Source organism: Adelges cooleyi, unplaced genomic scaffold, assembly GCF_023614345.1.
Source record: "Adelges cooleyi isolate 19-005CV unplaced genomic scaffold, UGA_ACOO_1.1 ACOO_flye_CR_arks_rails_tigmint_CR_PRNA_41, whole genome shotgun sequence".
Lineage (NCBI taxonomy): Eukaryota > Metazoa > Arthropoda > Insecta > Hemiptera > Adelgidae > Adelges > Adelges cooleyi.
The window spans coordinates 3,489,015-4,049,955 of NW_026096090.1; the positions used below are offsets into that span (position 1 = coordinate 3,489,015).

The 560,941-nt window shown below is 31.7% G+C and overlaps 32 protein-coding genes across 50 annotated transcripts; 19 read left to right on the top strand and 13 right to left on the bottom strand.

The window, feature by feature from the left end:
• Positions 1-1,539: 1,539 nt before the first annotated feature.
• LOC126841927 (serine-rich adhesin for platelets) lies at positions 1,540-10,912 on the bottom strand. 2 transcript variants are annotated; one of them, XM_050578738.1, is made up of 10 exons: positions 10,693-10,912; positions 9,764-9,960; positions 8,638-8,741; positions 8,350-8,541; positions 8,134-8,276; positions 7,919-8,063; positions 6,438-7,800; positions 5,815-6,015; positions 5,379-5,751; positions 1,540-4,518 (listed from the first exon to the last, which is right to left on the bottom strand). In XM_050578738.1, exons 2-10 carry the CDS (start codon positions 9,927-9,929, stop codon positions 3,636-3,638), a joined length of 3,570 nt encoding a protein of 1,189 aa, XP_050434695.1. In that variant the 5' UTR covers positions 9,930-9,960; positions 10,693-10,912; the 3' UTR covers positions 1,540-3,635. The 2 variants fall into 2 exon arrangements, with proteins under 2 accessions (XP_050434695.1, XP_050434694.1); XM_050578737.1 differs by having other exon boundaries at positions 5,379-5,754.
• A 29,893-nt stretch (positions 10,913-40,805) lies between these two features.
• Positions 40,806-62,650, top strand: LOC126841779 (alpha-N-acetylgalactosaminidase). Its single transcript, XM_050578429.1, has 10 exons — positions 40,806-41,244; positions 44,674-44,849; positions 49,972-50,146; positions 55,111-55,285; positions 55,364-55,458; positions 57,004-57,165; positions 57,941-58,138; positions 60,794-60,958; positions 61,039-61,111; positions 62,253-62,650. The coding sequence occupies exons 2-10, from the start codon at positions 44,686-44,688 to the stop codon at positions 62,375-62,377; spliced, it is 1,332 nt and encodes a 443-aa protein (XP_050434386.1). The 5' UTR covers positions 40,806-41,244; positions 44,674-44,685; the 3' UTR covers positions 62,378-62,650.
• A 77,063-nt stretch (positions 62,651-139,713) lies between these two features.
• LOC126841834 (zinc finger protein 358-like) lies at positions 139,714-144,427 on the top strand. The gene is made up of 2 exons (XM_050578509.1): positions 139,714-140,140; positions 142,112-144,427. The coding sequence occupies exons 1-2, from the start codon at positions 140,041-140,043 to the stop codon at positions 143,353-143,355; spliced, it is 1,344 nt and encodes a 447-aa protein (XP_050434466.1). The 5' UTR covers positions 139,714-140,040; the 3' UTR covers positions 143,356-144,427.
• Positions 144,428-161,740: 17,313 nt separating this feature from the next.
• Positions 161,741-166,609, bottom strand: LOC126841760 (cysteine--tRNA ligase, cytoplasmic). 2 transcript variants are annotated; one of them, XM_050578397.1, is made up of 11 exons: positions 166,379-166,609; positions 165,485-165,674; positions 165,085-165,406; positions 164,879-165,019; positions 164,571-164,781; positions 163,762-163,997; positions 163,454-163,687; positions 163,210-163,354; positions 162,938-163,146; positions 162,467-162,841; positions 161,741-162,064 (listed from the first exon to the last, which is right to left on the bottom strand). In XM_050578397.1, the coding sequence occupies exons 2-11, from the start codon at positions 165,667-165,669 to the stop codon at positions 161,936-161,938; spliced, it is 2,187 nt and encodes a 728-aa protein (XP_050434354.1). In that variant the 5' UTR covers positions 165,670-165,674; positions 166,379-166,609; the 3' UTR covers positions 161,741-161,935. The 2 variants fall into 2 exon arrangements, with proteins under 2 accessions (XP_050434354.1, XP_050434353.1); XM_050578396.1 differs by having other exon boundaries at positions 161,742-162,064; positions 166,375-166,609.
• Positions 166,610-166,724: 115 nt separating this feature from the next.
• On the top strand, positions 166,725-168,151 carry LOC126841846 (protein SEC13 homolog). The gene is made up of 2 exons (XM_050578573.1): positions 166,725-166,869; positions 166,952-168,151. Exon 2 carries the CDS (start codon positions 166,987-166,989, stop codon positions 167,887-167,889), a length of 903 nt encoding a protein of 300 aa, XP_050434530.1. The 5' UTR covers positions 166,725-166,869; positions 166,952-166,986; the 3' UTR covers positions 167,890-168,151.
• Positions 168,152-169,729: 1,578 nt separating this feature from the next.
• LOC126841715 (histone deacetylase 11) lies at positions 169,730-178,245 on the top strand. 3 transcript variants are annotated; one of them, XM_050578317.1, is made up of 9 exons: positions 169,730-170,017; positions 171,085-171,212; positions 171,897-172,007; positions 172,092-172,183; positions 172,270-172,474; positions 172,534-172,561; positions 172,628-172,700; positions 174,763-174,871; positions 175,932-178,245. In XM_050578317.1, exons 2-9 carry the CDS (start codon positions 171,093-171,095, stop codon positions 176,103-176,105), a joined length of 912 nt encoding a protein of 303 aa, XP_050434274.1. In that variant the 5' UTR covers positions 169,730-170,017; positions 171,085-171,092; the 3' UTR covers positions 176,106-178,245. The 3 variants fall into 3 exon arrangements, with proteins under 3 accessions (XP_050434274.1, XP_050434272.1, XP_050434273.1); XM_050578315.1 differs by having other exon boundaries at positions 172,534-172,700; XM_050578316.1 differs by lacking the exon at positions 175,932-178,245 and having other exon boundaries at positions 172,534-172,700; positions 174,763-175,196.
• Positions 178,246-178,359: 114 nt separating this feature from the next.
• Positions 178,360-182,735, top strand: LOC126841714 (endochitinase). Its single transcript, XM_050578314.1, has 9 exons — positions 178,360-178,966; positions 179,325-179,488; positions 180,126-180,291; positions 180,362-180,584; positions 180,669-180,792; positions 180,854-181,133; positions 181,215-181,426; positions 181,489-181,677; positions 182,050-182,735. The coding sequence occupies exons 1-9, from the start codon at positions 178,906-178,908 to the stop codon at positions 182,173-182,175; spliced, it is 1,545 nt and encodes a 514-aa protein (XP_050434271.1). The 5' UTR covers positions 178,360-178,905; the 3' UTR covers positions 182,176-182,735.
• A 942-nt stretch (positions 182,736-183,677) lies between these two features.
• On the top strand, positions 183,678-187,535 carry LOC126841940 (nose resistant to fluoxetine protein 6-like). The gene is made up of 11 exons (XM_050578758.1): positions 183,678-183,950; positions 184,022-184,218; positions 184,288-184,561; positions 184,808-185,031; positions 185,108-185,247; positions 185,368-185,536; positions 185,599-185,792; positions 185,850-185,976; positions 186,044-186,233; positions 186,298-186,440; positions 187,315-187,535. Exons 1-11 carry the CDS (start codon positions 183,764-183,766, stop codon positions 187,441-187,443), a joined length of 1,974 nt encoding a protein of 657 aa, XP_050434715.1. The 5' UTR covers positions 183,678-183,763; the 3' UTR covers positions 187,444-187,535.
• LOC126841941 (RIB43A-like with coiled-coils protein 2) lies at positions 187,486-190,361 on the bottom strand. Its single transcript, XM_050578760.1, has 7 exons — positions 190,208-190,361; positions 188,794-188,934; positions 188,545-188,708; positions 188,242-188,482; positions 187,949-188,179; positions 187,745-187,851; positions 187,486-187,673 (listed from the first exon to the last, which is right to left on the bottom strand). Exons 1-7 carry the CDS (start codon positions 190,328-190,330, stop codon positions 187,532-187,534), a joined length of 1,149 nt encoding a protein of 382 aa, XP_050434717.1. The 5' UTR covers positions 190,331-190,361; the 3' UTR covers positions 187,486-187,531.
• A 5,020-nt stretch (positions 190,362-195,381) lies between these two features.
• Positions 195,382-219,444, top strand: LOC126841860 (uncharacterized). Its single transcript, XM_050578601.1, has 13 exons — positions 195,382-195,886; positions 210,065-210,200; positions 211,681-211,885; positions 212,767-212,980; positions 213,348-213,461; positions 213,546-213,649; positions 213,712-213,839; positions 215,921-216,563; positions 216,626-216,876; positions 216,939-217,740; positions 218,349-218,589; positions 218,673-219,010; positions 219,076-219,444. The coding sequence occupies exons 1-13, from the start codon at positions 195,700-195,702 to the stop codon at positions 219,271-219,273; spliced, it is 3,561 nt and encodes a 1,186-aa protein (XP_050434558.1). The 5' UTR covers positions 195,382-195,699; the 3' UTR covers positions 219,274-219,444.
• Positions 219,445-222,392: 2,948 nt separating this feature from the next.
• On the top strand, positions 222,393-232,818 carry LOC126841706 (protein mesh). 2 transcript variants are annotated; one of them, XM_050578303.1, is made up of 17 exons: positions 222,417-222,927; positions 224,537-225,144; positions 225,213-225,350; positions 225,404-225,572; positions 225,653-225,764; positions 225,839-225,984; positions 226,058-226,251; positions 226,335-226,480; positions 226,545-226,959; positions 227,039-227,186; positions 227,251-227,577; positions 227,652-227,788; positions 227,868-227,997; positions 228,061-228,354; positions 228,913-229,095; positions 232,326-232,461; positions 232,532-232,818. In XM_050578303.1, exons 1-17 carry the CDS (start codon positions 222,492-222,494, stop codon positions 232,647-232,649), a joined length of 3,837 nt encoding a protein of 1,278 aa, XP_050434260.1. In that variant the 5' UTR covers positions 222,417-222,491; the 3' UTR covers positions 232,650-232,818. The 2 variants fall into 2 exon arrangements, with proteins under 2 accessions (XP_050434259.1, XP_050434260.1); XM_050578302.1 differs by lacking the exons at positions 232,326-232,461; positions 232,532-232,818 and adding an exon at positions 230,350-231,506 and having other exon boundaries at positions 222,393-222,927.
• LOC126841707 (uncharacterized) lies at positions 232,794-255,713 on the bottom strand. The gene is made up of 10 exons (XM_050578304.1): positions 255,351-255,713; positions 238,945-239,086; positions 238,198-238,402; positions 237,906-238,041; positions 236,651-236,785; positions 236,463-236,540; positions 235,698-235,785; positions 235,534-235,637; positions 235,365-235,464; positions 232,794-234,787 (listed from the first exon to the last, which is right to left on the bottom strand). Exons 2-10 carry the CDS (start codon positions 239,000-239,002, stop codon positions 233,988-233,990), a joined length of 1,704 nt encoding a protein of 567 aa, XP_050434261.1. The 5' UTR covers positions 239,003-239,086; positions 255,351-255,713; the 3' UTR covers positions 232,794-233,987.
• Positions 255,714-260,284: 4,571 nt separating this feature from the next.
• Positions 260,285-268,577, top strand: LOC126841778 (ankyrin repeat and LEM domain-containing protein 2 homolog). The gene is made up of 13 exons (XM_050578428.1): positions 260,285-260,535; positions 260,970-261,106; positions 261,180-261,499; positions 261,895-262,200; positions 263,152-263,313; positions 263,803-264,008; positions 264,069-264,369; positions 264,436-264,701; positions 264,787-264,998; positions 265,994-266,053; positions 266,489-266,548; positions 266,616-266,736; positions 267,331-268,577. The coding sequence occupies exons 1-13, from the start codon at positions 260,483-260,485 to the stop codon at positions 267,452-267,454; spliced, it is 2,328 nt and encodes a 775-aa protein (XP_050434385.1). The 5' UTR covers positions 260,285-260,482; the 3' UTR covers positions 267,455-268,577.
• Positions 268,578-269,981: 1,404 nt separating this feature from the next.
• Positions 269,982-276,590, top strand: LOC126841796 (putative inorganic phosphate cotransporter). Its single transcript, XM_050578453.1, has 5 exons — positions 269,982-270,449; positions 271,500-272,206; positions 274,302-274,829; positions 275,391-275,516; positions 276,480-276,590. The coding sequence occupies exons 1-5, from the start codon at positions 270,392-270,394 to the stop codon at positions 276,486-276,488; spliced, it is 1,428 nt and encodes a 475-aa protein (XP_050434410.1). The 5' UTR covers positions 269,982-270,391; the 3' UTR covers positions 276,489-276,590.
• Positions 276,591-278,422: 1,832 nt separating this feature from the next.
• Positions 278,423-282,095, top strand: LOC126841744 (putative inorganic phosphate cotransporter). 3 transcript variants are annotated; one of them, XM_050578368.1, is made up of 5 exons: positions 278,423-278,522; positions 278,839-279,551; positions 279,895-280,419; positions 280,569-280,698; positions 281,889-282,095. In XM_050578368.1, exons 1-5 carry the CDS (start codon positions 278,507-278,509, stop codon positions 281,960-281,962), a joined length of 1,458 nt encoding a protein of 485 aa, XP_050434325.1. In that variant the 5' UTR covers positions 278,423-278,506; the 3' UTR covers positions 281,963-282,095. The 3 variants fall into 3 exon arrangements, with proteins under 3 accessions (XP_050434325.1, XP_050434327.1, XP_050434326.1); XM_050578369.1 differs by having other exon boundaries at positions 278,445-278,522; positions 278,842-279,551; XM_050578370.1 differs by lacking the exon at positions 281,889-282,095 and having other exon boundaries at positions 279,895-280,472; positions 280,569-280,583.
• A 571-nt stretch (positions 282,096-282,666) lies between these two features.
• LOC126841745 (tryptophan 2,3-dioxygenase) lies at positions 282,667-287,297 on the bottom strand. Of its 2 annotated transcripts, XM_050578371.1 has the most exons (9): positions 287,094-287,297; positions 286,823-286,959; positions 286,565-286,638; positions 286,132-286,194; positions 285,000-285,137; positions 284,717-284,917; positions 284,106-284,328; positions 283,807-283,900; positions 282,667-282,961 (listed from the first exon to the last, which is right to left on the bottom strand). In XM_050578371.1, the coding sequence occupies exons 1-9, from the start codon at positions 287,141-287,143 to the stop codon at positions 282,862-282,864; spliced, it is 1,080 nt and encodes a 359-aa protein (XP_050434328.1). In that variant the 5' UTR covers positions 287,144-287,297; the 3' UTR covers positions 282,667-282,861. The 2 variants fall into 2 exon arrangements, with proteins under 2 accessions (XP_050434328.1, XP_050434329.1); XM_050578372.1 differs by lacking the exon at positions 282,667-282,961 and having other exon boundaries at positions 284,080-284,328.
• Positions 287,298-291,069: 3,772 nt separating this feature from the next.
• Positions 291,070-294,380, top strand: LOC126841901 (charged multivesicular body protein 2a). The gene is made up of 5 exons (XM_050578673.1): positions 291,070-291,233; positions 291,396-291,591; positions 293,434-293,609; positions 293,694-293,828; positions 293,896-294,380. Exons 2-5 carry the CDS (start codon positions 291,418-291,420, stop codon positions 294,101-294,103), a joined length of 693 nt encoding a protein of 230 aa, XP_050434630.1. The 5' UTR covers positions 291,070-291,233; positions 291,396-291,417; the 3' UTR covers positions 294,104-294,380.
• On the top strand, positions 291,600-293,426 carry LOC126841902 (parkin coregulated gene protein homolog). Its single transcript, XM_050578674.1, has one exon. It carries the CDS (start codon positions 292,587-292,589, stop codon positions 293,265-293,267), a length of 681 nt encoding a protein of 226 aa, XP_050434631.1. The 5' UTR covers positions 291,600-292,586; the 3' UTR covers positions 293,268-293,426.
• A 128-nt stretch (positions 294,381-294,508) lies between the features above and the next one.
• On the bottom strand, positions 294,509-302,852 carry LOC126841900 (ecdysone-induced protein 74EF-like). 2 transcript variants are annotated; one of them, XM_050578672.1, is made up of 4 exons: positions 299,406-299,490; positions 299,075-299,171; positions 295,910-296,288; positions 294,509-295,537 (listed from the first exon to the last, which is right to left on the bottom strand). In XM_050578672.1, exons 2-4 carry the CDS (start codon positions 299,120-299,122, stop codon positions 295,128-295,130), a joined length of 837 nt encoding a protein of 278 aa, XP_050434629.1. In that variant the 5' UTR covers positions 299,123-299,171; positions 299,406-299,490; the 3' UTR covers positions 294,509-295,127. The 2 variants fall into 2 exon arrangements, with proteins under 2 accessions (XP_050434629.1, XP_050434628.1); XM_050578671.1 differs by lacking the exon at positions 299,075-299,171 and adding an exon at positions 302,305-302,852 and having other exon boundaries at positions 294,552-295,537.
• Positions 302,853-320,036: 17,184 nt separating this feature from the next.
• On the bottom strand, positions 320,037-323,457 carry LOC126842004 (single-stranded DNA-binding protein, mitochondrial). The gene is made up of 5 exons (XM_050578850.1): positions 323,322-323,457; positions 323,086-323,145; positions 321,507-321,603; positions 320,997-321,116; positions 320,037-320,439 (listed from the first exon to the last, which is right to left on the bottom strand). The coding sequence occupies exons 2-5, from the start codon at positions 323,098-323,100 to the stop codon at positions 320,228-320,230; spliced, it is 444 nt and encodes a 147-aa protein (XP_050434807.1). The 5' UTR covers positions 323,101-323,145; positions 323,322-323,457; the 3' UTR covers positions 320,037-320,227.
• A 685-nt stretch (positions 323,458-324,142) lies between these two features.
• LOC126842003 (NADH-cytochrome b5 reductase 2) lies at positions 324,143-330,414 on the top strand. Of its 2 annotated transcripts, XM_050578849.1 has the most exons (7): positions 324,143-324,404; positions 325,910-325,979; positions 326,597-326,810; positions 327,925-328,043; positions 328,138-328,345; positions 328,409-328,603; positions 329,825-330,414. In XM_050578849.1, the coding sequence occupies exons 2-7, from the start codon at positions 325,959-325,961 to the stop codon at positions 329,995-329,997; spliced, it is 930 nt and encodes a 309-aa protein (XP_050434806.1). In that variant the 5' UTR covers positions 324,143-324,404; positions 325,910-325,958; the 3' UTR covers positions 329,998-330,414. The 2 variants fall into 2 exon arrangements, with proteins under 2 accessions (XP_050434806.1, XP_050434804.1); XM_050578847.1 differs by lacking the exons at positions 324,143-324,404; positions 325,910-325,979 and adding an exon at positions 326,265-326,431.
• An 898-nt stretch (positions 330,415-331,312) lies between these two features.
• On the bottom strand, positions 331,313-343,566 carry LOC126842001 (recQ-like DNA helicase Blm). 2 transcript variants are annotated; one of them, XM_050578841.1, is made up of 20 exons: positions 343,315-343,566; positions 342,797-342,879; positions 342,479-342,603; positions 342,151-342,334; positions 341,329-341,405; positions 340,379-341,096; positions 340,191-340,315; positions 339,464-339,685; positions 339,314-339,395; positions 339,057-339,204; positions 338,839-338,970; positions 338,507-338,771; positions 337,603-337,798; positions 337,084-337,268; positions 336,749-336,911; positions 336,495-336,682; positions 335,455-335,637; positions 335,180-335,318; positions 334,470-334,662; positions 331,313-331,776 (listed from the first exon to the last, which is right to left on the bottom strand). In XM_050578841.1, the coding sequence occupies exons 1-20, from the start codon at positions 343,401-343,403 to the stop codon at positions 331,629-331,631; spliced, it is 3,645 nt and encodes a 1,214-aa protein (XP_050434798.1). In that variant the 5' UTR covers positions 343,404-343,566; the 3' UTR covers positions 331,313-331,628. The 2 variants fall into 2 exon arrangements, with proteins under 2 accessions (XP_050434798.1, XP_050434799.1); XM_050578842.1 differs by lacking the exon at positions 331,313-331,776 and having other exon boundaries at positions 334,580-334,662; positions 335,166-335,318.
• A 3,276-nt stretch (positions 343,567-346,842) lies between these two features.
• LOC126842002 (uncharacterized) lies at positions 346,843-364,221 on the bottom strand. 4 transcript variants are annotated; one of them, XM_050578844.1, is made up of 4 exons: positions 364,153-364,221; positions 351,320-351,669; positions 350,942-351,159; positions 346,843-349,114 (listed from the first exon to the last, which is right to left on the bottom strand). In XM_050578844.1, the coding sequence occupies exons 2-4, from the start codon at positions 351,664-351,666 to the stop codon at positions 348,126-348,128; spliced, it is 1,554 nt and encodes a 517-aa protein (XP_050434801.1). In that variant the 5' UTR covers positions 351,667-351,669; positions 364,153-364,221; the 3' UTR covers positions 346,843-348,125. The 4 variants fall into 4 exon arrangements, with proteins under 4 accessions (XP_050434801.1, XP_050434803.1, XP_050434800.1 ...); XM_050578846.1 differs by lacking the exon at positions 364,153-364,221 and adding an exon at positions 364,012-364,129; XM_050578843.1 differs by lacking the exon at positions 364,153-364,221 and adding an exon at positions 357,748-357,993.
• Positions 364,222-368,987: 4,766 nt separating this feature from the next.
• Positions 368,988-374,235, bottom strand: LOC126841764 (DNA topoisomerase 3-beta-1). Its single transcript, XM_050578405.1, has 13 exons — positions 373,823-374,235; positions 373,470-373,612; positions 373,200-373,394; positions 372,953-373,120; positions 372,756-372,884; positions 372,570-372,688; positions 372,282-372,482; positions 371,324-371,711; positions 371,022-371,231; positions 370,556-370,773; positions 370,368-370,485; positions 369,716-370,081; positions 368,988-369,640 (listed from the first exon to the last, which is right to left on the bottom strand). The coding sequence occupies exons 1-13, from the start codon at positions 373,911-373,913 to the stop codon at positions 369,428-369,430; spliced, it is 2,559 nt and encodes an 852-aa protein (XP_050434362.1). The 5' UTR covers positions 373,914-374,235; the 3' UTR covers positions 368,988-369,427.
• A 3,061-nt stretch (positions 374,236-377,296) lies between these two features.
• LOC126841793 (fructose-bisphosphate aldolase) lies at positions 377,297-382,329 on the top strand. 2 transcript variants are annotated; one of them, XM_050578449.1, is made up of 6 exons: positions 377,297-377,439; positions 380,742-381,129; positions 381,212-381,402; positions 381,479-381,707; positions 381,787-381,986; positions 382,070-382,329. In XM_050578449.1, the coding sequence occupies exons 2-6, from the start codon at positions 380,751-380,753 to the stop codon at positions 382,163-382,165; spliced, it is 1,095 nt and encodes a 364-aa protein (XP_050434406.1). In that variant the 5' UTR covers positions 377,297-377,439; positions 380,742-380,750; the 3' UTR covers positions 382,166-382,329. The 2 variants fall into 2 exon arrangements, with proteins under 2 accessions (XP_050434406.1, XP_050434407.1); XM_050578450.1 differs by lacking the exon at positions 377,297-377,439 and adding an exon at positions 379,450-379,566.
• Positions 382,330-383,899: 1,570 nt separating this feature from the next.
• Positions 383,900-389,304, top strand: LOC126841995 (5'-3' exoribonuclease 2 homolog). Of its 2 annotated transcripts, none has more exons than XM_050578833.1 (20): positions 383,900-384,166; positions 384,255-384,382; positions 384,440-384,551; positions 384,739-384,912; positions 384,983-385,145; positions 385,221-385,379; positions 385,437-385,747; positions 385,826-386,044; positions 386,113-386,181; positions 386,241-386,567; positions 386,650-386,739; positions 386,799-386,955; positions 387,014-387,188; positions 387,281-387,337; positions 387,409-387,477; positions 387,968-388,096; positions 388,166-388,218; positions 388,293-388,584; positions 388,648-388,735; positions 388,822-389,304. In XM_050578833.1, exons 1-20 carry the CDS (start codon positions 384,092-384,094, stop codon positions 388,831-388,833), a joined length of 2,859 nt encoding a protein of 952 aa, XP_050434790.1. In that variant the 5' UTR covers positions 383,900-384,091; the 3' UTR covers positions 388,834-389,304. The 2 variants fall into 2 exon arrangements, with proteins under 2 accessions (XP_050434790.1, XP_050434789.1); XM_050578832.1 differs by having other exon boundaries at positions 388,855-389,304.
• A 784-nt stretch (positions 389,305-390,088) lies between these two features.
• LOC126841999 (DNA-directed RNA polymerase III subunit RPC8) lies at positions 390,089-391,052 on the bottom strand. The gene is made up of 2 exons (XM_050578838.1): positions 390,657-391,052; positions 390,089-390,583 (listed from the first exon to the last, which is right to left on the bottom strand). The coding sequence occupies exons 1-2, from the start codon at positions 390,887-390,889 to the stop codon at positions 390,205-390,207; spliced, it is 612 nt and encodes a 203-aa protein (XP_050434795.1). The 5' UTR covers positions 390,890-391,052; the 3' UTR covers positions 390,089-390,204.
• An 88-nt stretch (positions 391,053-391,140) lies between these two features.
• On the top strand, positions 391,141-393,490 carry LOC126842000 (nucleolar protein 16). The gene is made up of 4 exons (XM_050578840.1): positions 391,141-391,374; positions 391,919-392,081; positions 392,185-392,334; positions 393,288-393,490. The coding sequence occupies exons 1-4, from the start codon at positions 391,307-391,309 to the stop codon at positions 393,414-393,416; spliced, it is 510 nt and encodes a 169-aa protein (XP_050434797.1). The 5' UTR covers positions 391,141-391,306; the 3' UTR covers positions 393,417-393,490.
• On the bottom strand, positions 393,122-397,744 carry LOC126841998 (uncharacterized). Its single transcript, XM_050578837.1, has 5 exons — positions 397,619-397,744; positions 396,012-396,186; positions 395,732-395,924; positions 394,675-394,856; positions 393,122-393,754 (listed from the first exon to the last, which is right to left on the bottom strand). The coding sequence occupies exons 2-5, from the start codon at positions 396,144-396,146 to the stop codon at positions 393,575-393,577; spliced, it is 690 nt and encodes a 229-aa protein (XP_050434794.1). The 5' UTR covers positions 396,147-396,186; positions 397,619-397,744; the 3' UTR covers positions 393,122-393,574.
• A 349-nt stretch (positions 397,745-398,093) lies between these two features.
• LOC126841996 (modular serine protease-like) lies at positions 398,094-405,171 on the top strand. 3 transcript variants are annotated; one of them, XM_050578834.1, is made up of 14 exons: positions 398,096-398,456; positions 398,528-398,578; positions 398,666-398,729; positions 399,573-399,692; positions 399,757-399,906; positions 401,172-401,288; positions 401,356-401,595; positions 401,675-401,886; positions 402,448-402,663; positions 403,094-403,258; positions 403,325-403,455; positions 403,539-403,706; positions 403,845-404,001; positions 404,830-405,170. In XM_050578834.1, the coding sequence occupies exons 1-14, from the start codon at positions 398,333-398,335 to the stop codon at positions 405,042-405,044; spliced, it is 2,130 nt and encodes a 709-aa protein (XP_050434791.1). In that variant the 5' UTR covers positions 398,096-398,332; the 3' UTR covers positions 405,045-405,170. The 3 variants fall into 3 exon arrangements, with proteins under 3 accessions (XP_050434792.1, XP_050434791.1, XP_050434793.1); XM_050578835.1 differs by lacking the exon at positions 399,573-399,692 and having other exon boundaries at positions 398,094-398,456; positions 398,666-398,733; positions 399,713-399,906; positions 404,830-405,171; XM_050578836.1 differs by having other exon boundaries at positions 398,097-398,578; positions 404,830-405,169.
• A 1,916-nt stretch (positions 405,172-407,087) lies between these two features.
• Positions 407,088-409,295, top strand: LOC126841991 (uncharacterized). Its single transcript, XM_050578825.1, has 5 exons — positions 407,088-407,186; positions 407,303-407,431; positions 408,163-408,342; positions 408,399-408,509; positions 409,107-409,295. Exons 1-5 carry the CDS (start codon positions 407,088-407,090, stop codon positions 409,293-409,295), a joined length of 708 nt encoding a protein of 235 aa, XP_050434782.1.
• A 2,850-nt stretch (positions 409,296-412,145) lies between these two features.
• LOC126842024 (uncharacterized) lies at positions 412,146-548,459 on the bottom strand. Its single transcript, XM_050578885.1, has 11 exons — positions 548,129-548,459; positions 515,575-515,752; positions 455,775-456,164; positions 454,183-454,649; positions 451,997-452,290; positions 448,800-449,093; positions 438,488-438,775; positions 436,690-436,943; positions 422,884-422,963; positions 417,331-417,529; positions 412,146-416,238 (listed from the first exon to the last, which is right to left on the bottom strand). Exons 3-11 carry the CDS (start codon positions 456,105-456,107, stop codon positions 415,922-415,924), a joined length of 2,526 nt encoding a protein of 841 aa, XP_050434842.1. The 5' UTR covers positions 456,108-456,164; positions 515,575-515,752; positions 548,129-548,459; the 3' UTR covers positions 412,146-415,921.
• Positions 548,460-560,941: the final 12,482 nt, after the last annotated feature.

Below are 560,941 nucleotides of genomic sequence, written 5' to 3' on the forward strand. Positions count from 1 at the left end.
CACCTATTATTGTTTTGGCTATCAAAGTCATACATTTTATTCAGTAAAAAAAAAAATGAATTTTTATTATATTGTTAGGTATAAAATAAGGAAAACTGCAACCTATATATTTTAAATAATATATTTTTAAAAATATATTCGTTTTAGTTTATTACGTAAATACATTTTTTTCTATGTATATTTAACAAATAACATATTTGCTATAAAGTGTGTGTAATTGAAGTGAGACCCATTTATATGGAGGCCATAGGAATGTGCCTATTTTGCTTCATAGGAAATATGACCCTGTTTTTATCCCATAAAAAATGCAATACTTTGCAGTTTCTTCCATAGTACTATATTCACTTCACACCGACTGACTGACCTCTTAATATCTGAGCGCACGGCAGTGGGCCAGGCCAAGTTCTAGCAATGCCAGTGTATCTTTACACAAACCAATTCACCCAGTTTTTCTAACCCACATAGCTCGGTTTCCTTATAAGATAAGCTTTTGAAATTTGAAAAATAGATTAAGCTCAAGTAGCTTAATAGTAGAAGTAAAAAATTGAGCACTTAATAGTAAGCCTTTTTAAAAGGAAAGAATTTCAAAGTTATCATTTTTTTTTACTGACTGACTCACTCATCATCAAAATTATAAAACACTTCCCGTAAAATTTCACGTGAAATTCGACACAAAGGTAGGTCTTATAGTGTAACTAAAGGGAAAAATCTGAAAGTTGTAATTTTTTCAAAATTTATGCCGCCTTAGTGAGCCTAGTTCTAAATACATGATGTGACGCGCATGAATATTGCTATAATACATTTTAAATAAAATATTAGATGTCGCTATTTGTTTTTGTAAAAGTTTAATAAAAACTGTACGTACTATTTTAATATAACAAAAGATTTTAAGTAGGTAAACACAGTCCAAAGGTATAATTCGTTCACATACACATAATGATAATAATAAATAATAATAATAATAACAATGATAATAAAATATGAGTAATAATAAAAAGTATAATAATTTCTAATAACAATAGGGGGGTAATAGTAATTTTTTTTTTTTTTAAATACAAAGAAAACATTTTTAAAACGAATTAATAGATATTTTATAATATGTGTTTTACAGCAAATAAAACACTTTTTTAATGAAACAACTGAATTTAATTCAATACAAATTAAATTAAAATAATCAAATACATAAATTATTCCGTTATAGGTCTGAAAAAGTTCAAAATTATAAATATGAGTTCCAAAATACTTATTAAAGAATTTAATGAACGTTATGTAATTGTTTGTAAAGAAATTACTTACTCGCTACAATATGCAAATAATGCTTTTATTCTCATACAATTTTAATTACTTTGAATCGTAATCATTACTTATAAGTTATAAATATTCATTAGTGCTTAACACAATAGCATTCATAATAATATTATTCTATCATAAGTTTATAATATATTTACCTTAAAAACTATTTAATAGTTAAAAACAATTATATGTTAATGGCAGTATATTATATCTTGTTTAGAGAACTATTAGATTTAATTCCTAAAAAGTATTCATCAATAGTAGAGAACATTTAACATTAAGTTTAGGTTGTAAAACATTACAAAACATATTTTACGATAAAGAGTTAATTCACACATTGTTATGAGTTATGATGTATAAAACTGAAAAGAATACGGCTTTTAAACAATAAAAATTAATGAAAAAAATTCACCTATAACGTAATAAAATTGGAAGACAATTAAGGGCAAGTAAAAAATAGTGTAGAGCGTTTCCCTTTTTTTGTTGGCAATCGATATTCACATATCACTAGAATGTCCTATGTAAACTTATGTCGAGTATCCAAGATATAAACATATTAACTTATCAAAGTAGGTAGTTAATGATACTTGTACAATGTACATACTATTTATTAGGAAAATTGTATCGTAGATTTGATTTCATGATGAAAAATGACCATATAGTTAGTATTATGAGTTGTTGAAGTATTGTTGTATTATTATCTATGATTTCTTATAATTTATTAATTCCCCTAATTTCTTAAACTGTGTTTGTCTAAAATATTTCATTAACAATTTCCTAATAATATTGATTGAAGTGCAGTCATTGTTCAAGGGTTGGAATGACGCCTTAAATTTATAAAAAAAATAATATAAATTAACTTATAAAAAAGAATTTTAATAGATTCGTTTTAATGATAAGTAGAAATGTAAATCTAATGAAATTTTAAACTTCAAATATAAAACTAACCTACTAAATACTTTTCGCTTGACATTTAAAACATTTATATAATTATAGTATTCACCACAATGGTCATTGGTCTCACAGGGGAACCTGCTTCCGGTCAAATGTGCCATATGCGAAAAATAAAAAAAAAACGTTTGTCACATTAAAATATGTTTTTGATTACTGGAAGAAGTATGAATAGAGTACTGTTATGTTCTGCCACCAAAATGTATTATCTACTGCTGTCATCGAGTTACTTGTTGCATAATGCAACAGTTGTATTTTAGTTGTAAAAGTGCTATAAAGTTTGAAAATTGAGACATCAATTTGTTTCACTTACATAAACTGTAAGTAAAGATAGAACAACTTAAAGACAATAGTTGAGTAAAACACTGGACCGAATGTATTCAATGTTGTATCTTTAAAAAATTGATATGTATTAGTAAAAAATTACAGTTTTTTTTATTGTTAGAATAAGATTATTATCCTAGACCGAGATAGGACACTTATTTTTTGAGCGTATGGCTTATACGTCAAGAAAGACATAAAATGTTCAGTAAAGTTAACCACATAATGGATAATATATTCGTTAAGTATCAGTCTACATCCAATACACAGAGTAGAAGAGTTAGAAAAAAGAATAGGAAAGTAAGTAGATAGCACCCAGTTTTATGAACATAACATTATAAATAGTATATAGTTTCACAAATGAGAAAAGTCTTTCAGGCTATTCAGATCTAAACGATCAATACGAATACTTAATATTTCATTTTGTTTAAGATCAACAAATAACGTTATGAAGTTAATACTAATATTTTTCATAATATTTAATAATTACAAAATATTTAGATCACAAATCATATATTATTATAGTGGAAAATCACTCGGATGCGAGTAAGATGCATATTTAATATAATACGAGGAGCATAGTTCCAAAACAGTTTTAGCCACAAAAGTGTAATTATCGGAAATACACAATTAAGTTTTGACTGTTGTTCAACTTTTATTTTAGTTCATTCAACTTTTTTCAAAACAAGAAAGACACTTTCGTGAGTATACGTCCATGCGTTATAAGCTATTTATTAACCCACTACACTGGGTTAGTCTTTTTGACAGTAAAATGAATTATTAAAATGTTAATGCTAAAACAAAAAAACAACTGCCATCCATCAGAAAATGTTAGCTTGAGGAATAATCCTTATTAGTTTTAAAATATCATATCAATCTAAAACATTCTATTAAATCAAACAGAATTTTATTTCTTGTGGGTTAAGCTGTTTTGGCACTATGCGCATTATTTATTATAAACGTTAAATTCTTATGGTTTTGGAAAAAGTAGGCTGGTATCGACGGTCAGCGCACACTGTTCTCGGTTTTGTATCCGACTTACCCGAAAGCGTCACGCGTTCGGTAAGCTCTCAAATGGTCCACACTTGAACTTTTTCGGCTATCACGCACCAGTTGGACTGGTCGTAGTAGGACGATATGATGTGCAGGTTGTCCGCGTGTTTTTCGATCAGCTGGTCGAGTTCGCCTTCTCTGAAAACATGGTAGTACCTGTGGAACGTGATCGAACCGCCGTTGTTCTCAGACAGAGATTCCTGAGACGTGGACAGGCTGGTGTCGTCACTCTTGAGCATCTCTTGAGGCTCGACGGCCGCGTGCTGCCGAACCAACACGGCTGTGCGACGCGGGTCCGTGTCCTCGGACGACGATCGGCCGTCGCACCGCGCCTGCCGCCTGTCCGCGAACCTCGTGTCCTTGCTGCAATCGCTCCACGACGTCAGCGACGTCATGCTCTGCGTAGTTGTATGCGTGTCTGCCGTGTGAGTATCGGCTGTGTCGCTAGACTCTAGCGAGTTGCCCGGTCGCAACAGTGACGCCTGGCTACTGGACACCGTGTCGCGCCTTGAGTCGCATTCCAGTTCGAGAGACGCATGTCGGCCCTCCTCGACCGAGTCCACGGACATGCGGTAGTGCCGCGACCGAAAACCCTCTCGGCTCCTCAGCACCTTGTCCACCGAATCCTGTGTCTCGATCGATATGCTTGGCCGCCGGGGCACGTCCGACCCGGCCAGTATTTCGATGCGGTGGTAGTCGGTCGTGTCGTCTTCCGGTTGCCCTTCGGACGACGGTTCCGACAGCTGGTCTTCCGTTGGGTGTGAAGACAGCTGATCCGAGTCACAAGGTTCCGGGGTAGTCACGATTTCCGGTATGCACGGCATGTCGTCCTCTTGCAACAGTTTCTTGTCACTCAGTTTGGGCTCCACGTCGATTTCGGCACGCAATTTTTTGTTTAACCTAAAACCAACAAGAAAATCGTTTTGGGCTCCGATTTGTTTTTGGTATATTTTTATCGGCAAGTTGTTAAAGTGTAAAAATTATTTTTATTATAATGTGATAACAATTTGTTGGTTGGGAAAAATAACTTTTTTTTTTATTTAGTTTACATAAAATCCAAATAAGTTAATTTTAAAGTTACTTTAAAAAAATGATCAAATAAGTTATCTGGTTAAAAATAACGCAAATTAATTTTTCTGTTAAAAAGTCTTAATATAAAAATGATAACATTTTATCAAATGTTCAGCCAACGGTTGTGGAACTATCATAAATTGTGGATGATATTGTACTTTTCGTTATAAATAATTAGTCATAAGAACAAACATTAGCCATATTATAGGAGTCTTCTTAATTTGTTTCTTGATATTTTATTGTGGTGTTTTATTGAGTATATTATACTAAGGTATTACTACTATTAGTATTGTACTATTATACTAATAATAATATTATGCAAAAAGGACATTGGAATTTGCTTTTTTAATTTGGATGCAAAGCTGAGAAGGGTTTGATTTTACAGTGATGGGATATACTTTTCTTTTAATTCGGGCATAAAATAACGTTTCATTGCAACCGGTTCCGAGCGTTTTTGCCGTCAAAAAGAAGTCAACGGTTCTTTGGCATTAGTAATATTAGTGCCGAATGAACTAAAACTATATTGATAAAATCGGATTTACATGAAAAAATGAACATTTTTTTGATGAAGCATAATTATAAAAAAATAAATTAAATTCTAAACTTTAATTATATTTAACCATTTCCATAGGGAAACATTTTTTCTGGTAGAGAGGTAAAATAATTCAACAATTATACATTTATCTTACCTTTCGGCGAAATCGGCTAAATGCTTTTGACACTCTTCGTCCCACGTTTCCGGTAGATCCGACAATTCGTCCTTAGAGCTTTTACTGGTCCTCTTGGGTTTCGGAATAGAACCTAAGCTCTGACTGCTTCGAACAGGAGTGCTTTTGATCGGATTCTCTTGGAGACTCCATCTGTTCGTGCGATTAGGACGTTCTCCTTGGATGGCAGGCGTCTCCTGAGGAAGATTTTCATCCGAGTTGACGATGCATTTCAAAGGAAGTTTTTGTACCGTTTCCGCCGATTCCACCGCTGCAGTTTCCGGTTCAACAGATTCCTCACACGGCAGTGCCACGGTTATTTCAACAGCCACTTCAACTTGAGTACCTTGTTTGTCTGCTAAACAATGTTAAGTTTAAAAACGGGTTCAACACGCGTGCATACTACGAGTAAACTCACTTGTGGTAGTCGTGGTCTTAAGCTCTTCTTCGGTTACCACGCTAATAACGCTACTAGCAGAATCGGATGACGTTGACTCGGCGTCGCTGTCCATGTCGTCGATTTCCGGATGGAACGTTTCTTCTACGGCTTTTATAAAATGCCTTCCTCGCAATCCCGAAAATGTCCGATCAGCTTTGGGCAACCGATTTCGTCCGCTTACTAAAAACACACCAACAATGACAGATTATTAATAATTGTAAACGTTTTTATTATATTTTAAAAGAAAATAATTGAATTTGATGTACACATAAGGTATCTAATAATTAGTAAGGTACAAGCGGAGATAAAACTGGTCATGATGTACTTATGAGAATTAAAAGAAATACAGTTGAATACTTGAATGTAATACATTTAGCAGGGAACATAAAGCGCTGACTGCAATAATCGATTACGTCAAGAAAGCTTCTTTATGGAAGAGACGGTGATGACCTTAAATAGTCCGCTTCATAGGGTAGTCAGGGTAGTCAGTAGAGGACATAGATTTAACTAAATTGTCGGTACTCTCGCTAATGGGAAACTCTATACTTTATTATGTCTTTATTTTAATTTCTAACTATAATAAAACTTGAGTAATCACGTACTTGGTCTTTTGTTTAGCAGAAGGTCTTGGATTTGCTTTAACCTCTCAGCGCTGATTCTTTCTGTGGGCCGCGCGTCTCTGTCACCTCCCTCGCAAACGTGATCCCGGCGCTCAATTTCTTGTTCTTTTTCCTGTTCTCTTTTTAGTTTCATCTCGATGGCCGTCTTGACGGGAGACAGTTTTATAGGTTGCAGAACGTCTTCGGTGGTGGTGTCGGACGACAAGTTCAGATGGCACGGTTCGTTGCCGTTCTGGGAGTTAAACCGCGACGGCAGTCTGAAATGAGAAGGATGAACCAGAGCGGTTTTCGGCGTGTTCGGGTGTGACGATGACCTGTACTGGTTTTGCGACTTAGCCGTTGGGGTGCACGGAGCGGTTCGAGCTTGTTGGTCGACCAAAGGCGGCGAACACGTCTTGTCGGATCCTCCGGAAGCGTTTACAAAAATTACCGACGCCAAACTACTGAGACTGTCTTCTGAATCTACACTGGCGTCGCTCTGCAAACTGTCTTTGGACGAGTCTTCCGAGGAGCCGTCTTCGCGAGAACTCCTCCGTCCGTCACAACACGTGGTCGAAACCAAAGCGGGCACGGGTGGCACGATTTTCTTTTCTCCGCTAACCTTCTCGTCGCCACCCTCTTTATACCCCAATATTCTACTGATTCCGCTTTTGATGTTGCCGGATACCTGGCTAGACGGATTCTTGAACGTCTTCGTGAATCCCGTTTTGAGCAATTGTAACGTGTCCTTGATTGATTCCAACGTGCTAGTCTTGTACATGAGCTCTTCGTTCAACGAAGCCTGCCTCTGGATATTTTTCTGCACGATTTCCTTTTCCTTGAGTCTCTCCACGGACATCAGTTCTTCGTTCATCGACCGCTGTTTGATCTCGTTACTCTTATACCTATACCTTTTCGAGCCACTCCCTACGTCGAATTGTGGTAATTTTTTCACCAAGTCTTTCATGTCAGTCGCTTTGTCCCTGTCTTCTTCGGCGTCCTCGTCGCACAACGACTGTTTTTGTTTCACAAGTTTGGGTTTGCACAGGGTGGACGGAACCGATGTCTCCAGTTCCGGTATGCTCGATTTCGACCGGACCATACGGCTTCCTGTAATGTTTGCGATATCGTCCAAACTCTTGGACTTTTGAGCGGGTGACCTTTTATACAGCGCGATCGGGTCCGGCGATTCTTCCATACGCCTAAGCTCGATAGGAACGTGCTGTACGTCTTCGCTGCACGTCTCACACCCTTCCGGATCCGAGCGGAAAACCGGCAGCGATTCATTTCCGTAAATCGACGACCAGGAATTCATGAACCACGGTTTCGATGTAACTTTGCCCCTCTTGCTGGAACCGGCAAGCTTCTGTAACAAAACGAGACGACGATAAATGGTGCAATCTTCGCACCGAACATTGTTTGATAATAGCAATTAAAACATAATTTATACTACAACAATTATTATTTATTCGTATTGAAAAAACCTGTATTGCTTTCCGGACGAAGCTGTAGCAAGTCTCGTTAGCCGGGCTCGATAAACTAGAACTACTCGGTGAGCTTGCGATTCCTCTTTTGTAATCCGATTGTTCTCTACGTCTGCTTTTCCCTTCGCAACACAGCTTTGAACTTCTGTGAATAGCCATAACATTCGTTATTAAAAAGCGATTCAATGGTTTAAACAAAAATCCCCTGCGCTTACGCCATTGATTCTGAATTAGATTTCTTCCTAACGCTCGTATACTCGTCGTCCGAAGTAGTGGCAGTAGTGGAAAATTCCGTCGACTCGCTGTCAATATTTCTACAGGGCTTGTGCCATGGCATGAGTACGTCTTGGGATTGAAACTGTAAATGTGAACAGTTTTACAATTGGTTATTTAAAAAAATGTTTTTTCGCGGTCAAGAAGAATGAAATTACTTTTCGATGACGGCGTTCCATGGCCCAGACGGTGATTATAATTCGACCACCGATCCTCAATACCCTGGCTAGTTCCCGAATAGCACACACTCTTCTCTCGGCCGTAGAAAAATGATGGATTACGGCAATAGACAAAACGGCATCCAAACTACAATCTTTGAAGGGTAATGTCAGGTTGTCACATACCAACACCTGAATTATTAACGATAATACATATTATTGTAATTGTGTTATTCAGCATTTGATTGTGTCCGATTCTTTAAATCTTGACAATTCGACAAAACTTACCTCGCTGTCTTGGCTTCTTGCTATTTCAGTAAGCCTCGTACACCGATCGACCCCCACTTTGAACACGTGCGGGTTAGTGGACAAGTATTTGCCAGTACCACAACCTAAATATTATTTAAATATAATATTGTTAGTTTTTTTAGTGGTTATCGAAATCTTAACCAGTATTATATGTACATTTTTAGAACGTGTAGTTTTTTTAACCGCGGAGTCAAAGTTCCGAGGTCCTGACGAAATACTGTCAATAAGTTTTTTGTTTTCATGTAAATGTAATCCATATCAAGACAAAATTGTTTTGTCTATAGCATTATATTATAATATGTTTAATGTTTATCAAATATCTAATATTATGACGCAAAACGTTATTTAAATATGTTATAATATTTCGGTATGATTAATAAATCCGATTGAGTTCAAAATTGTTTCGGTTAGTCCACGTGCATATGTTACATTAAATACATAGAACCAAAACTTCTAGGGGAGTAAACTAAATTCAACTAAGAGATAAATGAATCGTTGAAGCAATCGTTTGTACGTACCTACAACTTAACGAACGGTGAATTGATTTTTTTAATGACAGTTTGTTAGTACAAATTAATAATTTTGTAAAAAAAAATATTATTTTATTAGAAATAGAATTTTGTGTTTTTTATCAAGTTAACGTAAATAACCTAGTGTACAGATGTGATAAGTGTATTTTTTTTAAGAATTGAAGTTTTATCTAATAGACAGTATAGGTATCCTTAACAGCCTCTTCACATTGTGCACACAAAACACATATTAGAAGTCAGATATTTAAATTTGGATCTATAAATAACATAAAGAGTTTAATAAATTCCATCCATTATACATTTCTAAACGTTTATCTCGTGCAATTAAAAAATAAAAATGATGCCTGTGCACTATGCCATCGATGTACCGTAATTTGTCGATACTTATTTTTATGAAAAAACAGTGGTTTAATTGTTTTCAAACCATCTTTGATAACCTTATGGATACAAATGCGACTGGTCGTTGCACGGGTATAAAAACCGTTTTGGCTTTAACCGCACTTAGATTCGTTTTTTTTTTTTTTGGTTTTGCATTTATTAGCGTATGATAAAATCTAATAACAACAACTACTCACCGATATCGCATACGAGCGAGCCGGGCTCCAGGTCGTGTAGGAACTGCGTGACTTTCGGCCACGGTTTTGTCTTGTGCGCCATCGGCTGGTACATCTCCTGGTACGCGTCGTGAACGTACACCTTCTCCAACTCCAGGCTCCGGGCTAAGCGATCGGCTCTATCCATGGCCCCGGACCGGCACGCCACCGGGTCTCGTCTGCAACACGGGCGGCATGTCAAACGTTAACACCTAACCGGCGGTAGAGTCACGGCCAGATGACATACACGGTCAGGGCGGAACATTTGTTTGGGTGTTTTTTTTTTTTAACTATCCAAGATCGAAAATTACCACCGTGTTTATCGAATTATTATATATCTATTTGTTCAAAAGATCCGCGCTGGGCCTTCGCGTGCCACCCGGCGTGCTGCGGTACGTGACGACGACGGGCACACGGTGCGGTTCAGACTAAACTGTGGAGTTTTGCGTCAATCATTATTCACTGGCGGGTGACCCGGTCACGACCGGGAGACGCGTGACGTCACGGGACGCGCGCCCTACGTCATTTTACGGTCTATCCCGCAGCCGCGTATTGATCCCCCGACGCGACGTCCTACTCGCTTATACACACCTACACGAGGGCCAGAGCATTCCTACGCTTCTCGCCGTCGCCGCCAATTTAACATGTACCTACGCCCCACGCGGACTAACGTGATGGACTTGTTACACGCTGTCGCATGATATCGATTTGTGAAAAATTGAAAATAAATTATTTTGCCGCGGTTGTGATTGTGAACATTTTTTTTTTTTTTTTTTTTTTAGGGAATTGGCCGGGAATTCCTAGTAGCTCGCGCGTCCAGTTCGCAGCGGCACGGGGGCATACAGGCAAAACGAGTACGACGGCGATCGTGAACGATTACCACGACTTAACCGCGCGCGTACGGTACTCACTTGACGTTATAATGGCGTTTTCAGTTTCACCGCAGTCATAGCCGACGACAAGGGTAGGACGCCTTCGAGGTAGACGGTGAGTTTAGTCGCGCAGTGCACAAGAACGACGCGCGACCGGTCGGGTACTTTTCACGTCATATTATTTGCGAATGACCGTTTTGACCGAACGGTAAAAATAATACAAAAAACGGCCCGCTCGATTATAAGCAAAAAAAAAAAAATACGGCTAAAAAACACTGAGTTAAAAAATAAAAAAAAAAACAAAACGCAAATAAAAGCGCCGAGGCGAATGTCGCGACGCCTCGTTTCGGTCCGATTATGACAACAAACGAGCACTGCGGCGTTGACGGGCAAAGAGCATGCGCCGTCCAAGCGAGTCAGGCGCAACCACGTCGTGGAATTTGACGTGTGCGTGTGTGGGGGTTGTCGACCCTCGCAGTTTTAATACGCATTAAACGAGGAGATTATTGGAAAAACAATATATATATATATAAATAATTGTAACTGCAATGGCAATACGTTGGTTTTTGCGGTAACAGCAGTGCCGTTGTCGTACAAGAGAGAGAGTGACACGGTAATATACAGTAATAACATAATATTCTGTTGCCGGAATCGATTTTGTTCCCAAAAACAAACTTAATACTGTCCTACATTGTTCCCAACGTTAGAGCTCATATAGGATCTCTATACGGGCTACAGTACAACAACGACTCGTGCCTATGACACGAGCCGTTGTTCGTGTAAGCACCGAAAGCGTGCAATTTTACTAGGGTCCGACCGTTTTAAGTAGGTCAGTTCTATGCAACGGTTTAACGTGGCTTGAGTTTTCATCACATCCATTACGCTTATGACGACTTTAGGGAAAATTGGTACCAGAAATTTTTTACCCCTACTGATCCCACTTAATCGCACGCCTATTGGCTTCAGTCGTATACCTATGAGTTAGCAAGTAATATATTATGTTACATAAATTACTTTTACTTGCGCTAAAAAATTAATAATAAAAAAAATTAACTAGTTTTGTACGAATTATTAATATATTAATTACTCAGGCGGAAAACTAACTAGTCAATGACCGATAATTATGCACTTGTTTCACGACTTCCTCATTATTTCCTATTAATAAACATAGACTTTTTTGCGTATGTGTTTGTAATGTAACACAAGTAAAAAAATATCTGTTTTTAGCTATCACGACGGTGAGAATCGGGTAAACAATTCTCTAATATAACTATTTTTCAAATAGTTTGTTTAGTTCTTGACTTGTATGCAGTGGCGTATATAGGATATAATTTTTTTGGGGGGTGGTTATAAAATAAGAATAGATTTAATTAATATTATAAATTAACTTTGATTAAACGAAGTCGCACATATGCCGTACCAACCACAAATTTCGGGGGGGGGGGGGTTGAACCCAAAAAACCCTCCCCTATGTACGCCACTGCTTGTATATCTTATGAAATACATGGGCGATATATAAACTTATATTCGTTGTTATCTTATTTTGAGAACTGTGCTTACAGCTTAAATGTATATATATATTACATATAAAATATTTAAACAAATTATAATATAAATTTCCTGTTATTAATAATAACTATTCATATACACGGTCATTGTGGGGATAGCTAATATTATCCCTTATAACAAACTTTATAGACCAAATTTAACTATTGTAGCTTCCAATAGAGAAGCTAAACACATTACAAACAATAAACGAATAGTTTTATATGATTTTTGTAATTTATATAACTTTATTATATTTACAAATATTGTTAAGGAGATTAAAATCTGGTTTTAAGGGGTTTTATATAGGCAATATTTAAGAAAAAAGGGGTTTTAATAAATTTCGACCACGCCAATATATTTTTAGGATAATTTGTATAAGCTTCAGGGTATAATTTTTTAACATATACAATATTTTCTACGAGTAAAAGCCATTTTGTTCTCACAAAAAATCAATTTAGACCTAAAAGCTTAAAATTATGCCTACTTAGAATGATAGGATTTTAGTTCTGTAAAAATATTTAACCTCATCGACCTTTTTCTCAGGTTATTGTGGAAGTAAATATTAATAAACATAAACAGAGTTTTAGTTGAAGTATCAAAAAGCAATTCCCACAATAACCTAGAAAAGAGGCCGATAAACTCAAATATTTGTACAGAATGGAAATCGGACCATTCCGAGTAGCCATTAAGCGTAATTTGTCGGACATTTTAGGTATAAAACGTCCAAATAACCGACCGCTTTCAATCCCTTTAAAAATTGTAATAATAACTGAACGATACAAACTATTCTATTATCCAACAAGGTATATATGTGTATATTCTTTGTTTTTAGATTAATTGAAAAGTGAAAATTGAATCAAAGTGATCGTATTATAAATGATTATATTTTAGAGGAAAACAGTTTTAACATGGCATATTGTATTATTCATTGTTATTTACCGAGCGACGTGTCAAAAATAATTAATTTTGAATTTACGGTTATAATTTGTATTGTATGGCATCATGTGTTCCGTGTGGCATATAATACATTTTCGTTTAAACAAATCTAAAATTATTTTGCTTGTAAGCTGTAACTGCTTACGTTCAAATTATTTATCAGTCCCCTCTTTTATTTTTTTAACTGACGTTTAATTCACCAATTTAAACTGCTGGAACGCCGAGAACAGGAAATTTCAATTAGAGTCCCAGTATTACTAAAACGGATTTGATAAGATAGGAGTACCAATTTATCGAGTGAGCGCTTTGAAAAAAAATGCTTACGGATAATATGACAATAAATTATGATCTACCATTTTATAATATATACAACTACACTATTCTGTAATACTCGGATGTCTTGTGCACATTTGTGAGACTTGGTTAAGGAATTGGAAAATAAAAATAAATGAAAATAAATCCAGTCACGTTACCTTTGTAGTTATTGCTGGAAAAGATGTTGCGACCGGTTAAAGGCGATAGTGACCATTACGCGGTAGTTTGGGTGTGGACCCGCGTGTTATATACTACGTTTTTTGCATTTAAAAACTACACACGTTCATGCCGAATTCGTTCGTAGAAAATCCAGTAAAAAAAAACAAGGAGAACAATAGAAGAGGCGCTGGCAGATTTTGCTCGTTGTCAGCCGTTAAGACGTATTACTGTAGTAATGGTCTAAGTCGAATGGTGTCTTTCTGTTGGTAATTATTATAGTTTTTCCATACTCGTTACGCTTATTGAATTAGTGAAGTCGCAGTTGGTCGATCGGTCAGAAACATAATGTGTTTTGGCGCACGAGGTGGTCACGTTTCGACTCCGACCATAATTACTGAAATTGTTAACCAAGAACCACACTCAAACCCCTGACATGTAAGGCCCAGCCAGGTAGCATGTTAGTTTAGGACAAAAATGATGCACAACCGATGGTTTGAATTACTTTAATTAAAATTAATTTATCTTGAGCAATAATCTGCTGCTGATTGTCGAAGGCATCACAGGATTTCAATTGGCAAAAATCGCAGCTTATTGAAGATGAAAATAGGAATTTTTTCTTACCGTACAAAATCTCTATCTATAAAACTTACGCTATTATCACATCCATTATAATATACAGAATGATGAATGATTGTTTTAAGTATGCAAACTGGTACATAGCAATTCTATTAAAGTTATAACGTTGTTTTCAACTAATTTACACGATTTTTGTTTGTTACAAAACCGTCCTACATTTCTGGCATTCATAAAAATTAAATTTCTTAGCCACTCGTTCGTTATTTATTTTGGTTTGTAGGCCTCTTTTTGTTTTTCAGTCCATACAATTTTAGAACATTCTACTACAATCTACACGCCTTCCTCCGTCCGTAAAGAATACAATTATACGACCACGCTCACGATAATTATGCACTACATTTGTACAGCAAAAATCCTACGTATTAAAATATTGTGTAAACTATAGCATTATAAATATGTTATTATCACCGATCAGCATCAGTTCAATAACCGCGTCAGTAGGTGTTAATTAGTACCTACTATCCTAAGGTAATCTCAAACCGTCAAATATAAGCTACAAAGGGATACGATTATGCAAAGGAGGTAAAACAGTGGTTTTTAGCATCTCTATGGGTGTAAGTGATAAATCACCGAATCAGTAGAAAATAATTAGTACCGTTTATTTAGATTTTTCGGTTGATTTTGTTGATAAATAATTTTTAACTAAGGTCCAATGATAGAGGATACCCAATAAAATTGGTTTTAAATTATCTATAGAACAATATTTCTATCATCGATATGCAGAGGTCCAATACTAATGCGATTCACACTAACGGTATGTAAAAATGTCGAGTCTTGCATTTTTTGATAGGTCATCAAATAACGTTATTCGTTAAAAACTTATAAACATATATCGATGGTGACACGGCAAAAGGGTCTAAGCGACACCGCTTATACTATTGGTTAGAAAAATATATTATAATTCATATATATATATTATAATATAATATATATATGAATAATATATAATACATAATATATATATAATATATAATTATATGATTGAAAAATTCCCAATTCTTACAAAAAAAGTTATAGGGAACTTAAAAAAAAAAATAGTAAAATCACAAAAAGAACGTTTAGTGGCCATCCTGAAAACTATAAAATATGTCGCTTAGACCCTTTTGCCATGTCACCATCGATATATTAGCCAATGCTAAAACCACAGATTAAAAAATACTATTAATTAAATTGTATTTTATCTGTGCTAAAACGTTTTAATATTTCGTCTAACCACAAGTGTCTTTACCGAGAACTATTTATGTATCTCGACCTTGTATCGAGTTTTCTTTCTAAAATACCTACCATAGTATAGTATTAATAATATTAATATTAATACATCAAAAGATAGGCTACACCTAGGTAGTTTTTTATAAACACATTAATCGTATTTTTTTTACACAGTCAATACAAAAGTGAAAAGTTTAATAAAATAAGAAGTAATACACAAAGCCTAAATACTATTTAAAAACGAAAATGTATGTAAACTTCTAGATAATCATACGGTTTATTGTCGAAGCGTATGCTTTTAGTGTTAACATTAGACTTCAATAGTGATCATTCCGCAGTAATGAAACTGGTGTAGTAAGTAGTTATTACTGTCTGTTCTATGTATAGTGTATTGAGTAGTGGGTACATATTCGGCACTACCAGTACCTACCGTACATAAAACTTAAATTTGTAATTATAATAGTTATTATTTCACTGAAATCAGCGTTTTGACATCGACGGTTGGAGTCTGAATGATGCCAAATAATACTGTGTGATTAGTGGTTACTATTGTTTCAGAACTATATCAGATCAGTTGCTAAACCTATTTGTTGATTTTGCTTAGATGCGTTTGTTAACGGAAAAAAAGAACAATGCTTTTATGGTTTAGCGTTAATGTTATTACACGATAAGGATCTACGAAATATTGCCCAATATTATTTACATTGAATGTATACTATAATAAAGCAATATTTACCAATAAAAAAGTTAATGGATGGGGGATTTCATTATATATAAATATAACATTTTAATTTACATTATTCTTTACCGTTTTTTTAAAAATGCAATCAATGCATAATGGTTTTGATCGTTAAATGGGAACTTACTGAATTCTCACGGTTTAGTTGTTTGGCAATTATTCAAGTACAGGGTGATTAAGTCGAAGGTACAGTTTTTATATTTCTGTGCCTTTTATACTCTGTGATATTTAAAATAATTGACTTAAAATATTGTAATATAGAATATTAAATTAGCCGATTTAATCTATACTCAATACTACAACGTTTTAATCAGGCGACAATAAGTTTCTAGTGGCACAACGTTGGCGTTTAAGTACACAATTATTATATAAAACGCTGATTTTTGTAATTTATTCGATTACAGTGTTGTGTTATGGTCGAGTGTGATAACCCGGCCGGTCCCCTTAATGCAATTGAAGATTGTACCATTGAACATTGCAGATAGTGTACGGTACACCGAACAATCTATACTTAAAACGATTTACCAAGGGGGAAAATATTATTTTGAATGAGTACAGCAAGTCCTAATCGCAATGACCTTATAAGGTCTGCATTCGGTTGTTAGGTTATAGGTTTCGCAACGCTGTATAACCAATAACGAGATTTGACAACGCCCGGGTTTTTGTCAGAATTCTAAAATGTTTTCTGAGTAACGAATCTTTATTTTCGAAGTTCAACAATGGAGGACTTACCTATGTTGTAGATCTGGCGACCAGATACTGCAGATACTCCGTGTCCTCGAATGTCTAGCACACGAATGAAATAAGAAAAATAATAAATCGATTAATCACTGTATATCACTGTATCTATTGTCCTGTGTAGTTACAGAAGAGCTATCAAATCAAAACGTTCAAATATTACACAAGACGCGATAAATGTATTAAATGGAAACAACAATTTTTCTACAGAGCCAGGAATTACAAGGAAGAGTACAGGAATTTTTCTTTTGGGCTAGGTTAGGTTATGTCTGTATATTTGGGTTTTTAAGCGGTTGTCAGTGTTGCTGAACTAGTATAGCAAGCTGAGTAAATTACCCAGACTTTTATGGACAGGTGAGTGATTGATAGAATAGGTATTACTCAAAATTGAGTCATTTATTAAAAAATAATAAGATAATTATTGATTGTTTTTGTGATGGTTGGGTGTAAAATATATGTTTTTCTCAAAGTTTGCGTGGAGTTCGGCGCCCCTGGTGGTACAAACTAAAATTAATATAAAATTCAAAGGGAATGATAAGTCATTGTACAAATATTGTTCAAATAATATCTATGCATCTTATTACAGCTAAATATATGTGCATTGTGATTCAAGCAGCAATGTAGGGATCACCGGTAAGTGATTTAATAATCGTGAGAATAGCAGGGACAGTCCAGGTAGGCGTATACGATTTTTTTAAACACTATTGAGTATAGATGTGTTATAGGTGCTAAAAGCTTTAGATTATACTTCATTGCAATCATCTGAAAATTGCAATCCACGTACACTACGTACGTATGTATATATGTTACAATTATGTACGAAGGCTCTCAATTAGAATGGATAGCATAATTGTAATAATCATGTTGTGGATTAAACAAATTAAATTTCTTATTATCTAATTTGGTAGCAAGGTAAAATTTGAAAGGACTTTGTAAATTCTGTAATACCTAGTGTATACTTTGATGATAATTGATAAGTCAAAGACCATTCACGAAGGACGAAGGAGAAGACTTCTAATTTCATACATAGTAGAAACATGGAGCTGAATATTGCTTGATCATGAATCATGCAATAGAAGTATACAATGATACGAATTTACTTAGTAGTTAGTATTCGCGTACCAAACCATTTACCACTAATATAGCAAATACTATGCGGTCCATGACTAAGTTTGTTGGAAAACTAATTAAGTATATTTAACAGTTAAATAATGACACACGGATCATCAAAAAGTAATGGTTGTGCACTTGATATGTAAAACGTATTACGTTATGTGATGTGTTCAATAAGTTTTGATATGTTCAATATTTTTTAAACTTATCTTGCACATCATAGTAACAATACTAAGTGTAAAATATGTAAACAATATATTGATATTATAATATACGTTATTATGTATGTTGTATACACCGTAGAATTTTATATGGTCGATACGGTTAGCGATTCCGAGCACGATTTAATTGTCTATAATAATATTATGATCATCGCATTATGATTAAGTGCACCACCGAGACCGGAGGGGGGGACTTTGTCGAAAAACGAAAACGGTCAGCGTTTTACTTTCACTCGTAATAATGTAGATTAAAGTAGAAATAATTTATTCTAATCGATACATCTGAACGGCCGGCCGGTAAACGGGTATCTAATTAATAAGGAAAGCAGCTGCGACGACGACGACAAACAATAGCCGGTCGTCCGCTGCATTGCACAAGCTTAATATAAGTATTGCTAGTGTGTGCACGTACCTGCATTAAAATACATATTTATAATCCGAGTGGCACTTATACGACATAAACGTAGCAACATAAAGTGACCGGGATGTAAACAGTCTGTAAGACAATCGCGATTAAAGCGAGACCCAAATTCGGTTTAGGAAGGTGCACATCCGGATAAAACAACATTAGGCAGGTGTGTCAATTTTCTCCTTTGCAAAAGATTATCCAGAGCAGCACGCCGTGTTGGTGCGGTTTGTTGCTCGAGGTGACAAAAACCCGACAGTATCCGATTGAGCACGGTCCTTATGTGCTGATTTTTTTCACAACCCGATTGACTCTGAAAAACATTTTCCAATTGTGTGCAGCGTTGCTAATGTCTCCCCGTCTGTGGGTAAACTTATTTACGTCAAGGCCTCGAAAAGGAAGCCTCTACATACGTATTTAGGTAAACGAGGGCTTCATTTAAACTTTTGCTATGCATACCGATTACCGGTGAACCGTGTATAATTATTTGTTAACTGCACATTGATTGTATTTATGTGGTTCAAGTAGGTATGTATGACGACGTACGCTGACTACTTACTTCCTTGACCTTCTTACCGAAATTGGGGTTTTTTAATTTTAACCTAAGTTCTGAGTTAACTGAATTTGCACTATTTACCAGTCGTGATACCGCGCATTTGTCGCGTTTGTGTGTATTTTCGATGGAAAATAATGAAATTAAAATGAATTTATCGGAAAGAGGGAAGGTATTGGCAAATGTTGGAAATTTCAATAACAGCTTTATTGGGCTTAGAAAAAAAGGCTAGCTTTTACGGTTACTGATTGCACAGCTCTGGTTTATGTGTGCCAAATTTTGATTTCTCAAAAATATTTGAATTCTTATTTTGTATTTAGTAGAACACTGATTATCATATTTGACTTTAAGCATATTAGGATTAATGTAAATGTATGATATGGCAACGCTGTACAGTATTTTGTGCTCAATCGTGTTGTTTTTTGACACTTTTTAGGTTTCTTTTGTAGTGTGCTACAATTACACATATTTACGTGAGTACTTCTTGCTGTCCTCTCTCGAGGAATTATCTTTAAATTGAATTGGATTTTAATGTAGATTTACCTTCAAATTGAATAATAGCTGTAATTTTGTTTTTATTATTAAATTATCTTTTATTATAAGCAAATAATATCCACTAAAAAAAGCTAATTTTGTTTTATATATTTCTAAATTGTATTATTTATATGAATCCACCCCATATTTTGATCAAAGATTTTCCCAGCTTATGAATGTTATCTTGTATATTTCATACTATTTACATACTATTCTAAACGTTTATTCGTTTGGTAAAGTTCGTGCTAACAATAAGACTTGATTTGTAAAATTATTCCTAAAAATAATATACATTTATCAAGAAATAAAAAAAAATAAAGTTAATTTTCGATAAAATAAAAACTATAGTTTTTACTAGACGAGTATGGCACCGCCGATTACCATATTATCATAAGATGTCAAAGAAAACATCATAGCTGTAAAATTAATATTTGTTTTTTACTCTTACAACGAAGTTTTGTACAAAAAAAGTCACGGGATATTGCACGTTTCATTTTAACTTTTGTACTTTTAAAAGTATTCCTTTCGAGACGTGTTGTGGAAAAAAACAAAAGAGTGGAGTTGCTCCTTCTTATATGGTTAGTTACGATCTCATAGAATTAATTTATCCAATTTATATTTGCGGAAAACTGACGCCCTGAGTTCGAATTAACGTTAAATTATAAACGGTTTTGCGTTCCGATATGCATTCGATTTACCTAGTAGTTCCGACCTCGATACCAGCGACGGGTGTCTAATGCATATACTAGACTAGGCACCACTATTATATTAATATTATTATTTTGGTAGATATTTTTATGGTCACCTCGCCGGCAAGCAGCCACTAGGACTTTTGAACAATCGTTTTAAATCGGTGCTCACTTGGAGGGATCCGACTATACGGCCTATACCCATGTACTATTATTATATTATACATCATAATAAACTGAATATACCACCACACAGAAGCACACTGGACTACTGGACTACTCGTATATTACCTATCATTAGAGTATACACGTTACCATGTACAGTGCATACACAAGGGTCAACCGCACAACGGTTGGCCGACCGAGCTCTTGTATAGATATTTATGTACATTTCATTTCACGGGTTCATTAATAGAGGTGTATCGAAAGACCAATACGCGCACATCAAATTATAAACAATACATAATAATATTTTTATAATAATTGTCTCTGCGGTCGTTCGTAGCTAATTCGGAAACAATACGAAACCGCATTAAAAAAAATTTTCTCCGTTTATGTCATGTCCGCCGGTGCTAAATAAACGTGAAATCGCGTTTTTAATCGTAACCGTCAAAATGCGGTATTTTTTATCACACCTCCTATGCACATGTGTACTTTATGCCTGTATGTGTACCTGTTTCATATGTGTATAGAACATGCAAACGGGCTAGAACCGTGAAATTCGGTCAAGGACATCGTTTTATTTTATTATTGTTGTCATTATCGTTATTATTATTATTATTTATATTATTTCATTTCTACTATTGCCGCAGTAGACGATTGTAGGTTAGGTTACCACAGCAGCTGCGGCGCCAAAGGACCGCACGCGTTTCCTCTTGCGGACGGCTTGTCGCCGTAATCCGCACGATCCGAGTGATGTTTCAGCTGTGCGTAAACGGACTTGCCTGGTTGCCTCGACAAAGCGGATATCCGATTTTTCCGACCAAAACCGCGGCCACTCTATTTCGTCTCGACCGCAAAAAAAAAGCCTATAGAAAGTAGCGCCAGATATCGTTAATACAGAGAGAGTAAATAGACATCGGACGGGATCGATGAAAGAAAAATATGTCAGCTGCGCGATGATAATAATTCCAGGAGAATCGTTGTGGAACGTGCGGTCGTTTCCGAAAAGTCTTATTTTTTAAAATTTAAATGCGATATTTTTGTAATAGTTTGTTTTTAGGTGTAAAAAAAATAAAACGGCATCTTGTCGCGGCGTCGCACAGTGGGCAAAATAGCTGATTTAGGCGGACAAAAGTCATTCTTAGAATTGTTCTCCATTTAATGCTAGTTGTTTTTTTTTTGATAGTTGTGAAACCCAGAAACAGCATAGCACCCGTTGAAAAGTTGTGCATAATTATTAATATGTGACGGTTTTAAGACATGGTTGAACAAATTTATGTTATCTCGCATTGTTATCAGCGTCAATTCTGTTGCTTATCAGTTGTAATAATTATTACAACTACAACTATTTTGAAGTTAAATATCATTTTCAAAATTTAATTTTGTTTAAAAATGATTTTTTAAGTTCGCAAAAACTAACAAAATCTCACAGAACGCGTTATTTCTTACTTAAACTGAATTTTTTCGTGAAACAAGCAAAATATGAGGAAGTATCCACTGTATAAAAAAATCTGAAAGAATTAAAAAAAAACTGTCATACCCGCCGGATAAATGGTGTTCCAAATTTGGAAAATTTTAATACAAATTAAAACAATTTGGCTGAAATTTAGTCAATTACTTTTTAAACAAAATGAGTATCAGATTCCTGTTGCTCACACACAGAACTGGAATGGCAAGGTCAAATTCATGAGTTTTAAGGTTCCTTGAAATTTTTCTATGTTCAAAACCTGTTTTCAAAATAGTCTACTTAAAATGTTTGCCTTATATATTTTTTAACATTCAATTTATTACACAGCCCCCTGTTTTTGGGCCTCCACTTTAAAGACTCTATTTAATCTCATTTTACGAAAAATGAGAATAAAACACTAATGGGCAAATTTATGCAAAAGAAATGGTAATATTTAAAAACTAGATTAAATTTCCTTTAAAACCATACAATACTCATTGCGCCACTCTTCGCCCCTCTTATACTTTTTTTCTTCTTAAGTTACAAAACAAAAATAGCAAGACAATTTTTTGAAAATTTTCTTTAATTTTTATTCGTACTTACCTTGCTTAAAAGCATCCATATCAAAGTTTTACTCCTTAAATATAACTATTTTAAAAATAACTTCAAAATAGTTGTAGTTGTAATAACTATTACAACTGATAAGCAACAGAATTGACGCTGATAACAATGCGAGATAACATAAATTTGTTCAACTATGTCTTAAAACCGTCACATATTAATAATTATGAACAACTTTTCAACGGGAGCTATGCTGTTTCTGGGTTTCCCAACTATCAAAGAAAACAACTAGCATTAAATGGAGAACAATTCTGAGAATGACTTTTGTCCGCCTAAATCAGCTATTTTGCCCACTGTGCGTCGGTCAGGTAGTATTTTATTTTAGTTTTGACTTGTTACAAATCATTACGACTGTTAACTGTTAAATTTCAAAATGAGTATGTCATACGAGGAGGGTAACTCTGGTTAATCCGGATTACCAAATTACTGTAAAATAATAATTCTTATGCTGTTTAACTACTTATTATTTGGAATAGTTCGTTTTATAATTAACAGTTGTTGAAACTTGATTTGTGTCAATTAGTATAATTTGTTTATAGTTTTACTACTTATACGAAGGGAAAAAATCAGGAAATAAATATAAATAAATATTAACTGGAAGCACTGACACGTATATTTTTGACAAGATTTGTATTATAATCAACTGACTTTTCTTTCACTGGTTATTTTACTTAATTTTATTAAAAACTTATGAAAAACGAAAAGTAAATTAGGAAAAAAACATCATTATTCATCTAAGTGATTTTAAAAGTATAACTCTTAGATTCATTCGTCGTGTTTTAAGTCCTGCCCACTATTGTAATATATTGTCTATGCCCTATGATATTAATTATTGTACTAATATACTTAAGCATGATTAATTAGCAATCGCATAATGTAAAATACTTTTATTGTTGATGGATGTATTTTGGCGTGAAAATAAAACATAATTTTTTAATGTATAAAATGTAACATAGCGCACAGTCGACGGGGCGAAATAGAGACATACCGTCGTAGTATCGTTCAATAGATCGATCGATCCTAGATCTCAAAAATACTTTATCAGAAACTAATGAATTGATCTCGAAAGCCCCAGCCAACTCTTTGAACATACATTTGAAGCTTACAGCTTATTGTAGCTAGAAATAGTACTGTTCGTAATATAGAGTAGGATTCTTGATACCGTTATTACCGCGTACAAAGATTTAAATGGCTTTGGTGAGAAAAATGCAATATTTTTCAACTTTTGTTCATTCTGAGAAAATCATGTTTTTTATTTCAAAACATAATACATTTTGCCTGTATGCCTAAACTTCCGGCGGTCGTTACTCTCGACTAATCTGTTTCCTTCCCTGGTTCGAGCGCATAAAAGATACAATACTAATAATTTGATACCAAAATCGCATTTTCAACAAAAAAATTGACATTGATCTTATTTCCCCGCAGCCCTTCATATAATAATATATAATTTTATGGGGGATGATGTCTGTATAATAACAATTTTAATAACATTAATTAGGATATACATAATTACAGATAACACGATACATTTATTTTTATTAGGATGGGAAGGGCTATTAAAATATATAAGGGGCTTAGTCCCACTACCGACCACCAAAAACTTGGTTTGTAAATTAGAGCGAGTAGCGTAAATTGAATAATTCTTCTGTTTAAACGAAAGGACCTGAATGTATGGATTATCAGCTGTCTCGGTCAACATGACAGTCTATTGTTACCGACGAGGAACATCAAAACCACAGTGGATTATATCCGTGATCAATATGAATTTCACAAACAGATCCGATAAAAATCAAGAGCCGGCTGTATACCAAATATATTATAATTATAATAAGTATAATTTATGGACAACCTCTTCCCTCCTATATTACGTTCCAAGATCCTTGAGAATATTTTTAACAGACAACAGAGGTGGTTCACCTAATTACTGCAAATATAATGACGAAGTATAGGATGCATATAGTCGGAATTACATTCATATAAAGTAGAAGACACGTTTTACCGGTTACAATGTATTATAATATAGAAGAGTGTTTTATTAATTACCAGACGGTAAAAAGTCATCGGAACCAATTCCTGTTACTAATTAATTAGCTGTTCTTGTTTTCCTTCTATTAATATATACGCTAGCGACGACGACGTTTCGGTTTTCACGCTGTTAACCTGTCGGTCGATGGTCACCCCCGATCACGTTCCTCTATACCTTTAAAAATTGAACCGGAATCCCGTCTGCACAATGACCGGAAACTCAATAGACTGGAAAACTCGTCGCTTGAGTTGAACATCATTCCTTTTTGTCTAAACGACGGCCGACTGATGTGGTGTTTTGTCCCGTGAAAAATGATATCCACGGTAAGATCTCACGATTCCAATAAAACCGAACGCGTTCATCTTCGCCGAAGTTTAATGATTCCATTTTATTTTTTAATAGAATTAGTTATAAAAAGATTTAATTTATAATTGATAAAGAACTACATAAAATAGTAATAAAATATCTACGGCAATGCCGGAGCCTTGTCACCGTGTCGTCTGTATCGAGCAGAATTTTAAAATAACTTACTCCAAAAGAACCAATAATATGAAGTAATTGTAAACAAATTAGTTGAATGTCAATTTAATTGTTTTAACTAATGAACTAAAGTTTAGAATTTCATTTCACTACGTAACGCATTCACAATTACATAATTAAACAATTTTATATCGATTTTGAATATTTTGTTTGTTATTTACATCATTATTTGAATTATTACTTCCATCTACCATACTACGCAAACACAGGTTTGAGATTAACAAAAAATGATCAATAGTAAATTTATATGCATTAATACGCTTTTCTAACTCCGAACAAAATTATCTATGATAACACTGTGTGGAGACTCGAAAATGATCAGTGTCGTTTAAAAAAGTATCTGTGGATAGTATGTTCAAACCAGTTATAGCCGTTTAGAAGATATCGTGGGACCAGCAATAATGTACTTAAAATTTAATATTTAGTCTTGTGCAGGGTGGATACGATAAGGGTTGATCGTCTGTCTATAAAAATGTATTGTCATAGTTACCCATATATCGTAATTAATAATATAATGAAAATATGTTCATTACCTGTTGACTGTTGATTCACTCACACATAGCAACCTAGAAACTGACTACGGCCAAAGTGTAAATTTACCCAATTTTTGGTGTTTTTCCTTAGTAAAAAAAAAATTTGACTACAGATTTTTGAGAAAATTGTATACGTTATAGTTCCATTTTAGATCTACCTTCGGTCTAATTTTCAGATCTAAATCTCTAAAAATTTGCTTGAAAAAGTGAAATAAATAAAAAAAATTCTATTCCTTCTAGGGGAAAGGGTTTATGATATTTTTTTGGTTTGTTAATGTTTATCGATAATACTATGTTTGAAAAACAATTCAGACACAAAAAAATAAAAACACATCATTGTAAAAACAATACCATCTCAGCTCCGCACCGAAGCTAAAATAAAAACACATCATCGTAAAAACAATACCTTCTCAGCTCCTAACCAAAGCTAAAAACGACTTTGACAATACAAATATTTTATTATGTAATTTCCTACACATCATATACCTATGTTGATAAATGATTCCACAATACGAAATTGATGAAGCCAACAAACAAACAACAGTAGAAACAAACAGCTTTATAAAATGTAAAACTTATTTTACTCAAAATACAATTTAAAACATTAACAATGTCACCTACACAATATTTTATAAATCTGTTATTTATATAACTGAATTAATGTGGTGTTACTTAATAAATAAATGTTTAGGATGTAAAGTTATTTAGAATAATACATTTATAAAATAATATCGTAAATATGTATGAGAAAAAATTAGAATAAGGTATAGCATCTTAGGTGGTTAAATGAATAAAATTAATTTTGTCATTTTTGACATTCAACTTTTTTGTGTTTAAGGAAAGAGAACGTGGGTTGTTGAAGGTTCTATTTACTCAGCGTATATGCTTTGTCGTTAAAATACGTAAAATGATTTGTGACTTGTATATAATTAATTATTGACATTTGCCGTTTTCAGTAATTATTTGCAGTTCATGCAGTGAAAAAGTTGTTTTTGCCAAGGTTGTGCTCTTGATGTCTCTAACCAATAACGTTCATTAATCTCAAAGAATTTGTCACAGTCGTGGGATAAAGCCACTACTGCGGCTTGGACAACCCCCGGACATTGACGGTACAATCTATAATCGCAATGTTAAAAATACTAATCAATTAATAATAATCACCATTAGTTAATTACTTAGAAATCTACAAATATATTAATTTACATTATTATACTTAATACTACTATTGACTTTTATATTGTAGATTATTTTTGTACCATTACTACAGCCTACATTTGTAATATTTAAAAGATGGTTTGGATGGATATGTGGGTTAATGTTAATTAGATACTGTTACATGATGTCTTTGGCTTTTTGAACTACAGTCATGTATGTAACTTTGGCGTATAAACTTAAATATCTTATGACAGTTTATTAATTTTATTATTATTATTTTTATTAAATCTCTTTTTATTTTTAAAAAAGAGGTTCACCATCTAGGAAGTAACTATGTATTTATGTATGTATATTAATATTTGTGTGTGTGAATAATTCAGTGATGTTACCTATAAATATTTTAAATAATCACAGTGCATACAAGTGCGGATGAAAGGATTTTTTAAATTTCTATCTCTATGAGCAGTCGAGTCAGCACTTAAGCTTAATTACATTAAATTAATCCCTTGTCATCTCTGTGACGAAGATAAATGAGAGAATTCAAAAAAAGTACTTAGCCTACTGTAATATTTATTATAGACATAGAAATAATTCAGTCGTATAAAAGAAAACCTCATCTAAATTGCGAGTGATACCACTGTCGTCATCTTAAGAAATCATCAGGTCTACATTCATCTTAGAATCACATTAATCTTCAAGGGACATCTAATGGTAAGTGGTATTGATTTATACATATATGTCTAATATAAAAATAAACATTCCTGAAGGATCTTAGACAGGGATTAGCATCATAAAGAACGACTCTCGTGTGCAGTGGCACACGTACCTCACATATTTCATATAAAACTGTCTCAAACATCTCTTTTTCTTGACACGTATATAAACATATTTTAGACACCTCTTTGTTCTGTTCCTGCTATCTTTCTTTTTTTTTTATTCTATTATTACACTACATATTATATGATATATTACTATTTACCATCTATTTTTTGCATGTACAAGAATGAAATAACATGATGAATATTTTGACCTATGGAACACATTTTTATTTCGTATATACTGATGTCTACTGTTCACTAGTGCTAAGAAAGATAAATTAATTGTTTATTAGTATCGTGCGTCTACTCTTATAAACAATGGTATTTCGTGACTTATTTAACCTGACTACTATCTAAGGCTCTATAGTATAATTATATATTGAACTATTAAATCAAATCGAAGGAATGCCCAGTTATTGTTTTATGAAAATCCTTTGAAGCCTTGGGAAGTAGGAATTATTAATGCCATATTTACGTTTTGATTGGCCGAGCATACTGTTCTTAGCTTGTCAGCATTACCATTGTATTATAAAGGTGTTTTTAAGAGATCACAGAGTTATACGTACATTGAGATCTAACGTCCTTGAGATGTAACTGATATCGGTTCAGTGGTAACAGTATATATTTATGTGTTTAAATATTCAGAGCGAGGTCTTTGTCGAGCTGTCATTAGATAGTTACACATAAATCTTGATACCATAAATTATAGAAAAGTAAATAACTTTGAGTCTGATCTGGGATGTGACGAATACACAAAATGTTTAGATTACGGCTTGCGTTAGGATAAGATCCATCAGTATTTGTAAAGTAATATGCAATTATTTGTTATGGAAAGTGACAGTTCTAGATTCTGATTGACATAATTGTTTCAACTGTTGATCTAGCGTTCCTAAGGTGCAATATTTTCGTTACAATATGTATTAAATTGATATACAGCTAGTTAATTATAAAAAGCGATTTTATGAAAAACAAAACATTTCTGATTTTATCAGATAAGAAGCATACAATAAAAAACTAACTACTCCTTACACGTATAAAATATAAATTCTAAAGAATGACAAATCAATAAAAGTAATTACCTAGTGATACACGCAGAGAATAGGTGTTAGAGTTTATTATCTTTCCGTGTCTCGAAAAATGTGTTCCAAAGGATAATTTCTTTCAAGCATTAAATAACTGTTCTATTTTAAATCACTTTACCATACTGGGTGATTGGTTAACTATGGACCAGTCAATAACTTAGAAGATATTAGACTTTTTTGATTATTTAAAAAAAAAAAAATTTTATAGTTATTAGTTGGGATAAATTTAATATATTTTTTTAAATTACAACTCCGTCCCTTATATGTTAAAATCTTATAAACTTATGAGATTTTTTAATAGTAACGTATATAATTAATAAACTTTTTGAATTAAGAATAATTTGCTAAATATTTTGACTGGTCGATAACCAGTTTTGGATAATTAGTTTCAAAGTTATTAAAGTTTAAAACTTAGGACGGGAGAAAGATTGGAGAGTAGAGATGTTTTTATCTGCGTGCATTGCTCAACCACCCTTCCCCTCCCGTCATAACTTTTAAAATTGAATTACTTGAAAACTGATTATCCAAAACTGGTTATCGACCAGTCAAAATGTTAAGCAAATTTTTCTTAATTTAAAAAGTTTATCAAATATATACATAACTATTTAAAAAACTCAAGTTCATACGGTTTTAACTTTTAACATGTAAGGGATGGGGTTATATTTTTTAAAAATATATTCAATTTTTCTTAACTTATAACTATAAATAATTTAAAAAAATAATTTTAAAAAGTCTAATATATTTTAAGTTATTAACTGGTCCATAGTTAACCAATCACCCAGTATATAATCCCTCTAAAAAATGTTGCGTATGCAACTGAATTTTAAAACAAGACTGACTATCATATTATAGATAGAAAGTACAATACTTAAAACTATATTTTATTATGCCACTAACTAAAAATATAATAACTTAATTGTACACCATTTAACTGTTTTATATCTTATATTCTATGTTTAAAAATCATGTAAGGTTGAAAACAAATGAAACCTATGATCGGAGTGTTTAAATGAAATCTGAAGATACTAAAAGCTTTCTCAAACATCTTTCATATTGCTCCTGGCTTTACTTGATCGTAAGCATAGATTACTTGAATAAAATGTAGGATTAAGTCGTTCTGGATACGAACCTAATGTTGTATATCACGTAATCAGTGGCTTTAGAAAAATATTTAGTATCTGGTTCGGTTAATGACATAATACGTAATCGGGTAATGTTAACGGAAATAAATAATAATTATATTTTAAAGGCTGCGAATGATGTTTATTAACTTGCTTGGAATCATCAATACGTTTTTTAAATAATATAATTCTTGAGATAAATCTTGAATGTAATTCCAATAAGGTGTTATAGGCCATATTATGTAAGAACGCTTTATTTTCTTAGTTCTAACTCGACGTACATAGGATTATAATTGTTTAATGGCTACCATTTACTTGGTCAGTTAATCTTCAATTATGTGTAAAGAATAAAGATGCTCAACACTAGTGACACAATACAAATTGGGTCAATTGCATTCTTGTGTCATCTAACAACAGCAATTGGTCAATGTTAAGCCAAAACCATATTTTTTTACGTAATTTTTAAATGTATGAATATCTTAAAACTTGTTTTTGTACACAATATACATACATGTTCCTTTTCACAATTCATTCGGCTTATCTGTTTCCGTTGCTTATATATCAAGAGGGCGTCGCACCGCCCATTTTTAAGGAGTAAAGTATAGACAATTTCTTACAAAATCTTAATTTAAAGGTTAAACCGTAATGTGTAATTATTAGTTCAATAACTCATAGGCGGAGATTTCATTAATTTTTTGGGGGGGCTAGCATTTTTCTACCTAAAATGACCAGCAAGGGATTTACACTCCTAAATTATTAATATATAATACTATATAACATTACAAATGTATAAATAAAAATCATAATAATTATAATATAATATTTGTATATTATTTAAGTAAATACATATTATTTTAAGGCAATGTACCTATTCTTAGATCCAAATATATCAATAATTTTTTCTACATCAATATTTAAATCGTTTTCAATGTACAATATGGATGAATTATTAAACCTGTCTTGCAACATACTAGTAGGTAACCATGTCTTAATTTTGCGCATAGCTGAAAAGCTGCGTTCGCATGTAGCTGAACTAATTGGCAAAGACAAGGCGACTTGAAATAATTTGAATAAGCTGGGAAATACATTTAGGGTTAGAGCCTTTTGAATTTTATCAATATTTATTGCGTTTTTTGAAAAATGTATAACTTTATTTAGCACTTGAATTAAAATTAAATGATAACATTATCAAAAACATTGTTATAATGTTTTGCCGTTTTGGAACTGAAATAATTTTCATAATTTATTCTTATTAATCATTTTAGTTTTTACTCCATTAATTAAGGAATTTATTACTTTGATGAGTGATCAAATAATTGGGGGGGCTATTGATAATTTTGGGGGTGCTAAGCCCCCCAAGCACCCCCCAATCTCCGCCTATGCAATAACTAGGACTCTATTTTGGTAGTTAATTTATTTTTTGGACTATCACAGTATCCTTGAAAGCGATTTAAAAATGTTTTTTCAGCTCTACATGTTTAAGCAGACTGAAAATAACTCGCTTAATTTTGGTTTTAGTGTAAAAGCACCCATTATAAAATTAAAAGAAAACAATATTCCGGAGGGCAAGACGGTTTTCATTATTCCAAGTATAACGCGCAATACATAGTTTAGAAATAACGACTATTTTAACATTTTTAAATGACTGTAAATTTTTAAAAAATGATTTATTTTTAAAAAACGCACCGTCTTGCCCCCCGGAATATTGTTCTCTTTTAATTTTATAATGTGTGCTTTTACTCTAAAACTAAAATTAAGCGAGTTATTTTCAGTCTGCTTAAACATGTTCTTACCACTGAAAATCACCAGTGCGACGCAGTCTTAATATAGTTTATTGTGATTATTTATACCCTTTATATAGATTTTTATAAAAAGTATAAATACTTATTAGGGTTATATGGTGGTATCTGTGTATATTTTTAAGACTACGCAGTGAAATTCCCATCGACTAAATGCCGTGCACACTCATGTTTACTATTTCTACTTATCAAATACTTGACAAATTATTATAGTTCTAAATTAATGGTTAAAATTCTATACTGTTATCCATAATAAAATATGCACACATATGTATGAGCATAGACACTTATAATATTAGTGTATTGTAATATTATATAAGCTTATATGAAATATTATTCTAAAACAAAATTTATAGCAATTTATATCCATTAAAACTTTTAAAAAAAGTGAATTTTAATTTTAAAAATTGTGTAAGCACAGCGCTATAACAGCTTAATTGTTTATGAAAAATATTATATGTTTGAACGATACTATGTAATATATTTTGTACTTAATATCTTTATACGATGAAAAATAACCCTTTTAATTTGCGTAAAGAAGATACTTTTTCAAGTTAAATAGTTGTATCAAAACCTTGAAACGTTCCAAGGACCATGATCATTGTACATTTTTCGTACAAAATATCGATCAAGGTTAAGTTATTAAAAACGAAATTAATATACATCATTATTGTCAGACAAATGAGCTGCGGAAAAACCACGGTCAGTATATTTTTCCGCATACTGTCATCGCGTGTCGGATTTGTCCGGTCTGTTGAGTTTGACAAAATGTAATTACCATTCCAAAACTTTATTAGAATATAATCTATTTTAATTTGGTTAGAAATATATAAAGTTTTACAGCCGCACACCTAGTCGTTCCTAGTTCGCTCGTAATGCGACCGGTCAGAAGGAAGGAATAATAATAAGAACGACAATTTTATTCAGGTCGTGGCTACCATAATATGAAGTGAAAGTGGTCTCAGCCGTCCCACGAGTCTGTTTAATAACAATAATGACGTAAAAATATATAACACCACAGACGAGCTCACACATGTAGATGTAAATTAATTGTTTTTTTTTTGTCTCGCACATCTTATTATTTTCCATTTTTTGTAAAACGTTATTCACAGATATTATTTTGTTCGACGCAAGAACCCTTTTTTTTTTTTTGTTATCTAGTTCAACTCGGTTCTAAAAATGTTTTACCCCCATTTCAGTAGTTTGGAAACGTTCATAATAGTATTATTTCCATTATATTTCGATGGGTTTTGGCAAATACTACATAAATGCCGTTAATACTGAATGTAGTCTTTTGTGGTCAAAGAAAATCGGACAGTCGACAACAAAGCGAACGCCTTCTGTAGACAACCCAAGTTTTTTTTTAAATGTTTGTACAGTACCTGTTGCATACGAGTATGAACAATAACTATCGGTGGAATATTCATAGCAGTAAATGTGTTGTCCGTAGGTCAAAGAAAAATCATTACCGACTATAACTTAACTCTTTAAGGTCAGGTGTATGTTAACCACTTTTCTTATGAACCTTGAGGGGTGGTGGTTAGTGTAGATATTCATTTATTTTGGTATACATTTTTGGCGGTAGTTAGTAGTGATGACCGCATTAGTCATCTAGCATGTGTCTTAAACCCATTCTCCCAAGCAGGCGTCCGTACTAGGCCTTCGAGCCTACTCCCGGACATTAAAAACCATATGCAAAAAAAAAAAAATCACTAGAGCGTACGATTACTTATTATTTTGATTATGTATATTAGTAGCCTACGATTTTGTTTTATCATTTTTAACTTGTCCCTTAAGAGTCTTTTATTTGTGACATTTCATGTCCTTCAAAAAGTTAATGACAAAAAACACATACCTAGTAGAAAACTAGTAGACTTTGTAGAATAAGATAAAATGATTTATATTAAAACAAGCTGTCCCGACCCGGCGTTGCCCGTGTATTAGAATAGACACACAATCAGCTGATCGGATCACTGTATCCCTGTGGTATGAAAAACCATAGAGATGTATTGATACTATTGATAATCATAATTAATCATTTTAATTAATTAAAAATTAAAAACATGTTCTATCGGATCAAAAATAGTTTACGTCCTATTCTCAGGCCTACTGAATATACATACAAAATTTCATAAGAATCGGTCAAGCCGTTTCGGAGGAGTTTTGTTACAAACACTGTGACACGAGAATTTTATATAAAGAGATTTAACTAAATTTATTTTTTAAAAGGTGTTTTATTCAAATGCCACAATATTTAAAATATTTTTGTTTTAAAATAAATCAAATACTATTGAGTACTATTTTCTGGGTAAAAACATTAACAAGAATTATGATGTCATCCTTTGTATAGGCAATGTAAGTTCAGACTTCAGTGGGTTGGTTTATATATTATATTGTAAGTGTAATTAATGTAAAACTTATTTTAATTTTTAACAATGCTAACTTTATTAGTATTAGCTACGTGGCAAACTCTTTTGTACCGATTAATGCTACGGTGTATAGTCCTTACCACTTGATAAATCTGAGGAGGACTAGTTTAATAGTCGATAACCTCTACTGATCGGATTTGAATAGAAAGATGCATCAAATGGCTAGTTTTTGTACACATTTATAGTATAGTTTCAGTTATATACGTACACACTGTGTGCCACAAATAACTCAATATTTATAAAATGGAATTATTATTTTTACCATGAATACAAATTACAAGAATAATACATTTAATATTGCTTCTAAAGTCTGTATTATAATATGAATGCTAATTTGATATCACAAGTTTATGTAACATTACATTATTCGTTCTGGATGTTACTGTTTAATAGAATAAATAAATAAATTATAATATTGTTTTTGCGAAATGAAGGCTTTTAGTGGTGCTGGCTGTTTGTTTTTTTTTTTGGTGCCATATACAAACGATAGAACTGGAAATGTTGTTGAAGGTTTCGTATTTGAATTAAATTTTGTAATCACATACATTTGTCTTTTTCTTATAGATTTTTCTGATGTTAATGCCAAACGTTGAATAATATTAAAATACTATTAGATTGGGTGCACATCGGATGGCTGAGTTGCTCTGATGTTTGTTGGCCATCAATTAATTATGAATTGTTATGAAACAGTCTAAACAAGTCACGGTAACTGGACCGTTAACTTAGTTTACCTTAATAGTTTATAGAAATCTAGTGTTTACAAAAATTCCCTACAAAAACACATTGACCGAAACTTATTAAAAATAATTTATAAGCTATATCTACTTATCACACGTGTTCAGCTTATTCGTATTGAGCTAAGATAAATTGATGGGTTTTCTATTACTAAGCACGTGATTAACGATGTTATTCAACCAATAGATGTTGAGACTGTTTATAATATCTTACTCGTCAGAAGTTCAATATTATATCCTTGTTTTAATATGTATATACTTACGCATAATCAATTGTATAAACATATTTTTTACCTTGACATTTACTCAACACTATAAATGAAAAATAATAATAATAATAAGTTTTTGTTTTGTTTGTTAAAAAAAGTATTAGTCATATTTCCTGCATGCGGTAGGTCCAGGTTTAGGAAGATGCATCTTATCCTATAGAATATCATAGTTTAGCTAAACTATAAGTATATTTTTCTAACTTTTAGTAATACTTCAGTAACATTAAAAATTAAACTATTTAATTATTAAAAAAAACATTTCAGTTTTATTAATATATAAAATATAACTTATTATAGTAGTATAGTTAATAATAATACAATTATTATAGATGTAATTGTTTAGTAAAAAAAAAACACAAATAAATGAGGTTAATAACAGATACCAGAAAAATGATTTTTAATTTGCATGTTAACATTGTATTTGATTTTGTCTACAGTTCTAAATATTTATATAATTTATAATGTGACACCATTTATCCAGATAAACTGCAAAGTATATTTGTAATATTAACTTACTCTCACTTGCAGATCATTTCTATTAAAACACTTTGAGCACTTACCATTTAAATGTGAAATAACAAGGGTACTATTTATTTCCTGAATTAGAATCTCGAATTTTCAAATTGGGTAACACCCTCCAATTGTTTTACGGCAACTCGGTTAGTAAATTGAAAGTTTCTCATAATGTGTGTTCAGGACTTACGTTCCTATTAATAATTATTTCCAAAAAAAACCTAATCCGCAGACAGTCCGTCCTGTAAAAATAACATTTGAAATATTTTTCATTAGTCAAAATATAGTAATAAAATATGCGCTTTAAAAATGAATAAACTGTAAAAAACAGTATTCTCGGTCAGCGTATGCAAGTCATTAGTACAATATTCGGGTCGGATTGAAAACGAGCGGTTGTATGGTGAAAAAATGTTTGAATACATTATGATTGATCATTGTCTTTTTTTGTTATTGTTGTTCGCTATTCGTCATTGCATTATATTATAATTACTGTTTTAATCTAACAACAACAATAGACCGTAATACTCATTCGATCGGTTATCAAAATATGTACCGTATAGTAGTAGAAATAATAAATCATTATTATTAAACGGTTACACACAAGCATAAGCGTACAACGGAACAAAAACGAAAGCTGTTTTTTAGGCTAGTGAAATGGATCGCGATGGCCAAAGAATAATAACCGAGTGTTAGCGTTGCAGTTATATTATACAATAATAGCTGATGTGAGTGGTGTGAGGTCATAAATTACCGGAATCCTAGTGTGCTCGTGCTTGCTCTATATGTACAGCAATAACTATTATCATTGCAAGTGTCAAATCTCAACAATTATCGCCGCTGATCGATTTCGCACGTTTTTGCGTTAACCGAAAGACGAACTAGTCAAGACGTTGCAGCGATTAGTATTGTCAACACCATATAGGTTCGACTATACATATATATATATATATTATTATTATTGACAATTACCAATTGCGATAATTTCTGGATCGTTTGCCCAGAGAAAAAAACACCGTAGTTTGTGATCAATGATCACTATATACTATAGTGGTTAGCACCCAGTGTTATATAGCGCATTATTGTCCATACTGTGCTGTACGTTGTTTCTCGTTGGTTAGGCGATTCGACAAGCAACAGTCTTGTATTGAATAACAATAATTAATAAACCCATCTGTTTGAAAAAATCTGACTGGTACCTACACCGCAGTGTTATGTAAATTGTATATCAGGATAATTGTAATATAAGCATATAACTCATTGTTGTAATTTTTTTTTCAATGTAGAATGTCGCTGGTGTGTTTGTGAGATAAACATTGGAATAACGATTTACCTGCATATTATGAGTGTTTTTTTACTATGTAAATTTTATGGTTTTTTTTTTCATGAGCGGGATGCGACGTCAAGGACGAATTTGGCGTTCGGCTAATAAATATTTTTTTTATAAACCCCATTAATTGTTGTTGGGTTTTCTTCCTTTTCCAGTATTACACACTCAGACAAATCCATCAAATTATGTACCTACAGACACGGTTGTGAACATACTCGAAGCAGTGCATTCCCATTTTACTCGTGTAATTTTATACCTTTATCGATCAATGTTCATGAGCGAATGACTGGATAGAATTGATCATAATATGTGGTGTCAGTAGACTAAAATATTTTTATCAGATGTCATGTACTACAAATTGTAATTAGAGTTTTATATTAATATAAGTCAATAATAACATATTTGTATTTTATTATATATTGAAATATATAATGAACGAGTTCTCCGGATCATTTGTATTAAAAAAATCACTTTGTTAGCTCCAGTGCCGGAGTAAACATTTGAAGGTCCCTAGAAAATCATTTTTTAAGGTTTATATTAAATCACTTCTGCTTCTTTTTTTTTCTTAGCGACCATTCACACAGAGCTAACGAAGTGTCTTTGTTGGGATATGGTTATCTGTTATGTTCACAAATGTAATTCGTATTATTTACTTTAATTATGTGTTTATTTATGAGCGTCTACGCGGAAATACACACAGACGATCATAAAATATTTGATTACAACAAATTAATCACAAGATAAAATATAATAACAATTTTTTAAAATTATTACTTCAACAAAGTATGATCAATCAGCAGTGTAGTACACAAAATGTTTTAAAGCGTAAATAATTATTTGATAATTTATCAATTACATACTTATTTTGTAGTATAATGTATTTATAACAAAAATAATATTCTTCTACACTACTATACATGCTATACATACTATTATACATTATGTATAACTCTGATTATTGGCTCTAAAATTTTAAAACATTACCTACTTAGACGAATTAACTAATTAAATATTAAAGACCTTAAAAGAAAATTAAAATATATTATGATGATTTTAAAACTAATAAATATAGTTGGATGTAATAGAAAGAAAACGGGGAATGAGTTATCAAAAGGTAATTACAAACATTTCCCTTCTTTTTTTTAAAAGTCGGGTCAAAGTTTTCAAATCCGATACAAATTAAGCTGACTTTGCAAATATCAGCTGATTATAAAATATGTCGGTTTTCATAGTATAGAAGTAATTAGTAAAATTCAGCTAAAAGTACAAATAGAAAATCGTACCTATTTTTAAAATTATCAATCGACACTTTTTAATATCAGTCATTATAGAATTTTATCCGCAAGACGAAGATAGCGCAAACAAACTACACGCCGTTCGACATTAACGATGTATAGTTACATAATACTTTGTTGTTATACTACTATTATACGTATGTATTATAACTTATAAGCTAGAATAATATGTAGACCACTCACGCGAATGGATATTATGTAGGTACGGAATAGCCGCACGCCGTGCAGTTACTTTACTTACAGTCCATTCCTCTCTCGTTGATCAATGTTTATCGTAATCCAGATATTATGTTTCGTTATTATGATATACATACATAAACACAAAGCCTCAATATATATATATATATATATATATATATATAAACTTAACCTAACCTATCCGCTCGCAGCCGATTTAGACAACATATTTTGTAAATTATAATTATAAATATAATATAAAATCTCCTCAGGTTATCTTAAACCGGTAATTGATGTAATAATACTATTTTATATATATATTATAACACGGGTAAACCGTATATAGACATATTTTTTTCCGCTGTTAGTTTGTTACAAAAATTGGCTACTTGAGCGAATTCTAATGAGCGCACCAATGCAATTGAGGACTACTAGAACAAGTTAATTTTTAACGATAGAAAATTTGTCAACTTATTGTTACTTATATCATTGTTATTATTATTATTATTATTATTATTATTAGGTATGTCAAACTACTATTGAGAACAAAAATTGTAGGTATTGTACATACAATCGAGACCGACAAAATTATTTTACAAAACCGACTTTGTTATCCTCGTCCGTGTTTAATAAGTCGTTATAATTATTGTGCGAGTACCATTAACTAATAGAAACCCTTAAATTAAAAAATATAATCCATACATGCCATGGGCGATGCCGGCCGGCAGACATGAAATTGACATTCGCGTTCACAAGGTTACATTCTCATAAAAAAGTACAATAATTTATACGTTTTTTTAATGAGCGGTAAAATAACATCTAATAACCAAAAAAATACATGACTCGGGAGCAATACAAAAACTATAACGAAATGGAATAGTAAATATAACATATTTAAGTAGTTGGCTATAACTTTTTTGCGCATTTAAATAGCATATGGTATTATAATATGCATTATTCAAACACATACACACCAGTTTACATATATTTCACGGTATGTTCGAGTTCCTAGACAAATTTATGATGTCCTATAGAAAAATGTCCCCCAAAAAAAAAATGTAGGTCAATTTTTTTCTCTTTGTATTATTTGTCCCGTGTTATTGTTATTGTAGATTTTACGCGATTTTTTGGCAGACGGCTTATGCGCCTTGACTGTGTTTAAAAAGTACTGATCACGTTTTGCGGTAAAAACAAAAATCATACATGTATTTTAAGGACACGCCGAACTAAATATTATATTAATATTCGGCGACTGAAGTATTAAAAAAAAAGGTGTGATCTTAACTTTTTTTTCGACCAAGGACAATTATTATAACGTTTCTGGAAGTGAAAGGTTACTGGCGAACACAATAATGACTATTAGTAATCTGTTTTACAGATTTTTCATAAATACTTTTTTTTTATATATATTTTTTCATATTTCAATAAAATATGGGTGTTGTGAAAAAACCGGTTCAACCTTTTTTTTTCTTTGCCATAACCACTAAACTTATTTACATATGCGAGAAGATTATAATGGTACCGTGTCGACTGCCGGTCGAGTTTAAATTATAGTCCTCCGATGATTCAAGGATAACAATAATATCATTTGATTCTTTATTATACCGGGTGATTGGTTAACTATGACCCAGCCAATAACTTAAAAGATATCAGAATTTTATTTTATTTTTTTATATACTTTTGTAGTTATTAGTTAAGGCAAATTTAATATATTTTTAAAACATTTAAAACAGGACGGGAGGGGAAGTGCGGTTGAGTAATGCACGCAGCTAAAAATATCTCTACTACCCTTCCGAAATTTTAATCTTTAATAACGTTGAAAATAATTATCCAAAACTGGTTATCGGACCATTTAACATTTTCAGCTAATTATTCTAAATTTAAAAAGTTATTCAAATATTTTGATTACTATACAAAAAAAACTTAAGTTCATACGATTTCAACATATAAGGGACGGAGTTATAATTTTAAGGATATAAGGAATGGGGTTATATTTTTTTTAAAAATATATTTAATTTTCCCCGACTAATTACCATATGAAAGTATAAAAAAAGTCTAATACCTTCAAAGTTATTGACAGGGTCATTGTCAACTAATCACCCGGTATACATTGCGACGGCACAACTGACCATCGCCATATTGTATGCAACATTATGTGCCGTCTTCAATATTTTTGGCCAGACGCGGGTAAAGACCGCTAAGGAACCGATTAAATATGTAAATAACATAAGTAAGTAAGCGGCGAAGGAGGAGAAGGAGGAGGCGACGGTAATGGTGGTGGTCTGCGGAACCAGTCCGGCAAACGTAGTCGGCGTCAGTCCGGACCAAGTCGTGAATCCGCGTGCACAAAATAGAAAAATAACAAACCGGTGCACCGAGTCGACCGGGAACAACGCGTTTGTTTACACACGTTCGGGCTCGGCCACTACGATTTACATATTATTATATTAAACTTACATTTTATAATAATACATATTTTATGTAAAAAAAAAGTATATTTATACATATAGAGAAAAACAACGAAACCGAAAACCACCGCAAACGACGACAATGCGAGTGAATTTAACGTGATTTATAAATAGTTTTTTTTTTTTTTTTTTTAATTAAATTTATACATTGCCAGACGACGAACATGAACGACTGACCGCAAAACGGAAACATCCAGGAAACATATCTGCTTGATATTGTAGAAGACAAATAACAATCGTTCCGTGACAACAAAATCGACCTTTGCTCATCTCGTTCAGGTAAGACACTCGGGTTATAACTTTTAATAAACTATATTATACTGTACTCGTAGGTATACATCCGCCCTTGTTGGATTTAAAACGGACAAGTACAGATGAGCTCAAAATTATAGACACATCGAGCTAGTTTACTCGAACAGTACGTGAAAAAAATTAATTAAGTCCATTTTTATTTATTATATTTTTATTTATTTATTAATTCTTCATTTAAATTAAATATTTTACGATGAAAAAAGTTACAAAAATGTATTAAAATATCCATTTTAAAATTGAAATACTTCTGGAAAATGTTAAAAATACTTATTTTTTCTCTCTGTACTCTTGGCACAATTCGCACACATACATTTTCAATGAAGTGGAATAAAATATTTCTAAAAAGTGTACTCATCACCTCTAACTATACTTAAATGTGTACAAACCAAAATATATCTAAGAAAGAAATTGACAGTTACTAACCATATCATATAGATTGTTACCAGTTGCACATTATTTATGGCAAATGAGGATGAATTTATAAACCTGATTTGATATAAAATGACACAACGATATTTCCCTTGGTATTACTCATTCTATTTAACAATTAGGGGCCGTTTTATATTCCTAAATATAGAGATTGATAAGTTAATTAATGTTCAACGGTTTTAAGCAACTTGCCGTAGGTCACGATTGGTTCTTTTAGGTCCTATCTCTAAACATCTACGATATCTAAATCTTTAATTTTAGACATAATATGTGTACATCACTATAATTAGAACTAAAATATACAACCATCGATTCGTTTACCTCCTCGTTAACGTACGTGTTTCGAATATGTATGATGGACGGGTGTGCCTAAACAGAGAATAATAACGCGTCCCATACATTTTCACCATATAGATCTTCGACAGGCATATACGTTCAATTTTATGATAACAATAATATCATCTGACGTCTTGATCGTTTTACGAGATGTGTTCAAGAAAATTCATCTTTCGCTTTCTCTGAATAAATGCATTCGGAACTAAGAAATCGTGATTAATTCCTTGTCGTGCCAGAGTCCACGCCCATACCGGTTAAAGGGTATACTGTTTTCGACCACCCTTAAATACTTGACCAATACTTGAGGAGTAGGTTCGTGTTTTAAATGTTGTAGCCTTTGAAAACTAAAAACGTAATTTTTTACGTTTAAATTAAACAACAATATTTAACGATTGGTAAAATGTAGTCGCGTTAAAAAAATACAATGGTAAGACTTTAAACGGTATTGATGATTTTATTGTTGTAAAATAAAAAATGTAATAAATAAATAAAAGGAATAAGTAAATTGATTAAAATGGGAATAACAATATATTTTGAACTATATAAGTAGCGAGTCAAAACATAAAATAAAATAAGACTTTTGTATACTTTTGTTAATAATAATAATAATAATAGCTTTTGGGAGGATAATTTTTGTTTTATTTTTTATGTAGAATAAATAAAAATGTATTGAATCAATAGACATTTAACCGCTCTTTTAATGTAATTTTAGTATGTAAGAATCCGTTTTTGGTCCAATTATAAGGAGTCACTAAATTTACCAATTTTTACATAATTGAGTTTTAAACTAATGCATGAAAAAAAACAAAATTTTAAAGTTTTAGTTCAAATTAAAAAAAAAAAAGTTTCAAGGTTTTGAATTGTGTTTTTTTGTTAATATGACTTAGAGAATAAATTTTTTTTTTTATTAAAAATAAAAATACAATCTGTATAAAATATACAATAAGTATTTACGATAAAAATGTATACATATAACAGTGAATAACCTGTGGAGAGTCCGTTCAATGGCGGAACTCCTACTGACATTAGTAACCAAAGAATAAATAAACGAATTTGATCAGATTTGCAAGAAAAAAAATGCGGCCGTTTAATAAACCAATCCGGCGCGGTTTAGTGGTGCACAAAGGTTCTTCCAGGTTCATATTATACTACTATACTGAAGTATAATACATTTTTTAATATAATTATTTTATGACTAATAAAAAATTCACACTCACTTAAAGAATGCTGTATTTTCTTTATCTTTTTTTTTATATTCAAATAAACATATTTATCATAAACCAAAATTAAAATTTTCTCCATATTCTCTATATTCTATTACTTGAATAAAATCACAGTCTGTAGTAGTGGATATTGTTGAATATCTATTATGCCCTATCGTAACCCTGGATTTTATCTAGGCGGATGTGAAAATAATATTGTTTTTTTTTTGTTCTTTAAATTGTCTTGAACTCAAATAAGTAGGGAGTTTTGGAAAAACCCGTCGAGTCATAGACATTACCGTCGATTAAGAACTCGAAATCGTGTTTTCAATTTAAACTCGTCTTGAGATTAGCTAAGAATAATACAAGTGGCGCCAAACGGTATTACATAATTTTCTAATCGACTATTTGAGATATTTAATTTGTATATACCGTATGGCTAACAGACATAAGCGTATGCATATCTAAGTCGCATTAAAAACATAAATCATGCGTTAGAAATCCGAACGTTAAAAAAACTGCAAAATCATCACTTGCCAAAACGATGGTTTTTTTTTTTTGCAATTGTCTGTGACCAATTGTCGACTGTCGATTATGATGATACAGGAAGTCTTCCCGGCAAAAGTGTGATCCGACCGCAAATAGACTACAAAATCATCTTAGAAAATCAGTAATTTTTCTTTCCCCCTTCTTGCCCTCGATACACACTTAAACAGTAGTCTACTTGAAAACGGGCGATACACCTTTACAACATTTCTAAACGGATCACTTTCGGCCGTTAAACGACATTATAACATTTACACCGCGTGTGATAATGTATTTGATGCAATGATAGAATTTGATTTGCACGTTAATGCACTGCGGTCGATTTTATATATTGTACTTAACATAACCTAGTTATGTATGCAATGTGAATATTTTACTTGTAAACAATGGATTACTATACCTACTTGAACGAATCGTTTTTCCATAATATGCGGCTTAATGGTACTCCCCTACCTCTGCAACAGTTAATTACTGTATTTTTTATATAAATACTGTACATTTTCCAATATACAACCGCGCCGGAGCTGGGTGTATTATTAACATAGAACTAGTTCCATTTATTTCGCACTCAAACCGGTTAGATCTGATAGCCGAACTAAAGAGAAACAAATACTGTAATCTGTATTGTAGTCGGACGACGTACCTATTACTAAAAAAAACTAACTATTTATACATTATGCATTTTAATCCAGCAGCCGAGTTTTGTCAGTCGATTAAACCGAGATCTTAAGTAAATATTGCCTAATAAAAAAAAAATAGATTTGTTTTTACCGTCTATATAGTTGCTGGTCGCGCGCCACGCTTAACGCGTACACTGATTCTGTGTACAATGACCTCAAATTCGAGCTGTAGCTAACAAACTATATATTTTGTTCGTCTTCAGGTATCCAATACGATGGCTTTGCAATGGATAGCTGGAGGGTTCGTGGTGTTCCAGCTGCTGGCGACCGTTCTTTGTCTGGAAAACGGATTAGCCAGGACGCCTCCAATGGGATGGTTGGCGTGGGAGAGATTCAGGTGTAACACCGATTGCAAAAACGACCCCGACAACTGTATAAGGTGAGTTTCAACTAGGCTAATGATACATATTTAGTCACGAGTCTCGTTGATCCAGTAGTTGATCTATATGTTATACTGGAAAGCAATTAACAGATGTTAGCTAGTGTATTACATAATCAAATGTTCAAGGGATTTCAACCGATAGGTGTCACAATTAAATTAACTTTTTAACTTTTTTTTTTCTTCAAATTATTAGGTATAGATAAATAATAGTTATAATAAATCTATCTATTTATGATTAGGTAGTAGTAATTGAAAATATAAGGAGTAAATGTAAATATTATAGTCTAATCACTAATGATCAACTCATCAATTATCAGTTCCCACGTGTTGCGATTTTCATACGAACACGGAAAACAAAAGAGAGCAAAACGTTGTAACACAAAAATTGTTATGTTTTGTCCTTAGCGTGACATGGCCTTTTTAATATGACGGTCGGCGATGCATTGTATGTAGATCAATTTTGTCTTATAACACTGTACTCTCATAGGAAGTGCCCGGCTATTGTATCCGTTATATTAATAACTGTTGAGCATAATATAATGTTGATTTTTCGGTAAAATTCGTTTGTATTCAAGGTACCCGATGATATTACACATCTAATAGACAACGAGCTCGCACAACCTTGTTTGAATACAATTATTATGTTATTAATAGAAGAGTCGTCCAAGCGATAACACGGTGCTTGAAGCGACCCAGGGTTTTCGAATCGCCGCGGTCATCCAAGGCTCTCTCCATAGGCGTGATGATCGTTTCTGATATTTTTTACCCTGAAAACGTTAAGTCACTTTCTCGGCGGAAATCGTTCTTCTACGTGGAAACCGGCGCCGAAGATCAATTGTGCTCGGCCTAACCGCAAAATCAAAATTTCCTCAGATCACCGTTCTGCTTAGTGACCGTTCTCTTTCCTCTTAAATGCACCACGAGCGCAAACGATACTATTAAGCATAGCGTCTGTCTCGTCCAGCGGTCGGAAGTCCGTTCTAATCACTCGTGTTTGGACACAAGAAGCGGATTATAATATTATCATTAATGCCAAGGGTATACTACTGCAGAGTATATTATACAATTATAATATGTGTAACCGCAGAGTTCAACGGTGTCTCGAGATGTACAAAAAAAAAAAAAAAACAACGACTCGCCATTGACATTCGTCCTTGAGGACTCTGGCAAAATTATTTAATAATACGAAATGGCTGATATTAAATTATTACACACAATAATGTGTATACATTATTTACATGTAATTACCCGCAGTTTTATCATAACGAGTAGTGCTATAACAAGTCTTATTGTACAACCGTGTCGCGTCGGTCTCCTCTTCTCTTTAATCATCATCATCCACGTTAATTATCAAACACGCAAACACCACGGCGGCGCTACACAAGGTTAGAAAGTAGTGCACTTTAATAAATATGTGTAGCGCCTTAATGGTAATAATGTCTTTGCTTCTTCTCTCGCCTCTCCCGCAGTAGTCAATTATCATTTATGTAATTTTCGTCGAACATGCCGACGCGGTTTCTTATTTTCAATGATTTACAGCTGACACTTGCTGGCTGATCGACCGAATTCGTCAAGGTGTAGTATATAGTGAATAACCCGCAGACGAGATGAAGAAAATCGTCCGAGATATTATTATTACTATGACCATCATTTGCTTCGGGTTGTTGCGCAACGAGATCACTGCGATCAGCATCGATCCGCTGGCACTATAATAATAATAATAATAATACATACACTAGATTCTAACCAGAAAACTGGTCTCGACCGTTACTCCCGCCCTGGGCCCTCGGTTAGGTTATCCTTGTCGATCCGGTGCCACGACGTGTATTGTGTCTTGTATATTTCATAAACAACAAAAAAAATATTGCTGTTGTAAAATTATTATGTGTTTTACATAATAATATCGTATACGATTATGTTTGTGCAGAAATAAAAATCACTGTACACAATAACGAAATCGTCACGACTCACGAGTAGATCAGGGCGCGAACGACGACGACGACGTTACAGATAAAACAAAAAAAAAAGAAAGAAACCAGAAGAGATCACGACCTAGAGTAAAATCCAACGCCGTGGGTTAGCCTAACGTAAATGTACAATCCGTTTATGGGCAGACCATTGTTTGTTGATCGATTTAGCACTGTACAACTTATCGGAAAGTGCGATCTTCGCTAGCTGTCAGTCGAGCCTTTCTTAATGAAACCGTTTGGCGTTTCAAATGATCAAAAAATATGTTTCTGAACGGTCATCGTCGAAATCGCTTCAATTTTTGAAACTCCCTTGTGTTGTAATCTCCGAGTAGTCGCCTTATACGTCCCGACTCAGAATCCGATGGGTTAATTATGTAAACGAATGGGAAAAATGTCAGGTACACGGCAGTTTTTAAATATGAAAAAAAAAACAATATTTGTTTGTTTTATTTCTAAACTACGTGAGTATGCCAGTTAAACACCTTAAACATATAATATTTTAATTATTTAATACCAACGTCGATGAAAACTAAGGAATAATTTTCACTCGAGTCTCGACCTATTCCAAAAGTAATTACTAATTGTGTAAGTTGTAGACGTTGTGACGTTCTCGATTGAAATTGAAAATAAAATAACATTGATGCAGACATCTCGGTAATATAGTGTCAATCATATAAATTCGCCTCATCAATTATCCAAATTATTTTATGCAAATTAGTAAATTACTAATCAGAAATCAAATTAAAACGCAGTTTTTTCATATTAATTAGGTATGTGACAGAGGCAAATTTTTTTAATTAACAAATACCTAATGATTTTTTTTTTTATACTACATTAATTTTTCCTGACTTGCGGGTAGACCGTTTAACATTGCACGCTGTCAATTTCTAAAGCAAATTGTAGTGCCGTCAGTCGTGCTGTAGCATTCTGTGTGCAATGAAAATGCTTATTAGTGTGTAGGTATGTAAAAAAAAGTTACACTAGTACAATAATACAAAAATGGTAAATTGACATGGCATATATCATTAACTTTTGTATATGGCGAAGAATAATTTAAAATTACTTCATTAAGACGTCGACAAGTTTTCATCGTTTATATGCTTGATTATTTGAACGATACTTTTTTTTTCTTGTGATGTATATTTATTTTCTGTAGGTATACTTATCGGTTACGCCTCGAATGTTGGAATATTTTTTTTTTTTTGTTCATTTCAACCTTCTTGGCAAATTGTTTTTCGCTCGAGTTCCGCCGCTATGGCCGTTTGGAATCGGCAAACAAAATAAAAACAAAAAAACCGTACAAGTCACGATTCGGATTCCGGATCACTCCGGTCGGATGCCATCGGTGCAAATGAAGAAAACCTGAACCGACTGGCTGGTTTTTTTTCGATCGGATATTTATTTTGTTCGTGACACGATAGCCGAGACGTTTGAGGTCGGTTCCGATGAGTCCTTGAACCTACAACAATGTTTTGTGTGGGTTTTTTCGCCCGCCGGAATGGTATTATACTCGATAGATATAGGTATGCACTTGCTGCACTTCAGTTATCCATGTGCACTTTGTATGTCCGTGTGAGTTTATGTAAACGATGACAGGGAAAATGCAGACCAGCGCGTTATTGGAAATTACCAGAAACGATCGTTTCACGCACACATTTCTAGGTCACAGCCACACTCGATTATAGGTTACCGTGGCTACTGTACACTGGGTTGTCGAAATGATAATAATGTATAATATTATAATGTTTATGACACGGAGAAAAGAGGCAATTGCCTCTCGAAAAACCACCGACGGCGGCGGCCGAGTTTGTGCGATAGAGAATCATTTCGATACACCAAGCAAATCAAAGACTAGCTGTTCATCTCGACAGCACCTGATATTAACCTATAACCGTAAACCGAACCGCGTTTTTGTGCGCTGTTGTAACACGAAAATCGCATCTAATCGCGTTTCGCGCACGTTCAATTATAATTGAATTATCTTTTATGCCATATGCGGTGTACGACCGTGTTATTATGGATATACACATACTCACACACTCGTACATGTATATATATATAATATAAGTCTAGTAACTGCATTTACCCGGACTCCAGTATGCAATAATAATAATTATGCATATCCTACTTTCGTACGCTATAAACGAGGCGAAACATAATTTCTTTTTTACTTAATACACGTTAAATATTATTATTATTATCATCTACAAAGTCGTAACACAAGAGTTATTATTCAACGTAAGCACTAATAACATGCATAGACACGACTAACGAATATTAATTTTAATTACTGGTACATTAAATACGTGATATAATATTATTTATTTTTATCAGCGACATAATCGCCACAAAAGTAATCACGGAAAATATCAACATGTAGTTATGCGACGTACAATGAGTTGATACATTATTGTAAACAAATAAACGTTGCCAATAGTACCCTGCTGCTATTTAAACATATCGCGCTAATTAGGTTGTACAATATAGTTGTAACAATATTAATGAGATAATATAAGAGCCCAGTCTGCCCTAGCCGATTAAAAAAGTTATAATTTCCCCTAAAAGTATATCAACACGTTTGCCGGTTTCCTTAACGTTCATTTAAGGTTTAATAATTCGATTGACTGTTTGTAACATCTTTGCTCATTGGTTAAAACTTAAACACTATTTTTAAAAGCCATTAAATATGTATTGCAAAATAATTTTATTTGTGGAGTAAATAATTTGAACAATACAACTATTAAGTCAATAGCAAAGTTTATTATGTATAAGTAACACAACCCTTCTCTTCCGTACTTTTCATTGCTTAGATATTTTGACAAACTTCAGCTCTCGTGGAACTCGAGCGATTGTAGGTTGTTCATTATAATTAGGTACGCGTCTTACGCGAATACGATCAACTCAAAAATATAACATATGTAAATGATAAAAAAAAAATGTAATTTATCTTTTTTTGTATGATTTTTAAAGGACGAATTTTATTTCTCCAGATATGAACTTATTAAGTTACAATTTTAATTTTAATTATTATCTCAAACACTGTGTTTTTTATAAATACTAAGTTATTTTTTGGCTGTTGTTGAATTCTATTCAGTGAAAACCACAGTTTTGTTTAATGATTGTTAATTTTTGGGGTTTTTTTTCAACAGTGAAAGGTTGTTCAGGACCATGACGGACATCGTCATATCCGAAGGATATGCTGCCGTAGGATACGAATACATAAACGTGGACGACTGTTGGCTGGACTTTTCCCGGTCGTTTGACGGAAGACTTCAGCCCGACGCAAAGCGATTTCCCAGGGGAATGGCCGACCTGTCCGAATACGTGAGTCTTACATGATAATAATACATTAAAAAAATATGGTAAATTGTAAATCGCACCACAATAGTAGTATATTATACCAAACATGAGCACTGACAGCAATAACAGTGATAATAAATTCAAATCTACTCCCAAAACTACCTACTAAAGTATACTAATATATATATATATATTTTTTTTTTTGTTACACTAGCATAGTGTCTAAGTACTATGTTAATTATACTTAGCGTAGCAAGTAGCATTACAGCGTTACCTAAAATGAACGCTTCGAATCATATTGTATCAATGTATTTAATATAAGTCTCAATAGTCCGAACAATACATATTGTGTATAGTATAATATTCAATTTATATGTTTACATTGGTGCGAACATGGAAATACAACAAAAAGTAACGATTAATCATCAAGGCATGGTCTAGACGATTACAGCATGTCGACGGCGTATAACTTGATTCATGTCAAATTATACATTTGATATTAACCAATATTGTTATTGCCGTTGTATTGGATATACAATTATGAATGAAAATTAGTCACGTTCCTATGTTTTATTCAACCGAGTTCGCGATAGCAAATGTTATTTTTCAATCTAACTAGAAAATGTTGTTTTTTTCGGTTAATCGCTGCGATCGACCAAACTCTATCCATAGTTTAACGTGTATGTACAGCTAATGTAGGCTAGGCACTGGGCACCGTTCAATATATTATATATATATATATATATGCTATCAATAATTGATGATAATATATCGTTTTTAATTTTGAAAAGCCCACTGACATTATGAATACAAAAACCGCAAACAGTTTTTTTTCAACAGCCGCGTACGCGTATTAATTAAAATTCCCAACCCGTATTTAAGTAGGTACGTACACGTACACGATATACATTTATTATAATTCTAATATAGAATTTGAATAGAAAAAAACGCCGTTATCATTAATCCGGACGGATTCTGTTTACAAAAAGAACTTAAAGTACATGTTATATAATACATACAATTATGTTTTCGAGCACTTATTAATACTGACGTTTCTTAAAGTTTTTGAAAAATCAAATAAATGTCAATTTTTGAAGTAATTTTATACTACTTTTTCGTTTAAAAAAAAAAATTATTCGAATTCTACAATGGATACGGCGACTCGGATAACGCGATAATGCAGTAATTAGATTGAAGTATAGAAAATACCAGTCGTTGTGGCCGTCTAACTATAGTTGCATAACAGCGTTGCTTCCACTCTAGTCTATCTATAATTGAACAATATCATACTTAATCATAATTCATGAACCGCGGTTTAAGATTTTTGTACTTGGGTTACTTCGTGAAAAGTCAAACATGCAGATCGAAGCATATAGATCTGCTTTACAAGTATTGAATAAAGTATACACGTTTTCCGACTGCACAGTGCACACCATATGATATTATTGTATGGTAACGCCCGTGTAAATGCACCAGCTCACGTTTTGCCCCCTTTATCCTTATCAAATGCAATACATTAATTGCGCTTTGTTTGCGTTACCTAACCGCCGGTAACCTATATTATATATATGATCTGTGCGGCTTAATAACAAAAAATACATGTAGTATGTACATCATAGACATAATAATATTATTGTGTTCACGGCGAACCGCAGATGTATTTGCACGCGAAACGATGAAAACAATATACACGCTGTTATTGTTATTATTACGCAGTTAACGCAAAGCAAATATGTGTAAATTATAAAATAAAAAATAAAGCACAAGCACACGAAAATTATTACTTAAACGATTTTAACCAGGGCGTGACAATGATACGACTAATTTAAATGGGTTACGAAGCGACGACAGGATGCGGTTTGTTCCTCGTCGCAGCGGATAGCACACAGAGAATAACAACAACAAAAAAAAAAAATCACTGCAATACTTGGTCTTATGTATACATATATATATATATGTATAGAATTACTTCAGAACTAAACACCGGCGGCGTTGTCGTTTGAAAACAAAAAAAAAAATGAAAGAAAGAAGTCATTAAATTATTAGTCTACAGGTGGGCTTGACCGTATGGAATAAAAAAAAGTAATCTCTGTGACTAAAATAAGTACATAACGAGTGTGGTCTGGTACACTTCTATGTAATGTTACAGTTCTATATCAGGCCGACGTCCTAGAATATTATATATTAGTAGTGTAATACTAATAATGGAATGACCGTAGCGGTAGGTACACTTTTTTTCTCACTTGCCAATAATTGCTAAACGACCATACAGACGATAACCATAGAAAAGGTATATAGATACACTGAAGTTAAAGAACACAATACAGAAAGCTAAGGAATTTAAGTAGCTTGTACACCTTGCGTGCTGCAGATTTGATTATTTTTCAATACGAACAAATACCAACTAATGTTGTTATATCACCATTTTTGTTTATATGGAATGCAGTTGAATTGATAACTAAAAAGCAACAAATTGTGTTACTCGTAATTGTGTAAGTATTTCATTAACAAATTATAATGGCACCTGTTCAATTGTAATTTATCGTTAATACTTTCAATATGTCTTTAAGAAGACGAAGAAAGTTTTAAAAGAATTTCAGTTTATGTCTTGTATAATGTAAATATTATTTTAGAGATTGAAATTTATTTTTCATAAAGTAACGCTTGATAAGATGCGAGTTCAGGATGGATATCATTACAACTTATTTCAATTATTATCAAAAAAAAAAAACAAATAACGTACAATTATTTTTTCACGATTTACAAAAAAAAAAAAATGATTGGTCCGAAAATCTTGCAATTGCGTGACTTTGACTCTCTCAAATGTCATCACTCATCACTGATTCTAATTTCTAAGTAATGTTGATTTGTGGCCTTTTTTTTAAAAAAAAAACTTTCATCACTCGCTTTATAAATATTATACATTAAAATCCCTATTAATATAGGTTCTAAAAGTTTAATCAATCGACTTTCCATTTCAACGTTATCTTTCTTTGTTCATTATTAAGGCTACTGTTTTAATTAAATAGAATACATTTGTTATCGGTAACCGTTCAACGTACATAAGAATATACTTTGTCGCACCTTGGTCTAATCGACTTATTAATATAATGTTATCGTTTAAAGTTCTATATGTATTGTATTTTATAAAGTGTGCGACTAATTATTTAACGGGTAATAAAAAACAGCTTTTTATTTAGTGCAGCGTTTACTTTGAACGTTTAAATTGCTCTTGAAATGTTTTTTTAATTCCATTATAATTTTAATCCCCATGTATATGTACATTTTATTTTCAACGCTTTGTTTACAAACAGATTACATAATATTATCACTGCAAATAATAAACTATACAGGTTCACAGACTAACTAATTAAAAATTAATCGAGCCAAGTATTGTTTTTTAATTGTCTGAATCGACAGCAGTCAGCAAGTATTTTTCGTAGAGGTTAAACATATTTTAAGGATGCTCGTTTTAATCTTTATATACGTATTAAATAACAAAAAAACAATATTTATATCAATAAGATAAAAAACATGTATGTTTATAATTTTAAATTAAATAATATTACGCAGTTTTCTTTATTGTTTCGCTTAATTCTGTTGAAATATTGCATGTTGCACGTGTAGATAATAACGTTACGTTTGTCGAACACGAGTTCGGAAAGGCACTAGTTATAGATGAATGATGATTTACAGAAGCAATAAAGTAAAAACACTGAGTTACTTATTTTTATTTTTCTTCTAAGTACGATAATTATTGTTCAATGATTTTCGAACCATTTTTTTCCCCTTTATAAATGAATTATATAAAAACGTTTATTTTTGCAAGTTATTCTTGCAACCAAAAACTAACGCCCGTTGCTTAACTGGAAGTCATATAATATCAGTCGGTCTATCTGTGTTGAATACAGTGTAATAGGTGCGACCTAGACTTTGTGGCGCTCAAACACACATTCATACATGACACAGAGTAGGAAGAATTGGGCGATCCTTTTGATTCCAACGTTTGATTGTTTTTTACCCTCGTCCTCGTAGTCACCGTTTTGTAGGCGTTATTATAAATTCTAAAAAAAAGTGAAAGTTCAGTGCTAATGGTATTTTAACGGCATATGTCCAAAGGTTTTTTGCGGTAGTCTATACAATCCTTCCAACAATAATGATAATAATAATTATAATTATTGTTTTCACATACACATACACACACACACACACGCACACTCCAGTATATTGCATTGCGACACGCCGGCGGTCCTTTCGGGTTACTTAAAAGCGGGTGGGCGAACAAAGCTGCGGTTGATACGAGCCAAGTAATATTCAATTAACGCCGGATTCGAAAAAAACATATTATTGCACACACGACTATCTTACAATAATATGATTGCATCGTAAACGCAGTGGTGAGATGAGGTGAGATAACAATTCGTTGTGTTATGTAGGATTCCCTTACGTTTCGAATAATATCAACAACAATAATTATTACTATATATTCAGTCTTGTGTTATTATTATTATTATTTACATTGAATTCGGTGTGAAGAACCGGAGTGAAAGCCGCCGGGTTTCCGGAAACGCTCATTTTGCGTGTGATTGATGCGCGTGTACACACTGTACGAATTCCAAAACGCTCCTAATAATTATTATTTTCCGAAAAAAAAAACGATAAAAAAAGTGTTCGTAACGTGTTTAAGAAGAAATTAGTCTCACGAATTATTCAGTTGCGGAGATAAAAAATATCTATAACTAAATATTGGACGGTAATGTGCGAAATGACTCATAAAAGGATAAATTAATCTAGATTTGGTTTAGTTACAGAATATATTTATTTGTGTAAAGGGCACGTGTATATTGTCTGTAGTATGGGTTTTACTCATGAAGACTAGAAAACATGGCCGTTCACGACCTATCATCCATAGATTATTTACCAAATATACAATAGTGATTTTCACCAACTAACGCCGGTGTTAATTTTTCGCACCTTGACGTTTGCAGATCCACTCGAGAGGACTCAAGTTCGGCATTTACGAGGACTACGGCAACTTCACTTGTGCCGGATATCCGGGCGTGCTGGGCTCCCTGGAGTTGGACGCGAACACGTTCGCCGAATGGAACGTGGACTTTGTCAAGCTGGACGGGTGCTATTCGCTACCCAAAGACATGGATCAAGGTGAGTAGCATTCCTTATAACGTAGCATTGCTTACACAACTCGAATGAATATCTAAATGTTATTTTCTCGTTGTACAGGTTACAGCGAATTCGGTTATCACCTGAACAGGACCGGCCGGGCAATGATATACTCGTGCAGTTGGCCCGTGTACCAGACTTACGCTGGAATGCAAGTGAGTGTCGTTTTTTAGTCGATCTCGGCCGATTTTTTTACCTATTGCGTAGTGTGCGTCTGCCTCGTGCACGGTACAACAATAGTATTGTGCTGACCACGACGACTTGATCCGTGACAAACGATAGACCTATTACCGTATAAGCGTGTAATCAACGGATACGTTAATATTCCATATGTTATACATGATAGTATTACTATGAGATGTGTGTGTGTGTGTGTGTTTATATATGGCAATAATTAACGTCACTTGTTCGATACTGTATTATATTATTATGTATATCGCCGGGTGATCGCAAACTCGTTATCGGACGTTTGGTCCTCCGGCGATCGCATAGAAAGCGTTTACTCGGTCTTAGAACTGAAACAGTGTTTACGTGCAGTTAGATAATCGTGAAAATCTCTCGGATTGACCGGCAGGGTAATAAGGCGAAAAAAAATACTTTGCAAATTATATTAACAAAAATAATATGATCGACGAAAAAAGTTTATGTCGGGTTTTTTTTCACCCGACTAGTATTGCGTTGTAACTTTCATTTTTATAATGATTTTCATAATTTTCCTCTACCGCGACAGCTACAACGCATAAATATGGTGTATAATATTTTGGTATTTTTAGATTTTTTTAGATTTTTCAATTTCCGCTTTGTTTTTTTATGGTTATTTAAAACACGAGTTCATCGTTTTTTTTTACTTTTTATTTGTTGCCTTAACAAAAACACCTACGGTGGGACGTGTACGGTGTACTGATTTCAAAAGCCATAATATTAGTTTGCTCAAAATTAGCATTACAGTTTTAGCGATACGTGTTAATGCATAATTAATACACGTTAGTTTAATCGGTCATTCGTCTAATTTCATAACCCTTAATTTATTTACTATTGCACGTTAATGTATTATAATGCGTAAGTGCTAATAAAACCAATATCCCAGACAGCAACGTATAAAATTATGATTTAAATAAATTACGTGAAAATTGTACTGATCGTAAACAGTTTAAAAAACGCGATAATAACATGTTTTCTATTTGTCGCGCTGTACGGGATCTGATACACTTGATAAATTTGATTCGATTCGCTAAAAGTTGCAAAAAGTACACGATTCCCTATTATTAGTTATATAGTATTGCTAAAACAGAACAGTCCTTCTACAAGTTCCAGCGGCAATAGCTGTTTAATCGTTTAACTCTTATAAAGTTATTACTTGTAAAAAATACTTACACGAGTAATTAGTAAATCGTTTCAAAAATCGAAATGAATTGATGTCATTTTTTAAAAATCAGCCTCCGTAAGAGTAAGGACGAAGTCAATTTTCAAGACAAAATAGACATAATAAGACATAAAACTTATACGGTATTTTATAATAGTACGATCAAAACTTGCCAATCAAACGTTAATCCGAAGCTTTTGTCGCGCTCTGGTTTTCGCCAAAGTCTTAACGTTCAAACGTCGACCGGTGCCCGTAGATGGCGCCGCGTTACCAATAAAACGCAATTATTATTAATCAGTGTCTTATCGGTGTTGATGTACTTGTTTCACGCACGAAGCCAAACTATTCGGCCATAACGGAAAGATGTAACCTGTGGAGGAACTTCGATGACATCCAAGACTCGTGGGCGAGTGTGGAGAGCATTATCGACTATTACGGCGACAACCAGGACATCATAGCGGCAAACGCAGCACCGGGTCACTGGAACGACCCCGACATGGTAACTATAAATTATAAAGTGAATTTTTGTTTCTAACAGAGTATATGGTTTACTTGATATACATATATATATATATATAAAATTGAAAGTGCGTTGGACCGTCAGTGGTATCGACTGTAAGCTTAAATGACTTGTCGAAACAACAGTTTTTAGCATTGAGAAAATAATATTATTTTAATAATCGTAATTACTAATTATAGTTTAAGTAAAAACTCAAATACATATTTTCCAACGTTTATTTTATTTTTATTTACGGCATAAATTTAAATGTAATGCCACATATTATCTTAGGTCTTAGGTGTAGTAAATAAATAACAAATTGGTCGATAAATATATAATATGTATTTTTACATCAAAATTTTGGAATTCACTAAATTTTCTGTAAAATAATATGTAATTGTAATTTTTGCAGTTCTTCTATAAAGAAAATATGTCATTTAAAACCTTTTTTAAAAAAATAAAGAATATTTATTACCAGTCTAGTATGACCCAAAATGAACCAATTCGAAGGGAAAATATAAAATGTATCCGTCAACATGTTATTTTGTGCGAGAACATTAAAATATATTATTAGGCGATTTTTTAATTATTATTTCGTTAAATTAGTAAAAATATTAAAATGAGCATTTTAAAGATAAAAAAGTGTATTTTTTTATTGTAGATAATTTGAATTTGTAAAGTGTGATATTTAATTTATGTGTAATATGTACATACTGCATTTACATACAAATGTATTGAAGTGTAAAATTGTAGCCTTATACCGCTTTGTTAACAGTTGATCATCGGCAACTTCGGGTTGAGCTACGAACAGAGCAAGGTGCAGATGGCTATGTGGGCTATACTAGCCGCCCCTCTGCTCATGTCGGTCGACCTGAGAACCATCCGACCTGAGTACAAGGCGATTTTGCAGAACAAGAAAATCATAGCCGTCGACCAGGACAGGCTGGGAATCCAAGGCCGGAGAATCTACAAGGTCAGTATCATAAGACAATTTTATCAGTATATATAAACGTTGTAGGCCGGCCCTAGTTTAGCGATTAATTAATCAGTAGTTAACCGTTTTCTAGCAATATATTATAGTTTTGCCATTATTGTTTTCAAAGGATTTCTCACAAAATTAGATTGACCCGCGGTGAAAGCTTTTAGATTTGTAAACGCACGTTTTAAGATATTACACACTTATTATAATTTTGTATATGTTTTTTTTTATCATTGCGGCAAAACTTGCACGTAACAAAATGAATTTTCTAAATGCTATTGTTTGTGGAAATTTAAAAAATATAAATTAGATTTCGAAACAACGTCGATAACGCTAAAATGCTAATATGGGTTTTTCTTTTTTGTTAATCTCGTTGTCGATAAAACGACAGACATAAAGTCCAAAACACGACACGTCCAGCGTGTGAACTGCAAAGTACTTAAAAGGAAACGGGTCGTTAAAACTTGCTTTTCGTAATCGGTAATAACTAGCTGTGCCGCTGTTGATGGCTATTACGAATTTTGACCTAATAACAACGGACGGAGAAAATTGTAAAAACAAAATACAAAAAAATCTATTACGTACAATTGGTACATTCGTTGAAAACGGTGAGATGTTTTCGCTCATACAATGTGCCAACAATTGCATGGTTTGCAATTAAAATTCATTTATATCTATACAAAAAATGTAGATGAATAGTTTTAATTAAACTAAAAATTATATTAAATTTACTCAATTTTTTTTAATTAAAAAACATTGGTTTATGTGATATCCGGTTCATCCCGCAATGTAAATTAAGATCATGTTCTTAAATTTTAATTATAAATTATTTTCTTTTTAAAACTAAAGGTACAACTTTGTTGTAATATAATATTACAATACTCGAGCAAACGCAATTTACTTGGAAAGGTCTTTTTTTATTACTCTGCGTTAGCCACTTTTTTCTAGGCTGATGGGTTTAACACGAAAAACTTATGTAACAGCGTAAGTACCTACCGTCCAATGTGCTAATGATTCTGAATAACCATGATCTTGAACATAATTTATCACTAAAAGTAATGCTTTTTAAAAGTTAACCATTTTAGTTATGAATAACTCAGTAGAGTAATTTCATTGTAGAATGAGTTAATATAACCACATTTAATTATGGCTTATTCAGTAAAATTTACCTACGCGTTTTGGATTATGTTTGCACGAATCATTTATTTTCTTTATGGCTATAATATTATAATGTACACTATGAGTATAATGAAATTAGGTGTAATGTAATTGCCGGTCCGGTTCTCCAATTATCTATGGTAATATTCTTTTGAATAATCTAAATTTACAACATTATCATGAGGGAATAATATCAATAATTATAGTTTTTTGTAATCGTAAATTAATTGCCAAATAAGTAATAACTACCTATGCTAAAAAACTAACAATGAGGAAAACCCGGATACTTGCGGATGTTTGGACAGAATAAATTAAATCTGAAGGGCTGCTTACAACGTAAACAAATATATACTCTGCAATCGCATCAACTCATTTGATTATATTATATATATATATATAGGAACGATGTATATATAATTAAATACAATACTTGTTACATAACAATAACAAGAAACAACATGATTATTTTTATGTTTCCCATATTAATCATTTTTATTAATGACTGAGCCCCGGTAGTACTTACATAACTCATATTCACTTACTTACAAACTATATAATATTCACTATATTGTAATATTATAATATTATTTTTAAATAATAATATATTTTTCACTATATTATAATATTTAATTATATTATATTCTCGGTACATATAAAAATGTTATTACATCATAAGTACATAAATTACATGCAAAGTGTTAACATTTAAAAGATACCACGAATAATGGGATACGGTATTTTTACAGTAGTACAGTAGTAGGTCAGGCAGTCTTTTACCAGAATAACCAAACAAAATTGTATATGTCGTACAATTTTTTTTTAATTATCACAAGTGTGGTAAAATTTGAAATCCTTTGACACAATAATAATGTATTGACATATGTCCACATATTCCCATAGGCTATTACATCATCCAACCGCCACTTTTGATCAATTTGTATAATTTATAATTCTTCTGATGTAACTTGTCATGATAAATAATTAAATAATTATATTTTATCTTCGTTTTCAAATGCCATTAGTTCTAAATAATTTCTGTACAACCGATAATTAGTTGTAAAAAATCATAAATTTAATAGCGCCTACATATTAGGTTAAACCTAATTGGCCTAGTGTAATAGTATGACAATTGACAATATTAATAATAATTAATAAAGTGTTAGCCCCGACATATTAAGGTTTTTAAAAATAATTAAATAGTTTTTAATTTTTGCAAGTTCTTACTTATTCCTGGCGTTTGGTCCAAATTTTATGAGAGTTACTCAAAATAATAAAAAGAGGTTAAATATTATGAAAATCTGAGGTATTATTATTATTGTTATAAAATTCAACAGCAGGAAAATAATAACATACTAGCTTAAAAATTATTTATAATATATATATATATATATTTATTATTTAAAATATTTAATGTTGTTTTGATAAGTAAAATAACGTGTGCATGTTGCTGTGAATTTTTCCACCGTTTTTATAATGGAATCTTTTTTTCAGCATAAAGGTATTGAAATCTGGGCTCGACCCGTAACGCCAATTTTCGAAAATTACTTCTCTTACGCCATCCTTTTCCTTAACCGTCGGACCGACGGCACCCCGTCCGATGTGGCCGTCACCCTGCAAGAGATGGGATTACTGTCACCTTCAGGATACAGGATTCAAGTACGTACCAACCCATTGCGTCCTAACGGACAACATGAAATATTACAAATTTGATTTACTTTTTTTTCTTTCCCGCACAGGATTTGTACGAAGACGTCGACTACGGCGTACTGTCCCCGCAAACGAAAATCAAGGTCAAAGTAAATCCCACCGGTAAGACGCATCAGCTGAACAGAACACAATTATATTATTTCATATTATTAACCACCAGAATCCCACTATACGAAACACCAATACCTATTATGCAACCCTCTGATTAAACGTCTAAACGACTGTAATAAGCTATAATGACAAAAACTACAAAAAAAAAAAATCACGTTTTTGATTATTTTATAACATTTATTTTTATTATTATTATTTGATTTATATCCACTTTGGCAAACGTGATAAACTACTTTTTTAAGCTGTTTCGGTTTCAGTAAGTCTCTGTGTTCTACGGCAAGTAATTGCATAAGTAGTATGTATAATGTATAAAAAGTAGGTATATATAAGGAAATGTCTGATAAAGGTTGTTTTTTATGACCTAAAAACAAGGTGCCAATTATAAAAATACAATTTAAACAAGTTTAAAAACAATATAGACGTTTAAAAATAGAAATCTTATTTTATCTCATATGAAAATTCTTCTATAATTTTTAGCGTCGACGCGGAGCTGAGAAATTATTTTCCATTTTCTAACTTTTCACATGACAATCGATATTTTCTTACAAATTTAATTAAGCAATTTATTTGTTTGACTTTAAACTTGCAAAATAAAATAACGGTGAGGGTGATCGTGCCTGAAAAGTTTTTGAAGTTTTATTCTAATTTAAATAATATAGCGTTGATTTCCAAACTCAACATGATATTATAATAATTGCGCTACCGTGTTTTCAATAAACTACAATCGTTGATAATTATAGTTCGGTCAACTAAATGTTTAGTTGGGTCAACTATTTATTTAGTTATTCCAACTAGAATATTTATTGTGTCTTATTTAACCATAATTATGGTTGCCGCAACTATATAGTTTTTCCGTGCATAGAAAAAAATCTCAAATTAATTTATTAATACCTTAGGCATTTTATACGAAAAATCATGTGGGCGATTATTAAGTAGTCCAAGAGAAACAGTTATTTGTAACGAAATGGGTAGTTGAGAATTACAAAATTAGTACTTAGTTGGCATAATAATTATAGTTTATAATAATCTAACACTCATGTCTCATTATTGTTACGCACAATTTCATTTCGAGATCCACAATTATTAACTTTACTATACTTAACCGATTTAATACGTGTGGTATCATTAACAGGTGTAGTCATATTGAAAGCGGACGTTCAACAGATCCTGGCTAAACCACAACCGTATTACAAACCGTACAACCCGTTCACGCAAGTCTATCCCTTAAGGACGGCCAACGATTTTGTCAAGAAATGATAGCGTCTTAAAGAGCTTACAGGTTCACTTGACCCCACAACGAAAACAAGTGTCCCTGCGAGACGATCAAGTTGCATATCAAAAACTTCAACAAAAAAAATAACTCAACCGATTGCCCGACAAAAAGAGAAAGGATCCTCATTATTTGATTTCAAAAATAAAGATTCTAAGCAAAAACAAATAATGATAATAATTATTCGACTCGCCTGCGTATATATATTATGTTATTATTGTAAAAAAAATATATATATATAAATACAATTTTTTTTTAAATTTTGTGTCATATGGCTTTTTACATTTAAATGTAAATTCAACGATTTTTATTTTATTTTTAAGCTATATTACTGCTGCATCAGTACCAACTGCTTGTTGACTTACTACATAGGATTTATTCAATCTATGCTTACAGTAATTGCAACGCCATAAAAACGAACGCGTTTACGCATCCAAATAGCATAGAAGATTTTTTTTGTCGACGACACCGTGTAATTGGGTTTAACCTTGGCGCATAATCGATTGTGACTATTGTTTTTTAGGTTCTACTCAAATTAACCCGTTGACGTTCGTTTTCGTTACAGATGTAATTTGCAATACTCTAAAAACCGTGCATTTTTTTTTCTCTTTTCTAAACGAAACTAAGTCGAATCACAGAAAATCAATAGGTCTGGAATAACCTGATTTTAATAGATTTCTCCCTACTTGGTTCGTTTCAATTAAAATAACACGGCAAATATCATTGTAAATATTTAAAAACATATACAAAAAAACTACTATGTTATTTTTGTATTTCAACATTAAATAATTAACCTAAGTAGAAAATATTTTGTTATATTAACAACATTATATTTTTTATTATTAAATTGAGATGCATAAGGTTTTAAAAATAACATACATACATACAAAAGGTATATAGTACAAAAAAGGGTTTAAACACTTTTTAGGTAGTGAGTTAACTAGGTAAATCTAGACACACTATAAATTATAGTACAGTTTGTTAAGTAGAACTATCTGTGTACATTTGAATGATGAAATATGTTAGGAAATCAATCAACGCCATCCAAGTTCGGGTAAACGTGTTTGGAGTGATTAGGGTTCATATAATATATATATATATAAATAATTTTATAGTAATAAATAATATATTATATAAATAACGGAGTGGCGTTTTGAATAGGCAACTAAACTCTCTTCTAAGTAGTCAAGTACTAATACGCATGAAGTCTACATTTTGGCATACTATTTAATGACAATTTCTGAAAACTATAAAAATTACGACTTGGAAAAACAAAATAAGTAATACAAGCGTGAGCATTGAAGCGTTAGAGCTTATTATACCGGGTGTGACAGATTATTCACATTACACGAGAGTGAAATAAATACATAATCTGTATGCATTGTTATAAAGTTCAAAGTTGAGGTTTCTAATACTTTCTACTACGTACTCATAAAATATTTACGTAGAACTGTTTAACATGTTGCTACTCCAAATGTTTTTCTTAAAATATCCATAACGTAATCAAGGTATGCATAAAAAATAATGGAGATTATTATTGATTATACTAGACAAGTTCTAGAGAATCATAATATCGAAAGCTTGAATGACAATTTGTTTTAAAACGTTTAGAAAACTTTACAACATACTGATCAGGTTAAACACATATAAATTGAGTGTGTAACTTTTAAACGTATAGAAATTATACATATTATATGGATAAGAAAAGTTAAAGCTAATACTAAACAAGCTAATAACTCAACACATGGAAGACTGCAAATACATCATACTTAACAAAAAAAATATTATGTAACTTTCTTATATTTTATCAAACGACATTTTAAATAAACCGCTTACAAATATAACTGGCAATCTTTTTTTTTTTTGTATTTATTGCAACTTCTTTTAATAGTACACTGTACACAAAGGTCATATACGTTTCATTTATCCGTCAAAATGTTATACATATTATAGTATAAAGATGGGCTTTATTCGCAAAATTTGACAATATACCAACACACATCCCTTTCTCGGTTTCGCCTTGACTAGCACGTGTTTCGGTTGTCGTTTACCATTGTGAATAACGCATTCCTTTAGACTCTAATCGTAAAAAGCCAACGACCGCCGTAAAGCTCTTTAAAGTGGATAAACAAACTCTCTCGCGTTTCCCTCCTTTTAAGAACTCTCAATTTTACTAGTATATTGCTATTGCGGCTTAATGTTGTAAGTTTATCTATACTTGTCTGAAATGTATTTTATTCACAAACATACCCGCGCAATCGTTATTGTAGTTAAGTACCTATGGACAATGTGATTATATACATATATTTGCTATAGTCATATACTTTATGTAGCCTTAGATAATATTATTGAATTTATAGGTCACAAATGTAATTGGTTTTAAGCAACAGATGTAACATAATAAAAAGTAATATAACTACAACAATTACTGTCCTGTTAAATAAAAATAAATTTAAAAACTTCATCCATCCCCAATTATACGCCTTCGAAATTATAATACTAACACTTATTCTTGATTGTCACCAGAACATTTGAAAACGACCATAGTCGATTTCTCATAAATTCTCTGTGGTATACATCTGCAATTGGGGAATTAGAAATCTCCTAATTAATTTTCATAAATTTGTGTCAATAATATTATAATTTGTTACATTTTTATAATAAAAAAATGTCAACCCTTTATGTTCAGTTTATACTTTTAGAGATATCAAATACATGGACCTCACCTAACTCTATTCTAATGTTCCAATGTATTTTTGTTATTGTACATGTAGAAGCCACGTAGATGCAGTTTGAACATTTCTGTGGCGCTACAACTTGATTTAGCTCTATTAATTGATTTATATTTATAAACAAATATTCAATATACAAATTTAAAATAACCGTCTGGTAAAATTGTTGTAAAAGAACTCTGTTAAAAATGTTTAATGTACATGTAATAAAAAATATATTTTTAGCGATACTTTAATTTATGCTGCTCAAAGTTCAGCATACTTTTTTTTAAAAACAAAAGAAGCAAATGAAAAAAATAATTCCTCTAATTTAATAAAGGAGATGAAAATAAACATTTAATGTTTGTACTTCATTCACAATTAATTTCTTTGAGGAATAAATTATTTCGTTCTAAATTTACGGTTAAACTTGAAATAATTTAAGCAGCAACTTATTTTTCTTTAATTTTCATTAAATATATTTCCAGAGTATGAATTCCTCTTTGTTTAGCATGTGCCGACTTTTTTTTAACTAACTGATGGTCTTAATTGTATTTGGTCATTATGTATAATGTTAAGGAAATACACAACACAAATCCCAATAATTAGTAAAAAGACATAATTTAAAAAAGAAGACGAAATAGTAAAATACTGTTACTTTATTATTCTACACTATTAGTCATTTATAATATTATCGTTAACGAATTGTTGTGGCTTTAGTTAAAATAATTAAAATTATTAATCGTTTTATTATGTGGATAATTTTTGACATTCGTGTCCGTTTTATTATATAGTAACCAGTCAAATTTGTATATTGTACATTATTTTAGTTGTCAAAGTATAATTTATTCAGTTTTTGTCATATATTATGTACAACGAGATATCGTCTGCATTTACTTTTTCTTATTGCAACATACCGTATTAGTTTCACAAGAGCCCAAGATCAATCGAACGGCTCAATCCGGATATAATATGTAGATAGATTAATTAATTTCGTTCAAAAGTTTTTGATGAACGTATATACAGTCATTGGTTTTTATGCATGGGAGATAATGATATATTTAGGAATTATTAAGTACAACGGTTTCGTTTGTTTTTCAAACTTTGTTTTTGACTTAACAACACCAGCCTAAACTCATGTTTGGTTAGGTTGGTTAACGATCAATGCAAAAAATATGTCGTTGTTTGTTTAGTACATGACAAAAGCCAAGAAATTACCCGGACAAGCGGGACAACTATAAAAAAAATAGTAGGTCATAGGTTATAGTAGGTGCTAGACGCTTGTAAAACGGTAACTCCGACTTTCAGATAATTTTAATAAAGATTAATCAAAAACTTTAGCACTTCTAACGCAATTATACATTTATTTCGTTTTTATGAAAACACTTTGGCTTAACAGGTAAATACAGTCCAACGCATCCGGTTGCAAAACATTTACTTGCGCTATATAGATGTGTATATTAATGAATTAAACGAGTAGATATATATTATTCATATTTCGAATTTCGCGCATTCCGAAGTTATGGGTGTCGTGTTAATGAACTTTGTACGTCAGCAATACGTGAATACATTTTGCTCGACTCTAGTAATGATTTTGTCCATTGAAAATGATGTACCTTATAAAACGACGGATGTTGAAGGACGGTAACGGCGTTCTAATAGGTTCGATATTTGCTTAGAAAAATGTTGCAAAGTCCAAATGAGTATATGTAAAAGTGGAGGGGGGAAACTTCATTGATCCGGATATGATGCACACCAAGTGTATTGGCCAATTATTTACACGTCTTGTCAAAACGGGGAGGCGGCGCTTGACGCGTAAAGGCGGGCGGGGGCGGCAGAGGCGCACCGCGCGCGTTGTCGGGGCGCGCGTATCGCCACCGCCGCCGTAAGCCGCAGCCGCCTCACCACACGAGCGCACAGTATACACGTTGTTCGCGCTGCGTAGACGCGGTCGCCACACATACGTACGCACCTGCCGCCGCCCAAGCTGACGCAAGCAGTACACGGATAACGCACGCAAGTCCCGTAAGTAGTACAACGCGGCACCGGCGAGCGCGTGCCGCGGCGGTCAGCTCGGCAGATCGGCCGGCGACGCGGGCGCCACGTGCTTTTCCGTAGTAGTAGTAGTAGTAGTAGTAGTAGTAGCCTGGTAGTGGTAGTTGTACCAAAGCGCGACACAATATTATGTGTTTACAAGTCACACGCGGCCGTAAGCGACACCACCGAGCCATGTCCACGTGGGCCGAATTCCGTCCTATTGACAACACTAATACGACAATATATTGTTGTTGGATGTTTATACGACAATAGCGCTTACTACTCGCAAGGGATGATGCTAACAATAAAAAGAAGGATATATTATTACTATAATAGACACTGAACAATTATAAATTAAATACAACGTTAAAGACAATTATAACGCGTTTTTATAAAGATTTTTTTACGACCACGCGAATAACATTGTTTCTCTCTCATAAACAACAAATATAGTCACTACTTGTTTATATTTTACTTTCTAAGAAAACTAATTTAAAGCAGAGACACCGCATCAGTTCCATCTTTACCCTAAGAGGGTAACACGAGGCACAAGGCCAGGCCCCGATTAATACAATTTACACTTTTAGGTTTTTTTGTTGGTTCCCTTAAAGGAGTTCCAAACTTTGTGTGCCCAAGGGCCCCTGCGTAGCCTAAGACGCCCCTCGACACCATTTATGGGTCCGACTCGCTCGTTATTGTCTGTACCTATTTGTCCTATACAAAATACCAAACTATTCATTTTTAAGCTTGTGTATAATATTTTATGCTAGAAGTAATCGACTTGGAGGAAGAGAGTGCAAGACTGAATGGAATGGAGGGCAGTGTCGATAACGGTAAATACGTTTAAAGAGTTGCGATGGCTCAATTCACAACTATTAACCATTTCTTTATGGCATTTTTCAAATATTAAAATTTTAAAAAATCTTGTTCATGTCGGAGGGTTATAGCTCTTCAGTGGACGCCATGCATGCTGTTTTTTCGTGCAATAACAAGGGTTAACATTTTGTCTATCACGTCTGAACATATTTACCAAAAATGATGTTGATATTAAAAGAAAGAATAAGACTTATACCATTGTTTTTCGACGAGCTTTTATTTAATTTCAAGATTATTTTTCGGTGCACACTAAGTTGAAAATGAAAAAAATTATTTTTTGAAAATCAAATGACTTGAATTTTTAAATTGTTAACAAAATTCCTCATCGAAACCCTGTCAGTTAAAGTTGCTTATTTCTCAATAAACTAAAATACTATTTGTTGTTTTTGTTTTTTTGGTAGAGTTTTTATTGATATAGTTTAAACTATAGTTATTCCCGAATGTAAAAATAGCATTAAGTATTTTCGATATTAATATAAAAACCAATTCAGAAAGTAGAAGTCAATAGTAGTATTTTATATTATTTTCCTACGTACTAGTCATATAAGCAAATAGTATTAATTAGTTGTTGATAAAAAAGTAAAATGTGGACTTAATGTATTGAACTCGGGACTAGAGCGCGTTTTGTACATTTATCATGACAATAAGTAGAATCCAAAAGAATGCCCAAATCTCAATCCGTCGAACGGCAAATGCCATTTTTTTGCTTTTGCTATAATATAATCTATACGGCTGTAGGGGAGAATAGAAAAATCCGTATTAATAATAATGCCACAAAATAATGTAAATAAACGTTACGCCGCACTATATGGTATGTTTTTTGCCAATAAAAAACCGTCGTCGGCCGACAAAATATGGTGAAAGTATAATAGGATTATGGACACTCACTAGTTGCGGAGATCACACCACAACCCTTTTTTGTAATACTTGTCGTTCAAGTATCGATATAGCATTTTTTTTTTATACCCTTTTGTTCCCTTCTGCTTCGACGCGACGGTACCGAAATTATTCGTCTGTAACGTATCGCGCGTTTGTTTTTGCTTTTAGCACAGTCATTCATGTATACTTGTGTTTTAATGTGCTCAAAAATCGCGAGGAGATACATGAAAACTGTACTACAAAATAAAAGTTCAAAGGTGATTAAATTATTAATACAACTGAAAAACAATTTGCTTATACTTTCTAGTTATATTATTCTTCCTCTTTAACCCCAAAAAGAACATTAAAATGCTTGTTTTGGAACGCCACATACCCTAACCCTGGTTGTTAAGATTTCAAACGTCAGCCCAAAAACTTTAATGCGCTCGGTTAATATCGGTAGTTTGCCTGGGGCAACCTTATTGGGATATATCGGGACAATCGGTAAACGCATAAATGTCAAAAGCCAAAACTCGGCGCTTTTGTGAAATGTCAACAAATCAGCGTACATAGGTTTGAGTTTGTCTTTGTCAGTTGTAGGGTACACACTTTTGACCTTTGGCGACGCTGTATTAACAGCACTGTACACAACAATAACAATAATATTGTTTTCTGTTCAAAAACAAATAATAATAATTTATGAGTTATGACCCATATATATGTAGTACATAATAATTAGTGTAAACATGAAACTGTAGAAAAAAAAAAGCCCGGAGGATTCACTATGATATATTCCATAGTTTATCGTTTTAAGATTGTGTAATGAGACACTTGATAGTTTTGGACTAATTGTTTAAATAATAACGGTTAGTGGGGGGGGGGGGGGGTCGGGAAGGACAGTATTAATACTATACTACAATGAAACGGAACCGTATTTCACGATAGACTCGACGTTCAATTAAACTAATAATTGGCCTAAATAGTAATTACCTATATAGTACTATAATGTACATGTCGATTTAGTTTTTTTTTTATAACAGTTAATACGTTTATGGACGGGTTAATGGCAATTTAGACTGATACAAACGAAATCAAACGACTGTTTAACTTAGTTATAATGTTATATTTGTATAATTATTAAAACAATAAAAACAAAAAGGGTGGTCGTAATCATAAAACCATATACCTTATAATACCACTTATTATTTTTGGACCGATTAATATAGCACACAACGATGTGTTTATAAATAAAATTGTTATCAGTTCGATGTAATTATTATAATTAAATAAGTTTTCTGCGTAAAGTGTCTAAACTGAAAATACATTTAAACAACACTATCAATTATTATAATGTAACTCTTTTTACTTATGTGCACTATCGATTCGTTCAAAAATGATACTCGACCTAACCCCTCTCCCAACATTCAGATCGTACTTAACCATGTTTATTAGAAAAAAAAAATGCTAGGGCCAAAACAAAAGGGCGCGTCTATACAGCAACGGCGGTGTGTGTTATTATTCATAATAATACACATAGCATGTAACACATTTTTTGTTTGTTTCGTGTAGCTTATACTGTTGGCATATTATTGTTTTACTTATTGTACATATTAGTGAAAAACATTGAATGTGCGTTCTATGAGCATTAAAAATATTTTGGTAAACACGTGAATAGGATTACTTATGTACGTAGGTACTGTGGTTGCCATTGACTAAAAAAGAAACAACTAAATACTTAAAAACAATACATTCGATTATAATAATATGTACGCTCAATATTAAACGTACAACTATTGCAACTGTAAAACGTTTGAGTAATCATATTTTAATTGATTTTATAGTTGCGTTTATTTAATTATGATGTGATACAAAAATAAAACATCAAATAATCCCTAATATTAAATCATGTGTTTATTATTTTTGTAGATATTTGACGCATTAAAAAATTATATTAAATAGTAATTAACATGTCAGTCTTGATGTCATTGAACTCATTTTGCAATTCAACGTTTCAGTATTTGTTGCCGATTTCCTTCAACCCTGTCCGACCAAATTGTTTAAATTTTAAAGTAATTTTATCGGTAGGTGTGCACTGACCTCAGATGCCGCGTGGCACTTGAGGTTAAGCTGTGTCCGTTGCTGCTTGATCCCGGATGGGTGACCACCCGGGATTATTAGCGGCGACCCATACTATCAACCCCGAATGCATGGCTGAAATGCCATGCACCCGGCGACCGAATTGGAATAAAGTTAGCTATAGCCACTACCGGTGAATACGCCATACGCATTTATTTATTTATTTAATTAAATTTTAAACTAAAATTATATCATATTATTTTATTTGATAATTCAATTTATCCGTATAAGAAACCTAACGTGGCATAAAATACTATTATTATACTTGATTATACTTTATGTCGCTGCCCGCCGGGGTTAGTGGTATGATACATAATAAAAGATATTTAAAAGCCCACTAATTGTGAATGTTTCGTTGTGATTTGTAAGACGTAAGGAAAATGTTGTTTTTGTTTATTTGTCGAGAATAGTAAAACAACACGAAGACAAATATTTTAACCACGTTTTAAAAACGGTGTTTTTTTTAAACCGTTTAAAACGTAAGTATAAAACGATGTATTTTTCTTGTTAAAAAAAAAATACCTTCTCGGGTACGCGTCGAAGCTAAGTTTTACAATCGTCACTTAAAGCTAAAGAGGTAAATAATTCGATGGCTTAGTGCACACTTGTTATACGTCCACTTTTTTCCAAAATACAATTTTCGATACCAATAGATAGAAAATCGAATGCTCTTTATTTTTTTTTACAAAAGTTCTTTAAATTTCAAATTAATTTTAATTTGTTGTGGTATTTACATTTACAATGAAAACTCTGTAGTACAATCTTATTAAACGTAAAAATCTCGCGAACAATTTCAATTTCGTCACTCTTAACAACACGCGCACTAGCCATCGATATTTTTTTCGCAAATTTTATTGTATTTTCTTAAAAACTGTAACACTGAAATGGCCGCGATTCGGGGCTTAACGACAACGTTACACGCCTTTGCAACGCCTTTGTTTCGTCTGGGCTGCAATGTTTTTCGGGTTTCAAAGCCATCGGAGAGAGAGCAGGAAAATGCCGTATCCGACACGGTCCTGCCGAGTCCCGTTTTAATTCCAAACCATAAATCGCCCGAGCAGCGCAGAGCGACATTATGCAAATTCGGCGCGCCCGCACTCTCGCTGCTCCCGCTAACCGTCGGTGTACAACAATAATTCTTATGCGTATATATATATATATATTCTATACAGTGTACACTGTGCGCGGTCGTTGTTGGTGTACGATTGAGGGCGGCGACGACCGAAGTCGGAGGAGAGGGTGCGGTGCGGGTGAATTATAATTTCCACCTCGCCCCTTGCGCCGTTTAATGTAATACATGTAGCGCTCGCGCTTCACCCCCACGGGCCGACCGCCGTCACGGTGCAGTTAGGCCGGGTCGAAACAAAAAAAAACAGATACCGCGTTGTACCTCACCCCCGCGGGCCGGGGGTCTAATTAAACCGGAAGCGGCACTCGGCGCGACGGTACCGCGGAAGGGTGCAATTAAAAAAAAAAACCGTGGGGTAAGGCGTCTTTTTTTTTTTTTTTTACTTTCATTTATTATCATTGTGATTATTATTATTTCAACCCCGGCCGTCGTCGACTCCGGTGCCGGTGCCGGTCGTAAAAAATAAAACTACTTCTGCTGCCGAGAGGGTTCCGCGATGGGGTTGCGGCCGTATTGATTTTTTTTTTTTTTTGCTTCTTTTTACCTCCCCCACGCGCGCAAGAAAAGGGGTTGGAAAAAAATAGCCCGTGCCAAAAAAACGAGAGGGTTGAAACGGTTCTTCTCTCTCCCGGGCCGTAAAAAAAAAAGGGTTCCGCGTTTCTTTTTTTTTTTGTCCTTTTTTCATTACTCGTTTTCCTTAGCTCTTACCGCCGCCGTGTGCCACGAGATCGCCTCCGTACGCGCCTCGTAAATATTGATCCGCACGTCTTCGTCCCCCACCTTTCCCCTGTCTCGGTACCAACGAGTTGAGGCGCCCGACTCATTATTTCTAAGAGCTGTTTTTTTTCTTTTCGTTCACTTTTTCTTTATTTCAAGCCTTTCTATCGTATGTACGGCACGCGTAAAAAAATCTGCCAAAAACCGCGAAAACAGTTCTCAAACGCCTGTGCGAATTTCTCGGCAATGCGTGTTCGCATGTTTACTGGACACGTGTTTACACCCCACAAGAGTAAATATATATATATACGATGGATTTCTGGTATCGTATTAATGTGTTGTTAGGAAAATTGGAAAAAAAAACCCAAGAATAACTCACTGATAAAATTTTGTTCAATTTTGATTGGTGTAGTATACGTTTATTATAATATATAAACGACTTTATCTAGAAAGCGAGCTGCCCATGTTGTGGGTTGACGGATGACACAGCATACCAAATCAATCGTAACGGATATAAATACATAAAATAAAATAAGATGACATAAAAACCCATGGATTTGAGTAACAACATTTAAAACAAAATGATTACTAGTAAAGAAATTAATACTTAAAACCCTTAATTATAAAAATAATAGGTACACTCTAAGCGTATAAGTATTTCGGCAACAATGTTGTCATCTTCAGCGCTAACGACGTCGTCCCCGAATAAACGGGGACAAAGCTCAGGGTAGCGATTTTAACGCATAGTGAAATGTTGCTATTTCCATTTGAAAACTTTATCGTTTTATCAATTTCACGCTCTTTCCATGTCTATCCAATGAAATAGTACACTTGTCAGACGCATGTCTTCGGACCGTATCTGTCTATAAGCAAAGTAATCCAATAATATTGCACAGGTTATTCATCTATCGTCCGACTTTCACACAGAGGTGTCCATTAATATAACGGTAAACGTCCCTGTTATTTATTAATTTTTTTGTGTCTTGCAGTTATTAACGAAGCGTACAATAGTGATAACATAATTGTAAATATAATAACATCTTGCACGTAAAAACGCTAAGATTGTATTTTTTTTTTAATTTCAATAAAAAAAATACATACAAAATTTCTGTGTTCTCATAACTAATTATAACCCTCGCAGCGCGACTACGCGAAAACCTGTGCAAACCGTTCAACGGGTCCATCCGCTAACGCAATAATCCATTTTCTTACATTTTTTTGTTTCATTAAAAACAAAGTCTTGCTGTTAGTATCAAACGTAAAATTCGATAACCAATTTATGCGCTCGTCATAGACAAACACTGAACACAAGCCCTATCGAATGTTGTTATCCGTTTTTAATTTAATATAGAAAAAAAGATGAACTTGATAAAAACAGAAACTATTTTACTATCTAGACAAAAAACTTGAATTATTCATCGAACTATCTAATCTGTTCTATAATTTTTATTTATTATTAATTTACAACATACATTTTACATAGAAATGTAAATAAATCAGCTAGGCTCAATCTCATCCGGTCCACATTTCCTACTCACTAAGCCTTAGCTATTTCGTCCCTGGCAGTGTTCTTGTATACTCTGTATTTCATATAATAAATACTAATATTATCCGTGATATGCTTTAGGGACTACTAAGGTGTGCCGTATTGTTTATTAGCTGTCTTTGAAATAATACACAACAGTTTTCATACTTAAATCGGTTATCGTGTATCAACAAACTAGGTTATTAAATGAGTTTTTTGGCTGTTTTTTTTTATAGTCAGTTATGTAACATTGTTCCGGTCCGTACGCTATAACGCGTGTAATAACATTTTATTGTAAACATTTGACAATCCTTTCTCCGGGTTTTTAGAGTTGTGTTTTTATACATGCATAGCTTATGCATATGCACATGTGCAGTTCGTTAACTCCAAGAGTTGTTCGCACCGTGTAATATACATATAAAAAAAAAAAAAAAAAGAACGTCTTAACATTTTTTTTCTTATTTACTCGAAACCGTAATAAAACAAAAACATTGACTTATTAGTTTTGGTGACAAAGAGTGCGACGGCAACGTGTACTTACAAATTCTTAAACATACCGTATGTTATACAGGGCGGCACAATAGAACGAATTGTGTTTGTCTAGGTGTTACTGAGCAAATGCATGTTCAATGTTGTCATTTCCAACGCGGTAATTTCTCTTGTTTAACGAACAAACTGTACAGACGAAATCAAATTCACCGTGTATGTAGGTATACACAACATGACATACATGCAAGACATTTATAACGGCGAAGGAATAATAGAAAGTTACTGCATAAGTCCTATACAAAGTATATACTTTAAAATGTTGTTCAGGACGCTTCTATTTATTATTTTTATTTTACCTTTTTTTTTAAATCCTGACATTTTTTTTACAACGTCTCTTCAGTGTTACGGTTAAGAACAAAATATCAAATGGCGGTCGACAGAAAAACAATTTTGGTTACAAAACGCTTTTTTTTTTTACATTCACAAATATTATTCTTCTTTTAGAGAGCCAAGCATCTAATTCTCTCTCTCCGCGAATCTCTGTTTTTTTATCATTTCTTAGTTATACATTTTACCCTCTTCTTCTTTGTTCTGCTTCTACTTTTTAAAACCATCTCACTAAACTATCTTTCCCTGATTTACTCATTTCCTTCCCATTCTTCCAACAGATCCAAGCCCTAGTAATCTATTTTCTGATATTATTCGTTCTATGATCTATCTTCTATTAACATACATTCATGTTAACATTCTTAGTTTAACCATTTCCTTTTTATTATCGTCCGTTTAGCTTATTCAATGTCTCACACAGAGATTGTTTATAAAATATCAACTTATCTATTGATATAAGTCTCAGTTACAATAAAATTGGTCGATTATTCAAATTATTAGTAGATATTATTGGCATTATGTAAACGTAACCTATTAATATATTAACTTTATTCTGTATATAAAAATGATTGGAAACAAAAGGTTAAAGTATGAAATCGTTTTCGTTTTCAAAAACTAGTTTTTAGATCAAACTTTTGTTTTATGATTTTTCATCAATTTTTTAGTGAGATATTAAAGCAAATTTAATTAACATCACTCATAAGAATACATTAAAAATATAATTTTCATTTTGTTCTCCTATGCAATTTTATATAAGTGTGATCTAGCTTTTTGATTTTAACTGGGTCATATATTTTGTAGGCGCATAGATATTGTATCTTACACCAATGCATCGACTCAAAACTAACCTCAATAATTATTTGCTCGAAACAATACAGTTATTAACAACAAATCTCATTAACCCAGTCCATTCTACTGGTCCCATCGTCTACATTCATTTCATTATCTTTCATAGTGCATGTCTACCATACCTATTAAACATACTTTGACCTTAGTATTAATAATTGTTTATTGGCAACTTCTTTAAGTATTCTATTATCTAAATTTACATAAATTCTATTAGTTTTACATCCGCTATACCGAGTTCTGAGTTTTATTTGGTAAAAAAACAAATTGAAATGGATAATTTTCATTACAATATTGAATATTATAATATAAACTGTAATCATGATTAATCTGGAAGGTCGTTTTTGGCTTTCTCTAAGGCATTTTAATACTACGACAAAACGTAATTTAAGCAAGTTTGGATTGTAACTGAATAAAAACGGTGAAACCCAGTTCAGTAAATAATATTCAAACAAAATAATCGTTTGCAGATATTATTTTCGGTGTGACATACATTTCGATCATAGACACAAACGCTGTGGCCTGTGTCAAACCTTTTTGAATAGGAGAATCGGTTTATTTCCTTGTTTTTTTCAGGCCTACAAAAATATTTGGCAAAATATCATAATTAATATTGTGTTATGTCGGTTGCATTCTGTCTATGTATTATGTGTTAATGAGGTTTTTGGATAGAATTTTCGACAAGAATTTTATGTCACATATTATTTTGTAAAACAGTTGATTATTTCATTTTACTTTCCTAACTGATGCATGTATTAATTATCATTTCACAGTTCACATGTATTATGATTTTTTATTAATGCTATATTTGGCATTTTCGCAATGGTTTTTCGCATATTTTAAAAGACACTTTACATTTTATAGTTTAAGGATTTTTGCGTAAACGTATAAAACCTACAAGAGTTATCATAAAACACATTTTAATTAAATAATATTAAGCCCGTCTCTGACAATAGCAACATGTGTAGAACGTAGAAATTATTAAGATGTTTTAAATTAATTGAACTATCCATAATAATTGACTGCTAAACTAAAAATATCCTATCAAAACCGTTTAGTTTTAAAACAGATGTAATATAGTAACAAGTAATAAATTTATTTTTATATTTCATACATCATAATGTCTTGTCAGCTTTAAAAAAAAGTTGTAATAGTTATTGGTTATTTGCTTCGATATTTATAATTTTGTTACCGTTTCAATTTATATGAGTTCAGAGTTAATTAGAAGAAAATATTAACATAAAATGGTAATTTGGTAGATTTAAATATTATCAAATGAAAACAACAACAAATAAAAGTTTAAATATTGACAAGCAAAATAAATTGTCGTTCAAAACAATTTTCTAGTAAAAAGACGGTAGTTTTGGCTTAAATATTTCACTTTAAAAACAAAATTATCATAATTGATTAAAGTGGTAACAGCTCGAGGTAATTTATGTTTTGCGGTTTTCAAACAATGTTTAAGTTGAATAGTATTACCAAGTGATACCATCTTGTGTGTAAGTTTGATTCTCATATGAACTATAAAACTGAGCTTTTTTCAATTATATGTGTCCTACAGTTATGTGCTATTATAGGATAATATAAAGAAATTAAATTATAAATCGAAATTAAAATGTATGGTGCTTGAACAGCTAAAATATTGAAGCAAGAAAATAACACTACAGATATTAAGTTTGATTAATTAGATAACTGATGTGAGCACTAAATCATTATATATATATACATATATATATATATATATATATATAAATATATATATAATATAATATATTTATTAAAAATAAAAATATTATATCCATAAAAATATAAAAACTAGGTGTCCTGAGTTTAGTAGCAGATTAATTTAACCAATATACAAATAAGGTATAGCGCCTAGGGCTCACAACTAACGTCATGACTCCGACCGAAAAAAAAAATACTCATCATATTTCCTTTGAGATGTAATATGTTATCCATTTATATTGTGTATTAATAACCGACTACTATGAATTGCATATATTTTAATAAGAGGACGCTACACCGCCCATTTCTAAGGAGTAAAGCATAGGCAATTTTACGCAAAATCTTAATTTAGAGCTTGAACTATAGTGTATATTTATTAATAAAGTAATGAAGATTATTTATTGACTGTTATTTTTTTTTCGTCAGACTATCAGTAATTTGTATAAGATAAATTAAAATGTTTTCCCCATCAAAATGGTTTTGCGCAGGACAAATTTTTGAGACCAGTATTAACAGTAGATTCACAATTGTTTACAGAAGAACTTTATCTATGCCGTGGCATTTTACTTTTTTGTTATATATACTTAATACTTTTTTATAAACAAATTAAAAAAGGACAAAATAATGAATCTTAACGAATGAATAATTTTGATTGTGTTGTTATCAAAAGACTAAAATTGCTACGGCTTAGATAAACTCCTACTCTATCCATAGTAAAAATTAATAAGGTTATAGTAATTACCGCCCTCACATACTTGTCCCCCGTAAAACCACTTTACCGTATAAATTACGGTTGTGTAGCGTCCTCTAAAGATCCCAATTAAAAAAACTAGCAAAAATAAATAGTACTTTTAACTAAAAGTAATAGTTAATTAATACAATTAATATATATTTATCAACTAATAATTCAAGGACACGGTTTTTTAAATTATAAATTAAAAACAATAATTGTAGTGTTGTTGCATCGAAGTTGGAAAAGAATTTTAATAAAACTTTTTAACTTTGACTTTTCGAATTGCGATGGTAAAATCTTTGGTGTAAATGTTGCTCGAAGTTACAGTTCTTTTTTTAAATTTAATATATATATTCGGAACCCCGGGAAATATTTTAGTTTTATATTAAAATGCGCATCCACTTTAATTAAACGTTAGAAGTCCAATATTTCAACGATCTCGTTTTGTTCTTAAATTCATTAAGGGTTTTTTCTCGATAATAATAACAAAATTAAAAAAAACTACTAAACGGTTAAAAAAAACAGTATTTAATTAAAAATATAATTAAATGTTTTGTGTTCGAAGAGAAATTGCAAACGAATTTTAAATATTTCAGCTGGAAGATAACACAATCTTAATTATTGTTTTTCATAATATATTTTCAACTATTTTAAATAAAAAGTAGGATTTTAAACGTGTGTAAATTAAAAATAAGACTGTAGTTTCAATTAACTCGAACTCGGAACGTTTCTTAAATATAGGTCGCGCATTTTCTATTTACATAAACAGACATTGAATATTTGAATTATTCTGTTTGACTCATATTATATTTACTGTAGGTTCCGTGTATCACGCTTTTTCTATTATTTCATATTGTGTTGTGTTTTAAAATTGACATTGGTTTAGCTCTACGTAGGAACAAAAACACAACATTTTCATTGTATTCAATGGCAAAGCGTATATTATGTGATGTTACATTTTAAAGAATTTCTGTAATAGACTATTACGGCTCCACTATTTTGTTTATAATCATTTTAGAACTCAAGTAGTACACAATGGTTTAAATCAAATAATAACTGTTCGATAGATAAACAAATTATACCTAAGATAATATTTTTATTTGTGATAGCGGATGAGCTAATTATAATACAACTTAAGATTTCAAAAAAAAAAAACAATTCTTCTGTTAATAGATAATATTATGTACATACTATTTCATAGTTAAACACATTAGTAAACAACTATAGAAACTAAGCCGAAGTAATGTCGACTGATAAAAATTTACCATAAAATAATAAATACAAATATATCTTTTGAAAAATATACACATATAGTCACCGAATATCTGCATTAACTATAATATCTGTTGTATTTTGTTGATACTTAGCGTAATACGTCTCGAATTCGTTTTTCCTACTTAAACAATTATGGCGTTGCCCCTTGCTATTGTCAGCCACGCAGCCAAATCAACACGCCGCTCGATAAAAAAGCAAACTACTTCGCCTAAACAACAAGACACTATTTTAACAACAACAAATATTGAATTAAGACTTAAGGGGCTTATAGTTCTAATTCATTCTAATTTTAACTATACTCTAAAACGCGCAATCCGACAATAGTTTTGAAAACAGATATAGATTTTTAATTTTCGTTTTTAACATAATTGTCATAGTTATAAAAAAAAATTGACAGTTTTTCAAATAGAAAAAACTATTTATCTAAAAATTAATTTTTAAATTGTATCACAATCGAAGACTTTTTAACGTTATGAAGAATTCCAATGGTTTTTTTCAAAACCTAAAACAAGTGTTTTTAGTATGCACTGTTACAGGTAGAATCATAAGTTTTTTGTTCAAAAATATAGTCTGTATGCGTTATACATTTAAAATGAAATAATATAAAATATCATAACCTCTTTAGTATGTTACTATATGAGTTTACAAATTTTAGCTTATCGATAAGTTTTATTGAAAAGTTGCCTATACAATGCGCCTTAATAAATGCTCGAGTAGAGTTAGTAGTTACTGTTAACAATAAGTCATACAGGATTTGGTAAAATATACGAATGTATAAATTATCCAGAATTTGTATTCAATAATTGCGAACTATGTTCGAATTTCGCTAAAGTGCACGTTAGCTGATTTTGGACTTAAAGCCAAAATATAAAAATACAACACAATAAAATATTATAAACGAATGTTATAATAATGGTCAGAAAACTAAAACTACTTTAAAAGACAAATGTGTACTTTCTACAAAAACGGTACCTAATTTTCAGACTATATTCTTTGTGATCATAAAAAACAAGTTTTATAAAGAACTAATTATTACAATAATATTGTTACAAGCGGTATTCGAATAAGCGGCTAATACCAGTTGTTCGTCTTTAACTCATTTGTTGACCGATAACAACATAGAATTAATTAATTAAAAAATGCGTTTTATTAATATTGAGAAGCAACTTTTTTTTTATTATATCAAGCTCATCGATTTGCAGGAAGAAAAAAAATTTGATGGTTGATGTACAATATCGGCATTTAATTCAATATACATCAAGCTCAATCGCTATGTAAGAACTTACAACAATCAATTTTAATTTTATAGTTACAGTAGATATATATTTTTTATAAATGGTTACTATTATACGGCAAAGTTATAATTTAAAAAATTAAAGACACTATTATGAGAAAAAGTACATTTCTGATCAGTCAGATTTTATATAATATTTATTATGTATACTTTTATACATTTAGTATATTCTTGACTTAAAGAAATAATGTTTTTTTTTAAGTCTTGTAAAATGGCCAATGGCGGAAGGCTGCCATAAAATGTCAACCGTTCGCAAAAAAACAACGCGTTATAACAAAATAATAAAAGAGGGTGAAGTGTGCAATAAAAGTGGAAATGTAATTTCTTTAACGATATATTTTACACTGCTCCTACGTTTGCCGCTTATTATATTAAACATTGTGCGTTTTTGTTGATTTATCTTAGTATACAGTTCCGAATGATAATCACAATCATAATATTTCTAAGTAAGTTTTGCATTTTTTCTGAGGGAGAAAAAGAACTCCCAAAACATTAATTTGGTATGAAAGAAAAAAACATTTTCTCACAAGCAAACCTTTTCCTGTTAATAACAATAATAATACGCTACTTTAAGTTCTAACTATTGTTCGCAGTGTCAACTCTATAGAGGATTTCGAAAATAAACTTTATCGTTTCTATATTATAGAAATTTTGGGTTATTTCACCCGGCTAGTGATTATTATTGTTTATGGAACTGTTTAAAAACGTATAATTTATTTTTATGCAAAAAAACAATGTATACTTAAAATCATACGTATTTATCACTTGAATAAAAAAAATGAATATTTTTTACTGCGGGCATATCCCAACTGTTCTTGAACATGCTAAGGCGTTTTGTGTTCAATATTATTTTCGTTAAAATATTACAGTTGTGTTATTTTTGCAACACCACAGCACGTACCTGCAAAAATATAATATTTTTCGACATTTAAGACAAAACGTTTTTCACGATTCAATTTTTTCGGTACGGTAGGTATCTCTTACCATCAGGTGATGGTCAGGTGATTTATGTACCAAGTATTATTATTTATTTCTTTCGCTCTCTGCCCGTATACTACATATGTAAGAGTCGGCAACACACACAGCGCCTTTTCGTGATCCCTTTGCGACCGACCGCCATAGTAACGCCCTCGTACAGCTACAAAAACCTAATATAACATTATACCTTTTTTTTTTAATTTTTACTTTTTTCCTCTTTTTTTGACAATGTTCACCCTCGCTGACGGTCAAGTCGTTTTTTAATTTTAAAATCAAAATTTGCGGTGTTCGTTAAAAACTATTTCATTAAATACCTCTATAAAAAAAAAAAATATATATATATTTGGCGTTTGTGGTATTGACTTTTAATTTAAAATAACTGATGGTTTGTAACAGAAATGTTGTATGAATTAATTATTAGCTACGTTCAATAGTATTCCATTAGTGCAATCTAGGTTAAATATAAGTGCAGATTTGTCGGGGGAAGTTAATAAAGAGCATTAGCCTTTGACCTAATTTTTAACCGACTGTGAAAAGGGGAGGGCATTGTGTTTAGCTCTTACCATTATCTTCTTATAAAATCTTGCTCTTACCAAAAAAAAAAAAGAAATGTATTGTAATCGGACTACTTTGTGAGGTGTCTAAAAGAAAAACTCCTGTGAAGCTCCTTTTTTCCCCGTCAAAATAGCTATAATTCGGAAGAAACGTATACGTTAAAAATTATACCCAAACACTAATACAAATTAATCAGGAAATTAATCGAAATGTATATATACTCGTATATTGTCCCTCAATTTATTAGCCACAGGACCTTTAAATGTAATAAGCACTATCTGCTAAAACAGCGAATTTGATGTTAAAACAAAAATAGTCAACATATTAATTATTATAAATTTCTCATAATATATTTTTTGTTATTTCTTAAAGGTTCGTTTTTATAAAACGATAATGCACGTAAGTGAATCGATTTTATTTTTATACATTTTCAAGGCTTTATATATTATGTAAATACTTTGTTTTTCCTGTAACTGTAAAAAACTATGGGTACACGGACTAGAGCGGTTTTCTCTCCGCGCTGTTTAGCGAATAACACATTTCTTACACCTCGTGTATACATTATGTTTATATGTATGCGCATATAACATAAGGTTGGGGACCGAACGAGAGTTAAAAGGAGAGAGAGAAAGAGAGAATAGAACCACAACAGGTATTCTTGCGGTGCCGTTTACGCTAGCGTTTTTTTTTTTTGAAAAGGGTATAAAGAGACGACAAGTGCAGTCCCCGCACAATTGTTTGTCCCGGGGGTCTTTAAACCCTTTTGCTGCATGCACACACCACACATACACACACACACACCTATACCTATATAATATGCGGAACCCAACCCCTTTTTATTTTTTGCCTTGTGTATAATATGTGTGTACCGACCGCCTCGGTTGTACAGAATATTCGCACGACTTGTATTGCAGTGTTATCATCATTGTATAAGAATCGTATAGCATATACACACCGCGGATTTTCTAAAAATTCGACTCACCTGACACGAAAATTGCTGTTGTAATGCTCATATAATGATTTCCTGACTTTTGGAATCGGCTATATTTACACGTAAGAATACAATATTACAATTTTTTCAAATAACGGCATTGTCAAGCATTAGTTAAGCAATTGTGTGGCTTAACTTTTTCGATCAAAACATACTAAAGAGGAAAATGTGTCAGAACTATCAATAAAAACTCGAATACTATAGAAGGATAGCCCAAAAATAAATTTGAATGCACATATTTATTCATATCATTTTGTAGGTTATACAAACTTGTAATGTATTTTTTGGTCACTAACAGACAACAGTTTTGCAATTGCGTCACGTTTGGTAGGTAACTAAAAAAGTTTGGTTATCGCAATACCATGCTTACACTATTGATTGTACGGTTAATGCAATCTGCCATGTAATTTAATTGTGTTTATTCTACGAATCCACCAGTTACCGTGTAAATGTTTTCAATACTCTTGAATTACATCTCTCTCTCTCTCTTTTATTATTTGCAGTCCAAGTCGAAATCGCAGTAGGTACTTTTTGAATGCAAAACGATTTAAATTTTGAACATAATATTATATTGATCGCCAGCAACCAAACTATTATGAATGGTAAGTAATTGAAATGTATACGTTATCGTTTAATCGCATTAACAAATAGAGTTATACAACAATAATATGATCCTGTAAACCAATATAATGTAGAAAACGCGCGACTCGTTTTTTATACTACCTAACGTTACTGTTTTTTTTTTTTTTGTCATGGATATAATCCTGTAGGTACACATTTCAGTGTATTTTACACGTTCCATCTAATCCGGGTCTTGTTGCTTTATCAGTGCAAATCGACCGCTTTGGATAACGCGCCGAGGACAGTTTGCTCTGAGCGTACATAAATTATTATGAAAATTGAATATATTTTTCCACTCGATTACAACCCTTCGGTTTTAAAAATGATTCGTTGTCGCGCGCGTCCCGTCATCGTCAGCAGCTGGCCAAAAAAAAAAATGTGTTTTCTCTTTATTTTTTATTGTAAAGTGACTGGCTTGGCTGCTGCGTGCAGTCCTTCCGACACGTCCTTTTCACGCGCTAAATCGAACCGTCATGCTCCGAAGTAAATCTTGAAAGATGGCCGGTTAAGTTCTCCTCCCCCATTCCTTATGTCTGCTCAAGGACCCTAGTCCGTCCACACTTCTTTCAGGCTGACATAATATTGCACAATTACTCACACGTTGTGTAACGGGTATGCTCAATTATATTCACAAACACTAATTCGACGAACGCAAATTCAACCCCATTACACGAGTGTTTTACAAAGCGATTAGGCAATGCGTATTTGTTCATAAGTAAAAAATAAGTAGTCCTCAGCTTTGTAGCGAAGCCAAAATTTAAATAAAAGATAACCTTAAAGTTTAATTTATTTTATTTTATGTCGGTAAATATGAAATTAGTTTTTTCAGAGTCAGGCTATGTGTACAGCCATTATTTCTGTAGTTTAATTACATCTTAGGATTCTAATGATGCGTTTGCGAACGAGTTATTGTTTAAAATTTTGATCATTGTTAGCGATTTTGTTCGCCAACAAGATATACGTTGTTTGTTTAAGTTAAATTGTTCGGGTATTCATAATTTACATGTTCTTAACCGCCTTCTTTCGCTTCTGCTGAAAACTTGAGAAATATGCGTTATCGCCTTAATCGTTTCGATATCATTGAAGTGGTCACCTAATCGAAAAAGGATTACAGAGATTTTTGTTTACGGAGAACAAAATAAAAAGTGTTCTTCCAATTTGTTCTTATGGGCGATGTTAATTATGTTTTTTTTTTTCAATATGTCTTTAAAAACTTGTAAGTACAGGCAGACAAAATATAATATGTGTACCGTTGACAAATAACGTCGTATACACTGTAAAAAATTCTCACTCGTACCGTTTTGGTTCTCCGAAACTTTTATTTTTCGCTCTACAGTTTCAGTGACATCTTACTTTCGAGTAACGCCCAAACATAATTTTATTGAGGACTCCGCCGGACATGCATGCACCTACGTAAAAACGCATATTATCATTCAAATGCTATATATATATATGGTTTCCACGAATCGATCACACGTGCAGTGTTGTACAACAATAGCTGGGTTAATATTCAAGTGTTTTTTTTTTTTTTTTTTATCATCTTTCTTTCCAGTTAACCGTGTAAAGTATAACGCGTTCGCGATAGGTATCCGGGATAACGCACCAATAATATAATAATAATAATAATATGTGCGTGATGTGCACATACCTAACGTGCATGAATATATATATATATTATGTTTTCAAAACGTTGGAAAGTAATAAAGTAAGAATAGTGAACAAAAAAAAGTACCCGGTAGTCGCATACTCGGCGGTGTCCTGCGAATATCTCAATGTCCGTCCGTGCGATAGCCCAGCGCAACAACCCTAACTATATAATAATAATAATAATACATACATAAAATACAATATAATGCATATGTATTTGTGTACAACGTGCGGGGACGACGGGTGGGCCGCCTTTGGGTCGGGAAAGGGATGCGGACCGGACCCGTTTTAACGACCGCGCTGCCGCCCGAAAAGCAGCGTGAAGTCCGGCGGTGGCGGCCGCATAAAAACCGACCTCGTGGCTACCGTGTTACGTTGCTGCTCGTTTGTACGGTCCGTGTGAGTGATGCAAAGGCGTACAAATGAATAGACACAATGTCAGCTGAAGAGGAAGACGGCAAGAAAAGAGCCGACGTGATGCGCACGTACGCGGTTACGACCGAGAGAAATTTGTCTGCCGGTGGTTTCCGTTTCTATGTACATAATAATTATTAATATTGTCTACGTCGGCGTCGGGCTATTGTTATTAGACGTTAGGTATCACCCTGTGTAGTTTGGTGGTGTTGCAAAATGCAAAACAGTCAGACGGCGGCGTGCCGAATCGTAGGCAACACATTTGACTTCAGCATTGTGAATTTTGCCGAAATGTTTTTTATACGCTGTTAGTACCCTAAACCTCCCCTGATTTTCACCCTCAGACTATTAATTTTACGTTAAACTGATAATGCCTATGTTTTGAAAATGAAATCTACTTTGTTTACGCTAAATATATTTAAAACTGTTTGCCCGCCATCAAAATAGTTTTAAAATACGCACGAACGATTGCATATTTACAAAAATGTAAGAAAAAACAATTATATTACAAGTATATCGTAAAAATCACATCTAAAAAATTAAAACTATAAAACAGATTAAGTATATTTTTTTTAAGTTTTAAAAAATGTTAACAAAACATAGATTCTCACATTATTTTTATCGTTCCCTACTTTTCAGTAAGATACGATAATTAATTGAAAAAATACTAATCAAATTATTAAAAATCACATCTATTGAATGGCTTGGAAATAATTGTTTTTATGGGTACTAATAGTGTTATACTAAATTTAAAGCATATGTTTAGTTAACTAAACAAATGTAGGGATATACTAAATGTTCACATATTTGATTCTGATAAATTTTATATAGTTCAGAAAAATGTTTGTGTATGACATCATGAATTAATAAAAGCACTGTGTAACACGATTTTGTAACAATATAATAATAATGTGTGTGCATTGAACCTATAGTTTTTACCTTAAGTTTCAGGAAAATTCTCTGTACTAAAAAAAACATAAATTTATAAATATGGCTATAAAGTTATTTTAAATTAATATTTGCATCAGTTTACAGTTACTCTTACATAACAAACGTATAAGTTGAATAAGCGTTTAAATTATTTTTTCGTTGGCGTTATATATAGAATATCCGTTGTAAGTATCCCCCTCCTCCCCAAAAAAAAAAGAAAAGACAATGGAAAAATATTTATAATTGTATCTTAGCTTTTGTCAATTATGGTTTATTTTAAGTCACTCAAAAGTCTTATTGTAGAGCTAATCTTCGTAATAGTGTTTTTTTTTTTTTGTAAAGAAATATTTCTTCATAGTACCTACTCCCACTGACCAGTGCCCACAACATTGCGATCAATTTACATTTCAATAGTGGACGACATATTATTATAATATGTTAGCCTGCAGTTCGTTCGATTCAAAGCTATTGAGTTTTATTCTTGTAATATAATCGTTTTTAGGTTAATAATGCACCAACATTAGGCGTACAAATACGTCATGTTCGTATTATTATTATTATTGCGCGCTACACGGACGGGTAATATACTCCTACGGTTGGACAACAGTATTGCGATGAGAAGGGTCAAGGAATATTTTAATATATAATGCGGCACTAAATCCGTTTTCTGAAAAACTACACGGGCGAAATTCCGTGCTCGGGGCGGCTTGTTTACCGTGGCGTTTTGTGCAAAAAAAAAAAAAAATAAAAATAAGTAAAAAGCAAAAATGCCTACATAAACTCGGTTGTGCGTGTGTGTGTGTGTGTGTGATATAAGGTTCGTATTACGTGTACGTGCGGTGCACTGTGTAGACGGATTGTGTTTGGAACACGACCCTTTTTGACCGGCCGGCCACCTTTTGTATTTTGGCGGGGGAGAACTAAGAAGGATTGCCAGGGAGAAGAGTATTTCGCACAAAAGGTCGACCCGCTCAAGAATCCGACGAACACAGCGGACAGTTATCTGCTAGATGCATCTTGCGACGACGAATGGCGTTTACTTGTTCGGTGGTTTTTTTCGCTGGTTTTTTTTTTCTTCGAAGCGGAGTTTCAGCGTAAAAACATAATATAATAATAATATCTCGATCGCATATTTTGTACATACACACACACCGCCGGCTTGGCTACTACGAAACAATCATTAAGGTTGACCAGTAACCATTGGCCGTTAAGCTTTTACTGCATAAACAACATATTTGCATTCAGGTTGTAATAAAAAAAAAAAAAATCAATAAATAATTTAAATAAAAATTAGAATGTGTGTACCTAACGGGTAATTTTTACATTTCCATGCTGAAATTCCAACTCTAGATCATATCCAACAGCGTAACTAGAGACTAAAGCGCCTAGGAGCAAGACATTTTTTTTTTGCGCCCTATATTACATGTTAACGTGTCTAGTAAACCGTACAAAAACACCCTAAAATAGAATGCGCTCAGGATAAATAATCATGTAAACTACTAGATTAGTAAAGGGAATAATATAATTATTCAAATAATACATTAATTAAAAATAATTATTCTTTTAGTTGTTTGTAATAATTTAATTTATGATGTTACTTATTTATTAATCATTAGGAAACTAAGCAAACGCTTAATTAATAAAATAATAAAACAACGTCTAGCAGAGTAATCATTGATTTAAAGTGCTCCGGAAACGGTAAAAAGTTTGAGTTTATTGAAGTGCAACTGACAAAGTTGTTTAGTTTCGACGCAAAGCTAAAAAGATATTAGATTTTACGAATGTCAGTTTATAAATTAATAATGCTTGTATTAATAGCGTCTAGAATAATATAGAATATTAATTTTAAACAGTTGTTAAAATTTCAAAATATGAAGCTTAAAAATATTACATTGTATTAATATTGTTCGATGATAAAATTAATTTGAAACATCCTTCATGTTCAATATTGGTCTAGACTACAATAAATTCAATTTGCACAACAGTGATATCCTTATCATTATCATTTGGAACGAACGTACATTGTGTAAATGACATATTGCATAACTTAAGGTTTAAAATATCCAAAATAAACTTCATTGATCTGTTCACATTAAGTTAAAAAAGTCGAACATATTTTAATTGAAAATAAAAAAAATTTGCAACCTTCATACTAGGTGATTTTATATTTGAGCAAGTACAACACACACTATAGATTAATAATAATAATAATAATAATACTATACATCAATGGTACAGCTGATTTTTAGTGACACCTTTTTGGGTTAATATGTATTTAATTTATAAACAGAAATGAATTATATAAATATCGTGTTAGCTAGCAAGCAAGATATTTAACAACCATATGTTTTTAGTTATAATATGATATGATCTCGTATAAATATAATTAAATCGTTGTATTTATATAAAGATGTCGATACACAAATCTTAGTCAACCAATTTCGGTTATCCGTGTCAAATATACACCAGATACCGATATTACGTGCTAAACCTAGCACGTGTAAACATAATATTATAGCCTAAACGTGCGGATAATATTAAGTGCTCGTGGAGGTGTATATAATGTAATCTATTAGTTGAAATCGCATCTGCGGTTGTTATCGGTAAAACATGTGTGTTTTCTTGTTGACAGATTTTGATGAATCGTTTTCCGGTGTTGAACCGCTTGAGAATCCTCAAACTTGGTGCCCGGCAAGTCCGGCAGCTACCTCTGGACGACATCCGCACATCGGACTATCAATCAACGACGATCGATGTGAGTTCATAAAACAATAATCTGTTTGGTTTTTTGCCTGTAAAGCGTAATAGAATAGGTATAATATTATATCATTCTTATCACACTGTGTAAGTATCGCCAAAAATTACACACTTTATTATAGGTTTTGTGAACGCATACGTTTATGTAGAGATGTAAACGTATTGAATATTAGAACAGTCAGAGTATGTGAACTCCCCCACGGCATGGCGCGTATGTGTTGTTTAATGGGCGAAACCAAGGTTTATATTTTGTTGTTTTTATATTGTCCGTTGTTTATTAGGTTTTCCGCAGAATGTATTAATGCCTTTGGTTTTATTCCTCGCAATCCGATCGGTTTATTTCTAAATACACCATAAACGTCTTATGGTGAAATTAGGATTTTTATTTCTACTCCGAAACTGAATGTAGTTTTTGAAACCCCAAAGTCATACCGAATAGTCTGCGTCTTCCCTATACATACTATACTTCATTACGGCGACCTTAACTATTGCTGGTACATATTATACGACCGACCGCTATTAATCGTACTGTCGTTGTATTTGTATGTGTAAACTAGACTGCACAAAAACGCTGAGGGTTATATATTTTCGTAGGAATACACTCGTCGGTAGGGCTACATAAATATTATATAATAACGATTATTATATTGTATAGGGGTCTGGTGTATTGGGGGCAAATTAAAAAAAAACTACCGTTTTAATTGGCCGGCAGCACAGAGGGCCGATGGGAATTAATGAAGACGGCGCGGCACCTCGTAATTATTCGTCTTTACGCCATTATGTATTAAATAAATAACGCGGAGGTGCCATTACCGTCCGTCCGTCCATACGCTGTTGTTTTTGCACAGCACTCTAAAATAAACAGTTCGGTAGAACTGAGGAAGTTTTTCGCGTTCCAAGTAATTAGCGGCGGGCGAGAGATAAAAGTTCGCTAATAAAAATAACTAATGATCATATTTATTTAATCTCGAAAACTATTAGCGAGATGACGTCCGCGAGGGGCTGTTGGAGTTTTTGGAAGTTTGGCCGAGAGCCAGTGCACGCTCAATGGGCGTGTACCGAGAACAACTTTTAATCGGCTTTCGCCCCCGTTATTTATGTATTCCGAAAATGTCAAGAAACTCTGCCAAGCCGCGTTTCTATAGAAAAATATATAATTTATATAATAGCCTCGGCGAAAATCCGGTCAGCCTACAAATTCGCGTTAAAGATTCTGTTATGTAATTCCAAAATAAATATAGAATTCGCCAAATTAATCGTACGACCTTTGCCGTAACATATAATATACCTGCAGAGCGTAAAAAACCTAAAAGCCAATAATATTGTAGATTATATAAATGGACTAGATCAATTACACGTCCGCAGTCTTTTGTAATGACAAAATAAAAAACACGGTGGTGGAACTTTTTTCAGAGACCACATACTATAAAAGGGCTACGTTCAACATAGGTACAATATAGCCCGTACAGGTATAATGCATCCGTATAATGTCTTGTCCGCGTACAGTGTTGTACCCCGTGCGCCCGCCGTAAAGGATATTATGTTCATGTCAAAAATTATGACCGTTTCGTCAACGGAGCGGGTTTTACATTCGGGCATACTTTTGCCGGAGGATGGCGCCGCCGCCTGCCATTGTGACGGTCAACGTTTTTGATCCAGATCGATCGTTTCTTTCCGCTACAGAGAATTTCCGTTTTCAATTATATTCATCCGTACATGTATAATATTGTACGCATTGTAAACATAATTGGAACTTAATGGATTACAAACATCGATTCCGCGATTTTTCCGTCATTGTCCGAGGCCGCATTGTGTTTACCCGTTTAACTCCGCTGCAACAGTGTTGTCCGTCCGTCGTTTTGTGCTCGCATTGTTGCTCCAACGTGTATAGGCCGGACAGCGTCTTCCCCGGGACTTATATGCGTGCCGCCTATACACATTTATACCTATATAAACGTACCTACATGATGTATGTATAGTAATATATTGTGGTCCCTTGCTTCTTTTTATTCGTCCTCGTCCGCCGTCTTCTTCTCTTTCTGCGTTTGGTCCTCCTTCTTATACATACACATACATATCTGAGCAAACGGGTGCTCTTTTGTGTAGACTTTTTTTCGGCGAGATGACCTCTGTGTGACATAACGTTTAGCCCTTTTGTCGTCGTCGGGTAAATAATATGCGCAACCTAACCGAAACATCTGCATCCGTTCGCCGCCGTCGCCGCCGCCATCGGCCGTGCACAATCGCTTGCATATCTCTCTCTCTCTCTCTTCTTTTTCTCTTTCTCAATCATTTCTTCTTCTTTTGCCGTGCCCGTCCGATAATCTCGGACAATATATTACGACATATAAATCAAACACACCGAGACGCGCACGCGAAACCCGATCCGGCAATTTGGTCGCTATTGAAGTTCTCTCCAAGTAGGCGTGCATTTTAATGGTGCTGTTGCAGTGTATGTGCATACAAGTATGGACGGCTGAATCGCGCCCGGACAGCGGGCAGTCTTGACGGCAATCATAAAAATCGGTCACGCGGTCTTTTCCCCCTTGTCGTCGACAAACACTCCCCGTATCGCACTAATTTGAGGACCACTGCTTACCATAAAAAAAAAAAATGGCGAGTCCAAGCCCCTTTAAATGTTGAACCTATTAATGGTGAGCAACGCGATTAATATTGGTTATGGTCTAGGATGTATTTTGGGGAAATAAGTGCAATAAGACAATTTAATAACTCGACATGTTCATATTTTTAACAGCTATACATCTATACAAATTAGGAACTGTGCTCGAGTGACAGTCTCCCGGAAGACATGTTATTATTCTAATTAAATTATTATAATATTATCAATGTTTATCAATATATATATTATATAGAAGTGGTTGTAGTAACTCAAATTTCACCGATACGAGGTATTTACCTCAGTGGTGAATTAGGGTAAAGTATTAATTGTATTTATTTAATTCTATTAATATTGTGGTATTTTAAACTGTTGTTTTTAGCCAATAAATTATCGTATCTTATCTTATCGTAGGTATTTAATAGAAATGGAAAATGACAAAGGGCGAGATAAAAATATAACATTTTACTAGGTATATCAATCACGCAAATAATAAAAATTGTTGACAAATTTGATTGTGATGTAAAAAAAACAACACGGTATTGATTTATTTTATATACAGTGGCAAATTTGTTCACATAAGATAAGTGTATTGATACAAGTTGAAGCCATTAGCATCGTGAGATCATTCAGAGTCTTTTCATCGTTAAAAGGTCGACATCAAAAAGACAAATATGCCAGAGTTTATTATGTTATAGGTGAACCGAGAATTGTCGAGTAATTCGATTTTATTAATAATAATCGGGTTGACCTCACTTATGTACCTTGAGAGATTCGCAATATTGGCCGTTAAAGAAATGTGTCGTGTCACTAGCACGTATTTAATCCAAATTTTTAAATTGTATTTCATTTGAAAACATTTAGTATTATTAACCGGATGTGATGTTTTTAATCAAAGTCGATCACCACAAACAAATTTGGATCGTCGACAAATATTATTATTACAATACAAATCTAATCTACATATTATGATATGTACTATTACAGTACGTTGTCGGCAAATCGAATTCAACTAATTTTATTTACTTTAGCGATGGTTAAAAGTTTTAAAACAAAGTATTCTTTTAAAATTGCCATCAATCATGTCAAGTGGCTGAATAATTTTCAAGCATGCAAGTCCGATATGTACCGTACACGCGTAACACGTTAGTTTCGCTTGCCCTGCAAGCGCGACTTGTACAAAATATATGCAGATAAAAAATTAAATTTTCTCTGGACCCTCAAGCCACTTGTACAATCATATTGTCATGCAGGAAACCATACAGACGCTCGAGCATTGCTTTACGTTTGAAGGCACCCACACAGAAAGAAAATAAGTATATTCCCTCTTGGCAGTTTCGATAACGTTAAAATGTTTTAAGAAAAAAAAAAAAATACTAAATTACAAATTACTACATAAGCAAACTCACAACAAAATGGACACGGCATAATGGCGATGGATAGGAGTTTATAGTATACTCTTTCTCTGCACGGTTCGCGTCTCAACAATGGGTTAACAAGGCGTCATGTGTTTTTTTATTCTTTTTATAACGTTATGTTGTACCACGGTGTGACACGATATGTAATATGTATGTACGATTAAAAAACTCGTCGAGACATCTGCCGCAACGGGTTTTTTTTTTTTTTTTTGGCGCGTGCTTCTCTCGTCCTTTGCCGTTTTTTATGGTCATAATAGGTGCGGTGTGTTTCGACGGGGAGAGGATAACGTTTCGCCACCGCGATTGTTTTCTAGTAAAAAAAAAAAATGATAAAAGGAATGGAAGAGCAGCACACGCACACCTGTCCCCTAGCACTTCTTTGTGCAAATTTGGGTCAGGAGGAATAGGCGCCGCCGCGATTCGATCCTTTATCTTTGGATTTCTCATTTTGGTAACGGTTGTTGATGAAGAGTAATATGTAGTACTAGATTATGAAGTATATTACACACGTGTGCGATGTGTAATTTTTAATTGGTGTCAGGGACCACCTGTTCGGCACCCCGCCAAGGTTCGCGGAAAAATTAGGCTTTCCTACCCTTGTGTGATGTACCGCACACTTCAAACGGCACTCGAACAATATAAATTGAAAAACCTCTTACAGCGGCTGCTGCCGTGTGTAATAATAATTATAGGCTTTTTGACTCCGTCATATGGCCGACCACTTCCGGACGAGGCTCGCGCGCGCGCCTTCTCCGTTGAGGTGTATTTTTTTATTTTTTTCAAAACCTAAATTTTATAGCAATAATAATCATTATTATTATTGCCAACGTCATTAATTATCTTTATTGGCCACCCGAAGAAGATTAAAATAAATACAATTTATGGGTGGTTAAATCGTTGCTAAGGTCTTGCAGTGCGATCATAAATAACGGCCGAATCGCGGACCGACTGCGCAGGTATAGGTAACTCAAGCTGGTCGCTCGGCGTCGTGTGGACGTTTGCGGTAGATCAAATCGCCGAAATAACAGCAGCACGTACCTATTTAGGTCTATAGGACCGGGGGGATGAAAATGGTATTTCAGACGCACGTATTATAATATCGTCGGTATGATAAACATAAAACGTTGACAATTATTAGGCGATCCGAAACAGCAGGAGAAAAATAATATGCTGCGCACAGACCACGTGCAAGTGATTTTATAAGGTGCCTGATTAAAGAAGATCACGTTTCGATTAAGCGTATATATATATTTAGATCGACGAGTACACCGTTAAAAACCGAAATCCACTGAAACTTTTTTTATAATTATTTTAATATAACGTGTGATTTGGAGCTTTCCCTGACAATTTCTCACAAAGATATTAAATCAAAAAATGGTAGGTATAATAATATAATAATTAGGTACAACTACTTAATTGCAAACCAAAACATTGTAGGCTAATGATTCTCGTCGTTAATAATAAGTCAAAGCTTTATTAATCAAAACAATTTTGGAGTATCTATAAATAATAACTTTTGATTTATTGAAATATTTTGTTCGGTGTATACAATGTTTATAAATGATAACTTTAATCCGAATAAGTATTCGAATAACATTAAAAAATTGTCAAACTCTAATATTGGACATAATATAAAATCGACAAGTAAAATATAATATATTTTATAATGTTTGATTAAATCAATATATTTGGTCATTGGATAAAATACGACTGCAAAGTAAAAATAAACACTGTAAAGTTGGCAAAAAATGCTTGAAATTTCTAATAAAAATAAAGTTGGTTAAAAAATAGAAATCTATTTAGTTGGTGGTAGAAATATATAAAACTCAACTTATATTATATATCAAAACGTAAATAGGATGTTTACGGTGATTTTATCCGTTTATTGTGACCTCTGCAGGGAGAAATTAAACTCCAAATAAGAATTTGTTGTTTTTCTCAAATCACTAATATCAGAATTTTAGTTACAAAAATAATTTTACTTTGAAATGTACTAAAGAACATTGCAATTAAAGCTTAAGGTTTCGCTTCTAGTCAAACGTGCTTATGGCGTGAGAAAACATAAAAGTGATTCTATAAAAGTAATTCATCCAGAAGGAATTACAATTACAATTTTTTCTTTAGTTTAAAAATATTCTGATAAATATTCCGTTTACATCTGGTATGGTGTTTAAAATATTTGTGTATAAAACAAGAGAAACAAGCAGGCATATTCTGGGCGAAACCAAATATTGCAAGATTCTGTAATAAAAACAGAGCACTCTAGACCATCGTTTGCGATGGACACATTTTTCTAATAATCTCTATTTATATTAGCTAAACTTTATATTCGAATATTTCTTTTTACCTATTTAAATATATTCGTGGAAAATGTGTAAAATAATAACATTATTTTATCCGACGACGGTTCTTACAGGAGATCGTTTGTAGAGTTTTAAACAAAGTATTTCTTTGTGCGGTTAACGTATGTACTTTGCCAGAAACCAGAGACCGCTACTATATAAAATATTAAATTATGGGGTTTAGCCTAACGACGTGTGTGTCTTCCATCTTTTCACGAACGTATTATTAGTGTGACGGACTATGTGATTTTGATGAAATCGACCTATCCGTTTTGCTTGGCCTAATCTTTACACTATAATAACTACAAGTCATCGCCGCGGTCCGGCAAAAGACAAGTGCTTGTATAGGACTCGGTCAATTTTGCGGTAATTGCCGTATAGGTCAACCGGCCACAAGAATCTCACTTAAAGTGCCGGTCCAAGAGACAATACGATAATGGAATTTAACGTCATGTCAGAGGGTAGAAGGGCAAACCTTATACATTAGAAATAAAACCCTTTCGCACCTGCACAACACAGTGATGAGGGATAATTTGACGATCGAACCCTTTTTCTCTCTTTTCCCGGTTCCTTATTTTTATAACGCTTTACACGTTGAGTCTTGCTGTTATGTTGAGATGGCGTCATACGGTATTTGTACCAGTAACAGAAAACTAATTTGAGTTCAATAACTAATACTATTATTAAGATAAATTTGACGCTAAATAATATTTTTTAAATACAATTTGATTTGCCAATTTTATGACCAAATTACAAACAAATTAATACATTTCATGTACCAATCGCCGGTCACTGAATGATGTTTAAAGAACCATTTAATATCTACTGATTCCTTAATCGTTTAAAGAACGTTCATGTAATGTGCCGACATTCATGTTCTAATTATGATTGTAATATTTTATTTGTTGTTTCAGGATGTCTATGCACTGAGACTACTCTGATTTGGTGAGTTTTTTTATTAATTTATGCAGAAGTTTACAATTGAAAAAAAGTCCTACACTATATAAATCTACATCACGGAAAAAATACATAGTTGGCCCAACTAAATTTTTATTTGGCCGAACTAAATATATAGTTGCTTCAACTAAAAATTTAGTTGGCCCAACAATTTATTTAGTTATTCCAACTAGAAATGTATTGTGTCCTTATATTAACCATAATTTTAGTTGGACCAACTATGTATTTTTTTCCGTGAGTGTTTACCAAAAACGTTAAATGCAGAACACTGCTCATAATATTACATTGTTATTTTATTTTATTCTTAGCATAAAATATTTTAAATTAGAATACCAAATGCTCCTAAAACCGATTTAATATTTATACATTTTCTAATTGTAGGCCTCTTTTATATTAAACACCAACATAGGTTTCTCGAATATATTATAATATATAACTAGGTTCTTAGCCGTTTCTGTTGTTAAGGTCTTATACGAGTACAGTAATACTATAAAAATACAAATATTTTTTTTAATATTAAAATTTCTTTTTAGTAATTTATTACTGAAATAAAATTAGAGATTTCTATTAATTAGCTATTTTCTCGTTTGGTGCAACTTTACTCTACTCATATTTTATTTGTGTATCAATATAAACGCATAAATTGTTATCTTTCGGTGTGTCAGCTCTTATTCGATGAACGATTTGAAAGACATATTAGGTACATAAAACATCGTGCTGCTTATATAGATTTGTCACTTGAACGAGCATCGCGCGTTATAACTGTTTTTTGATGCGATTGAAAAGATTGGTATATTGGAGCAGTTTAAATACATTTATGGACAAAGTATATACATATGTAGGTATATTGACAAAAGCCGGGCGATTGTCGACCAAAAGACTTTTTCTCGCTGGCGGTGAAGACACCTTAGATGCTGTTGTGTGTGTGTGCCAAATATTTACACTCTGCGTGTAATCCTGTCCGCGGCTCTATAGACAACATGGGGTGCAGCGCATTGTGACGGATTTACCCTTTTTTTTTTTTCGCGCCCGCGAAAATAAATATAATAATAATCGGCGGTGTCGAATAGAGAGTGAGAATAAAATAATGATAATATAAAAAAGGGTTTTACCTTTATATATAGAGACGCCGCCGCTGCGAGGTTAAATCGACCGGAATAATTTCACCCAAAGTCTGAAATTCTTCGCCCCCAGCTAGTTTTTTTTCAATAGAGAGCTTAGGTGTCATAATCTTTCACGCATGCCTTGACCGTTAATCGACACCGCCACCGTTACCGCTGCGGCTCGAAATAACACCTAAGCGATCGCGTATAATATAAAAATATTTTACACCTATAACCTACATGTATATTATATAAATAAATACGTTGAAAGGTGAGCGAAAAAGAAGAGAGAAGCATTATGACAAAGGAGACAACGGCTGGCCGCTTTTTCCGTTTCCAGATAGCGGCTACAAGTCGTGTAACAACAACAGGACGCTTAATTCAACACGTGTATGAATGATTCGGGTAAAATGAGTGAGAGGGTGAAAAGAATTTGGCGAGACGACGAGACGGACAAGTGTTGTTCTAGTAATTCGATTTCAATTAACGTATTTGGTATCATCTTTGTCACCGAAGCCGCATTTTTCTAAATAGAAAGCCTTTGCATTTACTCAAAAACTGATTCATCCCGACTTTTTGGGTTTACGAGTCATCCGTATAGTTGTATACAGTTACAAATTATCTACCAAGTACTAGGAGCGGTCACGGGTCAATTAAGATAAACCATACTTACTTTAATTAAAATTCGAAGTATTTTTTACAAGTGCAAATAAGCAGTTATCGCGTTTAGTTTTTTCAATTAGGAATTTATGAAGTGGCGAAATCCAAACGTGTGCAATAGTAACAATTTTGATCGAACAATAGAGTAAAATAAAATACAAAATTATATTTTCAATGTTATCTTAAGGATATATTTTCAAACAAATAAAGATACCCAGGTAAAGGTTTCATTGGCGAATTACGTTGTTTGTTTCACAATTATTTAAAATATATATTTAAGGAAACTATTAAATATAATCCAAAACACATTTCAAATATTATAATTTGTATTTTGCTATTCTATGTAACATTTTATAAAATTCATCTATACTTTTCTCAATCTAACCATTTTATATGAATGGTAACGTTTATGCAATTTAAATAATTGTTGTAACGTGATGTGCATGTATTTAATATAAGATAGATATAGTTGTTCAATAGGACATGGGCCACCGAACACTGCATGACATTTCAAGCGTATACCACCGCGGTATGTAAAAATACCGAATATTCGAAACGTTGACATTAGGGTTAGCCTTGTCCGTAGTTTCCACGGCCTTGTATCACCAACGCCGTGTAATTATATTGTACTTAATATTCCAACCTTATGTGCGCGCACAACATGAAAAAGGATACAATTTAAATAATTTAAAAACAATTTAACCTTTGCATTCTTTTACCGATTACAACTGTCGTATTAACGCTATTTGTATTGTATACACGCAAACCCAGTTAACCGTGTAATCGAAGTAATCATTACCGGAAAAAACAACGAACGAGTCGTTTGCATGCAATATATACAAAGAAGCGGGTCGATTATTGTTACACTTTTGATAAAATAGTATTCACCGGCCGACATCATGTTATTACTTTATTACAATCAAACAAAACTAATGATGATTTACTGTTTATTTATAAAATACGATAAGTGCATACATATATTAAAATGGTCAATAAAGAGAATTAAAACCTATACGACTCAATGTCTAATTTTTATGTATTTACAATAACACACTATCAATATTATTATTTTAGAATAAACCTCATTATATAAGGCATTAGAACGATCAGTTCCTCAAAATAGTACAGTGTTTCGATTAACAAATAATTTTAATTGCACCCATATAATATCTAGTCTAGTGCATGGCGGTATAAATAAAGTACTGAAATACACGAGTACATATACTAAAGGCTGTATTTGTATAGTGTGCATACAATCATAACAAACACTTAAGATCTGGTACATTATGCGTGCTGACTTGTCTGTGGGGTGTGACAGGAAGGGGGATTTCAGGTGTCACCGCTTTAAGGTGTTTTTTAATTACGTCGTTCTTTCGGTGTGTACTGTGCGGGCAAAAGGCCCACCACATATCCAGACACGCTTAAAACTTATACCACAACACATGATTATAAAGATTTTAGTCAAAACACACATACGGAACAAATAGGACGAATGTGGCAATAATAAAAAGGAGGAAACTCGTTTGCCGGTCAAAGGTGATTTCGACAACATATGGCGGCGACGGATTTCTTCCCTTTTTTTTTTTCTTGTTGTGTCCCAGTTTCTAATATAGCTTAACCTATATATGCGTCCTTTAAACATGTTATTTGCGCTCTTCTAATGATCTAGTTTTACGGCATAAACTCAGAAAAAAGGCGCACGACAAACCTAAACAATGTGTACGCTGCACAGACGACTTTTATATTGAACTCACAAAACAAAGTAACTTTAAACAGTCTCGCACACAACAACACTACCAAGTGCCGACGTTATACTTTATCTTTAACTTAACATTAAAAGTGACATTTGAGGGTCTAACAGGTTTCCGTGTATAACAATATACAGTATACTAATGCGTAGACACATAAAACAATACAAAAGGTAAACCTATGGAGTTGATAATTTTGCTTTAAACGCCGATAACCAAATTACTCAGATATAGACATCCGTACGTCGTTAAAATGCAATAAAATCATTTGCACGTCCGTTCAGTGCAATAATGTTTTTAAAACCTGTTATTTGTACGTTGCACTTTAACCTTTTGCAACAAATGCGTCGACGATAAAACCTGGGCGATTGCGGCTGTACTGCGACCCAGTGGACAAACGCGTGCACGTTCCGTTTGCAAATGAATGTCGTTTGTTGCAGCGGATATGGCCTTTTTTTCCGGATTAAGTATAATATGTTGAAGGGACAGACGGTAGCGCCTAGTCAAGGGAAATAGAACCCGAGGTCGTCCTACGGATAAATCCATAAATCATTGTCTATGAAGTTACGTGCACGTGAATAGAAAAACCTTTTCGACACTTCGCAGACGCGTAAGAGCTACCAAAGAGAGAAAAAAGGTTAATCCCGGGTTTTCATTCACTTATCGGTCCACTTCGGTGGTCTGTACCTCAGTCCGGTTTACGACGAATAGGTATCTACCATAATAATAATAATAATAATAATAATAATAATAGCAACAACAATAATAATAATAATAGGAATGGAGGTACTCGACGTCTCCCGGGGTGGATGGTATATGATGTGTTTATATGCGCAAGTAATGATTGTCGCTACTGTGCTGCGAATCTGTGGAGACTTTCACCCAGGACACCATATGTATACATAACTCCTACGGGGCGACATATACTGTATGGGTAAAGAAACATAAAGAAATCGAAAGAAAAAAAACATCCCGGTCGAAATCCCGCAGAACGGTCATGGTATGTCTAGCGCACCTAGAACTCCTAGGTAAACGCCTATTAGAACCCACGCATAACAAAACGTCAAACAGTAAAATAATAAATTACACTATCTATGGTCAATGACTAATGAGGTTAAGAACACAATTGATTAGGTAAGATTAGCATTTTTTCCCTATTGACTGGAATTTAAAAAAAAATGGTTATCGAAACGTCTAATACAACGTTACGAAAATTGATCAATTTGTGTGTGATCCTGTTTCCCATATTTCCTTTTGGAAAAAAACATTTTTATAACATGTATTGACTATGTATAGACATAACACAATAATATCACCCCTTAATATTTTTTTTATTTTTAAACGGCACTTTATTCTTTGGATTTATACATAATATAAAATAAATGTCTATTATTCTTCTTTATAAAATCCCTAGTCCCTAGACCGTCGGACTGGTTTGAACCAAATTTTGCATTATTACCATTGCACCTTGAGAATAACGTAGTCTATCAAGTTTTTCAGTATTTACTCTTTCATATTTTCTTGCCGAAAATTTAACATGCAGTGGTAATCCCCAAAACAGTTGATTTCAGTTACTTTGTTAATATCATTAAGTACCTATAGTATAAAATAATGACCTAGTAATAAGTGAGAATAGGTATAGTAAAATAATATCTCTCTTTTTTAACAATATGCGGATTTGAATAAGTAGTAAAATCGGGATTTTGTTTGGTGATAAGGTTTGGTACTCCTGTACTAGATTATGAACAGTTCAGACCAATCAGCTTCTCTATCTAATATACAAAAAAAAAAAATATTGTACTCTATTGATTTTACGCAGAAAGGTCAATTTAGGCAAACTACATCTTTGGACACTTTGGTCAACTAAACGCATTTTGTAATCTATCGACCTTGAATATCTTCTCTGTATCCTCCAGCTTATCTGGATATCCGCTAGGTTATTACGGACTGTACACCACACGCTTGTATACAATATAGTAAAACACACTAATGTGCTTACTTAGTCCTGTTATTAATGGGTGGGGATGCGCGCACATTTTTTCTTTAATTTTTTGAACGTGTGCGTCGACAGTCTGGCCTTGTTAGCCTTTTTACCGTCTATATAAGTCAGGGGTTTGCTCGGTTTTTGGAAACGAGCAGGCAGGACACCCCCGCACATGTGCAGCGGCGGCGGAAACACGAGATCTCGCATCCGGGTCAACCCTTCGGCCTTGTATTTTGCGTTAATTAACAAAGCCGGCGGCAACAACGTCGCAATCGGGTCTAGACTGAAAAAATAGAAAGCATAACCTAACCCAACCATATTGACGTAATGACGGTTTGGTAGACATGTAAATTACGAGTCTATTGATGTAATTATTACTATTATTATACCCACAATATCATACAAAAGTATATACCCTACTCTTAAAACCGATTAATTATTGCACTATCTTCTTGAGTAACCAAGAAAATATATAGAATTTAGATGATTAGGTTATTAGTATTTCAATTACTATCTTAAGTATAAAACCTGAGGTTTATATCTATTTGTTTAACACAAATTTTTACAAAGACTTATAGAATTAAATTAGCCCTTTTATTTCGATGAAAAAATTGAATTCGTCCGTCTGAAGTTTTGTAGTTTAATAGGGTTTTATTTTAAAAAGGAGCGGGAAATAGAGAAAAGTAATAAAAGAGGAGGGAATTTTTAGAAAAACAATTTTGTTGAAATTGATGACATGAACATGGCTAATAACCGTAATATTATGCTCGGAATAGGTTGTTGTATCAGAAACATGATTTCAATTATCCCGTTTAGAGCTTTATTTCTATACATATGTAGAACACCGATATGAGAAAAACAAGCGAACAAAAATCATAACAACTAACGACTTGTTCAAACTTTTTTAACCATGCGTGTTGAAATCAAATATAACATGTATTAAAATTAAAGAGCAAAACTATTTTCTTAATATTTGGACTTTAAATCTAAATAATTTCAATTGACTATTATTTATTTGAAAAGGTGTTTTTAAGATAGCTTTTGCGTTACACGTGTGTTTGAAATTGTTCAAGTAGGTTTATAAATAGTTATGTTTGTTTTTTTTAATCTGATTACATTATAATATACACGTTATTATAATATATTATACATGGTGATTTATTTTAAAGTGATCCACTTAATATCTTATAGAGTTTAATCAGTTATTGAATTGTTTTTTTCCGTATTGTTTTTATCAGGGGTGGCTCTAGAGACTTGGTTGGGGGGAGAGGCTTAGATATAATTTTCAGAAAACTTTATAACTAAAAAAAACAACTTTTACAACACAAATTCATTTATTTTTAGTTTTACTAAAATTATCAATAATATGATCTATTTGATCTAAAACATCCACTTAGTCATCCTTGAACGAAGCCAGGTTTAACTCTCCTAAGTGTAGAGAAACTCCTTTCAGCAGAGACAACGCTTATACCGGTAGAGTTGCTAATTATTGTATTAATGTTCTAGTAGTTGAAAACATATCTTCATCCCAGTGCATGTAAAAAGAATATACAATTTTTTTTAAATACGGTCCTGGGGGGAAGCCGCGGCCTCTAGCCCCCCCTCTGGAGCCGCCCCTGATTTTTATACAATGTGATCTCAATTTTGCACAAACTTTTATGTTTATAACCCCCTCCCAAATTAGTTATTTTTATTTCAACTTTTAAAACTTAATTGATAACATGTATATTTTATAACTTTTTATATTCAAAATAATGTACTGAAAATGTTGATTAGTCGATAGCCCGTTTTTGATCATAATTCTTAAAAATTATTTAAGTTTAAAGTTTCATATGGGAGGAAGAGTATTGTATACTGTATCGAAGCATGGCCGAATATCTGAAGTTTAAATAGCATTTAATATTTTGAGATATTGTAAACCTCTTAATATCTCGAACATAGAAGACATTGAACACGAGGAATTTCTTATTCTGAAGAAAGAGACAAAAATGGTCAAATCGCTGTACTGCACCTGCACGCGTTGAACACGGCAATTTATTGTCTAACAGCAGCGGCAGCGCACTATAGTATATAGATATACTATCCATTAATCTTCTCGGCTACCGGACAGTTTGCATCTGTTTGCAACGGTCGGCAAGGCGATCTACAGACGTAGATCTTTAATGCGCTTTTATGGCGATGACGATAGTAATAATAATAATAATAATAATAAATGAAAGGAGTAAACATTACACGTGTAATATAAAGCGGCCGAGTCGAGCAGGCGAATTTAATAAAGTCAAAAAAGACCTAGTTTCATTTTTCATTCAGACGTCATGTATAATGTATCCCCGGGCATATTATACGATAACGATATGCCGCTGTTTGTTCAGCATGAGATAGAAAGGAAAAAAGAGGACCGGTTGCAGTAATACTTGGGAGCCGCAGGGTGCAAAAACGGGGCCGAACACAAGAAGTCGGGGAAGACCGGTCGCGCGCACTATAGGCCAAAAGGGTTTTAGAAACGGTCATCGTCGAGTGTGTTGACATTGTGCGAAACTCGAAATTAATGATTCGAAATACTCCGTTTTTACATTAATTTTCCATACAGAACGCATACGATTCCTATATTATGTATGGATGTGCATGGAACACGACACCCCCGCTGTGGCTACCGAGGGTAGATTGTTGCTCGGTGGACGTAGAAAAGCGTTAATGATGATACACCATAGTGTATAGGAACCGTCTTAACTCGTGTACAGCATACACACGGTATGTGTGCCGTATAGATAATATGGCGAACCAAACAAACAACTTGGCTGTAGGGCGAAACAGTGATTACAGAAAACAAACAACACAATCCGGAGTTCAACGTGGTCCGTAACGACTTGTAAACACTATTAACGTGGCAATGCCGATGTTTGAAATATGCTTGTGCCGTACCTTTATATATATATATATATATAATAGAATAGAACTATTTAAAACAATAAGACATTTCGGACAAGGTTTAACAGCCAACGGTCAGACAGAGATTCTATTTCAAATATTCAATGATTACAATACGTAAGTTGGGTGGCACGACAACCTTAACGTGGTTACTAGGAAAAGCTGACAGCTGTTTTCGGAAGAGTTCATAGTAAATGTAGTACCGAGAAAGCCCTCGGAAAACGCCAACTAGTACAGTATTTCGCAATAGATGCTTAAAGAACGGTTTCTTTGAATTTGCATCGGCCGTTGTACGTTAAGGGACATCGCGTGACGAGATGTGTTTTCACCGAAGAAACTCCGGGGACACTACTGTGCCTTTTTTGTTATGCACATTGCACGTGCATACGTTATTATTGTGACGGGCGACGGCGGCTGGCGACCCGACACCTTTTATTATTATATTCACAATGCAACGGAGAAGAGAAAATAAGAGTGGCACGGCGGACGAGTCTTACAAAAATAAAATAAAAATGGAAAATAAGTATAAGAATATATTATAATATAAGGAGAAATTATTATCAATACACGCGTCGATGATGAATTGACAAGTATTACCGACGTCGGATGGGTTTTTTTTTTTTTTTTTTGGCGAAAACAGAGTCCCCGAGATAACCTCGCGGGCAGACAATGGCTGGCAACGAGTGTTTTTACATAGTCATCCACGCACGCACCCGAATTTCGGCGATTATACTAAAAATCCAACGTACAGTCGTTTATGTATATTATAAAAAGGGTGTATACGTACAGCGCGCGCGTTCTTTTCCGTATAATGTGTAAAAAAAAAAAAAATATATATACATATACGACCTCGTTAAAACGTCCACCGGTAGCTGTTGCTAACTGCAGTGTATAGGTACAATAACTTTGGTTTTTTTTTTTCCCGAAGAGAAATAAAAAGGCAAAAAATAGAGAGAGACGAAATGCTCAGTCTTTTGTACACCGATACCAGTCGGCGTTGCGGCTGTGTGGTCGACTACATTTATACCCTTTCGGGGCCGAAAAAAAATATATTATTTTTAAAAAGGCGACGAAAAAAATATCTTAACCCTCCCGCGTACGACCTCAAAACACGGCCCGGAGCGGCTTGTATATACGTGTGCGTTACATGCAATGGGATAGGCGCACGTAAATCACTCTGAGCGTTCCAGGGAAGTAAGAAAAAAAAGGAACTCCTTTGCCGCCGCCGTCGCCTCGACAATGCAAGAGGAATATAAATTTGTGCGCCGCCCGTCGCGACAATCCTTTAAACGCGAGGCGGCATTAAAGTGAAAAAAGGCGTTATAGATAATAACATTTGTGTGTGTGTGTGCACCCGTTTGTTTCCATATACCTACTTATAGGCCACCGACTAATCGCTAACTTCAACTACTGCACGTATAGGTTCCTTTTATCGTTGAAAGCCACACCGGTCCTCGTACAAACGACACCGATATAATAATAAAATAAGGGCCCTAACCTAACCTAAGAGCGTATAAAACGAAATAGATCTCATTAAAAGGGTACTATACGTTCTGTCCAATCGATGGAAAGTGATTTAATGCTGTGCATCAAACCCCCAAAGTATAAATACTGTTGTACAAATATTTTGTTTAATTACAAAAAAATTGTATTATTTTTAAAAAGTATAAACATATTTGTTGTGCTATAATATGGCTAAAGTAGAAATCCATTCTACTGTTCGTATTACTTACCTAGAACAACAAAATAATTAAACTTTAAACCTCCAAAAATAACATAATGTACAAAACAGTTTAGCTAAACATTTAAATTGTCTGTTGTCATAATATTACACTATACAGTTGTTAATATTTTCTAATGACTTGTATTATATAATTTTACTTCAATGTAAAAATATTAAAAACATACAAATCGTCATATATTATATAATTTATAATTATAAACTCAATAAGTAACTCGATTCTGAGTTGAATTAGTCAACCTAAACCAATTTTTGTTTTATAATAAAAATAGATTAAGTATATTATTATTTAGTACATGACATATGTAAATAATCTATAATTAACTCGAAACGATCAGACCACATATTATGTCTTTAATGTAGTTTTCACAGTTGTATTATATTAATTTTTATGAATCTGTGGTACATTAATTATAGTTACACGGTACACGTCTAGTGCATTAACAGTTTTCATAACAAGTCATCCGTTTTTATCGTCTTAAATATGAGATAACTAAACAAATGTGATAAAATATATTTTGCAAAGCAATATGCAAAACTGGTACTTAACAAGTCTATATGTGAAAGCTAAACAACTTTTCGCGGCTGCCAATATAAATAGATAATATATAAACAAGATATATAGTTGTCAATGCCTTGTGTGAAATCTTGCAAGTATAAATCTCAAAATCACTATGTTGGAATGAGATCATAAATATATTTTCTGTTGCCTTAAATCACTGCAGTTAACGTTTGCAATGGGAATATTATGCGCCGTTTAACCGACGAACTTGTAAAATGCGTTCGACATTTTAAATCGGAAATAAATAACAACAAAATAAAAGTTTCAAAATAAAACCCCTTCTCCTTTTATGGTCATAATAAATAATAATATGTTCAATAGGCGATAATAGTTTTTTTGTTTTAAACAGTTATTCTTGAAGGAATTGTCTTTTTTTAAATTTTAAACCACCAAGGTGGTAGAATACCCGTAATTTATAAATACACTATAAGATCCCTAAAACTATAAGGGTTTATCCTTAGAAAGATTTATGAACATTTACCCTACACTCTGCAATATATATTATAACCCAAATATATGAATTATATGACAAACACCGGATTATATTGCATACTAATGATCTTGATATATTTTTATTTTAATTCGATGTTTTTTAAGGATAGTCTCAAAATTACATACTGTTGTACCATTAAATGGGTTTGAACTCAATAGTCATTATGATCGATAAAAGAAGATGTATTGTAAATCAAAATAACAATAAACATATAATTACTACTTCAAAATAACAAACTAATTAAGCATATATTTATATTCCCTGCTGTTTATGAAATATATGATACCAAAAGATTAAAATATCTTTGTAAAAAAAAATAAGGTAACAAATATCATTAAGCTATTTATTTAATTGTATAACAGTTTGTAAGCGGTTTGACAATATCAATTAATAGTGTCAAAGTACGTTTTGGATTGTTTGATAGTATTAGATAATTCAATTATAAACAATAAAAGATATCTCAAAATGATTTAAATTTATTGACAAAGAAATAATAAGAGCGTTCCACCTACTTAGAAATTATATTTAACAAATACCACTGACCTCTTTTTGGGCTATACCGGGGTAACAACACAAGCTTAACCCGAATAACCAATTTAAATGTATTTCATATATTATTGCATTGCTCGAAAGCTGGAAATTGAATGAAAATTGAAATTGCATTTTCGGCAACAGGCCACAGGTACATTTACCGTTAAATGGTTTATTTTTAGGTACTTTTCTTGTAAACTGTATAAATCAGAAAATTCGAAAATTGTATTGAATCACATACATAACTTGTTTAATGAATTACGCGACTGCGGAAGCAATAACCCATTTGATTTCCCAAATCAAATATCAATCCAATATAAACATATTGTTACAAGCTGTCCCGACCCGGCGTTGCCCATGTATTAGAATAGACACACAATCAGCTGATCGGATCACTGCAGTCTGTATCCCTGTGGTATGAAAAACCATAGAGACGTATTAATAACTATTGATACTATTGATAATCATAGTTAATCATTTTGATTAATTAAAAATTAAAAACATATTTTATCGGACCAAAAAATAGTTTACGACCTATTCTCAGACCTACTGAATATACACACAAAATTTCATAAGAATCACACGAGAATTTGATATATATAGAGATTATAATATTAGGTGTTATTTGTACTTTGCAATGGAACTTTGTATACGTACTTACCACTACAAACGCCCTAGGCTAAAACTAATTGCTGTTACCTATCAATGAACTTGATAATAAAAATATTTACAATTCATTTTTTTTTAATTTTTATATTTTATGTATCACGCAAATCGACTGTCAACATAAATATTTTTAAACATAAAACATTTTTTTTTTTTAATTATCACAAATAATATTTATAATAATATTTTTGTAGTTCAATAATTTGATTTTTATCAAATTATATATTACCGCAGGCTATACCTTATCCTAAGCCTAAAGAGCTTTTTTTAAAATAATTAATTAATCCCTTTATTCAATTCGAATATATCTTGATTAATGATGTACAGTTAATACTGGCAGACAAGTTAAACGAATCAATAATATGTGTTTAATGTTTATCATTAAAAATCTGTACTAGGAACACATTTTTTGGAACATTTTAAAAATCGCAAACTATGTTTTTTTTCTATTAAATGGATTTTTCCAAATCAAGGAGTCCGCGTGTCGGTTTTTGTTGTTATAAAACATGTTTAGCTTGTTTTGTTACAGTGTTGTTTTTCTCTTCATCTCTTCGACGAGTCGCCAGACTCCAATAGATTTTTATCCGTTCATCGTTATGCGCTCGGTGCACCGTTATCGATTTGGAGCAAGCGCTAAGAAAACTACTTTTGCGTATACAAAGAATACGAAGAAGGGTCTTTTACATAGTATTTCTTCAGCTGTGGCAAGAATGCGGCGATTTTGCTTAAAAGTGACCAAGTTACGCGAAACCGACCAGATGGAAAATACTTAGGTCCCGATGGTCGCGTACACAACTGCACACAAACTATAGGTATACAACATACAATGCCGAAAACCCATTGTACGCCTTATGGGCCGCTTATTGTTTCCATTAACATATACACGAACGTACCTATCCGCCAAATTTTACCCTGCTAATACAATGAACAAAATAAAAACCGACATATACCGCAAAAATCTGCCTTTTTCCTGTATATATAGGTAATTATTAGTACGTACCTATACATATGCGGTCTATTCAAATAGGCTTATATGTATATATAGTACATACATTGTTCTTTAACTCAAAAAACTGTGTATAAATACTTAAATGTTTGTTGAAATTTAATCTCCTCTTTCAGATAACCGTAAAAATCGACAAACGATAGCGGTTTTCCGGTATTTATATTTTTTTTATTATTTTTTTTCACAGTCTATCTTACTTGGGATTTTCTGTCCCAATGGGAGTGGCAAAGGATAAAGGGGTGTGCGGTCGCAATTAAATCGTTATAAATTTGCAGCCTCGCCGTAAAAGTATAGCTATACATATCGTATGACAGCAAATTAGGTTTTTTCAAAGACAGTGTACAAAAGCCAATATTTTAAAACCATTGTCGTCAAAATCGATAAACCATAAACTACTTTTTGGGCATAGGGGTGAGTTTTTTAGGGTTAAAACACTTACGAACCCGGTACACAGGTAATAATCACAAACAACATATTTGTAATGGATTATTATTCTACACAACTGTATTTAGAGTATTGTACGTTAACAACAGCTTTTTATAACATAGTATTGTTAGGTATTAATTTAATCATGTTGGCTATGTTATAACCATCACAATATTAGGTCCAATATATTAAACTAAAAACTAAATGACGATATATATACGTACTTGAAATATATATACATATATAACTCATAATTTAATCAATAAAAATCATAAAATAAGAATTATGGTAATTTTAGGTTAATACATTCCATCAATCCGTTGTACACTGATTATTAATCTAAAATCTATTACTATTGGAAAACATAAATTCTTTATTTGTTATCTCTTCCCGGGTCAAATTTCAATGTCTCTATAGTCTTTACATAAGTGTCCACAGATATCTTTTAAAAATATGACACCCATACAAATGAACTTGATAATTAATTTTTTTTCTGTAGTTATATTATAAATAATCCTTGTAAGAGAAAATAAAGAAAAAATACAGTGTTTGTCAGATTATACTTCCTGTGTAGTTTATGGATATATATTTTTTTAATTTCATATAAATCATCGGTTGTTATAACATGTGACGATAATACGAAACGATAACGTTTTGGTTAGTGATCAATAAAGAAGACATGTATGCCGCGTTATAGGATTTGAAAGACATTAGATCGTTAGACTAAATTATAATCAGCACCGGTCACCCCGAAAATAATAATTTATTAATTTTTCAACATTATCTATATTTATAGAGCGCACATGTATTATAATAACATGATCGTCAATGACCTCGACCTATTCAGTATTATCTATACGATTTATAGAGTTAAAATTAAAATATGGATTATGGACTGGTTTATAAAGCTTAGTTTCACAGTTTTCTTTACAGTTACCTAATGAAAAATATCATTTACCTAAAACAACTTTTTACAAATCCTTAAAGCTTGTGTAATTTAAAACTGATTTTTAAAAACTTTTTTTGGCAGTTTTGAACAGGGGCAATCATATACTTATGTCATTTACAAATTAAATACTTGACTAAAAAAAAGGTGGTTTATAAAAGTATTTTTGTAAAAAACTATGTACAGATAAACCGAACTATGAAAATTTCAGACGTTTATAATTGCCGTGAAACATGGTAATCGCATTAGAGTATATACCAAAATGCTATTGATGGGGTTAAAAAGCCACTTGTAAAGGGTTCATTGTCTGAGGTATTTTGACCCCTTGTACCTGCGCAACGCGGTTTTTTCGCACACATTCAAATTTCATACAAATTCAAATTCCCTCGTGGGATTCCGAGTTCTCACGCCTGTGTACGACAACGGCGGGGACCGGGGGGTGCGAGGAGGGGTATCCCTTTTTCCAAAACCATAATGGTATCGTAGGCGGAAACCACCGCCGCTGCCGTCGCGATTATACAATATATTATATTATGTATGGCAATATTTCGCGAAGACCTTCGCAACTGTTGCACAATGATGGCTTCGCAGGTAGTCTCATATGGTCGTGTATTATTATTGTAGAGTAGCATGCGAAAAACTGCCGGCCTTTTGAATAGACCGTGTCCCGACTGCGTTTTGTATGCATTTCGGTCGTTTTGCATCATTTCTATACATACATAACCCATCGACGGTCATATTTTTGCGTAATTCCGCCGAAAAAGGATATTTTCTCTTCTCCCTTTTATACGTTATTATTATTATTATTATCATCATCATCGTCGTCGTTCTTCGCGCGATCCTTTATGCGTTATATTAACTATGTATACGAGCACACACAAACACACATGCTTGCATACGGGGAGAATTATGCCGCGGCCGAAGGGCTACCGTCGTGGGAAACGGATGACCCTGCCCAACCCCACGACAGTTAAACGAGTTCGCGCAGGTATATACTCTATTCTATATGCAAACGTATGGCACCGGTACGAGTGTTTGCGTCGGTCTATATGCCGGCACCGTATTAACATAACAGTGCGACGGTGGCGATAACAATTTGCCAAAAACACAATATGAAAATAAAAATAAATACTTTAGGTGCGCGCGATTTGCATTGATCCGAAAATATTTTCACACACAAACGCTGCACAAGCGTTTCGATCAACGGCGATCAACTCCTGAAGGGTTCTTGTCACTCGTACACAGGATCTTGTCTTGGGCAATAGAATTTATATCTATTATGATAATGTTAATCCTGTACGCTACCGGCTACTACGGCGTGCTTTATGTAAACGTAGGACACGGACAGGGATGTACACTACATATTAATATATTCAAGCGCAAACTGCGCCATGAGTACGAACGGCAACTCGAGAATAAGTATTTTGTGACAAAATATGCGATCAGAAAAAACTCCATTGGACATTAGGTATTCTCTTTAACTGGAGCGGATATATCAAAAGCGAAAGAAATACAGCGTGCGAAATGTATAGTTTATCTATACCGTGTCCGTGTTTAATTATGATTTATGAATGTTGTACATAGTATATGAATACATTTTTTTTTGTTGTCGATACACGTTAGTACCCGTTGCAGATCCGAATGAAAAAGTAAAATGTCAGTGGTTCTCTGCGATTAAATCGCCAATACAGTTCAATAATACAAAATAATAATAATATGTTTGAATTAAATAGCGATTGTCCATTGATAATATATTGTATTTTTTTTTTTAGGGGGATATACCGTTGTTGAACGGTTCGTTTCCGTTTGAATACGGGCGTACTTTTTTTTTTTTTTTTGCATTTTATTAACATATCGTGGATAGCGTTTTTTTTCCGCGGTCGAGTATATTCAAATATCTGGTGCCCGGTAACATTTGAATTTTTTTTTTTAGGGTTTTCCAGTAATTTTTTGGGGTACGCCGGGGCGCGTGCAGGTGATAGCCGCGTGTGTGTGTTTTTTTTTTTACTTCTATAAAAAACCATAGTCGCCACCGCCGACGACGAGCACGAGCTACCGGCGGCTCGTGTGTAGGTACCAGAGAACGGGGGGATGTGTAAAAAAAAAAAAAAGTATAGGTGGTAAAAAACTCGTATATAGGCGCGCGCCATTCACCGTTTCAGCCCCCCCGTACGTCTCTTAGTACAGCATAATAATATATAAAACGTGTGTGTATGTATGCCGTACATAAGTGTGCGTGCAACGGGAATGGCACGAGCTCGGGTATACATAAAAAAATGTAATAACAATCGTTAAAAAAAAACATACACACATATATTATGCATAATGCGTGGAAACCGGTTGGTTGACTCCTCGTTTACATTATAATACGATACGGTAGTACAAATGCTTCCATGTTTTTATTTTACAGGACCGCCATATCATACTTAATGTGCTGTACACGTACAGTCTGTACATTAACGCAGTTTATATGATTTTTAGATTTTAATTACATTACTGCACTTGTTTAATTACTTCATATTATCAGCTGTAGATCTCGCAGAAAACAATTACCATTCACTATGATGTGATAGTAATAATAATTCGTATGCAAAGAGCATTACAAATTATATGGTATTCAATTTTATCCGTCGGTTAATTATTATAGCATTAAAATATATTACATTATAATGACCGTTTGCTTGAAATACTTGAATTTTAACGATACTGAAACTATAGCTGTATGTGTATAGTTGGTGGCCAGGGCAAACGACCATAATTCAATTAAATTTTACATTTTAACAATCTGCCCCGTCGTTAGTAAGTCACGTCCCGTACTGAGCTATCATAATACTTTGTAAATTACATTTTTCAACGACGCTTAAAAATATAAAACAACAAATATACCGAATTATAAAACATCTTTAGATTTTAATTTTATTATTTTAATAATAGGATTACAACGCAAATAAATAGTATAATTTAAAATACACTTGATTACGCACATTGGTCTATTTCTGATAATTTATGTAAATTATATTTATAAGTGGTTACTTCTTTTTTTGACCACTATAGCCTGTGTGTAATATGAACATTTTGTAGTTTATACTATAAACTACAAACCTATACATTTTATAGTATTGTAACTAATAATTAACACCTGTATTTAATAATTATTAAACGTTACAGAAGAATAATAAATAAAGCTATGCTTAAACATTGTCCTGTATAATTAACTGACTATTTAAGGAACTTAGATAAAATTCCAAATTGGAGTGATACAATCATATTCAACAAAATTTTGATTTTAATCTACTGACACAAAATATTATACAATGCTTAACAGCATACATAATTACTTAGAATAATAGCTGTTTACCGTAAAACAAGTAAAATGGATAATTTTACAAATATCCTATGTACAAAGTACAAAATACTACAGAAAAAACTGTCCGAATGATTCTGGCTGCTCTCTCCTGTTTATTAAACAAACATCTATTCCGATCCGTTTTGTTGTTTTGGTGTATTAAATTTATCAATATTATGATAGGACTGAAAAATTGTTGTCTATTTCAGTCATAAAACTCAATTAAAAGAACGTCTAAAGGCGTAAACAGTGTATTGACATTAAAGTCTAGACAGTAGCATAACAGTATAACACCCCTAAAATCAGAAAATTGTTTTTAACGGTTGATTTTTCGAATGTTATTTTAACGAATTTATATTGAAATCGTTCAATTCATGTCGACCAGTGTGATGGCACACTCGTTCAAAGAAGACCCAATGTTTTTGTTTGTGTTTTTTGGTAACGCTGCAAAAAAGGAACAAGTGATGGCAAAAAAAAAACTTTAAATCCAGGTGTACAGCCTGTGGGGCGGGCGGGCTGTATGTAGTAGGTATGTCGAGTGTTGTTTTGAGTAAGATGATAAAAATATAACATTATGTTCTCAATGACTGACAGATAGCGACCACGAGTGTTGTTATACTTTATCGAAAATTGCGGACGAATTTGGCGGGGAAAACTAAAACCAACATTGCATTCAACGGGGTGCGGTTGAATGCTCTAGGCCCTCGACCGTTTATTACTGAGTTATACTGTATATGCGCAGCTATTTGCTTATCAAATTAACAATTGTTAAGAACAATTGCTTTTTCTTGACGCACGAAAAATGATAAGATAAAAGGTTATTTAACGTTTAAATCTAACATTGTTGTAGTTTATAGAGGTACACAAAAGTTTGCACGAACCCACGGGATTAAATAAACAGTTGCTAATAGGGCACAATAAATTTATAGTCGGAATAACATAATAAATAATTCGGCCAACTAAACGTTTAGTTAAAGCAATTAATAATTATTAAGTTATTCCAACTATACATTTATTGTGTCCCCATTTTTTTTTTTCAACAACAAAAAAGTCTGACGAATTTTTTTCTTTTTCCGTGTACAATTATTTAAATTAATTTTGTTACGCTTATGTCAAATTGCTTTTAAAACTTTACCATCTATACACGCTGATAATGTTATAGGATTTCTTTTTAACTTCGAGGCCATTGGTGTCGCACGCGATTTTATTAGCCACTTCTCTAATCCTCCTATCCTTCTATGCGTTGTATAATGTAGTATCAGACACATCTGTCCACACGGCAGGACACGGCATACAACGATGTGACGTCACACGGCGCGACAGTGCAGTAGCCACAGAATTTGTTGCACGGCTCACCTGAATAATAACGATATTGTTGTGTTCATCTATATACATATATTATCGTACAGCATGTACACGTCCGCGTTGTTCTGCCGCACATAAAACAGCTACGACCCTGACCGAGAGATTTTTCGGGTGTACCCTGAGTGTGCGTGTCGGTTTTTAAGGGTTGCGTAACGTTATGGGGTGGCAGATGGCCGTCGGCTATATATACACATATTCCTGGAAACGCACAAGTAATCCGAACGCTGTTGCCAATTTTATTCACTCTTCCGGGACACCCCCTCCGTGAAAAACCCCATAAAAAAAAAAAAGCAACAAATATGGATACATATTCCCCGCGAATTCGACTGAATCAATCTTCTGACCGCCACCGCCGCAGTGGGCAGCATCGTTAGACTGTGTAACCGTACAAACGGGCACATAAAATGGGGGTAAAAGAGGTTCTTTATAGGGGACCGACAGTGAAACAACGAGTTAAGATTGGAGAGCGCGTGGTTGTGAGGAGGGGAGACCAAATGTATATATATATATATATATACATAATGGAACAGAACATAACGTACCACAGAAACGGCGGACCATGGTCTCGAGTAACTTTACTGGTACGCTAGAAATCAGAATACATGTTTTTGACTTGGTTTATCGTTGAATTGCCGCCAAATGCACTATAGCCGTGTAAAAATGTAACGGCTCTAGGAAAGCGCATATACAACAATATGCCTCGTTATCTTATTATTTTTTTTTTTTCATTGACATTTGACTCACAAACGTCGTCACGTCACCGACCGGCAGGTGAAAGCAGTGTAGACACGTCTAGAGCGTGGCAGGACAAAACAATAGAGCGCAAAAAGTACGTATGACACCGACAAGAGTTTTCGGTTATGAAGCTATTGGTTAAAACATAAACTGTAGATTTCTACAATGTCTTGTTTGCCAAATTGCTGTATTTGTGTTGTAAACTAAAAGTAAAAATGCTTAAAGAATTTTGTAAAACTATATATTATGTAGTAAGTACAATGAATTCGCCTGTATAAATCCAAAATCTCCATTATATCAATATATAAAAGTTCTCGTTTGCAATGCATCGTGTTCAGACGAATTACACGGTTCGGCCGTACACCGAAGACAAATGTTAGGCGAAAGATAATAATCTAGTTAAACAACTAGAACTTCAACTCGATTAGCCGTCAATGAGACTTAATAATGGGACCGAGGAAAGACGTGTTAGCATCACCAACAACTCCCAAGTTTATAATCAAAAAGTATACACTACAAACACCCAAGAACAGTCAACAACATACCTGGACAAATCAGATAAACTAGCGCTACAGTAAAAAATACAAAGGCATATGATAATGTATAACAATAGTAGAGATTCACCTCTACTATAGGAATAAAATTAATGGCAAGGGCTAAAAAAAAAAAAAGTTTAATTAAAATACACGTCATAAGCAATTTTCATAGAATTAAAGTTTACATACTAAAAAATATACATATTTTAATATATTATAACACAAAAAAATACACTTTTAATGCATACAATTTGCATACATAAGCGAGGGACTTCAGCCCTTATAGCCCCCCTCACCTTGTGACCACCCCTAAACAACAGTCATTGATAATAAAACAAAATGGAGTAGAAGGGATTACATCTTAAGCCACAAAACTCGACCAAAAATTAAATATTTATACTGTAATTTTATATTTTATCTTATAAAATATAATATAAATAAGAATATTCACCAGTATTTGTTTTATATAAAATAAAGTAAATTATAGAGGAAGGGTGGAGTGTAGTATTATTTTTATCTGCGTGTATTACTCTACTGCACTCCTCATCCAGTCTTAAATATTAAACTTTAATAACTTTAAAAGTAAGTATCCAAAAGTGGTTAACATTTTCAGCAATTTATTCTTAATTTTAAAAGTGAATTAAATTTACACGTTCCGTTTGAGTTGCAATAGTTGATAGCGCTTTGAAAAAAAAAACAGTAACAAATACTTGGAAGTTTTAGAATATTCTACAATTACACAAATAAAATGGTTTTCAAAAATAAAAACTATTAAGTTTATTTTTCCAGAAAATTAGTGTCTTTTGTTAAATTGATTGCAAAAATATGTTTATATATTAATCTCTACTGCATCACTAAAATCGAAATGACCACTAAAGATACATTATTTATTATTGGATAACTAAATTTTTTTTTGTTAACACGAGGTAAAAATACAGCACATAAATCAATAGACAATAAGAGATTAACATTTAACTTAGGTACTATAAAAAATGTATGAACAACATTTCGATATTTCCCTTTCGGCAACATTAAGCAATCATTCATAGCAAAATGTAGATAAATGGCAAATTGAAACTATTTGCATTTAGCAAAAAAAATATCTTTAACTAGGTGGAATAAATAAAGACGGATTGTGTCTGCAGTTAAAGGCCAGAATTTTAATTTAACAAAGAACTCTGTACAATCAATTCTCTATTAGAAAACGTGTTAAACAAATGCAACATGATTTTTGCTCAAGACCTTATTATAGTATTTTAATAGCAGATCATTATAGCTATACCGCTTTAATTTCCTTGCATCGAAATTCGAACTTAATAAGCGTGCATTTTTATTTACTATAAAGGCATGATGTTCATCCTTTTAGATATTCCATAAAATAAATGGCGGTTTTATCGTTTAAATATTATTAATCTTTACTCGCAATTTAATTTGGAAATGGGATAAGTGCTTGCTCGGATACTATAATTTGTCATTTTGAGTCGGCTATTGGCGGTAAGGTCCTCAAGATGTACCCGCGGTTTACCCATACAGCATATAACACTTGCGTCAGTTGCAGCAACACTACAACGGGTATATGGGGTAAAGGGAAAAAACTAATTATAACGGCGATGACCGGCGGCGGAGCGGTACTTACCTTTTGATGGTGATCGCCATGATCATTGGCCACCGTCGTATTGTGCGCTACACTGGCGGTATACACAAATATAGGTACATATTATTATCTATACATTATAGGTATACATAACATATATCGAGTAAAAATTAATTTGACCGAAGGGTAAACTCGGGCGCCGGCCGGTCGGGTTCTTTATTTATTTATTTTTTGGCCGGGGATGCGCACAGGGGTCGACCGGCCGAGCAGATGGAATTCGACGACGACTATGCTGGTAGTTATGGTGGTGGTGGTCATCGTAGTCGTTGGTCATCGCCGCCCCGAGCCCCGACGGGAGGCCGCACGGTCTAACGACTAAAGCAAAACGTGGTAGTTGTACACTAAAATATAGTATACTATATTATATAAAGTGGCGGTGTACAATACCATTCTCTCACTCGCCTTTGTATATAAATATATATATGATATACATTAGACAGTGTTAGCCCTTTAATTATTATTGCAACGGTCATGGCGGCCACACGAGAGGGTCTGACCGTCAGGGGCTGTGTTTGGTACGTCTTTGGTCGCTAACGAAGGGTTTTCTCGCCCTTTGATTCGCCGAATTTCGTGTGTTATATATTTCTGCAGACGACTGATCGGAGCGAACTACAATAATATAGTGTAAACGTAACCGTACGAAATAGGTACAGGAGAGGCGAGTTTCATATAATATACGATAAATTCATATGATATGGCAAACCGAGAAATTCGAAAAATGACGAACCGTGATAAATTACAAAACGCACCGACACGGCGTCGGCGGGTTTAACAAGGTGTTATATCTATTTAGGAAACAAAGGACCACACTCGCTAACCGCTAAAAACAATTATTTTCCAATTGTATGTTCATATTGCTAACAGTATGTATTAATAATATTGGCTTTGGCGCAAATGGTCTTGGGCCTTGCAAAACTCCTTCAAGCGACCCCTAAAAATTCACCAACCTAATTGGCGTAGTCTCCCATACAAATATTATATCGTTAAGATAACATTACAAAAAGACCTATTTTAATTATTGTTTCACACTTATTCGGCTAAGTTAATTTGAAAGAGTTAATAAGAGTACACTAGTTCTAGTAATGTAGTATTAATAATTAGTGTACTTATGATTTATTCTTGTTAGAAGTTGTTATTTGCTAAGTTATAACAAAATCATAGAGAATACTCTGTCAAACGTGATAAACCCGTTTGGGAACAATAGTGTGTTATTTTGTTCTGCTTGCTGGTAACGTGGCAAGTCAGTCATAATTACCTAAGTCGTCCATCAATTGGTTAACTAGGCTTGCCCTAGTTACCAAACAATTATTTTTGTTCCCCTAATGTCGTGTGCCCGCCAGGTAGCGTGATGTACATATAAAAATAAGAAGATGTAAAATTGGCAATTATTTTTGTTACATGGTAACGTAATAGGTAATGTTTTTATTCATATTGAAATTAAAATCTATCCTGTAAAGCGTTGTTACACTTCGACTGTATAAATTACCAAACACTTAAAGAAGTTACAATGACAGTGATAACTGACAAGGCTAGCCATTTAGTAAAAAAGAGATTTGATTTTAGTTAACACCTTTATTTTCAAGCTTCCTTGATTCGACTGAACTGAATATACTTAAAAACTACAGTAACTATAATAATATCTAAATATATATAATAGTATAGTTAGTAGAAAATATAGTAGTTACCTAATCTATTTACATTAATTTGTTTTATATTTTATTATATTTAGCTAGATTTGTTCTTTCGACTTTTGAATTTTATTATAAATGTATTTGGTGACATGTTGAAATCCTATCAGTGCTAATTTGGAACTTCTATACTTATAATTCTTTTTCAAACTATACATTTATAGAATCGATAATCGGGTATTATTCCAAAATGTGATTTTATTACAACCACGTGTTAATTTTAATTTGTTAAAGCTTTGAGAGTAAAGCGTTATTTGTTTTACAGTTATCATAATAAATACTCATGCAATTGTTTTGCGGATGAATTCAGTAGTATAATTAACAATAGTCAGTAGTACCAATAACTTGTAGGTACATCATGAACTAGTTTTAAGAACTATACTAAATATTTTTTAATTATTGTATTTCAACTTATTCAGAATATAGTAACAACAAGTGAAAACCAATAGGAAGATTTCGTCGAAAACATTTTAATGGCTTATAAACAAAGTACTCGTGTGTTCAACACACTTTAAATTTAAGGCGCAGCGTCGTGGAACGTGAAACGCGTTAAATGCATAAACATATTCTGATGGAAAGCATTTGCCCTCGGTTGTAGTTCAATTCAAAGTTATCGGACTGGACGAATCGTTATCTTTCAAACGTATATTATACCGAAGTAATAGTACATGTATATTGTATACGCTTGTGGCAAACAAAAAGACGGAGTTTACTTAAGAAACCAATTTTTTCGCAGAGCTCGCGCTCGGGTACAACACTGACACATCAGCAATTACGGTCGTGTACACAAAAGCGCAAACAATGCGGGCCCGACCCATGAAAGACTTGTGTTGGACGAGCATCAAAGGGGTATATCGCGTACAATGCATCGTGTACGCGCACACATAGCCAAGAAGAATAATAAGAATCTTCCTCCTTCGTCTGTGTAATGTACACAACAGGTGCGCCAAGGCAAAGAAAATAAACCTAACCTAATTTCGCGTGGCGGCGACACCGCGCCAGCACAGCTTGTAATGATATATATCCTCGCACAAAACACTCCGCCCAAGTCTCCGGCCCGGACAAAAGACCAGAATACCGTGTCCTGCGCCAAAAGCAACAAACACCACACGATGACATGTTATGATAGCGAACCCTTTTGTTGGCCCGCACCGCACTGTGATTGACGTCCGCGAGGTGTGTATATTAAATGTATACACATTACACACGTATTGGCCGTGTATATAGGCCGTGGAATTTAGGTGTCCCTTTATTTTTTATTTTTTTTTTTTTACACTGCGAATGGGTTTTCCACGTAAACTGGCAGGGTTTATACGGCGGGACCGGATAATATAGGTGTATAACGCGGGCTCGTGCCGCTACGGTAGTGGAAAAAGGGGTACACACTAGAGTGATTTTTTTTTTTAAACCCCTTTCCGACGGCGGCGCATGTCTTCATTAAACGCGCGTGTAAATAAAAAAAAAAATAATAACCGGGCGCCTATACGAACCCTAATAAAAAAGTAGTCGGGTTTAAACACCGTTTAATAAGTCATTATATTATTGTTATTATATGTGCGGGGCGCCTAAAGGGGTTAGAGAAAAAGGGTTCGACAGGTATTCAATCGGCGTTGTTGATTTTCACTATCGTGCACCACAACATATATATATATATATATATATGTTTCGGCACTTGAATGGATTTCCTAATGTAAACGTTCACGCCGAAACCAGTTTCCTGATCACACCCTTTTGTTTTGTTTTTGCCTCGTTAACCCTTAACGCGTATTGAACTATAACGATCACGTGACGTCTAAAGAGGATGAATGAAACAGGAGTAAACTAAAAAAAAAAAAAAAACCATCGACAAATAAACAAAATATAGTAGACCCTGAAATGGATCGGCGCTAAGACGATGGTGTGACGTTTACAGTACACTCGTTACGCCAAAATTATCCGTTTTAGGTTGTAATTTAAAGGAAACCCCGCCAAGACGTACCCTTATAATATACATATATTTTAGGCGGCGTACAACAGAAATGAAATCAAACGACAGCGGACGGTCAGTAAGACATTTCGTATTGTAACTTCCGGATGCTATTCGGCTGCAGCGATACATCCGGACTTGCTCGTATGGATCTGGTACATCGAGTACGGCTATTGTTGTGAAAATGGCGCCGGCGACTTTCGCTCTCGCCTCCTTCGCCCCGCGTCGAGCGCACACACATGCACCCCATATAAAAACGGTGCAAGGTCAAGTGCAACGTTGCCTTTGTTTCTACCGCGAAACGACTTGGTGCACGCATATAATATACGTCCCCGAACCGTGAATCATCTCCTATAATGCCGTTAACTCCTTGTCCCCTACACGCACACGCATACACCCCCTCCCAGTTGCCGTCGCCTTCTTCGGCCCTCGTTGTATTTAATATCTGACGGTTGGTCCCGGGTGAAAAATACGGGCGGGCGAAATTGTGGAAGCTGGTTGGGGATACTGCGTGGACGCGGGGGCCCGCGGGAGCTGCGGGGAGGGAATGCTGTAGGCGAACACATAGGGGTGGAAACACGAAAAAAGCCCATCGTTTCATCAGTTAAAAGGGTTCTGGTGTCGGCGGCGGCGGCGGCGGACGGGCGAGGGTGGAATACCCGCTAATGAAGGGCCGGCGGCGTTTGCACCCCTTTCGCGGCCGTCGACCAATGAGCAATCCGCTTAGCAATCAATATTCAACCCCGACCGGACGCTGCCATCATGAATCTTCTCACCCCTCTTACCCCACGCACGTTTCTCTATGTGGACTAACACCCCCTCCCCTCCCCCCCCCTCCAACATAATGCACACGCCGCTGCGACGGCCACCGCATACACGCCGTGTGTTACTAATCACTACGGACACTTTAATTACCCCAGAGAGTCTACAGTTCACATTTGGTAAGAATTAGACGAAAATCGAAATTCCCTCAAAGGTCGATCGGGTTTTCGAGAAGGTACGTCCTTTACAGCAGGACGATCTGGTATATTGCATGTGCAGTCGGGTCGCACAGATGTTAAACTATCGGGTCAAACTCGTTGTCGGGTCAATCGACGAACAATATGTTGACAATCAGAGCAAAAAAAAAAAAACGCACACATAAGTACAACACTGAATTCCCGCCTTGAAAATTAATATTTTGGTAAAAAAAAAAAATAACAAGAATACATACACGCCAATAACACTGTGAACAAATTTTTTCCAAGCACGTTCCCGGGCCCGGAGTAGTTAATGTATAGAATGAAAAAATGACTGTCCCCTAACACTCGAAAGAAATATGCCGGCGTTTCGTGAATAACAATGATTGTATGTAAATCTGGCTTAATTTTCGACGACCAGCTGCTTTTATTGTGCGAAAATGCAAAAAAAGGCGTGATCTAGATCCAGATTGTGTACGCTTATTTTTTTTTTTTTCAATGCACATACACTTTCTTATGCAACAGCATAAGACCGTTCGAGTGTGACGGACATTTTTGTGAATAATAATAATAACAATAATAATAAGGTTTTCGCAAAAACGGGTATCCTTATGCACGATGTCCATTGTTAGGGTAAAAAGGGATGTATGGATCGATTCTTGGTATTTTTTTTTTCCAATCAGATGAACAATATTTTCGAAATAAAAATATTTTAAAGGAAAAAAACACATTTTTTAACCCGCAACACCGGCGGTGTTCCTTTCCCCCTTCTTGTATTTTTCCTTGCACAACGCTTTCGATTCAAATAATATTCTTCACGCACGAATATCGAAAACACATGCCACTCTAAGACTTCAATTAAACACCTTTAGATATTCGAATAACACTTATATTTTAGTATTTTACCAATCATTATATTTCATGTGGCCTTAAACAAACTGCGTTCAAACGCACACTTGTATGTTCCTTCAAGCTATAATAATATTGGTTAAACGAGTAAAAAAATCATATAAATCATTACAATAAATAACGTTTTATCTGTGTTGACTCGCGAGTTCGGTGGCCCTCGATGGAAACTCTAAGTATCAAATGAACTGGAAATAATATTTAAAATGATTCCCAGAGCGAGCACGCCGGGTCCTCTAAGGCAAAAAGCAAGACGTAAAGGATACAAATGATGTCCCTTCTTATAGGATTGACTTATTGTTCTGACCTGTACGCGATAAAAATTATTCAAGTAATCTGACTTCTGTACAAAATATGTATTTGAAATTTTGTTTACATATCAATTGTCAGTATCAAATATACACATCTTCCACCTGACCTCTACTGCATCAAATCACTATAACGTGTAAATAGTTTATAAAAGGTCCCTTAATCCTTTTAAAATTTAAATAAATTTGTAAACAGCAACGTTATTATATTATTGGTGGTTAAACTAAATCTATTTTTAGTACTTTTATTTCTTGTATAATGATTTTACCCAAATGATTAAATATCCTAAGCAAATTAAATTAGCAGTACAACATATACATGATTCGTGAAATACAATTTAACTAATATATCTTGATAGATATAATCAATAATTAACTATTAAAACAAGTTTATTAAATCGTTTGAAGAAATTATGATACATAAAATTTACCTCTCGCGATTAACTCTGGATAAGTCACGGCTGATTAAGATATACCCCAAAATGTTTCTTATTAGGTAATTATTTCAAATATTAATGTTCATCACACACCGGTAACAATAATGTGTAAATTTTTCTTAATAGGTGCTCTTTAAGTCCTATATTTAAAGGCTATTGCACCTTATTTTTTTATCCTCGGTAGCTCCTTCATCATCGCATTAACCGTGTCAAAATAATGTTTTTTTCTGGTTCTAATCCTTTTGTACCGGCGCCCCTAATTTTCGAGTAGTCGTTTTTGTTATGTGAAAATTCTTCCGGTCGATAAACCTCGGCCACCTCTATTCCAAAATAGACCACATCGGCGAACATTAAAGAGTTATAATAAAAAACCATTTGACGTTTTATTAGGTAAACAATATACATTGTCATCGGTATCCTGCAGTGAAGTTTTTACGAATAAACGACAATTACCCATGCGATTTTCAATAAGTGTACTGCGGTAATTACCCATTGATTACTTTTAATTTTCTTAAAGCACTCTACAATTGGATAGGTACGTATATTACTTAACGTGCAAAATCGTATCATTTGTTAATCCGTTAAAACGTTTAATCGACTTAACAGCACCGGAAACTATCGCAACAACTATCTTAAAAAAAAAAACAATAATATTATATCCCCGAGGATCTGTTGTAACGCCAAACGACGACTCGACGACTTCATCTCGGCGTCGGTCATAAATATAATTTCAAAACTACGGTAACGACATCATTAGATTCAACGATTATCGTTTTCTTTGGAATTATCGCACACCTGAGGCCGCTGTCCACTCCCTGTGATACAGAATATTATAACGTTGTAGTGTGTGTGTGTGAGAGAGAGAGAGATTATGATAAAACAAACGCGGTGGCCTTCGGTGAACGTGAAGAAACCCGACGCAACCAAAGAACGGGCATGGGTTCCGCGAAGACCTCCTCCTCCGCACGACAAAGGGATGTATTTTTACAAATTTTAAGAAATCCGCGGCTCGGTCCTTCCCCCCGTCTATCTGTCGCTTACTAACCACCGCCGTACTCTCGTTTTCTGGCCGTTGTATAATATTTGAAAAGAAAACGAAACGGCCAACGCATATTATTTGCACGGTACAATAATATAATATGCGCACATAACCCGGACCGGGTTCCTGTTTACCCGGACGAGACCCGCGGCAGGTGTTGTCGCCGGTTGCATAATGTTGAAAGGGCAAATCGATAGTTTCTTATACAGGATTTTTTGTCCGCACTCGCCCCCTTCAATACGTGTGTGTGTGTGTGTACAATATTATCTCGGACGAGGAAGTTGTTTTTGCGCAAAAACTCGGATTGCCGAACACGTCAATCAACCGTGAGGCTATATACCCGACCCGCCATGGTCGCACACACAAGTGACGAAGGTCTGCTGCAGTTTTGTATATTATTATTATGTATATAAGCGGCGCTCTGCGGTTCTCACGCAATCCGTCGGTCTACCCGGAAATCACCCATCGATGGATGGCGCGGCGACCGGCGGCTGGCTGGCAACATAATATTATGTGATCCAAACGAACCCGCAAGAATTACTTTCCCATTATTATAATGATTTGGGAAATATGCATTTTTTTTTTTTTATATATACTGGACACCCATTGAGGGATTTGCAAATTTGTACGTTTAGGGGGAGGGGAGGAAGAAGAGAAACGATTTCAATTCACATAATATATGTATACAAGCACTCGGGGGGCTAATAAACATACAGCAGTACGTATCGCAATAGTAGCAGGGGGGCGACTCGTTAATACACTTCTTCTTTTCACGTTTTTATTATATTTACATGAAACAGTTTTTTTTTTTGCTCCTGTTCCGGTCTTGCATATATTGTCAAACGCACAAACTCTTCAGTTTGACGTTGTATACACGTCTTGTTAAAGTCGCTGTCAACATCAGGTCTCTCCCCATATTATTATCATATAATATAAAGAAAAATTAAATAGGTAAAATTACCCGCGAAAATCTATATTGTTCACACGTAAAAACTGTATTCGTATAACTTTATAATTTCAGAATTAATGAATCCGTTAAACGGGAAAATATATAATACAATAAATGACAAAAACGCTTTGATAATATTATTTAAAAAATTATCGGCCCTAAAATGTTCCGTAAAAACGCCGACTTTGGAATATTTTAATCGTTATTCATAAATTCGATAGTAATTAATATCCAAAGTCGTTAGTTAGCCAAAAGTCCTAAATTACTTTCCAACAACAAATATTATTCCGCTTTGTTTTTAATTAATATCGACGTTCATAAATGATGTGATTGAAAATGTATACTTTTTTAAGCCCGTCAAAAATCCGTGCCGTCAGCAATAACAGAGTTTTAATTCTTTAATGTATTCAACGTAGAATCGCCGGTTTATTAAAATATTTTTAGAATACAAAAACCAATGTACCTACTATAAAAAAATTATACGTATACATATAAACAGAGAAAGGGAGAGAGAGAGAGAGAGGGAGAAAGAAGGAAATATCGCAGACAAAAAGCTTTCTGATTAATTGCAAGATAAGTCGCAAATGAGCGCTGAATCGACTTAAATTTCTGACGTGGAAAAAAGTGACAAGAGTACATTATAGTTAATAGACTGATGAGGTCGACTGCGGGCCGAAAAAAAACTTTTAATGCCTCGAATACGCGCGTCGGCGGCGTTGATTGATTAAAGTGGAAAGTCATTGGCGACGCGGTTACGGCGCGCAAATAGAAAATTTACCGGATGGAAAAAAACATCATATAAAAGGGGAAAAGTCCGTTGAAAGCAAAACCTTTATTATTATTATTTGCCCTCGTTAGGAGAAAGTGGTCGGGGGCACCCGATTCAATTATTTATATTTTGTTATTATGCATTTCGGTAAAAAGGGGTTTTTTGTCACGGTGAAAAAAAAGATGGCGTCCGGCGACGGCGGTACCGAATTTACATTTTTATGAATAATTCTTTTGGCACACAAAAAAAAAAAATATCGAAAAAGGGGAAAAAACGGTGTTTATATGCAAAAGGGTCCCCACAAAAACGCAGCTGCTTTGATTTTTTTTTCGCACACCCCATTATTCAAAGATGTCCAGCCGGTCGACTGATTCCCCGGATTCGAATAAAAATTAACATTGAATGACACAATGTTTAGAAAAGAGAGTGTACCCGGACGCAATAATATTATTCAAACGTTTATATATTATACTATTATTGGGTTTGTGTAAAAATCAAAAATTTTAATATATATATATAGGTATAGTATATAACTTGATTTGACTATACCTTAAAAACTGCAACGGTATAAGACCGTTTTAATTGCAAATACGTACAATTACACGGAGACCGGTTCGGTCGACACTGGACGCGTGTTATAACACAAAATATATTTTGGGCTTCGTTTTGAACATAGTTTTCAAAAAATCTGACCATCTGTCTTACCACCGACGACGTGAATCTTTTCATACTTTGTGCATGACCATTATGTTGATTTATGTTTACAGCGTTTTCTCATAAATATTGACTTTTTGTAAACGTTTTCAATTGGTGGACACCGTCACCGATATAATATAGTCTATTATATATATTTATATACTTGCAATATATTAAGGGTAATGTGATAATATAATATATAATATCCTATTGTTACATTCAGCCGACTTCATTTTCCTCTTACATATACCCCTATCCCGCAGAACGTACGACCATTGTCGGGTAGTTTAACGTTTACTCGGTTCCAATGACTAAACAACAATAGAACAAATAAATAAATAAAATAAGAAGTTGGTCAATCATTTTGAAAACCCGTATTTTTTTTAAATGTGTGGGAGCCCATTTTATATTGCCAAAAATATAGTCTCTCTATAAATGGTCTCGTTTAAAAATTATTTTATTATTTACCCATAATTTTATATAACTACAAGTAAATTTTACATGCTTACTTACTCCGTGGGCGTTCAATTAAAAGACACAAAGGCACATTTTTATCAAATCATTTTTTTTTTAAACGATACTCGATTTCTAAATATTTGTTTTCGACGAAGAACTCTTGTAAAAACAAGGTAGGTGTTGTGGCCATATAAAAACGTTTAAATTTAAACTTGTGCTTTATGTATTTCTGTCTCCTGCACATTCCAGAAACTGCCTTTTAATTTAGCGCCCGCACTTTTACTTTTCATTTCATAAATTACACTTGACTCGAAAGTTTCCGTTAAAAAGCGTGTTAAAATTATACCTATATTAATGTTCAAGTGTATTTATATATATATAAATACATATATACGCAACCAAACCGCGCTGGGGGTAAAAAAAGGTCAAAACACAAAAGTCACTTTTGAATTATTCTCATCAATGGCTTAGAATTATTTTTATACACTGGCATTAATTTATATTGAATGTTTTTTTACAATTCTGGGGATGTGCTCTAAACTTTTTGGAGTTGCTACTTACAAAAGAAGTACCCGAATAACCATGAGACCATTATGACTTCACAGGTACACGCAGAATATAGTTTAACGCTGGGCAATAATAACAGACGCTTGACGGCGGCGGTGGATCCGTATGCAAATGCACGTGTGTAGCCTATGCATTTTACGGTCACGCACGGTAGCGTTGTCCTAGGTCGCAGGTACACACATATGATATAATGTACTACATGGATTGCTATTTATACATTATGTACTACCAATCGGTCCATCCTTAAAAGATCTGTCTTTGTGTTGTACCTATACATTTCCCCATTTTCTTACCCAACCCATTAAAAAGCTTTAGGACCATACTTAAAGTATCTAAGACTATTATGTAACACTATGTTTTTTAAGTTATAGTTTAAATTATACACAATACAAACATTGTTTAAAAATAAGAGTTTTTTTTTATATAACTAGGTATTATGTCGACTTGTTATTTATTTTTTTTGTTATACCTATTAAATACTAATTTATATTTGATCGCCAACAAGCATATTAAATTAAAGAGAAATGGTCATCTAATGTTGATATACAAAGTACAATGTGCATTAAGTACGTCACGTTTATTGAGTAAATAATATATAATATTGGGTCCTATTTTAGACATAATGAAACTATCTCACCGATTAACATTGATTGTACTTAATTATTATATTTTTCCCTAATTAGAACAATTCTGAGAATCTTGTATCATAATCTATATTTAATGTTTTTAATATTTTTTTATTAATGATAAATTTAAAAAATAAAACAGTATTTTTTTTTAGGTTTTCTTAACGTGAGTCGTGACAAATTATGGTTTTTGCTTATTATAATTATAATTCTATGTATCATACTTAAAATGTATGTTGCAAACAAATGTGTCTTTTGTAATTATTAATAGGTGGGTTCAAATAACATGGCAAGAAATATGAACCAATTCGTATATTTTAGAGTATCAAAGAAAAAAAAATTTTATCAGTGGGTTTGGTAGATTTCCACGTTTATTGCACGATAATTATGTACCTACGATAAGATAATTCTGGAAATTTGTATAAGCTAAGATTCTTAAAATTCGTTTACAGCACAATAGTTCGTAAAAACGCAAACCGAAAAAGTGGTCAATTAGACGAATCTTCAGATATGTATTAAACATAATATTATGCCTATTAATACAATATATGTCAGATATGGTAAGTACATATTTTATAAAAATTTAGTTATTTAATAGCCTCCTGTACATTGTGTACGGATTTTAAAAGTCAAAAGACTCGTAGTTCGAAGTGTCATTGATGTTTATTAAATACTTAGTATGATATTTCAAAATTAATTTTCAAACGTCTTTTCTGAAAGCGCACTTACAAAAGACCGTCGAATTATTAAATATTGCTAAATTTAATCGACGAAGTATGTTTGTATGCATTTGGTATTTATCTATTTAATACTGTTGTCGCTACACTAAATATTTTTTCTAGAAAATATTTCCTGTTTAGTTAATCCAACCATATCATATGTTTATATTCCGTCAAAGGAATCTGACCACAATAAACAATTTTTCATATCAAAAGTAATTAATTTTCAATATCATCTAAGATTTGTTTTTTTATTCCGTCTAACGATATAAATCCGTTTAATCGTTAGATAAACATTATCTAAGACTTTTATGGCTTAATTATTTGCTTTAGGCGATAATTTGTTGTTGTATAGCAATAATAAGTCGAAGTAGCAGTAACATTATTGTCTATATTAGGTAGGTACCCAGTGTCAAGAAGTATCTAGAATATTCGTAGGACGTAGACAGGACAAATGACATAACTAAATTAAAAAAAAAAAAAACACATGTCCCGGTCCGAACGGTCATCATTGCAACTACATTATTTGAATGGAATTTTGAGTTATGTAGTCACAGGACCGGGATTTTTTAATCCACCGGAAACTATATTATATTATGTGCGTTGGGTCAAGCTAAAAAAAAAAACTGTTTTATTTTGTTTGTTTGCAAAAGGAATGTAATATCCTCGCGATCGTTCCTAGAACATGTTATGTGTTCACATTTACGTCAATAGATCCGAATAGATTCTATGTATACCTATACCCGGTCAACATCCTGCGACGCCTAACTGTATTGGGTACGGGGCAAAAAAAAAAACGTTTTCCTCCACAAAACCGTGAATGGTATAAGGTCTCCATGACGCGACGGTCAGCCACCCGTTGCTATACACTTTTTGCAACTATGAATAAAAATGTGAATTTGGTATCATTTTTTTTTTTTTTTTTTACTATATACTCGTGTAGTATAATACATAATTATTTTCTCTTTCGTTCACCGAAAAATCAAAAACCCCAAATCTCGTGCGGTTTGGGTATATATAGAAACGCGAAGATAGATATGATTTATAACACGTTTGCATTGTATTTTGTCGAGAAAAAATGTATGGATCGTTTTGCGTTTACATAATACGGGCAATACCTAGTATATAATAGTACACGTTATCATGACTCTCGACCTAAACCCAGTAGGACCTATTTCATTCATCAAAGGTATACCATAATATCCACTTGATATTATGTACATGACTTATCCAGTACTAAATATAATTACATGATTATAATTGTTTTATGCAATAAAAAAATAGACCTTGAAAGTTAGAATGTACAACTTTAATCAATATGTTAGAATGCTGTCGTTTCTGCCGATTATATTTTTTAGTTACTTACTATTGTTGGTAAACAAAAACAATTTGATTAATAGTTATTTGGAATATAATTTTTTTTCAACAATATTTTTGTAGATAACAATAAATTTTTATTTATAAAAACTTTAAAAAAACAAATAAGTGAAAATAAAACGTTATAGTATATTTTTTGTAATGTTTACAATAACGTGATAACGGGACCATTTGATTAGCGATAAGTACTTTTTCTATAATTTAGTATCTTGTCTATTTCAATTTACCTATGCGCTTAACCACTTCTATCAATCACATTACTTAATTAGCATATGATTATAAATAATATGTAGAAGGTCAAAGTCGTAGGAAGCCGTAGGTGTTGCATGCAGCATGCAATAATTATTAAAGTACACAAAGATAAGATTATTATAAATTTTATTAAAAAATCCGATTGTGCGCGGAAAAAAATACATAGTTAGTCCAACTAAAATGATGGTTACAGGTTAATATAGAGGCGCAATAAATTTCTAGTTGGAATAACCAAATAAATAGTCGCTTTAACCACAGAATAGATGAAAGCAGAGGGGTCACTTAAATGTAAACAAAAAAGTGACGGCCGTGTTCCAAATATGCTATAATCATAATAAATTATATCTATATAGTATATACAACTAAACATAATAATTTATAGATATAAACTATTATGGTTATAGCATGTTTAGAAGATGGCCGACGCGTTTTTGTGTGATAAGTATCTTTACCGTGTTAATTTTTATCAGTGTCCACCCTTTGCTTTAACTAAAAATTCAGTTGGCCCAACTATATTATTCCAACTGGATATGTATTGTGTACGTTTTGTCTGAATTTTGACCGGAAAAAGATGTCCCAAATATACCTCTAGGTTAATTTGTAAACAGCTGTTTACAGATGAACAATTTATAGTATGCAAATTATGTTTGTTTTTACCGGTGCGCGAGCGTTATCAAAAATATATTTTTTTTCTTATAAATAATTATTCATTACAATATTATAATGCATTTATACATTTATTTACACGTAAAAACCGATAACATAAATACTATAAAAACAACTTACCTGAGCTCATGTGGCAGCTATACGAGTCCGCTCAGTCTTGACCTATCTTTTAGACACAAACACATTAACGATAAGCCATGCGATATGATGATAACAAACACAAACACGCTAAAGGTTTGTGTACATTATGTTGCGCTGGTTGAAGTCATGATAAGAGCACCGTCTCCAGTATATCAGCGTCATATTATATGATCTATGAACTCGGCAACCATATTAACAGAAGTGTTTGTCCGTCCGTCCGTCCACATATCTACCAGTAGCAGACAACAGCAGCTATGATGACTTACAACAGATACGGGCATATTATACAATAGATAAGGCTCCAAAAAACAAAAATAAATGTATAAAATATATTACTAAAAACTGGTAATTGTAAAATAGTAAACAGTGGTTACATATTAATGGCATGTTATTTTTGTATACAAGTGAATATGAAAAATTAACAGGGCAGACACTTACCAAATTTAAATACTTAAAATTTGTCTTGGAGACATATTTTGCTTAAACCCCTCTTAGTTCAAAACATCCTTTTAGCGCTGATGGACAACTATCAGAACAAAGAAAAGGTACCACTTTGGATATTAACGTTTGATACTTTATTGCTTTCAAAGTTTGCTAAATTATTTCTAAATTAATTTTAAAAAAAGATAAAATGTTTCATAAATATTGACTTATTATTGTTTATAACTTAGATGGTAATTTTATTCCCTATAGCTTGTATGTAGGTAACTATGTATGTTACTTTGAAACGTGAAAGTTACTTGTACGAATTATCAATTCCAAGTAATTTAACTAATTCTAACTGGTTAAAAATTAAATACTCGGTTGCCCAGATTTGCCGTTACCGGAAGGAATTTGCAATATAATTAGAGCTCTAAGAGACACTAAGATTTTTTCCCTTTGTAATTCCCACCGAGATTTCGGCGTGTAGCTACGGGACAGACGACTTGCGGCCAGTGCATATCGTACGTACACATTGAAGTTAATTGGTTCGTTAGCGGGATTAGGTATTGTGCATCCAAGTCACGCGCAATTTGCAAGGTAAGTATAATATATACACACGCAAGGGTTCGGACGTGTAAAGTTTCACTGCACGGTTTGTGCGTTTGTTATCGAATTTCCAACACGTGGTACATGTTCTAAACGTCCGCATGAGTAAACGTCGAACCTAACCTGTAGGCTAAAACCGACCTCGCATCATCATCCGTTGCATGTATACAATGTATCTAAAAAACAAACTACTTTTAAAAACCCCCCTCGAGCTTATTGTATGTAATGTATTTTTTTTTTTTTTTTAAAGCAAACGCAAACTTTAGGCGGTCCGACCGATCCCGGACACAATGTAAAAAAGGTTGTGGACTTGAGATTTGTCGTGCGTGCAAGCGGTTTACACAACGTGGGACGCAAACAACACTCACAACGCATCCGTCGTCAGGTCTATTAGACGGAACCGTATGTGTACGTTATATTGATTATTATTATGTGTGCAAGTGCGTCTTCGTTTTTTTTTCATCACAATAATAATATGGTAAAAAAATATATTTATAAAAAAATAAACATCCCCTTTTTTTTTTTTTATCATTATTATTACTATTATCGCATGTGTACTTTGTTAACACAATGAAATGATGTTCGGCGATGACTGTTTGCGGTTCGTTGTGTGGTCTCGCGCAGAGTGCAGTGCAGTTTTTTCGTACGGTCATGTCCAATTGGCACCGATGACCTTTTTTTTCTATTTTTTTTACCTTTTCTTCTTCTTCTCCGTGCAGTTTTCACTTACTTCCTGCGGAGATGGTCTAATGATCTATCGGAATTAGGAACCCGTGTAAAACCGGAGCTCCGGAAAAAAAAAAAGAGCACATTATATGATTTACAGTTACACTGTTGTGCCTTTTGTTCGCAATAACTCCACGCCATGTTGTATACATATAAGTTAGTTTCGACTTAATTTTACAACAAATAATGGCAATTCGTTTCTTTTCTTATTTTTTTCCTCTTCTGCTCTCTTGCGTAGACCCAAATCAAAGTGTTTACCCTGAGCTGTTCGCAAAAAATAAAAAACGGACGGCGACGTTTACTGCGTTGTGCGTTATCTCCAAGATGTTATTCGACCTAGACGTTATACATCGGGTAAAAGTAGAACCCGTGAGTTTTTTCTATTATAACAGCCAACGCAATTTAGGTTTTTTTTATTTAACATGTTTAAAAATAAAACCTGATAATCTCAAATGAAATATTTGCAAAGAGTATAGTAAACGTTGTCACTATGTCATAATCACAGTATATACTCTATATATGTAGATATGAATCATGTAGTCCAAAAAAAGGCAGTAGACAGTAGCGACTATTATTACACATAGGACATTGTGTCGTACGGTTTTTTTTCTGTATAAAACAATTTATTATTATACTATAAACTCGATAATGTGTTTTAATGAAATATTTTACTTTTGTGTATTAAGCTACAAATTGGTCATCGACATATTCAAAAATTGTAAAGTCCGTGTAACGTAAACAAACTATTACCTAACAAAATTTTGTCCCAAAAATTGTTAAAACAAAATAAAAAAATAAATTCTCTACATAGATACCAGGAATCGTTTGTCTTGACCACAAATTTCGCATTTCAAATTCGTATGTATTTGTATTATTCACGTTTTTATATAAATCTCTTTAATGTCTATAGGTAAAATTAATGCTTAAGGAGTTTTGCCTTAGTATTATCAATATTAATTGAAGCGTCCCGTGTTAGATGTTATTATATCTGATGCAAGTACTTTATAAATAGAATATTTAATAGAGTCCATAGTCTAAAATCATTAACTTGGAATATACATTTTGATAACATTAAAATTATCGGTTTGTCATTTATTTTGTGGTCACCGTGCGGCGAGCATATAGTTGCTGCCCAGACTCTAATATCGGGTAAGCATAATTTATTATAGTTTTTCATAAACCTTTATTACACATAAAGTTTTTTTTCCAACCTTTTTAGGTCGGTTTGACAACTCTTGTACAAGAGACAAGAGTTGCCGTCCTGGGTAAGTAGGTATGATGCGGTGGTTTCCCGTAGCCAGAATATTTCTTTGTTTTCTATAATAATCGAGTTGAGAAATTTGTCTATGATTGAACATATTCAAAATCACATATTCCAAATTCCAATTATTAGGTACCTAAGGCTATAATAATATATAGATAATAATTAATAATATGTATACCTTCTATTTTGACTATAACAATTCAAATACTATAGTTTAGTCACACGGCGTTACCTGTATATATTCTCATACTAATAAGTATTCTAACGACAAACAATGGCCATCGCTCGGTGTATTAGCATTGCTTACGGCACAACTTATACATTATAAATATGTAACGCATTATCCTAAGTATATTTCTTTTGGTGGGTTGCGTTCTTTTTTATTTTTATTTTATTGAGTAAAAATTAGTCATACTACATTGCGTGTAAAAGGTTTGTTTATTATTGCAAAAGTTTCAGGGGCAAAAAAAACTCGTTTGTCTTTTTTGTATAGCTGCAAATCCTAAGGGTCATATATTTTTGAGAGTATCAGATTGCGAGAATAACAAACTCATAGCCGTTAAATGTTTGTTATAGAACAAAGTACACAATATAGGTTTTTTTTATGTTTTAAAAAAAAAAAAGGTCTTGTGGTCAATATATAATATATTTAAAAAGATTATTCAATGTCGATAAAAAACCGTTTCCCGGTATATGCAAGACACTTGTCACGCTTGCTTTAGACTTTAAAAAAAATGATGAGGTTTGAAATGGGTAACACTAATGGTTTTTAGGTCATCGAGCTACCTAATAATGTGATTCATGAAAATTCTTCATTGCAAAGGCTTCGTTACTATAATATAATGCAACAACCATACTATTTCCTGTATACCTGCTACGCGCTGTCGCCATAGTCTAATCCTGTTACACATTGCTCTCATGGAATCGTACGGTATAATGCAAATACAATTTTATGTGGTACAAAGGTCTCTCGAAACAGGTATGTCGTCCTTTCTGTTCGGTCCGGAAACGTGTTGCTGAAATCTCACCTATTCGGTCTCCTAATTTACATATCATCATTTGCTGTATGTAAGGAAAACAATAACATTTTATACTTTTAATAGTAATTACTAATTAGTATACACCTAATAAAATATAGTAGACCCATATCGATGCACTGGTCGAATGAATGTTTCAATTGGCATTGCAATGATTGCATATTATATTGCAGTGTTTACAATTGAAATGATAATAATTGTTGCAATGCAACCGATATTAGTACATAATCTAAAACTTGCAGAACAGTTCAATGTGTATATAAGAGTCATACTAAAATATATACGGGTTTACCGACACTTTAGGCGACCTTCTTAAATAATTATTTTAAAGACTAAGGCATTACATTATACGCAGTTTTCACATATTTGTATATTTTTGGACAAGCTCGCCGTCCAAAAGCGCTAAACAAATGCGTATGCATATCTATTGTCGATGTAGCTATACTGACTTGTTAGTTAGTGACCATGTTAAGGCGCATTTATTTTCACTGGTCTGGCTCGAGCGTTCTCCTATGAGAGCCCTACACAAGTTGTTGGGCTGTTGTATCTTAAACGACATACCATAAAGGCCGATTTTTGGTCTGTCCAGGACCTTGTCAAACCTTGCTTCGCGGCACTATAACCGGTAAACCAGTCTGTAATTACTACGATTTTCCGCATGTTATTTCTAACGAATACTATTAACATTATAGACGCTTGTGGTACAACCGCAGTTACCTCAACTCGTGTAGTCGACGCAGAGAAAATCAGCGATCATATTGTTAATAATATGGGATTATATTATTATGTAAACACTAGCCACCAGTTTCATCTTTACCCCAAGAGCGCCGGGCACGTGGGGGCACTTACGAGCCCAGGGCCCCCAGCCCCGAATTATGTACAATTTACATCTGTACGTTTTTTTTTTTTCGTTTTCCTCTTACAGGCCCTCCAAACTCTGTGTGCCCGAGGTCCTCTGCGTAGCCTGAGACGACCTTCCTAGCCAGAAAATCGAAAGACCGGTAGTAGAAGTAATGATAATAAAAAAGTAAAATGTGTCGTTTGGAAAGGAAAAAAAAAAAGTAATGCACAACAATAAAAAAAAAATTAGAAACCCCGTAAGAGAGAGCGAGCGGCCAGCGAAGTAGGAAAATCGGCGCGGGCCGCGTGTTTACTTCCCTACTTCCACCCCATTTGCCGGCGTCCGGCGGCGGTGGGAACGAACTGGGCGGGGCCAACACGCCGGACCCCTCGCGCCGCCCGCCCGCCCACCCACCCACCCTGTGCGGGGTCCGCGAGCCGGTTTCCAAAAATCCGGCAAAACGACACCGCACCACATCGCATCGCAACGCAGTGTCATCCGTGTGCGCCGACAGTGAACGTCGTCGTTGCTCAGCCGTGCTCTCTTGTTCATCTTCTCCCGCGCGACCGACTCCGAAGTCGCAGACTCCCTCGCCAGCGAACACTCGAGACTCGCAAACCGCTCCGAGCACACACACCTGTACGTCCGCGTGTCTGTGTGCCCGCGTTAGTGTTCGCCGCCGATTAGACGCAGTTAATTGTTTTCCCGTTCGTTTTGTCCAACTCGCCGTCCAATCACCCGAGTGCTCGACGCCGCCCAGCGCGAGCCCGCGTGTGATTCACCGTCGACGCACACACGACACGTTCGTCTCGTCACCCACGACACCCAGTTGTTTATATGGTGTTATATGATAGTCTGATGGCGCCCATTTTGGGGACCCCCAAGTCCGAGCCGTTCATGACATCCTCAGCGGACGTGGACGACATGACCATCAAGGGTATATATCGCTTATTAATTATTAACTTGTACTGTAATTGTCGCATTTCGATTGGTTTCTGATCAGCCTTAACTTAAAATATTCATTTTTGTTTTTTACCATTACCGCTATTATTTACCAGTATTATTCTCATTATATTAAGTTACTTAATCCAATAGTTTCGGTTTTCATGTTCTAATAGTAAACAAGTAGTTTTGATTTTAGATTTAATAAGTTAATTGTAGCGAGTACAACAAATCCGTTGTTTGCTGTTATTTAAAAATACTAGACCACGTTAATTTCGTTCTCAAATCGTACAAGCAATGAAGTTCAATACGTTTTGATATAAAATTTTATCTAAGCATATAATATTACACTTATATTGTGTGTGTATCATATTATACCAGCTAGCCTAGACAAGTTGACCGTTGTTGTCGGCGATCGGCCAGCTTGTTATCTTAAAAGTAGAAATCCGAACTCGTTTTGAATATAATAACGCGAAAGGGTAATTACTAATTCAACGACCGTTAATACTAAAAATATATCAACGAAAAACCCGGTCGACTATGATACGGTTTCAATGGCTTTTCTGTTACTATTTACCGTGTTATAGATGTATTATTACCGTTAATCATCTAAAATACGCCTTTATCGCTGGACTATTATTGCTATTATTTTATTTGGCCTTTTTTTTTTCAACTCTCCGATATTCGGTGGAAAATAATAATAATAATAAAATATTATTATCTGCCTCGTAAAACAAATACAAAATGTTTATCGGTTTGTTTTTTTGTTGAAACGATAGGCAAACCGGAAACGTTGCCTTTGAATACAATTTGACTGTCGCAAGTCAAGCGGGTTTTTATTAGACAAACATTATCACACGTTTACGTTGTTTGTATAGTATACATGTATTATTATACTACGGTAGGTATTAGATTGTATGTGTGTGTATTGGCCGGACACGGTATAGTAGATATTATATTATTTTCTTGAGGTTTCGATCATACGACGGAGTGTGATAACGAGTGCCGAGATACGACGGTCCGCCTTCTCGGTAGGAAAAAGGTCAGGTAAAAAGAAGCGACTTTTATTAGGTACCGGTGTGAGGTAGACCATACGGTTTTACAATAATCTTGTCGGATCGAAAACAATCATATCTCTTTACGCGGAATCTCCGTCCTATATAATAATAATAACATGCTAAAGCTTCCTCCTCGCGTGACCTATACCAATATAATATTACTATAGACCCTGTTTTGTTATGTTTACTCCTTTCTTTTCCGAAAGACCACATTAACTATAATGATAGTGTACCTGTATGTAGTGTTAAAAAACATTGTTGTTATTATTATTGTATAATATGTTTATTAACGGTAGTAACACGAAAGTTTATCGTTGAAACTCTCAATATTAAATAATAATACTTATAATTGACATCAAAAGACAATTAGAACCAAATTAAGTCGATAAACGATTACGTGTCGGGTAATGCTTGAATAATTAATTGTTTTTAACGTCAAATTTAATTAATCTCTGTGAATTAATTAATTAGTATTAAAATAATATAAACAAATTAATAAATAATTATAATTACCATAATCGCATAAACGTCGTTTAATGTATATGTATTTTAAATACATTTTTTGATTTTTATTAAATTAATTAGTTAGTTAATTGATAAATTAATCGTTATAATGTACTTAAACAAACAAATGTAGATTAATTTTTTTCATACACTAACAACGTTAAGAGGATGTTTTTATTATATAAATTTAGGTAATCGTTAAGAAATGTATACTTCAATATATTTATAAAATATTGTTTTTTGAGTACTTAATTTATAATTTATGGTTATCTACCAAAATTGTTTTAACGATTTTAGAATTACTTAAGCCATCCCTTTGTAATTGCCTTTGACTTCCACTAAATATTTACACGATGTTGGTTTATACATTTTATTAACGTGTAATGTTTTATTTGTGATTGCAGGAAATGTAAACGACGATCAGATACATATAGTGTTAAACGCGCTACTAGAACGTTACAATATTGGTCATCTGCCCAGAGACGAACAAGAAGTGCGTTCGCTGTTCGTGGACGCGTACCACCGGCTGAAGGACAATTGCGGCGCGCAACAACAGCAGCGTGAGGCTGCGGCGCCCACAACCACCGACGTTGTCCTTCTGCAGATCATGCGACAAGTGTTTGACTTACACCCAGACTGGCTGGACCGACGCAACAACAACCAGCCGCCAGCGGCGGCCGCGGCCCCCGTCGTAGACGACGAAACATCATCGGTGGCGTCGTCCACGTCGTCGTCCAACCCGCCGTCCACGGCATCCACCCGACAGCGACAGACCCGACCGTTCAAGTGCACTGTGTGCGGCAAGGAGTTCGGCTACAAACATGTTCTGCAAAACCACGAGCGGACGCACACCGGCGAAAAACCTTTCGTGTGCTCCGTGTGCAAAAAATGCTTTACCCGCGACCACCACCTTAAGACACACGTACGTTTGCACACTGGCGAAAAACCCTTCTGGTGTCCGCACTGCAACCGGTTTTTCGTCCAGGTGGCCAACTTACGGCGGCACCTAAAGACGCACACTGGCGAAAACTCGCACCCTTGCGAGTACTGCGTCGCCTATTTCGAAACGGCCGCCGAACTCAAAGACCACAAGCGGCAGCACAAGGAAAACAGCAAGCCCCGCGGCGCCGTCGCCGGCGGTGTGGTCAAGCCGACGCAAAAACGTCGACGGGGAGCTAACAATAACAACAACAACAACAATAACAACAAGGACGTGACGGTCGTTCCGCAAACTACAGTTCTGTCGGACCAAACGGAACCGTCCACGTCGATGCCGTGGTCGCCGGCCACGCACGGTTCCCCGCCACCGTCGCCCCCACCCACCATACCTTGTAACTACTGGTCATCGCCACCGCCTCAACCGCAAGCCGTGTACATGCACCAACCGCCGGCAGTGTCGCCGCCCGTGCCCAGCGTGCCGACCATCGAGCCGTACCACTACCTCCAGTTCATCGCCCGGTTCCAGTCACCGGAACGTGCCGAACAGCAATTCGGACAGTTCCAGTCACCGGAACAGACCGAGCCCGAGGACTTGTCCGTCAAGCCCCGGTCGGACACCGTGGTCGACGTCAAACGCCACGGCATGATCGTCGACGTAACCCGAACGGATCAGCCCGTCGACCTGGCCATGGACCTCACGTGTAAATAACCAGCACTGACAGCCGCGTGTAAATGAGGGAAAGGAAACGAAATACCAATGGCCACGACGCCCCCCCCCTCCACGCCTATGATGTCGTGTTTTTTTTTTTAATTTATTGAACGCGTAACTTAACAGCTCAAACTTTTTTTTGCCGGTAATATGTAGATTTTCTTTTCTTTTTTTTTTTTCTGACGTTAATCAAAAAATTTGTGCAATACATATAAAAAAATATATAAAATAAACCTGTACAGTAGTTATTGTAGGCTAAAATATTGGTATATATGAATGTATGTATATTTCTTATTTTAATTTAAAAAGACCGTCGGGTACACCCGCCCCACCACATCACTTTTGTCGTGTATGCATAATGTGTAAATTATGTTGGTGCTAGGCGTTTCACCGGTAAACTAAAAGTAGGGGCGGCAGCGATGAAATTTGTGTTAATAATAATTGTACATATAATATTTTAATTTTATCTTAACATTGTGTCTGAATATATTTATATATATTTTTTTTTGTTTCAATAACATTCCCATTTTGTTATGTAAAGTACAAGTGCGTATGTGATATAATTGTTTTTATTATTATTATTACTATTTTTTTTTAAATTAATGTCTAGCCCAACTTTTCTATTCCTGTATTTATAACAACGAATATATTTTATCAAATATGATATTATCTATTCCATGTTTATATTTCATCACTGATATTAATGATACTATTATCAACGTGTTGTACAAATTGTCGTAAAATTAAGACTGATATTTGTGGAGGATAACATTGGGGAAAAATGTTAGCTCATTATATTACAATAATATAATTATTATTATTAATTTCATAACTTGGTGGTTAAAAAAAAATAATAGTGTTGTTTGTGTTTTGTGGTCTGTTCCATTTTTCACTGTCGTGTGAAAATAATATAATAGCGTATATAATATATATTAACCTATCGAAATAATATTTTTTTTTTGTCTTGTGGTAATTTAAATTTTAATACAAATAATTAGACGATATACCTACCTACTCATTTGTTAAACGGAAAGTGTTTACGTTGTAATATACAAACACACATTATTATTTAACTGACATCGATATTATATTTTATTGTATACAATTATTGACATTTATCATCGTGCCATTTTTTTTAAATTAATTAATTATTTAGGTATATAAATATATATTTATTATTATTATTATTATTTTGTTAAAGTATTTTGAGTTATGGTCTGAATAATAAAAGTGCTCAAATCTTTAAAAACATTATACTTCCGCGTTTTATTATTGTATACTCACATATAACGTGGTATTATATTTTATCCCTTCTCGGTTCGTCATATTATTATGTTTGCGGATTATGACCTATATAATATATAGCGTAGAATGTAAAATTCTCGAATTTCTCCGCTTGTTTGCAGTGTACCTTTTTTCCTTTGAAAACAAAAATCTGCCGTTATATCGAGCATGTGTTTCCTTTTTTTTTTTGAAGATCCGCGTACGGGGGGGTGTTTTTTTTTTAATGGAAAATGAGAGAAATCCTACGAAAATGGGTTAATGCATTGCAAAAAAAAAAAGTAATGAAAAAAATGCTTCGAGGGTTCAAACAAACCGAACAGAAACCCTCGGCAAAGAACGGTTTCTTTGCCAAATTAATAAAAAGAAAAAATAAGAATCCCGTTATGTTTTGGGGTTGTGTTTGCAAGCAGTAGATGACCTTTTCGCAGCAGGTACAAAGTAAGAATTGGTAGTTTATATCAAATATAATATATATATATATATATATATATATATATATACGTGTATTATTTTATTATATTGTTTAGTAATTGTACGGTGTGCCGCCAAAGAACAAATTGTAGATAGGTAAATAATTTTTTTAAAAACATTAATAATTCATTTTTTTATTAATCACAAAAAAGGGAAAAAAATTAGGTACATTTTACACAGCGTTAACCCATATTTTGGTAGCTATGTGTATTGTGTGCTGTAGTGTATTATTTTTCTTTTTTTGTGGTTGCAGGTTTTTTAAATATTTATTATTTTATAATTTTATTCTTACGGGGTAATCATGAGAGGATAAGACGGTCATTAGCACTCATTTTATCCCCCTATCGAAATTTGTACTTTCAGGGATTAAATATTTTTTAATAATGAATAACATAACCTGCCCTAACGATAAGATGTTTTATGGGAGTCAAATTTTTATTTGAGAAGGAATTAAACATTATTTTTTTCTTGAGAGGAAGGGGAGAAGTTAACACTAATCACAAACCTACTCTAAATATTTTGTCAGAAGTCCGTCAATTAAACATACACATACATTTTCAATAATGAAATTAATCACCTAAATCTTGTATTAAAAAATGTTTTCTTTGTAAAATTGTTTTTATAAATTGTATTGTTTATAAAGAGTATAAGGTGTATTTAAATAAAAAGTAATTATTGAAAATTTTTCAGACGTTTAGGACATTTTTAGGTCATGTATTTATTATTTTAAATTATTTTCTAACATTTTTTTTATTATCAACTTTTAAGCCGTACTTATAAATCGTTTTGAGGTTTACCAATTTATTCGTGTTTCGCAGTGTTTTTTTTTTTGAAAAATAATAAATTGCATCTATATAATATTATATACTGCTGTACGTCGAATAAACGTCGCAAATTGTGCGTGCAAGTGCATTATGTTTGTGGCCGGCAAACGGCGTTTAAAACGCAATAAATTTTAAAGCCCGGGAAGGGTGTAGTAGTACTATATCTAGTGTTGAGGCTAGAAAATGAAAAACGGCTGAAAAATTATTATTATTATTGTCACCACGTCGCCGGACAAAAACGTTTCCGTGTGTTATATATGGCACGCGAGTGAGCCCCCCTCTCCCGTCCAGGACTTATGTAGCGCACACATATTATATAGGAAACGGTTACCTCTTAAATGATTTGTAACCATTTCACGAATGAGGAAACTCCGGCGGTGGTGACACGTACTAAAAAAAAAAAACTTAGTAAAAAAATACAATAATAAAATAGAAGGTATTCGCTCAATGGCCACCAACCCTTTGTTGCGGATTAACCGGAGTTAATCAACCCCTTTATATCATTTTTTTTTTTTTTTTGTTTAGGGGAGACCGGAGTAGAAAAGACTGTTTTATTATTATTTCTTTTTTTTTTTGCCAAAAACCCGTTTCCTGAAACGTGAAATGCTTTGTGATCCGACGTGGGCACACGACAATTGAAAGAGTAATAAAGGGGTTTTTTTTTTATCAACAGAAATACTTTTTTTCCCTAAACCAGGAAACGTATAATGTTCCGTTGTCTCTGATGGCTCTGCTGAAGTGGGCCATGTGCTGAATTGTTACCTCTCTCCCGCGTTGTGCCGTTCCCCGGCGGCAATCGGCAAGTCCTCGGGGCAAAAGGTGGGCGGCCCAGTACACATAGTAGGAATATATATATATATATACAATTATAGCAAATGCGGGGAATAAACTCATAAGTACAGTATCAACCGTATCAGAACCCGTTTTTTTGATGAAAACGTTTTTTTTTCGCATTCAATTCAAAAATAATAGACGAACCACACTGTATAATAATATAATGTACCTATATGTATACGGAACAAAAAAAACATATATAGGCTAAACGGGGGTTTTTGTTAAAATTCATAACCGATAAGTAAACGCGAGCGCCGCTGCTATTTGGACAGTTGCTTTTTTTTTTTTTGTAGGCGGTTTAGAAGCGGCTAATTCTTATCGAATGAATATCAAAATGTTTATCCGACCGTGTGTGTGTGTGTATGTAGCGCACCCAGACCCGTCCTTGTCCCAGTAACACACTGAACACATGCGGATAGAATCCATGTACGCACGATATTACAATCATATACCCCGCAAGATATAAACTTTCGGTTCCCAATGATTTAGCAACAGTCAAGTTAATTTCAGAAAAGTGTCTTTATTTTAAAGCCGACTGCGGTTTTGGGGGTGGAGCAAGGTAGGCTACGAGTATATAGACATGGATTTGCATGTTTAGAAGATAAACTTTATATACTTTTGAAACACACATCCTAGACAGCAAGGTATAACATTAATATTTCAAGAATATCGTGGAATAGTTTTAAAAATATTTTTTTGTTATCAACATTTTGAAACACTAATATCATTTATAAAATATATATAACATTGATTTTGACTTTTGCACTGTATACCTAAAGAAAAATAATTGTTTTTATTTGAAGAAAAAAACAAGCACACATTTGTTGTACTCATTCTAAAAGCTAGGGAAGCATAACGTTTTTATTTAACCTATTCACTTGTCGTCTGAAAATAAATTGATTTATAAAACTGTATATTACCTCTCAGACATGAGTACGTTTAGGGTTAGGTCGAGCAATTGTAATTCAGTAAAGCAAACGTTAATATAAATGTTTTTTTTTTTTTAAAGAATAACACGTTAATTTTTGTGTTACGTTGGCATCTTATAATTAAAACCTTTCAATGAAAAATTAAAATATGTAAAATTATTCGGTTTAAAAAAATGTCATTTTGATTCACCTTCTTTTTCAAACTTCATAGGTCTAAGATGTTACTTATGTTAAAAAAAAAAAATCAATATTTTTACGCGAAAAATTATAATTGCGTGGTAATTAATTAACATATACATTTTTTATTATCTTTATAAATCGTTTAAACGATAGACATATTTTATATTTGATTGTCGTTTTTGTAAGGGCGTGTATGACGAGTGTATAAAAATGTAATAAAATTATACTATAGGTACCATTAACCACGTGTATATAAAATGACATGTTTTCGGCAAAGCAATTTTGTTGTCTATTCAACGTTATACATAGATAGTGCGTTAACCGGATGTGACTAACTGCGGTTAAGCGGTTTGAAGTTTATGCGAATGAAAAAAAAAAGGAATAATAATATGTACCGGCTCTTTAGGGGTAGGTAGGTATACGTATAGAATAAGGAGCCCACCCCTCGCGGCAACTGGCTCGTGGGTGAATAAACGATGCGCCACTCCTGCACCGCTTTTATACATATGTGTGTGTACAGTAATTGTACACACACGAACGCACAGCACGCGTTATTACAATGTACCTAATGTGTTGAACGTCGCGGATGGCGATCTTTATTTGTACATAAAAATATACACTATATTATATTGTGTGGGTAATATTAGCCCAGAGTGACACTAGATATCAATCGAAGAATCATCTGGTTAGGTTAGGTTAAGTTCTGGAACTTCGGCACCACACTTACACCCCTCTAGACGTTATGTCCAAGTGCACTGTCCAAATAAGTCTATTAAGTCTCCCAGCTCATTGTACCGTGGCTTTTGAAGTCATTTAAATGTTACAATCAATTTATCCGCGAGTTATTCGCTCGCGGATAAGTCGTTTATGTTGAGCTGCAATACAATATTAATTGTCAAACGGTGAATGATATATTAGTCGTGTGCAGACTGTGTTAAAACTTAATTATATCGAAATTCCATTTGTATTTTTTTTTCTGTATTATAGTCGCGTGATGTACCATACGTTTATCAGTATAAAAACAAAACCGACCTAGCCCCCTATTGTTCGTCATAAATTACCGTTTAAGTTTCGGTTTTTTTTTTTTACTACCCGTAATGTGTGTACACACGCTGTACGCACCCATATATATATATATATCGAGCTATGTTGCGTTGAGAAGAAAAAGACAATAATTATAAATTACACGGGGCAAAAAAAAAAAAAGAGGGTTATATAAAAAACAACACAGTAGTTATCGATCGAGTAATTTTTTTTTAGCCGCTATACTCCTGTCCGACGGTCACCCTTTTTTTTCCCGTTTGTTCCCTCTGCCCACGCCGTCACCGTCGCCGCTACCCCTCGTGCGCGCGGTTTTTAGAGACTCCACCGTCAGTCGACCGGACGGTGTGTGTGTGTGTGTATAGTAAATACACACCGAGATACGAAGGCACTATAGTGTGTATAAAAAAATATATATATATATAAAGCGTAGAAGAGAAAAACGGAGTGGGGAAGCGGTGCGTGCCGGAGAGAAGGGGTCGAGGGGAAGAAGGAAATATAAAAGGGTGAATCCGCCGACGAACGACGACGTTACTATAGTAACAGCTCGCGGAAGGACACACACAATCGCGCGGAAATTACGAACTTTTCTTATTAAACAAACGACGACCGAGAGAGAGAATGAGACGAAGCACACCGTTACTGGCGGCGGCGATGAGGAAAGCGGAAAAGAAAAAAAAAATTCAACAAAAACTTCCACTTTTATTGATCTGTTGTTTTTTAAACATCGCCGCCGCCGCCGCCGCCGGATTCTGCAGGGCAATGGTTTTATTATGTCGTCAAGAGAAAGAGTGAGAAGGAGTGGGTGAGCGAGAGAATGAAAGCTCTAAGAAGAGAACCGCGCTGATTGCCCGGGAATTATTATTCGAGTTTTTCCCATCAGAGGTCGAATCCAATTATTTAACGGCCGGAGGAACCGCGTATAAGAAAAACGACCATAGCCGCGAAACCGTTATAATTTGTCCGGACAATCAATAGCGTGACAATAATATAAAAAAAAAAAATACAATAACCGTTAACTTGGCACTATATCTTTAAAAAAATATACATTTTATATTTAACTTTTCATGACCAATCTTAAAAGTAGTATGTACTATTTTAATATTTTTTTTTAATTTTTAAATTAGCCCTTTATTTAGCATTTATATCTACTGTTCTTATATCATACTCATAACTAAGTAACACATTGTTGTACATAACATAACGACAAAAAAAAATGAACATCATAATAAAGTTACAATAATTATTGTATTATTTTCTTCTTCGCCTTATCCATTGCAAATAGGATAGGTCAGCCAAATCGCCAACATCTACATATCTCTATCCGTCATAATTGATAATATAAATTATTTATTATTATTGTTATTGTTATTATTATTATATTATAGTAACTATATATTTAAATAATAATTTAAAAACACACCCATAGAAATATACGTTTGCTGCGCCGTGTACCTAGTAATATTATAAAAAAAACCTCTTACTAACTTCCGCCTTAATACCAACGTTTATATTGTACCTAGTTTATAATTATTAAACAAGAAAGCAAATAGCTATTTGTATAAGGTAATCTTTGGGTTGAGGGCTGTTTAATTCCTGATTAGGCCTAAATTCTTTCTAGATTAAAAGTTATCATTCATACTTTTCATTTTTTCCCCAACATAACCGAATCATTATAGCGCTATAAACAATTTATATATTTTATAACCATTGTTTTTAAAGGCCTCAGCTCGTAATGTATGAGTCTAGTTTAAACATTTTAGTTAAAAAATTGAAAATATAAATCAAATCTAGAACGATTCGAGTACAAACGGATATTGATTCTATATAATATTATTGTACACAACGCCTTTATTTACTCAAGGCAATTGACATTTATACTGGAAGATTTCCGTTTGCAGCCGACGTTAGACACGGTGTTGCTCTTCAGTGTATTATATAAATACCGTAACAAAGTCACGGTCGTCGATCTTTTTACATTGGCCAAAAATTATAGTAGCTCCTAAATGACTTGCAAAAATGTACATAATATAGTATATTGATTGATGATTTATTACAACCATATTTGTGCAGTACATAGCGCTCTTTACACTCGAAAAGGATTTCTTTGTATTACAAAACACAATTTGTTCTATTGTACTCTGATACTCGAATACGATTTACGAAGAAAACAATATTTATCTTAACACTAATCCCGAAATCCATTGTAAACTGTATCATTTATACGAGTATGACACGTTCAAACAGTAAACAAAACATGTATACATAGAATAAGGCCTAACACAATATTTATTATCAATACATACACTGAAATATAGCCGACCCGTAACGGCAGCTAGATTCGACGTGCAACCCATCCCAGTTGCAAATATTCTTATTCTTATACGCATACAATAATGTATTCTTCCGCTCTGAAAAAGTCTTAGTTGTATTGAATAAAGATATCTAATAACGCTTTGAATTATAATCCAAATTACTTACCTAACGCGTGCTCAATGTATTCTTATTTGGTATTGACCGTTAATTATGTTGTTATGTAGTTTTCCATCGTAAATGTTAGAATTCTATTTTAAATACTATTATTCCCGCTTATCAGAACCGCAGTTTAATTAGTTTCTAATTTATAGTATGTATGTCGTTATGTCGACCTACAAATCCAATATTCTCACACATGTCTTAATAGGATGACTTTTTATACAGTATAACACACGACGTGTATATTAAAATGTAGTACCACTGCGCTTGATACTGTTATGATAAAAAAAATATATCACATATAGCACCGCAATAAAAAAAAATATATACACCACCCAACGTTTTACAAATATGAAATATATAGTCTGTGGAAAACTGCATCTGGTGCAAGACAGTAGGTAAGGACTCTATTGAATTTATAGATACAACCGAAGTATACACAATGCAATATTTTGCTGGAGGTTTATGTCGTTTGCAAAACATGACGTGCCTAATAAAGATATCGTAATTAGATTATTGGCATCTCTAGTAGAACCAAAACGACTTTGCATGTTTTATTATCATACATATAGACATTATCGTGTAGCCATATCAGCGAGACATACTTTTTCGCTGACATATTATTGTACTAATATTATTATTGTTAAGATTTTCGTCGTCAATTATTTATAACAGTTTTAAAGCAAACGTTATTATCGTTTCCGCCTTAATGACCGACCTTAAATACCATCTATGCTACATATTATAATAACATTTAACGTCGAATGCGCATTTTAATTATTTTCGTTTAGGTACAGGCGCGATTTAGTCATTAGTGGCTATTCCATTTTTCATAAGACGGAAGAAGAACCAAACTCACATATTGGAAAGTGACAAGACACGTCTTGATTATGTTACGGCTAACCGTCCGGGGTCTTCGCGGGTATCAAAGAGTCGTCGTTACAGTGAGCAAAATGGTAATGATAATTATCAAAAATTAGATACAAGGTGCGAAGGAATCGTAAGACGCGTGTATGCAATAAGGAAAAGCACAAGGTGTTGAATGAACGAACTCTCGAACTTAAACTTTGGAAACGGACAGCGACATCTGAATATTCTTGGCTAATACTAAAGTCAACTGACGACGAACATTGAAATTTTGAGTCTTTTTATATTTACATGATTATAGCAATTAATCGTTGTTTCATTTTTTTAAATAATTTAATTATTTATAGTCTAATTGTCAAGACCACAAAATAGTTTATGTGTTAATATGAAAATAAAACGACTTCCTATAAATGTTCAAGGTTACAAGGGGTTTTATCGGCGTAACACACAGTTGTGCTACTAAAAACACACACATCTTTCTTTGCGCGGCTATTCACTAATGCGTTTTTTTTAGTCGAATAGTAGAGACACGCCCACTCTTCTCCATTCTATAGTATACCTCTTGCCAGTGTGTGTGCGGCTCTAGTCTCTCAATGAGTAACAGTAAAAAAATATACGTGTTTAGTATAGTATAGCTTTCGGGTTACGCCTTCGGCTCGGTGCGCACGCGCGGGCAACGGGTTCTCGGCTATATACACAACATAATATAATAACACTATAGTGTATCCTATGGGGGAACCGGTTGTTACCCATCAGAAAACCCTTCCCACCGGAGGCGGCGGCTGAGACGGGCACGAGACATACAAGCTCGTGCCCGCCGTGTAGTTTTTTTTTTTAATATATTTTTTAACAACCCTCACTCTTTTGCACTACATTTAGCGTAGGTACGACTTGATCGCGCACACACATACACATGCGCGCATGCAAGGATAGCTGCGGGAGAGAGCGAGAGCGAGTGAAAACATTGTTAAAATAAACCTACACGTATAATAACATGGTGTTAAAAAATAAGAAACAACACCTGGAGCACCCTTCAAACCCTTCTGTTGCTGCCGTTACCCTTCACAATGCGATGTGTAATATATTGAGTAAAGAGCGCCCGTTGTCCTCGGGCTGAGCGCGTGCGGGCTTGTGTACCTGAGTGGATTGGCGAATATAACCTGTGCTTAGGGCTAACCCGGAAACGAATAAGCGAAGGGCTTACACACGAAATGATAATAATAATAATAATAATAATAATGTGCAATCCGATGAAATGTGCAGTGTGCACGCCAATGAAGGGTGTAAGTTAATGAGTGTAGACGGCCGTGTGGTGGACCCATTAGTCAAAAAGCAATTTATGCTCTAGAGTTGCAGTCTGACGGCCTTCCGCCTTTCGTGGGTACCGATTAACCACACATCAAAAATATTATATTATTATTATGTTTTTTTTTCGCAGTCTATACTTACACTCGACGGCCGACTTCAGATGATAATTTGTCTGTTACGAATGACAGAGACGAGAGTTTACCCGCAAACTATTTGCTCTTCATTAAATGTTATATAATTGTGCAAATTAAAATAATTAATTGTTGTATTGCAAAATACAACAAGTGTTTAAATTTATAAGCTTAAGGACATTACCTATGTTTTAAGGAGTAAAGTATAGGCAATTTTTAATAAAATATATTATATTATATATATATATATATATATATATATTTATGTATAAATTAATAATTCATATATTTTTTTCAAATAATAATGAGTTACTATAAATTGGTTGTTCAGCCTTCATTGTACGAAAACGTACCTTGGGAGATTCACTTTTCTATACTGTATGTCTTTATAGTATGAACATAGAATTATTCATTTATTTTTAATTAAGATTTACCGTTTTAAGAATAGTCTCCAAAATGTACAAATTCTTAGGCGTACATTACCTCCTTATGAAGAATCAAAATAAAAATAATCACTAATTAACTATGATGATTTTGTCAAACGTATTCTAATTTCATTAAATGGTCGTATCACAATAATTATTTTAAATGTTTGTCTAAAACTATTAAACGGTAATTATAAATCTAGAGCTTAACCAATGTTTATAGAAAATACGATTTTTCTGTATGGGGTTTTTGTTAACATAATTATAGTATTAGCCGTTAGGTGCGTTCAGCTCGAAAGCAACGACGGCGAAAATCTCCCCGGCCCCGGGACGTGTACTCAAGTTTAGTGGAGGTAATAAAAAATAATAATTTAGCAGATAACATTAAAAGTTTAAAACCCGGTTTTAATAGACTCGGTATATGACAAAAATAGTGTACTACGGCCGCGGGTGAGAAGTTTTAGCAAATATATATAACGGAACTTCGGAAGATGTAAGTATATAGGTATACAGGGACGCAGCCCTCGAGCCTCGCGGTAGTTTTCTGTGTACAAAGTGGGTGTGCCGATTAAAACTGCGCTACCCGCGTGGATTTTTTTCTTTTTCTTTCTCATTCCTTTATAACTCCCGCATCTCCGGCGTTGTACAGAGATATATTTTATTAAAAACTCTCCCTCTTCGTGATTTATAACCCGTTGGAAAATTCCGGTACGGCAATACCCTCCAGAGCGCTACCGCCTCGGCCCGGCATACTTTAATTAGCCATTCTCGTTCGGAAAGCCTAGGGGTGCAGTAAAAAATGTAAGAAAGTTCTGGCAGCGAAAACGGTATAAAAAAAAGGCTTCTACGTTATATATCCGTAACGGCAAAAAAAAAACTCAGAAAGAGTGAGAGGAGTAGACGGTGGAGGGACTGAGTGAGGGAAAGGATAACTTTCCCGAGGGTAGTTGTGTATGCAAAGCATCGTCAGAGGGGTGGTTTTCCTTCAACCCTCTCGGGTGGCTAAATTAATTTCCAACGCTGAAACAAAAAAAAAAAAAATAACAAAAGCCCTATCGCTAATGGAACTCGCTACAGTTGCACGAGAAGGGAAGTAGGTAGGGGACGTGATGAGCGCGGGTATCTGTGGGTGTATTTATTATTCATCGTATATTTTTTTTTTCTCTGTTTATTTTGCCCACTACGCAAAAGCGTATTTCCTCTTCAGTATTTCTAAAAAGCTACGCAATAATTAAGTAAACTCGAGATAACACAAAATAAAAAAAAATACAAATACTAAAAATAAAAGAGAATACCGTAAGCTATTTACAAGCCGGCCGCTAATGTTGTACGCTGATGAAACGTCGCTCCTCGGTCCAATAATTTAAGCCACAAATCATGATGATTTAAACGAGGCGACATTTTTTAACAAACAGTTTATTTGATTTATTACCTTAATGGAACCAACAGTTTTAAATAATTAACTATATTGTCCGGCATATTTTGTGCAAACGATGCGATAATCACGACTATATCAGGTGTTATCAACTAGATCTATATTATACACATATTTTTTTTTTAAAAGCTCTTAAAAAATTAATGCTTACGTTAAAAAAAATAACAATAATTAATTATATTCTTATAGGGTTCGACCAATTCCAGTTTGCAAGACAAAATAATACTTAATAGCGTGCCCTCTATAGTTTGTGTAAATTGATTTTCACGCATAAAAATGACATTTAAACAACATCTATGTGCGTTTATATTAAACGTAAAAGTCACTCCGTTTTTGTGCTGTGCTATAAAAAAAAGTCGTTGAAATATTATGTTTGTTACCCTTTTAACTTATGTGCCACATCACTTGTTGGCGACCAACTCATTTAACATTTACAAACTACAAGTTTTAAATATTCAGTAAATATAAGTCTAAATTAAAATGTGTGTTTTGTTTAGTTATTGCAATTGTTAGTTACGGCTAAGTTCTGTTAAGCACCACAAATTAAAATTATATTATATTGTAGTAATAAAAATTTCATGGTGTTAAAAAACATGAAATCATATAAATCATTCAAATATATAGCATTATATGGGGTAATTAAAAACAAAAAATGTAATATATATTCAAATACATTTCTTTAGAAAAAGAACTAAAACAATTTATGTTTTGTTTAATTTTGTAATGCATAAACGTTTTATGATTGAGTTTTCAATTAAAGTAGAAAACTGTCAATTCAACTAATTAAAATACTGCAATTATTACACTTTCCACATTCGTTTACAACATATTGTATCCTAGAATTTTTACCCGATTATAATGCCCAGGAGCAAGATATTTCTTTTGCGTCCTATATTACATGTTAACGTGTATAGTAAACATCACAAAAACGCCCTAAAATAGAATGCACTCAGGGGTAGCTGACCCCCTGCACCCACGGTAGCTACGCCACTGAGCTGAATAAAAATTATATAAAATTACCTACACTCGCTTTCAATAATTTAGAACATACATAATGTGGAAGACATTTAAATACAGCGTAGAAGAAGAGTCTACTATGTGCTATCAGAAGCGATATTAAAAACCCTTATTAATTAAAATAATAAAATTAGGGATTATATTTATAAAAAAAATCTTTATTGAACAATTTGTATTATTAAACAGATAGGTTAATATATTAAAACAAAAGAAGTAGTTCTCTTTTGTTTTAATTTTTCTATATGCGCCGCACTTTATTTGAGGTGTATATATGTTAATGTTGGTATACGTTCTTTTACTCAATCTTAAAAATCAAACGATACTTTCAAATAGCGCTTCAAGTTTATTATAATAGTAACATTTTTACTTAATTTTTTTTTTTTTTAATTGCCTATACAAAGCCCTTAATAAAAGCAAGTAAAATGTCCTCGTAAATAGGTAGGTACCACTCGAGACGCTACATTAACGGATTTTTTTCCGGTATGCCCAGTGTAGGCCACTCGCAGCTGTGTATTCTCCGTATGGATCCGTTTATGATTGCAATATTATGGGAAATGCGGTTAAATAGATTTGACGAGAATAGATCATTTTATTTTTTATTATAATAAAACGGTTTCAGGATCAAATTGTCAGTGTACTGGATGATATGCACCATAGACGACATTCAGGTTAAAAAAATAATAATAATAAAAGTAAAACGATTTTCCCTGAAAACAAACGGTTAACACGCTCGCACACACAAATGCGGTTTCATCGAATATGTCAAACCTGGACGACAGGTCGGGTGTCTTTGTGATAATTATTATATTATACATTAATTTTAAACCGTTTTTATGTTCAACTGTCGGATCGGGATCGTTTTCGTTAACAATGCACTGTCGGAGAGAGGAAAAAAAAATTAAAATCGGTATCGGCATGAGTGGATTGATGCGAGGCCTCGAACTTTGTGTGATTGACAACGGATCACTCGCGTTCACTGTATAATAATAATAATAATAATAACAATAGACCTGCGGTGTTAATTGCGACAGTATTGTGCATAGTCGACAGCACGGCATTACCTTTAGTCGGTGCAGATCCGAGGGACGTTTTTGCAGAGGGTAGCGGAGGAGACGTGAGAGAAGTTAACTTACGTTGACGGGCAAAATTGCAAAAAACCGCATAACAATATACTTAAGTACATTTCGGTATTAGGTAGTCGACATCTACAACTGATGTTGCGATGCATATTATGCCCTATACGCGTTGTACACCGCGTTTGTGTTGCCTATACTTTTGTTTATCCGCATTCACTCAGATTAAATTATTATTATTATTGGAGAGCTGTTGCCTCTTGATCCGGTCGACCGTGACTCCACTCGGTGGCGCTCGCATTGTTTTCCACGGGGTTGTCAATCAAAAAATCACGAGCCCGCCATTCCAGGTGTCAACGCCCAACAGGTACACACTATATATATATATATATATACTTTATACTTTTATAGTTACACACACACACACACAAGTACAATTCAACCAGGGCGAAGCAAGAACAACGCCGGTATAAGTATATTACGGTCCAATAGACGAATTATTGTTCGGCAATGGCAATCGTTTGTATTATGATTTTTTTATTTTATTATTATTACAAATTCGCTATGTTATTGTAACGAAAGTGACTTTTTGGGTGAAAAAAAATATATTACACATTCCCCACACGGGGGGCCGGCGTCGATGGGAAATAATAATCATGCGAGCGGAAATTTGTTAAGTCGACAAAGGGAGAGACGGAAATATAACAACTGCACTGCGCATAAAAATAAATGCACGGATTTCATTCAAATTTCAGCGGCGAAAACGCCTTGTATTCAAATTTCAGCGCGTCGAGTCCGTGACGAATTTGTTTTATCGTCCGGCACCGGTGACCTTTGATTCAGCTCCTAGATCCCCACCGCGTGCCCCCTTTTGCCCAGCTGAAACGCCATCGAATCCATTATTATGTATTATACAACATCTACGAATATAATATTAACGTTGTTTTTCGGGGGGAGAGCACGTCGAAAGTTTTTTGTAACTCTCGGAAAAACGATATTATTATGCATTTTTATTGATAATATTTTTTCCCCGATCCAAAACGACGTCTGTGAGAAACCGGCATCGATGGAAAATGGCCGAATTTGCACGTGAACAACCTATGCCGCGATCGACGATAGCAGTTGAATTCACTTGAATTATTTATTTTTATTATGCCACCCGTGAGATATCGACCAATGCGGTTAGCGTAAAGGTGTAACCGCGTCCAATTAGTTGTCATTCGTTAATGGATAAAAAAAAAACTAAACCATACCCGTTCCCAGATGCAACCATTACCATCTGCAAACACGGTTATAACGCAGCCTCTGTCGGAGCGGAATCATATTGCCCATAAAATTGACTGTGCATTTATGAAGCTATAAAAAACAATTTTTTTATACTTTAAGGAGGAATTCATTTGAAATAGGAAAAATGTAAAATATTACACATTTATAAAATTAAGAAATGAACAACAAATAATTTGATTTAGTTAACACTAATTGATATTTTATTATTGATATTTATAAGGAATCATAAAACTAGCCGAAAGTATTATACTATATTTTTATACTAACATATTGCACGTATATTATACGTGTACACTATACTATCTATCTAAATACATAATAGATACATCTACATATATAAATATATAGAGATACTCTTTAATTATTAATCTAATAATAAAGTTTTTTTTAAACGAAAATATATTTAAAATAAATTATTTGTATTCAAGTATTTTTCCTAGTGAAATATAAAATTCTCTAATTAAATATTTTACTGCAAGTTTTCAATGTATTTTACAACGCCTATACAAGTATGGATATTACTAATTATCTTTTTAAATTTTTGAAAATAGCCTAACTCGGCCAGAACGACACTGCTTCAGTACTACTATAATATCAACATTACCCACATTGAATAACTAACAATATTTATTTTCTGACAATTTTAATTTAATAATATTGAGAGGATATCAAATATATAATTGTGCCACTGACTAATTGTTACTAAAATATCAAAACGCTTTACCTACCTAACAAATTTAAAAAAAAAGTGACAAGTGTACACAATTTACTTCAAAATGCATTAATTGATTAAAAAAGTGCTTAAATGCTTAATTAAATGCCACAATGAATTGTTAAAATCCGTGGCACGTAAGCAAAAAATTAAGAAAGTATTTAATTTTTGTTTCGTTTACCCAAGTACGGAATTTGTTTTTGTTTATTTACAAAGTTATTTTTACTGTTGAGTTGGCTTTTTTTCATTCGCCGTTGTACGGAATTTTTAATTAAATTAGATTTAAATTTATTTGTATTTCTTCTTACTATTTTTTTTCCAAATCTTATTTTATTGTTCGCTTTATGTGTTTGCATACACAAACCCGTTTTGCTAATGCTTACGGTGGTTAAAACAATTTTAATTGTAACTAATAAGTTGTATATTTAAAATGTTATAGTATATTAATTAAATAATAAATAACATTTATTTTTAATAAAAGTGTGTTTTTTTTTGTTTAGAAAACATCAATATGAAGTATTAATACTATATATTTTTTTTTATTGTCATTTCAACGTATGTTCAGTGTTGATGCATAAATTGTAATAATATAATAAAACCAGTTATGTAGAATTTACTCTAGCTATTATGATGAAGTAACTGACGAATTGAGTCTATATCATTTATATAACAGTATACAAATATATTATTTTAATTTATCAATAATATGTTGTAGCGAAATAAATTATAATTAAATTTTGAAATGGTTGCTGGGCTATCATAAAAACACCAGTTTCTTTATTCATTGGAATTTAAGTTACTATAATATCATGTAATTTGTAATAAAATATTTTTAATTTTTAAACCGTATACATTTTAATACTGTACACTAATTTTTGTACAAATTCTCTGTAAATTGTTCTGTGATAAAATTTTAATAAAAAAAAAACACATTTTTATAAAATCGTTTTAAATTTCACAGCGAAGCTAAAAAAATAGATAAGAAGCAGACAATAAAATGAATTATTCTTAATGGTTTATTTTAGTTATTTTGCTATTTATATAAATACCCTAATATTTTTATCTTAATATGTTTGTTATATATTTTTAAACTGTAAATTATAGCGGACATCAATTTTAACTAAAAAAAAAAAAAAGGTAATTCCATTTTGGCCCTAATAACAAAATATATCACTCCCACTCAAAAAGTAATAATACGTCTCATATGCAAAAGACTGTTAATTTAAAGTAAGTACAAACAATACAAATAATTAAAATTGTTAAATTTAAATAATAATAACAATAATTCGTAAATTTGAAATATACTAGGTACCTGGTAGCAATCAAAATGTATACGCTATCATCGAAGCTCTCAATCTACATGTACAGGAAGTACAAGTATAGTTACTGGAACGTCAAGAATTACTTCAAAAACTCGTTTAAAAACATTCAAGAAATGCAATTTGACTTAGTTTAATTGAACCGTTAGCTATAAAAAAACACATTGTCCATTCAAAAATGCAGCTACGATAACATATAAACAAAATATGTTGCCTATAAGAATAATAGTAGGAGTAATATTCTGTTCATTTACGAATTTATTTAAACATTTAAAAAATTTAATAGAAATTTTTCTTTTCTTCAGTAATATGACAGAAAAATTTAACTACTTCCTATATCTCAACATTAATTGACCATAAGCACTTACGATTTTATATGCCCAATTAGCCGCTGACGAAACCAAAATTTGACACAGGAATATTCGACCAATTCAATTACAAAATAACCTTTAAAGAATGTATTCCAACCTTATCTAATTGTAGTTTGCTTGGATATAAGAGAACTACGAATGAATAGTAAACAACAAATAACACATTAGAATGCTTATATTAAACGTAAGTTTATTTTTTTTAAATACTGGTTTTTATTAGACTTATTGAGTACTGGCTAAATATTACAATAATTTATTATCTCTCTCTCTATATATATATATTAAAAATGTACTTCGGTATACATTTTATTTCTAGATTCACTATTATTATTATGTTTATTGAAATTAAATTTATTATCGTTTCCTTTTCGATAAATAAAATAAAATAATTTTTAATAATCGATTTAAACTTCAAAAAATATAGATTCAGAAGATGAAAGGATTTGTTCGTTTTTTTAAACCAACAGAATAAATAATTTTTAATACATTTGTGTTATAAAATAAATATTATACCACTATACGTTAATACAAGTTGTATTAACAATAAGTTTGAGATTTTTATTATTAATACAATAATTATTTAATTCAATTGATCACTTAATTAACTTTACTAATACTGTCCAAGTATTGTTGATGTAATGTAACATGGGTCGACTGTATTTTTTGCAGCTTTTTTGTTAATCCTTTGCTAATTTTGTTACCTTCTTTGTCTACTGTAGGCAATCCCTGAATAAAAAAAATAATATCACATATAAATAAATTATTCTATTGAATTAATTTTCATATTTCTATAAGACAGGTTTTTGGGGTTAGAGTTAGCTGGTGACCTAAACAGTTTTAAGGTGAGTTTACATTGTTCAGTAAAGCCGCACAAACTTATTTATGTATGGTATTACTGTGTAGCAGCATAAGCAAATTAACTGAAATTGTTGTGAATCATTTAAGATTTACACGTCCAGTTTTTCACTTAACGTGTAAATCCATCTTAAGAATCTGACAGGAAAGTTAATGTAGCTTGTCTCGAGAAACTGCCAGACAGAGTCAGATTGTTGATTGTGGTAAAGGAGTTAGGCCATATCTTAAAAATAAGATTAAACTATAATATATAAAAATAAAATATAGAATTACATTTTCATCAAATTCTGAATACTTATCAGTATCCAATTTGAATAAATCTTTAGGATGTACTTTTTTTAACTCTTCTTTCTTAGCTTTTGCTTCTTCTAATTCTTTCTTTTTTCGTTCTTTCTCTGCTAGCTTTTCAGCTTCGACTTTAGCTTTGGCTTCTTTTTCTCGTAGTATGGTTTCCCGTCCAACAAATTTAACAGCTGTTGGTTTACCTTCTGCATCTTCAAGACGCACTCCGACATCTGGAAGAATTTCATCTCTAAGCTTATCACATAAAATGAGAATGTCCTTTGAAGCAATCGCACGAGCGTTTGATCGAACTGAGTCACGGAAATCTGATAAAATACCCAGAAAAGGCGTGACAATAGACTCGACCTATAAATTACAAAAAATTAAATGAATACCTTGGTAAGATGTATACAATAATAATATAAGGATTAAAACAAAATGAAAAAAGTAAGCGGACGTTACATCATTAGATGAACTTCCATCGCACACTGGAAAACCAATTTCTTCGGCGGTTTTAATACCAAATATTTTTAATATTCCTGTAATATATTTCGCAATATTTAATAATAAGTTGGCATTAAGCTTGGTAGCGTCGCAATCTCTTAAGTATACATTACAGGCAGAAATGCATTCTCTAATGGTATCTAATACCGACTTTGTATCAATATTATCTAAAAACATTAAAATAAAATGAGAGTATGGTTAAATAATAGTTTAAAAAAATAAATACTAACCACAAAGTGCAGCATGAACATTAGATTTACTTAGGGTAAATTTCCTATCTAATTCTTTTTCCGATAATGTCCATTTAGAATAACTTTCGGCTAATTTATCAGTATCACACCTTCTTGTCACATTTTTAATGTTTAAAAAAAATTCCTAAAACATAACATAATAAATATTAACACTTTTGTTAGAAAATACTAAAGAAGATATTGAACTAGCTGAATAAATAATTCAAACTGATAAAATTCTAACATTGAGAAGTTTTTCACAAGCCACAGCTGATTCCATTGTACTTTCACTATAATCCAAAGTTTCCTTCCATGAGTGCAACAAAAATGCAAGTCGCAGTTGTCTTGAAGAATGACATTTCAGAGCATCATCAATAGTAATGAAGTTTTTAAGAGATTTTGACATTTTGCACCCAGATATTGTTAAATGACCAGAGTGCAAAAAATATCGAACCCATTCTTCGTTATTAAAATATGCCTAAATGAAAAATGACATATTTGTTATAATATAAAAATAAATGTTAACAACTGTTTTAATAATTTTAATATTACTTCTGCTTGTGCTATTTCATTATCATGATGTGGAAATCTAAGATCAATGCCACCTGTATGAATGTCTAATGTTTGACCTAATATACTAGAAGCCATCACTGAACATTCAATGTGCCATCCTGGTCGTCCCTTTCCCCATGGAGATTCCCACCACGGTTCGCCTAACTTTGATTGTTTCCACAGAGCGAAATCATTAGGCGATCTCTTTTCAACTGATGTGCTCGCTGATAAGTCACCTAAAAAGTTATTAGCAAAATTAATTATACAGCTTATTTTAACTAAAAAAATTAACCTCTCAATATTTTTTAAGTAATTTTATATAATTTTGACGTTTCTCTTAACCAAAGAGGGACTTGGATTATTAGTAGGGTAAGCTAGATTAGGTTAGTGAATGGTATTAACACAACAAGGGGTAAGGGCTAAGGAAGATCAACCTTATAAATGGATTTAGGCTCTCAAAAATGTCAGGAATTAATTAGGCATAGCCTCCAAATAATTTTTTTTCCTTTTTACCGAAATTCTGTGGGAGCTTAAAGAGTTTTTCAAGGATCTGTAGAGGAAATGTAAAACTATTTTTGAAGCTTTTATCGAAAATAAAATTATAATTTATTATCCTTTTAAAAATGAATTATATATATTTTTTTAATAAAATAATATAATCAAATATTGTATTAATACCTATTTATTTCAGAATTAGTATGTATAGAATTTTAATAAGATTTATTTTATTTTACGGTAGTCTCGTTAACTAACAAATACTTATAAAGTATTTATACAATATATTCAATAGTTGTCATGTATCCATTTACCTTCGCCTTCTTGAAGAGACTTGGAATCTCCATATGCTTCAGGAACTAGTTTAGCATAATGATGATTAGGCTTAGAATCGAATGCAGCTACATCAAAATATACAGAACCATTTGATTCGTAAGCATAACCATTTTCAATAATTTTTTTTATGTAATCAATGATCTCAGGAACATATTCACTGACTCGAGTAAGTTTGTCTGGTGATAAAATCTGTTATAAAAAATTTTAATGTTGAGTAAGTTACAATACAAATTTTATACATACAAAGCAAGTTTTAAGCTAGTGACTAAATAACTAAATACTCAACGTTTAATGCATTCATATCTGTATGAAAAGCCGATTCCCAAAATCGTGGTAGTGAAACAAATATACTGTTTTCTGAAACACTAGAACAATCTCTTTTATCCAAATATGCGCTAAAAGAATCTTTGATTTCACTTAAAGCAGACTAAAAATATATATCTTAATTAGTTTATTTAAATTGATTTAATGAAGAATTGATTTATCACAAACTTTCAAATCATCCATAGCATTTGCAGATTTTTCAAATATCTCTGCGGTCACTTTCAATTTTTCAATGGCTTTGACAGTCATCGCTTTTTTATCAGCATCCATTTGGTTAACATTTTTTTCTAGATCCTCTAGAGCCAATAGGATATCGCTTAATATAGTTTGTTTAACTGTAGTGTTCTTTACATATTCTTCAAAGAGGTGCAGTTGTCGTGCTCGTTTAATTATTTTGTCATCAATGTCGGTGATATTCATAACATACTCAACATTATAACGGAAATAGTCTCCTAGTACCCGTCTTAATATATCAAATGTTATATAACTTCTATACAAAAATAAAATAATCAATGTATCAATATATTATATATTTATATGTAAAATAGTATTTTTTATTTTAATTTACCGAGCATGGCCCATATGAGAAGCATCATAAACTGTAGGTCCACAACTATACCAAAGAACTTTATTGCCATTTTTTGGTACGAATACTTCTTTTCTCCTCGTTAAACTGTTATACAGTTTCAACTGTGGCGATTCTAATGGATTTCCAACAGCCCAAGTTGGTTGAGTTCTTTTGGTGACAGACATACTTTCTATAATAAAATGAAAACATTAAAAAATTATTTTTTAATTAATATATTGAACATAATAATACAAAATATTATTTATTAATAATGTATAATTATAAATTATGTTTAATACTATTAAGTGGCCCTCGCTTGATCGTTATTTTTAACAGAATATTGAAATGCTGATAATAATATAAAAAAACATGTAATATACATAATTAATACTGATGGAGAGATAGTATAAACATAAGATATAGAAGAATAACCGGCTTCTGTAGCTATTTAGATTTTGCTGTGAATGAAGTGTCGAGAAATATGATACATCCAAGCTAAATGTATACGGTATGTAATATGTAATGCAAATTTTGTTAATTTTTTGATGTTATTTAATAATAGTTATGTAGAGCTACTTTAAATATTAAGTGTAATTATCTGATTTCGATAAACATACTTTACTGACAATTCGCATTCACATACCAAATAAGTTAAAGATAAGGCAAACAGTTTATAAACAGTTTTAATTTTAATTACAAATCAATGGTTTCAAGTTTCAACTAGTTTGAAGAATCTGGTTTAATATTGTGCACTAACTAACTACAGCTAGTTAATAATTGTTAAAAATCTTATAGTTCAAAATCTTATGCATAAAAATATCAGTTTAAATTTATAGGCTTATTATTTAATTTAATAATATGATAAAATAATACGATTTTTAAAAACTTACCTACTTATAACACCAAAAAACCATTAATAAAAAGATCTGTGCAAAAATTATATAATGAGAAAAATAAAATTTTATTAAAAATAAAGGAAAAACATATTGATGTTTGTTAAATTCTTTATTAATTTATTTTTAAATTAAAGAAAATGTAGCAATGTAATTAATTTTATTAAATATTAATTGCCAAATTTGGACCACACGACCATTTCCCTGATGCCATGTGGATGATGATGACAAAATACAGATGAGGTGATGATAAAATAATATTTTATGATAAACGTTATCATTTTACAAACGCCGCGTAACGTTCTATATTCGTGGCGTGGAAAACAAATTATCATTAGCACTGATAAGAAATAGCATACTAACTTGTTTGTAAATTTAACTAATTTCTCACATTATTATAAAAAAAAATGTAATTTTGAATAAATTGGTAATTGTTTTAGCTGTTCTTTTTCTAGAAAGAGTTGAAATTGTCGGATCTTTTGTGTTTAAAAGGTAATAATTTCAAACAAATATAAAAATGTTTAATTTATAAATATAGTTCTCAGTTCATTAATTACATTTTTTTTCCTAATAGGTTTAATAAGTATTAACAACGAAAATATTTAAAGCATGAAGATGGTTCCGATGGTTGGTCTAGTTCTAAATGAACATGAAGGGGAAGTGCATGATGCTGAATTAGACTACTATGGCCAACGCCTAGCTACATGTTCCAGTGATAAATCTATAAAGATATATAGTATTCAGAATGGTAATAAAACCCTTTTAGCTGATATCAAAGGTCATCATGGACCAGTTTGGCAAATATCCTGGTCCCATCCGGTCTCTGGTCATCTATTGGCATCATGTTCTTATGACAAACGTGTTGTTGTATGGAAAGAATCTAATGACTGGTATAATATTTTTGAATATGCTCATGAATCATCAGTTAATGCAATAGCTTGGGCACCTCATCAACATGGTACTGTTTTAGCGAGTGCTAGTTCAGATGGATCTGTTGCTGTGCATGTATTTAATAAAGAATGGTCTTCTAAAGCTTTCGGTGCCCATCACAATGGATGTAACTGTGTTGCTTGGGCGCCATACAAAGAACAATTATTTGGACCAGATCAAATGAATTTTGGTAAGAAATTGGTGTTAGCAACAGGAGGATGTGACAATTTGGTCAAAATGTGGGTTGATGAAGGAGATCGTTGGGTACAGATTGGGGAGATCAATTCTCATACTGATTGGGTTCGAGATGTTGCATGGACATGTACCGTTGGGGATAATAGACAACTTATAGCAAGTTGTTCTGAAGATAAAACTGTTGTAGTCTCCAGCAGTGATGATTACTCAAAATGGATATCAACAAGAATGCATTTATTTGATAGCCGTGTATGGACTGTCAGTTGGTCAAAAATTGGGAATGTTTTAGCAGTGTCTGCTGAAAGTAATAAAGTATCTCTATGGAAAGAAAACAAAAGTGGAAAATGGGTCACATGTAGTGAAGTTGAAGAAAATAAAGGAAATTAAAATTTCTCAACAAATATTTCTTATTAAGTATTACAATTTTGTATTTTCCTTAGAAAACGCCTTTTTGAAATTTATTGCAGTAAGGATTGTATACGTTATTAAAAAATATAATTAATTGTATAAATTATAGATAAACTATCAGTTTTTTTAAACTATTTTATCAACTACCAAGCAGAAATTGTCATTGCTAATTTAGTTTTATGTCTATTTGTTCAAAATATTTTTGACAATACAAATTAATATTATAAACTTTTTTTTTTAATTTATGTTATATTTTTTCCAAGAGGACGTTATACCGCCTATATCTTAAGGAGTGTGGTATAGGCATATTTTAAAACATCGAGTTGAAACTTAAACTGTTGCGTTGATTTATTAGCATAATAATTAAGATCATTAATTGCTGGTAAACATTTTAATGCAGCATCTATTAACTGTTTTTCATCAACAGTTAAAAGTTAAAACATAGTATGAATGAGGTATTGTTATTTAATATGCAATATTTTCTTGATAATATAACATGTTTTTTTTTTTTATAATTCTTACTGGCTTAAAACTTTACAAACGTAGTTGTTACCATAGTTTTAAATCAATTGGTGTAATTGTTTTCTGTAAAAAAATATTATATCAAAAAATGTTATAGGTGAATTTTTCTGTGATATTAATTATTTTAGGTACTTTATTTAATACTATATATATTCATATTTTAATACAGCCTCAATATAAACAAGTGTGCTTAATAGTTGTCTTTTATACCATGCTGTATTTTTATAGTAAGATAAAGTTTGTTTTTTTTTTTTTTTGGAAACTGGTTATTTAGTAATTACTTATACTGATGAATTTCTCATGTTTTTAGAATTTGAAAATTTTAGCTAATAGCTCAGACTTTGCCAGTATTTTAGTCAAGTGGTAAGTGATTTACTAACTGCTGAACTACTCGACTAAATTGGTCTGCTCATACACGATTAGTTACTAAAATACTGCATAGTGTGAACTAGGCTTTACAGCTGATTACTAATGGTTAAGTAGTACCATTGATTGAATGGTCCCTGTCGTATGCTTTTATGGCAAGCCAATTTTCGATCGAACTATACGTCTAATATTACATTGTTAGGGTTATCTGAATGAGTTTTAAAAAATAATATGTTTATTTTTGTAGGTTTAAATTTTAATCTGTATTAATCATATTACCATTGAGTATATAATACTGTACAGTATATACTCAATGTTATTACTTATGCTGAAATTTTTATACAGATATAAACCATAACCAGTACAAGATCTTAAGTTATTTCTAAGAAGAAGCAAAATTTTTAACACTGAAATTTAGTACATAACAAAGGATGACATTATTTTGAGTTTATGTATTTACTATTTCTTCATGGACAATTTTAAAACGACCCAATATAAATTTAGAGCGTCCCATCTCTCTCTTCACCAGTCAATGCATTTTTTTATGTTATGCACATCTGAGTGGTAGTGCTCAGTGATAGAATAATTAGTTTTTAGTCTCTCCTGTATAGTAGCATAGACCTATAAAGAATCTTTATTGGTCTATGTATAGTAGCAAGCTCACACAACACTGTTAAAGTATCAATATGATTTGGGTATTGACTATTAGGAGTTAGGCCTAATCTAGTCCTAGCCGTGGCCCGTGGAAGTCCATAAGAATTCAAAACTTTATGCTAGTCCGTCAGCCCGCAACCGGTACATTTTGATTTTTGTGAATGAACTGGAAATTGGAATGTTTATTATCAAATACTACAAAATATGATAATATAATTTATAGTAAATATTGATATCATTCTCACCTTATCACTTGTATGTGTTTTGTTCAATCTCAGAATAAATTCAGTGGTTTAATAGTTCAACACCTACCTACCTATTTAATTTGAAAAATACTGAAAACTAAGTTTTAGTATTAGTCGGTATTCGGTTACTACAATCATTTAATATTTCACTTCACTTTTAAGTAGTGATGGAAATTGATGTTATTTTTATGAATAAAGAAGCTTTCTATTATAATTTAGTCCTAAACTAAATATTTTTAAAACACCTGAATTGTGCAAGTTTACTTTAGGATAATAATATTGAGAAGTTCTTCTTCTTAAATAGATAAAATTGGAAAAAGGTAAAAAAAATTACAAGACTATTACATTTGTAAATAAATAAAAAAGTGAATACCGATATAATCAAATTTAAATATTTAATTTAGATTTACATTAGTTACAGTAGCAGGGTGTGCTTCTTAAAGTCGAAGAGACAATTAAAAAAATATTGTATATAATTTTTTTATAAAAGTATTTGTTATTTAAATATTTTATTAAAAGTATGTAGACGTCATATCATTCTCTTCTATGATGTTTTACTACTGATTAGTTAAATTTTTGTCAAATATACTTACATATTCAATAAAGCCTTTGTACACATAAATAGCAATAGCACCTTGCAGTACAAATATTAGAAACACCCTCTAAGTACTCTTAGCTCTAGTTCCAATTTATAAACAAACAATTTTTAACATTGCATGAGCCATCTATATGTATTTAACTAATGGTAAAGCCATGTACTTTTAGCCAAATTCTTTTGTTCCACAAAACTCTATGAACCACAATTTTTTTAACATTTCACATATCTATTTTCATATTTTTTTTGTAATATGTATGTAGCCAGTTTATCTTTGATCTATAGTATATTTGTAAATTTTACAAATTACATAAGAATGGGTCTCCCACCTCCCTAAATGTATGTTTGCGACCACCCTTGTCAGCACTTAGCAGCAAAGCAGAATTGTTAGCACATTAGAAACATGTGGATATATCATATACTCAATCAAAATATAAATCTTAATAATAAATTTCAATCTATGGAATCTTCAACACATAAAATTATTTAATTAAAAGATATTGGATTATTAACATGTCTTTTATTTATTTTTGTTTTCACTCAATTCACATGATGAGTGATGACTCTCTTACAAAGAAAATAATGTACGAGTACTGAGTGGCTAATGATATAAAAAACATTTAATTATATTGTTCATAGCCTGTTGATAACCATAGTAATTCTATGTGATATTATAATATTATGTATCATAACGCACATTTTTTATTGTCCCCCACCAAAAAGACATGTTTTGTAAAAAAAATATTATATCTAAGTGATGATTTTAAAGATTTTTTACTTTTAACATTTTAGATTGTGCAATGGACTCGTCAATTAAAGTCCTCTGGCCAATAGTTTATCGAAACGAGTATAATATTCAATTTTTTGGGTTGGAAAATTTACATCCATTTGATTCAAAAAAGTGGGGACATATTTTTGAAGTAAGTATAATTGCTCTTGTGTATACAAACAATTACACTTGATATTGCATTAGATACTAATTTAACCTTCTTGCACTCGCCTTAACACTGCCCTTTTTAAAAAATACGTACCACATCTAAATGTGTTAAGTCAGCCTGAAAGGACCGTCGGGTATTCTCTAGTTACAAAAAACAAAACTCATAAGTAAATTCAATTATAAGTTTCAAAATTTCCCCATATAAGATAGAAAGCGGTATAAATGCCGCCACACGATGATGTAACTTTCAAACACATTAGCACTTGAAGGCTAAAATAAGTATTTTACTGATTGAACTATCTGTAAAAGTATACCTATGCATTGAAATGCATTACTGTACAAGCATAATGTGAGAATATGCACGCCGTATCAGATACTCTATTTAATTCTTATAGTTATAATTATAACCATAATGTATAAAATGAAATATTAATTCCTATTGTAATGTAAATATTATTAAACGCTTAGTTTTTTTAAATAAAAATATGATTAAGAGAAATAGAGTAAAATATTGAAAGGGTAGTCCGCTCTTGGTTATAACTACTAGCATTATTATACCTTTTAAATTATGCAGTAATTCTATGTGTGAATCATACACATATTAATTTCTTTCAATTTAATAACTTTTTATTATACATTTGTTATTTTTATTAACTAAATGTTTCAGATTCTTAAGAAAACAATTGGTTTGAATGAAAGTAACATTTATATTCCAAATGAGATTACAGAGGAAGAGTTGCTTGAAATACATACTAAACGCTATCTCAGTAGTCTAAAAGTAGGTACCTAAAATTTATAAGTATTAGGTTTAAATAATTTTTTCAAGTTATAAAAGAAATATTCATTGTTTGTTAATTTATAGTGGAGTTACACAGCTGCACGTATCTCAGAAATTCCTGTGGTCGCTATTCTTCCTAATTTCTTAGTGCAAAGACAATATTTAAAACCTATAAGGTATATTAAATTGTATAAACATAAGAGTATTAAAATAATATTTAAGTTATTGTATTTGTTTATTGTTTATGTTGTTTTGTTAATAGGTTTCAAGTTGGTGGTACAAGATTAGCCGGTAAAGTAGCTCGCAAAGAAGGTGTCGCTATTAATTTAGGTGGAGGTTTTCATCATTGTAGTAAAGATCAAGGAGGAGGATTTTGTCCGTATGCAGATATTACCTTTGTTATTAACGATGCTTTAAAAGAAAACAGTTACGATTTAGTTATGGTCATCGATTTAGATGCACATCAGGTAAAAGCAAGAATAGTTTAAAAAGTTTTGTGTTCTCCTGTAAAAATATATTTTTTAAGGGTAATGGATATGAAAAAGACTTTATTGGTAATTCAAAAGTTTTTATTATTGATATTTATAACAAAAATATTTACCCAAAAGATGCCATTGCAGAGAGGGCAATATCGCGTGCAGTAAAATTAGATAATTTTGTACAAGATTATGAATATTTATCTTCTTTGGAAAGGTAAAAATTATAATTGAGAAACAGGAATAAAAATTAAATTATATTTTTACATTAAACATTATTTATTTTATTTTTTGTATAATTAGTTGTTCGTTAATTAAATGCAAACGGTGTAGTTGTAGGGTATACACTGATAGTATGCATTAGTACTTAAGTAGTGCTAATGTATTAATATTTTTGTGTACTTATTTATCTACTAATAATAATCTAGCCTTAATATTATTTACTGTATAATATGTACTTAACAGGCCCATGTTTGTTGCAAACATCCATGTATGTATAACAACATGATAACCTATTGACATTGTTCAGTTTACACTTGTACTTCCTGTAGTAACCTGCATGGTCAAGTCTTTTATTTTTATTTTTTATGAGCGTTTTAGCATAATATAGAGGAATTAATACAGTTTTATTAGAAAAACTTATTTTAATATTTAACTTTAATTTAGTGGAATGCATAATATTAGTTATCAAACATCATTATAATATTTTATATGTAATGTACTCATATCCCAGGGTCCGGATCCAGGCAAAAATCACATTTTACTCAATAACCAAAAAAAAAAAAAATTGTTTTCTAAAATTAAATATGTTTTCCAAAATTGGACAATCATTTTACACATTAAAAATAAAATATAAAAATCAGCACAGTAAAGTCCAGCCATAGTAGTAACAGGCATATTGAGGTGGGTGAGATCACAGGTCTTCAGGAATAATTATTATAACTAAAAGTGTTAACACCACTTTCAAATAAACACTTTAATACAAATATTTAGATGTTAGAAGTAAAAAATCAATAAAAGTATTGTAAAAGCTAAAATGTTCTTAAAATTATATTTTGAGTATTAAGGACGATACAATTAGGATTGATCATCTGTCTATGATTATGTTGTTAAATATTATATTGTTGCCGTTGTTACTATATATCATATTTAACAATATAATGAAAATATTTTTTCAAATACCTGTTGACTGTTGATTCACTCACATATAGCAACCTAGAATAAGAAAATACTATGGTATAGAGGAATGTCATCAATGATTTTGAATGAAAAAAACCTGTTGGCACAAAATATATAAAAGTACATTTTAAAGTGATTTTAGAGATTAATTACCTATAATAGATTTCCGAGGGAATCTCGTATGCGTTTTTAAAACTATCAAGCAGAAAAAAATGTATTTTTGCATCCATCATATTGCCTTTTGCACTATAGACCATGCAAAACGTGTACAAGATTCCCTCAGAAATCTTGTCCCCCTCCTTTTTTTATTATAGGTGTTTTATCTCTAAAATCAGTTTAAAGGGTACCTTTTTCTTGTTTGAGAGAACATGTTTAGATAACATTTTTTTTTTTCAAATGACTGACAAAGATGCTGTAATAATCCGAAAAATAAACAATTTACAAAAAAAAAAAATGAGTCCTAACTACTGAACTAAACATTACACATGACACATCGCAGTTAAACCTCTAAAATACAGTTATGCAAACTTAACCTTTTGTACATTTACATGTTGAAACTTATTAATTCATATTTTAATTTTTCATGTTAAGTGTTTTACCCTAGACCTTATTTATCAGAATATCACCTTTAATCTTTAGCTATGAGTAAGCTATACTAATATATTTTCAGTTTAATCAAAATTGTGTTCACATTTGGACTTTTACTTACTCATGTCAATAGCTTATTGCAGCGGTTCCCAAACTTTTTTGGTTCACGCATCCCTAAAAATAAAAATAAATAATCACGCTTCCCATAGATAAATTTATTACAAATACTCGTACTAGTACGTTAACTTTTGAAATTATTGTTTGTGTTAAACATAATATTATATATTTTTCTGTACAAAAACACGTATGATTTCTTTAATTAATTTTTTATCGGTACTTGGTAGCGATATCTTGTATCGTTATGAATCTTATTTCATAGTAGTATATTATTTGGTTTGTGATCCGTTTGAATTTGATTTCTTTAGAGTCATTTTAAATATTTTGTTATATTCTGTTAGGCACTTGATTTAATTATAAAATAATTGAATTAAATTATTTTCATTAATTTTCAGCGTTTTGACGGAATCGCTTTTGAAAGTTAAACCAAATTTCATTGTCTATAATGCAGGGACTGACGTGTTGAAAGGAGATCAATTAGGACTACTCTCTATTAGTCCGCAGGCAAGTTTTTATTTTTACTGTTATACCTACATATCAAATCGATTTATTTATCGACCATTATTGTATTTGTGGTTTGGTTCAAATAAAATAACATCGTTGAACGCCGTAAATATTTCATAAACGCATTGTAATTTGTACATGTATATTATATATGATTAGTCATTGTATAAAAAGTTTATAATATGACAAAAAACCTTTGTTTGTAATTTTGTTTAATCGTTATAATTTCGAATCACGGATGACCTAGTAGTTAACAGGTAGTAAGAAGCAAAACGCGGAAGACCATTGAAACATCAATTCTATTCGTCAATAAGAATTATAATGAGTAATTATATTTTATTGGCAATTAAATAGAAATATGTCATATGGTGTTCACCTGTTTTATCGTCTTAGCCAAAATCATATAGTACCGCACGATTTAAATTTTCCTTACTTAAAATATGTACCCAAATGTAATTAAATGCCAAGTATTTTGTGTATAAAATATAGAGTAGTTCACTGGCTGTGGTACTAGGTATAAGTAACGTTTTCTTATTTTATATTGTTATATAATTATGCATTCCAAAAATCTGTAGGTGTATATAATTGTAAATCATATCTACAAAATTCACTTTTTCATTTACATTTTATATTTATATTTTCCTTGCATACACTAACATTTCATAAATAGACAATAATGTTATTCTAAAATTTAAAAGCTTAAAGTCTATTGTCTGTTGAGTTTATTTTTAGAAGCTTAAAGCTTATTTCCCATAAAACGTATGTTATTTTAAACTATATTTCAATAAGCAGCATTTTCATAAAACTGGATAGTTAAATTTATTTAAAAATAGTAAACAAAGTCTAGTTGGTTCCCCGGGCGGTGCGGCGGGCCATTAAGTTCATCTTGACAATTTGAAGTTCCAAAATTCCATTTATACGTATTATAATTTATTAACACTATTGGTCAAATTTTTCCAGCCCTGATTAATCGACATGGTAACATGCTCGTGTTAATAGCTGCTATTAGCTGTTATCATCTAGACTATAATCGGTTATTGTTTTAATTTTTAAACTACAGGGCATAATTGAACGAGATGAAATGGTTTTCAAAGTTGCCAGAGATAACAACATACCGTTGGTCATGTTGACATCGGGCGGGTATCAAAAGACAACTGCAAATATCATAGCGGCTTCATTGCAGAATCTTGTAAAGCTAGAACTGATAAAACCTGTTCAAGTTGTGCAATCATGATTTACCATATAAATTGCAATTCAACTTGTGTAAATCAAAAATCATTAAGTCTAATGAAATTCAAAAAGCGGATACGATGAGAAATGTTCGAGTATTGGGAAAATAAATAAACGGTGAAGAGAAAATTGAGAATATACTTGACCTTGAGTACCTAACTAAGAACATAAATGGCTTTACAAACGGTTGATATTATATTAAAGATTGTTGAAGAAAAAATAAAATAATATATTCACACGTGCATTTAAGTTTATCTCGACAACCACCGACCACCTATCGATCGCGTTTATGGTGGTAGATAGCTCTTGGTAACCTCCTGATCATAGAAGAGTTTGGGAATCGAGTGCTGAAGTGGCTGAGATCGCCCCATAATATTATTTGTAGAATGTTGAGATGATGTATATGATCTGGAGTAGAAATACAAAGAATTCATATATCTATTTACCAAATAATTAGATGGCAAATGTAGTTTTTTAAGCAAGTATTGTAGTAGAAGAAGTTAATTAAGTATGAAATAAAGTTAAATAAAAAGCAGAGTTTTCTTTCACTAAATTAAATACAACTGTATTGAGATATGATGATTTAGCTTTATAATTTCTATGTTTAAAGGTCCATTTTTGATAAATAAATGAATACATTTGAATCAATAACTACAATTAAATGGCGTTATGCAGAAAGCAACCAACCCACAAAAAAAATCAAGATACACTAGTTAAACTAAAATCTCGATTTTTTTTTTTGTGGGTTGGTTGCTTTTTGCATAACGCCATTCAATTATATCTTGAAGACCCGAACGATATATTTATTCTTTAATATATTATACACAAGTTACAACCTCAAGAACCAGATCACTGAATTCACTAATTGTAACTTGAAAATTCTCAATTCCGCATTAGAATCGACAAAGATATACAATGTAGCCTTTGCTCTTCAGCGAAGCAGTTGAAGAAACTATACATTTAGTTCAGCCAAATAAAAATTTAGTTGGGCCAACTTATCAGTTATTCCAACTAAAAATGTATTGTGTCCTTATATTAACCATAATTTTAGTTGGACCAACTATGTATTTTTTCCGTGTATGATCTGGTATTTATAATTACACAGTGCATACTATTATCTTTAAACGTTACAATATAGTCCTTACTGGAACAACTATCATTGTTAACTTGGGATTAGAGTGACCGCTCTAGTTTTTGCCTTTTTTAAAACTACAGTTTTGCCAAGAAACGAGGTATTTTATTTGCATAATTATTTTATGTAAAACGTCTACGGACAAATTGTTACTTCGTTGTTCATTAAGTATGTAATGAGGTTATAGTCTGTCTAAGAAATTTTAATTACTTTTAGCAGCTATTGCCAGGTAGATGCATCATGCAAGTCACGGGTGGACCTGCTCGCCACTCGGCGCGCATTAAGTCTAACCTGACTTAATGGAATAATGTGTTCTCCAAAGAATATAATAAAATACTGCGTTTAGGGGGGGGGGGGGGGAAATCGTATTATTTTCATTGGGAAAGTGTCACAATAATAGTTAATAGTTTCAAAAAAATCTGAACAATAAGAATCATAGGTACAACAATATATTGTATCCAAGCGGTCACTCACTTGCCACTGTGGTTTGGAGTTATCTAGTAATGGATTTGAAACGATAAAATCACTTCCAAGAAAACCGTCCGAATCAGTGGCTAGTATTAGAAAATAATTATACTCTTGTTGTATGTAATTAAACGTTTTTTAACGCTCGCAACAGATTTGTATTGTCGTATAAACCAATGCTTTGGACCGGAGCTAAAATCAATTCTTCGCCGAGAGAAAATCGTATTTCTCTCGACAATTAAATTAAATTAGATATACCTACCCAGTCTAATATACAACATTATAAGTGAGTTTTATCTGTAACGCGTCTGCCGGACCGCGTCGCGCCGTTCCGAGAGCTGCCGTTGAGTATTACAAAAAACAATTTAACGCCTGAAGAAGATTTAATAAAGAAGAACCACTGTGACCAATACGTGATCCCATAACAGTACGTTTAAGCGTGGTAATCCAACAATAACATTGTTAAGCACCAGTCCGTTTATTGTATGTATCTATGTATATTACAGTGATAACTGATAGTTTATTGTTAAAAATGTACTTATAGCTATATCGCTTAATTAACGTTCATATTATTATATATATATATATATATATATATTTGTGTTTAATATAGATAAAAAAAATATTTTATGCTAGTCGCTATTGTTAAACCTAATAGTATTTATGAAACTATATCTTAGTGGTTTATGTAGTTTTTTGTCGTTAATGAGTTTTTGTGAGAAAATAAACGGTACAAATCACCTAAAAAAAAGCTTAATGACTTTATTTCGATGTATCATTAACACAGTGCGCCTATACAACAGCGCCACCAGCAGCAACAGCAGCTAATTCTCTTTGTTCTAGACGTAGGCTTTCTCTGCTAATTCGTTACTATTCAAAGACCGTCCCTAATCGGCCCGACCGCGTACGGCCACTACACGCAGTGCCGACCTCGACGGAGAAAAGTTAAAAGTGGACGTTTGCTGGTTAATATGTGAGCGAGTGCGTGTGTGTGTTTCTTTGGTATTGTGGACAAAGGAGTGCGTTGACATTGAGACGCAATCTTGTCCGGACTATAAATTAGACACTGTCATAATCGAAGACATCATTGCATACGAACTCAGACCGTTGACCAGTCAATAACGAACGTTCGTTTTGGGGAACCGCATCGGGCCTTCAGTTTTCCTAGTGGTAAAAATACATCACTAAAAACAAAAAACAGAGTAGGATGGCGGCCGGTCTATTGCCGTTGCTGGCGATGGCGGTGTTGGGTTTTGCGTCGTACGCGGGTAAGTGATGCAGCTATATTTAAATTAAAGACCTTAGAAGCAAAAGTACATATTTAAACAAATCCGCCGAGATTAGAATTTATTGCGTAATCGTGGATTTGGTATTGCGATGAAATATTTGATTACAACTTGTAAATTTCAATCACTGGGGCTTGTCAATTGAAACAACTAGTTGTATTAAAAAATCTCTAAACCACAATCATTATTATACGACAGATTCTAATCTTTACATACTAGTACATTTTTTAGAAAATGCACTTTGACCCCTAATAACCTTCTAAGGTCTTCTCAACTGTTAGTTTACATTGAAACGAAGCTTAAGGAATTTCCTTATACCAATGTTTTATTTCCGGTACAGATTGCGCAAAAGTCGTTTGCTATTTCAGCAACTGGGCCATTTACCGACCCGGCATCGGCAGGTACACCATAGACGACATACCCGTGAAGGACTGCACTCACGTCATTTACGCGTTCGTCGGCTTGGACAACACCACTTGGGGAATAAGCATTATCGAACCCAAGGTAGGTGTACTAATTGTTAAGCCTAGTGGTGCTCAGCAACTGATTTATCGTAAAAATAGCTTAATATAGGTACTATTTACATTCACAAGCGTTACAAAAAACAATTAACCTAGTTAAATGTCAATTAGGTACATATATTATGTTACTAACAATTAAAAATTATAGGGATTAATCATTGCCCGGATCGTGTCGACGGGCAATCGGTTAATGCCCGATAGATCGCTTGCATATTATTAATTTGACCCGCAGACTGTGAACTGATAATATACTATTAGATCATTTAAAACTGATGCCCGGTGGGCCATTTCCCTCAATTTGTCGTTGATAATACGCAGGGACGACTATCCTAAAAGGATTAGGTATTGCTTGACCAATATAATATGGGTTAACCCCTCCGACCGGTAACTTTGTACGCTATTTTTAAACAAAATATTGTAAGGTACCATTGTCCAACCCTTTCGCTTTTGAAGGTAATAATTGAGCAATGCGTTTCTTATGGGATAGCCGCTACTGACGTGATTGACATGATATATCATTGATTTTATCAAATAAACTAACAAATTATTAAATAACACAGCTACGCGATGAACTTAAAAACGGTAGTTTTTATGTTAGACGAAATATTTCCTTTTTCCAGATAGATCTCGATCAAAACGGTTTCAAAAACTTCACGGGTCTTAGGCAACAGTATCCGGAGGTAAAGTTGATGGTGGCTCTCGGCGGGTGGGCAGAGGGAGGCAAGAAATATTCCACTATGGTGTCGTCACCCGACAAGAGGGCGACGTTCATTAACAGCGCAACAGGTCTGAAACGATACCGCGATTTGCTAATTCTAATTAGGGTATAAGTTATAACCGATTGTGTTTCCAACAGAATTTCTCAAAGAGTTTGATTTCGATGGACTCGACCTAGACTGGGAATATCCGGGTGCGGCCGATCGGGATGGATCCTATTCGGACCGCAACAATTTCTATTATTTCGTGCAAGAGCTGAAAGAAGAGTTCCAAAAACAAAACCGTACCTGGGAACTCACCATGGCCGTACCGTTGGCCAAGTTTCGGCTAATGGAAGGCTATTACGTTCCGGGGCTTTGCAGGCAAGCGATCGCTTAGGGCGTAAATTAAGCACACGATATACGTTTCGTATGTTTTATCACTTTTTTTCCTTTCGAATTTTTCAGTTTGGTCGACGCTATACACGTAATGGCTTACGATTTACGAGGTAACTGGGCTGGGTTCGCCGACGTCCACAGTCCGTTGTACAAACGACCTACGGACCAATATGCATATGAGAAGCTTAACGTGGCATGTATTTTATTTTTTCCACAATACACATTTTGTCTATAATATTATTTTTGTCGCACAGGCCGACGGTATGCAACTCTGGGTGGACCTGGGATGCCCCCCGAAGAAACTGGTGATGGGGGTACCGTTTTACGGTAGATCGTTTACTCTGAGCGCCAGCAACAACGATTACAAAATCGGCACGTACATCAACAAAGAAGCCGGAGGAGGCGAACCGGCCAACTACACGCAAGCGATTGGATTTTTGGCTTACTACGAACTTTGCGAATACCTGGTGGGCGAAAACAACGGGTGGACCGAAATGTGGGATTCGGTGGGAATGTGTCCTTACATGTACAAAGGTTGCAGAAAGATTGTTGACAGATTTTAATTTTTAAGCGAATCGGTGTTGTTAACACTTATCTAATTTTGTGTTCGGTTAGGCACTCAATGGATAGGCTACGATAACGTTAAGAGTTTAACGTTGAAAATGGAACACATCAAGAGCAAAGGTTATGGCGGTGCGATGACTTGGGCCGTTGACATGGACGATTTTCGTGGAATTTGCGGACCTAAGAATCCACTAATAAGAGTGCTGAAAGACGCCATGGAAACTTACACGACACCCGACTTAAAATTCACTACTACGCCGACAGTAAGTGTTAAAAAAACCGCCAGACGTTAAAACTTTATACGTTTTTTTTGTTTTCTCATTAGCCCGATTGGCTTATACCCCCCGAGAAAAGCACTTCAAAAAAGAAATATACGACTCCCCAAACAATTATTACCCCGTCGACGACCACGGTGAAAGAATCAAATGAAGTTGAAATACAAATACCGGTAGACGAGCAGCAAATATCGGGATGTAGACAAGGCGATTTTTTGCCACACAGCTATTGTAATAAGGTATACGCATTAACTATTAAAATATAAGAAGTGAGGTATCTTTGTGCGCATTTTAGCAGCTGTGTAGCCGCATACGACATAGAGGTCAAGATACGTCACTGATTATTATATAGTATTATAATCTGGTTTATAAGTTATTACCTGGATATCTTGGGTTAAAAAAAAATATCGAAGGGAGCTATATTTTTTGTTGCTTTAACATTAGCTGTTGCGATTGCGTTTAATTATTAAACGTTGTGGCAAAATAATAGGATTATCGTGATTTCCATTATTTTTAATCCAGAAAACGGTCGTCAAAATATATAAATCACGTTATAAAGTTATAGGAAATTTAGTTGAAATACAATTTCATATCTTATTGTCTTTTTTCAGTACTCCAGGTGTAATCATGGAAAACTCACAACGTTCACCTGTCAACCTGGCACTGTATGGAATAAAAAACAAATGGTTTGCGATTGGCCCTACCGAACTGCTTTATCAGACTGTATTAACGTGTAATTATTAATGCTTAAAATTTTTATATTATTTAATAATCCTTATAGTTTTAAGTAACGCATAAGAAATAATATTAGGATGTTTTGTAACAATGAATATATAAATTAGAAAAATTCAAATTGAAGACATAAAGTTTGATTTTTAAATACTATTCCTATACCATATGTTATGTACTTCAATAATCGACTTCAATTACAATACATAAAACACTAGTTTTATCATAAAACTAGTGCTGTACAAAACTTTTATGTATAAAAAATGTAACATGCTTATGCATTTTATAAGGCATTAAAAATGTATAAGTTATTTAAATACTAAGATTTTAGCCTAATAGATTAATTAGGTAAGGTTTTTACGACGCTTCTTACAAAAACTAGCACTTAGCGCATTTCAGTTAGCTACAAAAAAGAAAAAAAAATTGAAATGAATCTACGAAGTGTACCTAATATATTGTAATAACAATAACATAACATTGAACTGATTTTCGTGACAGTTCTAAAACGTTTTCTTTTATAGAAAAGTCAACGCGTTGTTCTTCTTTAACTAATAATTAATAAAGCAATAAAACTATTGTTAAATAATAAATATATGTGTTTACCATGTATAAATATATTGTGTTTTATATTGTCATTACATGTAATAGTAATTTTTGCACGAAACGGTAAAATTTTGAAGAGAATTCATAATTATAAATATTGAAAAATATATATATATTTTGAGTGTTTTTACTGGTTTGTTTAGTTAATTATTGTATTATCTAGCTTAAGTTAGTTTTATTAAGAATATTTAGCTTGCAAATTATCAAAACACTTGACATTTGCTTTTAGTACCAGAAAAACAGTAATCTAGCTTAAGATATATTGCTGTTTTTTTGGTAGCTGAAAGTAAATATCCATTGTTTTTATAATATGCAAGCTAAATATTCATTCTTGTTATTCCTCTTATTTTATTCCACCTAAATCTGCTATATACAATTGCTAATTTTTTATTTTATTCAATTTTAGTTATAAATAAATAATAGTTGAAAATATATATATATATATGGATGGGCAACATGTATTTTATATTATAGTTCTACAAAACATATGTAAACAATTTTTTTGTTAGCCATACTTGTTTTTGTTTTAGGTATACTCTATGGAAAAAATTTATAAGAGTATAAGCGACTTGCGATCGCACTACATTTAATATAATAATTAAGTTATGTAATTGATAAAATAATTTTGATGTTAGGTATGATAAATGATGAATGATGAATGATTTCATTCGTAGTTTTGTGAGACAGTAGTAAAAATATTATCGAGCTTGTATATACCTATTGGCTTGTACTAAATTTACAGGCTAAGTAGATTAATAATGTAATGGTTTAATTTATAACGATATCACTTGTGGTGTTTCAAAAAATGATTTACATGATAAAATATATATGTCGAGGGAAATTTAACTGCGGGACATTTACATTAAGAGGAAACCGTAAGGTATTTAAACATGTGTTATTCGCTACAACACTGCATATGCATTTCCTGTAGTTTTCTAGTCAAACGTTTTAACCGGCTATTCGTACCCATTCGCTATTCAGTAACGATCAACGATGTTGGCTCCAGCGTTGTCAATTCTTATTCTATTCCTTTCTTCAGTCTGTGGGACTGGCCTAGAGTCTATCCCCTTTAGGTTTTACGAAGAGCTCGGCAATGGAAACGGCACGTCCGTGCAATGTGGCAACGACGTCAAATCCTTATTAGATGGATTGAAAAATCTGGACAGATGGGCTTTAGAAAGTGAGTTTTACAATATAAGTAAACATATCAGTAGATTGTGGTACTTAAAAATAATATGTATTACGTTTCAGTGGCCGATTCGACAGCGAAAATACCATCAGGAATACTGAGGGGAAACCTTAACCAGTTCGGAGACTTTGACGAGTGTTTAGGTGTCAACGGCAATAATTTAATCGGGCAATACTGTCTGGTTGCCATTCAACTGAAACAGAATCCATTCGATAACGATATTCACGCTTATCATCAAGTGAAAAACAATTTGACCGATGTGTGTTTTGAAAAATATCATTAAATCTTCGTCGTTATTTTTTACGTTGTTTGGATTTTTTTTTTTAAGCTTGGCCACCGTTTACCGAAATTCTCTACAATCTATTGGGGCGTATGCGTGCCGTCTTCTTGCAAACCCAGCGACATCGCCTCTGCGGTGGAAGCAGCAACTTTTGGAGTGCATGATTTGGAAGTGCTCGTCGAAAATGACATGTGCCGGGTGAAGCGAACAGAATCCAAACCGTCGAATCAATTCGATTGGGTGAGATCCGTGCTGGCATTTCTCATCATGATATCGTTCATGGTGGGTCAAGGAGCGCTGACCTGTTCTGAAGAAATTGATCGTGAGTGAAATTTAAAACATTCAGTGGCGTAGTTTGGCTTTTTTTAGGAGGTAGAGGGAAGTTTTATTTTACATTTTGTAAATTTACCCCCCCCCCCCACTTTACACACACACACACACACAGCTACTGAAATCATATATGAAGCTGGAAGGGAGGGTAGTGCCTTTTTAGTTTTGAAACTAGAAGCCACCTTTATGCGTTTATGTATTTTTTAAACTAAATTGCGTTGTTAATAACATTTTTTAGCCGATTTGGAGCGAAGGGCTCATTTGGCATTGAGAATAGCGCGAGTCGTGAGGAACTCGTTTTCACCTCTTAAAAACTTGAGAGCTCTCATTACTCCTCCGTCCAAGAATAGTTTCAAGAGCTTAGATGGCGTCAGAGCTCTCAACATGATAGCCCTGCTAATTTGCCATATGTTTATGGCTAAAATGTTTTTGCCTTATCTGAACAAAACTGAAATGTCCAAGGTATATATGCTGGGAAAGAATGTAAAGAAAAAAAACCATTAATTACAGATTAATTTATAATAATAATAACTTACAGAACATGTCGAAACCTTGGTTAATCATTGGCAGGATAGCCTATCTTTACACCGACTCCTTTTTAATTATAAGTGGCTTATTGGCGGCTAATACTCTATGTCGGTCGTCTCCAATAAAGAGTATTATTTCGCGTTATGTGCGGTTAGTATTTAATTTTTTAACAGTTTTTTTTTTCAATCAAACATATTACATATATATGTATAATCGGTATTTTTAACTAAAATGAAGTATATTAAACCCGCAATTAACAATTGATTTTAGACTGACTGCAACTTTAGGAATTGTAATGCTGATTTGCTCAAAATATTTACCAGACATGAATGACGGTCCTATGTGGAACATGGTCGTTACAAGGCATGCAGAATTGTGTTACAAAAGCTGGTGGAGGAATCTACTGTACATTCAAAATTGGTTTGGATTTGAAAATATGGTATTGTACAATCGCAGGGAGCAAAGGGTTTTTTTATAAGATGCACTTATTTTCATTTTCAGTGTCTGACGCACACTCATCAGTTGGCTATAGATTTTCAACTGTATCTGCTGGCAATCCCACTGGTGTACTTATTACGCAAAAGCAAAACTGTGGCTACGGCTATTATTGCAAGTTGTATGGCGCTGTCGACAATACTGCGTTACCAGGCTGTCAAAACCAACAACTTGGCCACGGTCGTATACTTTGGATCTAAGTATGTTCACAACGTGTTAGCCGCATCCGTTTGTTAATGTATCTTTTCTCTCATTAGCGTTTCACAATTGAACCGAACGTTCGACTTGACCTACACTTTGCCCACTCACCGCGCCACCGTATACTTGATGGGTTTGCTGGTCGGTTACTGGATGCATCAACGGGGCCGGCTTAATCTCAACAAAGTAAGAACTGAAATTAATCCTGTTTGTCTTCAAATATAATTTTACTCATGTTCGCGCGATGATCTAGTCGCAAGTGCGTACGGCGTGGCTGGTGGCAATCGCCTGTGGTATGTTGGCCGCTTTTGGGCCATACCGATTGACTGATAAGGATTACTTGTATAACTCAACGCACTTGGCTCTGTTTAACGCGGCCGCTCCGATACTGTGGTCCGTTTTCGTTCTATGGACAATTGTAGCGACTGATAACAAATCTGCCGGTAAGCACATCTATAAGTTGTTTGATGAATATAGAAAATATACAATGCATATATTTGTTTTAAGGTTGGTTCGGTGCTCTACTCTGTTGGAGACCGTTCGTGACGTTATCAAAAATTTCCTACGCTGTCTACTTGATTCAATATCCGGTGTTCTTTTATTTTGTCGGTTCTGCGAGAGGTGCTTCGTTGAACAGCATCACAGCGATGGTAAGCCTTGAATATAATATTTTTTTGGATCATAGACGCAGTGGTGTGTCTTGGACTTTTATGCCCAAATCGAATTAAATATGTTTCAGTTTTTTAATTTTTTATCATCCAACCAGCTACATTAGAAATATTTAATATTATGCCGCTAAAAAACAATGAAAAATGTTTAATATTTAAAGATTTTTTGAAATCTTAAGAGGACTTTATACCTCAAATTTAATAAGGAGTTCCGTAAAGTCAATTTTTCGACAAATTAGAAATATTATGATGGTATTAGTCAAGTACTACTAACTTAAAACTATTGTATACATTTTTTTCCAAACTTATAAGTTATAACCATCTGAGCCCCGATTAAAGGAAGTATAGTCGCAACAAAACCTACATTTTAGATGGTGTTAAAATTATGCATACCTGACTAAGCATAATTCTTATCTTCAAACCATTAGTTAAAAAATATTAAAAAACAAATGTTAACAGAGTATGTACATTATTAAAATTTTATATTTGAGGGGTGCTAAAATCCCTCTAGCACCTCCCCCCCAGTTGCGCCTATGTATAGATGTGAAACGTGAAAATAATGTTTCAATCTGATGAGTCTGTTAAGTCTTTATAAAATAAAATAAATTGTATTTACAAGGAATAACATTTACCTTTATAAATCACATTGGTAATAAACTAATAAACTCTTCCGAGTTTTAATAGGGCAAATCTATACAACTATTACTCTTAAGAGCAAGTCTGAAAACTATGCATATAAAATAATATATTCCTCGATTATAAGCTGAAAATTAACCGCAAATATTTTTGTCCTTGATTATATACTTGATATTTACTTATTCTATATTAAATTTACGCTTGTCTATTTTGTTTCTAGTTCGACGTGGGACAGATGCTGTTGGTGGGAGCTTTATCTGTTGTGTTAACGTTAGCGGTGGACATGCCGTTTCAAAAAATTGGTAAATACGTGTCGGACGGACATTACGAAAAAATCAAATTGTACTGATAGTAATTTATTACTGATAGTTATTTACGACCATTTAATTTATTATTGTAATTCAAATACCATATTCATGCATAAACAGTTATTTAAGTCAACGGGTGGTTTTGTTGAATTGATTAAAGAATTCCTCCGACGCTTGACCCTTGTACAACACGTTGTTAAAGTATTCCTGTTCTTTTTTCTTTTCGTTTGCTAGCCTAAGATTGAAGTCGGTAATTTCTTGTTCCAACGTCCTGGAAAACACAATAACACGGACAGTTATTATTGGTTGGTGAATTGACTGAAAACGACAAGCGTGCATTACCATTTTTTTCTTTGCATTTCTCGATCACTGAGCGTACCGCATTTGGCCAACATGTTCAACAGTTCCGCCCAGTCTTTTTCACGTTTTTCAAACGCTTCTCTTTTGATCTGTAATTATGTGAAAAATTAATACATTATCTAATAGAGTCATTTGACAGTGTCAAATTGACACTACTAGTTTGAGATTATTTAAACCGAGTAATACTTTTAATTCATGTCTCTGCTTGGCTTGTTCTTCGTATATGGCTTGTTTCATGGCTGGAGTCAATCCTTTGTACAGGGACTTGCAAATCTTACCGGGTCCCAAGGCACTGTTAAATCCGAGTTCCGGGTTCTCTGTCAGGAAATCTCCCGTCATAGCGTTGTACACTTCGGCCATTTTGTCTTCGTTATTTTCTGTCTCGGCGATTCGTTTGTTCATCTCTTTCTCGGCAGCCTGTAAGTAGTTTGCACATGAATTTTAAATTTAATGCTTACCTACGATTTTTAACGTCTCACCAACGCTTGGTTGTATCGATAAGTAGCTTCCACCAATTTTTTTCTGCATTCGTTTTCTAGGCAAGCTAACGATTGTGCTCTCTGAGCCGTCATCTCTTCTATTTCTTGCCACGTTCTCTCGGCGTTTTTAGCCTCTTCGTCGGCTATTCTCTTTTCTCGTACTTGCATCTCTAACCAAACGCGTTGCTGTTGTATCTGTTCGTTCCTATATTCCTTAGAGTTACCCTCTTCACCTTCAAATCTTTATTAAACTAGCGTTAGCATATTATTACTTAGATTTTCAAAATAATTAAAAATATTTACCGTTGGCCAGAAGATACAGTCACCCTAGGGTCGTGGTCGTCAATCCGGCTCGGTTGTCCTTTCTTGAACTGCAAAGGATCATTCAAGTCGTACTCCCTTCGCGTTTCTGGAGCTTGGTGTTTTCTTCTATAGTCCAATATTTCTAAATCTATTTGTTTCTGTTTCTATAAAACAAAATATATATGAATAATATGACGACAAAATGCAAAAACCATTAACAGTAATGGCTCTTAATTATGCTTATGATACTTTTCTATTTTGTTCGTCGAGTCTAATCGAAGTCGCGCAATCTTGCAGTAACTTTTTAGAATACGCTTCTTCCTTAGCTTTTTCCTGTTCCCGCAACATTTTTTTTTCATGAACTTGTCGATCGAGAGCATCCTTGTCGATCTACAAGTACAAATGATAACTTAGTTCTTGAAATTAAAATTAAAAAAAATATTTAAAAACAATAGCCATAAATTATATAATTATTATTTATTTCTGGTAGATTAAATTAATACATAATATACAGATGGTATATTTTACACAATGTGTATGATAACATTTGTTTGTGGGTAGTCATAACCAGTTAAGTCTTATTTTAACAAAAATTAAGATTTTAGAAGTTTTAGATCAGATTATTTTTTAGCAGATAAATTAAACTGGATTCAACAAGGGCCGCGCCGGCGTAAGATGTAACCAACATAGACTAAAGTTAAATATTTTTAAAAATTACAATTGAAAAGGTACCTAAATTAGTTTGCCTAGGTTAAATTATTATCTAGCGCCAGTCCTGGATTAAACTGGTTATGAGTTATGAGCTACCGAATTATTTCCTGCTATTTTAGGCGCCAACTATAATATAAGTACTTACATGGCTGTACATAGTCATACGTGGTATGGTGGTAGGCGTTAATATCAGATATCGTACTAGTACATAATTTGATAGTCCATAAAAATTGTCAACAGCTTGTAGGTTGTTTGAGAAAATATTACAAAATAAAATACCTACTCCATTGATTAAACATGCTTAATTAATACTTACATTTCCCAATATTGCCAAGTAAAAAATACATATACCTTTGTTAGAAAAGTTAATAGTTATGACATAAATTTTGGGTTCTAAATAAATAAAGTTATTTGATAAAATAAAATGTTTTATAATACTATGAGTACTTAGCCCCTAAATTGATATTACAACTTTTCTAACATAAATGTTTTATTTTAAACTTAATTTTAAAAGTGTTTTCGTTGGGATATCACTTATATTTCATTTAACGTAATAGTTCTTGTTTTCTTTATAACACGTTAAATTTGTATACTCTTGGATGATTTCGATTTTTTTTTCAGTGTTTTTGTTTTAACTTTATCTTCTGAATTGCTGTCTTTGTACTGGTTAGTACTTACGACGTTTGTATATATTTTTTTATAAATCATGAAAACCAAATGTATATGATTTATCAAATCATGAAAATACATTGTAATTGCTCTATTAGTTTAACCTACAGAGTTGTTGATAGAAATTATTGATAAATTGTAAGAGATGAGAGTATAGTTTGGATGGTTCCTGTAATACACTCGGTCGCCGCGCATGCTATTTTTTTACTTAGCTCTGCGCCACGACCGTGGATCAAATAAAACAGCGTACAAAAAATGTTTAATTATGATGTTATTGACTTACACCAATAGTTCTTGATGCAGGGTTAAATATTCTTTTCTTGCGTTCTTCGTCGAAAAGCCTGGACTTGATTTGTCTGGCTACTTCGGCGTGATCTTTAGGCAACGGTTTTGCGAAATTCAACATGTTATCTAGTTATGGTTTATCTTTATATAAGACAGTGGTTTACTGTTAAACAATCAGAAACGAATTAAAAAAGAAAAATTATGTATGTTTCTGCAGCTTAAACCCTGTATCGAACAAATACAAAGCTATATGATATGCTCGTAGCCTTGGAAACGGTAAACATACCGAAAAACAATTATCTTTATTCAAAATATTATAATTCATAATGACGTATCTGATATTATACTGTGATAAAACAAATGGAGAATTCGTTGATCACACTGAAACTACAACAACATAAAAAAAAAGTGGATACCCCAATGCGAGTTCATCAATGACTTCAAATTCCAAGCTTATCAATTTATACAAAACATCAGTCGTAATTAGCTAACATAATTTAGTCTGTAATATACATAATTACTATGTGCTGCGCATTACACAGAATATAGATACGTAGATTGTGTCAAAGTTGTTTGTTGTACAGCTCTTCTTTGCTGACCTGAATGTATTACCTAAGTAAACTATTAAGTTGCATGTTTTCATTGGAATTCAACAGATTCCAGTAAATTTTCAAGAAACTACAAATCCATTTTAAAGTTCAACATAGTTCCTAATAGTCGAAACATTCTTCTAAGGATATAATTTGTTTACATTATAAAATATAAATTAGCCTATTTTAGGCTAACACACTTTTTCAATAAGTTAGCAAACTTAACATTAAAGAATGCAAAAATAATAAGAAAAAATATTTTTTTTAGTAATGTTTGTAGTTTTAATTGTATCAAACTGTGGTTATTATTTTGCCATTTTAAACAAATAATTCCTAACATTTTTCGAAAATTCTAGTATTATAAAGAATATCATACTAGTTATGTGACAAATATATAAATCATCGTGTTAAACACATAAATATAATAGACATTACCGAATTAACGTGAGAATTTATAACTTATAAATAAATTTGAAAATTTTGAACATAAAAAAACTGAGCAATTTTATGGAATCAGTACATGAGAAATCAATATTTCAGGGTACGGTGAAAATTAGTAAAACACAAATGTTGTTTTATAATTTATAACTAAATGTTACACAGTATTTCCTAAGTATGGTGTAATATTTTTGGTCAATTATTCTGTTTAACATTCGTTCATGTTTTGAACGAAACCTTGGTTTAGAAATGTGCAACAGTAACCCAGCCTAATATTATAACTGTTTACTAATATTTAAGACAACAAAATATAGTTTGCTACATCTTTTATGTATTTAAGTGTTTATTAATATACAAATTTTATATTAATTATAAACGAGAACTATAAATTATTATATCTTTTTTCTAAGGTTTAAGTTGAAAATAGTTAAAAAAAAGAAGTGGTTACATTATTCCTATCACTTTTTTAATTTCTAAAACATTATTGTGTAAAATGTATTGAGAGAAATAAACAAATTCAATATTACAATAATTATTTACTACTAATATAATAATTATTAAGTGTGTAAATACATATGTAGTCACCACTGTGGTGTACCCACGGAATTTTTATTTTATTTTTTAATTGTATAATAAGCGAGAAAATAGTTGTATTTTTGGAAATAATAAAATTATCATAATGTTATGTATCAGTATGCTAATAATTTCCTGGTCAAAAAGAAGCAGGTACATGTCTAAATTTGCGTTTGTTTTATAAATGTAAAACGTTGCAAATTAGTTGTTTTAGTTTTTATTAATTCAAGGATTCCATTTTTTACACATTTCGTGATACGTGTTTTTTTTTATAGTTTCTATGATGACGTTCATTGATTTGTCTACTATGACGTCATTAAAGGTTCACCACGAAACCTGATCTGTTCTTCCTGTGGCCTCTCCTACGTTTATAGTTGACAATTCCTTAATAAGTAAGACCCGTCTAATCCTGTTTCGGAGACCATTGACTTTAAGTCTTTAGATATACTATTAACGTGCGTACGGGTTTGCATTGACGCTTAAATCTATATTTTAGAAGGTAGGTTCGCTATAATGTTAAATAATAATAATAAATAATATATAAAGCCGCTACCGCCTACCAATACTTGGGAATTAATGTTGTATCTATTTACAAGGCGAGAAGGTTTAGTAAACAATTAATAATTAATAATTTCTTATAAACAAGTAAGTAGCAATTAAATCTTTCGGTAGAATTAAAGTTTTTAAGCAGCGGTTACGCTTACCTAGTTACGGTTAAAAAAATGCAATAAATAATATATATATAACGGAAATAGTAATTGTAAGCTGAAAATGCAACCTATATTATGGTTGTTTTTGTACACATTTTGCGTGAACGGTATTGTCTAATAAAATAACTGATAAGTAGTACATAAACGCATTACGCAGTTATGTAACTAAAAATAAATTTAGTCTAACGAACTCATAATTGTATTTAATTATACATAGTAATGTTTAGGCAGTATGCTTTGAATAAAAGGTTCACCGCCGAGCTGTAATGTGTTATATACTTTGAGTTTTGAAATGTAGTTATGTAGGGATAAACTATAAGTACCGAGTACGTATGACGCATCAAGTATTTAATATACTTTTTACAAAATGTATTCGATATTTTTTTTAATTTCAGTCAATATTAAATACTATTTATTTTTTCCTTACAAATTACTAATTATGATTATGGTTATGTATAGACGGTGCTATTAACGTGATAAATGCTGTCATTGGGTAGTTGAATTCCATTAAAAAATTAATTAATTAAAATAATTAAATTTTAATTAGAAAATTGTTGATGTATTTTTAATGACTTAAGAAATCAAATGACATAGTCTTGTCGCTCTATTTTACATTTTCAAACAATATAAAATTAATTTTTACATGCTTTTCTTTAACTCACACGTACGTACAAACGTACTTGTACGGGTATTTTTAAAATCTTGCAAAATTAATTTAACCACTTCGCGATGTCGCAGAAGGCTGAAACTTGGCACAGACGCTCATCTTGGATGACAATATAATATCCTATAACAATATTGGGGACTTGGACATCCAGGTCGCCAGGCTGTACACAGGGCCATATGTGGGGGGTCTTTTCACTAAAATTTCATGTTTTTTCGAATCTTCCAAAATTAATTTAACCCACTTACCGATATCGTAAAGGCTGAAATTTAACCCAGGTACTCATTTTAGATGACAATACAATTTTCCGTCAAAATATTGGGACCGGACATCCTAACCGGGGGGGGGGGGGGTCAAATATGGGGATCAATTCACTAAAATGTCATGTTTTTTCGTATCTTCCAAAATTAATTTAATAATCTATTCACAATTATTAAGTACCTTTAATAGGACTAAAAAGGAAAAAATTAAATTAATTAATTTAAAAAAACTTTTTTAAAAACATGGTTTTCCAAAAAATAGTAAAAAAGTGAACTTAAAAGTAAAAAATAATTTTACTACAAGAACAATTTACCAATCAATTGTAGCACATTTTTTTTTTCATTACTGTGAAAACAACCGAAAATTACCTACAATTTTAAATTAATGTTAAACATCTTTAATTGTTGACTAGGTAAAAAGAAAAGCGTGGGCCCTATTCAACAAAGTCCAAATTCATTGAGTTAAGTTTTATGAAAAATATGTGTCACACACTAAAATTGAAACAAATTTAAATTACAAAAAAACTTACAATATAATACAATATCTGCAATTGTATCTGATAAATTTGTTAGGATTTAGGGACTTTGTTAAATAGGGCACATGCTATTATTTTTTAGTCAAAAATTAAAGATGTTTAACATGATTTAAAATTGTAGTTAATTTTCGGTTGTTTTCAAAGTAATTAATTAATTTTTTGATTTAGTTATTGTTGCTATTGCTTGTGTACATTTGCGTTGTTTTCACGGTGCTAGGATTTTTCATTATAATACATGAATAGGTAGTGTGTGATTTATTTTTATGGTTTTTTAATTTAGTTCAACCTTGTGACGCTAAACCCAAAAGTAAAAAAACGTACAATTTCTTAGAAACCCTGTGTTACCTATAAAAACGGAAGGTACGAACTAAAATCAAGCATCATTGACCCGCAAAATAATATGTATTTGCATAAGTAAGTGATTTTACCAAAACCTAGTTTATTTCGTTCACAAAAAGCCGTTTGCCCGGTGTATCCGTTATTATCGATTTACCTGTTACTACCTTTAAAAGATTAAAGATTTGTTTAATAAAGAGTTCATTTCTAAAAGTCCATGAAAGCCAATGCACACTTTTAATATTTCAAACGAATATAACAATGGTTAGATTTCAGGGCAGCCCATTTGCAAAATTAAAAATTGAGCAGTATTAAATTGTCAATTAGTATATTACTTGTTGGTCGGTTTCAAACACGACGTTTTAATATACCAATTTTATGAATTGCTTTTGTAAATTGTATTAGGTATAAGAATAATTTTTCACAATAGCGTTCGTTGTCGCAGCATATAAATATAACTTATAAGCGATAAATACGTGTCTAAAAGTTTTTTTTTTATGTGACAAATACACGATAATATGGTTTTATATTATCAAGCGTTAAAGTGGTTAGCTCTGTTTACTCGTATAAAGTTATTTTACAAGTTTTTTTTTTTATACAATTTTTTTCTTATGGTTTATTAGCAGGCTGGTATTTATAAAAGGTAATAACGTGTCCTATTTAATCTGTATAACATAATATCGAGTTATAGGTTATTTATTTAACTGTAGTATATCCATGTGGTTTAAAAAAGTTTTTTATTTATTTTTTTATAAAACATCAAACATTAAAACGGTTGTCTAATTATTGATGCAAGGAACAATTATTATTATTGTTGTTGGCCGGTTACAGTCAACTGTGTGTTGACAAATACTAGTTAATAGTTATCGTGCAGTTATCGTGTATACGTCAACTTGTGTAAACAACCGTGTGCTATCGCCGCGGTGTCCCGTGTGCTTTACTACAGACATTACGAAAATATGGTTTGCGATATTACCGTGCGTATTTCGAAATGGCAACACTGTTTGTTGTTGTTTTTCACGCAGTCAACATACCGAGTAGCGAGTGTTTCGACTTTAGAGATAACATGAGCATTAAGATTTAAGCATAACACTGCGGCCCGTATTGAGCAGCTGACGTTTGTATATGAGAAAGTTAAGAACGTTCGGTTCGATTTCAAATCGCGCATTAGATACCGCAAACGTTTTTTTTTTTTATGATTGCTCAGTGATTCACATGTTAGGCTTACATCTCATTTGTTTGCGAGGTACACGGTATTATTAGTTTTTATTTGTACAATATTTTTAGCTGTTTTTCATACCGTTCCGACTAGCTCGCGAGTTAAGAACACGTGTGCTCCGGCCTTTCTGTCATGCGACAAGCACAGTGAATCAAGTGCCAGTGATGAATTCGGTAAAAGCTACCTCAAAAAGATTTGCCAACAGGAAGTTTTACGCTCTCCCCGACGATTATGTCAAAGCGTCTAAACCTTTGCATAAATCTGCTGATCCTGCAAAGCTTTTAAAGTACGTAGATGAAAATGTCATTGGAAAGAATTCTACGTTCTCTGGACCTTTTGGAAGGAGAAAAGGTAAGACCAGCATCGAAAATGTTAAATGATATAGCTTAGTATTTAATTTATTAGATTTAAAAATAGTGGCATAGCGAGGACATTTGTGGCGCTAGGGCCTATAAGAGACAAAGGTTCCCTCAAACACAGAAATTAAAGAATAAAAAATGAACTACTTTATAGTCATCACCACGAATAACATAATATTATTACCTACCACCACATAAGCGATAGCTGATAGCTAATAAGCCGTGATAGTTTATTTATTTTTATATCTCACCACCTGGTTATGATTGTCGGAAAATCTAATTACAGGTGGATTTTTAATCTTATCAAATTATTCCAAAAAAATGTTATAAAAAGAAAATTTTTTTTTTAAATTGTTTTATAAAGTCCTGTGGTCCTACTTGGACATACCTTGTATGTCAGGTCACACCACTGTTGAAAATTATGTGTACAATGAATTAGCTTACCTAAATTAATTTAAAAAACATAAAGAATTTTACAAACATCCCGTATTGGTATGATGTAAAATATATAAGTCTACCAGTAATACAATCATCATTGATAAAGTTACATTTGCTAATAGTTTGCAGTTGGATCCTCCTTGTTGTTCTAATTGTACGGTCAAGAATGATAATGCAAATTGACTGTGCTAAAAAATAGGTTTAATGCCAATCAAAAAATGTATAAATTCTATATTAAAACAAGTTCATTGTGTGGAACCGTTAAGTAAACAGTAAACTACTGTTTCTACTAACAACTATATATTTCTTTGTTTAAACTTTTAAACCTGTCGTGACTTTGACTGTTGAAATATTTTTCAATAAATTTAAAAAAAACTTTACCAACTATTGATATTTGGAAATACCTATAATCTGGAAGGTCAGTAAAGAAACATTAAAGACACAAGAATTGTTTTTTTTTATAAAATTAAGATAAATAAAACTGTCAACAAAATGTATATTTCAAGGTCCAATCTATTAAGATAATAGTTATAGAGTACAAAGTACATACACTTGTGTTTATTTTCAAAAGGTTTTCTGTTAATTATTATGTATTGTATATACCTAACAGATATACCAATAAACAGAAGAAAAAAATAAATTTGTAAAAATATTAATTTGATAAATATCTGTATTTTATTTTTAGTTAATCATACTGAATAAGTAACAAATAATAATTAAAAAACATAATAATAATTATGATACTAAATCTTTAATGTACCTATGGGGAAAAAAAAGGTTTTTTAATTATATAGTCCTAAATTCTATGACAAACTGTAATAATTACTAAATTATTTTAAAACCTGAGTATAATTCAGCTTTTATAAAAAAAAATTATTCATATTTTAAACTTCAGCTTTAAATAAAATTGGAGACTAAATTTTAAATTTTGTTTTAACATTTTTTCTGTTATTTGGTATTTTATTTCACTAGCAGTTACTTAATTCCTCAAAATGTATTCTTGTGATGTAATTTTGTTGGACACCTATTTTTTATATTCTTTGTAGATTTAAAATGTAGTGAATACAATAAACTACATGATTTTTTATTATTAAAATAAGAGACTGATTATTCCTGTCTTTGACTACCTCGCACTCAACATAAGAATTTAGATGTATTTTTTTCCAACATACTGTTCTACCTAGTAATGCGATAAGAAATCAGAAAATATATTTGAATTTGTTATAAAGTTTACTTGTGATCCTCCGAGTACTTTTTTATTATATTTTTCCTACTACGAATAAGAAACTTTTGAACATTTTATATAATTTTAAACTATAAAATCAAATTAAGAAAAGGTTATAACTCAAAATTGAAAAAATTACTCTGTGTGATCTCAAGTAAACTTCATGACAAATTCAAATCTGTTTTCCGATTCCTTATCGCATCACTAGATTGGTACGATAAACAAAATGTACGTTTAAATTGCCATGTGTGATAGACATAGATGGGAATAATCTGTATCCAATCCCTTTAATTGATGAGATTAAAATAATGCAATCCGTCTTAGATAGTACACCTAAATAAATTATTTTAATTGTACAGAAAATTTATTTTATGTAATGTAATATTGCATTGTAATATTATAATATATTAGGCAATACTATATGTATGAATCAATAGATAATATAAACTAAACTAATAAAACAAAATTTAAAAAAGCCAGTACAGTGGGGACGGAGAGGTCACAGGCCTACAGATTTTATTATAACTGAAAGTGATGAATCACTTTTAAATAAACGCTTCGATGCGAATCTGTGGATAGTATGTTCAAACCAGTTATAGCGGTTTAGAAGGTATCGTGGGACCAGCAAAAATGTATTTAAAATTTAATAATTACTGTTGTGCAGGGTGGATACGATAAGGGTTGATCTTCTGTCTATAAAAATGTACTGTCATAGTTAACCATTTATCATAATTAACAATATAATGAAAAAAAATTCATTACCTGTTGACTGTTGTTTCACACACACATAGCAACCTAGAAACTGACTACGGCCAAAGTGTAAATTTACCCTATTTTTGGGGTTTTTCCTTAATAAAAAAAAATTTGACTACAGATTTTTGAGAAAATTGTATATGTTATAGTTCCATTTTAGATCTACCTTTGGTCTAATTTTCAGATCTAAATCTCTAAAACTGCTTGAAAAAGTGAAATAAAAAAAAAAATTCTATCCGTTCCAAGGGAAAAAGTTTATGATACTTTTTTGGTTTGTTAATGTTTATCGATAGTACTATGTTTGAAGAACAATTCATATAAATTTTGAACATTTTCGACTATTTTTTAAAAAAGTTATAGAGCATCGTAATTGTAAGTTAAAAAATGTGTACATTTTTTAGGTGTTTTTCTCGATTTTGATGGGAAAGGGGTGACTTTTTATAAATTTTAGCACGTTATAGTACCTTCCAGGTATGATTTCTGATCTATAGAGTTGCTACACGAAGAAATCGGTTCAGCGGTTTACGAGATATCGTGGGTCCAGACACAAAAAAAAAAATAAAACACATCATTGTAAAAACAATACCTTCTCAGCTCCGCACCGAAGCTAAAAATCAATTTATTACTAAAAAAAAGTGTATTTATTAAATAGTTTTTTAATTTTATACTGTCAAAACAGTAGTTAGCAATTCAAAACTTTCTATTTGTGTTGCTCATTGTTTTATATCATTAAAATCACAACTGTTTTTTTAGCTATAATGGATTGCATATAACTTATGCATCTATGTTATAGTTAAAATACGTATTTCAAGAACTCTGTTATAACCTATTTTCAATATAAACATAAGCATGTGTTTGGAATATGCAATGTATATTGGAGTATCACCATTGTGTTAGCATTAAAAAAAAGTTGTCTTCATTATCCACTTATTAAAATAGGGTTCTATTATAGTATTTGATGGATGTTAATTATTTTTATTTTGAACTTTGTATATTTTGATCTGAAATAAGTTTAAATAAAAAAAATTACTTTAATTATATTATTGAAATATGTTGCTTACACCATTAAAGCTGTCAACAAATTGAAGTCCTGGCGTTTATCCCAAAACTTATAAAGCAAAAATCAGCCATTTCTAATCTAGTAGTCGCTTACATCTTTTTATTGTTGATAAAGCTGATTTTCTGAATTTTTTTATGACAAAAGGTAATTTTAGCAGAAATTGTTGCTTACTCCCTGTGAAATCCAAATTTTAGTCCCAGCATTATTGCCATTAGTAACTACCATTCAACAAGCTCAGCTGATTTTCGAGAAAACGCTAGAAGTTAAAATAATTTAAAAATATATGGTATTATATTATATATTATACAAGATGATGTTTTTAAATTTATAACGTTATGGGAAAAGACAAAATATATACAGGGTGATTTTTTTTTATTATGAGCCACTCCAATATCTCGTATGTTTTATTAATTATTGAATTTTTTTTCCAATGTTAATCATTATCATAGCAAAAAGAAGTATACTTAATACCTATTATATTATATTAATATTATATACAAGGTGATCATTTTTTCATTAACCACTTAATACCTCATTTGGTTTAATTAATAATTGAACTTTCTTATTTCATAGTGTTTTCAATTTTAATTATGTTTTTAATCCCCTGCCTAATTAGGTTTTTTTGTATAAACTTTTTTTATTAACTTTTTAAAATAAGAATAATTTACTGACAATTTTGTCTGGTCTATAACCAGTTCTATTTAATTATTTTTAAAAATTTAAAAGTTAGGACGGGAAGGAAAATGTTGTTCAATAATGCTTAGAAATAAAAATAGTACTACTCACCACCCTTCTCCCATCCTGAACTTTAAACTTAAATAGCTTTAAGAATAATTGTCCAAAACTGGTTTACAACCAGTTTAAATTTTCGAGACTTATAATAATAATAAGTCTTTCTTCGAAGGGAATATTATTTATTTATATTTTTTGTTAATTTACCGATAATCTGTGGGAATAGGGCAAATACTGATTATAAAATAATCACATGAATACACCATTCCTCACAAAATGTCGAGTATCCACGAACACAAAATATTCAGCAATTTGACTAGTCGTGGGAACCCGGTAGCCGGTTCTGTATTTAGAATTGAATCTATAATCTTATTATAAATTAAATATCAACTACAGACAAAAAAAAACTCAAATTACTAATTAATTACTAATATAAATATGAGAAGTTGTTACTTGCTGTAACAACAATTATACTTTATTGTTGTTGAAAAACAAATTAAAAGAATTTTTCATTTTTATTTTTTTTTGTAGAGCTTAAAGTAGTGATGATACCAATGATATGAATCACAATAGCATAATAATATAATATTTATTTGCGCAAATAGAGCTTTCTTCAAAAATTCACCAACTAAATACCAATACTATTACAGAATACAGTTTACAACTAAATCTTGACATAACATTATTAATAAGAGAAAAAAAGGGCCTTAAGCTTTTTAATTATTTATATACTATAGGCTTTTTCCCCCATGATCTATATTCTTCCGTAAAATTCTATATCATTATTTATGTGTCTTACCTATTATTAGGTAAAGGAAGAGGTGGTGAAAATAAGCGTCTACATACTCGACAAAAAATCGTCTCTGCACACCTTTGAGTATTAACGTAAAAATCGTTTCTTATTTTATTTATTCATCTTCACCAAAGCATAGTAGCTATTTATAGACTGTAAAAAAGTGTTTTAGAGAATGGTGAATGCAAATACCAATTCAATTACAAGAGTCTAAATATAAAATTTGTAACCATTATTAGTTAACAAATGGCTAAAATTAGCGTGGGTATAATTGATGTTTTATAGTTTTTTTTATTAAGTATTCATTTTTTCCAAACACACATAGTTATGGTTCTTAGTTCATTAAAATATTGTGTGTACGTAAAATTATCGTTTTTTTTCATTTTTATGGCCTCTGTCTGACTTAGAAAAAGCTTCTATGTATTTATAAGTCATAACAAATGAAACGGCAAGTAATACTTTTAGATTTTTTAAATACATTTCTAATTCTGCATATGCGACCGAGTATAGCATATTAAGAGAAGCATTTTTCATGTAATTATTATATTATATTATATTTAAAACAGCATGTCGAGGTCATTCACAGTACAATAAGCTATAGTAGTACATATTTAGTTTCCTATATCGGCTCTTGTTAAAAATGTTTCATGAACACAAAAAAATTTAGGCATGTTTTAAAATGTTAATTGTTGGTATATTATTTAGTAATTTTATTAGTATAGAATAACATATTTGTTTTTATTTTATTTTCGGTTTTTTAGTTTACGATTGATAAATTATAAAGTGTTCTCATACTAAGGTCTGTTCAATATTTTGAATTGATCTGTGGTGTCCATAAGTATTCGATTGGATATTTTTATATTTTATTATTTATTTGTTAAGCAATGTATCTATAATAAAAACTTTATCTTTAAAAAATCGTTATCTGTAAAATATAATAGCTTTTTTAGGTTTTTATTTGTTTTAATCAATTTTTAATCATTTATTTTAACAAAATGTTATCATTCGTACGGAGCCATACGGTGTAAATATGTTCATTTTTTTGGTCAGATTATTCAATTCCATACATAGACATACTGTCCAGTCGTTTATACGTTTATTTTTGTATAAGAAAGTTACAAATAGTATACATTTATACACGTAATACGTTGGAATTATTTCTCATTAATTTTTTTTTACAAATAAATTAAATAAAAACAAAAGAACCTTGCGGGTTGGCATGGTTTCAATAATTACAACGCTTTCAGCCGTAAACGTATCATGCTAATTCGCGTTTCGCGGTCGAAGAATTTGACAAAATTAGTCAATACCGTGTGTTCGCTTAGGACGAAAAATATTTGCTGAGCTTTCATGAACCAAATAGTTTTTACTGCAAACGATTACCGCGGATTGATGAATGAATGCATTTATCAGTTTATCCAAGTTTAAACACACAATGAACATCAGTGTAAAAGTATTGTCCTGTAGTATTTTCGACTTTTCAATTGTTGCGCAATTGCCAATAGATTAATGTAGAGTTGAAGGATAACTTAACGACCGGCCACACATTTGCGCTGTGGTCCAATGTTGTTAACATCAGCGATAGCGCTGTAGAAGTAAACATGATGCAGAGGATTTAATTAGTTTTCCGTAACGGTGAAATATGATGTTACATCAAGGCGAAAAAGATTATCTGCCCGTTGTTATACAATTTTATTCGCCGTGAGTCCTGTTTTACTATTATTAACATCAACGCAGCGTTAACAATCATATTTAGAGAGCATTTCTGTTTGGGGTTTCGTCGTCATTGCATATTATTATACAGAAATTATGTAAATTAAACATCTGATTTCCTGTTACGAGCATAACGAGTTAATTTGTGATCGATTATTTACTAAAAGCTTTACGTCACAGTTCACTCGGGCGTAAATTATGTTGTGTGTATCAAAACATACAAAACAAATTAATTAAAAAGAATTATTTTAAATTTCCATTAACGAAATTAAGTTTTTAAATAGGTGTATTTTTTTTTATTGGTAAAGCCATTCTATTTAGATTTTTTTTATTCGGCTGACTGGTTTTTTCCATTAATAACAATACATTTTTGATTTTATTTTACATGAATTAATATTTACGAAAAACTTTAATTATATTGTAATAAATCAAAATAGTACAAGCATTTCGGTTAGATGTTAACATTTCCATCTTGTATCCAAAAGAATAATAATTGACAAAATGCAATATATATTTTGTGTAAACAATAATTCTATTTTGTTATTATTCAATCAGCCGGCGGTCAATTGGTTTTAACTTTCATGATAACCGTCTATTTAAATTGAATGATACCTATTCCGTTTCATTTATTTTAATCCGTTTAACTTATTTAAACATTCTTTTTTTTAAATAAAATAATCGATTTTTATAAGCTTGATATGGTTAAAAAAGTTTCGTTAAATTTGTTTTAATGCATTTACTATAATAATTAGTTTATTGCCCGCCTTTATTTCCTGATTGCGAAACGAATGACGGCAGTGCGGTTCAAACACGATTAGTAAGCACTATAGTATCACTAATCTGCTATCTGATTTAACGTTGTAAATCAACATAGACAATTTTACGAATATAACAGGAATACGGTTTATACTAGTATACGTTGTATACATAATCGTTATTATTATTATATGACAAAATAGCAAGCTAAAAAGTAAAAAAAAAATATGTAACCGAGATAAGCGCGGCGTGTTCGCAATCTACTTAGAGGTAAATAAATAACTTTTTTTTTTAGTATTTCACATTTTTGCATGATAGACAACGGACAACCTTATTCCTTACACCTTCGGGTATCTAATTATTTGTATGTGTCACAGCTCGTCTGATTCGTTTTCTCTTCATACACTACACTAGTATAACTAGATTTTGTCACTCACACGGATGTATCAGCAATTTTGTTCTGTAAAATCTATCAATATTAGCAAATTTCGAAATAGGTCGCCTTGGAGGGTTATTTGCGAGACAAGCGGCTGTTTACGGCTAGACGGCGGCCTTTAAACATTCTAAACGCGCTAATTCTGGCTTTTTGTTTACTAATCGGTCATAAGATACATTTATTTACGCTATTGCCTATTAATATTAGACGTTTTACCCATAACGGATTTATATCCATAACTTATCATTACCGCCGTCTATTGGTACAATATTTTATAATGTCTGTGTAATGCGTTGGTAGAAAATACAAGTTTAGTTGTGTGTAGGTAAGAAAATCAAACACAAGGTTCTCCAGAATAATTCTGCATTTAGGTGTACCCGTTAAGACTTTCAAATTTGTTCTATAACCTTTATAAATAAATTAAATAATACCCATTATTGGTGACTTTTACAGAACAACATACCTACGTTGTTCACTCGTACAGTTAGGGTCAGGTGGGTGAATGCGATTTTCATTGAAGAGTAATTTTAAAACACATTTTTAACACTAAAAACTGGTTTCTATTGGTTTAATTGGTTTAGGGTTTCTTAATATTCACTTTCGAACTCATTTATAAGTTTATGATTTCATTGTGGTTATGATCGAGATTGTGTTTATTTTCAACAATAATTGTTCAATGTCATTCATGTGACATTTTGCTATTATTATTGTATGTAAACTAATCAGTAACCAGTAATCCAGAATTACCTATCTGCATAATAAAATTGTTGTTAATGTTTGTTGTTGCTTTTACTGAGTACCTGAGTATATTACATTATTACTAAAGTGTCGCCGGTTTTATGCTGACGAATTTTTTAAGTTACTCGTTTGAGGGTTATCTTTGGAGGGCAAAAAACAAATGTTTACTGTGCGCATATAAATTGTTTGTTCGTTGTGTACACACGTAAAAAATTCATTACTTCCTATACGTTATATTTATTTTATTTATATACAATACATTGAATTTAAGGAGCGGGACGGCAGTAATAATATGTGTCGTTCCCATGCAACGGTCGAACGAAGTCTGAGCCTATGTATAATAATAATTTTTTTTAGTTAGAGGTCAAACGGTCTGAACTATAGATTAGGTATTCTGTGTAATGTATGTGTTTGTCCCGATCAAGGACTATTGAGCAATGCATTATGCATAATTGATTAACGTGCAAACATGCATTGTTATATATACGTACGTGATAAAGAAGAAAATACAAATAAAAGTTCGTTACTGGGTATTTATCACACTTGGATTCAAATTGGGAGTCGGGCCAGGCACGCGCGCAAATTGTTAATACTTGGAGTTCGTCTGGTCGTTTGTTCTGTAAACGACATTATAAATTTAACCGTACGGTTATTTTCAAACAACCGAAAATTACCTTCGATTGAGATACGGTTTCTTTGCATATGTGTTTTTTATGGTGTGTTTACTTTTTACTAAGTAACACCGGTGTATAATTCAAATGGGCCACTATTGATTAAAATATAATAATTTATGTGACCCGATGGTTAAATGAAAATGCGGTGTTAAGTTTTACGACTTCTATTATATAGTGACTGTGAGATTATTAAATCGTTTTAATTTATGTGAGTTTTTATTATTAATTAATTAAACAGTTAATTCGTTTTGTCATCTCACGAGTCTCGTCACGGTTTACAAATCAAATAAAATTATAAGTAAATACAATTGTTGATCATAGACCATTTATGAAACGGCCCCCCGCCTAGTACTTCTAGTGCATTTAATAATACAAGGATGGGATATATTGACATAATGCTATGTATTATGTAGTATTATAGGGGCCTATATAATATAAGGATGTGTATCACAATTGACAGCCAGTAAACTGTTGAGAATTTTTTGTTTTTGAATAATACATAAAACAGAAATATTTCTTTTAGGTATATAACCAAGCAACTAGCATCTTTGGAATATTATTAAAATCCTGGGCGCGCCAGTAATGAATAAATGAGCATCAAATGTCCGATTTGTCGAACATGACCATGTTTCTATTGTATACTCGACGCGGGTGACCTTAAACACAGACTTCAAACTTATTTCACATTATGCTAAACCCATCCAAAATGTCGCTTTAATAAATTATCATAATAACTTGGACAGTCATTATGCCCATTGTATGTTAACGACTCGCAAATTACCTAAATTATATTTTTTCTAAAAAATAAATAAATTTAATACCAATTGGTACAACTTTTTTTACTCGTTTAATAATAATCAGTCAGTATGTAATTTACTTACAGCAAAATGGTAATGAGTCGACCAACTGGTTATTTTATTGTTTCAAAACCTTAACTGTAAAATGTGAATATCCATTTAAATAAAAACTAACGCGCTTAATAAATGTGTATACATGACTATTGGCAGAAATGACAGGTGTTGATTGGAACTAATTGACTTTTAACAAAGACAAAACGATATTTTACGGTTCATTATTAAGTGGTTATTTTTTAACTAGGATATCTTTCGGAGTGTTCGTAACTGTTCGTACAATTATAGAATTCGTGTGTACTCTATAGTATGACAACTAAAAAATTGCACTTTATGAATAGTATTTTTCAAACTGATTCTAGTATGTAGTATCATGAAATGATTTTGAAGAACGACATACCTAATATTGGCAACTGAGCACATCGCACAAACTATTTATTGCTTGTTCGCCTGTACTATGAATACAGGTATTTTGGGGTGGCTTATCTGGGATGTAATTTCAGTAGTTAAGGACGCCCAATAATCTGCGACTAAACAAGGTCACTTTTTCAACTTCAACTCATAAACTCGGATAAATGTTAACAATGCGCAATAAAAATAGTTAACGTTTTTAATGGTATTTTAGGTACGTTACGCCTATCATACAAGTTTTCTTAGTCTAAGTTTTAAGTTAGTTTCGTTAACGTAGCACTATATTTTGATTTACGAACAAATTATAATCCCTATTATTATAAAAAAGTACATCGGTTTATAGTTAGAACAATATATTTTATATAGGTAGGTACGTACAATGTACTGATATTTCGGATAATCTATCATTCTAGCAAAATTAAAATTTGTATGAATTTTTTAATTGTGGTAGTTGGCTTAAATTTGATCTTATTTTAATTTTATTTTAAACGTATATGCTAATCCCCAGGTGTGAATAATAGTCGAGAGGCTCGGCTATAATTTCAAGTTTAAATTTGAGCTTCATAAAACTAAAACGGCTTAACATAGTTATTTTATTTTAAGGTTAATTTCAACAAAAATTTATAACCGAGGCGTTTTTAACAGTATGATTTTTATTAAGTCCCCTTTTCTAACTAGTAATTAGTCTAATTTCTAGACCCGCGCTCGTAAGTTTCAAATTGCTCTTTTTATAGAAAAATGTATTTCAGTATTTAATGATGGTGGTTCAGGCAAGAATAGTTTCGAGGAAATAATTTAGTTATTCAAATGCATATTCAGGGTATGTTTTTTATCGTATTAAGAATTGTCGTCTAGATTTGTAAAATGTATTTCTATTGACTCTTGTCTAGGTTCGTCCATATCGATTATAATATTTTTTGTGCTCGACGTGCTCACATTGTATTCGCCGGACTACTATGACGTAACATAACCCGTTTTCCAGATCAGGTATCGGTTTTAGCGACTTGATTTCGTTGTTATGGTGAAGCGCGAAGCGGTCCCCGCCACCTACCCTAACCAATAATTTTGCATTGCTGCGCACTTAACCTTGGCTGGAACTCGGGCAGACAGCAGATAACAGGACACGGGAGTCAGGGCGCTTCTGAAACGCAGCGGCGTGTGGGGGAATTGCGCAGTTACCGTCTGTCCTGTGATAGACACAGGGGGGAGAGTATGTTTCATCCACTGTCCTCTAAGCCGCCCTCGCGAATTACCTTAGTCCTTAACAAGCACGTATTTGTAAAAAAAAAAGGCGGCTATGTAGCGTAATATATAGAACGTGCAAAAATACTGCGTAAATATAATATTATCAAACGGTTATTTGTGTTTAAAGTAACAAAATACATGTAATAAAAACATTAATATCAAAATATGTCGATTATCGTGTTATTCGTACGCTCCACCGGGTTTTGCTCGCCGCCAGGACTGATTGGAACCTCTCCGCACATAACATGATCGATGATAGCCCGCCAATAAATATTTTATTATTGATTGCAATTTATCCTTCCATTAAAAACCGTTGGCGAATGTCGTTCAATTATAGACGACTAACGACCAAATAATACACCACATACCGAGAAAACAATATAATTTTACACAAATGCATTGTTTCTGCGACGGTGTGTTGACTACTCGTGTGTGACTGATGACTTCTTGTTTATGGAACAATAAAACAATAATTATTAATTCAACTTAATTATTTTGTCAGGGGATCTATTAATTACCGTATTTGGTTAGCTAATGATATGTATAAGCAATGGGAAAAATATTCGGTAAACGAATGTTCCAGTATTGTCGTTAATTAACCAGAATGGCTATTGCAATGTAGTTGACCCTTCATAAACGTCATATTAATTGAGGTTAATATTTTGTGTGTTATAAACCGACCGCCAACAACTTTTATCGCTTATTCTTCGAATCGTATATATATATATATAATATCGTAATTATTTTTTTTAATATTGTGTAGCATAATATGCTTAGTACACACAACAAATTCTGTTTTCTTAAGACATTCCTACTGACAACGCGTACCTATTCGGTATATTGATAATTACAAAACTCAATAACTAATTGTACAGGTGTTTTAAGTCGTTTCAAATATCGTTATTATTTAAACGAACTTGTGTTTAGACTAAAATAACATTTAATTGGATTGTAAAAACCGGGAGAGTACAAGGTTTCTCGTCGGCTATACAACTTTGTATCTCGCCAAACGACACGCCGGCGACCGTATTGACTATATTCTATTTTCTCCATAAAAAGCTCCCGGGTAGTATTTATTAAACAATATTGTTTTTTTTTAAACAACAAAAGTTATTTTACCCGTCGGACATTGTTTTAAAATGTCAGACCCTTTTCCGACTATAGTAATATATTAAGCTACTGACTACACTATACTGATTACACAAACAAATAAAAATGTATACTATAATAATATTCGAACAGTCTTTATTCGCAATATGCATATGTTTTTATTTTTATTTTTAAAAACGCCTAAGATGTGGGTGTTTAGGCGTATTGTGCGTTTAAATGTATACACGGCTGCCAACTCACAATTTGTAAAGGCGTACAGCGTTGTAGCTGTTCGAATACTATCGTGCGTCATCTGTTAAATATAAGTTTATTTTTTTAAATAAATTACTTCTAATAACATTATTTATAATTAATAGTTAATTTATAATTTGATGTCAGGTTGGATCATTAGGGAACTAATATAAATAATAAATATATATACTAATATGACTAAATACCGTGTACACAATAAAAATAAAAGTTATTAAATCTATACGGTATCTTCTGCCGTGATGTTTAAAAATAAACAAAAATCAGTAATTTATCCCGTTTAGACCTGACAAGTGTCTTAAATTGTTGCGTTTTATTTATATGTCGCCCGTATACATGATGTATTTTATTAGCCAAGATCGTAGATGTATTTACTAGAGTGGGTGTGGTATTTTATTACACCACGAATTTTATTTAAAAAAGAATAATTTCAAGTTCAACAAAATGTTATCGGTGTACGGTGGTTATTTATTCGGACGCGAATTGATAATACCCATGCCGCGTGGCAGAGTGAACACAACTACGAAATTAGGTCAAGTACAAAAGTTGTTAAATTTACGGTTTAATCAATGTTATTGGCGAGCTTTTGTGTGTATGATGCGGGTTATTATGTGGGATTTTTGTATATATATATTTTCTTTTAATAATGACTTTTCGTTGGAAATTGGGTTTTCCGATAAATAATTGTAGTGCACACTGATTGGATGGAATGTGGATTAACAAATACTGTACACAATTTTAAGTAATTTTATCGTAATAGTCGTGTCATTACTCAATGTACTCGCGACGACAACCAATTGCACTGCAATAAAATATTACAACAATATTATATTATTGTACATAAATACCACCAAATTACGATAATATCAAATTATTCATGTAGCATATTTTTTTTACTCCGAGAGACGTTTATTTTTGATAATTTATTTTATTAGTTATTGTTACCTTTTATGACCAATATTAATGACTTATTTTTTTTACAACAGTTGTGTATTGCGATTACGCTGCATCCGGCAAATCGCTCCATTTCATCGAGGACTACATACTAAAAGAAGTATTGCCCGTCTACGGTAATACGCATACCACCACCAACGTCACTTCGCTCCAGTCCACCCTTTACAGGTAAACAAAAACTGTTAACACTATGTAAAATCTGCCTCGGGATCTTCTCGACCTTTATCGCCCGGTCGTTCATATCATATGTTATTAAAATATATTACCAAACGCTTCCCGGGCCCTGTGTTTGCGTGTGGCGCGTTCAATATTTACAAACCTTTGTACGATATTATGCGTTTTAGTATACGGGCGATTGCTGTGCTACCAAAAATCCTCCCACACTACCCCAGGTAGGTACGTGCCCCGAGGGAAAGGCGAGGACAGGCAACGAAGTTGTTGTTGATCTAAGAATTTACGTTAGTAGCGGCATAATATGTTAATATTATATATAATACATATAACATATAACATATTACATATAATATGTAAATATGTAATATTCCACCCTCTTTTGCGTAATATGCTCGACCCAAAGGAACGAGAAGTGCGACTACCGAGCCAGATTATGCTCTCTTTCGCCATTCGAAACACTTAAGCTATTCGTTTTAACAGGAACGGGGACAGGATATAATAACCCTAAGTGAGAGCTTCAAGATATGCTTATTTTTACCTGATTTGTACTTATATATCTATAAAATAAAACTCAATTTTTGTCAATGCAGTACCTAATGTAAACAAAATATAAAATGATCTACTAAGCGTGACAATACATTTTTAACGTAGGTCTTAAAAGGATAATATTACGTTTAGCAAATTACGGTAAAACTGCTTTGACATTTTAATTTTCTAAAAAAGCGCATGGTTTCAAATGTAATTATAATAAACATAATTTTTTGAAGAATAAATGAAGAGTGAATTTGTCAAACGTTTTAAGTGCCAAAGTTAAAAAATGAGGCTTAACTCTTTTTTTTAGAACTGAAAAAACGAATGATTTGTTACAATAGAATTAAAATTAAAATTAGTAACGATTGAATGCAATTGGAATGTTTAATAGTTTACTAATTAATTGATAACACGTCTGCTGATTGGGCTAAAACGAAATAAATAAACAACAGCGAATTCACTTCTAACCGTATACTATTAAACTATTTGTTGCACATGAAAAAATACTCGAGGAACTTGCAATTCTCTATTTTTAGTTACCATGGACTATGTGTACAAAAGAGGCATAATTGCACTTACAATTATTAGCTTCAACATTTTCCAAGCCGTCTTTAATGTAATAATGTAATGATGCACGTATTTCAACTCGTTTTGTCTATAAATAAGAGATTAGTCCTTTTAGGCCCAAAGTGCAAGACTATTAATAATAAACAGTTGACTAGTTTGCCGAATGCTGAATTTAATTAGACAAAACTACTAGAAAGTAGAAATAAAATTTTAAATGCTAAAAACGAAATGACCAAATTCTTGGGAAGCCAAAGAAAGGGTGATAATTTCTTCTAAACGAGCGACTGCTTTTTCTTATGGCTCCGTTCTTGGTTCTTGTATGCATTTAATTATGTCGAACCGTACCAATGCAATTAAATGTAATTTCCTTGTTTAGACACGAATCCCGGGACATAGTGCGAAATGCTGTACACGCTTCCGAAGACGATGCTGTCATATTCGTGGGTAGCGGCTGCACGGGAGCCGTTCACAAGCTGATCCACGCTTTGGATTTCGCATCCGAAGAAGTAGCACCCGTTGTTCTGGTCGGTCCGTATGAACACCATTCGAACCTGCTTCCTTGGAGGGAAATCGGCGCTACGGTAGGTCGTTGTTTCGAATACTCGTTATGTAGATACGAGGAAATCTAATCGTAACAATAAAACCGTGTCTTTATTTTATGGTCTACCTCCTCCTCCTCCTCTTCCTCACTTTCCTGGCCATTTGCGATCCGCGTTTGTCCTGGCTGTGAGTTTTTGTAATTTCGCACGTCTTCCTCCCCACCTCTTTCTCGAACTGTGAATTGTTCAAGGACATCGCAATCTTTATACATACACGCTTCACTGTATATCCTTTCCCTTCCTCCCTGGTGCATAATATTCCTACCGAATACAATAATAACGTTTTCTAATGACCGTGAACGTCTGACACTCTCCGACGTTATACAGATCAATATTACACAACTACACACATGGCATACACTCTTTTAACCCTTCTTACTGTGTATTCATAATTCATATATTATTATTATTATATTGTCTCCTGCGCACACGTGACGTAATTGCCAGTATAATAATACACTGGATGACCTTTGCCGTGAATAATGTTATTCGCGGTTGTCGTAGGAAGAAGAAAACGACATGTGGTCGGTGTCAAGCACGTGACGCCGGAATCGTATTATCGCTTTAACGGTTGGCGGCAATTCAACGAGCGTAAGGCGTGATTACGTGCAATAATATTTATTATTATTGTTGTTATAATATAATATCGTAGTAATTATATTTTTTTTTTATTTTAAACGCTTGATCTTTTGCCAATTCGGCTATGATAATAATAATAATATGACCGTCCCCAACATACAAACGGTTCCGCAAACTCGGATTTGTTGTGTATTCGTGGCATGGTGGGTGTCACGCCATTGCGTCAAGTGCGTAGGTACGTAGATACTAATATTAGTAAACCTATCTCTATTGTTTGATTGCAGATCGTCCGAGTGGCCGAAACCAAAGAAGGATTTATCGATCTCGTCGATCTCGAAAACAAGCTCCGGCTGTACCAGTCAATCAGCCCGGCAGCCCAACTGATCGGTTGCTTCTCGGCCGCTTCCAACATTACCGGTATCCTAGCCGACGACATCGCTACCACGTTGATCTTGCACCAGTACGGCGCTTTGGCATTTTGGGATTATGCGACCGCAGGTGACGTGATTCACCGATATTTTTTTCCACACGGTATACGCAAAGCGGTCCTGAGTTTTTTCAGAGCCTAGATATTGACAGAAATATAGAAGGGGGGAGGGGGGCAAAGTGTACTCAAAACACCGAAGAATGTCAAATTGTCGATTTTCAATAAATCTTTCGCTAAAAAAAATTACTCTAAACATGTAGTGTATCCCAAGCTAACCCCTTAAAATTTCGTCAATGGGCCTTAGGCATAAAACTACAGACCGACGTGGGTCTTGTTGAGAATCTGGAGCATAATGGTTCAACTACCTATTCGCTCTAGAGGGTTCTGTGTACACGCGTGAACTCTTTCGTCAACATTATTTTTTTTTCTTTTCTCTAGCCCCTTGCGTGGTCTTGGACATGAACCCTCTGTTTCCGGCCAACGACCAAGCTGTGTACAAGGACGCCATATTTTTTTCCGGTCACAAATTCGTCGGCGGCATACAGACTCCAGGTGAGTCGAAGAACCAACCACCGCGTTTTGTATATGTTAAATAAAATAACCCTTCGACTAACCGAAAATATTTTTTTGGATCAGGCGTTTTGATAGCCAAGAAAAAACTGTTTAAAAATAAAGTGCCGAATGGGGGCGGCGGAGGATCCGTGTTTTTCGTTTCCAGGAAAGACCACAGGTACTTAAAGGTGAGTGAAACGCGTTACCGGTAACCTCGAACAACCCTGATACGACTTGCTGTGTTTGTCAGGACACGGAAATGAGAGAAGAAGGAGGCACAGGAGCAATTGTAGAGTCCGTCCGGATGGGATTGGCAATACAACTGAAACAGAATATCGGCGTGCCCTACATTATGGCCAGAGAAGAAAAGATTACAAAGTAAGTTGAAGCACAATTTTATTTTTATAATGACATCTATAGGTATGACTTTTTCATAGGTGCCATCTCTACTTGGTGTGTAAAACTTTACATTTGTATGTATGTATTGTTAAGAAATGTACTATTTATTTGTCGGGTGGGACTGAAAAGCTAATGAATTGGTTTGTTCGACCTCGGGAAAGTGTCGTCATTATACAATAAATCTAATTTACTTTTCAATTATTTTCCGAACTGTCGGTAGTTCGGTGAACATAAATGTGTAATAGATGAATTGTTTTCATGTGTTACTAAAAGATTCGCCGATAACCTTGCAAGCCAGTGGGGGGTTTTTGAATGAAGGGCATTTATTTTTATTTCGATTATTTTCCTTAGAATAACCATTGAAATAGATAAGAAATTTAGTTTTAGGAGTGGTTAAATCTTTTATTTTGACAGCAAATAAAGTGTAACCCTCATTTTCAACCGTTTAATATGTGTAAAATTACTGCAATATTTTTAAAAACGTGTTTAGTAGTGTCGACATTTTGATTAATTACTTGGTATTATGCTTTATTGGAGAAAACATTTGCCAGGCTACACAACCACAACATTCATTATCGATTACGAATCCTTAAATATATTTCAGACACTTTTATACAAAATAACTATCCTGGCTGATGTATTCAATTTTAATGAACCGTTAAATTTGTTAATTTTTTTTGCAACTCGTTAAGATTGGAACTTTTGTCGGCTGTCATATTATGATATCGTCGAATCCTAATGGTCGAATGTCCCTTGTTTACTGTTGATTATCTGAGGTTGTCTACAAAGTACTCTGTCTCGCGTTAGCCCGCTACACCTCTCCATCATAATAATTATATTTATTATGTCAATATTACTCAATAAATCTGTTATGTTTTGTTCAAATATTTTCTTACGCATTATAAAATCGCTAGATAATGAAAACTATGTATATTCGAAAGAAATATAGATGATATGTAATATCTAAAAGCAAATAATACTTTTAACCGATCGTTTTCTAAACATTCTCTATTGATATCTCGAATTTCTTAACGGTCTGGCGAATACAAATTTGAAATTAAAACTGTGTCACTTTGTTATTTAGATTGATTAAATTGATTATAATTTAAACATTTGTACGAATAACGAATTATTATACCAAAAAAAATCTAAAACTACGAAAATATTTCCCAATCTCTGGCTTCTATCTAGCTTACGATATTAATTTATAACTTCATAAAATGTCCGCTTGATTATTATCTAGAATGTCAATTATTTATTCCATTAAATTAAAACAAAGTTATCACGACCGGTTAACATTTTTCAAGATTTAATTAAATGTGCATGAGTGATTTTTATGATGAACGCAACGAATCTGTTATGCTGGCATTGCGTGACGTCCGGATAGCTGTATAACGTTGATTGGAATAGTTTAATTAGATACCTATGTTTACGTACACACCGAAAATGATTTATTTGAGTGTCTCCTGAATAGAAACGTTTATGAGCTGTCGGCTTTATGTTTATTCTAATTGTGATTCAGTACTTGCAAATATTTGAAATGGAATTCAATCCGGCTCGTCTCAAACACAGTACTCTTTCTTAAATAAAACACCTCGACAGTGTTGTGCATTAGTGCAGACTTACTTCATTCGCATTAATTTACATCATTTTAGTTAAATATATTTTTTTAATTTAGATAAGTTGCGTGTATTGTTATAGTGAAGAATAATTTTTCATTATTAGCTAAACTCTGTAGTACTACTAGTTAAGGCGGATTGTTGTTGTTCTACGTGTGGAACATACTTATTAGACAAAGTTATTAATAATTCACAGAGCTTATTCGCAACACACAGTTCAAACTTTAAATGTCATTGTGATAAGTTTTGCTACGTCATTGCTATTTTATGGAACCTGTCTATTAAACTTCTATTATTAAACGGATTTATGGAAAATATGTTTTTCGGCAGTACCGTTCCTGTTTATATTATACATGTGTATTTAATTATAACCAAATACTAACCCTTTATACTCTGTATTGTGTTTTTAATGTTAATTTTTGTTGTTAAATTTTATTACAGAACGGTGTTGTCGTTTCTCAATACCATGCCAGAAATAAATGTGCTGGGAAATTGCTCTCAGACTGTCAAAAGGTTACCGATATTTTCCATATTAGTCCGACATCCACGTGGGGCATATCTTCATCATAATTTTGTTTGTGCAATTCTCAATGATGTCTTTGGAGTACAAGCACGTGGAGGCTGTGCATGTGCAGGGCCTTATGCCCAAGACTTGTTGGGAATAGATGAATCTCTGGCCAACGAATATGAAAACATGTTACTAGAGGACAATAGACTTGACCGCCACCATTTACGGAGACACGAGGAACACTCTTCATTTGAAATGCTTCGACCCGGATTCGCTCGTGTATCGTTTCCGTTCTTCATGTCTGATAACGAAGTATCCTTTGTGCTCGAAGCCATAAAAATGGTGGCCACGGAAGGATGGAAACTATTGCCTCAATACACGTTAAATCCCGAAACCGGAGAATGGAAACACCATACAAACAATGTGTTCAGAGATAGAAAATGGTTAGGCTCCATTCGATACACTGACGGTAAAATGGTCGTACCAGAACGTAAAAATTCTATGCAAAACACGTGCCCAGCGGACTACTCTGAATGTCTGAAGACTGCTAGAAATACATTCAACAAAGCAAGAAAGGTAATATCCATAAAAATTACGTGTTCATCTAATCTAACCTTTACTGTACTTGAAATATTCAGATGGCAAAGAGGTTTCCACTGCCCGATCAAAGGAGTATGTTTACAGAAGACGCTGAGAAGCTGCGTTGGTTTATGCTACCGAGTGAAGCTCAAGATTTACTATTAGGACAGTCTTCCAGACATGTCAGACAAAGCGTACCTTTTACTCCAGCAATTTACTGCGGGTCTCCGAGGACTTCAGAATCTTCTCCCGCTTCCACTCCCAATGCTTCTCTGGCCAGATACAACAGTCTGTCTGCACTTGACAATAGGTAAATTTGATCATAAAAAAAAAAAAAAACATTGTCTGACGTTCGTTTTTATTTTTCCGTAGTTTATCTGCCCGCGTAAGGTCTTCAAGTGGTAGTTCGGACATGTTGGTGACCAATAAACACTTGAGTCCTGTAGAATTAGTTTCTCAGAGAGAACGGTGCTACAGTTTGGGATCTAATCCACCTTCAAATTTCAAAAGGCTTCGTGAAAGACAGTGTTCGTGTAGTAGCCAAACTGAATTAAGTGATTCGGACTCGCGGGTTTCCAATGGAGACCAAAGCACACCCGGCAGTGACATTCAGGCCTATGTACAGGAGATGACCAAAGAATTTGTGACTGAAATCAAATCCGAACTGCGCGGAGTCATTGCCACTGTTGATAATGCGCTGTCGGAGAGTTCAGAAAGTCTTAATGTTGTAGAAAAACGTTCTAGCTTACCGAAAGTCTTTAAAAATGTGATGCCTCGAAATAACTCTGTACCGGTCATAACCACGACACCGTGTCAAAACGGTATCGAAGAACAAGTAATTTTCCGTTTGTCTGAGTTTGCATCAGAGATGAAAACTGAAATACACGATATGGTTAGCTCGGTGTTAGCTTCATCCTCTTCATTGTCCGACGAGAATACTGATACTATAATGGGAAAAGAATCGGACTCGGAGAGCGATAAAGAGAACAATCTGAAGCATCCGAATCTGAGTTCGACCGATAGTGGTATCAATGTTAAGACTGAATCGCAAAACCGTAATGTGAAAAAATATAAAACAGAATGCATAGTAAAAATGAACTGTCAGAAGAGTGTTGATTTTTCTGTAGCTAGGTGGCATTGTCCCCCTAAACCCATATGGAAACCAACAATTGAAGTAAGTGATCGTTTTACATTCTATTAAAATTGTAATTTTTTTAGCATATTTGTTTAATACTTACTAAAATTGATAAATCCTTCTAGGTTTATTACATTTTTGTGCTTTAGGGTGGTCCTTGTTTTGCATTTAGAAGAATTTCGACGAGTCACCCCATAAATAGGTTTACAATGGATAAAAAGCCAAAAGGCAATACAAATTGTAATTCTTAGTTTTGATGTTAACACGTGCTCTGTCAGCATACTTTTCTAGCCACAAACTTTTACCATACTGTAAAAGCATCAAATTAAGACTAAAAATGTTTTTAATTTTTAAAATGTTGAGGAACATATTAACTTGTTAAAATATTTTGTAGCAGATATCGTGGAATAATTATTTTTTTGTTAATATCATTATATTTTAAAAAAATGTGAAATATAAGTGACTCGCGCCTCATGTTAACATTAAAATTAAGGCCTGAAATTTTCGTTAGCATATTTCTTTTTTATGTTCCGACAAACGAGCTTGAGGAGTTGAAATAAACACCACCCTAACATGCTTATATTGTTGTATGAACTATTTATTAAAATTGTATTTAAATTTGAAATTGAAATATGAACTTTGTGCAGGCTATTCGAGAATTCCAAATGATCCAAGATGGAGATAGTATTATGGTATGTCTGTCTGGTGGAAAAGATTCATTGTCTTTACTTCATACACTTCATCAATACCAATATTATGCTTCTTCAAAAGGAATACATTTTACATTGGGTGCTGCGACCGTTGATCCCGGTAGCACATCTTACAACCCCAAACCACTCGTCCCGTACTTAGATGCACTAGGAGTTCATTTTTTATATGAAGAACAACGTTAGTAGGCTGTAGCATATGACTTAAAGTTTGATATTGTGTTTTCTTATTAAATATTAATATTAATTAAATTTTTACATCAGAAATTCTAGAACAAGCATCTTCTGCCGAATGCACTTCCATATGTAGTTTTTGTAGTCGTATGAAACGAGGTCGGCTTTATGCTGCGGCTAGAGCAAATGGATATAATGTATTAGCTCTTGGCCAACACTTGGATGACATTGCCGAAAGTTTTTTAATGTCAACGTTTCACAATGGACGTTTGAGATCAATGAAAGCACATTACGCTATTAAAGAACGAGACCTGCGAGTAATTAGGCCATTTGTTTATGTCAGAGAAAAGTTACTACGGGAATTTGCTGAATCCAGAAAGCTTCCTGTAATAGCAGAAAATTGTCCTGCGTGTTTCGAAGCTCCTAAGGTAAAATTTGTAATGCTATTTTATATTCATACTGACAAAACCCTCAAAAGTTTTATTTATTTTAGGAGCGTCATCGTACAAAACAACTTCTTGCTCAACAAGAAATATTGTTCCCGAAATTGTTCGCCTCACTACGATCAGCTCTGAGACCATTAATTAGTTTCCGTCAAACAGGTGAAGAGACCAAAGCGTATCACCTAATGACATGTCGTCCAGACAATCAAAGCGAACAAGATTCTGAAGAAGAACCAGCCCCATTCTAGCTGCCAAACAAAATAACATAAACAAATTTATTATTATTATTATTATTATAACAAAACCAAAACAATTTGATTATGCTTGTTATGATTTGTATGATTATTTATTTTACAAACATGTGAAATTTTTCCTATAACTTGTATTTTGAATATAATATTAATATTTCCTCTTTTTAATTTATTATAGTAAAAAACTATATTTTATCTCCGTTTTTAAAGAATGAATTTTGTCGCTATTTTAACAGAATATCTTTCCATTTTATTGTTTAGGTAACTATGTTATAGTAATTAGGTAAGTTATACTTTTTTTATATTGTTATTATGTGGTCGTTTAATATTGTGATATTTAAATGTATTCCCTCTGTTTTAATAATATATTACCCAATTTTTGACTTCCTATTACGTAATAGTTTTTTCTAAGGCTTACTATTTTACTATGTGAAATTGTTATTGGTTGCTTGAAAACCATTTAAAAAGTATCATTAATGGCTAATATGTTTTTCTTTGTGTAATACTAAACTTTAAAATAGATATACTCTCGTTAAAACCATTAAAAAAAAAAATCTTTAATTTTCCATCTATGATTATTATCATTATTGTTCTAGTTTGTAATCACAAACCTATGTTGATAGCTGTAATTTGTTAGCTTTCTACTCTGTAGTATAGAAATAAACGTGTAAGAAGTTATTATGACTTGTGTTGTCTTTGTTGAACGTGCACCATAAAACCTAAAGACTACTATAGTAAGTAGTGTGAAATGAAATATTCTATTTTTAATCAACTACTATCTCTCCTATTTTTATCTCGTGATATTTGTTGTTCCTAGCTGTTCATAGAAAACAACAAAAATATATTGTGCAACAGCTGAACCTAACTACCTTCTGTGTTCTCCAGATGTATTTAATTCTAAATTTGAATAAGACAAATTATTCGGAGCCGCGCTGACAGAACTCGTATGGGGAGCAACCCGACGCTTTACTTGATCATCGAATGCCAGTGTTCGTATTTTTGTTTTTTGTAAATTAACATAATACGTCCCAACGGCTACTCGTAATAACTTAAATAGTTCTGGACGTCGGCGATAATTCCTGGGAAGACTTGGCGAGAAATTTATAACATCCTGGGAAGCATAACAATCACATCGGCCGTCCCACCGTGGAAACTCGTCCAGTCCGTTACCGAAGAATTCCAGTGATCGATTCGTCTGGCGACCTTCGTAATTCGACGGTCAACCTTCTGGAAACGAGCCAGCAGAGCTGTTAGGCGAAGGTTGAGATCAACAGGCAGATGTCTGTGTCGTTAAACTTGCCAACAAATGGGTCGTCGAGACAGCGAATCAGTTGCTTTGGTACTCCGGCGGTCGACTAGGGAAAATCTGACTTGGCCGCAAAATCGAAATACCAAATTCCAAGCAGCTGTAACGCCCACTATTATTGGATCACGCGTTTCCTAATGAAATTAAAATTATAACGAGTTGTTTTCCATAAAAAAATTACGCAGATATAAGAAACCCTTTAGTGCTATAATGTGTAGTCACAAGAGCACTGTAATTTTTATTTAAAAAAGAGCCCTTTAATAATTTGAATCAATAAAAAAAAGTCAACTTTTTTTTGTTTTCTGTATGCCTACAATCAAACAAAAATTGTAATTAATAATAATGAGATGGATATAATAGTATTAGTACAATACAAACTAAATAACAAAAATACAATGTATGAGTTCGTCAACCTTTAAATACTCACTGCGTTCCATTTATGGTTTTATTAGTGCCTCTGCAATAAAGATGTTGGATAGATATTATAATTTGTCTACTATTGTTACGAGTACCTTAAACCTTAAAATATGGTAGTTTACACTAGTAATATTTTCAAATATAATTTTATTTACATGGAGATATTAATTTTGTCCAATTCAAGTGTATGACTTTTAAGCGCTCTTACGTTATGGTGTTAGTTGTTACCTCGGATACATATCGGATGAAAGGAGTTGGTAAAAATAAAAGATTCGAAAAAATAGTAAAAAAATTTGGTTGTACCTAATTAAAATGTTTTGCAAGCGTACACAAGCACAAGATACATCACGTGTCGCTTTTCATGTCTTGTTTTCCATGTAACATAAGATATTATCTTATACTGTATACAACTCACGGGGAACAACTTTGTCAAAATATTTTATTTTTTATCCATAGATTCTCGAATAAATAAATTGGTCCTGGCGCCAGCGTTAACAATAGTTGTTCTAGTCCGGGAAAAAACTGATTTTGATCAAATTGTTACTTGGATCCTTACAGGGCTCACATCACTTACTAATAACGCAATTATACTTACTTGTTGAGAGGATGAGATACCCACTATTCATTAAGGAGTTATCTATAGGCAATTTTTTGCAAAATTGTAATTTAAAGGTTAAACTGTAATGTGAAATTCCTATTAGTTTAGTAATTAGAACTCTGTTTTGGTAGTTAATTTATTCTTTAGACTATCACAGCATCTTTGTGAGCGATTTAAAAATTGTTTTTTTTCATCTAAACATAGTATAACGCGGAATACATTTTAGTCGTTTCACTAAGTCCGTGGTTGTTTTAAACCAAAAAAACGCTTATATATTATAAAATCGAAAGACAACACAATTTTGCAGACAAAGTCATATCCGATTTTGAAAATAACAACGTGAAAAAAGTTATAGCTTTTTAAAAAAAGTAAAAAAATGTGATTTTAAATGTTATATATTTGCTAAAAATTAGGTTTATCGTAAAAAGAATACGTCATTGTATCCAAAAATCGTATCATCTTTTGTTTTAGTTAAGGCATTTTTACTGTAGAACCATCATGGAGCTCTATAGTAAAACTCGTATGGTTGTATGACGTCCTCTTAAGTTACGCAACTATAATGACAGTATAATATACTTATATATAAGTGATCGAGTAATACGTTTTATATTTATCTTTTTCGTCAGATGATTGTTATTTTTTTTTTTTTTTTAGAGCTGCTCATGTATTATTCCGATTCGTAGACAGAGCGATGACTACAGATAAATACACAAACAATATAGGTAAACGACAAACCGAACCGAAATTCCGTCGCCGATTAGATAAAATGCACTGTCCTTAAGTGGCGCATACGCCCATATTTGTTTTTCCGAATGTCTTATCTGCTTTCCGCTTTCGATTCGTTTCGACGGTATCGTGTGCCGCTTTTTGGCACAATACTTTGGCATCGCAACCATGCCGGATCCGCGTCGTCATTACGGTGTCCGCGCAATAGTCGCGTGCGCGGTGCTTTGTCTGTGTCCGTGTCGACGGGCGCAAGGGCAAAATGTCCTCTACGATCAGCAAAACGCGGCGCAACAGTACTGGTCCCAGCAAAGGCCGCAGGACATCATTGACCAACAGTACAGCGGTCTCCGGGCTCCGCAGTTTTCCAACCCAAATGCGGCCCAAGACCAATACGGGTACGCGCAGCAGCAACAACAAAGACAATTGCCCCAACAACAACAACAACAATCGCCCCAACAACAACAACAACAACAAAGGCAATTGCTCCAACAGCAACAGCTTCTCCAGCAGCAACAGCAGCTGCAGAGGCAAAGACAACAGACGACGCCCAGGACCAACATTTACAACAGGAACGGTAACCAATACCAGGGACGTCAGAGTTACGGTGAATAATGCATTTATATATGGTTTTCTTTATTAAGTCTGGTACTACAAATTGGTCAGTTTTTTCAGTGCAGATTTACCAAACGGTCAATAAACTACAATACTTTCAAAAAGTTGGAGGAAATTGTATAATCTATATTTCTATGTAGATGGTACATCCAAGTTTTGTCAACGTTGAAGTATCAAATTTATTTGATACTTCATAGAAACTACAAAATTCATGAGAATAACAATCGGATAGGTCAGAAAAATATGCTCAACTATAAAAAACGTTAAAATAAGAATTATCTTATTGTTCCTAATTAGAGTCGTTGTGGGATGTTGAAAGCATTTGTGTTGTTCATGCCTAATCTCTTAATCCAGATCATCCTTAACACCGCACTTATTCATTTCGAAATATTATTCATTACATTGTTTCAAATATATTCATCGATTTAAAATTACCCTATGGTATTATTACACACTAGACCAAATACGTGCAATTTGTATCCAAGTTCAATTTTTATTTATTAATTGCAAGTTCAATTAACACTTCAACAAAAGTTTATAGTTTCAATGTAAATTGTATACACGCTCTGTCCACTAATTAATTATTATTATATCAGGTGTTCAAATACTGGAATGGGTATACGAATAAATCTACTTACATTTTTATTCGAATAAAACTATTTAAAAATCAATATTAGGATTTATAATTTGATGTGTGAAACAATTCTTTGTCAAATAAACCAGCGCAATACTTTTACAATTTTACCTCATTAAAGTAATTTGTTTGTTAACTTTTAAATATTACCAAGCTAGGTACAAACTCTAGGGCTGGTCTTCAGGTTACGTTCATTCATTAACGTTTTAAGTATCGTACTCTTTTTAGTGTAGGTATGAATTATAAATACTAGAATTATTGTTTTATTACGTATTTTAACGTCATAAACAGATGGATTAAATGCGTCGTCAAATTCTTTATAGTATCTAAGTTAATCTTTTTCGTATGTTGTAACTGACGGCATTCAAATTCCTTAGCGACAATAGCGATGAACACTTCAACAGATTTATCAAGCGTTTCCTGTTATCGTTGGTTTTCAGGTTGACAAATAGGTAAATAGTCGCTTGAGTAATTAGTCACCGCCTGGAATTGAACACACAGCGTAAATTAAACCAGTTAAAGACAAAATTAAACAAATAACACAATATAATACATTTACGATAACTCTGGTATCTTGATAGTCAGGTACTTGGATACTCTATTATTGTATTATATAAAAAAACTATTTCGAATTATACGCAAACAGAAAATTATAAGTTTATACAGGATTATTTTTTAAAAAGTGTTTTAGTAGAGATTAAAGCTTTAAAGACATGTAAAATGATTCATATATTATATTCATTAAATATAATCACTTTTTACAAATCAACTTTCATGTACTACAATATAGTCTGACTAATTTGTATATTATATAGCAAGATGATTCACATTGCTCTAGATTAGGGCGACCATATGCCATTCTTAAGAGTTTTATAATAGAACATGTCATATTATTCATTTTTAACATGATTTTTAAAAGTAATTAAATTATTTAAAACGAAGTGTTCATTATTTAAAATCTGTTTAGATAACTACGCGTCCAGGTATGCACCGCCTATGCAACGACTGCAGGCTGGCGCCGCGGCTTATGTGATAAACGAAGATAGATTGGCAGAAATCCGGTCGGAGTTCTTGTATTGGTTCTTTGACAAGGGCGGCGATAGCGACAATGGTGATTATCAAACCGACATACACGGTTCTTCGCCTCAGCTCCACAAAAACTTCAATTTCCAGTTGCCCTTTTTCGGATTCCGCTTCAATTACACGCGCGTGTCCATGAACGGTTACCTGGAGTTTAGCGACCCACCGACGCACTATCGTTATCCGCTTTCATTTCCCATCAAGGAATGGCCGAAGAAAAACGACCCTTCGTTCATTGGCATTTTCTACAGTAAGTGCCGGATAGGTTCGTTGAAACCGGAGGACGAGGACAGGCGGAGGGCAGGAGTATATTTCAGAATGGAGCGAGACTTGCAATCTCGAACCGATCAGTTCGGGGTGGAAATGAGGGAGAGGCTCAAATGGGACATTCGAGAAGGTGTAGTCGGCGCCGAATCCTTTGTGCCCAAGCACTCCGTTATAATCACTTGGAAGAATATGTCGTTTTCCGGTGGGATCGACAATGCTTTGTATAAGGTCAGTGAGCTTTATCCAAATACCATTGATGAGCCCAACTTTATTATTATTATTTTTTTTTTTTTCAGACCAATACGTTCCAGATGGTTTTGGCTACGGACGAAGTGTTCGCCTACGCAATATTTAACTATGCTGACATGCAATGGACCAGTCATACCGAAGCTGGTGGAGACACGACCGGAGGCGAAGGAGGAGTACCAGCTTTCGTGAGTTTTTTAATCGAACCCGTCGACTATTTCACTTACCGATTGACTTACAGGTGGGATTCAACGCGGGTAATGGAACGAGAAGTTTCGAATACTATCCATACTCGCAAAGGTCGACAATTAGAGATTTGGTGGGCAGGGGTTGGGCAAACAATTTCCCGGGTCGTCATATATTCCGAATCGATGAAAATATCATGCTGGGCACTTGTAACAAAGACATAGGTATAATAGCTGGATATATTATGTTAACGTGTGCAACGTAGATTACATATTTAAACGAGTATTTTTTTCTTTTATCTTAGCCGGCACTAATTTGCCGCTGGTTTTCGCGCCAGAGAGTGGCAACATGTTGGGCGGCACCGTGGTCAACATAACCGGACCGTGTTTTGAACCCGGTGACAAAGTCCGGTGCAAGTAAGTGATACCGGATAGATTAATAGTAGTCGTTTAAATAAATAGAGATTGAACGGATATTTGCAATACTGTAGGTTCGACACCGAAGAAGTCGAAGGTACGGTGGTAAACAGAAACCGAGCGGTTTGCATACAACCATTTTTGATGGCCGAAGGTTATGTAATATTCGACGTGGCCATCGGCGATGAGAAATATAACTGGAAAGGAAAATACTTCGTTGGTAAGTCGGTTTGAAGGAAATTCGAATGCAAGTTGAAACCAGAGATTATTTCTATGTTCACTCATTTTTACAGAGACCCCTGCCACGGCTACAGAACGCATCCGGTTCCAAGACGGATCGGTGCGCGAGAGGAAACCAAAAGAGATAAAAATCACTTGGGAAAAACAAAATTTGACCAGCAATTACGACGCTGAAGTAAAGATTCTGTTGTACGGTTACAGAGAAGTTACCATTTCTCCGGATTTAGTATTCATCGACGTTATTGAGGTTAGCCCATTGGCTGTTTGAATACATTTTTTTTTCTAAGTCTATAACCTTACGATTATGTTGCCGTTCTACATATTACGCAGGACTCCGTGCCTAACTCTGGTGAATATGTGATCAATCCTAAACAGTTTGAAAACCGAGAAAACGATAGGAATTTGGATTTAACGTTTGGCTTTCTGCAGATACAGCTGGTGAATCCAGTCCAATACTTCGGCATATCCATTTCACCGTAAATATCCTATCGTTAGAAATCGTTTGTTTTCTGATCAATACGCTCGGCTGTATTTTTATAGGATTATTTGGAGCAAGCCTATACCCTTGGGATGGTACTTTGCGCCACAATGGGAACGATGGCACGGTGAGTTTTGGCCCGAAAAGATCTGCGACGACTGGATCAAGAACGACAGGTACTTGAAGAACTTTGCGGCCGAAATTCACCAATGTCCCTGCACTCTAGACCACGCGCTAGTCGATCGGGGCCGTTTCTTGCCGGACTTTGATTGTGACAGGGATGCTAACCCGCAGTGTCTTTACAACAAAGGAGCCGTGCATTGCGTTACAACGGGAGCGCCGAGCATGGAAGGTTCGGAACAGCAGTGTTGCTACGACAAAAATAATTATCTCATGCTTTCCTACGACCAGCAGTGGGGTTCCCGTCCCAGGAGGTCACACAACTTGGGTTTCTTGCCTTGGTCCGAAGCCAATAAAGTAACGTATTTAGACGTTTTTTTTTTTTCTGCAAAAAGGCAAAAGTTATCTTATAATATGTCTGATTAACTCCCTAAAGGTGCCCACGCTGTCGCAATGGTTCCACGACATGAGCCCGTTTTTCCCATGTTGTTTGTGGCAAGAAGAACAGGCCGTTGGTTGCGAGACTTACCGTTTCGAACGTCGGCCTTCCCAAGACTGCGTGGCGTACCAATCGCCGTACGTAGGTGAGTGCAATCGCGCTATGACGAATTACCCAGTTGTTACGATGGGTTTTCTACTTGATTTCAGCTACCGTGTTCGGAGATCCGCACGTTATCACATTCGACGACTTGGAGTACACGTTCAATGGTAAAGGCGAGTTCGTGTTAGTGCACGTAGACTCGGACGAATTCAAATTTGATGTCCAGGGAAGATTCGAACAGTTGCCGAATAACATTTACGGACCAGTGATGGCCACTCAACTAACTTCGGTGGCTTCACGCGACAATACGTCCACCGTAATTGAAGTGCGACTGCGGCCCAAAGCCGCTCAATGGAGATATAGACTGGACGTGTTCGCCGACGGCAAACGGGTATACTTCGATAGACCGGCGTTAAAGGTGCAACACTTCCACGGTAAGACTCAGAACTTTTAACCTTTACATAAAGATTATGCTTGTTAAATCGATCATCAAATCGTCGTTTCCTAGGCGTAACCGTTTACTCGCCATCTTACACACTCAATCAGTCCGAAATTGTGATCATGTTCCAGTCGGGTGCCGGTCTAGAAGTCTTGGAAAACAAAGGTTACATGACGACCAGGGTTTACATGCCTTGGCAGTTTATCGTGAGTAAAATAATTTTATAATCTACGGAGTTCGCAACGAACTCCGTGCCAGTAAATTGTATTAATGCTTTCTTTCTAGAATCGAACCAGAGGGTTGTTTGGCAACTGGAGTTTCGACCAAATGGACGACTTTGTGTTGCCCGATGGCATGACTGTCTTACCCACCACGTTTGATTTCGAAGGAACTCACAAGCAGTTCGCGATGAATTGTATGTGACCATAAAACACATTATAATTTAGAGTTCACACGTCACGAGTATTTTTATTTGCAGGGATTTTAGAAGACAGAGATGAAAAAAACAAGGGTGGAGCGTTGTTTTTCAGGGAATATGGTCGCACGGCAAGTTACTATGCGAACCGGACGTTCGAGCCAGTGTTTGCACAGACTCCGGAACTAATCATACCGCCCAACCGAACCGCAGACATCAAGAAAGCGAACGAACTGTGCGGGGATTCGTATCAATGCAAGTATGACTACTCGGTCAGTCTCAACTGGGATATGGCTTTCTACACGCTGCAGTATCAAGACGGGTTCGTCAACACTAAAAAGATGAGCAAGCAGAGAGGTGAGTTGTTAGCAAGACCCGAAAGATTTATGGTCATTTAGATCCATTTTTAAATACTATTATAATTTATAATACAACTACGTGAACACGATGTGGGTATAGATCAAAATAGTGATGACTTTTTTTATTTTTAAATAGAAACGATCACAATTTGACCAAATGGCACGGATATTAAATTTGTAATATAAATTAGTTTAAGTTTGTATAGGGTTTGTTTGAAATATTTCCATGGTTTACACAGTTTCACCTATGTTTATGAATTCGCTTTGCCAACTTTGGAAGCCTTTCATCTTCTTTCTTCGGGCCAATGTTGCGTGATGTTTGCTTCGCTGCTGCCTGTAGACTGAACTCTAAATCGATCGTCTCCGTGGTCGTAGTTCATATATGTCGATGCGTGTTCTACTCCCACTATTCTTTTCTTACTGTCACCTTTTTGTTTATCGTTCACCACCGCTGGTTAGGTCACTACAAACCACCACAATATTATGAACTATAAACCAAGCATGGTCCAAAAATATTACAGAAAAACTATTACAGTCTTCTTGCTTGTTTCTGTAGTGATATCCTGCGGTGTTCTGGAGACTCCCCGGTTCGGACGAAAGAGCAACTTCTTGTTTGTGCCTAACACCAAAGTGACGTTCGAGTGCAACCAAGACTTCGTGTTGATTGGCGACCAACGGAGATCGTGTTCGTCCGACGGCAAATGGGATATTCCAGAATATGGATACACAGAATGTTTGCGTGAGTACAAAAAGTATTTGAAAACGGGAAATATTTCAGTGTTTGCAAATCATTCCTATTAGTGTTTTTTGTTCATTTTAACTAATTGCGAATTTGTCCGGCATCACAAACTATGATTTACGGGCTTGGGTATCAAACATTTTAGCAATTCGTATTTTTTTTTAAAAATGTAAACCGCTTTAAAAATTCTTGCCTAATTATTCTCGTTTGCAAAATTTGGCTGTAAAAATATCAATACATTTGAATGGTAATTAGCGTATTTTCACAATATTTCACAAATACCTACAACATTGTTGTCATTTCTAATAGACAAAATTTAAGGGTATACTTTCAAGGAGTTGACTTACGAAAGTCTTAATTGAAATCTGTGTAAATTTACTAATGATTAGTTAAATAGTCGACAAGCAGTCGTGAATCACAAAATAATACAATGTGTTATTGTGCGGATTTATGTATATTGTTTGGCACTTTATGTCGACACAATTATGAATTATAACCTTGAATATAGAATATGATTTTTTATACAAATTCCTACCACTTTACATCGCATTTAAGCGGTTGAAAATTAACTATTTATAAGTAAAAGTAATGTGAATGTTTAATAGTTTTTTTTTAATATTTTGTATATGTCTGGGAAAATTTTGGATTACTAACATTATAAGTTAATGTTATAACATACATTATAAAAAGTACACATAAATATATAGGGCATGGGTCGATGGTTACAGTCCGTGCGCAAAATTCACAATTTTGCACAATTTTTTAAAATAAAATTAATCAAAATAATATTTTAGTTTTAGACTTTAACAGGCTCTGTTGGTTTAAGTGCTAGTTTAATTACCAATGCTACTGTTTGTGGTCAATATATTTTTAAAAGTATTTAATTTAACGATTTGATAATTTATAAAGGAAAAATGTTCATAAAAGACATCTTGCGAGCCTCGAAAATGGTGTTTTTGTCTAGTGAACTATTTAAAATGTTGAAATGCGTCATACTATTATGAGAAATTCAATTTGTAACTAGTTTAATTGAGTGTTCTGACGCTTCTTGCAGATTTTCGACTGTTTCGCCCAAGTTCATAAATCGTAACATAACAAGCAGTTTTTACTTCTAAATTTAAATTAAATATTAAAGAGTAAAAGACCATAATTTAAACGTTGGACAGCAGCACTGAAACGTTTCTCGCGATAACTTGTTAAAATATCTTGCTACCATGCCTACTTGTACTTACGTACGAAAAATCCCGGTCTTAGGTCATATCGAATATGAGTCGCGAAGCGCTTGGATGACCATCGCGTTGATAGCTGGCGCAATTGTACCGCTGCTGGTAGGCATATGTTGCGTGGTGTCACAAGTGTACCGGCGGCGGCGCCGCGGTCCAGGCCTGCGGTTCACGTCGGCCGCCGCAATGAGACGCCGGAATTCCGTGTTGGCCCTGAGCACGGTCGACTTGTCCAAGCCCGAAGACCCCGAACAGCCGTCGGCCCGGCAGCAGCAACGGCAACAACCGGCACAGTTGACGTCATCGTCGCCGGCGTCGTCGTCCAACAGATCCACACCACCCGACTCGTTGGCCAGCTCGACTAACCCGAAGCGGTCGTACGACGCGGTGTACAGGACCAACGAGCCGCTGCCCGGCAAACCCGACGTCCAGTTCGAGCCCAAAGTGTGGGATTTGGACGCCGAGTACGAGGGACAGCTGGACAAGATACCCAAGAGGACGGCCATCTACGTGCCCGGTTCGCCGCTGACCGACAGGCGCGACACAGGCGGTCCATCCATGGCCGTTCAACGGCAAATTTTTCCGTCCAAACTCAAAGACTCATTTTAAGCGCCGGTGTCGAAAACTAAATTATTACAATTATTATGTATGTATTATATATTTTGGATGGCATTTTGCACAAAAAAAAAAATCTTTAAATTTAAATATAGTTTTAACAGTTTTTACTATAGTCTCGGTGTTGATAAACCAACCTTAAATTTTATGTTTTGTCGATGCAAACGGTCATATCCAAGTATTATTATTGTTACGGCTTAAAACCCGCATTTCCACCAGCAGCGGTACGCGCTAATTTAATATATATATATTATACAGTTTTAAAATGACTTTTAAACAGCTAAACACTGACCATGTCAACATAAAAATACAGTTTATCTAACGTTTATAAATGCGTCTTTTATTTATTTTGCTTACGTTTTTGTACAAAAAAAAACACATACATGCCAAGGGTAATTATAATGCGGTATAGTTATTTTGTCTGATATACATTATATTATAGTTGTTACTATACGTATAGCGGGTTTTATAAAATATTAATAAATTTAATTACTTAAAATCTAATAACTATAGTCCAAAAGCATATTAAAGTAATTTTAATTTATTGTAAAGAATAACGTCTTCTGTCATCTGTGGCCAATTATTATAAATTATAATCACTAAAAATCAATTAGACGCGAAAATATTTATATTTACAATCAAGAATTTCAATGTAAATAACTTATATGTAAGTTTTACAAAATTATATCATAGGTTCTGGTTTACATATGTTAATCAAAATTAAAAACTCATTTTACTCTTATAGCTGTTTTGCACGTTTTTTATTTTATTAGTACCTATTCATGTTATTTATACTATTATTTGTATTTATTAATTAGTAGCTATAAGAATTTAGAATTTAAAAATAGTAAATTTTTTATTAAGAGTTGTCACACAACTTGTTTATTAAGGACATACAAATAAGGCAGTTTATTTATATTTAATTAAAACTAAAACAGGAAGGCTATTTAGCAAAATTTAATATAACTGTTGTCAGTGCCACGATCTATTATATAAAACTAACGTGTATAATTTAATTGTTTGTTGACATTAGCCATTAGATACTAAGTTTTAACTTTTATTTGACTGCGAAGTATGTGTAAATTACAAATCTTGCCGTTTCAACTACCTATTAAAGTACCGCAATCTATTCTTTTCTATAAAGAAATTCAAATTACATTTTTCATACAAAACACCCAACATGTAAAAATACTACTTCATTGTGTATGTCACGTATTGTATACATTAAATATTGTAACGCTTTTTAAAATTTATAATTTTTAGAAATTCTAATAAGATACTTAGTTTTTATTTTGTAAAAAAATATGTAAATATTAACAAATAAATATTAATAGTCTGCAATGTTATCTAATTCAAATGATGCAATGAAAATAATTTGTTTTGACAACACAGGTCATCAGGAATTTTCATCCAGGGCTTTAGTAATCGTCGTACCCATCATGTTACTTATGTTGGGACCGTTATTCCTCATTTTGGTGTGCGTTGGCTATCGATTCTTTATGCGAGTAAAGAGAGCTAAAATTGAAAAGTAAACAATTTTTTTCTAAATAGTTGTTAATTATTAAGTAATTAATTGTTTTTGTTTTTTTTTTGTGTAGGAATCGTAACCTACCGCCACGCAACACTCAAGAGGATTTAACTGCCCAAGTGGGATCGCAACAATCTCTAAACGATGATGAAGAACAACCAAATCGCACTGAAACTATAATTAATTGAACTGCCACAAATGTAATGTAGTCAACACACGTCATAGTTGTTTACACAAATATTTATTTATATTTATATACTTTGCATATTGCTTTAAAATGGTACAATGTTTTAACTTTTACATACTTATATTTTTTTTAAACATAAGACAATATAACATAATATTTATAACCGTCGATTCTTGTGGTTTAAAAAATAATTCATCTCAACATTCATAAATTATAACATACAAAAATAAGCAGATTTTGAAAAATACATCATTTATTTTACCATACAATAATTGAAATAATGATTTAGAAAAAAATAATTTACATGTTATTCATATAAAAAAAATAAAATAAGGTGAATTAATCACAATGAGGTTAGGTTTTGAAAATGAAAAGTTTAATAGATTGCTTTTGATTAAACATTTAAAACGTAACAACTAATCTATTTAAATATCACTATAAAACCATTTGATCGGCCGATTTTTGAAAAGCAATAACTGTACTTAACGAGAAATTCTATTTTACAACAATCAGCTCTTCAATAAGGTGTATTGTCTTAAGTGGTAAGAAAGTCTTTATGTTAATGAGTTACAAAGTAAAGTAAACACCAATTTGTAAATATATAATATAAGAATCGTACAAGTACAAACAATTTTTACGATTTTTTAGTTGTGCGTCAATTTTTTTATGTTGTATATTTGTAAAAACTACAAATTGTCTGCTTACATTACACTGTTAACAAATCAAAATTATCAATGGCCTTATATTATATGGGAAAAGGAACTTTTAGGGACAGGGACAATAATACAATTTAATATAATTTAAATGTCTCAAATGGTAGAGATGGAATCACAGATGAGTAATTGTCATATAAACGAATATCGTTTTTTTTCCTTCTTCTAAAAATAACATATTTACTATTGATAATGTTAAAATAGACTTTACAAACTTTTCAATCTAATGAAAAAATATCATTTGAACAAACAGTATTACTGTGAAGATATTTTTTTTATAAATTGTATTAATTAATCGTTATATCATATAATATACATATTATATATCTTTATATAAAAAATAATAGAAGGAAAAAATGGTAAAATTTGGTTAATTTTTCCTATTAATAGTTTTATCTACTTTGAAAAATATAAATCATTTAAACAGTTTCAAACAATTGGGTAAATATTGTATCTATAATTCACAACCTATTTCGTATAAGGCCACTCGGGTAAATATATAACCATCATCTAGCACCGTTCTATGTAGAAAGGATAAAAGCAATGCAATAAAAATAAATATCTAACTTCTTATATAATAATAATTCTTAACCCTTAGTTATGATGGGGGAAACATTCAGAATTAATTAATTCTTTTGCAGTCTCTTCTCCCACTCCTCTCTACGCTGTTGTATTCGTTTAAACCGAGGTATTTCTGTTTGGTTTTCATTAACATCTACTTGCGGTTCACTCTTTTTAACAATAATCTCATTTTCAGCTTCTTCGCTCATACTTTGTATTATGTTATACTCATTCTCTTTGTCACTGCTCAATAATTCCGGCTCGCCATCTTTACCTAGTTTTAATGACCTCCTGGCAAATACTTTCAGCAACTCGGGTTCGTCGTCCCGTTTTTTCCTTCTAAGCACCTCTGTGCCAAGTTTGGATAGCCGTGGTGCTGGAACTGGTAACAAACGGGGTTCAGAGTCGCTAGAGCTATAGCTACGATAGCGTTCAGAATTTTCATCCATTACACTAGACACACTGTCCGATGACGAAGACTTCTGAACAGATCCACTAGACATCTCATCGTCAGTTTGCCTTAGACTAAATGACTTCTTAATAGGCGTGAATGTGTCGGGTTCTAAGATGTCCTCAGCCAATGGCGTATGTGGCGGCGGTGTAATCGGATGGTCGAATGGAAGATCAGGAGGATAGGATATTTGCATGCGGCTGGCAGGTGGAGGCTCTTCTCGCTGCCGGGGTTTAGCTGCTACCGCGTCATCGAAAAGAAATTTATCCACATCTTCTTCAGGTTTTGTCTTTTTCTTAGTGCTACGGCGTGACAGTAAGCGGTGAAAAAAGCCTTCTTCGCGTTTTGGAACGTTTTCAATGGATATTTCATCAATGCAAGTGTCGAGGTCTCGGGAAGTGCAAGTAGTGCCATCTGGAAAAAAAACACACGTGCAAATTTAGTGCAAAGCTAATATTTTTACAATAAAAAAAGGTGAAATAGCAAAATGTCATATCTTTTATGGATTTAACCAATTAGAACGGTACTAGTAAAGCATTTTTCCATTTATTGCTATTAACGGTATAATCTAGAGAACCGCACAGGGGACACACATCCTCTTCACTAATGGCTGGTAGTCTATTGTTTCTCATTGATTCGTAACTACTAACCATAAAGTAACTCTCTAGAAATTTCAAATATCCTTTTGGATAGGCATATAAGTTCATTCTATTTCTACCTTTAGTCACATCAATTTGTTTATGTGATAACTGAGGAGATATCTTGTTAAATCCAACTGGTCGAATGGACGAGCTACGTATAAAATATGGTAGAGCATCGTTTCGTACACGATATGCACCAGAACGGCGACGACCAAAACAACTCAATCGGAATAAACAACAACTCTGTCTGGGCTTTTTACATTTCGTTTTTGGTGCTTTTTTCAAAGGTTTCTTGGCACTAAATTTGGCTGGGTAATAAGCCGAATAACTGTGACCATAATTGTATATACCTGCAGTATCGGTTTGAGGTTTGGTCTCGGGTGACACTGACCGCCCAGAGTGCTCTTCGTTCACTTCAGGAGTAGCGGGAAGAGCAGTGGCCACAGTAAGCTGTGAAAATAAAAAATTTTACTTAATCAATACATATTAATTTCTACTTAACGTGTATTTTACACTTACAGGCTTTTTATTACGAGGATTGCCGTGCTTTCTTTTTGGCCTGATTGCCATTCGATGCTTGGCTGCACTATGGCTCAGAGGAACACTTGTTGAAGAATCCCCATCTACAATAAATACTTTATCTATGATAAAACTATTTTTTTTATTGTACGTCGTAACTTTACCTGAACTATCCAGATGAGTTTGAGATGTGTGTTTATCGTATAATGACATTTTTGACGAATGACGAGAAATATGACCACCGAATGAGTCCTAAAAGTGAAAAATATTTATTATCATAATATATTTATATAATTTATAATTCATTTTGTTATTGAATATTACATGTTACATAATTAAGCTGTTACTACTATGTTTCAATAAGTATTATTATCTATTAACAATGTAGACCTCAACCCGTTTATAAAGTAGTCTATTTTTTACTGAAAGTGTAAGAATGATAAACGTAAAAATGCTCATTGTCATTAATGTACGATTTAATAAACTCCACTACTAAATTGTTGTAAAAGTTATGTAAAATTGATGTCAAAGTTAATATATATTTAAGTATTACAAATTGCGAATTTCGATAATTGTAATTAATTAGATCAAACTCAAAATATATTAAGTTGCATATATTTGAATAATTAGGTTTATATTTTTATAATAATTATTAATTCTATGAGTTATACTTGTGAAGGTCGACGAGTTCAATACTAAAAATAAAAACTAGCAAATATAGAGAACTTAATGATGTTAATTGAATAACTCGTTTTCGTTGTTCCGTTTGAGAACATAAATAATTTTATATTAATTTTAACATTATACTAACAACGTAGTATTTAAAATTAAGATTTGTATCATTATAATTTGTCTTTTATTTAAAAAAACGGCATTGCAATCGGTCGCAAACCGCTTACAACGACGTTCTACATAACAGATGATCTTACTTCGTCCATTTCGGAACTTCCCATACTGAGAAGCGATCCATCACTGCAGGTGCTGTGCGAAGATTTTGTTATCAATTCCTGACAATAGATTAATAAGCAAAACAAAAAGCCATTAGAATAAGTTTAACAAAAAAAATACACATTACTATAATATTATCGTCATCGCTATAAATCTAAGATCTCAATACTTTGCTCAACAGGAGATCATTGCCGGTGGCTATGGTAGGCGAATGCATTGATGGACTTCGCGGGAGTCCGTCGTCGACATCGTCGTCGTCTTGGACTTTTGGTCTGCGCCTTCTCACCGCTTCCAATAACTCGGCCTGGAAACGACACCACACCGAATATTACATTGCACTACTATTTACTATTATTAAAATAAATACGAATTAATGGTGTATTTCTCGCTAATCTCGTAACCGTAAAAGGGTCCGTGGACACATATCAACCATAACTGTATTAAATGTTAATGGGGCAATGCATCGGGGCGTTACAGGCACGAGGCGATGCTCAGTTGTTGCGCTGCCTCGGCCGGAACAGTGATTAAAGGTCACGGTCAGCTGGGTTTGTACCTCGCACCCGCCGGTTTTCGAAAAGCCCTAAGCCAATGTGACGAGCACGAGTACATATATTACATTATACGCGCCGATGTAACGTTGTAATGGGCTAACCGAGCCGTTAATGCACTGGCGCGCATCGTCCAAACTCATTTACTAAGGTGCAAATCGAGAGAAAATGTAAAAAATATTACACTGCGAGAAGAGAAAAAACAACTTCGAATTGAATTCGGCCGCTTGTATAGCACACGCGTAGCAAACAACAACCGCCGAATAAGTTGTCTCAATATGAACTCAAATTAGACGACCTAATGTTGTTTAAAAAACAAATTAACGGAAAAAATGTTGATTGTGAGCGCTGGTGTCGTCTAATACCGAGTAGTATAATATATAAATTTAATCGGTTAGTCAGTTACTCACTAGAGACATATTTAATATATTATTAGTGTAATGATGGCTATATAATAAAATACAATACTGTAGAGAACTGCCCGCGCCGTTGTCGTAGACTAAAAGTCCGAAGTTTACCACAGTATTACAAACACATTTGGGTAAGTCGCGAGTGTCAAATGGTATGATTTATGTGTAAAAACACATAGACGATTGGCAAATTACACGAGTATTATTACATTTATTATTATTGTTGTCTTGATTGTTTTCTATTGTCAACAAAACGGATGGCTCTGTTCAATATAGAAACAAAAAAAATAGTTGAAAACAATAGCCGCTCCTTCGACGACTACAACACCGGAGGAGTAATTTGCGAGCGATTATTATACTGCGACGATCTCCTCTTTGGTAATAGAAGGCATAATACATTTTTTTTCGTTTTGTACTTCGATTCAACAACAGTTTAATAACGTTTTTCGGTACATTTTTTAATTACTTGTATTAAGTTGGCGTGTAGCGGAAAACCCAATCTTGGTACTGACACTGCCGACTCGGAATCGGACTGACCGGAATGCTGTTCGGGGTTGAACACACTGTCATGGCTAACGCTCAGCAACGTCGAGTGTAAACTCCTGTAATTGATTAAAAAAATTCTTCATGTTAATACACGTTACACACACACACATATATATGAAGTCGTTGCCACTGTGCGACAATTACAACGAAAGAACATTTAATATTATTTTAAGAATCGTATAGTTGTGTTTTTCCTATCAACATTCACTTACGGTCTTCGGTTAAACGGTTCGTCGATCAGCATACTAGTAGAACGGCTTCGGGACGGGTCCAACTTATTGTTGGCCGATTGGTCGGAAGTCGTTTCTTCGCCAGAATTAAGCGCTTCGCTAGCATCGAGACTGGCGGCTGGGACCTTGCGACGAAATATTCGCCGTAAGCCCCTGAGCGGGTTGAAACGTCTCCTTTTTGGGGGTTCTACGGACAAAGCATAGTTTTTATTATATTTTGTCAAGCAACACAAACGCGTTTGTTCTTAAGGTTTTAGAATAAAACCGCTACAAGTCCCATTTCAACCACTGCAGCCAAGGCGTGATTGTATAAAAACGTTTGGCCAAAAATCAGTAAGGTTTATAAAAAATTAATAAATGTATTATGTTTTAAACCTATAATGTAACATTATGGCCTATTACCTATAAAATGTTGATGTTATAAAACGCTGATAATAATACAAAGACTGTACACATTTTACACGGTATATAGTTTACATTGACTCTAGTCTCTCTACCAGTAGGTAATTATTTAACTATTAACTTCGCCAACTACGGTAAAAAAAAAATGTATATATATATATATATACCTATAATGTAACTCAAAGCTACGTACCGTCTTTATAAAATATTGTTTTAATTAAACGTTTAAACATTTTTTTTTTTTTGTTATTTATTTTTATAGCTACGTTTATTAATTTACCAACCCAATTAAACATGGGATAACAATATAATTAAAAAATCGCTCACCCGGTCTTTGACTGACGGCGTGCTCGGGTTGTGGCGACGATTCTCGCACACAAGACATGTCTCAGCTATGCGATTCGTCCCCGTGTTATTCGTTTTTAGGAGTGACGTCGATGTGAACTGCAACGCATATTATCTGCAGCTTCTATAAAAAAAAAATTAAAAAATTGTAAAAATTCGATAAGCATAATATACACCGGACTTACATAAACCTCAATTTTAACGCGCGTCTCGCACAGACAACAGTGTACTTGTATTAAAAAGAGATTCGTTCCCCGTATACAAATTTGGCGAGCGCAAATGCCATTTGGCGATAGAAATGAACATAATTATAAAAAAAATCTAACGACAACAAGCGGATGGGTTGCCAAACGCAAAAGCCATATGGCCGACAATAAATATACATTGTATGGTATAATATATAATGGATATAAGTACAACTTAACGTGAACATTTTTTCACGTGTTCGTTTTACTGTGAAGCGACTTGAATCGCGTCTGACACGTCAATTTTTGGTTTATTGAGAACGGCGGAGAAAATGTAAAGTAGTGCCAAAGTGGTGGTGTAGACGTATTTTTAAATCGTCAAAAAAATAATACTAATAAGCTATAGTAACAGCTATTGAGTATTGACCGTTACGCCACCGTCGACGATCAGATAACAAATGGGTATTTAACCAATTTCCTATTGGCATAAAAAAACGAACTGATAATAATATTTTAAGTAGAATCGGTTTACGTTTTAAAGAATAATCGATTATCGAGAGGGTGAAGAATAAATGAAACTTCAATAATATATTAAACTCAACATTCTTGTAATGGTTAACGACGCGCCTGTCGATTACAAGATAGTAGTTTCAATTGGTTTAATAAAAGTTAATAAATTAAGTATCACTAAACGATCGAACCGAGGGCTCTTTTATTAATTTAATTTCAAAATAAAAATAAATAATATTGTAAAACTGACATTATTAATTAGACCAGTTAAGATAATCTTACAAAACAGCTATTCGATCGTTTAAATAGTTTACTAAAGCGTGTTTCATACATAAACTTTAATTAACGTTAAGCGGTTAATGATACAAAATATTTTAACCGCTTACCCTTGAATTGGATTATCAATTTTTCAACTTTTTTTTTTAAATTTGTTATTTTACTAACAGAGTTATGTGTGCAGTGTAGCTCAAATTTGTAAGTAGAATTACTGGTGCATACCATTTATAAGGAGTCTACGACGAGTAAAATATATATTTGATGATTATAATTATTATATGGGCGGGAAAGGCGTTCTACCTCCGCCCCTCTTAACCGTGCAAAATTCAAACGCTCACGATACTGTTCTTGACGTCCACTTATAATAACGCTCGCACTTATCTGTAACGTGAATGAACTTATACAATATTCATACTAGTACATAATATTGTAGGCATACGGCCGCCAACGTTAATCAAACGGTATCAACACAACGCCTCCTTTTATGACAAAGTTGTGCTTCCGCCAATGATTTCGCTAAAAACCGAACGATAACATCAATATGACAAACGATGATTGTGTTTCCACACATTACACTGTTCTAGTAAATAGTTAATTCGATTAAGATAACATCATAAAACAACTCGTAGATTCGCATATTGTAAGGGAAAACGTACACCATATTATATTATTATGTACTGACGGGTAGTGTTGTATTTTAAATTTGTCGTTTGTTCATTTTCAGGGCCGCTTCGTCGTTAACGATATTATTTTATAAAAGCACATAAAATTCTAAAAAAAAATCAATGTTATTTTATATATATATATATAATATAAACACTGCGAGCATACTTGCGCACATTATCCGGCTCGATCCACTTAACTACCAGACTTGTGCTACAGGGTATCGAGACGACGAAGTCGGAGCGTGTTAAGTTAACGTGTAATTACTCTCTGGAAGACTCGCTTACTTACATCTATATATACCTAGCGTATAATATTATTATCACTATACGTCCTCCAAACACTAAAAACAAATTACATGAATCCCACAGCCTCCATAATGTAATAATAAATTGGCGTATGATTTTGCGGCACACGGTCAATGACGCTGGGCGAAACAACTGACACGGTAGCGATATATTCGATCGATTATGGATGTACATATTATATTTAAATAGGAAATACATTTTGCACAATCATTTCAGCGTGATTCTACGGGTTACAAAACCATAATAAAACACTTATTTTGCCGAAGACAAATCTTATTTTCGCAGCGGCAGAATTACAATTTTATAATACTGCTGTGATATTATTACAGCAATATTTTTTTTCAGGCCCCAACACTATATAAATTCTTGTAGTAACATGACGTAATAGAAACCGCAAGTTTGTTTAGATTGGTAACAGTAAAGCGTAACCAACTATTTTTAAACAGGACATTTGTCTCGTTAATGAAAAGGCATCAATATATTTAAAAAATGCATTTAAACTAAATACAATGAATTCAATAGAAAGGACAGCGAATTTTAAGTGAAATTCAAATTGAAGACAAAACATTAGATTATCATAGATTGAATTGGTGGTGGGCGAACTGGTGTTCGATTTTAACGTTTTTGTCCCACTATAATTTTAATTTTGTTAGGTAAACACTGACGAATGTTAATTTATAATTTCGAAAGTAGTTTTAGTTTAAAACCACTATAATCACAAAATTAAAGTTGGGCTCTACATTAGGAAACAAAGTAAATGTAATTAGTGACATACATAATATAGTATTTAAATATCTAAATAATTGGCGACAAAACTTTTATGTCTTAAAAGCACATATACGAAACGGGTTAGATATTTGAATCCAATCCCTTATTGATTTGAAAACAGTCGGTCGTACTAATTTTTTCTAGGAAAATCATAAATGGTCTTTCTACTATATTATTATTATACTGAGACTAAAAATGTTTATTTTCGTAACTAGTCATGTTTACTTCAAAATTTGTTTTAATTAAATTATTTTATTATTAAATTATTCATCTAATTTTTAATTTTTTTAACTTTAAAGAGACAGTTTAATTGCAACTGTCCACCAATATTCCAATATTAGGTGTATTTGTGCATTGGCTGTAATGACACATAATAGTATGGCTTTTATTACTCCACTGCAAACTATAAGGACAGGCGGTTGGAAATTAAAAGTTAGGTAAAAAAAATAGTAAATGTCGTATAGCTTGTCCGTAGTAAATCAATCATCACATCGTACACTTTAATGTACGACCAAAAAAATGCGTGAAAACATGCTTCCAGAGGATGGACGACCTTGACAAAAAAAAAAAAGTAAAATATCAGCATCGAAAATACTCTCCAGTTTCGTAGTTTACGTGAAAATATCAAAAAACACCTATTTGTGTTTTGTATTCTTTACGAAATAAGAATATAAAATAACTCTTCCTTCACTATATTATTGACAACACAAAATATCAGTAGTGTTTAGTGACCGAGTATGTACACAGTACACACTTAACTGTGATAAATGAACATACAAGGGGATACTGACATATTATACTATAGTATATTTTTTATGTTTAATACTATTATTGTGTATTTAATAATAATAATCGTTGTAAGCAAACGATTATTCTCTGCGACGACGTCCCCGTGTGTTCCTGCGAACACCATCATTCTCGATTCCCGATCGATTTGCCCTTTTCCGTCTTACACTACTATTATATTTATTTTCTTCTGCACGCGGTGTTGTTAAATTGTAAAGAACAATGCGATTAATCGCTTGTATGTACGCACGAGAGAAAGTTCACGCGCATTACCGTGTAAAATAATCGTGTTGACATTATTACGTTGGTTAAGCGTGGCGTTACTCTTGTTTAAACTCGCTAGTTAATCTTGGGAAATGAAAATAAATAAAATTCTCCGGCGGCAGCGACGGTAAATTTGTTACGGCGTAACGACGTTATACAGTCCGGACAAGGGTTATACGGGCAGTAATTAAGGGGAAAAAATAAACGTACCATTAAGTTAAATCAAAATCGCATTTTCGTCTGGCAAAAAGAAAATGGTGACTAGGGTGGTTTTTTACTGCTTAACCTGCCAGCCATTTTCGGCCGCAGTACAGTATAAACTATGAGTACGCGAATAGACCAAGAGATCGATGAACAGTAACGTCCGTGACCTTACGGCGTATAAATAACGAAAAGCTGAGGGACACAAATAAATATCTTGAGAAATTCAATAATGTCATTGCAAAAACACAAATCCCGTTTTATGTTCGTAAACGTTTATTATTCTAATATTATGCATGCGTCTACTTCACTCGCAAGAATTGCGTGTAAAAACAGCATAATATTACATTATACGTGAAATTTACTTTACATTTTTTCGATATTATTTTGTTCCTGACGAAATTACTGAATTTTAACTTCTATGCGGAGCTGAGGAGGTACTGGTTTTCTAATAATTTGTTTTTTTTATTAGTTTACTTTATATGCCTAAACCAAAAATTTAAATCCAAACTAAATAACAATATAGTAGTTTGTATAGATAAATTATCAAGTTAATATTTGGAGTATATTGGTTAGATTTAGTCCAATTGACTTTAAGCCAAGCTCTGTCATTAAGAACATATCAAAAACTCATTCATTACCCTGAAATTGAAGTGTAAAGACGGAATTTTTTCTATCTATAAGTATATAAACTTCAAATAAGTACTTTTGTAATATCAATAAATAATATAAAAGAAAAAAATTAAAGAACATAACAAAAATTCTAATTTGTATGTTTTTCAAACTAAGCCCTGAAATTACAAAAATGTTAGTAAAAATCAAAATAATTCCTATATTTATTAACAAACAAAAAAATTGTTGTATAAATACAAACTGGGCTAGTGGTAAAAGAGCGTAAGAGGACGTTATAACCCTTATATTATAAGGAGTTATGTATAGGCAATTTTTGACAAAATCTTAATTTGAAGGTTTAGTTGTGATGTGTTATTATTAGTTCAGTAATTATGACTCTTTGTTGGTAGTAAATTTATTTTTGCGACTATCACAGCATCCTTGTCAATAGTTTTAAAATATGTTATCATGTTGACATATCAAAAACACCTGTTATAAAATCGAAAGATAACAACATTTTGAAAACAATTTCATATCCGATTTAGAAAATAATAACGTAAACAAATTTATAGTTATTTAAAAAAGTAAAAATAGGGATATAACACTATCTCTACAACCATTCGTTTTCGTTATGAGTATTTTTGCTCTAAAATCATCAAGAAGCGAGTAAAACTCATTTTGTGTAGATATGTTTTAACGCAAGAAAATTGGATGAATAACGTCCTCTTAATGTTATTTTACCTGCCTATCGACACTAATTCTGTAACTAAATAGATATTGCTCATAAACCAGACTACATATAACGCATCTCAATATCGATTAACTATTATTTTTCTATGGAAACGAAAAATAAATAATCATAACAATTTATGATACGGCTGATATGAATAATGTTTATACGTTTGCTATAAAAATTGCTGTAGAATAAACGCATTATTATCTCCTCCTTTTACAGTCAGAACTTGGGTAAAGTAGATAAAAGAAATACTATTGGGTTAATGGTATAACTGTTAAAACTGCGATAGATTTCTAGACTACACAACGAATTAGGAAAAAATAAAAAAAGTATTACTTTTATATTATTCTAATATATAATATAGTACTTTTTATTATAAACAACCATGAAGTAAATACAGTTAGTAAGAGAGAAATTGTAACGTACAATAATAACATAATAATAATAATACAATTATTATACTATAGTATTTTTGTTACTACAGGCTTTAGTTCACAGCACAAAAATTATAGGAATAAATTATTTTATTTTTGGTGTAAATACCTTGATAGTTTAAATCAATAAGTACTTAAAGCTATTTGTGGAACTCTTTTAAGTTAAAACAACTCAATTATTACACTTAAAGAATTTTAATAACAGCCGCATACGCACGTACGCTTAAACAGGCGATTATTAAAATAAAGAATGTTTAGTAATTAGGTAACTAATATATAATATTTTATGGTAATAAACATAAAATATGTACATTGCATCGTTGAATAACTAAATTTGGGGCGAAATGAGTACACAACATGCTAAAGGTTAAAACTTCGATGATGAAAGAAATGTGTAATAGATAATTCGACCAGTTATAGTATTCGATAATGTGACATAGAAATAAAACGATCATAATGTATTTGTTTACATTATAATTATTATATATTAAATTATATGCGAGTTAGTAAATTATATTACTGCTTAAATGAACAAAATTAACGTACCTATATCTGCATATAGGTACACAATCATATAGGATAGTCAACAGTATTTTTATTGTATACTTAACGGTTTTAACAAAGGGTATATTAACTCCATGTATTTACCGATAAAAATAATTAACGCTACGATTATGCATACGAGTCGCCAATATTCTACAGTCTCTCAGTGTCTTTAAGCATGGATTTTAACGCATTTAAATATAATGATGGCTTTACGAACAAACGATGATAGTTGATACATACCTCTATAGAATATAAGATACGTACGTTATTATTAGATATCTTATCACTAGGTACTATCTACTCCACTCGTTTCCGCTATGAGACCCATGACTCATGAACTTACAATTATTAGTATGTAAAATAAATATTTATATACTATATTCACTTTTCTGGTAGCATTATCAGTAAAAATGAATAATGTGTTCAAAATTGGAACGAAATATTAAATAATATGAGTCAATACAAAATATTTCCCCATCAGATACGAATTAATGTGATGTAAAAAATGCCGATAAAATGTCGCTGAACAACTGATATAAAATTAAAAAATAGTTCTAGAAATCTAGAAAATTTAGTTCATTGAAATTTAAATGGAGGGAAAATTGAATATGAAAATTAAAGTACTTACAATATAAAGTAGTATGGAAAATCAATTAATGCTTTTACTAATTACAAGTATATTATGTTCATTTTTTATCAATATACTTTTATATGATATTTAAACACTTTCTCGCCCGAGAATCAAAACATAAGTGCACAAAGGAGATATTTAGATTTTTATTGCAATGATGATTGAAACTAGTATTTTTTTATATCAAAATAAAAATATAGTTTTATCTAAATCATAATTCATAAGTTATAACAAAGTGATAAAGACATTTAAAAAATAAACAGAAAAATATAGTAAATACACAAAAAATTATGCAGCGAACACATTTTGATTGTTCAATGTTTAACCTATTTTTTCGTGTATCAAGATCAAGGAATAGTAAAAAATTGAATAAACGTCAAAACGATTTTTGTCAATGAGGAAAATGGTGCGTTTTGTATAAGTAATTTATAATAATATAACTACTCTAAAATCGTGGGCTATACGCCTCTCAAAATTATTAACATTTAATGTCTATAAAAATACAATATAGTTAACGCTTTATTTTATATTTAAAAAAAGTCGTTAGAATAAAAAGAAAATGAGAAAATTCATAATAATTACATGAGAGTAAAGACCACGACGCGACGGTAATGTTACAGTCCGAATTCTAAGTACACTTTCTCTTTTTCTATAGTTCTGATTACATTGTATAGATGAAATGACTTTGTGGTCTTCTACAGTTCCACCATTGTATTGTTTCATCATTAATGAGAATTGCAAATTTACTTCCTAAACGATCCTTTAGTTTATATGATACACAATACAAATGTAGCATAAGTAAAAATATATTTAGTTGTTTTAAGTTAATAAATAAAATACTGATATGATAAAAAAAAAACTGTAAATGGGATAGCAACATTTTAAGTGCATATGTCTTTAAGAATTACATCCAAATGAGTTGTCAAAATGAGCGTTCTTAAAATAAAAAGTCGTTAGACATGCTTTTCAGAAAGGGAAAGAGCGAGTGAACTATATAGTAAAAGTATGGCGCGTTTTTTTAACACCTTCCCATAATGAAGATATTCAGAGTAATGAGTGATTACTTGTCACGACCATCAACCAGGCTAAAACCTCATTCTATTATATAACACCAACATCTATTTCGAAAACTTAACAGCATTGTCTAAAAAAAAAATAATAATAATAAACTCATTTACATATTACATATTTTATTTAAAGAAATTTGCCCAATATTTTTTTTTGTGCTTTATAAATTATTTTTATTCATTTTACAATAGGTTTGATATGAATAGGATATTTCAATAGGTGTATATTTTTTTAACTGTAAAAGGAAATTTTCAATCCTCGTTGTTGAACCCACGTACATAGTAAGCTAATAAGCAAAACGATAAAATTATTTATATTGTAGTATTGTTAATTTTATATAGATTTGGTTTGACATATTTTCAAATGTATCATTTAAATTTTGGATGATCGAAATGAGTACGTGGATTAGTAAGAATTAAAACTTGCAAGCACAAAAGGAACAAAGAGTTGTGTATAGTAGGCCAAACTCGTGACATTGCTCCCAGGCAAAACCATTATCAATACACAAACAACGCATAAAACACACAACTGCAGTCCAAGTAGATAATACACAACACTGCGCTGGAAACAAATACTGCAATATTCACAAAACGTGAAGCATTAAGTTGGAAACCACTGGAAGCCACTCAACAACTGTTTATTTAAGTAACTAGAATTTGCCGTATAAGGACCAAAACACAGTCCGCAAATTCGTCCGTGACTATGGCGTGACCTTTACCAACTCCTTGCGGCTTACAGTTGTATGGGCACCTTTCTAAAACTAGCTTGATCGCATTTGTATTCCTTGAATATTATAAACTTCTCGATTTTTAAAGAAGGCACATCACTGAGATTCTCATTATTATTCAGTGTATAATGGGAATAATCATAGACAAAGAGACGCTACTCGGTCGTTTAATTCCCTACTTTGTATCTGACGGTTTGGCGGAAATTTCTCGACTGCCGATATTTTAGATTATGACCAATATTTTGGGTTATTGCCAACCTCTAAAAACAATTATTCTTATTCAACGCGTTATTAACACAATTACATCGCGTTGTTAAATGTTGTAAAAATGTTTGCTATACCATATTATATACTATGTATTGGTAGGGTGATAATAATATTATAACAGTAGTCCGTAACCGCATATTTGGTCCATTACGAGACACAGATATTATAACATTTTAGTTCTATGCTCTATTCGTCTGGCGTGTATGCGACCTTCGGCAAATATACAGCTGTTGTGTTGTGTGATACTTGCCAAATATACATCATACAGACATGGCAAAACGGTGATGTCGATATTAGGACAGTAGTGCCTGTTTTAGACACACTGTATTTTACCATTTCATAACAATGTTCTTTTTTGTTTTGTTTTATTGAGAACCAGTCACGCCCGCGCAGTTCCAATCTAATACTGCGACGCTGTAAAACGAGTCGAACAACTATAACAAAATATATATATATATATTTTTTTTTTAGTTAATGTATTTTTTTCTATCTATACGGTCGCTCTATATAGATAGACGAAGAGAGGTGGGCCGACGAACGGATACGATCACGGTTACCGGAAGGATGTATTAGCGATGTTCAACAAACCGTCTCTTCCGGCTTTTGTACACGAAATCCAATAATGCATCAAAAAACTTACACACGTTTATCGCTTCTTAGAGGAGACACGATTTAGAAAAATCCATCACTACCCAATTATCAGTCATATTATGTTCTATCGAGTTAAAGAAACATTAAATCACAATATTATTTTGACATAGTTATGCAAAGTACTTGAAATTATGTGAATAGCATTAGCCATATTGGGCGATTATAATAAAGCCAACAAATTATAACCCACTAGACGCAGAGAACCAGCGGCCAGCATAGCGTGTTTTCAATGAACTTGACTCCTTCTGATCCCCACTCCAGCAGTGAGTACAACCCATAGGTTAGGTTAGGGTATGTAAAACAGTGAAACGTTGTTCATAAGGTCCAGTAAAAAACGAGTATGTTAAATAACTACTCTAAATTATAAATGATAACTTAAACATTTTAAACTTAATTGAAGCTCGAAATCCATTTATCTTGTAAAATAAAACTACACCTTAAAAAACTATAACGATGCAAAACACCATACGGAAAAAACTTTATATTTGAAAAGTAAGTCATGGTGTATAAAACAATAGATTTTTAATTTAATTATGCAATTAGATGTTAGTTGAGAGTTCGTAATCTATTACAAGACAAATAAAGAAATGTTTATATATTGTAAAACTAATTTTCACTCTACAGTCTATACTCAAAACAGTAACTATTACTTTAATATAAAATCCCAAACCACATTATCATGTATTTTATTAAATATATCAAATATATAGTATATTAGACAAAATCGTATCAAAACTAATGTATTCGACAATAATCTAATTCGACGAATAAATATAACGTAAAATAAGGTATAGGATACGCAAGTAGGAGTGCATTAACCATATTATGTTGTTTTGTATGCCAAACAGTCATGATAGAGTAGAGAATAATAATGGCAATAATATTTTATAACGGTAGACCAAGCGTGGACCGAAACATCAACAACGAGTTCGTCGGTCGGTCAAAATAATTCTTCTTTTCAACTAACTAAAAATCCTACACCGACCAATTGTAACTTGTAAAACAAAATTATCAAAAAGATCTCCGTGATGCAAATGACGATAAATTATCAAAATCACCGTTAGCGCCCCAACGAAGTTATGGAAATAAGTCTATACACAGGCACCCATACACACAAACCAGTACAGTTACGAATGCATCGCCTACACGGTTTTTTAACCGGTGTGTCATAAAAGCAATAGTTATAATAAAGAATGGAAAAATCTCGAGACGTGCGTTATCTGTAAAAACCGGCAGACAATGATTCAATGCAAGTAAATGTGTAATGTTGAAATCGGATCAAATTACGCAGGGGAACACAGCATGAAGGTCCTGTGAAATCCAAGTAACCCATGTACAAATAATTTGTTTTTTGCTGCTCGTGTATAAAGCACATTGTACACTAATTCAAGAGCGCTTGTATTCTATATGAATGAAAGAAAGAACATTGTGATCGCATTTAGATGTACATAGTTTGTGCTTGACGATAGGGTTCATCGTAGCATCATAGACAGAAAAATCCTAATGTGTGTTTTACGACCACTGTAGCTGTCTACCATAATTTTAGGAAATCTTCTTCCGCCGAGTTAGTAAAATAAAATTATACATTTAAACAAATATAATTATATATTAGCCATTTTATAAAACCTCGTTGTCAATACTTGCTACTGCAATACTAAAAAAAAAAAAATTGTTACTTCCTCTTATAGCTAACCTAGCTCTTATAGCGATAAAAAAAATATTCATAAATTACACAACAACGCGAAACGCTTATAAATGCAATAATTTTGTTGTGACACACATTTTTTTTATACTTAATGAACAATACGTTCGTTGCATTATAACAATTTGTATACATTTTAACTATAGCAAAATTATTTCGTTGATAAAAATGGAATACTTCGAAAATTGTTTCCCAGTTGAACGACCGGCCGAAAATATAACAAACGAAAAATAAATTCGATTTTTGACGATGAGAGAATATTAACCAATAAAAAAAACAAGTGTAATCGATATGATCTATGCCATATCAATAGACTATAGAGTAAACTATTATTTGAAGCAAGGCCCGATTTAGATATTTTGAACTATAAGGAGATAAAAAAGTATTTTTCTTTATTTAATTTGTTGGACATAATTTTAGGACTGACCAAATTTGTGACAAATCTGAAAATTAGACTTAAGGTAGACGTAGAGTAGGGCTATGACACAGTTTTCTCAAAAGTTAATGGTCAAACTTTTTTATTTTATTAAAGAAAAAAATCACACTCGACGGCGTACTAAATTTGGAGGTTGCTATGTGTAAACGAATCAACAGGTATCGAAAAAATGTTTTTGTAAAAAGCACTAAGTAACTACATAATTTAGAGACTGTTAACAGCTAGGGTGTTTTTATATTTAGTTTCTTCTTAGCCTAATTTATATAACTGTTCTTTCCTATAAGCTAAAGAAATCGCACCTCTTCATACATGGAGACTATATAACTTATTATCCCCCATAAACAGGACATTAGCCTCATGTAGTAATATTAATTTGTACTGTATTATTAAATAATAAGAAAATCCCTTTAATTTGAATAAGCACGTACATATCTTGGTATTTTTTCCCCCTATTAACCATTGCCTAATGGGTAATAGAGCCCTGGATTTTTAAGAGATATCAGTAAAATATCGCATATTTTGTCAATACACTACTTCATAGAAGTGCTATACACATAAACGGCGACCGATTGCATGTGGGATTTATATGATTGACCGATACGACGATTACTGTTTAAACCGCTACAGGGGCTGTTATTGACGGCAACAGACATTTTGCACCAACATAAGTTGACCAATTAAAATAATAAAGAGTTAAAGTGAAGTGTAATGGATACTATTAGTATAGTAATAATATTACTGTTTTCGATTATGGCTAATTTCCTTTAAAATGTTGTTAAATGAAAATAACTAACATAACCCCGATATAAGGTTTTTTACTTATTGCTTATTTTTAATTAATTATTTGTCTTGAATATAGCACAAATATTGCGCTGTTATGTTAAGAAATATGCAATTTTGTACAAATGCCGTACAATGAGTACTTATTTTAAAATACACGACGCAGTATCTAATATTGTTTTTTATAATTACTGATATTATTTGAATGTGACGTTACCATCGTAACCTCTAATTTCTGTATACGGGCATACGGCTACAACAAACTCGGTGGCCTCTACTAAAAAATGTTACAATAGGTACATAACAACACCTGCCTAACCTATGAACTCAGGGTATAATTTTATTATAACATAATAATGTCTTTAACTTTTCTACTAAAACACGTGGTAAATGATAATAATAAATAAAAATACGGTATTTTAATACAATAGAATACAAGGAACGACGTCGGTATCCAATATTATGTAGAAACATTTATGTACAATATATAACAATAATAATGATAAATATATATTTTATAAATATTAACAATACCACCGGAAAACCTCACGAGTATCGGATGACATATGGTGTACATGTTGGTTGTGCACGGCGAAAATGTGAAACTCTCTATTATTATTTTTTAACCCATCAAACCATAAGTTAGGGATTAACAGATCCTCTTGTATAGTATAGCAGGTAGCGAATATGGGTTTATAGGACGCGATCCTTTGAAAATGAAATTATAACACCATATAGGTTTTCTTTAAATATATAATTCTATAACGTTATTATTTGACACCGGGATGCTGAAGAACCTACGGAATGCATACGGTTAGAATTATTTATACTTGGAACCCGGTATGTCACCATCCCGAAAGTTGGCAGAGTGCCAACCAAATTCTAGACAGGAAAACGAGACAACTGAGAAGAACGTTATTTGGACATTAAAAGAGTTACGTTTTAATTCATTAAATGTAGCTTAAACAGATAAAACAAAGAGAACATTGTTGTTTTTTGGAGGACACCTAGTTTGGGCACTTAATGTGTTTAACCAAGATACTCTATATAATATACAATAATTAAATTTGGGCACTTATTGCTATTTCTGATGAAAAAAACTTATCGACACGTCTTACAAAAAGTAGCACCGTTCGAGGCTTCTTACGAAAACTAGTGTTTGTAAGAACTTGAACGGTTCTACTTTTCGTAAGAATCTGAGAACGGTGCTACTTTTCGTAAGACGAGTCGTTACGTACTCTGTAGTTCTTCCCACCTTGGATCTAGGGTCATCACTAATTTTATTTTAAGCATTGATTTTAGAATACACAGATAAGCGGTGCTATACACAAAAATGGCGACCGATTTTTATGTGGATTCAAGCTAGCAACAGAAGTACCCTCGTCATAGTTTATGGACGGGCGGATGGTATACTATGACGAGGGTACCTCCATTGCCAGCGGGAATCCCACATACAATCCGTCGCCGTTTTTGTGTATAGCACCGCTTATCTGTATACTCTAAAATCAATATTTTAAGTAATTTTTGTAAATAACCATTGAAGTCTCCATTTTTCATAAGAACTTTTGTTAGATTTACTATTAAATATTAATAAACTTATACTTAAAAAAATTAAGTACTCATAAGAAAACTTTTTTTAAACAAAATAACATAGCATTGCACGTGTATTGCATAACTCATTTTGAAATCCAGTTTTACACCTATAGTGCAAATATCAAAGCAATACGAAAAATGTTCGAACACCAATTTTTTTTCATCTGAAAGAGACCCCACTTTTTTTTACTAATTGTAAAAAAATCAACACCTCAATTAGTTTATGGGCCTAATAATGATATTTGTGAGTCATTGGTTAATGGGTATTTAATATTTATTATAAATAGCTATTTGTTGGTCGAATGGCTCAATAAAATTATCTGTCATCTTAATTAAAATTTTATTAATTTTGATCAAATATATCATTACTATAAAATTTTAGTTTATTGTAATTAAATATAAAGTTGAATATTAAGCTATAGCTATTAATAGGTTACCTATATTTTTAAATAATATTTGTTTAGTTATTTTAATACAATACTTAGTTATATCTTTAGTAAGTAAACAAAAGGAGTTAAACTCATTTTTTTTAAAAGTGGGTTTTAACTTAATAAAAACCTTTTTTTTTATAATACTTAAATATAAAATTGGTATTTTTGAGTTAATATCTTTTATCCGCCCGATAAAATAATATTATATTAAGTTTCTTGAACACAGACTCGCCAAATAATTTTTTTTATTAATGCCATACAAAATAATAAATAATGATTCATGTAATTCATGTAATTCATCAATGGTTAACCCTTTCGTTACTGACATCCTCGCACAAGGATTTAACATTAAAAATCGAATAAAATATTAACAACATACTATCATTATCATTACTATCAAAAATGTCTTTAAACACAAGTTCTAGTATAGATTGATGATAAAAAAATTGACACAGCTATATTGATAATCAGTATCGGTCCGATATGTAAAAAAATTGTTGGTTATTTTATCGAAAAAAAAAAATCCCTGGAACAAAATTGTTAACATTTTTTTCGATTCAAATTATGCCTACACCTATTATAGGCTTTTATCAACTTTTAACAAATCATTTAACATTTTCAAAAACAAATACAAATTGTGAGCCACATTCACAAAGAAAATATAGCAACAATTGTTAAAAAAATTAAAAAATTAAAGTGTATACAATTTATTTTACAATATATTAAAAAATATATAATTTTGTAACAATAAATAAATAGAATCTGATGTAATAAATATTATTTTCAAATAATAGTTGCTATATTAAACAAGTACATACAAAAATATAGTTATAGTTCTTACATGCAAATTTAATTTATTTTAATTAGGTATTATGAAATTGTATTCTTTGTTATGCTATGTTACATAACTAACAAAATTTATTTAAGCCTCTGTCCCTAGAAATTAAACTCTGCCTGCCAATAGAGAAATATTATCTTAATTTCAGCCCTAACATATATAAAAATAATAAATATAGGTTAAACATGAAATCCTACGTACCTATGTGTTGATCCCCCATGTAAACTAGTTAAGCTAGTTCGAAACTAGTATAATTTGGCATAATTAAAACCTGTGTGCACAATTAACCATGTAAATAAAATAATATAATTTTGAACTAATTAATTATAATTGTTTTCTTTTTTAACTATTACATTGTTCAACATTTACTAGAGTTGTACTTTAAATTTGACAAACCTAAGACATGAATAACAAGGTACTTTTATCGTTTACCTTTACAGCATGGAGAATATTATTATAAATTATATTTTACTTATCAATAAGGTCACCTAAATGCTGTCAATTTAATAATGAATGTTTTAATTTCAAAGTAATTACATTATTTAAGTAGAATGAAACAAACATATTATTACACTGCAAGTATAAATTATGGTAGCGTAACTAATTACACCATAGTACGATATCCTAAAATTACTAATGAAGTTAAAGTTAACATTTTACAACAAATAAATAAGTGAATAAGCCTTTCAATTAGTATATTTTCTTAAAACAAAATATATATTTTATTTAAAGTTGATAAAAAATATAGGTATAATACCCAATAAATTAGCATACAATAAGTCACTGTTCTACCTAGTTGTGTCCAACAATTTGATTATAAAGTAGGTATGTAAGTTGTAACTTAATTTAAGAAATTATTTATTAAAAATAAAAATAAATTTGTTTTATTTATGATCTCAATATTTTTTTGGGATTTAACACTCAAGGTATCATAGAAATATATTATTTTACTACCTGCTAACAAAAAATATTTACCTCCAATTTGTGTCCAGTATTTATTTTCACTTGAGTGTTATGAATAAAAGTTCACAGCATTTGGAGTTATCCCATAGGTATTTGTACACAATGTTAATATAAGACACACGTTGACGGATGAATACTATTGGAAGCATAAATAAACTATATTATGTACAATTTTAACACCAATCTCGAACGACCATTTAATAGCACAGCTTGTTGGTTACTTAATTTACACAAAGAGCGAGCGGGGACAAACTAAGAAAATACTAAACTACAAATTCTTTATAATACGTGAAATTATCTAAACATTATGAATTGAAGAGATAAACGAGAAACGACAACAGTATAACACCCTAGCGCGAAACACACGGTCCGACTGCGAAGTGCGAATGATAAAAAAAAGAGAGAGAGGAAACAAAAACATAACGGGTCGGTCGCAGCTGCATTGACAGTGCTGCCACTTTTAAAACAAATGCCTGATTTTAAAAATTAAAACAAACATTTTCATGATTTCTCAAACAAAAACTTAAAACAATAACCATATTATTAAATTTGCAATAAATGTTACGCAGAAAATTAAATAGTGTTGTATTTTTCTTTAGTCTTGTGACTCAGTATATTTATAAATTATATTTACCTAGTTTATAATATGTAAGGATAATAATAGGCTCGAAGGGCGTTATCGGTAATAAACAATAATAAATCTGATAATAAACAAACAGAATAATTCATAATGAGATCATTTATTTCTGATGGGGCCTATTCAAGAAAAATAATAAGATTTATTCAGCTTTGAACGTTTTTCAATTACGGTATTTTTCTTAAGACCTTTTTAGCACAGTGTCGCAACCAAGGGGGGTCCTCGGGTCCAGACTCCTCCCTTGAGTATTTCTAGAGTGGAAAATTGGATAAGGTAATTTTAGTTATTGTCTAATTATACTTTACAACAAACAATATTTATTCATTTTGGCAATATAATAATTTTGTTTTGGCCTGCTTTGCGGCAGTTAACAAATAGTTATCACATATTGTCATTTTCTTATATCACACATGGACCTTATACCTAAAAACTGTATTTTGGACCCCCCTTCAAGGGATATTTCTGGTTGCGCTACTGTTTTAGCATGCCGCTATTTCACGTGATATATGCATACAAGCTCATTAAAATTACGCTTTTATATTTAGTTTATAGAGTTTACATTTCCACCTGTTATCATTAATTATAGTGGTTAATGTTTTTTTTTTAATACGGTTTACAATTATTTATCTATTAGTAAATCCTACATCATATTTTAAACCCGCGTATGAATCAAGAACCAAGGATTACTGAAAAATAGTTATTTTTAAACATAAACCATTAGCATTGAGTTTAATGTTATATTGACTTTTGTGCAAGTATACATTTTGCCATTACTAAGTACTAGGTATCCTATAATCCCAAAACAGATTGCCTACAAAGTACAAATTACAATGTTTATAAATTATACAATGTGTACGAAAAATGTTATCGAACATTTATACTAAGTTACTAGGTCTAATACAAATAATTTGCTCATTTATTATATTAAACATATTTAAGTATTTTTATCAAAATATACTGTTTTACAATTTTCAATAATACAACTTTGTTGTATCTCAATTTAACCTTCAAGTCGTATATTTACAGTATAGATTATTTTTATTGTTTATTTTATTGTTAAATGTTACATAAATTTAATTATATTTTATTTTTATAATAGCGAGTAAGAGGTAGTCAGAAAGATCGAAGTTGATGAGTGTTATAAATAAGAATTGAATCTGTGTGGAATGAATAAAATAAGAGTGAAGGATAGATTTATGGACTAGTTGAGAACCAGTTTTAAATAATTACTTTAAAAGTAATAAAAGTTTAAAATTTAGGACGTGAAGTCGAGTGCGGTTGAGTAATGCGCGCAGATAAAAATAATACCACACTCCATCCCCCCCGTCTTAAATTTATTAAAAAAAAACTAAAAAGTAATTATTCAAAACTGGTTATCGTCCAGTTAAAATTGTAAGCAAATTATTCTTATTTTAACAATTTAATTAATTATATACATTTCCATTTAAGTTTCAAATAGCGCTCTGTAAAATAAAAACAAGTAAATATTTAATAATTTTATGATATTGTAAAATAATATAACATACAGTGGCGTATTTAGTGGGCGGGTTAGGGGGTTGTGGTTACAACCCCCCCCCCCCCCCCCCGAAAGTTGTTTCTAAATTTTAAAATAATATTATAAACATCAAATATGTACAAAATATAAAATACAAAAATTAAAAAAAATACAAATAATAACTGAACTTAGAGTTTGATTATATTTTTATCGAATGAAATCATTTTCCGGTAATACAAATCCCCAGCAAAAATCTAACAGTTAAAAAAGGCCAAGTTCCAGACCCCTCCCAAAAATGTCAGCCTATCAAAATAGTGATATCTACATTGTGGCCAAGTCTACTATTTCTTTAGTTCATAACCACACTTCACTCCTACTTTCTTGAGCAACACTGCTCTTTTATTTGTATTCCTGAACACTTGGCCAGTTTGTGAATAAAACACGACCTTTCCGAATGAGGCATAAAACAGACTTGGCCGCAATGTAGATACCACTACTTTGACTGATTGACTTTTACGAGAGGGGAACTGAACCTTTTTCTTGTTTTCTGAGTTCTCTTCTACCCATCAACCACATAACTCCTAAGTGAGTACATTTGATAATGATGTTTCATGCTTAATCAGTAACTGGCCAAGTGTTAAGCAACACAAATAAAAGAAATAGTAGACTTGGCGACAGTGTAGATCTACTTTGAAAGACTGATATTTTTGGGAGGGGTCTGGAACTTGACCTTTTTTCACTTACACCCCCACCCCGAAAAAATTCTGTATACGCCACTGATAACATAAATGTTTTTCAAAAAGAATATTTATTAAGTTGCAATTATTTTAAAGAAAATTAATGTTTTATGTCAAATAGATCACCTGTGTCCTGTATAATACACAGAATGTCACATACTATGAACATTAAACGAATAAACTATAAAGTGTTCAATATAATTGATAATATAACGCGATATTTATGTACAACGTATACACTAGGTAGCAAAATATTTGATTGGGGATTTTAAAGTTATTTTAGTATGTAAAAACTAAAAAGTGGATATACGGCCTTATATAAAGTATAAAAAATGAAACAGAAAATTGTATCATATGTCCATTTAAAATACGCCGTTGAGGTTTTTGACTCCTTTAGGCTTCAGCATCTTACGCTCTGACCTCTAGAATAATTGTGGGCTTGGGAATTGTGGAATTGTCAACGAACACACTGCTTAAAATTAAAGTTTGACGTATAATATAAATATTGTTGTTGGTTAAAAAAATTAAAATTAATAAAAATAAATAAATTAAAAATTAAGTTAATTAAAAATTTGGTATAAATGAAAACTTTTAACTATTGATTAGTTATAAAGTATAGCTTATAGGCGATAATGAATAATTATTTATTTACTTATCAATATTTGGTAATATAAATTAGGATACATTAGTACCAAAATACCGAAAGTACTCTCTACTCAGGTATTCAATTTTATAATTGGCTGTCATGCCGCATGCTTGTGCAATTTAATGAAATTGCGGTAATTTATTTATGAGGCCCAAATATTTTTTGATGAGAGGTATGTTAACACATTACTAGTTTATAAGAACATTATGCAAGGTGATCCCTGTGGGTGGGGATTAGAATACACCCTCGGTAGTCCATGCCTGTCGTAAGAACCGACTAAAATGGACCTAGTAGTGGGTAGCAGCGCTACTAGTATCAAGCGTAAATTATTTATTTACGCTTGAGTAGTATCCCTTAGAAATAAGGTATGCTACTGCGATTAAGGAAAGCAAAGGGAAACTACCCTGATTAACTCCTTCCCAAGAAAACCCATCTGATGGGTCACCAAACTTCCGCTTTTGGAAGAAGGACTTAAGAAGAAGATGCAAGGTGAAAGATAAATTATTTTGTATGTTGTATATAGACCCTATTCAGAGATTAGGGGACAACTTCCGTCTTCCAGTCTCCAGAGTACTACAGAGACCACAGTACAGGTAATAATATAATGATATATAACGATTATCTAGGGGAGGAAGCTGTGAGATGTACGACGTGCCACGTGGTTATTTGCGTTGTTTTGTGCATTTGAAGAGAATATAATTGTTGTTGGCTATTGAGACGACATAAACTAGGAAAAAGGAATTATTTTGAGAAAGTCTTTCCTTAATCCTTACCATTTCTCAATTAAAATAAAACAAGATACATAGTTAGTTTTATTAAGGTTGGCTGCTTTTCCTAGCATGGTGGCCAGCGGGACTGGTAGGATTACACTAGGTAACTTTAGCCGTTTACATTGACAACTGTTTTTTGTCTATACGGAAAAAAAATCATGCAACAAGTTTCATCTGAAAGCTCCAGTATCTAACAAAATATTATAGCCTTTTTATTGGAACGACTGCAATTATTGTTGATTGTATAGATGTAAATTAATTTAATTTTTCTAAACTTTTTTACTTTTTTTTTATCGTTACACCCGATATGATAACGATTAACTAGCAAATTGAGACCTTAGGGATGGCTAACATTGAAGTGGGTCATAAATCGTTCGCTTAGAAGCCTCACACGGTCATGGCTATATATGCATATATATATATATTATTCATAAATTAGACATTATAACGTTTGTGTTCGTTCATCCGCTGGGCGTGCCATTCCATCATTTCGATCTGGTGGCCATAGATGTGTTTTGTAACAACGGACGTTAAGTATACATATATATACATAAAGATAGATTTGAATTGTGTACTACGGTATACTTAATTGTTTGATATAATTCGTTTTGTCATGTGTCGCGAGGGTCGAACGCCTAGACACCGTAAAGAGTGCATTGGCCGGATGAATAATAATAATATCGTGGCAACAATACAGCTTCTCTACTAAGATAAGTGTAGAAGTCTGTGCAACAATACGATGATAGATAAGTCAAGTCGTCATCGTTGTTCGTATTCTGTGTCACATCCATGCAGCATCTAATCAGCGATCCGTAAATCGTTATCCGCACAATGCTCATTATTTAATGATTATTTAGCCATGTTGTACGATGTCATCTCGATTATCATCGCAGATACGACAAAAACATGCAAGTATAATTATTAGTGTACACTTACTGCTTACTGCCTGGTGCCTATGCCCTGTATGCATAATGCAGTATGCTGTACATATAACTGCAATATGTGTAACCTTTTAGAGGCTGTAAGCAAGTACTATTATTTCGTTTTACGCTGTAAGGCGTAAGCCAAAGTGGAATAAAAAATCCACCTTGGCGTGAGCTGATTGTAATCAGTAACGTTATCAGTTATCACAGTATTATGGAATCGCGGTTCGGCCAATGACGAGCCGAGCTTACACATCGTACGATAATGCTCGTTACGTTGTTGGCACCGTCGTCTCGTACTATACAATTTTAAACGACGCTTATCATAACGGCGCTATAGAGTATAGAGTATACAAAAACATTTAACTGATGGTAGATTTTTTTAAGTTTTAAACTTCAAATTTGTTTGGTTTTTTTAGTCAGAAGCGGTCTTATGGAGTCGCCGGCTAACGGTGACGTTGCAGCAGCCAACTGCTTGACACCCAACTATTTGCAAGCTGACATCTCCAAAGATGGATCGTTCTACGGCGTTTTTGTTGAAACTGACAAAGACGAAAGTGGTAATATTTATTAAGCGATTTCTTTCAGTCTAAATTCCCAAAACTAAACTTAACGTTCTTTTGATTTTCACAGGTACTCCTAAAGTCTTTTCTAAACTCAAGGAAACACTGTCTGCAATTAAATCTAATAAGGCGGCTAGGTTTAAAATTTTCAGGTCGGCATCTGAAGCTGAACACTTCAGCATATTTGGTCAGGAATCACCAGTTAAACCATCTGAGAAAAATATATCGAACAATGTTCCTTCCAGCTTTGGTTTCAAATCTCTAAAGTCGGAGGAGCTTGTTGCATTTAGGCGTCTCATTGAAAGTGGTGATGTCGAAAAAGTAAAGCAAGCTATTAATTCAAATCCAAAGTTTCTAGTAAGCAGTGGAGATACACCTTCAATTATTCAGGTATTTAATAGTTATTGTACATTAAACTCAATATTAGTGGTGCATAAGTAGTGTTTTTTGCTTTTATGGAAACCTCGGGAGGTGTTATTTTAAAATTTTTTATTTTGCATCTGTACCTATTATAACTTGGTTTTTGGTAATTATATATAGAAATTGTGTATAAAATTAACTTTTTAATATTTGAAACCTTTAGGTTATTAATAGGTTACTAATATTTATTAATAATTTTAAAGGTATTTTTAAATGCTTCATTTTTATGCTATATTATCAATGTACAACTGCCCTAATATTACATATTATTTTATTCAAAATTATTATTATTATTTTCAAACTATTAAGGAAGAAATGAATTAAATATCTAAAATTGCTTATAACTATGTTTAATTTATTTATAGGAAGGTTGTCGATATAACGCTATGCATGTTGCTGCTCGGTATAACCAAGCAGTTATTATTCATTTCATAATGGAGTGCGTCACTAATCCAGATTTTATTAAAAGTCTATATGGAATTGAACAGTCATATTTATCTCGTAGTGAAATAATTACAGATTTATATTTGAATACTCCTGACAAAGCAGCTAATGACACTCCACTTCATATTGCTTCAAAATTTGGTCATGTAGATGTAGTGAGAGAACTTGTCTCATATGACAAATGTATATTAACCTCAAGAAACAAATATGGCCAGATTCCAAAAGACGTAAGATTTTTTATTTATCTAAATTCTGAAAATTGCACCATTGATTTTAAAATGTACAGATTAGGGAACAAATTTACTTAAAGAACACCCTTTATGGCATTTTTATTTTGTCATATTGTAGTGTTTTTATGCTGATTACGATGTATAATAGTAGCGGCATGCAATGGTGAAGTGGTAGTGACGATAGGCGTTCGGCGGTCACTGCATCATGCAGCTGTTGTCGGCGAGACAAATTGCGATTGAAAACACAACATTTTGTTTCCAATTCGGTAACAATAAATAATAAATAAAAAATTACTATGATCATAATATTATACCAACAGTTGTAGCAAAAAAAAAAACAACGAAAAGCAGGGATAAAATAATATTACATACCAAAACTCCGGTCTTACGCCTCCAAACCCCCAAACAAAAAAATAGCTTGCTTAAAAGACTAAACTAACCTAGTACTGCTCTGGAAGCGTCAGCAACTTAATGAGCCCGAACAAAACCTACCTTTCAAAATAACAAAAAAGTAATAGGCTCTTATGTAACTGTTCGGCACCCACTGCTATTGCACGCCTTGGTCGCGCGCCCTGCGGTTAACTGTTATATATGTGGACAAATTCAAAGTTCCAAATAGCTATAATTTTGGAACTAGAGGAGTCTGCCGATTCTCAACTTCAGACTTGTAATCAGCGTAAAAACATTACAAGATATTAAAAAAAAGGGTGACTGGTAAAGTAAATTTATGCCCAGAAATGCAGTGCTATATACAAGAATGATGACTGTTTATGGATGGGCGGATGGTAAACTATGAAGATGGTATTGCTGTTGTTCCTACATAAATTCGGTTGCTGTTCTTGTTTATAGCACCACTTATCTGTATATTTTAAAATCAATGGTTGTACTAATAAAATTGTTTACTTTTTTTTACACCTGTCCACATTGATTAAAATGTGCTATTTACAGGTTATATGTTCAAGAGGAAATAAACCGGCATACAATGAAATATTAAATTTATTAGAGGATGGATATTTTGTTCCTATGTGGAAATCGGATGACGATTGTGTACAACCCACAATTGGAAAACCGTTTTCACCAAAATCTTCACCAGTAATATCAGTAACACAGGTAAATAAGCCATAAAGTAGAACATAATGTATAATATTCTGTGTCTATAGTTGCAGTGAGACAAGGTTATAAACTTGTTTCAATACATATAATATAGGTTTCACCTGACATTATACTTTTGCTCTGCCTTTATGTTGACAAAAAAAAGCATGTCATTAATAAGTTTTAAAAGTATTTATTAGTATCGATTTAATAAGTGCAGTTGGTTATAACTTAAGAATTCCTAATTAGAAACATTTTTTCCTTTTAAAAAATTAAATACTACTCTATTAGGGGTTATCACTTTTATAATAATAATAATAATATTTTCTCATAATACTTTTATAATTTTTCACTACTAAATGGCTCTAACTGATGTAAAAAAAATATACGCTAAAAATACACATAAAACTAACAGTAAGTTAACATGATTGAAATTAAAAAATTGCCTATAGTTTGCAACTATCATTTTCGAGAATGGAACCCCCTTAATAATGTTAAATTTTATAGTTTGAAAATGAATGCCTTAAAACCTTGAGTCCAGTACTTGAGATAAGAGCTATAGCAGGACCAATGAATGAACCACAAGCTCAACAATTTTGGAAAGACTGGAAGTCGCCAGTACGGAAGTCACTATTATCACCTTCTCCAAAAAAGTTACATCATAGCCCAAAACAAAAGGAAATATATGACAAAAGTTTTGAAAAAGCAGGAAGGTATTTTTTATTGTAATCAAATATTTAACTTATTTTTTTATAAATCTGTCTGTTTTGTAGAGAACTGGCTGAAATAAAAAAAGTCGGATGGGCAGAATATTGGCCTTTTTTAGATCGAATAGTTGATCTGCGAACAGAAAGAGGTCTTGATCTTCTTGAAAATTATTTAAAACAGAGATTTGATTCAAAAGAACAAGAAAATGATGAAAAGTCAAATGTAACGGAGCCAACGATATTGTTAAGTCCTATGGGTGAATTATGTAAAGCATTGGAAACGATGAGAATTGGAAGTAATCCAAAACAAAAAAGTATTAGGCGTTCTACACTTGTATCTTATACCTGTTTAGTCAAGTCGTGCAAAGTATGGATATGAGGAAACTTTTATAATATTTGTTTACACTTTTTTGCTATTTTAATCTAATTTTAGGTGTTAAGTGAACGTTTACTAAAAGTAATCATATCTGAATGCGAGAATACACAAGATATTGAATTATTGGCTAGCCGTTTGTGTCATGAAGTAAGACATTTATTAGTTTTGGAAGACAGTTTCTATTCAGATAGTCGGTTTGATCAAAACATACAGGGTAAAATTCATGGAAGAGTGGCTATGAATTTGTGTCAGTTATTTAGAGACAATTATGAGGGTAATTTAAAAATAAATGAATTGGTTAACTCTCTGAAAAGTTATTACATGTAAGTTAAAAATACAATGTAATTTTGTTTATCTTGATAAGTATAATTTGTATAATTTCAAAATTAATTTTATTTTACGTTGCAGGTTTAGTGGGGGAGTTGAAACTCGTAGTGAAAACACTGCAGCTTGTCTAACTCGATTAATGTCTAAAATGTTAAACGACACTTCTTCATTAAATTGTTTACAGCAACATGTTGAGAATGAAGAAGATTGTAAAGAATGGTTTTTAAATACTGAAGCATGTTTATGCAATATCGGTTGTAAATCACGACTGAAACCTAAACAGCTATTTATGGGTAAGTAGCCTTAGTCAACCCTTCTTTTATTTATACATTTTTGAAAAGGAACTGTAATTGTCTAGTTCCCCTCGAGCGACAAACTGAGAACCCATTTCTTATTATATGCATTTTTCAGAAAAACCTTCTTAAGAGGGAACGTCGCGGTAGTTCTACAGCTTAATGGGCTGCTTAAGCTGATTTTAGTTTATTTTTTATATTCTTATTACTATTGTAATGATAAATGAATAATTCTTAACTATTCGCTTAATTAAAAATATGGGGTTAGTAGGCATTACTGGATTGCTATTTTATATTTCAACTTGACTTTGTGGTGATATTTAATTATATTAAATATCAATTTAAAATATTTTATTAAAAATCTGCTATTTCACATATTTAAATTTGTTTATTTTAATCACTAATTCAATACAACTTCACCATGACACTAAATTGTATATTATATATACATTAAATAAATTAAACAATTTATATTATATTAGATATTTTTGTTTCATTTTTCTAATAGTTTACCCATCGATAGATTAAATAAGAAGACCCTAAAATGTCAAATCTCTAGCTCAACTCTACTTCTTCATAAGTCATAAACATGGAAAATTTTAATTTTTTCTTAAAATAAGTCTAACATAAAAACTTATCAAATTGTTTTCAATTTAAAAAATATTTTTGAAGTTATAATATGCCATTAAAAGATATATTTTGTGATATCATTTTTTTATTATCACATTATCAGTTTTAATGTGCTGTAACTTGATAAAACCAATATTTATTCGATCATTTTTCAAGTTAGATCTTTTTAAATGAAAATTAAACTTTTCTGTTATATGTTATAAAAAAAAAGCATGAAGATTTACTATAGCTTAAGTTAGAGGTTCAACATTTTAGGGATTTCTTATTCGAATTTTTAAATTTATATTTAAAAAATAAAACATGTTATTTTTAGATTAATGTGTGTTTCTAATATATGTTATTTATGCATTTTGTTTGTTTACTAGATGATGATAACCTTTCAAACGTTAATCAAGATGTAATATCTCAAATAAATATCATAAAACGTAAGTAATAATTAAAAATTTCACTTTCTCTTAACTCAATAGCCAAGATTCACTTAAGTATCTTTCTCTTTAGATCTTAATTATAATAATGTCTTCAACTGTGTATATATATACTGTTTTAATGTATTAATATAAATGAATAATGTGATAAACACTGTCTGAATAATATTGTTGCATACAAAATGTTCTATAATGTACTTAACTAATTATATTTGGCTTAGTTTATACATATTATAATAAAATAATAGAAATAAACCATAGAAAGGGTTTTTAGTATATTATGGCTGTTTTCACAAGTTTAGTTTGACATTTAAGTAAAATTTAACATATATTTTAATTATTTTTAAACTACACTTAATTTTTAAGCTATACTGGTAAAGTTAGGTTAGATTAGAATTACTTTTTAATTTGATTATAAAAATGTAATTTTTACAGATAACACCAATGAAAAGCCTTTAACTTTAGATGTTGGTAGTGATACCATTCTCACAAACGGTTAGTTTTTCAATTTTATTTTATTACAAATATTAATATCATTCATTTATAAACTGATGAATTGCAGGATATAACTCGGATGATGAAATTTACTTAAGTGCTCCTTCAAGCCCATGCAGTGAATCTTCGGATGATTATAATATGTTTTATAATGCTGAACAAGACTTTTCATATTTATTGTTTTCCAGGTAATTTTACAAAAGCTAATTCTCCTTGATTTTGATATAACTTTTATTATTAAAATAAGAATTGAAGTAAAAGTAATAAATATTAATATAATATAAGTAGTGATAGCAAGCCAATAATTGTATTTTTATTATTGAAGTCAAGTAAAAGAAAGAGGAAACAAGTCTTACTAAAAGAAATCCTACCATCAGTTAAGAGAATATCTACTTTACATTTTTTTATAAGGGTTTCATATTGGTGATTTTAGTCAAAACTAGAACTTATAGTAAAAATATTACTGTTTGTGTATTAATATATAGTTGAGTTTAAATCAGTTGCTAGAGTTTTAATAGTGCAACTTCAATATGTTCTCTTAAAAAATATCACAACTCACCTCTTAAAAATGCATATTTTAAAACGCCAAGTTTTTTTTAAGAAAATTGAAATAATTCTAGTAAAGAAGACAATTTTTTCTTCGTTATACAGTTTTTATATTTACATCAATAACTATAATATTCTCTGATCTATTTGGAGTGCCTGGAGCTTTTGAAACTTCTCAACTGTGACATCCTCTTTATTAGTTAAAAATAATAAACAATGTGTATTTATTTGTGCAGTGATAGTCCAACAAATGATGATCATCAAGTTTATGATGTGTTAAGAGGATTGAAACTAGATGTCAATAAATATCCATGGTTATATCGATGGTTGTACTCAATGGATGACTATCATAATAATTAATCTGTGATACTAATTAAACTAACAGTGTAATTTTTTATTAAAATTTTGAGTTATTTATTTTTGTTGATTCTGTGATTATATATGTATTATAAAATTTGTCAAATGTTTTCATTATTATCATTATTTTACAGTTATTTTTAAGTCGAGCATTTATGATTTCATCTTTTTTTGATTCTTCAATTTTAAATTTAGTTTTTATATTTGGTAAAAGTTTTTTAGTACAACAATGACGATAGCTCACGTGATATTTTATTGTTAAGCTTGGCATAGTATGAAATGGTTAAATATATGTAATTTATAAATTTAAATATGTGCTAATTATATAACATGGCATTATATTTTTATACCTTTGTTATTATTTTTTTAAACTGTCTATTGTATACTTTTTTTTCATTGTTTAAAAAGAGTAAATCATTTTATATAAACATTTTTTTATAAGATTTACTATAAAATAAATTCCTAATACAGGGTCCGGCAAAAAAACCTCCCTCATTTCGAAATGGCACTGTATGAGTTGTGGTGGTGGTACAACAGTGGAGGGGGTATCGATCAATAGCTGTATACATACCATTTTCTTCTGACCTAACCTAAACCAGTTTACTAGGAACCATCATAAGGGAGAAGTCTGGTTCCAACAAGACGGTGCCACAGGTTACACTTCGCGGCGCTCCCTAGCAATCTTGAGAGAGGTGTTTCCTGGACGTCTTCTCTCTTTGCGAGAAGACATCACCTAACCGCCAAGGTCACTTGATTTATCCCCTTGTGGTTTGAGGACTTAAGAAGGCAATCAAACAGGCAGTGGCTGCCATTACACCGGAAATGACACGAAGAGCAATGGCCATTCTCGAAAGTTAAAAGTGTAACCTGTGGCACCGTCTTTTTGGAACCAGACTTCTCCCTTATCATGGTTCCTAGCAAACTGGTTTAGGTAAGGTCAGAAGAAAATGGCATGTATACAGCTATTGATCGATACCCCCTCCACTGTTGTACCACCACCACAACTCATACAGTGCCATTTCGAAATGAGGGAGGTTTTTTTGCCGGACCCTGTACTTATTAAAAATATTGTTTAAATAAAAATTGTTGTTTGAAAAAAACTTATAATTAAGGCGATGGTTTTAATCAATAAATTTTATGACTTATTTGTAAGTTTTTTATTTAAGTTCTAAGAGAAACTTTTTTTAAAAAGATTGTTAAGAAATAATATTTAGTGTATTTTCCCTGTTATCATTTTCATAATCATGGTTCTTGGACCATGTATTATAATGTAGGTCAAATAATTAAGTACTAATAATAAAAATAATATGGTCATCTGTCAAACTATTGATCCTATACACTACCACTAATAAGTTAACATTTTATATGACTATTAAATGAAGTAAAAGTCTAGACGTTTAAAATATTGTATGGGAAATATCTTTATATATTCTAGTTAGGAGAATTCGACAACTATTTTATTATTATTGCAGTTGATATTATGTACTATTCTCTGATACTCGTACTATCTAATTAAATTATGTATATGAAAGTATTGCTATTATTGCTCATTACAATGACCCTTCATTATTACATTTATTAAATGTATAATGTGAAAAATATTATTTAACTTATATAAGAAAAAAAATATATTTACTGTTATATATTCATAAGCCACGCGGCTTTTTTTAGCCTATTATTATTCTCATCTGTCTTCAATTTCGCCACTCTACTAACATCTATAGGTTGTATTTAAGACAAATTAACATTATTTGTGTTAAGTATACCTACAGCGTTGAATTATTTATTATTCTTATGAATAATGAATCTATGTATATGTATGTTTATAAATGAATACACAATGAGGTACTTAAATAAAAAAAATATAAGATAATAAAAAGTGTAGGTACCTACCTATATTGAGTTAATACAATTTGTACGCATAACATAATAAGTAGATCATTTTTTTAATTATATACCAGCTTCCAACAATTATTGCAATGGTTAAATTTACAGTGTTAAAAACTCACTGCTTTCTATATATTATTATTATTATTATTTTTTCAAGTTAATTTTACTTGTAATATATTATCTAAAATGTATACACTCCTTAAAAAAAATATAATTGTTGGCAATTTAAATTTTCCAAGTGAAATCATAAACCACGCATAATTATCAAGATAAATAATAACTTAAATGGTAGATCTTACAGTAATAATAAATACTTATAGTCTATAGAGATTTGGCCCCTCTCTAAAATTGTTGCTTTACGTAGTTGTTGCTTTCATAGACAATTGAGCGTTGTAAATACAATAATACTACAAAGTACAATAATAATAATATATATAAATAATATAATATATATTATAGATATAATACTACTATTACTATTAGATAAATATAAATCATCATTTTTTAAATAAGGGAGGTACACTAAATTGCGGTCTTGTTGATGTTTTTACTGACAACACACTAGTATTATGTATAGCCTCTAGGGTAAGTACAAAAAAAGTAGGTATGTGCGTTAGTCATTCAACAGGCTTCGGGCTTTACTAACATTCAAACGACACACACTCAACATATATAAATGTTATATATTTTATTATTTATCTGAAGATAAGTAGTGTAATTGTTTGTATGATCAGATAAAATACCTAATAAAAATTATTTAAATACAAACACGCGAGTGACAGTAGTGATTAAATGAAACGCAACGCTTAACCAGTTAGACATCTCCGACTATGCAATTATCGCGGGATTCTAAAAAAAACAATAAAATTCCAATTTAATCGTTAAGAAGTATTGTTATACTGTACTTCACCGTTTACCAGGACCTATCTGATCTAAGGAATAGTAGTTGCGTTATTTCGGCATTAATTTGTGATTGCAACACTTTTCTTTATGACAACAAATAATTATATTTAAAAAAAAACTCAAGCCATAATTTTTTTTGGACCTGCCATGGAACTTAGCAACGACTCTACAATCGACCGAATCGCGAGTCCAGAACTGAAAAAAGGTATGATTACTTGTTTTTTCCTTAATCTATGTACATTTTGGTACGCTTTTTTTAGCCGCCAAGCGGATCCAAAAGGTTCCGTTAATGTAAATTATACATTTTGAATTATGTACATTAATATTGATAGTAAATACAACTTAGTATTAAGTAAATACTAAAAATTTAGTTAAATTAATCAAGATGATAAACAAACAAATGTACTATTTTGACGGTACATCGTTCGTGTTTCTGAATTATTTGAGGGGAAAATAATTGGAATAAAATATGTACAGTTAATTTATTTTATATAATTTTCTATAGTAATATATATTTTTATGAAAATATGTGTATTCTGCTCTACGTCCAAAGGTACAAAGTACAATCACCGTTAGGCGTTAGCATTAAAAGATTTTTTAACTTCGAAGTTCTTAATGTAGCCAAAATTTATCTAAAATGTATATTTTTTAGGTTATCTGTCACTTTTTAAAAATTAACTTATAATTTAATAATGTTTAAATTTTATTTATTTGATTTTTGTGCTATACCACCTATTGATATCATGCAGGTACCACAAGGCTGTGACCTCCTCATAGCACTTAGACTGTAGCCTAGGACACTTTAGCAATAAATACAAATTGAAGAGTTAAAACTTCAATTTTTTAATAAGTAAAGTAATTTTTGAAAAGTGATTAAAAAATGTACATACTAAAACAACCCTGACTTAGCCAAAAACTAACAAATAAAAAAACTTTTAAAAATATTAAATATATTTAAAATTTATAACTATCGAAAAGAAATGTATGAAAGCTAAATTTTTGCTTACAATTTACATAATATTTCCATTGAGTACTCAATGATATTAATATGGATGAATTCCCTTTTGCGTTCAGCTACAGAAACTGGCGTAGTTGTTGTTTGTGTGTTTAATTAGTTGTGTCTAGTACAAATATGCAGTATTGTAATTATGGTACGTACGTAATGTGTTGCATTATAATTATTTCAAAAAAGATGGGATCTTAGTTTTCCCAGAAACTGTTGGCCTACACTTAATTTATATGTATCGTTGTGTAGGCATGCCGATGATCGGTGTCCGTCACTTGCAGAGTCTGCTAGCATTTACGGCGATTTTCACCGGCTATCTGCTCAGAGTGAATATGTCGGTGGCTATAGTAGCCATGGTGCCAGTGGTCAACTCGACGGACTTCTATGAAGAACACAAAAACCATATCGCTACGTTCGATTGGACCCACAAGACCCGTAGCTATCTGTTGAGCTCGTTCTTCGCGGGTTACCTGCTGGGAAACTTTCCGGCGGCCATTCTCGGTTGCTACTTCAACAACAAGCTCCTGTTAGCGTTAAGCACCACTATCACTTCCCTGCTCGCATTGGCCACCCCGGTGGCGGTGAGCACTTATGGGTCACCCGTGCTGTTCATCATCCGATTCTTACAAGGACTCGCCCAAGCGTTTCTGTTGCCCATGTGCCACGGCATAATGGCCAGATGGGTGCCGCCCAACGAACGTGGCCGTTTGGTGGGCTTTGTCATGAGCGGTATACAGTTCGGTACCATGATAACGCTGATCGGTGCTGGCTATTTGGCTAGCACTTCGTTCGGTTGGCCTAGTATATTCTACGCGAGTGGTGCCATCGGGCTGGCGTGGACTGTCGTTTGGTTATTATTGGGCGCGGAGTCACCTCAAACCCATTGGTTCCTCAGTCAAAAAGAAGCTAACTACATACAAGAATCACTTCAAGGAGTTTCTCACCATGGTTCACAAGTAAATGATCAGTCGGTTTTGCATTTGTTGGTTCATTTTTATTTTATTGTAGTATTAATTTCTTTGTATTCTTTAAATTTTTTTTTAAAGGACGCTATAAACACAGTACACCCCTTTTTGTTCAGAATTTGGTATAGATAATTCATTTTTCATCAGATTATCACAGCATTTTAATAGCGTTTTTAAATATTTGTTTTACTTAAGCGGAACTTGTTTTGCGCGGCTCAAGGTGTACATTGTACAGACATTGGCCGATTATTGAAAAATTGAAAGGGGTTTCCAATATTTCATACACAAAAACCTACTTTTTAAATATTTTTTAAGTAGCTGCGATTTCGTTACTAAGTAATATTCTCAAAAATCGCTAATGACAATGTGATTACAATCAAAAATTGTATATTTTGATAATAAGCGTTTTAAATATCTAAAACTAATAAAAAGTTTGAAATGTATAGGTTTAGTGCCCTCTTAATAGCCTATGTTAACTTTTTTATAGAGTTAAGTTAAAAAAAAACATTTAGCAGTGGTATTTAAAGTACAAATCAAATGATCGATTTTATGACACCTGAGTTTTTTAAGCTCTGAACAACCATGGTATAATTTTAATTGATACTCGTGACTTATAATTATCTTTGAAGTTTGAAATCTTTTAAATTAAAACTTTTTAAAATAAACTTATAAATTAAATGGTGTTCAAAGGCTTTTGGATTAATTGTTTTTGTTTAAAAAATTAAATATAATTTAATTATCTATTTAAGCTAGTGTACAATTTTTTAAGCTTTTATTACATTTAAATTAAAAGTACAACAATCTTTTATTATATAATTTGTTTACTATACTACTTATGGTATAAAGACGAAAAATTAGATAATAAATCTAAAAAATGTATTAAAACGATAAACCGGTAATAAATTTGACAATTATTACTAGATATTATTAACAAAAAAAAAAAGCTTTGATGCGAATCTGAAAGAAAAGTACCTAAGACATGTTTAATAAATGAAATATTTGATAAAAAATATAATTATTTATTTTATATATTCTAATATCCCTACTTAATAGATACTAAAATAATTACTGCGTCATCTTAATCATTGACTTTTATGTTTTGACTATTGTCAGTTTTCATTTTAACAATAGGACTACAATATGTTTTTTTCTATATCTATTAGTATATACCTAAGTATTGTATTTTAAATTTACATTTAGAAAATATTAACAGTTAACGTTAGCCTTAGCGACAGTTCGTTATGTGAAATAATATTGTACGCTAAACATATTTATTTACATACGCAATACTTACAATAGAATAAAATTTATTGTCTTTATACTTATTTTGTCTTTAAACTATTTGTTTTTAAAACGCTTAACTGCCCGACACATCTTTATAACAGATAATAGTCGTTTTAAGGTACATAGTATCTATACATAAGTATTTAATAAGCTTGCCAAATATACCGACACTGTATATAATACGGTTATTTTTAAAATTTAACTAACTATTGTAAAGACCGGGAAAAAATTAAATGCAAATGATTGTTTTTAAAAATTCTAACGAATATTATAATTATTAGGAAAAACCGTAATATACGTAAAAAATATGTAATTACGAAAAAAATATTTTTGACGAATGCTCAAAAAAATGTTTACAACAATTTTCTAAAGAAATACATGCGTGTTTAAAAGTTATATAAAAAATACAATTAGCATTTAGGTATAAACAGATAATGGTATAGATTTAAACATGATAATACAGTTATATAATGTGATCACAATCTTTATCAGTTCACCATAACACTGAAAAAAAAGTGTCAGTCAAAATTTTTACCATAATTGACTTTACTAAATTTCAGTATTTTTGGTAAATATTTAGTTTAGTTTACAGTTGATTTAATACAGATAGGGCCAACTATAAAGTGTTTTGTTGTTACTGCTAGACAAATTTTTTGCTATGTCGACTAGATGTTTAACGTGGAATATTTCGAAACTTTAAGTTTAATTTTTGTAGATTAATATTTTTTAATTTAGAACCGACTTGTCAAATTAAGCCAAGACTAATATAATAACAATGTTTATCTTTACATGATACCATCAGGCCGATAAAGTCACTCCTTGGAAAGGGATATTCACTTCGTTGCCAGTTTGGGCGACCACGGCCGCACACGTGGGATACAACTGGGGCTTTTGGCTGCTGTTGAGCGAAATGCCCACGTTCATAAGCACCGTGCACGGGTTCAACCTAAGGGAAGACGGACTGCTGTCTTCGCTCCCTTACCTAGCCATGTTCCTGTTGCAATTGCCCGCCTCCTACTTAGCCGACTTTCTCAACAAGCGACAGTGTACCACACTGACCATGTCCAGAAAAATATGGACCACAATCTCGATGTGGGGAGGGGCAGCTGGCCTCATAACGCTCGGGTACCTCGACGACAACGCGACCTTCACGATTTACCTGTATATTTTCGTCGTGGCCATCGGGGGCACGTGCAACCTCGGGTTCAACATAAACCACATGGACCTGTCACCCAACTACGCCGGCCTGCTAATGGGCATCACCAACACGATGGCATCCACTGGGGGTCTCACAGCACCCTTAGCCGTCGGGTACATAATAAGCGATCCGGTGAGTTGTGAACCATTTCAATCACTTTTTTCTAGATCAACCCGTACGCAATTTTCGTCAAAATATCATACACATAGTATGCTTCCCCCTTTTTTTTTTTTTTAAATACAGACCAAGGAGCCTATTAAAAATTTACTCGTAAGTCTTAGACAGTTTTTTATCATTGGACTATAGGTAGGACTTTCAAAATCCGGGCTTAAAATAAACGATAAAAAGTATTTTTAGGCAATTATTAAAAAATGCAATAAGATAAATGAACACATGCCTAAAAAGAAATATTGTAGAACACAAAAATTGTTTAAAAAAAAAACACTAAAAAAAATCGAATAAGTGTTAAAAGTTTTTAAATTTTTGCCCTAATGATTTTGATAGTACCTATTAACATTTTTTCAGTCGAAATTTAAAATTTAGTATGGTAACTATCCGACTTTTGTATGGTTAAAATACAGTTTTTTTTGGTAAAAATTCGAATTTTGAGAAACCACTACTAAACTGTATTAGAGTATGAGAATTTTGAAAATAAAATGTATATAATCATCATTACATTTAATTTATTTTTAGAATTCCGTTAATCAATGGCGAGTTGTATTTTTTCTTGGAGCCGGAGTGCTTTTCTTTGCAAATTTGATATATTTGATATTTGGCTCGGCTAAAACACAATCTTGGAATTCTCCTGAAAAAAAAATCGTAAGTATTTACAATTGAAATTAACATTACAGCTCAAAAAATTACACAAATTTGACAATTTTAAAGATGCACATTTGGTATTAATTATGTTGATGTTGAATTGTCAATACTCAATACTTTAAAACGTAATTAACATTTAGTGTTAAATAGTTTAATATAAGATCATAAAAAAGGAAATAATCCTTAAAATGTACGATATGGCCGGTGTATAAGATTTAATAATTATAATAGTAATAAATATAAAAAAATAATGATCATAAATATTATTTTATAACGGAACATAATTAGTAACACACATCACACGTTTACAGTTGTTAAACAATAAAATATAATCCGAAACGCACAACAAGTTCTGTGTAAAAATGTATAAAGATCAAATTAATTCATAATATCATTTCAAATATAAATTAATAAACACTTTGAGAATAATTTATGACATATGCGATCAACGTGTCAACCTGGAATGTAAATAGCTCAATAAATTACTTTATTGCTGATTAGAAAATAAGAAAACTGGTTCGAATAACTAAAAAAGTATTATTTAATAAATATGTATTTACTCAAAAACAATAAAAACAAAATGCTTGTAATATACAATATATTATATTATACTAATATTTGTCATTCTTGACTAATTCATCTAATACCATTTCGTCTTATACGTCAATATTACAATGAATTGATAAAAGTGCAATCGTTACGACCAAAATAGTAGGACAAAACGTATAGGCTGTGTTAGGTACACAAAACGAAAAACTTATAATTTTTAAAATGACAATATTGGACTTCTACAGTGTACATTTTGCAGGACAAGGCAGACTTTTAAAAAAGTGTCCTGAAATTTCATTTTGAAAATAAATTAAGTTTTTTTTTACCAAAAGTCTCAAGCGATTCAAATGTTTTCATTCATAGTATTTTTGTTGTCATTGTGCTGACTAATGGTAGTGTTTTTTTATTTTTCAGGTAAGTTAATAAAATTAACGTGTTAAAACGGTCGGAGAATTTAGTCAAATGTATATTGTTATCGCCTATATTTTGTTTCCAATAAAATTGAATCGTTGATGTTTTTATTTATTTCTGGTGGATTTTTTTTTATCACCGCGTTTTACCTAATTATCCTTCAATTAAATTACAATTAAAACACGACGTATGTGCGCAATACGATCTCCTGTGGTTTTAAATGATAGACATTAACACAATTAAGTAATTACGAACTCAATATAGTTGTCACTTGTCATGCTGTGAAGTTTGTAATTTGATTTACACACACGCAGCATATAATGGTTTATCTTTATGACTGAATTATTAATTATACGTTCTATTGTAATTTATATTTAATAAAAAATACTTGACTTATGGTAACCGTAGTTGATTATACTCGTATCATAATTTTATTGTTATATTGCATTGTGTAGTATCGTGAGTCAACACTCTTTATCGAATCCTAATTTATAAAAATCATAATTATCAAAGAAAATTCGGGTGCTAGGCATAGGCTAACGGAGGTCAAATCCACTACAATGATAAACACAACGAGTGTTGAAGAATACCATTTTTGAACGATTAAAACCAACCTGTTTGTTCTAGTTTAGTATCGCAGCCAGGGCCATCGTCATGAGGTCATTTATGGGACCAAAAACAACAAAAAATATCGTCCCCTTAATCCCCGCTACCTCTTTTAAACTGACTCTTAAGTAAACGTGCTACCAAAAACAATTAAACAATAATACAATATACAATATCGAAGAAAATTACATTTTGAAAGACGATTACATATTTGGTCTTAGAGAACGTGATACCTCTGTTTATTAAGGAGTAAAGTATAGACAGTTTTTCGCAAAACATTAAATTAGAGATTGAACTATGGTGTATACTATTATTAATACCTTATTAATACAGTATTGAGGATTCTTTATTGATAGTCGTTTTTTTTGTCAGACTATCCAGTCATTTCTATAGGATATATTAAAAACAATTTCATATCAAAACTGCTTTGTGAGGGGATAAATTTACGAGGTCAATATTTACAGTAAAATCACTTAATTTTAACAACCTTACCTAACCTAACCTCACTAACTGTTAGTTAACAAATAGAAAAAAAACACAATCACTACGAATGAATAACTTGGATTGTGTTTAAGTTATTAAAATAATAAAAACGCTACGGTACAGGTAAAGTTCTTTTCTATGTACTGTAAACATTTTGTAATTCTATTACGCAAGTACAACCCAAAAAACCTTGTCTTCCGCACAGCGAGTTTTGAGGGTAAAATATAGATGATGTGACGTTCTCTTAATAATGAAGTCTTACCAAGAAGCAGGGTTTGATAACGTTTTTGTGCCAATATTGAATATGTAAAAAAGTTTGGCCAACAAACTCCGCCAATACTCGTTGTTACGTATCAGCAGTTTATATAAATATATGGTGGAGGTTGTCCACCATACGCGAGTGCTACACCGGCACAACCGCAGCATTCGTGTAATTTGGGTTTCATAATAAACATCGGCGAGTATTGTTATTTACATTAATATAATTGTGTTTTACTTTATACATAAGGTATAACACTCGTCAAAGTTTTTGGGTGAATATTATCAATAGAGGTACGTGATTACGTGTAAATAGGTACAACTAAATCACGTGAATTAAAAGTGAGGGTTAAGTAATAACTTTTGGAAAGTTAAAAAAATATTAATAAATAAACAAAAGTACGGGTTTTATATTATTTTTATTCGCATGATCACGGAACCGCATTCATACGAATAAAAAAAAAACCGCGGAACCGCATTAACGTGCGTAAACAATACCGCAACTTATTACCTTGGCGAAAACAAGGGCCATTTACAATACTGCATTACAAAGTTCCTGCCGTTATGGAAGTGGGGCAGCTTGCCTTCTGTATTAGTTGAATACTATTCATTAATAGTTAATTTTAGTAACAGACCACCGTTAACTGCGTTGAGGCCAGTCGAAATCGATAACCATATTCGGTATGAACGACGTAAACTGTATGTATTGTACCTACCTACATATTTATTATTTAATTTCCTCTAAAATTGTATTAGGTGATTGTTTTTTATTAAATAAAAATCGATGGATAAATTTGTATAAGCTGTTGTGGTTTAATTTTTGTACATGTCAAGTCTTACTTCAGTTTAAATTCTACCGAAAAATGGTAAAAATGATAAAATTAGATTATCTCCTAATGTGACACTACTTAAAAAAGTATGCAGTTGGATCCATGTTTATTTCTAGAGATGTATTCACTGAACAACGATATCATTTCTCACCAACATAATTTTTAGAACTTCGATTTATTTTAAGCAGGTGTACCGTTTTTGGGTTTCCGGCATTTGCAGAGTTTCCTGTTATTCCTATGTATCTTCACGGGTTATCTTTTACGCGTAAACCTGACTGTGGCTATAGTGGCTATGAGTCCATTAGTCAATTCCACAGACTACACGAGGTCCAAAACGTATCACATACCCATATTCGATTGGTCGTCCAAAACAAGAAGCACTTTGCTGGGATCGTTTTTTATGGGTTATCTGTTGGGCAATTTCCCAGCATCTGTTCTCGGCTGTTATTACAACAACAAGATGTTATTGGCAGGCAGTACAGCAGTGACTGCTGCGCTGGCCGCGGTCACGCCGATCACATTGCTGACGTTCGGCACACCGGCTATGGCAGCGGTCCGTTTCGCGCAAGGCCTATCGCAATCGTTCTTGTTCCCGATGTGCCACGGCATCATGGCCCGATGGTCACCACCTAACGAACGCGGACGTCTAGTGGGTTTTGTCATGAGCGGCATACAGTGCGGCACCATGGTCACGTTGGCTGGCTCAGGGCTGCTAGCCAGCAGTCCGGTCGGTTGGCCCAGCATATTTTATGTTACCGGCGCTGTCGGCCTGGTGTGGACCGTGCTCTGGCTCGTATTGGGCGCAGAATCACCGCAGTCTGGACACCAATTTCTTGGACAAGCCGAAGCGCATTACATAAACGACCAATTGAAGGACGTTGTGTCCAAACGAATACAAGTAATAATATTATTTATTACTTATTATAATATTTTTTAGCTACCAAACATAATTAATTATATACAGATATATGTATAAGGCTTGTGAAACTCCTATTTTAACGGCTTTCAATATAATTACTATTTATTAATCTTTTAATTATATAAGCTTAACACTTTTTATACAAAACACCCAATAGCGTTCAATTGTTTTAGCATTATTATATTATTACATTTACGTTCGTAAATTAAAATTTCACAATAACTTATTATCATCGTACATCGTGTACTCATACACAATACATTACCTCGATATCTAAAGTACTTATCAATAGGATTTGATGTTGTTTCTTTGTTTTTTTTAGAACGATAAGACACCGTGGCGTTGTATATTTACGTCGAAACCGGTCTGGGCCCTTGCTCTCGCCCATTCTGGTTACAACTGGGGATTTTGGCTACTGTTAACTCAAATGCCCACGTACCTCAACACCGTGTTGGGTTTGGATATAAAAAAAGACGGAATGCTATCTGCCCTGCCTTACCTAACAACTTTTTTGCTTCAGTTTCCAGTTTGTTATGTGGCCGACTTTCTAAACAGCCGAGAGTGCACCACTCTGACAACGTCCAGAAAAATGTGGAACACCGTGTCCATGTGGGGTGGCGCTGCGGGATTGGTCACACTCGGCTATTTGAACGATACAACCGAAATGGCCATAGTTTTTTATGTATTCGTCGTGGCCATAGGTTGCACCGGCAGTGTTGGTTTCAAAGTCAATCACATGGATCTGGCGTCCAACTACGCCGGGCTGTTGATGGGCATCTCCAACGCAATGGCGTCCATAGGCGGCTTAACAGCACCAACCTTGGTCGGATTCGTTGTACACGATTTGGTATGACATGCGGTATACACTATACTACAACATAATATTTTTGCAGTGTTATGGTACGCTATTAAGTGTAACATTGCTAGTTAGTAGTTACTACACTGCTTCACTGATACATATTGATAAATTTAAATTAATACTTAATGTTTATTCAGACATCAGTAGTCGAGTGGCGAATAGTTTTCTTCATTGGTGCTACGGTTATGTTTGTTTGTAATTTAGTATTCATTTTATATGGATCAGCTGTTACTCAACAATGGAATAATTGGGATAATATTAAAACGAGTAAGTAGGTCGCCAGACTGGAAATGGAAAATATAACAAAAAAAACTGATATCTTGTTAAGGACAGTTATCAACTACATCACTAATTCCTTACCTTAACTGGTTTACAAATAAAAATGGTACTCATTTTATTTGTTTGACTTAAGTGGCACTAAACAGCAGTGTTGGTAAAAACTATCCATAGTTAACCTTCGACTAAAGTATAAACCTATTAAGTACAAAATGTATATGTAATATTTCAGTTCATAAAATTTTGATTTATAATTTGAAATCGGTAAAATGTAATTTTACATACAAATTAACAGATACCCGCAGATTAAGTTTAAGAATTACTTAAAATAAATTCAAAGAGGTATTAAATTAATTAAACCTTGGTTAGTAAACTGTAAAGTTATGTCATATCACAAAAGCTATAACAGTTTTAGTAACAAATTTGTTTATGAATTGATGTATTATATAATAAATTTCGGTAAATTGTTATTAGAATATTAATGACCTTTATGAGCTCCAATTAAATTTTAAAGAAAATCTAAAACATATTTCGTTTAGTCCAAGATTGACATTTATTTGTTTCTTAGTTATTCTTAGTTAACTTTGCGACAAGTATCAAAATTGCATAACCAAATCGCCGTGCTTCTAATAAATAGTAAAAAAAACGTGTGTTGCTATATAATTCACCCAGCCATAGTTTAAATTTTTCAAAGTTCTAAGGATCAAACCAAATTTAACAATACATAAAAAATATCATTACTTAAACATTTTGTTAGAGTCGCTAAAGGTGCTGTAGCGACTTAATCTTATTTAACCTATCTACCTCAGATCAACCTACAATAACAAAGCTCTCTTAGCTTTTATTTAAACCCCGAAATAGCCTTAGACTTACTTCAATCACATCAAAAGTTACTGCAATCCTGGTGTGAGAATTGAGGAACTAAAAAAAACAAATCTAAGTCCATTCACTATACTTTCACACTTAGACAAAGAGAATGCCATATTAGAACTCTCAATAACTTAACCATGACCCATCCCTTTTGCACAACATGTGCGTTATCTAGGTATACTTAGATCACCTGCTGATACGAGCCTCATAATTACATCAAAATGGTTTAGTTCATATTTTAACATTTTTAAGTTGGTTAGTATATTATGTATTATTAAGTTATCTTAATTCAGATTTTATTTACATTACAGACATTGAACAAAAAAATAATGTTAAATTCTCTGCTGGCAGTGCTGAAAAAGATATTGAACTATCGTCTAAGTAATATTGACAAAAATAATTATGTTCATAAACTTTAAATTTTTAGGCTATATTTCAGTTTTATAATTTACACAATATGTAATATTGAAGTTACTTATAAAATATGTTATATTTTATAAGTAACTTCAATTGAGAATTTAAACTGGGTTCTGATGACTTAGATGTTTACTAAAATACAGTCAAACTATAATTAATTTTCCAGTAAAAATGCTTTTCTTTAAAATGTATTTTTTTTTTAAGTATGTTAATTTGTATTTAATTTTTTAATATATACAAATAAATGTATACTGTCCTAATAACAAAGGTGCAGTTATTAAAAAAAAAAAAAAAAATACGAGCAAGCTACAGAAAATCAGTATAACTTTTTCTTACTTGGTTTAATCAATTTTTACAATTTTTGTTTTGTATAATGTTCTCAAATATAAGGCAGGAGTTCCAAACTGTCCGGGCCATTTGTATAAAGAGGAAAATGTTCACATAATATAACACTTAATACAAAAAAGAACAACCATTGAATACCTAATAGATTAAAACGTATTTATTTTTAATTTGTATAGCATATATTTTTAATGTGCAAATTATGTATAGTTTCAAAATAGGTTGATAACTGTAGTTCTTGAAAATAAAAATAAGCCTTAATACATTTTATTATATTAAGGTTCATAATAGAAGATTTTACAAAACTATATTATTAAATTTAAAAACAACTTAAGATAAGACTTGGTTAATATATTGTATTGAAATACCGTTACACGTGCCACTGTATTAAGTATAGTTTGAATGAATTATTGAAGTCAAAACAGAGAAGTTAAATTGAAAATCATAAAAAAGATTGCAAAACATACATCACCGTTTTAATTTGTTTGGGATGCCGCATATTGAAAAATGTAAGAATCTGGTGGTTTATAGTTCTTGTTGGGTCTTTATTAACGGTGGTAGGTATGAAGATGGTATTAAAAGCGCTGGTAAGTTTATCAAATCGATAAACATCTTATACGAATCGCTGAAAAAAAAAGAAAACAATTGTTCATATCCTGCAATTTTTTTTCAGGGTTTTTAAAAAATAGTTTTATATATAAACATTTAACTAAAATATATTATCAGGGCCAAATAAACCGGCGATTAGAACTTTGTACTTAAGCTTCCTTGTAGTCTTGTACTACGCCAATTAAAAGGGCGTCGCACCGCCCATTTTTAAGGAGTAAAGTATAGGCAATTTTTTACAAAATCGTAATTTAAAGGTTAAACTGTGATGTGTAATTATTAGTTCAATAACTAGGACTCTATTTTGGTAGTTAATTTTTTTTTTGGACTATCACAGCATCCTTGAAAGCGATTTAAAAATGTTTTTTCATCTCTACATGTTTAAGCAGACTAAAAATAACTCGCTTAATTTTGGTTTTAGAGTAAAAGCGCCCATTATAAAATTTAAAAGAGAACAATATTCCGGAGGGCAAGATGGTGCGTTTTTTCATTATTCCAAGTATAACGCTCAATATATAGTTTAGAAATAACGACTATTTTAACATTTTTAAATGACTGTAACTTTTCAAAAAATGATTTTTTTTAAAAAAACGCACCGTTTTGGCCTCCGGAATATTGTTCACTTTTAATTTTATAATGAGCGCTTTTACTCTAAAACCAAAATTAAGCGAGTTATTTTCAGTTGGCGTAAACATGTTTTTACCCCTGAAAATCATTGGTGCGACGCAATCCTAAGCGTCTTGTAAACAGAATTGGATTTTTTTTTTTGGTAATACCCACCCATCAATCGCCAGTTTACAAAGACCCTAAAATAAGAGTATTTTACTATATAACCCTTGGCAAAGTTCAATAATACGTAATTACCTTAATGTCGATTTTAGGTATTCAGTTCCGCTAGTACCACCTGTACCTAAATTATGAGATCCGATCATTTTATGAACCATTACAAGATGGTGGTCTAAAAAAAATAATTTCAAACAATAATTTTACTGCTCTACAATATTTTAAGCACAAAAAATCAAATGAACACCACTTATACCGTTATACGTTTTAATATTATTATTAAGTTTTCTATTAGAGATAATTTTTATTGTTATTAATTTCCAATGTATACCTTACGCTCAAATAGGTACATACTTAATGTTTTCAAAAAATATAATTACATCTCCATTTAGATAGAATAGTGTCTAAGTCAACAAGTGATTCTAGTATTCGATTCGCTAACCCATAACCATTTTCTTGACGGTACGAGTATATTAGAATGGCGCCTTTTAATGCCTTGTGAGACAAAATTCTATGACCCTGTTCGACCAGTGCTTTGTGTTGATCGCTATCGAACACGGTACTCAAAATTTGGCGGCGTTTCTCCAAACGTGTAATGCCGATCTGCAAAACATAACATTTTACAATAACTACTATATCAGCTGTTTCAATATTTACCCTTCGGAGTATACAATATATTATTTATATCTATCGGTTTTTATTATTTTTTTCTAATAGTTTGTCAGTTTTGAAAACTGACTTATTCTGAGCTAGTACTTAAAAAACCAATCCTACATGTCGTACATAGTGAAGGTATACAGTGATTTTTGTATTAAAGTATTTAAAAACAAAATTTAGTTTTAGAAGTATATTTTTTCTTAATGTTAGAAAAGTTCTGAAACTAGAACTAGAACGTTTTGAAAATATTTAGTTCTACATCTAAAATTACGGACGTGTTACATCTTTAAAAGCGCGTGTGACGTAATACCTAATAAATAAATAAGAATAATACCTTTTTCGAGTCTTGTAACCAGCGGTCGGCTGCCTTTCGATAACGTTCCCAAACTGCATCGTCAAGCAAGTCAGGAGTGCATTCCAGCCAATGTCCAACCAACATGAATAAAGTCGGTTCGGCCGCCGTTCGTTCAAATTCTAGACGTTGTGTTTCGTCAAAACACTCGGGATATGATTGACTACAGCATACACGGGTTTCCTTCATGCAAATCGTATGCAGTAATGATTATTTATTTATATATATATAAATTATCGCCTATTATAATTTTATTTGGATTTACCGTCTTCAATCCCAATTTGTTTTCGATCAAACGAAACTGAAGGCTTTGAAATCCAGATGCTGGCGTTAAGAGATCACGAAATTCTGCAAAATCACAGGGATGCATTGACTCCAATACACTAAAATGCTCTAATAGTAGCTAAAAATAAAAATTAACAAATTAAGTTTATTAAAAATATGTTTTCTTGGGTGTTAAAGATAACCAAAGGTGAAACATTTACTACTAAGTTCAAAATGGTATGATATAGAACTTTGAAACATGAGGTACTTAAACATTCCATTAAATAACGTTTTATGACCGCCACTGATTAAAAATAGGATTTTAACCCGGAACCGATTAACCATCCGGATTATTATTATCCTAATTTTTGGATTTTTTTTTTTAGTCCAGGATAAATAATACAACTTGTTTGAAAACGTGGATATACTTTGGTTTAAACGTTTATTTTTAACATTAAGAGTTGTGTTATTTACTCAGGTAAACAAAAATTAAGCAAAAAATAGGATAATCCGGATTTTTGAAATATCGATATTTCTTATGCTAATAGCGATAGAGTTTAAAAATTGACTTTGTGACTTAACAATAAATCAATGTAAATATAAAAAAATTGTGTTGCTACGGAAGGTGTACTATAAAGATAAGAAGTGCATCTCATAATTCCTACAATTATACTTGGTCGGCACAAATGGTATTTGTGCAATAGGTTGGCATTGTGTCAATCAAACCTAAAACTAAAAATTGTTTAACAAATCTGTAACAACTGTGAATAAGTGTGTAAGTCGATTTCAGTGATTTTACAGGGGAGCAATTTTAAACTTTGACCAACTGCCATAAATCCATACTTAGCCAATAACTCACATCTCTCTTAAAGTTTTCTCGTTGATCCAATGAGTTAGACATATTTTATTCAAGGTGTGCTAGACGCTTCGGACTACATCCTAGCGTACTTAGTTAATTTTGACAAAGAATCGACTTACACACTTATTCACAGTTGTTACAGAAATATCCGATTAACAAAATAATTAATTTTAATACAACTTTAAACTTTCATTAAAGAACTTAGTTTAAACTTCAGAATAACAAGTTTATTGTACACTAATAAAAATGTAAGGTTAAATTGTTTGCTAATTACCTTGAATATTGTTGTAATTCTACCAATACGTTTAAATACATTAAACATTTCTGGCTCTTTTACCTAAAATATTTAATAGAATTAATAATTTAAATTAAAATTAAAATATATAGACATTTGTATTTTGATATATTTTATAAGTACAAAATAATTAATAATATTGTAAAGATTAATGTCATTGCAAAACACTACTATTCTAACTATTTTGATCATTTTTTAATAAAAAAATGTATAATAAATACACCATTGTAAAGTAATAAAATAATGATATATTTAAATGAACTCTTAATCACAAAAAATAATACGTATATCCTATAGAGTATTATTTTTGTGGTTAAAAGTTCATTAAAATATTTTATTTATATTATGCTCTCAGTTTGTTCTTTATTACACCACTAGAAAACATTTATAAGTATAAGTTATGAATACGTACCCAAAGATTGATTGTAAACGATTTTCTAATTAAATCAATCTCAAACAAAATCTGTTTGAACCAAAGCTCAAACGCTGAAATACACACAAAACAATAATATTATATACCTATTTAAAATTTAAACCATAGTTTTGAAAATGAGTAAGAGGTTCAATACTGTAAAGCGTATGTTTGTATAGTTTATGTAATACATTTAAATATTAGTTATTTACATAGTTTCAACTTATTGATTGCCTGCTTTATTAATTTTAAAATTACCTTGATGAGTAATAATAAAAAGATGCTCATCGTAAGTGACGATATTCCGCTGTGGACTTAACATTATTTGTGACGATAAAAGCCTATCGAGCTTTAAGTATTCGGTGTAGCTCCGAGCTTCGTTGATTTTGCATTTTCTGTTGAATAATTTTGTATTTACACCAATGATTTAATATATATTTGATTTATAAAGAAGGAACGCCAAAATAATTGTAGTCCCTAGTTTTAAAAACAAGTTATTCTCCCTTGTATTGAAAATATTGGGACTCACTTGTTTTGGCGGTCAATAATAATTCTTTCATTTCCGTTAACATAACTCATTTTCTAATATTAGTTAAGTATTTATTTTTCTAAGTAATAGTATTAGTAATGATGGTTTACAAAGATACAAAAAAATGTAACTGTCACTGCAGTGTCTATTTGTACGTTTAATTGATTAATAACTAAGGTCCTTCGCCCTTTTTTATAGTAGTCACTGCTGCTAACGACGAAAACATACTGGTAAAACAAATAGTTATAGTAAAGTAATACAATATCCTTTTCAGTGCAAACGCCACACTTATAGGTCACGTATGTAAGTCTGGAGGATTGAGTTATCCTACCACCGTAAATATGTTATGTAATAGTTAATAGGGTCATAAACTATATATATATATATATACAAAATAATCATATAAAAACTGTTCGGCATATTATTTTATTTTATTTATAAAATAAATGTTTAGATATAGTTAATAAAAATACTTCTCAACTTCGCATTGAAGATAAAAAAACAATCTATTAACTAAACTACAACGATATTTTTTAATGGTAAACTTGGGTGATTTCCATAGAATTTGTTTTTTACACATACTTATATTTTGTCTACAATCAGTGTCTACAGATTACTAATTTAATAATATAAATGATTATAAAAATAAAATAGTTTAATACAAACCAAACTGTGTAAGAGTATTATCAATCATGCTGGATCGAGAAATTACATGATCAATGTAATGTTCGTGTTTAATTTTTTTAAGAAAAGATTTGATAGTTGTGCAATTAAATGAACGGGAATAAGCTTTTTTCTAAGCCTTCAATAGACTTATTGCTATTATTTTGCAATTCTAGCGTTTAAAAAGCATAGGTAGGTTTTCGCTTACCTAATATGTAAACTATTAAGAGAGACCATTTAATATCTTAGTAATTTTTATTTTTTTGTTGACTTTTAGTTCTCAATAATGTATTTAGTTATGAAGCATAACTATGCTATAGAGTATCAATACTCAATATATTTATTTTATAAATACCTAAAAGACGAAGATCAATGGCTACAATGAAAGGATTGAAATTCTATTCCTTATAAGCTACTAGAAATACTAAACGGACTCATTTTACTCTCTCCCCTTATCATAATATCCTAATGAAATTATGGCTTCTGTATTATTGTATACGTATATACTACAAATCAATAAACCTGGTATAATAACATTTCGTAAGAATATATTACATAAAGGAAATTGTTTATTTTTTTCCAATATACCTACCAAGAATAAGTACCTGATAACTCAGACGCCAAATTCAAAAAGATAACTACATTTATAAAAACAAAGTTTTGTAATTTTATCGATTTAGTGTAATATAAAATCACAATATTAAAATAAGTCGTTTTCTATTCCAAAATGAACATTTTTTTTTTGTATAATCCATTTTTTTATGTACTAGTATCTAAATTTTTACGTAACTAATTTTTTACTTCCAGTTTACTAAAAATTGGATGATTCGATCGCGCTGGTAATAAGATAGGTAAATCACTAATAAAAAAATTAACTATTTTTGTGGGGCTGTGACTTATATTACGAACATTTTCAAATTTAAATCTTACCTAAAAGCAGTATTGTTGTATTATGTATTCTAGATATATTTATCTTTACATGTGTAGGTACATCTTATATATTAAATTGAATACTTATTATTTTCCTTTTTATTTTTGAACTATATTAAATAATACGATTTAACTATGATGGACAAAAATGTCTAAATCAGGCCCTGCACAAAAATACTATAAATCGAAAATGGTAATAGTTTACATATAGTTAACACGTAAAAGGGCGATACACGTGGCTGTATGTAATATTTTTGCATAACAAGGGTTAGCATTTTAGTAAAACACCAATTTTTATACTACGCCCTCTCTAAGATTTTTTAATTTTATGATTTTATTTTTTTTGGAACAAATTCACTTTAACAGATATTTTTTTTTTGCCATATTAAGGTTGCCACACACTGGATCGGGTCGGATAGGATCAGAACCGAACTTTTTATATTTTGGTTAAAAAGGTACATAAAGTAAACGTGCTAGGGTACAACTTTGAGTCTTTATCATGATGTACCTACTCATATATAACTATAGTATTATTACATAGTATCATTAGTAATGATACATTATTAATCATATATAATACACTTTTTAATATAATTTAATTTTACATACTTAATACATTATTACAATTTGTTATTTATCACTTAAATCCAGATTTTTATGAAAATGCATATTTTTTTTAGCATAATCAAAATTATACCCAAGAACCATATAAATTCGGTAACGAAGTCTAGATTTCAAATCAGCTAACTTATTTTGCATGTTTGGATTTTTTGAAAATGTATTTGCATATATGTTATATATCATTGAATCGTAGCATATTTGTAAATTTATATTGGTCCATACATTATACAATATTTAAGTATAAAATTGTGTAGGTCTCATCGTATGTGTAAAGAAACAACACACACAAACATAAAATAATATATATTTACAGTTAATGGGGCAGGGGCTGCTGAGGCCAAGTCTAAATAAACAAACAAAATCAATTTTGTTATTATAATAAGTTCTAACAATTTGCGAGACTTTTCGAAACTCATACGAAAGTATTGGAAACAATTTTTATCGTCATTTTTTAAATGAGCAAATAACGTATGAAATTCTCCTTCATTTTCCTGTGCCATATTTATACTATGAACCCATTGTCTTTTCTCCTTAGAATTTTCTTTTTCTTCTTCGACATCTGCTAAGAGAGCTAGTGGCATTATCATGTCTTCTTTATCACTACTTGTATCACCCATTATATAATATTTATAAATAAAAAATGCGCTTTAACAATAGTTAAACTTATACGACCATCAGCTACAGATAACAAGGGTAAAATGCGGCCAGTGCTCGGTGTACGACCGGGAATTTTTGCGAAGTGTGACAAAATTCGTTTTCGTTCTGACGTTAGAAATTCGATTCCGATCCGATCTAACCTAGTGTGCGGCAACCTTTAAGTTAGTAAATCTTGAACTATAAAAACAAATCCCTACGCCTGCCGGCTTCGGGAGTAGACTCGAGCACCTTCAGGAATCTTCGTTGGATAGGGACTCACGCTCTCAAACCCCCAGAGAAAAAAATAGTTTGTCTAAAGGACTAAACTAACCTAACACTCTGGAAGCGTCAACAACCAAACGAGTACGAACCTAACCTATCCTCTGGTCGCTAACAAATGTATGGTGCGGGGGCCACGTTTATAGGTACGCGGAAATATGCAAATTTTAAGTAGTTACAACTTTTGAACTAGAGGTAAGAGGAGTCCGCCTAATCCTTCAGATTCATAATCATCGTAAAAAACACTATACCTAATATTGATGGTCTAGCGCAAAGATGTTTTAAGTGACAATTAGCAAATTGTTCAGTAGAAACATTTGTATTATATAAATAATATACTAAAATAGTAAGTACTAAGTGAAATAAATACTAAAATATTGGTATAAATGCACTTTACAATATTTATTATTGCATAACGCATACAGTATATCAACTAATTACAATTATTATAGTTAATTTATAATTTAGAGACTAAAAAAATAACATTTGTCTGTTTTTCTGTGATATCTCATATCACAAAAGAAATGGGCTTTAGATGATAAGAACAGGTTAGCAAACATTTTTGTTGAGTGTCCGCCCGCCACCGCGCTGCCTATATTTTCAGGAGTATAATTATTTCAAGCCTAGCATATTAAAGAATTGTTTGACGCAAAAATATTAAAATTTAAAACTGTTTTATTTTAGCCTTTTAAGTTTTAACCATTTAAGACTTAATTTGATGTACGTATATAATATATATAATATTATATTCATGATAAAGTGATATCTAAACAATCAATCTTATCATTTAAGCGTTATCGGGTTTTAATCATAGTGACATGACTATTGAACATCAAAAATAAAAACAATACCATATTTATACCTATTATTATTTATACGTATAACATAGATATTGAAGTTTTTCAGGTTTTTCTTATCTTTTAAAAGTTAGTAATTACTTATTTATGTTGGACGAATTTTGACACTAAACTCTTGCGAATTATCAATTCTTATTTCAATTTACTTAAGCTGGTGAGTCATTATTACTCATACTAGGAAAACAATTTGTATTCTTTAGGTGATTCTAAAAATAAGATGTATATAACATGTCAAGAGTATTTTCTATGTTATAAGCTCGCATGCTTTTATTAAAATAAATTATCCTTAGTAATTTTACATTATTCATTTTCACAGGAATAGGTAATTTTTTATTAAAATGCCATTAGAATGGTTATTTGGGCGTCGGATGTCCCCCGATGAGATGTTAAGAAAGAACCAACGTGCACTTAACAAAGCAATGCGAGATTTAGATCGTGAAAACTCGAGAATGGCACAACAAGAAAAAAAAATTATAATGGATATTAAAAAAATGGCCAAAGATGGGCAAATGGTATGTAATTAAGTGTATTTATTAAGTATTATTTATTTATTTTTATCTCATAATTTTCCTTTTATTAACCTTAGTATACCTTTTATTACCTTAGTATACATTATAATATTTTGCCATACAATTGAGTATTCAAATTCCTGCATGAAAAAATTAAGTATACGTTTTACAAAATGTCTATTTTCTACATACAATTTTATTTTTGACTTCAATAAGAACTAAATTGTATTTATTATACAAATTGATAATACGGTTAATGTCAAGATAAGTAAAAATGCAGATAACTAAATTTCTTACAATTTGAATTAAATAATATAATATTAATACTTAGCTTGTTCCAGTTTTATACATTTTAATATTTAATGCTCTACTTTAAGATATAGTTTTATCCTGCATATAGATAATGAAGATTGCTTGCAATAAAAGATATGTAAATGTTCTAAAGATTGTTTATAGTTGTCGTCCGTGATATAGATTATAAAAAGTAACACAGAATAATTGTATAGTATAATTACAAAAATAGATTTGCACATTTTGTAAATTTAGTAATGCCATTAATCTGAAACCAAAAACCATAGAGAAAAGTGTCTATAAAGTGTCTATACATTATTAAGTATATATAAAATTATTTTATAAACCAAATTATATTTACTTTGTAATTTGACTGAGGCAAATGTATTATGACTTGCTCTTATATTTGGTTAATTAGTTGGTTGGATTTTATAAGTTCTGTTAATAAACATATATGATTCTTAAAATGTAAACATTACAACAAGGAGGGGAAAGGGCTTAATGATGTTTGATCAATAATCTCTTTAACATGGCAACCAAGTTAGTAAGTGGAAGTAATATAGATTATTCAATTTGGAAATCTTTATGATTAGGTTATTCAATTCAGCTGTTTATAAACCAAATATATTACAAATTAGTTCCTGCCCTATAACATTTAACAGTGAACTTTATTTTAATAGTTAATAGTTTTTGTTGTTATCGTAATTATGAAATCATTCAGTTCTAAACCGAAACGCGTTGTTCCACCATTCAGTTCTCAATCACGACAACCAAATACTATCGTAGTCGGACTTCCGCGTTCACGCTTTTATCAGACTCCAATTGGAAATACAACTTTTCGTCGTTACTACGACCGAGGTGATTTTATGTTATCCGTAGACAGTGGTCGTATTATGTGGAAAACTTCTTTTGACAATATTGATTATCATCACTACTTGCCAATTTTCTTTGATGGTTTAAGAGAAGTAGCTTATCCATATCGTGCTGTAGCCGAACGTGGAGCTACAGATTTACTAAAAAATGGTACTTCAGACCGTATATTGCCCGTGGTGCCACAATTGATTATTCCTATTAAATTGGCACTTAACACAGGGCATCTAGATGTAGTAATTACTACTTTAAAAATGATTCAGACATTGGTGACGTCCGCTGATATGGTTGGAGAAGCTTTAGTCCCTTATTATAGACAAATATTACCACTTCTTAATGTTTATAAAAATCTATATAAAAATACTGGTGATGGAATAGATTATGCCCAGTATCAACAAGAAGATGTTGGGGATTTAGTTAATAATACATTAGAAATCCTCGAACAACATGGTGGAACACATGCTTTTATTAATATAAAATACATGATACCTACTTATGAAACTAGTATTGTTAATTAAATTAAATGTATTATAAATAATATATTGCTTATTGTACACAGAATAAATGATTTTGAATATCATATACGTTTATTATTAATAATTTTTCTTCCTTTATAACACCTTATTAGATATGTAAGTATTAGGTATTTGTTGAATAGAATAGATGAATATTTTGAGAATTTAGGAATCTGTAAAAATCATGGCCAGAGATTTGGTGAGGACAAGACGGTACCAGAAAAAATTCATGGTAATGAAGGCTAACATACAAGCAGTATCATTAAAAATTCAAACTCTTAAATCACAAAATGCTATGGGTCAAGCTATGAAAGGTGTGACAAAAGCAATGCAAAACATGAATAGGTAAACTACATAATTTTTTATTAGTATTATTTTGTCAAAATTCCTATACTTCACCGACAGTATTTTATTGTTTTTCATTTTTAGACAACTTAATCTACCTCAAATTCAAAGAATACTACAAGAGTTTGAAAAACAATCAGAAGTAATGGACATGAAAGAAGAAGTAATGAATGATGCAATGGATGATGCTATGGAAGATGAAGGAGATGAAGACGAAACGTAATATCTTTAAAATGATTATTACCCTTTTAATTAATTTTATATTTGTTACTTATTTTTATTTTAGAGATCAAATTGTATCTCAAGTATTGGATGAGTTAGGTCTCCAACTTACAGATCAGCTTTCTGGATTACCAACAGCATCTGGTTCAATTAGTGTAGCAGCGACGGGTAAAGTACCAGTAGTAGCTCAGGATGGTGGTGGTGCAACACCACAACCAAACGATGCTGATGCTGACTTACAGGCAAGGTTGGATAATTTAAGGCGCAAGTAATAAAAATAGTTCGCACTGGAATATAAAAAATAAATACCTATTTTATAACTATTAATTGTACTTTAAAAAATGATAAATTGAATATATATATTTTTTTATTATTTTTTTTTTATTCATAATATTAATATAATAGAGAATATTTAGTTTAATTAGGTTTTTTAATATTAATTTTAATTATTTAAATGTGATTTAGAACCGTTTAATAAATAGTTAACGTATGCCTAAGCAAGTGAATGAAATCTTTATATTTAGTTTATTAATACATTTTATATTTACATTTCCGCTGTATATTATTTCTATCAAGGCTATATTGGGGAAAGGGTTTGGAAGTTCAACCTCCCCAAACATTTTTTTAAGACAAAGAAAATGTATAATTAAAATTACTTATTATTTTAAGAGCTAAATCACAGGATTGTAATTATTTCATTAATAATATTTTACTTTATACATGTATTATCATGGAACTATTAATAGCTTTCAGTAGATCCTCTTAGTCAGTGACTATGATTTAAATTACAAGGTAAACTATAAAACTATAAATTGAAATAATTTATTTTGTTGATTGATTATTATAAGTAATGAAAATATTTGGTAACCCTAATAGCATATTAATAATAAACTTCTTATAAAATAAAAATAAACCTCCTTCTGTCCCCAAAAATTGGGTCCAGTTCCGCAATTAAAATTATTATTATTCATTAGTAATAATTTTGTCATTTTTACAAAAAGGTAAAATAACAATGATGTCTGTTAAAAAATAAAACATGTTTTTATAATTATAATATATACCTACAACTAGACAACGGTACAAAAAACATAGGTAAACCCGTTTTTAAATAACTGAGGTATTTTATGATTTTTACAATAATGATTAATATTCATTATGAAAAAAATTAATAATAACATAAAGTAAGAAAGTATAAGTATATGTAACAAAATCTTTAAACAAATTGAATTGGTAATGTAAAAAAGAAATAAAACTGCGGACCACAACAATTCAAAACAATTATTATTTAGATTAATTTTAGTACGCGTATTTGAAATTCGGATTGTCCGTGTGCCATCCAGTAGCCTTGGGCCCAAATTTGTAGACGAGCCTTTTACCTTGCACAGGCAACAAAACACCAGTCTTATAATAGTATCGCATCGCTCTGCTAAACTTCTCGTAGTTCATTCGTTCGTTGCGCTTGAATTTGCCCCACAGTTTAGCAACTTTGTCGCTCTGGACGAACCTAAACCTACCCTCTTCGTAGTTTTCCCAACATATATACGTAGGACAATATTGAGCGTCTAGCAGAAGGTCTCTGATGAACTCCCATATTCTGCTCAGTTTGGGTTCCGACTTGGACCGTTTCGATTTCGTTCCTCTCGGTCGACCCACCCGTTTTTTCTCGTCTGACGACACGTTGACTTTGCAAAATTCTTCATCTATATCTATACAAGCACAATGAAAAAATTATATTATTATTATTTAATAGTATTACCATGACGGTTACGGTGATGATCACGGTAATCTGTCATGTGGACTTTACTAGTATATTTACCGTATTAAGAAAAAACTTAACGTTAAGTCATGAGTGTCTCACATTATGTCATTCTCGAGGTACCACATGACATGACTGACAAAATAGTACACAGAGAAAGTTATTTGAAAAAGCTTTTGGTACACCAACATATTCATGTGAGAGATACCCGTTTGTGTCATGGTATATAAAATGAGTTTTTTGAAAAATAGACCTAATACCCAACGTGTTAAAGAAAAACAACCACCCAATTAAGTAATAACATTTGTACGTCTATAATTACCTAAAATGGTAGGGAGTAAGTTGTAGTTGCAGTCATCGGTCGGTTGATAGTAACCGCAGTCCATGGAAGGGTTATACACTGGTACGCGCTGAGCTGGTTCATTTGGCGCGTATGCCGTCGTAATAGGCGTGTGCCACGTACTCGGTTGTTGTTGATGATGCTGATGTTGGTGTTGGTCATGGGGGTTGTTGTGGTGGTGTTGGTGGTGCAGATTACTATCACTGCTAAAATTGTTCGTCTGATAATTATAGTAATTATGAACGTATTCCTCGTGGCTGTTATTGCTATGCGATTTACAGTCTTCTTTTAAATTCATCAGAACTGTCGCCAGATCCCTTTCGTTTTCGCTGTAGCTCGAATAACCATTGTCCACGTCCCACTGTAAAAGTTTATTTATACAATTATGCAACTTGAATTCAATAATAGTTATCTCTTTGTTGAGGTAGGACGTACTAGTAGCCAGTAGGTAGTTCATTAGGATTAGGACCGTGGTAAAAATTCAAAAAAGGTTGCGCCGAAAGAGTTTCAAAGTAAATATACAAAATGATTTTTACCTATTTTTTTAAATTAATTTTTTTTTTTATTAGCCTTTATTGGGAAATATGATGGCTCGACAATTAATTTTTACCTATAAAACGGTTTATTTATTATTTGCAACATAGCAAGTAATTACTTAAATTACGTTTGGACCGTTTGCTCAAGAAGTAAATAAGATATTAGAAAGGTAAAGATCTGTAAGAACCTAAAACATAATTTTAGCACGCCTAGCTTTGTTCAATTATTCTTGGCCGTTTCCAATCCTAACCAGACATTTTTTTTCTTTCTAAATCGGGTTTGATCTGAATTTTCAGAAAAATAGCCCGGTTTGATCTAGTCTTTCAGATTCCTGACACGGTTCAGACATTAGTTCGCTTAGTTATTAAAAAAAAAAAAAATTTATAAATACATATAATACATAATAGAGTGTCCCTTATTTTGAAATGTTATGCTCTTAATATTTCAAACTTTCTAGTTGATGAACAATTCAAAGATTAATTAGATGGCCATTTTGCGCATGCACAGAGTCAAAATCTTCATTTACCCCTAAATTTCCGGAGTTTTTCATATAACTTCAGTTTACGGCATATATAGACAGGATTATCATTTTCACGTAGGAGCAATAATTAATTCCTACGAATGAAATTCGGTGACATCAATATTAATACAATTCTTTGATGCTTGGTACAAACGACTTAAGTAAAAAATTATCATTTTTGACTTAATACATTGAAAAATTCAGAAAAAAATCTAATTTTTTTTGGTACAATAATGTTAAGTCGTATTGATAACGGTTACCTCCTAAAATCCAACTGTTTCTGACTTATGTCGTTTGTACCAAGCATCAAAGATTTATTACGAAACTTCTCAAAATGTAGCCCAACACATAGTGTATTTTATGATTAACACTCTTTAAAACCAGTTCCAATACGTGATGGTGACAACCACATGACGTCTCTTCCGAACATTTGCTCTATCAAAACTGCAGCACTCTTGGGCCTTGACTGAACCTGTATTCGATGGCATTGTGTCAAAGCTCTAAGCTTTGACGCTATCGATCAGGTCTAATCGTCGACTGCTTCAAAATATCATTTATTTGAGAAAGCCTGTTAAATTTTCAAGCTCTGTTACCATCAGAAGCTTCTCGGTATCACCATTAGTATTTAGTTGCCAAACTAATAACTTTTTTTTAACTAGTTATTATTTTAGTGTTTTTATCATAAACCCTCTAATAATACGCATATGCACTGCTAACTTTCCCGACAACCCCACACGCAGACTCAAACATAACTGGAATCATAACCTAGTAACATAAAACCGTTTAGCAAAAATTAAAACTTGACCACTGAGTAGTTACCAATTGGTGGCTTCCTCGCGTGTTAATTATTCAAATTATGTACATATCCTCGACAAAAAAAAACTCATTATAAATATTGTACAGATTATTTTGTTAATATAGATAATAAAGTATTTTTATCATAGCAAAAGTAGTATATTGCTACATTACATCCGTAGGAATCATTATTTCGCTTGCGTGAAAATGATAATCCTTCATTCTATTTAATATGCCGTAAACAAAAATTATATAAAAAAAATTGGTCATGTGACTCTGCGCATGCACAAAATGGCCGACGAATAATTCTTTGAATTTGTCGTTAAAAGTACGTGTCATACGCAAGCGACACGTTGGTTTCATATTTTTAAGATTTTTTTTTCATCTTCCGAAAATATTGAAAAAAAGTCAATAATCCCATATTATTTAAATGGAAAACTTCACTATTATACAGACATGGTGAACTGAAGTAGTAAAACTATAGGGCTTTTTTTTTTAACTAACTACCTAGGAAAGTTTGGAACCGTTGAAGCATAACATTCCAAAATATATACGAATAGATACGCGCTGTTGCAGTATCAGCGACGATATATATCTGTATATTTTATTTTAATGTTACACCAAATTGTATATAATTTTTTCATGAAAAATCATTTTTATAAAAATGTGCACAACCAGTTGTTGTGTCGACTCTTGACCCTTCTATTGGTATATATAAAATTTCTCTTGGAGTATTGTCTATATTTTGCTCCATAGTTATAAGTATAATTTTCGATACGTCAATATTTAAGAAAAAAGTTTTTTTAGTAAATTTCATCAATGCCAATTTATTTTCAAATTAATTTGTATCAGCTTCAGGGTAGTATTTTTATCATACACAATGTTTTCTATGAGTAAAAGCTATTTTGGCGGTAAAAAATGTTTTCGCTGTGACAAAATTGTGAAACTTTAGTAATTGGCTGGTCCAATTTCAATTCTGTAAAAAAATAAGAATTTGTGACCTCTTAAGAAAATTAAGTTAAAAAATGATTCTCATAAAAAAAAAATACATTTTTAAATAAATTAAATTAGAAACGTTTAATGTTAAAACACAGTCAAAAATACAAAAAACTTTTTCACGCATAACATGGTAAAGTAGCCAAAGAACCTTATACCTTTACACAATTGAAATCAGACCATCCTAAGTAATCAATATTTTTCAGGCTTTTCGATCTAAAAACAGACTGCATTCAATCACCATAATCTCAAAAAATGATAACAAAAATTCGTACTATTCAACATGTATTTAGACATACATTCCTATGTAACGAAGAATTAGGTGTAATACTTATTTTCTTAGTCATTTTTGGCAACCAGATGGCTATAGTTTTCTTGTCATATATAATAAAATACCTAAAAATTATACAACAATTAAAAAAAATAAACCAAAAATTAAGTTAACATAATTGAATTTCAAACATTGTACATATTATACAACTTAGTAATTTTCTTATAATTTTTAGCTAATACCTATCCACATAATTATAAGATGTCGTCGATGATATTTAAAACTACTATACTAATCTGTCTTCCGAAATATCTATCCACGGTTATTTTATATATTTTTTAAAATATTTATCTTATTACCTGGGGTGATATACTGTAGTAATCTTCTCCTGTTACACAAAATTCATTGGTTTGGTAAGCGTTTGAATTATTCAACTCCCACATCCTGAAAAATTACATAACTAATATAATATAAAACATTACCATTATAATTTAGATACCGTTATGGGATGTCTACATAATAATAATAATAAATACGGGCAGCTTTCGACTACTCGAGACTTAACAATTAAATTGTTTAAAAAATTAAATAACGATTAATTGCAAAAATCATGTTCATATAAATTTACACAAAATTTCGATATTGTTTGTCAATCGCCTTTAGTAATACCACTTGTCATCAGTCAAAAGTATTCTGTTGTTGCTGCCCGTTTCCAAGGTTTAAGTTCAAGAGTTCGTTTATTCAACACCTGTACTTTTCTTTATCACGTACATTCGTTTAGCGATTCGTTCGCACAGTGTAAATTCCTTTCTAAAGTACCAGTGTCTTGCAATTCATTCGTACCTTGTATCTATCCTTTTTTCATTCAACCTCTATTTAACTTACTGTAAGAATAGTTCTTCAACATCCGCGAAAAATCTGGATAGCTAGCCGTTACATCGTTGGCAACTCAACCAAGAGATTTAACACTATCCAGTGCGTGTAGCTTCTCTCTCTTTTATTTTGTCTTACGTCAATACAATGAAAAATGAGTATAGACAATTTCTCATATTTAGCATCAGATTTATTTTTATTACCCAAAGTAGTTGAAAGTTTTGTTTTTTTTAATTAAATGTATATCAATTAATCTAATTCAGGAGTTTGCGAGACGCGGATTCTCGAAATATCAGGTCAGGTTAGGAAAAATCGCCCGGGTTTAATTAAGCTTGAAAATTCAAGTAACTCAGAAATAATCCGACACAATCATGTTCAATATTTTTACACGGATAAGGCTCAAAGTAGGACTGTTCCCAATGGACCTGATTTGAAAAGAATGTTGGGCTTTGTGGGACTTAGTAAAAAAATAGTCCTATACATTTAGCTCACAAAATGTATAAAACAAAAATATAAGTCTAATTCGTATTATAACTTAAGATCATACTTGTCAATAACGTCAATATCATGGACGTTATGTTGTTTTTAGTTTGTCCTATGAACTGTAAATAATTCTAAACGGTTGTAAACGTCTCTAACTTTATTACATGGATCTTTTTAAATACATTTATATTCACTAACAATAAATATGCTATTGTCTACTGATTCAGTGTTTGTATAATACAACCCAAAGGGAGGGGAGGGGGTTCCAAGGGTCTGAGCTTCTTTACTATATTTTGAAAAATGGTCGTAAAAAAATTAAAAAAATATTATCATTATTAATGATTGAACAGTAATTAAGCACTATGACAGTTGTTGATACATAGACTTAGATCAAAATAAAGAGTTTTTGTGTTTAAAGTTGTGAAAATGTTTTGTTTATAAAGTAAAGTATAAAACAAAAATTAGCCTCAGTGCTCAAAGAAAGTATCAAAGAGCAAATAATAGAACTAACGCTGACCTGAGAGGTGGACTGGAACATACCTTTTGATAGATAAAGATGAAAAGACTTAGTTTTAGCATCTATAAGCCTTAATTGCTTCTAAAAAGTATGTTAAAATAAAAACAAATGCTACTGCTAATAAAGTGTAGTAGCTGTCATGAGTGCGAATCCTCTTTGTTATTAATATTGTGCTTAGAATACAAATTTTCCTTAATTATTAATTGCTTTTTTTTCAGAACTAGCTACTTTATTATTTTTTCAGACCACTTGAGTCTTAAACAAATTTGTTATTATGTTAAATTTCTGAATTTTCACTTAAAGTTAAATTAAAAGTTTATATCAAATTTAGGAAATTCGTCTTACTATACGTGATGATTGTAATTAATTAATATTGCTCGCAAAAAGAAACACCATAAAACGAATTTAAACTTAAAATATTTAATAGTGCTTTATTGACTTGAGTATTATAGGTTCTTTTTAATTATTATAATAGAAAAAACGCAATAACTTACAATAATTATTGTTTTAATAATTACTCAATAATCCTCTTTCGTTATGAAGATAGTGTAAAGCTATTTTTTAAATAATAATTATCTAACTTTATATTATACGATAACGACAAGATATTAGATACCTACTTTAGTATTGGTTTCACTCTAAAAGGTATTCAATGCAAATAGAATTACGAAGCCCACTCTATTGTGTACTAAATATTTTGAAGATAATAAAATTATTTATTTTCTTACTTATTTTCAATTTAACGTGTTATATTGGTAACTTTAAGACTATAATTTCATTGACTTACTGATTTCAATTTTTAAATATTTTAGGTAAGTATATTATAATGTATTATACATTATTAAATATTACGATTAAGGTTTTAGTTTGTCGTTTAGTTCGTTATTGGCAAATCTTATGATTTATAACAACAATTGTACCTTGGGATTGATAAATTAGAAAACGCAAACTGACAAATTCAAAATGGAAACAAGTATCTACCGGAGAGCGAGTACTTAGTGGTTTTGTACCTACCTTAGTGTACCACATTCGTGGTCGATAGATAAGTGATAACCACTGAGTATTTAAAAAATATAAAAGAATCACGAAAACAATAATTTATTTTATCTATTGGTAAATCTTAGGCTATAATGCCTAAGCGGCTATATATTCTAGCTATTATATTATAATAAACAGCTATATTATTAAATAATTAAATTCGAATTTATTTTTCGGCTACCAAAGTGTGTGTCTAAGTTAAATTTAAAAAAAAAACGTTAAGGGTTTAATTATGTACATATTAGTCCCATAAAGGGACAGGTAACTGAAAATTAACTTTTGGGAAACTTTAAAGGGTCTGTATATTCTATATATTTTTCTAAAATTAAAAAAAAACTTCTACTTACGTGGACAAATTTCGGGGAAAATAAGTCCTATGGATTCGACGATTCTAAGTAAAGTTGATGGTTGATCGTAGAAGAAGACGTATTAGAATTTAAACATCGAACCCAGAGATCTTTAATCGCGTTAGGTATTTAAAGAATGTCAATGTATTTTTAAAATCGCAACCCGATAATTGTGTTTTACTGACGACTTCCACGCAACTACTTCCACACGCGTAAAATATCACATTAAATTAAACAAAAGCTAACGTTATAATGAAAGTGCATTTATTGTTTACGAAAATGTAACGAAAAAACCCCCGACTGTATTATTACAAACTTAAACACCAGTAGCCAGAAACGCAAGTCTTCCAACGCCGTACCGATGTGTGTAGCTAATTTATCATCGTCGATACATTGCTTTAACTACTCTAGCCTCTAAGAGATTAACTGATCACACACAAACTTGCCGACGGTTCCTGGTCCATATCGACGTCCGTTGCCCCTCCTCTAGCTTCGTTCACATGTAAAACGCGGCCTTGGGTAAATAATATATTATATTTTGTGACCTGACCTAATGATCATCGAGTTTGTTTGAAAGCTATTTACGTTAATTTCATAGTAATTCGTCAGTATTTATTTTTCATAAAAAATAATATGTCTTAAGAATTATACCTTCTTTTGCGTTAAAATAAGTAACATAATAAATAATAAGTACAACCAAAATGGCCACAGTGAGCTTTCAAAACATTAAATTTAACAAAAATTACACAAACTTTATTTCAAGCTTTCTTAATAGAAGGTAGTATTACAAAAAAAAATATTAAAAACAAAATTTAAGATAAAAACGTAATTATATTGACATTTGGATGTTATAATCGTGTACGCGCTCAAAAGTTTGACTGCAGAGGATCCATATAATTAGCGACTATGATGGATTTTCTCTATCGTGCACTCTACACTGTCGGAATGAAGTATGAATTGCATTATACAATTGCCATTGTGCTATTTTTTTTCGACGAATTCACGTATAATATTTTTATTTCGCATACAAATAGTGTAAAATTTACATGCATCTACAAGTTAATATATTATTATAAGACGTACAATATTCATTGAATCAATTTATGGCACACGTTAATTTTGAAGGACATGCTTATAGCTATGCAGTTTTTTTTAAACAGCAAGTGTCTCACAACTCAAATTTAATGCACCTGTTTGAAATATATTTTAATTTTGAATAAAATAGAGAGACTGATATTTAAATATTGATAAAATTTACGAAATAAACGATTATAAAAATAACCGTAAAAGAACAAAGTATCACTGTATAGATGCCTAATTTAGGCATACACAATATTTAAGACTCATATTAATGTGCATCTAGTTTAAAAGGTTAAAGACCAAATTTAATGAAAAACAGTTTTTACATTATTTTAAACATGACTTGGCTACTCTATTTAACATAAATAAGTGAAATAACATTCATTTTAATAACAAATCAGTTCTATTATAACCCATACATCAAGCATATATGTTTATATATAATTTATATACATATATATAATATATGTATAGGTCAAAACGCCAAGTACGAACTAACTTTTTGAGTATCCCCCTCCGTGGATCTTTTTAAAACTCACTCTGAATGTCTGTTACGATGAAAACTATAGCTCAAATTTTTTTTGATTATTTGGCATCTTTTTTTTTACCAGTTAATTATTTATTTTGAAAAATATTGCTTAGTATTGTAATCTTACTAAGTCAATGCCTCAATTTGGTGCCTTTAATACTTATACTCGACTTCGGTATCAATGACTCATGACTAATGAATGCTATACGATGATAAATATGTTATAATGAAGGATGCTAAGCATTAAGAAATATTTGTAATATTCTAACTTTTAATTTTCAATCACAACTATTTAAGAAACTTAATTTATAACTTCGTTTATTAACCAATCTATTGCTAAACTAAAAGTATAACCTATACACATTTTTGTAAAATTTGAATGTTAAAACTTAAGCACAAGATAGCAGAGATAGTACAACTATAAAGTTTGGTAAGTATACTTAAAATTATAATGTTGTACGATAGTATGACACAAATTAAATAAGTATAGTTTGTTATTTAAAATTTGAATTTGATTATTTATCCTTCCCGTACAAGCACTAAGTATTTGTACCTATGCGTACGTCTTATTCTGAAGCAACTTTACGAGTATATACACTTTTATACCTAGTAATAATATGGTACTTTATTATAGTGTTATATTATGTTAATTGATAACTTAAAACATTTATAATTAAGTTATCCAATCCGAAAATTATTTATATTCGTCAATAGCAATACAATTCCTTTTAACATAAACGTTCACTACAGTCTAGTACACGACGCTGATTCGACCTTAAGTTAAAAATATAGCACCAGAATCCAGGTGGCACCGGGCACGATAACAATTTTCTTAAGTTTATTTTTTTTATTAATGTTTTTGCGGGAGCAAGTAAACAAATAAAAAAAATTAAATTGCATTAGCGTATTAGGCAGCTAGTTATGTGAGGGAGGTAGGTAGGCGTATGTTCTATGAATTGCGTTGAAACTAAAAAAAAAAAAAACATTGCACACGCCGTTCTAATAGAAATCTGGTTTTCGCTATAGACCGTCGCGCGTTTTAAGGTCATCCGGACTCTGGCGAGTGATGCGGCCAGCAAGAAAAAGAACCAAGGCGTAAACGCAACCAGTGTGCAAGGTGCCTGGACAGACCGGCGCCAAACCGCGACGGCGCTGCACAATGTAATGTACAACCAATGCAGTTGTGCAACGCCTGCATCGTCGCATTAATAAAATGTGCACATAGTCATCGCCACGTGCGTCTGCAGTTCCGACAGGTTTTTTTTTTCTCACGGAACCACCTTCTCTACTGCGGACTAGGTAGTAGGTAGGTACTACTATTATCCCCTTCCCCTCTCCGTTGCATATAATGTCCACTCCGTCTATATCTACTGTGACTATGATGGAAATACTAATAATACATTTATAATAAAATCGTGTGTACGGATTAATATATAAGGAAATACAATTTTTCACAACAAAATTCGCCAATAAAATTATTAATCATACATAAACTTCAAATTTCCGGACGGTCAACTTTCTAAACGCAATATCTCAAGGTCTTATACCTGAAAAACGTCGAAAAATTTAGATACCTACTATGTTAAAGGCCAAAGCGCAAGGTCTAAAAATTACCATTTTTCTTGTATATAATTACACAAAAATCCGTTTAAACATTTAAAGATTTTAAAAGAAAATCGCATTGTTGTAAACAATTTCTGGATTTATCTGTTAATACAGGGTAAGATGCAGGGGTACAATTCCGCTAAAATAAGGAGGGGAGGAATTAAACACTGGAAATATTAGAAAATCCCCTTTCCTCACTACTAATGAGTAATGGTATGAAGCAGAAACAATTTTGGAGAGGCTAATTTCTAAACTAGAGGTGCTAAGCACATCCAAGCTCCCCCAAATTGCGCCTATGGTTAGATGTTTTTTTCAAATAGGAAAATAAGGTAGCTAAACAAGCAAGACAGGGAAGGAGGGAAATACGAAGACTGCAAGAAAGGTAGAACATTTTATGAAGGAAGTTTATGAAGTAGGGTAGAGAGCTAACCTATGATAAACGGACATAATGATGGGTTTCATATAAATAATATTGTCATATATAGATAGATATTAATTAAAACTCGTCCTTTTATAGCGTATGAGCGTTACTCGTTAATAACATCTTTGATTTCCACATAAATACCGCCAGGCCGGTTCTATATACGCGACTGTTAACGATTTATGCGCTTAACATCAAATAAATAAATGTAAACTTTTGCATTAAATCGATACGCTCAAGCATTACAGATACACAATGTTAATAATAATTGAACGTGCACATACAACAGCAAACAATGGAGTACACAACCTGAAGTGCAAGTGCAGTGTCATTACTCGCACCCCCTCCCCCCCCCACCCCGCAGTTACCCTTGGGGACGCGGATCCGTCACCATTGAATAAACTTATATTGTAATGATGTACTAGGTAATGGTATTACCTAGTATATTATTATACAGTATAGTGTGTTATTATTATGTATTATATGCATGTGCACTGTGGCCGCCGGATGGCGTGGTTGCATATGCCTCAACTTCAATGTTCTTCAATACATATCGGCATTTAGCGGAGATGTCGTACGCGATCACATAAAGTGCACGCGTTGTCAATATGCCAATCAATTTTATTATTATATATACTATTTGGTCGTGAGGGTCACACGCCCACTGCAGGCGGCTTGTCTATAATGCATACGATTTTTTTTTAATATAATATTATTAGGTACATACGTGTACTTCGTCTTGACCATGGGAATCGCATTATTGCACGTATGTTCTATTATTATGTACGTGCCGCGTGTATGAGCTAGTATTTGCTTTATATAAACTATAATATATACATTACATATATGACGAATGAGTGTAAGTACACTGTAAATATATATATATATATATATGATGTATAGAATTTGCACGTTGAAAAATATTGGCCGTATTTAGCGAAAACTTCACGAATGAGAAATCCACCGTTGAAGTCATCGCAAAGTTTCAAAGGAATCGTTGGTAACATGTATGACTCGCTGGCGACAATCTATGACAATAATTATATTATTATATCTAAACGTGCAGTGAATTGGCAAACTAAATTGCATAAAACCTAAACAATGTAAAAGTATTGACACGTGTAAAACTAATGGGAGGATAATCCTCCACCCCGTCATTTTTGTTTCGTCCAATTACAACACTGGATGATAATTAGATAATTATAATAAATATTTTGTTTTCAAAGATCGTGTACTAGCAAAAAATATGATGACCACCATATTTTCATCGTCTCTATTAAATTGTATTTCTTCTAAAAAAATGAATTGTACACTGTACAGTGACATGATTCACTGCCATACCAAGTGTTACACAACTAAATAAAAACTAATTAAAAATAAATATGTATTATTCAGGCAAATGCCTTTTCCCATAATATCAATTAAAGCATATTGAATTCGATAATTTATTAAACTCGGGGAAATGTTAATAGAGGGACACTGCGGTAAAATTATTAGATACCAAGCCCTCATTACACCAACAATAAAATGGAAACAGATTAATTTAAAATAGTAATCGAATTAAAAAACAAGTTAACCGTACAAAGCTGTCGAACGTGTATTTTTAAAAAGTAAGTACTAACTTATATACAAGCTCTAAAGCCAAAAAATATACAACTATATCTCGACCGACTGTATAAATATGTGGAGTTACATAATATAATAATATCAGAATAATTATTTTTGTATACCAAAAGGCAGCCGTGGTCGATACTCATGTGATTAGGCAATTATGTTATGCATAAATACATTGCAATAAAATAAATAGTGTATAAATCGTGTTGGAATGTAAAATATACTGAACTCGCATACCTTATCATTTTTACTGTATAATTAATGACATACAAATAAGTACTTGTTTTTAAACGATTTTAGGTAGGAATGACTTACGTTAAATAAACGTAATTTTTAAAGATACTTGAAAAACAGTGACTCCAATTTACTAACTGTGCCAAAAACCATTTGTGCGTCAAAAAACTGCACTATTACATTACATAGGTATTAGGTACACGATTTTTACCAGTTTAACCTTCTACGATCTATCAATAAACGGAAAACGTGATTATGTCACATATTATCATTGTTAATTATAATTAGGTATTATTATTATCGAAATAAAAATATTAATTTTAATTTAAATGGACTACTAACTCTTGTAAAGAACATTTTAAACTATGTATTATTTTTGATATACTAAAGATCCTAGTCCCTAGATAAATAAGTCTAAAATAAATGTAAAACGTATTCAAAGCTACTTCAATTATGACTATTAATTAACACTAAAGTAGCTTTATAAGATGAAATTGAGTAAATTCGTCGAGTTACTCAACTTTGATATAATATAATAAAATATAATATAAGTAATATTATGTGGATTTTGGCATGCTGACTGCAGTACAATTCGTGACGTACATAATTAGTTATAATGTGTATAGCGATAAAAATTTAGCAACGAACATGACCTTCATCAAATTTTAATTATTGGGTAAAAACAACAACTATTATTCATTCACATTATTTTTATTATAGTTTTCTTAGATTTTATTATATAAATGCACACTACGCTGTACATAATATAGGTATAAAAATTTGGCTCTGTTCAGGTATGCGTTATGCTTTATCTCTTGTCTATATTCTATTCAAATAATGAAAATGTACTTAATATATTTTAATTTACAATTAAAATTTAAGACGATACGCGAATTCATCATGGACTTCGAAGTTTGTACAGTGTATCCATAGTATTGTTTCCAGGTTTTTATTAAAGTTGTAGTATTCAGTAATCGCCAAAACGACAATTCCCAATGAAAAATTACAATAACTTAAATTGTATTTAATTACATAATATTATAGAAATATTTCTTTTTTATTTTAGTAAGAAATATTAAAGATTGATAAATTAAATTTAAAAAGTAGTTGGCTTTACTTGGCTCGTAAATGTATAAAGTTTAGCTGATTAGTTGCTAAAAAAATGATAAACACGATACTACTTCATTTTCTTATCGAAGTAAAATTTTAAATATTGGATAGTACTTTAAAAAATACGTAAATGTAAATATATGTACTGCAATAGTAACAAATGAACTCAATTTAAAATTACTAAGTTAATCAGTACTAAGTTAATCAAATAATATGAGCCACAAAGGTAGATTATTTAAAAAAGGATTATTTCTTGTAACGCTCAACAAAATGAACATAGTATATTTATCTATAAGAAATTCATTTGTTTTACCTTTAGTTAGTTCCCACTACCCTTAACCACTAATCCCTTCAATTGCATATAGTTGCTAGAGCACGCTAGTTTATTTTTTAGCTCTTTTTGAATAATTCATTCAATACAAATTTGTATTTTTATAATTACACAAAATTGTTTCGCTTACGACACCGAATACATTTTAAGGTTATAACTTTTAACTTAAAAGTTAAAAGCTTTGACACTTTTAATATTCTAGCTTAATTTATAGAACATAACGAATGTGACCGCATTAAAATAAAATTGAATTAACGATTCCTATTTAAATTATCTATAAATTGGTTATTGTACAATAGATCAATTTGTTTTAATTCATATGATAAACTCGTGTGAACTAAAGTATATATATAGCATATTAACTATTATGCATATAAAGCATTATTAATTTCTGACTATGATCCTCGATTATTTAACTTTAGTAAGCAAACAAAAATAATTATATAATAAAATATCTATTATTATCAGTTTGCAGTAATTTGTTGTCTTTGACTTCCGCTGTCTAAATACATCAGATTATTATTATTATGTGATACAAACATAAATAATGCAAAAATGTTTCCTTATTGGGTTAGCTTTTAAAAGAGTAATGTCCGACTTCCTACGATTTAGCAAAACCAACTAAAGCGATATTAAACACTTAATTATTCTATAGTCAATTTTATAATTAAAGCACTGTGCGATTTGCAAACATTTTTAGTGATATTTATTAACACGCTTTAGCATCTGAGCCCTGAGGCCATTTAGCGCATTTGGTAGACAGTTATAACTTATAATATATACAAACACATTAAAATATATTATACAATAATGTTCATGTTTAGGATCATGATCCACACGCCATACATGTTGTTATCTACTATATTGTTATAGATTAATAAGCATAGATGCATTTTATGCAACAATGACATTAAATATATTGACAGGTATACCGTATAATTAATAATTGATAAGTATATTATTAAATTGTTGACAAAATCATGTTGGTAATACCAAACAAAGTACATAACCGAGCATATAAAGGCGTTTGCATAAGCTATAAACATTAAACTATACTTGAAATTTAAGTGCAGAGGAATCTTCAGTACAGTTGGTGCAAACTGCTCTAAACAAGTCATTAAAAATAGTACTAGTATAATTTATAAACAAAACTAAATTTGGTGGTATTCATTAAAAATTAAAATCATTGAGCTTTTTGTACTTAAAATATGATACTAGAGTCATTCAACTCGTAGTGGTCTTTAAACTGCCAAAATGTAATACTATTGTAATCGTGTAAATTTTGTAAAAATAAGCATTTCGTTAATACTACCATCAATTGTAGCGATTGTCCGTTCATGATTTTCAACGCGTGTACGTCAAAACTATTTTTTTTTCCATACAGATGCTTCAATGTCAAGGTCCCGTGTGTGCATACTGCATAATATCTAATCGGTTACTCGCGGTGTCTCACTTTCACGTGTACCTACCGCCTAGTTACCTGTATGTGTATAGTAATAATAATAATAACACCCATTTGTAAACAGTGGGTAAAGCTTACACGCGCGCGTGTCGGCGTGAATACATTAAAATATAAAAAACAAAGCGCATATACGCTGATTACAATGTATAAAAATAATGTAAACACCTTATTAAATATCGATTTTATTTTTTTATCGTATGTTTAAGATTAAAAAAATCATCGCATTTAGATCGTGCGGCGTATTTGTGTTTTGGATCTTTATTAATTATCTCACGAGCTCACTGCGAAAGGAAAACTTTTTATGCGCATTTCGCATAATTCAAAGCGCGCCAAGTACATCGACCAACTATTAACATGCATTTATTTACCTACAAAAAAGTATAAACATACATACATACATACATACATACAGCTTTATTGTCTTTAGTATGTGTACGTCTTGTATTAACACACATGACCTCTATAGGCATTATCTTTTAATAATATTGTTTTATTTTTAGTACTTATACTATCGAATTTGACTACTGTGTGTGTGTGTGTAATTGCATACTATGTACTGTATCTGTATACCTAATTATTGGCTATTAGTATGTAGGTGTCTTACGTAACGTGTTTTTTATTATAACGAGTGAATCCTAACCATACATAGTGCATAAAATAATAAGTATAGATAATTTTTAAAAACACAATTTATAAGCTACAACGCTTTACGGTGCAGCGTCCGCGGTGACGGTCAAGTTCAGTTCACAGACATGTGCACACGTGAAGCATAACCGCTCCTTTAATTATTAATAAATAATAATACTGTACTCCGTACTCGCGTGTTGCAATACCTGCAAAAGCGCACCACTGTCATGCGGTCTACTTGCATCATTGTTTCTCCCCACTATCCAAATCAACCAGTTTTCATAAGCGAAATATAATGTAAATTTATAGTTAAAGTGCCGCAAACATAGTAGGATTAACAATATCTTTGTCATAAGTCAATGTCGCTTACAAGTTCTGATTCAATCGATTTTGGAATCTGTGGATTACATTTATACCCCACCCACAACAAATTGTAGTGCAAAAGACTTAATGAGGGTTAAATAAGTTTCAAAAAAAAGGACAGCAATACGTGTTGACGTAAATATCTGCGGTTGTGTTACAACATTATAGTTTTATATTTTAACTCATTCTTAACATATTTTAATGTTTTTTTACTATATTTAAATTTTAAACAAGGAAACTCGTCATTTAGAAATAAATTTAAAAAAATATTATTAAAGAATTATTTGTAATCAGTATTATTGCGTGCGCCCTGACGATAAATGTCGATTATGACATCCATTTATTACATTATTACCATTTTTGCCTAAAACGCTAGAGCTATAAATAGCACACAAAGTGATTATTATCATAGCTATTTTTTGTTTTTTTGATACTATCTATAATATCTAATTGTTCGTTTTTTGTTGACAAGAAAAAAAATGTCATCAACAAAGTATTATCATTTTTTTTTTAAAGATCAGCTAAGTATGCCACTGTGAGCACGTGCTCATAAGTTTTTAGGGAAATACAGCACTGGTTGGGTACGATTAGGGCTGATCGGTTTTCTATAATAATTTGTTGCCGTTGTTACCCGCATATACAGAATTGGGCATTTTTTATTCGAATAACTAATAAATAATGTATTCGAATAATCTCTTTATTTGACCAAATCTGAGATATTTTAACGGGTATTCGAATAAAAAATAATTTAAATAAGTATTTAGATAAAAAAATGTACGACCAAAAAAGATTTGAAATTTAACTCGAAGTGAAGAAGGTATTTAATTTTTTTTAGCATGCAAAAAAATATGAAAATTCTGATTTTAGTTATGTGTATAAAGTCTATACTAGAGCTACCGATTACACGTGTAAGTAAATACACGTGTAAAACGTGTAGTTCGAATTGACGCGTAGAAGTTCATGTAATTATAAACACGTGTAGAAGTTCGTGAAGTTCGTGTAGTTATAAGTACAAGTGTACCTGCAACTACACGTATTCTTACAACTGTAAGTTTTAATAAGACCTCTAATTGTACGTGATACTATTCTTTAATTAATGGTTGTCACTAAGATAAAGTATTATAGCCATTGGGTCAAGTTAGTGGAATCTCGGGTCCTACACGTGTATTAATTACACGAACTTCTACACGTGAATTCGAATTACACAAACTTGTCTTACACGTGTATTTTAAATACACGTGTAGAATCGTCGGCTCTAGTCTATACGGATACTGATGGGCTATATTTAGTACAGGAGCGTAGCGTGCATTTAAGCAGTGTAAGCATTCCATACTTAAAATTTAAAAATGAAAAAAAAAATTTTTTTTAAGGCTTCAACAGCGCAAGGTCACGTGAAAAAGAATCATATTGAAAAATACTCGATTTTTTAATTTAATGTAAGTTTTAAAATTACTAAAACTAGTTCATTACGAATGAATCAATACTTTCACAGTGCGTATTCCAAAACGGACAAAAACTTAATTTGTTTTTCAGCGCATAAGAATTAATTTTTTTTGCTTCTTTACGGGTCATACTGATTTCTACATCAGAGTAATACATAAAGAAAACATATTTTAATAAGTCAATAATAAAATTAATAACTAAATAAATATTTTAATTAATTACAACATAGATTAATAAATATCTCCTTTCTGGAATTATATATCAAACATATTACTGATGTACATGTGAATAGAAAACAGATGGTTTATAATTTACTAAATAATTAGTCGATTGTAGAGCGAAGTCTAAATACATTATTTAACTCCTAAAAATAACGTAAACAAATACCTAAGAGGTTTAATTTTGGTGATTAAAATTGGTTAGCTACAACGCACGAGCAGTGCCAAGTTATGTTTTATAATATCTTTATCTTATCATGGCGCCATAATGATGTTTTGGCGCCTCCTACTTTTACTATTTCCAATTATTTGGTAAACAGGATGTATTATACTTAGGACATATTATATAGGAGGATGCTGTTAAACACTTGTCTACTGCATGTTGTAATCAGTGGTGGGAATCCGAAAATCTGGATTTTAAAATAAAACGCTATTTAAACAACTTAAAAATCATATAAATATTAAATATTAATATTATATAAAGCTGTGTACCTAAGTAAGAACTTTTGAAGAAATTTTAAAAAGAAACGCTCAATTGACAATAAATTGCTTTCGGATTTCAACAAATGCGAAATCCAAAAGCAATTTATCTTTTTGGTATTGTGTTTTATTTTAATACTTCCATCAAAAATATTTTACTTAGGTACACAGCTTTAAATTGTAATAGTATTCATAGGCGGAGATTGGGGGGTGCTTGGGGGGGGCTTAGCACCCCCAAAATTATAGCCCTCCCAATTATTTGATCACTTATCAAAGTAATAAATTCCTTAATTAATGGAGTAAAAACTAAAATTATTAATAAGAATAAATTATGAAAATTATTTTAGTTCCAAAACGGCAAAACATTATAACAATGTTTTTGGTAATGTTATCATTTAATTTTAATTCAAGTGCTAAATAAAGTTTTCAAAAAACGCAATAAATATTGATAAAATTCAAAAGGCTCTAACCCTAAATGTATTTCCCAGCTTATTCAAATTATTTCAAGTCGCCTTGTCTTTGCCAATTAGTTCAGCTACATGCGAACGCAGCTTTTCAGCTATGCGCAAAATTAAGACGTGGTTACCTGACATGGTTGCAAGACAGGTTTAATAATTCATCCATATAATACATTGAAAACGATTTAAATATTGATGTAGAAAAAATTATTGATATATTTGGATCTAAGAATAGGCCTTAAAATAATATGTATTTACTTAAATAATATACAAATATTATATTATAATTATAATGTTTTTTATTTATACATTTGTAATGTTATATAGTATTATATATTAATAATTTAGGAGTGTAAATCCCTTGCTGGTCATTTTAGGTAGAAAAATGCTAGCCCCCCCAAAAAATTAATGAAATCTCCGCCTATGATAGTATTTAATACATAAAAAAATTTTAAGTGGCTTAAAAAGTTTTTTTTTGTGAAAATCTGGATTTTCGGATTCCCACCGTAAGTTGTAATATGCTTATTGCGACGATTCGTTATCAACATTATGAAGTGGTCTTAATTAATCTATATACAATTTTTTAAACAGTTAATATTATTTTACATTGTAGTGATTCAGAATGATGCATGCTTGTTGCGTGGGAGTATTTAAAAACGTTATCCGCTATATCATGTGATATTGAATAATTTAACTGTAATTTTAAAATGTAATATCAGTTATTAACGCATATACTTTTAAATTGTATACAATCGATTAATTTTTAAAGATTTTTCCAAACATTTGGTATTTTCAAAACAAAATGTTTAATTCAGGTTTATTGAACATTGTTAATACATACCTATGCAAATATTATAATTCATTGGTTCAACTTCTTAAAATTGTCTCTGCTTACAGTGAAATTAGCAACTTTAGTAACAGGCTGTAAAAAAAATGTATAGATATATTTTTAAATATATTGTGAAAAAGTTTTAAAAACATTATTTTGTTCTAACAAAATTAGCGACCTAGTATTATGAATATGAACTAAGACCGAGTAAAATAATAATAAGTTAATTTTTGTTTTTTAATGTGTTTGTTTTAATAATACAAAAATATTGTATTGAAGCACTAAAACGTTAAGTTTTTACACAACAAATAATAAATAATAATTATAGATTACTCGAGTTCTTATATAAACAATACTGGTAGTAAAATTGTATCGATTGAAGCATAAAAGATTCCCACGATATAAACCTTCGATCATGTTGTACTATGCAATTTCAATGTTACATATATACATTTCTCAGGTAAAAATAAATATAAAAACAGTTTTATGTTTCGCCGGTTTGACACAAATCACAAACATCAAATTAAATCAGCATAGTATAATACATAAGAACTAGGCGTCCTTGTGTATCTATCGTGGAAACGGAAAAATTGTGTGTTACAACTTACAACTATGAGTACCTACATAAAGGCTTTTATAAAAATACCTATATTTATAGGTAATTTTTGATTGCAAGTACTATAAGATCGTAAGGAATAAACTAATATATTAAGGGAATTGAAAGTGCTCTGTTGTTTTTTTTGACGTTTTAGACCAAAGAGCCTGACAAATTTCTGCGGTTAGGACGGCCTGATATAAATTCTGTAAAGAGATATGTTTTTTGGCTCCTTTACTAAGTTTTATCGTAAACGGATTTTTAATTTTTTATGTACAAAAATTGTTTTTTTTTTAATTGAAAAATGTACAACTTTAATTAATTTAATTACTAGAAACTAAATTTTTAAAATTAAAATCTAACTAGAATCTCTTTACAATATTGACATCTGATCATTCTAAGTAGAACTTAGTAATTTTGTCAGGCTTATAGGTCTAAAATAAATCAAAATGACGTTTACATATAGAAAAAAATACATAAATAAAAAATAATACTTTGAAGCTTATACAAATTAACAAGAAAATTAATTGAAATAATCAAAATTTATTAAAACAAATTTTTTCATTTAATATGCTTAAATAACACTCCTTAAAAACCGTCCGCTTTCAAGTACTATCCTAATCGTAATTTTTTTACAAAAAATTGGTTTTTAATTAAGCCATCGTTATTTGAATATGACAAACCAAAACATAAAAAGAATCCATTTTAAAATTACTACACATATAAAAAATTCATATACATACAATTCAAAGGTCCACGAGAATAATAATTTTCCATCTTAAATAGACACGTCGGTCTGTTATTTCAGGTGTAATACAAATTTTGTATCCAAAACGCCCCTGGTGTACGTCGCACAATATTGTTGTCTAAATGCAACCAACATAAGCGAAATAAGATGGTAAATAACTGACAATAATAAAAAAAAATGCTAATAACGTTAAAAACAGGCGCTACGATAGTCTAATGAACAATCAATTATTCACTAAGACTCAATGAGTTTAACGGCGCCACCGGTAGGCATCACTCTGGGCGGCTGCCCTTTCTCGCTCACAACTCGTCATTACTGTACAAATAATAGTACACAATTTTTTTTAATTAAGATTTTGACGGAAAAAAACACTACAGGTGTTGTGTCTCCTGTAATCAATTTTTAGATGAAGTAAAAAAAAAAGAGATTTATTTTGGGAACCCAACTTCATTTTTACGCCAACCCGTAAATTATATTAAACACTTCTTTTTAATTACATTTTTAATTTAAGATCAACCAACAAGATACAATACAAAAGTACAAATGCCTAAAAACTAATGCTTTTTCACAAAAACATTTCACTTATTTAAATTATAGTTGTAATTATTTTATTTCTCCTACTTTTTTTTTTTAATACGTTTACACTTAGCCGTGTTAATACTTACCGAACTACTTAATATAAAATAATAAGCATTATTAAAAAAATTATATGAAGTTAATTTATAATATTTCCTAATAAATGGATACCGATTATCGCATAAAAGTATAGTAGGTTACATAATATACTAAAATTAGGAGTTAATTTTGTTCTCACGTTATTTCGAAAATGCATGCCATCTGTTTTCAAGGATTTTTGTACAGGCAATGTTCAGAAATAAAAAAGTTTTAATAAATTTCGACCATGTCAATTAATTTACCGGTTAATTTGTAAAGATTCAAGATATTATTTTTAATTTAAATAATTTTTTCTATGAATAAGAGCCATTTTGGGTTATTATAGACGATTTTGGCCAGACAAAATTTCGTCTACATAGGATGGTCTAATATCAATTCTGTAAAGAGATAGAGTAGGTACTATGGCTACTTTACTATGTTACTATGCTATGTAGAAGGCCAATTTTCATTTAAAAGTTCTAGTTTCTTGTAATTAAATTAATTAAATTTGCCAATAATAAAACCCTATTTTTTTACATAAAAAAAGCAAAGAAACAAAAATCTGTTTCCTACATAACCTAGTAAAGTTACCAAGAACTCGTATATCTTTACAGAGTTGAAATCGTACTATCCTAAGTAGTCGAAATTTTTTCTGGCTGTTTGGTCTTAAGCGTCAAAAAACAAACTGCATCCCCTTAACGTGACAATAAAATATGTTTTACATTTATTTGGTTATTAGTTATTACGTATTAATATATAATATAGTATTAATTACTAATCTGCTACACGAATAAATAAATAAAACGAATTTTTTTTTAGCTATCAAACCATTTTTTTATTACCTGCTTACTTAACTTATAGTACCAAAACATTAAATAATAATATTTCCAGAGAATACCATACCTACCATGTCTTAAGGGGTTCAGTATAGGCAATTTTTTATTCAAAAAAGTTTTCCAGCCGAGTCTGCAACCACGAAAGAGCATTTACATGTCTCGTTGAAGTACCGAGATAAATTTAGAGTAGTGGTGGAATTATAAATAATGATATAGTATATTAAGAAGCAGTAACAAGCTAGTATATTAAAACATCAAGTTTCTGGCTAATATTGTAGTGTTTAATATTTGGCTTAAAACAGTTCATAGAGAATTTGGGCCCTTAATCTGTTTTGAATTTATTATTTAGTTCTAATTTGAACGTTAAACGTACAACATATCTCTTATCTACTATATCTCCTATCCCTACCCCCTATCTCTCCCCCTGTAACGCTTTTCCCCTACCCACTATCTCCCACCCTATCTCCTACCCCCTGTAACGCTTTTGTAAAGAACGCTTTTTTCGGTTATGTGCCAGAGCTAATACCCACCCCCATCTACTTTTTCTCTATTTTAATTTTTAAACGTATTTTCCTGTTTTAGAACTTAAGATCTGAAAATGCTATGTATGATTGAAATAATAGACAAAAGAAAATTTGGTTTATTACATGTTTCTGGGAAAACACCGTTTTCTTCATGTACTTATTTGGACCAAAAAAGTTCACTCCTTCCCCTACAAAATCAAGAAAACCAACTAACAACTAACTAACCAACCAACATACTCTATAACTTTTTTAATGATTCTAAATAGTCTAATTAGTTCCATTTCCCGAAGAAGGGGTGGAAACTTTTTCTTATCGAGCGTAGTTTTAAAACTTAAGGTCTGAAAATTAAACCGAAAGTAGGAGTGTGGCTATAATAAATAAAATTTCCTTAAAAATCTGTAGTCATTTTTTTTTTTTTTTTGGAAAAAACCAACAAGAAAAGAAGAAAATTGCACTTGGTCCATTTTAAGTTTTTATGTTTGAGTGAATCAACATTCAACAGTTGTTTAAATATATTATTATTATACTGTTAATTTTATGATTTGCGATATATAGGTAACAACGGCAACAAATTATATTAGACAATTAACCCTAATTGTATCTTCTCTAAGGTAAAATTATTTCTGCAGTCCCGTGCCCTCCCCTCTTCAATATGTTGCGTTTCCACCGAACTGGCTTTTTATTATAATATTAAATTATATAATTATTTAAACATAAATACTAGCTACATATTACATAAATCATCAACAAAAACCGACAAATTACATTTTTCTCTTTGTTACTACTTTAAGCTTTTCAATTTATGCATGGTGAACATTATATATTTATACTATAACATTGGTGAATTATAAAATTACACGTATTGCATTTTTGAATGACAGCAACAATAGGGTTCTAAAATTTTACACCCAACAAACAAAATAAAACAATTGACGAGTTGCCAGTTTTTTACCTAATATTTCTACCTAATATTATTAAGGTTGTACTACACGTTAAATATTTAATATTACAATTATTTCATGATTAAATTTAGTCAAAGCCTAGTTTACAAAATATATAGCCCAGGACAAAATACAAAATTTGGTCTATAGGCTATAATGTAGGCAAATAAAAATATACATCTCACTTAATATTAAGACCCTCACAAGTCACACCTTAGAAAAACTATTTTTACCAGTCATTGCCAATACAATGATATCGCTCGTTGGGAAGTATGGCAGCATCACATACAGTTATAACACCCTTATCATACTAATATGACCATACAAGTATTTATTTTCTATTCTATGTTTATGAATTATGATTTATGAAAAACATTATTTTAATTTAACAAAATATATTACATACAGGCAATATGGGCTCAAGAAAAATGTCTATTTTGTCCTTGTGACACTGCATTTAACTAAATAAACTTTTATTTGATAATATAGTTGTCTCTAGTTTACACACAGTTTAAACTAAAATATACTATTATTTACAAGTATTTAAAAGTACCTTAAAAACAATGAATTAGGAACAAAAGGGTCGGTTATTTATACTATGTCAAGTATGGGTAATTTGTATATTCTAAATTGAAGAAAATTAAAATAAATATATATTATCCAAATACTTATTTATAATTACATATTTATAAAATTAAATTTTCAGTCTGATTACAAAAACAAAAAATTTTACAACTAGTTACTTATTTTAACAGCTACTTACTAATAACAAAATACAAAAAAAAGATAAATATTAATAATATTGTAAATGTTATGTATATTTAATTTGAATTATTAGTATTAAAGAATATAACATCATCAGCAGCTATTGATGTCGTTGTCCTAGAATTACCTGACTCATCTTTAATCTCTCCATATATTAGCCTGCCACTTACAAAGACACGTTGTCCTTTTTGCATAAAATTATAAACAGAATCTCGTAAACCAGGCCTGAATACAACTACTCGATGCCAATCTGTTTTTTGAGTGTTCTCTGCAAATATTTTTAATGCATTAATAAGAAAACAAATTTACTTTACTGGACACCCTTTTTTATGACTTTTTTTTTGTCATCTTAAAGTGTTTTTATTTTATGCTGATTACAAATCTGAAGTAAGAAATTGGCAGACTCCTCTAGTTCAAAAGTTATAGCTACCTGAACTTTTCATATATAACAGCAGGCGGCATGTGGTAATGGTAGGAGGCGGTTAGGGGCCTCTACATGGTACAGCTGTTGTCGGCAGCGAGAATTGCAATTGAAAAAAACTACATTTTGTTTCCAATTTTAAAAAATGAACATAATACTCTATCAACTCAGTTAGGTTACCTACTAACCTGATACTGCTCTGGAAGCGTCAGCAACCTAACGAGACCGAACATAACGTAACCTAACCAACCCTTCAAAATAACAAAAAATAATAGGCAAGTATGTAAATGTCAGGACGTTAATGTCTGCCGCCACACACCGCCTACTGTTATATAAGTGGAAAAGATCAGTAAAGTAAATTTATACTCATTAATACCAGTATTGTATACATAGTAAGTAATTACCATTATTTTGGATATAGTTTTGGTGTGTTGCCAATGAAAATACAACAACAGGGTGTTCTTCAGAACCTCGTTTTTGAGGTTCAGCACCAACTCGTCCCAAAAGTGTGACAGAATTTAATGCTAAAAAAATTTAAACATTATAAAATTATAAACAATTTATAAAAAAACATTATTACTCTCGTAAATAATAGATTGAGTTCCATTGTTTGTATTTATAAAAATAAATAAATAAAAATTATTAAGTCATTTAAATCAATAAATTTAAGTTTAATGCTGGACTGCATAAACATCCACTAAACGCTCAATAAATCAAAAGACGTTTAAGGGTTCCTTAAATATAATTTAGTAGTAATTTTTTGGTCCATTAAATTTATTAATTCTTTATGCAGCTCAGCATAAGAACACTGTTTTACTATTACAAAGTACAAAATAAAAAAAATATATTAAAAAAAAACTAAACCAGGGTGTATGAAATTTTTAATTATAACAACATAACTTTAGATACATTACATTTTTCAATTTTGTTTGGCATTGGAGATTCTTGAGTATAATTTTTTCGAAAACATAACTTTGAAAACTGAATATTTTTGGAAATGTTCAAAATACTCTAAAATAATTGTAAATAAACATTAAATTGTATCAAAATATACCTAAATGATTAATGTATGTTAAAAAAAATAATTGTAATTTTTTTTTTATAGAATAATTTTTTCTATTTGTAAGTATTTGATAAATGAATTTGTTATTTCAATTATTTATCAGCATTTAATGTTAAAATTAAAAAATTTGAAAAAATTATTAAATATTAATAATTATAAAAAAATTAATGTTTAAAAATAATTAACAAGTATTTTTACATTATGAACCAAAGAACAGAAAAAGATAAACCCATTGGTCTAATCTAAAAAAAAAATACATGTGTAATATATATTAAATGTAAGAGATTTTAAGCGAGAGCGAATGAGTGGCAATAAGAAAATTAATAGCCATTTAAATTATTTTATCTAACCTAACCTAACCGGGAAGGGATAAAATGGAAATTTTTCCATAATGCACTATTTCACTAAGACAAATAAAAATATGTTCTTATATTATAATTTTTTTTTAATAGCCTTTATTGGAAAATTTATATAAATATATATATTAGATAAATTTGTCTACAAAACTTTCTGTGAAGTTGAGACCATTTATGTAATTTTATGTTTGATACGTTATAATTTGAAATATGGTAACTCTAATATAGAGTGGTTTATGTAAGATGGTTTTTTTTAGATTACATATACAGATAGAGCTAATATAATATTATATTTTTGAAAATTTTTTATTAATGACCCATTTTGTTCTGTGGTAAGGAATAAATATTGAAAACAAAATTGAATTTTAATTTGTCGCTTTGGTTAGTTTTAGGGATATTATTTTTCTTTTATAATATTTCCAGTTATAGCCATGATGTGACAAAAGGGTATATGAGGTAAACAAATATGAAGTCATCACAAAAATCACCATTTCTAAAAAGAATATTTCCAAATATAATTAATTTTTCCAATAATAATTCGTTTTTTAAAATGGGCACATCCAAAGCTATCAATATATAAGAATAACATAAATTTTAGAGAACCATTACTCCATACAATGTTGCCCAATCTTCATGAAACATCATATACTAAATCGTACGTAAATAGGGCAATGGGTGATTAGATACAACATCCAAGTCCCGTGTTTTAATTAATCATGATTGTTATTATTTGTATAATTATTCAAATATGTTAGAATATGAAATGATAGAGTATTATTAGAATAATATTATCCAAGTCCCGTCATTTAAATATGCCGAGTCCCATCCAACTAAAAAACGTATCCTGCCGTCGAAATAATGTGTGTAGATTGTAGTGGGTGGGGTGTGATTGAAAAAGGTTAAGAATAAATCATTTTTATGTCCCCATTCTTTATATAATTTTTTTTATAAAATATGCATAATGTTTAATGATAATTAAGTATTGTTTATAATTAACAGGACTCATAATTGTATTCAAGTAACATCTACTTAAATAGTTCGGGATAGTTACAATATTTTAGTATAAACTATTACCTTTGATTTCAACATTTTAAGTGTTTATGTATATCCAAAAATACTGGTACAACTGAATCACTAAAATAATAAAAAACAAAAAATATTATTGTTAAAATATACTAATAAAATTAGAACACCTAGGTACTAGGTGCTATAGAGTAAGCAACAACAATCAATGAAATATTTTATTTCAAAGAAAGTAACAATGACTTTATTATTCAAAATACGTATAATGACTCCAAAATTATAAGTACCTTTTTATATAATAGACCTATTTAATTTAATTATTTGTCGTTGCAATAAAACAAATCCGTCACAGCAATCGCATAAATTACAAAACGTACTTAAATCATAATATTAAGTATTATTAATTATTTGGCGCGATAATAAAAATACAATAGCCTACCTATAACCTAATATCTATGAACTATAAGTATAAAATGTTTTAATCGAGCATGACATTTTGAGGTTATAATTATTATTTACAAACGCCGCCATATTCAAAATTTGTATTAGTATTTTGTTTATGTACCTAATTGTAATACATTCTAAAATGTATTAAAATTTTGAAGTGTTTTTAAAATTGTACCTATTTTACTTGATTTTTACAATAGTCAAGTCTTGAATAGACAATAATTAAAGTATGAACTAGAAATATTAGAAATAAAAACATTTAAAACAACTAGTTTCTTATAACATGACAAATTAACTAATTAAGAAGTATGCCAGCAACTTGTGATTACATTAAAATGTCTTCCAGTTATCTTGGGTGGCCGTGTATCTTACGTGAAAAATCTAGCTACCGTTTTGTAAAATAGATAATACAAGTTGCTGTCATACTTATATTTTTACAGCGTATCTAATACCTACATAGATATATATAATAATTTATTATATATATCTGTGAATACCTATAACATTATTTTGTCGTTCTGGTAATGTGTACAAAAACTGCAGCTGATAACTATACAGAAGTAGGTAACAAGCCGTTTCGTTTCGTAGAGCAAACGCAGCCGTTGTCCTAAGGTTGAAGGTACAAACAAGTCAGCTGTTTCGATTATTGGTCGTATTGCAAAACGAGGCGGACCGGTCAAAATATAAAATTTTTTGAAGTTTTGCCAGAATCAAATTAGGTGTGCGCGACAGCCGGTGTGGACTGTGGATCATTCCGTTTAGTTTTTTAAAACTTCACGACTATTGTTTACTTAAAATGTAGTTCGTTGGACAAATTATTTTTATAACTACGGTATTATAAAACTATTACGCATAAACTTTAATACTCTTTAGGTATTAATTTCTTTAGCCTTGAGTCGATCGTTTTCAAGAAATATTCTCAGGTAACAACTTTTTTATGATTGTAGCGTTATTTTAGTTAACTGCGGCCAAAACCATTTATTAGGACTTAGGTGATATATATTAATCTATACATACAAGTGATTAGTATAATGATTTAGAACATATTATTTCAGCGCATACAATTTTTGAAAAAATATACACATAACATTAGTGAAAAATGTTTAAAATTTAGTGTAAGCTATTACTGAACTAACTATAGTTGATTACAGTTTGACATTTTATTGTTAATTAACATTATTTTATATATATTGGTAGATTTAAAAACTTATTAGTGCTTAAAATTATAATTCAGTATTTTCTTTAAGATATTATATATCACTATACATTTAAAATATTTGATAATTATGCTCAACTATTTTTTGTAAATATTCTTCTTTGATAAATTTTATAATAAAATAATTGCCTGCATTCCTTACAATTGATTCACTAATAATAATTACTTAAGTAAATAAAAATAATATTTTTTGAAACATCTAAGTAATAAAATTACATCATATCAATTTCTGACAATTTGACTATTTTTCCATTTTTAATGCTTCACTTTTTTTTTCGCAATTGAATAATTTAATCAACTTTTAAGTTAGTTCTTTAAAGAGAATCCATCAGATCAATTTTGTCGCATAATGGCGTTTATAGCTTAAAGGTATAATTTCATTTGTAATTAAAAAAATATTAATAAAAATAAATAATACAATTATTTTATGAGTTGAATTTAGTTGTAAGTAAGAAAGCTCAAAGGTTTTCAACATTGTATACAAAACATGGATAGTCGTTAAAAACAATGGCCTATAAACTAACTTAATGTAATGTGGTTTAAAATAAAAGCAATATAGTCAGAATGATAAATGAATAATGCTTATAATATTTCCTGACGTAAACAGTATAACATAAGAGTAAAGTAAATAACCTGATAAATATTGTACTCAAAATTAATAGTAATTTTTTAATAGATAATTCTTTAAAATTTAGATATGTTTCGTTATATCAGTTTTATTCTTTTTGTGTTTTAATCATGTTTCTGTAATGTATTATTAATTAATTAAAAATAGTTTTTTTTTACTTTTATGATATTGACATTTATTGATAAAAAAATCATATTTTTAGGTTTTTATATGTGGCATAGAGTGTATATTTAAATTGAATCTATATTCAGTATTTGTGAGTAAGCTGCACTTATTAATGTAGGTTAAATTTGCAAATAAATATTTTAATTAAAAATACTATCATACTTTCACATTTCATCTTTATTTTCTTCTTTTTACTCTCTTATTACACTTACAGAGTTATGTACTCTTAAAAATTTGTTACACTAAAATTCTTTGTACTTTATTTACTTTTATTTTAATAACTTACTATTCTTCTCACAGGTTTTTAAGTTTTTCTTTTTAAATAGTCTTTTTGGAATGTTTATTTCAATAGTCAAATATGTTACATTGTGTTGTTTTTTCATTTACACATTATTGTTAAAAAAAAATTTTTTTTTTAGGATAATTTATTAGTATTTCATTTAGATTGGTCAAAATAATATATCTACAATGGGAATTTTAGAAGAATTAGTAAGTATAATTACTTTATTAAAAAAAAAATGTTAATTGCCACACTGTAATGTTATGTAATATCTTTAATCAAAATTCGAATTTAATATTATTTTTATTTGCACAAAAGTATTTTTCTATTTAGAAATTAAAAAAAAATTCAACACCCACGTCATTTTTAAATATCTCCTTTTCCGCTAGTTTACAAAAACTTGTAACCTTGATTTTCTTCCATGAAGAGATTAAGTAAAATATCACACATAACCTTGAACAGTTTAAATAATTTGCTAAAAATGATAAGGGTTAATACCTAATAGTTATAACTTTATATTAAAACACATTTCTATATAGTTAATAACTTTTATTAAAGATACCTAGTACCTACCTTCAGACTACAAGTACCACGTTTTCTTGAATATACCTTTAATAAAATGAGTACTTTTTCAGTTAAAAATTTTCTATCTACATTTTCGGTAAACGCTTATTGTATTACCTAAAATTCTTTCATTTATATTTTTAATTAGCAAATAAATTGTTTATTAAAGTTTGTTATAACTTACATGTATATGTACTCAAAATTTTAAATTATGAATATTTAATTTCTTTTATTACGTTTTTTTGGTCTCAATTTTTTTCAGAGTGTCTCTTCAGTATTAGTTGGGCTTGGGATTGTTGTAACTACTGGTTTTGCAATATCTGCATTTGTAGCGAATTTTCAAAAAAAAAGTCAAAAGAAACGGACGTTAGTCGATGCTAATACTAAAATTCCATTACCATTAATTCAGAAACATATTATTAGTCATGACACAAGGAGATTTAGATTTGAGCTGCCATCAAAGAATCACATCTTGGGTAATTATTTAAAAAAATATTTTTATTAAATTATTCTATAAGCTAATATAACCACTATATACTAAAAACTATAGTCGTTGCAGCGCACTGTGTCTGCTGAGTGATAATAGGGCGTCATAATCGTCTTCTATATGATACACTTGTGTACTAGCATTGTAAATATTTCTTAAGTTTAAGTAGTTATAACTTAATAATATAGGAGTATAAAACACTAATTTAATTTTAAAATATATTATGTAAATTATGTTATTATGTATGCCTAATTAATAATTATACTTTAATAGTTTGCTTTCTATTATTTATCAACCATTAAATTACTGAGTATTATCCATTTCATTGTTTTTTTTAGAAATTATTTAGCATTACATAATATTAGTTTTATCACATGTCTACTAAAATTTTAAGTACAATACACCTACTTTCACATTAAAAATCTTGTTATGGTGATGAAGTTAAAATAATAACTAGGATATAGTCTAGTTTTATGCGCTAATTATTTTATTAACGAGTCGAATTGTCATAATGTAGGTGAATTGAGTAGGGATAATTTCTGCTTATTCTAGTTAGGAAAATAATAAATAAAACAAGTTTATTTTATTGAATAGTGACCTTCAGTTACTATTAAATAGAATTCATGGATAATACTTAATTAAGTTAATGAAATTAAAACTACGGATTAGATAAAACCCGTATTAATTAAAGTTTTACCTTATCTGTGATAAAACCAACATTTTTTTTCTTCATTTTACAACAATTTATTTATATTGTTCTAAAATATTTAACTAAACAAAAATAATGAATAATATATACTATTTAACTATTACTTTTCTATCTACATGCTAAACACACGTACAAACACATTTAATTTTATAAGTTATATGCCGGGTTGCATAAACGTTTAATGAACCAATAGATGTTTATTATGAGATTTATGAGATTTATGTTATGTAAAGTATAAACATTATAAGTTTAGCTACTGGAATTTTCTAGAGATTTGATATTCAAGAGTAGCTATGATATTGTTTGATCATTTTTTTATAATGCCATATGTTTTCCTTAATAAGTTATTCAGCATTATATATGTTTTAATTAAATATAATAAATAATATTTAAGGTTTACCAATTGGGCAGCATATTCATATATCTGCAAGAATTAATGATGAGTTAGTCGCACGTGCGTACACTCCAGTTAGTAGTGATAAAGATGTTGGCTATATGGATTTAGTTATTAAAGTACGTAAATAATTATTTATTATTAAGTACTCTATTTTTTGAATTGAGAAATAATCACAAACCTTATTATAACATTAAAATTTGTATATTAAAGGTATACTTTAAAGACCAAAACCCTAAATTTCCTGATGGTGGGAAATTAACCCAGTATTTAGAAAAAATGGAAATTGGTGATACAATTGATGTACGAGGACCTTCTGGCCGTCTCATTTACCATGGTCGGGGTGACTTTGAAATAAAAGCTGTTAAAAGGAAAGATCCATCCCACAATCTTTTTGCAAAAAAAATTGCAATGATTGCTGGTAAAATACACAGAATTTATCTTTAAGAAAGAAACCAATTTTTCTATTTTAAAATGTTTATAGGTGGTACTGGTATCACACCTATGTTGCAATTAATTCGTCAAATTACTAGAGATCCAAAAGATGAAACTAAAATAGCTCTTCTCTTTGCTAATCAAACTGAAGAAGATATATTACTAAGAGAGGAATTAGAAGAAGCTGCAAAAACTCATCCTGACCAAGTCAAGATTTGGTACACAGTTGATAGACCTACTGAAGGTGATAACTGATAACAAATAATATTTCTTGTAAACTATGTATGAGCCATCAAAAGCAAAAGTGGTGTGTCACATAATTTCAAAGTTGAGAAACGAAAAGTTAAAATAGAAATACTATTTACGCTTTTACGAAATTATAAAAGTTCTTTTGCCATCTAACAGAAACTAGCAAAGTAGGACTCACACCACTTTCGCAGGCAATAGATTTAGGTTGCTTGCACGCACAACAATACTATCGGGTGTCAGAGTTGAGTGTGTAGCATATACATTGATTTTAATGAATTGTTGCACATGATCCCCAATTTGATAAAAATGTCGTACCAATAATTCAGTATGTGTGCAGCATTTAGATTGATGGCTAAAAGTTAGATTGGTACACGCGTTACGACACTATCGGGTGCCAACATCCGATAGTATTGTTGTATGTGCAAATAGCCTAAAGGTAGAATTATCACTTGGTGGTGTTACCTACCATTAAAGCATACATTTAATTTGTTTTTTTAATTAAGAATAACTTTCTGAAATTTTTAACTAGAATACAACCACTTTTTAATCATTACTTTTAAAGTAATTGGATTTTTAAATTTAGGAAAGGTGGAGTATAGTATTATTTTTTATCTGCACACATTTCTCAACCGCACTACCTGAATTTTAAACTCAAATAACTTTAAAAGTAATGATTCAAATCTGGTTATCGACCAGCCGACATTTTTAGCAAAGTATTCCTAATTTAAAAAATAAATCAAATCTATGTATTACCATTTTAGTTTTAAAAGTTACACCCCCTCCTCTTCCCTAAATCTAATTTTTGACTGAAAAACAATACAAAAACTTTAAATTATTATTGTTTGATTAAAATAAATAATGTTTCACAATAGTAATTTATTCAAAATGTTAGTATTTCATCAATAAATCAGGTGTAACATGAAATTCTAAACACCCTATATATAATTAAACATATTATATATTTTAACATATATATATTTTAAAGTTAATTATGCACATTTTAAAAGGTTCACATTCTCACAATTTTTGTCGATACACAATGAGTCCAAGAAAAAGAACTATTGTGAAACTAACAACTGTATGTTTCACTTCAAATGTTTATTACAATATATATTAATTATATATTTTAACCTAATTTTATACTACTATGCCACATTCTTAACTTAATCATGTTATTTCATATTTTATTTATAAAATAATACATAATATTTTTTAGGCTGGAAGTACAGTGAAGGTTTTATATCATCTGATATGATAACGGAACATTTATATCCACCGTCTGAAGACACATTGGTGTTGATGTGCGGCCCTCCACCAATGATCAACTTTGCATGCAACCCTAACCTTGATAAACTTGGGTATGATGCAAAGCAACGTTTTTCGTATTAAAACTCGTTTTGTTTTTTTTTTTTTATAAATTAGAACACCCACTCTAATTTACAAGTAGTGTAATATTATTCACACAAGTTTTATTATTTTGTAATAATTTTTTTTACAGTAAATTAGTAAATAAAAATGTATCCCAAAAAAGTGTTAACAATAATTGAACATTGTTATTTTCATGTTACGTCTTGTACAAATTTATTTGATAGTTAAATTGGTTAGCTGAGTAAAAAAAAAAATTCTACGTTTTATTGCATGGTTTAATGACTTGAATTTAGGCAGGTTGCTGTTATTATTTTTGGTTATTCTTTTTTCCTTCAATTTCTTAATATTAAAGTTTGAATATCATTTATATTGTGTCATTGCATATATTATATTTAATAAAGTGTATCTTGTCAAAAATTAAATGTATTACCAATATTAGTTATTGTATTATTATTTACTTTTCAACATTACACTGTATTTTCTTTCTTTCAATACCCATCTCAATGGGTTAATGAGGTCCAATTTCTTTTTATCACATTTAATTAAATTATTATTTCAATATATTAAAGTTTTAACACATTCTTATCTAAACTTTTTTGTTTTCTGTAAATTAATATCCTATTAAAAAGTATACATTATGACAAGATTCAAAAACGTTTAACAACAACTATAAAAAAAAATGTATCTAATGCATAAACGGACAATACAATAAACAAACATAAATTAAAATAAAATTTGTAATTTACAATGGTTAACATTTCCTTACAAACTTTGGAGGGTCAATAAATGATTTACATTTGTTTGCAGTGTAGTAGGATATATTCATTAAAATATGTACATACAACATTGATTTTTAGTTACTCAAATTATTGTAGTTAGCATGCGTCATCAGCTCATTTTAAAAAATGTACAGTTGTATGTTTTAAGATTTAATTTTAATTTGTAATGCCCCCTCCTTCAAATAAGGAGTCCTTGTGTGTGGTAACAGCTGTATTAAGATGTGCTGTAGTAAAATCTAATACCTCTAATACTAATCTTTACATATATTAAAATTCCATATGTGGATACCACGTTAATTTTTAATAGAGCGTAGTAAAATAAATATTCCATCTCCAAGCAAAATGTAAATGTTTTTTATTTAGATAAATTTATTAATAAACCCAATTTTAATTGTGGCTATAAGTAATTAAAAAAACATCAAGAAAAGTAATAGTTCAAATAATCAGTATTTCACAACATAAATACACTGCTATAATATTCTTGTAGATATAACATTAACAAGTTATTATAATTCATCAAAATTCAATACTAAAATAAGTTACTAATAATTTATTGTCTATAATATTTAAATACCTTAATATAATATAATAGCCGGCACATTAATAAGAAGTAGAAAATACATGAATATAATTAAGTGTATCTTAGAATAATAGGACAAACCATTATTTACTTTAACATCATGTATACAAAAAAAAAACACAAGACACAAATATACATGTATCCTATATATATATATAAATTAACATAGTATTACAAATTATCAAATTAAACACTACATATACATAACATTATTTTTCTTTGTTAAAACTACCAGTCTGCAGGATTTAAAAATAATTTAATAAAGAATTTTTGGCAAAAAAAATATTTAAAAATTAAAAGTAAGACACTTTAGGTGCAGATAAAAATCCTGGTCTAGCTGAAGGAGGAAAATTAGCATTTGTTTTCATGGTTGTAGTCGTTACTTTTGAATTTTTTGGAGCTGAACTAGATGTAGCCGTACCAGCCTTTTTCTTTGGCCAACTATATTTATATAAAAAAAAAAAAATAGAGCATTATTTTATTTTTTAATACTCTTCAAAAACGCTATAGCTGGACGAAAATTATTAGTGCTAAGTATTTAAGTACATGTAAACAATAAATTCTAAGCCAGAAATACATAACAATTATTCCACAGTGAGTGGGCACTCGTTTGTCATTGGCCTAGTTGTATCCACTATTATATAATAATATGTAAGCCATAACTCATAAATTATCATAATTTCATTTTCGTTCCGATTAAATAAAGGGAATTTAAAACAAAAGTATAGAGTGATTAATGGTTATGTATATAATACACATAACAGGTTCACTATTTTTAGCTTTGATATTGATTTTACAATATTTTACCCGCGATAAATTTATTAGGCAAAAAAGTTTTTTCCTTCCATTTAAAAATCGTGAAACGCCTTAAAAATTTGCATTTTATTAAAATAAAATTATTAGAAATGGTTCCACATTTTTTTTTACAATCCTACTCATTAACAAGATTAAAACAAAAAAACATAAACTTTCTTCCCTTTCCATTTGATTTGCATGAAATCGTTTTTTCAAAAGTGAATTTAGCACTCATAAAGGATGATGTATGATATATTGTAAACGTATTATTACGAACATTAATTACTCTTATTTTAAAAAAAAACTCATTATATATATTAAAATAACGAACAATGGCTAATTAGGTTATCTAGAAGTAAAAGGCCATCTATTGAAATAACATAATCACTGTTAACCCGTGAGAATTGGCTGAAGGTGATTTTCAATGTCATGTACTTTAGTAGTAGTTTCTGAACACAAACTTTTATATATAGTAAAAATGTATAATTAGTCAGAAATATTAGTATAGAACGATGCTACAGTATTAATGTTTACATACAATGCTATTTACAATTATAGTGAAATTAGAATACACTAAAGTATAGAGGTCAAACATGTATACTGTATAATTTTTTTCTTAAATAAAAAGATATACATCGACTACAGCTATCTTTTATTTGGAAATTTAATAGTCAAGTGTAAAAGTGGGTAAGAGAAAAATAAAGGAAACTGTAACCCCTACAAACTACCAAATACCAATTATTTATTTATATTGAATGACGTCATTTATGCCTATAGTAATAGCTTAGTAATGCTTTGTCAAGTATTCTACATGTTGTCTATCAGGCCCTAATACAAAAAATTGAGCGAAAATTACGGTTGTAATAATATTTATATTCTCGAACACGCACCACCATGTTCGAGATGTCATACATAAAATTATACTTGTAAACATCCAAATTCGACCTAAACGTCTTAACCACTAATTATGTCACTCTCTGAACCAGCGCCAGATTAATACCACAGAATAAATGAAATCAAAAGGGGGGTAACAATATAATATAATTAAACATTGGACAATATGCTGTAATGAAACGTACATAAATTTCCTTAAATATTTTTTTTTCATACCTTAAATATTTAATTAAATAAAGAGTATTTTTAGAGGTAAAAATAACAGTAGGTGACCTCTCAACTTTAAGCCAGCAGTTAGATTAGCGAAAAAATGTTAAAAATTAAAACCGGGTATTTTTATATACTGCAGTACTTAGATAACTACTGAAAAAATTAGGCCTGTACGACCATTTTGAAAAATACATTTTCGGATTCTAGACCACTATGTTGTAAGATTTTGAAACAAATATTAAATATCTTATAACAGTATTGAATTTTATTTGCAAAGTGAATAACTAAATTACTTCGATAACTTTAGCTTAACATCAAGTTTTATTCAAAATTTGCCTATTATTAACCCCTTAAAAAATACTTAGTTTGACGTCCTCTTAAAAAGCATTTTGCAAGTTTCATAAAACAAATTTAAAAAAAGTATTCGTCATGAAGCAAAAACAACTATTTGCAATTAAAAAATGTTAATTTTATTTTTAAAAATAATTTTTATTGAAAAAAAATACTTTGTTCATGCACTTCTTTTATTCGATAAGTCATAAGCCTACAAACTTGTACTCAAACGGTCGATATGTATTTAAGATAACATGTTCATCAACCTGGAAAAATTGTACGTCCAAAATATTTAAATGCCCCCAAAGGCCCTTGATTAACAAGTTGCTGGAATCGCTTGACATTATTCAGGAAATCTTTATATACTATATAACATATTGTACTAAACTGTGTGTGTGTAAATATTATAGCGTTGAACTTGATACTAATGTATTTAGTTGTTTAGGGTTTGTTTCTCGCACACTGCAAAATTGTGCGTCCCCATATTACATAACCCCTGATTACTTGGAAGGAGGTGACGTTAGAAATAGATATTAATACATACACAAAAATATACATATATGTATCATCAGTTATGTCATCATAATTCATAGGTACGAGCTTACCCAGCAAACATTATGATCTATAATACGTCATTTTTTAAGTCTATTTCTTCCGTTTACGTCATGTAAACCAAAAATACATGTATTTTTTAAGTTTTTTCATTGATGCTTATAGACATCAACTATTAGACTTATTTTAGATAAATCATAATTTCAATTAATTAACTGTGTTGTAAAAAATGTATAAAACAGATTATTATATTAAAAATATGTATGTTATAACTTATCATGCCTAGTAGTTAGATATAACTATTAGGCATGACCTTAAGTAGTTAAACAAATTAAAAAAAAATTACTTACAATTTTGCTTTCCCTTTTTTAAATCGTTTAGCTCCTTTGGCAGAATAATTTGTTTTCCGTTTGTTTCCACCGCGGGCATTGACTATGCCTCCAGACATATCGTCAAAATATGGACAATCCACACTGGTTTTAAGCCAATCCTCCTCTTCACCTTCACCGTCGTCATTTTGTTCAGTTTCTTCACAAGCAACCACTAAACATAACAAAATATTATTGATTGTATTTTTAACTACATAACCTTACTTGTATTACTTTTACCGTATAAAATTAATAATTGTACAGTGAAATTCTATAAATAACAATAATTTATTTATTTAATAAATAAATAATAAATAATATAATAATATGATGTATTAGACCATCTATACAAAAAACAGCACGTTTCTTCAATTTAAAAAAAAAACTACACTTCAGCTTAGATAAACAAAGGGCTGAAGTGTAGTTTTTCGTTTAGTTAGTAAAACATAATGATTTATGTAAGGAGCGTCAAATAATAAAAATGAAAACGTTATGTTTATTTGTATATAGGGGTTGCATATTTTCATAGAAATCATAAAGCTTCACCATTGCCATTCTGTCATACACTCTCGGCTTAATATGAAGTCTATAAATTACATTTGTAAAAACCACTATATATTCATTCGTAGACAAAAGAAGGCAATACTATTTTGATAACTAAAAAGACAAATTTTAAACCCTTTAAGCTTTACCAAATTTATTTGCTGCAGCTTCTTGTGTTATTTCTAATAATTGCCGACCGTACTTTTCAAAGTTTGCTTTAGTAACACCTACAATTTTTAACATTTCTTCTTCGGTTTCTGGTAGTATCCGAGACATTTCTTTAATTGCCTGAAAGAGAAACAAATTCATTAGTTTTCTTATATTTTTCTTATTTTTTTGGTAAGTAAACTAAAAAATAAATAACGATGATATTGTTGTATTGCAGACACATTAATAAAAAAAATAATTTAATATGGCCACTTACTTGTACATTCATAATAGCATTAGTGTTGACATTTAATGACGCTGCAATTCCACGGCACACATCCATAAGGTTTTCATAGCATCTATCTTCAATTTCTTTAATTACCGGATTAACTGGAGTATTATTTGTCTTACTAGTAGTCTCTACATTCAATTTGTTCTTTGTAGTCGAGGACAATTTTAACTAAACATAAACAATAAGATGTTAATCAACTCTTTGATTTTTCTATTTAATATTTGTGTTTCATATGAACTAAATGAGACACCTTAATCGTCTTCTATTTTTTTCCTTCATTATTTATAATTCTTAAATTAAGTATCCATAACTATCTCTTTATCCAGTCCATATATTTCCATGAGAACATTTAAAAAAACAATCCTTCTTTGGTAATCGGTCAACCTAACTTTATCAGCTCACCTATATTTCTTCAAATCTGATGTCTCATTCAGTTGTTCGACTTTTCTCACACAACAAAACGTTTTGGACAATTCCCTCATATTTCTCTGATATTCGTAAAGATCACCAATTTCAAGCTAACACACCTCAACTAAACAGTTTATCATTTTATCTATTAACTCCTCAAAACTTTATTCTTAGTATTCTTTCCCATACTAAAAGTTTTCATTATGTATTAACTGTTATTCTTCTTTGATATATTTATTTCATTAGGTTTACACACAATCAGTTGAAATGTACAAACTAACTGGACTTGTAAATGGAAATGAAAGGGAGAGCAGTATAAAATTACGTTCAGACAACACCTGAAAAAAACTGTGCAAGCTAACTGCATTAACAATTTTTTCGTAATCAAACTGATTATGTACCTAACCCAGCCTACTAAAATTTTAAAGTTTTGTACATTTCCCTTTCACTCTAAATAAAACCTATTTTATTAATACTTTGTAAGCTAATTTCTTAATGACTTAGATTTTTAATGCTAATGATTTACCCTTTAATTACGTTTTAAAAACATCAACAATTAGTTAAAATACAAACATTTTTAAAATAAAATAATAACAAGTAAAAAAATATCTACTCACTTTTACAGAACCTCTAAAGAGTTTTTCTGCTTCAGGTCCAACCCTAACAAAAGCATTGATGATATCTATTTTGGAAGCAACCATTTCTTCTCTTAAATAACCTTCAAGCACTAATTTATGCATTAAACGTTCAGCATCAAATCTCTCCCAATGTTTACCACGACCATGCAAACGTAGTTTTTCATGGTCTAAATAATAAACATATTTTATAAGTTTATTTTTACAAAACACATATCATAGAACAAAAAACTCACTGTGTGATTTAATTTTCTGATTTGTACTTCCTTTGAATATATCAATAATGTATAGCAACGTAAAATTATTTTGCCAGCTATTACTACCAGAACTGCATAACTCTTTAACTGTCTTAACTATTTCAATGCAGTCGTCAGTGACATCAATAAGTTTAAATGTTGCCTAAACATAACAAAACAACATTTTTAAACGGAATTAATAATTTGATTAAGTTGCAAAACAATATAACAATACTATTTACTAAAAAAATTGTTTAATATAAAAAACTTTAATGTATTTAATTTTTGTTACAAATTAAATCTTCTCTTCTATTAAAAAAATAAGGAGTATTTACTTTATTTCGACAATTATCACATGCTGTAATACTGTTTGCAATACATAATTCACTGTTAAAATGTTCACCGAAATAATTTAATTGCAAACTTCGCCTACAGTCAGCCTTATTTTCACAGTACGAAACAATTCTATACAGATTTTGAATATGAACTTTTTTTGATTCTTGAGTACCATTATCACCCACTAGAAACAAAATATATTAAATTTCTACTAAAATACTATAAAATTTAATTCAGTACAGATGAAAAAGGCGTAAAACTTATTACTAGAGGTCAAGGGTTAGTTTTTTCTATACAGCAAAAATAACTTCTGCACCTAAAAAAGACTACCTCTTACAAGCTCTGTTCTCAATTTCTTCTCAATTCTTTGTTCTTTAATGATGGTTTTAGAAGTAAAAAAAAAATAATAATATGTACTTAATTACCAGGGGTATGACTTGAATGAGATCATACAAATGGAAAATATGTAAATATATTTAAATAATATATATAGAATTTAACTTGAAATTAAACTTTACTCTCAATTAATTTTCTAATTCGATGCATATCGCTATAATTGTAAAATAGCAGACAGTGGGATATTTCTCCATCTCGTCCGGCCCGACCAGATTCTTGGTAATAACCTTCAATAGACTTTGGTAGTGAATAGTGAAAAACATACCGCACATCTGGTTTGTCAATCCCCATGCCAAAGGCAATTGTAGCACAAACTAACTAAAAATTAAAAATAGTATTATTCATAAGTACAAGTTTGTATTTTGTTTGAAAATTTATATTTTAATTATAGTTTGAATATTTAAGAATCAACATATACAAATAAATGAGGGGATGATATCTGTTGCTGCTGGTTTCTTTCTCTAAGCAAGCAACCCTCTGGATAAAATAATAACAAATACTTCCCTACACAACATTAAAAAAAAAAAAAATGTATTTTCATACAAAAGTAACAACGTACCAGTGGGCACATTATTTACTATAACATGAGTAATAACGTATTTCAAATTTACAACAGTTCTAATATTTAGTGATAATCGTAAATCTATTAATTATGAACACATTGACTAAGTTATAAAGTTCAGTTTCGATATAAACCCTAATTAATTAACAACCCATAATTAATTATCCTGTTAATTTACAAAACTGTTCTACTATTTACAACAGCGCGCCTGCTGGAAGTTTCAATTGGTAGCCATCTATAATCCTAAGCCTCAGAAAAAAAAAATGTTTTAACAACTTTGGTGATTTTTAAAAGCAAAGAAGTTTATTCTCCAATAATAATAAAAAAAATTAAATATTTATAAATAAATATAAATATAAAATATAAATATTAAGTTACATTGTTAATTATTTATATCTATTAAAATAATTGTGATTTTATAAAAAAATGCTTATATTTTTTAAAAATTATACTTAGTTACTAACATTGACTTTGTTGGTGATCCACTTTAACTGTACTTCATTACGCTTATCATCAGTCAGACCAGCATGATAGCTAATAGCTCTAATTCCCTCATTAGACATAAAAGTTGCTGTACTATCACACTCATTTCTACTAAGACAATAAATTATTCCAGATTGATTTTTGTATTTTTGTTTTATGAGGGCAGCTATTTCAGCTAAGACTGATTTACCCTTCTTCGGAAGAACTTTGTAAAGTAAATTAGGCCTGTTAAAACTTGATAAAAATCTGAAAATATAATATTTATTTATATATATACTATTTTCTAGATTAAAATAAAATAAATTAGTTTTACAATTTTGTTCCACTAATCTGCAACTGATAAAGTACATCTTCTCGTACGCGAGGAGTAGCAGTAGCCGTGAGAGCCATTATTGGGACGTTAGGGTATTTTTTCCGAAATTCTCCTAAGCGTTTATAATCGGGGCTAAAACATAATTATTTTTTTTAAATTAGTATTTTGAAAATGCAATCACACTATTACATATACTATCACACATTTTTCACACAAACCGAAAATCATGGCCCCAATGAGAAACACAATGTGCTTCATCAATTACAAGACGAGCCAATTGACCACGACAATGTAAATTATCTAAAACTTGTGATAATTTCATACTAGCAGCAATTTTTTCTGGTGTTACATATAACATTTTCAGTCCTAATAAAAAAATGTGTTTTAATATATGAATACCAGATAGTAAGCAAATCATACACTTTTAACTAGCTGCATGTATAATATAAAGAGTTGTATTATTTTCAATTAATACCTGGCTCTGCCATACATAACTTAGTAAAAATCATATTTTCTTCATCGGCTTTCATATTTCCCAATAAATGAGCAGCTGGAATCTAATTAATTATTAACAAGATTGAAGTTTACTTATAAATAAAAAATCACTGTTGATGATAATAATTACATCTAATGATTTCAATTTTTCAGTTTGATCTATGACTAATGACTTCAACGGCGAAATAACAATTGTCACTCCTTTAGATATAACTGCAGGTAATTGATAGCACAACGATTTGCCGCCACCAGTAGGCATCAATACAAAACAGTCATGACCAAGTAAAGCGGCATTTATGGCTTCCAATTGGTTGGGGCGGAAATCATGCAAACCAAATGTTGATCTGAATACCTGTAGAAAAAAAAATTGTAAAATAAAAATCACACTTCAGTAATATATAATGAATTAACAAGACAATTAAAAACAAGTGATGAGCAACAGCTGTTGAAAATGTTAAATAAGGTGCGTCTACAGTCCACACTATAGACCGACTACTAGGCTCAACTAATTGCAGACCTTTGTTTGCTTTCGCTCCTGTAGCACCAAGTAGGAATGTTTAATTGTGTCGATACGAAGAACTCCTTATCAATAAAATTAAGAAAATTTAACTGAAATAAAATACTTATTTTTTTACTTCTTAACTTAATTTTAAGAAAAATTTTAATTATTTTATTTAGTTATTTTAATATTTAAGAAATAAAAAAGTTGTACAGTGTCTATAATAGTAAAAATGTAAAACTAATTATTTTTTTGCAAATAAAAAAAGTTAAGTGTAAAAATAACAATTCAAATGCTTTTAGAGTTTCAGCATACATGAAAATCAGTCATTATTAAGTAGTTAAAAACTGTAACCAACCGTTAAAAGTTGTCTAGAATGAGGATAATTATTTTTACTGAATTCTCCAACTGAAACTTGAACTGTAGAAGGCATCTTAGTACTAGATTTTTGTTGATGATTAGTTCTAGATCCACTACTGCCAACTATAAAAATTCACTAATATTATAATAATTTAATAAACTAAAACAAAAAAATTATAAATTCACCTTCATTATAATTGAAGTTATTTACCAAATTACTGTTATTTGCTGTATTTGTGTAATCTGAAGCTTTATATGGGGCAAAATCATCATAATTTTCTTTTGAATACGTAGAGGTTATACGTTTTTCAATACCAGAAGATGAGAATGATTCAAAGTTACTATTATTCACAATGTGATCAATATCGTTCACATTTAAACGCTCGCGTGATAACACATTAGAATAGCCGTAAGGAGTTGTTGATGACGAAGCATTCATTGTTTGAAAATCTGAATGATTATCAAACCATTTTTTGCTAACATTACAACTACTACTCGGGCCAGCTTGAACACAACTAGAATTTGATTTATTAAAATCAGTATTAATCGAACCATTTGAGGTTGAACTAAGTTCGTAGTCTTTGAATTTGACATCATCACAGCCTATATTAATAGATTCAGGGTATCTATTTGTAAAAATAGATGCATATGAAGTAGACGGTCTTGAATATTCATTTGATGATTCTTGATCGCTCAACAGACGCTTCTTGCCAAGTTGCATTTTATTTTTTAACTTTTGTCTTATTCTTTTAAGCTGAGATATTTTTGAAAAGTCCTTAAGACAAGGAATGGTACTTGCCACATTCTCTGGAATATTTACAAAAACATCAAATACCTGATCTAAGATGGTGTATTCTAACTTTTCCAATCCTAACAAATGGCCTTTCATATCCCTTATTGGTATCTAAAATAATCAATACAATTTTAAAAATAAGTAACTAAAGTAAAACGATTTTGTTTTAAATCAATATCCAATGTGTATGTTTATTTTAACTCGATAGAAACTTTTAAGATTATAATGGATAGCAGGGTTATAAGATAATATTTATGTTATTTTAATAAAACCTCCACTCATAGATGTCTCCAGCTCAAGTTCACTATATTTTTATAAAACATAAATTTGTCGATTTACTTACATCAGAAATTATTTTATCCAGTAGTTGATTGTTACTAATATTAGTTAACCAATTTTCCATATCTTTCGGTGAATTTTCTAAAATAATAGAAATTATAATACAGTACGAATAACTAATTTACTATTAAGAAATTTATTCTGTTACAAAACAACTAAAAGTTATTGGGTACAACTTAGTAACTTATTTATTTGTGATTATTAATAATATATATATGGGGCATTCAGAGTTAAGCCACGCAGTCATCGGCCTCCTTAACATTTTTCGAAATTTTTTTTATAAACTTCTTTTGGTCTAATATAAGACCTTAATTTTGTTTAAAAATTACTATCACTCATATTTATCCCAAAAATGTTTCCGTTTTAAAGTTCCAAAATTTTTAACATAAAATCAGGGACTTAAATCTTTTTGCCTAATAACAGGAATGGACCGTTATTTTTAAAAAAATTTTTTTTTAATAATGATTAAAAAAATTAATTAATTAAATAATTTTTTTCAAAATCTGAAGAAAAAAAATGTATAATTTCTTTTTTTTTTGATTCGTAAGACATATTTTTCACTATTTACTCTTAAAATATGCAAAAAATCAACTTTTACCAAGACATGTTTCATTTTTTACTAACATAAAACCTATATTTTTAGGGTAAGTATGAGTGATAAAAATTAAAAAAAATTAAGGTCTTATATTAAACTAAAAAAAGTATAAAAAAAATTTTGAGGAGGTTGGACTGATGGCGGACCGGGTGGTTGAACTCGGAATGCCTCATGTATATAAATTATTTCTATTAAATAAAAAGGATGCTATTAAAATATATAGTCTACTACCATTTAGGAATGAATTAATTGAGCATTCACTAGTTAGATCTGTATTGTTTGGTGTTGATGTAACAGATATAGAGAGCTTTCTTTTAAATTTTTCAGGTGAAATTTTATAGGTCGTGTGTCCATTAAATATTGATGGGCTTTTAGGTTCCTCAAAATCACTACTAATATTAATAGTAGATTTGTTCTAAAAAAAAAAAAAATAAACAAATATTAATTTGTACTTATGAATTAATATAATATATACATGTAGTATTATTAATAACTAACTAAGAGCTATATGTTTATTAATTATTTAATAATTAACTAAAAAATGTAATAAGGTACTAACTTCATTTAAAGTTGGAACTTTTTCAGGGCTAAATATTATATCATCATCATTATTGAAAAAGTCATCAATAATTTTATTATTTTTTGAAACAAACTCTGAAGAATCCTTTTTAATATTTAATTGGCCTGAAAGACATGTATTATATTAATAAAAATAATATATATATATATATAACTTTTATGATGTGACTTAAAACTGTATGTTATGCCAGTTAGGTATTTATTTTTCCCAATATGATTATTATAATGATGATTCAACTAACATACAAACATTTAATTTTATGACATTTTGCTAAACTTAAATATACTGTTTCTTTACCTTTTTTTGGAGATACGTTATTGGTTTCAAAACATTCCTCGTCACTATCCAACAAACTCACAATAGATGATTTTGGTTTAGTACTATCACAAATAAATACAATAATAAATTGATTAATATTTAAACATAGTAATAAGTTCACAAGCCTGCTAATTTATTTTACATTAATTAAAAAAGAAAATTAACATCATATCCATAATGATCATGTCCCCAGCAATAATTATAACTTCTAAACACAGCTCAATCAGAGATTAAAACAACTAGGGATAGGAACCGTAATTTTGTAATTATTTTTAGCATCTAGTTATTTTCTACAAAAAATGTATTTATTGAAAAATTAGGAATAACATAATTTGAATTATTACATAATACAATAAAATAAACATAAATACGTAATCTGAAAAAAGAAAGTATTCGTTAATTATTTTCACCCCTGAAAATAATTCCTGGTTGTGTCATGTTAAAACATACTCTAAAGTATTTATAAAGACTAATATATCTTATAACGTCCCACTCACTTATGGCTAACTACAGAATCTTGGCCAACAGTCTTGGACGACCCGAGACGCTTGAGAACAGCGCTGGGTTTTTTTAAGAAGAAATCCATTAATTTAAAAAGTAGAAATTCTTTAAAAGAATAAATTTAACTAAAAGGTTGACTATATTTTTATTTACAGTTTATTAAATAAATAATTATTTGTGAACTTTGTGGTCAAATAATCGAAAATACATTTTATTTTGACTTCGCATTTTGCAATTTGCATAGAACATCCAATGGTAAACTCAAAATCATATTTTTCAACAAAGATAATATTGATATCATATTTTACATTTACCGCCAAAATATGTAATAATGATAACAAACCCGGTTTGTACAAAAACCATGGAAAGGAAACAAAATCATTTCATGACTGATAGCTGCAAGATTTTCAAGGAAGAAAATAATACGTATCGATACGTTCCAAATACGAACTCGAGTGTTCAAGAAGTTTACGGTACTTACAGGCTACAGCGGTACACATGTGATACGTATTTATTCGTATCGGGATTAGACTCGGTACGCGTCTATGGTATCGATACATATTATCGGATTTTTCCTGATACGTATCACTACAAAAACCCTATACGTACCAATTATAGCTGAGACCTCGAATCGAATTTTTCTATTATTCGAATTATTCGAATAATCGTATAATACTATTCGTATGTAAATAATTCGAATATTCGAACAGTAACGAATAATTCGAATAGTAATCGAATAGTCAAATAGTAATCAAATAATTCGAATATTCAAATTTTCGCATGAAAAAACTAAAAAAAACTTCTTAATCTAAGAGGTTTTTTTATACGGAAAAAAATAATTTGGTTATAGTAAATGTTTGGAAATATTCTTGTTTGATCTACTATAATATGGCTGCGCCTACTACATCATTTTAGTTAGAAATACCAAACTGTAATTATATATCTATATAAATTGTTAAAATCTTATTTGTTGTAATAAGTAATAATATTTATTTTGACAAAAGAATAATTCGTTATAATTACAATTATTTTGTTAAAAAATTATTAAAAAAAGATCAAGGACACCTTAGTTGTCTCTTAATTATTACTTTTTTTTAATTTAATTAATCCTGCAAAGAAAATGATAAAATATTCGAATATTCGAAAAATCAGATCGAATATTCGTTGCAAATAAAGTATTCGAATAATCGAATTTTTTTTATTCGAATAGTCCCACCACTAGTACCAATAAAACTTATTTTTCTTTGGTTGCAGCTGATGATGAAATGTGTTGTTCTGATAGAAATATAGCTCATAGCACAGAAATTCCAAATCGGCCGCGCGCCCTACTCCCCTCCTATAAGATTTCTCTCTTCACACGGCACGGGGTGATCCAGGCCTACCACGGCAGGACTGGGGCTTATTAACGGGCCCTTCACTTGTACCAAAAGGACTTCGGTAAAAGAGTGAAAGAGGCGCTAGCAGCTTGATGACTACTTCGCTTTCCTACTTCTCTAACGAACCATCAACCCCCATTATGGTCCGACCACACGCCGCGTGATGGCCACACAGGACTGTGTGATCACCGGCTTCCCGGGTGCCCGTTATACCAATCATAGACGGCCATTGGTGGGAAAATTAGTTATTATTGGGACATGCAAAATTTTAAATCGTTTGTAAAAAAATAGTTACAGTTGACAAAAGTGTACTTCTAACCTTACACAATACTTTATATGCTTAGTAATGTGTAATAGTTTATTTACCATATTATAGGAATACTGAATATGAAAAAAAAAACAGGAACGTCAGCGTGCATATCACATATGTACATAAATACTAAGTAATATAAGAAAATATTGTAGGCTATAAGTACACAATATGTCGTCTGCTTCGTTTAATGTACTTATATATTTTAATGTGTATGTAACTTCCTACGGCGCACTTCCGCAGTGGCGATTGTGTAGATGCGAAAGGACACGCAAGAGACTTGATCGTCGCGATGACTTTTAGGCGAACACTATAAAAGTATATACACATAATATATTATTTGACGTTACAATACGATTGCAGTATACTCGTATACATGTCTGTATAATGTGCCTGTATCTTCCTCGGTGAAAGCATACATATAATATATTATTCGCGGTCCAATCCGTGTGTACATAATATATTCATGTTTATACTATATAGACTCCAATTTATAATAATAACACGAAATCATTGATGTGTAATGGTACCTAGGATGCGGAGGCTCGCAATTGAATAAAACGTATAAATAATCGTTTTTAACGAAAAAAAGATACTTATCGCATTAGAAATAAAAATAAGTCGCAAGGCAAACACATGTTGGATGTATTATTGGGCGCCCAATTGGAAAGTATGCGCGTCTCATCTATTAACATTATTATAATTTATAAGGTTACGCGGAGACATTTCAAAGCCTTCTTTATTTTCCGGTATATTCTATTCCACCGGTTTTTTCCCCCAAATAAGCAGTTAAACTATAATTGGATAGACCCGCCACGCCGTTTGGCGTAGAATGTATAATAAGCAAATAACGTTTATTGCACCGATGAATAGTGTAGAAAATGGAAACCAGCCGTAGCCCAGTCATTTGTGTCTGTCCGCTGTTGCAAGGAAAATGTATTAAGAGTACACATACAAAAACAAGAGCTGCATACTGTACATATCTCTGAACCGTTGATCACAAAAAAAACCCGTACAGTGGGGTCGTGGCATAGTTAGGACTAGGACAATCTAATGAAAAATAAACTATACATATTTTTGAGAAATTGCCTATACATAACCCCTTCAAGAGTAATATGTGTAGCGTTCTTTTAACACAATTACAAAGAAGACAAAAAAGGCATGTCATTGAAATCTTAGTTGACCAATAAACTCCTAATATGGGTGTTTAAATTGGGCAACTTCTGGCAAGTACTATAGAACTCCCACTGGCATTGGCTATATTCTGTACGTATACTTAAAATTTAAAACTAGAACAATTGCTAACCAGCCAAAAAAGCAATTATGTCCGTATGGAGTTACCTATTGATTATTATATGGGCAAATATATAATTCGAACTGTAATGTAATGTAAGTGTAAAATGGAAAGTCTTTTTGACCTGTGCCATTGCTCTTAACACCCGCCTACTCTTTATCAAATAATAATATAGGTATATTAAAAATTTTAAATACAGCTCGTTGATTTTTGCTTATTCGGAGACTCATGTCTCACTTGAGGTTATTCGCTTTTCTGTCATTCTTGTGAATCACAATTTCAATTAGACGACATCCAGTCTTATTGCTCTATTGTTTCCCGCTAAGGCACATGCACAACCCCAGATACTATTAATATTTTTACCGACCGAACAAGGTTAAAGGAAACGTACTTTCATTTATGACAGTTCACCATTGTCGTCGACCGCCGTCGTCGTAAAAATAAAAACTATCAGAGATGTTTATAGTTCATGATGGTTTTTTTTTACAGTCACGGATTTTAACACAAAAGTACAACATTATGTATGTATAAAAAAAGTAATAAGTAATAACCATTATTATATTTGTTGGTAACATTGATTTTATCTTAATATGTTAAATTATTATTTAAAATCTATATAGATAATGGTACATAATAGATATATAATGTTAAAATCGTTATGCTATTGTTTTTTTAACTCTTGATATATTATATTATATAAACATACTGCATACATATTAAATTAGTACGTCCTAGAATGACTATTGCGGTGCTTAAAATATAAATCTCCATTGCCTGTGTTTCGGCTCAAAGACTACTACATTAATCCTTTTATATATCTGTTTAAAAAAGTAGATAATTTCAAAAATATGTTTTTTTCAATATTAATTCTGGGACATACAGACTACAGTACATTAAAATATAATGTAAAATATAGATCCTTTAAAATATTAATCACACAAACTAAAGTGAACATATTAATTACTGACACATAAATCATAATAAGTATAGGTCTTATATTTTAAACTTAACAATATGAGTATAGTATTATCAAAACGACTATATAGTTGAACGAACGTTACTAAATGAAGTTTTTTGTAAACGCGCCGGTTCAGTGAAGCTGAATAATACAACTGTCACCTACAAGTCAAAAATAATATTCTTGCAGTTATATAAATACATGGTATATTATATGATCAGTAACAAATAATAATATGTGTTTAATTAGTTGACATGATACCGTGTAATTATACAAATCGATTATGTCAGATTAATTATCTTAGGACTCCCCGGTCCGAATATAATAATAATAATAATTTATACAAAACAGCAAGTAGACAAAAAAACGTCGCAATTTTGAATAATAAAGAATTATATATACATACAATATATACTCGTACATAATTTAGTTGTAGGTAATAGGTATACATGGAGCACCTCCAGTAAAAATCATCTATTTACAGTTGATATACTATAAATATTAGTGTTGTAATTTGGATTCGAATATTCGAATAGTCGGATTCGAATAGTTGAAAAAAAACTATTTGTAAATTAATTATTATTACTATTTGAATATTCGAAGGATTCGAATCCCGAATATTCGAATCCAAACTATTCGAATATTTCCCATCACTAATAAATATATACCTACTTTAATATTATATTCGGCAGTCTTATTAAGGTTTTTTAATACTTTATAACAAATATAATAGTATATCCGTACATAATGGCTCGTGCTATTTTGTCAACTGTATTGAGAAGTTGTTGGTATAATTGTCAAAACAGCACGGGACACAACCCTGAAGGTACATTATAATTATATACAAGGCTTAAACGTTAAAAAATGGTTCATCGCTGAATTCGAATAGCGTCTTGATCTTGTAAGCTCTGGTCGTTGGCGTCCTGGTTGTTGTCTTGCTGTAGCTGTAGTTGTCCTTCGGCCGTAGGGGTGGCGTTCGTGTTCAGGAACTTTGCCAGCGACACGGCTGGCGGCTGGCACACGGTTCGGCCTTCCGCTGTCGTAGCCACCGTATATCCGGGCCGACATTCACATTTACCAATTTTCCAGCCTCGGCCCTTGCGAGTACCCTTACCTCTGTCCGGCACCACCCATTCACCGGGCTCGCATGGACCCTGCATGTACAGCTGCTTACACGTAAGATCGGCCCAAGCGATAGTACCCCGTCGATGACCGCACGGGTCTTGTTGCGCTTCTGTTCTCTTGGCGTTTGCGCTGCCGTCTAACTTCCTAGCCGAAGTGCTGGGCGCCGGCTTACACGTAAGCGTTTTGTCACCGCCTACATACGACGTCGAATAAAACGAAGACGATGAATCCGGGTTGTTCGCGCAACCGCACATTCCCAAGTACGATATACCCTCGATGGACGTTTTTACCGTGTCCTGGAACAGTACGATTTGGCCACTGGGACACGGTCCCTGTGTCCCTACTCGATGGCAACCTTTGCCGCCCGGGAAGTAGAGTTTGCCCGCGGTGCACGGAACTTCCACACACCCGACCGCCATTCCGGTGGCCGTGGTGTTCACGCTGTACATGTTGCCCGCGGCGCAAGGACCTCGCGTGTAAGGTCTGTAACACGCGCCGTCGCCGAACCACTTGACGTAGCCTTCCTTGCACGCACATTCCGCTTTATTGCCGCCTGATGGAACCAGGAACTGGTGGCCCGCTGGACACGGCCCGATGCCACCCAGTTGGTAACATTTGCCCGTTCCGTTGTGATAGTGTGGCAGAGACGGATCGCAACCGCATTGGCCCCCAGGTAGAAACACACCACCACGTTCTTGACAAGGTCCCGTCGTATAATGTTCGTGACAGGTTCCTAAAGAATAAAAATCACTTTATTATTTCACTTGTTCGATAACGTACCGAAAATTGTCAAGTTTAGTCCATCAACATTGAAAATATGAATGAAGCGTGACGGGGACTGTATATTCTATTTGTATAAATTACTCAGAGAAGGTATTTCGGTTCTAACCATTAATTTAATTTTAAACACGCAACTATTATCGTGATAAACAAAATGAAAGACCTTATGACATTATGTGTTGGCATTATAAAATACAATTTTCGTTTTATGTTCAAACCTAATATCCTATTATATTGAAATACGAAATATATTCTACACCTTTTATTATTATACCACTCTCAAAATTGTTTTTATTTCAAACACAAAGTTGTATGGGGGGAGACTTTATAATACTGACTACTGTCGTCATTTAAGCAAACCCATTTTATTTAGCGAAATTGCACCACTGTTCTTCCGTCACTTTATTATAATTTTATTTATTATAATTCAAGTCAAAGAACTTCGTATGTTTTTTTGTACGGTTAAATAAAAATAACGCCAACTGCCAAGTTACATTCAATTTATTTATTGAACTATAACGATTAAAAAAATGCATTCAACGTGCATCTATGATAGAAATATATTATGACATTATAGAATAACTGCTTTAGGTTATAAAAATTCGATTTTCTCGGCGAACTGTTATCTGTTGAAACTTATATTATGCATGTGTCTGTTAACTATTTTTCAACAAGGCCTTGAATATTACCTTATAATACTTTGTATTATCCAATGAAACTAAGTATGTTCAAATTATCTATACAGATTAAAATTAAATAATTATATATATCAACTGGTGTCCCATATAAACAGAAATATAGAATAATGCGGAGTTTGTGTTTAAATATTAATTAACTCTAATCGCGATTGAACAGAAATCGTTAGACCTGTTTTTTTGAACTGGGTCATAATGTTAGTCTAAAACGTTCGAAATGATTTTACTATTATTATTTCAATAATACCAAAGAATATGTTTTATGATTTTAAATGATGCCTATTGTATCGGAAAACATCAAACGAATAATATCAATTAACCAACTGTTGTTATGTGTAGTTTGCAAAAAGACCTTGGGCGCTAACAATTTCCCCAGACAAAAGCAGTGTAGTGTATGTTTTACTTGAATATATATATACATAAATATTTCTGGGAAAAATATGAACGTTGGAGTTGTACATGGCAATTGACAAATAGTTTAGTTTGCATGGAATATTTGTGAAAAATGTTATTGACGAACAAAAGGTAATTTCTTACGCGTCAATAAAATAGCTATAAAAATATTCAACAACTGAAATACTGAAGTTTATACATTTCGTAATTATCAAAATGTAGTTATTGGCATGCAAAATAAGTAATGAAGTTGTAATTCAATATTTTAGTGTTACTTTTATCAATATTGATAAACAAAAAAAGGAAGCCCTATGCTTCAATTGCCCTTATAGTTTTTTAAAATTAGCATCTCCAAAATTCAAACTACCCATAAGCCATAAGTCTTTTTGTATAAATAATTTAGAAGTGAAGATTTTCCACAGCAATACCAAATAAGATTGCAGTGCACACGTTTAAACTCGTTCTAATGTCTTAAATTGTTAATACAATTAAGGTATTACAATTAATGAGGCTGTATGTTGTGACTGTTGGCAGTGCTTGTACGCACAAACCGTGGTTTGAAAGTAGGTCAATGGTATTTTTTGACAAGTGGCGAGACCCCTTATCGTCTATTTTTCTTATTTGCTATTTTGCAGTCAACCAAAAACAGAAAACTGTCCTATCAGTGCTCTGGTCGTGCGTTTAGTTCTTACCTGCGGGTGCCCAAAAATAAGACTTGAGTTCAGGAACGTTTTCGCACGCACAGTCTCCGATAATATCGTTGTAGGCGCTGGCGATTAAAAGTTGTCCCTCCGTGCACGGTCCTTTGCTGTATTTTCGATAACACCGTTTGTCTTTGGGCCAAAACAATTGATCTTTATCCTGACAAGGCACCGGATCCTCGCAAGTGCCCCATCGCTCTCGATCCTCCCTGAAAACATACACAATCCAGATGTATTATTTCATACAGCTGACTATATTCGAAACATTAGTTTAACAAAGTATATGAGACTTATTTCAACAAAAAAATCGAATTTTCCGTTGAATATAATATAAAATTGAGAAAAAGGTTTAGACGTTTCGGCGCTCACCTTTCGGGACCGGGCGCAAAGTATTGTCCGTCGTCGCAAGGCGTATCGCTCATCCGGAACAGCTGATGACACCTGGAGTCTCGGACGCTCCGGGCACTTCCGGGCGGGCACGCACACTCCGCCGATCCCTTGCGGTCCGGTCGGGGTACCAGTTCCATCGTCTCCGGACACGGGTAACCACGTTGGAATATTCGGTAACATTTCTTGTCTTCCGGCCAGTACAGAAGCTGCCAGCCGCCCGACTTTTCGAGAGCGCACGGATTTTGCAACGGGTCTGCCCAAGGCGGCGGCAGTACCGCGGCCGACGCCACGGCTGCCAGGCACGCCAGACAGTACAACTTCAGCATTACCTGCGCCACAAGTACATATAAATTACATAAGAATCAGCATTAAAACATGGTATAAGTATTATGTTCGATTAATATGAATTGTGCTCTCGTGGACTTCTTACGATAGTTTTTTTTTTAATACTTAAAAAAATATATTATACACGTATGCGTAAGAATTACCACATGTGAGTAAACGTTACTACCGGGTTGAACGCTTGATTCCTATTTTTATTATACATAAAACATGCTTAGACTGATAAGCGCAGTATTGGTGTGACAAGCGCGAATAATACTGATATACTGTATTGTATATAATAGACTGTATTATTGTTACACTCGTACATATATACAAGTAAACGTTATTGAATGTACACACAAGAAAACATACTAATAAAATAAGTAATATCAAACAAATAAATAGTATTGCTTGTTCTTTTCTCTGATATTGTCGAATGTTTGGTCCATCAAAAAGTCAATAACCAAAAAATTGCACACTCCCCGGACGTTATGCATTTTTTTTTTTTTACTTATATATTATAATATTATGTATTAGATACCAGCAATAAAGTTTATCCAACAAGTGTGTGTGTTTTAACTCTAATAAACACTACACAATATATGTACATACACAGCAGTTTCACCTAGTACTGTTTGGTATTTACACATAAATGAATTAAGAATATAATAACCGGGTGTTTAACATTACTTGGTATAAGTGACTATTGTCCTAGGCTTTAGCTTCTACTAAAACTTAGAATATTGAATATCTATAGTTAGTAATCCTCCCTGTCAATAATATATTTAATTAACCATTTATCTTCACACAAATTCAAAACCCGGGCACTCATACTGTATATATTATATATTCATATTATTATGTACCTATGTACCTACCGCTTTATACAAGCCGTTCTGTCGGTTTGCCCGCGTCGTATGGTATAAAAAGGGTATTGTGTATTCTAGTGTGATACCGATGGACGTCTATCGATATGGAAAAATTGGAATTTACGGTAATTTTGACACACTGAAGTAGAAAAAAATGTGTATACATAAGTATACGTAAAAAGGAAACGAGATTTTCACTTTCGTTCCGTTCGATAAGCAATGACAACGATGACTGTTATGGTCTGTCTGTCAATTCTGCATCGGCCAGCTATATATTTCCCTACCGCTCAAACGTATATGCGGTACACACGTGAGCCGCACACTCTTTTTTTTTTCTGTATTCATTCATGATGATTTCGTCATTGTATTGTAATTTTGTATTATTATTATTATTATTATTTTATCCTTCCACGCTGTTGGAAATGTAAGTACGGTCGCGGTTATTTTTCTTCTCGTGCGCCCTAACCCCTCCAGTAGGTAAAAATACTATATGGAACTCGGTTGCTCCTATTTTAATTACCGGTACATGTACGTAGGTCTTAGGGCGCCACCAGGATATCATATATAACGCGCGGCAAGGTCAAACACACAACACCCTGTATACGCTTATTATAATACGTCATCTCAATTATTGTTGTACGTCTGGTGTCGCTCGAATTAAATTATCATTGTTGTATTATAGGACACACAAAGCTATAACGAGTAAAAATGTGTACAACTACTCGGGTTGAGACAATACACCTAATGATAGGAGAATAAAAGTACATTGTACATAGACATATATTATAGTAACATCGTGTAATGCTTTAAGACTTTTGTTCTTGGTCCTCGGTGCCATTTCCTAATATTATAACATACATAAAAAGTATGAAAATATTTCAATATTTAGTCGGTTAATCTTTGCTTTTAAGATCAGATAAATGATAGTATTTATAAAGTTAGCTAGGAATAAAGTCACCAAAACGAATAAAAGCTATGTTTATGTTATTTAAGTGTTCATAGATATTAAATGGGTACTTGATAAAAATTTAAAAATTATAATATAAAAAAGTTCATATAATTATTCACACACGAATACCTTAACAAATTCAAAAAAAATGTTCATACTTCATGTTTCCCACAAATACGGAAACTTAATTAGATAAATGCTTAAATAACGCCAATTAGAACCCCTAACCGGGTGACCGTTATACCTATTATTACTTATTAATATTTTGAAGTAATAAAAGATAACCAAATTAGCATCTAGTTCTTGACAAAAGTATACAAACACCAAGTACAAGCGCAATTGGACTTAAACCAATCGAGATTACGACACGACTTATGCTAAACACTTAGTCATGCGAATATAGTTTCAGAGCAGGATCTCACAACGCTTTTGACTAACTCGTTTATCTTTACATAACACTACGCCTACAATGCATATGTATTGAATATTTTAACGCACACAATATTTAAAATTAAGTTCGTAAATCATTATATAGATATTATAATATGATGTTACTCGATGAGTATATAGTAAAGCCGAGATAATATTACCCGCAAATCCATTATTTCAAGAAAAAGCCGACAATAATTTTAGCTTCTGTGCAGAGCATCGAAGGCATTGGTTTTAATTGATGTGGGCTTTTTTTTAATCTATTTTAAACTTAATTTATTAAATTCCAACCAATTGCAAAAAAAAATAAGTTCTGTCAATTAGTGGATCAATTTTTTTAGGGTTTAGTGAGATTGGTTTTGTAATACTATATTATTCTAAAATGTTTAATGAAATAAAACCAAATTAAATTGTTTTTGGGGGGTTAAGCTTTTCTGACGCTATGCGCCTTATATAATTGGTATATAACCGATATTGTAGTTTTACAATTTAAATTAAAGCTAGACTATTGCAAAACAAATGAAATGTACTCTCATCGCCTTTTGTCTAATTTGCATCCGCATTAGATTCCAAGTGAAAAGGTGTAATGATTCTATCCGTAGGATTAGGTGGGTTGTTGAATATTTTAACAGCTCTTTAGGACTGTCGATTAACGATTTAATGATGTCAATTGCTGTTACATAATATTCTGTCGAATTATGTCGATAGTTTCTATGTTGTAAAAAAGTTTCAGCGTTATAAATATTTTTTAAAAAAACGGCATCGCTTAAGCATATTTTATAATATTTATATATATATATATATATATATATACATCTGAGTGTGTTCTTGGCTTTATTATAGCGACTACTGAATCCTAAATATTGTTTTTATGCATATTTTGTTAGCTGTTGTCAGTGACCCCTGGACGCTGGTTTTGAACTGCATAGTGTCAACGGACCATGAACTGTTGCATGCGTTTTCGTGGGCGTATAACGTATGTTCAGCATATCAATGCGTAAAGTATTTTATGTTATGCTTGAAACGTGAATATGGAGGAAGTTTACGACTCAATTAGAATGACAAAAACAAAAGCTATGTCTTGGAAATAAATATTCTATCAATTCTCGTCACGCCTACATTGCGTTAAACCAAAAACGTTGGAAAATAATGAAGAACTTAACAGTGTACAAGACATTCAGTAAACTTCATAGTAAGTAAAAATATGTAGCCTAAATTCTAAACCTGTAGAAGAATCCTATGATAAAATAAACACTACTTAATATTTTGGCATAATATCATTTTTTTTCATTATAGCATGTAATAATATTTCAACCTCAATAAAGTCATAACCATTGTAAAATTATCTAAAACCAATCAACAGATAAGGTACGGTATAAGCACATCGACTGGGAATAACTTATTATTTGTAACGTTTGAATAGTAACAGTTAGTCCATTACTAGAGTACCAAGTCAACGGCAATACAGATCTAAGAATATATCCTCTTGCAAAAGCAATATTTTAAATTTTAAAAAGGAAAAATTAAAAACATACTTCTATTGTTTTTACTCTCCATTTAAATTTCCAATCCGATGCGTTCGCTTTGAGTTTTCATAAATAATGAACTTGAAATATCAGTTAACAGTATTATAAAAAACTAAAAAGTCACAGCACGTCTAACGTTGTATTGAAATACCAAACATATAATTTAAAAAATGAGATAACGACCGACGACGGATAAATTATTAATGACTTACGACTTTATGACAATGTCACTACTGTGACTATACGATGGTGCTTTCTAGTTTTCTCATCATACCAACTAAGGTCAAATTATACACACCAATTCGACTGCATGCAGTATTTAGTGTTTTCGCAAAACCTTAGCTTAAAACAAAATAACTCTTTAATTAGTAACCTTTAACATAAATTAATGCAAAGGTTTCGTAACTTCAACTAAACTATTTATTGATATTATATAAATATGTATTTTTTCCTCGATTAATTTATAGAAATAGTTATATTTTATTTTGAACACACCAAACATGTTTTACCGCTCAAATTATCTACATTTCAAATGCATGACGAAAGAATACTAAAATACCTAATTATAGTAAAAATAGTAAAAACGCGTTTCTCAATTGGTTCCGACAAGAATGATCAAATACAACCAACTTCGAAACGTAGGGAAAATATAATATAATTCTGTTTAATTTTAGTGTTATCTATTTTTTATAACACGCAATAGCGCTTACACGTGATTGGCGCGAGAATGAGAAAAACAATCGGGTTCTACTTTCGAAAAAACTCGGTTAACCGGATAATTTACATGTGTTCTGGCCTGAGAGACGTTCGTAAGTGATTAGCAAATAAATAGTATTATTGGTCGAAAATGCGACGTTAAGATTTTTTAGAGATCTTCCAATTTCCATACAAGACAAATACTTATCCGGTAGGACAATTATTATTAATTATTATATTCAAAACACTAGCGGCTAGCAGGAGACTAGTTCAGATTGATTAGTAATAAAAACAAAAACCGGTCAAGATCATTTAAGCACAATTGCTGATAAATCAACATGTCAGCGAATCGTCTTAATATGTGGTTTGACCCGTTTGAGTTGAGTGTTCGTTGACTCAGTGACCGTGATTGCGTAGGCGTTAAAATACTTTTCATCTCGATGTTTATCTACCGTGTAAAATGTGTTTGATATAATTTATATACTACATTATATAATTATATATATCAAACATCTATCTCTGGCAGTTGTTATACAATAGACACTACCGCCAATTGGCGATTACCATACATTAGATAATAGACCTATTGTCATTTGTCTGTATGTCATCAATGGGTGTAGGATTCTACAGAATAGCAACTAATAACCGTTATGATACTTAAATACGGGTTGACTCTTAAAGTTCAATGTTAATCGGGTGTAAAATATGACGCGTTTTCGAGTGATTGCACGTAGTAATGAAACTACAAAAGATAAATGCCAATTTCTAAAAATTTAACGGGAGAGAATTTCTAGTTTGTTTTGAGTTTTCTATCCGCACATAAAGAATTTAAATTATATCCTACTCGATACTCTTTTAACGTTTCCGCGAAAGTCAATTTAGTGTGCAATATTTTAATAGTATTTCACAATCCTGAATCCAGGGTATGCATGGATAATATTCCATAACAACATTATGTTGTGTATTGTATATACAAACTGACCACGATGCAATGGCCAATGTTATGCCAATAAACCTCGACAAAAACGGTTATTATTTTATCTGATATGGTGTTGATGAATATTTAAAAACTATAAACGTCCGAAATGTAATTAGGCAACCTCGAAATTACGTTCTTGTGAACTCTGAGATTGCGTCTATGATTTTTTGTACGGAATAAAGGTTGCTACCGGGAATATGAGGTTATTATTATTAGTATTGTTTTAATAGAATTTATTATTTAAATATTAGTAATTTGTTTAATTATGGTGTCTCGCGTATAACAGTAATTGTTTTTATTTTTTCTCTCTCAACGTTTTTTAATTTTTTTTTTTAATAATTTAAATAAATCCTGAATTACGCATAATTTTTTTTTTCGACTGCGCTGTTTCTGCCGAATTAGATTTGTCTCAATTATATAATAAAGAGACGTGTATATATATAAAGTATATGTGACATAAAAGTAACTATTTTTGCACCGATTGGCACACGTCCGAGTCGTAGCCAGCGAGCGTGTGACGAATACAGCAGGCATACAGGCAATGGACTTATGTAAAACGGAGAAGAAAATGTAACAATAAAATGTGTACAATACCGTCAGGTTGTTTTGTTTAATCGTCAAAATATCGTACTTACGCTGCGTGCACGTGTGGATTGATGATGGCGATGATAACGATGACGATGAGGTGATTTCGACTACGGTCGGTGGTCAAAATGTATTATGCGTGCGTATGACGACGGAGGAGGCGACAAGTCGCGTGCGCTGCACAGATAAACAGAGTATTATGTCAATTGCACCGTCGCGGTACGCGAGTTGTAAGTGTTGTATTATAAGAGTACGACGGCCGTTCACGAGGAACAGGCAGCACAGCCGGCAGCGTTTTAGTACAGTAGTATACAGCTGTAGTTGTAGTAATAATAATACTATACAGCAGCAACAGCGGGCCAACCGAGATCCGGTTACGCAATGGTCAAGGCTTTGGGGGAATTCCCCTCGCACACCGCGGAGGACTACGCGCGGCACCTTCTTGCCGCCACCGCGGTGATCTTGACCCGAAAAATCAAAAGCTTACCACGCCGCGGGTTATTATCGTCATCGTAATATTATTTAGTGCCTCGCTGGGTTTTTTTTCCGCTATACCCACCGCGTAAGTCCTGCTGTTCTTCCTAGTACCGCGTGAGTTCCATACAATGCGTAACGATGACTACGACGTAACCAGGATGTACTTGAAAATTGGCGTATTCTTAAGACAATAAAGGACCTATGAAGGATTTTAAACAAAACGCGTATATTTATTATCTTTTAAACACAACTCTTGTGTTTTTTTATGCACGTTAAGTGTTCACGCATAATCATATTTGTTTGTTTCTACGAGATGAGTAAGTATTTATTCTATTTATAATAATTTATACGAATCGTATAAACGCTCAAACAATTTACAAGGACGTCAATGTCATTCCAAGTAATAGGTATCTTAAAGTGTAATATTTAACTTAATTTTAATGTCACCGCCAATTGTTATTATGAGTTACAAGAACGTCATTCGTTAGACGATAAACAATATGAATATAGTTTTACTATAGTTCTATGTTAAAATATTAAAAGTATTCGATACTCTAACAATTGGAAAAACTAAAAGTAAGGCTCGGTCGACCGCACATCCTGACCACTCCCTTAAACACCCCTGTGTGTAATCGGATGATACTGACAACACAAATAGTCATGAAGATTATTTCAAAACGAGCGTTACATGTTTTTGTACGCAGATTATAGTACTATACATTACAAGAAAATATGGTCATCCTCATCCATCCATTCGGAAGACAGCTACATCTGCTGATGTAGGGTATATAATAGGTCGGGTAAAACTATAATAGACATTCTGTATACAAATTATACAGTACGTAAATTCATAATTTACAGCTCACACATCAGTAGTTATGTTTCAAAATAATCGATTAGCCCATTAAGTAAAAAAACTATTTTTAGTTTAATTTTTAAAAAAGAGAAATTTCAGTCTTATAATTTATAATAACTATTAGTTCATATAAAAACCAATGTACATTTGAAATGTGTTTGACAATAAATGCACGCGTTAAAAAAAAGTCATGTAGAAAATAAACAAAATATATTTGAGAACCTATAACTGCAAGCCTAAGTTACTCAACGGTCTGGTAAACATTATTGAACGTTGAGAGGGTTACTGGCCTTAGGCGCAATAAAAACTTGGGTCGATTATCACATACGATGACGTGATAGGTCGAAGTCATCGGGTCATCCAACTGAAATGGAATAACCAGTTACCGGGTTTAATTTATCCTACAATAGTGGCTATGAGGTCGTTGCTATAAACTTTGGAAATCGTGAAAGCGACGTTTCCCGACTACCAATAAGACATATATTTAATAAATGACTACGACATTTTCAAGGCAAAATCGATGAAATTGTGATTTTTTTTAATCACGCCATCGTCGATTAAAATAACACTTATGAAAATTGAAATCCTTATACACGAAACACTATTTATACGTTATATTTAACTTCTCGATCATTTTACCGACGGACTTTGACAAATCGTTGAGATATACGTATACAAGACAGTTTACAGAGAAAGTTCCGATAGCGATTATGTTTGAAGTAGTTAAAAGCAGCTAGTCCGGCGTTAAGTCGTCATGCTTATTGTAGGAAGACAATATACAAGTGAGTAGGTATTGATTGTAGATAATAATATAACACCCGACAGAAAAGCAAAAAAAAACCAAGGAACCCGGTAGCAATGAGTAAAATAATTAGTAAAATAAACTATACCAGGCGCACGCAATCAGGAATACATAATAGTACATCTAGTCATTGTTTATTATCTCACAAGTACTTAAAAGTAAACTTGAAAATACGCCTAACGTATCTAATTTTGATTTGTATAAGTACCTCCGTGTACCTCGCCAGTCGTTTGTTTTGTATCCGTCCACACGATTTATTATGCACTATTAGATAATTAATGGGTTGTCGGTCGTACCGTTTTATACGGTCATTAAATTACACGCTATACACATAGGTAGGTATATAAAAATATGGCTGTTGCATAATTGCGATTATTTATGTGGGCAACGGCACCTATAATACTGGCGCTATTCTATTATTCAACGAGTGTACATAACAACACGAACGAGTCTTTAAAGGGCGTTAAATTGTAATAATATTGTTGTCGCCTATCAGTTATAAAAATTAAAAACAACGCAGGCTCCGTCCCCGATAAAATAATAATAGAACAGAAGCAAAAAAATAGTCTATGCTCAGCCGTTTGTAAGTCACACTCGGTGATATGACATTTGATTATATCCGAAACAATTAATCACTATTACCCGGTCACTAAATTAACTTGTCAATAAACAAATACAGACAAAACTGATAAACATATTTAAATGTAGTATGTAGAATCCAGCTATAGACAAACCAATATCTAAAGCTGTTATTAGTTATAGTTTGTATTAAGTAACTATTCAGATTCTTAACATTTGCAAAGCCTTGTTTCGGCCATAACTAGTGTTTGGTGATACTATTTTCCACGTGTGCTCTCAAGAGCACGTTATCTATTTATGGTAGATACTACATAGCTATTAAGACATCGCCAGTAAATCCCATTCGTTTTCTATTCCATTAATTATTAAGATTACTATTAGTTTTTCGTCTTAAGATCAAAATTATTTTGTTGAACGTGTCACAGCGTTAATGAAAAGTCGTCGACCGTCGATTGTTCTAAATGCCTACTATCGGATTTTTCGTCGTTTTCCAATTGTGTTATTTTTTCACTCCCGTCCGACACTTTTCACGCCGGACGAGAGATAACGACCATGATCTAGCACTGCACGTTTTGAACGCGGCCCAAACGGATATTTTTAATTAATATTTAATTATCCCCTGCATAGAAAACATTTAGTCTGGTTTAGAAAGTATTTGTAAAAATCACCGAGTAATTTACAGTAGCGTAAATTCAAAAACGTTCATTAGCCCAAACGATGACAAGAGAAATTACAGCGTACGGTAAGTCGTGTAAAACATTTCATCTCCGGTAGTACAAGCTACAACTGCACAATAAATTGTATTATTGCGTATAGCCAAATCCCAAACTGAAAACAATCGATACATTCAGCAATATGAAAGAAAGCAGAAATTAATGTAGACATGGCAAGCTTACAGTAAATAGTAAATTAACATGAATAATGTGTCCAGCAGCTAAATGTCCATCATAAATCGCCATTAACTAACGGAATATAATGTAATGTACCCATGTATTATGATTTAAACCGCACGGCCTTGACAAAGCACAGTACGGGACTATAACTCCTTCAACTCCCATGTCTTGCTGATCGTCGTCATGAGATTAACCTTAATTTTGTTCATAAACTTTTATCTGGTGCAATCGATTCCCCATCTTTGTTAATGCTGCTCAACTTTAGAGTCCCGTCTCGTTCAACTCGATTTCATGCCCATTTGTTGTCCCTTTTTCATCCACTAATTATTCCTTTAACTCCCCTATGTCTCGTCTCATGCGTATTGCTAATGAGGACCCATCGTTTTCAATGTCTTAAATTGTATAGCTTTATAGAAGTATTACTTCTTTTTGTAAATAAATATAAATATAAATATTACTGTAAATTTTGTTTTGGGCACTTGTGCCTGTTAAGTAAATAAATAAATAAATAAATAACACAAACATCATATTTTAACTGTATAAAGATATCAGATTGAATAGTGCGCGACGTTTGATGGTCACAAATTCAAAATAAAGTATTGTATATCTCTCAGACTAGAGAGTACACTGGGTTTGGTTTACATAAAAATCTCTTAATCCTAACATTGAACTTAATTAACCTCTATCCATGAAAGATAATAATATGACCTATGCGTTCTAAAGTGCGTTACTTTATAGTTTATACAGTTTTCAAATACAAAATAACTAAAAAAAGAATGTAAGTTACCCCTACACACGCTTTTAACTTGCACCAGCTGACAGTGAATATAACATTTAAAAAAAGATAAAAAAACGTGTTTTACTCGAACTTGAACAATTCAAAATATAGTATTATTATAATTTATATCATTCTCTCGGGCTAAAACTATATATATTGTTATAATTTATAGGTAAGGTTTTGTAAGCAACGTTAATGAGTTTCGTTGACGTTTGTTTAAATTCAGGGTTATATAAACGGATAGTACCGTTTTACTCCATAACTCAACAATGAATATAGCTTCAAATTTAAATAATGTATTAAAATAAAACTGCAAACTCCTTTGTTATAAAGACAAAATGTAAAATTTGAGATATTGTTTAGGTAATTCAAATCTGAGGTAGATATTTATAAATACTACAGTATGTACTTCTACAACTAGTACAGCTAGATATCTTTTATACATTTATGTAATAACATTACATATTGTGGGTATTTGATGAATTGGGTAGAATTGAGAGTTATTGATACATTTTACCCATTTTTGATTGAATTCAAATGTATTTCTCACCCTTGCAAAGAAAAATGAGCACAATTAAACAATATAATCACAACCAAAATAAATGTATATTTCAGACCGATAAAACAAGTAACAGTACATTCCACTCGGCGCATCTATCTAAAATCTAAAGACACGAGTCGTTTCTGTTAGGTCATCCGTATAGAGATAAATTGTGTAACGTATTTCGAATGAAATGATTGTCAAACTGGCTTCGAATTCGCGGCGCGGCGGCAGACGATTATTTAGTTTTTATACTGTTGTCTTGTACACCTTGACACAAGATTTCAGTATGAAAAAACCGTTAATGCCGAGTACGAATTATAGGAAAAGTTCATCAGCGACTTATATATTTTTCATATATTTACTACTATAGGTAGGTATTCTGCACACTACAGCATCAATCTATCAAGTCCAGAGTCGTGATTTTGTTAAAAAAACTTTTAACGCTTCATATTAAGTTTAAACTATCTGGAAAAAAATTTAACTTATTTTCTATTTCTATAACAACGGATATAAACAAATATGTGTAGGGACATTAAACAATATGTCTTGTTATAAGAATTGATCTTGGAACCATCTTTCTTAATCATCCTTGATCAGACTGACTCCAGTTATATGGCTATTTGAATTATTATAATAAATCTATGGTTGCGTTATCGCTCGTGGGTCTCGGATAGGAAAAAACTGGCATTATATTATTAAACGAGTGTGCACATGGACAGTGAGTAATTTGAACGATTCGATAGGCGTCTGCGGTGTCAAATACAACACGTTAAGACCGTTTATAACCAACCGTCGGATGGGCGTCGAGATATGCATAATATTTACAGTCGGATTTGGATAGAGTACATACAACTTTGCTTCCTCAGGTGTCGATATTCAAAGTCTAATTCGATTAATCCGAATATACTCTACTCGAAACAAACGGACCGACATAATTACCGATCGATAAATCTTAAAACCTAAGCAAGGCGTGTTAAATTGATAGACGGTAGTATCCAGTGTTAACGTAGATAACGTCACCATAACTTTTAAGTCATATAAACATAGTATGTTAAAGACAATTATTCTATTAACTTCGGCGTTGGGTTGAATAAGTTTCGGTCACATACTGTACAATAATTCGAAGCAATAAGGCCAATAACAATACAGTGCAGTACCTACCTAAATTATGCTAGTGTAGGTACATAATAATATCTTATAATTACACGTTTGAAAAGCGTTAAAATTATTAATAGTTTTTCTTAGTACAAAAATACATCGCCTAGGTACGTGCAAAAAATAGCGAAACAGCTATTCGAATATATATAATTATTAAAAAAGAAACAATGACTTCGAATTACATTTTTTTTTTACGGTATAAGTGTGTTTATTTTTAGTTTACTTACTGTTTATACGCATAGGCGATGTATACATGTAGAACTTTATTTAGCGTGTTGTACACATTGATTACCATAACGATGTTAAAAAATGTGTTTAATATTCGTGCGTATAATATAGCATTAATAAACGGTTTGAATTCAAGTTACCTGCGTTATGTTCGGCTGTGGAGACCCGTCAGAGTATACTCATACACTACGCGTGTGCATTGATTTCACTTTCTACCGGTTGTGATCCTCTTCCCATGATGTAACCCGGTCACCACCGCCGCCGACGCTGTGGGAGGAGTCTGCATGTAAAATACAAAATATTATGTATAATGTTGCTGTTATATTGTATATATATACATGTAAACAGTACAAAAATTAATATATTATATTGTATACAAACTACAAAACATGGACAATTTAAACGTTAACCGGTTAACCAACACAGCGACATAATATAATTACAACTAAATCGTATAGATGTATTTGATGTTAGGTCTATCGGATAGACTGCGGGGGTTTACATCCCTCTACAACAAGACAAGTGTCTTACTCAAATTCAATGTTGTTCCTATTATTAATTATGTGCTTATTATTGTAGCAGTAGTTCTGAGAGGATGGTATAGCTGGCGCCTACCAGGAGCGCAAAATATTGAACGAGTGAAGAGAACTCAAAATTGTAGTTTTATTTACAATTTTCAGTTTTTGGAGTGCAACTGATGCTTGTCCTGGTCGTGTTAGTATAAGTATAACGGGGTGTTCCACAATGAATCGACAAATTAAATAACTTTTGTCGAATTATTGTGGAACACCCTGTATAACAAAAAAAAAAAAATTTAATGTATACTATACATCTTCTGTCGAAGAAACTGATGCTGGCTAATTATCCCCTCCCAATGAAAAAGTACTAGTTCCACCAGTGCCCACATACCCTATTTTTATATAATATCAAATATGTACTCTTTTTTTTACACACAATTTTCACAAAATACTTTTTATTTAGAAACATAATGTATTAGTGTCTGAATATTTTCAGGAGACAGGGGGGCATTCAAAACAAATGAAATCCAATAATCTAACTTTTTAGTTAAGTTAAAAAATATTTCATAGTTGTAAATCGATTTTTTGTTGTGTGTATTTGATTAGTTTTATCATTAACAATGTCTATCTATGTCTTTGTTATCAATTATTCTTCTCCAGAAATATTTGTATTGTCCGTGTTTATCAGTGTTTAATTAAAAGTTAAAAAATCAGATTTTTTTTCTAAATCCAAAACAGCTTAAATCTTATTTTTGGCCAGAATAGACATATTTGATAATGACTGTCCCCGAAGAATTATATTGTATATTATAATTTTAGAAATATTTAGTACCTATTTAGCTTTTAAGTAGCCAAAATAACATATTTTAGCAAAATATTTAACGAAATATATATAAATTAAGAGCGCTATCAACTTTTAAAATTTAAATAATAGATGTTACGTATACGGTATACACTATTTTATTATTATTTTACAATTAGAAAATTTTGCTGCAATTTGAATAGTCCATAAATAGTTTTGAATAATTACTTTTAAAGTTTAAAATTATTCTCCCATTCTAAGTTTTAACTATCGACCAGTAAAAATCTTTAGCAAACTGTGCCTAATTTAGAATGTAATAAAAATAGTCAGGTATACATAGTTATAGCACCCCCTAAAATATAGGTCTAGTTGGGCCTATGAATAAAATGTGTACGTTAGGTACCGTTTAAGTTTCAAAAATCGCTCCGGAAAATAACAAAAAAAGGTAAATGCGTATTTAGAAATAGTATAATATTGTAAAATGGCATACAAAAATATTTGATAAAAGAAAAACTACAAAATTGCAAGTATTTCCGGAGTAAATGAGTGGATCACATTAAATTGATCACTCTTCATATTATAAACAACGAGTATTTCATCATTAAATACAAAATTATCTGTGAGGTTTCTTCATTCAAACTAATATGTTTTTTTCCTTAGTAATTTTTTTAAAGATTTACATGATATTTAAATTTTGTTGACATGAGTGTCTTACATATGGCTTGAGGTCAGACAAAATAACGTTTTTTTCGATGTCTAATATCAAATGTTGACACTTGACTTATATAATTATTGATAGTGTATAAATCCCTTAAGAGCAGCAAGACGTATCACTTAGTATAGGGCTAATAGCTAATGTACAAATGTTTTTCTCGATTGTGTGTTTAGTTAGTTAACAGTTATTTAAACAGAGCTTATGTGTAACGAGGGTGGAATGTGGATGACTATTGTTTTACTGTATGCGGAAATCGGACTAATTGGTCCCTCTCGTACAAATACTCTCTAATAAATATGTAAATGTTGACTGTACGACCGTTTGAAACCATAATAATAGACGTATAAAATATGTTATTATCTGTTCTGATAAGGTTAGGCTCATGATTTTCTGCTAATAATTGTTTCGCATAACTACTATCAAATAGCAAACACATTTTATACATTTTTCACACCATGTATCAAAAATATTAGTAAGCGTTGTATTTCGAAATGTGTTTACAAACTTATAACAATGAACAACCACATTCACAATAAGAATACCAATCGAATGTAACGTTTACACTTGTAGTTAAATTCTCTGTAATACCTATAATAATAAAGCGAACGACTTGAGTGTAAAATTTAATATTGCGAACATATTTTACTATAAGTAATCAATTTTTATGAAAAAACATGGTTTTTACTGGTTTAGATAAAACATTTAATTACTAGTATCAAATTATTTTAGTAGGTATAGTAAACTTTTTCTTAAAACGGAGTAGTTTACAATTTCTTCTATATATACCTACGGCCTCCTGGATATATGTACCCGTCCTACACCCACGATTACCTTTATAATATGTATTATAACCTATAAGATTTTCACACTTAACATACTACAGTCACCGCCCACCAGTCACGGTTTTTAATAAATAACAGGTACCTATTTTAATTATTTATAAATATTATAAATAAAATTGTTTTATTTTTACCTCTATATGTGTATCAATACACGACATACATACGTTCAGAATACTGAATAAATAATTTATCGACCATAATAATCATAAAAACAAAATTAATTTATAGCTCCTAGCAATGACTTGAAGTTTGAACATAAATTAAATAGAAATCATAGTTCATACATTTATTATATAAAAGTTATAGTTGTATATAAGTACGTCATATAAATTAAGAACTTAATGTTCCCTGTGGCTACGGTTTTAACTTCAAAAGGCTTTTTAATGCTCAAAATGTCAGTACCACGTTATAATGATTTTTTTATATAATAACTCTTTCTTACCTTCAGTTCTAATCTTAGATCTTTTTAAAAATGATCTAAAGTTTTGATGACCTTAAGAGCGATATACCTACCTATAGGTTTTACATGGTTAAAATTAATTGGATACCTTACCACACCTCCTCGACGGAAATCTGGTATAGTTAGATAGGATACATATTATTGTTTTGTCCTCCAACACAATAGTTGCCATGTTTTTAATCCGTGACAATAACGATCGACTAGTATTGGTTAGTATTCTATTGAAGTGCTCATTCGTCAATCGTCCTTCTAAATGATAACTGCAACTACTTTCTCTCAAATACCCTTACCACCTTTAGCTCTTCTATAATTATAACCTTTGACTTAAAAAAAAGGAAACTATAAACATATATATCTTACTCTATCATCTAATTCTATCTGTATCAAATTTTCAAAACCTTTAAAAACTTAATTCCAAACCTTTTTAAATTTAATTATTAATGACCAGAAGTAGTGATTGAATAATCAATCCACTTGGATGACACTATAGTACTACGCTGTTAGTATTTCACAGCGTGTAGATAACTTACTTACCTAGAGAATATATTTAAAAACAAATAAAGCAAACAATTATTTTATGATCAATGATATAGGAACACATTTTAATATTAATTTACATTTTTTATTTAATACCATTTTGTAACTTCAACTTACACAAAACAAAAAAAGATCAAAATAATTAAAATTTACTATTTATTAAGAACACAATACATTATATTAATAAGTAGTATTAGGTGAAGTTATTTTAGCACTTACAATCAGATAAAATCAGTTTCGTTGCATAATTCATATATATATATTAGCAGTACGGTTAATTATAAGTTTATGAAGTAGTAATATAATTAATTTGTAGCAATAAAAAGTTTAAAATAATACAACGGATGTATGATAAGTAAAGGCAATTGAATGAATACAATTTATAAACAAAACAAATCCATTATAATATGCAAGAAGTATTTTAATGTAGCTTTAATATTGTATGATCATCAATTGTTGGTAATAAATAAAAAAAAAAGGTCTTAATTAGAAATAATACAAATTGGTGATGATATTTATTAAAATTATTTTGGTTGTGGAAAATGTTTAATCTAAAAGTGGCTTAGGATTGTTTTACATTTAATGATAACAAAAATGAACTAATATTTGTATGTAAAATTAGATTACAAAATTATAAATGGGTAATTAGGTAATGAATTATTACAAACAATTATTACACTAATGACTATAGTGAAAACATATGCGTCTTATATATCACATTAATAAAACATTTTTTTTTCAATATTAAAAAATAGTAAATTACAAAGTTTATAATGTGGGCAACTTAATTACAGAAAATCAAACTTAAATGTATTCTTTACTTTTCCAAAACGATTTTGAGTTTAATAAATAACTTTACTACTATACATTTAATATGACATTTAAATGGCAAGAAAAAAATTAGTGAAAGATAATGCTAAGATTACAGTTGTTGACATGTAAAGTATTTTTACATTCAAAATTAAAGACAAAATAAAAAATTAATACAAAATATGTTGGTTTTTTACACTTACTTAATAATACTTAAAAATGTATACATATATATATAAATTTATTAATATAATATTGGTATTAAAGATTCGTATTAGTTTTAATGCAATAGTCAAAATTATTTTTTTATAATGAATATTAGACAGGTTAATTGAAAACGATGATAAATATCGTTTATTATTAAAAAAATGGCAAAATAAGAAATCTTCATACTGTGTTGTAAATTGTAACTGAAACTAGGCACAATTTAAGTTATATTTTATGTAATGTGATGACTCCTTTATACATGTGTTTAGTATTAATTAATTATTTTATGAGAAATAAACATTTCTTATAGTTTAAATTATAAACACCATTCGAGAATAGTTACGAGATTCATTATCGGTAGTGACTTAGGTTTCATGTATCTTACATAAAACTATATTTAATTCAAGTTTTAGTAAGCTTAATAAAATTAATTAAGCTTCCAAATTGTTTTATAGTTATACTATTATGACAAAATGTCAGTAGGCTTTTCAAAAGATGTCTGTCCTTTGAATTATTTTGTTTTTTCACACAAAATAAGAAGCCAGTTGTGCCATCTTATCTTTTGGAGGTTTTGGTTTACCTTTACCCTTATGTTTAGCTCGCCCACGACCTTGCCGACTATTAAACACCGGTTTAGATGCTTGAGCCCGGAATTTCTCAACTAAGTAACTAAACTCGTCACAGCAAAATAAACAGCCAGTCATTTCAATCAAATCGCGGGGTAACCGAGTACGTTCCTAAAAACATAAATTATTATTTAACAAGCTGAATTATCAAACATATTATTTGATTGTTTACAATAAATAAATTACCTCTTTATATTCAATTTTTAATAACTGTGCTCCACAATCACATGCTTTGCTTTCAACAATAATTTTGTGAGCATCTTCAAACAAATGGAATATTACATCGCATCTGTTACAACCGACTTTCCACTTAGGGCCAGATGATGGATCCAATACTAATACTCCATTATCACATTGTAGACAACTGGCTATACCATTTACATAGAACCCTTGTGGACAAGTTGGATGAAGACATAAATTACAACCACTGTGTATCTTCATATCACGAAATGCTGGTTGATTATAGCAATAAGGGCATAGTGGATAGCTGCGACCTTTCGTACCAGTTGACCATGTTACAAGTTCAAAATCATCCAATGGACATTTTAATTCCTATTAATATTAAAATAATATTTAACTCGAAATATATTGACGCCCCGTACGAAAAGTAGCACCGTTCATGAGTTCATACAAACACTAGCACCGTTCACAGAGTCTTACGAAAAATAACACCGTTCAAGTTCTTACAAAGACTAGCACCGTTCGTGCTATTGTTCCCATTGTTGCCAAAGGTGCTAGTTTTCGTAAGAAATTCGCGAACGGTGCTACTTTTCGTACGGGGCGTCGATATTAAATTGTAATACTTATAAAATATGTAACAAAATTTAAATGAATATACCTTGTAGATTCTTATATTCCCATTTTGAGGTAAATTATATGTTTCATCACAATGGGAACAATGCAATCGAGATGGTTTAGCTATAATAAGTTTCATATAGCGGCGGCATTTTCCACACCTACAATATTCACATGCAATAAAAATGTGAATAACATTATATAATAACATTGATAACAGCAAATTATTACCTCGAAAGTGCTTTACCAGAAGCTGCCAAAGTTGTGAACGACACTTCAAAAAGAGAATCCATACCTTCAATCGATTTAACAAAATATAAATATTTCTGTCGAAATGCTTCAATTGTTTGTCTTAGGACACGTTCATAGTTAGCTTCTCCTTTGGCTATCAAATTCAATTGATCTTCTATAGTAGATCGCATTGTTGGTTCTACCAACTGTTTGTCAATCTAAATATTTGTAATGATTATAATAATTGTAATTTCTAGTTTTATTGTTAAATTAAATATTTAATAAGCTAGCTCCACATTCTCAATGAGGCCAAGCGTGGTAAGGCAAGCATGAGAGTATAGTCAGGTGCACTTCTTGCCCCACCTCACTGTCACTTTATCCCGTGATGGATTTTTTTAGGGCGAGTTAAAGGACACAAGGAGAAAGCGTGGAGCTAATTTTACAAGTTTTACATAAAAATGTTTACTTTCTGATATCCATGCACCAAAACTATGCCTAAATTTGTGGGTACAAGTCTTCGGCCAGAAGCAACAGTAACATAGTTACGTTGTGATATATTGTTAATGTGGACTGGAATTGAAGCATCAGTTCCTATACCATGTTTTTCCATCAAAGAGATTAATTCAGACTCTGTAAGGTAACCTGGTGGTGATGTCATGTGATCAGTAAGTCTTGCCTAAAAAATATTTTAGTATTCGTTAGGACACACAAAAATGATAACTACACTATTATTTATTGTTATATTAAAACGTTTTTTTAAAATCTTACATCTTTGATATTAAGCTTTTCATCACGTTCAAAATTAACAGCTAATTCATTTTTTGGCAAAGCCTTCCAAGGTGTAATGGCTGTAAACCCAGCATCAATCAATGTACGCCAATTGTATGTGAAAGTTTCTGAGCCAATTTTGAAAGTTACAGTTTTTGAAAAAAACCTACAATCTTTTGATATTGTTGCAACAAAATGACGAGCTATAAAGTCATACAGCTTCCACGAGTCTCCATCTAGTTCATTTCGAGAAGCTAGCATAGTGGGAGTGATAGGTGGATGATCACCGCAGTCTTTTCCATTTCGTGGTCGGGTTAAACCGCAACTTAGTACTTGACGTATTTCTGAATTCCATTCAGGACTCTTTTCAAGAGTTTTAATAGCACCACTGAAAAATAATTATTTAGTAATAATTAAGCTTTATCAATTATCAAATAACATTTTTTTCGTTTTCCTCAATTCCGAAAGCTAGTTTATTGTGATAACCCTATTGTCTAAGCAATACTTTTTACTGTTTCTTGGTAATGGTGTACTACCAATCTCCGTTAAGTTAGGAGACAAGGAGGAATAGTGTTTGCAATGAGATAATGGCAGTTGTAGTCTTGGAATTTGTAACGCTGTAATACATTTTTACATTGTGCCAGTAATCTACCCGATGATTGTAGCCAGCTGTATAATCACTGGCTACACCGGCCCAACCCCTCAAATAAAAATGTGTTCTAAAATATTTGGAAAGTAGCAGTCAATATATTATTAGCAGTAAACAAATGAAAAAAACAGAGAAAAAAAATCAGTAAAAACACTTTTTTCTAAATGTAAATTTCGTGTTATAAAATTAATTTTTACTAGAATTTTTTTTTAAAAAATTAGTATGTTTTTATTACATTAAAAAAAGGTAAAGAATACTATTTTTTCACTGTATCCTTAAAATCTAAATTTGTCTAATTATAAAACTTACACCAAATCAAAGTTATCTGAATAATGAGTAGTTTCAGTTCTTGGGTAACTAATGTACCCTTGAGTGTAAAGACGCTCAGCCAATTGCATTGCGTGATGTGGACCCATTCCCAGACCAGTACTGGCGGCTCGCATAAGTTCTACTGAATTTAATGCCAATGGACGCTGTTTTGACTTTTCTTGTTGGGATATAGAGATAACACTAAAAAGGAAAAGGTATTAGATGCTATTATTGTAATCGAATAGTTACTTGAAAAAACATCAATCATCAATGCAATATTATGCTTACGTTGCCACTTGTTGCTTTTTTAATGCTTGAAGTAAATTATTAGAAGTATCACGTTCGAAACATCTGCCTTTCTCCCAGTTAAGAATCACATCTTGCCCTTCTTTTGATTGAATTGTAACCTTAATAAAGCAAATAATTTTATAATGTTCAACAAAATTGCTACTAGAGTTGTAACTTGTAACTTACCTGGAGTACCCAATATGGTTCAGGTTTAAATCTTCGTATTTCATCATGACGTTGAACACAAAATCCTAGAGTAGGCGTTTGACAAGGACCATAAGATATTAGAGATGAGTCTAAATCTCCGTACTTCCCCTAAAATATTAAATATTACTGAAACTACTATATACAGTTATTTAATATTATTATATTTTAATAGGTACCTGAAAATATTTAGTCTGAAAACGTGTAAATGAACAACCAATACGAAGATCAAGTTCTTGTCTAGCATCAACACTCATAGCTTCATTTCGGTTTGGAAAATCTAGTCTATCCATGGCTGCTTTGATATCTTTAGGAGTTATGGCAGAAAATTTTGCTCTCCAAATTCTCTAAAAACGATTTAGCCATAGTATATAAAATATGTTCTAAATGTTAAGAATTATTTTTAGTATCAAAACGTTAACTTACAGTCATGTCATTAGAGCGCTTCATAGAATTTTTAACAGCATCTATAACTTCAAAACATATATTTTCTCCTTCTTTATCACAATCCAACCATAGTATAAGATAATCGACCCCTCTTGCTTCAGTGGCCAACATTGCTGGGATACGCAATTTAGGTGATGCTTCTTTCTTTTCAGTAGGACAAGAGAAAAGTTCTTCCTAAGAACAAATAATGCATTAGCTAAATGATATCATAATAAAAATTACCACTATATAATTGTAAATAATAATTACTGGATCAACTTTATCCCAGTTGTTAAACTTGCTGTTGAAATCTAATGTCATCACATGACCACAGACCGAAGTCATTTTAAAAATAACAGGTGCACCAAAAAAAACACCAGACCATTCATGTACAGGACAAGCTGAGTTCATACCTGTAAAATACTTGATTTATTAAAATACTACAACAAAAATAAGATGAATTTAATAGACAACAACTAAGGAATATTATGTCTATACAATAACATCAAAGTAAAACTACTTAAAGTCTTATTGTAGAGACACATGATAAACATTAAGTATATATGTTATACAACCTAACTAACTTACTAATAAATATGATTCAAGCATAATATAAGGCTTACTTTTTCTTGAACTACTTCTCCCATTACTAAGAATGTTAGCTAGTGAAGAAGCCAAAGATGGCTTTTCTGCAACCATAAGAGCTGTTCTCATTTTAAGAGTGTTTATGTTTGTAAATGCTATGAAATATTATAAACTGTTAAGATTTACGGATAAATCGATGAGACGACCATCTGCTAAGCGTTAAAAAATGCCGAAAAACGTCAATTTTGTACAAAAGTTAAAACATTTGCAAAAGGTTAACTGCATCTATAGTATTCATGTCGAACAACGAAGGCTATAATACCGACATTGTTCCACAATTCTTAATTCAAAGAAAATGTACCAAACTTTAAATTTCATAAAAAGATTACTGAACACAGAATAATGAATACTGAACACTAAATTATAATGCTTAAACAAAACGCCGAAACCACCAAACGGCAAAACAAACAAAATTGATAAAAAAATTCTAATCAATGCACATGTATGATATATTATGGAAATGCATCAGCTGTACCAACTGTGAACTATTTTAAAAATGTGTATAAAGCTATTTAATAATGTTATAATTGTTAAAAATTATAAACCTCAAAATTCAGAATAGATAAAATTTAATGATGATACAAATCATGAAGCCTAGAAGACTTCTAGTCTTACAAATTATTTTGTAGTTACATAAATTATTACATACATTAATACACAGTTATAATTGTTCTAATAAGTAAAAACAGTGTAGCAAGTACAATTTAAATACACGATGAGAATGAAACTTGAAAGTGATATAAGTCAAATTTTTAAAAAAATCCGCAATATCGCTAGGGCATATTAGTATACTATAAAAGAGTCATTTAGTCAGTGGAGTAAGTCAAGTTGAGCTTTTGTCCGCGAGAGAGCGCCACCTAAAATTTCGTTAGTTCCCGTGTTTGTGTGAAATATAAAACGCAAACCCTTCTATTTCTCAAAACAACTTAAATGTGACTTACGCCACTTTCATTTTCACCGGCTGACGGCTCACATATTTCCGCACAATTCTTATTTTAATATGATTATTATTTGCAAATTTCAACGAATACAATAAATAGTTATCTACCAATTTAGAAATAGCCCAAAAATGTTGGAATTATGGAAGTTGTCTTTTAAAAAAAATGTATGATATTTTAAGTACAAATATTTAATAAACAAAAAAAATTTAAAAAAAATGCTTTGATGGCTCTCATACTTGTGGTAGAGAAATCCGATATAGAGTACCTATAATAATTAATATAAGAAGATCAGAATATTAGTTCATCAGAATTAAAATAACTTCTGGGTACCCAAAATGAGTTATGGCATTTTGTGTGATAGGGATGCCTGATGGCTGAGTGAAAAGTACAAATGTTTTATTGGTAACACACTTGTACTTGGTTGACATGTGCATGTGTGTAAATATTTGCCTAGTGGCTAATAATCTAGTTTAATTTCTTGTAGCATAGCTTACATGCTTTTCCACATTTCAGACGCATATTATTGGACAATTGCCTATGTATAATTATATTTAAGGGGTAAATACATGTACTCCTTAATAAATGCTAGTGTCAATGTCCAAGGCACAATAAAGTAAGGCCTAAAAAGCACAATAACTATGGTAAACAGTAAAATAAAGATTGTAGAACAATCGTCTATCTAAGGCTATAGTTTACTTACTGTTGAGTTGTGTGCTCTAAGGTTTTCAACCTCTTCGGTAAAATTATCTATTCGCTTTTTAGCACGTTTTTGATAGCCTACTAGTAATACACTAGCCATCCAGTCTCAAGGCATCATGATGGAGCCCTCTGATGTATAAAAATGAGATAAATAACCTGTTTTTTTTTAATCCAGTTTTAATCGAGAAACTTAATTAGGTATCTTACCTCTCATTCAACCATAGGTACTTTAAATAATCGCATAACGTACAGGGCTCGTTATAATTTATATGAATACAGAAAAATAATAAATATTATAAGTTAACTAAACCTGAATTAAGTAGAATTAAAGAATACAGACCAAATTTGATTAGTACATACTAATGAAAAAAAAAATTATCTTTTGTCAAAATACATATAATATATTAATATTAAGTAAGTAGGTAATTAAGTATTGAGAGTTATTTGATTACCAATTATCATTTAAATATTTTATTGCTACACATAAGATATGATAAATAATATTTGTACTTTCGACATCATATGTAAAAACATCACACAACAACATATTTTTAATAAATATAATGACTTTTTGTTCAAGGAGTATACTATAGTATTCATATATGCTTATTCAACAAAAATAGGTAGATATTTACTGAATTTACCAATACTTATTTACTTTGTAAATTAAATTGCATACTCAATTGTAATCTAAATTTACTTTTTTTTAATGTTTTATATTATAATGATAGGTACAATATTTAAATTCTATTATTATAATTGTTTACGTCAGTAGATATCCAATCTTTATATATATAATATTAATTATTAAAGACAGTTTAATATATAGTGTTGTTTTCAATTAGCATCTAATTTATTGTTATTTAATAAATATGTAATTTTTCTGAGAGGCTTAGGACAAAACCTCATTATGATCTCTATATAAAAGCACCGATAATGGGGTTTCTGCGTATTGAGGCGGAAGAAGTCGTAGATCTACAGGAATTATTATTACAGAAAGTACTAAAATCACTTTCAAATAAACGTTTCTATGCGAATCCTTAAAAGGTAGAAGTACAAGTATTGATAAAGACATTGTACCTAATGACAAAAATGGGCTTAAAATTATATTTCGACTTTCGAGTATTAGGAAGTATATGATTAGGGTTGACTGTCTATCCATAATAATTTATTGCCGTTGTGATCATTTTATGTGTTTTTGTCCCACTCTAGAACTACAATCAGTATAATCTCTAGATTTTAAGCCCTAAAACTGCTTCTATATAGGAGAAAAAGTTTATATTTCTTTGGTTTGTCAATAGTACTCTATCTAAAGAATATCATAAGTAGGTACCTACCATACCAATTTGGAACTATTTGAATATTTTTTAAAAAGTTATAGCTCGTCGTAATTTGAAAATAAGAAGATTGAAATATGCACATTATTTGGATGTTTTTCTAGATTTTAAAGTAAGAAGGTGAATTTTGTAAATGTTTGGCCCATTAAGGTAACATTCAGGCACAATTTCTGATTTATAGCATAGATTCAATATATATATATTTAAATATAATTATAAATATGTATATTTAATGTATGGCTTATCATAGTAGGTATTTAAAAACGCGTTTGTTCACAATCTTTTTACACGTTAGTCAAGTACAAAATTAACATTAAATGTGATATAGTAAAAAAAAAGTACAGACGTAGGACGTTAATATTTTTGCTGACAAAAACCGAGATGATTCAAAGCTTGTTTGAAAAACGAGTTATTGAAATAAATCGTATGATAAGGCAACACTGCCTGTTTCGTGTCCTTGCGGTGACCTACTCCGTAAATTCGTTCAATAAACGCCGATCCCGAACTTTATTGATTTCTTCATTTCCACAATACAACACAAGTCTCCGAGCTGAGCTGAGCTTTCGATAGTTTTTAACTGATCTCCTAAGTATTCTTCTTGCTATCGTTTAGTCACACGTAAGTCAATATTATATGTTTATTTTACAGCTGTAAGAAACAATATGTTAGTATATGTCTTACTTATTTTATAATCGACTAATATATATTAATATAAAACGAAATATTTGTATGTTATTAGATTATGTTCTCTAGAAAAATTGTGTATTGGTTTAATTATTATTTAAAGGTTATTTGTATCAGCTAATATGGGGAACACCTTATTAATAAAGGTTTGTCACAAATCTATAGGATTATATTATCAACAATTTCTCATTTAACTGTAGATTGTATTATTTTCCCTAATTCGAGTACTTAACTAATAGTGAATAATTATTTTATACATGTTACATTTATTTGTTGACCTTTAACTAATAATGACATCCACCTTGCCATCTTTTTCAATTTTTCAATGTCACTTCCAACAGAGCTATAAATAAATACAAATACAAATCTGTTTATTTAGACTCGCTGGTAAGTGATAACTATTAAACAAATAATATAAGTATATTAGTTTAATTTGATAAATATTTTCTTATAAACGTGTAAATAGTTGCATAAGTCTTACTCGTTTTCTTTTATAAGCAATATGTAACTAAACCATATTGTGCAACAATAGACATAGCCTATGAGTAATATTACATATAAATTTAAAAGAAAAAAAATGTGTTTAACCATCTAAATTTGTATGAATAATGTGCATAAAAGCTTAATAATACTTTGTCAAAATATTAAAAGATAATGAAATATTAGTCATGAATAGCTCCTCAAAAAAATTAAGAAAACATTAAAAATTGTAAAACCAAAACTACAATAAAAATTTTTTTTAATGTACGAATAATTTTTGTTTAAAAAATCGACTTAAATTCAGGAAGCGGTTAATCCTCTAATCCCCTATGAATACATCTAGAGATTATGAGTCAATTTAATCATTCCCTATTTTTTATAAATGTTTCCTAGCTTACATTTCTATTTTTTCTGGTTTTTCCTATTTTATGCTATTATAATTTTAAACTATTTTACTTTAATCTCCCTATTATCACAACTAATCTATGTGTTTTTATAAATAAAAATGGGCATGTATAAAATAAAGACATTTTTATTAAAATTTTCAATTTTAATTTTGATGTTGAATGATTTGTAATTGAAACCTTTTTTAAACATTAGCGTACTCCATATGCAGCATTTACATTGACTTTTTTTAAAAAAACATCTTGCATTTAAATGTGAAAGTTAGTCTGGCGGAACTGAGTATTTGCTAAACTACAAAAAAAAAAACAAAATTATAATTAAAAAAAATTGCAAAATTTTCCCTTGCAAGATTGAGAGTGGTAAAATGCTGTCATGTGAGTGATGCTGTATCTTTCAAACACACGAGCGCTCGAAGGTTATAACTTCAGTAAAATTTATAGTACAATAAAAACATAGGGTCAACACCCTTTTCAGTTACACATTAAAATCTTATAATGTAGTATAATTTTAGGTTCTTTTAAGGTCGTTAACATTTTCTAGTGTATTTTTATTTTATTTAACAAGCAATAATTAACGTAATATTATCTCATATGTTATAATATAAGTAGTGGCATTCTTTATTATTTCTAGATAATTACACATTTATTAAGTTATCATTTCTTGAACACTAGAGTATGATTATATTAAACAATAAGGCAACCGAGTATAATTTTCATATTATGCAATCCAACAAACATTAAACATTATTCTATATACATTTCTCATTTCTTGATTATTCTCAAATATTTAGAGAGTTACCATGTCTTTTTAATAGACAGATTATATGTATTCTATATTATTTTTCCATTACCATTAATTTGTTGTTACTTTTTTTAATTTTACTATCAGATTAGATTTTGACCTTATTATTAGGAAATTGTTTTGTAGACAGACTCAGTAAATGCCTTGACAGGTCCATAGTATTTGTTGTAAATGTATTTTTAATTAGATTTATTTAATTATTTTTAATCAAAATGATTAGGAAATGTTATACCAAAGGTTACCTTATCGATTACTGTTAGTTACTTCAAAACAGTGTAGTTTAACAAATAGTAGGCTACAATGCAGTTATTGATCAACAGACCTGAGGATTGGTTTAACTGTTTTCAATTGATTTTTTTCTCTTCTATATAATATGTAAGTTGCTTAGTAATAAGATACCTGTTTACTTTAAATTACATGTTATTTATATCTGTTAAAGGTTTTGTGTTCTTCCATTTTGTTATGTTTTTTTTGAGTGAACCATTAGAAGTAACAAATCGTTTTTCGAATTATTTAATCAATTATGAGCACATATTTTTTCCAGTAATTTTGTATTGTATAATTTATTTTGATATGTTTAAGATTTGATAGTTAAGAGTTTTAGAAATATTATATCATTTGAAACCAAAGTTACTTAATAACATACCTATTATACACTTATTGTTTGCTCAAGGTAAATGATAATATTATATTTTCTTAACAATAACATATTTTGAGGGCGTGGCAGATTTAGAAATTCAGTATTATCAGTAATAGACTTTGCCAGACATCTAAAGTTAGATGTTCCAAAGTAAATTACATTTCTTGTTTAAATTAAAGAGAAACTTTCTACTTGTATGTATGAAATATTTTTTAAATGACTGTTAATATAATGTAGTATAAAAAAACTAATTGTTTTTCAATACTTTATTTTATATTTTTAGTAAGATTTTTAAGGTATTGTAATCAAACTTTATTACTATATAAAGTATATATATTAAGTTTTTAAGAAAATAATTTAATTAAAACTATAAAGAATCAATTTTTATTATTTTTTTAATTATAATGTTAATTATATTTTTCTAACACTTACTAGGTTTTCTTCAGGTACTAGTTCTGAAAAATGTTATCAGTTTATCGTAGTTGTTTACTATGCAATTAAATGTGTACTCAGTTTTTTTTACCTTAAGACAATCCTAGCTTATAATTTTCTATCTAGATCACCAGATAATATGCATTTTTGTTACTGACATTCTGTATTTGTAGTTGAAGTGTTTTTTAGGAAATATGTTACTATACATGATTGCAAAGAAAAAATATGTACTATGATTATTGTTTATCATACATATCTAGATAATATTTACCAAGTAGACATTATTCATCAACCTTAAAATATTAAGACAACAATTTAAACAAATTGTTGAAAAATATTAACTTTTTAATTATTGCAATCTAAAAATTATCTTAAAACCTATGTTAAAATTAAGTGTTATATGTGTTTGGTGTAAAAGCCTAAATTTATGCTTTTAGTTTTTTAGTATTTTTCTATAAATATTTAATACTAATTTCAGAAAGGCATCATGACTACTTATTTTGATTATCCAAGCGTTGAGCTCCAGCAGGAGTTAAGCAAAATCGCTAAAGCCATGGTAGCTGAAGGTAGAGGACTTTTAGCTGCTGATGAATCCACTGCAACCATGGGAAAGCGTCTTCAAGACATTGGAGTTGAAAACACTGAAGATAATCGCCGTGCCTACAGACAGTTGCTTTTCTCTGCTGATGAGCCTTTGAATGATCGTATTTCTGGTGTGATATTGTTCCATGAAACTTTGTATCAAAAAAATGATGAGGGCGTTCCATTTGTTGAGATCTTAAAGAATCGTTGCATTATTCCTGGAATTAAGGTTGACCAAGGTGTTGTAAACTTGTTTGGTTCTGAGGGAGAAACTACTACTCAAGGTAAATCGTATGACCTTAAATATAAATTACCATATTATATAATTGTTACTAGATGTGATTTAAAATTTTAAAAATGAAATAGGATTGGACAATTTGGCTCAACGCTGTGCTCAATACAAGAAAGATGGTTGCCACTTTGCAAAATGGCGTTCTGTATTGAAAATTGGTAAAAACACCCCATCTCCCCAAGCTATAGCGGAAAATGCAAATGTATTGGCTAGATACGCTTCCATTTGTCAAGCTAATCGTATTGTTCCAATTGTGGAACCTGAGGTAATACAATTTATTTGTGTTCATTAATAAACGTTTATGCAATTATGTATTTATATTGTATTTAATTAATTCTTAGGTATTGTGTGATGGTGATCATGATTTGGACCGTGCTCAAAAAGTCACTGAAACTGTGCTTGCCGCTGTGTACAAGGCTTTGAACGACCACCATGTGTACTTGGAGGGTACAATTTTAAAACCTAACATGGTTACTCCTGGACAGTCTGCCCCTACAAAAGCAACTCCTCAAGAGATTGCTAAAGCCACAGTAACTACACTTCAACGCACTGTACCACCAGCAGTTCCTGGTAAATTTATTAATTAAATTTTATCAAGTAATAAGTGTTTACTTATAATTTTAATATTAATTTGCCATTCAATATTTAGGAATCATGTTTTTGTCCGGTGGTCAAACTGAAGAGGAAGCTTCTGTGAACTTAGATGCTATTAACAAGTACAATGGCATAAAACCATGGGCTTTGAGCTTCAGTTATGGTCGTGCTTTGCAAGCTTCCGTATTGAAAGCATGGCAAGGAAAGAAAGAAAACATTAAAACTGCACAAGACGAGCTCCTTAAGAGAGCATTGGTAAGAATTATTAAATCTAATTGGGCGTTATAATATTAGTTTAAAATATAAATTATAGTGCCTAATAATAATATTGTGTACAGGCAAACAAGTTGGCAGCATTAGGCAAGTATGAACCAGGCTCTGTACAATCGGCTGCTGCTTCCCAAGGATTGTTCGTTAAGGATCATGCTTATTAATCAATCTTAAAAATTAAACTTCGTAAATTATGTAATAAATACATTTCGCAAATTTAAAATCAGTTACCAAAATGCAAACATTTATTATTGTAACAGCTTATATCCCATATGTATGTTTGTTTTTGTTATAGAAATATTGAAATAATAAAAATCTTAAAATATTATCGAGTATTTTTTTTTTTATAGAACTTATATTTGTTAAATTATTATACTCAAACATTTACTTAGTATATGTTTATAAATGTTTTGTCTTTTAGTCGCTTGTGAACATGATGTTACTTCTTTATAGCATAGTCAGTAGATAAATAATTTATGTGTGATGTGTTAAGTAAAAGTATAATACTGAATATATATTGTATGTTTTATCTTAAAAAACAAAAAGTTACTAAATAGTATAAAACAGAAAATTGTTGTTTTAAAAAATTTAGTATAGCATAAAACTTTCTAATGTGTATCAAATGTTTTATTATAAATTAAATAAATAGTAATAGATAATTAATGCATTTTACTACATTCAATTGATAATAACTTAAATGTATTATTTATATTATAGAATGTATTCATTAATTTATCTAGACAATAAATAATTATTATATTGAAATATTATTACAGTAAGCTTGATATTACACTTTTTTAAATAGGATCATAATTCATTAGGTCATTGATTAAATGTTGTTGACAATAATAATACTTAATAAATGTATTTGAATATAGCTGTGACAACTGATAAACAAAGATCCTATGCTTAATAAGTTTTGTTAATAAAAACATTTAAATAGTATAAAGTGTGCTGAGATATATGTGCACGTGGACTTTTAGGATTATAATATTTATATTAGGGTGGGCCATACTTTTTTTCAGAAAATTAAAGAACCCTACAAAATTGCTTCAAATTGTGAAGAAATTATTCCTCCTTTCTAATAATAAATATGGTTCTCTGAATTCTAGTTGTGTTTATATACGAGTTCATTTAAAGCGAGTATAAATATGGCGAATTAATCTTGAAAACAATTAAATATCTTAAAAAATAATAATACTTGACCTTTTTTTTCAAAGATATATCTACTTATTTTAAAAATATGTACAACGTATCTAGTATATAACTTGACATGACGGATTGAAGTGGGTTTTCAGTGGAAAGGTAATTGCTCAATTGCTGTATGAATAGATTAAGATTCTTTTTTTATGTTTTATTCTTTATCAGTTTTCAATGAGTAAGTAATATTGGACGTGGAAAAAAGATAATATAGGATCTGCATTGTCGGAAATTATATCTTTATCGACGGCAAAGTCACATACTAGTGTGAATTTGAAGGTTGATTGAAAATTTGAAATTTAACAGAGGAGCTGTAACTGGCAACTGCACCCTGGGGATTCTTACTTTTATTTCTACTGGGAGGAAAGAGTGAAACCTATGCGCACGTAGAACTTTTTACTTTGCTAAAAATATGAGGAGAACGGGAGAGTACTTTTGGAGGGATGGCATTACCTGTAACATTGGTCAATTATCGGTGTACCAGAGGATTTGCTGATTGGGAATAATTTATAATAGTTAATAGATATTGAATAGGATAATGATAGGATTGAAGCAGTGTCTCTATATAGGTTGGCACTTGGCAGGTACATTATACATGGTCGAATATACAGTAGTGTGTAGTGGTTGGCTACACCGCAATTGAATTTGTTGACAAAACTTGGATAATGTGATATTATGATCTAAATAAATGTAAATTATAATTTTTATCAGACACGGTAGCGACTAGCGGCAGGTCTACAGAGTACACTTACACCTTGTGCTTTTAAAATTTTAACAGAAACTTTAAACTAAAGTCACATTTGAGATAAGATTCATTTGGCGGGTACCACATGCTAATGATAATCTCTTACTACACAATATTTTCATCTTGCAAGCACTAGACCCTCATCATGGGTGTACCAGCATTTTTCAGATGGCTTACCAGAAAGTATCCTTCAGTAATTGTCAACTGCATCGAACAGAAAGTATACATATTTACTCAAAAACTACTCGTTGTTTTTATTCAAAGTACCCATGTTCTTTAAACTAGAATAATTTATTTACACTTTATAGTCAACCGACATTAATGGAGAACAAATTCCTATTGATGCCTCCGAACCCAATCCTAATGGGGTTGAATTTGACAATTTATACTTGGATATGAATGGAATAATACATCCTTGTACCCATCCAGAAAACAAGTAATACTACCCGTTTTCAATGATTACAGTACTAAATTAAATTGTATCTACTTATAGGCCTGCTCCAAAAAATGAAGACGAGATGATGGTGGCCATCTTTGAATGTATTGACCGTCTATTCAGAATTGTTAGGCCACGGAAACTGTTGTACATGGCTATAGATGGCGTGGTATGATAAATACTAATTACTTATAAATAAAAAAAAAAACAGTTCAGTTGGGTTGGGGAATAGCGAGGACAGAGCATGTTGGGTGTGGGAGGTTATATTAATTATTACAACTACAAGTGATAAAATCGCTTTCAAATAAACACTCCAATGCGAACCTGTAATGGTAGAATTACAATGTTTTATTTAGGCACCGAGAGCTAAAATGAACCAACAGAGGTCTAGACGTTTTAGAGCGTCTAAAGAAACTACAGAAAAAGCTGAAGAAGTTGCTCGGGTCAGACAAAATTTACTAGAAGCTGGTGCTATACTACCACCCGAAAAACCGAAGGGAGAACACTTTGACAGCAATTGCATCACTCCCGTAATTTAGTTAAATATACATGAGGATTTTTATCAACGATAATCATTCACTGTTTTAAATCTGATTTCAGGGAACACCTTTTATGGACAACTTATCGGCTTGCTTGCATTATTATATTCACGATCGTTTAAATAATGATCCTGGATGGAAAGGTATTAAAGTCATACTGTCTGATGCTAATGTTCCTGGGGAAGGAGAGCATAAAATTATGGACTACATAAGAAAACAAAGAGGTATTTTTAATTTTTTTAAACATGATTTGTAGATTTTTTTATTTTTTTTTGTTTGATATCTAATGTCATTTTTAGCACAACCCAATCATGATCCAAATACACAACATGTACTTTGTGGGGCCGACGCTGATCTTATTATGTTGGGACTGGCAACACATGAGCCTAATTTTACCATCATTCGAGAAGAATTCAAACCCAATCAACCGAGACCATGTGATATGTGTGGTCAAATGGGTAAATAAACTGTAAAAATGTACAATTTACAGTATTAATATTGATTTAATTGTCTAGGACATGAAATGAAAGATTGTCAAGGTTTAGAACAAGAAGTATTTAACGATGGATCGTCTGGCATAGCTTTTTCTAGTGATGTACAATTTATATTTGTGCGTTTAAACGTTTTACGTGAATATTTAGAAAGGGAATTGGAAATGCCGAATTTGCCATTTGAATATGAATTTGAAAGAGCCATTGATGATTGGGTTTTTATGTGTTTTTTTGTGGGTAATGACTTTTTGCCACACTTACCCTCATTAGAAATACGGGAAAATGCTATCGACAGGCTAGTAGCTCTCTACAAAAAAACAGTGTACAAAACTGGGGTAACTTTTAATATTTACTGTTGGATGAGATAAAATTGTTATAAATTAACTCAGTAATTTTTTGTATTTTTATTTTAGGGATTTTTAACTCTTAATGGTGATGTGAATTTAGACAGAGTACAACTAATTATGTCCGATCTAGGCTTAGCTGAAGATGAAATATTTAAAAAAAGGCAGCAAACTGAAAAAATGTTTGCTGACAGGAATAAATTTAGGAAAAGACGTGAAAAACGAGAGAAATTACAACGTTCAAATAGTGCACCCAATTTTGTTTTAGGAGGTCAATACCAACCCATGGTAAATAATAAAAATAATTAAATATTTGAAGTAAAGAATTTTTAGCAGTGTTAATTGTTGTTTTATAGGCACCAAATGCAGCGTTTTCAGTTGCTAACCCAAAACAAACAATTGATGACATGAGACGTCAAAGTATGGTGAGTAATGAATATTGAGGTTAATTAAATTTTTATTTTACATTGGTTTTTTTCTTTAGGGAAATGATAATAATCAAGGACAAAAACGTAAAAGGGAAGATGATGATTCATCAGAAGAAGAACAGACACCCGATGAAGTACGCCTGTGGGAAGATGGTTTTAAAGAGCGTTATTATGAATCAAAATTTGATGTCGATAGAACAAACAGTGAATTTCGGCATTCAGTTGCTTTGGAATATGTACGTGGTTTATGTTGGGTTCTTCAATACTATTATCAAGGTTGTCCTTCATGGAAGTGGTATTTCCCTTACCATTATGCACCTTTTGCTTCAGATTTTGCTAATATAGCATCGGTATTAACAAAATTTGAAAAGGGAACCAAACCAGTATGTATATTGAGAATTATGATGTATTTTGCATATAATTATCTTTAGTATTTTAGTAATGCTAATTAACATTTTGTTTTAGTTCCGACCATTAGAACAACTTATGAGTGTTTTTCCAGCAGCCAGTAGCAAACATGTACCCCAACCTTGGGCTATATTAATGAGTGACCCGGTAAAATTCATAATTTGTAAAAATGGAAATATTGTATTCTTAAATTGATTATTTTACAGGAATCGCCTATTATTGATTTTTATCCAGTCGACTTTAAAATTGACCTAAATGGAAAGAAATTTGCTTGGCAAGGTGTAGCACTACTGCCATTTGTTGACGAAGGACGACTTCATAAAGCTCTTGAACCTTATTATGACATGTTGACACCCGAAGAAAGTATGTTTATGAAGAAGTCAAGTATTTTTTTCCCCACTATTTAAAGATTTTATTTTAGTACGTCGTAATGTCAGAGGTAGTGATCGCTTATACATTCAAGAAGACAATTCAAAGTATGGACTGCTCAAAGATCTTCATTTAAATAAAGATAATTTTAACAATTTTACTTCAGTACTAATTGATGGGATGGAAGGAAAAGTTAAGACCGCTGATGACTGTGTTAAAATTGGAGGGTAAAATTTTGTATAATTTAGTAATAAACAATAATTTCTTACAATGTTCTATGGTTATGATTATTATAAATGAACAATTTTAACTGTTTTAGATCTCTTCCATCACCTGTTATGGGATTGAATGTCATAAGATCGAATAAAGTTATATGGTATGTGTTGTTTATTTTTCTCACAAGTATGAATCATATACTACATATTCTAATATAACTTATTTATTTAGTGTGAAATTTGAAGATCCGATATATGGTGACGATTATGTTTATGAAGCAAATAGACTGAAAGGAGTTGTGTAAGTTGTACAGATATGAATATAAATAATAATATATACCCCATATATTTGTAAGACTACTGTTTATAAATAACTTCAATACATTTGATATTATAATTTTACAAACAATATGTATTGGAAATTAAGTCATAGGGTAACTTGTATAATAAATATGAAACCATTTAATTTCAAAGATTGTACATTCTATTGTTTCTACATTTATTAGTTGATCATTAATCATGATAAATAAGTAGCTGCTAATTTTTTAGGTTTTTTTTTTAATACCTTTATAATTTATGGATTGAATAATATTTTAACATTTAAAATAATTCTAATATTATTTCAATTATTTTCATTGAGTATGCTATTATTATGGTGAATACGTATGATGTACATTTTTTTAGTGTGATATAAAATTTGGTAATAACACAATACTTAAATAATTCAATATGCAAATACAAATAAAAAAAATAAAGATAAAATGAACTCTAAATAATGTACACTTTAATAGAGAACCACCAAGAGTATTAAAACCTAAACACATGTCTGAAGAAAATTCAAGGTCTTGGAGACCTAGGATTGGTATGACTCAACCGTATCAGAGAGGCCGACTTGATGTTTCAGGGCATAGAACATTATCGTATGTATTCTTATTTATAGATAAAATTGTGTAATGAAAACATAAAAACACTAGTTTTTAATTTTACAGACATTATGTTCCAAGGAATCCTGGTCAATATAACGCTGTTCCTCCTCCACAAAGTATTTTTATTACATGATAATTTTTAGTAATAATACAATTTTTAACTAAAAAAAAAAAAAATGTTTGTCAATAGGATTTAGTAGCAGAAACAACTCTTGGCAACCAGACTATAACAATTCTAGACGTCCGAACCATAATCAAGGTTACAATTCCCAACAGTTGAATCAAAATAATTATTCACAAAACAACTTTAATTCTAATAACTATCGTAACAACACAAATTTCCCAAACAAAAAATATAATCATAGTTCAACCAGTAGTGGTTTAAATCCAAATTATAGTACTCACTATTCACCTGTGCAACAGCAAGCTAGCAATAACCGGACTGGATATTTTACAGGCGGCTATCAAGCTAACAACTCTATGTAAGTCAATCATAATTCAATTTATCCTTTTTCTTTTATTATGGTATTATAATATTTTTAAAGGCCAAGACAAGCTTTTAATGGAAATACAGAACCAACAAGGGATAGACCAAATATTCGTTATCAGCCATATGATCCTGTCACTCAAAGAGTAAGTGTTTTGCAATTTGTAATTTTTTGCTACTCATAAAATTATCAATTTTATTCTAACATTTTATGTGTTGTTCTCAATAATAGACAAAATTTTGAAAACTACAAATTATTTTATAGGGTGGTCCAAGGCCTCCAGGTTACAATCAACACCGTAACTACTGACCAAATGAAAACACGTTTTTAACTATACAATGAATAGCAAACAAATTCCACCCATTTTTAATTAGTACTTTTGTCAACAATATTATTGTTTTACTTAAAAAAAAATTTAACATTTTACAATTTTATTATTATTTATTTTCAAGACAAAATTATAGGTAAAATTAACTTTTAAATATTATTGTGTTCTTTCAATAATTGTATTATTTACATACATTTATGTAGGGTTTTTTTTATGTGATGTTAAATTACCAGTGTCTTGTGAGAATTTACTTGTTGTAAAATGAAATTATTGATACATGAAAATGGAGTAAATATTGTTACATTTAATGAAAAAAATTGTAAAACAATTTGTAAAAACATCTGGAAAATGCTTTATGATAAATATATATATCTTCTGTACTTAAATGTTGTAAGTTTTTATAATTATTTCAACTTATACCTATTAGTTGAGCCATGTAGTATAATTATTGTTAAATACTAATTTACTCTGAATTTCAACTCCTATCAATTTTTTCGCTTTTTATTAGGTAACTGTAGTTTAAAAAATGTTATCATTTATTTAAGATACATTGAGGTTATGCATTCTAATTATTTATTAATAATTAACATTAAATAAGATATGAAGGGCACAGGGAAAAAACGGTAGTAGTCACATTATGAAAATTTTAGGGTATAGCAAAAACAAAGTTTGTGAATTATTCCTCTCCCTCTTACATAAGAACAAAAAAAATCACATTAAATGCTATTCTAATAAAAAATGTATTTATTTAAACAATCTATTGACATAAATAAAAAAAATTAATGGCATAAATTGAAAAAAAAATTTCATAATGTGACTACTACCGTTTTTTCCCTGTGCCCTTCATATATAATAATTATATAATTTTTTTATTTTAATGTGAAAATAATAAGTTTTTAAAGTCTATTATAATTATAAAAATCGGGGTTGACTAAAGTTATTTACAAATGTTGCCATTCAAATAAATTTGTTTGGTATTAGATATAATAGTTAATACTCTACTTATATATCAGATATAATCTTAATAAAATCAACTCGTACAATTTTATAACCCATAGTTAATAATTGCTAAATTTATTAGGTTTTTTTCAACTAGGTGTATATAATGAGTTCAAATTTCAATGTTTATATAATACTAATACCTACATTTTTGCTTTTGAGGATCTTAGAATAATATACAACTAAAATCAATACCCAGATTTGAATTATAAATAAAATATAAATATTTATTATGAAAAGTTATTTATAAAAATATGTGCAACAACAAATAAAATAATTAAAAAATATTAGAGATCTGTCCACCATCCCACAACACCTAGCCCGGGTTCTCTGACAGTACCAATAATAGAATAGGGTGATTTTGACTTGGATGTTACTATTTCACCTGCGTCTAGGAGGCCGCTATCTACTCCTGGATGAGTATCTATAAACTGTTCAGATACAACACGGAATCTTACAGTCTCACCGATATCCATATGCAGGTCGACCGTCTCGCCACAGTTGTCATACTCCCATACCCATACCTTATCTTTAACATCAAATCGACTAGGATTCTGCATGTTGGCCGCAGGAACAAAAATATCATCAAAGAAGCCAGTCGATAATATAGCTCCTTCAGCTCCAGAACTCTTTACTTTTCCAATTAGTATTTCTTCTATGAACGGTCTGAAATAGAAAAACTATAAGTCACAAAAATAAATTTCCATTAGTTTATCAATTATCTTAAAATATGACTTACCGAAAAACAACAAACCTGAACCGTACTTTAGAGAAATAAGCCCCTTCGCCGGGGTAAATAATCGGATCACCGATTTCCAATATATCAAATAACGATAAACACAAACCAACATTCATAACGACTTTATTAGCGAGCATTGAATTGAGGTAGATTATGGTTCTCGATACCTGATCATCTTCCAGATGAGATGGTTGTACCTTGACAACTTCTTCAAATTCACTAACGATAAACATTTCGCAATAACATAAGAACAGAGTACACAGACCTTAAATGTATAGCCTATATGAGAGGGCAACGTGAATTGTGTCCGGCAGCCGGACGTTCTCTTTAGTCTTTATAAAAAATTGTTTTGTGACTAGAGAGTAACGATATTATCATATTATTTTTAAGCTTTGCCGCCTTAAAGATTTATCATTATTCATTATCACCATTATCACAAATACCATGCATTTAGTGATTATAATATTATCAACCACGTGAAGTACATTTTGTTTTCTTTTTCTAAATTCTGTCATCTGACTATCTGTAGGCTTTGAATTCTTAAATCTTAGTTGAGTTCTTACATTTTTATTTCACAAATCAATTATCAAACGTTGATTACCGTTCTCGAGAATTGTGATTTATTTTTTTATTAAAATCTAAAATCCATAATGCCTTTAACTTATAACAAGAAGAAGTTGCGTCGCAAGATGAAAAATAAGATGCCGAAGGTTTCTTGGTAAAGCATAATATATTTAATATATACCTACTCTCAAAATAAAGCAAATTAACTTTTAGTTGCATGGTTATAATTTCTATAATATCAAATGCCATTTATTAGTGGTTAATCGGCATACAAATTTTGTTGCCCCTTCCCTAATTTTATTTGCCTGATTACCGTATGACAATTTCTCATATAATTAAATTAAATTTTTCTCTTTTTTACTTTTAATATACTGTGTATATTAAAACATTACATATTACATTTTACACTGTATCTGGAATCAAAGCGATGACAGAATTTATAACAGTATTTTTATATTAAGAATTTATCAAAACACATATTAAAGTGATCATTAATCTGTTGTTTGGTGAGGGCAGATAAAGTTTGTATCATAATTATGGAAATCGTACTCGATACTTCAAGTATCAAGTTTGACGCTTTATCCAATTGGTTTACACACCATGATTTAATAAACATTTCTTATTATACTATATATTAAAAAAAAATAATAACAATTTCATCCTGTCAATTGCACTTATCTAACCATATTATTTTACAGTCCACTTATAAAAGACCTTTGGGACGATAACGCTTCTGTTGGAAAGAATTTGAAAAATTTTGGATTAACCAATGATCCTAGTAAATCTATATTAACTGGTTTTGTTAACACTCAACCTCAAGTACTAGGAGAAAGCCCTGAAGCTGTACCCGCCAGGAAAAGAGTAAGTTAATTTATTTTCTTTTTCTCAGAAATGCAATAGCATTTGTTTTATAAAAAAAAAAATTATAAATTAAATAATATTACCTATGTATTAATTTCTGCAGCGACAATGTGAAAGTAAACCGCCAACTGAAGTAGTTAAGAAATTAGAAGCTGAAGCCAACAAACCAAGACGACTTAAACAGATCACATTACCAACCGGCACAATTAAGTTTTTAACTTATCTAATGGAAAAATATGGTGATAACTATAAAGTAAGTATTAACTATTAACATTAAATTCCTACATTCGTTTTATTTCAAGCAAACCATGAACCAATAATGGTTACTAAAAAACCAAGGCCCGATTTCACCAATGTTTTAATTGTGGTTTATTGTTAATCGTCAATTTTGACTGGTTGGCAGGGTGATCAGGGATAAACTATGATTAAAATTTTTAAGAAATTAGGCCTAAGTTTGATATTACAATTACAGTTTAGACTATGCAATAGAAATGAATAATGTTTTTTAAAATAAATGTATTAGAGAACAGAACAGTGTTAACAAACATTTAAAAAATTTGGATACATCTTAAGTAGGGCTAATTCTTTCTATAGTCTAAGTTTGCTGATGAATTCGCTCTCTAGGACTAGTTGTCACCTGACAAGGTATAGCAGCTCTTTTTTATTAGGTAGTTTCCTGCTCGGCAATCAAAACCAGTGAGCGCAAACAAGCTATAAATTTACTATCTTCTCATATCCGTTTGTAGGTTTTATTAATGCCAAGGAAATTGTCTTGATTTATTTTATTACTGAATTATTTTAGATCTGGAGTTTTTACAAATATTTCTTTACAGAGTCTAGACTATAATAAAATTTAAATGCATCATACTTGTGTTACAAATGTTTGTTTATTATCTTTATAATATAACATATTTATTTTTATATATAATATTATATATATATATATATATATATCTTAAACTAACTCAAAATATTGTAAACATTAATATATTCATTATAATCACTATGAAGAATAACTTATGTTAAAACAATATAAATAAATATTCTCGGTCACGGCATTTTATTTTAATAAAATGCTGTGATAAGCTAACACATCTATGTATTAATTTAACTTTATTGTTAATTATTCAGTTGTAGGTACTTATAAATAAAACTGTACTAAGTAATTATTATTTTTTTAATTTAATACAATGTTATACTTTTCAGGCAATGACAAAGGACCCTAAAAATGTATATCAGATGACATGGAAACAAATACGTGCTAAAATAGTGACATTTAAAAGCATTAAAGAATATGAACACCTAATGCCAAGACCAATTGCAGAGTCTGAATAATATATATTTTTTTAAAGCTATACAACAAATTTAATTGAAAATTGTATAATTAAATGACAAATTGTGTGAACTATTTTTAGTTTTTTTTTTAAATATATAGAAATATATATTTAATTGTTTAATCATTGTTGAAAAAAAATTAACATTTAAATACCTGGTTATAAATTAGAGCTTAATTTTAAAATTACTTTGCGAACTTCTAATACCGTCGGGTGTATTTCAATAGAGCCGGGTTTTGTTTGAGTTTCTAGAACTTTAACTTGGTGTGATCTAGATGGAATGCTTTTCAAATCGAGCACATTTGAGATCTGTTCTGCTCCAAGAGCTCCCGGCACATCCTATCAGACATATTGAACATATTTATTAAAAAATAAAACGTATAATGTTAAATAATAATTGAACACCTAAAAAGTGTTTAGTGTACTACAACTAAGAGCTATATTTAAAAAATATTTCAAGCTAAATAATTCCAGCTAAGGAGGCAGAGGTTTCTTAACACATTTACTTTTCGGGATAGGTTGTCAGTTTCTTACCAGAGAGAGGGGTGGCGGCTTCTTTTCATTGGACAGTTTTTACACTCCGTAAGTAAACCTTACTTACCTGAGACCGAGTGAATAAGTGATAGTGTGCACTACACAGCTATTTCCAACTTTGTTTAATTAATGTGTGGAATGTATTAGATATTGGCTTTGCTAATAAAACCAGTTTATTTGAAAGTGCAATCGCAAATGTTCGCGTGAAAGCTGTGTCCGACAATCATTAAAATTTTATTCCAGAATGAAAATTTATTTAGTCATATAATCGTATCAACTAGTACTTTGGTATTTTCGCTGTATAAATAATAGTAACATACATATCATTAAAAACTAAAAGCTACACTTGTTTTTATTTATATTGTCAACGATGTGAGATGTTAGTTATTAACTTTCCGGTGGACGCCCTTTTTTTGTTATCATAAGAAAAAAACAATGGGATAACAGCACTCAATGCTGCCACGCGCCCGCCGAAGGGTTAAGCTCTTTAAATTTATGAATTTAATTTAACTAAATTTAAAATTTAATACTTTGAAATAAATAAAAATAACATCAGTAAAGTAAAAACAAAAAATTAGATGTCCCATAAATAGATAACTATGACTTAGAAGGTTATATTATATTTCAGTAAAGTTGATGAGACATAAAAATGCAACTCACAACTGTACTACATTTCAATTAATTCTACTTATTTAAACGTAAAAGCTCGATTAACTATACATTACCTGTTTATTAGCTAAAACTAAAATTGGAACTGAAGCTAGCCTGGCATCTCCTAACAATGATTTGATCTCGCTGACAACAACTGACAAATTTGAATTGTTGCTTGCATCAACAACAAACACTAAAATGTCGGTATCCTGGAAGAACTTGGCCCAATACCTCCTTACGCTTTCTTTACCGCCAACTAAGTAACAATTAAATATTTAAGATTTAGTTATAAATATACATATAAGTATCATAATAGTAATACTGTTTAGTTACATATTATGTAGGTTTGATTACACAAATATTCTTTTTCATAAAAATGTATACAGATGACAGATGATTTGATTAAAATTAATTTAAAAAAGTAATGCATATTTATTTTGTGGTTACCTTTAAAAAGGAATGAAATAACTACATTTTGACTTAATTGCTACAATAAGCAAATGGCATTACTATGATAAGTAGTTTTAATTACTTTACTTCTCAAAAACTAGGAAAATTCACAGACTTTTATTATAGCGTTCCTTATGTTATTTTTTCCTCTAGTTTTTGTACTCATGGGCATGTCTTGTCAATAATTAAATAATAACAACTATTTACCCAATTTTCCCATCAACATTGTATACAAACAAATGTTTCTAAAATACCATTTTATATTTTTAATCTTTATGAACTGTAGTAAGAATCTATTGTTACATATACATGACCTACCAAATTAATAAGTTTTTATTTATCTTATTAACACTATTAGCTTCTAAGTGAAATGTATGGATGCAATATTCTATTATATGTTTAGTATTCTGTTAGCATTACACTTTCACAGGGTCCAAACTTTAAAAAACTGAAATCTGTCACTGATATTATTATGGTTACTTTCATTAGTTTAACATATATTTTTCTCCATGTAGTAATGTTAATGTTTTAATATGACAAAGTTAATTAGGTACTTTAAGTAGTAATTCACTAATTTATTAAATTTAAAATACAGATATCTAGCAACTAGAATCTTGTTATATATAACTATAACTTTTTAACTAAGGTCTATGACAGATTTTTCAATAAACGATAACATACTTTCCCAAATGTTCACTGAAGGAGAAGTTCCATTTGACAAAGATGTAACATTAAATCCCTCTGTAGGTTTGTAAACAGCGCTTTGAGGAACACTTTTTTGTCCAATTTCTCTAACAATTTGAGAGACGAGTGTCGATTTTCCTGAACGTTCCAGACCAAGAACCAAAACTTTCTTTTCCAACGTTTCCTCCAACTAGTTTACAACATATAAAAAAATAACAATTACTACAATAACTTTCAAGTTATGCTTGAGATGAAATAAACTATATTTGCTGTTTACCTTGGAGACGTCTTCAAAGCCTTCGTCATCAGCGCTGCATTGGCGACGTTTCCACATTTGGTACGCCGTATAAGTACAGACGCCCAGTACAACACCGGAGGACACTGCAACGAGAGCTTTTAATTTGTAGCCCATCGTATTAACTATTTGAAACTAGCTGACGGTTAATACAAATCTAAAACAAAACGTCATAGCTTTGATACAACATAATTAATTTTTTTTTTCAGTACATTATCAACAATCAACATTCATGATAAAAACGATAAGAATGCATTACAGAAAAAACATGGAAGAGCATATTATCACATGGAGTAATTTATAATCATGATTATTATATTGGTGTTGACATATCCTATACATTATCATTTTAAGGGACTTTTTTTTAAACGTCCTTGTTTCCCAATATAATTTTAATATTTAAGCAAAAATGAATTTAATCTAATTTTTATGTAATGTTTGTCAATCATAAATCGTTTGTGCCTTATAACATAAAGAAATACGCAATAGCCTGGTTATTCTTCTTTTAGAGTTTAGTACCTACGTTAGTCTAAGCAATAAGCCTTAGGCCATACGTAGCCCTGTAAAAACATTTCTAGGTCCATGATCCCATAGGATGAACTAAGTACGTGTTTTTTTTGTGATCACATTTTTTCAACAATATTAGTTACCTATATATTATACGGTTATTTATGTTTTAAAATTATTTATTATACAAAACGAATGGCAAATTATTATAAAACTATTCACGACATAGATTGTCCTATTATGAATTTTTAATAAACAAATTTAGTAAGCAATATTAAGACATTTTTCTATAAAGATACCTAAATTACACACACCAGAAATTAATGCGTTTTAGTTTTTGCGCCTGTTATTATCTTTTGAAACATAGTACAGATAATGACTTACCGCTTGGTATTAGCTTAGCCTCCCACCCCCCAACAATAAGTCTGTAACCCTAAAAAATAATTAGTATTATTATAGCTTTTTTCAGTTGTTTTAGTTGTTTCTCTCTATTATTGTTGTTACGTTTAGGCATTTTTCATAAAAAAATAATTTTATGTAAAACCTATAAGGCATACTTATTAGTATATTAATGAGGTTAATTTTTACTAATTTTTTTATTAGACTATCACAATCTTCATTAAAAACGTTTTTCTCAAAAGAGCCTCTCGCTTTCCTAATACAGCTTTACCAAAAATTAAGATGGCAAATATTTGTTTAGCTTCTTGTAAAAAAGAACTTAAACTGGTTCTCGTCGATGAGTTTTTTTCGAGAAATAAAATTAATGTCATCAATTGAGGTTCAAAAAATATTAACCCTTCATTGCCCAATTTTTTTTTTTTTATAATTTTCAATTTTTTTCATATTGATTAAATTATCAGGGATTTAGGAAAAATAAGTAAAAAAAGTATATAACTAAAAATGGGTTAAAATGAAATATGTTTTTAATTTTTTTAACTTAGTGCAATCTAAAAAAACTATCATGAAATTAAAAAAAACTCGTTGAGAATGCATAATACTAATTACACTGCTAATAATAAATCATCATCATTTTTATATGATAAATATGTTCAGACTTCAGAGATGTGTACAGAATTATATACCTTTGTTTTTGCATGAAAAGCGGCATTTGTGGCGTCCTCTAAAATTATCTGGCTATTGGTTTATTTATTAGGAAGCAAAACTATCACAAAGACCTCAGGCCCCCCTAAAATTGACCTTAATTTCGCTAATGTAACCTACAGTTATCAGAAAAAGTTAATAGTTATGAAAAAACATGAGGTAAAACTTGTAGAATTTTTAAAAGAATATAAAGACAAATTACGCAAAAATGTAGTCATTTTAATTACTAAAAAACTAGGTATGCTGGGTAGTCTTCGGTATGTATACTGTTAAGTGTTAACTGATCTCCACAATCCTCGCCTGGCCACTATGCCACATATTATTACGGTGACCGGAAAAGTGTAATCTCGAAAAACCAGTTTTGACTTGACACTACGCAAAACTTGTTTATTGATATTATACAAAACATTCCGATGGGAAATAATAGTTTAATGACTACAGCGGTGAACATTATGATGATGTCGGTAACAACATTTTAATATAAATACTACATACTTACTTGTATGGGTATAATAATTGCCCTTTGGTCATTACACGTTTATTTTTATATCATGGTTTTGTGTTTATGAAGAACTTCACTTATCATAATCTATACATCGTCCGTTAAAACAGCTATTAATTAAAATTCTCGATTCTGTTTTGTATGTATATATATATATATATATATATATTAAAATAAAACCTAATATTATTTGATGTTATCGCGAAATGAGTGTAGAGTACAAGAAACGACAACATTTTTAGAGGATATGCGACCCGTTAACGTTGCAACAGTGTCGACGCGATGCGTTCAATATTTAAATATACAATTTACAAATAGTGCGTTTATAAAATTTGGTTCAACTAACGTTTCTTTAGTTTTTTTATATTTTACAATTTAATTGTTTTAGCAATGAGACCTTACGGGCATCCGATTCTTCCAAGTCTATTCTGCATTTACGGTGTGTGATATCAGCTTAAAAAAAACGATATATCATTTGTTGCTATCATTATTATTATTTTTACTATGTAAGTAATTACATTTTTAGCCGTTCTAACTGGAAGCATTTTGAGCGCACAGAATACACCGGATAGACGGCTTAGTTGCTCGATGTTGGTAACTACTTTTAAATATTTATTTTATAGTAATATTACTGTGATAATTGTCAATTTATAACTGATTATTATGACCTAAGTATTGCTGTTAAACATTTCTATAAGTTCGCTTTGGACGGGATAGTCCCACTTTAGAGCTAAGCTAAGTGTCCCGCTGTCGGCTGTCCCCAAAGAACGCAAAAATGTCCCGCTTTAAAAAAAACGGCCATCTGTATTGCATTCTATTAAAAAAGAACAAGTATTTAATTATCATAACAGAAAACAACACTGAAATCGTTGGGTGGAAGAATTTACACACTTCCATGCTAAAAATATCTCTCATGCGAATTTTTGTATAATTTTAGAGTACATTTTATGTTTGTCAGGCAGTGACGCCTTGATACCTTTTAACAATTTTTTCTATAGAGTTTTGGACTTGCAAATATACATATTTTTAATGTTTGGGAAGTTTCTGATTTATAGTAACAATTAATAATTAATTCTCTTGCTGTTAGGACTACCAAACTATGATTTTGTGTACTGTGTTTGAAGTCCGGGCGTCTTTAACTTTTGTGCAATCCCACTCAAGGTCCCAATCTAAAATTCTCATACCTACCATCATTTTCGAAGAGTCAAATTACTGTGTCAAACCCGGCTTATACATTTTTATACTTAAACATCCGTGCACGTAAATGTCACAATTTTTGTCTACTTTCTTGTGTGCTTAGTACATACATCATAGCTTAACTTTATATTCTTATAAATTCTAATTTTGGTTTTATATGCTACACTGTCACAAATTATAAATAACAGTGTAATAATATTACGTGGTACACGCTCTAGTTTATTATTATTTTATAGTGATACATATCAGTGTTTGGACGGTGTGTGTATAGATTCAACATTAACCTGCGACGGAGTCCCGGAATGTCCAGATAACTCGGATGAGACCGAAAATCTTTGCTCCACACTAATACCAACGTAAATCAATGACATTATAGGTATTTGAAGACTTGCATTATGTGAACTTTTCTACGAGTTTTAGTTGTCCAAGTTATGCATTTCGGTGCAAATATGGCGCATGCATCGACCGAAACTTTAAGTGTGATGGAAAACGGGATTGCATCGACGGATCCGATGAAAATCTACCTGAATGTAAAGGACACGTTACTACTGGAAGTGGTTCTAATTGCCCGTAAGTTCTCAACTTATTAAGGACTTAAATTTCCCTTAGAGGTTGTTATATAAATAGTATAACAAAATACAAAGTATTGTACATAGTTCATCTCGGGGTGATGTAAATGACGTATGCTTATAATATTACATTGGAATAGAAAATATTTTACAGGTATTTATATCTGTACCGCGAGTTCAAAAAGACCAATCTCACTTTTTATTACAATTGAGAAATGAGTTTTAAATTGTGTACAAAACTACACATTAAAAATATTCACAGTGTTTTCAGTTAAACTTGTATTTAAGAATAGTTCTGATAGAGAAAAGTCCAGAGAGACAGGAGAAGCCGACGGCAAAGCAGACTAGGGGCGGTGAACGACAAACAAAAAGGCGGCGACAAGAAAAGAATTGTGAGGTAGAACCCGCATCGGCACATATAACCTACGAACAACTTCGTAACCATCACGCAAAATAGCTCTAAATAGGCGTCCGAAACGTTGGCAATGCCAATATAGCTTCTAACCTTATTTGTTTTTATCAAACTAGCTGCATTTTCCCTCACAATGCAATGAGCCAGCCTCGTGAAGCTAATTAGTTTATAGTTCTTTGGCTACCATTTTTTAAAAATGGAATTGGATAATTTAAATAACAACAATTTATTAACTCATGTGTTAACAACGACTGCATGTGAGAGTACCAATCAACATGCAAAACTCTTTATGTTAAAGGTTAGCACATTCATTTTGACCGGTCGGACCTATACTAACCACGTTTCCCGATGATTTCTAAAATATGAAATAAAATTCAATCCATTCTTTTAAACATTTAGAAGTCTTATAAGGGACTTTCCCTTCCAAATCTTGTATAAATTTAAAGCTGTATTTTTAAATGTATGTATAGTTAATTGACATAATACAGTTAAGTACAAAGCGATTTTTCAAAACATATTATAAATATGTTATTTATTTTAAACGTCAGAATTACGTTAAAAAACATAAAGTATGCGTATCATATTTATTTTTGAGATTTTGTACTGCATAAAGTGTACAAACTTATTCACCAGTTAGTCGCAGGTGTTGTTAACACTATCGAGTATTAAAAAAATACTAATTAACATGAAGTATCAGTATGTATTGTATTAGCTCTAAATACGAGGTAAACAAGAATGTTTATTATTATATATTATTTAAACAGTGAATTCTATATATTATTATATCGATATCATATATTATTTTGTATTTTGAAATAGTTAAATTTATAGTAAGTAAGTTTTTTTTCCTTTAGTTCTGACCATTTTAAATGCAAATCTGGCGAATGTATTGATAGCACGTCTACTTGTGATGGAACAAAGGAATGTAAAGACGGATCAGACGAGACACACGATCTTTGCAAACAAAATAAGTAATTTATGCTCTGAATACTTGTTAACTGCTAGGTGTTAACTAATTAAATTATATGTTTAATTCAGATGTCCAAGTTTTTTGTTTAAATGTAAATATGGCGCATGCGTGACTAAGGATAGTAAATGCAATGGTGTGAAAAATTGCGCTGATGGTTCAGACGAGGACCAATGTCACACTGTAACCACTGTCGTGACTCCTATCCACAAACCTTCACAAACTCGTCCTCCAACACATCCTTCAACACATCCTCCATCTTATCCTCCATCCAACAAACCCACTCCAGCCCCACTTCCACCAATCAAAAAGTATACATACATATTCCATGTTTTTAAATTAACATTATATTTGTATTTTTTTATTTATACAAAAAACATTATTTTACAGCAAAAAATGCACCGTTCCCAATGCAGAAGGAAGTGTATACACGTATTCTAATAATAACCAAACTTTATTATCACCTGGTACAAAAGTAAATCAATATGATTTTATTTTGGAAAATTGTAAAGCTAACTATTACCAAGCTGGACCTGCAAGAGTTAGGGGGTGTATGGATAACGAAGTTTGGACTCCGGTTTTTACCGATATATTATGTTTGAGTAAGTACATTAGACTACTATAAAAAATGTTCTGTTGATAATGCACTTCAGGAAAACTGTTTAAATTTTAGACGTATAACATAGTACTCTATTCCCAACAGCAAACAAATTTAAATATATTTAAAATGTGGTAAAAAATATTCTCAATGTTTTTTAAGTATGTTATAATAATGTTTTGGCACGAAGTTAACGTCTTAAATTTATTAACAAAATATTGTTTTATATTAGGCATATTTCCAAAAAAAACTGTTTGGGACGTTTAAAAAAAAAAACGTTTTTAATACTGTTGACTGGTTAGATTTCTATCTGATTTTTCATGTTGGTTTTGTGGCCATTAAGACTGAACTAGCTGTAATAATTAGAATGCGAGAGTAATCTCTTGATTAATTGTCCTAGTTTTTAAAATTATTTTAGTAATAGGAATTTTGAATTTATGAACGATGATTATTTCTCATATTAGTTGATTATTACTTTTTCTTGATTACTTAACACGTACAATATATACCTACTAACTAATTTGTTACATCAAAGTATTAATTTTTAATTACATGTTTTTTCTAGAAATGTGTTCTCCTATGATGTCAGATAGTCTGAATCTCTTATGCACGTTTAATGGTGACATTACTTCTTGTTCAAAACCGTCACAACCAGGTACAAAACTAAAACCATCATGTAAGCCAACTCATAGTCTTCCAAACGCGCAGGACGAGACACCAATTGAACTCACTTGCCAGCAAGATGGCCAATGGAGTGGTCAATTATACAAATGCGTTCCAGGTAGTTGAATTAGTCGACCTACTACATAATTTTCCCTAATAATCAAATAATAAACCACTTTAGAGTTGATCAGTGCAGTATAATAATATGTGTAAATGTGTATTCATGACTCTTTCATTACTTAACTTGGTAACTAATTTCAATTATTCAACCAACAAGGTATACTACCATTTATCTTAAATTTATACGTAATGCAAAAATATGCATTTCATTTTAGTACTACAATGCATGCATATGATTAATAATAATTAGAGGTGCGATGGTAGTCAGTACCAACTTCACCATAAGGTGAGAACATACGTTTAACGTGTCTAACCTAATAATTGTGTAACTTTAATTGTGAAATCACTCTACTAAGTATAATGTAATGTCATACGATAAACCAGTAAATAATATATAAAATTCATGTCGGAGACACATTTTGTTTCAGATTGCGGCAGATTATTTATCAATAGTATGCCATTAATTTCAAACGGCAATCTTACTCGCTATGGAGAGGCACCATGGAATACTGGCGTTTATAGAGCGAACACTAATAATAGTTTTGATTTGATTTGCGGCGCATCATTAATATCTCCTAATCTAGCCGTTTCTGGTGAGTTACACGATTTGTAATAATGTGCATTAAGCAATTAAAAACATCATCTGCATTTGTTTTTAGCTGCTCATTGTTTTTGGCAAGATGGTCAAACAGAGAAAATAATCGAAAACAAAGGTCTTTATAAAGTAGCCGTCGGAAAATTCACGAGAGGCATTGATATCAAAGACAATGAATTCACCCAGATTGTTGACGTAGGTTAATTGTTTGTTACGGGATACTCTATCTAATAAATTGATTACATAATACACAAAATATGGCTAAAAAACAATTGCAGGTAGAAAGAATACATATTGAAAGCAAGTATTATGGTTCTTCGGGGTTCCACGCCGAAGACATAGCTGTCATTGTTCTACCAATTAAAGTGACAATTAGCATTGCCGTTTCTCCGGTTTGCGTCGATTGGAAGGTCAGATATTCGGAACAAAACGGAGCAACGGGATTGGTAAATCATATCATATTTATTTACTTTGAATTTTTTTAAAATCAAACTCCTTTAGAAAATTTCCGCTTGAAAATCAATCTGTTTAAATTATTCAATACTTATTGTTTTGTTATTATACGTCGTGATTTCCTTCAACAGATAGTCGGTTGGGGAAAAACAGAAAATGCCGTACTGAGCTCTAAATTGCTGCAAGCAAAATTGCCGTACATCGATCATATGACGTGTCGAAATATGTACACAAATGGATTTGAGCTTTTCGTGACGAGCGATAAATTTTGTGCTGGATCAAAAATAGGTGATTTCAATTAAGAATTTTAATAATATAATTACTAACTAATTTTGGTGAATCTAGTTTTTATTAAAAAGCATAAAGGAAATAGTCTTTAACCTGTATCATCGGTATTTTATTACTCTTATTTACTTTTTTAAATTTTAATACTTAACTAAAATTAATTATTTTATTTTGACCATAAACAGCTTATTTTGTTGAATTAAATTCTCTGAAGGCACTTATTTTCTCTAATTATAATAATTTGCACGCTGTTTTTATTTAAATAGTGTAATGACATTCAACTTAAATTACATTTATATCTTGAGTGAAAAAATAGGATTATCAAAGTATACTTACCAGTTACCAACAAATTAGGTAGTATAGATTGAAGCTTAATAGTTTTAGACTTGTAGAATGTAAAATACAAAGCTACCTATTGAAAAAATAAAATTAGTTTTAATGATCCAAAAAAATTAAGAGAAATTGTTCATTAATCATTAATGAGCATATTATGTTTTTTAATGAAAATAGTGATTACTTATAAAATATATGTATACCAACCTATAGTATATTGTATAATATATCATACACCTGTCAAATACTATTGGTTATCGAACAGTCATAATTTCTAACAAATTATTCTTAATTTACAAAATTAATAAAATATAAAAGTTTGAAAAGTTAATAGCATCCTGGAAAATACCAAAAAGTTAGTTATTTAGAAATTGTATATAAATAAGTTTAGTAATAAGTATATAGGTAGTGAAATCACAAAAGTATGTTAGTTATTATATATATTTTTTTTTCTTTAAAAGCATTTTATACTTACTTTATATTTTTCTATTTTTTTAGGGCAAGGAGTTCACGAAGGAGATAGTGGCGCAGGTCTAACATTCGTACACAGTAATTTATATTATTTGGCCGGAGTTGTTAGTGTAAAGGATCCAAACACAAACGATTCAATTGCAGTTTTTACTGATGTCGGCCAACATGTCTCATGGCTTCGTAATATTTATCTGAATTATTCGAATGACAACATTTCGAGAACAATAAAATTGCTTCATTAATTATTATAATTTTAGTATTTCTTATTATACAGTTAATTTTTTAAATATTTGGCATTAATTCAACATTTCATATTTCTATATACATCACTACATGTCTATAGTACTTATTAAAAATATTTAATCCAATTGACAATAACTAAAGATGTATACATCTTATAAAATACAATATTTTTTATACTTTAAGGTCACAGTGTACTATACATTTATCTAATTAATTGATATCAACCTGGCATTGATTTACAATTATCCTTTTCCTAATTAATTTTTCTATCTATTACAATATATTTATTATTTTCACTTTATTATTCTCTTTCACCAATAATATATGTTCTTTATCATATGAAGGGCTGCGGGGGAAAAAGATCAATGTCAATATTTGTTCATTCTGAGAAAATCAAGTTTTTAATTTCAAAACGTAATACATTTTGACTGTATGCCTAAACTTCCGGCTATCGTTACTCTGGACTAATCTGTTTTTTCCCTGGTTCGTGCGCATAAAAGATACAATACGTCAATACAAATAATTTGATACCAAAATCTAATTTTCAAAAAAAAATGACATTGATCTTTTTTCCCCGCAGCCCTTCATATGCAGACGACCTTGTAATGTATTCTCAACATAAATATTTGACTAAAGCTGCTACTATACTCGACTTGGGCTCCGTATGCTTTTCATTAATCCTACATATAGTTACTTTAGTGTACCGCCCATCCAGTTTAATGATTCGGTTATCTTATATGTACGTCATTATCCAATCACACAATACCCTATGTAAGTAACATCTAAAATCGACATTATAAAATCTTGTATAGGTCTGATTCCATGTTTTATCAAAATACTACTTTTCATATACCTAGTAATATTATAGTGATGCAATCGTATTTTGTCTTAACTTCAACATCACCCAATTTCTTCGTTGATTATTTACTATTTTTTTCAGCAAACACTAATATTATTTTTGTTTTAATCAATAAGTTATAATAGAATAATCAGTGGCGAAGCGTCATAGGAGACAAAGAGACAATGTTTACCCACTTATAATACGGACAAAAAATTTGGTTTTATTTTATGTGTATAAAAATGTTTTAACCAATTTTAATGTAAAAGTATATTTTTTTTGTAATAGTATTCTTAGAATAGAGTAGTTGTGGACGCGGATCAGCGGGCGGTCGCGCTGCCGGCCGCCGGGTCTATCCAAATTTAGTATAAAAATAAATGAGACAATTTCAAAATTGTCTCATTCAAAATTTGTTGGGAAATGGAAAACGGCGGGGGTTTATCGTTGCGCTATGAGACATGTCTCACCGACCGCCGTTCATATTATTATTGTTTTGGTAGACGGTATCAGTTATCCGTTATCGATGTACGTTGTATCGATTGTCTAGTTGTACGTTTTCAAATATGCCTATGCCATTTAGTTCATTAGTTTTTGAACGTTTATTTTTTACAGTATAGATAAAATAAAATATACAGGGGGTCCAAGGGGGTGCAGTCCCCCTGTCAAGTCACGTAACACCATTTTTTTTTCAATGTCTCCCCGATCTAAAGACCCATGCCTCGCCACTGAGAATAATAATATTAATTATAACCAGTATATTATAATTGTTATAATAATAATTATGGGGAGTTAAAAGCGTATGTGTTTTCATTAAAGAACTGGTCAAGAAATGTTTAGTTTTGAATCGTTATGTATTTTTAGAGAAAATATTTTAACCATTACATTCCATAGGGCCGGTATGTAGCTAGACGAAATGAGTTAAATATTTATTGAAATATGCATTAGAGTCAATAAAATTCATATTAAATTGAAATACGATTTGTGATGTTACAAGTTGCCACATAATTTATATATTATTATTAAATTATAACTTATACGACACATAGGTAGTAATTAACATGTGATTACAATATAGTTGGCTTAAATAATTATTCCAATAACAGATTTCAAAAATACGGGTTTATTAAATTTTTAAGTTTTTTTTATATGAAATTACATAAGTGTTAAGGTTTATTGAAAAATCCAACTTACAGTTTAGCTCATAATGGCATATGTTAGATCTGCGGAAGAATGTACGGACCACAGACTTTGGTCGGCCAACCCCAAGATTGCATCCCGCGCGTTTATAGAACATTTTCAAAGGGTAATTTTTAGTTTTCATTAAGTAGCCATTACATACTTTTACTAGAGCGCTGTATTTTGACTATTGTTTCTGTATTCTATATTTTCACTATACGTCGTTATATTAATTACTTTTAGATGGGCGATGACTCCGATAGGTATATACCAGACAAAGTTGTTAACGAAGCATTACTTGCGGACAAAAACAAAATTATTCAACGCCTTTCAAGCCGGCTCAAACAGTTTATCGGTAGTGAAGCCAATGCGGTTTGTGATTGCACTGTACTACAACCCGCCCAGTTCTATTTGAGACCGTTCGCCCATTACTTTCACATGATAACGTAATGGGCGAACAGGCTCAAGATGTACAGGACGGGTTATGCAATAAATTATAACTAAACAAATTACTATAGGAATTTCAACGATAATCTTAACTCCGGCGTTCAATATTCAAAAAAAAAAAATCCCTATTTTATATTTTATTATAAACTTGATCCACTATATTTTAAGTGATGGTTGATAACAGTCATACGTGCAGTGTAAAAATTATCAGTGTAAGACCATATTAGGTCAGTTTAATAATATAGTGGATCAAGTTTTATTGATTTTTTTTTTTTACAAACATTTGTTGTAAAGTGTTATTTTTTATATTTTATGCGAAGGCATTCTGTTAAGACATTTTAAGATATGCAATGTAATTATCACATCTATGTACTTAATATCCTTTCTGTACCCATTTTTTTTTTATCGAGTTATCCAAAATAATATGCTATTTATATAGTAAAATGTTCTCTCTCTTTCGCACATTTTCGACCTATCATTCTGGACTAACATCTCAAAATCGAATTTATTATTAAGTTAGACTTAATGGGTTATTATAATAGTTTTATTCAAATGTAGAAAATAGTTACAACATACATTATATTTAAAACAATTTGTTTTTAAGAAACAAGATAAAGTAAAATAATAATAATTGTAATGTATGCTTTTTCGGCTAGCTGTTAGATGTAAATTCATTTCAATGCGATGGCGATCCTTGCAGAGAAAAAATGTCACCTTCTTCGTATGTCTTTGGCGAGCTAAAGGGTATGAAGAACTTATTTTACCAGATACCACAAAGCTTAACTAAATGCTCGTGTCAGGACTACTTAGGAGATGTATTGCCAAACTGTAGTTGCGTAAGTTAAATAACCTGTTGTAATCTATGGTAGCTTATTAAAATGACTGTTTGTAGAAACGAATATCGGAAAATGGGTTTTCAAGTAATATATGTTTTAACGGTTCTGGGGAAGAAGATAACGAAAGACATAGGTTGCTCCTGAAGATAAATTTACTTCAAGAACAGGTGGTTATTTTTGTTTTAATTCATTAAATGTATAAAGACTAAACTAATTTCATTTCTGTATCTTTTCTTAAATCATAATAATTTAAATGTTGTAATACCAATTGTATAACTAACTAGTTCAACTAGCTCAACTAAATTCGGCACATAAATAAAAGACACATTTAATATTTAAAAAAATCGGGGGAAAAATAGGTATCAAAGTGATGTGGTTAGAGAGAACAGATAACTCTATGCGTCAGGCAGTACCATTTAAGAAGGCGAGAGCGCAGCACTTAATTGACATGACCATAAAAATTAAAAAAGGTAATTTTTGTTTTTCAACTATTATTGTTTGTTATATTATTTTGTATACATTTTGGGTAACAAAGGACCATTTTGGTTTGGTGGTTAGGTCCTTTAATATCTTATCATCAAAAAATAAATTAAAGAACCACGTCTGCTTACACAATATAAATTCTCAATTGTAGTTATTGTTTATATCATTAATTAATATTTATAATTAAGTATAGTCGTAGGTAGGTGGTAATGCACCTACCAGTAGTATAAGTACTAATATCATGGATCCATTTTATTGATATTTATAATGTTTTTCCGCAGTTAAACCATTACAGTAAAAATTGTGGAGGCGGACAAAACTATGACTTTATAGCCATGCAGATATATCGTGACCAATTTAACCGGGAAAAAATAAATAATTACTACAACAACCAGAGACTTTTAGTAGGCATGGAAATCGCAGATAAAAAACTGAAGACCAACAAAAGTTTTTGGACTATGTTTTTTTAAAAAATGAGACACGTAATACATGGAATTTGTACTTTTTTTACTATTAGTGAAAAAATAATTATTTATCGTTTTTTATGACACCAATTATCGATTTGCGTTTCTGGGCTTTGATATGCTCAACTAGTTTTCCTATTATTTGTCTGAGGCTCATAAACATTTTATGAGATAAGTGTAAGTAAACGATAGTTTTATGTGGTTTTGAACAAGTTTATATTTTCAATTTTTTAAAACCATATACTAAGTTTTAATCCAAATATTCAATGTATTCTATATAATACAATAATAGTCTTTATTCTTGTTTTCGATAGTTGTACTCCAGATATTTTTTTTTTATCTATACACAATTTCAAACTTCTTAATAAAATTGAATAACAGTAAATGAGTACGATAAGTTAACCAATAGTTTTAGTCTCAGTGTTGATGTTTGTGGATGTTTTTCTAACTTTGAGAGCGCAATCGTTAATTTGATTTCCAAAGAGTGCTGTACACAACGGTCGATAAAACAATTAGTTACAAACTAAACTGTGTCGATGAGAAAGAAGCCTTTATAATAATTTTTCTACTTTTTATTATATTGCATTACTTTAACCATTGAGTACATATTGTATAATATTATACAATTTATACTCAATTCTTCAACTTACGTAATGATAATTTTTGAGAAATAATAATCGAGTGTAAGACAACAAAATAATTTCTAATATTTTACTTCTAGTATACGAAATTGAAATTATGATTTAGGTCAGAAGAGACTGAAGTATTTTAAACCGTTGCATAAATTTAGGGGTTACGGTTTTGAGCTGGTAATAAAATACCCGTGTATTTTGATAGCTATGTAATCGTAAACTCTATGCAAAATTCTCACATGATCAATGGAAATTAAATAATACAGAAAAGTAATTTTGAAATAGAAATAAAATGAAATTTAAAACATAAAAATAGAAAACATGTCATGACAATAATCATCTTAAACGCCAGGCTATTTAAAATGAAAATATAGAGCCATTTATTTCTTCTAAATTGATATAATTGAAAATGATCACTTCAATTAGGGTGCTAATTAAACTATTATGTATTGCTTTTTTTGTTTAGAGCGTAATATATATTTTTCTATTGATTGATGATATGTGTTACTGCTTATTGTGTATACGGTATAATTTACAAACCTAATACATCGCATTCACTTGTTCACAATAAGCCAATAAATTAATTTGGCCTATTTGTTATGATAAACATGGTATTATAGATTCACAACAGATAGACCCATGCTGTTATACTTGGCAGTTGGCTTGACTGTTCCTCTGAACAAACTCATGACTGATTGCTAAGAATTCAAGCTACTACTTTTGTTGTATTTTTTTTAAATATTAAGGTATTTAATTGAGTATTGACTGAATAGGCCAGCGCATAGATTAAGGTGCAAAAATCGTCAATTTTTATCAAAAATAATGTTTTAACGCATTCCGCGGATGACAACATATTTTCTCAGGTTAACTTGTATAGCTTTAGGGTACAATTTTCAATGTATACAATTTTTTATATAGTAATTTTGAAGAATGTTCTAAAACCTAATAGAAAAAACAATGACACCTTTAAGAGTATTATTAGATTCTCTACGTACGTTTTTCTTTTTTTTTTTGAAATAGAAAATTGTCTGCATAGATCTCTGATTTTAAAAACCTCAATTTTTGTATGTCATACTAATTTTCGTATGTCATAGTTTAACTATTTCAGTTTTTAACTAAATATTTTTGTTACTTTAAGTAATTTAATAAAAAAAAAAATGGGAGATCCATGTGCGCTTTTTACATTCAAGCAAAAATTATCAAAATCTAATCTACGAGTTATTGTCGTTCCCCGTTAGCCATGATTTTGAAAAAAAGCCATGTCTGAGTCCCATACGATTTAATAAAATATAAAAAACACAATTTTAAATAAAAAGGATATCAAATCCCGTATATTCATTTATTTTTACTTTTTACAAGACACTGCAAACATAATATATTGACAAAATATCATTATACTTAATGTTACTATTCTGTATTGAACTGGTACATTAGTATTTAATGTATTATTATATAAATAAATATGAAATAAAATTACAAAACGGTAATACGCATAATGAAATAACATGTTACCAAATTTCCTTAACACAATTAATGAATCAAAAACATTTTATAATATTAATTGTTTACAAGTGACTTTGATAAAACAAATCATTTTACTTATCTATAAATGCAAATGTTTTACTTAGGCTTATTTGTAAAACTAGTCAGAAGCAAAACTTCATATTTTTCAATAATGAAAACGATCTGTATAATAAGTATTAAATTAAAGTCTAAACATAGTGCAAAAGGTGAATGATTTGTATGTATACTATAGAGTATAAACTATTATAGAGGACATTTTTGTTAAAATGATTTGTACGTAATATTTTACAAAAAGATATGACAGTAAAAGTTTTTATTGTAATTTTCAATCACATTATTTTATGAAAAATCTGTTTTATATTAGTTATTGAATTCTGACCTACAAATTTTAAGTTGTATAATTTAAATGTTGAGCCTAAGCAATAACCATACGCTTTAGCTATATTATAACTTACGAATTAGTTAGGTTATACTGTTTTGAAAATATTATTTAAAAAACCATTACTCTTACATTAAATCCGTTAGATACCTAGGCATATATCTTAAGTCTAATAAATGTAAATAATGATTTGTAATACAACCCTTTGTAATAAATCGTAAGTATTTGCAACGCTAATTAATTACACTATTATAATGATTAATGATAAAATAAGTAAAAAAAAAAAAACATAAGATAATCTGAACACGCTTATTCAAAAACCCGCATACATAAGAAAACAGATATGCACATTATACACCTATAAATAATCTTAATAAAACCCAATAACATTTTAAAAATAATATTAAATTATTATTGCCTAGTAATATTATTACTAGGCATGATAATATTATAATAAGATGATGCATAATAGTTAACACTTATTTGTACAAAACAAACGTGGTTATCATATTATTTGTATTGAAAACCCGTAGTAATTATTATCCTTAACCTAATACATTATTACTTATCATAATAATGTATGTTAAGAGAAAAATATAATATATCATATGTTTGCAATTTTATGCGTTTCTAAATCTACTTGATACCCGATACTCCGAACTGTATGAACGACCGTGTCGTGTTCATTATAATAACAATAAAATTAAAAAAAAAAACTCTAGATACAACTTAAACGTACTTATAACTAGGTATTATTAACTTAGGTATCATTATTATTACTATTATTATGGTACAAGAGAAATCTCACGTCCAACGTTGGAAATTCTTAAAACTCTGGGAACTTTTATTAAGATTAAGTAAGTGGAAGGTAAAAAAAAGAGTATTTAATCACAGGCCGAGAACGCGACAGAAGTTATGTGCAAAGCGAAAATCAACGCATGAACAGAAGACAAGAGAACGAGACAGTATTATTAGTTAAAATGATTGGATATGTGTGTAAAAATGTACAACGGTGATATGATTAAAGCAATAAAAAAGTTAAAATGTTATACGTGATCGACTAAACAGGTCCCTGGCCCGTGAACAAATTTAAAGGCGGCCTTCAAAATCCCAACAACTTATCATAAAACAGGTATTATGATTTTCTTATAGAAAATTGTCCACAGTCACGCTCCTCAGCTCAGTGTGCCCCTGAATGTAATGCCAAACAAACCAAGCGTCAAAAAAGGTGACTAGTGATAATAATTATTGAAGATATGACCTATAAACATTAATGTTACTATTTGTTGATTTGTTCACAAAGTGCATTGATACGCGGCTGAGTCAGAATGGAATTCGACAGATTTAAACAACTTATAAAACAAAAAATAATATTACATACCTACACGCATTTACCCATAGAGCACGATCAATGCACGTGACATGATTTCCCATCTTTGTAGACCAACAGTGAAGTTGTTGATGGCCTAAAGTGTTGGTTGGCCAATCGATAAGGGTTGACACTTAGGTCGTGAATTGTTTGAATGCACATGCCATGCTCCCTGATATGCTTAACGAGTAGGGTAGTTGTTAGGGATACGGTTGTCGTGAAGAAAAAGTAGGATTTAGAATAGTAAGAAATATCGCTCGAAAACGTCCGAACGAGTTAACTGTTCGATCGGTTTCATCCGAATACAAGTGGAAGACCGTAGAAAACGAAGAGGAAAGGGGAAATTTATCTAACAAAAAAAGCAAAGGCGTTCAAACCAAGACCATACTAATCATATTATCACCTATAATAATAATAATAATAATAATAATGGCACATTATATTATGAAAAAATAATAGTTATACGTTAGTACTTAAAAACGAGTCGGAACGATAAAACGCAAATTCTCTCCGGACGCAGCAAAATGGTTAGTAGATGCAAATACTATCATTGATTATTCTTGTTGTGATTTGACTCGACAAACTTTTACATAATATATTTAAAAAAAAAATCCTGTATAGCGGTTGAAAAAGCTGACAATACTATAGGTTACTATACAGTTTTGGAGTTATTCATGGTTTTAATCTGTTCATATTTTAACATATGATTTTCTTTTGTATGTAGATTTTTCATCACTTAAGCTGTTTATAGATATTTGTGAAACGCAGTACCGGAAATAAGATGCGTTTACCGAACGGCTCTTTTAAAAAAAAAAACAAAACCTTATGATTAAGATGTTGTATCCGTGCGAATACAACAACGCGATACCTAATACTTAAATTTTATATTATGCTATTACTAATATTATGTACAAAATTACTCATTAATACTTGCGACACAAACAAACGTGGAAAGTCGCTAAACGCGTCGTTTACGACGTTCGTCTGTGCGCCACTACTGCCTAACAACACTAAGTGGTCCCCGATTCTGCTGATGATTAAAATGTTAAAAATATTAATAATAATTATCCTAGGAACAAAAAAAAAAACATTGCGTTTTCATTTATATATATATATAATAATACTAACGAAACTCGTTCTAATCGACATTTCATTGCGATAACTCGAAATAGCATTTTCGAACGCGATCGCAATAATAATGACGGCAATGGTCCCTTGAAACCATCATCATTATTGTCAAAAATAATGACGGCAAAAATTAGAAATTAAAAAACAAAAAACAAAATCGCTTACGATAAATGTTATTACTATCTAGTGAATAAAAAACCAAAAATGTATTTAATCCTAAACACGCTCTACAGACTAAGCACATTAACTTAACGATACCTATGCATAAACACGAAAATTACTAATATAGTATAATATAGCCTAGAAGTATTGGTAAATTATAAATACACGTAAATCTATTGGTGATCAACGGCGGCAAACAGCGATATGATTGCTTATGAACTCGCAGGCTGAGGAGAAACGAATGACACGTTTCCACAGCGTATGCTTCTTTAAGTTTTTTTTTCTCTAAACGTTATTCATAGCGGTCTTGAAGATGGAGTAGTATTGTAAACGAAAAAAGCAAAAGTTAATATTATAATTTCCACCCATAAAAACAACCAAAAATTGTTGTTTCTTGTCTTATTCAACACGTTAGTATCAAGCACTTAAAACAAACTTTTTTCGATTATTTCCATTTGAAAAAAATTACACTGTATTTTAATTTTCTCTATCGTTCACAAACATCCTATCCGACTCCAACTGTGTCCGGTTTATATCTCTTGGTCGTTCTACTTAACGTTTAGCCATCATACTCATCGATGATTGTCATTATTAACATTGATTTTAAAATATACAGATAAGCGGCGCTATACACAAGAACGGCGATCGATTTTATGTGGGGTTCTCGCTGTCAAAAGAGGTACCCTCGTCATAGTTTACCATCGTCCAGTCCAAAAACTATGACGGGCGGGAATCCCGCATAAAATTGGTCGCCGTTCTTGTGTATAGCACTACCTATCTGGATAGTTTAAAACCAATGGTATTATCAAGCTATTAATATGGCGTTAGAGTATCACATAATGGCCACCGTTGCGTCGTTAATTTAGTCAATTAAATCGAATTAGTAAACTTCAATGTCTGTAGCTTATAAATACCGAGTTGGCTTTCATAAATAATTTGCCAAAATCAAATTGTGCGTTTTACAATAAAACAATAAATATTTTCACGAAATCCTAACACATTGTACAGAAAGCATAAAAATGATCAATATTTATTAGCCGCCCAACGGGGGCATTAGTTAATGTTGCCACGATGAATCAGTATGATTATTTAAATTAAAGGCTTGCAAAACATTAACTTCAAACGTCAATATTTAGCTTTACACACAATCGAAGATTTTATCAACTTATATCGTGTTTAGGTTATAATAATACTATGACTATGGTTGGCAAAACTAAATTTTTAGCAAGCCAAAAATGCCACAATTGATTTTCTTAGGTTTGTTTAAATTGGAGGGAGGTTCTCTTCGTTTTTTTTTTTGGTACGAACAGATAACCATTGTACTCAAATATTTCGTTAGATTTTGTGGAAAAAAAAATGTTTATAAAATAAAAAATGTATTCAAGACGATTCCAAGACGATTGATTGTACTCTTAGACCGTGATTACAGAATTATCGGCTACAGCACGTGTAGGTTTTCACACGACTTGGACTTGGAGTCTCTGGCCCAAACCTTGCTCAGCAGACCTTTTACCCGGAGGCTGGTAGATGTCCGAGATCCCCTGTACTTTTTGAACGTCGGCCCACAATTGGTCAACGGCGACTTGGACCTTTTCCGCATGGAGATTGATTTGTGAGTGCCGCTATCGGGCGGCTTCTCAAGTTTTAGCCGGATCTGCGTTAGTATGCCCACAAGCAACTCGTCCACGTTGTAGTTGATGATCACTGACGTTTCGATGAACTTACAATCGTACCGAGTGGCCATCTGCTTGCCGACTAGAAGTTCAAAAAAAAATGAGTTATAGCCGTTGCATACTGTATTAATTGCAAACATATTTTTATATTATTATGCTCAACTGTCGAAAAGTATTCGTAGGGAAGAAGACTGAGATTGATTAGAAAATTCATAACGCCAAAATATCATTACATGAATTTAATAAACTACTATGCCCTCCGATGCATTTATAACTTGTGCACTATGCCATCGATATATTGAATGTATTCATATTTTTAATAGTTAAAACTATTTAATTTTGGAAAAAAAAAAATCATTAATTTCTACAACAGTTATTTGGAAATAATTGTACACACTCTCACTGTTCATATCGTTGATGATTATCCAATAGATTATATGCATGGTATTTGAAGCTTTCATTTACAATGTATAGTATTGAACTACCAAATCCTGGGATCACTTAAAATAATTATTATTGCCATGAACAAACATTCTCATTCAAACAACTACGGTTACGTGACCACATTTGTTTCAAAATGCTAATGAATGCAAACATGAAACGGACAACTAGTTAAAAGCAATTTATTGGAAAGCTATTTTTTTTATAGGTGGTTTTAATCAAATGTAGAGTACCAAACGGGGGAAACAAATGTAAGTATATTTAAAATGTATCTATAGACATTAAATAGTTTAACGTCATTATTAAGATCACATAATATGAATTCAAAAGGCAGTCCACTTAAAAGTTATTATAGGGAAAACTTATTTTGAGCTGATATTTGAGTACCGGCTGACTTGATGAAATACTGACGGAAATTTTTCAAAATTTTACAAAATACATTTGTTGTAAAATTATAAATGTTTGCAAAAAATTATTAATTAAATTTATTGTTTAAATAGTATTATACTATGTGGAAAAATGTGTACTGGACAGATTTTTATTCAAAAATATTTTATTTGCCAATAACTCTTGAAACTAATGGAATATACAGACACCAACAAAAGCGAAATAATAAAAGAAAAAAATAAAAGAATACGAATTTAAGAGAATTGCTTTCAAAAACAAATTTCTATTCACTTCGACAGCGTCAATTGAAATTCAATTATTATTTGTGGTTTATTTTCAACATTACCTCCCGATGATACGACATTTGGTCTCACAATGTCGTTCTTGTTGCCGACCAGTATCACAGCTTTGTTCCTGACTAAATCGGCTTTCCACAGAGCTTGAAGCCATTCTTCAGCTTGCTTGAAACTGTCCCAGTCGTTCCTCGAGTATACAATACAGTAAGCGTGTGGCGTTTCTTCGAACACGTCGTTACAATCATTAGGCTGTGCACAAAACAAAAATGTTAATAAAGCGATGGAATGCATACAGTCAGAGTTGTGCAAATATTTCGGTTTTTCAAGATTTTAATCCAATAAAAATTTTTAATAATCCAATTTTTTTTTTTTTATAAAGCATTGAAAATATACATAAACCTGTTCCTTAACCTAAGTGTTTTCTATATTTACACCTTTTATTTTTCTTAGAAAACAGTTTTGATTCGAAAAATTAGATTGTATTGCATTTTGAAATTATAGAAATTAGTTTTTGTTAAATAATCATGTCTGTTATGTTTACCACATTATTACATCCCCTGTATGTAATAGTCAATTTTCGTAATAGATAATAACGTCGAATATCGATTTTTGGTGTGTCCATTAAAAGGTTAATCTTAGCTTTTGTACATTTTTTATACTTGTAAACTTTTGTACTTTTGTACAATAATTAGCTTATACGATAGTTTTAGTGTCATAGTCTTAAACAATTTATACGGAAAATTATGTACACAGTAAATCAAATTGGAAACGGATTCCACGGTGTTATTTAAATTATTCGAGACTTGTTGTAACGTATGTGCATAATACATACGATTTTCGTCGCGACACAAAACGAGAAGCATCTAAATGGGATTAACAGTGTATACTCGCATAGCGTACATTTATAATTGTAAGACACGGTATTATTGACAAAATAAGGAACTGATATAAAATATTTAAGTACACCACCCTTAGGGACGAAACAAAGCGCTGTCTGTTTTATTGGAACAATTAAGTTAGGTTTTTAGGTAAAATTAAGGTTTTTGGTGTAGATTTTCGTAAAACTATAGGCGAAGGTAAAGAAAAAAATATTTAAGATTCGTTTTCAGGCAATAAGTCACAGAAAATGCTTTGTTTGGTAAACCTAACAGTTAATCGTTTTCGTTATAGAATCTAGTGATGGGAATCCGAAAATCCGGATTTTTCAAAAAAACGCTTTTTAAGTCATTTGAAAATCATATAATTGTTAAATACTATTACAATATAAAGATGTGTACCTAAGTAAAATTTGTTGATAAAATTTTTTAAAAAAAACTCTTAACTTTGTCTATAAAATGCTTTCGGATTTCGGATTCCAGATTTTCGGATTTCAACAAATCCGAAATTCAAAAGCAGTTTATCTCTTTGGTGTTTTGTTTTATTTTCACATATTTATTAAAAAAATGTTACTTAGATATAGAGCTTTATATTGTAAAATTATTTAACACTTAAATGATTTTTAAGTAGCTTAAAAAGCGTTTTTTTGTGAAAATCCGGATTTTCCGATTCCCATCACTAACAGAATCTATGAAAAAAGTAAACTTCCATTATATGTAATAATGGGCATTAAAATTCGGATTTATTCACTTCTGATTTGAAAATATCAACTACATTCCATCTAAGAGTCTACAGCCGTTGACAGGTCCTATAATAATAATAAATAAAAATAATTTAACCATGTTTTGTTGTGTTCAGTTACATAACGTTTGCGCGTATTCATTTTCAGATCAGTTTCTGAACAGCTCAAAAGGTAACTCAGCGACTTCAGGCATTTTGTCATGGCTCATGTTCTTTGTAAACGTAGTATTTTAGCATAGCAAATTTCAGTTAAGGGTCTAACGTTGGTCGTGTGCTTATTGTGCATGATATGTACCAACATAGAGCCAATTAAGGAAACACTAATGAGAAGTTGTACAGACATTCGGGACGTGTTCAAGAATGCAATTCAGGTCGAGAGAGCCCAACGTATCCATCGAAAAAAACGTACTTAGTCACCCTGTGGATAAGAAAGAAGGCAACCGATGCGCGGAGAGAAATTTGTATTGTTTTTTTTTAAGCAATCGGTAATATAATTCGTCCAAGGACATATTTTGTTGTAGCTCTAAGTTTTATTAAACTTTATGTACTTAAGTTTTATTTAATAGATGTTTTTAATCATTTCCGATATTCCGGCCTGTAATATTTGATTAAAAAATGTTACAACGATCTATGCACGTTCGTCTGCGTATCGGTTGTGTATAAACATGGTACGGCCACCGGCGAGAGGTGCATTCGCGTTTTTAATTGGATTTGCCGCAAAAATCTGGATTGCCATTTCAGCGCAACGGTAACCTTAATATTATTTGGACGGCACTTGTAACGTCGACGCCAATAAAAACCGTAGAACATGTGTTGCACGGGACCGTCGTCAAGCGCGATGGCAAAAACAATTTATAGAAATCGAATTAAAAAACGGCCGAATTGGACCATAGTAATTTATCGCCGTTGAATAAACGTGCGTGCGTGGAATTCAATTAGCCGCACCGGACTTTGATTACCGCTACAGCTGTTGAGCTACAGTTTTGGCCACTATAAAAGCAAACAGTGACAGGACTGGTTGTTATTTTTTTCCCTAAGTTACGGCGATTATAAACTATAAAATAATATGTAACATAAACTATTTTATTCCTGTTATATTTCAATTTATGATTATTTTTTATTTTGTAATTATTTTCATTTATATTTTATTTTGTTGAGAATCTTCAATAGCCGATATTGTTATATTGTTTTCCTGTGTTACATATGTTAGTTAACTTAACAACAGTTCGATCATCACGTGTTTAATTTATACTTCAATTAAAAAATATTATTACGTTATGTTTTTAGGTTTGGTAGGAAATATAATAAGTATTCTACCGCTATGTGTTTTTTATATATATATGCTATTTGTATATACGCTATATGCTATTTGTTTTTAAAATATATTATTGCTATGTAAGTTAGGTACCAACTGTCCAAACTGAAGATGGTTTTACAACAAATTGTAAGTTATTCAATTGTGTGTATATAAATAAAAATACAATATTATATTGAGTTTTAGTTTTGGTAGAACCGACGGTTTCATATTGGATTATTATTTTACTATTTTTATTTCAGACGGTTTTATTCTTAATGAACTGGGTTACGTTAAACGTTACCGACGTAGTATAATAACAATAAAACAAATAACAACTGTGGTTCATTTTAAATTTGATAACGTTATTTTACAAAACCTTCCAGAATGATTTTCTAAACTATTGTAACGTCGGAAACAGCCTTGGTGAAAAATAAATTCGCCGTGATATCAATCATGCCGAGACTTCGACGGCGCTACCACATAATTTAAGTGTATTGACTTTTCGACATTGCTTGCAGTCACGTTACGTGTGAATTGGTGCTGAACCTTTCATGAACTGAAATTACTGGTGTCTGGTTCGGTTATTAAATAACTAGATTATACCGAGTTCGTTAAAATATGCCCCTAAGGCTTTTGACGTATCCTTTAATTGCATTTGTGTATTGAAGGTTGATCAGCCTTTGAACTATGGACATCAAATGGATCGTTCTCTTTAATTAATTGATTGGGACCAAATTAATTCATTTATAAAATGTTTTTAAAATTACTGTTTAATTTTGTTTACTTATTATTTTTATTAAAAAATTATCCGTTATTCTGTTAAAGTTTTTAGAATCAACGACAAAATATGTGTATAGATGTCAGCTCTAAGTGGAAACTAATTGAGCGGTACGCATTTTTTCGTCCTCTGCCCTTTTGCTATTAATATATATATATATTTTTTTCTTCAACGATATCCTTCTTCTGCATATTTAAAATCTTTATTTCAATCTTCCATTAAATTTTAAAAACATTTTAGTCTATATTGATGTACAAGAAATGTTGAAATCTACTCCGTTGGTTCAAGTATAATATTATTAAGTCTATACAAATAAAATAGCAACTGTCCTTTTCTCAACGGGGTGGCAGTGGATATAATTTGCCTTTTGATTGAGTAATTGTAGAAACGAATTTAAATGTTAATTCGTAACCACCTATTCAATACAATTTGCTATACCTAGTTATGTTGTTGAAATCAAATATAATCACGACTTTGTTGTTGTATTTCCACAGGGTACCACTAGTTATTAAGAGTTGGTGTATGATAGGAAATTATTATGAGTCTAGATACCGTTCGCTTTCTAAGTATTGTATACTAACAATGTTTGTTGGGCAGCGGCGCTTGCTTTGACTATATGATTTTTTATACCCAAACAGAAGTCGGGTCACCGAACTAAATTATTTTTACACACAAAGAGTGTGTATAAAAGTTCTTTGCAACAGTGAACAGATTTTCAGCTTTAGGTTTTCGTCGCCTGCCGTTCGACAAACATGTATAGCCTCCTTATGTGTCAAAATACGATTATATGAACTCCGTCAACTGTTTTTTAGAACTTTGATCTCACAAGCAACATGAAAAACATACTGATTACAAACTGAGTGGTTTTATATTGTTTTTAAGCGATCAAAATATATTTCGTATTGTAAATGAAATGCGATTACAGTACACCGATATCATATAAAATATAATATGGATGTTAATTGTAAAGAACAAACGCACCTGGAGGCTATTTTATAAAAAAATAGGTTTACACGATGAAGGCTTTATTGTTATATTTTATATGCTACTTTTCTTATTTTTTTATTTATGTATAGCATGTTATTCAGTCTGTTCTCCTAAAAAAAAAGTTTAGGGAAATTTAATTTAATTTTTAATTTTCCGTGCAATTGTAGGAGTTAAGATTCCTAGAGGCTAGAAGTATATTTAAAGTTGATATAACCAAACAAGGTCGATAACAGCAAAAATTATATATCAAAAAAATGATATTAATATTACATCTTAATAATTTTAACAATACTTTTAATATCGTCAAGATAGGTTAACTGTCTCAACATAATGTTTCCTAAGTATTATAAACATTATAAATAACTACTATTATCAATTTAATAGTTTTTCACAAAGTTAAAAATACGTTATATTTTTAATATTTTATACCAAATAATATTAAGAAAAATTAAATTAATAATTAAAATATTTTTATATTTTATGTTCCTCATATTATGTTTTTTGAAATTTATTACTACTGACTACCTATCCGAGCCCGGACCCTTCCAACTATATGCCGACATATTGTAAACATTATACTATTTGATTAACTGTAGCTAAATATATTTATAAGTAGCCTGAAAACGAATACAATGGAGTTCATGACAGTTCCCGACGTGCCTGTAGTAACATAGCGTGTCGACTAGTCATTATTCTAGACCCGGCAAAGGCGATTGCAATCTAAACGAACCGACTTGTTCTGTAGCTTCTGCTTTATAATTATTAATGACCTAGCTTTAATGTACTTTGCTTTTCTTTCTTTCATTTTTGTTTTTTAAAAACGTCGTAAGATTACGCGAACTTAATGCCATTCCGCAAGGGGTTAATCGTGTGGTTGCAGATAACGTTAATGTAATGTACTTCCTGAAGTATTTTAACACTCACCGCATTTGGTTTGTCCAAAAATATCAACTCGGATTCTTCGCCGTCTAACAATACTGATACCGATTTTTCACCGTCTTCGTCTAAAAAAATAAAAACATAATAGTAAGTATTTTTTAATCTTAAAGTTATACCAATACCTACGCTTATTATTATACCATCGTTCATTAAATCATTAATAGTTCTACGTTTTTAATCCTAATAAAATAATTATTAAAGTATAGACTGTTAATTGTATTATTTAAATGCAATTACTCTTTGTTAGTTATCGATGTGTACAGTTGTCCACGAACTACATACATATTACAATTTTGCAACAAAAAATTGGTTAACTAGAATATCAGACTCGATGAAACGACAGAGGAGATCATATTTTATTAACTGTTAGACAATATTATTATTAACCGTTAGGCGTTAATTAGAAAATGGGCTCAGTGTCTAATAGTATTTCCAGTATGTTTAATGTCAGCATTGCGGCTAGTACAAGATGTCAACCGGAACTCGATGCGGTTAAGTATGCGGTTGTGGGTTTGTACAATGCAAGTGGCGCAAATGGCACAGCAATTATGTATGTATACAATTTTACACTAAAAAAAAAATTAGTTAAATTGCATATTAGTTCAGTATATTCGTATTTTTTTCTTATAATATTTCGTATTGGTAACAATCATAAAAGAGTGATGTTTAATTAAATATTTTGCGCCAACGTATTATACATCTTCAAATGTTAAAAATTCTTCAAAAATATCACATTTGAATGCATTCTTTAATTTATAATTAAAAACTAATTACCAAAAATGTATAAAAAATAATAACAATGTAAAATAATCTTATCTTTTAAGATATTGATTGGCTAATACTGGGACTACCGATCATCTATTTTATTCATTTTATACACGGCTCGAATTTATGTAAATAATTTAACATGCTTATAGTTGATGAAACAAAGTTATTTGTATCTAATGATTGAGTGATTGTAATGGTTGTTATAAAATCATTATGAATGAAACTTGTAGGATTGATATTGAATCGGAGAACAAGGATAACGAGGCGTTGTCTTTGTCCGACCCGGCAGTATTACAAAGTTACACCGACAAGAATATAGATGCCAAAATTAAGAAAACCCGAGGTATTACTTCTATGATTAACTTCACCCATGTAAGTAAGGTGTACATAAGTTACAGAAATTACAAACAATCGATATTGTAGCACAACTTCATATCATTAATGCAATGATTAATACTTTTGTTTTCAATGCTCTACGAAAAATTCTACATGTTTTTTATTTAAAAAAAACGTGTAATTTATGTATTATTAAAATGAAGTCGTTCCACAACTCGATTGTTCGCTGATCGACAAACTGAATAATCAGAAAATTCACCTGATTGACGCCTTAGGCTTGTGTATATTATTAGAATTATTTTTGTGCTTGAATTTGTACGCTGTTCCCTGCCGATGTTATTATTTTATTTTTACATGAATAAAAATATAAAAAAATATCAACTTATATGAATTGATAAATAGATTTTCAATTGAAAGTATTTTAAGTCTACTAGCTACCTAATGTGTATTTTATTATTATAAATAACTGTGCGAACCTTAATCTGTTACAGTTCTTATGGAGTTATTGTCGGATGATTATTAGATCCATATATGAACCGATCAAAAAATACGGTAATGTAAAAATATATATGTATTAAATATCATATGTACCGGATGATTTTTTTAACTCCCTACACGGGTTTTCTCTTTAAGCAAATGTAATTTTTCAGTTTTTATTTTGAAAATATTTTTCTTTATGTTAATTCATAATATTAGAAATAGTCATATTTTTTATCTTTTCCAGTATCTGTATTTCGAAAGCGCGCTATCAATTTTCGAAACTAATGTAACGTGTATATAATTACATGTATCAAATTAAAAAAAAACGTTCTGAAATTGTTGGCTGGTCAATAACCAATTTTAAATAAATATTATTAGTGATATTAAAGTTAAAAATTAAAAACGGGAGGAAAGGTAAGTGTAGTATTAATTTTGTGTGTAATGCTCAACCACTCTTCACTTTATATAAAAACATAAAAAAAAATGTTTTCAAAAAGAAAAACTAAAACATTTTAAATGTTTTAAAAGAAAACTAGTGTAGGGTCATAAAAGAATCATCCTTTATATCTATTATTGTCATCGTCGAGTACCAATAATGAAAACCAATATATAACGTTTTCGATCCGAATCGACCGAATGATTTCGCAGGTAAGAAGTTCTCACAAGTATGTTCCAATCTTAAAACGGACTTCTTGGACTGGTTGCCATTCTATTTTTCCACAGAAATCTATCCGCCGCCGTGAGTATATAATATCATCGATATAATCGTTTACTATAAAATAATCTAGTTGGAAACCGAGGACTAGGGTGAACGGAATAATTTTTTTGACGTAAAAAATGTTCTTCCCAAATTTGAAATAAAAGATAACTCTTTTCAGAAACCTCAAAAGCATTTTTTTGTCCAGTAGATGAACATAGCACGATAATATAATATTTAATAAGGAACTACTTATATATGTTTAGAATTAAAAAAACATTTTTTTTTTTTTTATAATTTTGTACACATTTAGTTGATATCCGAGTTATCGTTATTATATGGTTTACAGCGTTTATTGTAGTGAGAATACATTCGATCCGTATCGTAGGTATCAAAAGATCCGTGCGGCAATAAGTCTTCGCGGAGATCCGTCATTTGTTGATGTATTGGTTTGAGTTATGTCAAGAAACACAGTTGTTGTATATTGTTTGTTTCCATATCCATTAATTGGTCATTTTTTTAAATTTTAAATATAGTCTATTTAGGAAAATAGCATAAGTATTAAAGTTGTGCATTCATTGTGTAAAGTCTAGTTCGTATTATGTAGATTGTGACATGTATTGTAACATGTGTTACAGTATAGTATTAGTTATAGTTATTATAGTTATAGTATTACATATTAACCCTAACTCAGCAATATGTGTGAACCTAATTATTAAACCATAGCATAAGCAACTCTTTTTCGTATACATTTGTCATGACACAACACACACATACAATTTATGTATATTTAAGTAAAAATAGATTATTTTTTTATAAGTAATATCATTTTCTAGTAGTAATTTATAACTTAACACATTTATTTTACATATATTTCAAGTGGCTCAACTAAATCATTGCATTTTTTTTTTACAAAAATAGATAAATATTGAACTTGATTTTCATCATATCAACCATTAACTTCTGCTTTTTTATTGTTTGAAAAAATCTACGCACATTTTTCAGTACCAGAAAAATGTTCTGGTTTTCTCATTCAAGACTTGACATAATTCTCCATTTTAATTTTATGAATGAATTTTTATCTCCTTCTGTTACAAAACTAAGCTCGAATAGCTTTATAATATTGTTAGAGTTTTTAAACTTGAAATTGATGAGTTATATTTTTTTAGTTCTAACCTAACCGGCCGCGGAAAAATTATTATCGTGTATTATTTGTGTTTTATTGTAAATGATCAAATTTTTACAAATAATATCATACCCACATTGTACCACGAATAGCTTACTTATATAACGACCCAGTTTCCATCCGAACATAAACGAAAATATCAAGCGAAACGCTTGTGTCAAACTTTGAGTAAATCGAAGGTTGCGGGATAAGCCTGTCTCGTGATGATTCACGTGTGCATATACTCTTAATTACCGTATTCTGTAGACAACTGACTTCTGGAGTTTCACGTTTGAGGTCTGTATAGTTAATATTGTATTTAGGATTATTAATTATTATCTTATATGTAACCATTAATTTATACTTGCATATTTTAAATCATCTTACTTGAGTATACTAATTTAATGATTAGTATACTCAAGCTCTTGTGTAATTAATTAAAACATATAATTTAAAAATATAAATCAAATCGGTACATAATGTATCGAGTGGTCACAATGGATGCCGTGTGAATTTCACAATACACTTATAAAATATAATAACATATTTCTTTTATCTTTTATTTATAAATAACTAACATACATAAGTATATTACAATTCGCCGTTGTGTCAATGGAAGGTTTTCTCGAATATTGTGAAAATGTCTATTTCATTTTTATCAAAAGTCGCTTCAAAGCGATTAGCTGTCACAACTTGCCATTGTTTTCCTACATAAGTAACGTTTGAAGTCAAGAGTGCCCAAGTGATATAGAAAGAAATAAGAAATACTCGATTGTATTCAAAACACTAATGAAGTGTAAACAATATTGTGTAAGCGATTTTTCACATTCGACACATATCATATGTGTATCATAACTAATCATCGTATTGTAATGAAAAAACAGGTCAGCATAAAAATAATTATTGATTTTTGTGATAATGGAATTACGTTTAAACTTGCGTTTTGTACGCCTTACTAATCTATTGTCGTTTAAACTCAATTTAAGTTCAATCAATATCTAGTCATTGTCTTATGCAATATTGTTTTGTACTCTACAATGTATATGTAAGTATAAAAATTGGTTATTTGTACTTTTAAGTGTTTGTTAAAATAGTGTTTCTTATGCACTAAAATTATATTGAATCCATATTACCCGTTAAGAAAAAAAAAAAAATTATTTTCTGTGTACGGTTTTAATATTAAATTACTGTTTGTATAATTGGATAACGGCTCTTACACTAAGGGTTGTCCCTACAGTAGGAATACAATACATGAAATTAATTTTATTTATAACGCAATACTAACTCAACGGAATCGTCATCGATTTGAGTACTTTAAAAAAATAAATAAGAAAAAAATTATAGCACGCAATCGAGTGTGATTCGGTCGTAAATAATCCTTGCGACCCTTTCAATTATTGTTGGACAATGGGTCAAGAGTCGTTACAGTTCTATAGACGAATGGACAGACCTTTATCCCAAGTTTTTCTGGCAATATATGTATATATACGTGTTGTCGTTATACATCAACGGGTTTGTATAGTCATTGTGTTACGATCAAAAGGTCACTTGACCTTAACTTTTTTTATTTTATCCCCGAATTTTGCCGGAACTCGTTTGGAACGAATGCAAACATGAAGGATGTGATAAAAATTGTCATTCATTTTACTTGCATGTGAATAACAATAATGAAAATTAACATTTAAATTTAAGCAGCATTATCAAAAGTCATGTTTACTTTATGGGTTTTAACTTTTAACACATACATTTTATCACTCCTATAAAAATTTAATCAAATCTCGACATGCAAGATAGCACAGAACTGGTAATTTTTAAAATTACATTACTACAGATTTTATCTTTATTCTTACCTCACCCATTACTTACGGCCAACTACTTTTGAAAACATAATAAGTCACACAGGGCTATAGTAACTCTATAGTATTTATAAGATTTGTTGTCAAAATAAAAATATAATACTTTCTTATTATTATACGATGTATATTTTTCAACTCTTTTGTATTTGTATAATATTATTAAATATCTAATCGAATCACTAACTATTGTTGAATTGTCGGATTCGTTCGCATTAAAAGTATATATTATAAATTACTAAACAAATATAACAAATTAATAAAATAAGTACATCAGACAAGTACATGGTACATGGTTTATTTGTAATCTATTTAGTGGCTTGAAGTAGAAAGTAGCATTCAACAACCTTCTATAAATTAGGGCTTTATATATTAACATATTATATTAACCATATCTAGGTCAGAAGTGGTTGTCGATTGCACGTGGATTAAATTTATTAGAGTAATTGTATTATTGTAAGGCAATAATATATGTAATATTTAATTTTGCAATATCCCTAATTAGCATCATATAACTAACAGCTTTTAATTTTAATAAAAAAAATCCGAATTGAAATTTATTAATTTTTTAAAAACAATTAATCTAACGGGTTCTATTTGAGGTGAGGTTACAGTTGAAATATAATTTTTTGAGTTAACCAATTGATTTAAAAAATATTACCTTGCTGAGAGTGTATAATATAATATTAAGTCATGTTTATATGATTCAAGTACTCCTACCGGCTGTTAATTAATTTTTGTTTTGCATTTTTATTTTATTTGTAAATTCCATACATTTATAATAAACCATAATAGAATAATTTTATTTATGATTAAATATACTTACATCTTTAAACAATGAGTTTAATAAAGACGTTTTTTTGGACAAAATTAATGATTTAAAAATAACGCCAAAGTAAAATTCGATTAATTTAAATAACGGGCTCGAAGAAAATGTTAACTAAAAAATGAAAGGGTTTTCCGGAAGCTGTAATGTAAACTACTCGTATATTATAAAAAATTACACCGATATTATATTGGTGTTTTCTCAATATTTTTTTTAACAAGGATTGTGTTAAGTATAATGGACCGTTCAGTATAAATTATAAGCTTTAGCAATTATTGTAAATCTACCTAAAACCACAATGTTATGGAATGGTTCCCGTTTTAGTGAAATATAATTTTATCGACCTAACCAACAGAATTATCTGCTTAAATTAACTAAACAAACTCAAAAAGAGATTTTCAACTGATAATAATTTATTTTTCCTCGTTGTGTAGGTTTTTGTATTCGGGGAAACCGTAAATGGAATCATAATAACTACAATATCTGGAAATATTCCAACATGCAAAAACTACGTCGAGTATTTTTTACTATAGAAGGGCTTACATATTTTAAATTTGTCCCAAGAGAATTAACACTAATGAAAAGTTTACAAAGGCTTTTTAAACAATCGCAGAAAACCCGTGTACCTATGTGTACTGAATTTTTTACATCAGGTGACATATCTAACCCAAAAGGGTTCAAACTTTAAAGTATTTTACCGGGGACTTAGTTTAGTTTCTTTTTTTTATCAAAGAAAAGAATAATTTCTTGTTATAAATAACGAGGTAAAGGTTATGCACAAAGGCAAATGTCTTTTACCTGCGTCTTCTTTAGGTCTATACGAAATAACGGTGATATTTTTCTTTCCGAGAAGTAAAAAAAAAAAACAATCTCTTGGCTATCTCTTCTTCCTTTTTTTTTTAAATTTATTTATCCCATGAAAAATTTGAAAAACGTCAAAAGTTCGATTTAGTGTAAAACGTTTTTACTTTATACTTTTGGAAAAAAGACTACAGAGTTTTTTTCGTTTGAGTACATCGTTTTACATGTGAGGGAAATCAGTATAACAAAACAATAATCCAAGGAGAACCTGAGATGCTGTTGTGTTGTTATTAGACACGGCAACTTATGGCGGTTTTGCGAACGACCTTAACAATTTTGCCTAAATTAATCGACGGTCGACCTCAGCAGTTCAGGCTGACCTATACAAAGGTACTTGGAGATTACTCACGCAAACACTCGTACCCCAAGCGAATGATAAATCACGATAGCTTGAAACCATCAGTCAGACGTCGTGACATTTGTATACACATGTATTCGGGACGATAACACCTGGATCCTATCTGCTCTCTATGGATTTCCCCTTTTTATCTCCAACATATTGTGTTTTGTGAGCCCTTTGGCCGGCCGGTCTCTCATCTGGCTTCGGTCGAACGCAATTTAACGCTAAGTATCAAAGTTAAGTTCGTTCACCTTTAGCCCAACTATAGTGTCCAATTCTGAAGGACACCTTGCCCGTTTATGAGTCGTCCTGACGGCTCTTAGTATTTTTTTTTTGGGGGGGGGGGGAGGAGATTACCAAAGGCTTAACGACCCTATCATATTGAATTCAAGGAAATGCGGTTCGATTATTTTTACAAAAAAAAATTTATCTTCGGCGTTGCTAAAAATAAAAAATAACATAAGAAAAGAATAGTTATTACCTTAAACCGAAAAAATACGAGAATTAAATTGCATTTAATCAGGTTCTTTTTATATTATCGTAGAAAAAGTGAAAAATGTTTTTCACTGTTTACATGTATGTTTTACAATAAACAATAATTTAAACTGTTTACTCATATTCGTTATTTAACTGTTATAAATCAAAGTTAGTCGTTAGTAAGTTTTTTCTCTCAAGCTGTAAAAGGACTTTACAGTTAGGATTCATTTTTAGCTATGAATTATCTGTTCAATGTTTGTCTTGTTAAAATTAATTGAATTTCGAGAATTACATTAATTTGTTAGTTCCATTAAGCGTTCATTTGTATTCAAATAATTAAAAACAAAAATACCAACGCTCAGAGCAAAATCTTAGCAAATTGGAACAACATCGGTTAAACAAATAAGAAATGTAAGTAGTAAAATTGAAAAAAAAAAAAAAACAGTATTTTTATTTCTCCTTAAAATATATTAAATGGCACAATAATTAAAAGAAAATTGGGTACATTTCTCATTTAAACTTGTTGGATTATTATTACTATTATTTATCTTTATCACTTAACAATATTTTTTAAAACAAAAAAAAAATCGTTTGATAATATAATTAAATATTAATTATTTCTTTCATTATGCACTACTATATTGTTATTATACTAAAAACTATTTAATTTTTAAAATAAAAATAAACGTTCATTAAAAATGTATATGGCCTACTTATTCACATTACTTAAAACATTTTTTCCTTTTCTTTTGTGCTCTGTTCAGTTAGGCTATAGACATTAAAAAGTGTAATAGGTTGCTGAGAGACTAGGGAAAGGCCATAAAACTTAAATAGAATATCTTTTCGACAGAGAATATTTTAAAGTTCTACGTTTTCTAATAAAAGAAAATGTGATACCATAAAGTATTTTAACTAGATTTTGAACTAGCGAGTCTCTGTTGTAATATGATATGGTGACTGACTCTGCGGTATCGTTAATTATAAATCGACAGCGTGTACTCAGATTATTGACTCGGGGCCGATTCAGCTAATGCAAATTACTGATTAGCGCGTGTGCTGTGTGCCAATGTTAATACCGCGGGGATTTCAATTTTGTTATAAACGGGTATAGGACGTGTCGGCCGTGATGGTAATATTAATTTAAAATTTACCAAAAGTCGGAGTCGTGTTGCCGCAGAGACGTTGACAAGAAGGCGGCGGGTTTGCTTGCATTTCGATTTTCTGTCGTGCTATTGTGTTAAAACTCGACTTAAGAAACCCAACGGGGTGGGTGGAAAACCGAAATTTCGGTTACGTATCAACAGCCCTCGAGTAGGTTGGCCGTAATTCCGTAGCCAAGTGGAGTCAAGGGGAGAGAACCAGTGCATGGGGAATTCTGTTTCAATTGTATTTGCTTCGTAGGTGTGTATGTGCAGCGATGTGACTAACCGGAGGCGCGAGGCGACGCTAATGACAAGGTGTAATCTTAAATGCGTCCTGTTGGCAAACTAACTTTTAATGAGTAAAGAAACTGTACCGGTGCTTCGGGAAACGTGCATGTTTAATTCTCGAAAACGCTTTGTCAATATAACTGCCAAAGTATGAAGTACAAAAAAAAAACAAAACTGTTTCGACTCGTTGTTTTTACTTGGAGCTTATGAATGCCAATTATTAAACTCCTACTGGATTTTAGGAAGATAAATCGCACGACAAATATAATTATAGCTAAAGTCAAAGAACAATCTTTGAATACTTTACCGTCTGCATTCACGTCTTTTAACCATTTTTACCAACAGCTAATAACAATGATGGTAATTATCAAGCATATTAACAATAGTCAGGTGCTGGTAAAAACAATTATTTATATTATATGAATTATTAAATTTATTAATAACGTATATTAAATACATTTTTTTTTTTTTTGCAGGAACTGGAAGTAATTTTTTATTCTTTAGTACATTGATAATTTAGTCTGTTTAGTTCGTTACCATTTGAACACACGGAAGGTATTCGATCAAAATTCCCTTATCTATCGACTAACACAGTATACATAAATTATCTGGTTGTTTGTTTGTCGTTAAAACAGACTGCCCTAAAAGTTGTATTATTTTCATTGAAACGGTCGACTGTCAAATTTGAGAATTTGGTTGGCAGACAGAGTATGACGAATGGCTTTCAGTGGACAGTGTTTTAATAGGAGGAAATAATAGTAAGCCAAAATCTTATCGCACGACAAATCTGGTCAGTAAGAGCTACGTTTTGAATTCGCTCTACTTATACGTTACTTAGTGTCTTGTTGGGTTTTCAAATTTTTTATAATATTATATGTGATGAACAAGTTATGTACGTTATTCTAGATAGAAAAATATACAATTTATATTTCAAAAATATATTTAGCCGATAAACATTTAAACCTTTTAAGAATATTTTTACTACAATGATTTAAAAATATAAACTATAATTATGTGTTTTGTGCTTTATTGATGTACTACAAGGTATTATAAATTTTAAATAATCGTTCGAAAATGTTGGATGAGCCACAAAATTATTATATGTGTTAAGTGACTTATGACTTAATAATATCTTAATATCAATTTTTATTTTTATGAAAATCGATCTAGCTGAAACAAATATTTGTACAAGCTTTCATAAGTGTCTTTCTAATTTATACATGTATAAATTATAGTTTATTTCCCTTCTATGAAACATAACTTGAAGAGGTTAGTGATCAGACGAACGGATACGCCTTTTCAATTTTATACATACGATACTCTTGAAAAGTTTAAAGAGGCGTTTGTTCAATTAAGAAGACGTATTAAAATTTTACGCGAAACTTTCAAGTTTCAACAGCTACCCGGGACGTGCTACAGATAAAACTTTGACTTTGAATAATAAAATATTGATCTTCAAAAGTTGGGTGATTGATCGATTTGTGCTTAACGCATAAAAAAGATAATTAAAAAGTAAAAAACCATTCAGACATTATGTATTTTTTAATTTTATTTCCTATTTAAGAGTAGAGCGTTTCTAGATGACGGATAGTTATGAAAAACGAGTTTAACGAGAGCCAACACACTGTCAACAGTCAGTGTGTCTACTAGTTTTAATTAGTGGTCAAATGCAATAAACCGAGTGTTGTTTGGCAAACCTGGGGCTAATACTAAGGAGGACGAAAAAATGTATCCCCTTTACCGATGTAAAAACTAATTAAGTCGTGTTGTTTGATTATCGAATGCAATAATGCCATAATATATACTATGTGGGAAAAATATTATTTTTTTCTTGTTATTTATTTCATGACGCGATGGAAAAATGGAAAAAGGGGAAAACAATAATATCACTTCCTTATATTTACTCGCCTAAGTATAAGGAATATTTAGGCGAGTAAATTCTTCATGTTTATATTTTACAAAATAAAAATGATATAATATAGTTTTTCGATTTTATTTAAAGAAATAAAATCTAAAGAAATCTTTAGATTAATATATATTGTAATTATTTTTAATGAACAATATTAATTCATGTAGTACACTAGCACACTGTATAAGGGTCTCGATTGTAAGTTTCCCTAGGGATACATGTTCCTTTTATACGCTTTCAAGAAATGATAAAGGATGAAACTTTATTCTGCTGGAAGTTTGGCTTGAAGTCACTCAAACATTACAAGTTTACCACATAGTTATATCAAACCGAAGTCGACGTTTTAAAAGTTTATTCTTTAAAGTTTTAACGATTTCGTTAATGATATCGAAGAAGACAAGTCATAAAGTGTAATGTGGTTCTATTTAATACACATTGTTACTTTATTTGTGTTTTTCAAACATACTAAAAGGGCTTAAGGCACTTTTTAGTAATATTATGGATTGAAATCAGCAAGTGTTACAATATTAAAATTTACCAATTATGGAAACTTAAGACTTTTAATCTGTTAAATTATTTTAGATACATTAATCTAAAACGTAAAAATATGAATTTTTAATGTGAGTTTTATCTATCAAAATAAAAACTGAAATAAGTATTTTAAAATGTATCAAACTATGGGATGTGGTATTACGAATAGCTGATTGTTTTTTAGCTTGAACAATACATTTTTTAAGAATACTTACGTTTTGAGTGAGAAAAAAATTATGTACTTGAAATTTTACCAACAGTCCAATGCGAATACAATGAGTTAAGTACATATCCATGTGTATCACAATGAAAGTGGGAGTACATCTGTAGCGTATTATTTTGTTAAGTTGAATAGTATTTAACAATAAATTTAGGTAGTTAAAAGTATTTTTCAATTTAAATTTCATTAAATATAAGTTAAATTATTGTTTAACTTATTTAGTAAAATAGCCAGTAAAAAAAAAAAAAGTTAAAGACTTTATCGGTTTTGTACATTAAACTATAATTTCACATCTAAGTTTGTAAGGGTTCTTTTATATCTACAAAGTTATGATGAGCTAGGGTAGTTCTTTAACGTCTAAAAAGTTTTCGAGTAAGTTATTCAAAACGTATGTACACGTTACGCTGCACATCACTTAGTAATGCGTAACAAGTGTATCGTTTTATACTCTTTTAGTCAAAGTAGTTCTTAAGATTATAATTTGTTGATAAGTATTATATTATTTATTAATCGGTTTATAACGGTTTTCGAATGAAACAATTGGATACGAGACTAATTTAGAAAAATACCGAGAAGCGTAGATATTTTTTAGAATATAAGCAATCTAAATCTTGGACAAGATGAAGCTGCTGGAGTAGAATATTAGTAGAAAGATAAAATATTTTTTACTCCATGCATTGTACAGCTGTTACCAGTTCTATTCTATGAAGTGTACACAAGACCCATTGATTAGTATAATGATACATTAACTAAGTAAACTAGAGTAACTAACTGCATTCGGTGTGACCTAAACTAGCATTATTAATTTATTATCAGTGAAAAATCCCTTTCGCTTTTATTTTTATTAACGCCAGCAAGAGTTAAAACCTTTGCACTCAAACTTCTCTTATTTCAATTTACATATTATGACTGTTGCTAAATTGGTATCGTATTAGCATAAACAAATGCATTTTATTTTTGATGTCAAAACTCAAAAGGTTATTAAAAGTGTTTTTTAGCTTTATTTTTACTTTTTAATGAAAAAAATTACACTACATGTACTGTGATTTTAAAATTTTATGTATGATAATTATGAAAAAAATAAATTACACGTGTTGTGGTATACTAGATTTTTCAGAATAAAGTTCTGGGACACACAATACTAATCTAATAAAGCAAATTATTATCTTTAAATTACACTGTGATTTACAGAGTATGTTATAGTACGAGGGTGTTTCCCGAGTGGTTAATTCAACGGCTTAATACTGTTTTGAGTTAGCTTCCACACTCATTCGTACTTACCACCCGTCGTTTCACTCTTTGCTGGGATCGGTTCCGGCGACTCAAGTTAATTTTAGCTTTAAGTGCACGAATAAAGCAGCGTGTATACGGTGAGTGGATTATACATTTATGCATTTTATACATATCGATTTGACACATTGTTCATGAACCTATTATAACTACAATATGATATACGTATATATGATAGACGCTATTTATGTAGTTTATACTATAGCTAAATATATATGTATGTCTGCATAACCCTTAAAATGTCATGAGTTTCACATTCACAGACGGAACGGATAAAGAAAAAACTAAATATTCATCGTAGCATTAAATTTTTTAGGCTGGAAATGGTTGTCAAATATCACCTATAATAATACATTTTTGATTCCGCTTCCAGATAAATGTATTACGCGTATCGAAAAACAGACCTATCTACATTTTTAAAATACTTTTACACTTTCTAACGGGAACTACATACTGAACTTGGTTAGCTCAAAAATAAAATAACAAATACACAATAAATGATACATCGTGTGTAAACAGTTTTAACGATTATGACATGGGTAATATTATCACATAAAACTTTGAATTGCTGGAACTGAACTATAACTGATTTAATAGGAAAAACTCACCGATGGAAGCATCGTAAATGTGTAATGACTCGGAGGTCATAAACTGGCAGACCAGTGATGTCTTGCCCACACCGGTGGCGCCTATCATGGCAATGCGGAATGGTTGGGTGATGCCGGGACAACTGGCGCAACTGGATTCCCTGGACGACGCCAAAGAGGTGCCGGCACTGGTTCTCGCTGATCCTGGATACGAACCTCCACCGCCTCCTCCGGCACCGATCACGGTGCAATTGGTGGCCGTTAAGTGTTCGGTGCTAAAAAAAATTACAAATTAAATACATAAGTCTGAGGACTTAAAAAAAAAAAAAACCAAATAACACACGATGAAATAAATCACTCATGAAAAGACACAACATAATACGAACAAAAGTTTAAAGGGAGACTAAGTAAAACGTCAATAGTTGCTATAAAGTAGTGATCCAGGATATGTATTTGGAAGAATCATGGAAAAAAAACGTCAATCCGAATACTTATGGTACTTATAAAATACTGATACTTATAAAATGTATTGTTTTCCAACATTTGGAATTATCGAGAAGAAAGATAGTTTTAACGAATAATGGTGGTTGGCGGCATTCAGTGGGCCTATAAAAATGTAACCACCGCCAACAACCTGCAAACTATAAACGACACTTGTCCGATGATTAAAGTCGTAAAAGGGTGGAACGGTTATAATTAAAACGATTATAATGTCTTGATATGGTTATACATGTATATTTTCTTTTGTGGCGGCTTTTAGACGCTGAGAACTTTGTTACATAGCGACTGCCCGGACTAAAAATGTTTACCGCATGCTCAAAAGTGCGATTTAATTTAATAAAGTACTTAATCGATAATTTTCATAATGATCTAAAATATATACATATTATAATATATTTAAAAAAACACCTCGAAAATCTGTGGTTGTTAAATTGCGTTTATTCATTTTCAGTCTGTCCTGTGGCTTAAAATAACATTTGAATTGTTAACAATTATTTTTTTGGAATGTTGATTGCTTAAATCAAGGGATTTAGCTGTCGTATCGAAATCAGATATAAACGAACATAATTGAACATCGTTAAAAATTTGGCATTATTGCGAATGATAAAAAAACTGTCATTGTTTATATAAAATGGAATAAATAAACGGGAAAAGCCTAGATATATAACACTAATTTCCAATTATTTTTTGGAAAACTATATTAAAAAAAGCTTAAGTATATTTTTAAGATAACACACTTTCTTGTATTATCGCTGTGTCATAGACACATTCGAAAAAACAAGTGTAATACTGTTTTAAGAAACACAAATTGTAATTTTAATTGTAAAATAGGTCAGTTTTCATTACACTCTCTTGCTTAACAATTTGTGTAAATAGTCCATCAAATAATTACCATAAAACATTAATTCATCACTAGAATTAGTATGCTTAATGTAATTAATGACTCCTGCCATGTAGATAATGATACGATTTGCATATCAAACAAATTTGAATTTTTTCTCTGCAATTTACATTACTATACTTTTAAGTTTTATTACAATATTTGTTTACCCTACGGAGTATCTCTTTTCTTTGTAGCTGATCTACTGTCATTATAACTAATGTACATAATAACAATTTTGGATTATATCGGTACTGAAACCATACCAAAAAAAAAAAAAAAAATTATTACTTCTATCTTTACATTTCTTCCTCATCTATTCGGTCAATTACGTTTCGTGCCGTTAAATATTGCTCCTATGCCAATTACTATGCGACATATACTTTCCGTAATATAAATGTATCCATAGGTTAGGTACGTTTACAAGATGATATTTACCTGGAGTTACTGGACGCGACGCTGTTGTTGGACTTAGATCTACGACTTTTCAAAGAATCTCCTCGATTTATTATACCCTTGCCGGTGATGGTGAACTGCCGAATCCTGTAATATTCTTCTTCCACGCCCGTGTTCGGCATACTAGCCACTCTAGACCGTTGTTGGGGCAACGTGAGCTGATTAGAACGGTTTTTGGGTATTCCGTTGGGCCCGAGTTGCAGCTGCACTGTGCTTTTACTGCCCGGCGTTCGGACACTCTGCGACCGATTGTGATGTGGGCTTCCATACCTGTTGGACAAAAATCGAGTAAACAACAGACTTGAGAATAACGTAAATATTTAATTATACTACTATGTAAATGGTTAATTAAAATTTGTGATTAGGTCGTAATTAATAGAGTATAGTATTTTAAATAACAACGGGATCTTTGATGCTCCGTTCATACTAGACGATCAAAGCAATTTATATACATATTATACGCAGCGTTTGAAAACAAGTTGGTATTTTCTGAAATCCGCTGGAACGCGAACTCGTGCAAACAATTAGATAATTTATTAAAAAGGTAGTACCCGATAAAGTTTATTATACCGGCAGTAAAATGTACATTATTCCACATCTTTCTTTCTACGAGTAATTTATTTTACAATGTTCGGCGACAAAATTGTGTGAATACGAACGAGATACTTTCTGATATATTGCGAATGTCCTCAAAATAAATCAAACTTGGCTATTTAGACGATATTCGTTTTTCCAAATCTGGGTCGTCGCCCGTGATAATCCCGTTAGGGTCTCGTACAAAATACAAATCCCACGGACATTGTTATTCTGGCCTTCTCGAACAAGTTCCTCTGTTACAATGTATCCTTGTTGGTTTTCAATTTTATATCTTTTGATACGTTGCAAATCTAGTTTTAACCAAAGCATACAGTGTACTTTTATATTTCATTTTAAACACATATTGCCCATCAGAAAAGTTAGAAAACGAAAGGATTTCAAGAAAAAATCAACAAGATCATTAACGTTGTCACACTACAACCTAAGACAGTTTGATTAAATACTTTATAGTATAGGTACGCATAGACTTTACTCTAAAAGTATTTCATTTTTATCAACCGTCGAAAAATTTGCCAAAATTATTTTGGTTATTAATCTAGCGTATAGATAATCAACTGGACCACGTAGGTATAATCCGTAATATAGATTCCTAAAACATTATTATTTTCGTTGTCGTTTATGCTTTGCGAGTAATCAATATTTTTTCAGTACACATTCATTATTATTGGCCACTGATGTTATAATGGATGAATGAGTTTTACCGTTTAATAATAGAGCAAGCCACTAGAACATTCTAATTAAAATTCATCGGTTTCCACAAATCTGCTTAATACCCTTGGCTACATGTTATATTCAAAAATAAAGAAAAAACTACTGATGATAGTACACCATGCTCAATTGTCTTGTTTTATTATAAAATATAAATATTGTTTATTATAAATCATATGATGTAGAGCTAAGATTTATTTTAGATCAAACTTGGTGCAAAAGTTCCATTTATTTTACATACAACGTATAATAAGAAAGAGCAATCAGGTCCATTTGATAATCTCTCTTGCTTAACTTTAAGTTAGAACAATAAAAATAACAATATCAGACAACAAATAAACTGTAGGTAAACACGCAAAATTGCATGCGTTACATGTACACAATTCGTTCATTTTCGTCGACGCTAGAGGTTCGATGAGTCGTTAAGCCATGGTTCAAATTACTGTTATTTAATATTATATAATTTCGGTCATTGTTGATAATTAATCGTTACAAAACTTGTCGTTACACCGAATAAAATATAATAAACGAATTTGCGATTAAAGTTTAGTAGCAGTTCGCATGCTTTTTATTGTGATTAAAAATACAATGGTTTCGCAAAAATCTCATAAATATGGCATAGGGCATAATTAAAAATAACATTTATAATAATTCATAATTTTTAGTTATTCTTTTGTTATATCTAAATTGATTTTCCTATAAAAAAAATGAGTGGTATCGTTGGGGCCAACGAGATAAACATAAACGAAGGCCCACAGGGAAATTCCTACTTTCCCTATAGGCAAATATATATATATATATATGCAGTAAAAGACAGATAATAACTTTTATTTAAAACAAGCAAAGCGGATTGCCTGTCTACCAGGTTGCCTATAGTGACATAGTATACTTCCAGACATCAATGTTATAGGTTGTAAAATACAATTCACGGAGATTTAAAAAATGTATAAATAAATAATAAATAGTAATAGTAAAATTTATGGTTTAGGACACACCATACAAACAGGTAAAATATATAAATAAGTATGAACATTATAAAATACATGATATAGTAATAAGTAACTTGACACTAACTTCAAGTCACACAGAATACAAATATAGTCTATATATTATATCCTTCATTATTTCCAAACAGATTATTCTTAAACATATGAGCTTTGAAGAGCTTTATGTATAACACATAAGCTTTATAACATAATATAGTATAATTTATATAATATTTTTTCATTTTTGTTTTTGTTTTGAAAACTAATCATAGGTTTTTGCAATTTAAAAAATGATTCTTTAAGCTAAAATATGATACTTGAAAATCTTTATTTTGGTATTTTGTAAAAAAATTATTTCTTAGCGAGTTATAAGTTGTATATGTTTTAATGGGCTGTAACTTAAAGAAACAATTTTTATCGTTAAATATTAAAAAAGTAGTTACAAACCACATATTAACTTAAAGAATAATTTTTTATATTGTAAAAACGTTGAGTAGTTTTCAAGTTAGAATGTTTTAAACAAAAAATCGGATTTCCCATGCTAATCAAAAAAAAAAAAATATTAAAAATAAAAAAAAAAATCACGAGGAAGTACTTATAGTTAATCTAGAGATCGGAAATTTCAGAGATTTCTTATTTGAATGGGCTAGTATTGATTGGGGGTAAGTAAAATTGTTCTTAGACATAGTCTAATGTATACATGGTTTATGCTCTCAATAGCTATAGTTGTATATCAATTCAGCATTGTATAATAGATCGGCTTACAAGTACATTCGAACAAGACTATGACTTACTGTCGCACTGTACTTTATTCTTACAAGCTTTGCCAATTCATCCATTAATCTGATACCGAGTGCAAGCGATCATTAAGTGTGACTACGCGTGGTAGAAAGTCGTTCAGAGACGACAGCGCGACGTTGATTGAATCGTGTCGCACTCGAGACCGACGTTGGCAATGTATAGATATTAAGTATAATTTACTTGTAATCCATGGCATAATATAGAAACAACATGCGCCTTAACATAATAGCATTTCAGCCAATATCTTTGTATAATACAACCCCTCTCGACAATTTTTTGTTCACACCTGTCTCACACGAGTGCCTCGAGTCGTTATAAATTGTGTAGTTCGTACTCCGTTTTACACTTGTCAGTGACCCGATGATTAAGATCGAATTCGTGGGAATAAGATAAATCCCATAGCCTCTTTTCCAGAACTCTAAGTTTTGACTTCAACGCTTTAATAAAATGCTAGGTACGCAAGATGTCGCGATTGTATCAGACTTTGTTCCTTGCAAATAGTATAAAACCACAGTAAATATTGAAGCCACTTTAATTCAATTAAATGTTCAGTCATCATTATCGGTACTCTAAACTATCACTTAAAAAAAAAAAAGATATTATTTATTAAAGAAAGCTAGCATACTGAGGAAGGATGATAATGAAGTCAGGGTGGTCATGGACTTATATAAATGAGTTGTCATGTCTGAAAATGATCAAACCATTTTTAAAAAACGTTTTTACATCTTAAAAAATATTTAATATTTATAAAAGTAATTTTATAAGAAATCAATATTGTTTTGATAAAAGTCTTTGTTTTTATCGGAGTCTCTTCTTTCTTCAAAAAAACGTTTGCCCTTAGATGTTTATGGACTCTTCCTTCCCTCCATCCTGACTTCCTTCCAGGCACCGCCAACCCAACGATGTTTCCTCGTCCTTCCCCTTTCCACGGATTTTTCTCCATTATCCTTCCAAACATGCTCTCATGTTCTTTTCTGGCGGGAGGGGGAATTCGAGGGAAAGTGGGAGTAGAAACCATTGAGAGGAGAGAGTACGATGGGACAGAAGAAACCGGCAGCAGCAGTAACACCGTCGTCGATGAACGACAAACAAAACGGTGGCAGCAAGAAAAAAATAGCGAGGGTAGAACACGCATTGGTATATTTCATAAATAAGACCGCGGACTGCGAAGACGATCGTTTCAGATCTCACAGTCCTGAAGGTGGAAGATAAAAGGGTTCCGAAAAGTTGGCAAAATCAATTTATAATTATTATAGTTGTAACGGTAAGGCGTGTAAATATTTCAAACATATCCCATACAAACATAAACCAATTTTTACGATTTGTTTCGATATAATTTTTTTGATAATTTATGTCAAAAAGACTCGTTAAAGAAGTCACATAGAGAAAGACATGTTTATGTTAACGAATGTTTTTGCGCAATTTAAATTTGTAGTACAATATTGAATAACCTAAAAAATATTCTTAAACAAAATGTATCGACAAGACACGGAAAATACTTGGCGCGTAATAGAGTATATTTTGTTTAGTAAATTAATTAATTTTCGATTTATTAATTCTATTAATTGTCAAAATAAACGTAATAGTAATATATACGGCACGTTTCCTATGAATAAAACAAGCAAACGATAAAGATGATGATTATTTCGAGTTTTCATAATCCAATTTAATACGATAATTAAAGAAGCCCGGGCCAAAAGTAATTTATTTTCTTATCAGGCGTAGCGATACGCGGAAAACTTACTGCTCTGTACATAAAAGTGACATAAAATTGACAAGATTATACGAATTAATTATTCGTTGCTCTATAAAATCTCAGAGTTTACGTTGTCTCCTAATACAAGGCCGCATCGCAGCTCCGTAATAATTAGGGTTTTGATAAGAAACAACAGCTATAGCACAATAAGCATAATTTGTAGTGAATTCATAACCTTACCATAATACAAGAGAGGAGATTTAATAACGTGACAATAAATTACAAAATCATACTAATATTTATACAAAAATTGTTGTTTGGTCGCTTATTTTTCACTTGTAAATATTTATAAGCGCTCAGTAGTTAATAAATTGTAAAAGATTTTTATTTTCTCATTTCAATAATTTTATTATGCGATATATAGCTATATTTTCGTCATTCATCGTGAAGTCTAAAAATAATAATGATTGTTATAATAATTGCTTTATGGTTAACCAAAAAACGCCTAAACCACATACAAATGAAAATATTAAGTAATTGTGTTAACTAAGTATTCGTGCTGTAAATTAGAGTTGCGTGTCGTATGAGTTATGGAACGTAGGTTAGATTACTAAAAAATGTATCACATAGTCTCCAAGTTTCTGAACGTCTAAAACATTTTGTTTACGTTTTCAGAAAGACATGTTTATGTTAACTAATGTTTTTTGCACAATTGAAATGTGTTGTTTATTATGCAGAATATTCAACAACTGTAACAATTTTTAACGACTTAAAAAAATATTGTTTATCAAACCGTATCGATAAGACATGGAGAACAAGCCGCTTGGAAAAGAGTATATTATGTTAAGCAGATAAAAACTCCTTATCGATTCCACCGGCAGTGTAAAATATAAGAACGTGAGTAGAATTTAGACGTCCAAATATTGTACAATATTATTAGTATTGTAATATTGGGATGAAGACATTTTTCATCAGCTTTGGGAACATCAATTTTATATTAATACTTCTATTCGGAAGCTTAAGTCATCTCCAGATAAGCCGCCGAAGTGTAGAGCCGATAATAATTCACCGTCTACAAATTATTATCGATCAGTAAATGTATATTGCACAGTTATTTTACGTTACGCTGGCGAATCTAATTGAGTGGCAAAAAAAAAAAATTTTAACACGTAAGTAGTCTCAAAAATAACTCAACGTAGGTTGAACTGATATTCGACTATTTTGAAGTGTTGTGACATAAAATGGCACAAAGAGAGTTGTTTTATGGATCATAAAACGCGTTTACAGCTGACTGGCTCAACACAATTCAGCAAACGATAAGGACTCTTTATTTTCAGCACATCAAAGTTAGTTGGATCAATAAGGTTAAATGTGCTAAGGCATAATATTGTTTTCAGTTACACGTCACAATGGACAAGTATAAATATCGATTACAAAAAAGTTAAAACGTTGTGTAGGTATTTCTTATCTTTCGAGATATTTTGCATTTCAAAAATACCAACCACTCTAATTCCATTAATCAATGTCTTCGTTAAACTGTGAAAAATATATTTTTCTCTATAATAAAAATACATAATATATTAATCCTACTTGTTTTTTATCTGGATTAAATTTAAATCACATTAAAAATATTTGCATGGATTCAAGTTGTAGTTTGTAAAGACATTGGTCGATCCCAAATAGCTGAAAAAAGAGACAAAGAAAACACAGGAGATTTTCATGTGTTAGGGTTGTTGAACGGTAAACTCTTGTTGTATTTCTTACTATTTGACAAAGATATAATTATGTTTCTTCTTTCTACAACGTTGACTAAAGTTTTGTTAGTAAATGAGTTTATTATTTCAAGAAAACGGTTAAACAAATAATGTAGGATTTTACGTTAAACTAATTTGGTAATTATTAAACATATACTTTTAATTGATCTTTTGCTCATCAAATTAATCTTAACGATTTACCGTGATTTTTAATTCTTACAATGTTGATAGTTCAAAACGTTTTTTATTAAATGGAAGGCGTAGTTTGATTTAAATAGATTTTTTTTAAATATAATAAATTTGAGTTGTCAGCACTTGCTCACAATATTAAATAGCGTATATTATATTATCAACAAATATATATTTATATACATTTAATATAATAGACTCCATTACTCTGCGTTGATTCAAAAAACTAAGCCAAAAGGGTCGAAGATATTAAATATCTATAAGTGTTTGTTTTGTTATATTTCTGAAAAATATGCGCGATAACCGTTGTATGTATTTCATCTGGGTGCTCGACCAAAACGTTTTGAAACGGATAAGTACATTGGAAATTCACTAGGCCTGTCATTAAAAAAGTTTATGGACCTCGTGTAGTTTTGCCAAGTCGTAAATCATCGCGCGAGGAGGATCTCATTATAAAAAACGCAGTTCATTGCACTCGGTATACTCGATGGCAGTGGTGGCGGTTTTGATTTGAGAACGTTAAAGGCGTCGTTAAATGCCCTATAAAAAGATGATGTTGCTGAGTATGTGTTGATTCTTAATGGAACAAGTCTATGCGCGTTTGTGAGACAGCGAATAAAAAAAAAAAATAAAAAATGCTCGCTATTATTAAATTTTGACTAAAGCATACTCGCAGAGGATACAGACTGTAAGTACTAACATAACTGATCTCCTGTTTGCTGGGTTCTACCAAATGGATCTTTATCTTTTGACGGCCGACCCCGAAAAACAAAAAGATTGATTAATGACACGGAACTTGTTGTTTTTTCTACGAGAAAACGGTAACCGTTTCCGTGTAACAATCAGCTGCTGGGCTGCAGCAAAGTAACAGCTGATGTAAAAAGAAAAAAAATAATGTTAATATTATTTAACTGGGTAAATACAAAATACACAGACAATATTAATAATGAACCAACGGTCCATAACGAGATGATACTGGTACGGTTAAATAGCTGACAGTCATATAGTTAAATAGCTATAATATACATTGGTATATATTACAGCTGATATAAATTAATATACCGTGGGTGTAACTTATTGACAACGTATACAAGACGTCAAACGATGTCCTTTGAATTTGTCCACGATATTATATCGTCATTAATTAATCGAGTCTCAGTACAGATTTTTCACCTACAAACCCATTATTGAAAATGTTTGGCTTAGCTCTTTTAGAGATAGGAAAATCTGGATTTTCCTCTACTCTAATTGTCAGACAAAAATAGTATGCTGCAAACCTTCCTGTTTGGTCAACCCCTCGGCCGTGGCCCGTGGGATTGAGGCATAGCAGTTTTGGGAAAACCTTTAAGAGAAATACGACTTTCTAGTCATGACCCTTGTTAATACTATTAAAACGGAAACGAATGATTTCTCAAATAAATATTCAGCTGTAGTTTTTCAACTTTAACTTAACTTTTATCTACATTATTGTTTTTGAATTATTAGTTAGGCTTTCGTTTTTTTAATGCTAATAGTTAACAACTAGATATGTAGATTGTGTTGTTGATGATTTGTAGGTAAATTGTTAGGGCATTCCGTTATTGTATTATTTTGCTTCTTCTGTCGAAAAATAAAATGTACCAATATTATAAAATACTCAAAGTTTTGCGTTTGTCAAACAAAGCTAAGCAATTTTTTATTTTTTAAACGACGTGTTTTTCTTCTAATATTGTCTATAAATTACTTTTATTTTATTGTCTTGAACTTGTTTAACACAACAGTAAATTGTTCAATACTGACCAACGCAGTGCTTGCTCTAATTATTCAAACAATTTGAATAAATTGTTTTTACCTCTAATTGCAAATAACTTTTCATAGTCAGTAGCTCCCCCCCCCCTCCACCTACCATTAATCACGCAATTTCAAGACTTTTAATCACTCCTGTACCATTTGTTAAGCCACTGTCAATTCACGTTCTCTTATCATAATATTACAGCATTTTAGATTTCTTGAAACTAAACCACAAACAGCGGTCGAGTACAATAGTGAATTAAATAAGGTATGAAGTTTCCATCGGTTTCTGCAAAATAATTGAAAAACTCTGCTGTTACTATGAAAAGTCAAAAGCACTCCACCAAAGTATTTAATAATTCAGTTGTCACCAAAAGGTAATTGGTTTACCTACTGGATATGTTGTTGAATGTTAACATAATATAATTCCAATGAACCATTTTCACAAGCAACTTTATTAATTACACGGTACCGCGAATACAAATGTTTATTATAAATCTGACTCTCAAAACCAGATGAACGTAAGTCACATTAGGCCAACTTTAAGGAGAGTATTAAAACGTTAATAATTGTCTACCATACTCTCTTATGAGAACTTACACTCTTATACTCCCACTAAATTATTATGGGAGAATTTTTAACCGGCTTCTGTTGGTATAGCTTGTTACAAAATTATATTCTACATGCACAATTTATAATAATCTGAAAATCGTTACTTTTGGACTTATGTGTGGTTCCGAGGTACAAAAAATATTAATAATAAATTATTATTATTAATAAAAATTGTCATAAAGCAATATATTGTGCGAGCGCCGGCAAAAATAAAATGAGATTTCAGTGATTTTTGTACCATAATTATTATTTGAAAAATGTATCACTAACAACTTTATAGCGTACTTCAAACAAATATAATATTAGAGCGACAGATGGCAGTAAAATATGTTATTTATAATCATAAAACGTTAACTAGGAAAACATTTGAAGTGGTGTGTTAATAACTACTGCATTTTTCGTCTACATCATATTATAATAATTAACAGTAACTAAAACGTAGGCAATTTTTAAAGGACTTGGTTTACCGAATCGTATGCTGGAAACCTAAAGCGCACTGCATTGGGTACAGGTAAAATGCTGATTATGTTAATACACCAGTCATGTGGGTCTAGCGAGAGAAAATTAAGTGATTATATTTAACCTTTTGTTCTCTTGTATTGTTAGTTTATCCTACATTTGAGTTTAATGATTAAAATAAAATCTTCTTTATCACTTACTTATACAAAATATGTTTATTATATATATATATATATACGTTAAAGTAGAACAAAAAAAGTGTATACTAAAATTCCATATTTTTAATGAGACAATTTTTTCCTTGATTTCCCTTAACTACAATTTTTAATTAAAAGATCCACGTCGTTTCATGTGCTCGGTTATATTTAAAAAAAATACACTGTAGTTGATGGGTCTTAAACAGAAGCGTGCCCAGAGGGAAAACGAGGACCATTTTCCCTACATTGTTTTTTTTTTTTAAATTAAGGATCTTATTATTGTTGTGGGCATTCTTATCTTGTTAAATAATCAATTAATTTATTTGTTATCTCATAATTTTGCTATCTTAATATTAAATGAAATGCACAATGGATGGACATGTTAAACGTTAACGGGCAACAGTCACATATCGAAACCGGACTCGTATACTTTTACTTCATTACTACCGCCCACATGAAGTTCCTGGGGCGTGCTAATGGGTTTGTGGAATATTTCAGTTGTATTCTTAATAAGCAAGGACTTACTTCATTTGAAAGTCGTAGTACTGTTGTGTGCTCAGACAGTTGGCGAACCCGGGCCACCGGTTGAAGTCGATTGGTAGTTCAACGGGAGCGGTCTGACATGCATCGTGGCCGTGTTCGGGCGAGTTGCCGCACAGTGAAGGCTGTTGTACAACGATTGTCGCCACCTGGCCTGTATCCGACATGACCACAGCAGCCGACTGACTTTTGTTGATGATCAACGCGTCCAGCAAAACGGCAGAACTCCTCCGGTCCTTGTTCCAGTCCGGCGTCCTACCGAATACCGCCGACGGTCGCCTGGGGTACACAACAATAATACAGTATTACATTCAGGTACGCACAAAGTTGGGCGAAAACCAAAGTACAGTATCTGGAAACACATTGTTTATTGATTATACTCGGATGTAGTGCTAAGGCGATACTGGTATAATACGACTTGAACGGATTATCATTACTACTGTCAACGATTACTTGGCGGAGTTTAGCTCGATACAGAGAACGGCGTCAGTAAAAAAAAAAAATTACATTACAATAATAATAATTGTAAAAGTTAAAATGCACATGACGCACGATACGCTCAAGGAAGGTTAATAAAGATGTTCAGTTTATAAGAGCCAAGCCAAATAGCCGGAGAAAAAAAATAACTAGTTATAAAAAAATTAATCTTAAAATTTAAGACCATCCTGCGGTCATAACAGACAAATACTTTCTGTTTTATTAGTTATGTATACAAGTGACAGGGAAAATTAAATTACTATTACGTGATGCGAGTACATTAAAATATTATAGAAAATGTTCGCCGAAGAAAAAATGCATTTATTGTGTTCTACATGAAATACCATGCTTGAGTTTATCCCTAACACTGTGTAGCAAAATATAAAATGTCTCTACAGATACGATGGCTATTATAAAGTACACGTTTTGGTTTTTGCTTAATACTCATGTTGTACGGGTTTTCAAGAATTGAATTTTTAAAAAAAATGTTTAGTCAATGGCACATAACAACATCTTTAATTGGTTACCCATGTTTAATTGTGATTTTTAATATGGTTTATTTATTTTTGTGCAATATTTTAAAAAGGAGTTATGAAATATACAAAAACGATGACCTCTTTAAAAAAAAAATCTTATAATTATGTTTAGTAGTATTAAAAAAAAATTATATACTTGAAGCTCGAAAACTTGTTGTTTATATTTAAAAATCTGTTCTTTGTTTATAGAACGTTATGGCGTGCTAAGCTTTTTTCTTTATGGGTGACGGGAAATGTAAAAATTTAATGAGCACCGTAGCTTTATTCTGCTCATAAAATGAAAAATTAACTTGTAGTATGTTTTTCCAGTATAATAAACCATGAATGTTGGTATTTACACTGCATTTATAGTTTATTCCGCTGATTGTAAACTTTATCCATAGCTTATTTTACTACAACTTAATTAAAAAGTGAAGGTGGATTTCTTAATTTTATTTCAAGCCATAAGGTTTGCATTATTAATACCGTTGTAAGTTAGGTTAGGTTGTATATACTACAAGAATAAGTTCAAGAAATGTGTAATAATTCAAAAGTTGCATTTCTATCAGTTATAGGTATTTCCCGAATTAATAATATCGGGTTTTTGTTTCTAGTCAAACCTCCAGTTAGCTACATGTATATGACGTCGGCTATGTTTGTTTTTAACTTCCGTTTACACAGATCTCTGGCAACTTGTATATACATTTTCCCTGCTTCTTTGGTATTTTACTTTTAGATTAAGTGTTTAAAAAAGTACCATTAAACATTATTCATATTTAAACATAATTTTTAATATTACATGTATTTGTTTGCATACATACTTCCGGGTTTAGTCTTATGTTGTACTATTTTATTGCTACTACGACACAGAAAATTCAATATAAAATGTTATTTACTGAAAACATACACTTTTCCTGCTTCTTTAATATTTTACTTTTAGATTAAGTGTTTAAAGAAGTACCATCAAACAATATTTATATTTAAAAATAATTTTAAATGTTATAAGTATTTTTGTTTGCATATATACTTCCGGGTTCAAAATCGTATGTTTTACTTTTTTTATTACCCTTACGATACAGAAAATGTAATATTAAATGTTATTTACTAAAAATACCTCAATCCGATGCTTGAATGGTTCGAAATTCTCAAACAATTATTTTCTCTTTTTCAATAAAAAAAATGTGAACTTAATATTAAATTAAAATATATTTGTAAGTAATAATAATAAAACAAGCGCAGTTTTTTTATTTAAACGTTTTCAATTAGTTTAAAATGAAAAATACTTATTTTAAAAGTTTAATTTAGTTTGACGTTTCATACAAAATTATATTATAATTCACATCGTTTTATCATTGATCGAATTGCATTTACTCGTTGTTGGCCATGTGTTACTCGATCCAGGAATAGTAAAATCTAAATTCCTGATTAGTTTCTTGTTAAACCGTACGTTAAACGCACGTTATACTAAGTAACAGATATGTAATTAATTCTCTTTGGTGAGTTTGATCGAGTTAAATAGCACATGCAAATATTTCGACTTAGTGATTCATTTACATACTATATTATTATAATATAGAACCACAGTAGGCTGATTTTGATGTGATTACACATCAAACATAACATTCGCGGTACGCATACTTGATAATGCATCATAGTGTAAGGGCACGCTCTAGTTTTAATCATGACAGGATATAAAAATAATAATAAAATGATAAAGCCAAGTGTATTGTTTAATAACAAACTCGGTATAAAAACTTTTAATCTCAATTTTTGTCTATAACCCTATATTTTTAAATAAGTACTATAAGCACAACAATAATTGAATAAAATATAATATATAATGTATTGTCTTGAAAAATATATAGGTTTATATAAGTTCTCACTTCCAGTTCCATATACAAGTGGGGATTTAAAAAATAATTTATTGGATTTTGAAAAGATAGCTTTTAAAAAGATGAAATTAAAATTATAAATACGTTTCGAATGTAAACTAATCTTAAACTATAAATAAAGTAGTAATTATTTTTCGACGTTACGGTTGTAATTCGATTTTTCTATTATGTAATGTAGAAGGGACTATTTCGAAGCACGGTAAGTCTAACGGTCCATACGGATGCCAGTCAACGTGTACCAAGACCATTTGCTATAACTAAAAATCAAAATGTTATCTCTCATTTGTAACGGCATTACCTTTTGTTAATATCCAAACGAACGCCGTGCTCTTCGGTTTCGTTGACCGTGGGGAAGGTAAAGTGCTGTTTGGACTTGGTAGGCGACGATGAGCTATCTCCTATAACAGGAGAACCCGAGACCCCGGTAGGCGACGACGGCACGGGCGGTGACCCATTGTCCACCTGAAACGAGTCCTCGCTGTCAATGGTCATTTGTTCGGCTGCGAATCCAGAAGAATTTCTGCCGATCTCCGTTCGGGTTCTGTCCTCTTCAAACCGACTTTTGGCGTACCTCCTCGAAAGCAACTTTAACCTATAACAAGCCAATCTCAAATTATTGTGTTATATTCCCTTGACTTCTTCGGGGGCACGGAATGAGACATTATTGTCTAGTGGATTTTGATAACTAAACATTTCACTTTTTGTTTGTACAATCGACAATTTTGCTCGTTGGAACGTTGTCGAGTAATATTAAACTCCGAATGAATTGAAATTGTGTATCAATAGCTGCCATAGTTGTATATAATCAACGATAGGTGACGAAATATGTATAATTCGAGCAATAAAGTATGTGTTGTGTTATGTGATGACGGATGATCGAACGTGGTCATTAATTATTATAACAACAGTAGGTATGTAATCACCAAAACACAGATTTTCAGTTATAGTAATTGTATTACGTACGATTGATGGTGGAATTAATTTAATAATGTATGTATATCGTGGACTAGTATAACTGCTACTAATACAATAATATTATTACACTAACGTTTGAATATTAATCATTATGTTTAACCCGGAATTATATCAATTCCGCACGTACGTTGAGTAGTCGTAAAATTAGAAACCTATTTTGAAATAAAACAACTGATTAAATTGAACATTTATGTTATAATTTTGTAATGATTCTTTGTTTATATGCACGAATCGGAGGTGGCTCATGTATATTGTTAGTTGAGAAACTTCCCTATTACAACTTTTTTCTATTTTGAAAAATTAATTTAGCAAACTGGGTTGGTTTCGAACGAACTTTGTTTATTATGCTTATGATTATAGTGTTTTTCACTTAACCCTATAATTTATAAATGCTCAAGCTGCCTCTGGCATATTATATTGCACCAAAATATGACATATTATAAGCTAACCGCATGCTCAAATGGGTTCGGTAAAATACCTCACAGCTGCCTGGCACAACAAATATTTCAACTGTTTACCGCGGTATAGTTGGCTAGTAATCGTTCACCACAACCAAAAAACCTCCGCACTTCAATTGGGATATTTTCAAGTATTCTCAGAAATACACATTATCCGGGTGAAATTTGCTAAAGACATTAACCGTTAGCAATATTTTTGGTATGGTGCCACATTCTATAATCCAAATACAATAAATATATCATTTGTATTAAGTAAAAAACAAATTTCGTCGAATAATTGACTCGTCTAACACCGCGAAAAATAACTATGAGTTTTATATTTTTTAAATTTTGTAATGTTCTCAACAGCTAAAATTGTTGAAACACTTTCTATGTAACCCTTTATTTTAAAAACTATAATATTATTTAGTTTAAATACCTATATTCAAATTTTGGATATGTAACATACAACTTTAACAATGACAAATAGGTAGAAGTATTTTTAACACTTGTAGATTGTAAGTAGCAAAACTGCTTATAACTTTAAGCAACCGAAAGCCTCCCGCATTTTTATATTCGTAATAAATAAACAGAGGAAGGTTGAAAAATATAATGTAAAATATAACCAATTTTTATAAGACTATAAAATGTTAATAATCTATGTTCATTTTATTTATAAAACACATTCAATGAATTCCCAAACCCGTTTAATTAAATTGATTGTTACTATTCATAACAAGAGCCCGCATGTATAGTTTAAAATGCAAAGAGTTAATCAAAACCCATAAATCTGCGTCGGGTCCCCATATATTAGAAGGAAAATCTGAATAGCTCTGGATTAGATACAGTCTACTTTGTTCCTAGACCAGAATATTGAGAACTTGATCATTCTAATGATCTGAAATTGTTAATGTTATACGAATATTTTTTTTTTATTCAAGTTTAACGTCTATTTATTTCCTACGAACAGGCTCAGAAGGGTTATTGGATTTGGCGGGTTAGGTTTACAGCTGGCTGCAAACAAACGCGACACCAAAACTATAAGAATTTGTTGATTTTTTTCTTTACTGACCTTTTATTGGCTATTATAGTGTTGCGGTGTAGGTTCTCGAGTAACGCTTGTCTTTTCATGATGTTTCTCCATTCCAAAGTATTATCCGCATCGTCATCAGAATTTTGGTTTCTGTCGGCCGGTCTGAAGTCTTCCACCCTGGACGTTCTGTTATCGTCTTCCTCGTCGCCGCTGTCGTGGTTGTTGTTTTTGTTGTTGTCATTGTTGTTGTTATTGTTGTTGTTGTGGCTATGGTAGTTGCTAGTCGGCAGAGCCGTGTACTGTAGGAAAGCTAGTCCGCTGTCGTCGTACTCCTCGGGTGCAGTGTCTTGCACGGTAAAAATGGCCTTCGGATCATCCTTGGGTTGTTCTTCGGTGCTGGAAGCGCTGTAGAACTCGTCATCCTTTTCGGCCGACGACGAGGATTGGGTTCCGTTCAACACTTCATCCAGCAAATTAGGGATGATCCTCATTTTGGGTTCCACGTGCTAAGTAAAAACAAAGGGTTGTTGCGATAAAATCATAAACGATAAACTAGATAACAATAATTTCCATAACGATCATTTTGATCTTCGTCGTCTTAATTTCATCTTACACGTATTCCCGTACTCGGATTTTCCTTATAACGAAATCTTAAGAAAACAGTTAGGTACTAGTTTGTTAGATGATTTAATATTATATCCAACTCTTCAACTTAAACTTTGCTGTATTAGTGTGAAGTGTGAACTAATATGAAAAAGTAGGTCATTTTCGATGCTAAACCTATAAAACAAATCTATTGTATAAATGTAAATTTTTTAAATCAAAATACATTCTAGGAAACATAAATATGCAGTATTTGTATAATTTATATGAAAATGCATGATATTTATAATGTCGGATTTCTGAAGAAATTACGTGTGGGGAATATTTCGTTATCATAATAACTAGTTATGCATTCACACTAAAAAAAAAGATAGGTATTTTATTATTTATTAGTATTGTAAAAATACTTGAAGTTATGACGGTTGTCAATCTACATGAATTTGTATGAATTACCATAATAATGACATATCAATATTTAAATGATACTTTTATTATTGTTATAATAATTGGATAATATTATAACGTAATCCATGATATCGGCTCCTTTTTTTTATTAGTATTATTTGTGCTTACAAACACGTCAACAATAACTACTAAAGCTGCTGATATTTGGAAAATATTATATATATAAATGAATGGTGTGTAACAACATCATAAAAAATGTTATTTATCATAATGTAATATGTTTGCTTTTAAAATGTCAAATATTCATCCGATAATAACTAATCGTTATTCACTTGTTAATTGTTATACTAATAGCGGAATGCAAAAAAAAAAAAACTATTTAATAATTTATTAAAACCGAATGAACCAATTACTCGCTACTAAATAACTATTGATTCATTAAACCTTCAATACATTTTCATGCAGCCTGTTACCCGGCGTAGGTATCTCAAATAAATTAACAATTACTAATTACATTTATCCATATATTATAATCGTTTAAACTAAACGTACCTACTCATGACACTAACGTACTTAAGATAGTGGCCGGGCGACGACGTCGTCAAAGGCTGTTTAGTACTTACCGGGTTGTCGATGCTGTCTTCGTTTTCCGTGTCGGTTACCGTGGTCATGGTGACCATAGAAGAGTCGGTGCTAGTGTTGACCGTGGCCGAAGACTCGACGGATATTGAGCTGGAGCCGATCACCTTGACTTTGGGCACCGGCGAAGTCTGTTGCGACTGCGGCTGTTTGGACCGGTTGAGCATGCGGTGGGCGCCGGCAGACTTGAAGTGCAACCGCCGGAGAGCGCTGGACGCGCTGGCGATCAGGTCGTTGCCGGAAGACGCAGTGTTGTAGCTGGAAGCCGACGACGGCGTTGGAGATCCCGGCGCCGACTTCCTCACGAAAACCGCCATCCTGTGCTTACCGGTACCGCCGACATCAGCACCGGTCGGTGTCCAACCGCCACCAACCTGTAAACGACAGCAAAACGACTCAATTATTCAAACACGTGTCAATATAGTGTGGACTTCACAAAAGTCAAACAATCTAAGCACGTTGAGTAGAATACAAGTCCCGTGCAAAAATTAAAAAAATACAAGTGTTTATTTGGATCGTATCGTAAGTGTAAGTAATTGGTAAAAATATTGAGTGAATCCCTCCACGCTATATTTTCAATTTCATAGGTTAGCTTTACACCAAATCTACACAGTATTAATATTACTTTTTTTATTCGAAAAAACAATATTCGGAATAGAATAAGTACAATTATTTAAGTATGACGGAGCAATTAATCCGCGTGGTGACATTTCATACAGTAGATATATTGTTCAACTCTCCATTACTGGCGATAATCGTAATAAAGTCTTAGCGAACCAATAATTATTTATTTTGGTTTGCATCTGATGTTTTAAAAGAGTAGACAAAAAAAAAGGGACTTTTATTAACATCCTGCTCTTTATTTATCTCGTTTGTTTTGTAAAATTTTTAAACGACCTAAGGCGTTACAGTTTTCAATCCAAAGTATGCTTCCGAGCGAATCTCATTTCGTTCAAAAACTTAAGATGAATCCCGAAAAGTTTAGTAAGTCGATTATCGTTATGACGCGTTTGTTATTATTTTTAGGGACAACCAAGTCAATCTGAGGCACGTCAAGTGTAATAATTATGTTAACAGGACAACGACGAGTTAGGTACAGTAAACTGTATTTGACGTTAAGAGAGACCGTTATTATAAGTATATATATATATATATATATATGTATATTCATATTTTATACACTTAACGATGCGCGATATAACACGTATGGCTATTATTGGACAGATTTATCGGTAGAGCCCGCCGAAGAATGTATACTTTGCACTAAGCACGTAGCTGGCTAGTATAAAGGTCACTCAAGCAGGCCATTAAGCTTCTCCAGCTTTTGACATCACTTCGGGTCACTATTATTACACAGCGAGCTGTATACGAGTAGACATTTTTGTTTAGTATATAAGTTACTACGACAAAGACATGGGTGGTTGTCCTAAATAGTTAGGACAAGTGGACGAAGAATATTATATCTACGAGAATTAAATAATTATTCGTATTCGAACCAGGAGAGAGGGCGAAAATTGTCAATGTACACCTGTAACCACATCTAGATAAATTTTGGAATTTGATTGAAAGCAACGCTGTAGCTGAGTCGCAGTATTTGATTATAGAACATCTATTCTAGACTGGTAAAACTTTCACTGCCGTGGTGTTGTATAATATTTAAAACGCTTTAAAAGATATGAAAAAAAATGCTCTCTAGTGGATTTCTGGTCAAACGCGCACGTGGTTCTGTTTTTCACAGCCGTTAATTAAACACAATGTAACGTCGCGGATAATGGAAAACGTTTCCGGTTGTTGGATAAGAGTTGCTTCCCAAAAGCCCGCAGTTAACCGGATATGCTAAAAAGACACTTGTACTGGGCTGCAACCGTCGTCGTTCGTTTTCCTCACGTATCCCGAATTAATTAAAAACTCAATTAGTTAACTTTTTTAATTACAATTTTCTTTTTTTGCGTTTTCTCTTTTCCCCCCTTCTTTCTCGGCCACATTTCCCGGCACTAACACCTGAGGGCAAAACAAAAACCATCTTCAGGTCGTGTTAAAAAAAAAAAAAAACACTTAATCGTTCAGTTCATTATCGGGCAGGCTTCCCGTTTTCTTCCGTTTCCCGCCGGATGCACCAGAAAAATCTATGGAAAATAGTTCCTCGACATAATTTAATGATTAGCATTAAAATCCCACTCAGCTGCGTTCACACGATAACGACCGAGCGAATAGTGAAAATGTTGGGTTTTTAACGAAGAAACATCGGCGTTGAGTTACATATTTTATAACAGATATTGTACGTTGAACCGAGATGGGAGCAAAATAATATAACATATTTATCAACAAACGTCATGTAAGGCAACGGGCCAGGGCAGGGTTTAATCGAATTCTACGTCGGCGGAGGTGTTGCCATAACGAATGTACAGTGTTATTAGCGTGTAATACACTGAATCGCGGTAATGTTGCTTTCGGGTAAATCGACTATTATATGGGTCGTTTATCTTGTCGGCGGCCAGGAGGGCCAGTTTATGGTCAATGAATCTTCCGTTCGCCTTTCGGGACGGCAGTTTCTCACCTCGTCACTTTTGCTCTTTGTGTGCTCAGCTGTGCGCCTCAAGACCAATAGACCGACCGATTGGTTAACATCAAAATACCGATACATAATATGCAAATAGGGCGAAACATCCGCGGTGTTCAAGTACTTTTCTTCCGAATTGACCGTTCACTACAGGGATAAATATTATAGGATCCAGGGAATGACATTATGGCGAAGGAAACGAGAGTTTGTCATCAAAAAATATTCTAGCTATTATTTTTATTCTTTAGAAAATTCCACACGAAAAAAAAATAACAGGTTTAGTTGGAATAACTAAATAAATAGTCAGCCATCAAACTACATATAATTGCTTTAACTGTTTATTAACTCATTCCAAATATAATTTTATTGTCTCCCTATATTAGTTATAGCTTTAGTTTATCCAACTATTTTTTTTTTTAATGAACAAGACATACCTGGTAAATACTACTTTCAACGTGATAATTTTTATAGGTATATGCATATACAATACACTGCACGGTGAAAGTTGTTAAGATCTCCTTTTTACTCCGAGAAACGAATCGACGAATAAAAAAGTTATACTATTTATACTAGTTTTATGTGTTTATCGAAAATATTTGTAGAGATTTATCCCTTTATATTTACAAGTAATAAATTCAAAACAATATAAAATGTATTTTTCTTGGCGTATAATATGTTTGTTTTACACAAAGAAAAACCACACAAACGGTAAACGTAGTTTTTATGAGTTACTACTGGTCAATCACAGATAATACATTGAAAATATTCTTATGATTGTTGTACGTATAATATATTGTAAAACAATTAATGTCTGACTAAACTATATAAAATATTATTACGTTGTAGGCTAGCTGTACAGTTGTATCAGTTGAATAGTTGTATTTAAGTTTAACTGAGTTGTTAATACATATTTAACTGATTGTAGACTTAACTGATATGTAGAGCAGGTGTCCCACACCGTTCTGATAAATCTATAAGCAAATGCTATTTTTCCAACTCTATAAAATTTGTTTGGTTACTTTGATATAAACGCAATAATATATATTTCTTTGTGTCAACAAAGTATTGACGGTAAAAAAAATACAATAACATTCCCCCTAATTCTTTTTCAGAGTTCTTTTGTGAATCACAAACGTGAAAATGGCTTAAAAATAAATTGAAATAGTTTTTGATTGACAAAAAAAGCGCAAATATATTATATTTTTGCGTGGAAACATGTGAAGTTCAGTTCTTAGAAAAAAAACAGATTTGTTATAAAACCTCTTGTGTTGCAGAAATGTGTCCTTGGAACACAATTGAGCCTTCTTTTAAATATATAAAAAATAGCTAATAAGATTTGACTCTTGTTTGCTGTATAATATTATTTTAAAAAATCTCGTATTGAATACTCGATAAAAGGTTATATCGAAACAAAATACATAGGTTTTACTTTGGTTATTAGCAAATCATATTTCTTTAATTTCCTGAAATCAGATTATATTTTATTTTTTTATACATAATGTTTGTTACATCTATAACTATTTATTCCTAAACTAAGCAGGTTTCACAGTTAAAACATTTGTAAACTTCCGTGGCACAACTATTCATTTTAAATTTGTATAGTTAAGACTTCTTATATAATGTACTTAGACTATATTAACATACGATTATATAGTTTCTTAATTCAAAGCAAACTATAATTGTTGTATAATAATAAACACAAATATTGTAGAAAGTTTACTTATATGTATAATGTAAATCTAATTTATTTGAAAACTTCATCATAATTACAAGTTATTTACTTTTTTTATAAAACTGTTTAACTATTTTGGAATATTACTTCTTTTTTGAATAAAAAATACATTATTCTTTTTAAAATGTTATTGATAATATTTTCTTAATAATTATCTAATGTTTTCTAGCTTCAGTGAAGCCATAAGGGGTTTTAAGTATTTGCAACAATATCGATTTTGTAATATTATACCATAATCTGGCCAAAATTCGGTGGTTTGCCCTTTTTAATCCAATAATCATAATACGTATAAAATGTATTATTACTTTTTCTATACTATTATGCTTGAAACCTCCGGTGTACGACCTCTGAGTATTTGCATTCTTAATATTGTTAACTAATTATCTTCTATTATTGATATAAAATATAAATCAACACGTTATGCAATGAGGAAGCGGGGGTTCGTCATACTTAATGTGTGCATTACAGAATATTGTATGTATAATAAGAGTATTAAATGTATTGTTTTAGCTGTACGGCCAGCGTTTTTTACATGCAGGCTATGTTGCTGACTGGTAAATTGTATAGTAACAGTTATATTTAATGGCACAGCATACTCAATGGGGTTTGCTCTAGTTACGTGCACTATCCCGTTGTAATTAAATTTACTTACACTTCATCCGAGTGGATTTAAGTGTTAGTGACCCGTTGCGGTAAACCTATATAGTCATCATTTTGACTTTGTATATATCTACCGGTCCCTTTTGAGTTCGATACCAAAATTGAAATTTAAACTATGCGACGCGTTTTACCGTGCCACTGTGAGTTGCTCGATAGTTGTGCATATTATTGTATAATGTATATTATAAACGAATATCCATCGGTATGGCTACAGACAAAGAGAAGAGTTATATTGCAAAGCACGGTGTACTCGTAAATGGCATTTGCCAGGAATTTGGTACTTTTGGCCGATAGCTAAAGTCTGAAATTAAATTTAAGTTGAACAAAAAGTTGCAAATGTTCACTGAAACTTCTGTATACGGTTTATATCGGTTAGCGTTATGATTATGCCGCATTTATTTTTATTAGAAAATGAGCAGTTTTAGCGTTAAAGTTCATCAAATATCAAGGCTTGATCTAAATTTTGAAGGCCACGATTACAGCAGTACATAAAACAAATAATAGAAATTTATGAATGAAATTCATATCGAGAAATGAATGGGAAGTCTAACAATAGACAATCATGGGAAACTGCTGCAAACCAATGCTTGAACTGAAAACTGCAGAAAAAGGATAATAAATTTAGGTAGTGTAGCGTTTATTCTTAATAGTTAGACATGAGGTATTCCTTATGAACTGAAGATTTATAAAGCGGTTAGAAATAGGAAGTATAGTGGTATTTTTTAATACTTTTAGTTAAAATATAGTATAAAATAATACAATAAATACATAAACTGGCGTACTGCTAAGCTAAGGTGAATATTATGTTTAAATTATTAGCACAATCGAAATGACACAAAAATGAGTTTTCCGCTCAATACGTTTTTATAAAACAGAGAAGAAACGCTAAGAAAAATCGTATAATTTTTTTCTTGTATCATTTTAGTTGAAGTCTTTGTCTCTTTCGCTACATACAGTATGTATCATACCTATTTATCAATGCTGCTCGCGTGTATTTGTCAAACTGTTATTGTAATTTAATAATAACGGTAGAAATAAAATATGTGATTCGTTGTAAATACCTTTTTACCGCAAAATGAGTATGAAAAAAGAGAAAAATAAAAAATGAGAGTATTGTAGGAATAATAAAACGAGCTGTTGTTGTCGCCGTCTTGGTCGATGATTCAAAGCGTCTGTCGCGCATTTTTGTTTTTAATGTCATAAGAGACAAATAACAAGAGTCTTGATTGTTACGGTTTAAGGTTTATTTCGTTTCGCTTCTGCCGTTTCTTTTCTTTTATTATTATCAAAAATAAAAATGCAATATTATTGTTCGCCAGACTCGAGGGGAAGGCAGTAAAGACGACAGTGAAAAAGTTGTTGTCCGTAAGAATAGCGCGCTTGTTATGGAAAAATTATACGTTTAAAATGTAAATACAGAAGTGCAAGACAAAAATATAACGATACTCAAATGAAATTTTCCGCCACGACACGACGGGGACGAATGTATTTGACATTATTATACGTATTACAATGAGGGGATAGTGACAAAGTAGAGAAAAAGAAAGCACAGTCAAACTAATGGCATGTATTTGTTTTCAAGAAAACGAAGCTAAAACCCTGCGCACAAGGAATTAATTAAAAAATATACTAAAGAAAACTTATCCAGTTCTTTCTTTGATAAGAATATAAATAATTCAAATTAGTATAATCTATAGAGAACGAGTGTATCAGCTAGTTTAGTGGTTTTATTTTAGACAAATTATATTCCCATATACATCTAATGCCACTTTTACGTTCAGTCATTGCCATTGCTCTTCGCGCTGCTGTATTTTAGTTAGAAACGTAGTGTATCCTAAAAAGCGGTTTTAGCAGTTTATCTCCCAACAAAATGTGGGATTACAGATGCTGATACAGTATATTTATTTTGCTTGTATTACTTAGGTAAATATTATATTATTCATTACACACCAGTGTTCGCATAAAAATGAATACAAATTGTTTGACTAATGACGTAACATCCATAGTTAATATTATAAAAACTACCGTGATTAATAGACTGCGGCTACTAAAAAAAAAAAAAACATTGACGGTGTTTAAACAGAAAAAAAAACATTTTGTACCGTTGAAAATAATACGTATACACATATCCACAACAGCATTAATTTATATGGTATGCCAACATTCATTGTAGTCTGAATACATAATACATTTTTTAAAATAAAAAAAGTCCATTAGTAATTTAAGTATTATCCCATACCGTCCTGTATCTTATACATATAGTTATACTTGATCAATTAAATCAGTCGCTTATTATAATAATTATATATTATTATGTATCTAAAATTATCGCGTGATCAGTATTTTGGTGAAAAAAAATTAACAACGGACATTTTTACTGAGGACTGCCAAATTTCAGACTGCTTTTGGAATTTAATGAATGACAGTCGGCGACTAAGGCAAGATGGTCGGGACTGAAAATTCGGTCGCGTGTCAGGAAAAAGAAGAAGATAGTTGAAACGATCACCACCACCACCACACTGCCCTACTCTTACCCGAGGACTTGCCCCAAAATCATTGCGTGTCTTACTATCATTTATTTCTACTCGAAATTTAATCTAAGACGCACCCTCCTCGGACTTTTGGTTTTTTTATCACTATAACAGAACGAGGTCAAGTTACAAAATACAATGACCTTTGCAGTAGGTACCTACTCGAATTACTGTTACTAATAATTGTATACACAGACGAGGCAATTTTGTTTTTTTATTATTTTTGTGCATAACGCCTTTTGGTCTTGAGTAATTAAAAAAATAGGTACAAGTAATAATCATTTGTTTGTTTATCACAGATTGTGATGTTTCACATTAATTTTGATGTAATATTTTCAAAACAGCGTGACGAGCATGCTGTTTTGAAAATATTACTTAGTTCTAATTAAATTTAATTCTAAGAGGTGCCCTGTTTGATTTAGCGAAAGCAACGTTACTGGTTATTATTGTATACATAGTACGATAATGTACAGCTGCAGATAAATAGTGCCTATAGTAAATACCGCGGGCCACGAAGCCGCTGTATACAATTACCGTGGGAAAATAAAACAATGTATATGATACGCTGGTGGGAGGTTTAATGTTATTAATCACTTTATAGTATAGCCATGGAAAGCGGTACGGCGGCGAGTAAAGTGTGTTTTCTGTTATCCAAACGAATCTCTGAAAGAAATGGAATCCCCGGCGTTGTGTCAACCGCTTAAGTTCAACGTTATTCGCGGAATTTTATTAATTTCGCAGCTTTAACGGTAGGACCTAACGCGGTACGGCCCTTGACTATTAATAACGACCGTTTTATTAAAAAAGAGTCGCTTCGTTAAATTTTGCTTTCACGTAGAATTACAGTGACCTTATGTTGACTTTTAAGAGTTCCGCTGTTCGCAGTATTCAGTGCAAATATTGCTTCGGCGGTCTTTGTATTACGCCCGGAGACGGTTTAGTTTTTTAGACGGGTTGTTATGTTATAATATTATACAAAACGTTTTTCGCTCGACCGGCTTATGGTTTGGGGTTTTTCCATTGGAATCCCAACCCCCACCGAGCACGACACGACCCGAGTAAATAAATCAATGTTTAAATTCAAACGTTTCCTTCGGATATCAGAAAAAAATAACAAAACAGCTATTACTACAAAAAGAAAAATGAAAAAAGGAAACATGGAAGTAAGAAAAAAAACAAGCTGTAGCGTAGTAAAACGTTATTATATATATATATAAATGTTTTTTTTTATATATATATATAGTTTTTGATCTTCAATACTCGTTTTGCAAAAATTACTCCGCCAATGTTTTGATTGTTACAAATAAATTATTAAAATACATGTTATTTTGTGCTTTGCTAGGTAGGTGGATATCTATATTATGTTCATACATAGCCCATAGGTTTAAGTATATGTATAATATATATAGATAACTGAAGTTGTATGCAAATTGGTAAACAGCGAGCGACTAAATTCGTTGGATCGTGTTCCAGTCACATACGAACCAAGCTTTTAAATATAAAAACCATATTCGTGCGTCAGACCAACTGTTTATTTTAAGCGTATAGCATTTTAGTGAAAAGTAAACTTTTGGATTTTCTCGATGTTTTGTGGAAAGTATTATAAGTAAAATATATTGTTTTATGTTCCGAAAATAATGTACAATTATTCAATGTATAGCATACAGGAAATCTTATTGTAACATTTGGGTTATTAATGTTCGATGATTCTCTAATCCCTAGTAAATCATCAAAGTAAATTATTTTTTTGAAAAACGTAGAAAAGCAGGAAGTATGAAACGTTATAATTTTTCAATTGAAATAAATAATGTATTGTTTTGTTGTCGCGTGATAACCGGTTACACGCTTGCCGTTAACGGCATTCTGGACGCAATTTCGATTGATAATACAATGCCGGTTGTTACCATATTTTAAGGTATAGTAGTTTGTTTCGAAAAGACATAGTACACAGTACAATATAAGTAGTCTGTCGCGTGAGTTGAAAATCAAAATTTATTCCGACGAGCTTTTCGGCAAGTTTTTAGTTTACGGTTGAATAATAATATAATATTATTATAATAACCGTAAAATGGAAAATAGCTGTTAAAAAAAAAACACAAAACGATTGTTTAATGGAAAAGTTTTCTGGGGGAGGGGGTGCGATCGCCGACCGAAGAGGGCGTATATCGATTCTCGACGGCAAACTTATTGGCCCAATAACGGACTACTATCGCAGGTGCGCCGAGTATTATTTTCGTCGGATGGGGTCGACGGAAGGAATAAAAAAAAAAAAAGCTAAAAAATAAAATTAAAAAAAAGTTCCTCTACCCTCAACCCTCGCAGCCCCCGTGAGTTTCTCAATACCCGTATGAATTAATTGCACCAAAAGTTTTTGTATTAGAGCTTCCGAAGTTTTCTGAGGTTTAAATAAGTATAGTATTGGTTTCGGTAAAGTAAAAAGCGAGAGTAAAAAAGAAAACACGTTTTTTTTTTATTCGGCGTTTGTTTATTTTTCGTTGACCCGGCGAGCTGTAACGAAGCCTCGTTGGTGTTTATTGATTCGAACCAATAATGGCAAATTGATGGCGGGTTTCCTTGAACTTAAATTATATATATATATATATAATACCGAGCTACAATCTCCGTTGCCATCAGTACGGCCATCGTTTAATTTATGTACCATAATTTACAAACGAGATGTTGTTCCGAAGGAAAAAAACCCGTTCACCGCCACTTCAATAAAAAATAAAAATAATAATGGAACATCAGTTGAAATAAAAAGTGGATTGTTATGATAACATTAAAGGCCGCAAAAGCGTCATTAATTATTTTTCGTGATTATAAGTGTTTTTTTTTTTTACAACGTGCACGAACATTTTTTTCGGTTGTGACTGTGTGACTCATGTTTAAAGCTTGGTTATATTACACACAGCGCGATACCCTAGCGCCCAGACGTAGTGAAATTGCATACACCGTACGCCGTGTAGCAAATTAGATTTGTTTGCCATATTATAATAAAAGCTTTTTGATATTATAATGCTCTTTGGGCCGACTTGATACTAGCACCTGATACGAAAATCAACTTATGTATTGATTTTGGTTAAAACATTATTTTTTTTCCTTTTATAACAATAAACATTTATAGATAATAGTGAACGTCAATTAATATAAATATAAATAATCTAAATATTAATAATCTATTCTAGATTTTTTTATTACTTATTTACGCACGAGAAAACTGTTGCAATGTTAAAAATCCAATTCAAAAAGGTTTTGTCAATAGTCCACAGTATTATATTTATTTGATACGTTTCATTAAGTTGAATATTGTTTTTTTCGAATGACTAATTTTATTCGCAGGCCGTGAAATATCTGACCAAGACCGTTGTAGGTCGTTAAGAATGAGATTAAACGACTAATGAACGATTTTAATCGTATTTCGTTTAAGTTCGTTTTGTGTGTCAAGTCAGTACGATAAAAAAATTTAAACGATAACAAAAATAAAACATATTATTTACTCGTATCAACTATCGAGACGCTCGACATCGTTAATACTAACGAGTTGACATACGACAATTTTGAGTTATTGTTGTTACTTGTTTGGATTGCACGGTAAAAACTAAAATAGCAACCGTCAAACAACTAAAAAGTTAAGCGACTGAAAATCGAACAGACGTTTTTTCATCATTCAACACATTGAGCCAAAATGATAAAAATTGTATTAAAAGTTAAAACCGTATTATCCTATGAAACTATACATGTTTTCTTAAGTCGAAAACGGTTTCTGGGAAATACTTAATCACTTTCTCGCCGGAGCGACTTTGACGAAAGTAAACAAGCTGCGTTTTGCGATAACCATCTGATTATCATGTGACGGCTGATAAGCCTATAACGGCTGTTCGAGAATCTGATGTGTGACGAAAAAGTCATTTGGGCAGATTTAAAGAAAGAGAGGACCATCGACGCGTATAAACTACAAAAAAAAACGGTACCGTTTTGTGTCAGCAATGTGGACGGTACGGGCGAGGGCAGCCGATGTAAACCGATCGCGCTATGACAATGATAAATCGGACAGACGACTTAATTGTGATTAATGCACGGCAATGACGGAAGCAGCCGACGGTCAACGATGACAGTTTTAATATCTCGGCTATGGCAAACTGTGTCAGTTTTATGTGTTGTACAGCGGTGACGATACGCCGGTATGTAGGCTTCAGAGGAGTCGCTGCGGGTTCTCATTAATATTAATATTGGCTCTCGTGACCCGAAATATCTAACACCTGTTTTCCGTGTAACCTACATTTTACGCGGCCGTCGCGATAATAACGATAAATTATTTAAATAATGATTATATTCTCTACGCAACGACAGCTCTAGTACGGTGCCGGGTCGTAGGCGTCGGGCTTCAAATATAATTTTGACATAGGAATTTTTCGGTACCGTTTGCTGTACCGAAATAAGCTTAAGACCCAAAGCAAACTATACGCACGTTAATCAATAACGATATCGTATCGTCCAAACGTGGTTTGAGTCAACACATCGAGGTCTGCAGGAGATAACACGGGATGTTACTGAGAGATATATTTTAAGGCTATACTCAGTTCGCTTTCGATTCAAATTTTAAGAATCTCTATGGAGTCGTGCTAAGAAACAATGACATCCATTTTAGTTTTAAAAAAACCCTTTAAGACATAATATATTTATGAACGAATAACCGAAGTCAACAGTTTCGCCTGACAGTCTAATGCTGTTACGCAAAAAAGTGAAAACCAACGGAGACGGGTTATCTCCTTAGGGAACTTTATCGAAAATACGAAATCTTATTCCAAGGCTTAAGTCCTCAGTTATAATTTCACTTGAGTCTTTCGGCTATTAGCGTCCTGGATGGGGGAGTTAATTGAATCGAAAATACCTTCCTGGCTTACTAATGTCTGTATGTTTTTATTTTATTTTTTAAAAGTCGATCAGTTTATGAAATTTCTTTTATAAATAAATACTTTTCTGATAAACACAAAACATCATGGGATATTTCAATAGGAATAGGGTTACATTAAGGGTTAGTTGGAAGGTTAAGTAAAAAAAAAACAAAAAAAATTATGCTGATTGTTAAAAGCTCGATTGTGACGCGGTACAATTTGTAAACTTGGTTTCTGTTAAATGTATACTGTCGTGTTTCTTGAGACAAAATAAATGACACTATCTGCAGATAGCCCAGATAGATATTCTCAGGTTCTTAGAAGGTTTGTTTTCAGGCATAAATAAACAATAACTTTTACATTATAGATTTCACCAGCTATCGTCGTTACCTATTCATTTAATATATCTACGAGTGATACGGGCTTATAATAGGAGGTACTAAATAATAATGGCACATCACCTATTGGTATTGTTGTGTTAGGTATTAATTGTTGCGAAGGGCACTACGAAACATCGGAGCAATCGCTGACATAACAAGTTTGTATTATAATGTAAAAACAAAAGTGCGCACGTTACCTTGGTAACACAACAGTATATAATATTATATGTTGTACACCGTTAATGGGTTTCAATTGTCGGACACCTACCGAAATAATTGCAATGTGCGGCTTTTCGGGTCGAACAAAACCGTATTACTAGCCGCACGGCTATCGAGTGGAACAAAACAGTCGATAATGAGAGGGATTCCGCCAAGGAGGACACCGTGCAGAGTTAAGTGATCTATTACGGCTGAACTCGGCTGCGTATCGGACCTGTACGCGCGCTGCTGACTGTAACATATGTTTGGATATTAGGCGATGCGCACGGTGTCGAGGTTAAACTTGTTTGGTGTGTTCAGTATGACGGCAAGACGGCTGTTCCCCGGCGACCAATTACGCCGTGTAGTAATTAAAGCCATCTACTGTGCTTTTCTCGGTTAAGCGAGCACGCGTAATGGATTTAAGTTTTACCTGAGTGGTTAGGTACAACACACGTTGTTTTACGGGCGATTTATCATTTAACTCGGTCTAGTGTGTGGGGGGGGGGGGGGGGTACACGATCGGCCGTTATTTAAGTTTTTTAACACGGTGCCAAAAAAACTCCCCGTCGTTCGTCTCAGTTGTGTTGTCGTGCAGCTATTAGAATTGCATTGCTAATAAATATTATTCGATTTTTTTCCCCATTCACAAAACACCGCCAGCGCACGTTCATACTTAACAATATTACGGTTACACGACGGCGAAAAATACACTTGTTGTATTTCATAAAATACCCCGTGTACGCGAATTAAGTAATATTTAAATGTATTCCGCGTCTTCTGAATTCGCCGAACGCTTCGACGTCGACACGTGAACGCGCCCGGTATGTCAGAAACAGAATAATAACAATATTATTTAAAAATCGAAACGCTTTATTTATTCAAGACATAAATCATAGTTTTTTTTTTTACGCCAAAACTGTTCGAATTCAGTTGCATTCCATACCCAACGTTATTAAATAAATGCCGAATATTATTGAAACGCCTCGGGCATAACACCGTCGTCATGGTATAAAACCGCTGGCGTTCTTACGGTATTTCAGTCAAAGCGACAGTAAATATTATACTCGATAGCTTTGTATTTATGTAACCGCCGTATAAAGCTGCACATCACTTCGGTAATGAACTCGTGTCAGTCTTCAGTTTATATATTTATTTAGCGGTTTAATAATATAAAAGTGTCTCTTCGTTTCAAAATGAAATTTTATACGCAGTTATTTGCAGCAGTAGAAATCAATACCATCGTGTTTTGGTTTAAGGCGTTTTAATACAATTATCTCCATACAATAATCTGAAAAACAGTAAGTTGTCATGTATATATATATATAGTTTTGTAAATGTTTTTTCATGTTGCTGCCGTTCCTTTATTATTATTTTTTTATGAACTACAATACGAATAGCGTTGTTGTACGGTATGAGCCAATAATAATTTTAATTAAAATACATAAATCGACACAAATACAAATGAATAAACTGTCACGGTTCAAATGTCTCGAATCGTCACGATTTGATGAAATAAGTAATAATGTATTGCAGCAGATTTCCAAGTCATGACCGTTTCTCGAATCTAAAGGCTTGCACAGAGACAAATAGCATCATTTTTCCTTGCTACTACTCCCATATGTTTAGTGTCAATCCCTTACAGCATTTATCCAACCGGGGGATATGAAAAATGAATCGGTCTGTCGTTTCCGATGTCACATGAATATTGTGCCTACGCGTTTTGGCGACCGAATTACACTTCTGGCCGTCGGCATTAGTATTCGTCGCAGACCGTGTTTTACCCGTGATATAATTAAGTGTTCGGTACCGAAAGACGTGGAAACCAAAATCGAAAACTACACAGCAGCCAGGCCACCGCCAACGCTTCAACCGTTATAATTTTATCACAGAGGCGAGTCCCGGACGTCTTCGGCGAATCGAAAACGAAACGACGCACTTAAGCCAGTATTGTTTCCTCGAAACCGTTACGCCTCGCACACAAGGCACTCGAACGTTTTTACACAGCACTATTTTCCTGGGAGGTGTTCGGTGCACAATTCTTGTGTATTGTACTTTAAGACTAGGCAATAACTTTTAAGTATTTTTCGTTTATTACGCTGGACAGCCGACCAATGACTCAACAACCGACAAGGACAGTAACAACTCGAGAGGAATTTTTTTTAAGAGTTCCTCATTTAATTCGTTATCGCAGACTTCAAAAATCTAGTTATTCAGCAACCGATGTTTTGTTTTTATTTTTAATTGTCAAACGATATCGAATAGCTTACAAGAAAAATATAATTTAATCACCGCTGTCTTTCGAGTTGACACTTTAAAGATCTGGCTGTTTACTCGTGCGTTTTGTTTTTATTCGTTTGTCGTCACGTTAATTAATTATACTAATTTGACTTTTCAAAAAAAAAAAAAAAAAAAATGTAAATGGTAAAATATAAAAAATTTATTGTTTTCAAACATTTGAAACAATCTGTTTCAATTGAACGTTTAATATTATATGTCAACAAAATATATTATTATTTAGTTTTCGTTCATTTGTGTTTTACAATTCAAATAATCATTATAAAATTTATTGAAAAAAGTGCTTGGTACTTTTTTTATTGGGATGATGGAAATATATGATATTAAAACTTATTATATAAGACAATTTTTCTTGGCTTTTAGCAGGGGTGTATTTAGATTTTTTTTTTTTTGGTGGGGGGGGGGCTGAGGCACTTACTTCTAATAAAAACTTGACAATATTGAACTTCTACAATTCACATCATATAGGCCTATAGGCAGGCTAAAAAAATTTCGAGGGGGGGGGCCCTCAGCAACCCCCATTAATACGCTCCTGGCTTTTAGTGATTTTATTAAATTGAACATTTCCTAGAATAAATGGCAACTATACGATTTTAACTCAATAATTCACTAAGTATAATTCTTCAGCTAAATATTTTGTATAGCCTAATTTAAAAAAGTGATGACTTTGACGAGTTCTCTTCTGACTTCTGAGTATAATTGGGATCCTTTTGAAGACAAAAAAAGGATATTTTTCAATATATTGAATCGTTTCAAATATTTTATAAAACGTTGTTGTGTTTTATACGTTTTCCGTTTTGCATTTCACGGTAAAATTATCCGTACTACTTAAGAATATGTAATAGAAATGAATATGATTTTGGCTGTCATAGTACATAATTCAAACAAGGGAGTGGCTTAGTGGGAAAAGGCAGGTTTAGGTCCGGTCGCCGTTTGGACCTTCGGTCAGTGGCAGTTTCTCTTTCTGGGCAGCAGGTGACTACTTATACATAATCACCATTTGTTTGCTCAGGTGTGGAGGTTGTCAGTTATTTGTGATACCATCCAGCTAAATCAAAACTACAGTATGACCTTGTAGGTACTTTTTTTATTTTTGCTTTAAATTGCTTGTTTAACGCGTGCTTTAATTCTGCCAAATGGTTAACTACGTTAGTTGCACTTAATAGTGACTACTGTGTCGAGTGGCTGTTTGGTGACAGTGAAAATATGAAAATCAAATTTTTCATAAAAAAACGTTGTACGGTATGAACCGTGTATAATCCGGTGTTACTGTGTGCAAATGAAAAAGTGGCATTAATTTCATACATAACGTTTTTACTAAAAACAAAAATTAAATGTTTGTTATGTCGGAATACATACGTGGCGCAGTTGGTAAGGCGCCTAACTTTGGTCCAAGGGGTGGGGATACGACTCCTACCCAGCTGTGCTACAACGAGGTTATCCACCCCATCTCGCGAAAACCCTGTTAATGTTTGAAAGTAGGGACAGTGTATAAAAAAAAACCATCATATTATGTATATTGTGTACGTTTGAATGCGTTAATATGAATTTTTTTATAACGCATACATATATATATATAATATAATCCATAACATAAATTGCGTGGGGAAAGTATAGCACCACTCTAAGCGATCAGCGTGCATAGGCGTATAAGAGATGAAAGAAATCACTGCAACCTTTTACTACTAAAAAATACGGAATAGTCAGCAAATCTAAGCAGCAAAGTGGTATACACAAATAATATAAGAAATCAATATACTATTGTTTTTTAGGGTGTATCAAACGTCTTTACGGCCGTCTAAAATAATATTTGTGTATTTTTCTCAAAATAATGAAGCAGTCTATTTTATAAATATTGTCTAAGTAATGCCTGTATTTAGGGGTGACGAGATCTGATCAGTTGTAACTTTTGAAAGATTTTATTTTTCCTAGAGCGCAGTGTTAATTATTTTGTTTAGTTCTTTCTTTTTAATATTTTCAATTTTTGTCATGTGACTGCCATTGTTTTGCTAACATTTTTGTTGGCCCTATTCGACGGATATATAATTTATTGGCATATATAATAAATTATAAATATAATACATATCTGACTGTTCTATATTATTCTTTGTGGTAATCGTCCAACTAGAGCGTATTTATGGACTCGATGTATTATTATATATATTTTATTGGATAAATAAAAATAATCGTCCAGGGACGTTTGTCGTCCGGCACTGCTGCTATATTTATGTCCAATGTGTTTTTTTTTCACGATCCTCACTACACTGTTGAAAATACAAACGTGTACTTAAGCTTTTATGTACGCTCGGATACAAAAGTAAGCATACGAACCCCCTGGGCGAGGTAGGAACAGAAAGATGCAACCGGGAGGAGAGGCAAAAGGGCGGGGGGACAATAATCAACCGGAAGCCCGTGTTTATTATAGAGAAACCGTAAAAACGTCTAAACAGTAACCGGTGTATGGATACCGGTCGGCGCAACAGTAGCTATATATCTTTGTACGGCGATGGGGGTATATTATATAACTGTAAATTGTACGGAGGCGTAATGTTTTTCAAATAACTAACGCATGACCGGCCAGGCAGCAAATCAAATTTAAAATCTTCGGACTCCTCTCAATCTTCTGCTCTGTGTACCGTTTGGATTAACGGTGTCCCATCTCGCGAAATCGGCCCGTAGTTTTTCTCCTATTCTGACCATCCCGATAGAAATAATTTTCCAATACTATAAATCAAATAATAATTTCATTATTTGCGTTAGAAACACATTAAGTTCTGTGTAAACCAGTAGACTGGTGAGAACGGAAATAAACTACTTTTTTTTAAAATGTATATCATTTAAATGTGACCGTTTCACTCCAAGAAATAATATCCGGTCTCTTGATAAACATTTTTGTTGATAAACACGATGAGAGACACGGTTTTTAGTTTTTTTTTTAAATTTATTTACCGTCACTCATAGGTAATTGCCACGATATAGCGTTTTACCAAATTTATCATGCGAGCAATCGACTGTGTACCTTTAGCTAGCAAACTAATACTATACTGTAGTTGTTAGGGTGGGAAATGTGATTTTTTTTTTTTTTTATAAACGACGTAGTATAAGCCGGCCTAGTAGTACGAGTATATAATGACGTGTACTTTGAGACTTCGGTCTAAAGGTTATTATTGTATTATGTTCTAGATTAATGTCGCTTTTGTTTATGCTTATAGTCGCCTTTGGAACAATAGATACACCAAGTGTTGTTTTTAATAGTTTATGCGCACTTAATTTGTTTAAAAGCCCTCGGAAAAATGATTGTTAACACAAAAGAAAATATAATGAATTGCGGCCGCTGATAATTATTATAATATACATGCAACTATAACATGCATACAAGTCATGTGCACTTAAAATAATGCGACGAGGGTTGACATCCTGTTGGAGAAACCATAATTGATAGACTATAATGTAATACATAGATGTTATACAAATGTATTATACTTTCATTAAACGTCGTGTTTACGAACATTAAAATGCTCTTTAGCACGTAAATTTATTCAAAGGGGAAATTTACAAATAGATATATTACACATATGTCCATGATATGCTAACGGACATTTATCCGTCGCCTGCCATACCTATGTCGTGTTAAGTCGTGGGTATTTACCCCGACAGCGACCGTAAATCCTAAATCGATAAACTATACAAGACACTACTATCTGACAGGTGATCAACATAAACTGTACGTATTGTTTCACTAATTAAATATACAACGGGTTTATATTAAATTGTTGTTTGAAATTGCATCGTTACAACCAATCACTTTTAATAAAACAATGTTTTAACGTAAATCTGTAGTCGGTGAAAATGAATAAAGTATGAGTGATATGTATGTTTAAGAAAATAGTTTGAAAATACTTTCTGAGTGTAACAATTTTTTAAAATTTCTATGTAAACGTTTTTTGATCAGTTCGGTATTGTTTGAGATGAGATAAAAGTTTGAAAAAAGGAATAATTGTTTTTTTTTATTAATTAATTAACTTTTTTGTCGGTTATTTATTTCCACTTCGCCGAAAAAGAAAACATCAATATTATACAAAGTCCTTACTTCATTAACATTGCTAATCAATAAACTGACTTTAAAACACTTAAGAACGTACAAATGTAATAAACCACAAATAATTATAATGTTTGTTTATGCGAATTAGTAATTTTCGTAACGAGTTAGTATTGCTCGGACGAAACGTGCTTACTCCTGAGTAATGAGCATCATAAAAAACTAACTCGCTGAAATGAACTAAATCGCAGTTAAGTTTTTTTGTTTTTGCGATAATAAATTGATCTGGTATGAATTGCATACGCATACATTTATTACAATGGTAACGCACGTCGCTGTTATGAATGAAAAAAGTTACCACCGCACAAATAATGTAATATTTTATATTATTAAACGATGGTCGTTAATAACGACTTGTAAAGCAACGCGAGATACTTGTGCGTGTAATATCACATTACACGCGACTCACGAGCAAGTGCATTTGTTTCGCTACCATATGTCATTTTGTTTGGTTTTCTTATATGTGTGCAGTAGTATGTACCTACACGTTACAAATATAATAATAACAATAATATTTATGGCCCTGTTGTTGATATCTTACACGTGCTTTTACTTGCTTGGCGGTTGAACGCCGAAAATGGGTAAAGCATGATTTGTAATAGGAATCATACGACGGCGATAATATAATACTTGTTTTCTACAGCAAAATCTGAAAAGTTTCTACAGATTTGTATTTTATTTGAAACAATAGCAATAAAAGTTTTACTTTTGAGTAACGTACGTTTCTACACTTTAAATTTAATTTAAGGGTATCCGGTATAGCTAAAATACAAATAATTTAATAACTAACCTAACCTGCCGTTCTGACTTAATTAGGCAATCAAATCACGAATTTAACAACTATTAACTAAGAAAGTAATTGTTATTGGTCGAAGCAGTTGTTCTACATGTTACTTGATCTCCGAGGGGGTAGATTTTTGAGATCTTTGCAAATAGTAATCGATACAAGTATGTCAGGAAAATCAACTGCATTATACTGATCACGCAGAAAGGCCAAGAATACGTTAAGATGTTGTTTCATAGAAATATTGAACTTGTCTGTTGAACCAAGATTTTTCACCTGTGTGTCAAATTACATACGAGGAAAGTAACTGAAATCCGTATTTCCTGATTTATTTGATTGTTTTACCTAACCATAACTGTTACGAAACGTGTATAATTTATTTACTATTCACCTATAATAACTTGAACATTTATTTAACACAATAATTTGTGACATTGAACTTAACTAATATGTCCATTACTAATACACACTAGTGTGAGTAATTTAAAATATAACATAATATGACTTGTCGGAGAAAGAAAGAAAAAGCTAACGCCTGTTTAGGGTTCAGGGTTTCTCCGTTTCCTGAGCGGTTGGGTTGGAGTTACATATTGTACAGTATAATTTATATAAGCCGTATGAATGTTTTGTGCACCGTGGTCGAATACAATATATAATATACCTACACAAAATTAATACTATTATACCTACATAAGCGGTGACGTCGTGCGGAAGTGTTCACGGTGTACCTACACAACAAAACTATGTCACTACCCGTCACCTATGACCGGTCATTATTAGCGTGTATATATATATATATATGTTGAACGGTGAACCTATTATTTATGTGTGCCGTCTGTGGCTCTTTCATTAATCACGGCCGATTGTCGTATCGTTGTTGCGGTGCCGTTAATATATATACACACATATATATATATATATATATATAAATACACCACCGCGACAATAACAAAGGTCGTGTGCGGCGGACAAAAGGGTTTTTGTGCAAAGGATTTCTGCGAGTATTTGAGTTTCACTGCGCGTTTTTAGACTCACCGGACGGTGAGGGATTGTTTTGTGTCGGGTAACGACCGCGGAAACTCATTAGTACCAACTAGTTAGTTGTTAGCCGACAAACGTGACACGTTTACGGCAAAAATCCATAAAATATTGCGGCCGCGACGGTAAAAAAAAAAAAACAGATACATCTAAACGATGATGTCTAATGATTTCTATAAAAAAAAAAAGCCACTGCCTAGCCTAACCGTTGGTACAAAACTTTCTTAACATATTTGTTTTAATTCTAACGTTATTTAAAGACTATCAGTTGCCATATGCTAACATAACCGAAAAAAATATCTCATCGGGCTCAAAATGTATAAGGTAAGTACGGCAGATAACAGTCATGCGTTGGTCTAGAGACTAGACCAACGCATGACTGTCATGTTTTGGCTGTCTAGACTCTAGACAGCCAAAACGTTCAACAAATGTCGAGTTCAATCAACTATATAAATTGTGCAAAATTCAGATATCTACGTTTAACAAACAGACTGGTAAAAATTCTAATCCGCATAGTCGCTATCGAAGGACAGGAATTGCACAGTTGAACACACACACAACATTACAATCTAACTTCCAACTCTATGTATTAAAACTGTACTAAAAAAAAAAACAAAAATTTCCTTTCGTGTCCAATTTACGGCCTATACGATTTTGGATAAAATCAAACTGTTTTTCGTGAAGTCGAAACTGGGATTTATTTTTGTTTTTTATTGGTTATTTATTTTGTCGAAAAACGTTCAAAATAATATCAAAAAAAGGAAGATAATGTTGTGTCTGCTTTTGGCATTCGCCAAATCTGTTTTTGTTGATTTTCAATTTAGAAACGGCGTTTTCCGGGATAAGGGATGAGATACGCACAAAAGGTTTTCGAAAAAGGAATATTCAGAGCCGAATGAATTTTTCGCTGAAAATACTATGAATTCAATGATTTACATTTATTAGTGCACAAATATCGTTGTATTTACTTATATCAAGTGTATAGAGGAGAAACGGTGGCGTTAAAAAGGAGGAAATCTCAAGCGAACCAAGGGAAAAGATTAATTTACTGCGTTTTCATTTCCTATAAAGAAAACGTCAACAATTGCTGCCGTAGTATACGTTTTAATAATTGTTATAAATGGTCATGGACGGCCATTATCACATTTCTTAATGCTGTTTATTATTTCGCGTCCGTTCGAGTTCACGTAATTACGGCTATTAGTTGTTTTGCTCTATACCACGTTAATTCTATAATACATTATAGTATAATACATATTATGTACTAAATAAGATATATTTTACATTACACGTCCGTGTATTGTCTGTATTTTCTTTTGTACGCAATTCGGCTCAATACCTACTTACAAGACCGACAAATTAGTTTCTAATATTAATTTGAACGGCTTAACCCTAACGGGTTAACAGTATTTTTAAGCTCGGTCTGTACCGCGCGTTTTGCAAGCAAATGCAGTTTAATGGTCGTCTGATATTTGAATAAACGGACTGAATTGTACAAACGCGGTATTCCTTTAAGCGATTCAGATTCTTATGATTTTCACATTATTATAATATAAAATCTCGATTGACTAATTATTTATATATATATATATATATATTATATATTTGTTGTAAAAATTCCACACTCTTGTAGTAATCCATATAACGACTGCAACTTCAACAAACTTTATGTCGGCGAGTATCCGTCCTTCGGACATGTTTGTATAATTGTATGACTTTTTAAATTGAAAATAATTAGAGTATTCTCGTTAATTTTTTTTAACAAAATAATATTCATCAGTTTGGGAAACGTGTTCTACACTACCGCTTTGTTTGGATGTGTGCTTTGAAAAGTTAGCCTCAATTCGAAACCGCGCATTCCTTAAAACCGCTGCCGTTCCGCGTTCAGTCAAATCACCCCCGACCCCTCCCCCCCGGTAGTTCAAAAGAAAAGCAAAAAAAAAAAATCATCTCATTAATCTCCTTCTTTTCACTTCTTTAGGCCCCAGTAGAGCAATAGCCACTCTGTCACGGATTAGACGGCTGTCGAGCACAGCATCCCACACACTCGACTGTAGTATGTTTTTGTACCACCCCAACGTACACAGAGGGGTTTACCCCATGCGGCCGAACGGTCTCTCTTTTGGTTGGCTTTATCAGACACAATCATAAAGCAGCAAACGAATCGCGACAACCGTACGGTACAGTATGACATAAGAAAAGCGCAGACTTTTTAGCCAAATCCTGTTTTAGCAATTTTTCACAACAACAAACTGCACAAAAAAAGAATCTTGTGCGTATTACACGGGTAGGTAATAAATAAAAGTACACCATTTGACCCTAGGCAAACTGTATTCTGTAAGTAATTTAAATATTGAATATTAGTTATAGTAAAAAATATGTTGATAAAAAAAATGTAAAATATAGGCGTACAGAATGGGAATAAAAAACTAATTGATTATTTATGTAAGCCGTCAAGCGTTGCACAGTACACGCTGGTCGATAAAATAATAAATGTATACACCGTGTACCTATTAAATCTAAAAGGGCCAAAGCTATTTGTTAACAAACATTAGCTAGACCTTATTGGTACGTGTAAATTAAAACATATAGTAGTAACGACACTCCCAAAAAAACATTGATAAAGTATGATGACTGTTGTAAAAAATGATCTCGAAGGCATTTTGTAAATAGAACAATATAACTATGGAATGCAGTGTATATTTTTTGTATTACAAATAATTACATTGTGTATATGTATACCATATTATGTATAACTATACCGGGTGATTCTTTTAACGCATTTCACTAGTTTACTATTAAAATAATTGCAGTTTTGTAGAGTTTCTTTTTGAAAACATTTTTATTTATGTTATAGTGTGTACAATATTAGAAAATATTCAAATTTTTATATGTTTTAATGTTTGCTAGAACTTTCTAAACTTTTGAAACTTTAATTTAAATTAGGATTAATTCACTGGGAATTTTGTTTTGGTCAATAACCAGTTTTGAACATTTATTTTTAAAGTTATTAAAGTTTTAAACTATTTATTTAATTGTTATCGACCAATCAAAATGTTCATAAAATAGTTTTAATTTAAAAAGTTTATAGTATATATACGTTACTATTTAAGTTTCAAAAGTTGATAAAACTATAGAAAATACTACAATAGATATAAATTTGAATATTTTCTAATATTGTAATTAGGCATAAACAAAAATGTTTTCAAAAAGAAAAACTACAAAATACCAATTATTTTAAGAGAAAACTGATTTAGACTGTTAAAAGAATCACCCAGTACAACAAAAACAAGTAAGACGTAGAAGTGAATGGGAAAGTACAATTATGTATATATATATATTAGTTAGATTTAGAAACACTTATATACGTTACAAGTCGGGCAGTTTTTTAAAAGTAACGTTTGGCGAGTGTAATTGTTTCTTTTAGTTGGTACTTCAATGTACGATTGATGGAATGCGCTCTGCTAGGGATGGTCACCGCAGGAAGATTAACGAAGTTGGCAAATCGATAATATAAGTTTACAAACTTCATTAGCCATCCCGCAAATTCTAATTTATCTCCGTCGGACGGCCGTTCTATTTTGTTATACTCCACTAAGGCCTGTCTTAGCTCTTCGACCGGCACATCAGGTATAGAATGATACCGAAACTCCACTTGCATTGCGTCTAGGACTTCAAGAACATTGCCGACAAGTTTTTTCGTTTTACACTGCGTATCGGCAACTATTAATAGCATTATATGACAGAATCTACACAGAATGGTTATGCCTACACTCTCCACGACGTTTAAGAGTCTCACGAATGCTTCCAAGTACAACATAGACGGTCCTGAATACGATTCAGCCGCAATAGTTTCCACGATTACACCTAACGTCATTCCAACGACGTTTATTGTGTACATTTTTATAGTACCAGCCGTTCCACAATAAGAACTGACGCAGTCTTCATCGCTGGAAGTCCTGCACGCCAATAACTTACCGGGCGAGTATTCGGTGTATATAGAGCCGGGTATTATTACCAGATTACAAAACCTTATATCGCGATTCGCCAATCGCAGCAGTTCGTCTCTCTTGACATTTTCCACGTTAAACGGTAGCTTTACGCTTATTATAGACTGTTTAACTAACGCACACATGATAAAAACGATTTTTAAAATACTCGTGTCCATTTTTATAAATGAAAATGTTAATAACGTTAATAAAAAAAAATGAACTTACAAAGTTCGAAGAGTTTTGAAGTGTACATACTAAGATCTGTGTAATAAAAAATGCAAAATTGTTTGTAAGTTATACATCTAAGACACCACCAGTGTTTACTCAGGTGGTTCTTCTTGCTAGGAACTGCTAGCGGTAGAATATTTTTAGTTTTGGTTTTATATTCCAGTTTTTCATACTCATTTAAAAAAAAAACATTCTTTAATACTGTTATTATAAAATCAAATCAAAAAGAAACAGGTTAAGTAAATCGTCGTTTGTATTTTTTTCGTTTTGTATTTAAGTCTTTCGACCGCATTTAGACTTAGTGCGGCTTCAACGATTTTTGAAAGGAAAACGTTTACAATTTTTTAAGATACAAAAATAAAAGGACATCAATCTAAAAACAACACCTATTCTTTTCCGTGTCGATCCGTATCTAATACCAAGGGTCCGGATAAAGTTCCAGAAAATTGTTCCGGAACTTAATAATTTGTTCCGCGGTATATTGTTCCGGAGTAAAAATATTTTACTCTTTTATTTGTTCCGGAACAAATAAACTTATGGGTTCCTATCCGACATCTGTTCCGGAACAAATAAATATATTTGATTCTATCCGATATTAGTTCCGGAACGAATGGAACTATTTGTTCCTATCCGATATTTGTTCCGGAGCAAATAAAGTTTTTTTCTGAGATAAACAAACCTATTTTTTATTATTAATTATTATATGTATAATGTTATTGTTATGTTTTAATCATATTAATATTACATTACGATTAATGTATTATAACTATATTATGTCTTTTTTTTAAACGAAATACATTTTTATATAAGAATTCATCATTAAATCACAACTTATTATTTGTGTATTACACCTGTTCTATATTTTAGTCAAAAAATATTCCAAACTTAATGTCTATATATACCCTGTTTGCTGAGAGACCATGCCGGGTTTGCGCATGTAACTGAAGACTAAGCAGAAAGACTAAGGCTGACAGTCAGGGCGGACTTCTGGGGGAACGCTAGTCACGGCTAGCATTGGGTAGTGCTTGGGTCGCGGCATGCTCTCTCGGCGAACAGGGTATACATCTTTATATTTATTTTATTCTAGGATATGGAATGACTTGCCTCATTTTTGTAGAACTCCACCGACGATCTATGTAATATAATATGGAAACAAATATTTAGTAATTTCGCAATTTGAGTTGAACGCTATATTTAGGCGTTTTAATAATATCACACAAGTCCCCGATGTGGCTACTTTTTCGTTTTGAAAATTTAATACGCAACGACCGTTACAAGACGTCGGGAATGTCATTTTTTGAATGTCACGTTTGTACCGAGATTTGTCGGCCGAATAAACGATAAACGATTATTACTAAGTGATGTCGTTATGGGCACACTCTTATTCGGCAGTACAATAAACGCTATAGCCCGCGGTATGTCTCATATCTATTATATTGAATTGCATTGTCTAAGATCCGATCGGTGAGCCACCGGGGAACTGGCAAACTTCCGGACGTCGACGTTATGTAATATATATATATATATATGAGAAATCAGTTGCGGTTTATTTGGGATTGTCACGTCCTCCGGCGAGAAGTTTTTGCGCTTTTGTGAAAAAAATTTAACAAGAATCCGCCGGCTTTCCAGTGTTGGTATGTTTTTATAATAATCTGTTTACCTATACGTTCAGTGTGTTTTAGAGGCGCACTATAATATAGCCATATTACACATATGTACATGATGTTTTATGGTCGTCATGCAAATTATTTGCGCTGCCCAATCAAACGCACAATAATAACTCCACCCAATATAATACATGCCCGCCCCGATTTATTCAATATAATTCCTTGATATTATAAATAATTAAAAAAAATAAATATGAACTGTTCGTTAAACATCACACAAATATTATGTAACTACAATATTCTTCTCACTGAACAACAAGAAACTTGTTCGTGTATGGCTCAGAAACGACTACAGCGGTTTAAGTTTAGTAGGTTAATCGTACCGACGTATGGTTAACTTAAAAAAAACAGTATTCCGCATGGTACGAATATAGTATAGAAAACGATTAGCGATTATCGTATCACAGTGGAAATATATGAACTATAACTACACAAGTTTCCGTTTTTTATGTATTATATGCATAACTTGAATTTTGTATAATATTAGCATGATAATATTGTTGAGCATAATGTCGTTGTAGTCGCTAATTATCATGATTATATATTATTATAATTATAATAATTTTGTAATTTCACTAATAAATCGCATTGACTGTTGTAGAACCGCGTCAACCCGAAGAGCCCTAGCTAGCTTAAACTATTCAACGACGTTTCGTACACCTTAACAGTCGTTAATCTGAATTGCAAATTCCGAATTAACCGTGTCTTCCTTGTTTATTTACTGTTGATCCATAAGTAATTAACACGGACCATTGTGTTGGTTAGCTGGTGTAGAAATAAGTGCAATGGCTGAAACTCGCCTGGGATTAAATCCAATGAGGATAGTTTTCGTGACCGGATCGGTGAAATTAAACGTATAAAACGCTATACGGGTTGTTGGGTTTAGCTGTTCGAAAGGTATTCGTCTTCAGTTGAAATAAATCCATTGTAATATGGAAATTGATTTTTCAGCGTGGATAAAGTAGCATAATCACATAATAATATTTCTCGATTGTTCGGGGTAAAGTTTTAAAACACCCGCCTACACTGGGTTAATTATATAGACAGTTAGTGAACGGAGGAGATTGATTTAAAATTTCCAGAAAACATATATTTAAATACTCTTAAAAGGATTTTATGTTTTATTTTATTATTATCCTTTATTAAAATAATTTCATGATACAATTGTGTGTATTTGCAGTAAATAAGAACAATGGAGGATTACTTGGTAACAGATTAATAAAGTTAGTTGTCTTCTTAGTTGATACTAATCAATACTGATGATTTTTAACAATAATGTAAAAAACTGACACCCTGTATAATGATAATATTATACATATTCGTCTTCTTTTTATTTTAAAAGAGGAAATCTAAATGCAAATAGCTTATTAAACGGCATTAAAATAGTTGATAGGTTTTATTAAAATAAATACAAACATTATTTAGTTTTTTCTTGTAGAAAAGTTATATGTTAAATTTGTATATTTAATAAGTAATGTTAAAATAAAATAAACACTTGAGACTTATTGAAAGCTTTAAAGCTTAGATAATACAATAATATTTTTTTGCAACCCCAAAACAAGTAATTTATTTATTGTTATTTTTTGTATGTTTTGTTGTATTATGTTTTTTTTTTAACGACTTATCATAATATTTTCAATACGTTTTTTCTTTATCGCGTTGTTCAGAGTAGAAAATTAAATGCAAATTCCACAATAAACATTAATAAGGTTTTATATCATTTCTGTATACATTTGTACAAAACTTTTTCCCAACAGCTAACAAATCATGATGAGTAATATTTTTAAATTTAATTACGGTAAAATAATTAGAGAAGGTTGATGTAATAGAAAGGAAATTATTTTCAAAAGGTCTACTTATAATTTTCACTCGGTTATTCAACCGGCAAAATGCATGCTCTTTTAATTGTGACATTGTTTTTGTTCCAAAGTTGGCCGATATTATCATAAAGCGTGCACAATGCACTAGTGAATCTGTGTGTGTGTGTGTGTGCGAGCGCGTGCGTTGCGGTTAATGGAATTTTCTACAAATTCAGCATTAAACTGTTCCGACTTAATAACGACAGAGTACATTGATGAATGGCGCACATCGCGATACCGCTGGGTAAAATGATGTATTGGTTGGCAATTTATTATTTCATAAAACGCAATAATTAATAATAGTTTTTTCGATTTTTTTTTTTTTTATAAATTGCCGTAACGGATCGAGTTTAGAGAAGCGTCATCGAAAGCGTTATATCATCGCCGACATGCCGTGGCTGTTGTGCCGGGCCATGACTGTTAAACGCAATTATTTGTTTTTATTGTAATTGCCCGATGATGTTTTATCGTACGGCCCCTTCTATCAAAATATTTTCATTGTAAAACAAACACCATTATCGCACGGGCCAGGCTTTTTATGTGAAAAAACCAACAGCACAATAATTGTTTAGGTATCATTCGAATATGAATGGAAACCAACTAAAAGGTTTTATTTTTTTTTTTTATGCATGTGATGACACGAGTTTATTTTGTTATTTAATTTTACCGAGATATCAAGTGAAATAAAAAAGAAGTGAAATGAAATAAAAAAAATAATTAAAAAAGTTAGACTGTTAGTATTTTGGTGTCCTTAACATTACTCTTTTTTTGAAAACATATTGCAGACTCGGGAAACCGGAACAATACAATCTAGAACAATTTATTGGAACACTATAATATTGTTGCGGATAACTCCATTCTAACTTTTCCGGCACAATAAATTATTCAGATTCCCTGAATTTGCAATAGTTTTACTACAATATTCCTCTCATACTATATTCTAAAATTTGCAATATAACAAACAGCTAGAAGCATATACATTGTACATATTATATAAGTCCATGACCACGTGGGTAGCTACATAATACTATATAAGATATCTGTATATATTTAACTTCGATGCGGAGTTGAGAAAGAATTCTTTTTAAAATGGTATGATTTTTTTTTTTTGTATAATATCACTCTCGGCATGTCCTTAGCCACTGAGTTGATTTCTTCGACTAGCAAGTCTATAAATCAGAAATTGAACTTAAAATGTACTCTTTTGAGTCAAAAATGTAAAAAGTTCAACCTTTTGCGGGTTTCCCTACAAAAACGAAAAAAATACCCAACAAATTTAAATAATTTTCAACTTAAAATTACGGTGAGCTATCGTTTTTTTTTTAAGTAGTTGAAATAGTTCCAAATTTGTATGAAATATTTTTTATGGTATTATAGGATTGACGTTCGTGAAACAAAAAATATCAAAAACGGTTTCCCTTAAATATTACGGAAACTTTTTCCAGTGTAGTTTTGGGACTTTGGTTCTGAAAATTAGATTGAAGGTAGATGTAGAGTTGGGCTATAACATAATTTATAGTTTCCTTAAAAGTCTGTAGTCATTTAAACTTTTTTTTATGAAGGAAATGGTAAAAAAACGGAAATTACAAATTGATTGTATATAATTTCGAGGTTGTTATGGGTGTATTAATTGTCAACAGGTATCAGAAAAATATTTCCATTAAATTATTCATTACGATATAAGTAGGCAACAACGACAACACATTTTTGTAGACCGACGGTCAACCCTTGTCGTACAGCACATAATAGTCTTTACAATAATTGTTATCGATCACTCAGTTATAATACAGTTATGTAACTATACTGACTTTAGATAATTATATATATAGGTGTTAAGTTTGCTTTGATGAAAGGATCGACACTGTACTTTTACCATTATTTCATAACAAATAAAAAAATAAAAATTATTAAAAACAAAGTTTGCTTTAACACGCGTTTTCTTTTACAACAGTTCAAAAGTAGGTATCTAAAAAACACAGACACTCGACTATCGACAAACGTACGTGTCGATTGTTTTTCCCCTTCAATTACCTTTCTTTACTATTGCTATTATTATTATAAGTTTTAAAGTTGGGATATCTTAGTGTGCGTAGTCGTAGTCGTGAAAGTTCTTAGATATAAAATAATTCCTGGCTATGCTGTTGCCACTTTGTTAATCGCAGAATGCGGCGATATTGCTCGGGACAAAAAATAGAATAAATAAATTAAACTCGAACACGTTTCAATTGGATTTATCAACGGTTCGTTTTCTTTAAGCTTTGATTGTTTGTAATACCTTATAATATTATGTATAGGCTTACGGTCGAGCTACGTTGGAGTAACTAGCTTGTATAGCTGATAGTTTCCATACCAGTGATCTATATGAATACCTTTACTAATTTCTATGTATTCATATTCTATGAATAATTTGTTCTTGTAGCAATTTATTAAATATTATTTGGATAGAAAACTCATTATGTCGGATAGTAACCGTTGATTGTTTCTTGGCGTACGTATTTCAGAGGCAGTCTAACAGCATGCTGGCTAGTGAAACGAATACCGTGAAGCGGTATGCTTATTAAGAGGGCGACGCGCCGCCTATTTTTAAGGAGTAAAGTATAGGCAATTTTTCACAAAATCTTAATTTAAAGGTTAAACTGTGATGTGTAGTTATAAGTTCAATAACTAGGACTGTATTTTGGAAGTTAATTTATTTTTCGGACTATCACAAAGCGATTTAAAAATGTTTTTTTATCTCTACATGTTTATGCAGACTGAAAATAACTCGCTTAATTTTGGTTTTAGAGTAAAAGCACTCATTATAAAATTAAAAGAGAACAATATTCCGGAGGGCAAGACTGTGCGTTTTTTACGTATAACGCTCAATACATAGTTTAGAAATAACGACTGTTTTAACATTTTTAAATGACTGTAACTTTTCAAAAAATGAATTAAAAAAAAAAAAACGCACCGTCTTGCTCTCCGGAAAATTATTTTCTTTTAATTTTATAACGGGTGCTTTTACTCTAAAATCAAAATTAAGCGAGTTATTTTCAGTCTGCTCACACATGTTTTTACCGCTGAACATCGCCGGTGCGACGCCCTCTTAACGGTCCGAACAATAGAGACCAGACACGGGTGTTGTGGGAGATTAATTTTGTTATTCGAATCGTTATCGAAACGTAAGAAACTGGCAGGCTAATAAACCGATCGCATAATCTGAACTAACGGAATTGTTTTTAGCAAAAACAGACAAAAGTAGCCATGCAATCGTCCGTGTGTGTGTGTGTAAAAACAAACCTATTGGTTGAAACCGTCGTACTTAGGGTTTTCGCGATATATCGATCGGTTTGTTTTATCGAATCGCACTTAGTCGGTTGGGCTGGCGGTCGTTTTAACGACGTCAAACCGTGACCGATTTTATTATGCTCGTTTATTCTGACACCGCGGAGAACCGCGTGGGGAGGTACGATGTGATATTATCATAATATCGTATTTGTGGCCCAAACGACTGCTCGCGTCCAAAATCAATAACGCTTAGAACTACATTGTGTGTGTATGTATACGCCACGAAATCACCACCGTTCCGTAAACATAATTATTATTCGTTGTTATATTACGGCTGTATTATTTTTTACACGGACGATGTGTCGAAAGAAAGAAACGCAAATGCTTTTATAGTTGAAAAAATCAATATCGATAACAACGCCAGTGAAAAACATAACGTAACTTATAAACTGGATGCAACGCGATTGCATGACTAATGTAAATTCAACTTATCGTAGTTTTAATTTACTAGACGATTAGTTATTTAAACAAGCGTAATTAGTATAAAAAAAAAAAAAAAAAACGGTACTTAAAAATATTGCCAAATATTAGTTTCTTATAATGAAATGCGTAGCAACAGAACGCAAATTAAAATGTCGTGTTGTCTACAAATTGTACAAGTGGAAGTTTTCGCTGCTCATGAAACTCGCTATACTTATAATTATTATAACAATAAAATTACATTATTTCTCAATGTTAATCGAGCGGCGTATCGTGTAGGCAATTTTGTTACGTGCACGTTTACATTCGCTAAACCACTTCACTCTTGTATGGAACTACCTATATATTATATTACACGGTGCTACTCGTATACGACGTTAATATAATATTGTAATGCTATCGCAATCTACGTGTGCTCGCGAAAATTGTCTTTAGTCCGTTGTTTGTACAAACGACGGAAACTTTTATATTGAATAACTCGAAAAGCTCGAGGATAAACATAACATAAAAGGGCTCGTCTCTGTATTTTATACTACAAGTCTATCAATAACGGTTTGTTTGTGACCTCGGGCGTATGACTTAAGTCGTACTTTTGTTAGTATAGTTACACGTGTGCCCATATGTGTGTTTATCGTATAAATGCTATCATTGTTCCCAATTTAACGTGTGTAACGGTTCGGTGTCGTATTATTGAAGGTAAAATACATTTCCCAGCGTTCGAATAAGGCGGTTTACCATATTCCGAGTAACGCTGCCATTCAATGACGTCTTAATAATAACAATAATTATTAATTATAATTATAATATGTAATTCATGGTAATAACAATTATTATTCATATTACTAATAACAGCTTATTTTTTAAGTTAAGAGTACAGTAGAAACAACAAAATATGTCTGTTTTTGTCGGTTCAAAAGTGTTCACCGTTTTGAATTTCAATGCTGTATTGTTTCGATTTCCTTGGACGTAGTGCATATTACAGACACGTGGGTCATAGTTAAATAAATAGTACCCGTGACTTATTGAGTTATTATAATATATGTTGGACCATTAAATTCACCATTTAGAATATATTACGATCTATTGGTGGCGATTATTGAGAATAATTTTTAGAGTGACCATTGAAATGATCATTTATTTTGGTATTGTCTGGCTGTGGGCTATAAGGCCGAGGGTTAAATGTGAAAAACTACCGTTGATAATATTACAGTTCCGTATCTTAATCACATTTGTTAATTAGAGTACACGAATACGAAATGTCAACACAAAGGCTATAATAGTTGTAATATTGGATTCACGTTGATTTCGGACGACTACACGCAGTTAATTACAAAACTTTTTACTTAAATTCCGCGCAGACACTACCGTCGTTGTTTCGAAAAGAGAATAAAAGATACTGGCTATATTAAGGTCGTACATAAAATATAACAAAAGGAAATGGAGTCGGAGGAAAGATAAAAAAGTAACGTTTTAAATGGCAAGTACCATCATTGTCGCCACGGGATCGCAATAAGACCCGAGCTGGACATATTTATGTTTCTCGGCAGACCGTCGCGTACCTGGGGTATTGTAATATTTAGCAAAGTACACCTTGGTGGTTGGGATGGGGGAGAATGGAGGGTAATGTCGGGAAACGGTAGGGGATATGTGTTGCTTTACTGTATAGCAGCTATCCGACGAAAATTATTATAGTTGCCACGGGTAACACGGCCAACGTCATTAACCGGTACCGGCAAGTGACGACGGTGTTTACTTTTACCTTTGTTGTTTTATACATGTCGTACACGTGTGTAGGTCATTCATTAATGGGGTCCAAGTTCACTCGACTTTATAATATAAGTCGGTACACGAGGGCACTTGGCTCTACAATATAGGTGTCGACGTCGCGGGAATTTCAAAAACGGTTTTGGTCAAAAATATAACTGGTATAATACGATTATGTCTTTGCGGATAATTTCGGTCGGTCCTAATCAGGCCTGGGCTCGAGCAACGGGTATAACACTAGGCTATAACGGCTACTGAGTTTCCGGCAACCGACATGATAACAATAATAATAATAGAACGCCGAATCGTCATGACCGCGCTATTACGTACAACAACATTGTATGCGCTTATTTTTCTTAAACGACACTTGAAAGTCTACGAAAACCGTACAATATAATACCCGTGTAACTGTTAAAGATGTTGCAATGGAACTTCTTTTTTACCCGAACCGCTTATACACAAAATATCTTCGAATATCAATAACAAAGTTATACGACTACTACTGTTTATCGATTGCTCCTCTCCGGGCCACTCTACAGTCGTCCTGTGGATGTCCCGCAGACTCAACTTCCCGTGTTTCCAATCACATTACGATACCGGGTACACCACACCGTGTAGCAATGAAAAATCCATTATTAAACGTTAAAGTGGCGCCAACCGAATGGAAGCCCGGTATAACGTTGTGGGAGAGCTGTCGTCTCTGTTGCTGACGGCACAACACGCATTATATGTCAACTGACGTTGCAGCATCTGTATGAACCACCGGCAAAGGAATCTATTGTATTCGCCAAAGTCTTGTTCAAAAGGCAACAGCGGTGTGTATTGTCATCGACGAACAGGTACACATTATAAAATACACAGTACACGCTCACACACACACACAGGTATGCGGCACAAACACATACCTCAATACAGAGTAGTGTTTTATGGTTCGGTAAACCTAGTTAGAACCATGCGTTTAACCGCATGCAATCGCGTTACGTTTTACTGTGCTTGAATAATTACAATAATGGCTCTTTTTGTCTTTTTAAGTACTAACTCGAAATAATAATAATAACAATAAGAACAACATTGTACACGGTGAATTCTTATTGAATTTAATTCATCAGCTATCTCGAACGGTTGCACGCATACTTATGATAACACATATTGTATATGGTTACACAATATTTCCATAAACTATAACTTGGGACTCTGGAAAGCTTATGGTCGGGTTAGGGTTTAATTACGGAGTTATGTTGTTGTTTTTGTTTGCTGTATTACAGTGACGACGAGGCACGGCGGTTGAACGTATCCACGTTGAAGTCTCAATCTATCGCCGCAGGGACGAGATAGTTTTCAAAATACCGACTACCATTCCAAAGGCGTACCGTAAAAACATTCGCCTGACGGAGGTTGTTGGGTAAATACCATAATGTACTGTAATGCGCCGGCCGGTCAGTGAACTTTCAAAAACGCTGTTCGATTTTCCCCGCAGTGACAGTAGAGTGCAATGATATACTTCAAAGTCATTATTATTATTACATGTATAAAACATGTTTACATTATTAAACGTAAAAATAAGACGACAACGTAGATTTGATTTTAATCGTGTTTTATATTATTCGAATAAACCCTTCATCAGTCATAACATACGCCGTTCTCGGAGTAGTGAGTTTAAACGCTTTTAAATATTTAACGTCCCCACGATGAACATTTTTGGCTTATGATAAAAATTACTCGAGTGTTGGACAGGACGAGGGATTCGGTGAGTTTAATTTTTAAGTATTCGCCTAATGCGACGGCAAGAGAACACAAAAAATGTAAAAATGCCGTCGAGTCACGGTCGAGTGAAATCGTTAAGAGTCCGTGCCTAATGATAATGAATGTTGCTGAAAAAGTTCGAAAACATCAAAGGGGGAGCGTTTAAGATGGCGAAACAATAGGCTAAACACTCGAAAAAGAAAAGCGTTTTGACCGTTTACCCGTTAAAATGATTTCGAAAGTGGGTCTCGTTTATATATTAAACAGGGTGTCGTTTCGCTACTTAAACAATATGTTCGCAATTATATTCATTTCTTCAATGAAAATATTTTTCAATTGATACAATGATTGTACTATGTATGTTGCCAGTTGTAAATCAATATAGTCATCGACAGGTTAGTCAAAATATCCCTTTGTATGTCAAACATAGTTCAGCAAAGGCACTTTTTGAGGCCAAAAACATTGAAACAATTTAAGTACCGCGACAACAAAGTCGGTTTCAAACGGCGCGGTACAAAGTTAAACGTTCATGTTATAAATAAAATACTTCTACTATGAGTGCCAGTAATTACGGCGTTTAATGTGCTATTATAATGATCAGTAAACGGGAGCTGCCTTTGTCTTAAGCCTCCGGTCGGTCGTCGATAGTTGAGCGATTTGTTTACTGTTTGTTACTGGAACGCTTAAACTTTACTCGAACCGCTGATCCAGGCCGCCAAACTTTGTTTGGTAAAACCCCGCAAAAGTCGCCGCACATACTCACTGGATACGCACTCGCATGTAATATAAATTGTTACCTTAAATACGGTTTTGCCAACGTCGTATCCACGGCTTCCGTGTACTATATTGGTTTATAAACTCGGAGAAAAAAAAAAACGATTGTGTAAAGTTATTGGCTTATGTCGGACCATTACACTCATTCGCTTTTCCTGGTATAACGTGAAATAATAATAATTTGTACGGCACATGGATCGTGAGCCTTGTATTGTATTCCTTGGGAAGTTACCGCGACAGACGGATAACGCTCAACTCGAACCGTGTGTTTTCAAACAGATAAAGAAGTGAATCGCACAGTTTGTGTATTGTATGGAAAATAGTTACACTCGCATAGTATAAACGGGTAACGCGAAACTGTCGGAATTGTTGTTTTTTATTTTTACAATATATGTACGACCAGTGTGAGAGCAGTCAAGTTTAATCTACACCGACTGTTGTTTCTTGACTCGGACATTCTAAGGAAAATCCAAGCTACCTACTCGTTTTTGCGGATCACATACGCGTATTAGTCCGTTTCTGTTCATCGGTTTTCCATGGTGACAATAGATTAGCCCGTACACATCTTCCTAGACATCACCAAATGTTTCGCAACGACTTTTTCTCGTATCCGTTTTCCTTTTGTTTACACTTATTTCGTGTACGACATTAGCCGGTAACTTTGTTCGTCGCCTGGACTCACTTTATGTCTAATCAAGAACATTCATGCTGCAAAGCTCTTAAGCTTTTGTTGGTTCTTGTCCTGTTTCGCTCTAAGATCATATATTCTACTCTTGTTCGTTCTTTTTGTAGTACAACAGTGTTCTTCGGGAACCTTGATCTTACAACGACAGCGTACATTTAATGATTAAAAAACATCAAAGGAGATTCATTACAGAATAGGTTTACCCAATACTTGTGACAATTCTTTCAAACTCGAGGGTCAACAACCGCACAATGATGCTATCTACTAATGGAAAAGTAAAAGGTTCGACCCGTTGGGTTGTTAAACGTTTTAGAAAGAGTGTTTTTTTTTAGAAACTAAAAAAGAATTATTAATACTTATACCAAAAACTCATGACGTCCCACGTATAATGTTGTGCTGGCGTTCTAATGGCACAACAATATTTTACTATGTTTTCGTTTGTCTACTTTGTTAAAACAAAAGCGGCGAAAATGCTGTAAACCGAGTATGCACTCGCCGAACAAACATCAATAACGTCCAATTCCGAAAACAAACCTATCATAACTCATAATACTCGAAGTAATTATTTCCGAGGTCTTAAAGAAAATTCGGTTATCGAAAAGAGAATAAGGTCTAAAACGTTTGTCGTATTTCATTAAATGTGGCAAAATCCATTATGAACAAGCACTCTATCTAAAAGCAGCAGTGCTAACGAACACAACACTACAGTCGGGAAGTATGTACTTATATTTTATTTTCTATAAACAACGAAGCAAGACTGGCCTATAGACACTAACGAATTCGTTGAAGTTAATAGATTATTCAAAATACATTTGTTTCCGCAGTAAATTTTATGAATTATTTGAGTGTGCTAAACTAAAATTAATGGTTAGTTATTATGAGAATAATAAAATTTAATCAATAAACATGTTTCATCTGTAAATAACTATTTACTAATGGCCTAAGATGCCGATGTAATTTTAAGATCAATAAAAAAAAAAAAAAATATGAGAATATGTTTTTGTTATATTACATTAACTTATAATATTTTAAATTACTTGTACATAGAAGTTTGAAATAAAAGAGAATGTGTAAAACTGAAAATAGATATAATGTGATATAATATTTTTCACTAATAAAGTTCTTTAATCGACCGCCAAATTTTGTCTCGAAATAATAATTTTTAAACTTATACATATTTTTTATGAAGATTTATAAAACGGAATAATTATGTAAGTTTCTGGCGAGTTCTGACTTTAGTGCTGGCAGTTTTATGTTATTACAAAGGAAACATCCCTTATAGTCTTACGATAAACAACTTTTGTTGATTTAATAAAAAATGTTTATAGTGCATGTCAGATATGATAAAAAATGCAAACAAATTATTTCAATAAAATATTGACGTTCTCAAAACATTTTTCAAAAGACGTATTTTTAATGGTTCATTTTGTTGTTTACATTAGGTATACATAATCAGAACTAAATAAATAATTCATTATAATTTTAAAGTTCAGCATAATTTATTACAATATCGAATATTTATATAATAATAACAATATTTGTGTAAGCTTGTGGTTTTTATTAAAAATATGTAGTAGCATGGTCCTTAAAAAGTCAATTTTCGTATTTTAACCTCGACGCCCCTTAATAAGTTTCTAAGTACAACAAAAATAAAGTAAAAAAAAAAAATTTCGAAAAATATTAATTTTAACCCGTGTCCAACTTTTGGGTATGGTTTACGTGTTCAGCAGACTCTAGGCTATAAAACCACTAAAATTTTCAGCTCAAACTAAGGAGTAGGAAAAAAGTTATGCTTTGATTTGTGCACAAGTGTCGACATCCTATATGTTAAATCTCATTTAAACTTGTGGGGCACGGGTTAAAAATATTATTTTTCGAACTTTTTTTGTAACCTTATTTTTATTATATTTAAAAACTTTTTAGGGGACGTCGAGGTTAAAATTCGAAAATCGACTTTTTAAGGACCCCCCTAATACATTATGTTATACATATACACACTCACGAGGAGCTTGTTTTATGAATAATATAATTAAAATTTAAAAACTAATTCAATTCCGAATTATTTTACATTCGTTACCTTGGTAAAATTACAATTCAGTCATTAATTAAATTTAGTTTACCACATCCAATAGTAGAAAATATTAATTATTCAAATTGTAATAAAGTTTTATTTGACAAAAATATTTTATTTTAAACTGTTGGCGTGAAAGTTTTTAAGTAAGTTTGATTTTATTATAAAATATAAGAAGTAAAACTACTTAACAGCTTTTGCCTAATAACTGAAGCATGAATTATGAATTTTCGATTAGAGTTTTATTATTAAGTGCGCTAAATACGAGTAATAATACAAAGTTTGTTGAGCTGTATTTTCATTTAAATGTTTGTTTGTTTAAGTTTAATCAATTTGCTTTTAATTTTACCCGAACACGCAGTTGGAGTTTTTTTGTTTTATTTGTGAATATTAGCAATGAATGGAAATTATAATATTACTTGGAGGAAGCTAAAAAGTGATGAGATAATAATGCCAACATCAAAATTAAGATCTGAAACTTTAGGGGCTTTTTTTTATAAACTTAACAATTAAAAATTATAGGAAGAGACCAAAATCAGTGTTAACTGACGATTTTAGTTTCGATAAAAAACATATCAGTGGTAGTAGCAATGCATAATATGGTTTTTAAGTGTCTACTATTTTGCATTATATTAAACTATATATTATTATACTGAAATATAGAGATAGAATCTGTCTACAGTGAACAAAACTATACAGGGTCAAGCGGAGTGACTTGTTTGCCTTTTTTTGTAACTAAGGTTAACACATTTCCGTTTGCTCATCTGACTCTACAAGTTGAGCATTTTTACATTTCTATTAATCTATATAATTGACCTTTGCGGTCATGTAGAAACGTGTCAAAATTACACGAATAAAATAAAAATAAAAAGGGTTAGAATCAAACCGAATAGAATATTTTAACGCGTGACTTTAGGGTAGCGGTTTGCATTAATGCATTAGTGACCAGTCAAGACTTATAGCGAACACGTAATGGCCAACTTTTTCGCAAAATAGATTACCTTTGTGGACTCAAAAACGCAGTTTCGGATTATTCCCCTGTCAACATTAAAAAGGAGAAAAACTTTTCAATACGTTCTTGCTCCCCAACAAACGCACTCTCGGCTAACTCAATTAAACCTCGGGGTTTCGATAAAAGCAGTTGCAATCAATGCCTTTTCCCCTTTGCACATTTGCCTTGGTATTATTCCACTAAATGCCTGACAAATTTTACGGGAAATCCGGTATGACAAATAATAAAATAATATAAATTGGCCTCTTAAATCACATAACTTCAAAGCAGCACAATTGTACGGACGAGAAGGTTAGATGATGGTTTAATGAGAAAAAAAAACGAAGAGCCCATTAGCATTCGTAAAAGTATTTTTTTTTATGTTATAAATGTTGATTAAAAAAAAACATGGTACTATAAAAGTTATAACACCGGTTTTAATTTTTTATTGTATAATTTGCAGCTACGACTTGATGACAAAACGACACGACTGCAATAGTAAAAGGACGGCACAGCGTGGTAACATTTTTTTTATAGTTGGTGCTGTGTTGGTTTTAAGGTAATGTTAAAATTGTTTTGCAGTTTTATCAAATATTAGCATTAATCAGCACGACGGCTTCTATATAAGTATTCAAAGGGCGAATTGGTCATCCGAAAAAACTTACTTTGTAAAGAAAGAGAAACATAATTAAACGAAACAATTTCATAATAAAAGTACACTCAAGAGCGTTGTCAACCAAGACAAGGAGTATAAGCAAGTATATGATAAGGAAATACCTTGAAAAGAAACTAGATTAACGGTTGAACGCCCCTGGAAAAACTTCACAAAAAGGAAATTCCAGCGAGTACAAAATGAAATTCCCTGAATTCTAAATCTGAATTTCGTATTTTTTGATCTGAAAAATACACGTTTTTAACATTCTCAAAGCGTTCACGGACAAACGAATATGTAAAGAAAAGAATTGAAATAAAATATCAACTATGGAAATACATTTTTATATAGTAATTTGGTGCTACATGAAAAATATATCATCAAACGTACTAAAACTTAATATGTTTTCTTTAACCCTTCACTGCATGACTTCTTTTTTTCATTATTTGTATGTAAAGGCATTACTTATCACTTCACTGCATGATTTTTTTTGTTTTGTTCGAAAAAAAATATATACTTAAAAAAATGAAAAACATTTTTTTTAGTTTTAGTTTTGCGGAAAACGCCAAATTTTGAATTGTTCCAAATATTGTGCAGTGAAGAGTTGATATACTATGTCAACCATACATACGTATCAGATAGGCTTCAGATAAAGTCTCTTTCGAAAATATCTCCATAATATTTCATACCATTTAATTTTGTCATCAAGCTGGACTTGTGATTTAATTATAACCATGATCTTAAGTACACCGTTGAAACTAATATTGTAAAACATACACGCATCAGATTACTATACTTTTAATCGGAAACGTCGCAACGATATTTAACATAATTTTTTTTTTTTTTTTTAATGATAAAAATGTAGCCTGCCCTTTAATATTGATCCATTCGATAATTTCCTTATGTATATATTTTGTGCTTAAGAATATATTAATTTCAGCTACCGGGGGGGTTATGTTTACTGGTGTCAGCAAAATCGTGAAATAGAGATAGAGCACATTGCTTTTTAATATTATGCGCATAAAAAACTCTGATAATGGTATGCTCAGCTCATGGTACGCCGCGGGTATTAAGTGTACATAAATTGCAACGCACGCACGATTTTTGAAAACCGTCGCGCATATCTTTTTCTTTAAAACTTTCTAGTGCCCATTGTAAGGCAAATGCAAAAAAACGTCTTTTTTCGTTATAATAATATTATACAAGAATTTATATGAAGCACTTTTGTAAAAAAAAAACATTGTAATTGCAGCAAGATCAGACGTCGACAAATTTATCATAGTATCATACTTAGTATTAGTATTCATTATTGACCCCCGGCTCAATATCTGACCGTACTATCTCCGAAAAACAATATTAGAAAAATCACACGTTGGAACGGCGCCTCAGCATTTACTGGTAGAGCATACGTTCTTCTTATTTTCCTTCTTCACCTTATCCCAAACAATTGATAGGGTTGTCCAGTTAAAACCCTTATCTCTCTCTCTCTCTAAAATGTCTTGATTAACACCACACATTTCCACGTCTTTATATAAAACATCTACCTACTTCTTTTTCGGTCGATCTCTACTGACATTAAACCCTCTTATCTGGTTTACTATTTATTTGTTTGCTTCTTTTCTTCCAACAAATTCAAACCCCATTCCGGCCTTTTATTTTTCCTACTATTGGTGCAACTCCCTCACTACCTCTCACATATTCATTTATAATTCTATCTAACTATTCGTCCCACACGTGCATTGCAACATTTTCGTTACAGCTACTTCTGTTTTAGTACTTTCAAACGCCATATTGTAAGCTTAACTATAATTGTGAAAACTGTTCTTTTCACATTAGTTATTTTTACCAAGCAACATGCGCCTATTTCCATGTCATTCTGGCACACTTTATTCTGCCGGCCAAATATTATTCGATTTCTCCATTCTCTTGCATAGCCAATCGCAACTAAGTAAACGTCTCCATTTTATTTATCTTCTATTTTTCAATTATATATATATTTACCGTTTCTTGACAACTACCGCGGTAAATAACTCAAGATCGCCTTGGATACGGACGGACGGTCAAAGATGGCAACAAAAGAATTAGAAAAAAATCGACTGGCCGGCGTTATAGGCGAGAAGTTCCGTAAGTACGTCCTGACGTTACGGAAAGAACGGCCCAATTTGGCGAGTAAACTTAAATCGCGTTATCATCTGTCGGACGAAGCCTTGGCCGAGTGGTTCGTTCACGTGCACTCGCAGTTTTTGCGGGTGGCCGCGTACGCCGAATGCGAATCTGATGGCGATTGGCAATTTGCCGGAGAAGTGAACAAACTGGCCAAGCTGATAACCGCGTCGTCCGAGGACTTGTCGCCTTACGAGACGTTCGATGAGACGTTCTACAAACAGCATCACTGTGGACCGAAGACAACGGAAGTAGTTAGTACCGCTGCCATCGCTCTCGACTATCCTAAACGAACACAAAAGCCACGGAAAATCTCGACAAAAAAACCTATTAAGTCTACTAAATCAATTATTGCAGATAAATCGAAACGGTAAGCTTCTTTGCACGGTCTCATATATATATATATATAACGAAATAACGCGTTAGATAAAGTCTAGCGTTATTTCTCTGAGCAAATAATACTAATTTACTCTTTGCGCGATACCTTATTGTGCGGTACAAGAAAATAATTCTGTTTGATACGGTACGGTGCATAGTTTAAGGTAATAAGTATTTGCAGCGTCTTATGCTGTAGAGAAACGAGGACATTTTTGTAAACTGTGCCTCCTCCGTCAGTAATGACAATAATGTATCGTGTGCTGTGTGCTATTAGGTACATAGTTGTTGTCAGAAACTAGACCCTTATTTGTATACATCAACCTAACAATGTAATACAATAAGACTAGCGCCATTTAATTATATTTTGATTCTATTACGTTTATCAATTGTCTTATAATGTAAGACATAGCGTCAAATCGCTGAAATATAGCTTGTAGTGTAACATGTACTAACATAAACGTTTGTAATCTTGTGCATATTTTAATTATAAACGAAAAGGAATCCATCCGATGGAAATCAAAAACCGACGGCTTATCCAATCTTGGAATTAGATATCACTCCGGTCTATCAAAACATATTGAACGACATCATTACTAAAAAAACGTACGGCGCACTTTACCAGTGTGTCATGACGGAACTACTCACAGACTCTGAAGTGTTCATAGCTTCGTCGAAACACTTGGATGACGTTGACATTGATTAAATTATTACTGTATTGCCTCGTTCAAAATAAATGGATTAATACTGACTAAAATATTAAACACAAACGGTAATATTGGTTTCAGAGGTAGTCATTGCGCGGTATAGGGACCACGAGAATGTGTTGTAAAGTGTACGTGGAATCAATAATTTCTATTAAAGGATAATGATTTTATGGAGCTGTTGAACGAGAAGAATTCGATTTTCAAATTTAATTATATAATATTAATTATGTACAAAACAATCGCACGAGTATAAGAAAAACAAAAATCAATAAATGTATAAAACGCAAAAAAATCGCGAAGACGTTACAATTATAATTTAGCTTGGGTTAAATAAATTGTAATAACAAAGAAACGTCGGCTCTCGGAGTATTTGTATAATCGTTTGAATTTTAATGCAAATCATATTAAACCCACTGCGACGCAATCAAATAATCGTTTAAGCATTTAAACCTAGCTTTCTGATTGCGCCGGAATCTGGTATCATAATAGCTCGTTTAATTCTGACGTGCTTAATTTTCGCAAGCTTGGAACGTTCTGAACGTTTCTGAAAATGAGAAACAATCTATTATCAAATGTGAATATATCCATTACGTGTTTTTCCATCTGTACCGCGATGAGCTTATTAAATCATTATTTGTCTTTACGTCCAAATCGGATAATGCATAATTTTAATATTTTATAACCTAATGCAACTTATGGAGAAATAAGAACGCCTTCCTTATTTAATCCACATTTGTTATAATAATATGTACTTGAATTACCAGCGTACATTATGTCCAACTATAGTAACAATATTACAATAGATACGGCATTTAAGTCTGTAAAATATTTACTCAGAAATCCAACTTTTTCACATTTTAAATATGATTTAATAATATACTGTTTTATTTGAATAATTTTGTTATATTATACTATACATTATAACATGATCTTTTTCAATAAGAGTTGGAAGAATGCCCATATTATGTCCTCCTAACCCACCTCCTATAAGTATCGCTACTCTTGTACGACATAATCTTTTATGCATCAATGTTAATAAGTATTTTATATATTTTTAAACGTCTGTCGCAAGCTATTATTTTGTTTTCATCGCGGTATGTAACAGAACGACTTACGAGCAAAATGGAGTTATACTAAAAAAAAAAAAACTTTACCAAGCAGTATGTATTTGACAGATTACAAGACTTTTTTTAAAAAATCGATGGCAAGCTGAAAAGGTATTTATAGATTTATAGATTAATTTACAATATATTTGTTTTCCTTAATTATTTGTAATGCAATGTAATTTAATTTTGTACAAACAGTATTTATAATTTACGAGCAATTAAATGCATTTATTTGTTTATAAATAAAACGTAACGTAATTTGCTTAAAGCAATAGCACGCGATGGCTTCTAGAAGTTCGAATTCACTTGGCCAAGCTTATGCAAAAAAAAGGGCCGCGACGGTTTGAATAAACAAAATCCGGTATAATTAAAAAGAGATAAAACGAATACAGAATCAAAACGGAGCTTTGCTTTGCGACGGGATGTGTTTGCTAAAGTGTAGAGACTTTTAATCCCTTTACGTTGTTCTTTTTAATTCATTACGTCTTGTAGTTGGGGATCGGTATTGTATTTTATTTGAAAAAAAAACTTAGCAAAAAATTATGAGTTTGAGTACTTTTAGGCTGATATTTAGTTAGTACTTATACTGTTTGTTTAATAGCGAATAAAAACCATTACAAAATAGTAATAACTGACCGTACATTAGTTATTCTTTTTCCCCCTAATACATAGTTTAATTTTTTTGAAAATGCACAAACCACACACGTCATTGGTACAATTTTCTGTATTTTAAAATAATTCAAGTTTTTTTTTAAGCGGTTTTAGAATTAATAGTTCCAAACCCTTTTCCAACAAATATGACGTATGGAAATATTTTTTTAATACCTATATTCATACTTTTTTTTATTGGATAGTTACAATATTTTTAATACTGGCATAATATTTTGAAAGGTTATTAAATATTGGTAGAATGAATGCTATATGTATGTATACTTAATTATTTAGAAATATTTATATTTTTAATTTGTTATGTAGGATATTTATTTTTAATTTTAATTTTATATACCTTCGGCAGCAAAGGCAATTGGGTTGCATTGAATTATATTAACATAAAATACAATACATTTGATTGTACATTAATTAAACATATGAGAACGAAACATTGAGTAAATAATAGTTCATTTTTATAAATTATTACTTAAGTCAGATATGGTTATAAAATTAATAAGTTCATTGATTGCTTCGGGTTGAGGTCCGAGAGTTTCCAAAAGATCATCCGATATTCCGGTATCAGTTCGTTGGTTCTGGTATTTTGTACACTCTGTGAGTATGTGTTTCACAGTTAACCAAACTCCACATATTTTACAGAGAAGAGATTCGGTCTTTGACATCAGACATCTAAAAACCGTGCGTCAAACGTGTGGGACACTTATAAATATTACCAGCTGATAAAAACGCTCCATGGCATAGACTCTATGAAGATCTCTAACAAGAATTATAATTATATGAAGTCAGATTTTTAATGTTCAACATAATACAGTTTGTTTTACTATTTTTAGTAGTATAATTTAACTCGTATAAATTCGATTTTTTTAACTTGGAAAATTTGATTTCAGTCATACTGTTATATAATTTTATAATAATAGGTATGTTATTATAATACAATATAGCTTTTTTTTAAATTCTAAATGAAAATTCAAAGAAAAACAAGTGATAAATATAAAATGTATGTGTATAATATATTTATAAATAAATATTTGTATTGGGTAATATACGTTTTCTTATTAATTATATAGTCATTGTTTATAGTTATTGTTTATATAGTCACTATTTTTAATAATAAAATAACAAACGATAATTACAAGGCAAACAATAATTAAACGCGTTGGGGACACACCTGTTCCTTTAATAACGTACCAAATCTCTGATCATACAACACATGGGTAATATAGTTTAAGACCTACCGCATTGTATATTTAGCATAATATGCTTAAATGGCTTGTACTTTTACTAAACGGCCGACTTTTAAAACTCAAAATGGGAACGCAAGCCACTTGGAGACATAAAATTACAAAATGGTCCTTGTTTTGTCTTGGCATAAAGTTACTACGTTTTTAGAAACATGTGCCGAAAAATATATCGCGTCTTCCTCGTGGCCCTAAAAATAAATCAAGACCTTTTTCGCCCCTTATATTTTTCTTTTTTAATTCGGGTCACGCCTTCGTTACATAAGGCGGACGGGTAAAGTATCAGATATTCAGCTTAACCCTCGCTGGTTTTCAATATCGCTTTGAATAAGTTTCAATTTAATTCAGAACGACGTCCAAACGAAGAGTTATGCATTTACATGACACTCTATTGCCTGGCAATAATTCTCCAGAAAAAAAAAAACCACTCCCACAACTTTTGAGTTGCCAGGATTTTAGCAATTAACCACAGATAAAATTAATTTAGAAAAGTAATTAAACAAAACCTGTGTTGGTAGTTTTAACGTGTACAGTGTACCCTATGTACATCAATCAAATTGCACGCTCATCTATTGTTTATTCTTGCCGGTGCTTTTGAAGTAAGTAGAAGGTATCGACCTTCGAGATTGTAATTGCTCGAGACAGCGCACTGACTTTAATTGCATCACAACTACTAAAGTTTCCTGAGAGTATGTAATAATGAACTAACTTTTTTTAATAAAAAAAAAAATATCTCCTTTTTAATTCGCTTTCTCGGCCAATTTCTAAGAATTATAGTAATGTACCGTGTCTAGAAAACAAACTATCAACTGTTGATTCATTAAAAACTAGTTGGGTAGTGCCCTATAAGTGAGACATCATGATAGAGGATTTAGGAAGTTCTATAAATCACGAAATATTTAAAATATTTTATAAATCCCATTCGATTTTTTCGGTCTATCTTTCTAAAATATGGGAAAGAGAAGGAATCACGATAAGATATCAATTTTAAGTATCATAAATAATAATGATGACGATTAAAAACTCTTTTTTAAGTCAAAGAGTTCCCAATTTTAATTTATTATAATTAATTTCGAGTTTAATAATCATAATTATAATATAAAACTGATACCGGATAGATTTATATAATTACTGTCTGTACATCTACTAAAATGTCGTGTCCACTCTAAATTGAATAATGTATAGGGATTAGAGACTCTAGAATTATTAGAGGATTGAAACTGATTGATTCGATCCGTCACAGAATAATAGGGTTATTACTCGATTCTCGGTATTTTGAAATGATTTAAGGTTCGATGTTTGTATTATACTCAATACTCCAAAGCCTTAAGTGATTCTGTCACGTTTAAAATCTATTCGAGATCATTATAGTATTAAGCCCTCGTCCTAATCCCAAGAAAGGTTTCGTTGGCTGTAGACTAACTTTAGGTATGATAATTAAACTACACTTAACGAAAAATAAACAATATATATATATATATATATTCAATATAAATCTTGTTCGGTTTGAAAACAATATAATTAAAATTGACCTTATAGAAATTGCATCATCGTGTAAAGAAAAATAAATAGATTATTAATAATTAGTTTTAGAATTTAGATTAGTGTATTACGTTATGTATACACTGTACAGTGTACATTATGTTTTAGGACACATCGTTTAAGTCGTTATTTTAATATTTTATTGTATAGGTACAACATTATGAAAAGTATTTTTTAAAATTTTTAATGACGATTTCTGACTCTTTTCGGGTCAGAAAACAAAATGATTATGCTACACATTTGGAAAGTTCAATTATTTTGGAAAACAAAATTTAATATGTTGTACAACGGCACGGCTTTTGAATTTATTACGCGCTAAAGTGATTTCAATAGGTTGTTATGAAACGAAATAAATCTTATCTTTTATCTTTATATTATTTGATTTCTTTTGTAAATTCGACACTCGCCGTTTTGATACTTATATTATACATATATATATATATATATATTTTTTTTTTTTATCGAAAAACATTCAATACTACTGCACTTGTGTTTATGTTATGCGAGCCGGCAGTCGTTATCAAGTTTCTTCAGTTTGTTATGAAAATGAAAGGCGCATTGGTTTTTGTTATATATATATTTTTTTTATTGATATTCCTACAACTGTGCGTTTGGTACTCGTGCTGTTTTTGTTGTTGTCTTTTCGCTATGTGTAATATGTTTTCGTACACAGCTGATAAAACAACAAGCTCTGCTTTAGGAGGGAGGTTTTTTTTTGTTTCTGCTTTGACTACACAACGTTCGCCGTATATATTATATATATATTATTATACAATCCAAAACTTTAACCGAAAACAGCAATTTGTTTGGAAAATAAATCACCGGCATACATGTCCCAAACGACTCCGCTGAGACAAAATCGTTCGATCCTCTCGCGGACCGTAGTGTATAGGCATACGGAGACCGTACGTTAAATAAAACGAGATACGTTAACACCCTTGGAAGGAGCTCGACACGAGGGTAGAGTTTTTGTATGGAGAAACGCCAATGACCGACGGTTAGGAACTGCACTGACCTAAACTTATAATACGAGTGCGTCCAAAGTAGCCGTTAAAGTATTATTACAAAAAATAAATCGGTCGGTGGTATGGGTCGATCTACTTTAATATAAACAGTGTGAGGTCACAAAGATATGACACGGGTTGATATGAGTTTTGCCTCCCGTTTATTAAATCGCCATCAATCGAGGTAAAAGTCGCAAGTAATTTGCTGGAATTTACTTATCTGTTGTTATTTAATATATGCATTTCAACAAGAACCGCCGTAAGATAACCCCAGGGGTCATAACGCAACAACTTTGTCCGTTCTTTGTAAACAGTAAAAATAGCAGTTGCCAGTTAGATTACGTTTGAAGTCAAGTTGTATGGGGCACGTTCGTTTGAATATCCAAATAAACTTAGACATCGGACATGTGGGCATAAAGTTCGGCTAATCAAAAGTAATTGAAGGAGTAAATAAAGGAAATCAAACGAATAATTAGCGATGATGAACTAGTGCAGTAGTTTGTTTCCCAGATTTGGACTTGATATCGTGGGTCTAATGTTTCGATATTTAAAATCCTAATTTACTCGCACATTACACCATTTATCGTTATTTTTAGTAGATGCTCACACTTGAAAAGAAAAACGACGATTAATAATATTTCATTTTTGGTATTTTTTTTATTAAACATCAAATATTCACATACACCGAAATTAGTCGTGTTTATTAAATACTCATTTTTTTAGAACGCCGTCGACTAAGGCACATGGTTTTTTTAAATTTTAAACAAAAACACATTATCAGCGATGTACAAAAATATCGCATCCACGGTATATAAACAAGTATTGAAGTTTTATATATATATTTTAAGATCTGCTGACGCCATGCATTTTGTTTCTGTTGATTGTCGACTGCCAGCAAATCATTTCGGTACCATTAGCGTGTAAATGCTTTAAACACTTGGCTAATACTTTTATTGCCGTTAAATTGTACGAATGGATTTTATTTTGCGCTCTTTAAATTTAAGCGCCAACGTCCGCGCACGGTGTAAATCTTGGCCGCGGTCCAATCCCAATTATTTATATGGAGGCACAGTAATTGAACAATATAATATTCGGTTCCGCTCTAATACAGAGTCCATGCGTTATTAAACATCATCGGAGGGATTACAGATAGATCCGGCCAATTAGAGTTTATTATTTACTACTATTGCGATAAATTATTGTTTTAATCGAATAAACTCTGCTGGCAGAGTGGTGCAAAACCTCGGACCAGTGTGCACGCTTATTGCATTAGCTTGGAGTAAAATAAATTAATATCAAACTAAAATAGCTCAAAAAGCTCCAACTAATAACTAGGAATCCCAATACAAGTTTTCAGTTAAAAATACCACCAGCACACTACGTATTACCACTTTATAGACAGTAATGCCCAATACATTAACGAGTTCAATCGACAAACGTTAGCCACTCGAAGCATCACGATACTATTATGTACTAGATATTGTTTTTGAGTCTTAAACAAAAGATAAAACGTGTGATATTTTTAAGAATACTACATTTACGTCATAAACAATTGTTTGTCTCATTTGCTCAAAACTGCGTTTTTTACAAATATAAGAAATATTAACGTTATCTATACATTAATTAATAAAACATTGGCTTATTGTTCACCTTGAAATCGCCGGCATCGCAAGCGTTTAAATATCATTATTAATGTAGAAAACTAAAGGGTTGACAGTTCGAATTTGAACTGTTTAAAAACCTAATTCGTTAAAGTTATTTTGCCACACGTGAGCAACTTTCACTATAAAAAAAATAACTGACTGATCGAATGCGGATTATTATAAATAAAAATGTTTTGCGCTACACGGAAAGAGCGGATTTCGATAAAATAATCTAATGATCGATTGCTTAAATTGTTTGTGCGTTCACTTCGCATCACAGCTATTTCAGCTGCTCTCTATAATATTGTGTGGACGCAGGACGAACTTGCAGTTTGTGGGTGCATTAGTGATTGGAATTAGAAAGCAACAACCTTGTGTATGGTAAAAGAAAATAAATCCCATGGCCTTTTTTCGTGGCCCTTATCAGACTTTAGGGTTGCATAAAAGTTAAAACATCACCGGACAGTACACCATTCATCCGTCGCCTTCAAACTTTGGGAAGTTGTTGAGTACACTCCCGCGAAGGTTTCTTGTATAGAACTTTTTGAAAAATTCACCCTTAAGGGTGGCCTCAAACACGAATTTTGAACTTTAAATACGAAATATTTTTCGTTGGTAACCCAAAATAAACACTTGGTTTGTGACCATGGTAACCACGATACTCGAGCGAATAGTAGGTGATGATTAAAGGAACAGGCCGAAGGAACGCTATTAAACATTTTCACAATTGGAACTGGATCTGGGACTGGGACTGAGACTCTTGAGTAGATATGTAGATCCAAAAAAAAAAAATCGAGACGGGGTATGCTGAAGCTTTACAATATACAACCTGGAGTACTGACTTTTTTTTTTTTATCTTATTTGTAATTATTTTACTCAGCCCTGGCAAACTAAAAATCCCGAGCAACGCCGGGTCGGGACAGCTTGTTGTTATATATAATTTTACCCCCGCTGACGTGCCACGGCCGTAACGTGGTAATTAACTAAAAAGTAATTTTCAATTCCGGTGTGTCAAAGAAATAACCGGTAACTTAAAAGACGTCGGTAAAAAAATAAATAAAAAGGAGAAAAATGTTGCGAGAAAAAAATTACTCACTAAATAAACGTTTCGATAAAAATATCACGGTTAAACGGAATTGACGGCCTCTTTTGGTGCAAAGGATGAAAACGAAAATTCGACGGAAATGTATTTTGTTCTGTCTTTTGAGAGGGGGAGATACAGGTGTATGACAGAGAGAAAGGGGAGGGGAAAGAGCCGGAGACAGAGAAAGGTTGTGAGAGAAGTGTTTGTTTTTTAGGCCAACGGATATTGTTCAGATATATATATTTTTTTTTTACTCTTTAAAATAAAAATTAAAAAATCCCGTGCAACCCCTACAGTGGCGGCTATGTCGCGCTGGTATAAAAGATAAATAAACGGTGAAGAACGATATTTTTCGGGGGACTTGAACTCGATATAAAGCAAGTCGCCGACCGGTCGCCCGGGAAAGCCTCATTAGTCACCGGCCTCCGTAGCTGTTACTGTTGACAGTGGTCTTGTATACCTTCTTCACTATAAACACACACACACACACACACCACGTCAGACCTTAGTATTGTTTTAAGCGATGAAATATGACCAGCAGCTGCGTTATTTTCACTTGTGCGGAATCTAGATACATGCACGTTTGTATATGCCACATTGCCACCCAACCCAAAACTCGTGTTCTCTAATTGCCTGTTAGAATAGGGCACCAGACACAGGCCGACTTGGATAATATCGACCTAGCCGACGTGGCACGAACAAACAATTTTTTTTTTTTTCAGTCTGTAGGATTACAAACCCACGGTAGGTGACTGAGGGAAAAAAAACTATAATACGACTTTTCGACTCGAGAAAATTGTTGGCGTAAATTTATTTTGTATACAATAAAAAAAAAAAAAAACCGGATATGATACTACAAAAAAAAAAATCAAGCGCAACAATATAATTCAAATGAATAGTCAAAGGCCGTGTTATGTGTGTACGGAAAAATAATGTTTATTTTCACGGCGTTCGATTTTTTTTTTTTTATACTAAGCATTCATTTTACCTCTTGACGGGTTTTTTTTTTATAATTGAATATAAACCGTGTACGTTATGATATCGCATAATATCATTTCATTGACGCGTTTACTAGAGGAAATAAGAGCGACGCCTTCGTTCGCACTGAACTGTAATAAGTAATAATGTTATTGTGTATCATAAGTCTTGTGTAAACGCCGTCAGCCGAAAGAGGAAATCAACTGATACAATGGTTTCAGCAAACATATTGTGCATTAAAGTTCAGCCGATGAATACCGGAATTAAGGTGAACGACAGGGAAATTATAATTGAAACGATACTTCGTTTTAGTTCAATTAAATAGAAAAAGTGGAAAATCTGTTTTGTGGCGATCGCATGTTGTTCCCGAAACAAATTGTAGCGTGAAATTAAAAAAAGGTCATGGTTGAAAACTGCGTCTTGACATGTTTTTCAGTTTTTGTTAAGCTAAAATATTCTTAACTTTTTTAAATTTAATTAGTTTCGTTTTTGTTACTATCATCATAAACTTATTTTTATTTAATTGGCTCAGTAATTAAATAAAATATACTTACATTTTTTTTTATTAGGGCAAATTATAATATTCTAATATTGTTTTCGATTTTAAATAATACTATTATTTCTCAAAACAACTCGAGTTAGGTTCCAACGTAATTACTAAGTTAACAGAAGTTGCAGTTAAACTTTAACTTAATGAAGGAATTGTAAATTGTTAACTGGCTTCGCCTAGCTTTAATTGGCTATTGGTCGTTGGCACGTCTGTTTTTAACACAACCAGGATTTTCTCTATTCCTATTTTATCGGTGTAATATGTAAATACTTTCATAGTGACGGAAATATATTCAAAGCTTAATTTTCAAATCCTTCTGTCTATATAAATGTAGCATTATATAACGTATACGAGTCATAAAAACGATAGTTACATTAACACTTGCATTTGTCAACTAGTGTCGTTACTATTATATTTTAAACCCGTAATAGGGTGGAAGTCCTACTTATGGCCAGTTCTCCTGCTATGGTCCGTTGATGTTATTTATTTAATTGATTTAAACAAATAATGTGTAAGAATTTATAATAACTCATCATTAGATATTTGTATAGTTAATAGTTTATTCAGTTATCTACTCTGTTTAATAAGACACTATTAATTCATAGAACTATAGAAGTTAAACAAAAAATGATATAGGAATAGATGGGAATATTGTATTTTTTAATTTAATCACTCATTTCACTTATCGTGTCGCAACTTAAAAATTGAACACAATATTTTTTTTTTTTAAATACAGAGCCAATGAGGGGGAACTGTTTTCCACATGACTTGCCCTCAACACAATATTAGGCATGTTGTTAAGTATAAAAGGCTTTATTTTCAAATTTTGTTGGTAATCGTGAACAAATGAGATGTTTGTACAAAAAAAAATCGCTTAGGGCGACAAAAGGTTGGGTCTTCATTCTAATTGTTTCTACACAGTGAATTACAGGGTTAGATGAGATAATTGTAAACGAACAGGCAAATGTAACTGCAAAATCGTTTAAATACATTTAAAAAATTATTTTTATTTAACTTACTTGTTTACAATTCTTTACATATTGTACTGTACAGATTATTTAGTTAAAACGGCCATTGTTTATACAACTAATAATAAATCAATTGTAATTATGATACCATTTTGTTATACTTTACGTTATTTGCAGTGTTCGTTAAAAAAAGCTAATTACCGGCTTCGATAAAAAAAAAACACTTTCCACAGTCCACCACTCATACTTATTATAAAACGGGCCTAGCTTGAATGGGCTCATATGTATGTAAGTGAATTATATAAAGCTACTTACAATATTAAAAAAAACCTAAAAAGCATAAGTTGTTCACGCTTGGGTCGACGCACTGTGAAGAGTTTCATTTCAATCGTTCGTCTCAAAAGATTTACCTGAGTGAATCTAATGCACGCATTATACTTATTACTTACACACATAATATTTATGAATATTTTTTTTCCGTTTAAACCATTGTGTAAAATTTCATTTTTCCAACGGTCGGAGAAATCAGATTTCAATGAAAAATATACACGGATGGCAGATTTATATGAATATATAATCGAATTTAGATTGAAAATTCACGAACAGATGAATTGGATTTGGAGGTCTGCGAATAAATAGCAAGAAAAATGGAAACTGCATAAAAAGCTCGGTGCGCCCAAGTAAATTTACCTTAAACATACATTACACGTTTATGAACAATTATTTATTCATGGACAACAACATGTCTTTCTTTATCTAATTTACCATTAACTATAATCATTATTACATGCGTTTTTTTACAACTATTTTTACTAAACCGACGAATAGTATGCGTTGAGTCGAGAGAACGGCGTTGTTGTGATCGACCAGTTGGTGCGGTTTTTATTATCATATATCGGTGTATCTATGTGGAAGATGTGGAAGATGTGGCTTTTAATAACCGCACGGAGGCTCGTAAGTGCGCCCAAGTTTATGCACCATTAGCGCCATAGCTTTTTGAATACTCGTTTTTATAACTTTTCTTTTATTATTATAAAACATATTACGTTATTCGCGAGAACAGCTGTATAAAATAAAATTATATGATATGATATTATATTTTAGTAAACCCGTATATTATTTTATGAGGAAATATATAATTCTTCGTGGGTTCAATTATGGCTTTATACAAATTAATAACAATAATAATAGTAAAATCAAATATTACTTATTACTTTTTATTCAGCAAAATCGCAAAAACTTATTTAATTATTATAATTTTTTTTTTTTATGTAAAATATACGTTTATATAGCTAATGTTATTATTATGATTATTTTAGCATAGCAATTGATGGAAAACTTGAAAATTATTATGATTTTCAATTTCTGTATGGGCGCAGTGGACGATTGCGCAAAAAAGGACTTATTATTTTTCATTGCTTATATTTCATGCAAATTATTTTTGTTAGTTTATATTGTAATGTAACATTCTTACTTACAAACACAAAAGATGATAGTTTTGATAATAATATGCAACGTTGATTCTATTTTTTGAGAAAACATCTTTACCAAATTGTAACGTTTAGGACTCGTGAATATTTATGTTTGTTTGTAACTTGTTGTTACTGATTTTGAGCGTTTAAAAACAAGAATATGGCAGGACCCCTTTTTTCGTTGAATTTGTTGTTGTTTGCGTTTTGTATAAACCTAATTACGGGGGGTTTTCGCATTCGAGCATGATTTTCCATCTTTGGCAAACACCGACCGAAAATGTTATTGTACATATGTATGGTCCCTAAACAGGGAGAAAGAAAAACACAAGGGGTGAGGCATGTTCAAGGGCTATTATTTATACACATATTTTATACAACATTGACCGTGTAACGAAAAACCCGCAAATTTCGTTTTGTTGGGTTCAAACATTTTTTTTATCATATTATGTTTGTAATCTGATGGTACGAAATTAAAAAAAAAAACATTATTATTTCGGTAATGCGTAGAATTGTCAAAGTTATTGGCAAATTAAATGTTTAAAATGCTAGATGACACGGAATTTAAATTAATCGTGATTATAAAGGTTAACTTTTTTTAAAAATTATATAATTAATAACATTTTTACTATAACGGGTTGGTGTAATATGACAACTAATTATTAAAAACATAAATGTGTTTAGTTCTGTTAATCAAATTCGATAACATTAATGACAGTAGCATATTTTCTAACATAAACTTTTTTTCTTGTTTCTGAATCTCCAATTGTGCATGATTTTTAACACTACTAGGATAATTATTTCTTTTAGGAACAATTCATTTAATTCTTATTCGGTATTCTCGCCTTTATGTGTGGACTTTTAATGAAAATCCTTTGTGAATTACTCGGTAGTAATAACGCTAGAATAGAATTAGCTCAGTTTCCGTAGAACTGTTTAATAACAGTAGGTATAAATTTACCGCAGTAATGGTTTAAATATAGTTTTCCACCTATAAAGGGGATAGCTGCAATTAAACCTTTGTGGAAAAGTAGGTATAATTGCAGGTAATGTTCTCTTCATAAATATAAAATATGTTAAATATAGCATACAATTTTATTAGTAAACCACACGGACAACCAACCAAGCATAAATTGAGAAGACGGAGAATTGAGATTATAGAATTAAAAGTTCAATTTTATATTATGTAAATTAAAGATATAAACCTTCACAAAATAATTATAATTTTTTAAGTATTTTGAAAGATTTAATTTTTATTTATAACGACATAAGGTCAGTACTTTGTACAATTTAAACTTTAATGATAGCTACTTTCAAAACCTTTTAGGATGTATTTATAAAAAGGAAAATTTTTTTTTGTTTTTTTGATATGGAATTTTAAAAATAGATCAATGTAGTTATAGTATACACACATACCGGGGTTTTAGATATTGGTAATCATTTTTGCTAGTAATGTTGTTTATTATATCATTGGTAGTCATTATTACATTGCTAATTTATAAGGTATAATTTGGTTTTAATGAAACGAAAAAGTTACGATTTATTTTTCTCTAAAAACTTGTACCATGTAAATTGTATTTTTTTTTTTATAATAATTATTATAAAGTCAGCGCCCGTTGAATGAGGTGACAAACGATCTTTCTTCATTTGTTTTTAAATTTTAATTATGTTTCTGTTTAACCAAAATATAGTAATACATCGCCAAAGTTTTTTTATTATTTTGATTCTGCTTTGGCCGTTGTACAATTATTATTTACTTGATTTCGAAATCCATTTCCAATATTTTCTCCATATACATCCCTCTAAAGTTTTCGGGTAAAATTGAATTTATTCTCGTGTAGGGACCATTGTGGCAACAGTTAAATACTCGGTCCGATGCCTAATAAGCTTCATGCCTCCAGTTTAATAGCATGGGCCAAAAAATCCATATAAATGAAAGAGGACCATTAGTGGTAATGACGCCGATTTGTGTGAAAGAAGATCGATTTTTTTGACCGAGTAAAACTTTTGTCTGTACAATCTCTACCAGTGACGATAATTATTTAAACGTTACTAAGAGACGACCGTAATTCGAAATTTATCGCATTGCATAAGAAAGTTTTCTTTTTTAATGAGTCCGAAAGACTTTTAGTTTTAAATGACTCTTAGACCTTATTATTATTATTTTTTTGTTATTGTTAATAATACTCAATTATTGCAATGAGATATTTTTAATTCAAACATTGTTGATAGTAGAAATATTTTTATATAATAACGGTGATATTCATTTGGCAAACTTAAGTACACACCGTATTAATAGATTCCTAGAGGGTTTGATTTTTCAAAGATATTAGGTTAATAATATTTACTTATAGAGTATACTATCATAATAACGTATTATATCACTGTAGTATAATAGTTTTATTTGTCATTAATTTTGTTGTCAACAAATGGCTTGTAAGGAAATAACACGCATTAAGTCAGTGTCAAATGCAGAATTTATTCTCTTTACTCTTAAAGGAATATAAATTTGTATTTTTCTTTAATTATACTAAAGCTGAACAACAGCATAATGTCATTTACATTTATTAGATCTAACCGACCCTATAATTATAATACTGTTTACGATTCTTGGATTGGGAAAAAAATATTTTACTTTTATTTGACACTTTAATTTGTACATCTTATCTCCGAGTCAAGATCTAGATGGTATTTGGCGGAAATTGTGTGAAATGAAAAATTTCGTGGTTTCGGAGGCTTATTATGTTGGTTTATTTTTACAAAATGCCAATAACTGAGCTGTATAAATAACAAAACGCGAGTTATGTATCTAATTTAGAATGTGGTTTGTTTTCGTAATCACACAAAACATCCAAGAGTTATTTTTACAGATAATAGTGTTACTAACGCACTATTAATCTATGTAGAATAAAAAATAATATCAAAATCTTTTGTACTCACGTGAGCATGTTGGTGAGCGGAGTCTGTATGGTTTTCATGGGAATGTCCAGAGGTCCTCTGCCGAAGCCGGGCCAGGGCGCTCTTCAGCCCTTCCGTTTTGACCCTACCGCTGTACCAACCACGCCATCTCTACGGTCTAACACTAGCCGCCGGCACCCCAAACACTAAATTTTAACATCTGTCAACAAAAATCATTTCAACGTTATTGCAGTGCAAACTACTATTTACTATGTAAAATCGTATTAAAAGTTGATCAATAGTAAAATAAAGGCGATGTGCAGACGTGTCACTTTTGACTTGAAGTAAATAAATAATTACATTTTATTGACACCGTGTTATGGATACTCAGAGTCTTATTATCGTATGTGTGGTTCTTTATATGATATGCAAATATTCAAATGTCTTAAGATTTTTTCGTCTATACGGCGGGATTAAAAGAAACGAATGAACACAATAATTATTAGTCTACTATTTACTCTCGATTCGACCACGAAAACAAAAAGACTCTCGATGAGCTTTTACTGTTAAATACGTTGAGGTCTTTTTTTCTTCTGTGATACTCTTGCTGAGGCGTTGCCTATAATATAAAAATTACTTTCGCATTAGTGCACATTTGACGACGTTTTTCCATGAGATAACAAGGAACCGATTTGAGCCGATGAAAATATCGTCGGATTCAGGTAAAAAAAAAAATTAAATCCATCGAAAACGGGTTGAACAATAACTATAGAAGCTTATCGTCCTCCGCCACAGTTCTATTGGCCCGTGAAATTCTATCGGATATCAGAACGCCGTTCGACACCCTATATTATTATTATTATTTCACTCCATAAGTGTTATTTTTTAACGACCGTCTTGTTACAACACATTTTTTTTTTGTACTATCGAGAATTATCAATAATATGTTGTAAAATGTCATCAACAAACAAGTAATCGATTGAACATGTTATGTGCTGAGCTACAGCAATCTGGCTACGGTCACAGTCGGAATCTCGAATAGGCATCTGTCTTTGGGCACAACATTGCAATAGTTTTGCTGCTTGACGTTTGGGGTGTGTCACTTGTCTCAGACCACAGTTCTAGTACTTAGTTCGGATCCATACTTACTACGGCGAGCACACTCATCGCGGTACAGTCAATGCGTAATACCCACCGTCTATAGGGGCGGTTGGACCGTGCAAAGGTTGTGGTATTCAAACCGTTTTCGTTAATAATTTGCGTACACCTCGCGTAAAGTTATAATGTTATCTCGGCGTTACGCGTGTTCAGTTATCGATTATCCGGACGTGTGGGTAAGCGATGGGCGGTCGGTGGAATAGCCAAATTGCTAAGGGGAAGGAAGCCGGAAAAGAAGGGAGTAGCAGAAGAGCGCAGCGAGAGGGAAAGGTCCGATTACAGCGAATTTGGTGCGGGACTATTAGTTTCAAAGGTCCCGGGGTTCGTTTACTATTTTTGTTCCTTCTCTATATTATACGCTTTGGAATTATTGTTTTAACCCATTTTCCCAGATGGCTGAAGCGATTTTTTTATCTCCATGCAAACTAGTATATATTTATTATCTCTTCGAGGCCACTGTCAAACGGCGATAATCTGACCTATCCATGTGTGTGCGTGTGTGTGTGTGTATATATAAATATATATGTGCGTGTGGCAGTATAACGATACGTGATTGGAATATGCTTGCCGGATAACTTTCATATTATACGGACAGGCGCTGTTTTGATAAACACACTCGCGGGACGTGTACGCCTGTAATATTATTATTGCATGCATGTGTACAAAATCTATGCTTTATATATATTATGCGCGTGTATCATTGAAAAAACGAACCTTTCGCCCGTTCTCGTTTGTCCGACAGCCATAAGTATACAATGACGGGATAATTGTATCGAAAACGGGATAAATGTTTCGAAGAAGTTGGAATAAACCCGGAAATGAACTGCAAAACATAGTTGTAATTGTCCCATCACGGCGCAATTGCCAGTTCTAATTAGTAACAGATGGTATACCTACAAGGAAATGCAGATAATTCACTTCTGTGTTCTGATGTCTTCAATATTTTATTAGCTTTGTTCTATCATAACGTTATAGTTTCCTTGGAGTAATAAACTCAGTTTTTGACAACTATTATTTAGACGATTAAAAAAATATTACAATGACGTTTTATTTTGTTAAAAATATAAATATCACAGGATAAGTTCTATAATTATTGTGTTTAATTAGTAAAACGTATCATAATACTATTTTAGTAACAATAAGTGTTTTTTTTAAAGAAAACTAATAAAATGAGAAATTATATTCATAATTTTATACCTCGCATCTAAATAGAGCTTTTTTTTATATTTAACTATTTTTGACAAATGAGCAATTAAAGTCTTAACTTCGTCCCAAAGTTAATGTTTTAAATTTATTACTAATTAGAGTCTTTTAAACATTTAACGTATAAAATGTTTTTTTTTATAAATTTAAGCATTCAAGTATTAAACAATGAATACCTGTTAAAATATTTCAGGCAGATAAATTTAAGCTCGATTTATCTTAATTATATTTACCTAATTAAGTTTTACACGGGTTTAAAACTAAAATAACATATTTTAATCTGTAGTGTTATTATTTTTTCAACTCTATAACTGTATCTATCAATTATTGCTAACAAAATGCGACCAGGTGGGTTTTTTTTGCAATAGTCATAATAATAATTATGTGTAACATAAAATAAAATGTAGTACCCATTATCCAAATTAGTAATTACAAAATGGACATTGTCACGGTACTTATTATGACTATTAAGTAAAGTAATAAACTTTACTATATTATATATATATATATATATATTTATATATATGTACACTCACTCCTGTATAACTCATAAAATAAATCATAACCCAAAAGCCATTAAGTATATTATTATTCCTAATGCTAGTGCTTACCACATTATTTGCCGACTTTATAGGTTCAGTGCGATGTATATTGAATACAGATTCCCTATGTAAAAGATCTCGGTATTAAAGTTTGAGGGGAGAAGTAGAGTAAGTGATGTCGATTCATAAATCGTCGCACAGTCATTATAACAAAAATAACATACGCAGTACTACACCGACGGTTATGGGACATTGTGCAAGTCCGGCGGTGGTTAGTAAAAAAACTGATTGCTTAAAAAAAGGACCCAAAGTATAATAATTGTGTTTTGGAAAGCGGTTGTAATGGTGCGAGATACCCACCTAAAGGTTAAATCTTCTGGATAATAATATAGGCCGCAGTGGATAAAAGAAAAAGCAACCGTGAATCCTCCGCCTATTTTCCATTATGTAGCTGAGCTCACTTAATCGTGGTTTATACTGTTGAAATTGGAGGAATTCATGGAAAAGGTATAGATGTGCAGGGTACAAAATATCAAGATTAGGGCGTCTCGATTGAAAAACGACGCACTTGAGAAAATCGAATTTTAAATATTAAAAAAAACAAGAAAACCGCTTTGAGTTTTTCGTAGTGAAAAAAAAAATTGTAAAACACTGTAGTACATATTATTATCTCGAGCGAACGATTTGGATGGCCAAATAATATATATATATATATATAAAGTTAAAATATATTAGTCGAGCGAGTAAAACGGTTTAAGCGGAGAAAATGCGTTTTTCTCGGTTTGCTCGAAGCCAACTCATTAAAATATAAGTACTTGTTCTCCTCGTTTAATGTCGGTACCCTTACCGTTAAACAAATATGTAGGTACACATTTAATACCGGTACTTGCGGTATGTATATATATATATATATCTTCTAATATAGGTTAAATCTACGTAAATATACACAACGACGGAGGATATGAAATTCAACTGAAGACCAAATGAAAAAAAAATGCTCCCACTATGAATATGTTAATCGAGGGAAAAAATTAATTTTGCTAAATGAAAAAAAAGGAGCAAATTATGATACGCCAACAGTGGTTGCTATATTATTTAATTTAAAAAATGCTAAACTAATGAATTTGCTGTACAATACATGTAAAAAAAAAAGAAGGTTATTCTAAGCAAAACTATTATAATAGAGCAATCACGTGCTTACTATTATTAATGTTTTATTAATAACAACCGCAGATTTTCCTCAAAATAGATGGTACTAGAATAAACACCAACTAGAAATAATACTGTTAATTTTCTATTACAAACACTAAATGTTATCTGTACTGAGAAAATTGTATTATGGTAAATGAACTTTTTTCTCTCTTCAATATAATTATTGTATAATGAAATGATCTATTTCACATTATTTATTTTTGCAGCGTTAATATTTTTATCATAATAGTATGTAGACTTTGCTGACATAAATTATTGTTATGGTGTTTGTCCTTTTTTGATTAAGCGTTTTTACCTTTTTATCTAACAAGGTTTCTTTTTTTTAAATCGGCCCCCGGAGGAATATGACTGTCTTGTTTGTACTATAGAAAACGTTTTGGATCCACTGAACTCTCAGGGGAACGTGAACATGCCCTCACCATGATGGAGGCCCAAAGGTGGGTTATGCTTTTATGTTTGTTTGTTCTACTAAGGCGTATAGTTTCTCCAGGCAGCTGAATCCTATCAAAATGGAATGGGATGGGAAAAAAGATGTCACGCTAATCAACGCCCTTTGTCAAAAAGGCCGGGAAGAAAGTAACTTTTCGCTAACGCTTAGTTTATACTAATGTATGATTTTTTGAAGTGAAACTTCTTTTAAGAGGGTACGAAAAAAAAAGATTATCGACTGTGACGGTCGGCAGTCACGAGAGTTTTTAGTTGCGCATGCGCGTTGTCTCATATTGTGTTGTATGGTTTGTCTCTTTAAATCCTTCTGAAACCAAAGTCTATTGCAGATAGAGCAAGCGTGTCCGAACTGATTATATGAAAAATTATTGTTAAAGTGCTTATGAGCAAATTTATGTACTTGAAAAATGATTGCTATAAATGTTACAGTTTTGTGCTTCGTTTACGTGTATTAGATCACTAATAAACTATTTAACTAGCCTTTGGCTTGAATCACTCATCATCCTGCAATTTTTTTTTATGCAGAGCTCTGCGTAATGTAACTCATATTAAATTAAACAAATTAAGTTATATGAACAAGAAACTAACTAGTTAGTTGGTACTTGGTTGACGTTTAGCATTAGAATTCATAGTGACAGATTCCAATAATGAACCTACTTTAATACAAATATCTTTAATATATCGTTAATTGACACTAACTATATATTTTGTATTGCTATTGAAATATATTAGAAGCCACTGATATTAAAATAATTAATGAAATATTAAATAATAAAAGAATTACACTTATGCGCTGATGATAAAAAATAATCACTATTACAGCCGCCGCGCCGATAATAGGTTAAATCAGCCCAAAAAAACCTAGTTATTAAAACCTAGGTATAATAATAATAAATTTAATTAATTTCAATTGAAAATAACATTTTTAGGTGTATTTTTTTAATTTTATTCCAATACAAACCTAATATTCTATCGGTTGAATGACCGAAGTTTCACTTCACCCGCGCGTACTCGTAACAACCAATTTTTTTTTTACATTTTCTTGAATTCTATTCTCTGGCTTACACTATATTTATTTTATAATAAAAAATTATCTTTGTTCGATTGTGTTAGGTTTTACACAAACAAAGAGATACTTTGATAGTAAAATAAATAATATTTTTGGTGAAAAAATAATTGATTTTGCCAACTTTAAATGGTACGGCGGTTAGATGTTTGATTTTAGACAACACAATTGAATGACTAATACACGCGTCTTATCATTTCTAATTTTAGTTCAAAGTAAATTACTGTCTCAATGTCTGCAGCAAATCGGGTGGATTTCAATTGATTTTAAACTTGCTGTACCTTTTTTATTGGAGTTTCTCGTGGCCGCAATGACAGACCAAGTTATCCTCAAGACTATGTATAACAATAGTCATAGTATGATGAAAAAAGCGTGTATTCGCTTATCCCTTTAAAGTATCCGGTCATAGTATTACTTCTTGTCCTTCGACATTATTATCGTTGATATTCGCAAGAGGCCTTTGATAGGTGTCAGTTAACATGCGGCGGTCATATTGAACAGCATTTGTCCGATACAATGTAACTATCCCGTGTTGTCCCCGGAGAAACCAAACTGTTCCATCTTTCACGCCAATCGTTAGGCATTCTATAAGCAATTTCCTACCTTGAGATACACACATAGGTCGTTATATAGCGCCATTAATAGATAACAAAAAATTTGTCAATGTCACCCTTTACTGGTAGCTTTGTTCGACGAGAATACCTCGGTGGTAAAACAGTTTGCAGTGAAATATGGCGATTTTCCGTTTCGTTTGGATATTGTACTGTAATTGATTCAGTTGTATGAAGAGCTCCACCAACGATAATTTCTTTTAAAGACAAATAAATTTAATAGATTCAGTATAGGCTCGGATAACGTCCAATATTGTAAAAGGTAGCGCAGGATCCGTGTGTACTCGGAAGGCTCGCACTTTGCAAACACAAGAATTATAAAACAGTTAATAAATTATGCAGGGACTTTTTTTTATGTTGTCGGCCGATTATATTATAATTATTGGTGTTTCGAATGCAAATTTTATACCAGAAGGATATCGGAAATACATTTGTCCGGAGTACAAACATTTCGGAATAATTATTGTAGCGTGGTTATACTTTCCTTGGTTATTGTTTTGTACTAAAGCCAATTCTTTTGAGCGATGTTTTCTAGTTGTCATCACAAACAATATACGTATAAGTACTCTTGAAATTCGCATTTAACCGTGCCAGTTAATTATTGGGCAAGGTGGTGCAGTTCACCTATGTATAAAAGTACATTTACAAACCAGGCGTTGCATTTGTAGGTATAATATATTTATTGGGTGAAGAGTTTGCGGCTGACCGTGTGTGTATATTTGTTTTGATAAAATACAACGAGCACTTTAGCCGTATATTACACACACACACAGACATAAATTACAGTTGAATATATTAATTTTCACCGAACAATTATTCCAACAGATTCCAAACGCGATTTGTGTAAAATAATTAACGGTGGCTGGCGAGAGACATCGCACTGAAAACGTCGGCGCTGCCGTTATGATTTCAACACAGTCGTCGGAAACAGCTTTATATGTATTACTACTGTTGCCTATACTAATCGCGTTGTTGTAATGAGATAAAAATTATATTGAACGCAGCAATGACGTTATCTAAACATAATGCATTGTATAAATCTGTCCTAGTGCGGACACCGTCAAATTAATAGTGCCCAAAAGAGAACTCATAAACAAGAAATTCAGAAGGCGTAGAGCTCAGCATTGCTCAGGCATACACTATTTGGACCTCCTGAAATCAAATTAACCCTTTCACACACGGAACGCGGCTGGTATACACAAACTGATTTATGTCGGTAAATGATAGGCGCCAAGATCAATGCACGTCGACTGTATACAGTTCATAATATAGACACAAGCCACAGCAAAAGCCAACCACTAGCTTATCCGCGCTTTGCTCATTCGTATACAAATCTACTCGTTATTTGATTAAAAATCACAATAACTTAATATTCATTATGAATTATTACTTTAAATAAACTACATGAAGGTTAATCATCAAGTTTCTGCTCACAAACTGCGTTCCATGCAAGATACATTTATATGAATAATTACATGTACAATGTACATCAGTCATAGTCATCTGCGTAGGTTATAAATCTTCGTGACCTAAACTGTATAATATAGGCATGGGTTTTTCCAGATCATACAGGGTGTAAGGGAGGCCTTAGAATAGATTATTTTGGAAATTGTTTTACGATGTCAAAAACACGTAATTGTCTATCACAAATAAAAATAAACCATACCACGGAATTTCGCGAAAAATTCTCCTATTAAAAAAAAGGAGTCAATCGATATTTTGCAAAAATTATCATTACCTATCTCCCCTATATATTTTTTCACTTATTATGTCCAAAAGTTATTATGTCGTAATTTTGATACTGTGACACATGAATACCGTATACCACAGGAATAATTCATTTTTATTATTATAATACTTTATGTATAGTCAATAGTGTTAATAGTATCTGTCTATCCTTGAATATATATATTATATACAATTATGTAGGTATTTCTCCGATTAATATAAGGTCTAAGCCACGGCAAATCGTGTACTATAATGTGTTATTTGAACTACGAATAGAGAAAAAGTGAAAAGTAAACAAGTGCGACGAAATTAAACGCGTTAAAATAAGTCTGTAATCGTTAGGCTTAAAAAACAAAAGTTTTAGCTGACGAATTTAAGCTATGTGTAACCTACAACGGAGTTTGCTTGAGTCATTACCGTAATCGCCGAAGTAAAACTATAATTTTTTTTGTTATAAATTATGTAGTGTATTAGATAAAGGTTAGAACAGATAGTAGCTGGACCGACTGAATGCGCATGGCGAACAGAAGTAAGCCTTATATTATCAGTATGGTTATGGGGGAAAAGCCCAATGGAAAAAGACCATTAGGGAGACTACGTCAATAGTAGTTTGACACAGCCATAAGAGACCTGTCAAGAATAAAATGAATGTCATGTTAAATATCAGTGCATTTTTCGAATAGTAGAAGCGTGAACAAAAAATATAAAAGTATAAGCGGAGAAAGATCAAAATTGTCTGATGTATACCTAAAATGGGAATATCCTGTTGTATTGATGTGGATTTAACGACAAAATACTATGTGATACATCAAATAGCAAAATCTTGTTGAATCTGTAAACATACTAAAAGTCTTAAACCGCATTATATTGTTTAGTCAATACAAGAATGTAGTTGAGAATAAATCATATATGTAATTTTAAGCTCCAAATGGTGTAGTTATACAATTTAAATTTACATGTTGTTTGAACTGATATATAAATCAGCTATGAAAAATCACGAAACCGTTTGATACTATTTGATAGTATTATAAAACGACAAAAATAGCTGTATAGGATTTTTTTATTCGGTCGGCAGTCAATCGATTTAATTTCAATGTAGTTTGACTACAATACGTGAAATAAACAATATACATTTTTTAGTTTTAATTTTATTCAAACCAGTGTAATAAATTCTACTAAAATAGTTTGCATGGGAGTAAATTATAATATAACATAATTAATCGGTGAAACGATATTTTTTTTTACGATTTTCTTGTCAATGTTTAAGACGATCAATTCCGAATATTAAAATAACCTTTGAATTGATTCAATATGTTTTTGATTTTGTTCTGTCAATAAGACGATTAATACTCTGTGATGAAAATAGAGTACAGGAAAAATAAATAATATAACTTTATACATATTATATTATAGTTTTGTAAATGTTTTGAACATTAATTTCAATAGAGTATATTCGTTTTGTTCGCCAAATTGGTATGTAGTAGTGATAGTAGTGACAATAGTGTCTAATCAATAACAATATCTGTACGTATAGATGAGTGAGCACCAGTGGCACCATTACATTGAAAGGACAAAACATGTGAGCGCGTTCATTGAAAAAATATCCAAAAGACGCGAGTGCGTACAAGAGATAACTAAAGGGAAAATCTATGTTTTTTTTTTTTATTAAAAAATAAATCAGAAAAAAAGTTACAACAATATGGTCTGGTGACTCGAGAGAAGAATGCGCCAAGTAATGTCGAAGCGGTCAGTGAGCCAAATAAAAAGGTTCTAAATAAAATATAAACATTTTTTTAGGACTGATAGTAGAAAGTAAAAATCAAAATTCACTAGCGGTAGCTGTATATATTTTTAGTCATTAGTCTCTTCTATTGCGCTTTAGTAATATAACGGAAAACCATATCGCACAAACGAAAGCCACTCATAATATGCTACTTATAAGTTGTAACGAGGACCTACACAATTTACAATTTATTTTTTCATTCAATAATCCAGTAGGTCAATTTCCAATGATCAATTTAAAGGTTCTTATTTTCGCGTACATATTATAGTTAACTTATATTTATTTCACATTTACTATTATTGTTATTGTGGCTTTCTTAATAGGATACACTTACTAAATCTTAATTAGTAAAATTGTTAAATAACGGGTGTCGGTCGACGTGCAGCGGAATTTCATACTTTACATACAGATTTAAATATACAAGTATAAAATTGTTCAGTAATTAAAATAATGTTTTACATGCTAACCGTCAAGAGACCATAACATTATTGTCATTTTTATTGTTAAAATGTATTTTATAAATGCATGACATGTTGTAGCAACGCAATGCGGAAAACAAAATGAAAAGAGTAGACAAATAATTAAAACATAATGATATAGGTATAGTACAACAGTTTCAATTCAATCCAAATCAGATTTATGTGATGATACTTCATTCTAGTTATTTGATAACATTTTACAATTTACTGTTATTTACAAGTATATTATTTTAAGTTTTCTCATCGTCAAATCATTAAATAAAAATAAAAGTTAAACACAGTTTTCAAACTGTATCTGATAGCAAAAACGGAGTTATTGTAAAGTACTGGAAACATTTTTTTAAGTTAAAAATTAAAACGTCAGTAGACGGTACATATAATAAAAGTCAAAATAATAAGGAATTATACTTAAAAATTTCTAGTGGTTACTTGTCTGAAGTATGAGATATTCTGGAGTTTCGCGATAGTATTAGTATAATAATGATTGAAACATTAAATCACCTTCAACTAGCATAAAAAGAGGGACGTAGAAAATGATTTAATTTATCTTCTCGTTGTTACATTAACTTTTCTGACGATTTACAAACCGACTTTTAGCCGTGTACTGTGTAGCACTACAGGAAAAGAATTGGCCACTAACACATCTTGTGAAATTAAATGTACTTTTTTATACTTTGTGTAGTATAAATATAACTTTGAAAGCTGAAATATGATTACAAAACTGTTAAACATTAATTTCATATACTACCCGTGAAAGTCATGAACATATTTAAAAAGCCGTTTTTCTTAATATTATATTTTATGATAAATAATATCATTTATTAAAAAGAGTTTCCATGTAGAAAAAAATTGTGTTATTGAATTAAGAATGTTTTATATTAAATAATCAGTCATGAAGAAACTAGCATGTACAATGTACATTTTAAAATTATTTAAACCTTTTGAATTTCTAAAAGAATTTATAATGTATTAGGACGGTGTATTTTATGTGAAAACTAACGTAGGGTAATAATATATTTCTATAGAACTTTTTACTTTAGCCTAGTCAAATGAGGATTTTTTTTATAATTTTTTACATACAACACTAAGTAAAAAAAGTAACGCTATAAACAGTACAATGTTTATGGAAAACATAATGTGGCCTTAGATGGAGGAAATGCATTACATTTTTTTTTTGTTATTTCTTATTCAATATAGCTTCTTTTAACAACTAGCTTTGAAAACTGAACACAGTATTAAACATGTAATAATATTTTTTTTTTTATAGTTTTTAGTCGAATAAACGTTATTTTTGTACAAAAAAAAGTCTTTAATGTAGAAGTTATTATATATACAACTATACATACCATCCGTGGGTAGGGTTTCCACGCTACTATAATATTCTAAGAGAGAATCGTAAATGGCGTAATGTACAACTGCCATTAACCGTGGACTATAATTATACAAACCGGAGTAATATCACCCGAGGAAATTAAAAAAGTCCATCGCCCATGAAACCGATCGGTTTGCCTTTTCACCGACCGTCGAACATAGAGACTTGTTAATTTTTTTTGAAAACTTAACAAAGTTTAAAAGTTTCTAGGCCGTTATAATACCTATGAACAGAAGATGTGACGGACGAGTTAGCGATTTTACACGGACAGTGTAACACGCTTGTACCGATTTATACCTGTAGATATTCATATTGCCGTTATGTGATTACCGGCCAACGCGAACACGTGGAGTTGCCTTGTCATTTGCATGTCCTTTCATCATCGCCGGTAAACCAAAACCGACCAAGAGTATTATAGTGGCGCGTTAATTCATCGACACAGACGGGAAACGGGGCAAAAAGGCGAACGAGGTTAGAGGAGGTACGGTTTTTGGCTTACAGACTGTGAATATATCCGCACCTCCTATTGCGGTATATTATCCACCGACTGACCGATTTGGATACCTGGTGCTGTGACGGGAATTCACCCTCGTGCTCTGTATGCGGTCGACATCTCATTCCACAGCAAATAAACGAAAACGGCGTTCCGCAGATACCGTTCGTCCTCATCTGTCTACCGAATTAGTTGTATAGTTAATATCGACCCATCAAAAAATACTTGAACGGTCAATAAATTACTTCCGGGTCAGTTTCGCTAGAGAATGTAAGCCATACAGTTAAAGCTATTTTCATCAGAAGTGAAAAAATAAGTTCCAACATTTGGACATTACTAATAATTAAATTTAGTTTAATTTTTGTTCCAGAATTCTTGGTGCGATTTCCCAGTGAAATATAATGTAAAATAAAAACAAAAAATCACAGAAAATTGCTGCAGTGGACTCTCGGTAGTCCAGCAGATAGCAGACCAGGTACTGTCGGATTAGTGAACGCTCATTAAAAGAAAAACGAATTTTAATAGCAAAACCAATGTTTATTGTTTATTATACTGTACATGTTTGTAATATTATTTATTTGTATTATACAGGTCTAAAAAAATTGGCAATTTTTTGTTGCCTTTGCGCGCGAAATTACAGTTATATCCAAGTCGTTATAAGATTAGGCCTGAAAATCATCTTTGTTCGTAATTATTCTATAAAAAAATCTTAGCATTCCAAAAATAATAGTGCCGGATTACTGGACGTGCCGGACTATCACATGGCTGGATTACCTTGAGGCCACTGTAATTATTTGTTTTAACTTTGCTTTTGGTACACTTTGTATATTCTACGTGTATATATCAATACAAACATTTTGGGCACGACTTATATCGCACATTATATTGTATATAACTATCGATTAACCAGACATTTTATAGCCGGAACAATACACTACACGGTTATCGTTCTTTTTGGCTGAAATGCCCGCCTCCCGGTTAAAAGGTCAATAAAAACATCCAAATTGGTGGAAATACAGCGGAAACGACCAAAAGCCATCGCAACCTATTTTGGTTACAGCCTTTTTTTAGTTTCGATGCGAAACCGCGATGCTATTTAAAATTAAATTTCAAAGGAAATCGGGAATGAGGCGGAAAATGTTAATTAACATATTAAATGTCAAACCTATATCATGACATTTAAATACTTTAAGGTATGTCCGGGAAATAATATAATATAATAACAACAATCAGATATTCGAGCTGTTATGAATTAGTCAAACCGGATCAAATACATTTGTTAGCATGCTAGAGCTATGAGTATATTATATTATCATTTTGGTATACCGAAAAAAATGCGTGAGTACAAATATTATTGTAATGACCGAAAAAGGTCCAACCGCTTGAGATGTTGACCTTCGTAGAACTCCGCTGCTATTTAATTTTCGAGAATTTTAAAGTGTTTCGGCGCCTTGAACAAAATTCATTTTTTACACACTACAGTCAGACCGACTCAGCCGAGCGTTTTCTCTGCCTACACCAAATTACCGCGTAAAATCACTGAATTCAAATGTTGGCACTAATTTATGCTCCATTAAGTCTAATTTCATAAATGTTGAAAATACTGAAAAAAGTTAGATAAAACAGAAAAGCACGCATGGCTCGTCGCTTTTCTTGATTTTTATTACCTCAGCAATACATCGTACAATCACACTCAGATGTACATTTTGTTTGGTTAAAATTTGTGCAAAATACCTTATTTTTCAAAACACCACCACCCGCAGCACTTAGACTAGTGGTTAGAGCAAGCTGGTGGTAATCAATACAACGGCAATGAGTAATGATTAAAAAATAGACAATATCACTATTACAGTGAAAAGGTTTATGTACTCGGGGTACAAGACAAGATCTAAAATTATATACAACATAAATTATTGGTAAATTACATTTTTAATGAATTAATACGTTTTTTAAAGTTATTGTACAGCCTCAGTCTCATTATACTTGATTAAAAAAAAAAGCTGTTGAATAAAAAATATGTTCATTACACAGCACTAGTTTGTGCTTAAATTAAATAAATAGTGCAGTTACATATTATTTAATACTTGATTTTGTTATTATTTTATACAAAAGAAAAGTTTTATCTTCATAACATCTGAAGACCGAGAAAATATACCGAGGGAATGTCAGAAGCACGGACATAGAAACTTTACTCTGACTTCAAATTACTTTTGTTCCTTTTTTTATACACCAACTAAAAATACTGTTAGATAATATACCTCTCCGGATTACTCTATGGATGAACGTCGTTAGAAGAACGTAACACCTGGCATTGTCTAAAGTTCATAACTTGGAAAATAAAAATATAATATACATTTAATATATTTTGTACAAAAAAAAAAAGGTAAGTAAGCAGTACATTAAATTTATGTTTATTAAAATATGAATAAATTATTATATCGAAGAAAATGGGCTTTTTATACCTTGAAACGAGGTGTATTAAATAACAAAAAAATCAAATAGTCGAAAACGGAATTTCATTTTGTTAAAAAATATTTATATTGAATTGTCGAACATCTTTCAGATTATATTAGTTATTTTTAAAATAATTAATAGTTATACCTATATTAAACAATGTCATATATTATAAATATATTATGATATTTTAATTTTAATTGTTCAACTTTTTTATCCCGTTGGTTCATTAGAACAGACTGCCCTGGGGAAATAGTATAAAGATTGCGGCGTGCAATATAATCATTAAAAGAAAGACCTACGTTTATAATTATTATTTTATATTCATAAAAATATTCTAATTGATTTCAAACAACAAAAGATAAGAGTCAACATAATTTTATTGTTGTAATAGTTTTGAACTCATAGAAATACATTTTATACAATTCAAATCATTGTATTAGATTATATTTGCAGTTAATCCAAAATTTGGAGTAGAATGTTTTAAAATCAAAATGATTAATTAATAAGAATGATTAAGATATGCAACTCCAACACACTCTGCATATGGTATATTATACAATATTAATATATATATATATATATATTATATTGTGTATACTATTTTTCTTCAGTACATCAGATAGAATGAAAAATGATACAATTTATAGCAGTATAGAAAAGTTAACTATTTTTTTTAGACCGTTCATAAAAATATGTTGAAGCTGTCAATCAATCGAAAATGTATATGCATATAAATAATATATTCATTTGATATGCCCCGTGGGTATAAAAAAAATGGGGGTTTCCTTAATAAATCTGAAAGTTGACAAGCTTACATATTAGTCGATATCGCAAAGCTTTAAACGTATGTATTAATGTATTGTGTATTATATATATATATATAGGTATTAAAAATAAAACTCACTTAGAATTAAAATAAAAATAAATGACATTATTGTTTCGTCAATAATACGTCTGGACTAAATTAAATGAACGAATAAAAACCTTACAAGTAATAGGAAATAATTAATTAATAAATAAATTTAGGTATAAATCTTTAGTTAAGCTTTTATAATCATAATGAAAAAAAATAGTTATTAAAAAAGTCGACTTACATAAATTATACTAATTAAAAACGTAATACCACTTTAGATGATAAGAGAAAAAATAATTGGCCCGAAAATATTTATTTTTTTTCAACGCTACTTAATTATTACATTATTTATGATCCAATTTAAATCATTTTAAATATCTTTGCATAATTATTTATTTTAAACAAAAAATAATTATAATATTTAAATGTATTTTATCGTTTTGTAAGTCTATTCTATTCTTTGGATCATTCAGCTGCCTTAACATTTTTCTTTGACAAGATCAAATGTACTTAAAATTATTAGTCGAACTAACGATACTATTTATAAAGTCGGTCAGTTCATCGGTTAGGTTAGGCTGGGTAAGGTTGGTTTTATTGTATTTAATTACTTCAATTCGAGAGTAATTGAAAAGCGTTGTTGATCATAAATTGTTATTTTTGCTTGATTTATTAATCAAGGAACTATAGGAACTATGAAAAACCATCAAGTCCATATTAATCGTGTTTATGAAATAACCTACAACGTAGGCATATACAATAATAATAATTGTTGTACATCATTTAACATTGTATTCTGGTCTAGTAAAATGTATTTTTAATGAAAGGCATCATTTCAATTGATTGACGGGTCACTTAAACCGGAAGTGAGCGTAAAGGTACCTATAAAAAAAAAAAAAACAAAGGCCCCTAAACAACCCATCAGTACTATAGTATACTTCTACTGTTTTCATTACTTCAATTTTTCGTTTATTTATTTATAAAAACAATTTGTTATTTTTTTTATGAAAAACGTGTAATGTAACAAGTAATGTAACAAACAAATTATGCTTTTATCTGTAACCCTCTAGTCTTAGTTTAAATTTGTATCTAATAATCAGAGTCATTCAACGTTTTAAAATCCAAAAAAAGACATAACAATAAATTACATTTTATAGGTAGTTAAAAACTGAATATTATTTTTAAAAAGTAGGTGCACGTAACGAAGAACATATTTTCATACCAATTCTGCAATTAAGCGTTTTAATAAAATGGTAAAATTGTCTACTTGAGGATAATGTTTTCTGGTCTTTTATTTTTTCGAAATGTCGTATAACGTACACTTTTGCTATCACAATGTTTAAATATTATTTACACATGACATACTTGTACAAATAAATTGGTCTGTAATTTTTAGTGTCTTTCGAAATATTATTATGTAGTGTGGTGGAGTCATGTAGAAGACGATTGCGTATCTATTTTGTTCTGAATGTCTCTTTGTGTTTTATTGTAAAATAATTTTTTTATGCAGTATTGAAGTCTAATGTAATTTTTATGTCATCGTAGTGCACATACTTTGAGTTACCCGTCTAAGCGGTTCACGGTTGTATGCTGTGTTTGTAGTGTCCACAAGTTATACATAATTGAATTTTGTACAAGAAGGCGTTGTCGTAGAATGAATATAGCAGAAGCTTTGTAGTTTGTAGTCTTCGTGTAAACATAAAATAAAATACTTCCCCTCGGGTGATTGCTATATACCTATATATATAAATTGAGCGGCGACACGCAGTCTTAATATGTATTTACTCAAGATTCGACGGTTCTGGGAAACACGTGAGTTAATATATGCTAGAGTTTACCTCGTACTCGTTGCTGCGCAAAGTTATTTAAATTATTTTGGAGAATAAGCGAACGACACCGTGGAAAACTTTTGTGCAGCGTTCATTCATTTCGGTTTCTGAGAACAGCTGACGAAGCTTTTTAAGCTCTCGCGTTGTGTTATCACTTGTCCCATTATAATTAAACGCGATAACGCGTCGAAAGTAGTTAGACCCGAGTCGTCAAAACGTGGCCGAGCACTGAGAGAGTGGAGAACGGACGGGTCGGAATATTGCAGGACTTCAACGAGGATCGTCGACCGGTCATACTTATGCTTATATCTACACGTGCCTTTTGTATACTCTGTTTCACGGGAGAACGGTACTGTGCAGAAACCAAAACTCATCACTCCTGTCTGCGCAGGTGTATACGAAAGTTATGCGTTTTGGTTTCTGCGCAATATCTTTCCGTCGTGAGACAGAGCATAGTAGTTCGTAGACTACACAAATAGACCAAAAACGTCGTATAAAAGGTCGTTTTGATTTTAACAGCTGATGATTTTTATTTCCGTTTTGATTATCCCTCGGTCGCCTCTTGGATGTATCGCCGGCCCGATACAGCTTGTTGTATAGCCCAACCACGAAATCCTACCCGGCGTTTTAAGGTCGACGAATGCGCTCTAGGCCATCGGAATAGGTCGTCAAAATCGTGTACTTTACTCCCCGAACGACGAAGTGCCGTTTCCTCCGGTTTCCAGTGTTGTCCCATAGCGTGTGCGAAGAACCTCGGCTTTATATACTAGTCACTGTATATTATATATATATATATATATATTTATTTTTATGGTTCGAAATCCCTACTGAGATGTTTTCCTTGTCATACGGACTTGGCCCTAGGCGACACAACAAACTTGAGACCAAAAACCTCCCCACTGCTAGTAGTACGTTGTCGCGATAAATAATTACTTCCAAGTTCTATATATTATATTCAAGAACAGTACAATTCGTGCTCTATTACTAATCTATATAATTACGTTTTAATTTTATTCTACACACCATAGAGTTTTCCTTCTTACTGTACAGTTAATTTTAAATTGTATTATCTATGTCTTATAATATTGATATTATAATTCATATAAATTTAATTTACTCTAAAATCAAGCTATTATTGCATATGCTTTTAAAATTGTACAAACATAATATCGTAGGACAGTGTTTAGACGGCTTTTTCTTTAATATATTAACAACTACTTCTAATCTTAATAATTTGCTTAAAACCTTTCAAACAGTGTAATATAGTTAAATATAATAAGTAACAAGGTGCACTGATTATTTTAAATTCGTCGTTTTGTATATGCAATATGCACATTAATATTAATAACTTTCTGACTTTTACAGTTATATTATTTTCAAAATGAGTGGATAGAAGGATATTGAACTACGCTTTTATAAAATATATTTATTACGATTATCCAATAAAAAAATTGCAAACATATGTTAAACAAAATGTCAATTCATATAAAACAATTCTTATTCCGTGTGACATTCAACTATATCGACAAAACCTTTTTTTTATTGCTATACTTGTCTGTTGTCAAATATATTTTTTTAATGTAAATAAAAAATAGTTGTTGCCGAATGAATATCGATAAAATATTTGGAGTATAAATAAAATAAACTTAATGTAGCGAATAGGTGCAATCATTGTAGGTTTATATTATTTTAGTTTAGTGTTGTTCAATTTATATTATTATATATAAAGGTTATGATTGGAAATTTTTTCCAAAAAATAAACTACAATAATAACTTCCGAATTTGATACCAGTGAAAAAAGATATATTATCAATAATGTTGTTTCAACAGTTTTTATTATTATTTTATTGCAAAGTAACAACAAACTGTTATTGACTAAAAGTACATTTTAGATTTCTAGTTATATTTCCACTAATAAAAATGTTTGGTGTAAAACACATTATATCATAAAAAATAATTAAATAATTATAGTTTCTTATTAATATCATGACAAAACATTGGTTGGTTATTAAGTCGTATCAAAATATGGACTAAAAAATTAGGTACAGTTTCGGTAGAATGAGTATGGAAAAATATTAAATATATAATATTGTAGATCAGTAATAATTAGATGTATCCAAAGGGTGGTCCAAAATCAATGCCTATTATTTTCTAAATATCTACCAGTATACTAGCTATCTACTTATCCGTTAACCGTATAACGGCTATGCAGGCGCTCACAAGATGGATAGGTTTTTTTATAATAAATATGAAAAAAACAATATTTTATAATAACAAAAGCCGTTAAACCTACAACTAATTTGGACAAAGTTTCAAAAACATAATAAAAAAAAAAAACCACTTGTTTAAAAACTTGATGTTTAGTGTTTGCTTTGTATTTCTAATAAAACGCTGAATGATATTCTATGCATTATTTATAACAAATGTGTTTTACATTATGCAGTTATCCCGGTTGATTGCATAATAGCATGTAATAAAATTATACAAGTTTAAAAAATAAGTTCTCATTGTGCCACGTAACGCGTGTCGTGCAATGGCTGATTAATCAATGAGCGTGACTTGATTGCAACTTATAACAAGTAGAAATAGAAGTTTTTATGATTAAAAAACTGGAACTGTCGGTGCCACGTAGAGCCGTTTGTTCTGTAGTTTTTGTTGTAATTCCAAGTTCAAAATTTAAGTACAACTAAAATGTATAAATATTTTAAGGATTTACTACTATCTTACTATTTTGATAATATTGATCCGAATGGTACCCAAAAGTCAGCCAGAGCAAATTAAAATTGTATGTTTGGACAACTGTTTATCTAACAATTGTTTGTCGAGCAAATGTGAGGACAGTATATTTACCCTGTAAAAAGTGATTGCATTTACAGAGACGTTAACTGGGATGTTTACATACCTGTGCTTCATACTATACTACTCGATCCTCTCTTTATCCGAAACCGGAGTTATAATCTAAATAAACATAGTTAACAAGTATTATTAAATAATATAGTGGAAGGTCACCCAGTAGGACGTAAGTCAGAGAACTTCTTTTGGAGGGTATCCTTTGTGTACATTTTACTCATTTTTAAATTTTTCCACTATATTTTCAGGGCACTTTGTTTTTTTTTTATAGGAGAGTAATTTTCAAATAGGCCAAACATGTTGTTTGAGTTACGAATATTACATTATTAGTTCATCCACGGAACGTAAAAGCGGGGCTAAGATTTATAAAACGGTTGTCTATGGAATAACACTGATTGCATTAACGACCAAAGTTAGTAGAAGATGCGATAATGTTGAATTTGAAGCTGTTTGTTTGTTTGTTGGCCGTCCTGTAAAGGAATCTAAGAAAGCAAAAATGGAATGTTCACTAAATCGATGGACCGACCAGCGTTAGCCCGCCGGGACGGCGCTTTTGATAAAATACAGGTAATTAAGTACGTATAATGGTTAGGAAAAATTATTAATGGCTTGAAAAATAATTCTGTTAGGAAAACAGTTTTAAACATTTTTGGTTTTATTACACCACCATTTGTTTGACGCAAACTTTTTAGGACCGCTTTGTAGATAAATATATATATATATACACACGGTCTCGGCAGACGCGTAAAACATTAATAATTTTCTGCGTAACGCGTCAAAAAACTCAAAAACGTCTACTCGCCGCGTCTCGTCAAGCGGAGAACCCGTTGAAATTGATTTTGTTACCGTTAGTATGTACACAAAGTACAAGTTTTCAGTAATGCGCAGCTTGCAGAATTATGCGAAGAATATAGTGTACTACTAGGTCTTTGTGTAAGATAATGGCAGGTTTGAGATTTTTAGCGTGTTCAAAGTGCCTACAACACACGTAAAAGCTCTCTGAACTGCAATATATATATATATATATATAATTTTGTTAGACGCTTCCTTCATACGATTAATTGTAAACATATAAAATAAACTTTTTATATTAAAAAAAAAATGAAAAATTCCGCTGTAGTTTCTAATGGTCACGTGTAAAATGGCCTATCACAAAAAAACACACGCCACAACTCCCTTTATTTGCTTAGGCAGATAAGTAAAAATGAATTACATAGGGACGGCAAATGGTTTTAGATGGATCCAAATAATGTTAACTTTAAGTTAAACATTTAAATTTTAATTAAAGTGTGAGGTGTTTCAATAGTATTCATTGTTCAACTTTTGGGAACGGCTTTTGCTTAGATATATAGTGGTAAAATTTCCTATGGCACATACTGCAAAATCAGCTGTCAACAAACGCAGCTGCTTTATCTGTCGTCTTGTTTCCTTTGACACCTTGTTCATTATTCATTCATTATAAACAGTATGCTCCATTTAGTTGTGACATTCAACTTAAATACGCCCCTGCATGTCTTATATCCATAATAGTATACATACGCTTTGCATACATATCCAAAAAAGGGTTTCAAATTTTAATCAATGCCTATATGATAAAAATAATATGATGTTTCGCTGAATTTAGTGTAGCCTTTAGTGGCTCGTAAATCATAAAAGAAATATATTTTACACATCTACACAGCTATCCCAATCTACTGACATGTCATAATATGATCAATTCTGTTCAACCGTTAGGTTACAAGTTGACCGATAAAAAGGCAAAATTTGCAAGAGTTAAATGGAAGTACCCAGCCTCGTGTATAAATATACGGACGTAAGCTTAGTTTTTTACTTTGCTCCCTAACTCTACAGCACAGTTTCGCAGGAATAACTACCATCCTCAATGCACAATATCTGATTTCAATCCAGATTTTAGATATTCCATTGATCTTTAGATAATATATTTTAATGGAAAGTTTTTTTTTATGGACGAATCTAAAGTCACTTTAACTTAAAAAAAAAAGATTGATTTATGACATTTTTACCAAGGTCCGTGTATTTCAAAAAACGTTTTTATTAAACTACTATATACATTTGCAAAATGATTGTCATTTATTTGTCCTCTCTAAAGTAAATCTGAATTGTAAAATACAGTAGTGATAAACACAAAAAACTCAGTGAATTCCCAAGAAGCCTAACGTTCTAATCGTTTTGTTCAAGTATATTGAAATTAACTACTTTTGGCTACACAATAATATTATTCCATAAGCCATTAACAAGTTACCAGTAAGAGAATTTTTGAAATGAAATGTTTGTCGAGGAATGAAAAACAGATTAAACATTTAAAATATGTTATTTTAAATGACTTTTCACACTCATTACTTTGTATTTCCATCTTTTATTTCAGTAAACAGAAGTTGATTAGTATTATTTATTTTCTACGTAAAGCAACTTTATTCGAGTGTTTGCGAAAGTGAATGCTTTGGTTTATTCAAAGAATTATAATTAATTTTAGATTACATTTAGATTTACAACCTCGTCGGTAATTTTTGGGTAAATAAATCGTTTTTCGTTTCAATTTTTAATAGAAATTCAAATTCTTATTCGTTATTGCATCAATGAAAACGGCATGACGTTAAGAATACCTATTAACATTCCGTTTATAAGAAAAGTCGATTATTCTAGTCGTTGTAATCACGGCTTATGGACAACAAGTCAGAAAAACTCCATATATGCGTTTTTAAACAGCTCTAATATTTTAAATATCGCAGGAACCAAAAAAAAATATCCAAGATAAAACCACTTTTTCAATTTTATATAAACGTGTGAAAAATATAAATTTTCACATACTCAAAAACATAATATGTACGGTAAAATTTACTAATAATATGAGAGAAGATTGTTACTATGATTAATTGGATAGTATGAAAAAAAAAACGTTGACACTTGAACTGGATGATTTAAACGAATAAATAAATTAGACAACTGACTTGAGCTTTGAACTAAAGTCAATAAACTGCAAAAAGGTAGAGACGCGTTATTAATTTTAAATAAGTCACGACGCGGTGGAGTCTAAAAGAAATAAAAAAGCGATAATCATTAATAGCCCGTAGCGGATTTGTCTTTTATAGGCGACAGCGAATATAATGAGCAGTAGGTATCATAGTGTGTGCAACAATGGCTGTCATGTCATATAGAAGCTCAAGAAAATAAAACCACAATCGATACATCGCGCGTTTCTGTCTTGTCCTTAGCGTACACAGTGTGTGTGTATATCGTCTACAAAGTACTGTTATACCCATCACGGCAAAGCCGACCTTTGCCTATACATGTATACTTAGGTGGTCCTTAAATGTGAAATGGCGTCGGATAACCGTCATTCGGCTCTAAATGTTGAAAAAATATTTTTCTAATTTTTTCAGATTTTTATTTCAATTCTCATTATCTTAGTCTCCCCGTTAGCACGTCAAATGTATACTGTCACCCAGCAAAGGTCAAAAACGGTCGGCGCTGTATATATATATTATATTTGACTTGCAAACAGAGAAACTAAGGGAATGAAATAAAAATATGAAAAAATTAGAGACACTTTTTTCAACATTTGGAGTCGGTTGATAAGGACCACCCTAATGTACATAATAAGTGAGTTTTCATGCTAAATAAACGTGTAGAATGTAAAGCAAAAATTATAGTCACAATCATAGTGACAAATAGCATAATTACGGTTGAGCAGTTGGCTTTAGTAGCTTCATACGTAACTGATTCGAAGAAAATCCTAATCGCCGAAAGACATAGAAATAATAGTATTTTGGACCTTTTTCGATTGTCGCTGGATTCAAGAATGTATTAGTGTTGTTTGTAATGGACAGACGAGTGCGCCGTGTTTAGGAAAACATTTTCCACGACGATAAACTTTAATAAAAACATCAGACATCATAATATCCGATACCGTACAGTGTGAACCGTAGACCATTGTTTTCTACACATACAGTTCCGAATTGTTATTTTATGATACATATACAATTTAATATTGTATAGAGTTCAGTTTTCACACAGTGACAGACGTTTTAGATTATATAAAAAATGTGTCCGTTTAATAATAACCATAGCCGATATTATAACCCGAGGGTGGAATTTATACTTGTTTACATTGGATAGATTATTATTATTAATACGAACATATTATTAAAAGATTAAATCAGCTTAAGCTGTGTCTTTATCGAGTTGTTGATCAAGAATCAAGATGACTGTAAAATATTATAAATAAATAGGTTCCATTTTGTTGGTACGAGTATTTTATAATCAATAATCAAAGGAAAATTGTAATTTAAGAAATATCTCTTAAAAAATGTTTCGTTCTTTGAAGCATTTTTTTTAAATATTCTTTAATGCCAAATAATAAACATCAAATGTCGCGCGATTATAATGTATTATTTGTTTTTTTTTTCAACAAAAAATTTTGTTGATTTTAAGAAATCCATCACCTCCATTTTTTTAATATACGCTCTTCGGCGCAGGATGTAAAAAAATAATAACAATACATTTTAAAAGTCACACTAGTCAATGTAAGATATCAGCCAAACATTTTACATTTTGAGATTTTTAACTGAGATTAATGATAATATCTTTTGAAATTATAATATTTTGTAATTGGTAATTAATTATGATCTCAATTATTATAAATATGCTAAATAATGTTTTATTATAGTCATTGAAAAACTGTTTAATAAAAAAATGTTTTTTTTATTATTGATACAATATTTCAGTTTTAAAATGAAGTTAACTCGTCAGTATAAATTACAGATCTATGCAAATTAATAGATCCTATTTATTATGTTCAACGAGTGTTTTTGATAATTTAATAGAACATAAATACATGGATAGCATATAAGTCATAATATTTCAAGTACCTAAGGATTACAAACTTCGAGCTCGTACAATAATAGCAATAATTTGGAAAACTTTGCTTTACAATTATTTTAGAGCAATTTGCAGCACCTGCGATAAAGTCAGCATATTTGGCTTTTCGCCATTTTACACATTAATGTGTAGAATACCTACTAGTTCAAAACATGAATGATTAACTGTATATATGTTCAAACATATTGTATAGCTGTAAATCTTAAGTCATAGTAAAATATATTTTGTCAATAAATTAAGTTATTCAACGATTTATAGTTTTTTTAATTGATAGAAAGTCTTTAATTTAGTACCTGAGGTTTGTCCTTTTTTCTTTAACGGGAGCTTTATTCTTTTACATATATTTAAAACAAAATTCCATTCATAATAATTACTTTAGAGTGCAGACTCTGTACATACCAATACCCTTGGTATACGGATATCTATGTTTTTAACTTGTAAATATTATGTTTCATAATTCAATAGTAAATATTAACTAAGTACACACATATATTTAATAAATAAAAGTTATTTGAAAATGAGATGACCATTTGATGATTGACCATTAATGATTTAGTAAAGTTTAGTTAAATCGTTTTTTTTTAAAATTAAGTTACACGTTAAAGTTTAATTAAATGTTTACTTAGCTTTGTGACTTAACTTGATGCCTTTTTTAATCGACAAAATTAAATTTTATTTATTTGGATCTCTATGCAAGTTTCTGTTTAGAAACCATCACATGTGAAATCTGGTCCTGATCTTAGTTTTGAAAACTAAGTAAGCATGGTCAGGATCAAAATCAAAAAGAATGCTAAACACATACACTACAGTTTACCATAAAAGACAGAGACTGAATAACATGTAATCATATGCTTCACTGAAAACGATAGACAAAATATACAACGGATCCGGATGCTTGCTGATGTATACTGAGTTAAAACCCTAAACGAATATATTTTCTGGAAATCGGTACAAACGATGATAATACAATTGGATATTTGAGAGTATTATCTTTGTTCTCTGCATTGTTGTCAGCACAAATACGGATTGGCTCTTCGAATACCACATTATGGTATATATATATGGGTTACCTGATTGCCACGAATGTTAGATTGTGTTTTCGAGTAAAGTGTTTATGCCGAATGAAGGGGCGACCGGGCTTAATACACCACACCCGAGTGGTATGCGGTGTCTATTATCATAATGTCTGGACCAAAACCCCTGTAGACTGCCAACGGCGGTGGCCTGAGTAAATGAAAGCACTTAATTAATGCAGGCTATCGTTGTAGAAACTCCAGAGTCAAAGCTAGAAACTTGACCCATACAACCGCAGCGCCTCTAAACTGTTTTATGAGCACTAAGTTTATAAAGACTCGATATGGAGCTGTTATAAGTAGTACTTCACACTGTACTCGTTATAAAATATTAAAAAAGCGATGCGGTCCGTAAAGTATCTATGTACCATTTGAACGTGGAAGAACTTTTAACTGGTAAATATACAATTTTTGATAATCACTCGTGTAAATTTCTTCAAAAAGACTCGAGGGTAGATAAGTTTACGCCGTAAGCTTATAAACCAGCAGTACGGAATTAGTCGGAAACAAACGTAGATAAAATTATTTAGCTTTTGTCAAAGATAAGACGACGTACTAAAATATATAAAACTTTTGGTAGCTGTTAAATTCATTTTTTTAAATCGCTTACTTTTTGTTGCAAATAATACCGTTTGCGTTTAATCTTTATAATAATAATTGTTTAACACATCTCAACAAGACAATTGTTTCTTGTACGTAACCCGGAGAGGTTTTGAAAAAGGTGAGCAAAACGAGAGTTTGTCTACCTCCTTGGATAATACCATTTTTATTTTTTAATAGCATATAAAGCGGATGAAATATAAAAAGAAGCATTGAGAAACACTGAACTAAATAACAATGCATTGCTAAAAACCATCGACAAACATTTACTTAAAAAATACAAAAGTTAAACCGGCATTAATAGTCAAGGGAACAATTGAAATAAACTTAACACAATTTAGAAAACAATGCTTGGTACAATATGAACAAGAATAAGTATTGGTCTAATTAACATCTCTTATTTACATATAATTAATGACAAAAGAAATCAAGAGCTATATGCAAACACACAACCCTCAAACATCACACAAGAATAATTCAAATAAAACAAACACGGAATGTCTTCAAAGGTTAAACGAATTTTGGAAAATTAGATAAATTAGGTTAGGGTAGACACTATGGTACGTGTGAATTATGTTTTTATTTTAGATGAAGCCTACATGTTTAGTAAAACATTGTTTTTTATAGTGCCGGTAGATTTAGAGATAAATTTCGAGTAGACTCTTTTTTTAGCCAATTATAATCTTTTAAGGCACTTGGATTTTCATTCGAAGGGCATTATAATTGTTAATACAAGTAAGTATTGTAAAAGATAAAACATTTTTTGCCGAGAAACGTGTCTTTTCCCCGGTGCTCGTGAAATATTACTTAGACATTTATGGTTTTTTGATTAATGGTTTTGTGACCACTGTTTGGCGAGCAATATAACCCGCCCTCGATTTGTGGTAATCGCTGCCAATATCGGTAAAACTATACTTTATAACTATTAAAAACAACGTGTGCGCTAAAAAATAGATACTAGTTGAAAATACCTCGACGCGGCCACTTTGCGTTTTCCATTATTCAACGGTTGGTCTGTCGTTTGTTGTTTGAAATTTCGATTTTTCGGTAGCCGATAAAAGTTTATTAGTATCTGCGCAAAACGCATAGCGTATGAATGCACACAACCAAGTCAAATTTATAGTTAACACAGTATTACTAGGCTATCATAATCATTTTCCCTCTAATTCGCGCATGGTATTTCCTGAAAATCGTAGAACCGTAGTAAATGGTTTTTGCCTTTTAAGGAAATACGATAGGCGCCGATTAAACGAAAAAAAACAACAAAAAAATATCCAACATCAAAACTATATAATATACAAAACAGAAGAGTGCGCTACACTATATATATATATACTCCTCTGCGTTGGAAATACTACTCTTCAATAGGACAGACAACTTTGTAGGACAACTAAATATAACACATGATGAAGGTTAGGTCTTTGTTGAAATCGAAAAGCACCATGTTAATGTCAAATTGTGCACACACGAAACAATATACGCATATAAGTACTAGACACGGTTATATTATCTTTGTTCGAAGTCTCTTTTATTTTAAATTGGTTTACGACAGTCGTCGTTCTACGTATGCTCGACTTTAATTTTTAATCTTGGTCTCCCGCGGGTTCTTATAAGTATGATGCGTATGCATTATTTAATACCAACAAAATATTTGCAGTAGTATATTGTTATATTTTCATGAGACATGTTTATAGCATGTAAATATATGCAAAAAACTGTACTATTACAATATATTATGGCGAAGCTTGATTATTTTTAAGTAAAACTACTGTTTAAACTAAGTAAAAATGTGCATTTTTTTTACAAGGTGACGTTTCATTTTCAGTAAAATTAGGCTCACACTCGAAAAACAAAATAGCCAATTAAAGTGATAAATGACATAACACAATCGAGAAAATCAAGGCGCATACGAAATTCCAACAAACCATATTGTTGTTTATTTGATTACACGAGAGTTGGTGGGTTGATTTGTGAACAGGATTTTTATTATTGAATCCAAATATGAATGTAGCAGTTATTTTCTAGATGTAATTACATACAAATTATATTTTAGTAACGCGATTAAAAATGAAAATTCCGTGATTATTTTTTATTTATTTATGTACGCGATTTTTAACGTATCATAATTATTTCCGACAGAAAATTAATAAAAAGCTGGACTTATTACTTAAACGAGAAACGTTTTTTTTTTTGTTATCCAAAATCAGAATCATTTAATCGTTATTACTATTTTTTTACTGAATACTCGTTTTATGGTATTCAAAATAATTTTATAATTAAACGCAAAATATTGATAATTATACCCATGTTTTAACTAGAATACATTAAAAAAATAAAATAAATTATCATAATATTAAAATAGTGTAATATTGTATATTTTGCTTGCAACTATACTTGCATTTACTTGGAGTCGGTCATTTTGGTCTTTGGCTTTAACTCGAAATGACTAACCACATTCTCCGCATAGTTCAGAAAAATGTATTTATTTACTTTCTCGGCACACTAAAGATTCTAGGTATTGCTCGCTGCGTGTACAACAACATTATGTGTCCGTACGTTAAGCTGGACTTACTACCGTCAATTATTTAAGCTGTTCATAACGCCACCCATCCAAGGCTTAAGTATCCTATCGAAAATAACGGCCCACTGCCGTACAATGTTCTATGTATTAACCAGCATTTCTATGGATATACGGCTTTTGCGGGTCATTGGCCGGTGGTTTGCATAAGCTTTATGAATATAATTCGGTTATATAATTATATTCTTTTTCAATATGCCTTAAGCCACTCATTTTTGGATATCAGCATTTGCACCCAACTATTCTTGATTCCTGCGCACCGGAAGACTCTAGAAAATTACCAAATATAAGCACTGTACAGTCAAGGGATGTTGGTGTCATTTTTTGACGGTTGCCTAAGTATTGCAGCTATTAATTTTAACCACCCTACACGTTTTATAATCTGTACCAAAATTTGCATATCGCGTTATCATTAAGAGCACTCGTCTATAAAGTGCACGTGTCTAGATTGACGAGGTTTAATTAAACCGTTCGGGTACAGCATATAAACTTATAAATAACGACGGTATTTTTATTACTTCGAAGTGAAAATCCTATAGTGTTGTATTATTAATTAACATGATACATTATTTGGTAATATCGAATTCATCTGACAGAAAAGTCTGAAAATAAAATTAGTATTTTGGAAGGTGTTCAAAAACATAAATTCACTTATTGCTTTCAACAAATTTTAAATTTCATTATTACATTCATACATTTGTAGTAATTAACGTTTGGAAAATTAGGTAGTTAGGAAAAAAAATCTACCTCAATCGTACTTCTGTTGATGGCTCGGTAAGGGTACTTAGCAGTAGATCCATGTGCATTAAAAAGTCCAGCAACAAGACAGTTCGGCACGAACAACAAGCGTACATGTGCGGTCACGGGGAAATGACTTTAAGTTCAAAACATAAGTGTAAAATAAAAGTTTAGAAATGGAAATGTGCATGCGTTATATTATTATATATACCTTTACGTGTCATTATTCAAAATTATGGGTCACGTGTGGTTGTTGTACTTGCAATTTTGCGTTTCGTCGAGATACCTTGACATACACGAATATTAATGCTGTTAATTGCTAAGAAACTACAATGCTAAAACGTCAACAAGGTATAGAACACTTAAAGTAACTTAAAATGCTTTAAGTCGTTGAAACGTATAATAATGCGAGTTATCGCACCAAAATTCTACAATATAATATGTGATTGCATTTTTCGTTATTCATCAAATGCCGCCTAACTCATTAATTTAAATTAGGTTTCAGCAAAGGTCATTGCAGTATATTTCATAATTATACCTACCAATATCATTTATTTTGTTGCCAACAACCATTAACTCCGGACACAGTTTAAATTTAACTTGCTTCCATTCTTTATATCTTCCAGCACAATGGAAAATGAACAAATAGGTACTGCCTTGACTTTATGAGACAATGTGTACTTCAGAAAACGGCAAAAGCTAATTTATATGAACTGGTTTTTAAAATGTACTTTTGTATTTTATACATAAAAATAGTTCTGAATAGATATTATGTGGATTGTGATGTAGTCTACTAACTACTTTATACTAACTAAACAATTAAATAAACGTTAACTTTAGTATATTTAAAAAAATAGATGATACGCCGCACGAAGAGCAATAACAATACAGAAAAGTAACAGTTGTATAACAAATACAATCCATTCAAAATAATTTAATCGGATTAAATTCTAACTTCCTATAAATAATAATATTGTAAATTAGAATTAAGTATAACTATAAAAGGTCAAACTGAGTAATCGAAAAGGTCGGTAAGAACTTTCCCGTTTTAACACTACAAGATACTCGATTGTCTGTTACCACAAGAAAAGCGTTACTGATAGGTTTATACATAAATGGATGTGCTACAATATTTATGTGCGTTGCCCTATAAAATACTTTGTAGCTGAGCATTTTCAATTACCTTTAGTAAACAAATATAGTTACAAACAATCTTATATACATCAAGCACGTTTGCCATTGTTTACATTTTGACACAATTATGTTATTAAAACTTCCTGATCTAGCAAATATATTATACATATTCTATAAAAAAGAAATTGATAAACTTTAAACTTAATAAACAAAGTTATAGAAGTTTTTCAAATGTAAATATAATTTATATTATTATTTTGTTTTTATACGATTATTTTTTTTAACATTATAATATGTACACACTTGTTTAAGGCAAATGTGATTCGAATTTCAAAATTTAAAACTTGCCAATGATTACACCAATAGACTACAATATATTTATTTAATGTTACATTAATATGTATATTGTATAATTTAATTTTAAAGTTATGCGTTTATATATATATATATATATATATATTTATCTTTAGTAATATTCAATAACTAAAGTAGGAACCTAAAAAAAGAAATATTTTACATAATAAAAATACCTCTTTGTAATAATTATAGTGATTTTAATTGATATGAAAAATGTCTGTGTTTGTGGTAACTGATAAACCACGAGGACAAACAGTGCATTTTTATTTGGGACTGTGGGTAAATTACATTTTTTAATACTGTTTGTATTTTATAATTTAGTCATTTCCATTATAGCGAGTATATAAAATATTTGATTCCAATGTTGTCTGAATAAATACTTCAGTGACATACAAAAAAACCTTTCATTTGACTGTTCTCTAAAAATACTTCCCTCAACTACAATATACATAATATGTATATGTACTTGTTGTCCTACCCTCAAAGAGTGTTACATTATGTACGGTTGGTTTCCGTTTCTTTTTATTGCATAACACTCCAGTACATTGTCAATATAATGTCAACACGTTATCGAGACTTCGTATATATTGGAAGCAATATGATTTAGCACCATTGTATTCAAGTTGGATGTTTATATTGTGTATTTTTATTCCTAGAAAGTCTTTCAATTTATTAATTATTCATCATTATACGAGTACTGGTGGTATTTTTACCAAGTTTTTCGAAATCATTATTTCATAACTTGACTTTTATACAAACTGATTATGTATAGATAATAATTTTGTTTTTTCATTTACAAAGATCATGAAAACTCAGTTGGAGAAGTGGACGATTATCTTACGCTGTTCTATCCCTTTAAATTCGTCACTGTAACTTCCAAGTACTCTAATTTTAATATTATAATCTACTTTAATATTCTACGACGGTTTTGACAAAATTAAGCGAGTTTGACGTGATGCGGATCACCTCGCCTAAAAGTTTCGATTGTGTTATTATATATTAATTAACAACGTAACTTATGAACGGGCTCGTTGGGTAGAATTCATTGCCAACCCCTCGTGGTTATTGATGATAATTCACACAATAACGTGGTTATTAAATAAAATACACAAAAACACTTAAGTATCGCACACTTACGTGGTGAGGCGACTCGAATCGTCATTGGCGGGTAAGACTTCGAAGACGGACGGACGGTCAAATTTAAACGCCACCTAACCTGATAGGTGCAGACCATTGTCGGTTAACCCATGGCCGACGGAGAGTACCCGGGGGCCGGTGTGGCTCGGTGTAGTTGCGGTCAGCAAGACGGACGGACGTAAGAAGTAAGTGAGTAGACGAAAATTCTAAACCGCGGTAGACCAATGGTACGTCCGGATCGGAGCCGACTGGTGCGGCAAAGTCGGGACAACGTTTGGCGCGGACGAGCTCACGGCAAGACAGAAGTAAGTCGTCGACTGCTCTGCGGATGGCCGACAGAGCACGTGTGGAATAAGGACCCTGTGCTTCGGTCCTTGTGCGCTTTGGACACGCCAACCGCGCTCTCCGCGGCAACCGTCGCCGCTAATCGGCCGGCACGCACACGCGCGTACCGCCGCCGTCTCCTGTGTTTTACCCGCCAATGCCGTTGTCGCCACCGTGTGTGACTAACACACGCGCATACGGCGGATAAGTGGAATTTCATCAGCTCGTTGATAGATAATGCCAAGCGGTCGGCTGTCAAAATTGTAGTTAGCCGATGCCGTCAAAACACGGCGGTGTACACCGACTGCGGCCACGAATACCGCAAAAATAATGTCGGTTCAACGATCGGTAACACTTACACTGTGCGAAGACAAGCCTCAGGCACTTGGATAATTTATCCACCCGAATGTTCGCCGCTACTAAAAATGCGGATTGATTGGAATACCCTCGTAGCTTTTTCAAACTCATTCGAAAATGTACACGAAAAAAAAAAAGATTAAAATTTAAAAGTGAGTCATAAGTACACAGACCCGCGAAAAAGAAAACACATCATTGTAAGACCAACGGGCTTTCTCAGGTACGCCCTCGAGCGAAATAAATATGAGTTTTAAAATAATGTTCCCTGCATAATTGTTTACACTATTTAACGGTTTATTTTTATTTGGAGGAGGAGGAGGAGGGGATGCGGCATTAGTTAATCACGTTAGTCATAACTCGTTGGCCCAAAGGAACGAGTAATCCGGCCCTGAATGAGGAAACATTAGATAGAGTGATAGTGAAGATAGTGGTAATTTATATTTAAGAAAAACGCGTGGTGTGTAGAATAACTTGTCGTTGAATGAAGTCGAAAGAATCTAACGAGGTTGTTGTGTGACAGAAAGAGGCTTGGGGGGGGGGATGAAATGTGTTTGAAGTAACTTAATTGAAGGTTAAATTATCGTAATTTCATAAATTCGAATTGTATTATCTTAAAAAATACAAAGTCAATATACAGTGTGTTACGTTATCCAATGTTTCACTATACGACGGGGTAACACTTCGTAAAAAGTGGACAGATTTGTTAAGAATAGTTTTTATGAAAAAAGGTTGTTTTACTATTTCAAAAATGTGATTTAAACTGAATTTATTTATACAATTATGATGTTAACATACCAAGAACGTGTGATGTTTCCTAATATTTCCTTTTTCTAAAAAGTCAATATATCTGGGATACTAACATCCACACTCCTCTTAAATCAGTATCATTACAATGATCTCACCGCTCAGCAAACGAATGTATGTGTCCATGACCATTAAAAAAACGCTTCACCATGCACCTGATTTCTACCATGTCTATTGCTATACGATTTTCGTCCGTCCACCAAACCAGTTCTGTTAATTTATTTAAATTTTTTACTATCTTGCAAAGTTCAGATATTAGAATTGTACAGCTGTACAAAAAATGCAAAATGCAAATTACATATTTTCTTATTTTACTTTTTGCCAAAGCGCATCAACCAAAATATTGTATTATAGTTTTAAAATTGTAAAAAAAAAGCCACTAGTTTTACAATTTCAATTTGTAATTTTTTCCATAACTATCATAAATATTATTACGCAATATTATAATAATATAATATTATTGTTATCTATTTTGTACACTATCTATGATGGTTTAACATTGAATATTGATATTTTGTATATGATGTACATACCTTTTATATTATATAAAGAAAATACCGTGGGATTTATTATCTATCACCTAATGTGCTATTTCAGATTAATATAAATTTAAAAAATTTAGGTCATATTGATTAAATTACAGTTTTTAATTACATTGTTGCTGTTTTTAGAATTTATCTCCAGCAACTTGGAACATTTTTATAATTTATTGTTTAACGCATGAATTAAGTAAGTCAACAACTTTATAATTCGTTTTTATGATACAACATTTTATACAGTTACAAGAATAGACGGTTTTTTTATTGCTTTAACCATCAATGATGTCTACAACCTTGAACTAGATACCGTTTAACGCACATACTCGAAATTTGCTGTCATCAAAAATATGATTGAAAGAGTTTTGAGAATATTATATGTTTGAAATAATACGTATCTTGAATATAGTATAATTACTGTGAAACAATACACATAAAACCATATTGTTACTGGTTAGATATTTTAAAGTATAAAATTCGTGGCATACTACACCAAATAACATGCCAATGTCCGGAATTTATTTGTTCTTTATAATCGAGATTTTTGAAAATCATAAAAATTCAATATTAATATTGACAAACTTTTAAAATACCGGTATGCTGAGTTTCTAACGGATTTTTTTTTTTGCAATTTTATAATTACTTTACATATATAACATTCCACGTGGGTCTCAAAATATGAACAGGAAAACGATTTTTCGAGACCCCATATGATCGTTTTTGGCATTTGCCCACTATACCAATGTTCACTGTAGTCACTGATATTAATTTTCCATCTCTAAAGCCTACAAGTGCATCGTTAACGGCCACCCTCATAAAACAGAGCCAAGCATTGACCTGGCAACATAAAATATTAATCCCATAAGTTCCCATACCAATAAAATCTACCGATAAAAATAAAGTTTTTTTAATATTTCAAACTAAAAACTTAATTCAGTTATAGTCAGTTATATTTAAATTCATTCATACTCTAAAAAATATTCAAGTTTTCAAAAATACAGTAAAAAAATTATAATTTTAGTTCTACAATAGCTTTTATTTGAAGATAATATGTCGTATCGGTTGATTAACTCTTATTCGCCCCAAGACCAATATGAGTGTATGAAAGGGAAAAAATCTGTATAAGCTATACAGATTTGTATAACTATTGTTTACACAAAGTACTCAGAGTTGTAGCTAGATCCTTTACTGATAAAAAATCTAAACAGGACATAAGAGTGATGACTGTTTGAACAAATTATATTTAAAATGAGGTGCGGTGAGGTACAGAATACCACGCACATTGTAGAGGCGTGCCCTATCACAAGGTTCGAAGAAGGGCTGGAAAAACTGCACGAGTGTGGCCCAGACGCAGCGAAATGGCTTGGGGAACTTGCTGTGCGATTATAATTATTCAATTTCTAATTTTATAATGGTTATTTATTTATTTATTCATTTTTTGTTTCTAATTATATTTTTTATTGTTCACTTTCATAGAAATTTATCATTTTTGATTATCTTAAATTTTATTTTAAATTGTTACCATATATATAAGCCGATATGTCATATGCATAAATAAATAAATATTTAAAATCTGTATAAACAGTTCTTAAACAGTTATGTTGTAAGTATTCATGAACTACCCTTAAATTTTTAAGTATTCTTGGTGTGTAGAGTCATTAGACAATTAAATTAAACTTCCAATGACTTGTATTATTTTTTTAAGTACGGAGTGGATTAAGTAAAAGTAACAAACCACCTTTTACTTAGGTAAAAACTATCATAAGTAATTGATTATAATACAACAATCAGGTAAACAGTTCTTATTTTGATCAATTTTGTATTGTTTTAGTACCGTACGAGTATTCAATAATTTCGTACGGCTATTATCGAAATTGTGTGTTGGTTACCTGTGAACCTTGCCAGACGCTAAACATTTATGGAACAAAGCTGTAGCAAGCCGAAATAAAATTATGTTTTCAAACAACACAAAGGAACAATACAAACGAAGAAGATGGAGCGATTCGGGTAATGGACATTGAGCCCTCTGGATTATCATGAATATTGTAGAGTCCAAGTAGTGCAGCAGATGGTTTGGACAGATAACCTCCCAAACGTGTCAGAAAAGGTGATGACGGGTTGAATTTTATTTAGGAAAACTTTCCGGCTCCACAAACGCAATTAAACTCTAGAAAACATCAGGGCGAGTTACTTAAACTACAGCACTGGAGCTGTTTTATCTAATAATATTCATTAGCCGTTTACAGAAAATACAATCTAATTATTTACCGATAGAATCGTATGACTAGTATAACTAAACCGCATTCAGTGTAACCTGTTCACACCAATGTCAATTGCAAAACCACCATATTATTACATTTTAATATATATTATATTATGGTACTTACTCTAATAATATTTTGATGTTGTTGGCTGATAGAATAGTGATTAATCAATTGGCTAAACTATTTACCATGAAATATATATTTTCATAAAATATTAAAGTGTAATTTATTCTATAATATTAAACTATAATGATAAATGAGACATAATGGTTTTAAAATAAAGTATAAAACATAAAAATAACGTGCAAAAAAAAGGAGTAAGGATTTATAGAAAAAAATCTGAGTTTATAGCAAGAATACATATTTAATATATTCCTTATAGAAACGCTCAAAGTTTTGCAATAATGAACTTTTGATCAAAGGACTGTCAGTGCCAAGCCATTAGCTTTTAAGTGAAAACTAATAGGTGTTACGGTAAGATTTTTACCCCGAATTAAGCGGCTGTATCAACCTCCTTGCGTTCAATATCACACCTGCCTGCTGCTTTGTGAAAACTTATTACACATGCCTAAACGACTAATATATTATAACTAAGTCCCATTATAAAGAAAAATATTGTAACATACAATAAAAAACACCTAATATGCTATAGAATATGTTATTCTGTTAGACCAATGACCACCAATAAATATTTTGTTAAAATATAGTTTAAAGGAGTGACTTATGGCTGGCAAAGTGCATTTGTATCCCTCTACCCTTAGATGGATATTGAATTCCCCACGTGCTTCATTTTTCATGTAAAAAATATTTGGACGATAAATCGTCCAGAAAGAACTATACATACTTGTAAGCTATGATTTTTTTTTTACATTTAATATTTTTAGTTAATTTTCAATACGAACAGTTGAAACAAAAATATTTTTAATTAAACACGGCCACGGACCACGATTAATCATACCTAATGTTTAACATGTGTAATGTATATGAACTCGTTCATATATTATTATGTATATTGGATAATATGTATAATATATTGTAATATTTATACCGACTTACTTAAAGTTGTTTAATAAGACAGTATATACAAAAGGCTTACGGGGTAAAATCGCGTGCCAAGCGAATGCACCGAGACTATGATTTCAGGACGTCGGATGACACGTCGACCCCTTTCCTTGGCAACATCCGGTGCACGGTAAGTTCGTTGTTAATGTCAGGCACTCGTGTGTTTTTGTCTCTAAACACATCAAGGGTTGATTACGCGTGGATGAAAGTTTTAATAACCTTCACGTCCTCATCGCTGCTGTCGTTCCGGTTTTACAACAACTGGCGTGCAAAACAAAACGCTCTTCACAGACAAAATAATAACATTTATAATATTTTCAAAAGGAAACCCAAAAATAGCGAACCAAATTGTACGTTTTTAAAAGTGATACACACGATAGCTATTATTATTGTTATTCAAAAATTCGTATTAAAGCAAAAATAACTCTTCTTGTACAATGAAAAAAATGTTCTTAAAATTAGTATTAGGATGGAAGCGATGAACAATTAGACGGTTGATCGTCGCATTGTTGATTGTTGTAGCCTAACCGATTAACTCCACTTTTTTCAAATTGCGAATAATAGTATGGTTGGATCAAAAAAAGTGTATAACTTTCAGTGGCCAAGATAAATAACTCCATAGTTGAATTTTTCACCGCTACAGTGCGCTAAGTATATATTGGCAATTGTACTTGGCGCACTAAGTACATACATTGTTTCAAATAACTTTAACTGCCTATCCTGAAAATTTTCATTTTATGGAGTTCATCAGTTTGGCTCCTGAGCGCATCATTTGACAATTTGTTTATAATTATTTCTATTAAATTACTGATTTGAATATTTTCCAAAACCTTTAAACACATTTTGGGCACTTTATAGTTGGAAGTTGGATGCTAGCTTATGCGTTTTTTTTTCAGTACAGAAAAATTATTATTATTAATCCGAAATTCGACAAAAGACTGAGATTCCAGAGAGATTCCACTGTTAAAACTCAACCTATCAATTTACTTAAATAAAAAACGGTATAACACTGATTATCAGAAAATTAAAACATACATATTTCTTGAAAATTACTTAGCTTTAGTAATAATAGCGTTAAATAATTGAATAAATTATAATTACCTCTTTCGAAGAATCCATTGAATTCGCCGCCAGAATGTAACACATCAGAATAATGATATTTATATTCATTTTTGCGGTAATAATAAATGCTACTAATTCTTATATGACACTTAACTCTATCAAATCTACTACACGAATGTTTCATACGCTCTCAAGAACAGTCAGCTTTGTAAAAGTTGTTGCCAAAATAATATTTACTTAGTTTTGTCAAAGAAAGACACGTTACATTTTACTGCACAAACACGAACAATAATAATAAAAAACACTTTTATCTGTTGAATATAAATGTATTACGGTATTTAATAAAAAAAAAAAACCCCGATTCTTCGTGCCTTTTTTTAGTGTAGTAAAACATTACTACACCTTATATAATAGAAAATCGTTTTTCTTTAAATATATTTTTATTTATCGCACATATCAGAGTTACAGTCTGGGGAAATTTAGGCCATTTAAAAACTCTTACAAGGGTAGGTCACAGTGAAAGAGTGACGGTTTTTCTTCGAATTCTTCTTCTTCAATAGATATAAATCGCAATTCATCTTAATCGTTGTCATTTATAGTTCTCATGTCATGCAAAACCCTCTGTGAGGGTCTTAACTGATTTTGACTCATCGTCAACACGTTTTATAAATTTTAATAAAATGTTTTGTAATGGATTTATGTCCTAGTTTAACAAGTTGTTTCTATTTTTCAACATTTCTATTGATTCCCTAGTATTAAGGTCTTTAGAGTTATTTACATATTTTAGTAATTTACTGTGCAAACATATTAAATAGGGTTTATGATAAATTGTTAAAAAAAAAACAACTTCAAGAAGACATTTTAAATGAAAATACCTATAAAAATGTTAGGTCGGTATGTAGGTAGTTATAAATTATATGTTTTTCCCTCCCATTTTTATATAGACAATCTGTACCTACCTCTAGACGCAATAAGAGTATAAGCTAAGAGAAATATGAAAAAGAACAGCTTGACGAAAGCAGTCACCCATTGATGACAATTCCTATTTGTGTTTATTTTATTATTATTATTATTAATGTCTAGAAAACGTGTGTTTGTGTTTGTTGCATGTGTTATATGTATAATAATAATAGATACTAATAGATAGATTTAATATCATGCATTAATAAGAAAAAATAATTATAAACTCAGTAAACTTTCTATAAACAATTTTTATTTACAATATAAAACAATATGTGTAAATAGAAATAATAAGAACATAATATATTTTTGTAATTTAAGTAAGTAATGCAAGAATGATGTTTGAACACAATTAAGTAACATTGTTTATAAGAATTAATTATAATATTAAACCTAATTTTTTTACTGCATGTTGTTTGGCTGTGTAATGTACAATGCTGCGTTTTCATACGAATCCCTGGTCGACTGATTTCCCAGATATGGTAAGAGTTGATGAAATTTGGCAAACGGCAATGCTTCTGGGCGTTCTTTCACTGACGGCTTGGAAAAACTAATTCCATCGCCTGTTTCAGAAGTTCAAAATTAATTTAATTGGGTTACAAATTGGCCACAAATAGTAATTATTTTAAAATCTTAGGTATATAATACCGCAACATGATTAGCAAAAATATTAAGCTACAAAATTAATGGTGTGTGTTATTAGACAAATTTTGGAAAACATTGTACTTACTCGCTCTACGATGGCTAGTTTAGCTTCCAATTCTTCTATCCGATCGGCTGCTTTGGCTAAATGGTGTTCGGATATAGCCTGAACGGCTCTGATCACGTGAGACTTGGCTCTCAAGTTGGCTTTAAGCTCGGCCATCTCCTCTTCTTTGGCCATATCTAATACAAAAAAAAAAATACTAATAACGAAATACGGTTTATTATCCAAATCTTTCCAAAGACTTTTAAACTGACATAAACATAATGTATTAAAACAACTCTTTTGTTTACCTTTTTCAAACTCTTATAAGCAACCGCTCGCTATTACATTAAAATTAATTAATATTATAATAATTTTGTTTTAAATATTATATAAGGAACTTGGCATAAAAACTGTAGCTTAAACATACCTATCTACTATTCGACGAAAACCTCCAATGTAGTTGTGCGAATTTCTATTTATTTAGAATTTTAATATATTAAACACTTTTATTATAACGACAATTTTATAATAAGCTACAAAATTAATGGTGTGTGTTGTATTAGACAAATTTTGGAAATTATTGTACTTACTCGTTCGGGCTAGTTGCAATTTTTCTATCCGACCGGCTGCTTTGGCTAAGTGGTGTTTGGATATAGCTTGAACTGCTCTAACCACGTGAGACTTAGCTCTCAAGTTGGCTTTAAGTTCAACATCTCCTCTTCTTTGGCCATATCTAATACAAAAAAAAAAATACTAATAATGAAATACGGTTTATTTTCCAAATCCTCCCTGATAAACCTTGTCGAATATATTGTACTTACCGTCCTTGACCATGTTCGCAATGTCGCGTTCAAGTTTAAGTGCAAGTACACTGTGGTCGGTCATGATTGATTGGCATTGTCCAGCTTTTGCAACGATTCCAGTTAAACCGGCCTTGACCACCTGCAGTTCTTTTTTCAGCATTGCGTTTTTTTTCTGGACTTTAGCATTTTTCATGCGCAGTCTTTTCATTTTTAGCTGACCGCGTACTAGAAGCAGAAAAAAAATTGTTCAAAATTACATTTTTAAAGTTTTTTTTTATTTTAATATTTACCATTGCGTTTGCGCTTGACAGTCACCAGTGTCATTTTAAGACTTTGATTTTTGTCCACAAGTTTTTTGTTGCCGTTCTTGACATGGGCCAAATTCGATTCTAGTCCTTTTAATTGGTCTTTTATTTGGTCTCGTTCTTGAAGCACATCATTTATATTTATCTTTTTCAAATAACTCTTTTTTAAACTTTGTTTTTTTTAAAACTTAAATTTTGGAAAATATTGTACTTACTCGCCCTACGATGGCTAGTTCAGCTTCCAATTTTTCTATCCGACCGGCTGCTTTGGCTAAGTGGTATTCGGATATAGCTTGAACGGCTCTAACCACGTGAGACTTAGCTCTCAAGTTGGCTTTAAGTTCAACAATCTCCTCTTCTTTGGCGATATCTAATACAAAAGAAAAAAAAATACTAATAATGAAATACGGTTTATTTTCCAAATCCTCCCTGATAAACCTTGTCGAATATATTGTACTTACCGTCCTTGACCATGTTCGCAATGTCGCGTTCAAGTTTAAGTGCAAGTACACTGTGGTCGGTCATGATTGTTTGGCATTGTCCAGCTTTTGCAACGATGCCAGTTAAACCGGCCTTGACCACCTGCAGTTCTTTTTTCAGCATTGCGTTTTCTTTCTGGACTTTAGCATTTTTCATGCGCAGTCTTTTCATTTTTAGCTGGCCGCGTACTTGAAGCAGAAAAAAAATTGTTCAAAATTACATTTTTAAAGTTTTTTTTATTTTAATATTTACCATTGCGTTTGCGCTTGACAGTCACCAGTGTCATTTTAAGACTTTGATTTTTGTCCACAAGTTTTTTGTTGCCGTTCTTTACATGGGCCAAATTCGATTCTAGTCCTTTTAATTGGTCTTTTATTTGGTCTCGTTCTTGAAGCACATCATCTATCGCTCGATTGCTTTGCAGAACATACCTGGCTTCGTCGCATTGGGCCTTTAACCCAACGACAACGTTAACAAGCTGTTGCCTGTTAAAGTTTTTGTTGGGTTGTATGCCCAATGCGACGCATAAATTCTCTACAAGCCAATCCAACTGTTTTCCCGCCTCTCTCAATGGCTCCTGGTCCTTCATTTTGTGGTCTTCAGCTCCAATTGCGTTTGACATTGTTGAAGATACAGTTATAGTTTCGAGTTCAGTCCAAGAACTAAAAATCGATAAATATCTAAACAATTTATATAGCAAAGAAAGAATTATACCAAGACTATAATGAAGTCAAAAATACGTTTGTTTGTTATAAATATAAACACGAAGCTTAGTGTTGACAACGACGCTTGTAAACGGATAAATTTGAACCAACAAATTGTTTGTCAAATTTATTTAAAAGCTGTTTCGATTTTAAATCAGAACCCCCCCTCCCAAAAACAAAAATTATTGTAGATGTCTACATTCGGTGTGCGCTGGACAGTAATACAAGTATAAATGAATTTGACTTCGGATTTTTGGGAAAATTGTCTATTATGTTATAGCCCCGTCGTTAATCTGCTTTAAGCTCTTAAAAAAGTGGAAAATAAGACAAGGTTACATTTCGTCTACCACTAAGGGTACAATTATAATTGTATTGATAAATACATAATACATTTTATGTAAGAAATAACATTCACACGATTCATCAAATCAAAACATATTTTATTAGTACAATTATAAAATTTTTTTTACAAGTACAGTATGATTTAAATTTAAATTTAAATAAAGATACATGTTTTGAACGTTTTACATTAACGAATAAAGTATAACCAAAATAGGTGTAAATGATTGAAAAAAAAAAATTTTAAAAATGATTTCCAATGCAATTGTGCAGTTAAAAACCACTTTCAACATGTTGTTGTACTGCAGTTTTGCAAAAACATGGAAATGCGAACGCTATAGTCATTGATAAACTTTATGTAAGATTGATATAAATCGAATTCAAGAGTATCTTTATAGTACAGTTGAATTTCACCAATAACCGTTGTTGCTTTTTCCGATTGGCGCTGAACCGGGTGTGTCGAATATTCCAATAGTGGGATATTTAAAACACGGCATAACCTTTTGTGTTCATGTTGGAATTTTCCAGACATATTGTCTGTGTTTGGTTTAAAATAATCTGCACCATGTTTCAAGATGATACTGTTGAGTTCACAGAAGACATCGTCGTCGTTTAAGTGTAACGCATTAATAACGCGCGGTAAAACCATTTGGAAATCTTCAATCAAAAAATCAATGTCTTCGTCTGTATCATAAGCGGCTAGTTTTGGCCTTGAGCTTATCATACGACTTATTTGCATCAGGAATTCCCACGTGAGTCGTACCAACATAAATCTAAATATGCCAACAATGATAATTGTTAAGATTGCCAAACATGAGTAATCCTTGCAACCCACTGTTTTTGGGAAACTTTATACAACAATTCATCGTTTGATTCAATGCATTCCAAGTGTCCGAATCCACGAGCGAAGGCTAATACAATTGGAATCTGTTGATGACCGCATTTCAGCAGGTCGAATCTGAGAGATATGTTTTCCCTTAGCTGTTCATTGGATAAACTAGAGAAATCGGGTCCCAACTCTTCGGTCTTATAGCCACTTTTAAATGAACTCACTTGCTTCCACTGTGTTACTAGTTTCCCATGCTCGACCTGTTCGACATCTTCGCACAACAGCGGCTCGTGTTGGATCATGAAAATAATTTCAAAGAGTACACAACGTTTTGTGAAAATCATTTTCAACGTAATGTCGCTTTCCAATATAACACAAGCCAATTTATATACTTTGAACAAATTTGCCTTTCAGAGGCAAAAATATGTAGAATCCAAAATTGTTTATTTTATTATCTGAGTGGAAATACGATTAGTTAAATAGATTTAGTTACAGTCCATTTTTGTTTATAACATTTATCCGTTTACCTGTAATCGGTCAACGTTGTATAAAAAATCAAAAGAATGAAACTTAATAAATATATAAAAAAAAAAACAATGAAATAAACAAAAAAACAATTAACACAAAATACAAAAGTGTTACAAGTAAATATAATACAATAATAATAGTATACAAAAATAATAAAAAATGTGGGAAAAACTGAAAATAATTATGCAATAAAAGTGTAAATAACAAGAATAAGTATTCGCTTTGCATCGAAGCTTTTTCACATTGTGAACTTTTTCGCGCAAAATAGGCGTAAAATTAATATTTTTCAACGCTATAGTGAACCAAGTCCTTAGTTCATCTCAATGCCGCAAATTGACCACTGAATTGTACCATAGAGTAAATATTATACGAAAAGGAATTTAGGAGCCAATTACTGGAAATCAGCCGTGATGCACTTGGTTCACTTTTGCTCTAACCCTCCATAATTGACTGTTCGAAAACACTTTTGAACAATTATTCACATTTAAATCTTTAATGTTCTTCTGCTTTTCATTGATGATTAAGGGAAAATTATTTGAGCAATAACAATTAACGTTTTATAAACGGCTGTATGTAAACTGCGCCAAAAATGACCCTTTTTCTATAAGCTGATATGTAAGCTGCGGCAAAAAAAATTTAAACATTATACAAACTGCGACAAAAATGATAAGGTACATTCTACAAACTGCGACAATTTATTTTATATACCTACTATATAGTATATAATATATACATACCGAATACCGATAAGAATGCTATCTTGTACCG

What these genes read in the sequence shown, in the direction of transcription:
- LOC126841779 (XM_050578429.1), top strand. Translation starts at nt 44,686, where the DNA reads ATGGCTTTGCAATGGATAGCTGGAGGGTTCGTGGTGTTCCAGCTGCTG. An exon ending in TGGCCGACCTGTCCGAATAC is followed by an intron (nt 50,147 to 55,110) that starts GTGAGTCTTACA and finishes TGACGTTTGCAG; the next exon opens with ATCCACTCGAGAGGACTCAA. An exon ending in ACCCAAAGACATGGATCAAG is followed by an intron (nt 55,286 to 55,363) that starts GTGAGTAGCATT and finishes CTCGTTGTACAG; the next exon opens with GTTACAGCGAATTCGGTTAT.
- LOC126842024 (XM_050578885.1), bottom strand. Translation starts at nt 456,107, where the DNA reads ATGGCGGTTTTCGTGAGGAAGTCGGCGCCGGGATCTCCAACGCCGTCG. An exon ending in ACTATAATAGCCAATAAAAG is followed by an intron (nt 452,291 to 454,182) that starts GTCAGTAAAGAA and finishes GGCTTGTTATAG; the next exon opens with GTTAAAGTTGCTTTCGAGGA. An exon ending in CGTTTGGATATTAACAAAAG is followed by an intron (nt 449,094 to 451,996) that starts GTAATGCCGTTA and finishes TGTGTACCCCAG; the next exon opens with GCGACCGTCGGCGGTATTCG.
- LOC126841745 (XM_050578371.1), bottom strand. Translation starts at nt 287,143, where the DNA reads ATGAGTTATGTTAACGGAAATGAAAGAATTATTATTGACCGCCAAAAC. An exon ending in ATTATTGACCGCCAAAACAA is followed by an intron (nt 286,960 to 287,093) that starts GTGAGTCCCAAT and finishes ATTATTCAACAG; the next exon opens with AAAATGCAAAATCAACGAAG. An exon ending in TATTCTATCTAAATGGAGAT is followed by an intron (nt 283,901 to 284,105) that starts GTAATTATATTT and finishes TATTTTTTTTAG; the next exon opens with ACCACCATCTTGTAATGGTT.
- LOC126841902 (XM_050578674.1), top strand. Translation starts at nt 292,587, where the DNA reads ATGAAATCATTCAGTTCTAAACCGAAACGCGTTGTTCCACCATTCAGT.
- LOC126841927 (XM_050578737.1), bottom strand. Translation starts at nt 9,929, where the DNA reads ATGGATAGAGCCGATCGCTTAGCCCGGAGCCTGGAGTTGGAGAAGGTG. An exon ending in CAAGAAGCCAAGACAGCGAG is followed by an intron (nt 8,542 to 8,637) that starts GTAAGTTTTGTC and finishes TTAATAATTCAG; the next exon opens with GTGTTGGTATGTGACAACCT. An exon ending in TCTAATTCAGAATCAATGGC is followed by an intron (nt 8,064 to 8,133) that starts GTAAGCGCAGGG and finishes GGCTATTCACAG; the next exon opens with AAGTTCAAAGCTGTGTTGCG.
- LOC126841998 (XM_050578837.1), bottom strand. Translation starts at nt 396,146, where the DNA reads ATGGGCTACAAATTAAAAGCTCTCGTTGCAGTGTCCTCCGGTGTTGTA. An exon ending in TTCAGTGAACATTTGGGAAA is followed by an intron (nt 394,857 to 395,731) that starts GTATGTTATCGT and finishes ATTGTTACTTAG; the next exon opens with TTGGCGGTAAAGAAAGCGTA. An exon ending in TAGTTTTAGCTAATAAACAG is followed by an intron (nt 393,755 to 394,674) that starts GTAATGTATAGT and finishes TATGTCTGATAG; the next exon opens with GATGTGCCGGGAGCTCTTGG.
- LOC126841834 (XM_050578509.1), top strand. Translation starts at nt 140,041, where the DNA reads ATGGTGTTATATGATAGTCTGATGGCGCCCATTTTGGGGACCCCCAAG. An exon ending in GGACGACATGACCATCAAGG is followed by an intron (nt 140,141 to 142,111) that starts GTATATATCGCT and finishes TTGTGATTGCAG; the next exon opens with GAAATGTAAACGACGATCAG.
- LOC126841744 (XM_050578368.1), top strand. An exon ending in GATTCGTTGTACACGATTTG is followed by an intron (nt 280,420 to 280,568) that starts GTATGACATGCG and finishes ATGTTTATTCAG; the next exon opens with ACATCAGTAGTCGAGTGGCG. An exon ending in TTGGGATAATATTAAAACGA is followed by an intron (nt 280,699 to 281,888) that starts GTAAGTAGGTCG and finishes TTTACATTACAG; the next exon opens with ACATTGAACAAAAAAATAAT.
- LOC126841900 (XM_050578671.1), bottom strand. Translation starts at nt 299,489, where the DNA reads ATGTGGGAGTTGAATAATTCAAACGCTTACCAAACCAATGAATTTTGT. An exon ending in ACTACAGTATATCACCCCAG is followed by an intron (nt 296,289 to 299,405) that starts GTAATAAGATAA and finishes AAACTTTTACAG; the next exon opens with TGGGACGTGGACAATGGTTA. An exon ending in CTTACTCCCTACCATTTTAG is followed by an intron (nt 295,538 to 295,909) that starts GTAATTATAGAC and finishes GTGCTTGTATAG; the next exon opens with ATATAGATGAAGAATTTTGC.
- LOC126842004 (XM_050578850.1), bottom strand. An exon ending in GCCAAACAAAATTGAAAAAT is followed by an intron (nt 321,117 to 321,506) that starts GTAATGTATCTA and finishes AAATTTTTTTAG; the next exon opens with CATTAAATTCTGTCACACTT. An exon ending in AAACTATATCCAAAATAATG is followed by an intron (nt 320,440 to 320,996) that starts GTAATTACTTAC and finishes AAATATTTGCAG; the next exon opens with AGAACACTCAAAAAACAGAT.
- LOC126841995 (XM_050578832.1), top strand. Translation starts at nt 384,092, where the DNA reads ATGGGTGTACCAGCATTTTTCAGATGGCTTACCAGAAAGTATCCTTCA. An exon ending in TGTACCCATCCAGAAAACAA is followed by an intron (nt 384,383 to 384,439) that starts GTAATACTACCC and finishes ATCTACTTATAG; the next exon opens with GCCTGCTCCAAAAAATGAAG. An exon ending in ACATGGCTATAGATGGCGTG is followed by an intron (nt 384,552 to 384,738) that starts GTATGATAAATA and finishes TGTTTTATTTAG; the next exon opens with GCACCGAGAGCTAAAATGAA.
- LOC126842001 (XM_050578841.1), bottom strand. Translation starts at nt 343,403, where the DNA reads ATGGATTTCTTCTTAAAAAAACCCAGCGCTGTTCTCAAGCGTCTCGGG. An exon ending in GTTATGTATGGCAGAGCCAG is followed by an intron (nt 339,205 to 339,313) that starts GTATTAATTGAA and finishes TTTTTTTATTAG; the next exon opens with GACTGAAAATGTTATATGTA. An exon ending in AATTAGAAAATTAATTGAGA is followed by an intron (nt 337,269 to 337,602) that starts GTAAAGTTTAAT and finishes TTTTGTTTCTAG; the next exon opens with TGGGTGATAATGGTACTCAA.
- LOC126841999 (XM_050578838.1), bottom strand. Translation starts at nt 390,889, where the DNA reads ATGTTTATCGTTAGTGAATTTGAAGAAGTTGTCAAGGTACAACCATCT. An exon ending in TTCAGGTTTGTTGTTTTTCG is followed by an intron (nt 390,584 to 390,656) that starts GTAAGTCATATT and finishes TTTCTATTTCAG; the next exon opens with ACCGTTCATAGAAGAAATAC.
- LOC126842003 (XM_050578847.1), top strand. Translation starts at nt 326,390, where the DNA reads ATGAGTACTTTTTCAGTTAAAAATTTTCTATCTACATTTTCG. An exon ending in ATATGGATTTAGTTATTAAA is followed by an intron (nt 328,044 to 328,137) that starts GTACGTAAATAA and finishes TGTATATTAAAG; the next exon opens with GTATACTTTAAAGACCAAAA. An exon ending in AAAAATTGCAATGATTGCTG is followed by an intron (nt 328,346 to 328,408) that starts GTAAAATACACA and finishes AAATGTTTATAG; the next exon opens with GTGGTACTGGTATCACACCT.
- LOC126842000 (XM_050578840.1), top strand. Translation starts at nt 391,307, where the DNA reads ATGCCTTTAACTTATAACAAGAAGAAGTTGCGTCGCAAGATGAAAAAT. An exon ending in AAGATGCCGAAGGTTTCTTG is followed by an intron (nt 391,375 to 391,918) that starts GTAAAGCATAAT and finishes ATTATTTTACAG; the next exon opens with TCCACTTATAAAAGACCTTT. An exon ending in AATATGGTGATAACTATAAA is followed by an intron (nt 392,335 to 393,287) that starts GTAAGTATTAAC and finishes TATACTTTTCAG; the next exon opens with GCAATGACAAAGGACCCTAA.
- LOC126841940 (XM_050578758.1), top strand. Translation starts at nt 183,764, where the DNA reads ATGTTGGCTCCAGCGTTGTCAATTCTTATTCTATTCCTTTCTTCAGTC. An exon ending in TGAAAAACAATTTGACCGAT is followed by an intron (nt 184,219 to 184,287) that starts GTGTGTTTTGAA and finishes TTTTTTTTTAAG; the next exon opens with CTTGGCCACCGTTTACCGAA. An exon ending in TGAACAGCATCACAGCGATG is followed by an intron (nt 186,441 to 187,314) that starts GTAAGCCTTGAA and finishes TTTTGTTTCTAG; the next exon opens with TTCGACGTGGGACAGATGCT.
- LOC126841996 (XM_050578834.1), top strand. Translation starts at nt 398,333, where the DNA reads ATGTTATCGCGAAATGAGTGTAGAGTACAAGAAACGACAACATTTTTA. An exon ending in AAATATACAATTTACAAATA is followed by an intron (nt 398,457 to 398,527) that starts GTGCGTTTATAA and finishes TAATTGTTTTAG; the next exon opens with CAATGAGACCTTACGGGCAT. An exon ending in AATTCACCCAGATTGTTGAC is followed by an intron (nt 403,456 to 403,538) that starts GTAGGTTAATTG and finishes AAACAATTGCAG; the next exon opens with GTAGAAAGAATACATATTGA.
- LOC126841796 (XM_050578453.1), top strand. Translation starts at nt 270,392, where the DNA reads ATGGAACTTAGCAACGACTCTACAATCGACCGAATCGCGAGTCCAGAA. An exon ending in GAGTCCAGAACTGAAAAAAG is followed by an intron (nt 270,450 to 271,499) that starts GTATGATTACTT and finishes ATCGTTGTGTAG; the next exon opens with GCATGCCGATGATCGGTGTC. An exon ending in GGTACATAATAAGCGATCCG is followed by an intron (nt 274,830 to 275,390) that starts GTGAGTTGTGAA and finishes ATTTATTTTTAG; the next exon opens with AATTCCGTTAATCAATGGCG.
- LOC126841846 (XM_050578573.1), top strand. Translation starts at nt 166,987, where the DNA reads ATGAAGATGGTTCCGATGGTTGGTCTAGTTCTAAATGAACATGAAGGG.
- LOC126841941 (XM_050578760.1), bottom strand. Translation starts at nt 190,330, where the DNA reads ATGTTGAATTTCGCAAAACCGTTGCCTAAAGATCACGCCGAAGTAGCC. An exon ending in TCGACGAACAAAATAGAAAA is followed by an intron (nt 188,709 to 188,793) that starts GTATCATAAGCA and finishes TTTGTTTTATAG; the next exon opens with AAACAGAAACAAATAGATTT. An exon ending in GAAATGCAAAGAAAAAAATG is followed by an intron (nt 187,674 to 187,744) that starts GTAATGCACGCT and finishes TGTGTTTTCCAG; the next exon opens with GACGTTGGAACAAGAAATTA.
- LOC126841715 (XM_050578315.1), top strand. Translation starts at nt 171,093, where the DNA reads ATGGACTCGTCAATTAAAGTCCTCTGGCCAATAGTTTATCGAAACGAG. An exon ending in AGTGGGGACATATTTTTGAA is followed by an intron (nt 171,213 to 171,896) that starts GTAAGTATAATT and finishes TAAATGTTTCAG; the next exon opens with ATTCTTAAGAAAACAATTGG. An exon ending in TCGATTTAGATGCACATCAG is followed by an intron (nt 172,475 to 172,533) that starts GTAAAAGCAAGA and finishes ATATTTTTTAAG; the next exon opens with GGTAATGGATATGAAAAAGA.
- LOC126841991 (XM_050578825.1), top strand. Translation starts at nt 407,088, where the DNA reads ATGGCATATGTTAGATCTGCGGAAGAATGTACGGACCACAGACTTTGG. An exon ending in TTATAGAACATTTTCAAAGG is followed by an intron (nt 407,187 to 407,302) that starts GTAATTTTTAGT and finishes AATTACTTTTAG; the next exon opens with ATGGGCGATGACTCCGATAG. An exon ending in TATTGCCAAACTGTAGTTGC is followed by an intron (nt 408,343 to 408,398) that starts GTAAGTTAAATA and finishes GACTGTTTGTAG; the next exon opens with AAACGAATATCGGAAAATGG.
- LOC126841793 (XM_050578449.1), top strand. Translation starts at nt 380,751, where the DNA reads ATGACTACTTATTTTGATTATCCAAGCGTTGAGCTCCAGCAGGAGTTA. An exon ending in GGGAGAAACTACTACTCAAG is followed by an intron (nt 381,130 to 381,211) that starts GTAAATCGTATG and finishes AAAATGAAATAG; the next exon opens with GATTGGACAATTTGGCTCAA. An exon ending in AGCTCCTTAAGAGAGCATTG is followed by an intron (nt 381,987 to 382,069) that starts GTAAGAATTATT and finishes TATTGTGTACAG; the next exon opens with GCAAACAAGTTGGCAGCATT.
- LOC126842002 (XM_050578844.1), bottom strand. Translation starts at nt 351,666, where the DNA reads ATGCTGAAGTTGTACTGTCTGGCGTGCCTGGCAGCCGTGGCGTCGGCC. An exon ending in TTTGCGCCCGGTCCCGAAAG is followed by an intron (nt 351,160 to 351,319) that starts GTGAGCGCCGAA and finishes GTATGTTTTCAG; the next exon opens with GGAGGATCGAGAGCGATGGG. An exon ending in TTATTTTTGGGCACCCGCAG is followed by an intron (nt 349,115 to 350,941) that starts GTAAGAACTAAA and finishes TTTATTCTTTAG; the next exon opens with GAACCTGTCACGAACATTAT.
- LOC126841764 (XM_050578405.1), bottom strand. Translation starts at nt 373,913, where the DNA reads ATGAGAACAGCTCTTATGGTTGCAGAAAAGCCATCTTTGGCTTCTTCA. An exon ending in AACCATATTGGGTACTCCAG is followed by an intron (nt 372,689 to 372,755) that starts GTAAGTTACAAG and finishes TGCTTTATTAAG; the next exon opens with GTTACAATTCAATCAAAAGA. An exon ending in GGAATATAAGAATCTACAAG is followed by an intron (nt 370,082 to 370,367) that starts GTATATTCATTT and finishes TAATATTAATAG; the next exon opens with GAATTAAAATGTCCATTGGA.
- LOC126841760 (XM_050578397.1), bottom strand. Translation starts at nt 165,669, where the DNA reads ATGTCTGTCACCAAAAGAACTCAACCAACTTGGGCTGTTGGAAATCCA. An exon ending in TGTTCATGCTGCACTTTGTG is followed by an intron (nt 163,147 to 163,209) that starts GTTAGTATTTAT and finishes TAATGTTTTTAG; the next exon opens with ATAATATTGATACAAAGTCG. An exon ending in ATGGAAGTTCATCTAATGAT is followed by an intron (nt 162,842 to 162,937) that starts GTAACGTCCGCT and finishes TGTAATTTATAG; the next exon opens with GTCGAGTCTATTGTCACGCC.
- LOC126841706 (XM_050578302.1), top strand. Translation starts at nt 222,492, where the DNA reads ATGCCGGATCCGCGTCGTCATTACGGTGTCCGCGCAATAGTCGCGTGC. An exon ending in GGTGACAAAGTCCGGTGCAA is followed by an intron (nt 225,765 to 225,838) that starts GTAAGTGATACC and finishes GCAATACTGTAG; the next exon opens with GTTCGACACCGAAGAAGTCG. An exon ending in CTTGGTCCGAAGCCAATAAA is followed by an intron (nt 226,960 to 227,038) that starts GTAACGTATTTA and finishes AACTCCCTAAAG; the next exon opens with GTGCCCACGCTGTCGCAATG.
- LOC126841860 (XM_050578601.1), top strand. Translation starts at nt 195,700, where the DNA reads ATGAATTCGGTAAAAGCTACCTCAAAAAGATTTGCCAACAGGAAGTTT. An exon ending in CTCCAGTCCACCCTTTACAG is followed by an intron (nt 210,201 to 211,680) that starts GTAAACAAAAAC and finishes TTCCTTGTTTAG; the next exon opens with ACACGAATCCCGGGACATAG. An exon ending in TTTTTTATATGAAGAACAAC is followed by an intron (nt 218,590 to 218,672) that starts GTTAGTAGGCTG and finishes TTTTTACATCAG; the next exon opens with AAATTCTAGAACAAGCATCT.
- LOC126841901 (XM_050578673.1), top strand. Translation starts at nt 291,418, where the DNA reads ATGCCATTAGAATGGTTATTTGGGCGTCGGATGTCCCCCGATGAGATG. An exon ending in TGGCCAAAGATGGGCAAATG is followed by an intron (nt 291,592 to 293,433) that starts GTATGTAATTAA and finishes TTGAGAATTTAG; the next exon opens with GAATCTGTAAAAATCATGGC. An exon ending in GCAATGCAAAACATGAATAG is followed by an intron (nt 293,610 to 293,693) that starts GTAAACTACATA and finishes TTTCATTTTTAG; the next exon opens with ACAACTTAATCTACCTCAAA.
- LOC126841778 (XM_050578428.1), top strand. Translation starts at nt 260,483, where the DNA reads ATGTTGTACGATGTCATCTCGATTATCATCGCAGATACGACAAAAACA. An exon ending in TCTCTGAAAAGTTATTACAT is followed by an intron (nt 264,702 to 264,786) that starts GTAAGTTAAAAA and finishes TTTACGTTGCAG; the next exon opens with GTTTAGTGGGGGAGTTGAAA. An exon ending in TCAAATAAATATCATAAAAC is followed by an intron (nt 266,054 to 266,488) that starts GTAAGTAATAAT and finishes TAATTTTTACAG; the next exon opens with ATAACACCAATGAAAAGCCT.
- LOC126841714 (XM_050578314.1), top strand. Translation starts at nt 178,906, where the DNA reads ATGGCGGCCGGTCTATTGCCGTTGCTGGCGATGGCGGTGTTGGGTTTT. An exon ending in TACGTTCCGGGGCTTTGCAG is followed by an intron (nt 180,585 to 180,668) that starts GCAAGCGATCGC and finishes CGAATTTTTCAG; the next exon opens with TTTGGTCGACGCTATACACG. An exon ending in GTGTCCTTACATGTACAAAG is followed by an intron (nt 181,134 to 181,214) that starts GTTGCAGAAAGA and finishes GTGTTCGGTTAG; the next exon opens with GCACTCAATGGATAGGCTAC.
- LOC126841707 (XM_050578304.1), bottom strand. Translation starts at nt 239,002, where the DNA reads ATGTCTTGTGTGCGAGAATCGTCGCCACAACCCGAGCACGCCGTCAGT. An exon ending in GAACCGTTTAACCGAAGACC is followed by an intron (nt 238,042 to 238,197) that starts GTAAGTGAATGT and finishes AATCAATTACAG; the next exon opens with GAGTTTACACTCGACGTTGC. An exon ending in ATCCTCGTAATAAAAAGCCT is followed by an intron (nt 235,465 to 235,533) that starts GTAAGTGTAAAA and finishes TTATTTTCACAG; the next exon opens with CTTACTGTGGCCACTGCTCT.